At 42.9% G+C, this 576716-nt stretch overlaps 3 protein-coding genes and 1 long non-coding RNA gene across 4 annotated transcripts; 2 read left to right on the top strand and 2 right to left on the bottom strand.

Moving 5' to 3' along the window:
- The first annotated feature begins 320 nt into the window (after positions 1-320).
- Positions 321-204168, top strand: LOC120051593 (collagen alpha-1(XXVII) chain B-like). Its single transcript, XM_038998511.1, has 66 exons — positions 321-428; positions 824-1021; positions 1256-1433; positions 17668-17851; positions 18566-18663; positions 23800-24216; positions 25000-25187; positions 26422-26645; positions 29271-29581; positions 75808-77198; positions 80886-80939; positions 92751-92804; positions 98417-98470; positions 106434-106478; positions 110162-110215; positions 111368-111412; positions 114488-114541; positions 115292-115336; positions 120648-120701; positions 147984-148028; positions 148783-148836; positions 148991-149035; positions 149547-149600; positions 149718-149771; positions 150828-150881; positions 155694-155747; positions 156165-156218; positions 156416-156460; positions 162770-162823; positions 163150-163194; positions 163450-163503; positions 165148-165201; positions 166643-166696; positions 168033-168086; positions 174795-174848; positions 176055-176099; positions 176587-176631; positions 177498-177551; positions 178442-178495; positions 178658-178711; positions 178943-178996; positions 179092-179145; positions 180618-180725; positions 181039-181092; positions 181415-181522; positions 181607-181660; positions 181868-181921; positions 182887-182943; positions 183056-183109; positions 183257-183310; positions 183420-183473; positions 183664-183717; positions 185586-185693; positions 186724-186831; positions 186983-187090; positions 187329-187382; positions 198078-198140; positions 198346-198399; positions 198512-198547; positions 198926-198970; positions 199101-199124; positions 199243-199308; positions 199593-199764; positions 200108-200217; positions 200439-200657; positions 202410-204168. Exons 1-66 carry the CDS (start codon positions 321-323, stop codon positions 202554-202556), a joined length of 6909 nt encoding a protein of 2302 aa, XP_038854439.1. The 3' UTR covers positions 202557-204168.
- LOC120043758 (3-oxoacyl-[acyl-carrier-protein] reductase FabG-like) lies at positions 203581-210257 on the bottom strand. The gene is made up of 8 exons (XM_038988323.1): positions 210140-210257; positions 209796-209966; positions 206151-206329; positions 205820-205913; positions 205482-205551; positions 205341-205377; positions 205174-205237; positions 203581-204950 (listed from the first exon to the last, which is right to left on the bottom strand). The coding sequence occupies exons 1-8, from the start codon at positions 210161-210163 to the stop codon at positions 204792-204794; spliced, it is 798 nt and encodes a 265-aa protein (XP_038844251.1). The 5' UTR covers positions 210164-210257; the 3' UTR covers positions 203581-204791.
- A 4782-nt stretch (positions 210258-215039) lies between these two features.
- LOC120043767 (volume-regulated anion channel subunit LRRC8A) lies at positions 215040-228044 on the bottom strand. Its single transcript, XM_038988327.1, has 8 exons — positions 227944-228044; positions 227013-227138; positions 221994-222138; positions 220671-221834; positions 220125-220418; positions 219718-219942; positions 219136-219426; positions 215040-218800 (listed from the first exon to the last, which is right to left on the bottom strand). Exons 3-8 carry the CDS (start codon positions 222129-222131, stop codon positions 218525-218527), a joined length of 2388 nt encoding a protein of 795 aa, XP_038844255.1. The 5' UTR covers positions 222132-222138; positions 227013-227138; positions 227944-228044; the 3' UTR covers positions 215040-218524.
- Positions 228045-235198: 7154 nt separating this feature from the next.
- LOC120055260 lies at positions 235199-236779 on the top strand. The gene is made up of 3 exons (XR_005477685.1): positions 235199-235336; positions 235558-235605; positions 235758-236779. It is a non-coding gene; the product is annotated as an uncharacterized LOC120055260 (long non-coding RNA).
- The last annotated feature ends 339937 nt before the right edge of the window (positions 236780-576716 follow it).

Consider the following 576716-nt stretch of genomic DNA (forward strand, 5'->3'; position numbering starts at 1 on the left):
GATGAATGTCTGTGTGTGTGGATGCTGGCAGCCTGCTGCCTCCTGTTCCAACTCTACTCCTCCTATCTGTCTAGCAGATGACGGCCTGAGATTAGATTACAAACACAGTACATTTTGTTAATTCACTAGCCATATCAGTGACAATGCTAATTTGAGCGGCATCTCATCTCCTTCTCCTCTTGTGTAGTGAATTAGGCAAAACTATGATGTAGTTTTATGAAAACTATGAAACTATGTAGAGAGTTAGGCAAAACTATGATATTTCTGTGTTTGGATACAGTGTGGTTTCCTGCAGACAAGGGAAACAGCAACCAGCAATGATGGAGTTATATCAGAAGGAGTCTGTGCGGTGGATGAGAAGACACAGCCAGAGTCTCCTTCAGGATCTCTTCTACATGGGGGTTCAAGCTGGGGACAGAGACACACCTGTAAGTGCATATATCAAGAGGGTGGAAAAATGTGTCTTGGTATTTATCTTAATAAGTGCTAGAGGCGTCACTACAGACCCTGGTTCGATTCCAGGCTGTATCACAACCGGCCGTGATTGGGAGTCCCATAGGGTGGCTCACAATTTGGCCCAGCATCATCTGGGTTAGGGTTACCTAGTCATAAGTCAGACAGTTTTTCCAGTTTTGAATGTGCATGTTTGAAGGATTCAAATCCAGTCTACCGTAAGGAGTGTAAGGACATATAACCAAAACATGTCAAAACACTTAAAATAATCAAACATCCTTTCCACACTAATTATAGTCAAAATACTCACTCTGGTCTCTTTGTTTGTTTCAGCTTTCACCATAACAGGTTGTGACATAATTTTTCACAGCTTAATAAACCAGTGGCACACCCAGGGGTAGGCGGGACGGGACATGTCTACCTCCCTGCCATCACAGCCAAGGCCTCCAGTCTGGCTTCAGTCAGAGGCTCTCTGAGCGCTTCCTGCCCTTATCTGTACAGCAAACGCAGAGGATCCTTCTCTTCCATAGGCTCACAGAGAACTGCAGACTATAACAAGAACAAACAGGTAACTTTAGTTTATTTAGTAAAAATTCTCTTAACCCTATTTCGTGAACTGCATTGTTGGTTAAGGTCTTGTAAGTAAGCATTGCACCTGTTGTATTCGGCGCATATGAAAAATAAAATTTGATTTGATAACTAATCTGACTGACTCATAACTGAGATACTGAGATGCATTCAAACAAATATGAGAAAATGTTATCTCTTTTCGATCACATCTCACCTTGGTCCGCTGTACCAGAGTAACCTAAAGGCATTGAAGGAGGCCAAGCGATCCAATGTCACCGTGACGATGACCTACCTGGGGTCACTTGGTCACCTGGGGTCTGCAGGGTCACAGCAGGACGAGCTGAAAGTGCTCCAGCAGATCTGTGGAGGAGAGAACATCTGTGTCTTCAAGGGCTTGGTACAACCAGGAGGTAGGTCTCCTTAAATCCATACAGGGCTCTAAATTTACTTTAAAAAGTTAGAAGCACAAAATAGTATTTAGCACAATTTTTTTGTAGTTGATTTAAATTGATTATATAGCCTAGGCCCAAGCTTACATTAGTAGCTATCCAGGAGCCCCCCCTTCTTCCAGTGCCGTCAAGTTACCAGGTATCACCCCATTCATAGACGCTAACTAATTTAGCGCCTGTTGACGATAGTATCTTCTTTACCAGGGGAGTTTTGTTAGGAGCCCCGACTCTCGGTCTGAAAGTTAACACACATTGCTAACACACACTTTAACATTTACATATTTTTTTTAACCTTTATTTAACTAGGCAAGAACAAATTCTTATTTACGATGACGGCCTACCAAAAGGCAAAGGCCTCCTGTGGGGATGGGGGCTGGGATTAAAAATATAAATAAATTAAATAAGAGTATAGGACAAAACACACATCACGACAAGAGAGACAGCACAACACTACATAAAGAGAGACCTAAGACGACAAAATAGCATGGCAGCAACACATGACAACACAGCATGGTAGCAACACAACATGACAACAACATGGTAGCAACACAACATGGCAGCAGCACAACATGGTAGCAGCACAAAACAGGGTAAAAACATTGTTGGGCACAGACAACAGCACAAAGATAAAACTGTCCAGTTTGAGTGTTTGTTGCAGCTCTTTCCAGTCGCTAGCTGTAGCGACCCAGGGATGTGTGTGCTTTGGGGACCTTTAACAGAATGTGACTGGCAGAACGGGTGTTGTATGTAGAGAATGAGGGCTGCAGTAGATGTCTCAGGTAGGGGGGAGTGAGGCCTAAGATGGTTTTATAAATAAGCAACAACCAGTGGGTCTTGCGAAGGGTATACAGAGATGACCAGTTTACAGAGAGTATAGAGTGCAGTGATGTGTCCTATAAGGAGCATTGGTGGCAAATCTGATGGCCGAATGGTAAAGAATATCTAGCCGCTCAAGAGCACCCTTACCTGCCGATCTATAAATTACGTCTCCATAATCTAGCATGGGTAGGATGGTCATCTGAATCAGGGTTAGTTTGGCAGCTGGGGTGAAAGAGAAGCAATAGAGGAAACCAAGTCTAGATTTAACTTTAGCCTGCAGCTTTGATATGTGCTGAGAGAAGGACAGTGTACCATCTAGCCATACTGCCAAGTACTTGTATGAGGTGACTACCTCAAGCTCTAAACCCTCAGAGGTAGTAATCACACCTGTGGGGAGATGGGCATGCTTCTTACCAAACAACATGACCTTTGTTTTGGAGGTGTTCAGAACAAGGTTAAGGGCAGAGAAAGCTTGTTGGACACTAAGAAAGCTTTGTTGTAGAGCGCTTAACACCAAATCTGGGGAAGGGACGGTTGAGTATAAGACTGTATCATATGCATATAAATGGATGAGAAAGGTTCCTACTGCCTGAGCTATGTTGTTGATGTAAATTGAGAAGAGCGTGGGGCCAAGGATCGAGCCTTGGGGTATACCCTTGGTGACCGGCAGTGGCTGAGACCACAGATGTTCTGACTTTATACACTGCACTCTTTGAGAGGTAGTTAGCAAACCAGGCCAAAGACCCCTCAGAGACACCAATACTCCTTAGCCAGTCCACAAGAATGGAATGGTCTACCATATCAAAAGCTTTGGACAAGTCAATAAAAATAGCAGCACAACATTGCTTAGAATCAAGGACAATGGTGACATCATTGAGGACCTTTAAGGTTGCAGTGACACATCCATAACCTGAGTGGAAACCAGATTGCATACCAGAGAGAATACTATAGACATCAAGAAAGCCAGTAAGTTGATTATTGACAAGTTTTTCCAACACTTTTGATAAACAGGGCAAAGTAGAAATAGGCCAATAACAGTTAGGATCAGCTTGATCTCCCCCTTTAAATAAAGGACTAACCGTGGCTGCCTTCCAGGCAATGCGAACCTCTCCAGAGAGGAGATACAGGTTAAAAAGGTCAGAGATATGCTTGGCGATTATAGGGGCAGCAAACTTAAAGAAGAAAGGGTCTAAACCAGGGTCTAAACCCAGATGTTTTTTGGGGGTCAAGTTTAAGGAGCTCATTTAGCACCTCGGTCTCTGTGACCGCCTGCAGGGAGAAACTTTGTAGCGGGGCAGGGGAAAAGAGGGAGGAACATCACGGCTAGTTGCATTAGAAGCTGTGGGAGATGAGGAATTGTTGGACGGGCAAGGAGGCATGGCTGAGTCAAGTAGGAATCCTGACTTAATGAAGTGGTGATTAAAGAGCTCAGCCATGTGCTTCTTGTCAGTACCAACCACATCATCAACTTTAAGGGACATGGGCAATTATTCTCCATGTCTTTAACCGTTTTTCAGAACTTTTTGGGGTTAGACCCACAGAGAGAGAACTGTTCCTTAAAGTAACTAACTTTGGCCTTCGGATAGCCTGAGTGCACTTATTTCTCATTTTCCTGAATGAGAGCCAGTCAGCCTGAGTATGCGTGTGCCGAGCCTTTCGCCAAATGTAATTCTTGAGGTGGAGTAACTCTGCAAGATCACGGTCGAACCAGGGGCTGAACCTGTTTTTAATTCTCATTTTCTTTATGGGGCGTGTTTGTTAACAATATCACTGAAGATATAAAAAAGAAGGTCCAAGCTTCTTCGACAGAGGGGATCAAGCTGATTGTATACCAGTTTACAGAGGCCAGGTCATGAAGGAAGGCTTGCTCATTAAAGTTTTTTAGCAAGTGTCTATGACAAAGCGTCTAGGATGTTTCATTGAGCAGTCATTACGAACACAGGCTGTAAAACAGTGATCTCTAAGGTCATTACAGAAAACAGAGAAAGATTTAGGGAGTCCCATTGCTTAAGTACTTGGTCAGGTGGTTTAGGTATGTCCCAGTTTAGGTCACCTAGCAGGAGAAATTCAGTGTAAGGGGCCAGGAGAGAGCTTAGGGCAGGTACTTTAGGGTACAGGCCGGTGCTGATGGAGGACGAAACACCCTGCAACTGTCAACAAAGAGCTATTTGAAAGTTTAATGCTTAAAGTTTAATGCTTAAAACCAACCAAATCAAATTGTTTTAGGACAGTCTTGGTGGAGACAACCAAGCACTGAAGGTATCCTTGGTAAAGATTACCACTCCCCCACCTTTGGAAGATCTGTCTTGTCGAAAAAGGTTATAGCCAGAAAGGTTAACATCAATTTTCAACACACTATTTCTTAACCACGTCTCAGTAATGACCAACACATCTGGATTGGAGCTGTGAACCCACACTTTCAATTTATCCATTTTAGAAAACGCAGGCTTTCACGAGAGCAGAAATCAGTGAAACAGATATAAGAGCACGTCAGAATTGGGGCTAGCAACAGTAATGGGCTAGGGTGTTCATGCACATTTCCAGATATCATTAACAGTAATGCAATCAAAGCATGGCAGAGGACAGGGAGAGCTCTGCAGTGTTGATTTATGACATTTGAATGGGCATTAGATGGCAACGGGATCATATTATACAGCAATTTCATCAGGTAACATGAATACAAAGCCGGCGAGAGGTGGTTAGAATATGATGGGGGGCCAAAAGTCTGTGTAACCAATAGGATGCTCTCGATGGTGCAGCTGTCGAGGGGGGTCAATGTAAATAGTCCGGGTGTCCATTTGATTAACTGTTCAGAAGTCTTATGGCTTAGGGGTAGAAGCTGTTAAGGAGAATTTTGGTCCTAGACTTGGCACTCCAGTACCGCTTGCCGTGAGGTAGCAGAGAGAACAGTCTATGATTAGGGTGGCTGGAGTCTTTGACAATTTTTAGTGCTTTCCTCTGACACCACCTACAGTAGTATATAGGTCCTGGATGTCAGAAGCTTGGCCCCAGTGATGTACTGGGCCATACACACTACCCTCTGTAGCGCCTTATGGTCAGATGCCGAGCAGTTGCCATACAAGGCGGTGATGCAACCGGTCAGGATGCTCTTGACGGTGCAGCTGTATAACTTTTTGAGGATCTGGGGACCCATGCCAAATCTTTTCAGTCTCCTGAGGGGGAAAAGGTGTTGTCGTACCTTCTTCACAACTGTCTTGGTGTGTTTGGACCATGATAGTTCGTTGGTGATGTGGACACCAAGGACTTTGAAGCTCTCAACCTACTCCACTACAGCCCCGTCGATGAGAATGGGGGCATGCTCGGCCCTCCTTTTCCTGTAGTCCATGATCATTTCCTTTGTCTTGATCACGTTGAGGGATAAGTTGTTATCCAGACTGCCAGGTGTCTGACATTCTCCCTATAGGCTATCTCATCGTTGTCGACAGCAAATTTAATGATAGTGTTAGTGTTAGTGTTAATGATAGTGTTGGAGTCGTGCTTGGCCACCCAGTCGTGTTCACCCTTTAGTGAACCTGTTAGTGTTAACCCAGTCGTGGGTGAACAGGGAGTACAGGAGGGAGTACAGGAGGGGACTAAGCACGCACCCCCGAGGGACCCCTGTATTGAGGATCACATGGCATGGCAGATGTGCTGTTGTCTACCCTTACCACCTGGGGGCGGCCCGTCAGGAAGTCCAGGATCCAGTTGCAGAGGGAGGTGTTTAGTCCCAGGGTCCTTAGCTTAGTGATGAGCTTTGTGGTCACTATGGTGTTGAACACTGAGTTGTAGTCAATGAACAGCATTCTCACATAGGTGTTCCTTTTGTCCAGGTGGGAAAGGGCAGTGTGGAGAACGATTGAGATTGAATCATCTGTGGATCTGTTGAGAAGGTATGCGAATTGGAGTGGGTCTAGGGTTTCCGGCATGATGCTGTTGATGTGAGCAATGACCAACCTTTCAAAGCACTAAGGGGTTTTAGTGCTAGTCATTTAGGCAGGTTACCGTCGCTGTCTCGGGCACAGGGACTATGGTGGTCTGTTTGAAACATGTAGGTATTACAGACTCGGTCAGGGAGAGGTTGAAAATGCCAGTGAAGACACTTGCTAGTTGGTCAGCGCATGCGTACACGTCCTGGTAATCCGTCTGGCCCTGTGGCTTTGTGAATGTTGACCTGTTTAAACGTCTTGCTCACATCGGCTACGGAGAGCGTGATCACACAGTCGTCCGGAACAGCTGGTGCTGTCATGCATGCTTCAGTATTGCTTGCCTCGAAAAGGCATTTAGCCCATTTGGTAGGCTTGCGTCACTGGGCAGCTCATGGCTGAGTTTCCCTTTGTAGTCCATAATATTTTGCATGCCCTGCCACATCTGACGAGCATCAGAGCCGGTGTAGTAGGATTCAATCCTAGTCCTATATTGAGGCTTTGTCTGTTTGATGGTTTGTCTGAGGGCATCGCGGGATTTCTTATAAGTGCCTGGATTAGTGTCCCGCTCCTTAAAAACGGCAGCTCTCGCCTTTAGCTCGGTGCGGATGTTGCCTGTAATCAATGGCCTCTGGTTGTGATATGTACGTACGGTCACAGTGGGAATGATGTCGTCAATGCACTTTTTGATGAAGCCGGTGACTGGGGTGGTATACTCCTCAATGACATTGGATGAATTCTGGAACATATTCCAGTCTGTGCTAGCAAAAGAGTCCTGTAGCCTAGCATCTGCGTCATCTGACCTCTTCCGTATTGAACGAGTCACTGGTACTTCCTGTTTTAGTTGTTGCTTGTAAGCAGGAATCAGGAGGATATAATTAAGGTCAGATTTGCCTAATGGAGGGCGAGGGAGAGCTTTGTACGCGTCTCTGTATGTGGAGTAAAGGTAGTTGAGCATTTTTGGTTGCTCATGTGACATGCTGGTAGAAATGAGGTAAAACGGATTTAAGTTTGCCTGCATTAAAGTCCCTGGCCACTAGGAATGTCGCTTCTGGATCAGCATTTTCTTAGTTCCAGCGTCGGTTTGTGGTAGTAAATAGACGGCTACGAAAAATATAGATGAAAACCTTCTTGGTAGATAGTGTGGTCTACAGCTTCTCATGAGGTACTCTAACTCAGGCGAGCAATATCTTGAGACCTTAATATCTTGAGACCTTAATATTAGACATCACGCACCAGCTGTTATTGACCAATAGACACACACCCCCACCCATCGTCTTACCGGACGTACCTGTTTTGTCCTGCCGATGCACGGAAAACCCAGACAACTGTATATTATCCGTGTCTTCGTTCAGCCACGACTCTGTTAAATATAAGATATTACAGTTTTTAATGTCACGTTGGTAGGATAGTCTTGAGCGGAGCTCATACAGTTTATTCTCCAGTGATTTCACGTTGGCCAATAGAATTGATGGTAGAGGAGGGTTACCCACTCACCTACGAATTCTCACAAGGCACCCTGAGCTCCGCCCCTTGTATTTCTTTATTTTCTTCATGCGAATGACAGGGATTTGGGCTTTTGTCTGAGAGCAGCTTTATATCCTTTGTGTCAGACTCATTACAGAAAAAATATTAGTCCAGTTTGAGGTGAGTAATCGCTGTTCTTATCCAGAAGCTCTTTTCATTCAAAAGACACGGTAGCATCAACATTAGCATCAGCATCAACATTCAAAAAAAGTATGAATGTATGTACTTGTAAGTCGCTCTGGATAAGAGCGTCTGCTAAATGACTTAAATGTAAATGTAAATGTAAAATTATGTTGACACACAAAATAGCACAATTGTTTAAGAGCCTGTAAGCGGCAGCCATCCCCCCCTGGTGCCATTCTTTAACGATTTACCTTTGATCAGTGCTTGGGGGTCTTGGTGTGTGTGAGTCATTTTGGCAGTTGGGATTGTTCACTGTGTGTTCATACAGTACTGTCCGGTACCAGCAACCAATGCAATATAATTTCTCATTCTGTTAAACCGACTAGCCTCGCCCTCCGGGCTACAGTCATTCAAATCATTATTACATTAAGAGCATTTCTTTTGCAGTATTCTTTTTGAATTCTGTGCTTTGTTTACGTGAAATGGGGAGTACGTTTTGTTTCAGCTCCCGGAGACAGTATAGACCTAAGAGAGAAAATCATAGGTGCTCAATGCATTTCATACCGACAAGCTTTTGTGTTGTTTTAGATGTGAAACAAACTACTAACCGGGATGGTATTCTGTTCTAGCATTAGCCAGCCCAGACTATGCTGCAGGATATCTAATGCTAAAACAGACTGCCATTTTTGCTGTTAAACCACTTTAAGCACTTATTAGCCTATGCTGCTGTGTGATCTCAGGATGCATGTTGTGTGCAGCACTGACACGTACACGACTCTTCTGTTGATTTAAGTATCAACACAGTGACTTGGTATTTGTCTGGTGATTATCTGCTCATGTACTTACTCCTCTATTTGCCCAACTCTTGTCTTGCAGCTGGCCCCAATTTGCTCCCTACTACTACGTTCTTGGTTCTAACCAGTATGTGGACCTGACCCTTGGATGTCTGCAGATCTGTAAGGTGGACCCTCTACCACTACACTGCTTATACCTTTCCAAAGCCTTCAGATCCGCAGACATCAATGGGTTAGGGCCAAGGGAGGGGGCTATGGAGCACATTGCGACCAACTGTTGCTCTGAGCAAGTCCTCACTAACTATCTGATCTAGTTTCACACAATTCAGCTGTCACACCGGGTCATTTTAATGTGAATTTGTTTATTCCTCAACTGTGGAAAATGTGAAAAGCCCTGCAACATCACCTCTCAAGTTTGTTAATACCAATAAAAGTTTTGAATTTACCTGATGCGCGGGAGTGCTAATTTTGTGTGTGTACCATTCACTGCTTTCTGAAAACCAACTGCTCCCTGTCCCTGTAGTGCCTCTCCATCCTTTCATGGAAGTTTGTGTCAATTGCAGGTGTATGCTACAACTCTTTAAATGTGATAAAGAATATATTTTCCCCTATGGCTGCTCTATGGCAAGGTCACAGCACATTCTCAACTGGTGGACCGCTGGTCGTAATCCCGACCCAGAATGGGTAAAACAAGGACTGCGGGTCACAACAAAAAATGTTTTTTTTGGGGGGGGGGGAGGGCATTCGGTCGGGTTTTGACTCCTGGTATCATATGAACACACATAAGCCATGGAAAATGTCTTGAATTGCATGAAATTAGCTTTAACTGCTACATTTTCCCTTCGCTCCATGGCCTAATGTGTAGAATTGCAGAAAATGAGCCATGATGTTTTTTTTCTCTCTCTGCCAACAAATCAACTCATTCATTGAATCAGATGGCTCATTCATCACAAAACCGACTGTTATTGCCAACTACTTGAATGATTTATTCTTTGGCAAGATTAGAAAACTTTGACATGCCAGCAACAAACGCTGACACTACACATCCACGTACAGCTGACCAAATTATGAAAGACAAGATTTGTAATTTTGACTTCCATAAAGTGAGCGTGGAAGAAGTGAAAACATGATTGGTGTCTATCTACAATGACAAGCCACCGGGGTCTGACAACTTGGATGGAAAATTAGAGGATAATAGCGGACGATATTGCCACTCCTATTTGCCATATCTTCAATTTACTAGAAAGTGTGTGCCCTCAGGCTTGGAGGGAAGCAAAAGTCATTCCCGTACCTAAGAATAGTAAACCCCCCTTTTCTAGCTCAAATAGCCGACCAATCAGCCTTTTACCAACCCTTAGTAAATTGCCATTGGCTCATGACAGGGCAGCACGTCTGGCCCTTGGATGAACACAGAGAGCAAACATTAATTATCTGCATGTTAATGTTTCCTGGCTCAAAGTGGAGCAGAGATTGACTTCATCACTACTTGTATTTGTGAGAGTTATTGACATGTTGAAAGCACCGAGCTGTCTGTTTAAACGACTAGTACACAGTACTACATAGAGCCATGACTACATGGAACTCTATTCCACACTGGGTAACTGATGCAAGCAGTAGAATCAGATTTAAAAAACAGATTAAAGTACACTTTATGGAATAGCAGGGACTGTGAAGCAAACACAAAAACATAGGAGCAGACATGCATACACACACGATAACGTACGCACTATTCTCACATGGATTTTGTATTCTACATACTGTATGTGGTAGTGGAGTAGGGGCATGAGAGAGCACACTTAGTGTGTTGTAAAATCTGTTAAGAATGTAATGTTTTAATTTTGACAGACCCCTGCCTTGGCAGCAGTTTATGGGGATCCATAATAAATACAAATACAACTCAGAGTTTATTAGTCACATGCACAGGGTCGCAGATGTAATTAGAGGGTACAGTGAAATTCTTATATTCCAAGCCTCAACAGTGTAGGTCAAAGAGATGTGAGTGAAACAATAATAATAGTAATAATACTAAGTAAAAAAATAGAATGGAAAAAATATAAAACGGCATATACTGGATATATATATATATATATATATATATATATATATATATATATATATATATATATATATATATATATATACAGTGCATTCGGAAAGTATTCAGATCCTTTGACTTTTTCCACATTTTGTTAAGTTACAGCCTTATTCTAAAATGGATTAAATTCTTTTTTTTTTGTTGAAATGTTGAATTAGAAATAAAAAACAGAAATACCTTATTTACATAGGTATTAAGACCCTTTGCTATGAAACTCGAAATTGAGCTCAGGTGCATCCTGTTTCCATTGATCATCCTTGAGATGTTTCTACAACTTGATTGGAGTCCATCTGTAGTAAATTCAACTGATTGAACATGATTTGAAAGGCACACACCTGTCTATAAAAGGTCCCACAGTTGACAGTGCATGTCAGAGCAAAAAGCCACGAGGTCGAACAAATTGTCCGTAGAGCTCCGAGACAGGACTGTATCGAGGCACAGATCCGGGAAGGGTAAAAAATAAAAATAGAAATCTGCAGCATTGAAGGTCCCCCAGAACACAGCGGCCTCCATCATTCTTAAATGAAAGAAGTTTGGAACCACCAAGAATCTTCCTAGAGATGGCCGCGCGGACAAACTGAGCAATGAGGGGAGAAGGGCCTTGGTCGGGGAGGTGAGTTTGCCAAAAGGCACCTAAAGGACTCTCAGAACATGACAAACACGATTCTCTGGTCTGTTGAAACATAATCACAAAAGTGTTTTCTAATGACCAATTAACCTTTTTAAAATTATAAACTTGGATTAGCTAACACAACGTGCCATTGGAACACAGGAGTGATGGTTGCTGGTAATGGGCTTCTGTACACCTATGTAGATATTCCATTAAAAATCAGCCTTTTCCATTTACAACATTAACAATGTCTACACTGTATTTCTGATCAATTTGGTGTTATGTTAATGGACAAAAGATGTGCTTTTCTTTAAAAAACAAGGACATTTCTAAGTGACCCCAAACTGTTGGATGGTAGTGTATATAAACTCAGCAAAAAAAGAAACGTCCCTTTTTCAGGACCTTGTCTTTCAAAGATAATTCGTAAAAATCCAAATAAGTTCACAGATCTTCATTGTAAAGGATTTAAACACTGTTTCCCATGCTTGTTCAATGAACCATAAACAATTAATGAACATGCACCTGTGGAACGGTCGTTAAGACACAAACAGCTTACAGACGGTAGGCAATTAAGATCACAGTTATGAAAACTTAGGACACTAAAGAGGCCTTTCTACTGACACTGGAAAAACACCAAAAGAAAGATGCCCAGGTTCCCTGCTCATCTGCGTGAATGTGCCTTAGGCATGCTGCAAGGAGGCATGAGGACTGCCAGGGCAATAAATTGCAATGTCCATACTGTGAGACGTCTAAGACAGGGAGACAGGATGGACAGCTGATCGTCCTCGCAGTGGCAGACCACATGTAACAACACCTGCACAGGATCGGTACATCCGAACATCACACCTGTGGGACATGTACAGGATGGCAACAACAGCTGCCTGAGTTACACCAGGAACACACAATCACTCCATCAGTGCTCAGACTGTCCGCAATAGGCTGAGAGGCTGGACTGAGTGCTTGTAGGCTTGTTGTAAGGCAGATCCTTATCAGACATCACCGGCAACATCGCCTATGGGCACAAACCCACCGTCGCTGGACCAGACAGGACTGGCAAAAAGTGCTCTTGGACGTCTGGGACCTGTTGGATCGGAGTGCGAAGGCTAGGGCCATTCCCCCCCAGAAATGTCCGGGAACTTGCAGGGGCCTTGGTGGAAGAGTGGGGTAACATCTCACAGCAAGAACTGGCAAATCTGGTGCAGTCCATGAGGAGGAGATGCACTGCAGTACCTAATGCAGCTGGTGGCCACACCAGATACTGACTTACTTTTGATTTTGACCCCCCACTTTGTTCAGGGACACATTATTCCATTTATGTTAGTCACATGTCTGTGGAACTTGTTCAGTTTGTCTCAGTTGTTGAATCTTGTTATGTTCATACAGATATTTACACATGTTAAGTTTGCTGAAAATAAACGCAGTTGACAGTGAGAGGACGTTTCTTTTTAGGCTGAGTTCATAAGCGTCCGGATTAGTGTCCCGCTCCTTGAAAGCGGCAGATCTAGCCTTTACCTCGGTGCGGATGTTGCCTGTTATCCATGGCTTCTGCTTAGGAAATGTACGTACGGTCACTGTGGGTACGACGACATCGTCTATGCACTTATTGATGAAGCTGGTGACTGAGGTGGTCTACTTAATGCCATTAGATGAATCTCAGAACATATTCCAGTCTGTGCTTGCAAAACAGTCCTGTAGCGTAGCATCAGTGTCATCTGACCACTTCCGTATTGAGCGAGTAACTGGTACTTCCTGCTTTGGTTGGGATTTGTTATTCAACATTGGTCGACTAGTTGTCATGCATTTTTTGAGAAATATTGCACCAAACATTTTAATGTAAAATTGCGCGACTAAGACCTCCTTGGCAAAAATATCAAAATTAATGACAGATTTCGTGATTTCTTAGTAGCACTTTCTCAAAATAATTAAAATCTAAGTATGTTAAGGTGTCTCAAGAGGTACAAACAGTAATATTGACACTTCATTTTCAAGCTAAACTCTTTTGAAATGTGAAGCCATCGGCACGCATGGCCCAGACATTTGAGGGGGCTGAGCAGTCAAACCATGGGGACATGCCTTCCCGTTCGGAGGGGGCAGTGTATCGAACCTTGCTATATGAGCCACATTACAATTCCTACCAAGTGGGTTAACTCTATTGGCGCAATGCATACGGTGTTTGCCTTTCATGCCAGATACCTGGGTTTGCTTCCCTGTCCCACCGTTTGCTATAAAACTCTTCCCATCTGCACACACAGGACTGAATCTTTTGCATTTATCACAGTGGATGGGCTTGGGCATAAGTATCTCACAAAGCCAAAATATACACTACATGACCATAAGAATGTGGACACCTGCTCGTCGAGCATCTCATTCCAAAACCATAGGCATTAATATGGAGTTGGTTCACTGTTTGCTGCTATAACAGCCTCCACTCTTCTGGGAAGGCTTTCCACTAGATGTTGGAACATTTCTGCAGGGACTTCCTTCCATTCGCCCACAAGAGCATCAGTGAGGTCAGGCGAACAGGAATGGCTCAGTCTGCGTTCCTATTCATCCCAAAGGTGTTCGATGGGGTTGAAGTCAGGGCTCTGTGCAGGCCAGTCAAGTTCTTCCACACCGATCTCGACAAACCCTTTCTGTATGGACCTCTTCTTTTGCACGGGGCATTGTCATGCTGAAACAGGAAGGGGTCTTCCCCAAACTGTTGCCACAAAGTTGGAAGCACAGAATCGTCTAGAATGTCATTGTATGCTGTAGCGTTAAGATTTACCTTCACTGGAACTAAGGGCCTAGCATGAAAAACAGCCCCAGACCATTATTCCTCCTCCACCAAACTTTACAGTTGGCACTATGCATTTGGACAGGTAGCGTTCTTCTGGCATCCACCAAACCCAGATTTGTCCGTCGGACTGCCAGATGGTAAAGCATGATTCATCATTCCAGAGAACGAGTTTCCACTACTCCAGAGTCCAATGGCAGTGAGCTTTTCACCACTTTAGCTGATGCTTGCCATTGCGCATTTTAGATTTGTGTGCGGCTACTCAGCCATGGAAACCCATTTCATGAAGCTCCCGACGAACAGTTCTTGTGCTGATGTTGCTTCCAGAGGCAGTTTGGAACTCGGTAGTGAGTGTTGCAACTGAGGACAGACGGTTTTTACATGTTACACGAGCTTGTGTGGCCAACCGCTTTGCGGCTGAGCCGTTGTGGCTCAGTTCACAATAACAGCACTTACAGTTGACCGGGGCAGCTCTAGCAGGGCAGAACTTTGACGGGCTGACTTGTTGGAAAGGTGGCATCCTATGACCTGTCCACGTTGAAAGGCACTGAGCTCTTCAGCAAGGCCATTCTACTGCCAATGTTTGTCTGTGGAGATTGCATGGTTGTGAGCTCGATTTGTCAACAATGGGTGTGGCTGAAATAGCCCGAATCCACTAATTTGAAGGGGTGTCCACGCTGACACAGAAAAAACAAAATATGGTCATTTCTTGTTATTCTCACTGATTTCTTGAGACTAAAAAAAGATCTTCCATGTAACTCCATTGGTCCAAAACCCTCACTCCGACTTAAAAACTATCCAGAACCAGGCTTGGTTTTACTAGATTCCACCGTAACGCTACTTTTGTTTCCGTTCTCATTCTCACGCTCATCTTTTCCAGCAACTTTCAAATAGAGCATTTTTACTTCAGCCATATAATGGTGTACGCCACCTACTGTACAGGTGGATAATAAAGATCCCAAAAGGAAAACATGTGGGATAATATTTTTTATTTTTATTTAAATTTTATTCATATTACATTAAAATAAATCAAAAAATTCCATACAAACTATCAATATCAACATTTTAATTAAACTAAATCAGCCTGCTTTTCTGTTCTAATCAGGTCCCTACACAGACTAAGAAGGATCCTGTGATGGCAGGACATTTCCTGGTGACAGTAGTCCTTGTAGTGCTTCTGCCGTTAAGTCTTGGAGGCCCAAAAACTTCTGCAGATATGATGTCCAACTTCTTGGAATTCTTGAACACTTGTGCAGTACAATTAATAACTGTGGCTAAGTAAAATTCTTGCCACCAACAAAATGTTGAATATTTGGGGCATACAATCATCGAAGCTCTGCAGATTTTGTGAGGATACAGAATCAATAGACCATTTATTTTGGTATTGCCCTCAGGTAGCCTGTTTCTGGTCTCAGTTTCAGGAATGGCTGAAAATGCATTACATTGATCTAAAATTGACCCTAGATATAGTACTGTTGGGAGATCTGGAGAGACCGGGTCAGTCAATTCCTATTATACTAATACTCTTAGTAAAAGTATTTATCTTCGACTCGCAGTCTGTGGATTCTATTCGATTAGATAGATTGAAATTGTATGTTGAAAGATATATGGTGCATAGAAATCTGAAGAGGGTGGCCAGCAGAGATAGGTGGGATGGGTTGAGGGAAGCTGAGGGTTGGGATGTGGAATTGGAGCGTGGAGTGGCTGGGCGGGGGATAGAATGACCGTCAAAGATAAAAGTATCAAAAATAAAGTCACAATAAAACATAACAAAAAGTAAGTTTGAATGACACTGAGGGGCCGTGTTTTTACAGCTAATGCTGGTTTGCCTGTGGCTGATGCCTTGCAGGTGTTTGTACACATGCATATACACACACTCTCATTCCAATGCACAAATGTGCACATACATGGACACACACACATGTAAACAGTGCCATACATGCACTCAAACATATTCAGTCGGCCTTGCTGTTATGATTTTTGTTGTCCTTGATGTATTTTGTTTTTTGCATTTTCTGTTTTCATTTGTCTTTCTCTCTTTTCTCTTTTGTTCATTTTATTTCTTGGGGGTGAGGAATGGATTTGTTTTATTTTTTTAAATCTTATTTTCTCAGGGGGTGGGGGGACTGTGGAAGGCGTCTCGGATTGTTGAGGGGCAGCTCTTGGGGAACTGTAGGGTGGATCTTGGAGGGCTGGTGGCCTGGCAGTTGGGAGTTTGGGCCAGTGGCTGATGGATCACTGGTTCGGGTCCCCGTTTTTGGCCTTGTGGGGGATCTATCGACGTGCCCTTGAGCGGGGCGTTAGCCCTGGTTGCTTCTGTGTGTCGCTCTGGATGGGAGTCTGTTGGATGACTCACTCTCCTTTTGCTCTATATATACACATGATTTGAGACCTTTTTGTTCCATTCTTGGACTTCACTATTGTCCACAAATTTTTCTGGCTAACTGTATTCAACTTGCTTTCAACTAAAAAAGACTCTTTTGCTTCCACCATCTCCCCGTGCCACCTATCACCCCAAAGAACGGTGTTGCAGTTCGGAAAGTGGAGGCTTTTATATATTTCAAAATGGCATCCTGTTGGTCAGATTTTTTTCCCGTTTTTACCATTCACATCATGTTTTGTTTTCTATTCCCATTGTGATTGGTCCCTGAATCTAGGCCAGTTTGAAATATATAAACCCTCCTTCAGTTCTTGGTCTGTAACACCTTGAGTTGATGATGAAGGCTGATGCTCCAGTTGCTGAATTTCCTCTTCACTCTTTCAGGTCAGGTGAAATAATTCAAAGAATCGACTTGCTTGCAATGTGCGCTGCTCAAATTATACAAATGTAACAACTCGTAGAATACGTAGAATTTTGCCATTATCTGGGTGAATATTTGTTAGGCGCACAGTGCTACCAAATCAATCAAATATATTTATGAAACCCTTTTTACATCAGCAAAGTGCCTGTACAGAAACCCAGCCTAAAACCCCAAACAGCAAGCAATGTAGATGTAGAAGCACGGTGGCTATGAAAAACTACCTAGAAAGGCATGAACCTTGGAGGGGAACCAGGCTCTGAAGGTTGGCCAGTAGTGTTCCACATCATTACCAAATCAAAATTCCTAATCACAACAAAAATAGTTAGGAGCGTATGTGACCAAAATGGTGTTGATTTTATTTTTGGGGCGTTTCAACTTAGCTTCAACAAAAAACGTTCTTTTCCACACTGCTTCTCTGTATGTGGAGTTCCCCCTATAGGGCTGCATCTCAATTATTTTGGGGAAAAAGTGCATCCTGTAGATGACTCAGCCCTTAATCTTAAATCCAGGTGCACTGTGGCTTACCCTGTTCTCATACTCCAGCCTCTCTGTGAGCTGTTTCTATGTGTGTGTCTCAGGGGATTGGGAATAAAGGGGGTGAGGGGAGAAAACAATGTCTTACGGGAGAACCAAGGTAAAGTTTGTAGCATGTAAACTTTGTTGAACTAATCCTCATATATCCTCACCTCTAACTCCCCTGTTCTGTCTCCTGTGTCCCCTCCTGCAGAGCAGTTCCAGTGGGTCTCCCAGAGGCACCGGGGTTACCCCTTTAGCGGCACCATGTATGTGAACAGCCTCGTCGCTGCTAGGATCAGCTCCTGCTGTGAGTACCGCTATGCCCTGGGCTTCCAGCAGGGCAAGAAGAGCTGCTTCAGACTCACCTGGCTGGCTGGAGGGATGCCCTGCTATAGGTGAGCATTCAACCCATAGATAGACAATATATTGATATTATATATATATATATATATATATAAATGATTCAACCTCTCTCAGATGGAGTAAGACTACAAATTAATATGTCAGCTCAACTTTTTCACTTACAAATTATTGTCAGTTTAGGTAAGCATGCAACCTAGTTTAAGCTTATTTATAGCCATTTGTTGGCTTTTTCTGTTCGATTTCTCAAACAATAAACACACAAAAACAATCAATCAATAAATAGTCAGTAAAAATTGCTTATATATGATGGGCTATTTCCGCTTAAAGGGATACTTCGGGATTTTGCCATACCAGCAGATACCCATAGACTTCCAGTCATTGCGCTAACACTATTTAGCATTGGCTCGCAAACCTACCTGTAACTTCCTTCATACAGAGACATAAAAATGGTATCCACTAGTTCATCTGACTCTGGGGAAGTAGATAAAGGGCCTCATTGCCAAAAACCCTTAAGTATCACTTTATCCTCTAGCCTACACATCAATGTCACCGTTAACCAAAGCCATGGCTATAACAATGTTTTATGTTTACTATAAAAACCTGAATACAGACTGACAGAAAGCAAGAAGATCCATGCCCGTGTCTTATGGCAGTGAGCAATGACTTCACCCACTGTGTTCCTATTGACCGACCTACAGCGGAAATATTACAAGTCACGTTCAAAATGTATTTTTCATTATTTTCAGATGTACAAGTTTCCGAAACAAATACAGCTCCTACCAGCAGCTGAACAATGGCACACAAGAGAACCTCAGTCTGCCTCCAGACCAAAACCCTGGCAATGGTATAAAGCATGGAAATAAAGGGCTGTCTCAAAGACATCAACTTTCCTACTCATTCATCAACAATTCCTGTTTTGAATGTTCTGCATGGTCATCATTTCAGAAACAAACCCGCTGCCTCTCAGAAGTCTCTGTTTTAGCATACTGTAGGCTATTTAAGAAACAAAGCACAGCAAACATTTTGAAAGTTATTTATTAAATAAGTGACACATTCAATTGCATTATTTATTTTATTGTTCTAATAGCATGCTATGTGTATGAATGGATTGAATATCTTGTCCCCCTAAGTTAGTTTTTTTATCGCTTTGATACTACTTCACAAGTATGTGCTGAATTTTGAAAACTCGTACAAAACCATTTTGACATGGCGAATCCAAGCCTGACATACAGTAGGTCTGGATTGAAATAATTGCATGCCTCCTCTATGGCCTAAAGGAGGGTGGTACGCTCATGAGGATAGCAATCATGCATCTTCCACCTCTATTGTACTTGTGAAAATAGTACCAAAGCGATAAAAAAACTGTATTTGTTACATACGGTATGTTTACATGTACAGTACATTGGATGATGGCGCCGGAGAAGATGGCTGACGTTTTACGTACTCCTAACCGAATGTGTTTTTTGTTCATTTTTTCCGTTGTTTGTAACTTATTTTTTTAACTCATACTGTACATAATGTTGCTGCTACTGTCTCTTATGACCGAAAATAACTTCTGGACATCATAACAGCGAATACTCACTACGAACTGGCAGAAGCTTTTTTTTCCCTTTAAAGGAGTCCGACGAGCCCGACGTGAAGGACATACTGCTTTCCTGGGAACAGGCTCAAATCCCCGTCATTTGCATGAACAGAAGACGGAGAAAAAGAGGACGGAGGTCTGGCTGCCTTCTGAGAATTCTTAGGCGATCAAATAAACCCCCACTGCCTTCCGTTCTACTAGCTAACATGCAATCAATGGAAAATAAAATCGACAACCTACGAGGAAGATTAAACTACAAACGGGACATTATAAACTGTAATATCTTATGCTTCACGGAGTCGTGGCTGAACAACGACATTATCAACATACAGCTAGCCCTTTATGCACTGTATCGGCAGGATAGAACAGCGGTGTCTGGTAAGACAAGGGGGGGCGGACTATGTATATTTGTAATCAACAGCTAGTGCACGATATCTAAGGAAATCTCGAGGTTTTGCACTCCAAAGGTGGGGTATCTCATGATAAGCTGTAGACCACACTGTTCCTAGGCAGTCATTGAAAATAAGAATTTGTTCTCAACTGACTTGCCTAGTTCAAGGTAAAATCAATAAAAAAATATTCCGATGGCATTGAGGAGTACACCACATCAGTCATTGGCTTCATCAATAAGTGCATAGATGATGTCATCCACACAGTGACTGTACGTACATACCCCAAACAGAAGCCATGGATTACAGGCAACATCCGCAAAGGTTAGAGCTGCCACTTTCAAGGAGCGGGACTCTAACCCGGAAGCTTAGAAGAAATCCCGCTCTGCCCTCCGACGAAACATAAAACAGGCATCATTACAGGACTAAGATCAAATCGTACTACACCTGCTCCGACACTGGTCGGATGTGGCAGGGCTTTCAAACCATTACAGACTACAAAGGGAAGCACAGCCGAGAGCTACCCAGTGACACGAGCCTACCAGATGAGCTAAACTGCTTCTATGCTCGCTCCGAGGCAACTATCACTGAAACATGCATGAGAGCACCAGCTGTTCCAGACAACTGTGTGATCACTCTCTTCGCAGCCGATGTGAGTAAGACCTTTAAACAGGTCAACATTCACAAGGCTGCAGGGCCAGATGGATTACCAGGACGTGTACTGCGAGCATGGCAACTGGCAAGTGTCTTCATTGACATTTTCAACCACTTCCTGTCTGAGTCTGTAATACCAACATGTTTTAAGCAGACCCCCATAGACCCTGTGCCCAAGAACACTAAGGTAACCTGCCTAAATGACTATCGACCCTTAGCACTCAAGTCTGTAGCCATGAAGGGCTTTGAAAGGCTGGTCATGGCTCACATCAACACCATTATCCCAGAAACCCTAGACCCACTCCAATTTGCATACCACAATAACAGATCCACAGGTGATGCAATCTCTATTGCACTCCACGCTGCCCTTTCCCACCTGGAAAAAAGGAACACCTATGTGAGAATGCTATTCATTGACTACAGCTCAGCGTTCAACACCATAGTGCCCTCAAAGCTCATCAATAAGCTAAGGACTCTGGGACTAAACACCTCCCTCTGCAACTGGGTCCTCAGATCCTCAAAAGGTTCTACAGCTGCACCATCGAGAGCATCCTGACTGGTATGGAAACTGCTCGGCCTCCGACCGCAAGGCACTACAGAGGGTTGTGCGTACGGCCCAGTACATCACTGTGGCCAACCTTCTTGCCACCCAGGACCTCCATATCAGGCGGCGTCAGTGGAAGGCCCTAAAAATTGTCGAAGACTCCAGTCACCCTAGTCATAGACTGTTCTCTCTGCTACCACACGGCAAGCGGTACCGGAGCGCCAAGTCTACTGTTGGTCCATGAGGCTTCTTAACAGCTTCTATCCCCAAGCCATAAGACTCCTGAACATCTAATCAAATGGCTACCCAGAATATTTGCGTTGCCCACCCCCCCCACCACCTCTTTTACGTCACTACTACTCTCTGTTATTATCTATGCATAGTCACTTTAATAACTCTACCTACATGTACATATTACCTCAAATACCTCTTACTAACCGGTGTCCCCGCACATTGACTCTGTACCAGTACCCCCTGTATATTGTCTCGCTATTGTTATTTTACTGCTGCTCTTTAATGACTTATTAATTTAATTCTAATTCTTATTCATATTTTTTAAACTGCGTTGTTGGTTAGGGGCTTGTAAGTAAGCATTTCACTGGAAGGTTGTATTTGTTTTATTTGCGCCGCATGTGACTAATACAATTTGATTTGATTTGATCTCTGATCTTGTACATACAGTGCATTCGAAAGTATTCAGACCCCTTGACTGTTTACACATTTTGTTACATTACAGCCTTATTCTAAAATTGATGAAATAATTTTCTTTCCTCACCAATCTCCACACAATACCCCATAATGACGATGCAAAAAGTTATTTTTTTATTTTGCCCCCCCAAAAATAAAAACATCACTGAAATATATCACATTTACATAAGTATTCAGACCGTTTACTCAGTACTTTGTTGAAGCGCCTTTGGCAGAGATTACAGTCTCATGTCTTCTTGGGTATGACGCTACAAGCTTGGCACACATGTACAGTATATGGGGAGTTTCTTCCATTCTTCTCTGCAGATCCTCTCAAGTTCTGTCAGGTTGGATGGGGAGTGTCACTGCACAGCTAATTTCAGGTCTCTCCAGAGGTGTACTTTGCTCCCTTCGTCTTTGCCTCGATCCTGACTAGATTCTCTGTCCCTGCCGCTGAAAAACATACCCACAGCATGATGCTGCCACCACCATGCTTCACCGTAGGGATGGTGCCAGGTTTCCTCCAGACGTGACGTTTAGCAATCAGGCCAAAGAGTTCAATCTTGGTTTCATCAGACCAGATAATCTTGTTTCTCATGGTCTAAGAGTCCTTTAGGTGTCTTTCGGCAAACTCCAAGCGGGCTGTCATGTGCCTTTTACTGAGGAGTGGCTTCCGTCTTGCCACTCTATCATAAAGGCCTGATTTGTGGAGTGCTGCAGAGATGGTTGGCCTTCTGGAAGGTTCTCCCATCTCCACAAGGGAACTCTGGAGCTCTGTCAGAGTGACCATCAGGTTTGGTTTTGCTCTGAAATGCACTGTCAACTGTGGGATCTTATATAGACAGGTGTGTGCCTTTCCAAATCATGTCCAATCAATTGAATTTACCACAGGTGGAGACCAATCAAGTTGTAGAAACATCTCAAGGATGATCAATTGAAACAGGATGCACCTGAGCTTAATTTCGAGTCTTTTCTTAAAGGGTCTGAATACTTATGTAAATAAGGTATTTATGGTTTTTATTTTTAATACATTTGCAAACATTTTCAAAAACCTGTTTCCACGTTGTGATTATAGGGTTTTGTGTGTAGATTGATGAGGAAAAAACAATATTTCGTCCATTCTAGAATAAGGCTGTAACGTAATAAAATGTTGAAAAAGTCAAGGGGTCTGAATACTTTACGAATGCACTTTATATATATGGTTTAACTTACTGTGAAGTAAAATTATAACAGTTATCATCATAGTAGGATATTCAAGCATTTATCATACTTTTTATGTTTCTACTTTACAGACATGCATTTTCATTACAGTTGAAGTCGGAAGTTTACATACACCTTAGCCAAATACATTTAAACTCATTTTTTTCACAATTCCTGACATTTAATCCTAGTAAAAAGTCTTATGTCTTATGACATGACATAACTTTCTGGAATTTTCCAAGCTGTTTAAAGGCACAGTCAATTTAGTGTATGTAAACTTCTGACCCACTGGAATAATGATACAGTGAGTTATAAGTGAAATAATCTGTCTGTAACCAATTGTTGGAAAAATGACTTGTGTCATGCACAAAGTAGATGTCCTAACCGACTTGCCGAAACTATAGTTTGTTAACAAGAAATTTGTTGAGTGGTTGAAAAACTAGTTTTAATGACTCCAACCTAAGTGTATGTAAACTTCCGACTTCAACTGTATATTGTTCTCAAAATTTGTAGTAGACAAACCAGATATAAAATCTATAGGTTTTACAAATGTTTACGTGATCATCAATTAAGAGCAGTCAGATTAAGTTAGAGTAAAATGTATTTTAACAAAAGACAAGTCAATCATATAAAAAATTATGTGATAATTGTACTGTGAAAGGCAATTACTTTATTTAAAAAAATCTTAATGTGTTTCTAGATGAAACACTGATGTATTTTGGTGAAAAGTGACTGTATGATTTTGTGTTGTGTTTGAAACAACTGCCTCTTTGATGATCTGTTTTGAGTTTTGTACTAAGAGTTGTGAAAATGTACAATATACTGTACTTTGCACCAAAGTGATAAAAACTGTACCATAATAATATGTCTTCTGTACAGGCACAATAGTTGAGTCTTGTCCCTCGTCTCCTATGTTTCTCCCAGCCAAACCAGAAGCCAAGCCAAAGAAGGCTGTGAGGAGGAGAACTAGGAAGAACCTGAAGGACGGGAGCACTGGCAGCTGCTCTACAGACACTGAAGATCCTGCTTGTACCAACGTGAAGGAAAATGTGAAGGCAAGGAAGCCCAAAAGACGCAAGAGCCAATCCCATCAGACAAAAGACAGCAAGGACACTGCCAAGGCTCCAGCCAATCACAGAGATGTCAGCAAGGCCCTGGTTAATGAGAGAGAAGACAGCAAGGGGTCAGGGTTCACAGGTGAGTACGAGGACCTATCCCTGTCTGGCCCAGAGAACAGAACACACCAGAAAAAGACCAGACAAGTTAAGAAGACCCCAGAGAAAGACAAAGACAATGCCAAGACCCCACAAAAAGAGTCCAATAACAGAGTCAACATCTCTGGTGAGTATTCTTTTACTATTTTTACCTCCTGTGTGTGTGTGTGTGTGTGTGTGTGTGTGTGTGTGTGTGTGTGTGTGTGTGTGTGTGTGTGTGTGTGTGTGTGTGTGTGTGTGTGTGTGTGTGTGTGTGTGTGTGTGTGTGTGTGTGTGTGTGTGTGTGTGTGTGTGTGTGTGTGTGTGTGTGTGTGTGTGTGTCATTCTTCAATTCTTATGGATGAGTGAATGGTTAATGGCAGACGAGTCTGGCATCATGCTACCGTACTTTGAAGTTAAGATACAGATGACCTGCCATTAATCTTCATGAAGGTATTTCCATTTATGTACTTTGTGAGTTGGAAAGAAATTGGAACGAATCAGAGTGTTGCTTTTTAAAGATTCATTGCAGGATGAGGAAGCTCTGAGTAAGCAGAACGGGAAGAAAAATAAGGATTTGGGATCAAATGGGAAAAGCAGAAAGGGGGAAAGACTGAAGGACTTCTATGAAGAATGTATGGAAATGAGCACTGGGCTGGACCTGAGCCCAAACAAACAGCAATGGTTCAAGGCAAACAGTGAGTAAATAAACCACGGCTCAATACGGGCTGGTATACCCCCAGAGTACTTACTGTAACTGATTTATATACACTGCAATACACATATTAATGCGTTACCTAGAATATAAACCTAATATCAATGGTATTCTGAATTGAGAATGATTGTTTCATGCTTAAATCCACCACTTTTCCATTTCATCCAATCAGTGAACAGGTGGTGCATTATTTGTCTTCCATGTCTGTGTGTCCAGTACTGGAAAGGCGGCGTCTGGAGAAGAAGTTGTCATCTTGTCCCAACCCCTCGGGCTCAGATGTGGAGCTAAGTGAGGAGAGTGACAGTGCTCTGCACCCTGACAGGCAGCCAGGGGACCAGGACGGAGCTGTACTCAACACGATTCAAACACACATCTCAACGATAGAGCAAGATCTACAGGCCCAGGTAGGCTACATGGTGTGAAATAAACAAGCTGTGATTATAGTAACTCTGTACACATACTTCTAGGAAGTGAAAATCAACGGAACAAGCACCAACAATAGAAATGGTGCTGATTTGTTGAGAACAGGTGTAGAAAAACCATTAGAAGCTGCCCTTTGGAAGGTACTCCAAAATACACCTCATAATGACATGAAGCGTAAATACAGTACATTTTCACAGTGCAGTTTGTCGTAGGGCATCTGTCTGTGTTCGTTAATGTGGGGTCAACAGGCGCTTGCCTTATCATCACCCTCAGATGATGAAGGAGCATTCAGTTCAACCGTGTCCATCATATGATCACCTGATATAGCATGCTGAAACATTCCACACAGTCTAGCAAGGTGGCCTGCTGCATGTGGACAGTGGCCAGACCATAACGTTAGTTTCTCAAGTTAGGTAGTGTCTCCCCCCTAACCAGACCTGGGTTCAAATACTATATGAAATCTTTGAAATATTTTTTAGCTTTTGCTTTAGCCTGTCTGGAGTGCCAGATCGGCGGGGTTTGCACTTTGGGGACGTTTCTATTGGTTCCATTGCAACAGGCAGATCTTAATCAAGCACAGTTTGAGTAAGTATTTTAAATACATTTCAAATAATATTTGAACCCAGGTCTGCTCACTCCATACCTCCTTGGTCCATACCACCACAGTCCCAGTCAGATACCTGTCTAAGACATTCCTCAGTTATCCTCACAGACAAACAGAAAATGTCTCGATCCTCTGCTCACAGATTAAGGGTCCAAAATCTGTTTAATATCGATCAAATGTGACTGGGGTGCCGACAGGAATCGCTGGAGTTATTGAACTCTATGCCAATATGAGGAATTCCTGTCTGAATTCTGAAAAGTCTCTGTATTACATAATTCTAGCCAATAGATATGGATTGTAATTCCTACATAGGATGAGACAGACGTATTTCAGAATGTGCGCACTGTAGAACCTTCCAAAACACATAGCTGGATGTCATAAGTTGATGATGAGTTCTGCTTATTCTCTAAATCATATAACACAAACAACCTCTGACAGATCTAATGACCAATCACTGCCAACTCTCTCCTTGTCATCTCCCTAGCTGGACCCATCATGAGGGGGCTACTTTTTCATTCAAATAATAAAAAAACTATTTCTCTGCTTTCATTGACATCCGTCTCTCTGTTATATCTCTGATTACTTTTCATTGTCTTTATCTCTGTCTCTAGCTGGATGTCATGATGCAGATGTTGAACACGTCTGACGAGGTGGAGCAGCTAGTGCTGAGGAACACTGGCTTGACAGACGCACTCCTACAGAGCCTGGCCGCAACCCTGAAGAGGAGCCCCTCGGAGGTCACATTCCTCAATCTCAACCTCAACCACCTCGGACCCCAAGGGGCCCACATCCTCCTGGACCTACTGGGGGCCAAGCCCCAGGTCAAAGGACTGCTGTGAGTCACTGTGAGTGAGTGAGTGAGTGAGTGAGTGAGTGAGTGAGTGAGTGAGTGAGTGAGTGAGTGAGTGAGTGAGTGTGTGTGTGTGATGGTCTAGCCCCAGATCAAAGGACTGCTGTAGGTGACATTCAAAGTCTTTGTTTAGCTCCAGCTTGTATGTCTTATTCATAAATCTGTGTCCTGTAAAAAAACAGAATATCTCTCTTTTTTACATAAATTGTTCTGTGAAAGTTTCATGAGCCTAGGACATTGTGAATGAAGTTGACTTTTTGAAGATACAAGGTTTTTCCAGGACGCCAATGACATACTGTAAACCCATTTACACACAAGTGATCAGGACAAGTGTAGGCTCCATATCTCCCAACAAGATCCTGCTGTGGGCCAAGCCCTAGGTCAGAGGGCTGCTCTGACTGTGTCACAAAGCCTTTGATGTTTAGTTCCAGCTAATATGTCATACCTTTAGCAACTATTGCTTGACCCATGGACGCACAAGCATACACGTTATATCTCTCAAGAAGATATGTCAGGTGAGAATGCCCTCAGCGCTCCCTTGAAAAATAGATGTTTGGACCTCGGTAACTACAGGTGGACAATGGCGGCGGAGGGGATCGCTGCCATTTTATGGGTTCCTAACAAACTGTGCTAGTTTGTGTGTTTTTTCGCATTGTTTGTAACTTATGTTGTACATAATGTTGCTGCTACCATCTCTGATGACTGAAAAGAGCTTCTAGATATCAGAACAGCGATTACTCACCTCACACTGGAAGAAGATTTTTTCTTTAATGATTCCGACGTGAAGGATAGACTGTTTCCCCGAGACCAGGCCCAAATCCCTGTCATTCGTGTGAAGAAAAGACGGAGGTACAGAGGGCGGAGATCGAGGTGCCTTGTGAGAATTAATCGGCGGGTGGGTAACCAGCCACTACCATCCGTTGTATTGGCCAACGTGCAATCACTGGAGAATAAACTGGATGAGCTCTGTTCGAGACTATCCTACCAACAAGACATTAAAAACTGTAATATCTTATATTTCACTTAGTCATGGCTGAACGACGATACGGATAATATACAGTTGGCTGGGTTTTCTGTGCATCGACAGGACAGAACTGCTAAATCCGGTAAGACGAGGGGTGGTGGTATGTATCTTTTTGTCAATAACTACTGTTGCGCAATGTCTAATATTAATTAAGTCTCAAGGTATTGCTCGCCTGAGGTAGAGTACCTCATGATAAGCTCTAGACCACACTATCTACCAAGAGAGTTTTCATCTATATTTTTTGTAGCCGTCAATTTACCACTACAAACTGATGATGGCACGAAGACCGCACTCAACGAGCTGTATAAGGCCTTAAGCAAACAAGAAAATGGTCAACCAGAAGCAGCGCTTCTTTAATGGAGGCAAACTTAAATCTGTTTCACCTAATTACTACCAGCATGTCACATGTACAACCAGAGGAAAACAAACTCTAGACCACCTTTACTCCACACACAGAAACGCATACAAAGCTCTTCCTCGCCCTCCATTTGGAAAATCTGACCATAATTCCATCCTTCTGATTCCTGCTTACAAGCAAAAACTAAAGCAGGAAGTACCAGTGACTCGTTCAATACGGAAGTGGTCAGATGACATGGATGCTACATGACCGTACTTACATATCACAACCAGAGGCCATGGATTACAGGCAACATCCACACCCTGCTAAAGGCTAGACTGCTGCCACTTTCAAGGCTGCCACTTTCAAGGACCAGGACAGTAATCCAGATGCTCATAAGACATCCTGCTATGCCCTCAGATGAACAAACAGGCAAAGTGTCAATACAGGACTAAGATTGAATCCTACTACACCGGCTCTGACGCTCGTCAGATGTGGCAGGGCTTGCAAACTATTACGGACCACAAAGGTAAATCCAGCTGCGAGTTGCCCAGCGATGCGAGCCTACCAGACGTGTTAAATGCCTTTTATGCTTGCTTCAAGGCAACACTGAAGCATACATGAAAGCACCAGCTGTTCCGGACGACTGTGTAATCACGCTCTCCGTAGCTGATTTGAGCAAGACGTTTAAACAGGTCAACATTCACAAGGCCGCAGGGCCAGATGGATTACTAGGACGTGTACTACGAGCATGCGCGGACCAACTGACAAGCGTCTTCACTGACATTTTCAGCCTCTCCCTGACCGAGTCTGTAGTACCTACATCTTTCAAGCAGACCACCATAGTTCCTGTGCCCAAGAAATTGAAGGTAACCTGCCTAAATGACTAACGCATCAACACCATCATCCCGGAAACTCTATTTCTTGAACTGCATTGTTGGTGAAGGGCTTGTAAGTAAGCATTTCACGGTAAGGTGAAATGTTGTATTCAGCGCATGTTAGGTGAGCCACTTCAAAGAAAAATGTAAATGTTAGTTGGAAGTTGTGATTGACTGCTGATTCTTCTTCTCTACAGCTTGTTTGGAAACCAACTGGGAGACCCTGGAGTTCTGACACTACTTAGTGGACTGGCTCAACTCCAGGAGATAACAACGAGACACCCAACATCACTACCAAGGATTGAAGACTCCCAGGTCCAGGGCCAGAACCCGTTAACACACTCAGTTGTCCCCCTCCCTCCAACCACAAGGGGCACTCTCTACCCCTTTTCACTGTTGGAGCTGGACATAGGAGGAAACGGGCTGAGCAGCAATGGCCTGAGGATGTTGACGTCCTACATGAGACTCCACTCAAGACTGCAGTACCTGGGGCTGGCACGGACCACTGGTGCGGACCTAGAGGCATGGCGGGAACTGTTTGACTCTCTGAAGGGAAACGCGACCCTCAGCCATATTATCCTGGATGAGAGTAACCTAGGAGACCAGGGAGCCAGGCTATTCGCTGACACGCTGAGAGCCAATCAGAGCCTGAGGCAGGTGGATCTGGACAATAATGGGATTGGTGAGGTGGGAGGAAGTGAAATCATAGAGGCGCTGCTTTGTAGGACACAGTTTCCGCTGAGACACCTGAGTCTGGAGGGGAATGGTATCAGCACCGGACTAATGGGTAGAATTCAACAGGAAGTGAGATTTAACTGACAGAAACATATTTTTTGACATATTACAGAACTGGAATGTATCCAAAATGATGAACAAGGTAGGGCACAGCCCATAGCACAAAAGAGGAACAGTCAAAATAGATGTTGCGGAAAAGACAAAATAATATGGATTTGTCTGACTATTTCTTCACAAGATCAGCATCTAGCTACTGTACACGAGACTAGACTATTCCTCACTGTTAATAAATTACTTTTTACAACCATGTTGAATCATCTCAATTGGAGCTCAGTCAGTGTAAATTGCAGGTCAGTGGAATAAAACTGGAAAAACATTTGACTCTCTTCGCCAACACACATGGAGGGCCTTTCCCTCTGCTACTGGTGGCCCTGATTTAAATATCTTTGTAGAGCTCACAGATATGGCCATCAGCTCAGCAGGTAGGAGTGAGTTGGGATTTAGCTAGGCTGCTCTGTGGTATGGATGAGATGTCAGAGAAAAGCCCTGTAAAGTAAGTCTTTCTTCCCAGAACCTGTGGTGAGGCCAGGCCAGGATGTTTACCGTGTGCTATTTTCTTCCCACCCTGATTTATGCACAAATGCTGCCCTCAGGACCACACTCTCCTCCTTGTTGATGCTTGTTATTCCCTAAAGTTTAGTAATCCCCTGGAAAATTTGAAGAAATGTCCATATCTCGTAACCATGGTGATGCAAACATGAAGTGGCACAATTAAACAGTACTTCCTATTAGATACTAATGTAAAAATTAATTTCTACAGTATCTACTGTATTTTTTTAAAGGCAGGAATGAAGAAAATCGAATAAAAACGAAATATATCCATCACACAATATATCCATAATTTTGTTGACATAATGACCAAACGTGTTTTGCGTGTGTTTGTGTGTGTCAATGGAGAGCGAGAGAGAGAGAGAGAGAGACAGAGAGAGGGAGAAAGAGAGGGAAAGACCGGAGAGGGAGGGTATAGGGCAGGGAGTTCTTCCAAGATGCAGGATGTTTGGTTTCAGTAGGAAATGCACTTGACAGAGCAGCCTAAGGTGGACTGAAGGTGGAGTCATGAGAAACACACAAAGTCACTTGTCTCTTCGAGTGAAATGAGATGGTTGGATAGTGGGAACATGAAGACCTTGTAATACTAAAATGTAGCCCAAAATAAGCTGCTGGTTCAAATATACCTTTTTCTTTCCTTAAAAAAAAGGCACAATGCTTTTATTATATGTGGCTCAAGATTTGAGGGGAAAAAGTCACATACATGTGGGTGTGTTCAGTGGGGCACACATTTAGAAATGTTAAGTAGAGCATTTGGATATGCTTTACATTATAAGGTGCTATTTACATGGTATTTACCTTGAAATTACACTTTAAAATGGTAATTACTCAATAATTACCAAATAACTACTTTTTAAGGGATATTTGAGCTTAATGGACACTAGAAAAATAAAGACTTACAAAACGTTCTTTGCAAGGCACTAACTGTTTACTGTTTACAGTGTGGTAGTATTTTGTAATACAGTATCTTCTATCTTCTGTATCTAAATCTGAAATGTACACTATACACCGTGTTTTAACCCTTTAACTGTCTCTTCTTGAAAAAAAACTTTCCCAAAAATATTTCATCTTAAATTCCTGTAACTAACAACTCAAATAAGAACTTCCAATAAAATAAAAATTCTACTTGATGTTTATTTTGGAAAAAACGGAGCTCTACAAGGCGGTTGATAAGTCAAAAGAGGGTCATACCAGCAATGCCATAATAGAATGTCAATTTGCATAGCATTTTTACTAATCTCAACAATATTACAAAAATTACTTTAGGTCTGCGTCAATGGCTTATAGGTAGGTAAGCATTGTTAAATGAGGACTGATGTCAAAGTTGAACAAATGAGGGTCATTTTGTATGTCCAAACATATTAAATTACATTGAAATTAATGCGTTTCCAAGTGGTGTATAGTGCAATGTCCCTCAAAATGGTTTTCTTAAATTTCTAATGATCCAGACTACATTTTTAGATAAAGTGCAGTTTTGTATTACTATTATAGGCATTATTTTATAGCCCACCTTCAGTCTGAATAATGATTAATTGACCCCGTGGGTCATGAAATGTAGTTTAACCTATTTATGTTGCCTAATATAGTGTTGTCAACAATTCAAATCATATTTTTCACTAAAATAAAAAAAATGTATATAAAAAATACATTTTGCCTATTCTTAGTCCAATGTACCTTTTACTCACATATGAACCGCTTGGTTGAGCATATCTTACAAAAAGTATTGCTTTTTACACTTTCTACACTTCTGCACGATTTATTATCATATTCCTGCTCTCCAAGATCTCTATTAACAGGAATGGTGCAATATTTATGCCTCACCAACTGAATTCCTGCTGCCTTTGGTGACTGATTTTGAGTTTCTTTACAGCCCTCTAAGTGGGCAAAGTTAGAGTGCCACAACACTGAACTGCAGCAACCCAAAAGGATACAAATTATGTTACTTGGTGAAGGAGGGCTGGGGGAGTTGATCAATCAAGTTTAAGTGAAAAAAATTATAGTATCCACTTCTAAATACATTGTCAAAACATGCTCGCCCAGCTGGTTGAGAATAGGGATATAGGGTTTAAATAGCTGCCAGTCAATAGATCATTGTCTCCGGGTCTAAGAGAACAAACTTTTTACAAATCAAAAAGGGATTACTAAGAACTAAGCCAAACCAGGTCATGTATAGCCTACTGCAATTTCAGTGTTCTCAGTCCTTCATAAGTTATACAATACTTCCTTTCAGAATCTGACGAAAACAAGCACAAAATGTAGGCTATCAGAGAGAGAGAGAGTTTTGGCCCCGGTATGGACCATGGTATTGTTCTTTGGACCAACTGACATACTGAGAATAACTGTAGAATGACTGTATTCGTCTGATCAAAGCTTGTCGTCATAGTGATTACCCCCAGGCTCAGGGTCAGGGCTGCTGCCAATAGTTGCTGTGTTGAAACCAATCCATCTATCCCTCCATTCCTCCATGCTTCTGAAACCAATCCCTCCATCCTTCCTCTGTAGTCCTCCTCCCCTGGCTTGGTTTCCTCTCTGCAGCCCCTGATAAGGATCCTTTATGAGCCTCTATGTGGGCTGACAGACGGATGGATGAGACTGACTGACTGGTGCACCTGAAGATTACAGAGCTTAGCTGAGGATTTCAGTTAGCTCAATTGGTTAGCTCAATATGTTTGTATATAGCTCACACTGACAGGATGGTGTGGGAATAATTTTGGAATGTACACTACTGGTCAAAAGTTTAATAACACCTACACATTCAAGGGTTTTTCTTTGTTTGTACCAAATACGGCTATCTTCTGTATACCACCCCTACCTTGTCACAACACAACTGACTGGCTCAAACGCATTAAGAAGAAAATAAATTCCACAAATTAACTTTTAAGAAGGTACACCTGTTAATTGAAATGAATTCCAGGTGACTACCGCATGAAGCTGTTTGAGAGAATGCCAAGAGTGTGCAAAGCTGTCATCAAGGCAAAGGGTGGCTATTTGAAGAATCTCAAATATAAAATACTTTTTTGGTTACTACATGATTCCATATGTGTAATTTCATAGTTTTGATGTCCACTATTATTCTACAGTGTAGAAAATAGTTTAAAAAAAAGAAAAACCCTTGAATGACTAGATGTTCTAAAACTTTTGACCGGTAGTGTATATTGTCTTGATTTTGTCCCGTCATGCTCTTTCAGTCATGATAATCATTTTGTACAACTTTTGTTGTATCTTCACTGGGCTATTATTTCAGTTCTGTGAAACTCCTCATAAATCAAATCAAATGTTATTTATTACATGCTTTGTAAACAACACGTGTAGAATAACAGTGAAATGCTTACTTACGGGCCCTTTCCAATAATGCAGAGAGAAATAATAGAAAAATTCAAAAATAATAACACAATGAATAAATAGCTACCCGGATGATTAACAGTGACTTACTTAGCTATCGATGTTCAAGGATACGCGGTAATTGAGTTAGATATGTACATATAGGTAGGGATAAAGTGACTAGGCAACAGGATAGATAACGAACAGTAACAGCAGCATGTGATGAGTCAAACGATTAAAAAAATGGTCAATACAGATAGTCCGGGTAGCTATTTAGCGGTCTTATGGCTTGGGGGTAGAAGCTGTTCAGGGTCCTGTTGGTTCCAGACTTGGTGCATCGGTACCTCTTGCCGTGTGGTAACAGAGAGAACAGTTCATGACTTGGGTGGATGGAGTCCTTAACAATTTTTAGAGTCTTTTTCTGATACCACCTAGTATATAGATCCTGGATGGATATTGTATCGCTTTGATAGGAAAGTCAAAAGATTGTTATGTTCTATTCATTTCTGAACCATTTTCATAGTGGCACTTTAGGGGCCTACTAAAATGCATCTGTGCTCTAACCAGCAGAGCTTATTTTTTTTTATACCTTAATCGTCAAAGGGGTCATTCCTACTCTGCAGTGCCTTTTCTGTCCCCAGAAAATCTCACTAATTATTTAGTGTCAAATGTATCAGTTGACCTTTACTTCAGAAACATTAAAAAATGGATCTTGAAAGGAAATTGTATGCATTTTGAACACATTTTTTTTCAGTGGATGTAGGCGTTTTTGCCATGTCCCTGGGTTTTATTCATCAACTTCCATGAGAAAATATAAGTCATAAATTAATAAAATACTTCAACTCCATCTTAATTATTTTATAGTCCTGGTTAAATTATCTTATTTTATTTAAGGTTTTCTGTGTGTCCCTGATTTCCCTTTCCACCCTGTTAGTTTGTTGTAATTCTCCATTTAAGAAAACAACCCCTTCCTACAATGACACCACATTCAGGAAGTATCATCATTTCTTTGGTGGGAAAACAATGGAACCCAGCTAAATAAATATGAGCACTCATTTTTATCTATTTTTCCATGTTTCATTTTGTCTGTATGTCCCACAACTTAAATGACTGTCTCACTCCAATGCATTAACATTGTTTCTTATTGTTAAACCAGCCCGGTCAACAAGGAGAAGGACTGTAATCCGCTGACGAAAGATAAGACATTCAGACTTTTCTGGACCCATATGAGTGACCCCATTGTCTCCCCACCAATGTTATCTAAATCAGCCCTCAAACAAATACTGTAGTGTTACAAGGCTCTTTCAACTGCTCTCTCTCGCTGCCTGCAGACCACTGTAATGTTACAACGCTCTCAAGACTCTTTCAACTGCTCTCTCTCCAAATACAGGGCCCGATAAAAGATCCTTCATCTTCAAGGCATTTACAGGTATGCTTTCTATTTAATGCTTGGTATTGTATCTACAGGGTACAGTATTTGTAATTGACTTCATCATGATTACAGACATTACACAGTTTGAAGAGAAAAATAACCCAGAAACAAATGTAGCATCTTTGTAACAAACAAAACCTTACTTTTTATAGATGTTAACAGCCTCCATTCAATATAGGCCTCAACATAGCCTCAATCGATTAACAATTTTTCTAGTTTCAAATGGCAGGTTGAGTGAGTGACTGAGTTAACATTTAGCTTCAGTTTTCGTCAGTCAGTCAGTCAGTCCGTGCGCACGCACGCACGCACACACACAGGTCTCTCTCTGTACCTCTCTGTGCGTGGATCAGTCTTACCTTTCATGGTTATGTCTGAGCTGGTTACACCTCTTTTGTCAATGTGTGGATGTCTGTCTGGGCAGCAGGTGAGAGTTTATGCCCATAGTGAGTGAAATCAGAATTACTCTACAGTAGGTTTACAGTAGCAAAACACAGACATGTCAACAAACTGACTGAGACACGTTTAATGAGGTTTAGATGAGGAAATAAGGTTGGTTTATTCCAGTAATTAAAATCTTCTCTTAACCTCTCTCAGCCAACTGTAAACACTAGGATGCTATCAAACACTCAATAAAAGACAGACATAATAATGTGACTGTCCAGTGTGGTTAATAGAATATACCAATACCTTCAGACAACCATCCCATTCACAGCACCACCATAAACAAATAGTAGGGACCATAAGAGGACGGTTTACGCCCATTCTTTGGTCAGTGTGGCCACTGAGGGTCAGTCAGCCCTCTGTCTCTGTCTCGGAACAGGAAAGAGTTCGGATGGAGTGTGTGTGTATGTGTGTGTTTGTGTGTGTGTGCTGTACTGTACTGTAGACCTGGTCTCTCCCAGTCCCTCCATTTAAAGAGCCAGTCAGTGTGTTTGTGTGTACAGAGGCCTGGAGGCGGTGTATAGACTAGTACCTGTGGCTGAACAGCAGAGCCTCTGTTGGGTCCATTTGGGTTCACACTGTACTGGCTCTACACGTACACCAGCCTCATTTGTTTTTGTCTGGTCGGAGCCAATAAGATGTTACTGGCATCGTTTGACCAACACATGTTGTTTACGTTCAACTCTAAATAATTATTTAACAAGTGTCGTGAAGAGCCAGCAGAGCCAGTGCTTACGGTAGCCTATCAGTTAGTTGTGTAACAGTAAGGCATTCCTGTTTACCATTCAGTGGATGCAGGAATAAAACGTGCAGTAAAAGTTTTCCATTTGACACTGTATGCCTGATATTGCTCTGGTATTAATAGGATGACAAAAAATCGGCACATAACCGTTACGATGATATTACAGAACTCTTCCATCTCCCGACAAATGATGAAGTTCTCTATTCATCATGATCATCATAATCATCCTCCTCCTCATCATAATCACCCCAAGAAGAAAGATCTCCATCCAGTATGTGAAAAATAGCTGTCCCATAACTGGCCCAGCCATCATAGAATAGCTAGAGGATGCCAGTGGACAGGCTAAGCCTTGGATGAGAGAAAGGGATCTATATATCTGTAAGATGTAGCGCTACAGTGAGATTTCTCCCGTCGGTAGGGCTGTTTATCTGCTGGGCAACCCACCACCAAGGCTCCGGCTGGGGAGGGATGAAGGCTCCGGCTGGGACGGGTTTGGAGAAATTTTGGAAAGATCTCACTGTACAGTGATTTATATAAGGGCACCGGCTCTGTGTAGAACGGTCAGACGATGACGCACTGGGGTACTGTAAAACCAAAACAAATAGAAAATCCATTACACATCATGAAAATGGAGCTATTCTACACTTGACTTCAGAGATATTAATAGATGGCTTTTGGGGGATATTTGTTTGAAACAAAAAATAACAAGTTGAGGTTTGGAATTCAATCGTCAGATTGTTTTCTTCATATCGAGAGAATGTATAAATACAATTATTTTATTTTATTACTACCCAGTGAAACGTGAATATCTGAAATTGAGGCATGTCCCACTCCCGGATATGGGTTATTGGAAGTTTGTATGCCACTTTGCCATTAATTTTCTATTCACGACCGTATCCTAGTAATTTCACTGGAAAATGCCAAGGGCCTGTTTTACAAACAATGGCTCATGCTACTGTTTCATATTTGGCAAAACGAACATGCTTTCAATGTACAGTAGTTTATTTGTGTTTGATCCAAATGTCACCACAGCAATCTCTATGACTTGGCAACTACATATATCTTCTGTCTCTCCAAAAGCTACACGGGGCAATATATCAATGGTTATCTATCATGGCAACTGTTACAGACCTTCAAGAGTTGCCTAAATGTACATATCAATATTTCAACATTTTACACTAATAGTATTTGACAGTCATGTATTGTGCAACTAGTGGAGAAATACTTTTTCACATTTGTTTTGATCAGAACAGGTACAGTTAACAGGTTACAGACACTTAGGTTGGAGTCATTAAAACCTGTTTTTCAACCACTCCACAAATTTCTTGTTAACAAACTATAGTTTTGGAAGTTGGTTAGGATATCTACTTTGTGCATGACACAAGTCATTTTTCCAACAATTGTTTACAGACAGATTATTTCACTTATAATTCACTGTATCACAATTCCAGTGGGTCAAAAGTTTACATACACTAAATTAACTGTGCCTTTTAACAGCTTTAGAAGCTTCTGATAGGCTAATTGATATCATTTGAGTCAATCTGAGGTGTACCTGTGGATGTATTTCAAGGCCTACCTTCAAACTCAGTGCCTCTTTGCTTGACATCATGGGAAAATCAAAAGAAATCAGCCAAGACTACAGAAAAAAAGTTGTAGACCTCCACAAGGTGGGTTCATCCTTGGGAGCAATTTCCAAATGCCTGAAGGTAGCACGTTCATCTGTACAAACAATAGTACACAAGTATAAACACCATGGCCCCACTCAGCCGTCATACCACTCAGGAAGGAGACGCGTTGTCTCCTAGAGATGAACGTACTTTGGTACAAATCAATACCATAACAACAGCAAAGGACCTTGTGAAGATGCTGGAGGAAACAGGTACCAAAGTAACTATATCCACAGTAAAACGAGTCCTATATTGACATAACCTGAAAGGCCGCTCAGCAAAGAAGAAGTCACTGCTCCAAAACCGCCATTAAAAAAGCCAGACTACGGTTTGCAACTGCACATGGGGACAAAGATCGTACTTTTTGAAGAAATGTCCTCTGGTCTGATGAAACAAAAATAGAACTGTTTGGCCATAATGACCATCGTTATGTTTGGAGGAATAGGGGGATGCTTGCAAGCCGAAGAACACCATCCCAACCATGAAGCACAGGGGTGGCAGCATCATGTTGCTTTGCTGCAGGAGGGACTGGTGCACTTCACAAAATAGATGGCTTCATGAGGAAGGAACGTTATGTGGATATATTGAAGCAACATCTCAGGACATCAGTCAGGAAGTTAAAGCTTGGTCGCAAATGGGTCTTGCAAATGGACAATGAGTCAAGGTATGGGAGTGGCCATCACAAAGCCCTGACCTCAATCCTATAAAAAATGTATGGGCAGAACTGAAAAAGCGTGTGCGAGCAAGGAGGCCTACAAACCTGACTCAGTTACACCAGCTCTGTCAGGAAGAACGGGCCAAAATTCACCCAACTTATTGTGGGAAGCTTGTGGAAGGCTCCCCGAAACATTTGACCCAAGTTAAACCATTTAAAGGCAATACTACCAAATATTCATTGAGTGTATGTAAACTTCTGACCCACTGGGAATGTGATGAAAGAAATAAAAGCTGAAATAAATCATTCTCTCTACTATTATTCTGACATTTCACATTCTTAAAATAAAGTGGTGATCCTAACTGACCTAAGACAGGGAATTTTTACGAGGATTAAATGTCAGGAATTGTGAACAACTAAGTTTAAATGTATTTGGCTAAGGTGTATGTAAACTTCCGACTTCAACTGTACTTACCAGTACCTATAGAGTATGAATGCTTGTAAATGAAATGATTTTGGGATGAAAGCGTTCACACCCCATTTACAGCACAACATGCCACACCTATTGTAAGGAAACATAAACACTTTGTGTACCTTTCTGGCCTCAAAGTTTTTCTAAATTGAGTTAAACTACTGTACAGTGAAGACTCTCTCCTTGAAGGTCCCACCTAGAGCTTTAAATTAAAAATAAATAAATAAAGGGCTGAAAAAGGGTATGGTCCCACCCAACCCCTACTTTTCTTTGAGGTCAACACCATGTGTGTTGTCAGTGTTCAGTGAGCTCTGGCGAAGATTATGTCTTATACAGTAGATAGACTGGCCTTGAATCTGACTGACTCAGGGGGATGGAAAACCACAGAACACCCAGGTCGAACCTCTCAGTTGTGACATCATTCCCCCTTCCACCTCACACAGTGGGCACTCTTCTCTTGAATAAGTCTATGTGGAATGATATCAACAACATTTTTCTTAACTACATTGTTAAGAGCAGTGTTATACACAATTCACATGCAACAGACCTTTTCTACATGACCCTCAAGAAGAAGTTAGAGTAGGCCTAATCAAGTCCAAGACATATACTTCACATGAACAAATCTAAAAATGTACTTTAATTCAAAAATGTATATGATATTATAATACACTAAAAAACACTAACACGTTAAGAGTGGTCTCTGTCACTGTTAGTCGTACATAATACAATTAAAATAGTTTTAGTACAGTCATGGCCATATTTATTGCTGTCAATTTCAACACATTTTCTGGTATGTAGCCCCCTCACAGGAATGACCACACACACACATTAACCAACCACTCAAGTGCCGGTCTGCACACCGTTCTTCCCTTTCACACGTTCACAAGTAGGATCTATTCAAAAACCACAGACATCCGCAACACCTGACATGCCTGGAATACCACCCAAATGGCGTCTGTATGGCTCCTCTGCAGACCAGATGACGTCATGAGATATTCACTTAAAATGTTCAAGTCTTTACTCTATTCCGGACGCACAAAAAAATATACAAATATGCATCTGAAAATGAATGGGTAAAGCTAGACTAGGATGTGTAGAGATAACATAGACAGAACAGTTGCTGATGAGCAGTAATGTTGTTGCTGATGAGCAGTAACTGATTGAACATAATCTGTTATTGGAAAAACATGTTTTATCGCTTTACATCTACCATATTATGGATTGAGAGCTATCTAGCCAGTAAAACACAGAGGGTCTTCTTTAATGGAAGCTTCTCTAATATAATACATGTAAAATGTGGAATTCAGCAAGGCAGCTGTCTTGGTCCTTTACTGTTCTCTATTTTATACGAATGATCTACCACTTAAACAAAGCCTGTGTGTCTTTGTACGCTGATGGTTCAACATTATACACGTCAGCAACTACAGCTAGTGAAATCACTGCTACCCTAAACAAAGAGTTGCAATCCATTTTGGAATGGGTGGCTAGAAATAAACTAGTCCTGAATATATCGAAGACTAAAAGCATTGTATTTGATACATTCCTTAAGTTCTAGACCTCAGCAGAATCTGGTAATGATTTATGTGGCCGTTGAGCAAGTTGAGGAGACTAAACTTGTTGTTGTCACCTTAGACTGTAAGTTGTCATGGTCAAGGCATATTGATTTAGTTGTTGTAAAGATGGGGTCTGTCTGTGATAAAGAGATGCTCAGCATTTTTAACACCACAGTCGACCAAACAAATCCCGCACACTCTAGTTTTATCTAATCTTGACTATTGCCCAGTGATATGGTCAAGTGACCAAGAAGTATGGTCAAGAAGTACCTAGAAAAGCTGCAGCTGGCCCAGAACAGAGCAGCAGATCTTGCCGTTCAATGTACACAGAGGGCTAATGTCAAAAGTATACATGTCTGTCTCTCTTGGCTCAAAGTGGAGGAGAGATTGACTGCTTCAATACTCTTTTTTGTGATAAATATGAATGTGTTGAAAACTCCAAATTGTCTGTATAATCAACTTACATATAGCTTGGAGAGTCCACAGGTCCAGAACAAATTCAAGGAAACGTATAGTATTATATAGAGCCATGATTGCATGGAACTCCCTTCCATCTCATATAGCCCAAGTGAACAGCAAACCTGATTTAAAAATAATAATAAAGTAAGACTTCATCGGAACAACGCCTCTCCCACATGTGGCCTAATTCAGAAAGTAAACAAAATTCCAATTCCACATTTTCCTCATTGAAAAGCATTGAAGAGAATTGGAATGGGAACTTCAGTGTACTTTCTGAATTGACTGTAGTTGAAATGGAATTGACCCCAACCCTGGTATGTACTGACATGTATGTGTAACTGATGATGCACAAACACGCACTCGACACTTTACACTCATTATTATTCTTTAGTTGTATTGTTTATTTTTTTTATTTGTGTATTTACTTGTAGTAGATGTTTTATATGTTTTATACAGTATATACACTACCGATCAAAAGCTTGGGGTCACTTAGAAATACCCTTGTTTTCCATGAAAACATACATGAAATGAGCAATAAGATAGGAAAAATATAGTCAAGACGTTGACAAGGTTATAAATAATGATTTTTAATTGAAATAATAATTGTGTCCTTCAAACTGCTTTCGTCAAGGAATCCTCAATTCGCAGCAATTACAGCCTTGCAAACCTTTGGCATTCTAGTTGTCAATTTGTTATCTGAAGAGATTTCACCCCATGCTTCCTGAAGCACCTCCCACAAATTGGATTGACTTGATGGGCACTTCTTAAATCAAATCAAATCAAATCAAATTGTATTTGTCACATACACATGGTTAGCAGATGCTAATGCGAGGGTAGCGAAATGCTTGTGCTTCTAGTTCCGACAATGCAGTAATAACCAACGAATAATCTAACCTAACAATTCCACAACTACTACCTTATACACACAAGTGTAAAGGGATAAAGAATATGTACATATAGATATATGAATGAGTGATGGTACAGAACGGCATAGGCAAGATGCAGTAGATGGTATCGGGTACAGTATATACATATGATGTCACGCCCTGTCCGTAGATTGCTTTGTATGTTTCTATTTTTTGTTTGGTCAGGGTGTGATGTGGGTGGGCATTCTATGTTTGTATGTCTAGGTTTTGTATTTCTATGTTTTGGCCTGGTATGGTTCCCAATCAGAGGCAGCTGTCTATCGTTGTCTCTGATTGAGAACCATACTTATGTAGCCTGTTTTCCCACTGTTAGTTGTGGGTGGTTATTTTCTGTTTAGTGTTTGTATCACCTGTCAGAACTGTTTCGGTTATTCCTTTTGTTATTTTGTATTTAGTGTTCTGTTTCGAATAAATAATATGAACACCATCTTCACGCTGCACCTTGGTCCTCACCTTCTTCTGCTGAATGCCGTTACAGAACCACCCACCACCAAAGGACCAAGCAGCGTGGAGAAGAGGACTGGACATGGGAACAGGCGGAGGCAGCAGGCGAAGGGAACCGGAGATACGAGGGAACACGGCTGGCAAGGAAGCCCGAGAGGCAGCCCCAAAAAACAAAAATTGGGGGGGGACACGGGGAGTGTGGCAGAGTCAGGTTGGAGACCTGAGCCCACTCCCCGTGCTTACCGTGGCGATCATGGGACTGGTGAGGCCCCGGGCTATGGGGTGAAATTGGAGGTGAGCAAAGGAAGCGAAGCCGAGACTGTGAAGGAGTTAATGGGGGGATTGGAGGAGAGAGCAATGAGAGAGCTGCTGTGTTGGTGCATGAGGCACGACATCCGCCCGACGGAGCGTGTCCGCGATTTGATGTCACCTGAGTCAGCTCTCCATACTCGTCCTGAGGTGCGTGCTAGCCGTCTGGTGAAGACTGTGCCAGTCCCACGCACCAGGCCTCCTGTGCGCCTCCCTAGCCCTGCACGTCCTGTGCCAGCTCGGTGCTACAGCTCTCCAATACGTGCTCTGAGCCCGGTGCGCTACATTCCAGGTCCCCGCATCTGCCGGGCTAGGGTGAGGATCCAGCCAGGACGGATGGTGCCAGCCCTGCTCTCCAGACCGCCAGTGCGTCTCCTCGGGCCAGGATATCCTGTGTTGGCTCTGCGCACTGTGTCTCCCGTGTGTCTGCACAGCCCAGTGCGTCCTGTGCCTGCGCCCCGCATGTGCCAGGCTAAAATCACCATCCAGCCAGGACGGGTTGTGCAGGCCCTTAGTTCGAGACCTCCAGTGCGCCTCCACGGCCCATTCTATCCTGTGCCTCCTCCGAGGACCAGGCTGTCTCTCCGTCTCCTCCCTCCAGGTTCTTCCTCCTGTCCGGAGCTGCCAGAGCCGCCCTCCTGTCCGGAGCTGCCAGAGCCGCCCTCCTGTCCGGAGCTGCCAGAGCCGCCCTCCTGTCCGGCGCTGCCAGAGCCGCCCTCCTGTCCGGCGCTGCCAGAGCCGCCCTCCTGTCCGGCGCTGCCAGAGCCGCCCTCCTGTCCGGCGCTGCCAGAGCCGCCCTCCTGTCCGGAGCTGCCAGAGCCGCCCTCCTGTCCGGAGCTGCCAGAGCCGCCCTCCTGTCCGGAGCTGCCAGAACCGCCCTCCTGTCCGGGGCTGCCAGAGCCGCCCTCCTGTCCGGAGCTGCCAGAGCCGCCCTCCTGTCCGGAGCTGCCAGAGCCGCCCTCATGTCCGGAGCTGCCAGAGCCGCCCTCCTGTCCGGAGCTGCCAGAGCCGCCCTCCTGTCCGGAGCTGCCAGAGCCGCCCTCCTGTCCGGAGCTGCCAGAGCCGCCCTCCTGTCCGGAGCTGCCAGAGCCGCCCTCCTGTCCGGAGCTGCCAGAGCCGCTCTCCTGTCCGGAGCTGCCAGAGCCGCTCTCCTGTTTGGAGCTGCCAGAGCCGCTCTCCTGTCCGGAGCTGCCAGAGCCGCCCGTCAGTCCGGAGCTGCCAGAGCCGCCCGTCAGTCCGGAGCTCCCAGAGCCGCCCGTCAGTCCGGAGCTGCCTGAGCCGCCCGTCAGTCCAGAGGCGCCAGAGCCGCCCGTCAGTCCAGAGGCGCCAGAGCCGCCCGTCAGTCCAGAGGCGCCAGAGCCGCCCGTCAGTCCAGAGGCGCCAGAGCCGCCCGTCAGCCCAGAGGCGCCACTCACTCCAGACTCGACCATCAGTCCAGTGGCGTCCTCTAGTCCGGGGTCGGTGGTGAGGGTTCCCGCTCCAGAGGCATTACTAAAGTGGGCCGAGCCAGAACCGCCACCGCGGAGTAATGCCCACCCAGACCCTCCCCTATAGGTTCAGGTTTTGCGGCCGGAGTCCGCACCTTTTTTTGGGGGGGGGGGGGTACTGTCACGCCCTGACCGTAGATTGCTTTGTATGTTTCTATTTTTTGTTTGGTCAGGGTGTGATGTGGGTGGGCATTCTATGTTTGTATGTCTAGGTTTTGTATTTTTATGTTTTGGCCTGGTATGGTTCCCAATCAGAGGCAGCTGTCTATCGTTGTCTCTGATTGAGAACCATACTTATGTAGCCTGTTTTCCCACTGTTAGTTGTGGGTGGTTATTTTCTGTTTAGTGTTTGTATCACCGGCCAGAACTGTTTCGGTTATTCCTTTTGTTATTTTGTATTTAGTGTTCTGTTTCGAATAAATAATATGAACACGTATCACGCTGCACCTTGGTCCTCACCGTCTTCTTCTGAATGCCGTTACATATGAGATAAGTAATGTAGGGTATGTAAACATAAAGTGCATAGTTTAAAGTGGCTAGTGATACATGTATTACATAAAGATGGCAAGATGCAGTAGATGATATAGAGTACAGTATATACATTATATTAAGACAGAGAGGTAGCTCAGGACAGAGAGGTAGCTCCGGACTGAAGGGCAGCTCCGGACTGAAGGGCAGCTCCGGACTGAATGGCAGCTCATGACTGGAGGGCAGCTCATGACTGGAGGGCAGCTCATGACTGGAGGGCAGCTCATGACTGGAGGGCAGCTCATGACTGGAGGGCAGCTCATGACTGGAAGGCAGCTCATGACTGGAGGGCAGCTCATGACTGGCGGGCAGCTCATGACTGGCGGGCAGCTCATGACTGGCGGGCAGCTCATGACTGGCGGGCGACTCTGGCCGCTCCTGACTGGCGGGCGGCTCCGGCAGCTCCTGACTGGCGGGCGGCTCTGGCAGCTCCTGACTGGCGGGCGGCTCTAGCAGCTCCTGACTGGCGGGCGGCTCTAGCAGCTCCTGACTGGCGGGCGGCTCTGGCAGCTCCTGACTGGCTGGCGGCTCTGGCGGCTCCTGACTGGCGGGCGGCTCTGACGGCTCGGGACAGACGGGCGGCTCTGACGGCTCGGGACAGACGGGCGGCTCTGACGGCTCGGGACAGACGGGCGGCTCAGATGGCGCTGGGCAGACGGACGGCTCAGATGGCGCTGGGCAGGCGGGCAGCTCAGATGGCGCTGGGCAGACGGGCAGCTCAGATGGCGCTGGGCAGGCAGGCAGCTCAGATGGCGCTGGGCAGACAGGCAGCTCAGATGGCGCTGGGCAGGCAGGCAGCTCAGACGGCGCTGGGCAGACGGGCAGCGCAGATGGCGCTAGACAGGCAGGCAGCTCAGATGGCGCTGAGCAGACGGCCGGCTCTGACCTGCTGAGGCACACAGTAGGCCTGGTGCGTGGTGCCGGAACTGGTGGTACCGGGCTGGAGACACGCACCTCAAAGCTAGTGCGGGGAGAAACAACAGTGCGTACAGGGCTCTGGATACGCACAATAGGCTTGGTGCGTGGTGCCGGAACTGGTGGTACCGGGCTGGAGACACGCACCACAGGGAGAGTGCGTGGAGGAGGAACAGAGTTCTGGAGACGAACAGGAAGCCTGGTGCGTGGTGTTGGCACTGGTGGTACTGGACTGGAGCGACGCACCACAGGGAGAGTGCGTGGAGGAGGAACAGAGTTCTGGAGACGCACAGGAAGCCTGGTGCGTGGTGTTGGCACTGGTGGTACTGGACTGGAGCGAGGAGGTGGCACCGGATATACCGGACCGTGAAGGCGTACTGGCTCCCTTGAGCACCGAGCCTGCCCAACCTTACCTGGTTGAATGCTCCCCGTAGCCCGACCAGTGCGGGGAGGTGGAATAACCCGCACTGGGCTGTGCTGGCGAACCGGGGACACCATGCGTAAGGCTGGTGCCATGTACACCGGCCCGAGGAGACGCACTGGAGACCAGATGCGTTGAGCCGGCTTCATGACACCTGGCTCAATGCTCAATCTCGCCCGGCCGATAGGTGGAGCTGGGATGTACCGCACCGGGCTATGCACCCGTACAGGAGACACCGTGCGCTCTTCCGCATAACACGGTGTCTGCCCGTACTCCCGCTCTCCACGGTAATCACACACCTCAGGGCGAGTACCGTGTATACTACGCCAAACCAACATCTCTCTCTCTTCGCTCTCCTCCAATATCACCAACAACTCATCGAATGTCTCATAATCTCCCATCCTTTCACTTTCCTCCAATCTGTCCAATAACTCCTCCACATTCTCCGACTCGTACCTCAATTTAGCCAACTGCTCCTTATGGTAAGCACGGGGAACTGGCTCAAGTCTCCCACTTGACCCAGCCACACGACCCGTGTGCCCCCCCCAAGAATTTCTTTGGGGAGCCTCTCGGGCTTCCAGCCACTCTGCCTTGCTAGCTCCTGCTGCTGCTGCTGCTGCTGCTGCTGCTGCTGCCGCTGCTTCCCGTAGCCACGCTGCTTGGTTCGAGTTTGTTGGGTGGTTCTGTAACGGTTTTCTTCCGTTGGTGAAGGAGAGGACCAAAATGCAGCGCGGCTAGTGTTCAACATGTTTAATAAACAAAGAGACGATAACGTGAACACTATACAAAATACAAAATAACAAACGTGAAAACCGAGACATTCCTATCTGGTGCAGAACACAAAGACAGAAGACAACCACCCACAAACCCCAACACAAAACAAGCCACCTAAATATGATTCCCAATCAGAGACAACACAAAACACCTGCCTCTGATTGAGAACCATATTAAGCCAAACATAGAAACAGACAAACTAGACACACAACATAGAATGCCCACCCAGCTCACGTCCTGACCAACACTAAAACAAGCAAAACACACAAGAACTATGGTCAGAACGTGACAATGTTACACAATACATGCATGTTTTGTTTGATTAAATTCATATTTATATCAAAAAATCTGAGTTTACATTGAGGCGACTAGATTCACTAAATGCAAAAACATCAAGTGACTTTGCATAGCCCATCGTTTCAACAGAAATACTCATCATAAATATAGATGATAATACAAGTTATACACAATTATAGATATACCTCTCCTTAATGCAACCGCTATGTCAGATTTCAAAAAAACTTTACGAAAAAATAAATGCACGCTATAATCTGAGACGGCGCTCAAAAGTAGCATACCACAGCTGCAAAGATGGCGTCACCATAAACACAAAAATACATGATAAATATTCCATTACCTTTGATGATCTACATCAGAAAGCACACCAGGAATCCCAGGTCCACAATAAATGTTTGTTTTGTTCGAAAAAATCCGTTATTTATGTCCAATTGTTAGCACGTTTGGTAAACATGTCCAAACGCTAATTCTGGTCAGCTTTATATCGGACAAAAACTTCAAAATGTGATATTACCGGTCGAAGAAACATTTCAAACTAAGTACTGAATCAATCATTAGGATGTTTTTAACATATAGCTTCAATAAAGTTCCAACCGGAGTATTCGTTCTTGTCTGCGTGAGCAATGGAATGTAGGTGACTTCCATGAAAAAAAAGCATGATCAGAAAATGGCTGCTTGATGGACACCTGACTGATTCTGCTATCATTCTCTCCCACAACATCATAGAAGTCTCATTGGAATTTCTATTGATGTTTGACATCTAGTGGAACCCATAGGCAGTGCAACATCATTCATAACTCAAGTGGATTTCTTAAGGGACTCTGGTGAATACATACAGGCTCAGATTTCTGACTTCCTGTTTTGATTTCAATTCAGGATTTTGCCTGCCAATATGAGTTCTGTTAATCTCACAGACATAATTCAAACAGTTTTAGAAACTTTAGAGTGTTTTCTATCCAATACTAATAATAATATGCAAATATTAGGAACTATGACTGAGGAGCAGGCCGTTTGATATGGGCACCTTTCATCCAAGCTACTCAATACTGCCCCTTCAGCCATAAGAAGTTAAAATCCCCAGCTACAATGAATGCAGCCTCAGGATATGTGGTTTCCAGTTTACATAGAGTCAAATAAAGTTCGTTCAGGGCCATCGATGTGTCTGCTTGGGGGAAATATATACGGCTGTGATTATAATCGAAGAGAATTCCCTTGGTAGATAATGCGGTCGACATTTGATTGTGAGGAATTCTAAGCCAGGTGAACAGAAGGACTTGAGTTCCTGTATGTTGTTATGATCACACCACGTCTCGTTAATCATAAGGCATACCCCCCGCCCCTCTTACCAGAAAGATGCTTGTTTCTGTCGGCGCAATGCGTGAAGAAACCAGCTGGCTGCACCGACTCCGATAGCGTCTCTCAAGTGAGCCATGTTTCCGTGTAGCAAAGAATGTTACAGTCTCTGATGTCTCTCTGGAAGGCAACCCTTGCTCGGATTTCATCAACCTTGTTGTCAAGAGACTGGACATTGGCGAGTAGTATGCTAGGGAGCGGTGCGCGATGTGCCCGTCTCCGGGGGCCTGACCAGAAGACCGCTTCGTTTGCCCCTTTTACGGCGACGTTGTTTAGGTTCGCCGGCTGGGATCAGATCCATTGTCCTGGGTGGAAGGCAAAACACAGCAAAGAAAGTCATATTCCTGGTCGTAATGATGGTGAGGTGACGTTACTATTTAATTTCAGTAGTTCCTCCCGACGGTATGTAATGAAACCTAAGATTACCTGGGGTACCAATGTAAGAAATAACACATAAAAAAAAAAAAATCTGCATAGTTTCCTAGGAACGCGAAGCGAGGCTGCCACCTATGTCGGCGCCGGAAGTCACATACCATATGGTCAAGCTGCTCCCACAACAGCTCAATAGGGTTGAGATCCGGTGACTGTACTGGCCATTTTTTCTGCGTCTCACGAATGTTCTTCTTTGTTACTGAATTGAATTGAATTTATTTTGGGCAACAGACATATCCGAACACCTCAAAATTTGATTAATCTGTCCATAACACTTTTTTCCAATCTTCCTCTGTCTAGTGTCTGTGTTCTTTTGCCCATCTTAATCTTTTCTTTTTATTGGCTAGTCTGAGATATGGCTTTTTCTTTGCAACTCTGCATAGAAGGCCAGCATCCCTGAGTCGTCTTTTCACTGTTGAAGTTGAGACTGGTGTTTTGTGAGTACTATTTATTATTATGAAGCTGCCAGTTGAGGACTTGTGAGGTGTCTGTTTCTCAAACTAGACACTCTAATGAACTTGTCCTCTTGCTCAGTTGTGCACCGGGGCCTCCCACTCCTCTTTCTATTCTGGTTAGAGCCAGTTTGCGCTGTTCTTTGAAGGGAGTAGTACACAGCGTTGTACGAGATCTTCAGTTTCTTGACAATTTCTCGCATGGAATAGCCTTCATTTCTCAGAACAAGAATAGACTGATCAGTTTCCGAAGAAAGTTATTTATTTATGGACATTTTGAGCCTGTAATCGAAACAACCAATGCTGATGCTCAAGATACTCAACTAGTCTAAAGAAGGACAGTTTTATTGCTTCTTTAATCAGACAACAGTTTTCAGCTGTGCTAACATAAATGCAAAAGGGTTTTCTAATGATCAATTAGCCTTTTAAAATTATAAACTTGGATTAGCTAACACAACGTGCCATTGGAACACAGGAGTGATGGTTGCTGGTAATGGGCCTGTCACGTTCTGACCTTTATTTCCTTTGTTTTATCTTTATTTAGTATGGTCAGGGCGTGAGTTGGGTGGGTAATCTATGTTTTCTATTTCTGTGTTGGTTTTCTGTGTTTGGCCTGATATGGTTCTCAATCAGAGGCAGCTGTCAATCGTTGTCCCTGATTGGGAACCATATTTAGGTAGCCTGTTTTCTGTTGGGTTTTGTGGGTGGTTGTTTTCAGTCTTTGTGTGTCTGCACCAGATAGAACTGTTTCGGTTTTCACGTTTGTTGTTTTGTATTTTGGAAGTGTTCAGTTTATTGTCTTTTATTAAACATGATGAACACTAATCACGCTGCGCTTTGGTCCTCTCCTTCTTCCACAGAAGAAAACCGTTACAGGGCCTCTGTACACCTATGTAGATATTCCATTAAAAATCAGCCGTTTCCAGCTACAATAGTCATTTACAACATTAGCAATGTCTACACTGTATTTCTGATCAATTTGATGTTATTTTAATGGATAAAAAATGTGCTTTTCTCACAAAAACTAGACATTTCTTAGTGACCCCAAACTTTTGAACGGTAGTGTAAGTCTGTAATGTCTATGTTAATGTTTTAAATGTATGTACATTTTAAAGTTGTTGTCTTTTTCGTTATGTGTAGGACCCCAGGAAGACTAGGTGTTGCCATTGGCGTCGGCTAATGAGGATCTTAGCAAAAATCATCATCAGGCTTGTGACTCTGCAAACATGTTGGATGCATTTGCAATGTTTTTGGGTGTGTTTCAGATTATGAGTGAGAAAGCAACAGGGGGTTAAAGATCATACCCCCAAGACATGCTAATCTCCCCTGTTATTGGTAATGGTGAGAGGTTAGTATAGGTTAGTCTTGAGGGTATGATATTTGACCCTTTGTAACTCTCAATCATCATTATTTACGATTCATTCAGGATTATAAGTAATCATGGTAGAACATTGACGTAGAAGTGTTTAGAAACATATTCTATTCTTATTCATAATAAAAGTGACTCCAAATGACACAATACATTATTTAGAGCGAATTTGTCCTTAACTAACTTGTCTAGTGAAATAAAGGTTAAATAAATAAAAAATATTTTGGGCACAAAATAATCTGAAATACAACCAAAACGGACTGAAAATGTTTGTAGAGTCACAAGCTTGATGCAGGAATATGGGACCAAATACTACACTTTTGCCTACTTTATTTATAAGAATCTTTAACTTTTTGAAGATAAACAAAATCTCTTTCTCTGAGCAATTGTATTCATATAAAATAATAGAATTTCACATTTTTGGAGCATACAAATAGCTTAGTATTTGAACTATTCATTTTACACAGTCATTATTGCTCATCTTTATCAGGGGTGTTAATAATTTTGGATCGCGCTGTATATCAATCCAATTCAACTCATCAATTCTATACATGACTGGTCTAGTATGTGCATGTGATCCATATGGACACTGGACAGATAGGGTATAGGGTTACTGGCCATACACATTGACTCTGTCTGCAGGAAAAATCCTCCAATTTCCTGCAGACACGGAACTTCTACCTTCCATTGTAATAGCAGGGTATAGACGGCCAGATGACTTCCATTACCTCCCTAGTCTGGAATAAAGAATGATCACAGAGTCGTCCACACCTGCCAATAGTTAAAGACAGGGGTTCCAACATGGCAGTCATATGTGATTAGTGGTAGAAAATCAACTCATAAAACACTTATATATAAACTGGCCTCCAGGTCTTGGCCTTTCACTCTTTTCAAAACCTGGTTTTACTGTATGATATTTGTTGGAGCTGTTTGCTACAGTGCCTTCAGAAAGTATTCAGACCCCTTGACTTATTCCACATTTGTTTTGTTACAGCCTGAATTCAAAATGTATTAAATTATTTATTTTATTTTTCTTACCCATCTACATGCAATATCCATAATAACAAAGTGAAGACATGTTTCTAGAAATGTTCTAGAAATGTTAGCAAAATTATTGAAAATAAAATACAGAAATATGTCCTTTGGCAGACCTTTGGCAGAGATTGCAGCTGTGAGTCTTTCTGCGTAAATCTCTAAGACCTTTCCACACCTGGATTGTGCAACATTTGCCCATTATTATTTAAGAAATTCCTCAGGCTCTGTCAAATTGCTTGTTGATCATTGTTAGGTAACCATTTTCAGATCTTACCATAGATTTTCAAGTAGATTTAAGTCAAAACTGTAATCACTCAGGAACATTCACTGTCTTCTTGATAAGCAATTCCAGTGTAGATATGGCCTTGAGTTTGAGGTTATTGTTTTGCTGAAAGGTGAATTGGTGGAAAGCAGACTGATCCAGGTTTTCCTCTAGGACTTTGCCTGTACTTAGCTACATTCTGTTTCTTTTTTATCCTGAAATGATTACAAGCATACCCATAACAAGATGCAGCCGCCACTATGCTTGAAAATATGGAGTGGTACTCACTAATGTGTTGTATTGGATTGGCCTCAAACATAACACTTTGTATTCAGGACAAAAAAATGTATAGCTTTGCAAAATTATTTGCAGTATTACTTTAGTACCTTGTTGCAAACAGGAGACATGTTTTGGATATTTTTTTTCTGTAAAGGCTTCCTTCTGTTCCCTCTGTCAATTAGGTTAGTATTGTGGAGTAACTACAATGTTGATCCATTCTCAGTTTGCTTGCTCTCACGACTTACGTACAGTAACCTAAGCTATCCCTCATCGCAAACCTACAGTGCTGAAACAAAAAACCCTCAACACTCAAAACCTAACTGCTCTGCTGTGCCTGCTCTGCTTCGACTTCTCGGACATTGCCTCCATTGTCTGCGAAATAAAAGTTTGAAGTAACAAAATCTACCATCAGACATGTAAGCTCAGACAGGTACATGGGATGTGCTCTTTCAAGGTGGTGTGCACTCTTCCTGGTATGCATCCCAAATGGCACCCTATTCCCTTTATTGTGCCCAGAGCTGGTCAAAAGTAGTGCACTATATAAGGAATAGGGTGGCGTTTGGGACGCAACCCTAGTCCTAGCTGGCTGTGAGTGGAGAACTGTGAGGGGCTCTGTGTGCTGGGAGCCCAGGCTCAGGAACGGGGGATCCAGTTGCAGGGAGCTGAATCGGCGCTCTGTTGGGGCTCGACTGGACACTGTCACTGCGTGTTTGTTGAGGGCGGGTCAATGAGGACAGAGGAATTTCACAGCACACGACTGCAGCAGCAGCAGGAGCAGGGTAGGCAGTATCCGAAAGGCCAGCAGATGGCGACATTTAATCTGGATTGATGGTTTCAATTTACCGTCCAAACGCATTGTATGCAGCCGGCAATACACTTGTATCCCTGTGGACTGGTTAGTACCTAAAACATTCTCCATTCAGGCTGCAAAGGCATCGATTTCCTCCTTAGATAATGTCAAGGCAGAAAAAAACTGGGAAAACATGCAAACTTTCTTTATGAAACACCATTTTCCACCACCATGCTAGTGGCTAATAGTACTCCTGATGTGGCGCCCTGCGCAACATCTGGAACTCGCATTCCTAGGCATTAGCCACTTTAGCATTGTGATGGAAAATTGTGTTTTATAATGTCTGCATATTTCACCCTTTTTTTTCACCTTCTCTCCAATAAATCTAGTTAAGGAGGAAATCGATGCCTTTGCAGCTTAAATGGAGAATGTTTCGGTTCAAACCGGTCCACGGGGTATAGGAGTGTATTTGCCAGCTGCATACAATGCGTTTGGATGGTAAGACTGAAACGACTCAATATCGCCATCTGCCGGCCTTTGGGCTAGGTAAGCAGCAGAGCTCTACACTGGCTCCGGCTCACAGGCATGAGCGTACATACAGTACTGACTGTAGGTAAGGTGGGCAGGGAGGATAGGCAGCTATATGGCCTGGAACACTAAAAAGTCAGTGAACAGCACAGGATACAATAAAAAATAAATAAAACAAATAATAATAATTTATTCAACTTCTCTAGCGCTGTTCATTACAAATATTATCTCAAAGCACTCGAAAAAGCAAAACAAACACGAATCAAATAATACAGATATATGTTAGAGTAGGTCTGGAGTTTGATTTTGAGCCCGAGTTTAACGTTTTGGGTGTTTCAAGCCTGCAACAGATGGAGCGACAGTTAAGTTGGAAGCAGAGGCAGGAGGTCAACAGGGGAGATGAGCATGTCCTCTGCAGGCAGGCAGCACAGTTCACTCTTCATTCAAGGCGTCTCGCCACCCCGCCATTTGACTGTGACTTCTCCGTAGCAATTGGCTCTCTGGTTTTGTAGAACAGGATAAGGATGACAGGCAACTCGTAACTTCAGAGGAAATCTCCTGAGCAATGAAATCGTCACTGTCAGCTTGTCAGGCATGCATGGTAGTCCTCTTCATTGGGTCAGGAGAACGTAGAAACAACCAAAAATTGCCTGGTGTACAATACACTATCTAACTAGCCTGGTACTGCAAGGACTAAGAAGGAATAAGGAGATACTTTATTTTGTAGCAGGTATTGTTTTTTTTTGTTTTTTTTTATAGCTATACCTGTTTCTCTTTTACATTTCCCCTAATGTAAATGTACATTTGCTGTGTTGGAGAGAAGTGAAACACCAAGGTGGCACCAGGCACCTTGCCCCAGACAAAACAAGCGTGCTGGGTAAACAAACAATCAGCCATGCAGCTGCCTACAGTCTAGACCTGTCACCTGGCCCATAAATAACTGGACAGCTGAAGGCTACTCTTACCTATCCAGAGACAAGGCCAACATGGACTCAGGGGTAGACGTAACATAGTAAATCCAACACTCACTTAGTATGATAGGTATGGTATGTATTAATTTGTGCATGTCCATCATCCATTTCATATGATATGTATTACAATGTGTATGATGTTATGAATTGAAATTCGTACAAATTGTTACAAATCGCAAAACGTATGATATGTTACGAATTCGAATTTGTTGTCGCTAACGTTAGCAAGGTGGCTAATGCTAATGTTAGCTATGCTAGGGGTTAGGAGTTAAGGTTAGGGTTACGAGTTAGGTTCAAGGATTAAGGTTTAGGGGAAGGGTTAGCTAACATGCTAAGTAGTTGCAAAGTAACTCAAAAGTAGTAAGTAGTCGCAAGGTTGCTAATTAGCTAACATGCTAAAGTTGTCCGTGATGAGATTCAAACACACAACTTTTGGGTTGTAAGTTATATGCCCAACCAACATTCCTACTTTCGTTTTTGCCTTATTAAGTACCCTTCTGTCTTGTGTAACCATCCCAAACATAACATAAACTAATTTGAGTGTAATGGATTTACGTTTACTATGTTAAGTCTAGTCTATGAGACCAGGCTGACAAGACTGATTCTGATGAAGTCAGAGGTCTAGGTCATGTATGGCACTAAATTAAATCTGCATACATGGTCTACTTACTAAGGAAAAGTGCAATTTTAGAAGGTTTAGCTTTGCAAGCAATACACACCTTCCAATGAAATGTCTCTTCTTATTTACACCATTCATGTGTGTTACATTTGTTTCCTCCTTCAATATCAGCTGAGGCGAAAGAAGGAGGTGTGTTTCTCTGAGTCCCGAGCAGAGAATTCCCTCACTCACTCCACGATATCTTGTATATTAGAAACGTCGGCGTACAAGGCGGTCGCCATACATTCATTTCACCGTGCTCGTATGAGTGTGTAAGAGATTGTACTTCTCCCCACAGACATTTACCTGGAGTCGGTTCTTTCGCGCGGAAAAGTAACACTCAGATGGAGCTCTGTAGGTCGAAGTTTCTTCTATGTAAAGAACTCCTGAAGGAAGATAACGGAACGACATTGAGAAAGGAGGAAGACACGTTATTGATCTCCTATTACCGGTGCTTTTTTGGTTCCCTTTCGAAGTTTTAAGGATCAGCTGCAATGGAAATGATTTGCGTATGTCTCATGCCACTCTGGACCGTTGTAAAAACTCTTAAGAAAGAATGAAGTAACCGCTATGGAGCCGGACAATGCCCTGTACTCCAAACTCAAAACAGCTGGAGTTGGGGGGTGAGTACAAATTATCCAAACAAAACAGCTCTCCCCTTCATCTCTTATCTATAAGATTGATCATGATTTAACTCACTTCTGAACATCTGTGCAGCTGTTTTAACTCCAATGCGTTTCCATACATTCCAGAAGAAATGCATGTTTACTTTCTTGAGAGCACACAAGAATACAAAGTGGGAATCATGTCTGTGTCAATGAATGAATGATCCCTATTATGTGATCCCAATGTGTGGGCTAATCTTTTTCCTTACTATTTTCATTTTGGATTTCTCAGCTATGATATAAACACGTTATTTGTCTGAACTACAAGCCTATATTTTAGAGTAGGGGTTCCCAAACATTTTTACTGAAGCCCCCCTTCCAGCATTGGGGATCTATATTTCTGTGGGCACAAGCACTGTTCATGACACAAACTGTTCACACCCCTCTTGTTGGCAGAGAGAACATTTTGCAGGTTTAAAACGTATTTCCTGCAATTCTACATATTTCGTCACGGGGTGCTGAGAACATTTAGCAGTTTTAAAGCAATTTTTTGTAGCAATTCTATACATTTTGTCATGTCTAATGTGCATTCATGTGATATTTGAGTGACTCAAATATTACAACAAAATCTAGCTGACATGGGCTAGTTGATCTGGACATTTCTGACAAGTTATAAATAGCTCTCTAAGGCAGGGTTTCCCAAACTCGATCCTGGGGCTGATTCAAATAACCAACTCACCATCAAACTTGGTTCTGGGGGCCCAGAACCGAGTTTGGGAAACCCTGCTCTAAGGTATGCACTGACAGACATGACAAGAGGAAAACTGGTGATGCACTACCCAATTTTGAAAATGCATCCTACTATTACAACTTTCAAGAGTCAGTTGAAAGCCGGAGTTCCTTCAAAAAATTTTTTATATGTGATTTGTTGAAGAAAAAGCCCTTTTAATAAAGCCATAATAACACATGTGTCCTAGGCTACTGTTGAGGAGAGGCATTTTTAGCAGGGTCCGAAAAAAATGGGCATTTTAAAAATGAACTTCATGCAATTCTACGTCATTTACATGATAAAATACATTAGCTGAATCTTATTTAATACCACACAAATGACCGAAATGAGTGGCTACTCTGACACTGACAAACTGAGATCAATCTGGTCTTGAATTCAACAAACAATAGCCCAGGCCAATGAAGTGACAAAGAGATTGTACAATATTAGAAGTTAATATACAGTGTATATATATATATATATATATATAGGCTATGTAGGCTACTAAATACAATTTCCAGTGGCATGCTGACTCAACTACTGATGATGAATAAGCCATAGGCTTCTACTCACTATGATGACCGATGCACACGTCTTGGCAATAGCCTATCTCAAGATGAGCTACTTTGAAAAACAGTGCTGCTGTTTGCAAAAAATTGGGTTATTGATTAAAAAAAATATTTATATTGGTTCACACATCTTCTCTTTTCAGCAGTAGGCATTTCCAAACTGTATGTTTTTTCCCAGGGGTTAAGAGTTAGGTGTGTTAGGTGTTAGGTGTGTTTTGAAATTTGCAAAAGGCCAACAGACAGCCACAACCAACCATAGACATATAATCCATAGATGGCAGTTCCTATTCAAGTCAGGACTGGCAGCCGTTGCTAGTGTACCCATGAGTTTAATAGTCAAATTGCCAGGATAAGAGGTTCCAAAACCCTCCTATGGATTGATTATATGTCTATGGCCACACCGCAACAAGTTGTATATTTGGCAAGCATGCTGGCCAAATTGCGGCCTTCCCGACTGTAGGCAACCGGTATCTGCCAAAAGCATTTTCCTGGCATGGTTTAGGTCCACTTGTAGAATCTATGCCAACTCGCATTGAAGCTGTTCTGGCAGCTGGTGGTGGACAAACACACTTTAAAAGCTAATTTATGCTTGATCCAAAAATGTGGTTGGAGGGTCCATATGGAGGGTGTGACACAATGCATGCCTCAGGAGGCTCCGCAAGAGGCCAAATGGAGCTCCGTACAGCATCGCCGTGTGCCTCCCAAATGTTGTAACAATGCGAAGGGCTCCGAATAGCTCTGCATTGACATGATTGGTTGATGGTAGGTGGGGGAAGGAGGTCCTGTATAAACACAAACTCACTTCCCTCACAACAGCTCTGCCCTGCTCCGCGAAGCGCAAGAAGTATGAAAGCCCTGACTTCTGCAGAGGCCGTATCAGCGTAAATGCTGCACGGCCACTGCTGACGTCAGATTGACCATGCAGCGCCTTTCAGACACTATGTTGGTGTTTTCTTTATTTTGGCAGTTACCTGTATGTGCTAGTGATAAAATGTAATCCACAGTAATTTTTCTGAAACTATTGATCCTCTGTGGCTAAATTATGCTCTCTGGTATATTTTGAACATTGAGAACGGGCTCCTGTGGTTGTATAAAAAAATAATAATGAACAAAATAATGTGATTTATTTGATTTTATTATTGCATCTTGGGCCCCCTGTGGACTTGTGCCTGCCCCTGACTCAGACAATTGCCCAGTCACATTTATTTATTATGCAGTTTATTTAAAACATTTTAATAATCAGTTACCCAATCAAGGCAGGGCTCCACAGTTACCCATGTGTGCCCCCTACCTCCTCTCCTCCCGCATCTGATGATTAGCAGAACAGCAGCAGGCTGTACACTCATTGAGAACGGGCTCCTGAAACATCTTGTGGTTTTTTCTACCTCTTGGGCCCACCACGGGACTGGGCCCAGGGGCTTCAGGCCCTATAAGGCCCTGCATTAAACCGGCCCTGCTTGCAGAAACATTGTTAGAGAAAAGTTGAATAGCCTATGAAAAGTGTTCTGGATTCCAGTAGAGCTGGTGGCTATATACTATCAATAATTATTATAGTTATTAATGATAGCGATAACACATTTTGGATTTCAGACTGTGCCTTGCAACTTCCAATTCAAAACATTTTCTTTTGAAAGTGTAAGCATTCCCCTTTTTTAAACTCTGCAGTTGTGCACTGCTGCCAAATGAACGCTGTGGGCGTGAGTTGTTTGGATGGTTTAGAGCAGGGATGGAAACTTTGATGGCGATGGGGGCCACAAAAAAATCTGAACTCATCATAACGGGCCGAAGTTGCTCGTGGGTCTGCGTACCCTTAAACACACACATTGTGAGCAAAACATTTTAGTGGCACCCCTCTTGACAGCAGAGAGACATTTTTAAAGTTTTAGAGTTGAATTTGTGCAATATTATTTTTTTGCCATGGTGTGTAGATAAAATGTTGCAGTTTTAAAGCAAGTTTCCTGCAATTCTACACATTTTGCCATGGGGCAGAGAGAAATGTTTTTAATATGATATCTGAGTGAAACTGACTATCAAAATCGATGTGGGCACCCCGGCCGGTAATTCGACCATGATAACAAGTTTAGATAGCTGGCCGCTAAACTAATTTAGCAATTGGATTTTTTTTTGCTGACATTGGCTAAGTGACTGACATAACAAGAGAAAATCTGTGACTGCCACAGCCCTAGTTGAGACCCTGACGGAGTTCTTAAAAAATCACAAAACTTTGTATTCTTAAATCTCACTCTGCTGATTGGCTAGTTCAGTGAGTGGGTGGGGGAATACACAATTCATCAATGCATCATAAGCTCAGCAAAAAATAGAAACTCCCTTTTTCAGGACCCTGTCTTTCAAAGATAATTCGTAAAAATCCAAATAACTTCACAGATCTTCATTGTAAAGGGTTTAAACACTGTTTCCCATGCTTGTTCAATGAACCATAAACAATTAATGAACATGCACCTGTGGAATGGTCGTTAAGACACTTACAGACGGTAGCTTACAGACGGTAGGCAATTAAGGTCACCGTTATGAAAACTTAGGACACTAAAGAGGTCTTTCTACTGACTCTGAAAAACACCAAAAGAAAGATTCCCAGGGTCCCCTGAGCGTGCCTTAGGCATGTTGCAAGGAGGTATGAGGACTGCAGATGTGGACAGGGCAATAAATTACAATGTCCGTACTGTGAGATGCCTAAGACAGCGCTACAGGGAGACAGGACGGACAGCTGATTGTCCTCACAGTGGCAGACCACATGTAACAATACCTGCATAGGTACATCCGAACATCACACCTGCGGGCAGGTACAGGATGGCAACAACAACTGCCCGAGTTACACCAGGAACGCACAATCCCTCCATCAGTGCTCAGACTGTCCGCAATAGGCTGAGAGAGGCTGGACTGAGGGCTTGTAGGCCTGTTGTAAGGCAGATCCTCACCAGACATCACCGGCAACAACGTCGCCTATGGGCACAAACCCACCGTCGCTGGACCAGACAGGACTGGCAAAAGGTGCTGTTCACTGACAAGTTTTGTCTCACCAGGGGTGATGGTCGAATTCGTGTTTATCGTCGAAGGAATGAGAGTTACACCGAGGGCTGTACTCTGGAGCGGGATCGATTTGGAGGTGGAGGGTCCGTCATGGTCTGGGGAGGTGTGTCACAGCATCATTGGACTGAGCTTGTTGTCATTGCAGGTAATCTCAACGCTGTGTGTTCCAGGGAAGACATCCTCCTCCCTCATGTGGTACCCTTCCTGCAGGCTCATCATGAGATGAACGTCCTGACAATGCCACCAGCCATACTGTTCGTTCTGTGCGTGATTTCCTGCAAGACAGGAATGTCAGTGTTCTGCCATGGCCAGCGAAGAGCCCGGATCTCAATCCCATTGAGCACGTGTGGGACCTGTTGGAACGGAGGGTGAGGGCTAGGGCCATTCCCCCCAGAAATGTCCGGGAACTTGCAGGTGCCTTGGTGGAAGAGTGGGGAAACATCTCACAGCAAGAACTGGCAAATCTGGTGCAGTCCATGAGGAGGAGATGCATTGCAGTACTTAATGCAGCTGGTGGCCACACCAGATACTGACTGTTATTTTTGATTTTGACCCCCCCCCTTTGTTCAGGGACACATTATTCCATTTCTGTTAGTCACGTCTGTGGAACTTGATCAGTTTATGTCTCAGTTGTTGAATCTTGTTATGTTCATACAAATATTTACACATGTTAAGTTTGCTGAAAATAAACGCAGTTGACAGTGAGAGGACGTTTCTTTTTTTGCTGAGTTTATTACATTCAAACTAGTTGTCGTCACAACTCAGCAAACCTCGATGCCTTATACGCTCTTCTGCAAATATAAATGTTGAATGTAGTGTTAAAATATTGAATGAGGCAAAGGTGCAGAAAGCTGAGGATGTAGAAGTGACTATCGTAGTAGTAAGTGTAATAAGCCTGTGGTCACTTGGTGACTTTCTGCTGTTATTGGGCGCTGGAGTAGCACTCCGTGTCTCCCTGCCTCCCTGGCTGCCTGGCTGGAATCTCCAGGCCTGCAGGTCATTGAGAGGCCTCACTCTGTAAGAGGAAACCGCAGAAGTCAATGAGTTTTTCAGATTGTGGACAAGTAGCTGCGCCGTAACCACATATTGTAAAGCATTCTCATCCAGCTCAAGTAGTCATTGCTGGTGAATACTGCATTGCTGGCGAAACCAAATACAGGCATAACATGCACTTTTACACTTTGGTCTTGATGGACTCCAACACTTATCCAGGCTAACATCCAGGCTGAAAACTACTCAGTGATATTCCCAGTCCATCATTGAGACTCATCCTTTGGCCACATCCACTTTCCGTATCTTAAGTTTGAAGTACGTAGTCATGGTACTGAAAAACAAACTCACAGGATAATATAACCTCGTTATGTATGTGACGTCACTGTCTGACTCTGAACTGGAAGTGCTGACTGATGATTTAGTGTGTTGAGTTTCTTAGTGTTGATGTTTCCAGATGTTTGTCTCCCCCTGCCCTTGTAAATGAAGGACTTTTTCTCATTTTCCCCTTATCTTTGCTTCCTTGATTTCTAAGAACCATTGACGGGTGTATTGCAATTACAAGCCATGGGAGGCCTTAGTCAGAGGCTGTGTCACAAATGGACTTTTTCAAAATGTTGTTACATTACAGCCTTAATCTAAAATCGAGTAAATTGTTTTTTTTCCCCCATCCATCTACACACAATACCCTAAAAAGAGAAAGAAAAAGCTGTTTTTTTGTATTTTTGCAAATGTCTTAAAAAAACTGAAATATCAAATTTGCATAAGTATTCAGACCATTTACTCAGTACTTTATTGAAGCACCTTTGGCAGTGATTACAGCCTCGAGTCTTTTGGGGTATGACGCTACAAGCTTGGCACACCTGTATTTGGGTAGTTTCTCCCATTCTTCTTTGCAAATCCTCTCAAGCTCTGTCAGGTTGGATGGGGAGCATCACTGCACAGCAAGTTTCAGGTCTCTCCAGAGATGATCGATCGGGTTCAAGTCTGGGCTCTAGCTGGGCCACTCAAGGACATTCAGAGACTTGTCCCGAAGCCACTCACTCCTGCATTGTCTTCCCTGTGTGCTTAGGGTCGTTGTCCAGTTGAAAGGTGAACCTTCGCTCCAGTCTGAGGTCCTGAGTGCTCTGCAGCAGATTTTCATCAAGGATCTCTCTGTACTTTGCTTTGTTCATCTTTCCCTTGAACCTGACTAGTCTCCCAGTCCCTGCCTCTGAAAAACACCCCCACAGCATGATGCTGCCACCACCATGCTTCACCGTAGGCATGGTGCCAGGTTCCCTCCAGACGTGACGCTTGGCATTCAGGCCAAACAGTTCAATCTTGGTTTCATCAGACCAGAGAATCTTGTTTCTCATGGTCTGAGAGTCTTTTTAGGCGCCTTTTGGCAAACTCCAAGTGAGCTGTCATGTGCCTTTTTCTGTGGAGTGGCTTCCATCTAACCACTCTACCATAAAGGCCTGATTGGTGGAGTGCTGCAGAGAGGGTTGTCATTCTGGAAGGTTCTCCCATCTCCACAGAGGAACTCTGGAGGTCTGTTAGAGTGACCATTGGGTTCTTGGTCACCTCCCTGACTAAGGCCCTTCTCCCGCAATTCCTCGGTTTTCTCGGGCGGGTCTTGGTGGATTCAAACTTCTTCCATTTAAAAATGATGGAGGCCACTGTGTTCTTGAGGACCTTCAATACTGCAGACATTTTTTGGTATCCTTCCCCAGATCTGTGCCTCGACACAATCCTGTCTCGGAGCTCTACGTACAATTCCTTCGACCTCATGGCTTGGTTTTTGCTCTAACATGCAATTGTCAGCTGTTGGGCCGACAGGTAATGTCCAATCAACTGAATTGCCCACAGGTGGACTCCAATCAAGTTGTAGAAATTTTCAAGGATGATCAATGGAAACAGGATACACCTGAGCTCAATTTTGAGTCTGATAGTAAATGGTCTGAATATCTATGTAAATAAGGTATTTCTGTATTTCTTTTTTTATAAATGTGCAAAATGACAAAAAATCTGTTTTTACTTTGTCATTATGGGGTATTGTGTGTAGATTGATGAGGAAAAAAGTTAATTTAATCAATTTTAGAGTAAGGTTATAACGTAACAAAATGTGGAAAGTCAATGGGTCTGAATACTTTCCGAATGCACTGTAGTGCACTACTTCTGACCAGAGCCCTATGTGCTCTGATCAAAAGTATTGCACTATATAGGGAATAGGGGCTCAGATGCAAAGCAGTCAGAGGGAGACTAAGGGGGAGCAGTACTCACCTAGCCCCCCCTGTGGGTCAGATTATCTGCCATGTGGATAATTATCTGCCATGTGGAAAGGATTAAATGAGTGCAGAAATGAATTGATAAACCTTCTACAAACCCTGTTATAACCTATACTCTATGGCAGTGGTGTAAAGTATTTAAGTAAAAATAAGTCGTTTTTTGGGGTATCTGTACTTTACGTTACTATTTATATATTTGACAACTTTTACTTTTACTCCACTACATGCCTAAAGAAAATAATGTACTTTTTACTTCTTACATTTTCCCTGATACCCAAAAGTACTCGCTACATTTCGAATGCTTAGCAGAACAGGAAACTTGTCTAATTCACACACTTATCATGAGAACATCCCTGGTCATCCCTACTGCCTCTGATCTGGCAGACTCACTAAACACAATTTCTTCATTTGTAAATTGTGTCTGAGTGTTGAACTGTGCCCCTGGCTATCCGTAAATTTAAAAAAACAAGAAAATTGTGTTGTCTGGTTTGACATTTTAAATGATTTATACTTTTACTTTTGATACTTAAGTATATTTAAAACCAAATACTTTTAGACTTTTACTCAAGTAGCATTTTACTTTGTGACCTTTACTTTTACTTGAGTCTTTTTCTTTTAAGGTATCTTTACTTTTACTCAAGTATGAAAATGAAGTACTTTTTCCACCACTTCCCTATGGATGAGTGTGTGTAACCATATTCTCTCTCTACCCCACAGGAGAATTCTGATACTCTGGACTATTCTCTATTGTACCTGTTTCCTGGGGCTAGCTCAAGCACACCCTGAAGGTGAGGTTTCATTATTTCATTCTGAAGTAAGGATTTAGAAATCCAATCATGTATTTTTATTGAGTTTTAGTATAGCTGTACAGCAGAATATCGTATTGCATATTGTCAGTGTCGAATTGGTACAGCCTAGTAAAAACACACTTGGAAAGGGCTGGGGCCAAACGTGTATGATTTAATGTAAAGGGGTGAAATGTGGACTGTAAAATGTATCATAACCCAGCTGAAACAGCTTTACTTCATTCAATCCTTCCAAACATAAGTCCTTTATCATTTAACGTGTTTCGTGAAGTTGTTTGAGGATGAACTGTGACAGGGGTCTGTCTGTCTGTCTGTCTGTCTGTCTGTCTGTCTGTCTGTCTGTCTGTCTGTCTGTCTGTCTGTCTGTCTGTCTGTCTGTCTGTCTGTCTGTCTGTCTGTCTGCCTGCCTGCCTGCCTGCCTGCCTGCCTGTCTGTCTGTCTGTCTGTCTGTCTGTCTGTCTGTCTGTCTGTCTGTCTGTCTGTCTGTCTGTCTGTCTGTCTAGTCTAGAGGCTCAACTGAAGCATGTTTATTCTGAGAGAGGTAACAATCCTTTCTCCAACAGTAGTGGCTATCTCCTTTACTTCTTTCTGGTGTGGAAGTGGAGAGATTGTGGAGATAAAACGCTCTCTGTTCTATTGTGGGAGTGGGAGATGTGTACTGAAGATTCTACGGGGATTATATCTTCTGAATCTTCTGATATCCTTCCCTCTTCTGTCTCCGATGCAACGGCTGCATTTACCGTGGAACTCTGCCAAGATTTTCTAATAAAGGATGTTTGTGGAGATCTGGATGTAATAGGTTCAAACCTAGGCATTCACTGTCCCCCTTCCTATAGCAGACTACTTACTCCTATTATGTTATTACATTTCATCATGCATCTTTTATGTGCACTTATTAGGTAAATAGCAGACTGTAAAATAATCTCTCAGAACCATTATACAGATAATTGTAAGCTACGGTATCATGGGATATTCTGCTGATGAAGTAAGTTTTTGTTCTTGTCGTCAAGTTCAGCTTCAGTTTGATGTCCTTTCCATGTGTAGGGGGGTCTGTCCAGTGATCATGCCCTCCCTGCCTCCCACTTGGCTGCACATAGAAATGTCACAAATGGCACCCTACTCCCTATTTAGTGCACCACTACGGGCCCTGGTCAAAAGTAGTGCTTCAAATAGGGAATAGGGTGTCATTTGGGACGCTGCATAATGTACAGCCCACCCCCTTCCTTCCCCCCGAACATGACTTATGGCTCAACAGCCCTTAAGAATCATAGCTGCAGTGTCTGTACTGTTCTGTATTTCCTCTCTATTGTAGCACTATAATTCAACTCAGTGTTTAGTTGACTGTTGCCCACATTTGTTTTGCATTAGTCAAGGGGAAGTTGTACTTTCACATCTGAAGCCATGTACTGTAGTCTTTATGTGGGTCACAAAGAGGATTAACCGTTTCAACCACCTTACTTCAACCTGGTGCAGAGAGTTAAACATTTTTGGGGGGGGACAGATACAGAGATGGGGAGATTGACGAGAAAGAGATATCACAGAAAGTGAGTGGCATAAACAGCAATCAAACTACTCCCTCCAGGGACAATGTGTGGTGTAGGGGCGGCAGCGCTTCCTCTAGACCAAGCTGCAGAAACAGGGGGTTGTTTTAATGCTGATCTAAGACGTTTTAAACACCAGATTCAGCCTTTATTGGCCTCAAACACCACTGTACCTGGTGGTAACCAGATGGCTTATTACGGTACCATATTTCAGCTACATTACTCCATGTTAGACAGAGATGAAGGAGAGATGATTTGTATAAAACAATACACCATTTATTGTAGGTGAGCCATACACTGTTAAAAGTGTTTTGTAACACAACAACTAGTGGCAACTGAGCTGCCACCAATGTTAGGGAGACAAAACCTTAACTTTGCTAGTTGTTAAAACACATAATCCTGAAATGTTCTGGAACATGACATGGTGTTGTAACACCACTTAATCAAGAGTTGTGCAATACCTTGCCAGAGATTGGGAAAGCTACTGGAAAATGTTGAAAACACTATAATGGTGTTTCAAATCCTGTCCAGTGCAGAATTATATCCCTTCTTCTGGAGTTTCCAAATACTGTAAATGGGAGTCCCTTATTTTGTATTCCCCGCTCTTATATGGTGTGTCACACCGTGTGTGTTGATAAACTCCTCATTGGTAACACCAAAAGGTCAAATGTTAAGTATTATTCTCAAATAAAAGACACCAGAAAAGATCGCTTTATGAAAATACAAATGAATAAGATTGTCCAGGATAATAATTAATGAGTACATATGACTTTTTCAAGACCTGATTTTAAAGCATCAAATGCTTTATTTTTTCTTTGCAAATTATCCAATGACAACAAAACATTAATAGGTCTTTCACATGGTATATTGATAAAGTAAGACAGTTCTAAGATCTGTAAGGTATTTATCATATTCTTCAAAATCAAGAGAATATGGCAGTGGAGGTTGCTGAGGGGAGGACGGCTCATAGTAATGGCTGGAGCGGAGTAAATGGAATGGCATCAAACCATGTGTTTGATACCATTCCACTGATTCCGCTCCAGCCATTACCACGAGCCCGTCCTCCCCAATTAAGGTGCCACCAACCTCCTGTGATGACAGAGTACCACAGTGTGAGTCATAATACCCATAAAACCTAGCGGTCAAACAAGAAAAAAGGGATCCAATTGTTTTTCCACTGTTCATTTTTCCCATAGGGGATTTTAGTAACACTTTTTAAAAAAGGTCTGGTTTTGTTTAGTCTTACCCTGGCGTGACACTTTGATAACCGTGTAAATCTCTCTAGGACAAGGTGACTTTTATCAATATATTCACCTGTATTTAACCCCCCCAGAAATGAAATGCTAATTAGCTGCTAATGTGGCTATCATAATGAACTACAAATGCCATGATGATCTGGACGAGACTGCCGAATCGAGGCAAAGGTTAGAATCTCTGGATTGTCTATCTAATGTCAGCAAAATTTAGTAATGTATACATTGGCTACATTTCTTTAACCCTCCTGCTGTAAAGCGAAACACAGCCCTTATTTGAAGTGTTTCTAAAATTGCCTATGGGAAAAATGAACGATGGAAAAACTATTGGAACCATTTCCCTGTTTGAACGCTATGTTTTATGGGTATTATGACACCTCCACTGTGGGGCTCTATAATATTCAGATATATTCATATATACATTATATTCAGATGGATTCAATCACAGTACAGTTGAGTTACATGATATGATTGACGATTAACAGTTCAGCAGTGGTGGAAAAAGTACCCAGTTGTCATACTTGAGTAAAACTATAGATACCTTAATAGAAAGTTACTCAAGTAAAAGTGAGTCACCCAGTAAAATGCTACTTGACTAAGTCTGAAAGTATTTGGTTTTAAATATAATGAAGTATCAAAAGTAAAAGTATAAATAATGTAATATTCCTTATATTAAGCATTTGTGTTTAGTGAGTCCGCCAGAACATAGTCAGTAGGGATGATCACATGTTCTCTTGATAAGTGCGTGAATTTCAAAATGTTTCTGTTCTGCTAAGCATTCAAAATGTAACTAGTACTTTGGGTTGTCAGGGAAAATGTATGGAGTAAAAAGTACAGTATTTTCTTTAGGAATGTAGTGAAGTAAAACTTAAAAAAAAAAATAGAATAGTAAAGTACAGATACCACAAAAAATTTGTTAAGTAGTACTTTAAAGTATTTTTGCTTAAGTACTTTACACCACTGCAGTTCAGTTGGCATTAGTCTGTGATCCTTGATTGGCTTTGGATAGGATTGACCAGCCGGTGGCTAATATGGTTTTCTGCAGGGAGAGCAATAATGACAGTACACAAATGCATAATTAGTAACTAACTGTTATAATATAAACTGCTAAATTAATATACAACACTTAAACATATCAATAGCAATATGCAAATACATAATGAATAAAACTATGCAAATATAGCAACAAGATAACAATATGAATGTCAAAAGTGGGATGCAATAACATGTAGCATAGTAAGCCAAAGCTAGAACAAGCTTAATTGCAGTGGCTATTTAGTGTAGCATGTAACATGTGGGACAAACATCAAACAATAGATAAAGCTCACTAAGCTAGTAGGAAAACAAGCCAGCAGTATTAACTACAAATCAGGGTTAATTTTAATTTAAAAAATGAATGCAAGAAAGGTTCAAACAATGACGTACTGTATCAATTTACCAGCCTACATGTAGCATCAACAAAACTGATCAATTAATCAAAATGGCTGCTTGACTTGGACTATTAGCATGCTACACAAAACAAATGTTCTTGTTGAATTCCTTGTGAATTCCTTTTCTGTTGACTTCTTCAATGTGATACTCACGTTTTCCTTGACGCATACTTTCTTGGATTGTGTTGGAGAGTTTCCCCTGAGTATTTGGTGTGCCCTCACCTCTCTGTATTCGTGAAGGACCCATATTGAGGGGAGGTGACTTCTTTAGTTTTATGGCGGTCCCCCAAAATAATAATTATATAGGTGCATGACGCTACCTACTCTATTGGCTGTGTATCAGCCTACTATTATGCAGTATGAATTCATTACACTTTGTGAAAAAAATTGCCTTACCAACTAACCCAGCAGCAATTAAAACCTCACCTATTCTACTACTTTGGTACACTCTAATCCTACTGCAGGCTAGCAACCTGGGAGGATGGGACACTATCGTTCAAAACATCTTCTAACTCCTCTGCAGGAGGAGTGTATACCCAAGTACTTCTCTGCCGCTGCCACCACAACATTTATCCTCTGATTTATGTTCCATTCCTGCGGTACAATTGGCAACCATGGCCATGAACGGCAAAAAAACAACCATATTGAAGCACATGTTATTCCTATCACTCTTCTTTGGCCTCGGCCTACTCACAGGGATCCTCTTAGTTAGGTCCAGGGTAAGGGACCCTATCTTCCTCTACTACTCTCTTCACTGCCTCAGCATACGACACCTTCTGCACTACTCTGATCTTGGCAACCTCAAGCTGCCTTTCTCTCACGGACACCTCTGATCTCCAGCACAATGGGTACCCATACAGTTTAGTGCGGACCTATTACACCTTTTGTTTGTCTGAATTTGCAGTTTTTACGCACCAGCCAAGCTTCTGGTAGAGATCGATGGTCCCCTTTTTATTTACCCATAAAGTTTACACACAACTGTTTCCATCGATACTACACATTCCTTTGTCTCATGTCATCCTACACATTGCTGCCACATGACACCTAAAACACTAATGGATTTGGGACAAAAGCTCATAGTGTAACGGACAAATCCTAACTTAACTCTATCTGATAAAGACTTCATCAAAACTCAGTAGTACAGACAGTGTCTTTGTTTCACCAAGCTGTCCACTGGGTCTGTGCCGCACTAAACTGCACCGGGAATCTTCAACTTCAGTTGATCCACTTAACGCCATTCCAGTTATCACTCCTTTCAACAGCGCCCTGCTCCAGAGAGGAAAGCAAGTCACAGTTATTGTCCCCAATCGCGTGGTGCGGAGAGCATGCTCCCTCTGGCCGGCAGGAATAATAAAAAATTCAAAAATAGAAACAATTCCACTTCTCTTTCACCGACACAACATTCCTCAACCTCTTCTCCACCCAACCCGACAACACATACTGTATGGATCTGCCAGAAGGCAAGTATCCATTCTCTCCAAAAATCTCACTCCCACTGGGCCAGAATCATCTTTTTCATCATCAGGATGAGGCTCAAGCTCGGCGGTCTTCACCACACCTGCCAGTTAATTCATCCTCACTCTCGTCACTTTCAATTTCCTTTTGTACCTCTTCCAAAACCTCTGTGTGATCCACCACTCCATATTCACTCAACATTTTCCACTTTTCTATTTTTTTTCCTGTCCGCCATCTTACACCCACCTCATGGCCCAAGGGGAGGTGCCTGCAAAACTGCCTGTTTTTATACTTAACAATAGAGTTTGCTAGTAGAGGGTTCATCCGCCTCCTTGCCCGTGACTGGGGGAATTCTGAACAGTACAAGAGAACAATGTTTGAAGTTCACATTTTGCTTTTAATCAAAAGATTTGTCTTCTGATATGGGGGCCCAGGCTTTAGCTCAATGGGATTAACAAGTTCCTCACATGAAACGTGTGCTTGAATGGGTAACATTACAAAATGTGACATTTTACTGCCACAGAAGTTGCAGATTAAATAATCTGTCCCTCTTCTTCTCTGTCTCCTCCTGTTTCTAATCTGTGTAAATAATGAATAGAAAAAATAAAGGTGGAATACCACAAAAATATTCTCCATGGGCCCTGTAGATGGGTTAGCTGACAACGTCACGAAAACGATGCGCACGATTCAATGGGGCAGAAGTTTGTTAATTGTTGTGATTGTGGATGGCCAGATAGCTACCATCAATGACAAGAAACTGCCACTTGGGAAGTCGGGCCTCGTTTCAGCTAGTTTCATCTTGTTCTTGATACCATGTTTTGTTTAGAGTTATTTTGACTGATTTTGCTAGCTAGCTAACCAACAACTGTAACGATATAGCGTATTTGATAGACCACAAGTGCTCATTGTGCAAATGTCTTTATGTTTTCAATAAACATTGGCGACAAAATATAGTTTACATGTTGTCAACAATCTTAGTCAATCCCGTCTGTTTTGCCCCGTAGTTGCACGCACATTGGTTTCGTTGCTAAACAACCAACCCATCTATTTAGACTTGAGAGAAGTTCAAGTATTCAGCGAAAAAATATTGACTTACGTCTGTGGTCATGTAACAATGGTGGTTCAGTTCAACCATTGATTCCTGAAGACTGTCTGAGTGGACTAAGTCAGTGTCTTGACAAGCAGATACAAATCCACCTCGTCACACAAATATCAGATGCCCACATGACGTATGTTACCTCATGCTACTTCTGCTGTAACTTACATAGCCCTAAACATTTTGATTGTAACATCATTTAAATCTCACAATGGGCCAGACAACTGTAGTAGCCGATACTGCTCTACCAAGCAAAAAGACAGTAACTGCTCATGATGTGGAACTGAGAAAAAATGGCTTTTATTTAACTTGGTTTCACAGTAACTTCTTGCAGTTACTGCTAACATGACCCCAATCTCCCCCAAAACACAATACAATAGAGGCAGGATACTTGTCCACATGATTAAGCATGCATTTAATGTAGGAAAAATGACATTAACTAATTTTCGACCAAATGAGCAGTTACTGCCTTTTTGCTTGCTATGGCAGTATAATTAGTGCCATTGTCTACCCTAGGAAAACTATTCAGTTCCCAGTGTCTTCTTTAGGATTTGTTTGGTGAATCATGGGTTACTCCGTCATTTGTAACAAGTTTCAGTAAATTATTTTTGGTAGCATTTCTATGTTGAAGATTAAAAAATAATTTGCTGCATTTTTCCCCATATTCCATCCAGTTGGCTTGATGTTTTAAATATATTACACTTGATCTTTCTTGAATAAGTTCCTCCATTTTTTAGTTTTTCCTCTAACTTATTCTGTGCCTCCATGGCACAGTTTGTATTGCTATCTATCTGCACTATTAGTCCTTCTATTTCCTTTGTTAATATGAACTCTTTTGACCTAAATTGCTTTTGTTTCAAAGATGAGTATTGAATTTCATGGCCTCCAAAGGCACATTTAAAAGTGTCCCGTACAATAAAGGGATCTGCTGTACCTACGTTATGTTAGAAAAAGTATGTTATAAATTCTTCTGTCCTAGTCAAAAACATGTTATCATCCAGTAGGCTTTGATTAAATTTACAATATCTTCTCCCATGTGGAAATTCTGTAAGAGTAATGTATTTGCCAGTTATTTGATGGTCCGTCCGCATTATGTCCCCTATCAACACTTTTTAAACTTTTGGTGCCAGCGAGAAGGGCACAAGAAAGTTGTCAAGATGACTAGCTTGACTGAGCCTCCGCCATGTATATCTCACTAGATCCAGATATTTAAGCGTCCATATATCCACTAGTTCCAACATATCCATCTTCTTTATGTTGTTAACAAGTTGTGGGAAAAATACTGTATGACAGCTCTGCCTCTTGATCACTGGAAACTAATGTGCAAACTGTAATAGCCTACAATAAGTTGTCAAATGTTGATTGAAAATGATCATCATTCAATATTTAGGCTATAAACCATTTGCATTTATAAACCATTTGATTGTATGTGTTTTGATGCTGCTTTTTAGATGCACTGAAACCGCAAATGTTTTTCAAAACACTCTCTTAAAAACACCAATATTCAGATTGAAGAACGAGTGGATGTTTCAGAGTACATCCATTCTGTTTTCAAACACATTCTGTGTATCACAACCCTTAATAAATTGGGTTTTACATTCAAACACCCTCCAAACACCAGATCTCGGCTTAGGTGCATGACTTTTCATGGTTTTATATTCACAATGAGGGTGTTTTGAGTCATGCTATTTTAACAGTGTCGAGCCCTCAATCTCAACTCTGGACCTTGAAGCTAGTTCCACTGCGTTTTTTCATTGTGCCCCTCTGATCAGGGACTGATTTAGACCTGGGACACCAGGGGAGTGCATTAGTTGTCAGGTAGACCAGAGAACCAGCAGGCTACGGACCTCATAGGGTAAGAGTTGAATACCCCTGGCGTAGAGACTGGACTGGACTGTATCTGGTTTATCTCCTATCAGCTATTTAAACCCAAGTGAGGTGTGACAATGCTGTAACAAGTGTTGAAAGTTTTGCTACAACAACTCATCTGATTTATTAGACATTTTCTGGACCATTTGATCTCCTGTAAGTAAAGCTGCTTTAAAATAAAATGTATTTCTTACTAGCAGAGGCGGCAGGTAGCCTAGCGGTTAAAGCGTTGGCCCAGTAACCGAAAGGTCGCTGGTTCAAATACCCAAGCCGACATGGTGAAAAACCTGTTGATGTGTCCTTGAGCAAGGCACTTAACCCTCCAGGGGCTGACCCTGTAGATAGGCTGTCATTGTAAATAAGAATTTGTTCTTAACTGACTTGCCTAGTTATATAAAGGTTAAATAAAAAGATGATGGCAGATCAAACTTCAAACTTTCACTATGGAGTATTTCTAGTCTTGGTTAAGGAGTCATGGTTGTCCCTAGAAATTATATTTTAGTTCAATTCACCTGATTTGAAATCTGCACATATAGAATATTGATGGAATAATTAACACTTTAAACAAAGCACTGTAACTGGCATACGGTTACAACAATTATATTTAACCTCCATTCATTCCCATAAGATGTAATTAAATCATGGAACATCCAAGCTACTGTAATGTTTTCACAATACAACTTAATAACCCTTAAATCTGGCCTCCTCTTACAGTCATCTTTACTCAGCAGAACATATTATTTCCAGACAAAGAAAATATACTTTTTTTTTTTGTCTGCGCTGTAGATCTGTGGATATCCGTTGTTGTTAAAGGTGCAATTTTCAAATGATCAACATTAAATCATTTCCGAGTAACATTGGGTACCTTATTGTTATTGTTAACACTGAAAATGGTAAAACAAACCAAAGATTTGCTTCATAGCAAAGAGAAATTTCTCAACAAACAATTTTGCTAGGACTATCTGGGAGTGTTCTGAGTGGGGAGGGGGAAACTAAAAACAAGCTGTTATTGGCAGAGAGGTTTGGAGCTCTCTTTCTTATTAGTCTATCAACTAATTTAACACCTGGTGATGTCACCAGGTAGGCCAAAACTCCATCCCACAAAAACAGGCTGAAATTTCAGGTGGTGTTTTCAAACAGCTCTTACACTAAAAGGGAATTATCATAATTTTCCCAATTTCACAGTATTATTCCTATTTCATAGTATGGAAATATATATATATAGAGTACCAGTCAAAAGTTTGGACACACCTACACATTCAAGAGTTTTTTCTTTTTTTTTCTTTTTTTCTTCTTCTGCATTGTAGAATAATAGTGAAGACATCAAAACTATGAAATAACACATGGAATAATGTAGTAACCAAAAAAGTGTTAAACAAATCAAAATATGTTTTATATTTGAGATTCTTCAAAGTAGCCACGCTTTGCCTTGATGACAGCTTTGCACACTGTTGGCATTCTCTCAACCAGCTTCACCTGGAATTCTTTTCCAAAAGTCTTGAAGGAGTTCCCACATATGTTGAGCACTTGTTGACTGCTTTTCCTTCACTCTGCGGTCCAATTCATCCCAAACCATCTCAATTGGGTTGAGGTTGGGTGATTGTAGAGGCCAGGTCATCTGAAGCAGCAATCCATCACTCTCTTTCTTGGTCAAATAGCCCTCACACTGCCCGGAGGTGTGTTGGGTCATTGTCCTTTTGAAAAACAAATGATAGCTCCACTAAGTGCAAACCAGATGGGATGGCGTATCGATGCAGAATTCTGTGGTAGCCATGCTGGTTAAGAGTGCCTGGAATTCTAAATAAATCACAGACCATGTCACCAGCAAAGCACCACCAATCACCACACCTCCTTCATGCTTCACATTGGGAACCACACATGCGGAGATCATCTGTTCACCTACTCTGCGTCTCACAAAGACACGGCGGTTGGAACCAAAAATCCAAAATTTGGACTCATCAGACCAAGGACAGATTTTTACCAGTCTAATGTCCTACCTTGTCACAACAGAACTGATTGTCCCAAACGCATTAAGAAGGAAAGAAATTCCACAAATAACTTTGGCCCATGGACTATAAGACTATAAAATGAGTTGATCCTGCAGCTGTACTTGAATACAATGAACACTGTCCACAAGGTATCAGAAAGGCATTCTCCATCTATTTTAGTGCATGAGTGATGTCTGGTATCAGAAAATTAATGCATTGTTCACAATCAAACTATACTTCTCAGATTTTCCCTGCATCTTCACTGTTGTTTTGCTTAAAGCGTGCCGTGATTGATGGACCATATTGCCAGTCTATGACTTTGACAACATTTGAATGCCACTACTGAATTAAACCAAACACGTTATTTACATTTTGCAACTCAGAAGAGGCTCTCTGTCTCTCAGAAATCCTGTAAAGATGGCTGAACGTCAAGTCCACATCATTATTACTCACTCCTTCTTTCGTGAGGGCAGACAGAAAAGACAAACATCATGATAAATACCATGCCACTTTGCTGTCACATCACACCTTTGCAACCAGTAATCTGACATCATCTGTGAACTGTCTATAAGCACCCTGATGTTGAGTCTTTGTGTCTAAAACACGCTAGTTTTGGAACACTTTTTAACCCTATTGAACTTCCATTCTCTGTCTAGACTGTCTGGATAGGTTTTGCACTCCTACTGTATGAGATGTGGTCATTGTGTGATCTGTGGTGTGTTTCTTCTGGTTCTCTGTAGATATGTGACATTGTGTGATTTGTCGGATGGTGTGTTTCTTCTGCTTGTCTACAGATGTAGACATGGTGGGATTTCTGTGATCTGTGTGTCTCTGTCCTCTTTCTCTGTAGATATGGCCATTGTGTGATGTGTCTGATGGTGTGTTTCTTCTTGTTCTCTGTAGATGTGGACGTCTTACAGCAGCTGGGGCTCACAGGGACAAGGACCGGAGGGGGTTCATCATCCTCAGGGGCCCGTGCTGCTCCCCAGGGGGTCATCCCCTTTAAGTCTGGGGTCATCCTCACCCAGCGGGCCCGGATCCAGGCCCCCCTGTCTTCCATCCTCCCCACTGCCTCCTATCCCACCACCAACCTCTCTCTGATCCTCAGCCTGAGCTCCCACCGCATCAACAGCGCCTTCCTCTTCACCGTCCTGTCCAAGAGGAAGAGACTGCAGCTGGGGGTCCAGTTCATCCCGGGGAAGGTCCTGGTCTACGTTGGCCAGAAGGACTTTGTCCATTTTGACTATGACGTTCACAATGGCCTGTGGCACAGCCTGGCCCTGGACATCCGAGGCCAGAGAGTCTCGTTATATACTTCTTGTGGGAAGACTAGTGTACATGCAGATCTGCATTCTAAAAAAGAGGAGGCCCTGGATCCCGAGGGCTCTTTCCTCTTGGGTAAGAGGGCCCAGAACTCAGTGCAGTTTGAGGGTGCCATTTGCCAGTTTGATATTTACCCCTCTGCCAAGGCAGCTCATAACTATTGTAAGTACATAAAGAAACACTGCAGGGAGGCCGACACCTACAGGCCTGTAAATCTCCCACCCCTGCTACCTCTGATCCCCTCCAACCCAAACTTTACTGTCACCCTCAACACTCCTCTGCTGTCGACTGAGGTAACCAGGAAAGTCCAGAGTCCTAGTCTGGTCTTGACTGGGGACAGAACCAGGACTAAGCTTGTTGTCCCGACCAACCGCCCCACAGTGGCGCCAACCCTCTCCGTGCGTGAGAGTTTTGTCACACCAAAGTCTGGAACTATGTCCCTGTCCCTTCCTGCGACTGTCGCCCCGACAATGGCCAGGCCAGGATTAGAGCACCCCTTAGTGGCCAAGACTCAAACTGTTACTGTACCCCTCCGGACCAGCGGAACACAAACATCCCCAAAGCCAACATCCCGTGGCGACAGCAGTGCTAAAAAGAGCATGGCGGTGGAACCTGGTGTTAAAACCCCAAAACCCACAGGGAGCAGATTGGCTGCTGCACCAACCCTTTACACCACCGCCCGGCCACTAAAGAAGAAGCCAGACCTCCAAACCACGGCAGCATCCAAACAAGGCTCTTCTTCAAACTCAAACACCTCCATCCTTTACATCCAGAGAAAGCAGCTGACCGTGCTGGCTGCAAAGAAACCGGAGCCCAGAGTGACCAGTGTGGAGGCTGTCAAACCCACCTTGTTTATCTCTGTCACTCCGCCTGCCACAGATGGCTTCCAAACCTGGGACCTGGAACCGACCCAGTTCTCACTGCTGGCTGGGCCGGGACCACCTGGACTAAAGGGAGAACCGGGACCAGTGGTAAGAACATGTTTTTAAATAGAGATGTGTGTCACAGGAGGTTGGCGGAACCTTAATTGGGGAGAACATGCTTGTGGTACTGACTGGAGTGGAATCATTGGAATGGTATCAAATACATCAAACATATGGTTTCCAGGTGTCTGATGCCATTCCATTTGCTCCGTTCTGGATGTTATTATGAGCCGTTGTCCCCTCAGAAGCCTCCACTGGTGTGTGTATGTACAGTATGTATAAATTTAATGTACAGGAGGGACTCCTAACCTGCCTGGCATGTGTGGCAGCAGGCTGATGTTTTAAACTCCTGATATATTTCACACTGAGCTTTGGGAGCTGTTCTGTACTGTTCTGCCCCGAAATCCCTTCTCCACCCATTATGTTAAACAAGCAGGGAGCTTGACGCTAAGTCGCTCTGTGGATGGCGAGGCGGTAGGGGGTTGGGTGGGTGGAGTAGGTTCAGCCCTCTTAAAAAGCCCCTGACATGAAGTCCTTCCATGGGTTACAGACATCGAAGTGCCCCCCTGAGCCCTGTCTGTGTGGTGTCACTTAGAAGTGTCACTTTTAATAGTTAACCGGATTTCAGTTTTGCATCTGTTCAGTTTATTGGAACACATTGCATAGGCTTCATCTACAGTATGTCTTTTTTTTTTATTCTTCTATCTAGTAATTCAGCAGGAGCTCAACAAAATGTGACCTACCCTATAGCCTGCTCGCTAGCGCCCCCCTTATCAAGTATAAATGGCTTGTGGGCCGGTGCTAGCTACTCTTCAGAGTGTTGCTTGCTAATGTGAGATTTCCTTTTTAGCGGGATGGGTAGAAATAGTCGGGCCCACAGAAGGGCCCCGCCAGCCAGTGGTCTGTGTGTCTGAACTGAGGGCCTGACGCCGGGGTGAGAGATTCCTCCCAGAAGGGTGTGTGACTGTAGGAAGAATGGAGACCTTTAGAGCAGGTTCAAAGGTCATGGTGGATGAAGCACCTCGGAAACATTTGACAGCTTCGGAACCAACCATACGTCGCATGAAGTGCTTGGGGTTCTAATATGAAGTGCAAGGAATGCTTGGTTTGGTGGTTGGGATTGGAATGGGATTTGTTGAGTGTGTTAAAATAACGATTCTGGTCCATTTTGTTGAGTTAAACCTGTGTTGGGATTTCACGCCTGTAGTGGAGGTTGTGGTGGAGGTTGTGGTGGAGGTTGTGGTGGAGGTTGTAGTGGAGGTTGTGGTGGAGGTTGTGGTGTCTTGGGAAGTGTCTTTCTCGTCTTGGGAAATCAATGAAAATTATGGATTTCCAAGAAAGCAAACTCACATTGTATTAAGAAATTACCTTTTTATGACTCATGTCAGATGTTTGAACAGCTTTCAAAACTATAACAAGCATGACTGTCCAGCTCGTAACAGACCATTGATAGCTCATAGCGTGTAGGTCATTTGTTCTTGTTGGAACCTTGCAATGTTATGGTGCCCAGATGTGATTGCAGGCTTGAGGCTTTGCTTGTTTTTGAAAGATCTCATGAAATGTGAGTTATCAGTCATTTCAGACACTTCTTGGCCTTCATCATAGACTATTTCAGATGTTTTCATGTATTATATTGTGGCGTCAAGATCCAAAGCGACCAAAAATCTTCTCACAATGTTTTATGTTGATGTAGTAGTTGATCACACTTGCTTGGGCTACTATGTCAATGTCTGCCCTTAACTCTGTTCAAAGCTAAATCAAATATTGATCTCAGATATTTTTGTCAGACCTTTTCAGACCATTCATTGTACTCAAAGTATGGCATAGCTCATTTTTGGATGTATATATATATATATTATTCAATATAACAAGTAACAGCCATTATATATATATAATGGCTGTTACTTGTTATATTGAATAAATTTATGCACATTATGCAGGCCCTGCTGTGAAGAAATTCACTGGCCTTGGGTACTGATGACGTTTTCCCCCACATTTTCCATTGTTAACTGAGGCCCAAAGAGCCTCGCTCGTACTTCTGCAGTGAGGGCATCCACACTGCTATGTACGTCATAGCCACCTAAAGCTGTGAGAAACATGTTTATTGGAGAGCTAGCTGATGCAGAGCTGGATCCATCCTCCTCATGCTTGGTCAAGGTTGACGTTACCAGGATCTAGGCCTAGTGTGTGTCTCCTCTTCTGGCATGATAATGTGTAAGAATGCCTTTCAAGTTCCACTGCTATGAAACACAGGTCTGTTTTCACCAGCTAGAATAACTCTATAATTTAGAACGGAAAAATCCCACAACTACAATTTGTTTCTATTCGTGTCAGTAGAATTATAGAGTGGACATTCTTCATGGCAGTGCAATTCTACAAATTTACTGGAATTTTGATAGAACTGTCGCCAATCTTCGTTTGAGGGCCTTACTCACGTGTGAGTTTGTGACCGCCAGTCTGACTATTGTAGTCTTCAAACACTGTTGAACCCCACTGCAGTGCAAGCCTGGCATCTGTGCGGCTACACATGGGTCCTGGCATAGCCCACAATGGTCGTTGATATATTCAAGCTGTCAGTGTCATTTTAACTGTGGACCACACCAGAGCATAAACAGTCTTCTTTCAGCACTGTACTCCAGCAGCACTCTCCGAGAACAGGTCTCCTCAATGGGTACTTACAGGCTTGTTCGATAGAGACTTGTCTGTTTAATGTCTGTTTAAAGAAGTCTTTGTAGTAGTCTTGTGGTGCATTTTCAGACTCAGCTCCAGCTCCGAAAAAAAGCCCCCCCAAAAAGTTAGTAGAAGTTAAAGTCCTAGTAGGGTAGTTAAAGTGTCCAAATATCAACAATTCTATGAAATATCAAGCCTTCTCCAGAGCAAGTATGTTATATGTACACCATTAAGTTCCTACTGTATGTTAACAAAACCGAATGTCATATTAAGCTGTTTTTTTTTCATTTCCTCTTTCCTCTGTGTTTTTATGAGCCTGGTGCTAGTGGAAATGTGGAAATGAGAACCAAACCTAACATTTCAAACCAATAGTCTGCACTGCTTGGATTTGTAGAGGCTGACCCCTCATTAGCAATGACCTTTGAGAGCTGGGCTAATCCATGTGTGTAATTGGTTTAAAGCTAGCTGATGCCCGTAATTAACAAGAGTGGCTGTGGTTGGACCCGAGCAACGCAGGCCCTGGTCCACCGTCCAGGCCAGGACCCCCTGCTTGCTCCCAGCACAATGACTCACACTTCCATATCCAAGCACTGTAGTGGTTTTGGAACTGGTAAAATATTGGTTTCAGTGGGAGTGAGCCGTAGCAGGCTTAACAATACACTCTCAGCGACTCTGCCAACATTTAAACCAAAGACCTAAGCTGTACTGAATGTAATAGCCTACACAGAATGGCAAGGAAAAGAACGAAGCCTTGTTTCGATATGCAATTTCTGAAAATAGGTTTTGAGGCTGCCAAGTATAGCAGTACTGGGTGGATGGAGAGGTGTTTTACTGCCAACTTAATTAAGGCTAATGAAGGCAATTAGCTTACCTAGCAATGACATGTCATCATGTGGATTGCATGTTACATTTCCAACTCTCAAGTTCTTTCACAACTCTTTTTATTCAAGCACTGTTTTCCCACGTGGATTCAATCAATCAATTCAAGCCCTTTCTTGTAAACAGTTGGTTAGTGTTCTTACTTCCTGCTTTAATTCATTGACATCTTTTATGTTCCCTCTCCAGGGACTTCAAGGACCTCCTGGGAAACCAGGGATGCCAGGGAAGAGTGGGTCACGGGTGAGTTTCTCTTTGTTGTATTCCTGATTCTCTTGGTGTACACTCAAACAGTAATTCTCAACCAGGAAGTGGGAGTTTCAGTGAACCTCGAAATGAAAAAGATTGAGAACCTATGCACTATAACAAATGACAGACAAGCTTCATTAAAAAAATCTCCCATCCTTCACTCTTTCTTTCCATTCAGAATCACGTACTATAGCTTGCTACATTCTTTATGCTAAGCTCTGTGGATCCTGTTCCCTTGTCTGATCCATTGTACTGTCTATATTCCAACATCAATACATACAAATAACACCATTAGAATGGCGCTGGAGAGGATGGCTGACATTTTACGTGCTCCTACCTAACCAACTGTGTTATTTTGTTAGTTTTTTTACATTGTTTGTAACTTATCTTCTAACTTATTCTGTACATAATGTTGCTGCTACCATCTCTTATGACCAAAAATAACTTCTGGACATCAGAACAGCGATTACTCACCACGAACTGGTAGAAGCTTTTTCCTTTAACGAGTCCGACCAGTCCGACGTGAAGGATATACTGCTTTCCCGGGAACAGGCCCAAATCCCCGTCGTTTGCGTAAAGAGAAGACGTAGAAAAAGGGAGCGGAGGTCGGGCTGCCTTCTGAGAATTCTTAGGCGAGCAAGTAAAACCCCACTGCCATCCGTTCTTTTGGCAAACATGCGATCATTGGAAAATAAAATCGATGACCTATGTACAAGATTATTCCACTAACGGGACATTAAAAACTGTAATATCTTATGTTTCACCGAGTCGTGGCTGAACGACGAAATGAACATCATACAGCTGGTGGGTTTTACACTGTATCGGAAGGATAGAACAGCAGCCTCTGGTAAGACAAGGGGTGGTGGTCTATGTATATTTGTAAACAACAGATGGTGCACGATATCTAAGGAAGTCTCAAGGTTTTGCTTGCTTGAGGTAGAGTATCTCATGATAAGCTGTAGACCACAATATCTACCTAGAGAGTTTTCATCCGTATTTTTGTAGCTGTCTACATACCACCACAGACCAATGCTGGCACTAACACTGCACTCAATGAGCTGTATACCACCATAAGCAAACAGGGAAAACGCTCATCCAGAGGTGGTTCTCCTAGTGGCCGGGGACTTTAATGCAGGGAAACTTAGTTCCGTTTTGCCAAATTTCCACCAGCATTGTAAATGTGCAACCAGAGGGAAAAGAACTCTAGACCTCCTTTACTCCACACACAGAGACGCATACAAAGCTCTCCCTCGCCCTCCATTTGTCAAATCTGACCATAATTGTATCCTCCTGATTCCTGCTTACAAGCAAAAATTAAAGCAGGAAGAGTCAGTGACTCGGTCAATAACAATGTTCAGATGAAGCAGATGCTGGAATATGTTCCAGGATTCTTCCGATGGCATTGATGAGTACACAACATCAGTTACTGGCTACATAAATAAGTGCATCGATGATGTCGTCCCCACATTGACTGTACGTACATACCCCAACCAGAAGCCATGGATTACAGGCAACATCCGCACTGAGCTAAAGAGTAGAGCTGCCACTCGTCGGATGTGGCAAGGCTTGTAAACTATTACAGACTACAAAGGGAAGCACAGCCGAGAGCTGCCCAGTGACACGAGCCTACCAGGTGAAGTAAAATACTTCTATGCTTGCTTCGAGGCAAGTAACACTGAAACATGCATGAGAGCAACAGCTGTTCCAGACAACTGTGTGATCACGCTCTCTGCAGCCGATGTGAGTAAGGCCTTTAAACAGGTCAACATTCACAAGGCCGCAGGTCCAGACGGATTACCAGGACGTGTACTCCGAGCATGTGCTGACCAACTGGCAAGTGTCTTCACTGACATTTTCAACCTCTCCCTGTCTGAGTCTGTAATAACAACACGTTTCAAGCAGACCACCATAGTCCCTGTGCCCAAGAACACTAAGGTAACCTGCCAAAATGACTACTGACCCGTAGCACTCACGTCTGTAGCCATGAAGTGCTTTGAAGCTGAGCATGGCTCACATCAACACCATTAATCCAGAAACCCTAGACCCACTCCAATTTGCATACTGCCCTAACAGATCCACAGGTGATGCAATCTCTATTGCACTCCACACTGCCCTTTCCCACCTGGACAAAAGGAACACCTATGTTAGAATGCTATTCATTGACTACAGCTCAGCGTTTAAAACCATAGCGCCCTCAAAGCTCATCAATAAGCTAAGGACCCTGAGACTAAACACCTCTTTCTGCAACTGGATCCTGGACTTCCTGACGGGCCGCCTCCAGGTGGTAAGTGTAGGTAACAACACATCCGCCACGCTGATCCTCAACACCAGAGCCACTCAGGGGTGCGTGCTCAGTCCCCTCCTGTACTCCCTGTTCACTCTTGACTGCATGGCCAGGCACAGCTCCAAAACCATCATTAAGTTTGCCGATGACACAACAGTGGTAGGCCTGATCACTGACAACGACGAGACAGCCTATAAGGAGGAGGTCAGAGACCTGGCTGTGTAGTGCCAGGACAACAACCTCTCCCTCAACTTGATCAAGACAAAGGAGATGATTGTGGACTTCAGGAAAAGAGGACCGAGCACGCCCCCATTCTCATCTACGGGGCTGTACTGGAGAAGGTTGAGAGCTTCAAGTTAATTGGTGTCCACATCACCAACAAACTAACATGGTCCAAGCACACCAAGACAGTCGTGAAGGGGTTACGACAAAACCTATTCCCCCTCAGGAGAGTGAAAAGATTTGGCATTGGTCCTCAGATCCTTCAAAAGGTTCTACAGCTGCACCATTGAGAGCATCCTGACTGGTTGTATCACTGCCTGGTATGGCAACTGCTTGGCCTCCAACCGCAAGGCATTACAGAGGGTAGTGCGAACGGCCCATTACATCTCTGGGGCCAAGCTTCTTGCCATCCAGGACCTTTATCCTAGGCAGTGTCACTGGAAGGCCCTAAAAATTGTCAAAGACTCCAGCCACCCTAGTCATAGGCTGCTCTCTCTGCTACCGCATGGCAAGCGGTACCAGAGCGCCAAATCTAAACAGATTCTACACCCAAGCCATAAGACTCCTGAACATCTAATCAAATGGCTACCCAGACTATTTGCATTGCCCCCCCCCCCCTTTGCATAGTCACTGTAATCACTCTACCTGCATTTACATATTGCCTCAATTACCTCGACTAACCGGTGCCCCCGCACATTCACGTCCGGTTCCCGCTGTATATTTCCTTGCTATTGTTATTTTACTGCTGCTCTTAAATTATTTGTTACTTTTATTTCTTATTCGTATTTTTTTTAAGGTATTTTTTTAACCACATTGTTGGTTAGAGCTTGTAAGTAAGGATTTCACTGTAAGGTCTACAACACCAGTTGTATTCGGCGCATGTGACAAATAACATTTGATTTGATTTAATTTGATTAATAGTGACTTGAAACAGACGGGCTTTTTGAGCATTATGATTAAGTACTCAATAACATCTTTGGATTATGGAGCATAAATCATCCTAGGTTTAGTTTCCATTGGCTCTGATCACACTGTTCGTCTGCTGCCAAAGTATGCCTCTAAAGCTGGAGAACAAGAAATAGCTGTAACACTATGATAGTCAATGGCACCAAAGTCAAATGAGTGAGTGAAACCTAGTCATTGAGTTCATCACATAAGGTCTTCAAGGTATGGGGAATATAGGAGCAATTCAGGTGTTAAAGAATGAGTACGTTATGCAAAACTGAGATAAAGATCTCTGGATTCGTATGAAAATACCATACTATCAGGTATTTATACAGTGCTAGTGCTTCATTTTCACTTAGCTTCTATGTTAGGTACTTCTACTTGTATGAGTATCTTCAGTGTGTTGGCGGTGTAAATCGAATCCTTCGCTATTGCCAGTCTTCTCCACTTGGGGACCTCTTTTTCAATCGTTGACTGCGTTTGAGAACAGTGTAGGAGTTTGTTTGTTATTATGAACAGAAACGTGTTGATGTTTTTTCTTTCTGACGGTTGTTGTTGTTGTCGGGGTTAGACTCTCTGTGACCTCATAGGGCAATGCTTTTCTCTGTAGCTGTCGCACTTTCAATCTAACCCATGTTAACCCATCTAAGCCATGTCATATTAAAATAGATGCTCAGTAAAGACTTTAAGCAGGACTAAATCCACCCCCAGCAGAGTTCTATCAGTATCACAGGAAACTAGTTGATCAGTGGATCAAGAGTAGAAATGTAAGATAGAGCATCAGCTCTTCTCTTATTTGGCTTGTCGGGGATTTTCTATTTTTGAAAAACAAGATACTGTGTCTTCTGTGTTTGGGATAAATAGATGTCAAGGATGGAGTACAGGAAGTGAGTTAAGAAAGAGACAGATGCCCTCTGGCTAGGTTGTACTGTATGTGCGTGTGCAGGAGCTAAGGTACCTGCCTACTCTGTGAGACTGTGCTACTATGCCTGCCCTGTGTCTCTGGGCTGGGGGCTGGGACGAGGCCTCAGAGGGGTAGGCTGTGGGAACCCAATCACTTTAACTGAAGAAAGAGGGCTTTGTCCCCATCTTATTAAATTCATTTAAGAGCTAACCTAGTGCTCACTACCACCTCCCTCCAGTACACTACCTCCATACAGTTCATTCATGATCAAGAGCCTGAGACCACTCACTACAATTCACTATGGAATGAAGGATCCTTGAGTGATTTGGCGGTGCAATATCTTATACCGTATGGGGCGGTCAAATCCTCAAATGTTCACTTAGCCTCCAATTGACATCAATGCATGACTAAGTGAAAATGTGACTTAAAGTGAAAGTTAAGATTCGCCCTCTAAGACTGTATGATGGGCTAAAGTAAGTGGTTGAGTTTCTGCCCGCCTGTCAAGTGGATCTGGATATCTCTTCTCTTTGGCTCAGCAAACAGAAACACAAAGGAACCACTTTGATTCTTCTGATCTGGACGAAGACACGATCCGCCGTTGAAATAGTGCAATGGCGTTGCAGTAAGACGGCGCTTCTTTTCTATGGCCCTCGTACACCTTCTGAAACGGTCCTTGATTGCTCTGGAAGGTGGATACTGATTATGGAAACGGTTTTCACAGGACTGAAGCAAGTCGACCTCATTTGACCTTTCACCTTTGACACAGAGACGTGATATGTAATCCAGCAACCGTCGCTCAACACACAGGGAGAGAGCACACGCGAGCCGTCTAGACGTACAACTATCCCCCATTTATCTTCACAGCTCAGCTTCTGTAGGTAGTAGCGTTGGTGGCAGTCGGTGCTGTGTGAACGTGAGCAAACTCACTAGCTTGCTGAGCTCGCTAAGCGCTATCTCTTCTTGACAGAGAGGTGTCATGTCTGACTCTGGGTAGACAGTCTCACCACCTCCACCACTACCTCCTCCACCTCTTCCTTTTCAGACACGTGATAGCGTCACACCTGCGTTCCTCAGCCCAGTCGTCAAGCCTGCGGGCGGCTAGCCGGCTAGCGCTCAAAGAAAGCCCTGCCTGAGGAGGATATCACCCAGCCCTATAGGGAAAGGCCTGGTGCCTGGGCTGCAGTCAAAGGGGGCTTTGTGGTAGGGAACTGACCCTCGGTGCAGTGCAGGCAGCAGGGGCAGTGTGAAGGTGGTATATTGTGTAGTTCAGTAGCTAGCAGTGCAGTAGCTGCAGTAGGCCTCGAATGGAGTGAGGGAAGGGCATTAGCATGATTGCTAATTGAATTATTACGCTCACTGTGTCATGAAGAAAAGACTGTAGAAAGGAAAGTGAAACTGAGTGTAGTGAAGCCTGGTAGTGCCACTGAAGAGGATGTCAAAATGATTGTTCCTGGGTCCAAATCAGGTCTTTGCTGTTCTTTCCAAGGGGAGCTGCCTATAATTGGGTTCTGACAGAATGCTGATGCAGGTCGATCGTAGTGCCGTTCAGCACTGTACTGGCATTCCATTCACTGTTTATAACATTTGGGGTATTGTTTATACAGTACACACACATTTTCTTCCAGGAAAAACCAACCACTGCAATATTAAGTTAACTGTATTTAACAGTTTCATTATGTTACTTCCTTGATGTCATTTCATGTGATCTACATACTCTCTCCCCTTTTATTTCTAAACACTTGTGTTGTAGAGCACAATCGAGCGTTGAGAAGTCTGTTATCTGACTTCTAGTCATCTGGCTCCAGGCGTCATGTTTCTCTCCGATCCGTTTGGCCTCAGAGTGTGTTAGAATGTCTGTTCTGTATTAATGGGCTGTAAACTGCTTTTAGCAGTGCAGACTCCCAAGTCTGGAACTCCCTCTCTCTCCATGTCAGAACCTCACAATCGATACGCATTTTCGAGTCCACACTAAAGACACACCTCTCCATACAGGCTTACCTGATTATCTGTTGTCTTAGCTTTTACTCTCTGTCTAATTCACTTCCCTGGTTAGCCTGTCATCTTGTTTAGTCTTCTCCATTTTTTATTCTGTCTAATGTTTAGTGTACTTTGAATATACAGTGCATTCAGAATGTATTCACTTTTGATTAAATAATACATTTTCCTCATCAATCTACACACAATACCCCATAATGACCAAGTGAAAACAGGTTTAAAAAAACGAAACAAAAACAGAAATACCTTATTTACATAAGTATTCAGTATTCAGACCCTTTGCTATGAGACTCGAAATTGTTTCCATTGATCATCCTTGAGATGTTTTTACAACTTGATTGGAGTCCACCTGTGGTAAATTCAATTAATTGATTTGGAAAGGTACACGCCTGTCTATATAAGGTCTCACAGTTGACAGTGCATGTCAGAGCAAGAACCAAGCCATGAGATCGAAGGAATTGTCCGTAGAGCTCCGAGACAGTATTGTGTCCAGGCACAGAAAAACAAACAATTTAAAACATTTTAGAATAAGGCTGTAACGTAACAAAATGTGGGAAAAGTCAAGGAGTCTGAATACTTTCCGAATGCACTGTACTTACTTATTTTAATGTGTGATTTTATTGCTGATTTTCTTGTGTATTTAAAGTGACTTTGGGTGTCTTGAAAAGCGCTTAAAATAAAATAATTATTAGTAAAGTATTATTATTATTAAAGAATATAACACTCTACGCGTCACCCCTTTAAAAATCGTTGGTCCACATTATAAACCTGGTCAGGCCCAGACCAAGGTGAGAGAGTCAGGTGTGTTTGTGTGTGTATGGGTGTGTGTGTGTGCATGTGACGAATGTGTTAGGCATGAGCTGATGTGTGAGTGTGTGTGTGATGTACACACTCAGGGCAGAGGTCTTCCCTTGCATGCTAGCCAAAGGCCTCTTTTTACAGGGATCACTGCGAATACTATCAGGACTCAGGAGAGAACAGAGGATCACTCCTCCCATGTCAGGCCACACACTGCATGGCTGAAGGATAGCCTGAGTAATTCTTCTCATATCTCCATATATCTCTACCTTCCGATTACTTGCACCATGTGTAAACTAACCTGTTACTTTCTGCATGTGTGTCTACTTCTAACGATATTGTCTCTCCACCATTCTGTCTCTCTCTGTCTTCTCACTCTCTCTGTATCTCTCTCTCTCTCTCTTTCTTTCTCCTCTTTGTATTTGGAGATAATGATTTCCATATGTTTTAATAATATCAAGCTAATGCAAATCCAGTGAGATGCACTGAATGGTTGAATAGAGAAAATCTGTAGATGAGCTTCTGGTAAGTGTCTCCATATGTCCAGCCAGTGTGCTGTGTGCAGCTATCGTGCTGGGACTGGGGCTAAGGGGACAGGGCAGCATGTGGAGGAGAGAGTGGGCTGCTGCCTTTTCTGCAGGCTGATAATAAAGCACAGATAATAACAGAGACAGGCGGGATTACTAAACCACACACTTGCACCTGGCCATCCCCTGTCTCTCCACTGTCTTTTTTTGTCTTTTGTCAGTCCCTCGTCAGTCTCTCCTCTGTCTCTCCTCATCCTCTGGATGTGGTTGAGATGAATTCCCCCCTATCTCTTCTCTCCTCCACAAAGGAAACCTGGGGAGTCAGAGGGTTTTGTGTTCAAGAATGCTTTTAGATCATTTATTTTCATGTACAACTAAATCAACACATTTAAGTATTAACTTCAACTGTCATCATCCCTGTCACCAGAGGTGCTTGTGATGGACATAACCCCAGCACGTCCAACGTTGTCTAAACGCAGCAGTTAATCTCTCTCCAACATAATTTAATATTTACTTTTTTTTTATCAGGCTACTCACAAGACACCTTCACTATGCTATTTTACAAAGGGTCCTATCTAGGGCTGTGGCGGTCACAAAATGTTGTCAGCTGGTGATTGTCAAGCAAATAGCTGTCAGTCTCACGGTAATTGACAGTAATTAACATAAACACATTTAGCATCTCCTGGCTTCCACACAATCAAGTGATGCATACCTTTGGAACATTTAAAAAAGTCTAATTAATCCATGTAATATAGCCTACACCTTCCCAATAAATTAATTATTTATTTTAGACAGGTCTAAAAAAGCATGACATGAAGAAAATGTAGTCTATTTCAGAAGAACAGAATAGCATACTCTGAGTTGTCCTTATGTTAGGTCCTGATGTGGCAATGCCAAATGCCAGTGGGCTACACTAGTTCATTTAGCAGACAACATTTGCTTAGAATTCCGTGGCATTATTTTATAGCATGAAGAATAAAATTTAACAAAGCTGAATAAAATAGAAAGGATTGTGACAGTGTTGCGTTAGGTGAAGGAGTCAGGCGCAGGAGAGCAGAGATGTCTGAAATGCGTACTTTTAATGGGCAAGTCCACCAATTACAGGTATGGCACAATACAAAAAGTAAAACGCCCTCGACAACAGAGAAACCCGTTAATCACGCAAGGAGGAACAAACAAAGCTCCTAAATAACACACGCTTATTAAATGCGTGAAACAAAAAATGGGCACAACCTAACCGAGCTACATCACAAATAAAATAATCCCGCACAAACCTAGGCAGGCAACAGGGTAAATTATACACATGGAAATTAAGGCAAATGAAACCAGGTGTGAAAGAACCAAAGACAAAACAAACAGAAAAGGAAAAAGGGATCGGTGATGGCTAGTAGACCGGCGACGCCGACCGCCGAGCGCCGCCCGAACAGGGAGAGGAACTACCTTCGGTGGAAGTCGTGACAAGGATATTTTCTACAAATGATTTGAGGGAGTGCACACATGTGGCTATTCTGTGTTGAGCGGTTAACAAATAAATACGTATTCGTAAAGGCTTAATTTAGAGTTAATAATGTAACTTTAGTTGTTCTACAAAGGTTGGGCTATATATTTAGATGTTTAATACATTGTAAGGCTGCATGATGCAACTCTAATGATGATTTGAAAAGTTGCTTGAGCTCTGCTTTGTTTTTTGCGCAGGCTGTACGCACTACATCAGTAAATTGACAACCACTTCATAATGCCAAGAATATCATGGCGGAATACCCTTTGTGTGGCTGTAATGCACCCTAAAAACATCCATGCCTTTTGCGGCCAGTGGCCAATGTGCGCTTCTCCCTGAGTGCTGCACGCTCCATCACGTGACCGGGTCTTTCTCACAGGCTAAAAGTGAAGACAGACACATCGGGGATGCAACTGTGCGCGTCCTTATCCAATTCGAGGTGCATGTTAAAAATATTGGAAAAACTGTCCACATTTACTTTTCGTCACCCAACAATATGAGTAGGCCTAGCGAACAGCAAAAGCACTAGCCTATGTCAATCTGCAATCCCACATAGTACAAAGATCAACCTATTCTATTCTGTGCGAGAAAAAAGTATTCCAAACATAGTCTGCGATGCGATAGATCCCAAATTAATACAATCACTAGCATCCCAAAAACTTTTTACGCAATGTGGCTGACTCAACAGATCAGAACGTTTAGCTTAAAATGTTGATAAACTGTTAGGCTATTTCTTCACATTATAAGCACAGCAATGCACACATGGCAGTAGGCTATGAGCGCGAATGTTCCATTAGCAGAAAACACCATTATCAAAAGTGACAAATGCAATTATGCATAGTCCTCATTTGGACTAATCTTCCAAGAGTCCTTAAACATTAAAATACAATTTATAATACGATCACATGTTCACATATAACACACTGTTACAAACAGACATAATACACTGACATATTGAGCAGATAAATACTCTTAACAGTCTAAAAAGATAGATTGATTCCTTCATCTACCATACTCCCGCACAACCTTCCAAATGTATTATATTTAAATGGTTCTAAAGTATTGTTTGAATGTATATATTGAAAGGTTTCTGGTTTGCTCAGATACGTTCATTATTCAATTTCTTTAATGCTCTAAATCGAAATGTAATGCTTTTGTTATAAAGGTGCATTTTTATATTGAAAATGATCTTCCCCAAAATTGAAACTCACACGCTGCTTATGTATGCCAGTTAGGCTACACACCCCTTGTAAAGTGTATTAATGTGATTAATTTTAAGAAGTTATTTGGCCACTTTAGTTGTGATACTAACCTTATGAAACATATAGGCCTATGGGCTAGGCTACATTAACAACTATGATTTGAAAAAGTCGCAAAATAAGGCATTGTTTCTTATGCTGGGCATCATTCTCACAAGTGATAGGCTAATATTGTCACCCATCAGACTATTCTTCATTTAATCTTGTCTTTACATACACTAAATAATATATGTGTTATAATTTGTTTTGATTTAGAATGGACCATTATTATCAGGGTCAGCAGGAAAAAAAATACATGTCATCTATGCACCTAGATAGCGAATGGAGTACGCTTTCCACCATGGTTTATTTTCATGCCAGCCAGGTAGGCTATACTCCTTTTGTAAATAAGTAATGTTCTTAATATTAGGAAAGTTGAGAAATAAATATAGTAGGCCTAGCCTATAGAAAGCTGATCCTCCTATTTTTAGTAGAGGCCATTACTCTGTTTTCTTGTGCAATTGCATAGCCTATTGAAATGTTGCACAACATGAGCTCATGGGCTCCCATGAAGTGTTTGATTAGATTTTCAAAATACATTTGCATTGATGTCAGAGTGATTAGAGGGACAATAGAGTGCTGAGTACCAGGCAGTTAGCAAGTTTGGTAGGCTACTAAGGACCATCACCAGCATCAGAGCATGGAGAAGCCTAATTACCGTGAATTTGATTTCCTTCATGACCTCGTGACTGCCGGCGTGGCGGTAATATGGTCACCGCACAGCCCTAGTCTTATTGGTCCCTGTCCCTGTTGAATGGGGCCGACTTGGTTAGTTTGGAATTTATGTTCTGTTTCCCCAAAAGGACTTATCCAACCATTAATCACCAGTGGATTTATATCTGGTTGTTATATTTAGTTTGTCCCCTGCTAAAACATTTGGCAGGCCTGGTCCAAAAGGAGTATACATGTACCCACCGTTTGTGGTACAACACCTGTAAGAGAGACAGAGTATCCACTGTGACTATAGGAATGGGTGACTGGCCTTGCCTTCACTCTGCTCTGTGAGCTTCTGGGATGCTGGTGGAAAAGTGATGAGGAAAATCACATCCATATGTCATAACTCAGACAGGCAGGCAGGCAGGCAGAGAAACAGTTAGACAGACAGAAATACAAAAAGACAGACAGGCATTGGCATATGGCCCACAGAGCACCTACAGAAACACACAGAGAGAGAGAGAGAGAGCTCAGCTCTGACCAGAGAGTGGAAACTCCACACGCGGTAACATTACTCAGACAGTGATTCCAGTGACTCCTTTGAAACAAATGTGTGGTTGATGAACCCATTTTCTTCTTAATCTTAATTTTCCTCAACATTGTGTCTTCCTGTTTTGCAGGGTCCTCCTGGTCCCCATGGAAACCCTGGTCACCCCGGACCCCCTGGACTCAAGGTATGTATTTATTAGATTGGGGACAATATTAGAGGGACAATATAGAGACTGATATAAGTGATAGTGTATGAGTGAGAATGAATAGCTTCTCTCTTTCGGGTTCTCACCATGCTCTAAGATGGTCTGGAGAGCTTGGTAACGTACAGTCACCTCCAAAATAATTGGCACCCTTGATAAAAATTTTGAGCTATATTGTATGCTAAATTAAATGTGGAAATTATATTATTTTATACTAATACATATACAAGGAGAAAAATATTTTGTTTAACAAGTAATATATATACAGTGGGGAGAACAAGTATTGGAAACACTGCTGATTTTGCAGGTTTTCCTACTTACAAAGCATGTAGAGGTCTGTAATTTTTATCATAGGTACACTTCAACTGTGAGAGACGGAATCTAAAACAAAAATCCCGAAAATCACATTGTATGATTTTTAAGTAATTAATTAGCATTTTATTGCATGACATAAGTATTTGATACATCAGAAAAGCAGAACTTAATATTTGGTACAGAAACCTTTGTTCGCACTTACAGAGATCATACGTTTCCTGTAGTTCTTGACCAGGTTTACACACACTGCAGCAGGGATTTTGGCCCACTCCTCCATACAGACCTTCTCCAGATCCTTCAGGTTTCGGGGCTGTCGCTGGGCAATACGGACTTTCAGCTCCCTCCAAAGATTTTCTATTGGGTTCAGGTCTGGAGACTGGCTAGGCCACTCCAGGACCCTGAGATGCTTCTTACGGAGCCACTCCTTAGTTGCCCTGGCTGTGTGTTTCGGGTCGTTGTCATGCTGGAAGACCCAGCCACGACCCATCTTCAATGCTCTTACTGAGGGAAGGAGGTTGTTGGCCAAGATCTCGCGATACATGGCCCCATCCATCCTCCCCTCAATACGGTGCAGTCGTCCTGTCCCCTTTGCAGAAAAGCATCCCCAAAGAATGATGTTTCCACCTCCATGCTTCACGGTTGGGATGGTGTTCTTGGGGTTGTACTCATCCTTCTTCTTCCTCCAAACACTGCGAGTGGAGTTTAGACCAAAAAGCTCTATTTTTGTCTCATCAGACCACATGACCTTCTCCCATTCCTCCTCTGGATCATCCAGATGGTCATTGGCAAACTTCAGACGGGCCTGGACATGCGCTGGCTTGAGCAGGGGGACCTTGCGTGCGCTGCAGGATTTTAATCCATAGTGTATTACTAATGGTTTTCTTTGAGACTGTGGTCCCAGCTTTCTTCAGGTCATTGACCAGGTCCTGCCGTGTAGTTCTGGGCTGATCCCTCACCTTCCTCATGATCATTGATGCCCCACGAGGTGAGATCTTGCATGGTGCCCCAGACCGAGGGTGATTGACCGTCATCTTGAACTTCTTCCATTTTCTAATAATTGTGCCAACAGTTGTTGCCTTCTCACCAAGCTGCTTGCCTATTGTCCTGTAGCCCATCCCATGTGCAGTTGCAAACCGTAGTCTGGCTTTTTATGGCGGTTTTGGAGCTGTGGCTTCTTCTTTGCTGAGCGGCCTTTCAGGTTATGTCGATATAGGACTCGTTTACTGTGGATATAGAAACTTTTGTACCTGTTTCCTCCAGCATCTTCACAAGGTCCTTTGCTGTTGTTCTGTGATTGATTTGCACTTTTCGCACCAAAGTACGTTCATCTCTAGGAGACAGAACGCGTCTCCTTCCTGAGCAGTATGCCGGCTGTGTGGTCCCATGGTGTTTATACTTGCATACTATTGTTTGTACAGATGAACGTGGTACCTTCAGGCGTTTGGAAATTGCTCCCAAGGATGAACCAGACTTGTGGAGGTCTACAATTTATTTTCTGAGGTCTTGGCTGATTTCTTTTGATTATCCCATGATGTCAAGCAAAGAGGCACAGAGTTTGAAGGTAGGCCTTGAAATACATCCACAGGTACACCTCCAATTGACTCAAATGATGTCAATTAGCCTATCAGAAGCTTCTAAAGCCATGACATCATTTTATGGAATTTTCCAAGCTGTTTAAAGGCACAGTCAACTTAGTGTATGTAAACTTCTGACCCACTGGAATTGTGATACAGTAAATTATAAGTGAAATAATATGTCTGTAAACAATTGTTGGAAAAATGACTTGTGTCATGCACAAAGTAGATGTCCTAACCGACTTGCCAAAACTATAGTTTGTTAACAAGAAATTTGAGTGGTTGAAAAACGAGTTTTAATGACTCCAACCTTAGTGTATGTAAACTTCCGACTTCAACTGTAGGTGCTATGCAAAAGGACTGGTCACAGATAGAACAATAAGGTTTAGTAAATCTTTGGACTGGTCGTCCGTTCTATACAAAACGGTTGCTATGCAGGCTGGATAAAGTTCTTATCACTTGCGCTAGCCAACCTCAGCTAACTCGGTCACGTCATACATTGAACCTGGAGAGACCGTACACTAGCTGCATTAAGTTTTGTTTGAGATTATTTTTCTATTGGCATTTAGTTGGATATGTCCACGATAATGACGTTGATGTGTGATTTCGACTGGCTCCGAAAAAGTTGTCTTGTCTGGGCAATGTTCAATCTATGTATGGTACTACAGAGATCGAAGTTCAAAAGGGAAACGTTGTTTCCGAGATCGGACAGGCAGACGGCGAGGCATACAGTATATTAACCCTGGCTGTACCAAACTAAATGCTAGGCTGGAAGCAAAGGGGAAATAATGTGCGAGTTGAGATAAATACAAGAGACTATTCGGACAGCGACATGAACATGATATTCTTATGGAGGCACAGTGATCATTTTCAGATGGAACTGTTAGCAGACAAACTGTAGGTGTGTCTGTGATGGCCAATACTGCACGGCTTGGAACGCTGCTCGTCCAAGCAGCAATCCAGGATCCAAACAACCAGTTTTATAATATTGTTTGCTCATGTTTATCAAGGGTGCCAATACATTCGGAGGTTACTGTAATTGAATGACATCTTTGAATGTCCCTGGCATGTATAGCTAATGTATAGTTGATGTATAGATAGTGTATATATTGTTAAAATTCACTACATGTACACCCAGATCAGTCATAAAACATAGCCTACTGTTCCACACTCGCTGAATCATTGATGGATGGTTAACTGTTGCAGACTGTTGACTGTGTCTTTTATGAATTCACAAGTAACAACTTACTAAACTAGAATGGAAACATTTTCTTGTTATTGTTCCATACTTAATCCTTATGGCCACATTCATTTTCAACTGGTCATTTTTCCACTCCATGTTCACAATAGTAAAACGTAATCGATACCAGCCTTTGACCGGAGCCCATGTTCATACCACCATAACTCTTATTTATGTGTTAGAGTGGAAAAAGAGGAAGCGAGGGAGAAGGAGAGAGAGTGATACAGAGAGACAGAAAGACAGTTAGAGAAAGTGTGAGAGCGAGAAGAACATAGAGAAAGAGAGAGAGGCAGAGAGAGAGAGAGAGAGAGAGAGAGAGAGAGAGAGAGAGAGAGAGAGAGAGAGAGAGAGAGAGAGAGAGAGAGAGAGAGAGAGAGAGAGAGAGAGAGAGAGAGAGAGAGAGAGAGAGAGAGAGAGAGAGAGAGAGAGAGAGAGAGAGAGAGAGAGAGAGAGAGAGAGAGAGAGAGAGAGAGAGAGAGAGAGATGTACATTGTTACATCATGTCAATAAAGCGAATTGAATTGAAATTGATTTGCGAGAGAAAGAGAGAGAGAGAGAGGGAGAGAGAAAGAGAGAGAGAGAGGATATAGCGAGTAGTAGTTGAGCTGGCGCGTCACCAAAGGTAGTCCATCTCACTTTGACCTACTGTATATACACGCAACTTTTGAAAGATGGAAAAAGCTCATGTGTGTGCAACCCCTGTCTCTTCTGACACAACCCCAGTGCAATTACCCAGTATGTGGTCTTGTCCTCTTAGAACTGTGCCCGTGACACTTCTGATAAAGACAGTGAGAGTGAGAAAGCTGACTTTTGTAGAGTTTAAGACAAACAATTAAATAACTTGTTTTTTATGTACAATTGGCCCTCAAGTGTAAATAAACTGCTTCACTTTGTTTTAAATTTCCTCTCCGATAAAAGAGAGTGATGGACAGTGAAATCCTACAATGTTCCTGAGTGTAGATGTTGGCACCAGTTACAACCTCCTTTCCCTAGTCCTGTCCAGGTGAGGCTGGTCTGGAGGACATTTAAAGAAAGACCTTGGGAGTGTCCCAAATGGCACCCTATTGCCTGTCCCAAATGGCACCCTATTGCCTATACATAGTGCACGACTTTTGACCAGGGCTCATAGGGCTCTAGTCAAAAGTAGTGCACTACAAGGATAATAGAGTGCTGTTTGGGACACATACCCTTTTCATGCCATGTTGGGGCTTATATGAAAATGTAGAATTTATTGGTGCAATGAAGATGATTATGGAGAAGCTTATATTTCCACCATCAATAAATAACCTTGTAGAATAATTGTATTATTTTGTGTCCGTTTATGCCTTTTCACAGGAGTGTGACTGCTAGAGTACCTGCTGAAATAGGCCTGTTGCATTCAGAGGTGGAGATGTAAATTGCTCCCCAACCTTTTTTATTGTAGGCACACAGGAGAAAGTCGTTAACTGCAGGAGAGCATTCATACAAGTTACTCACATACAGTGTTTGTTTAGAAGCCCAGTGTTTGTAAAATCATTTTCCTTTTTATCCAATTCCTTTGACAAACACATATTTTACAGCTGGTTGCAAATGTTTCTGTGTTAATCCTTGAATGGCTCCATTAACATGTGTTGTAGGTTGCTTTCCTTTCCACCTGACTTGACCAGTAAAAACTCTGGGCCCTACTTATAAATTAAAGGTCATTACGAGGGCCCCCACAAGGGTCCTGGTTTTATATATGATTGAGGCCATAGATTAATAGTGTCCGACATCTTTATGGTACAGTAGTAAGATTTAAAAGTAAGCACTTCCCAGTTCCCTGGAGTACAGCAGCAGTCAGACAACATCCCACTGCTGCCTGAAAAGGACAAGGAATGTGCCTGGTCACTCCCAATGGCTTTTCAGAAGCTTGCTGTAAACTGAAATATTAATGGACTCTGTCTTGTGTAAATACAACTGCTACTATTGTGTGTGAACCCTTTCCCTCCCTTACACTGCATGCAAGCGTGTCTACTGTAATGCTCCACCTCTGTGTGATTAAACAGCATAGCTTTGCAGAGAATGTGTAAATGCACCATTACGTCAAGCTATTGTGTGTGTACCGGATCACTAACGTTGACCAACAGTGAGTACCGTAGGCCTTCATGTAAACTTTAGTGCTTGAGTTCTGAATGCCATGGTAGAGAACATGTTAATAAAGCCATTATATTTAGACCTCACATTGACTCATTACATTGAGTAGGCTCTTTAAGTCTAAGTATAAGGGAGAAATCAACATCTGGCCTTTGCCGAAGCAGCTTGCACCAAAACGTATCAGCAATTAATATTATTGAGGGGAAGTTTCCCTCCTGAACCTTCTTTAAATATTTCAGAAATCTACATCTGTTCGTTATTTGGAGACTAAGACGTCATGGGAATCAGCGGAATCTGTCTAAACTAAACCGTTTGTTTTTTGCTCTCTCTGCCTCTGTGTGTGTGTGTTCAAGGGACGAAAAGGAGACCCTGGCCTTTCACCTGGCAGAGCACCAAAAGGAGAAAGAGTGAGCATCTTGTGTTTCATGTTTCACTGTGTCGTTCTCTGAAAAGGAGAGTGTAACACCGGCTAAAGTAATAATACCGGATAATGTCACAATTCAATAATGTAATAAGTTATCTGTTACAGAGAATTTTACTTCGGTCGTAGAGAGTTACTCGAGAAAATGGAAACACGCTTTGCGATAACCCAATTCTTTCAATTGTCCGATATGACTTACTGGCAGGCAGAAACTAAAGTAGCAGAGACATGTTCCATGAGATCACTGGTTTTACATGTCTTCGCTACTTTACAGTTAGCCTGAGAATGAAGAGTATGAAGTTGACTTAACTGTATATACTGTGTAACTCATTCTTATCTTTCTAGGGAGACCGTGGTGCTTCAGGACCCCCTGGACTGACTGGTCAAGTTAGCAGAAAGGTAGGAAACCACTTTACCCTTAATCCTGCCACACATGATACTGTATGAATCGGATTCTTCGAATGAGTCCAGAGGACCATATTGAAGTGCACTAAATCATACGCTACACCCCGACCCTGCCTCCCCAGTCCTAAATCCCTATGAGCAGTGTTCAGCAGGAATCTCTCAAAAAGGACTGTTTAGGAGGACCCGAAGCCAAGAGCATTTTTCTCACGGGATGTTTCTTCTCTTGTTTGGAGAGGAGCCTAACATTGTGCAGGCGTAGTAGTACTGTAAATTAGTGCACCTGTGTTCAGACCGACTCTTCTTCAGGCTCACACTCTGGAATAGCTGGATTGGAATATACTAGCTGAGTTGTGACCTCATCGTCAATGCTTCCAACACGATGGGGGCGATTGAGGAGAGTCTTTTTTGGGCGGGAATGATTTACAGTGGGAATCACATGCAGTGTAAAATACATGATGTAGTTCCCTCTCTTTGACAATTGTCCTCAATACTCAGTAGTGTTCTGCTGAAATCTTAATGGCATTTTGTTATGGAGCTTCTTTTTCATGTACTGTCTCAACTCAATTTACACATATCCTATTGCTAGTGTACATGCAGTATGTGTTCATCCATGAGTCATTGTCTTAAGATGCACTTCTGCGGGCTTCACTCCATCCTGGCCTTGCCCTGGGCTTGTAATACAGCTTAATCACTTACCATGGGAGACTATTACACACACGCAGGTGGGAAGAAGGAAATCTGCTCCGTGCCCACGTACACGTACACATACTCATCATGCACTGACAGGCATGCACGCAGGCACATGCATGAGCAGATACGCACACACATGCAACCACACACATAGACATGCGTGCACACACACACGCACACACACACACACACACACACACACAGTTTATTCCATGTTAGGGATACAGATATTTGTTGACATAATTAGCTGTATGGATTTTTACAAGACTCAACACAAAACTTTACTTGAAACATCATTGCAAAACATATTACATTCAAGTTACCTGATTGCCTTACAGCAAACACATGTTATTCATTACCAGAAAATACAATAAAAGCTGGTGGAAAAAGACTTGGAGACACTACCTCTCCTAAATTACTGCTGGCAGGCAGTGATTCATGGTTATTCCACACATGGTCCGCTGCCAGAGGGAGAAGAAATCTGTGAATGCAGGAAGAAACTCTGAGTACAGTACAGCCAGGGGAACTTTAGGCCTCGAACCAACTGGTGCTGACCTGGGTTCAAATAGTATTTGTTTTCTTTCAGAGACGTTGAGCCTATGGTTGAGTCTACCTGAAGTGACAGATGGCTGTACTATTTAACCTGAGGGCTGATCGGGTGCTAATTTAGAAGTTATCACCGGCTCCGTAATGATCTGTTTAGCAACACACACAATCCTCATGTAGTCTGTTTTGGACACATTTGTACGAGAGCAGTAAAGTCTAAACCTGGCGCAAAAATCTGTTACGTAATAGGACAAGCTGACGGTGAAAGACCATCCGGTCTAGGCTACAGTCAAGGTTGTTTCATTCACTCTAAAATAGACTCTGATCTCAATAGGCAAGAAGGGGGTCTCTTTCAGCTCTCTCTGTTGTCGCATCGTAAATGGCACCCTATTCCCTATTGCACTACTTTCTGAATGCCACCCTATTCCCTATTGCACTACTTCTGACCAGAGCCTACATAGGGAATAGAGTGCCATTTGGAATGCAGCCTGTATGATGTGAGTAATGGAAAGAGGAGTTTATGGGAAAATAGCGTTTCTTTTTTTCCATTAAAAAGGGAAGTGACTGACAGTTACTATGTATGTTTTACATTGCATCATTGCTGGAATATAAAACGATAGTGTGTAAAGCAATGACAATCTCACACTTTACATTTGTTGCAGTTAAATGGTGCATTTGTTACCTAAACATCTATTCCCCCCCGCCCCCCTTGAAGTTGTACCCCGTGCCCTTGTCCCTGGCAGAGCCTCTCCCTTGGTGGGAAATGTGTAAAAGATGTAATGGGCGAAGTTACCCTGCAGTCAGGCGGTGGGGAAACTGACACACTATGTAGAGCATCTGGACGGAGTTGGAGCTGTGTGTGTGTGTGTGTGTGTGTGTGTGTGTGTGTGTGTGTGTGTGTGTGTGTGTGTGTGTGTGTGTGTGTGTGTGTGTGTGTGTGTGTGTGTGTGTGTGTGTGTGTGTGTGTGTGTGCGTGCTCGCTCACATGGGTCTGGTCCTGGCCGACCCTGCTCTTTCCACAGCCAGCCCAGCCGTGATGGCATTGGCACGGTGGAATTACTTTTATTAGATACTAGGTTTTTTTTCCTCCTAGACTTTCCTCTCATATTCCAGACTATACGTAGGTGATGGTCTGACACATTTGGTGGCTGGGCCTTGGTTAGGTTGCCTATTTCTTCAGGAGATGTTGATGTAGAGGTGTAATTTGTGCAAAATGACATTTTCTAATAATCCCTCTCACAGTCAATATTGAATAGTGGGGATGAAAGAGTTGAGAATATGAAACCAGTTTCTCATTTAAAATATATAAATCCAATGGAAAGAATATTTTCTGTCTGCTAAAGTTATTTTACTGCTTCATAGAAGAGGGGTTAAACAATACCTTACTGCGCTATTCGCAAAAATTCATTTGCATTCTGCCTTGAAATTATAAAAATTCCAATGTATACCAACAGATGCAAAACCTGGCAAATGTTTGTAATAGGACCATGGATTACACATCCGCTAGTCTAATAAATAACTCATCTTGAATGAGAGAGTACCAATATTCCTCTCTGGAGCTGTGAGCCATGGCTATGTGCACGGGACTGCACATTCAGACACATGCTCACACACTGCTCCTCTTCTCCTCTGTCTCTCTGGCATGGACTCTCAGAGACTGCAGCATTTCCCTCCTTTTACTATACTCAGCTGTATGTCGCTGGCTCTGGAGCTCAGACGCATTCTTCCCCCCTTCCCTTGTCCATGGTTGTGCAGTGGCTCAGCCATGACTTTTTACTCTGCTCTAGGGGGCTGGGTAGTGACGCTTTTATAGAACAGATTTACAGAGTCCCAAATGGCAACCTATTCCCTTTGTAGTGCACTACTTTTGAGCTGGGCCCGTAGGGCTCTAGTCAAAAGTAGTGCACTATAAAGGGAATATAGTAGGGTGCCATTTGGGACACAGACAAGGACTGCTGAGGCTGGGAAATGGTTAACTCTGTCTTCAAGTGCTGGCTGATTGGTTGCAGGGATTATTTGTAAAAAAAAACTAAAATAATAATAATCTGTTGGGCCTTCTGTTTTGAATCACCCGTTGAAGACAACGACTGGGTTTCATAGAAGTATCTCAACATCTCTGTATGTAAACTGTGTGTCACATCTGCTCCTGCAACGCCCTCTACTGCTATTCCTGTGTCTACTTGACCTGCCGCCTTCCGCAGTGCTCTTTCCCTCTCTCTCTCTCTCTCTGTGTGTGTGTGTGTGTGAATGTGTGGGCGGAGACAGGTGTGCTGGAGTCAGAGCAGATCCCCACCAGCTGCAATCTGTTCCATAATCAAGAACTCTACTAATACTCAGCCCTGCCACTTCCACGCTGCCAGATTGTAATCTCTGCTCAATCAGTCTACGTTTCTAGCCGTTTGTTACTATGCAGATCCTGTTGTGCCTGTTTTCCTTGCCTGATGCTGTTTTCCTCTCCGCTACAGTACTGCCCGCTCTGACTCTGGTCCCTGTCTCCAGTTCCACGTCTCGTCATCCTGCTACTCTGTCCTGGATTCCCCACTCTACTACTCCCTTCGATTCCCCTCCGGACCTGCTTACTCTGTCTCAACCCCTCTCGCCTCAGCCTCCGCCCCTGGTATCCAGCAACCCACCCGAGCTTCCCCTGACCTGCACTCCATCTTCCCCCTGTGTTTCAATAAATACCTTGGTTACTTTATCCCAGTCTCCTCGTCTGAGTCTGCTCTGGGGTTCCCCTGTTCCACTCCGCGTAACACTGTGGGACTTGGCAATATGTGCTGTGGTGTTTGGTGTATTTGTCTCTATGGTGGTGTTGGCATGCAGTGGTTTACTCAGTGTGGCTGCTGCTGCTGAAAGGCATGCTAATTAGCAGGAGCCTGCAGTGACAGCCACAGGCACAACTGAAGGGGATACATTCACTCACACATGCACACACACATGCACAGGGGATACACTCCTGTCTCTCTGTCTCCCCAGGAGTTTGTCAGCTAAGTACCTCAGGAGTCAGATATGCATGTTCTGAAACAACGGAAGTGCCCTCAGTCTTGCTACTGCAGCTCGTTGTTTCCAAACTGTCCCCTGATACACTGATTGACAGTAGGCCTCGGGGCATTTTCATACTACAGTTTATAGTATGTTTCTCAGAATAAGGTGTAGTACCATCTAGTGTTAAAGCATGCCAAAGCCTTGTGCGGACTACTTATTGTCTAAAAGTATTGCACTTGTACACACTCTTAGAATTAGGGGTGACTTGAGGAACCCTGGAGTTCTTCAAGAAACCATTGCAGTCAGTGGGTTCATATTTGCACCTTTGGTTAGTTGAGGGGTTCTTGGAGGAATATTTTAATATTTCAATCTAGCAAAGGGTTCCTGGAGGAACCTTTTCGCTGGCGCATGCGGAGCACTTTGAAATTTTTTCGCCGTTGGATTTGTTGCACTGCCAGACACAGAAAAAGATGCAAATATGACAATGGCTTTATGCGATAGCTAGCAACTTGTAAACAATTACCCATTCCTATATGAGTACTATTTTAATAGCAATGTTGAATGATACAACATTGTCTGTCAAGCCAAGCGGCAGGTAACCTGGCGGGTAGGAGCTTAGATCGAGTCCCAGAGCTGACAAATTAATAATCTGTCGTTCTGCCCCTGAGCAAGGCAGTTAACCCACTGTTCCACAGGCGCAGAAGATGTGGATGTCGATTAAGGCAGCCGTCCGCACCTCTCTGATTTAGATTTTAGGTTAAATGCGGAAGACAACTTGTACAACTGACTAAGTATCCCCCTTTCCCAATTATACTATATGACTTTAGCCTGTTTTAATTCCGAAAAGATTATTGTGATGGTAATGGAATTTGTTTATGAGGATAATTATTAGGTGTTGGCTTAGGTTGCTAGCTACAGTGCATTCGGAAAGTATTCAGACCACTTGACTTTTTCCACATTTTTGTTACGTTACAGCCTTATTCTAAAATGGATTAAACAGTTTTTTTGTCTAATCAATACCCCATAATGACACATTTATAAAGAAAAAAAAAACTAAAATATCACATTTACATAAGTATTCAGACCCTTTACTCAGTACTTTGTTGAAGCACCTTTGGCAGCGATTACAGCCTCAGGTCTTCTTGTATTTGGGGAGTTTCTCCCATTCTTCTCTGCAGATCCTTTCAACCTCTGTCAGGTTGAATGGGGAGCATCACTCCACAGCTATTTTCAGGTCTCCCCAGAGATGTTCGATCGGGTTCAAGTCTGGGCTCTGGCTGGCCACTCAAGGACATTCAAAGACATGTCCCGAAGCCGCTCCTGTGTTGTCTTGGCTGTGTGCTTAGGGCCGATGTTCTGTTGGAAGGTGAACCTTCGCCCCCAGTCTGAGGTTCTGAGTGCTCTGGAGCAGCTTTTCATTAAGGATCTCTCTGTACTTTGCTCCATTCATCTTTCCCTCTATCCTGACTAGTCTCCCAGTCCCTGAAAAACATCCCCACAGCTTGATGCTGCCACCACTATGCTTCACAGTAGGGATGGTTCCAGGTTTCCTCCAGACGTGACGCTTGGGGTTCAGGCCAGAAGGTTCAATCTTGGTTTCATCGGACCAGAGAATCTTGTTTCTCATGGTCTGAGAGTCTTTAGGTGCCTTTTGGCAAACTCCAAGCGGGCTGTCATGTGCCTTTTTCTGTGGAGTGGCTTCCGTCTGGCCACTCTACCAGAAAAGCCTGATGGGTGGAGTGCTGCAGAGATGGATAATCTTCTGGAAGTTTCTCCCATCTCCACAGAGGAACTCTGAAGCTCTGTCAGAGTGACCATTGGGTTCTTGGTCACTTCCTTGACCAAGGCCCTTCTCAGCTTGGCCGGGCGGCCAGCTCTAGGTAGAGTCTTGGTGGTTCCAAACTTCTTCCATTTAACAATGAGGGAGACCACTGTGTTCTTGGGGACCTTCAATGCTGCAGAAATGTTTTGATACCCTTCCCCTGATCTGTGCCTGGACACAATCCTGTCTCTGAGATCTACGGACAATTCCTTCGACCTCATGGCTTGGTTTTTGCTCTGACATGCACTGACAACTGTGGGACTTTATATAGACAGGTGTGTGCCTTTCCAAATCATGCCCAATCAATTGAATTTACCACAGGTGGACTCCAATCAAGTTGTAGAAACATCTCAATGATGATCAATGGAAACAGGATGCACCTGAGCTCAATTTCGAGTCTCATAGCAAAGGGTCTGAATAATATTGTAAACAAGGTTTTTCAGTTTTTTATTTTTAATACATTTGCAAAAAAAATTATTATGGGGTATAGATGTAGATTAATGATTTAAAAAAAATGTTTTATAAGGCTGTATTGTAACAAAATGTGGAAAATGTCAAGGGGTATGAATACTTTCCGAATGCACTGTAGCTACAGTATCTTCAACCTAGCATACACTCTTACAAATGCTTGGTTGTTTGGATGAACCAACTGCTGGGTTGCAGGCATTGGGTCACTTAGTTGGGTTGTTTTATTTAAAAAGAGCCAGGTTGGGTTGTTGATGCTGGGTTATTAAGATATGACCCAGCGGGACAGATCAGAAGACTGGAGGCGTGTCTTGGTAGGGGCGTGGCTTTTATTTTTGGCCACCCGTGAGAGTAAATGTCCTGTTCATTTGTTATGTTGTATTGTCATCACATGTTAAGGTTGACCACTGACAGTTTTGTAGCTTACAGAAGTGTATGAGTTCCTCAAGAGCCTATGCAAATCATGATGTTGGAATAGCTACCACTTTAATACTATATGTAATCAACAATGTTAATAATATATTAGAATATGTAATATGCATAAATCAAGGATATTTGACATTTGTAGTGTGCTGCACATAGAAGCATTGTACCTGTGTAGTGTATACTGAGACAATTTCACAGCCTTATGGGTGATTAATGGCCTGCTGTATGTTGTTGTTTATGTTTTTGGTTTATTTAAGCCAAATCATCCATAGCTTCTTAAATAAACAGTTTATGAGTTCCTTTACAAGCTAATGATGTGAGGAATTTCCACGATTTAATGCTGAGGAGGGGTGTGATTTCAGCACCCTGCAGTGCTGTGTGTGTTGTAGACTTACATAAGAAGTGTGATCATCAGAAACTCCATATCCTCTACCGGGAGGTTAATATTATCATCCTCTTTTTCCAGAGGGCTCTGATTGAGTACATGTGAGTCTGTATCTTGGTAGTATACAGCAATTGAAACGAAGCATAGCCTATCAGTACATATTATGGGGAGTTAGGTGATCAAAATAAAATCCATTCAAAGTTGTCTAATGTCTTCCCTCTGCAGGGACAGAAAGGCCACCCTGGTCCCCCCGGTCTACCAGGAGATTCTGTGAGTATTCTGTTTTCTATTGTTTGAGAATGACATTTATCTTTCCTCGGTGATCATATCTTATCAATAATTTCTACTTCACAATACATAAACATATAGGACAGCTTCAACAATGCAGTTACATAAAACTTAGCATAATGAATGACATCCTCATACGGTTGTACATTTTTCAGTGGTTATTCTAACAGCTGCCGTCTTTCCATCTCTACTGGTGTTAATGTGTCTGTCTACCTGACTGGGTCTGAAGTTTGAACCACTGCTGTTAGAGTGGAATACATCAGACAAAAGACTCTCCATCTGTTTACCCAACAAAGCTTAAGCTATGGCTCGGCTGTCAGAACACATTGCTCCGTGAAGACCAAAACATAAATTCCTGAAGAGAGAGAGAGAGAGAGCGAGAGAGCGAGAGAGCGCGATAGAGAGAGAGGGAGCGAGAGGGAGCGAGAGAGAGCGAGAGAGAGCGAGAGAGAGAGAATGAGAGAGAGTGAGAGAGAGTGATAGAGAGTGAGAGAGAGTGAGAGAGAGAGAGAGAGAGAGAGAGAGAGAGAGAGTGAGAGAGAGAGAGAGAAAAACACTACTTCTTCTGAAGGGAGGATGTTACACATGAACACATTAGTACCTAGGGAATCTTGGCCAGAGAAATGTAGTTTCTGGCAGAGCTTAAAGTGGGCCAATTAGTCTGGACACCCTAAGGTCACTACTCCCCGAGATTCCTTAAAAAACTACAAATAGTGTTGTGTACTGAAGAATGTGCAATTTGTAGTGTACTATCAGTACAAAGAGCGTGGAGTTTTCACTGACCACATGGCCTGACCAGGGAAGAACATTGGCCTATTTAAAGGGAGACTTCAGGATTTTGGCAATGAGGCCCTTTATCTACTTCACCATAGTCAGATGAACTCGTGGATACCATTTTTATGTCTCTGTGTACAGTATGAAGGAAGTTGCAGGTAGTTTCGCGACCCAATGCTAACCAGCCTTAACGCAATGGCTGGGAAGTACAGTTGAAGTCGGAAGTTTACATACACTTAGGTTGGCAACTACATACACTGCTCAAAAAAATAAAGGGAACACTTAAACAACACAATGTAACTCCAAGTCAATCACACTTCTGTGAAATCAAACTGTCCACTTAGGAAGCAACACTGATTGACAATAAATTTCACATGCTGTTGTGCAAATGGAATAGACAAAAGGTGGAAATTATAGGCAATTAGCAAGACACCCCCAAAAAAGGAGTGATTCTGCAGGTGGTGATCACAGACCACTTCTCAGTTCCTATGCTTCCTGGCTGATGTTTTGGTCACTTTTGAATGCTGGCGGTGCTCTCACTCTAGTGGTAGCATGAGACGGAGTCTACAACCCACACAAGTGGCTCAGGTAGTGCAGTTCATCCAGGATGGCACATCAATGCGAGCTGTGGCAAAAAGGTTTGCTGTGTCTGTCAGCGTAGTGTCCAGAGCATGGAGGTGCTACCAGGAGACAGGCCAGTACATCAGGAGACGTGGAGGAGGCCGTAGGAGGGCAACAACCCAGCAGCAGGACCGCTACCTCCGCCTTTGTGCAAGGAGGTGCACTGCCAGCGCCCTGCAAAATGACCTCCAGCAGGCCACAAATGTGCATGTGTCTGCTCAAACAGTCAGAAACAGACTCCATGAGGGTGGTATGAGGGCCCGACGTCCACAGGTGGGGGTTGTGCTTACAGCCCAACACCGTGCAGGACGTTTGGCATTTGCCAGAGAACACCAAGATTGGCAAATTCGCCACTGGCGCCCTGTGCTCTTCACAGATGAAAGCAGGTTCACACTGAGCACATGAGCACATGTGACAGACGTGACAGAGTCTGGAGACACCGTGGAGAACGTTCTGCTGCCTGCAACATCCTCCAGCTTGACCGGTTTGGCGATGGGTCAGTCATGGTGTGGGGTGGCATTTCTTTGTGGGGCCGCACAGCCCTCCATGTGCTCGCCAGAGGTAGCCTGACTGCCAATAGGTACCGAGATGAGATCCTCAGACCCCTTGTGAGACCATATGCTGACACATGCACATTTGTGGCCTGCTGGAGGTCATTTTGCAGGGCTCTGGCAGTGCACCTCCTTGCACAAAGGCGGAGGTAGCGGTCCTGCTGCTGGGTTGTTGCCCTCCTACGGCCTCCTCCACGTCTCCTGATGTACTGGCCTGTCTCCTGGTAGCGCCTCCATGCTCTGGACACTACGCTGACAGACACAGCAAACCTTTTTGCCACAGCTCGCATTGATGTGCCATCCTGGATGAACTGCACTACCTGAGCCACTTGTGTGGGTTGTAGACTCAGTCTCATGCTACCACTAGAGTGAGAGCACTGCCAGCATTCAAAAGTGACCAAAACATCAGCCAGGAAGCATAGGAACTGAGAAGTGGTCTGTGGTCACCACCTGCAGAATCACTCCTTTTTTGGGGGTGTCTTGCTAATTGCCTATAATTTCCACCTTTTGTCTATTCCATTTGCACAACAGTATGTGAAATGTATTGTCAATCAGTGTTGCTTCCTAAGTGGACAGTTTGATTTCACAGAAGTGTGATTGACTTGGAGTTACATTGTGTTGTTTAAGTGTTCCCTTTATTTTTTTGAGCAGTGTATATCTTCTGTCTCTCCAAAAGCTACACGGGGCAATATATCAATGGCTATCTATCATGGCAACTGTTACAGACCTTCAAGAATTGCCTAAATGTACATATCAATATTTCAACATTTTACACTAATAGTATTTGACAGTCATGTATTGTGCAACTAGTGGAGAAATACTTTTTCACATTTGTTTTGGTAAGAACAGGTACAGTTGAAGTCGGAAGGTTACATACACTTAGGTTGGAGTCATTAAAACTAGTTTTTCAACTACCCCACAAATTTCTTGTTAACAAACTATAGTTTTGGCAAGTCGGTTAGGACATCTACTTTGTGCATGACACAAGTAATTTTTCCAACAATTGTTTACAGACAGATTATTTCACTTATAATTCACTGGTCTGAATTTACGAACTCCCAGAGCACACTCTGAGCGAAATTACGAACACACGCATAGAAATAGAATCAATAGAACAGGCTTGGAACCTCTAACCCTGGCAAGTTGACTGGTAAACTAATAAGTACACTTGCAATGGCTGCCTGGTATTGTGATGCAATAATGCCCATGGTAATGTAGAATGTTCATTCAACTTATGTTAACTGATGTGGCTCATGCAATGGAATGTATTTTTTGTTATGTCGAATTGAGTTGAAGTAACAAATCAGAGCACATATTGATGGAAACACTTCCTGCTTTTACTTCCTGATTTTACTTCCTGCTTTGCTCCTATTTGTACACTTGCAATGGCCACCATTCCACCCATTATGGTATCATTGACTTGAGTGGGGACGCCCATTCTATTTTTATTGATTATATTTTTGGGCAATTTTTTGCCTATACTGTAGATAGAGCCAATATCAGCAATGGTTCTGCTGCCTTCCAAACGCACTGCTGACCACACAAAGCCTCTTTATCAAGTGCCTAATTCCTCTTTCTCCATTATTCTCTTCCTATACTACACAGATTCAATTCAAAGCCAGGGAAGCTGGAATTTGGAATGCCACTATTGTGGCATGAGACAGCTATTCACTCCTTGTCTTCTGTCTCACTCACTCCTTCTTTTCTCTCTTTCTGCAGGGTGAGCGAGGAGCACACGGAAGCCCAGGGGCCAAAGGTTATCCTGGCAGGCAGGTGCAGTAAATCTAGTGTTGCAGTGCTGGTTAAGGGTCCACACACACACCATACAGTACTTTTACAGAAAGGCTAAGCAGGGCTACACACACCAAACACACTCAGCCCATTTCAGTGAGTGGTTAGAGAGTGGCACTGGGATTGGGATTGGGATTGGGAATGGAAACAGTACAACCTGTTGAGACTTTTATAGGTGATTGAAATAAAGAGAGTCTTTGGACGAGTGACACACAAGTGTAAGACTGTCAAGAGCACCTGTGTCAGGATTAGGGTTGCGCATTTTTGGTTGCTTATTGGTGCCCCTGGACTAAAATAAAGTGCCAAAGCCTTTTACTTAGTAAGCAATACCTTTACTGAACAAGTAATGTGACTGCAATTAAACTGTGATTCATGTAAGCTGCTCCCTCAATGCAAATACGTTTTCGTCAGTCTTTAGGAGCTGACACTGTGAGTTCCATTCAGCGCTGCCTCTTGAGAAAATCATTTGATAAAGTCCCTCTTTGCTGAGTAGTATGTGGGTTCTCTGCACTGTAAAACATGCTTCCTCCCTCCTCTCCAGAACGCACATTTGTAAAGCCGCCGACATAAACGCGCAGCTGGGAAATAGCTCTCAGCTCGGCTTGTTACACGATGTTTATATTAGCTTAGAGTTCAGGCCTGGGTCTTTGTTCCTTTGGTGCTCTAACTCTGTCACTGTTGTAACTCCCCAGATAGACACAAACTTCACACACACGGGCGGGCACTCACACACTCGCACACACTGCTGTAACACCCTAGCTAGATACACACTCCAGAGTGATGGATTAGGTTTTAGCACCCCCTTCCATCTGTAGACTGTGAATCACTGGACCACTTGGTCTCCTTTAGGAGTTGAGACAGTCTAAATAGAGTCCGTGTTCATTAAGGTCTGCTCATCTTCAAGATTACATAATGGAGACTATCACTCCACTGATCTGCATGCCGGTAAACACATCTTGGAATTATTCAGCCAACACCAATTATTGTCACTCAGTTATTATGGTGAAAGCACTAATCACAATTTGAGTCCAATCCACTTACACTTTCATCTGTACATTTAAAGGGTTGTATGCATTAGGGAATGCATTATCTAAATGCATTTCTAATGTCATTTGGTATGCTTTTTTTCTGTAGGGTTTACCTGGACCTTTTGGAATTATGGGGCCTAAAGGAGTCCGGGTGAGTGATCTACAAATGTTCATTAACAAAGTAATATCTCTGTACTGTACTATAAATGGTTCATCCTTTTTTCAAGATATGTCTTGTTTGTTCTGTTTAAGTGTTTTAGTGCAATCCCTCTGATATGTTATATCTTTGTAATCATAGACTGATATATACAGGATGAACCTACTTACTAAATGAGCCCTGTTTGTTTAGATTTTTATCATGTTCTGTTTACTTACGGTATAAATACACTGCCTATACAGTCATCACTAGAAGATGTTGACTTCTCTCAATGGCCAAAGAGCATCACTGTCAGCCAAAGTGCCTGCATGCTCAACATATCCATGTAACAGATTGACAGCAGACCTGGGTTTAAGTATTCATTGTTTTCTTATAAATAATTTAGCTACACTTCATTGAGTCCAAAAAGTGCAAAACCTATCCATCAAATAACCCTAGACAGGCTGGGTCGTGGGTTCGATTCCCGCTGATGTCACCCATATGTACAATGTTTGCACGCATGACTGTAAGTGGCTTTGGATAAAAGCGTCTGTGCTAAATGGCATATATTATTAAATGCTCAAAGTATTTGAACGGAAACAAATACTATTTGAACCCAGGTCAGATTCACAGTAAGGTGTATACAGACAAAGATAAATGCCATACAGTCAATTCCTCTGTATTTACAGTAAAGTACACCCCACTCTGAAGATGACTTTGTTCCAGACTCTCTTGCCAATTGCTGTGTTAAATGAACTGTGAAAAGCATGTTATATGAATCAATAGAACCAGAGTGGTCACATAAAAATATACATGATATAAATGCCATTTGTCCAAGACAGCCCTGTTAACTCACCACCCAGCTAGCACATAACGTTCTTAGAGCTTGGTTAGAGCGCAGTCGTCCTATGGTTATTTTGCATACCATCTTCCCAGAACTTTCTGGACATGGTGAAGGATAGTTGCTTGGCTTTGGAATATTATTAACACATTTAAGGAACTTGACAAAAAAAACTTTATTTTCTCGTTATTTCATTACTTTAACAGAACGTTTCCTCAAAGTTCAAACATGGTTACATTTAATTTCAATGTTGGTAATGTTCTAGGAATGTTTTCCAACTAGTTTGTCATTGGGAATTCTCGCTAATAGTTCAGTGTTAAGAAACAACGTTCTTCTGTGGGAATTTCAGTACTTCAGCATAACGTTTCCTACTGGTTTCTTCATGGTTCTATTTAAAGTCATGTTCTCAAATAGTTCCAAGAACATTTAACAACAACGTTCTTCTGTGGGCATTTCAGTACTTCAGCATAACGTTTCCTACTGGTTTCTTCATGGTTCTGATTAAAGTCATGTTCTCAAATAGTTCCAAGAACATTTAACAACAACGTTCTTCTGTGGGCATTTCAGTACTTCAGCATAACGTTTCCTACTGGTTTCTTCATGGTTCTGATTAAAGTCATGTTCTCAAATAGTTCCAAGAACATTTAACAACAACGTTCTTCTGTGGGCATTTCAGTACTTCAGCATAACGTTTCCTACGGGTTTCCTCATGGTTCTGATTAAAGTAATGTTCTTAAATTGTTCCGAGAATTTTAAGAAACAACATTCTTCTGTGGGAATTTTAGTACAATGACAGAACTAGCGAATGGTGTTTCCTTCGTCACATTGGTGCAGCTGGCTTCCGGGTTAAGCGGGCGGGTGTAAAGAAGCGCAGTTTTGCGGGTCATGTTTCGGAGGACGCATGATTCGACCTTCGCCTCTCCCGAACCCATTGGGGAGTTGCAGTGATGAGATGAGATCGTAATTGGATATCACGAAAAAGGGGGTAAAATACCCAAAATGTACTCAAATTAACATAAAAATTCAATTAAATATGGCATGCTAGCTCTATCCTGGTGGCGCAGTGGATTAATTCCATGGAAAGAGAACAGATGTGTTCAAATCTCACTGATGCTGTGTCACAATAAAAAAAATAAATGTGTTCACATGACTAATGCCTAAGGAAATGAATATCCATCTGTGCTTCCAAAAAGTTAACCCAAAATAAACTAGTAGGGTTATTAAAAGTCTTAATGAAACATTAAGGAAGTTATTCAACAAAAAAAAAACTATAACTTCCCTTCTCAGAGTGTTAATAAAACATCCCAGAGTAAAATGTTCTCAGAATCTCCATGTAACTTAACTTTTTAATTTCTTCCAGAACAGGCAAAATTTTCAATTCTGTTCTCACTTCTTTCACTTCTGTTTAAAAAACATTCAGTTTCCCGGTCAGAAAATGGCTTCATTCCCACAACCAATGTGAAACCAAAAACATATGTTTCCACAACTTCCAAGGAACCAAATGTGCTAGCTGGGTATGATTACAATTGCAGAGTTTTCTGTGATGATGTTATGGTGATGTTGGTACAACAAGACATTTAAAGTACTGTACAAGCAATTAGCAAGAAAATACTTTCTGTTGAATACTGTCTTGAATCACTTGTTGCCTGAATGTAAATTGTTGTTGCTGGTGTTGTTGTTGTTGCTTGTATAGCTAATCTGAAACTCAACATGGTCCAGTTCATGTATTTTTTCCCTTTAACATTTGTATCACCCGTTGTTCTTCAGTTCCCCTGCTCTCCCCCTCTCTCTCCTCCCTCTCCTCCTTCCATTCCTCCATCTCTCTCACCCTCCATCCCTGAGCAGCACCCTTGGACCGGACTCATCAGAGATCCCTGACGTGAGGGTATGTGCCCTTGGACTACATCGTGGAAGGCAGCACCATGCAGTCCATGGGCATATACACTTGCCTCAAGGCTTGGTTCTTCATGAAGAGCCACCTGCCTGGAGCCAACAGAAACTCCCCAAAATGACTAAAGCAACACTGATGGGATGATACCAAAGAAGAGATGTATAGCACTTCATTCTAATGTGTATTTTCTTTGTTCCTCATCCCTAATCCCTTTCAATCCATTCATCCTATCCCTTTCTTCACTTCTTTCCTATGCTCTAACTCTACCCTCTTTTCACCCCTCCCCCTTTCCCTTCACCTCCCCCCCCCCCCCCCCCCTCCTCCTCCTCTCGCCCCAATTCCACAACTCTCTTTGCAGGGTTTCATAGGAATCGCGGGGCTTTTTGGCCTTCCTGGACCTGATGGTGAGAGAGTAAGTAGTCCAGAATAACTCTTAATACAGTACTCAAAATAGGAATATGACAAAGATACTAAAAGCGTTACATTCCAAGAAAATGATGATTTCTACCTCTTGTAACTACTACTACTACTACTACTACTACTACTTCATGCATTAGCAAGGCAAACAACACCCTACTGTACATGTCTTAGTCCTATGGGGGGAAATGCACAATAGCTGAAAACCCTCCTATGGGCATTAGTTGTCAGTCACGATTGTCAGGTCTGACTCATAGTGAGTTTAAACGTTTGTGAAATAACGGTGCTTACACTGGATGAAATGCCAGTAAGCACGCTCCACCAAACCACCAAGAGATGTCTGGAGTAGCCCTAGGCCCTTCTCACAATATTTGGACAGGATCAAGCTCTGGTGGAATTCCAGCCATCCCTACTGTTTGGGATAATAGTCAGGAGCTAATGCTAAGGAGCTGGAGCAAGAGCTGCTTCGGATTAGCCTGACCAGAACTCATAGACTCATATTCCCAGAAGGACTCAGGCCAGTGGTGCAAAATTGTAGTCTATAGTAGAGAGAGTCTCTTTGGACATGTTTGATATTATTTATTGGTTTTAGTAGGCTATGTTTAAGAACCATTCATAATCTACTTGTAAAATAAACATGAAATATTATTTACATTTTGTCTCCTCTTCTTGGTCTTTCTTCTCTTCTGCCTTTCCTCTTCTTCCTTCCTTCCTTCTTTCATCCCTTTTTTCTCTACCTCCTTAGGGTATTCCTGGTGTTCGTGGCAAGAAGGGCAAGATGGGTAGGCCGGTAAAGTTTTCTCTCAAAATACCTTTTTATAACAATTCCAATACTTTGAAATCAACTGTTATTTTTTCCATTCTCTGATACCTAGAAGTTGTAGGTCTAGGGTAATTTAGTGGGCATGGCATGTCTATTATTCACAGGAAGTCCTGAGTGTGTATGGACCCCCCTTGACTTTAGCCATAAATCTGGGATTTATGTTGTGGTAACCTCCACACAACCAGAGGGGAAGATTTGTCTTTTCACTCTGGAGATGGCTGGCTACCCCTTGAGTCATAAGTCTGTATATTTCCATAGTCTATTCAGTATATAATTAGTAAATATAGGATGAGAGTTGGAAGGAGTACAACTATGGCACCAATTGACACTATTGCCAAATATCCCAGTGATTATACACTGAACAAAAATATAAACGCAACATGTAAAGTTACCCTTATTTAATGAGCTGAAATAAAAGATCCCACAAATTTTCTCTACGCACAAAAAGCCTATTTCTCTCAGATTTTGTGCACAAATTTGTTTACATCCCTGTTAGTGAACATTTCTCCTTTGCCAAGATAATCCATCCACCTGACAGGTGTGGCATATCAAGAAGCTGTTTAAACAGCATGATCATTACACATGTGTACCTTGTGCTGGGGACAATAAAAGGTCACTCTAAATTGTGCAGTTTTGTCACGCAACACAATGCCTCAGCTGTTTTGAGGGAGCGTACAATTGGCATGCTGACTGCAGGAATATATACTAGAGATGAATGTTGAATGTTTAATGTTAATTTCTCTACACTAAGCCGCCTCCGAACATCGGTTTAGAGAATTTGGCAGTACGTCCAACCAGCCTCACAACCGCAGACCATGTGTAACCACATCAGCCCAGGACCTCCACATCTGGCTTCTTCACCTGCAGGGTCATCTGAGACTAGCCATCCGGACAGCTGATGAAACTGTGGGTTTGCACAACCAAAGAATTTCTGCAGAAACTGTCTCAGAAACTGCATCTGCTTGCTCATTCTCACCAGTCTTGACCTGACTTCAGTTTGACGTTGTAACTGACTTCAGTGGGCAAATGCAAACCTTCAATAGCCACTGGCATGTTGGAGAAGTGTGCCCTTCATGGATAAATCCCAGTTTCAACTGTACCGTGCAGAAGGCAGACATCGTGCATGGCGTCAAGTGGGCAAGCAGTTTGCTGATGTCAACGTTGTGAACAGAGTGACCCATGATGGGGTTATGGTATGGACAGGCATAAGCTACAGACAACAAACACAATTGCATTTTATTGCTGAAAATGTGAATGCACAGAGATACCTTGATGAGATCCTGAGGCCCATTGTCATGACATTCATCCGCCACCATCACCTCATGTTTCAGCATGATAATACACTGCCCCATGTCGCAAGGATCTGTACACAATTCCTGGAATCTGAAAATGTCCCAGTTCTTCCATGGCCTGCTACTCGCCTGACATGTCACCATTGAGCATGTTTGGGATGCTTTGGATCGACGTGTACGACAGCGTGTTCCAGTTCCCACCAAGATCCAGCAACTTCGCACAGCCTTTGAAGAGGAGTGGGACAACATTCCACAGGACACAATCAACAGCCTGATCAATTCTATGCGAAGGAAATGTGTCACACTTCATGAGGCAAATGGTAGTCACACCAGATACTGACTGGTTTTCTGATCCATGCCCCTACTTTTTTTTAAGGTATCTGTGACCAATAGATGCATGCATGTCTGTGTTCCCCGTCATGTGAAATAGTTTAGGGCCTAATGAATTGATTTAAATTGACTGAATTCCTTATATGAACTGTAACTCAGTAAAATCTTAGAAATTGTTGCATGTTGCGTTTATATTTTTGTTCAGTGTATATTATTACATATGATTAACACCAAGTTCTACTTATATATTTAATCATTTAATGTTGAACATTGATATCATTGAGATCTGAATGGCATTCATTCAAAGGGTAGTTCACAGAGCATATCTGTGTTTTGTATTTTGTTCATCTAAAGACTATTACAAAGTCCATTACATTGGCGCAATGTGGTGAAGGAACTTTTGGTTTTGGAATTCCAGAGCAGCTAGCCACAGACCAGGGAAGTATATTCATTGGCGCCTGCATGGGAATTTTCAATTCTCCCATAAACATATTGAGTTGTGCTTACATGGAAAATCCTTATGTTCCCAATGACTTATGTAATAGAGATATTTTTCCAAGCATAGCTTCACAATGGTACATGATGAAGTGGTTTATTAAACTGATGATGGTCATTGAAACAAGAATTAAAGCTGGCACAGAACAGCAATAGATGTTGAGGAGAGTGCTGCTTCTGCATTTGACGATGGCATCTCGGTGTGTTTGTCTCTGTGGTGCCATACCAGCCTTTCTCCTTCTCCTTCTCATCTTCAGTAGCTAGTTTTGCCTCTTTACATTCAGTCCTCTGAACATCTTTTCTCAGTAACTAGCGGAAGTTCAGTGGCACCTTGCATATGACAGTTCATCGAATGTGGAATCAGATGCATTACCTTGCAGCAGAGGTCATACTACCTACAATCTTTCAAGTAACACCTTTGAGTTAAAAACAATGCAAGAGCTGAGGAGTCATATGTTTTTGTTTACACCAGTACACTCGTAGAAAAAAGAGTTCCAAACGATTCTTTGGCTGTCTCCATAAGAAACCGCTTTTTAGTTCCAGGTAGAACCCTTTTTGGTTACAGGGAGAACCCTCTGTGGAAAGGATTTTACATGGTACCAAAAATGGTTCTTTAAAGGCTTATCCAAATGGGGAAAGCTAAAGAACCCTTTTAAGCTCTTGATAGCAACTTTTTTTTAAGAGTGTACTATTGGAGTTTTGGAGAGAAGTGGAGTTTTCCACATTTTCAATGGCATCACATTGCAGCAATTACCAACTTATTACTTTCCCCCAGATCTTTGACTAATGCTTTACTCAAGATTGCCTGCCACAGAAACATTTCGACTATATATCTGAATAATATGTCATATAATAGAACTGCCTGTAAGATCTCCATAGCTTCATCTAATGTTACATTTTCCATCCCACTCTGTGGGGCTAGAAGACCTCTACTAATAGTGCCATTCATCATGCAGACAGTACATACACTAACTACAGCGCTTGTCTCCTGTGTGTGGAGAAAGGTGAACACCGAAGCTGAAGCAGTAGCAGGTTGTTGTTGACCTTGGCAACGGGACAAGCAGCACACGTTGAGCGTGTGGCCTAGCAGAACCCTCAGCCTCCCAGAGCCTTAGTCTAGCCTATCGGAGCATCACGGCTCTTGTTCTCTGATTCTATAATGGAACAGTTGGAGGCGGGAGGAGGAAAGGGAAGAGCCCAGTCAGCAGATCCAGAGCCAGGCCAGTCAGCCCCCAGGCTGGTTAGGGCTCCTGCCAGCGAGGCTCAGCGCAGCATGGAGCCCTCCCAAACACTCAGCCATGGAATGTCATGCCGCCGCACGAAGTCTACTAGCAATGAAGAGACCAAGGAGCTTGTTTGCAGGGTGCAGCTTGAATTGTTGCTTGCTTGGGGTTTTATTCCGCGAACCTCTACGAAAGGGGATGGAGTTTGCTAACTGAGTGCTGACTTTGTGTTTGGTTCATACAAAACTGCAGTGTGGAGAAACATGGGACTAGTGGTGATAAGAATTTGTGTTTTGAGAATGTGAATGTATACTGAACAAAAATATAAATGCAACATGCAACAATTTTAAAGATTTTACTGACCTACAGTTCGTATAAGGAAATCAGTCAATTGAAATAAGTAAATTAGGCCCTAATCTATGGATTTCACATGACTGGGAATACAGATATGCATCTGTTGGTCACAAATACCTTAAAAAAAAGGTAGGGGTGTGGATCAGAAAACCAGTCAGTATCTGATGTGATCATCATTTGCCTCATGCAGCGCAACACATCTCCTTCACATAGAGTTGATCAGGCTGTTGATTGTGGCCTGTGGAATGTTGTCCCACTCCTCTTCAATGGCTGTGCGAAGTTGCTAGATATTGGCGGGAAATGGAACACGCTGTCGTACACGTCGATCCAGAGCATCCCAAACATGCTCAATGGGTGACATGTCTGGTGGGTATGCAGGCCATGGAAGTTCTGGGACATTTTCAGCTTCCAGGAATTGTGTACAGATCCTTGAGACATGGGGCTGTGCATTATCATGCTGAAACATGAGGTGATGGCAGCGGATGAATGGCACGACAATGGGCCTCAGGATCTCGTCACGATATCTCTGTGCATTCAAATTGTCATTGATAAAATGCAATTGTGTTAGTGTCCATAGCTTATGCCTGCCAGTAACTCCACTGCAACCATTGGGCACTCTGTTCACAAAGTCGACATCAGCAAACCACTTGCCCACACAACGCCATACACGTGGTCTGAGGTTGTGAGGCCAGTTGGACGTACTGCCAAATTCTCTAAAACGACATTGGAGGTGGCTTATGGTAGAGAAATGAACATTTCATTATCTGCCAACAGCTCTGGTGGACAATTGCATGCTCCCTCAATACTTGAGACATCTGTGGCATTGTGTTGTGTGACAAAACTGCATTTTTAGAGTGGCCTTTTATTGTCCCCATCACAAGATGCACCTGTGTAATTATCCTGCTGTTTAATCAGCTTCTTTATATGCCACACCTGTCAGGTGGATGGATTTTCTTGGGAAAGAAGCAATGCACACTCACAGAAATGGAAACAAATTTGTGCTCAAAATTTGAGAGAAATCATCTTTTTGTGCGTATGGAAATTTCGGGGTCTTTTATTTCAGCTCACGAAACATGGTACCAACACTTTACATGCTGTGTTCATATTTTTGTTCAGTGTATTTTGTCAATATGTACAGTAACAAAACAGTGGGAAATGTGTTAATCATGCATTAACAAACACCCACTATGAGTATAATTATGATCATCATCACGGTGTTTTTATCTGCTGCTGTGTTGAACTGAATGTTAAGCAACATAAAACACGATAGTGCACTTTATGGAATACTGTAGCTTTGTGGATAATAGGCACACCAATGTGATTGATACTCGGAAGCCTAATATTCCAAGAACATTTTCTCACGGTCAACTCTGGGTTTGGGAAAATAACGGTATGTAATGGTTGGCCATGTCAATTATGGTCTAGTACATTCTATTTCTATTGCTGCTATTTGGTTGCCTGCTGCATTGTAGACTGTTGTGTTTCTATGTTTCTCCCATAGTGTGTAAGAGCTCTGTGCTACCCCTGTACTATACAGAGTGATAACATGTCTGTTCTCTCCTCTCTCTGTGTTTGTCTACTCAGGGGTTTCCCGGGGACTTTGGCGAGCGGGGACCACCAGGACCAGACGGAAACCCAGTAAGTGAAACAGCAGGTCTCCCCCTGTCCCCTTGAACACCCTTGTCCATCACTCCAGACCTGGGTTCAAATAACAGCTTATATTGTTTCTTTCAAATACTTAAGCTGCACTTGATAGAGTCTGCCTGGCACAATGGACCAACTGGAATAGTCCCGAAAGTGCAATGACTGCCCATCTGGCACTTCAGGCAGGCTCAATCAAAGAGAAAATAAATGCTATTTTAGGTTCAGCATGTCTTTTTGAAGGTTTCTCTTGTTGTTTTTATACAGTCATAGGTCTACTTGATTTAATATCTTTGTTTGGATTCAAGGATTAGCACAACAACAGAAACAATCTATTTACAGAATTTGAATGACTGATTTACATAATTTCAGTACAGCAGTTAAGAGTACTTGATCACTTCATGAGTGCACTGAAGTAGTGAAACTGCACACCATGGCTGTTTGCTTCCAGGCAGTCTTTAACTAAACACATGCACACACACACGCACACACACACAACATGTGTATGGTGAAAGACATGCTAAACATAAGTCACACTTGATGAATTGAAAATATGTAGACCTCGCACTGCATTTGATTACTACTTACTTGTTTCTTTCTGGAAGTAAGACCTGAAGATTTCTACTCCTGAGTCCTGAGCGGATAAGGATTCCAGTCTGAGACTTTGTTACATAGTTAGTTATTAAGTGTTACCGTGAGTTACATAGTTATGTGCCACAAGCCATTCACTGTTTGGTCTTTGATAATTTATACCACAGCCCTCCACACCATGAAGGAGCTCTGGACTTTTTACATTTTTAAATGTTTTATTTCACCTTTATTTAACCAGGTAGGCCAGTTGAGAACAAAGTTCTCATTTACAACGGCGACCTGGCCAAGATAAAGCAAAGCAGTGCGACAAAAACAACAACACAGAGTTACACATGGGATAAACAAACGTACAGTCAAAAACACAATAGAAAAATCTATGTACAGTGTGTACAAATGTAGTAAGGTTAGGGAGGTAAGGCAATAAATAGGCCATAGTGGCGAAATAATTACAATTTAGCATTAACACTGGAGTGATAGATGTGCAGATGATGATGTGCAAGTAGAGATACTGGGGTGCGAAAGAGCAAAAAAAAGAAAGAATATGGGGTAGTTGGGTGTGCTATTTACAGATGGGCTGTGTACAGGTACAGTGATTGGTAAGCTGCTCTGACAGCTGATGTTTAAAATTAGTGAGGGAGATATAAGTCTCCAGCTTAAGTGATTTTTGCAATTTGTTCCAGTCATTGGCAGCAGAGAACTGGAAGGAAAGGCGGCCAGAGGAGGTGTTGGCTTTGGGGATGACCAGTGAAATATACCTGCTGGAGCGCTTGCTATGGGTGGGTGTTGCTATGGAGACCAGTGAGCTGAGATAAGGCGGGGCTTTACCTAGCATAGACTAGATGACCTGGAGCCAGTGGGTTTGGCAACGAATATGTAGCGAGGGCCAGCCCACGAGAGCATACAGGTCGCAGGAGTGGGTAGTATATGGGGCTTTGGTGACAAAATGGATGGCACTGTGATAGACTACATCCAATTTGCTGAGTAGTGTTGGAGGTTATTTTGTAAATGACATCGCCAAAGTCGAGGATCGGTAGGATAGTCAGTTTTACGAGGGTATGTTTGGCAGCATGAGTGAAGGAGGCTTTGTTGCGGAATTGGAAGCCGGTTCTAGATTTAATTTTTGGATTGGAGATGCTTAATGTGTGTCTGGAAGGAGAGTTTGCAGTCTAACCAGACACCTAGGTATTTGTAGTTGTCCACATATTCTAAGTCAGAACCGTCCAGAGTAGTGATGCTAGGCGGGTGGGCAGGTTCGGGCAGCAATCGGTTGAATAGCATGCATTTAGTTTTACTAGCATTTAAGAGCAGTTGGAGGCCATGGAAGGAGTGTTGAATGGCATTGAAGCTCGTTTGGAGGTTTGTTAACACAGTGTCCAAGGAAGGGCCAGATGTATACAGAATGGTGTTGTCTGCGTAGAGGTGGATCAGAGAATCACCAGCAGCAAGAGTGACATCATTGGTATATACAGAGAAAGAGTAGGCCCGAGAATTGAACCCTGTGGCATCCCCATAGAGACTGCCAGAGGTCTTGACAACAGGCCCTCCGATTTGACACACTGAACTCTGTCTGAGAAGTAGTTGGTGAACCAGGTGAGGCAGTAATTTGAGAAACCAAGGCTATTGAGTCTGCCGATAAGAATGCGGTGATTGACAGAGTCGAAAGCCTTGGCCAGGTCGATGAAAACGTCTGCACAGTACTGTCTTTTATCTATGGCGGTTATGATATCATTTAGGACCTTGAGCGTGGCTGAGGTGCACCCATGACCAGCTCGGAAACCAGATTGCATAGTAGAGAAGGTACGGTGGGACTCGAAATGGTCGGTGATCTGTTTGTTAACTTGGCTTTCTGTGGACTCAGTGATATCTGGATCATTGCACATTCATACGTATGCTCATTCATTGACATGCTTAGAGACATAGAGTACCTGGTAACACTACATTTTAAGGGGTCCTTATTAAAATGTAATAATGTGTAATTACACTATAACTATAACATGTGTAATTACACTATAAGTATTGTAGTTAAACGTAATAATTCATAGTTACACTATAAAAACAGCATGTAACTTGTGATTGTTACAGTCGATAATTACAGAGTTGTACAACAAATGCGTGTTACCATGCTTTTTACATGTGGGCAAGTTTCCACTAAATTCACCAATTTAGTGTTTTGTTTCTACTCTCAGCATCCGATTCAGTAACAACTTTCACAAGGTTGTAATCTCTTGTGGACAGTTGCACTGGGTGTCCAAGATTAGAAAGGTTGAAGGCTCACTATGCTCTAATTACCAACCCGTAAATGTACACTCTTTAAAATCTCCACATTGTTGCTAGGAAGTTAACCCCAAAAGTGTATAATCTGGGTTAATTTGGTTGAGATTACAAAAACAGATCAGATATACGTCAACCTCTCTGACTGGGGTCTACCATACGGGTGTCATCCCAGATTATACATTTAAAAATGACTTATAGTTAATGTATATGTTTCCCATTATGACAACCTGAGTCTCCTTTACCATCCAAGTGGGAAGATAAACCCACTAGTACACCACAGAGTACTATCTGTATAAGTCAAATATAATTACTAGTTGTTACACTTAATTTTAACGAGCTAAATCCTGTGTATCTTGAGGGGTACTTAAGTGATAATGCCAGAGAAGCCAATGTTTGGAGGGTATATTGTCCGTCAAGGGCCGGCAAACCGTGCCAAAATATCCTCCATACACCGGCTTCGAGGGCATTATCACTTTTATATAACAGGTTACATATTCAAAAACGGTTCGGCTTTGGTTACAACCCTTTTTGGGTCTATATAGAACCCTTTTTTATGGTTATTTTATAGAACCTTTATGCAGAATGCTTCTATAAAGAACAAAAAGAGCTGTGTGCAAACCACACACCCAAATATTTGAATAAACCGCCTCCCCTACATTTCAATTATCATTAAAAGAGTAAAGAACCCTTTTGTGACCTCTGAAGAACCATTGATCCTAGACGATAGTGCACATGTCTAGGCTAGCACGTGTATAGGCTAGGAAATCGACAAAGATCTGTCTTCATCTGTTTCTTTCTGGACTCTGAGACCTTATGGAGATCTGTGGTGGAGAAAAATAACGTATGACAATTTAGCAAATACACAACAATTAGCCTACTAGCTAGCTATAATCAGAGACGGTATAGAATCCTTCCTCCAATATGTCTGCTATCATTATTATCATGATTTCTATCATTTAGGGTTTAGGCCTATTGCTAGGCCTAGCTACCTAGTTGTTATGGTACACAGCTAGCATTATACTAATAATGGTGCTTGCTAACATTAATAAACTAGCTAGTGTTTACATCGAAAAGGAACTACTCATAGGTGAGTTACCACAAGTATACAAAAAGCAAAAAAAAATGCATGGAAAACCTACCTCTCCTGGTTGTACGTTTTTGTCTCTACCACACTTTGCTTATTTCGCAGCAATCTCTTATGTCTGGATTTTGCACATTACCTTCTTATTGATCCCGGTTCTTTGCACACTGTCACTAGGAGTCTGTGTAAACACAAATTGTGGGCATGTTCGAGGTTGTTGTTATTTCGAGCGCATTGCGCAGATGGGCAGATCTTGACGTGTTGCCTTAAACTAACTTCCCAGTGAAAATCTCACTTTTAAAAGTTCTTATTCTGTTAACTCATATCCAAATAATGTTGTTGACTAGTCCTATACGGATGTCGGATCCTAACTTGATCACTCTTTTTTCGCAGAGAATTTGCGTGATCCATCAGGAAATTCAGATCAGCCTCGTGAGTGGCTGAAAATGAGCAGTTCTCTTTCTCTCCATGTGAGGGCAGTCAATTGGGATCAGGGCTTGCTATCAAAATAATGTTCTCTCTCGCTCGCTCAAATACTAGGCCTAGGTCCTATTACTGCAACATTCAAATGTACAAACATTTATCTGAAATGCAGCCATACACATCAACAACCATCATTTTATATATCTTAATAACACAAGATATATATTGGTCTCCATTAGGCTATGACATAAGTTGAGATGACAATACCAACCAGAGGGCGAACATATCTTGAAAGACTTGCAAGCAGGACACCGGCATCATCTTTTAGGGAGCGATAATGAGGTGATCAATAATGGTTGCACTTGAGATCAGCTGTGCGGGTGAATTTAGTGCGTATTGATGGTTTAACGAGACATTAGCTGGCGATAATAAGGATGCTTCCTTTTGAGGCAGGATTTCTAGGCAGGATGTCAAAATTGGCATGTCCCAATCCCATGTATCCTTAGTCGGGGAAGCTATCCCATAACACTTAGCGGTGCAGCGAAAAAAATATTATAATAATCATAATTAATGTCGGACAGAAGTCCCCGCTTGGGATAACATATTCCTGAAGAATAAGTAATAACTTTGCGAAATGTAGGTATAACTTTTATTTATTCAGCAAATTATGTTAAAATGTTCAACAAATGATTGTCATATGAATTTTTCATTCAACTGTTGAGTGACTGTAATCACATTTTACTCCATTGCATTGGCGAGTGGCGCAGCAGTCTAAGGCACTGCATCGAGTGACGCCTCTTGCACTGCATCTCAGTGCAAGAGGCGTCACTGCAGTCCCTGGTTCAAATCCAGGCTGCATCACATCCGGCCGTGATTGGGAGTCCCATAGGGTGGCGCACAATTGGCCCAGTGTCGTCCGGGTTTGGCCAGAGTAGGCCATCATTGTAAAATAAGAATTTGTTCTTGCCTGACTTGCCTAGTTAAATAAGGTTAAATAAATGTTAAAAATGTGGCTTGCCAGGAGAAAACACTCCTGCTCGACTCGTTTGGAAGTAAGACATTTTAACAACATCTGATAAAAAAAAACGTAGGAAATACAACCAACTGTGTTCTGTTTAGCCAGCCAAGTTATTTGTGAATTCTGGTGATGAGTCTATTGTGCTAGCTACCTGCATGCAGTGTCTGTTTACCTAGTTAACGTTAGCTAACTTTCTCTTGCCACTTTCTCATCCCCTATTGTGTTGCACCATCGGGGTTGGTGTTACTAGTTCAAATTACAGGCTAAGTTATTCTACTTTTACTCTAAACAACTATACCAAGCCTAAAAATATACAAAACTGTTAACAAAACGATTGCACATTAATAAAGGTAATTGTGGCTTCAGCGACTTGAACCAGCACTGAAATTAGAAATGGATTCACCCATGTTATTTTTTATAATGCAGATTTGTCAGGACATTGTAAAGCTCATTCTAAAATACAGACGTGATTTCTGTCCCAGCGGATTGCACGGTGTGCAAGTCTTCAATATAGACAAAAATATGTTGAATTATGCTTTTAGTCAAGGGCTGGAACAAAAACCTGTAAACTCCTGTCCTGTCTATAAAAAAAACATATGGGTGTCAAGACTAAATTTGCCCTCATGTACTGAACAATTTATGAATGTTGGAGGTTAATCTCCTTTATATCCCTCACTTGGAAATGACTTATTTTGTACAATGGACTGTGTTTTAAGGACTCATACACAGACACAGGAAAACCAATAAACATTTGAACTTTTAGTGTTGATGTCTTCACGTTTCTTTTTGGGGCTTGGGCATCCGGTGATTACAGTTCATCTGTCTAATCCCCGGCAAGGAGAGAGAAAGGTATCAATAATATGACAATACTGTATTCATTTCATTGAACATATATTCCTGTTTGATATGCATTTATATAATTATGTTATCCTTTATCACATGCCAGTATTTGTTTTATAGCCAATGCATGTAGCTTACATTAGGATACAGTAGCCTAGGCATAATCTATTTAGATTACATCATATCACATTTCAATATTAGTTTTCAATTAATATACAACCATGTTATCTTGAACATTGGTGTAATTTAATAATATGCTCGGTTGTGATAGTTGTATGAATTAATCACAAAGCAAGCCTACTCATTAGAAAAAATATATATATATGAACAGCTCTAATGCAATATTAGCTTTACATTGAAACACCACTATTCTGGCTATTAATCATTCTTAAACAGTCAGTAAACATTAAACAATGTCAAAAAATCGTAGCCTGTATGATATCTTGCATGCAAGCTTACCTGTCATGTTCAAAATGATGGACCAAGCAATATACAAGAGGAGGACCTTATACCATTGGATAATTATTCTGGTCGGTGTCAACTTCATTCATTAATAGGTACTGAGGAAATTGATTCTGTTACTTGTTATTCGTGTCAGATGCAGTGGCAAGAAAAAGTATGTGAACCCTTTGGAATTACCTGGATTTCTGCATAAATTTGACATAAAATTTGATCTTCATCTAAGTCACAACAATAGACAAACATAGTGTGCTTAAACTAATAGCACACAAATTATTGTATTTTTCTTGTCTATATTGAATACATCATTTAAACATTCACAGTGTAGGTTAGAAAAAGTATGTGAACCCCTAGTCTAATGACTTCTCCAAAAGCTCATTGGAGTCAGGAGTCAACTAACCTGGAGTCGAATCAATGAGACGAGATTGGAGATTTTGGTTAGAGCTGCCCTGCCCCATAAAAAACACTCACAAAATTTGAGTTTGCATTTCACAAGAAACATTGCCTGATGTGAACCATGCCTCGAACAAAAGAGATCTCAGAAGACCTAAGATTAAAGAATTGCTGCCTTGCATAAAGCTAGAAAGGGTTACAAAAGTATCTCTAAAAATCAGTCCACGGTAAATCAAATTGTCTATAAATGGAGAAATTTCAGCACTGTTGCTACTCTCCCTAGGAGTGGCCGTCCTGCAAAGATGACTGCAAGAGCACAGCGCATAATGCTCAATGAGGTTAAGAAGAATCCTAGAGTGTCAGCTAAAGACTTATGGAAATCTCTGGAAGATGCTAACATTTCTGATGACAAGTCTACAATACGTAAAACACTAAACAAGAATGGTGTTCATGGGAGGACACCATGGAAGAAGCCATTGCTGTCCAAAAAAGTTTGCAAAAGAGCACCTGGATGTTCCACAGCGCTACTGGCAAAATATTCTGTGGACAGATGAAACTAAAGTTGTGTTGTTTGGAAGGAACACACAACACTATGTGTAGAGAAAAAAAGGCACAGCACACAAACATCAAAACCTCATCAATCAATCTGTGACGAAATGGGTCATATTAAAATCCGACATCTGTACTGGTATTTGTGGCCAAAGTATAAATTGGAGAAAAAAAAAACACTTCAAAAACCCCACCTCAAACAAATGCTTTGTATTTCCTCATAGAACATGTCGTCATCTCCCCGAGGAGGATGAGCTGGCCAATCAGCGATCAAGAGGAGGATGAACTGGCCAATCAGTGGTCTACTTGCGTGAATATTTTTTATGACCTATATATGCCCACACCATTCTGTTGTTGGGGTAACATACTTAACTTCTCTAGGATAGGGGGCAGCATTTTCACGTTTGGATGAAAAGCATACCCAAATTCAACTGCCAGCTACTCATCCCCAGAAGATAAGATATGCATATCATTAGTATATTTGGATGGAAAACACTCTGAAGTTTCTAAAACTGTTTGAATCATGTCTGTGAGTATAACAGAACTTATTTAGTAGGCGAAACCCCGAGGACAAACCATTCAGCTATATATTTTTTTGAGGTCACTCTCTTTTCAATGGAGTTTCATTGGGAATCCAGATTTCTAATTGACCTTCTTGCAGTTCCTACCGCTTCCACTGGATGTCAACAGTCTTTAGAAATTGGTTGAGGTTTTTACCTTTGTGTAATGAAGAAGTACGGCCATCTTGAACTAGGGTCACTAGGGTCACTAGCTACAGTTTGTTTTAATCCTGTATTGAACACAGATCATCCCGTCTTCAATTTTATCAATTATTTACGTAAAAAAATACCTAAAGTTGTATTACAAAAGTAGTTTGAAATGTTTTGGCAAAGTTTACAGGTAACTTTTGAGATATTTTGTAGTCGCGTTTGATTTTCTGGATCAAACGCACCAAATAAATGGACATTTTGGATACATATCGACGGAATTAATCGAACAAAAGGACCATTTGTGATGTTTATGGGACATATTGGCGTGCCAACAACAGAAGCTCGTCAAAGGTAAGGCAATAATTATATTTTTATTTCTGCGTTTTGTGTTGCGCCTGCAGGGTTGAAATATGCTTCTCTCTCTTTCTTTACTCTGTTGCTATACTCAGATAATAGCATCGTTTGCTTTCGCCGAAAAGCCCATTTGAATTCTGACATGTTGGCTGGATTCACAACCAGTGTATCTTTAATTTGGTGTCTTTCATGTGTGATTTAATGAAAGTTAGATTTTTATAGTAATTTATTTGAATTTGGCGCTCTGCATTTTCTCTGGCTTTTGGCCAAGTGAGACAGTAGCATCCCGCCTAAACTCAGATTTTTGGATATAAATATGAACTTTACCGAACAAAACATACATGTATTGTGTAACATGAAGTCCTATGAGTGTCATCTGATGAAGATCATCAAAGGTTAGTGATTAATTTTATCTCTATTTCTGCTTTTTGTTACTCCTCTCTTTGGCTGGAAAAATGGCTGTGTATTTCTGTGACTTGGCTCTGACCTAACATAATCGTTTGGTGTGCTTTCCTCGTAAAGCCTATTTGAATTCTGACATGTTGGCTGGATTCACAACAAGTTTAGCTTTAATTTGGTATCTTTCATGTGTGATTTCATGAAAGTTTGATTTTTATAGTAATTTATTTGAATTTGGCGCTCTGCATTTTTACTGGCTTTTGGCCAAGTGGGACGTTAGCGTCCCACATATCCCAGAGAAGTTAATGAAAAAAATGGAAGGAAAACTATTTCACTCATATTTTAAGTAATTATAAGTAATATTTAATCGAAATCGGTAAACACTGGACAGTTTAATTAATAAATAATGCATCCCATCCAAAAGTGAGAATGTTCGTCAATCGTGAAACCCTTGCAAGGTTACATGATGAAATAAGAGGTTGTCTTACGACCATTTTGTGCATTTATTAACCATTATTCAACCAAGCTTAATGGGCTCACAATTTGGCCAGCGCTGAATGACTATCTCACAATTTTATGAATAACTGTTTATTAAGAGCCATAACTTTTTATTAATGTGTTAAAAATGTTTTTTTGATGCTTAATAAAGTAATTCACCCGTTGTCAAGCCCTGCCATCCTTTGCTACAGTTGCTTTCAAGGTCAAATGTAGCATTCAATTATTTAACTATTTAAACCCCTCGTTTTTGCAATAGCGCTCATAAGCTTCAACGCATTTCAAACGAAAGGTCGACCGGTGCCTGGGTATCATCAATGTGGTTCGTGCAGACTGAAATAAATGTGCATTCGGTTGCTATCGGGAACTTGAACAAGCATTCGTTGTTACATTTCTGTAATTACAGACTGCAATTACCACCAGTTTCATGTTGTTAGTTTAGTGTAACTATGAATTATTAAAATTAATTACAATACTTGTTACAGCGTAATTACATATGTTATATCTAATGTTCTGTCTAGCTCCCCAGGGACTGCCACTTAGAAGAAATATCAGTGCGGGCAGAGAAGCATGAGTTTGAACTTCAGTCAACATTATAGAGTTTTCCCCGTTCGTAACACTATCAACGTTTACCTTTACTGTGGGAATTGTGATCGAATCAACGCAGTATAATCCACTTTCAATGCAACATACCAAAACAAAATGAACTGTGCAAGACTTAGTATGCAAAACTAACTATACAAGAGATTTTGTAGGCAGAACGCATCGGAGTAGGATTATATTCAATCAATCAAATGTATTTATAAAGCCCTTCTTATATCAGCTGATGTCACAAAGTGCTGTACAGAAACCCAGCCTAAAACCCCAAACAGCAAGCAATGCAGGTGTAGAAGCACGGTGGCTAGGAAAAACTCCCTAGAAAGGCCAGAACCTAGGAAGAAACCTAGAGAGGAACCAGGCTGTGAGGGGTGGCCAGTCCTCTTCTGGCTGTGCCGGGTGGAGATTATAACAGAACATGGCCAAGATGTTCAAATGTTCATAGATGACCAGCAGGGTCAAATAATTATAATCACAGTGGTTGTAGAGGGTGCAACAGGTCAGCACCTCAGAAGTAAATGTCAGTTGGCTTTTCATAGCCGATCATTCAGAGTATCTCTACCGCTCCTGCTGTCTCTAGAGAGTTGAAAACAGCAGGTCTGGAACAGGTCAGGGTTCCATAGACGCAGGCAGAACAGTTGAAACTGGAGCAGCAGCACGGCCAGGTGGACTAGGGACAGCAAGGAGTCATCGGGCCAGGTAGTCCTGAGGCATGGTCCTTGGGCTCAGGTCCTCCGAGAGAGAGAAAGAAAGAGAGAAAGAGAGAATGAAAAAGAGAGAACGAGAGAGAATTACTTAAATTCACACAGGACACCAGATAAGACAGGAGAAATACTCCAGATAATGGACTGACCCTAGCCCCCCGACACAAACTACTGCAGCATAAATACTGGAGGCTGAGACAGGAGGGGTCGGGAGACACCCCCGGACAGGGCCAAACAGGCAGTATATAACATATAACAAAGGCATATATATTGCATTGACAGGCACGACTCAGGCACGTTCTCTACATAGACCGGTGCACCATAACCAATCAGAGCTGCAGTAGGCCTATATGCAAATAGACCATTGCCATATATGGATCTGTGCCATTCACTTTGAACTGGACTGTTTTTACAGCATCAGCGGTCGTGAGTAGATGCGCTTGTTTTGAGATCAAAGTGAGAGCTACATGTAGCGATGTGTGCACATTTGTACATGTGTTCATATCCTTTGCTAGTTAGTGAGTTATTAGCCCAGTTATAGATCATTTGTAGTCAACAATGGGGGAGGGATTGCTTCCTACAAGATTAAAAAATGTTTGCACTTCTAGACATCTTTGAAAAGCAAGTCAGATAAAGAGCTTTTTTGTCTTAAAGGGGCAGTGTTGTATTTTGAGACAGGCTTGAATAAGCTACGGGTAGCATAATTTGTCTGATTCTCTGTTAATAGTGCTATGGGAATAATGATGCATTATATTTTGTAAAGTGGTTTCTTGCGTCAAACAACACAACATTTTCAGTCACCTCCGTCTGAAGTGTATAAGTGTATAAACAGGTTAATGTCAAGCCCTGCATGTTCTTTTCAAAAGTCTCATGGAATGTAGACCTACATTGAAAACCACACATTGGCTGCTACTGTACGCTGAACGACAAAACAGCTATTTTCATGTTAAAGTGTTATGGGATGCATTTTCTCCATTGTTTTTGATGGTAGGCCACTGGTAGGCCTACATTATGATCAAATAGCCACAGTCGCCTAATTGACCATTGCTAAAACTAGCTTAATGTGGGTACAGCCTGTGTTCACAGTAAATGCACTGGAAGTTGCACAGAATTTTCATTTGCAACGATCAAGTTTGCGCTCAGCAGACTTGAAATTTGCTCAGTGATGAAACATTTTGAGGGAACATTGGTTATAACACTGTAATGAAGTGTTACTGAGTACTCACATGCCAAGTATGTTTATAGGTATTGTAGGCTATTTCTAGAGCAGTATGCACTCCCATGCACTTCTCAGTAGCTGAATTGGGGACGACTGGGAAAATCAGCTCACTGATGGACATGCTGTCTGTAGGCCAGTAGGGGGAACTTTCCCCTCCAAGCAACGAAGCGGATACTGTACTTCAGAAGGGTCAAAAGGGGAATAATATCTTCACCAAAGCAATTCCTTAGATCTAATCCCACTCTATCCACACAATATCCTAGTTTGACATGGAGACATGCGGTCCTTCATACAGATACATTTGCTCTCTTAGTTTGACCCTGAGATCTCCTTGAGTGGCAGCTGTATAGTGATATTGTGATTGGCTGACCTCTGCGGACCTCTCCAACACCATGTGTCTTTCCAACCGAGGAGAGGGCAAGTTCCAGTTGGCTGAATAACCTCTCCTTCATAGTGAAGTTAGAAGAGGAGAGGAGGGTGGAGGGTTCCGGAAGACCACACTTTAAAATTGGTCTGTAACACCTCTCCGTAACATCTATCTCCCCTTTTCGAAAAAGCCCCCCCCCCCCTCCTCTCTCTCAATTCAATAAATGCCTTATTGGCATGAATGGGTGGTTGCCACTGTTGCCAGAGGAATGTACAGTATATGAAGTATCACATAAATTAACAATATGTTTGAGCAAAAATAATAAAATATATCAATAACAAAAAATTATGCTTGTAAAATCATTTGTGAAAAAAGTAAACAAACAGCAACAATTGACACATTTAATATACAAGGGTTCATGTGTATGACATGGCTGAAGCTATTGTCTCTCTTATATTACGACAGAACTGGACATAATCTGCAGCAAGATCTACCGTCTCTACATTTTCTTTTAACAAAATGCAGATTTTCTCCTAAACAGGCAGTTCCAAAAATCCTGCAACTCTTTAATTACATTTTGGGCAGTGGACTAGGAAGTGCGGCTCATTCTGTACTTCACCCAACCCACAGTGCTTACATAGTCTTTCTTCTTCTTTGTTTTTGCCAATGATTAGTGTATGCATTTTGATTAGAGATTTGTATTTGTTTGAATTTTGTTATTTGTGGTCGAATAGTTTAATTTAGCTGGTGCTTTTGGGTCAGTTGCTTAGGGTCACCAGAATTTGGTAGGTCTTTTTCAAGTTCTGCCCTACAGACAGTAACGCATTACATGCATCTATAATCACATTTTTCTAGCTTACCGTTGAGCAGACGCGTTTTTAGGACTTCCATACAATGGGGGAACATTTTTAGCAGGATGTGGGGAAAAAATTGGCTTTTCATAAACACATTTCATGCAGTTTACATCATTTACATGATGGCCACATGCGCAACTCTCTTCAGGTAGGATGCAATTTTGGAACTTAAATTTATAAAGGTTTTCGTATTTATAGTAATTTGTTTTATCATGATTATATTGTATATCATTGATATTATTTTAAGCCTATTTAAAAAAAAATCTAAACCAGTTCTTTAAATAGCCTATGCAGAACCTGTTTTGTTTCATTCTGTTGAGACATTTCCGTTCGCTAAATTAAGTTTGATCTGTGTTTTGAATTGTGTTTTCCGTATTTAGTTTAAGATAGTTAAGTAGGCCTGCTGTAAAATAAATATAATTAGCCTATTGCTGTCATTTGTTGGGTACGGTAGGCAGTAGCCTTTCTTGGTAATTACTGAAATATAGCCTGTTCAAAACTTCTTTGTTGTAAAGTATACGCTGGGAGTCGGGAAGCAAGTTCAGGGAGTGGCTTTTAATAATAAATAACACAAGGAACAAGAAACATGAGTAGCGTACAGACATGAAACAACGGAACAGAAACAATAACGCCTAGGGAAAGAACCAAAGGGAGTGACATTTATAGGGAAGGTAATCAGACAGGTTATTGAGTCCAGGTGAGTCTGATGATGCACTTGTGCGAGTAACGATGGTGACAGGTGTGCGTAATAATGAGCAGCCTGACGACCTCGAGCACCGGAGAGGGAGTATACGTGACATTTGTGAAGGTTTAAACCAGTTTGCAAGTGTTTTGTTTCAATATGTTGGGCCATTTTCTTTGGCCAAAGTAAGTTTTTCATATTTTCCCTATAAATTTTTTATTTATTTAACTAGGCAAGTCAGTTAAGAACACATTCTTATTTACAATGACGGCCTACCCCGGACGACGCTTGGCCAATTGTGCGCCTCTCTATGGGACTCCCGATCACGGACGGTTGTGATACAGCCCAGGATCAAACCAGGGTCTGTAGTGATGCACTGAGATGCAGTGCCTTAGACCACTGCGCCCCTTTGGGAGTCATTGCCTTGACTTACTTTTGATGTTACCTTAATAAAGTCATACAGTGGATGCCATATCATTTGGCCAATATCCCTAATATATTGATGGCACTGGCTGTGTGGGTGGACGGCTTAATGGGTTATCCATCCAATTCTCAAATATTCAATAAGTTAAAATGTTCCCGGTCACTTGTCTGGTGCATGGTTTCCGTTAGCAGGTAATAGCCGGCTTTAGACAGATAAAAAAATTGAAAAGCCAATAAATAAAACTGGCACACAGGCCAATTGTTCAGGATAAGAAGAAAAAAATCCCGTTGCGAAATAATGCTTTTTAGCCTATTCTTGATGGAAAACCAGTCGATGGAAAAACATTTGACCCATGCTTATTGGTCTACACACTTATTGGTCTACACACTTTCTTTCCCGCTAATTGTACTATGAAAAAACATTAGCATACCGTCTTTTGTGCATTGCTGCACTTATAATGTGAAGAAATAGGCCTAATAGTTTATCCACATTTAAGCTAAATGTCCTAATCTTAGGCATCAGACTCATTGCTTTTAGTTGTATGAATTTGGGATCTATTGTCCCACAACTGTCCCAGAGTCTGTTTGAAATAGGCAATTTTTCTCGACAAGCTGACTAATAGAATAGGTAAACTTTTCTACTATCGGGGACAGTAGATTGACATAGGCTAGTGATTTTGCTGTCTGTTACTCGTCTTGTTGGCTGAGGAAATTTAAATGTGGACTGTTATTCTAACATCTTCAAAGTGCGCATCTGAAGGACGGACTTTGTGGCATCCTCGACTTGCATGTTCTATTAAGATGAATTACTATAATCTAAATGTGATTTCTGTCATTCTGAGCACTGTGGGTGGACGCCCTAATCAGGTTAAGCACCCAGTAAATTTCTCAAATGTCTGGTAAATTAAAATGCTACAGGTCAAATGTCAGGTGCCACATTTTTCATTATGGAAAACCTGGTCTGGCGCCATATATACAGTACCAGTCAAAAGTTCTGTCATTACTTTAAGACATGAAGGTCTGTCAATGAGGAACATTTCAAGAACTTTGAAAGTTTCTTCAAGTGCAATTGCAAAAACCCTCAAGTGCTATGATGAAACTGGCTCTCATGAGGACCGCCATAGGAAGGAAGACCCAGAGTTACCTCTAATGAACTTATCCTCTGCAGCAGAGTTAACTGCACCTCAGATTGCAGCCCAAATAAATGCTTCACAGAGTTCAAGTAACAGACACATCTCAACATCAACTGTAAGAAGAAGAGACTTGCTTGGGCCAAGAAACATGAGCAATGGACATTAGACCAGTGGAAATCTGTTCTTTGGTCTGATGAGTCCAAATTTGAGATCTTTGGTTTCAACTGTCGTGTCTTTGTGAGACGCAGAGTAGGTGAACAGATGATCTCCGCATGTGTGGTTCCCACCGTGAAGCATGGAAGAGGAGGTGTGATGGTGTGGGGGTGCTTTGCTGGTGACACAGTCAGTGATTTATTTAGAATTCAAGGCACACTTAACCAGCATGGTTACCAAAGCATTCTGCAGCGATACGCCATCCCATCTGGTTTGCGCTTAGTGGGACTATCATTTGTTTCCAACTGGACAATGATCCAACACACCTCCAGTCTGTGTAAGGGCTATTTGACCAAGAAGGAGAGTGATGGAGTGCTGCATCAGATGACCTGGCCTCCACAATCACCTGACCTCAACCCAATGAGATGGTTTGGGATGAGTTGGACTAAAGAGTGAAGGAAAAGTAGTCAACAAATGCTCAGCATACAGTATGTGGGAACTCCTTCCAGACTGTTGGAAAAGCATTCCAGGTGAAGCTGGTTGAGAGAATGCCAAGATTGTGCAAAGCTGTCATCAAGGAAAATATATTTTGATTTGTTTATACATTTTTTATGCTACTACATGATTACATATGTGTTATTTCATAGTGTTGATGTCTTCACTACTATTCTAAAATGTAGAAAATAGTCAAAATAAATAAAAACCTTTGAATGAGTAGGTGTGTCCAAACTTTTGACTGGTACTGTATGTGATCCACCATCTTGATTCGGTCATATGTAGCAACATTACATTTTTCTTTATTTACATGAAAGTAGAGACTAGAAAATGGCCTGTGGATGTTTTGGTACACCTACTAGAGAGCACCTCTTTGTCTACACCCATGCAGCATAGTTCACACCCTCTTAAGCCTTAGCCCCACCCATCTCTTTAAGGATTCACGTGTGAGGCCATGTGCTAAATTCACTGAGTAAGGTAGTGTAGTAAACATCCAAATATTAAGAGTAAAAGTGTTGAAGGTAGTAGCAAAAAGTAGTGGTAAAAATACCCTTTATCTAGTCCTTGGCCTATATCCTAATCAGACTTTGATGCAGGTCATGTTGTTCTTCACATTACCATCTCTGGTAAACACACGCTATAGCAAATCAAATCTATGTTTATTTGTCACATGCACAGGATGCAGGAAGTGTAAACATTACAGTTAAATGGTTACTTGCATAGTGGACCCATAATCCCAACCCATACTACCATACACCATGCATGAATCTCCAGGTAGCTTAAGCTAAAGCTAACCAACTAGGTTCAATGTTAGCTAGCTAGCAAACATTAGGCTATAACTATTAATGCAAATGGTGACAACAACACTGTTGATCGCCGTTTCTTCCCATCACTGTCATCTGAAGACTCTACAATGTCTGGTTCAATTAAAATGTTTTTACCTAAAATCAGGGGTTTCCTCATCATCTGATTCATTTTCAGAGTCAGACAGAGTCAGCATGGCACGATCGCCCTCCAGAAAGTAGTCCATCACAACCTTTTCCCACTGACCTTTGTCGATAGCGCCTGTTAAATTCAGGTCAGAAATGTTGAAAGCATTAGCAACATTTTTGCAATTCTTCATGATATCGTTCAAAAAAGCCACAGGAGACAGGATTATCTACACATACTGAGCAGCTCATGTTATAGACAGAAGCACGCTACATGGCAGACCAATCCAAACTTCTCTCGGTATGTCCAGCCCATCCATTATCTTAGCCAATCATGGCTAGCAGGAAGGTCCCGGTCTTTTTCCACAGACTCTTAATTTAACAATTTTATTTGTATTTGAAGTTTGTTATTAAGGCACATGAAAGTTCACATGTTCTAGAAGGCATTTCTGCCAAAAAACAATTTTTTTGATAAAATAAATATATACAGTATTTACGTTCAAATGACTCTCCTGTGAAGTAGTGATGTGCGACACATGCCTAGCTTCCTGGCACGGGTCACACACACACACACACACAAATGTATATATATATATATATACAGTATATATATATATTTATACACATACATACAATTATATATTCACACACACACACACATATATATATGTATACACAGTTTTAGGCCACAGTAGGCTACAAAATAAACTTTCCAGTGACACTGACTCACCCAATGATGAAGATGAAGTCTAGGCTACTCACCGGTGATGGCCGATGCACTTGGGCCAATAGCCATCTCTAGATAAGCTACTTTGAAAAACAGTGCTGTTCGCTCAGAATCGCTCAAAAGTTGTGAAAAAAATTGTTGGCTTCTACGGACAGATTGTTCTTCTCTTTTCAGCAGTAGGCATTTGACAGATTGACAGCCGCAACAAACCAAATAAATATAATCCATAGATGGCAGTTCCCATTCACGTCAGAACTGGCAGCCATCGGTGGTGTGCCATCGGTGGTGTACCACTGAGTTTAACAGTCTATGGCCACAATGCAACAAGCTGTTTTACACTGAACAAAAGTGTAAAGTGTTGGTCCCATGTTTCATGAGCTGAAATAAAAGACCCCAGAAATGTTCCATTCACACAAAAAGCTTATTTCTCTCAAATATTTGGCACGAATTTGTTTACATCCCTGTTAGTAAGCATTTCTCCTTTGTCAAGATAATCCATCCACCTAACAGGTGTGGCATATCAAGAAGCTGATTAAGCAGCATGATCATTACACAGGTGCACCTTGTCACACAACACAATGCCAAAGATGTTTCGAGGGAGTGTGTAATTGACATGCTGACTGCAGGAATGTCCACCAGAGCTGTTGCCAGAGAATTGAACATTCATTTCTCTACCATAAGCCGCCTACAATGTCGTTTTAGAGAATTTGGAAGTATGTCCAACCGGCCTCACAACTGCAGACCACGAGCATGACATCATGTGAGCAAGCGGTTTGCTGATGTCAATGTTGTGAACAGAGTGCCCCATGGTGGTGGTGGGGTTATGGTATGGGCAGGCATAAGCTACAGACAAACACAATTGCATTTTATCAATGGCAATTTGAATGCACAGAGATACTGTGATGAGATCCTGAGGCCCATTGTTGTGCCATTCATCCGCCGCCATCACCTCATGTTTCAGCATGATAATGCACAGCCCCATGTCGCAAGGGTCTGTACACAGTTCCTGGAAGTTGAAAATGTCCCAGTTCTTCCATGGCCTGCATACTCACCAGACATGTCACCCATTGAGCATGTTTGGGATGCTTTGGATTGATGTGTACGATGGCGTGTTTCAGTTCCCGCCAATATCCAGCAACTTCGCACAGCCATTGAAGAGGAATGGGACAACATTCCACAGGCCACAATCAACGTTATTCGAAGGAAATGTGTCGCATTGGATGGTGGCAAATGGTGGTCACACCAGATACTGACTGTGTTTTTGATCCACGGCCTACATCTTTTTTAAGGTAACAGATGCATATCTGTATTCACAGTCATGTGAAATCCATAGATTAGGTTCTAATGAATTTACTGTATTTCAATTGACTGATTTTCCTTATATGAACTGTAACTCAGTAAAATCTTTGAAATTGTTGCATGTTGCGTTTATATTTTTTGGTTCAGTATATATTTGTCACGCTTACTGCCCAAATTGCTGCCTTCACGACTGTAAGTGCTTGTAATAAAACTTAATCCACAGCAATATTGTAGAAGCTATTGATCCTCTGTGGCTACTGTAACAATTCCAATGGTGGAATGAGAGAGTCAGGTGCAGAGAGCAGGGTAATCTCCAACAAGTGGATATTTATTTCTTCCAGAAATAAATTACATAAACGGCGACGCCACACAAACAACGGGCGCGTCAAAATACTGTCCAATAAAAGTAGGACTGAAATCCACTATAAGGAACACCACCAACACAAACAGAAAAAACAAGCCCGCACAAAAGTCGGCGGGCCAACTGGGTTTAAATACCCTCTAACCTAAACACAAAACAGGTGATACAAATTAGACTAACTCAAAAGAAAACAGAAAAGGGGATCGGTGGCAGCTAGTAGACCGGAGACGACGACCGCCGAGCGCCGCCCGAACGGGAAGAGGCACCATCCTCGGCGGGATTCGTAACAGTACCCCCCTCCCGACGCGCGGCTCCCGCAGCGCGCCGACTCCGGCCTCGAGGACGACCCGGAGGGCGAGGAGCAGGGCGATCCGGATGGAGGCGGTGAAAGTCCCTCAAGAGGGACGGATCCAAAATGTCCCCCACCGGTACCCAGCATCTCTCCTCCGGACCGTACCCCTCCCAGTCCACGAGGTACTGCAGGCCCCTCACCCGGCGTCTTGAGTCCAGAATGGCTCGTATCCTATACGCCGGGGACCCCTCGATGTCGAGAGGGGGAGGAGGGACCTCCGGTACCTCACCTTCCTGCAGGGGACCAGCTACCACCGGCCTGAGGAGAGACACATGAAACGAGGGGTTAATACGATAGTAAGAGGGAAGTTGTAACCTATAACACACCTCGTTTATCCTCCTCAGGACTTTAAATGGCCCCACACACTGCGGCCCCAGCTTCCGGCAGGGCAGGCGGAGGGGCAGGTTTCGGGCCGAGAGCCAGACCCTGTCCCCTGGTGCGAACACTGCGGTGGCGGTCAGCGCTCCTCTTCTGCCGTTCACTGGCCTGCCTGAGAGAGTCCTGGACCGCTCGCCAGGTCTCTCTAGAGCGCTGTACCCACTCCTCCACCGCAGGAGCTTCGGTCTGGCTCTGATGCCACGGAGCCAGGACCGGCTGGTACCCCAGTACACACTCGAAGGGCGACATGTTCGTTGATGAGTGGCGGAGTGAGTTCTGGGCCAACTCCGCCCACGGGACGTACCTCGCCCATTCTCCTGGCCGGTCCTGGCAATACGACCTCAGAAACCTACCCACTTCCTGGTTCACTCTTTCCACCTGCCCATTACTTTCGGGGTGATACCCAGAGGTGAGGCTGACCGAGACCCCCAGACGCTCCATAAACGACCTCCACACCCGGGACGTGAACTGGGGACCTCGATCAGATACGATATCCTCCGGCACCCCGTAATGCCGGAAGACGTGGGTAAATAGAGCCTCCGCAGTCTGTAGGGCCGTAGGGAGACCAGGCAATGGGAGGAGACGACAGGACTTAGAGAACCGATCCACAACGACCAGAATGGTAGTGTTCCCCTGAGATGGAGGAAGATCCGTCAAAAAATCTACCGAGAGATGAGACCATGGCCGTTGTGGAACCGGAAGGGGTTGTAACTTCCCTCTCGGTAGGTGCCTAGGAGCCTTACTCTGAGCGCATACCGAGCAGGAGGAGACATAGAGTCTCACGTCCTTAGCCAAGGTGGGCCACCAGTATTTCCCTCTAAGACCACGCACTGTCCTCTCCATCCCCGGATGACCCGAAGCAGGTAGTGTGTGAGCCCACCGAATCAATCGATCACGGACACCAAGCGGTACGTACCTAAGGCCAGTCGGACACTGGGACGGCACAGGTTCTACCCTCAACGCCCGCTCAATGTCCGCGTCCACCTCCCATACCACCGGAGCCACCAGACAAGAGGCGGGAAGGATGGGAGTCGGATCGATGGGCCGGTCATCCGTGTCATAGAGACGAGACAGCGCGTCGGCCTTAGTGTTGAGGGAACCTGGTCGGTAAGAGATCGTAAATCTAAAACGAGTAAAGAACATGGCCCACCTCGCCTGACGCGGATTCAGTCTCCTCGCCTCTCGGATATACTCCAGATTGCGGTGGTCAGTCCAGATGAGAAAAGGGTACTTCGCCCCCTCAAGCCAGTGTCTCCACACCTTCAGGGCTTTTACCATAGCTAGTAGCTCCCTGTCCCCCACATCATAGTTCCGCTCCGCCGGACCCAGCTTCTTAGAAAAGAAGGCACAGGGACGGAGCTTCGGTGGCGTGCCCGAGCGCTGTGATAGCACGGCTCCAACACCAGCCTCGGACGCATCCACCTCCACTATGAACGCTAATGAAGGGTCCGGATGCGCTAACACGGGAGCCTCAGTAAACCGTGCCTTCAACTGGTTGAAAGCTCCCTCTGCCTCGGCCGACCACTGTAGACGCACCGGCCCTCCCTTTAGCAGTGAGGTAATGGGTGCCGCCACTTGACCAAAACCCCGGATAAACCTCCGGTAGTAATTGGCAAACCCTAAAAACCGCTGCACCTCCTTTACCGTGGTTGGAGTCGGCCAATTACGCACGGCGTTAACGCGGTCACTCTCCATCACCACCCCTGAGGTGGAAATGCGATAACCCAGGAAGGAAACGGCTTGTTTGGAGAACACACATTTCTCAGCCTTGACGTATAGGTCATGCTCCAGCAGCCGCCCAAGGACCCTGCGCACCAGGGAGACATGCGCGGCGCGTGTGGCAGAATAGATCAAGATGTCATCAATATACACTACCACACCCTGCCCGTGCAAGTCCCTGAGAATCTCATCTACAAAGGATTGGAAAACGGCTGGAACATTCTTTAACCCATACGGCATGACGAGGTACTCATAGTGGCCTGATGTGGTACTAAACGCTGTTTTCCACTCGTCTCCTCCCCGAATACGCACCAGATTATACGCGCTCCTGAGATCCAGTTTTGTGAAAAAACGTGCTCCGTGGAATGATTCCACCGCCGTAGCGATGAGAGGTAGCGGATAACTAAATCCCACTGTGATTGAATTTAGACCTCGATAATCAATGCACGGACGCAGACCTCCCTCCTTCTTTCTCACAAAAAAGAAACTCGAGGAGGCGGGTGACATGGAGGGCCGAATGAACCCCTGTCTCAGAGTTTCCGTGACATATGTCTCCATAGCCAACGTCTCCTCCTGTGACAATGGGTACACATGACTCCTGGGAAGTGCAGCGTTCTCCTGGAGGTTTATCACGCAATCCCACCGTCGATGAGGTGGTAATTTGGTCGCTTTCTTCTTACTAAAAGCGATAGCCAAATCGGCATATTCTGGGGGAATGCGCACAGTGGAAACCTGGTCTGGACTCTCCACCGATGTGGCACCGATGGAAACTCCCACACACCTACCTGAACACTCCTCTGACCACCCCTGAAGAGCTCCCTGTCTCCAGGAAATGAGGGGATTGTGAATGGCTAGCCAGGGAACCCCCAACACCACTGGAAACCCAGGTGAATCAATAAGGTAGAAACTAATCTGCTCCCTATGATCCCCCTGCGTTACCATGTCCAGCGGAATCGTGGCCTCCCTGATCAGCCCTGACCCTAACGGTCGGCTATCTAAGGAGTGCACAGGGAAAGGGGGGTCTATCTGTACCAACGGAATACCCAATTTACGGGCTAGTCCGCGATCCATAAAACTCCCAGCTGCGCCTGAGTCTACTAGCGCCTTATGCTGGAGAGAGGGGAAAAACGCAGGGAAAAAAATAACCAAAAACATGTGACCGACAGGAAGCTCTGGGTGAGTCTTGTGCTTACTCACCTGGGGTGACCGAGAAGTATTCCGCCTGCCATCTCTACTCCCAGAGGCGCTCCTCCAGCACCGGTCTGAAGTGTGTCCTCTCCGGCCACAATAGGTGCAAGAGAAGCCACCTCCTCCGGCCCCCCTAGATGCAGCCCCTCCCAACTCCATCGGAGTTGGAGCGGGAGGGCTGGGAGGTGGAACTGACAGGACCCCCTCTGAACGCCCGCGGGCAGCTAGCAGGTTGTCCAGTCGTATAGACATGTCAATTAGCTCATCGAGAGAGAGTGTAGTGTCACGACAAGCTAGCTCCCGACGGACGTCCTCCCGAAGGCTACATCGGTAATGGTCCATCAGGGCCCTGTCATTCCACCCCGCACCAGCAGCCAAGGTCCGGAACTCCAAGGCGAAGTCTTGCGCACTCCTCGTCTCCTGTCTGAGGTGGAACAGTCGCTCACCCACCGCTCGGCCCTCCTGAGGGTGGTCAAATACGGCCCGAAAGCGGCGGGTGAACTCTGGGTAGTGGTCTCGAACCGAGTCTGGGCCGTTCCAGACCGCATTAGCCCATTCCAGGGCTCTACCCGTCAGACAGGAGATGAGGAGGCTAACACTCTCCTCTCCAGAGGGAGTCGGATGAACGGTGGCCAAGTAGAGCTCCAACTGGAGCAAAAACCCCTGGCACCCAGCCACCGCTCCGTCGTACTCCCTTGGGAGCGCGAGACGCAATGCGCCTGAACCAGATGCCGACGTTGAAGGAGTAGGTTGCGACGTCTGGGAAGGAGCTGGGGTAGACGTCGGGAAACCACTCCTCTCCCATCGCTCCATCCTCTCCATCATCATGTCCATCGCCGACCCAATCCGATGGAGAACGGCGGTGTGATGAAGGACACGCTCCTCCATCGATGGAAGAGGGGTGGTTGCTGCTTCTGCTGACTCCATGGTTAGGTGCGGGCTTCTGTAACATTTCCAATGGTGGAATGAGAGAGTCAGGTGCAGAGAGCAGGGTAATCTCCAACAAGTGGATATTTATTTCTTCCAGAAATAAATTACATAAACGGCGACGCCACACAAACAACGGGCGCGTCAAAATACTGTCCAATAAAAGTAGGACTGAAATCCACTATAAGGAACACCACCAACACAAACAGAAAAAACAAGCCCGCACAAAAGTCGGCGGGCCAACTGGGTTTAAATACCCTCTAACCTAAACACAAAACAGGTGATACAAATTAGACTACCTCAAAAGAAAACAGAAAAGGGGATCGGTGGCAGCTAGTAGACCGGAGACGACGACCGCCGAGCGCCGCCCGAACGGGAAGAGGCACCATCCTCGGCGGGATTCGTAACAGCTACAGTAAATAATGTTTGCTGGTGTAGTATTTTTAATGGTCTTATTTATGTCTGTTCAGACAGGAGGAATATAATTGTGGGAAAATATATTTTGTAATAATTTTGTCAGCATATACAATTAACTTTAATTTTAGGGTGTCCCAGAGATGTAAATTGTTCTAATATGGTAGTCAGTTCATTTACAGTATATAAATATTGAATACAATTGGACTAATATTGCAACCTTGTCTAACTCCTCTGTCCTGACCAAAGAATAGTTTTATTTTCTTGACAACTTTATACAACATTGGTTTTCCTTATAGATCACATCAATAATATCATATACATTGCCTCTTAAACCACTTTGAATGAGTTTTAAGAACATACCTTCATGCCATATGGAATCAAAGGCTTTTTGAAAGTCTATAAAACAGGCAAATGTTTTTCCTTTGTGAGTTTGGTGGACATTTTTTGGGACAAATGTGTGGAGGGTATATACACTACATGACCATAAGTATGTGTACATCTGCTCGTTAATCATCTCATTCAAAAATCATGGGCATTAATATGGAGTTGGTCCCCCTTTTGCTGGTTTTCCACTAAATGTTGGAACATTGCTGTGGGGACTTCCATTCAGCCACAAGAGCATTAGTGAGGTCGGGCATTAGGGATTAGGCCTGGCTCGCAGTCGGTGTTCCAATTCAAAGGTGTTAGATGGGGTTGAGGTCAGGGCTCTGTGCAGGCCAGTCAATTTCTTCCACACCGATCTCGACAAACCATTTTTGTATGGACCTCATCTTGTGCACGGGGGCATTGTCATGCTGAAACAGGAAACTTTAGAGTACCTACAAAGTCTGGGTCTGTGCTTTTCACACCAAAGTTTGAAGACCACAAACCTGAATGTTATAGCTGCTTATCCTTAAGGATGCTATATTTCAAATCCTCCTTTATGTGTTTAACAGTGGAATGCTTAATATGTGAACCAATTTGTTATCATTGTGGGTGTTATCATGTGTTATAACATGTTATGGGGATAAAATAATAGTTAGGTGTAAACTTTTAATAATTAAACAATAAAAAAAGGCTACATATCATATAGTACTTTACCCTGGATGACATCTGTAGTGGATGTATGTTTTTAGTTCAGTATGCGTATCTTAAAGCAGATTACAGCAACAGGTCTCTTATCTGGCTCTGGTTGTCCTGTACTGAGGACACTGTTGTAGTCACTACTGCGTAACTCTTCTGTACTGCCTGTTTTAGCTGGCTGGGTGGGTGCTCTGTCAGGGATGACTCGTGGGGGGGCATGAGGACCAGGAGCAGCATGGTGACTGGGGCCAGTGGGAATTTGGGCTCCCTGTAGTTTGTGGCTCCTTGGATGTTGAGGGGCCCTGGGACTCTTGTAGTGCTGATTAGAGTCTCTGGGCTTGGTGTGGGTATTGGAGGGGGACCTGTCCCCGGCAGTGTCTTTCAGGGTTTTTGTGAAGAACCTGACTCTGTTCTTGCTGAGGTGGTCATAGAAGTGATGAGGTTGAATGTCCTCTGAGAGCAACTCCATGGCAGTGTATGTGGTGGGGCACCAGAGCTTGATGACTCTTCCCTGGCAGTGTGGCCGGGCTGGTGCCTGATGACCTCTTCCTTCAGTTCCTGTAGCTCTCTCTGTAGGTCTTGCAAGTGGCTGTGATCGACAGTGGTGGCCACTATCTCTCTCAGGCGACGCACTTACATTCTGAGGGCCTGGTTGTCCTCCTCCAGTTCTCTAGTGGCTGACTGTAGCTCCCTGATCTCACTGGGCTGCTGTTTCCCCTGAGTCACCAGGCTGGTGTCTTCCTCTGTCAGCTCTTGACTGCTTCTGCTCTGGCAGGTCAATGATTTCTCCCTGAACTCAGAAACGTCTCTTTCTAGAACAGATAGACTTTCTGAAAGATTTGATGTCGGAGGAGAGTCTTAGAGAGACGAGTCTGCTGTCAGAGCTTGGAGGGGTTGTCTTCTCCTGGATTGTGGTCTGTGGAGAGGCTGCTTGCTCCTTTGCTTCTTCTCTTAGGGACTATAAGTCTTCCTGGAATTTCCTCAGGCTGCTTTCCCTGGACCACGATGGTGCCGATATGATTGACGTTAACGGTGAGGCAGTGGCAGTTTGTCCTCATTAATTGTTATCTGTCTGCCTTTTCAATGTTTTGGGTATTTCGTGCACAACAGGGTGCCAGGCTGAGGGGCTCTCAGTATGAAATAAGACATTTATTGTGGTTTTCTTCCCCTATAGTATTGAGAAGTCTGCCACCAAGGTCTCGGGTGATTCTCTCATTACTTTACTTTTAACATTTTTCCTTTGCCTTTAAAAGAGCAGACATCTGTATGGTATATAATCTCCATTTAGATTTTCTATTGCTGATTTCTTTACTAGCTCTTTCCAAGCTTGCTCAGCTTTCTTTTTTATTTCAGTTCACAGATCAAGTATCTCTCTCTCTACCTGGAGAGGATGTGGGCATGACACGTAGCAGTGGGGTAGTTACCGGGGACAACAAGCCCTTCTCTGTGTGTCGCGCCAGCCCCCCTTTCATTAGCCTGGCCTGATCCGCGAGATGGGAGCTGGAGATTACACAAACAGGGGGGGGGGGCACAGGGGACAACACACACCAACACACACATTCTGAGAGCTAGGGTCTATCCCCTTCCTTCTCCCAGAAGCGTAAGGAACACTGTGCCTCTCTTCTGCCTGTGTTTGTTTAGAATAGAGCCTATAACCTTAGAGAGAAATTCTCTCTCTCTCTCTCTCTCTCTCTCACTCTCACTCAGGGCGAGCTGGGAGCCCCTGGTCCTAATGGAGTTCCCGGGCTCATTGTGAGTATAAACAGCCATGTGACATGTGCACTCTTAGAATTAAAGTGTTCCAAAAGTGTTATTTGACTGTCCCCATAGGAGAACCCTTTTTTCTTTACAGGTAGAACCTTTTTGGTTCCAGGTAGAACTCTTTTTTGGTTCCAGGTAGAACATTTCGTGGTTCCATGTAAAACCCTCTGTGCTTCTAGATAGCACTTTTTTTTCTAATTGTGCACCGTCACTCTGCTCCACTGCACTCTCTAGGACACTGATTGGTTTGGGGATGCCTGTTTATATTTAAGCAATAAGGCCCGGGGGGGGTGTGATATATGGCCAATATACCACAGCTAAGGGCTGCTCATATGCACGACGCAACACGGACTGCTTGGATACAGACCTTAGCCATGGTATATTGGCCATATAACACAAACCCCAGAGGTGCCTTATTGCTATTATAAATGGGTTACCAATGTAATTAGACCAGTAAAAATTAGTGTTGTGTCATACCCGTGGTATACGGTCTGATATACCACGACTGTCAGCATGCAGGGCTCGAACCACCCAGTTTATAATTTGTCTTGTTGATGATAAACAGATAAATATAGGTCCCAAATGTTGCCATTAAGAACATGGAGAAATACTCTTGCTCTATCATTCAACTTAACTACTGTATACATATGTTAGGAATGTGTGTGACATAATTGTCCTACAGCTGTAGGTCTGCATTTCCGTCTACAGTGTTCTAAGTGTGTGTTCTGTGTGTTGTTGGTGGCAGGGAGACATGGGTCCTGTAGGGATGATGGGTTTGCCAGGACCATGTGGACTCAAGGTAACTGACCTACTGCTTTACTCACGTCTACTGTACATGCTGTTACAAAATGTTGTAAGCGTAATACAATGCAGGAGGTGTCATAATCTCAAGAGGGGTTTCTCTCGGGGCAACACCAGGCCTGTTTGCTCATCAGTGATTGGTTAAATTTCAGGGGGTACCAGGAAATCCAGGAGAACCAGGACTGAAAGGTGATAAGGTGATCTGAATACCTCATTATTAGCCTACTGTACGTAAATAAACCATCAGATCAAATTATGCATGCCAAATAGTCTCGTCCACTAGCTGGCTCTCTGGGGATGAGGTTACATGTGGTAAAACTACAGACATCTCTAGAAATCTGATTCAGGAACAGTTTAAAGACTTTCCGAAGCCTACAAGGTGACATTCATCATCAATCACTGCAAATTTAGAGCTTGGGCTTGCTATGTGCTCCATGTATCACATATATGTATAAGCTACTGAGACATATGTGCTTTTCTTAGTAAAAATTCACATTTGCTGAGTACAGCAAGTGTATAACAATGGCAGATGTGCAGTGCTCCTATGCAGTCGACAGGTCACCAGATGACATCCCTAGAGCTGCCTACTGGGCATACTGGATCTGCCTCATGCCCACAGCTGGCTATAGTACTCATCAATAGAAATGAGGATTTATAGTGTACATTTGTTAGTGTATTCTTAACCTTCTAACCTGTCTCATTCTTCAGGGTGAAGTTGGTCTTCCAGGGGAGCAAGGAGAGAATGGATTCCAAGGTGACAAGGTATTTCACTCCACTACCACCTGACAGATGGTGCTGATGTTTGTCGTCTGAGTCTTTGTGTCTGGGTTTTAACTGTGGATAACTTCTTTTCACAGAAGTGCTCTCATTGTTTTACAGGGTATCCAGGGTTCACCTGGGTTGCTAGGTATTCAAGGGAAACCAGGGCAACAGGTGAGTCCATTAACCTGTCGTGGCGTTGGATTGATTAATGTGACGACTGCTGTTCATCGAATAATTAACTGTTCATAATTACGTGATTAAATGAATCAGGTAATTATTAACTCAGTAACCTGGGGCACCATGGGAAAGTTTGGCTTTATTGAGTTTCTATTTCCCAAATTAACTTAATGAATATCAGAATATCGATTTTACAACAGTCGCTAATTAATTTCCTCTACAGTCTCATTCTGAATGTCGCATAATCTGGGAATCTGCACAAACCCGAGTCCCACTAAATAAGTCTGTACCACACCAATTGAGTTGATAATCAGCCATATAGGTGGTTCCAGCGTGGGAATGAAAGCATTCCTTGGAGAGAATAACCGGGTGGTCCTGCTTGAATTCATCCTTTTAGACACAACTACTCATCCGTAGCATAGATTGTTAAAAGGTTCTTTTGTCGCCTTCAACCTCGTGTTGCGTTTTGGGGTTACAACTAATCGGACCTTGGCTGCAGCTCGTGGTCACCTAGTCATAATGTTAATTCTTAACTGACATGTTTTATACCCTCAGGTCAGAAATGGGCGTTTCCGCCTTTAGGGCAAGTACTCTGGGCGTAACTAGTTACGAGGCAAGGTCTAAATTTGACTCAGATCCAATTTAGACAACTAACTTCACACATTTAATCTTTACAAAAACATTATCTTTGATCTGGACATTTTTCACAGAACGTACATTATGCAAACATCAGGTACATTGTGAAAACTCTTCAAGTTACAATGTTTTCGTTATAACGTCGTAATTTAACTATTAATAACATAACAAAAATGACATTAATTTTCATATTCCATCTATCGTCATTACTACCATTTTGGCTGACGAAACATATTGTCCCAAAGTCCATTTATTGCATGTTATTGTTCTGAGGTAGGTTCTCCATAGGCCCATCATACATTCCATTCCTCCACAGTGAGAGGACAAAGGGATTTTGTCTGCTGCCTAAAGATGTACAATGGGCGTGAAGCGTCATAAACTACTAGGTTATCACTTTTGAAATCTCTCTCCTAGGGGGTGACCGGTGACCAAGGACCTGATGGTATACCTGGCCCTCCTGGCCAAGAGGTAAGGATCTGTGTGTGGGTGGAAAGATTACACATGACCTATATCAAATCAAATGTTATTTGTCACATGCCCCAAATACAACCTTACAGTGAAATGCTTACCCACAAGGCCTTAACCAACTAGGCAGTTAAGAAAAAAATAGGTGTTAAGAAAGTATTTACTAAATAAACTGAAGTAAACAATAAAAAATACAAATAAAATAGAAAAATGACAAATAATTAAAGAGCAACAATAAAAAAAAACATAACGAGGCTGTATACCGGGAGTACCGGTACAGAGACAATGTGCAGGGGCACAGGTTAGTCGAGTTAATATCTACATATGTAGAGGTAAAGTGACCATGCGTAGATAATAAACAAAGAGCAGCACCAGCGTAAAAATGGGGTGGTGGTATTTGGTTAGCTGTTCAGGAGTCTTATGGATTTCGGGTAGAAGCTGTTAAGAAGCCTTTTGGACCTAGACTTGGCACACTGGTACCGCTTGCTGTGTGGTAGCAGATAGAACAGTCTATGATTAGGGTGGCTAGAATCTTTGGCAATTTTTAGGGCCTTCCTCTGACACCGCCTGTATAGAGGTCCTGGATGGCTGGAAGCTTGGCCACAGTGATGTACTGGACCGTACGCACTACCCTCTGTAGTGCCTTGCGGTCAGAGGCCGAGCAGTTGCCGTACCAGGCGGTGATGCAACCAGTCAGGATGCTCTCGATGGTGCAGATGTAGAAGTTTTGGAGGATCTGAGGACCCATACCAAATCTTTTCAGTCTCCTGAGGGGGAATAGATGTTGTCGTGCCCTCTTCACAACTGTCTTGGTTTGTTTGGACCATTCTAGTTTGTTAGTGATGTGGACATCAAGGAACTTGAAGCTCTCAACCTGCTCCACTATAGCCCTGTGGATGAGAATGGGGGTGTGCTCGGTCCTCCTTTTTCTGTAGTCCACAATCATCTCCTTTGTCTTGATCACGTTGAGGGAGAGGTTGTTATCCTGGCACCACACTGCCAGGTCTCTGACCTCCTCCTTACAGGCTGTCTCATCGTTGTCGGTGATCAGGCCTCCCATTGTTGTGTCGACGGCAAACTTAATGATGGTGTTGGAGTTGTGCTTGGCCATGCAGTCATGGGTGAACAGGGAGTACAGGAGGGGACTGAGCACGCACCCCTGAGGGGCCCCCGTGTTGAGGATCAACGTGGCAGCTGTGTTGTTACCTACCCTTACCACCTGGAGGTGGCCCGTCAGGACCAAGATCCAGTTGCAGAGGGAGGCGTTTAGTCCCAGGGTCTTTAGCTTAGTGATGAGCTTTGAGGGCACTATGGTGTTGAACGCTGAGCTGTAGTCAATGAATAGCATTCTCACGTAGGTGTTCCTTTTGTCCAGGTGGGAAAGGGCAGAGTGGAGTGCAATAGAGATTGTGTCATCTGTGGATCTGTTAGGCCGGTATGCAAATTGGAGTGGGTCTAAGGTTTCTGGGTTAATGGTGATGATATGAGCCATGACCAGCCTTTCAAAGCACTTCATGACTACAGATGTGAGTGCTACATGTCGGAAATCAATTCTGCAGGTTACCTTGGTGTTCTTGGGCACAGTGACTCCTTGAAACATGTTGGCATTACAGACACAGTCAGGGACTGGTTTAAAATGTCAGTGAAGACACTTGCCAATTGGTAATGTCCTGGTAATCTGCTTGGCCCTGCAGCATTGTGAATTTTGACCTGTTTTAATGTCTTAATCACATCGGCTATGCAGAGCATGATCACACAGTCGTCCGGAACAGCTGATGCTCTCAAGCATGCTTCAGTGTTGCTTGCCTCGAAGCACGCATAGAAGGAATTGTAAATTCCTTCTATGGGAAGAAAAATTATGTGAATCCTTGAGAAATACCTGGATTTCTGCATAAATTGGTCATAACATTTTATCTGATCTTCATCTAAGTCACAACAGTAGACAAACACAGTCTGCTTAAACTAATAACACACAAACAATAATTTTTCATGTATTTATTCAACACACTGTGTAAACATTCACAGTGCAGGTTGGAAAAAGTATGTGAACCCTTGTATTTAATAAAATGTTGACCCTCCTTTGGCAGCAAAATACTCAGCCAAACGTTTTCTGTATTTGCGGATCAGACCTGCACAACGGTCAGTAGGAATTTTGGACCATTCCTCTTCACAAAACTGTTTCAGTTCCACAATATTCTTGGGATGTCTGGTGTGAACCACTCTCGAGGTCATGCCACAGCATCTCAATCGGGTTGAGGTCAGGACTGACTGGGCCACTCCATAAGGCGTATGTTATTCTATTCAAGCCATTCTGTTGTTGATTTACTTCTGTCTTTTGGGTTGTTGTGCTGTTGCATCACCTAACTTCTGTTGAGCTTCAATTGGCAGACAGACAGTCTTACATTCTCCTGCAAAATGTCTTGATAAACTTGGGAATTCCTTTTCCATCGATGATACCAAGCTGTCCAGGCCCTGAGGCAGCAAAGCAGCCCCAAACCATGATGCCATGATCCACCATACTTTACAGTTGGGATGAGGTTGTGATGTTGGTGTGCTTTGCCTTTTTTTCTCTCCACACATAGTGTTGTATGTTTCTTCCAAACACCACAACTTTAGTTTCCTCTGACCACAGAATATTTTGCCAGTAGCGCTGTGGAACATCCAGGTGCTCTTTTGCGAACTTCAGACGTGCAACAATGTTTTTTTTTGGACAGCAGTGGCTTCTTCCATGGTGTCCTCCCATGAACACCATTCTTGTTTAGTGTTTTACGTTTTGTAGACTCGTCAACAGAGATGTTAGCATCTTCCAGAGATTTCCATAAGTCTTTAGCTGACACTCTAGGATTCTTCTTAACCTCATTGAGCATTATGCGCTGTGCTCTTGCAGTCATCTTTGCAGGACGGCCACTCCTAGGGATAGTAGCAACAGTGCTGAAATTTCTCCATTTATAGACAATTTGATTTACCGTGGACTGACATTTAGAGATACTTTTGTAACCCTTTCCTGCTTTATGCAAGGCAACCATTCTTAATCTTAGGTCTTCTGAGATCTCTTTTGTTCGAGGCATGGATCACATCAGGCAATGCTTTGTGTGAATTGCAAACTCAAATTTTGTGAGTTTTTTTTATGGGGCAGGGCAGCTCTAACCAAAATCTCCAATCTCGTCTCATTGATTCGACTCCAGGTTAGTTGACTCCTGACTCCAGTTAGCTTTTGGAGAAGTCATTAGACTAGGGGGTTCCCATGAATGTTTAAATGATGTATTCAATATAGACAACAAAAATACAATAATTTGTGTGTTATTAGTTTAAGCACACTGTGTTTGTCTATTGTTGTGACTTAGATGAAGATCAGATCAAATTTTATGTCAAATTTATGCAGAAATCCAGGTAATTCCAAAGAGTTCACATACTTTTTCTTGCCACTGTAGCTCATCTGGTAGACTTGTGTCACTGGGCAGCTCAGGCTGTACTTCCCTTTGTAGTCCGTAATAGTTTGCAAGCCCTGCCACATCCGACTAGCACTGCAAATTGATGGTTCGTTGGAGGGCATAGCAGGATTTCTTCTGGTTGTGGTATGTACGTACGTTCACTGTGGGGATGACGTCATCGATGCACTTATTGATGAAGCCAGTGACTGATGTGGTGTTCTCCTCAATACCATCGTAAGAATCCCAGAACATATTCCAGTCTGTGCTAGCAAAACAGTCCTGTAGCTTAGCATCTTCGTCATCTGACCACTTCCGTATTGAGCGAGTCACTGGTACTTCCTGCTATAGTTTTAGTTAGTAGGCATGAATCAGGAGGATAGAGTTATGGTCAGATTTGCCAAATGGAAGGTGAGGGAGAGCTTTGTACGCATCTCTGTGTGTGGAGTAAAGGTGGTCTAGAGTTTATTTTCCCTCTGGTTGCACATGTCACATGCTGGTACAAATTAGGGTAAACTGATTTAAGTTTCCCTGCATTAAAGTCTCCGGCCACTAGGAGCGCCGCCTCTGGATTAGCATTTTATTTTCTGCTTATGACCTTATACAGCTCGTTGAGTGCGGTCTTAGTGCCAGCATCGTGGTGGTAAATAGACAGCTACAAAAAATATACATGAAAACTCTCTTGGTAAATAGTGTGGCCTACAGCTTATCATAAGATACTCTACCTCAGGCGAGCAAAACCTCGAGATTTGATTTTGTGCACCAGCTGTTATTGACAAATAGACACAAACCGCCACCCCTTGTCTTACCGGAGGCAGCTGTTCTATCTTGCCGATGCACGGAAAACCCAGCCAGCTGTATGTTATCCATGTTGTCGTTCAGCCACTATTCGGTGAAACATAAGATATTACAGTTTTTAATGTCCAGTTGGTAGGATAGTCTTGATCGGAGTTCATGCAGTTTATTATCCAATGATTGCACATTGGTTAATATGACTGATGGTAGAAGCGGGTTACACACTCGCCTTCGGATTCTTACAAGGCACCCCGACCTATAACCCCTATATCTTAGTCTTTTCTTCATGCGAATGACAGGGATTTGGGCCTTGTCCGGTGTCTGAAGTAAATCCTTTGTGTCCGACTCGTTAATTAAAAAATCTTTGTCCAGTACGAGGTAATCGCTGTTCTGATATCCAGAAGCTATTTTCGGTAATATGACACAGTGGCAGAAACATTATGTTCAAAATAAGTTACAAATAATGTGAAAAAACACACACAATACCACAATTGGTTAGGAGCCTGTAACATGGCAGCCATGTCCTCCAGTGCCATTATATGGCGACATCATGTAATGGATTATATTCAACCTGTTCTCTGGTTGTCCACAGGGTTTCCCAGGAGACATCGGCCCACCAGGTCACAACGGCCCTGAAGGCCCAAAGGTATGTATACTGGCACTATCTTTCTGCATATCTAGTAGTGTATCATTGTCTTATGTCCGATGGTGCGATGATTCCATCTTCACATAGTTCATGGCAATGCGGTCGGTTAGAATGACACCATTTGTTTTAAAACAATGGTTGTGTATTTAACATCCTCATTTGGCGTAGTCGGCTGGATCAAGTACTTCTATGAGCAATGATAGCCCTTAGTGTTGAGAAGTGGTCTGGGAGGTTCAGTTGGTTTTTAGTGAATACAAAGAACGGTGGGTGGCAAGGAGCAGGCGCATGGACCTTGGAGGCCTTTCCTGGGGACTGTGGTGACTGCTGGGGACCAGTACTGTTTTACTGCCAGTGGTGCATCATGGACAGCAACATGGGTTCCTTACGCAATCTAACATTCTGTATCATTCTCCTCAGGGGAAGCCAGGGAACAGAGGTTTACTAGGGCCTAGAGGAACGGCTGGACTAGAGGTGGGATTGTCTTTAGTGTTCTGTATTTACTAAACATGTCAAGATTTAGTCTTACATTGGCTATCTATGTAGTATGTATGTAAGAGATAAGACAGAAATCTGGCATTGCCACATAGGCCAGTGAAAATACAAAGTGTTTTTTTATGCATAGTGCTTTTGTCCCTGCCTTGACCCTCTGTCTCCATATTGTTTTCCAGGGCGATGAGGGGCCACTGGGACCACCTGGGCCAACAGGACCAGAGGTGAGTGCTGATTGGACAGCTCAAAACCAAAACAAGGAAGTCCGAAAACACAATATGGGTCACTCAGCACATGAAAACACCCAAATGTTCATCTCCACCATCAAAAAGCCTGTTTCATAACAATGACACTTCAGAGTGGGAGGCAATTTGCTGCAGTCCGTGTTTAAATCCAGCTGAATCACTATGATCTGGTTAGCTACATACCAGCAGCACTTGGCTAGCTGTCAGTCTATTGTGCAGAAAATCTATTTTGATAGATGGCTCACTGCTTATTGTGCATTTGTGGTAACGGTTTGGCCAGTAAAATTGCTGTGCTACCACCACATGGTGCTCATCTGTGATACAAAAACAACACCATTGGAAGAGATGGGATTATAAAAAACAAAGCTTTATGGTTTTAAACCAATGAAAATAAAGCCACTCATTTATGCACCTAGTCAGCTATCCCAGTTAGAGAATTATGATTTCTTTGAAATAAGAAACTGTCCAAATATCTGCTTCCTGCATTCATTTTTAAAGTTGTTGCTTTTGGAATGCTGCCATTTTGCTAAACACTGACAGTAAGTGTCAAGCCTAATTAAAATACTGAACATTTTATTTAAAAAAACGTCAGTTGGAATGGCTGTTGTGAAATAATAACTCTTCGATCTCTCTTGCCTAATATTTTGTGAGCTTGTTAAGTCAAACTCCTCCAACGTAGACAGATAGATTCCCCATTCCTTACTCTAAATAATCATAAACATCTGGATATCTATGAGGATAGACTCTCTCTTTCTCTTCTCCTAGATCCATTAAGCTAGGTCTGAAAGCCAAACCTCTGATTGTGTCAGTTAGTGTGTGCATCCCAAATGGCACCCTATTTCCTATAAAGTGCACTACTTTTGACCAGGGGTCTAGTGGCCCTGGTCAAAAATAGTGCACTATATAGGGAATAGGGTGCCATTTGGGATGAAGACAGCAGTCTTGGATTCCACCGTACTGCATCTTCCTGCAGAGACATCCAATTTGCATCCATCATAGCCCGAATAGAGAGTTAATCTGGAGTCACCCGAAGTTCATACATCTGACTAAGCACATTAAATAACAGAGGATTCTACACTGCCATCTCCAAAAGATGGAAACCACAACTAACTGAATATACTGATTCATTATAACACATAACACATTTGATCCAATTATATTTTAAAGGCCCAGTGCAGTCAAAATTACGTTTTCCTGTGTTTAAATATCATATTGAAAACAGCTGATGGAACTAAGACTGTAACAGTGTGAAGAAATGTGATCAGTGTTATTTCCTGATAATTGCTGGTTGAAAATGCAGTACGGGACCTTCTAATCAGCAGGTTTGCATGCACGGAAATTTTGGCTTTCCATGGTGACATCAACATGCAGTAAATTGGTTAATAGGCCAATTCCAAACCTCTCTGCCAATTTCTCCTCCCCACTCAGACCACTCCCAGACAATCCTAGCATAATTCTTGCTTGAGAAGTAGTTTTTTGCAAAAAAATATATTTTTGCCCATTTTAATGGGAATCCATTACAGTAGCTAGGTTTCCATACAATTGTCGACAGATTTTCAGAATGTTCAAAAATCTGCATTAAGAAAACATTTGCATTTTACCACCAGTGCTGTGTTTCCACCAAATTGTGTGCAATGAGGTAGTGAACACAACATTTTCTTTTTCGCTTTTGTTTAAAAAAATCAGAAGTACAATGTGTTTCCATCGCATTTTCAACACTTCCAATAGTTTTGTCAGAAAAACTGGTGCATTAAATAGCAAATGTGCATACTCTGGTCTTGGCACCTGCGCTCTAGCCAACAGTTTGCAGATACATTGCAGGCGGCTAGTATACATGATGAGATTAGAATGGATAAGTGCAAGAATGTTTTTATTTGTCATACAGTAGTCAAGCATTGACCATCATGTCTCCAGAATAAGACCCCCGGAGCATCAAGCTCATCACCGTGCAGTTTCACCACCCTGTGAAGATCATCACAACTTACATCTGTAGCCTAATACAGTAAATTGCATTGTTTCCCGAGTCATAGTGGCAGGATGACACACCATACCATTGTGTGACTCCAAGTTTACTTCGATATGTGCAAATATTGATATAATAATCATCATAAAGTCTTTTCCATCGCCATTTATCGTATAATACATTTTACAGACACAAAAAGATCCCACCGTGTCAAACGAACAAATTATCGGTTGGCATTTCTGAAAGAGTATCTAAAGGTCCTGTTTCCATCACAGCTGTCGAGATTTTTTTTTATGCGGTATGACTTTACTCGCATAAAAACTGTGGATGGAGAGAAACCTAGTTAGTAAAGTACTTAGTTGTTACCCAGAAATGATTTCATATTAATATAAAAATGTCTGCATTGGGCCTTTAATACTGTAACGCATTAGGGAACTTTGATGCTGAAATGTTTATGAGTCATTGAAAAATATAGAGTGGGATAGTGACGTTTCTATTCTCTGCCAGGAAAAAGCCTTTAGCAAAAACAATACAAAAGTATCACAGATTTTTTTGCATATTAAACTTTGACAATAGCGGAAGACATTCCACCAAATTTGTGTGAAAGCTGAGTGCTTTGTTGGTGCTCTTAATAACTTTTTGGAATGTTTTCTTATCACTCATTCGAAATAATAAAGACATTAATCACGTCACTCACCGGTTTCAGGAAGATAAGACAGTATACGAATTATTCCGTAAGGGGACACGTCTTGGACACACAATGGAGCTGTATGAAAGTATCATTGCAAACTTCATAATTTGCACACATCAATACAGACACACATCAAGTCTTGAATCTAGGTTCTACTTACCGTATTATGTGTAGTAATGTAGATTTGGTAGTAGTGACTGTAAGGTACAATACTATGGTTCTACTTACGACACGACGGTATTAGGCCTGATTACCAACAACGACGAGACAGCCTACGAGGAGGAGCCAGGCACTTTGACGGTGTGGTGCCAGGTAAACTCCCCCTCAATGTTAGCAAAACAAAGGAGCTAATTGTGGATTTCAGGAGGAACCAGGCTGGACACGCCCCCATCCTCAACAACGGGGCCGCTATGGCGTACATATCTCAGAGAAAATTAATGTCACGTGTGCTCCCTCTCCGGCCTCTAGGTCACCAGGCTGCTTGTTATGGCGCACACCTGTCACCATCATTACGCGCACTTGCGCGTCATCAGACTCACCTGGAATGCATCACCTCCTTGATTACCTGCCCTATATACAGTTGAAGTCGGAAGTTTACATACACCTTAGCCAAATACATTTAAACTCAGTTTTTCACAATTCCTGACATTTAATCCTAGTAAAAATTCCCTGTCTTAGGTCAGTTAGGATCACCACTTTATTTAAAAAATGTGAAATGTCAGAATAATAGTAGAGAGAATGATTTATTTCAGCTTTTATTTATTTCGTCACATTCCCAGTGGGTCAGATGTTTACATACACTCAATTAGTATTTGGTACCATGGCCTTTAAACTGTTTAATTTGGGTCAAATGTTTAGGGTACACTTCAACAAGCTTCCCACAATAAGTTGGGTGAATTTTGTCCCATTCCTCCTGACAGAGCTGGTGTAACTGAGTCAGGTTTGTAGGCCTCCTTGCTCACACACACTTTTTCAGTTCTGCCCACAGATTTTTATTGAGGTCAGGGCTTTGTGATGGCCACTCCGATACCTTGACTTTGTTGTCCTTAAGCCATTTTGCCACAACTTTGGAAGTATGCTTGGGGTCATTGTCCATTTGGAAGACCCATTTGCTACCAAGCTTTAACTTCCTGACTGATGTCTTGAGATGTTGCTTCAATATATCCACATAATTGTCCTGCCTCATGATGCCATCTAGTTTGTGAAGTGCACCAGTCCCTCCTGCAGCAAAACACCCCCACAACATGATGCTGCCACCCCATTGCTTCACGGTTGGGATGGTGTTCTTCGGCATGCAAGCCTCTCCCTTTTTCCTCCAAACATAATGATCGTCATTATGGCCAAACAGTTCTATTTTTGTTTCATCAGAGCAGTGGAAATTTCGACAAAAAGTACGATCTTTGCCCCCATGTGCAGTTGCAAACCGTAGTCTGGCTTTTTTATGGCGGTTTTGAAGCAGTGGCTTCTTCCTTGCTGAGCGGCCTTTCAGGTTCTGTCGATATAGGACTCGTTTTACTGTGGATATAGATACTTTTGTACTTGTTTCCTCCAGCATCTTCACAAGGTCCTTTGCTGTTGTTCTGGTATTGATTTGCACTTTTTGCACCAAAGCACATTCATCTCTAAGAGACACAACGCGTCTCCTTCCTGAGCTGCATGACGGCTGCGTGGTCCCATGGCGTTTATACTTGCGTACTATTGTTTGTACAGATGAACGTGGTACCTTCAGGTGTTTGAAAATTGCTCCCAAGGATGAACCAGACTTGTGGAGGTCTAAACAATTGTTGGAAAAATTACTTGTGTTATGCACGAAGTAGATGTCCTAACTGACTTGCCAAAACTATAGTTTGTTAATAAGAAATTTGTGGAGTGGTTGAAAAACGAGTTTTAATGACTCCAACCTAAGTGTATGTAAACTTTCGACTTCAACTGTATGTCACTCCCTTTGGTTCTGTTTATTTTATTAAAACACTCACTCCCTGAATTTGCTTCCCGACTCTCAGCGCATATCGTTACAGAATGACACCTCACCAAAGGGAAGCGTCAGAGGGTGATTTTTATTTGATTTTTTTTTGTTTTGGTGGTGGTATCGGGTCCGGGTGTCCGAACCGGAGCTTCCTGGGAGGCCTCAGCCGGTTTGTTGGGTTCCCCTGCCTCAACTGGCTCGACGGGTTTCCCTACCTCAGCTGGCTCGATAGGCTCCCATGCCTCAGTTGGTGAACAGGTTCCCGTGCCTTGACCGAGGCAACCGGGGAGGTCTCAGCCGGCTCATCAGGCTCGCACGCCTCAGCCAGTTTGTCAGGTTTCTGCGACTAAGCGGAGGCGACCGGTCCACGCCGGATCCCCGGGATTGTCCCTTTGGTTGGCGTCCTGCGGCCGGAGACGTGCGTCGGGGAGGGGGTACTGTCACGTGTGCTCCCTCTCCGGCCTCTAGGTCACCGGGCTGCTCGTTATGAAGCACACCTGTCACCATCGTTATGCGCACCTGCGCATCATCAGACTCACCTGCACTGCATCACCTCCTTGATTACCTGCCTTATATATGTCACTCCCTTTGGTTCCTTCCCCAGGTGTCATTGTTTCTGTTTCAGTTTCATGTCTGTGTGCTGTTAGTGTTTCTTGTTTGTATTATGTTCTGTTTATTTTATTAAAACTCACTCCTTGAACTTGCTTCCCGACTCTCAGCGCACATCGTTACAATTAATTATGTAACCACATGGACACCTTGGTGAAGAAGTCACGACAGTGACTCTTCAAACTCAGGATTCTGAAGAAATTCAGCCTGTCCCTGAGGGTCCTCAGTGTTCTACAGGAGCACCATCGAGAGCATACTGTTGGGCTGCATCACAGCCTAGTGTGGCAACTCCACCTCTGTGGCGTGCAATGCGCTTCAGAGTGTGATGCGTGCAGCCGAACGCACCATTGGTTGCACACTGCCTGTCCTACAGGACACCTACAACACCAGGTGTTGCAGGAAGGCCAAGAAGATCATCAGGGACCCCAGCTACCCAAGCCATGCCCTGTTCTCCCCACTTCAATCAATATGACACAGGCAGTACAGGAGCATCATCGCAAAAACTGGAAGACAGGCCAATAGTTTATACCCTCAGACCATCAGGCTGCTGAATTTGCCACCACTAGTCAGCTACCTGCTCCCCCCTCCCCCTACTACTCCCCATATGGATTTTCCCCCCCACCCCCTTAACAGTCATTACTCTGCCTCCCCTCAATGGACATGTATATGGTCCCGTGTGGCTCAGTTGGTAGAGCATGGCGCTTGCAACGCCAGGGTTGTGGGTTCGATTCCCACGGGGGACCAGTACAAAAAAAGTATGAATGTATGTACTTGTAAGTCGCTCTGGATAAGAGCGTCTGCTAAATGACTTAAATGTAAATGTATTTATTAATCACTGCTACAGTTGTTATGATGTGTATATACTGCTATTTCTATTTAGATTGTTTTTCTTGTTGCCATTTTCATTATTTTATTAAAATTACTCCTGCATGTTGGAGCTCGGAGCCTAAGATTTTCACTGTACCCTGCAATCACACCTGCAACCCTGTACATGTGACTATTAATCACTCTGAATCTGATGAAGTACTGTACTATGGTTCATGTTTGTCTTCTGTTCAGGGCAGACCTGGCAGGCATGGATTCCCGGGGGAAACAGGAACCGAAGGATTGAAGGTCAGATCCTATTAAAATGATGCACCATTCAACTGGCTGAGTGTCTCTCGCTCGCCACCTGAGTCTATCACTATCACTGTCATCTGTCGTTAAACATGGTCTCCTATGCTCTCTCTGCCTGTTTCTCTTTGTCTCTCTTGGCCTGTTTCTCTCTTTCTGTCTCTCTTTATCCCAACCTGTAAAGTCTTATTTAACTGTGTAAATTTGACATACATTTTCTACTACCAGGTGAACTGGCCGCCTCTCACCACATTCTCTCTGGCTGATCTGAACTTTAAAAAGGTCTGAATCTGTTTATGAAATGCTAATTCAGTCTTCTGCTATAGGGTGAGACGGGAATAACCGGAGAGGTCGGAAAGCTTGGAGAGAGGGTAAAAGCTTCTCTCTCTCTCTCTGTCTCTCTCTGTTTGTTTACTTTACTCTGTGTGTGTACTGTGTGTGTGTGTGTGTGTGTGTGTGTGTGTGTGTGTGTGTGTGTGTGTGTGTGTGTGTGTGTGTGTGTGTGTGTGTGTGTGTGTGTGTGTGTGTGTGTGTGTGAGTTTGTGTTTTGCTTTTGCCCCACTGCTCCAAAGGCAATGGTGTAAGTACAGGACTTTGACTGTCTTTTCCTGTGTTGCTCTCTTCAGGGACTTGTGGGTTTTATCGGGCCTATTGGGGAGACAGGCCTAGCAGGAGAAAAGGTTAGATGTGCATCTTTACGTTAGACATTACAGAAAGATGTATCATGTCATATATCTTATGTTGTCATATTGAAAGAGACTATGATTCGTATATGTTATTGTTCTACTTTCCCAGCGGGCTAAACTGGTTGAGATTATGTTATTACAGACAGTTGTAATCTGGTTCTAATTAAGTAATTTCAACCAGTTTTGCCTGCTGGGATTGCTTCCTGTTGATGTCTTGAGATATACAGTGCCTTCAGAAAGCCCCTTGAATTTTTCACATTTTGTTAAATTGAGATTTTTGGGTTACTGTCCTACACACAATACCCCATAATGTCAAAGTGGAATTATGTTTTTCAAAATGTTTAGAAATGTATAAAAAATGTAAAGCTGAAATGTCTTGAGTCAAAGTATTCAACCCCTCTATTATGGCAAGCCTAAACAACTTCAGAAGTACAAATGTGCTTAACTAGTCACATAATACGTTGCAGGAACTGTGCAATAATAGTGTTAAATGTGATTTAAAAAAAAAATAATACATTTGAAAAAAGCTGACATTGACTATCCCTTTAAGTATAGTGAAGTTATTAATTACACTTTGGTGTATCAATACATCCAGTCACTACAATGATACAAACGTCCTTCGTAACTCAGTTGCTGGAGAGGAAGGAAAACACTCAGGGATTTTGCCTTTAGGCCAATGTTGACTTTAAAACAGTTACTGACTTTAATGGCTGTGAATGGAGAACACTGAGGATGGATCAACAACATTGTAGTTACTGCACAATACTAACCTAAATGACAGAGTAAAAAGAAGGAAGCCTGTACAGAATAAAAATATTCAAAAACATGCATCCTGCATGCATCCTGCATCCTTTGCAATAAGGCACTAAAGTAAAACTGCAATAAATGTGGCAAAGAAAGAACTTGAACCTGATAACAAAGCGTTATGTTTGGGGCAAATCTAACAACAAATCATTGAGTATCACTCTTCATATTTTCAAGCATGGTGGTGGCAGCATTATGTTATGGGTATGCTTGTCATCGGCAAGGACTATGGAGTAAAAATAAATGGAATAGCTCTAAGCACAGGCAAAATCTTAGAGGAAAACCTGGTTCAGTCTGCTTTCCAACAGACACTGGGAGACAAATTAACATTTCAGCTGGACAATAACCTAAAATCCAAGGCCAAATATACACTGGAGTTGCTTACCAAGATGACATTTAATGCTCCTGAGTGGCATAGTTACAGTTTTGACTTAAATAGGCTTCAAAATCTGTCAAGATTTGAAAATGGCTGTTTAGCAATGATCAACAACCAACTTGACAGAGCTTGAAGAGTGTGCAAATCATGTGCAAATAATTCTGAAAGCATGTTTTCACTTTGTCATTTTGGGCTATTGTGTGTCGACGGGTGAGGGGAAAAAAGATTTAATCCATTTTGAATTCAGGCTGTAACACAACAAGATGTGGAATAAGTCAAGGGTTATGAATACATTCTGAAGGCAATGTAACTATTACCCTGGGTTTCCCCTGACCTTGTGACCTGACTAGGACTAACTCCAGGCCCAGAGTTTTTCCTAGTCAGGTCATGTGGTCAGGAAAAACTCCTGGCCTTACTTATGTAATACAGGGTCCTTATAATTATGTTTGTTTTCCCAGGGGGACCGTGGGGAGATGGGCTTGCCTGGACCGCCAGGGGAAAAGGGGGCGATGGTAAGGAGTAAGTCTGGACCCCGTCTCTCTTCCCAGGGGCATTCAACTCTATACGGGTAGGGTAATGTTCCATGTGGGGGTCTAGGGTTAGGACAGGGTGCCATGTGGGGGCTTGGCGATAAGGAATGGGGTACTAAGATAGGTATCATTGAAAAAGAGTTATGTTTTGAGCTCGTATATCTTGTATGAAATTACGTTTTTGTTAGGTCATACTGGCCGACTTCATGTTGAGATGAACTGTAGCGAGAATAGTATTTATGTTGGATCTAAGTGTGCAGAAGTTTCCAAATAAGTTATTTTTATATCTACTCTCAATACAAGCCTCTCAACTCAATGGCCAGTATGGTAGAAGCAGAAACATTTGCTTACACAGCAGAAAGACAGCTGGAGGTGCCATATTGTTTGTATCTTCAGGTAACTGCCAAAATAATGGAAACACTTGAGTTTATGAGTGATACAAAGTATATTGAAAGCAGGTTCTTCCACACAGGTGTGGGTCGTGAGTTAATTAAAAGCAATTAACATCCCATCATGCTTAGGGTCATGTATAAACATTTTGGGCTGGCCATTATTTTGACTGCCATGGATATGCCCGCATAGTATAACAATGCCCCCATCCACAGGGCACGATTGGTCACTGAATGGTTTGATAAGTCACCAGATCTCAAACCAATTTAACACTTATGGGAAATTCTGGGGTGGTGCCTAAGACAGTGTTTTCCACCACTATCAACGAAACACCAAATTATGGAATTTCTCGTGGAAGAATGGTGTCGCATCCCTGAAGCTGTTTTGGCTTGTGGTGGATCAAGCCCAATTAAAACACTTTATGTTGGTGTTTCCTTTATTTTGGCAATTACTTGTATATATCTTCACAACATAGTCAAATCATATGTTATTTCGGATGGGACGTAAAACAGGTGTACTGACTCTCTGTGGTCACTAAAGATTCCATGGCACTTATTGTAAGAGTAGGGGTGTTAACCCCGGTGTCCTGGCTAAATTCCCAATCTGGCCCACATACCATCATGGCCAACTAATGATCCCCAGCTTCCAATTGGCTCATTCATCCCCCCTCCTATCCCCTGTAACTATTCCCGCGGTCGTTGCTGTAAATGAGAATGTGTTCTCAGTCAACTTAGTTGTTTTTACTCAAAGCTGTTTATTGTATGACAACAAACATAAGGATGGAGCTATTGAGGAGAACTGGAGTAGGCCAGATACAGTATGACTCAGTACTTAAACTAACAAACTGTCCAGTCAGCCACATCATGCAGGCTAAGAATAGATACATTGCATCGAAATTGTTAAACAGACAACATATTGTCAATAGTCACCAGTTCACTTTCAGTATTATTTAGAGTATGTAAAAAAGGGGTTAAATGGGTTTGAAGTATGATGGATGTCTTCATGGTGTTGTGGTGTTCTGTCTGTCTATCAGGGTCATCCTGGAACTCCTGGAGAGTGTGGCCCCTCTGGACCTCTAGGGATACCAGTAAGTAAAGCCTGCTCACTTTACCTTTGTAGGACCGGTTTCCCGGGCCCAGATTAAGCCTAATTCTGGACTAAAAACAACTTTCAATGGAGATTTTTTTGTTGTCCATGGAGTAGTCTTAAATTGGGTCTTTGAAACCGGCCCATAAGGTTATGGTACCATTTTAAACGTCCTGTGCCCTCCAGATTTACAAGAACAAACCCCATCACACCAATACTACTCTAAAATACCATCCTTTGTAATTTGCATTTGGCGGTCTAAGGCGCGGCATCTCAGTGCAAGAGGTGTCACTATAGTACCTGGTTCGAATCCAGGCTGCATCACATCTGGCTGTGATTGGGAGTCCCATAGGGCGGCGCACAATTGGCCCAGCGTCGTTCGGGTTTGGCCGGAGTAGGCCGTCATTGTAAATAAGAATTTGTTGACTTGCCTAGTTAAATAAAATAAAATACAGCATGGCAGAATGAACTCAGAAGCAAGACATCACTGCTGTAAACAGAAACTGAATCACAAACTGAATGAGACTTCAAGTTAGAACTTGTGTCCTATTTGGCACATCAGCTTGGCATAGAGTGAATGTAGTTTATTAAAGTGTCTTTCAAGGTCAGACTAGAACTCTAAGTCGACTACCCATTCTGGCTCCTCAAAGGTCTGTTGCCTTTCTTGTTTGGAATCCAGCTACGTAAACATAGCCAATAAAGGTCTGTAACGAGGCCCACATAGTGACACTGCTAAGTCCTTTTACTCTTCGCTCATTTGGAGACCAAAGACAGAGTTTTTCACACAAGGGGCGGTTGGGAGAAATCCCTCCTAGCACATACCTCTGTTGATGGGGAGTGAGAGTGACAGTCAGTCACTCAAACAGGCAGCTGTAAACTTTTCTTTAGTACCTCTGGCTAAAGCTAATGCAGCTCCCACCCTTTGCCTTTATAGCATGTCTACATGTCTCTAGTCCCTTTACGCCGTGCACTGACATCACACAAGTTGTGGCAAGACATGCCAGACTGTCTCAGAGCTGCTTTAGCAAACTGCACAGAAGACAGCAGGCGAGTACTTCACTCTAAAAGGTGAAAAATACTCTTCAACTTCTGACCAGGTGTTCTTTGAAAATGACATGCTTCATCTCAATAGAATCTCTTTTACAGGCATGACTAAACACATGTCCTTCAAGTGCATGATCTCAGCTCTTTGGTCATGATAAGGATGGATGGCATTCACTGGCATTCTGGAGACCCAGTCCAGCTCTCATTAGTCAGTCCTACAACTCGTCTCAGTGAGTGTTGTAACGTCATTGCCTTCCGTCATTTAATTGTGTTGTATGTTCTTCCTCCTGCAGGGCCAAGCCGGATCAAGGGGTCTCGGCGGGATCAGAGGACTCAAAGGCAGGAGGGTAAGGAATAAGGTTTCCTCTTTAAGCATCTGTACTTTCTGCTATGAATTGTTATGGTTGTTATGAACTTGCTGTGTAACACAAGGTGGCATTGATGTGGATCAGTGGTCGCCAACCTTTTCTGAGCCAAGATCACGTTCGCAGTCAAAAAGCAAGCCGAAATCTACCGCTCAGATAGTTTTTTTAACATGACTTAAAAAATGTAACATTTACCGAATAAAATAGTTCTGTAGGAATGAGGTTTAGGCAGTAGGCTTAATACATTATCACAGCATATTGGCAATATGCCTGGCCTGTCAATATTGTTAAGTTCAGAGTGTTTCTGAACTTACAATGCCAAGACCCAAGTCGTTATATATTTGAAAAAAAATGTGTGCATTTTGCTATTTGCCTCATGACTCCTGCATGCTTTGACTACGAACTTTCTTTACCCAACCGTGGGACAGACTATGTTTGTTCCCACACTCTGGGACTCTGACTCTCTATTGGTTACACATACTTTTGGCCTCCCATCCCATTCTAACCACCTCTCGCCGGCTTTGTATTCATGATGAAATTGCTGTACAATATGATCTTGTTGCCATCTGATGCACATTCAGAGGTCATAAATCAGCACTGCAGAGCTCTCCCTGTACTAAGCCGTGCCTTGATTGTATTACTGTTGATGAAATCTGGAAATGTGCATGTACACCCTGGCCCATCTACTGTTGCTAGCCCCAATTCTGACTTGTGCTCTGATATCTGCTTCACTGATTTCTGCTCCCGTAAAAGCCTGGGTTTTCTGCACCTTAACAATAGAAGCTTATTACCTAAAATTGATCAATTGAAAGTGTGGGTTCACAGCTCCAATCCAGATGTGTCGGTCATTACTGAGACGTGGCTAAGGAAGAGTGTTTTGAATACTGATGTTAACCTTTCTGGTTATAACCTTTTTCGGCAAGACAGATCTTCCAAAGGTGGGGGAGTGGCAATCTTTACCAAGGATCACCTTCAGTTCTCGGTTGTCTCCACCAAATCTGTCCCCAAACAATTTGATTTGCTGGTTTTATGTATTAAACTTTCAAATAGCTCTTTGTTGACTGTTGCTGGGTGCTATCGTCCTCCATCAGCACCGGCCTGTACCCTACCTACCCTAAGTTCTCTCTTGGCCCCTTATACCAAGTCTGAATTTGTCCTGCTAGGTGACATAAACTGCGACATGCTTAAACCACCTGACCTAGTCCTAAAGCAATGGAAATCCCAAAATCTTTCTCAGATTATTACCAATCCCACAAGGTATGACTCCAAGCACCCAGAAAAGGCTAATCTTCTTGATGTTATCCTCACAAATAATCTTGATAGGTATATGTCTGGTGTTTTCTGTAATGACCTTAGTGATCACTGTTTTACAGCCCATGTTCGTAATGGCTGCTCAGTGAAACGACCTGTCCTGATTTGTCATAGACGCTTGCTAAATAACTTTAATGAGCAAGCTTTCCTTCATGAACTGGCCTCTGTAAAATGGTATAGAATCAGCTTGATCCCCTCTGTCGAAGACGCTTGGACCTTTTTTTATATTTTCAGTGGTATTGTTAACAAACACGCCCCCATAAAGAAAATGAGAATTAAAAACAGGTTCAGCCCCTGGTTCGACCGTGATCTTTCAGAGTTACTCCACCTCAAGAATTCCATTTGGCGAAAGGCTCAGCACACGCATACTCTGGCTCTCGTTCAGGCAAATGAGAAATAAGGGCATTTAGGCTATCCGGAAGGCCAAAGTTAGTTACTTTAAGGAGCAGTTCTCTCTCTGTGGGTCTAACGCCAAAAAGTTCTGGAAAACTGTTAAAGACCTGGAGAATAAACCCTCCTCCTCACAGCTGCCCATGTCCTTTAAAGTTGATGTGGTTGTTACTAACAAGAAGCACATGGCTGAGCTCTTTAATCACCACTTCATTTAAGCCAGGATTCCTATTTGACTCAGCCATGCCTCCTTGCCTGTCCAACATTTCCTCCCACCCCTTCTAATGCGACTATCCCCGATGCTTCTCCCTCTTCTTCCCTTGCCCCGCTACAAAGTTTCTCCCTGCAGGCAGTCACTGAGTCTGAGGTGCCAAAGGAGCTCCTGAAACTTGACCCCCAAAAAACATCTGGGTCAGATGGTTTAGACCCTTTCTTCAAGGTGACTTCATCGCCAATCTTCAAACTCTTTAACCTGTCTCTCCTTTCTGGGGAGGTTCCCATTGCTTGGAAGGCAGCCACAGGTCATCCTTTATTAAAGGGGGAGATCAAGCTGATCCTAACTGTTATAGGCCTATTTCTATTTTGCCCTGTTTATCAAAAGTGTTGGAAATCAACTGACTGGCTTTCTTGATGTCTATAGTATTCTCTCTGGTATGCAATCTGGTTTCCACTCAGCTAATGGATGTGTCACTGCAACCTTAAAGATCCTCAATTATGTCACCATTGCCCTTGATTCTAAGCAATGTTGTGCTGCTATTTTTATTGACTTGGCCAAAGCTTTTGATACGGTAGACCATTCCATTCTTGTGGGCTGGCTCAGGAGTATTGTGTCTCTGAGGGGTCTTTGGCCTGGTTTGCTAACTACCTCTCTCAAAGAGTGCAGTGTATAAAGTCAAAAAATCTACTGTCTCAGCCACTGCCTGTCACCAAGGGAGTACCCTAAGGCTCAATCCCTGGCCCTATGCTTTTCTGAATTTACATCAATAACAATGCTCAGGCAGTAGGAACCTCTCCCATCCATTTATATGCAGATGATACAGTCTTATACTCAGCTGGCCACTCCCCGGAGTTTGTGTTAAAGACTCGAGCTTTGATAACAAAATAGATAAGTTGGTGTAGAACTTGTGAGGCACTGCAGAGCTTAAATTGAAATAATTAGCTTTTTTATTTTACTGGACTGATGGTATCTGCATCTAATGGTGATGGTGCTTTCAAGACACCTGGGAACTCCGAACAAAACAAGGTCAAATCATGATGTCCGTGATCTTCAGGTCGGAAAGTTGGAGTTCTAGAAAGATGCCAGAGTTTCCGACTTGGAATTCCAAGTTGGATGACTGTTCAAAACAATTTTTCCCAGTCTAATCTCGTTATTTCCGAGTTCTCATTTGTCTTGAACGCACTGAAGTCGGAGGTCGGAGGGTTCTGAGTTCCCAGTTGTTTTGAACACGGCATTAGTCTCAGCGGAGGGAGAGAGCAGCAGAGGGTCTGCCTCTCACGGTCCCTGCTCTCTCCTTCCTTTCCTCCGGTGATACTGACCAGAGAGATGGGACATCGTTTTTCACCTCATGGCGAAACTCGAGTCGCACCGAATCTGCCACATGCACAAATTCATGTTGTTCCTATGACCAGAGAAAGTGAAGTATTCTTCAATATTAAAATAGACACGACGAGCTGCTGATAATAATACAAATGCAGGCCTATCGATACACTTGGCTACTAATTAATTGCAGCTGCAGCGTGAGTGTTTTATGTTTTGGAATAGTGTTGAATAAAAACAGTGTTAAAAGTGCTGAATAAAAACTTTAACATGAACTTACTCATAAAAACAGCAGCTCTTTGCTGTATTGTTTGACAGTCTCTCTCCGTGGTCATGGTTTTAAAACTTTAAATCAAATCTTACGTAGGCTAGCATCAAACTTATCTGTGGCCGGGGTCCTGGATGCTCTATAGGCATTGTGATGTGAGCTATACAATTGACCAGCGCAGTAAGCATCCACGATTTAGCCACAGATCTCCCGGTCCGCCAGGTAGGCGGAGTTTGTCTTTTCAGACAAATTAAATTGTTCAAAATGGGTACAATTTGCTTACCTGGTGCACAGGGCTTCTAAATCAAGTGCACCTGCCGCCAACAATTGTGATCAGCCAGTTAGCAACCACTGATTTAGATGGAAATCTGAACACAACATTCATTGAACGTTATACAGTAGATATGCTAGTGTGAGAGAACCAATATAGTACAACAAAGTACAATATACTACAACATACTGCCTGGATAAAGGGTTACCTCACCATTTATTGCACTGTAGGACTGCTCAACTGTGTGACTGATCTCTCTAATATGCATAAGTGGTATAATTTGGGGATATTGTTTAATCATTTTGCATAACTTGTTTACTATTCTAAGCATTCACAGATTGAATACTTAATAACCTATAATAGCAGTTAATTCTAAAAAGGTCTATAAAAATGAACCATAGAATATCAATGCAATTAAACTCAGATGTGGCACATTAAGCGATGGAAAAGGGGCAGAGATTCTTTAGTGGTGCAACAATCTTCTGACAGTATATCAGTATTCATAAATCAGTATTCATAAAGTACCTCCAATACAGATTTACCCAAACCCTGCCAGACAGTGATATCCTTTAGATCAGCAAAGCACCACCAACAAAGATCTGCAATGACTCCAGAAGCCAGTACCACAACAGCCTGGGGAGAGAGATGATAGATTCAGTATGTGTCTGAGAAAGAACGAAGTGAAACAATCATATCTTATATAGAGCAGGGAAGTACCACAAACAAAGATCTGCCGTTACTCTGCCCGATAATACCACAGCAGCACTGGGGAGAGAGATTAGACATACCGTTTATGTCTGAGAGAAGGATAGTAAGAGCACCTCCAACAACAGATAGTACTGTTTACTCAATAGCATCATTCCAAGTCCTCCTTTGTTAATTGTGTGTTTGCTGCATATGTTGAGGTTGGACAGTGAGGCTTTGAATTAGGTTAGAGAGGAACAAGGAGGTTATACATTCAGCTCTGTCGTGGACTCTAACCCCCTCTGGTGTGAGTTATCTTCATGACTCGTCAATCCTCAAGGGATGCATTTCGTTGAATCCTATGTGTGCAATTACCAAGCACATGTTGGCCACCTTGAATCTTTGACCTCAACCGTACATCCAGTCTCTAAGACCAAGAGCCGTAGCATTCACAGAGATGAATATGATCGAGGGACACAGCAGTAACACATGGTCTGGTTGACTAGATACGATGCAGAACGAATCATGTCATTCCCTGTTAGTGGAGAGAATGGACCAGTGTAGTGAGGGAAGAATCGTCAGCGTCATGATCATCTCTGCTCCAAAAGAAACAGGGCCGGCCATTTCCCATCAATTAAATGTATTTATAAAGCCCTTTTTATATTATCAGTTGTCACATAGTGCTTATACAGAAACCAAGCCTATAATCCCAGAGAGCAAGCAATGCAGATGTAGAAGCACAGTGGCTAGGAAAAACTCCCTAGAAAGGCTGGAACCTAGGAAGAAACCTAAAGAGGAACCAGGCTCTGAGGGGAGGCTAGTCCTCTTCTGGCTGTGCTGGCTGAAGATTATAAGAGTACATAGCCATTAAGTCTAGATCGTTCTTCAAGATGTTCAAACGTTCATGGATGACCAGCAGGGTCAAATAATAATCACAGTGGTTATGGAGGGTGTAACAGGTCAGCACATCAGGAGTAAACATCAGCTTGCTTTTCATAGCCAAGCATTCAGAGGTCAAGACAGCAGGTGTGGTAAAGAGAGAGAGGAGGGGGTCGAAACAGCATGTCCGGGAAAAGGTAGCACGACCGGTGAAAAGGTTAGGATTCCAAAGCCGCAGGCAGAACCACAGAAACTGGATCAGCAGCACGAAGGTGGATTGGGGACGGGGACAGCCAGGAGTTGTCAGGCCAGGTAGTCCTGAGGCATGATCCTAGGGCTCAGGTCCTCCGGGAGAGGAAAGAGAGAGAGACAGATGGGAGAACTCAGCAAACTGTATAACTGTATTTACATTCTTGTCTGTTCCTGTGCCATGCAGTATAGTACCCTCATCAGCAGATGTACTGGACTGCTGAAACTCCCAAGATCAATGAAATGTCTTTGGGGATATCAGGGCTGTCCTAGCAGTACTATCTACTCTGAGCCCAATTCACTGTTGGATATGGCTCCCAGACCTCCTATTTCCCCTGTGGTTATCCATCTATCAACTTTTCCAAGTTTCAGAATAGTATCTAATATCCTATGTACTCATGCTAGATGCCTGAGGCACATGGATAGAATTTCTTCAATTCTTTATCAAAATGAATAGGAATTTGTGAAACCATTCAATTATATGACTACGTACTCCATACACAGTGATCCTAGTATGGAGCCGTATAGGCATTCACATCTAATTGGTAGGGTCAGATGGAAAGGTCATGACAGGATTAGTCAGCAGTCAGATGGAAAGGTCATGATAGGTCATGATTAGTCAGCAGTAAGACTCTAGTCTTGTAAAGGTCATGTGTTCTCTGTGTGACACTGTTCCGAATGTTCAGTTGAATACCATGGTCATACAATAGCTGGTCTTGGGAAAAAGAACATAGACATCAGTGTGCATTGTATAGGGAAAACCACTAGCGTTTACTGAACCAACCACAGTCACATCTCCCTCTGTCTCCAATAATAACTCTTTCTTCTCAGTAACCACGGATTTGTGTTTTTAAGCACTTTCCCCAATTAACACTGCCATTAGGATGGGAACATTTAAGTGTGAACATTTGGACGTTTGTTAAAGCCTTTCTGACTGAAGAGCCCTTCATGGAGAAGAGAATACTTCATATTTCATGAATTAATCTCTCTCTTTCTGTCTCTCTCTCTCTTTCTCATTTCTCGCTCCCCCCTCTCTCTCTCCCTCCCCCCCTCTCTCTCTCCCTCCCCCCCTCTCTCCCTCACACCCTCTCTCTCTTACAGGGTCCGAGGGGTCCTGATGGTCCAGCTGGGGAGAAGGGGTCAGTTGGCGGAAAGGTGAGGATGAAGTTCAAAGCTCATATGTCAAAGGCTACATCAAAGGCTACATAATACAGTATTTCTGCTCCATAGCTCCACTTCATCTGACCTGACTCAGTTACTGAATGCTACGACATCATCATTCCTTTACGGAACACACTAGCCACAGCCAATGGAAAACATGGATACTGCCACAGCCGCGGGAAGATGTTTTGAGTTGGGTGTGTCTTTATAAACGCATATCATGCAATTCTGTGTCATTTAGGCCTACGTGACAAAATACATTATCAGAATATTTTTTTATACTACACAAATGACTGAAATGAGTGGCTACTCTAACGCTGTCAAACAGATCAATACAAATGAACTGGTCTTGACCTGGACCGGGGCTAATGAAAAAAAGGGAGACACAGATTGTACAATATTAGAAGAAAATATACTGTATATTATAGGCTACTAAATCAACTTTCCAGTGGCACTGACTCACCCAATGATGAGGACAGCATGAATATGCGTAGCCTAGGCTTCTGACTGGTGATGGTCTCAAGATGGGCCTGAGCTACTTTCAAAATCAGTGAATTGTTGTGAGAAAAAAATGGTATCTTCGACTGACAGATTAGTCTTCTCTTTTCAGCAGTAGGCATTTGCTCTACCAAAATTGTATTTAGACATTTGTGAAAGGCCTATTGCTATTCACTGAAAGTACGAAGAGATATAGAATGCATAGAAAGAATCCACAGAACGAAAGTGCCCATTCAAGTCAGGACTGGCAGCCATTTTGAATGTACCCATGAGTTTACCAGTCAAATTGCCAGGGTGAGTCAAAACCCTTCTATGGATAATATTTGTATGGCTGCAACGCAACAAGTTGTTCGATATTTGGCGAGCATGCTGCCCAAATTCAGTCAGTGTTCAGACAGGAGTAATTATACAATATAATTTGGCAAAATTATTTCAATTTATCAGGGGGTGATGCAGTACCCTCAGCACCCCTACTTCACGTGGCTATGGACTGCAATGCGGCATTGGTTTAGGTCTTAAATTGATACTTAAATATGTCCATATAAGAGTTTTTCAATTGGCTTTGTTCACAAGTCTTTAAATAGTTTGATTATTTTCAACATCTGAAGGACACTTTTTACGCAAGGGGGGAATCTAGGACAAGAGCTCTTATGTGTAAAGTGTGTGAAGCTGTAAGTGAGATTGACACGTGTTTTCTTACAGGGTCCTGATGGTCCACCAGGAAAATTTGGCTTCCCAGGGGAGATGGTACGTACAGGCAATTTCAAGATCACTATGTTTTTAATAACAGTTTTTGCTCATACCCTCCTACTCATGGCTACGTTCAACTCGTGGGCTTTTGGGTATAGTCTTTCCTACCTTACTTTGCATGTTTACTTTGCATTTACCCCTCATTTAGTGTTCACATCATTTCCTGACTGGTAATGAATAGTGTAGGACTATGAGTGCCCATTCATATCATGTTCAACGTGTTAACACATTTTCATTAGAGGTTCCAATGGCCCAATGGCTCATTTAGTTAGAGTGTGATGCTTTAAAGTTACAAATCTAAGGTTGTGGGTTTAATTCTTGTATGGGACATTCACACATACTAAATACGTGAATTGAATGTTAACCGTGCGTCACTTTGGATAAATGTGTCTGCTAAACAACCATAATATTTCCGCTTAATGACCATATTATGTGCTTGATACTAATTTCAATCCTTATTTCTCTCCATGCTATTTTGCTCCAGGGAAATATTGGGGAGCCTGGGGAAGCTGGGCCTAAAGGATTTCCAGTAAGTGATTGGGGCTAACAGAGTGCTCTTTTAGGTTAATCATGCCTTTAGGGTGGACACAGGTTGGAGGGGCAACCATTAGCAATGGAAAAAGAGAGGCTTGTGTGTAGCATGTAGGGCATGCAGTTGTATAACTATTCTCCAGGTCGTTGCTGTAAATGTTTTCTCAGTCAACTTACCTGGTAAAATATGGGGGGAAATATATAAAGAATATGGGGGAAAATATATAAAGAATATGAAGTTGAGAGTTGCTATGGGTTTGTGGACAAACATTAGCTATGAGAAAAGAGAGGCTTGTGAGTAGCACTTAGTACATTAAACCTGTGTATGAATAGGCCTCCCGAGTGGCGCAGTAGTCTAAGGCACTGCATTGCAATGCTAGAGGCGTCACTACAGATCCGGGTTCAATCCCGGGCTGTGTCGCAGCCGGCCACGACCGGGAGACCCATGAGGCGGCGCACAATTGGCTCAGCGTCATCTTGGGTTAGGGGAGGGTTTGGCTGGCCGGGATGTCCTTGTCCCATCATGCTCTAGCGGCTCCTGTGGCGGGCCGGGTGCATGCACAGGGCACGGTTGCCATTTGGACAGTGTTTCCTCCGACACATTGGTGTGGCTGGCTTCCGGGTTAAGCGAGCAGTGTGTCAAGAAGCATTGCGGCTTGGCAGGGTAGTGTTTTGGAGGAGGCTCTCGACCTTTGTCTCTCCCGAGTCCGTACGGGAGTTGCAGCGATGGGACAAGACTAACTACCAATTGGATATCATGAAATTGGGGATAAAAAGGGTGTGTATAGTGGAAATGGTATGTCTTCCTGTGCTCTTAGTTAAATGCTATCTGCATTTATAATAACTGGGTTTATATTATTTCAGGGTCGCCAAGGACTCTCAGGACCTCCAGGTGCCAAAGGAATAGCAGGAGAGCTAGTAAGTCCTTTTATGTCTAAATATTTGTAGGGTTTATCTGCCAAATCCTTGTCAGTCCTAAGTGTCTCTGGCCCAGCCAGGGATATGGGAGATATATCCTGTGTTTAAATTCCTATAGAGCTCAACACTTAATGCCACATCAGGTTAGCGTTATATTTCACCTTCAAGCCAGAAAGCTGTCTTTGATTTCATTACTTCCCCTAACTTTGTTTACTGTATTGTCTCCATACAAATACCCTTCCTTGGGTTTCTCTCTACTGCTCCTCTACTTGAAACCAGGGGTTATTGGATCCAACCAACAACTTAGAGAGGAAGTGACTAGTGGAAATTTCCCAAAATATCTGCATCTCCATGTGTTGTAAACTTCGGTGTACATCTACAGTACGTCTTCATTCCGATACCTCAAATGGTGCAGCATCTGCTGGTTGAGTAGCCCAGGGAAGCCTAATCCTGCATTATGGAGAGAGAGAGAGATACAGTGATACTGTAAGATACGATGATTTACTCAGAGCTTTCCTGCAGAGGCAGAGAGGCAGCTTTATGTGAACATTGGGGTTTTTCCACCACATAGCCTACAAAAGCTTTGGCTCTGTGTTCTAAGTCTCTAGCAGTAGGAGCTGATCTGGATCTCAAGTCTAGATTAATTTATCTCCACCACTCCATGTTTTACCCTCAATGTCTTTTTCACATTTTTATCCTCGCTGCCTCTTTCACATTATAATCCTTGCTGCCTGTTTCACATTTCTATCCTTGCTGTGTTCCCGTACATTTGCTTATTATCCGCAATGTACTTAGTTATTCAAGTGTAGTTACTATGATATAAGGGCTGCATAGGCCTATGTATTTTTGTGGTCAATCATCACTACACTGCCTCGGTCTTATCATCCTAGGGACCAGCTGGGCCACCAGGAACAATGGGTCCCCTGGGAGAGATGGGCCTCAAGGTAAGTTTCCCCACACTCCATAAACATGCCAAACAGTAGTATTGTGGCTTCTATAGGTTATTGTAATTGCTTGTGTAGTGTGCCATTCACATAGGCATTGGTCATTGGAGCCTGAACACTATCTGTCTAATTTGATTGTCAATGGGGATTTTTATATGACAGGGTCCCCTTGGAAAGGTTGGGGAGTGGGGATTGCCAGGAGAACCAGGAGAGAAGGTAAGATAATACCCTCAACTGCTCAGAAAAATAGTTGATGTATTCAACAACACTTCAATCAAGGGTCACTCAACATCTCACTTCCAATGCCATAACTTACAGAACCAGTAATAGTCTGTATATCAATCTACTGTATGCATGTCCATAGGCCACACAATCCATGTCTTTTAGTGTAGTTTTGACCTGTGTTAAGTGTCCATGTGCTTAGTGTGTTATTGACCTGTGTGACAGGGTTCCCTTGGACCAGCAGGAAACCTCGGAGAGCAGGGCCTCATCGGACAGAGGGTGGGTACCCCAAAGTTCACTTGTACCCGTGTCAGTGATTCTTCTAGTGGTAACATTGGCCTTATTAACTTGTACTGAAACCTCCTCTCCTTCAGGGTGAGATGGGAATCGATGGGGAGGCAGGACAGAGTGGACCGGATGGACCTAAGGTAAGAGATAACACTATGGTAATAGGATCCATCACAATGACTAACTTGAGTTGAAAGTCTCGGCCAAGAGTTGACGGTCATTGTCTCTTTGGCTGTGTTTTCACAGCCACCCTAAGAAGGTGATATAAATCGGAAGTCAAAAGTCCAGATTCCATGTGGGTTTTTTTTGTTTACACATTCTGGAAAAAATCTGATAGTTATCAGATATACAAATAATTGGCAAAAGATCTGAATTGGGCTGCCTGTATAAACTTTGACATCAGTGAACAATTTTGGTGCCACCCCTTTTTCTCCCCAATGGGTAGTTACAGTCTTGTCTCATCGCTGCAACTCCCGTACGGACTCGGGAGAGGCGAAGGTCGAGAGCCGTGCGTCCTCCGAAACACAACCCAACCAAGCCGCACTGCTTCTTGACACAATGCCCACTTAACCCAGAAGCCAGCCGCACCAATGTGTCGGAGGAAACACTGTGCACCTGGCAACCGTGTCAGCGTGCACTGCGCCAGGCCCGCCACAGGAGTCGCTAGTGCACGATGGGACAAGGACATCCCTGGCCGCAAAAACCCTCCCCTAACCCAGACGACGCTGGGCCAATTGTGCGTCGCCCCATTGGTCTTCCGGTCACGGCCGGCTGCGACAGAGCCTGGACTCGAACCCAGAATCTCTAGTGGCACAGCTACCACTGCGATGCAGTGCCTTAGACCACTGTGCCACTCGGGAGGCCCTGCCAGTTCGAGTTGCACCCTTGTATCTCCCAATAGGATTCAGCCATGTGATAGCCAATGATTTGTAAATCACAAGAGGGCGTTTTTATGATAACTTTCACTATTTCAATCAGCCATTCACAAGAGAAGGCGATTCAAACCTTTATCAGATCATCAAAGCCATATTCATATGAAGCTAATGAACTGTACTGTACACTTAGCTGGAATGACAGTTATTTTCAGTCAGACTCAAGTACTGTATATGTACTGTATGCTGTTGACACTGAGTGAAAATAAATAGGCAGCTGGCCTATTTTGAGCTCTTCCGTCTGTCAGGAGTTCTTATAGAAATACAGTGGTGATTCAGAGAAGCACAAGGAGATTTCATATCCATCTGAGCCAAGCTGCTGGATAGTAAGTGTTGTGTTGTGCATGAACACACGCACACACACACACACACACACACACACACACACACATACAGAAGCGCTTGCTCGCACACACACACATCATCATCCTATCTCCTGCAATCGACATATTACCAATGTCAAACGATGCAGGACAACTCTCCTATGAGTGCAGTGGATTAACGCCTTAAAACTCACAGATGCACGTCTGTACCATATTCAACTGCTGATCACATGGAACACTTCTCCACGTCGGCCTTCAAAGTTATTTGAATATTTGTTACTGCCACCAAGATCTACACCAGTGAAGTATTGTATCTGGTCACGTCTGAGTGCATCTTCCCTATGGTTCTGTGCTCAGGGCGAGAAGGGTGACATGGGACCTGAGGGCGGTAAAGGAGAGAGGGGTGAGATCGGACTGAAAGGAAAGGAAGGTTCTCCTGGACCTCCTGGCTTAGTGGGCTCGAGGGTGAGTGTCCAAACGTAGGATTATTACATTCCGAAATATAACCTTACATTTCCTGTACTTGACTCTCAGGTTCACGTAAGTCAGACTGATGACTTAACTCACTGGTTGTTAGGTGAACAATGTAGTCTACTATGTGCCAAATACTGTAGGATTCATAACACTTCTTTGTCTCTCCAACAAACAATTGTTTTACTTTCTTTGAGTAGAAAGCAAACTGCTTATGACATTGTTCTAACCATTGCCTTGTCTTCGTCATACGTTATTATATGTTTATTGCAGTTCAAGTAATGGTTTATTGACTCATGTCTCCCAGGGTCAGGAGGGTAAACCTGGCAAGTTTGGTGAAAGAGGAAAACCAGGGGAGAAGGTATGTACTGTATATCAGCTCAGTGCCTGCAGTTATTTCATAGGCCTCCGTCTGACACTCTCATTTAATTCCCTGAAACCTGTTAGTCGTTTTACCATAGTCTTGTTTTGTAAAGAAAGTTTGATGACTGCTTGTAATTGTGGTCAACGGACATAAGGGTCAATGGCCTTCCAAGCCACCGCACTATGATTAAGTGCTCAGTCAATGGGCAGTTTTAAAATGGACAGTTGACATAGTAAAACTATCCACACACCACTTCCTAGTGACTGAAAGGTGACCTTTGCTAATTTTGTATGCCTGCTCTTTGGCGACCCTTCTCCAGGGCAGCAAGGGTCATATGGGTCACCTGGGAGAGACTGGGCCAATTGGTGAACAAGGAGAGGCAGGATTTGTCGGGCCGAAAGGATCGAGAGGAACCATTGGACCAGTGGTAAGGCTCTTCTACAGATCTGACTCTGATGTGGAGGTTTCTTAATGCTGTAGGTCACTAAGACTAATCATCTGATGTTCACAGGGTTCCCCGGGTAGAATGGGCCAACAAGGAGAACCAGGCATGCCAGGATATGAGGTAAGAATGACCCTTATATCATTGAATTAGGTGTCTTTGACTCAATATTACTGAGATTTTTGTAGAATCTAGAAAAACTAAAGATAGTCAGATGATTGATCAATAGAGAGCATTGTCGTCTGTGATATTTTGCACGATAGGTTGCCCAAACTAAGTCAAAAGTATTGAGTTGTGCTCCGTGATGACCTACACTATCTGTTATTTTAGGGCCACACAGGACGACAGGGCCCACTGGGACCTCCTGGACCAAAAGGTGAAAAGGTACACTTCCCACAGTCATGTCTGTTTGTAATAGCTCTCTCAAATTCTACTATCCAAGTGGGTCTGGACTCATGGCCTGTGAAGGTTTGGGTTTAGTGATGACTGACCCAACACTGTCTGTTATTTCGTCTGTCTGTCCTATGGTCAATCCACATTATGTCCCACATATCCTGTTATAACAAATTGGTATGGCTCGTCTTTCCTGACTAGGTAGGTACAACACTTTAGGGCCCTACCCATTGGTAATAGCTGCATGTGTGCATACACTGAGAGAGTCGATCTCACTGCCTGTGTTGCTGTTATAGTTTGATAATCCTGCAAGAAGTGATCAAATATAATTGTTTGATGACATGCACCAAGGCACATCTCATTAACTCAGGGGGCATGCTATCAAACGTAGATCATTGGCCACAAACTGCTTTGGAATACTCCTTGTCATCATTATTCAGGAGATCAATCATGGTACAGTTGAGATAAATAGGACTTCGATATGAAGCAGTTTCCTGTTCACCGACAATGATAAACTCATAATGACATTTGACAACCTTGCTTACTTTCTAATGAGACCCAAATTGTGCCACTGCTCATAAATCGTTACGTTTTGGATCCCTTCTCCCCTGTTTCCTCTTCTATATCACCAAGCACATACACAGCACATGCACTATGTAATACTACAAGCATCCCACCTCATTCATCAATCCCTGTAAAGTCACTGGAACGTTTAATGCCATCTTGATTCCATTTAATTGGAAGCTGCTGGTTACTGTCAACAAAAGCCCTCGATTTATTTGAATACTCCATTGTTTTGGAGTCCAATTACATTTCACATAATTTCACCTTACACAGTCTCAAGTTCAAGTTTGAAGTTTAAATGTATTGTCCTGGAGGCAAATTGGTTTTGCAGCAATGATCATACATAAGATGCATAAAAAACTACATTTGTTTTCCTGTATAATGTTTTCCAGGGGGAACAGGGGGAAGACAGTAAGGTGGAAGGCCCTCCTGGTCCACAAGGTGACAGAGTGAGTTCCTCACATCATGTATCCCTCCGCCTACAGCAGTGTTTGGTGTTGGTGTGCTGCTGTAGCTAATTATCTATATGCTTCATTGTGTATGTTTCTCATCTGAAACAAGGGTCCTACTGGAGACAGGGGAGACCGAGGAGAACCAGGTGACCCCGGATACTTAGTGAGTGGGACATCGTTTGACGTTATTCTTTCATTGGCCAGGATATACTGTATAAAATAGGGGTAATAACCAATCTAGTAAGAAAGTTACTTTACTTGAATAAACTTGCTTCATGCGTGGAAATGTTAACACACGTCTACTTCTCAGGGCCAGCAAGGAGTGGATGGAGAAAGAGGCAAGGCTGGAGCAACTGGACTACCTGTGAGCCAATGGTTATGTTTATGACTTGCTAATATGTGATTACTTACACTGACAGTATCCACATAAACACAGTATCCAGCTATTCATCATGTATGCATTCCTATTGTAGGGACATCCTGGATCAAGGGGAATACAGGGGCCAAAAGGATCCAAAGGTGATCAAGTAAGGACAACAGACCTTGACAAGTAACAACATATCTGTAGTATCCAGTGTCATTGTATACCATAACACCTGTTCATTTTACATCATGACATCTGTTTGAACCAGACACAGTGTGATTGATTTAACCTATGGTATGATGACATCCTGTCACAGTTGGTTGTTGACTGTTGTTTACTCTGATCTACTCCAGGGTCAGAAAGGCAAATGGGGGAAGCAAGGTGAATCTGGGACCAAAGGACCACTGGTAAGTGGGACACCTAGTTTGTAAAGCAATGCAACATGTACCTAATTTAATTGATTGATTCATTGATTGAATCAAATCAAATTGTATTTGTCACATGCGCCGAATACAACAGTGAAATGCTTACTTACAAGACCTTAACCATCAATGCAGTTTTAAGGGGGGAAAAAAGTGTTAAGAAAGTATTTACTAAATAAACTGAAGTAAACAATAAATAAATAAAAATAGTCTGGGTAGCCATTTGGTTAGCTGTTCAGGAGTCTTATGGCTTGGGGGTAGAAGCTGATAAGAAGCCTTTTGGACCTAGACTTGGCACTCCGGTACCGCTTGCCGTGCGGTAGCAGAGAGAACAGTCTATGACTAGGGTGGCTGGAGTCTTTGGCAATTTTTAGCGCCTTCCTCTGACACCGCCTGGTATAGAGGTACTGGTTGGCAGGAAGCTTGGCCCCAGTGATGTACTGGGCCGTACGCACTACCCTCTGTAGTGCTTTGCGGTCAGAGGCCAAGCAGTTGCTATACCACGCAGTGATGCAACCAGTCAGGATGCTCTCGATGGTGCAGCTGTAGAACTTTCTGAGGATCTGAGGACCATGCTAAATCTTTTCAGTCTCCTGAGGGGGAATAGGCGTTGTCGTGCCCCCTTCACGACCGTCTTGGTTTGTTTGGACCGTGACAGTTCGTTGGTGATGTGGACACCAAGGAACTTGAAGCTCTCAACCTGCTCCACTACAGTCCCGTTATTGAGAATGGGGGCGTGCTCGGTCCTCCTTTTCCTATAGTCCAAGATCATCTCCTTTGTCTTGATCACGTTGAGGGAGAGGTTGTTATCCTGGTGTCTGACCTCCTCCCTATAGGCTGTCTCATCGTTGTCGGTGATCAGGCCTACCACTGTTGTGTTGTCGGCAAACTTAATGATGGTGTTGGAGTCATGCTTGGCCATGCAGTCATAGGTGAACGGGGAGTACAAGAGGGGACTGGGCACACACCCCTCAGGGGCCACCGTGTTGAGGATCAGCGTGGCAGATGTGTTGTTACCTACCCTTACCACCTGGGGGCAGCCGTCAGGAAGTCCAGGATCCAGTTGCACAGGGAGGTGTTTAGTCCCAGGGTCCTTAACTTAGTGATGAGCTTTGAGGGCTCTAGGGTGTTGAATGCTGAGCTGTAGTCAATGAATAGCATTCTCACGTAAGTGTTCCTTTTGTCCAGATGGGAAAGGGCAGAGTGGAGTGCAATAGAGATTGCGTCATCTGTGGATCTGTTTGGGCGGTATGCAAATTGGAGTGGGTCTAGGGTTTCTGGGATAATGGTGTTGATGTGAGCCATGACCAGCCTTTCAAAGCACTTCATGACTACAGATGTGAGTGCTACGTGTCAGTAGTCATTTAGGCAGGTTACCTTGGTGTTCTTGGGCACAGGGACTATTGTGGTCTGCTTGAAACGTGTTGGTATTACAGACTCGGTCAGGGACAGGTTGAAAACGTCAGTGAAGACACTTGCCAGTTGGTCAGTGCATGCTCTGAGTACACGTCCTGGTAATCCGTCTGGCCTTGCGGCCTTGTGAATGTTGACCTGTTTAAAGGTCATCGGCTATGGAGAGCGTGATCACACAGTTGTCCGGAACAGCTGGTGCTCTCAAGCATGCTTCAGTGTTGCTTACCTCAAAGCGCGCATAGAAGTCATTTAGCTCGTCTGGTAGGCTCGTGTCACTGGGCAGCTCACGGCTGTGTTTCCCTGTGTAGTAGGATTCAGTCTTAGTCCTGTATTAATGCTTTGCCTGTTTGATGGTTCGTCGGAGGGCATAGCGGGATTTCTTATGTACTAAAATGCAGGTTATGATAGAGTATATATGCTTTTTTCTGTGTATTTCCTAGGGTCCAGAGGGTCATCCTGGCCCAAAGGGAGTTGTGGGCAGAGAAGGCCTTGAGGGCCAGCCTGGAATGGACGGCCATCCTGGGAAAGACGGAGACAAAGGAGTAAAGGTAAGAACAGACAATAACTGTGTTCTCCTCACTGAGAATGAAATGACCAGGGCCTCATTTCCCAGCGCCTTTGTAGCATTAAGATCATCGTTAGAACGTTCTTAGAATGTATCTTTAGTAGCCAAGGTGTTTCCCAGAGCCTTTCTTTGGTAACATGACTCTTAAAAACTGTTGCACGTCTACGAGTGATCCAGAACACTCATAGTGCAGCCAAAGTGCATCGTCAGATGCTTTTTTTGCCCTTCCACATCACTTTGTTCACAGAAGATCTCCGCTGAATATAGAATCAAGATATCTAAGCTATCCGTCTGACTGTGACTGCGGATAACTTCAGAACGAAGTTGACTTAAAAATACAAAGTCTTTGCAATTGCTACAAACAAGTGAAGGATAAAATGATGCTTCAAATGAAAACCGAGATGACTGCGTTAATAAATACATAGGCTACAATGAACCAGTACCTGGGCTTGAGGAGATCCTGACACTCAGGATCCTTCAATTCAAAGTCCGATTAACCTACTCTGCAGATGTTATAACATCAAAATACATTTGGTACTCACCAAAATATGGAGTTTCGCAGAGCAACTATAGTCATTATTGCCATTATGCACGGTATGTACTCACAAAAAAGGTTTGCCTCAATGTGTTTCATTATGTGTGATAACATGTGTGCAATGATTTAGTGCACTATTATTGGGTAAGCACAATAAGCTGCTTCAATAGCCTATTTGCAGCCATAGGTGGTAATCTCTCTCTAGGAGCTGATTCGTTGTCAGTATTGTGGAATAGTTCTAATGTTATGGTAAGATTTAAATGGAGAAAGCTGATCCGAGAGCAGCACTCCTTTCTTTCGATCCTATCAGTATCGAAGCATGGTCTAACAAAGAACGTATAGCGAACGTTCTCTCGACGCGCTTGTTCGAGAAACACTCTTAAAAAGTTGGCTCGTAAAATATCAATGCATCTTAATGCTCAAGTTATGTTTTCTGTAAGGCTTCAGTCATCATCAGCTCTGTGTGTTCACTCCTCAGGGGGAGCAAGGGGACGACGGAGAGTTTGGTATTATCGGCAAAGCTGGAAAACACGGTAAAACGGGCGTGCCAGGGCTTCCAGGCGATCAGGGCCTCTTTGGATCGAAGGTGAGAGAGAAGAGAACATGCTCCAATGAACTATAGAGACCCATCATGTTTATCATGTTCGACAGTGTTTAAGGTGTTGAGACAAAGGAATATGCACTTTGCTTGTTATTCCATTAAAACTGGTTTCTGTCCATGTGTGCGTTTGTCACAGGGAGAGAGGGGTCTCCCAGGCCAAACTGGACCTTCAGGGAAAAGAGGCCACATTGGTGGAATGGGGTTGCCAGGGAAACAGGGTCACCAGGGGCCCAAAGGACAGCCTGTGAGTAACATAGCAATAGTGCGGAGTCAGAGAAGAAGTTGCTCATTATGTAGCCCTATTCAGTCTCACTTGACTGAAAATTCTTGGTCACCAAACCGGTTTGTCATCGTTTGCATCTGTAACTCAAAGGTTATTTGGTTGGTAATGAGTAATGACCATAGACTTACGGTAATGACGAGAATATGTGATGATGCTGGCGATGAAGATGAAGATGTTTCCGTCTCTCTCCTCTCCTCAGGGTGACACAGGTGAATCCGGGTACCCAGGGGTTCTCGGAATGTTCGGACCAAAGGTACGCTACACTTCCCTCCGTTTTCATCTCCCCCCTGAGTCACATGATCGAATGAAACAATTCATTAATCATCTATAAAGTTTCCCCCACAAGGATGACCTAAGCCGTAAACGTGGGTGTGACAAGGCTGGCTGTCACCTTGTGCGCTTAAAGGCTTAAAACGTACACTGAGAATAAAACTTTATTTATTGTGCAAAGGGTGCAAGATAACACAATAACAGCTTGGCCTTATCAGGTGCTAAAACAACAGCTCCCCTTTCAGACATGGACTAATCTAATTACAGTCCCATCAAAAAGTATTCACACCCATTGACTTTTTCCACATTTTGTTGTGTTACAGCCTGAATTAAAAATTGATTAAATTGACAAATTAATTACAAATGAAAAGCTGAAATGTCTTGAGTCAATAAGAATTCAACCCCTTTGTTATGAAAAGCCTAAATAAGTTCAGGAGTAAAAATGTGCTTAATAAATCACATAATAAGCTGCATGGACTCACTTTGTGAGCAATAATAGAGTTTAACATGATTTTTGAATGACTACCTCATCTCTGTACACAACACATACAATTATGTGTAAGGTCCCTCAGTCGAGCAGTGAATTTCAAACACAGAGTCAACCACAAAGACCAGGGAGGTTTTCAATTATTATACAAATGTTTTTAAATGTAACCTTTTGTCACAGTTCCGATGGTGGAAATGAAGGAGTCAGGTGCAGAGAGCAGGGTAATCTTGATCAAGTGGATTTTATTATTTCACCCAGAAATAATCCCAGAAGCGGCGACGCCACACAAACAACGGGCGCGTCAAAATACTGTCCAACATGAATAGGACTGAAATCCACTATACAAAAAACACCACCATAACAAACAGAAAAACAAGCCCGCACAAAAGTCGGCGGGCCAACTGGGTTTAAATAACCCCCTACCCTAAACACAAAACAGGTGATACCAATTAGACAAACTCAAAAGAAAACAGAAAAGGGGATTGGTGGCAGCTAGTAGACCGGAGACGACGACCGCCGAGCGCTGCCCGAACGGGAAGAGGCACCATCCTCGGCGGGATTCGTAACAGTACCCCCCTCCCGACGCGCGGCTCCCGCAGCGCGCCGACCCCGGCCTCGAGGACGACCCGGAGGGCGAGGAGCAGGGCGATCCGGATGGAGGCGGTGAAAGTCCTTCAAGAGGGACGGATCCAAAATGTCCCCCACCGGTACCCAGCATCTCTCCTCCGGACCGTACCCCTCCCAGTCCACGAGGTACTGCAGGCCCCTCACCCGGCGTCTTGAGTCCAGAATGGCTCGTATCCTATACGCCGGGGACCCCTCGATGTCGAGAGGGGGAGGAGGGACCTCCGGTACCTCACCTTCCTGCAGGGGACCAGCTACCACCGGCCTGAGGAGAGACACATGAAACGAGGGGTTAATACGATAGTAAGAGGGAAGTTGTAACCTATAACACACCTCGTTTATCCTCCTCAGGACTTTAAATGGCCCCACACACTGCGGCCCCAGCTTCCGGCAGGGCAGGCGGAGGGGCAGGTTTCGGGCCGAGAGCCAGACCCTGTCCCCTGGTGCGAACACAGGGGCCTCACTGCGGTGGCGGTCAGCGCTCCTCTTCTGCCGTTCACTGGCCTGCCTGAGAGAGTCCTGGACTGCCCGCCAGGTCTCTCTAGAGCGCTGTACCCACTCCTCCACCGCAGGAGCGTCGGTCTGGCTCTGATGCCACGGAGCCAGGACCGGCTGGTACCCCAGTACACATTCGAAGGGCGACATGTTCGTTGATGAGTGGCGGAGTGAGTTCTGGGCCAACTCCGCCCACGGGACGTACCTTGCCCACTCTCCTGGCCGGTCCTGGCAATACGACCTCAGAAACCTACCCACTTCCTGGTTCACTCTTTCCACCTGCCCATTACTTTCGGGGTGATACCCAGAGGTGAGGCTGACCGAGACCCCCAGACGCTCCATAAACGCCCTCCACACCCGGGACGTGAACTGGGGACCTCGATCAGATACGATGTCCTCCGGCACCCCGTAATGCCGGAAGACGTGGGTAAATAGAGCCTCCGCAGTCTGTAGGGCCGTAGGGAGACCAGGCAATGGGAGGAGACGACAGGACTTAGAGAACCGGTCCACAACGACCAGAACGGTAGTGTTCCCCTGAGATGGAGGAAGATCAGTCAAAAAATCTACCGAGAGATGAGACCATGGCCGTTGTGGAACCGGAAGGGGTTGTAACTTCCCTCTCGGTAGGTGCCTAGGAGCCTTACTCTGAGCGCATATCGAGCAGGAGGAGACATAGAGTCTCACGTCCTTAGCCAAGGTGGGCCACCAGTATTTCCCCCTAAGACCCCGCACTGTCCTCTCAATCCCCGGATGACCCGAAGAAGGTAGTGTGTGAGCCCACCGAAATCAATCGATCACGGACACCAAGCGGTACGTACCTAAGGCCAGTCGGACACTGGGACGGCACAGGTTCTACCCTCAACGCCCGCTCGATGTCCGCGTCCACCTCCCATACCACCGGGGCCACCAGACAAGAGGCAGGAAGGATGGGAGTCGGATCGATGGGCCGGTCATCCGTGTCATAGAGACGAGACAGCGCGTCGGCCTTAGTGTTGAGGGAACCTGGTCGATAAGAGATCGTGAATCTAAAACGAGTAAAGAACATGGCCCACCTAGCCTGACGCGGATTCAGTCTCCTCGCCTCTCGGATATACTCCAGATTGCGGTGGTCAGTCCAGATGAGGAAAGGGTATTTAGCCCCCTCAAGCCAGTGTCTCCACACCTTCAGGGCTTTTACCATAGTTAGTAACTCCCGGTCCCCCACATCATAGTTCCGCTCCGCCGGACCCAGCTTCTTAGAAAAGAAAGCACAGGGACGGAGCTTCGGTGGCGTGCCCGAGCGCTGTGATAGCACGGCTCCAACACCAGCCTCGGACGCATCCACCTCCACTATGAACGCTAATGAAGGGTCCGGATGCGCCAACACGGGAGCCTCAGTAAACCGTGCCTTCAACTGGTTGAAGGCTCCCTCTGCCTCGGCCGACCATCGTAGACGCACCGGCCCCCCCTTCAGCAGTGAGGTAATGGGTGCCGCCACTTGACCAAAACCCCGGATAAACCTCCGGTAGTAATTGGCAAACCCTAAAAACCGCTGCACCTCCTTTACCGTGGTCGGAGTCGGCCAATTACGCACGGCGTTAACGCGGTCACTCTCCATCACCACCCCTGAGGTGGAAATGCGATAACCCAGGAAGGAAACGGCTTGTTTGGAGAACACACATTTCTCAGCCTTGACGTATAGGTCATGCTCCAGCAACCGCCCAAGGACCTTGCGCACCAGGGAGACATGCGCGGCGCGTGTGGCAGAATAGATCAAGATGTCATCAATATACACTACCACACCCTGCCCGTGCAAGTCCCTGAGAATCTCATCTACAAAGGATTGGAAGACGGCTGGAGCATTCTTTAACCCATACGGCATGACGAGGTACTCATAGTGGCCTGATGTGGTACTAAACGCTGTTTTCCACTCGTCTCCTCCCCGAATACGCACCAGATTATACGCGCTCCTGAGGTCCAGTTTTGTGAAAAAACGTGCTCCGTGGAATGATTCCACCGCCGTAGCGATGAGAGGTAGCGGATAACTAAATCCCACTGTGATTGAATTTAGACCTCGATAATCAATGCACGGACGCAGACCTCCCTCCTTCTTTCTCACAAAAAAGAAACTCGAGGAGGCGGGTGACATGGAGGGCCGAATGAACCCTTGTCTCAGAGCTTCCGTGACATATGTCTCCATAGCCAACGTCTCCTCCTGTGACAATGGGTACACATGACTCCTGGGAAGTGCAGCGTTCTCCTGGAGGTTTATCACGCAATCCCACCGTCGATGAGGTGGTAATTTGGTCGCTTTCTTCTTACTAAAAGCGATAGCCAAATCGGCATATTCTGGGGGAATGCGCACAGTGGAAACCTGGTCTGGACTCTCCACCGATGTGGCACCGATGGAAACTCCCACACACCTACCTGAACACTCCTCTGACCACCCCTGAAGAGCTCCCTGTCTCCAGGAAATGAGGGGATTGTGACTGGCTAGCCAGGGAACCCCCAACACCACTGGAAACCCAGGTGAATCAATAAGGTAGAAACTAATCTGCTCCCTATGATCCCCCTGCGTTACCATGTCCAGCGGAATCGTGGCCTCCCTGATCAGCCCTGACCCTAACGGTCGGCTATCTAAGGAGTGCACAGGGAAAAGTGGGTCTATCTGCACCAGCGGAATACCCAACTTACGGGCGAGTCCGCGATCCATAAAACTCCCAGCTGCGCCTGAGTCTACTAGCGCCTTATGCTGGAGAGAGGGGAAAAACGCAGGGAAAAAAATAACCAAAAACATGTGACCGACAGGAAGCTCTGGGTGAGTCTTGTGCCTACTCACCTGGGGTAACCGAGAAGTATTCCGCCTGCCATCTCTACTCCCAGAGGCGCTCCTCCAGCACCGGTCCGAAGTGTGTCCTCTTCGGCCACAATAGGTGCAAGAGAAGCCACCTCCTCCGGCCCCCCTAGATGCAGCCCCTCCCAACTCCATCGGAGTTGGAGTGGGAGGGCTGGGAGGTGGAACTGACAGGACCCCCTCTGAACGCCCGCGGGCAGCTAGCAGGTTGTCCAGTCGTATTGACATGTCAATAAGCTCATCGAGGGAGAGTGTAGTGTCTCGACAAGCTAGCTCCTGACGGACGTCCTCCCGAAGGCTACATCGGTAATGGTCCATCAGGGCCCTGTCATTCCACCCCGCACCAGCAGCCAAGGTCCGGAACTCCAATGCGAAGTCTTGCGCACTCCTCGTCTCCTGTCTGAGGTGGAACAGTCGCTCACCCACCGCTCGGCCCTCCTGAGGGTGGTCAAATACGGCCCGAAAGCGGCGGGTGAACTCTGGGTAGTGGTCTCGAACCGAGTCTGGGCCGTTCCAGACCGCGTTAGCCCATTCCAGTGCTCTACCCGTCAGACAGGAGATGAGGAGGCTAACACTCTCCTCTCCCGTGGGAGAGCTCCAACTGGAGCAAAAACCCCTGGCACCCAGCCACCGCTCCGTCGTACTCCCTTGGGAGCGCGAGACGCAATGCGCCTGAACCAGATGCTGACGTTGAAGGAGTAGGTTGCGACGTCCGTGAAGGAGCTGGGGTAGACGTCGGGAAACCACTCCTCTCCCATCGTTCCATCCTCTCCATCATCATGTCCATCGCCGACCCAATCCGATGGAGAACGGCGGTGTGATGGAGGACACGCTCCTCCATCGATGGAAGAGGGGTGGTTGCTGCTTCTGCTGACTCCATGGAGTTGGTGCGGGCTTCTGTCACAGTTCCGATGGTGGAAATGAAGGAGTCAGGTGCAGAGAGCAGGGTAATCTTGATCAAGTGGATTTTATTATTTCACCCAGAAATAATCTCAGAAGCGGCGACGCCACACAAACAACGGGCGCGTCAAAATACTGTTCAACATGAATAGGACTGAAATCCACTATACAAAAAACACCACCATAACAAACAGAAAAACAAGCCCGCACAAAAGTCGGCGGGCCAACTGGGTTTAAATAACCCCCTACCCTAAACACAAAACAGGTGATACCAATTAGACAAACTCAAAAGAAAACAGAAAAGGGGATCGGTGGCAGCTAGTAGACCGGAGACGACGACCGCCGAGCGCCGCCCGAACGGGAAGAGGCACCATCCTCGGCGGGATTCGTAACACCTTTATTTAAATAGGCAGGTCAGTTAAGAACAAATTCTTATTTACAATGGCGGCCTACCCCGGCCAAACCCGGACGACGCTGGGCCAATTGTGCGCCGCCCTATGGGACTCCCAATCACGGTCGGATGTGATACAGCCTGGAATCAAACCAGGAACTGTAGTGACACCTCTTGCAGTGCCTTAGACGGCTGCGCCACTTGGGAGCCCAAAATGCTTTGCAAAGAAAGGTCACATTTTGCTAGATGGGTAAAAATAAAAAATAAATTAAATATCCATTTGAGCATGGTGAAGTTATTAATTACACTTTGGATGGTGTATCAATACACCCAGTCACTACAAACTCAGTTGCCGGAGAGGAAGGAAACCGCTCAGGGATTTTACTATGAGGCCAATGGTGACTTTAAAACAGTTACATAGTTTGATGGCTGTGATAGGAGAAAACTGAGGATGGATCAACAACATTGTATTTACTCCACAATACTAACCCAATTGACAGAGTAAAAAGAAGGAAGCCTGTACAGAATATAAATATTCCAAAACATGCATCCTGTTTGCAACAAGGCACTAAAGTAATACTGCAAAAAATGTGGCAAAGCAATTACATTTTTGTCCTGAAGCGTTATATTTTGGGCAAATCAGCCAACAAGATGAGTAGGCCTAACGAACAGCAAAAGCACTAGCCTATGTCAATCTACTATTCCCATAGTGCAAAAGTTGACTCATTCTGTGTGATAAAATAAATATTCCAAACATAGTCTAGGACAGTTGTGGAATGCGATAGATCCCAAATTAATACAACCATTGGCATAAAAAAACGGTTTTACGCAATGAGGCTTACGCAACAGATCAGAACGTTTAGCTTAAAATTTTAATACATTTTTACGGTATTTCTTCACATTTATAAGCGCAGAAATGCGCACAGGGCAGTAGGCTATAAACTCACGTGCTGCTTCTGTATGCCAGTTAGGCTCTATAGCCCTTGTAAAGCAGATGAATGTGCTTAATTTTAAGGAGTTATTTGGCCACTTTAGTTGTGATACAAACCTTATCAAAACATATAGGATTATGGGCTAGGCTACATGAGGTGTGCAACTATGATTCAAAAAAGTCTTTGACTTTTCCCACGGTTCATTTTCATGCCAGCCAGGTAGGTTATACTCCTGTTGTAAAGATAAACAATATGCTTAATATTAGGAAAGTTGAGAACTAAATATAGTAGTCCGAGCCTATAGAAAGCTGATGGGAACCTCTTTTTAATAGAGGCCATCACTCTGTTTTCTCAAACAATTGCATAGCCTATAGAAATGTTGCACAACATTAGCTCATGGGTTCTCATGAAGTCTTTGATTAGATTTTTGAATACATTTGCATTGATGTCAGAGTGATTAGAGGGACAAGAGTGCTGAGTACCAGGCAGTTAGCAAGTTTGGCAGGCTACTAATGACCAACAGCAGCATCAGAACTTTGGATTCCTAATTACTGAGACTAAATGGTCATGTGGAATTTGACTGCCTTCATGGATTGTGACCGCCGATGTGGCGGTAATACGGTCACCGCAACAGCACTGTTCCTGAGTGGCAGAGTTACAGTTTTGACTTAAATCTACTTGAAAATCTATGGCAAGACCTGAAAATGGTTGTCTAGCAATGATCAACAACCAATTTGACGTAGCTTGTAGAATTTTGAAAAGAATAATGGGCAAATGTTGCACAATCCAGGTGTGGAAAGCAATATATATATATATATATACTCAACAAAAATATAAACGTAACACGTAAACTGTTGGTCCTATGTTTCATTAACTAAAATAAAAGATCCCAGAAATGTTCCATACGCACAAAAAGCGTATTTCTCTCAAATGTTGTGTACAAATGTATTTACAGTAGAAATACCGTGACGAGATCCTGAGGCCCATTGCCATGCCATTCATCCACCGCCATCGTCCCATTTTTCAGCATTATAATGCACAGCCCCATGTTGTCAGGTTCTGTACACAAAAAGTTCTTCCATGGGTTGCTTACTCACCAGACATGTCACCCATTGAGCACATTTGGGACGCTCTGGATCGACGCGCACGACAGTGTGTTCCAGTTCCCGCCAATATCCAGCAACTTCGCGCAGCCATTGAAGAGGAGAGGGACAACATTCGACAGGCCACAATCAACAGCCTGATCAACTCTATGCGAAGGAGATGTTGTCGTGCTGCATGAGGCAAATGGTGGTCACACCAGATACTGACGGGTTTTCTGCTCCACACCCCTACCTGTTTTTTAAGGTGTCTGTGACCAGGAAGCGGGCTGATATAAATACTATGCATGCCAGTCTCTCTTGGCTAAGAAATTAGGGGCAGAAAGACAAATTCAACCTCATCTTTCATCGAATCAGATGGCTTATTCATCACAAAACCATTTGATGTTGCCAATTATTTTAATGATTACTTTATTGGCAAAGTGGGCTAACTTGGCCAGGAAATACCAACAATGAACAGTGAGCCATCATATTCACACACACAAAAGGAAATAATGAAAGAAAAGCATTGCAAGTTGGAATTTTGTAAAGTTAGTGTGGGGGAGGTGGAAAAATGATTGTTATCAATCAATAATGACCAACCTCCTGGCATTGACAACTTAGATGGAAAGCTACTTAGGATGGTAGCTGACTCTATAGCCACTCCTATCTGTCATATCGTTAATCTGAGCCTAGAGGAAAGTCTTTGTCCTCAGACCTGGAGAGAAGCCAAAGTATTTCCGCTACCCAAGAGTTGGAAAGCGGCCTTTACTGGTTCTAACAGCAGACCTATAAGCTTGCTGCCAGTTCTCAGCAAATTGTTGGAAAAAAATGTGTTTGATCAAATACAATGTTATTTCTCTGTAAACAAATTAGCAACAGACTTTCAGCATGCTTATAGTGAAGGGCATTCACTGACACAAATTACTGATTGGTTGAAAGAAATTGATAATAAGAAGATTGTGGGAGCTGTACTGTTAGATTTCAGTCCAGCCTTTGATATTATTGACCATAGCCTGTTGTTAAAAGAATGTATGTGTTATGGCTTTTCAACCTCTGCCATATTGTGGATTCAGAGCTATCTATCTAATAGAACTCAGAGGGTTTTCTTTAATGGAAGCTTCTCTCTCTTTCACTAATTGTGGTTGTTCTCTTTCTCTCTTTTTCTCTTCTCTTTCTCTCTCTTTCTCTCTCTCTTTTTCCCTCTCTTTTGCTCTCTCTTTTTCTCTTTCTCTCTCTCTTTTTCTCTCTCTCTTTCTCTCTCATATTCATTTTCGGGATGGAAAAATGTTTTAAGTATAAACTTAAATGACTAAAACCAGATATAAAGTATGTAGAGAAGATAATGGACGTCTATATTTTTTTTGAATATAATCTAGTGACAGCTAACAATCACCAAAATAAAAGCTAGACAGCCAGGGAGAATTGAAAATTCCAAAAACAATTAATTCAGCAGTATTAATTGTGTTATGTTTGAGCAAAAGAACACAGCAAAACTGGATAACATGGCAAAATGCATAGAATTGCAGGAAACTAGCTTTAAAACTGCAAAATGTTATCTCAACTCCATGGCACATTATATTGAATAGCAGGAAATTAGCTTTAAAACTGCAACATTTTCTCTCAGTTGCATGGCAAAATGTGTCGAGTTGCAGGAAGTTAGCTTTTAAACTGCAAAACAAATTCTCAGCTCCAGGAAGAAATTTGTAGAATTGCAGGAAATTGGCTTAAAATTTCGACATTTTCTCTGCAGCGCCAAGAAAGAGGCCTCTAAAATGTTCTTTCAAATGTAGCCACGCAACGGCCGACCACGCCCCCTGCCACACCCACCACCTAAGCCCTTTTTTGATCCAGAGAAAATCCTGCAATGGTGAATGAATGAAACACAACAAACACATCTTGCTCTTGAATTAATACTTGCATAAACATTTTAAATAGTTAAATGTCTCTAGTGAAGGACCCTCTCCTTCTCAATTGGCCAAAAATATGGTTCTGATAAAACAACGCCAAAAAGCATAACCCATTTTCAGTGGTAAATCAGAGATTGTCTGGAGATTATTAGAGAGCTTGAGAGGAATTTAAAGCCTCAAACGGTTTGTTAGCATTTTTAGTTTTTTGCTCTGAAAGGAATAAATCAGAATTAAAGACTGCTGCATTGGGACAGAAGAACGGTCCACAATAAGTTTAACGCACCCACGCACAACGTCACTTAACACGCCATAACTTTTGTTACTCTGCTACTCTGTAGTGATGTTGCTCTGCAGGTGCTGGCCAGCTGAGAAAACAGAGACGTTAGCAGACTTTTTTTCTACTGAACTTTTAGGCAGTAATTTAGTGTGTCGTATGACTGCCAGTGCTCCACTTGGAGATTATCCTACTGTTTCAGTTTGATATACAGTGTCACACAACAGAGGATGATAAACAGATGATATACCCATATGGTGCAATCTTCCACTCATTTGGCCCATATCGTCATACTTCACATTCAGTGTGCATTGTGTGCACATGTTGATAATACATATGTTTGTCAACACATGTATTTGTATCCAACAAGTTCTCAGTCTCATGTCAGAATTAGACGTTAATCCATGTTCCTCAAACATCAAATTTCGAAGTTGTTCCAAAGTGAAGTGTTTAAGGTTAAGTTTAGGCATTAACTCTGAATGGTTAAGGTAAGGGTTAAGGTTTGTGATAGGCTTAAAACAAAAATATCAAAAACAACTTTTTATCGCTGGATTCGAACTTGCAACCTTTGGAATCGGAAGACAAATGCTTCCCCGTCCACAACACCCTAGCAAAATCGAAACATGCTTGAAGGTAAAAGCGCTCACTGTTGCCTCTAGGGGCCAGTTTCCCCATCTCCTGACATCCTCAGACATGGATGGACGTTGAATACTGACTTGTATAACGAGTGACCTGGCTGTTGTATCTCCATAGGGACCTCCAGGAGATCTGGGCCCAGCCGGGATACAAGGACCAAAAGGGCCACATGGATTGATGGTAAGAAGAGAAAAGAAAAAATGTGGACATTATGATCGTGAGTTTATACCTGAACAGGGAAAACTCTGGGCCGTAGCTGTAACTACAAAGACATTTTTTCCCCCTGGTTAGGCCAGGTAAAAATGATTCTCAGGCTATTGTCACTGCCTTGTCAGATATCTACCTATATTTCTACTTTATCACCATGGCTTTTCTCTCTCTCCAGGGCAATGTTGGTGCCATAGGCCCAGTTGGTATCATCGGACCCAGTGGTAGTCCAGTATGTACATCATTATATCTCATACCTTCTGATATGCAAAACATGTTAACCCTCTCTCTTATTTGGCAATAATGGAGGGATTTCCCCTCTTTCTTTTCTCTCTCTCCATCAGGGACCCCAAGGTGACAAAGGGAGTCGAGGGGAGACGGTGCGTGTCCATATCTTTGATGAATCCTATCCCCTATAGACAGAGGTTGCATCTGAAATGGCACTCTATTCCCTATATAGTGGGTACCATTTCGGACACAACCCATGCTTAGTATGGAGAGCACACTACTTAAAGTACATTTAGCTTCGACGCCCAAAGCCCTTTTCATTTCCCTTAGTGCTCCTCTGTTGTGGAATAATTTCAGACAGTGAGAGATGACTGCTGGTTGATGCTGCTTTTGCTTCTCCTGGTAAAGGAGTTTAAATGATGAAATCCATGATATTGATTGGTCAAGACCAGTCCCCAGTTGGAGTATTATTGTCTAGGGTATTGGGGGTTTATTAATCCAATCGTGTTTCTGTTTCTTTTCATAAACAGGGGGTGCAAGGACCAAGGGGCCTTCCTGGTCCACGTGGACCCCCAGTAAGTCCTTTGTGTTATTTATGTTACTCTGTGGCAGTGTTAACCTAATTTTAATATTAATTATGTTGTATACTGTACTATGACTGTACAATACATTAAAAACCTCCTTTCTATTTCCTTTGGTTTCTAGGGTCTCCCTGGTTCTCTGACATTTGTAAGTCTGCTTTACCCTTATGTTAAAACTTGACCGTCTCAGGAAGGATGAAGAGGAGGCGTGAAAGTAAGTGTTCCAGGGGGGTCTTCTTACTGTGTCATTTTGTCATCTCTTCCAGAGAAAGGAGGCTATTGGAGCTGCTTTCCAAGTCATTATTGATTCCCATGCTGCACTGAGGTCAGAGGTGAGTACTCTGTGAGATGATCCCTTGGGAATTCATCAATGTGGCTAGAGGATAATTGTGTGTGTTAATGTTGATGTGTAAAATGTGGTGCACATCAAATAATGGTGCCCGTTATATGGAGTTAAATGTACAAAACTGAAGTAAGTCTCTTACAAAGCAATGATTATGGGCCATATGTTGACTTTGTCTTCATACATTTTAGCACATTATCATGTGTCTGCCTTATACAGTGGCAATTTATCTCCTATTGGTGCTGTGTGACCGTTGTCCTCATTCCATTCTAGAGTTACCATGTCGTGGACCTGCCCATGTTGGACCACCAGGGTACAGAGATCTTCAAGACCCTCCACTACCTCAGCACACTGATCCAGAGCCTGAAGAACCCGCTAGGCACCCGCGACAACCCAGCACGCATCTGCCGAGACCTCAAGGACTGTGAACAGAGGATGAACGATGGTAAGGAAGTTGGAACTAATGTCGACTGAAAGACATGAAAAGCTGTGACATTATTTCCACAGAAAAATATAAGGTTAATTTATTCAGTTACTAGGTCCTAGGGCCAATAGTTTAACCTGCACGTGACTTGACAAGGAAAAACTCTGGGCTCATATGGTCTATAACTACGACATAAACAATAAGTCTATATACCTGACGGAGCTAGTGACACCTCTTCCAAAAGCACTACATCCTTGCCATAGCCCCTCAGAACTCAGCTGTCAATATGTGTCCACTCTGGTGAAATTACACTACTCCTGTATCCAAAATCCCTTTTCACTCAGTTTATTGTCCCTCCCTTAAGGCACTTACTGGATCGACCCAAACCTCGGCTGCTCAGCTGACACAATCGAAGTGACGTGTAACTTCAGCAGCGGCGGACAGACCTGTCTGAAACCCATCACAGTATCCAAGGTCAGCATCAACTTCTATTGCTCTCACTATCTGGCTCATTTGAATTTCCTGGCTTTTGTGGCTTTTTGACAAGCCCTAACCTTTAAATTCAAATAGGATTTCGGGGGGTTTAGTAATCTCGGCACCTAGAACCAAATCTTGCATGCCTGCTGGTGTTTCGTCTGTCACAAGAGACTACAGATGGAATTGTAATGGTAGTTGATGTTTGTCTCGGTCTGCAGCTGGAGATTGGTGTAGGTCGCATCCAAATGAACTTCCTCCACCTCCTGAGCTCTGAGGCAATGCAACACGTCACCATCCACTGCCTGAACGTCCCCGTGTGGGCCAACAGTTCCTCCCTGGAGCCCTCCCCCACCGCTGTGCGCTTCAAGGCCTGGAGTGGAGACATGATCCAGGCTGGAGGACTCTTAGAGCCCCACATAGTGAGGGATGACTGCTGGGTATGTTGACCAGTCAGATTGCTCTGCAACACTTTGCATAAATGCACCAATATACCATGTAATAAGGATACTCTATTATTATCTAACCAGAATGTAATTACCCAGTTGTACAGTGCCTTCAGAAATTATTCATACCCTTTGACTTATTTCACAATTTGTTGTGTTACAGCCTGAATAAAAAATAAAAAAATGTCTCACCCATCTACACACAATACCCCATAATGACAAAGTGAAATCATGTTTTTTGTCATTTTTGCAAATGTTTAGAAAATATCTCATTTATATAAGTATTTCCATTCCCGAGTCAATACTTTGTAGAAGCAGCTTTGGCACCGATTAGACCGGAGTCTTTCTGGGTAAGTCTCTAAGAGCTTTCCACACCTGGATTGTGCAACATTTGCACATTATTATTTTCAAAAATGTTAAGCTCTGTCAAATTGGTTGTTGGTCATTGTTAGACACCCATTTTCAGGTCTTGCCATAGATTTACAAGTAGATTTTAGTCAAAACTGTAACTCGGCCACTCAGAAACATTCACTGTCTTCTTGGTAAGCAACTCCAGTGTATATTTGGCCTTGTGTTTTAGGTTATTGTCCTGCTGAAAGGTGAATTCATCTGTGTCTGGTGGAAAGCAGACTGAACCAGGTTTTCTTCTAGGATTTTGCCTGTGCTTAGCTGTTTTTTGTTTAATTTTCATCCTGAAAAACTCCCCAGTCCTTAATGATTACAAGCACACCTGTAACATGATACAGCCATCACTATGCTTGAAAATATGGAGAGTGGTACTTGGTAATGTATTGAATTGGCTATATTTTTTACAGTATTACTTTAGCGCCTTGTTGCAAACAGGATGTATGCTTTGGAATATTTGTTTTGTCAGGCTTCCTTCTTTTCACTCTGTCAATTACATTAGTATAATGGAGTAACTACAATGTTGTTGATCCATCCGTTTTCTCCTGTCACAGCCATTAAACTCTGTAACTGTTTTAAAGTGACCATTGGCCTCATAGTGAAATCCCTGAGCGGTTTTTCTCCTCACCGGCAACTGAGTTAGGAAGGACGCCTGTATTATTTATGTAACTGGATGTATTGATACACCATCCAAAGTGTAACTAATAATAACTTCACCACGCTCAAAGGGATGATCAATGTCTGCTTTTTGTTTTGTTTTACCCATCTACCAATAGGTGCCCTTCTTTCTGAGGCATTGGGGGAAAACCCCTGGTCTTAGTGGTTGAATCTGAGTTTGAAATTCACTGCTTGAGTGAGGGACCTTACAGATAATTATGTGTGTGTGTGGGGTACAGAGATGAGGTAGACATTCAAAAATATTTTTAAACACTATTTCACACAGAGTGAGTCTGTGCAACTTGTGACTTACTTGTTAAGCACATTTTTACTCCTGAACTTATTTAGGCTTGCCATAACAAAGGGGTTGAATAATTATTGACTCAAGATATTTCAGCTTTTCATTTTATATTAATTTGTAAAACATTTAAAAAACATAATTCCACTTTGAAATTGTGACAAATCTGAATTAAATCCATTTTAAATTAAAGCTGTAACAACAAAATTCTGAAAAAGTCAAGGGATGCGACTGAATACTTTCTGAAGGCACTGTATTTCATATCAATCTGCAAATAGTGTAAAGCATGAACAAATACTGTTCCGTCTCTGCATTTTATGTTTTATAATCTGTGCTCCAATATTCAAATTGTTTTGTTCTCTTATCTCAACTTCCTTGTCTTTCAGATCAAAGATGGCCACTGGCACCAGACCCATTTCATCTTCCAGACCCAGGACCCCAACTTACTCCCCATCCTGGACGTGTATAACCTACCAGCCACAGAGCCTGGCTCGCACTACCACCTAGAGGTGGGCCCTGTGTGCTTCCTATAGAGGCCTGTTGTTATAGAAGCCCAAAATACATTGCATACACAGCCTCCTCATAGGAGTGACTTAAGTGGGATGGTGGAGGTTAGGAAGGGCTCCCTGTCCCCATATACCGGGGCCCATCAGGAGATGCAGGGCAGGTCAGGTCCCTTACCCTGCAGCATATGCTCGGACTGCAGAAACAGAAAGGGGGCGCCATTGAGGGACTGACCAGGAGAAACTGCAGAGATACTGGGGCATCTCGCACTATAGTTCCTACCGCCTGCCTGAGGAGAAGATATTAAGCTTTGGCTTCTTTCAGGGACTTGTTTTACTGTTGCACAGTATGAGCCCTGCATGCCAGAGTGAGAGAAAATAATATGACAATCTCTCTTCTGACATCACACTTGGACAACGTTTTTAAATTATTCCTTTTCATGGTCTGCACTCAACATGTAATGAAAGATGTATAAAGTAATAGGGAACGATTATACAGTACATCTTACCTTGTTAAATGTCATACATACACACATATTATTTATACATGTTATATGTATATCTTAATATAAAAGTGCAATAGACATCTCGTTCTGCAACTTTTCAAAGCAATTCAGGTTTACAGTGATCTCAAAACATTGGATATAATAGTAACATAACATTCAGGTGTAGGAAGAGTTCCTAGCATACATCCACAGGTGTATGCTTTCCAGCCATCTTCTCCTGCCTAGTCTGCAGATGAGGTATGAATCGACTTGTCCTTGTGACTTGGTGCAGAAGAAATGCCCACCAGTCTACGAAAAACTATTGCGTTCACACACAAACATTTCTGATGTGCGTTTCCCTAGTCAAGTGAATTGAAGCTTGTAAGAGAGTGGATCCAGAAGAGTGTCAGTCTGTCTACCTCCCATCTCTCATCTAGCTATGGTGCTTTCAACTAAAAGAGAAACAGAGATGACACCTGATACCTTGTGCTAAAATAATTAACTGACTCCTGTGGTGGGTCTTGTTTAATCTTGACAGAATATATCTACATGCCTTTTATACTTCAAAAGGGAATCTTTTTTTATACATTATGAATGCAATTTTTTTTTTTTTTTTTTTAACAAATTCACTTTTCAAGCTAACAAAACAGCGTTTTTCCCCTGCATCATTATTGTATCCCCTTTGTACGAGTCTGAAGCTATTATTGGAGATTTAGGTCTTGTTTTTATTACTTGTTGAAATGTATATAATTATGCAAAGCTTTTTGTCGTATACAGTGGATCCCAACATGCTAATTTATGTTATTTAATGTCCATGGGTTTTGCGACTTTGTCATCTATTACACTTCCCATCATCAGAGCATTTTATTTTTTATTTTTTTTTATTTTTTGCATACCTTTGGGGCTTCATGGATTTCGTTATCTTCTTTTTTTTCCAAAACTGTACTGTATTTAGACCGTTTAATGCTTTTACACTTACTGTTTTACACCTTATTGTTGACCATGTTTGTGATACTCTACAGACCAACCAACCATAAACTCAGAATACCTCTCATCACACCAACCATAAACTCAGAATACCTCTCATCACACAACTCCGAACCCTCCATTTGCATTTCTTCCATTACTTTAACACATCTGAGTGAGACAGCAGATTTTTGTTTAGGGGGAAGGGATAGATATTAGTGGTTATAATGCTCATTCATTCATCTTTGCAGATCCTCTGTCTGCTTCAAAATATTGCAGCTTCTAGTTTTCACTTTCCTTTTCTTCAACATTCAGGTGTTCAATAAATATTTGAAACCCAAGAAGATCATTGCGTTTTAACATTTAAAATTGTTAGCTACAAAAGACACCTTGAACGGAGTTAGTATTCAATAAAAGTTGTCAATAAAAGATTGAATTCATTACTATCATAGTGCATACATCGAGGATTTTTTGTTGTTGTAAAATAGCTAACGTATTATTGCAACTGAAATATGAAAGGTTTCCCTTTTAAAGTGTAAAAACTCTTACACTTCACATCTTCACCACGAGGGCACTCATGTTCCAGTTTGAAACCCAATCTCCCATCTAAGCTGACAGTCATCTAGTTGAAAACAGAAGAACTAAAGGATCTTGACATTATTTCACTTTTATAGCCCTAGACTAGGCCATACTCTACATTTCATTATATTATGTCTGTCTAGACTCAAACATACATATTTTTTTAATTGACACAAACCAAGTGAGACAGTTCAGGTTTGTATTGGCTGCCAGTCAATGATCATGTCACAGGATATTATCTTGGACACATGGCGTGGCGCCCCCCATCCACAGGTAGGTTGACCCCGGTAATGAAGGTGGCAGCATCTGACGCCAGGAAGGCTATGGCATGGGCCACCTCCTCCACCTCACCTGGTCTCCCCAAGGCGTGGGTCTGCTTACACTTCTCAAGGAACTGAAGGGGGGGGGGGGGAGAGAGGAAGTGAGTGAGTTCGGTGAGACAGAAAAATATTGCATTATAACTAGGTGACTGACAACATTCTCTGTCATGTAGTAAGCCATGAGCTCTCTAAACATTGACATTTTACAATATACAGTACATACATTTTGGAACCCCAGCCAGTGAACACAACCTTGTAAAACAATGTGTTAGGTCCCTGTATAACATAGTAGGTTACCTGAGCATACTGCTCCTCATCCAGCCCTGCTCTCCTGTGGACATCTGTTATGATCACACCAGGACTGGAAGGGGAAAGACAACAGAGAGAGAGAGAGAGAGATCAATATGGTCGTAATAACTACATAACAAATAATAATTAAGTAACAAAACATAGACTTGACATACCAGACAGAGTTCACTCGCACTTGCTTCGACGCTAGCTCTGGGAGAAATATGAGTATCTCCTTTATTTTCACCCACTATAATAATACATATTACAGATAAAAGAATGAAAAGTGAATGGGAGAAAAACAAAATCGTTCTTACCAAGTGCTATGCATCGTGTGAATTGGTCAATAGCGGACTTGGACATACAATAGGCAAGGACACCTGGGAACTAGAAACAAATTTACCATTGTGTGCATCAGAAATCATACTGGAATAGTGTCACAGGTGGGATCTGAAGCTCAGTCCCCTGTTTGGGAATCCAACATCTTAACCATAAGGCTAGGAGTACATTTCCATTTCGGGCAGGTGACACTGATTATTGATTTTTTGTCAAAGGCAGGGCTACCTCATCATGAGAGCATGAGTCTGACTTGCCTCCGTTACAAAAGAATGACAAAGAAACACACACACCCCCCCGATGGTCTGTTAATACTTACTGATCGTTGCCCGTTGACACTGGACACATTGACAATAGAACCCTTAGTCCTGATGAGGTGTGGCACACACAGCTGAGTCAGATGGTACACTGATCTGTGGAATAACAAAAACATTCAGAAAGAAAAGAGGGGGGAAACAGTCCAAGTAGAGATGTTAGTGTCTGAAAAATACTGACATGATCGTCTCGTACATGATTTTGCATAACAACGCACTGCAATTAATAAACACAGAACATAGATTTCATTGTCATTCAAGGCCCTACATTACATATAATCTTCAGTCTATCATGAAGTCTATTCTTCAGGGTATTATAGGGTCTGCTAATCCTACCTGACGTTGACGTTCATGACCTTGTCATACTGAGCCAGGTCACCTGTCTCGATGCTGCCCATGGCCAGAATGCCAGCGCTGTTGATCAGCACATCCAGCCGGCCAAAGCGGGCAATGGTCAGTTCCACTGTCTTCTTTACGGTGTCCTCGTTAGTCAGGTCCCCTGGTACAAGCAAGGGCTGGTGGGCAGCAATGGACAGATCATGTTACTCATTCATCACTTTTGTTGGTGTGGTACTGTCATAATACAGGTATTGCAACTAGGAGCATTCGATATAGCTCGCCACGGGAACTAGTGGGCGGATTTTACCAAGGTAAAGACAGTAGTGGGCGGATTTTACCAAGGTAAAGACAGTTTCAGGTTGGATATTTGACAGATATTCACGCTTTCTAACCTCAATAGCTTTCAAACCACTTGAGCCACAGACTCCAAAAGAGTGTCATGATGTTGGAAAAATTGCGCACAACATTGCACAGGTCTTACTTTCACGATTTGAATATTAATTTGCTTTGCAAAGCTAATAAACGTGGAAATGTGAGCAGAATTTTGGATTCCTAGTTGAATTAGTTAGGCAGCGCAAACAAAGTACAAACTTTTTTTACATTTTAATTTCAATAGCTCCTTGGACATGTGACCTACAGGACTCAAACAAGGTTCAGAATCTCCACTGACTACCCTTCTATATTGCACACCCTTTAGTTTGTCCATTTTCATTTCACATGTTTTTACATGAATTTTGTAAACTTTAGAATTTCAATAGCTCCTTGGTCATGTGACCTACTGACTTCAAACAAGGTTCAGAATGTCAAATCAGTGGGCCTGCACATTGCACACCATTTTGTTTGTTCATTTTCATCTCACACGATTTTACATTCATTTGCCTGCTCTGCCCCCCTGAAGGAACGTGTCACTTACACACCTATTCACTTGGGCCTTCCTGACTTCCAGGCTGACCCCCATTGACCTGGTGACCTCTGACTCCTGGCCTCCAGGCCTATTCTCCCTGCCCGCCCTCTCCCTGGGCCTGAGAATGTATAGCTTACTCCCTGGAACTACAGACCTCCACACCTACTCTCCCTACCCGGTCAACACCCCTCTCCCTTGGCCTTAGAGTATAGCTTTCTCCCTGGAATTACTAAGACGTCTATAGTCCCGCTGGCAGGAACCACGTGCACCTGGTAACCCAAAACAGGCTCTTGGCACCTGGTATTTTGAAACAGGCTCTGTGCTCCTGGTAACCCACCCACTCACTTTTTTCTGCTCACAGACTAAGTCCCCACTCCAACCTCCATGGCCTGAGGGCTGCCCCCAGCCCTCCGAGTCCGGCCACCCCTGCTTGGACGCTGAGTGCCCCCCGCCTTGAGGGAGGCCTCCTCGTGCACCTGGTAACCTGAAATAAGCTCTGTGCACCTGGTGACCTGCCCGCTTTTATCCGCTCAGAGACTAAGTCCCCAACACAACCTCCACAGCCTTAGTGCTGCCCCCAGCCCGAGTCAGGCCGCCCCTGCTCGGACTCTGAGTGCCCCCCGCCTTGGGGGAGGCCTCCTCGTGCACCTGGTGACCTTTTGACTACCACAGTGAGTCCCAACCTGACTCACAGTCCCACCAGAGGACGGGCCCGGGCGGATGGGCGACCACCACCTAGCCCCCTACCTATCCAGAGCCCCATGTCAATGTCTTATGCCTTCTACCCACCTGCCTGGGCTCTCTCACACTCTGTGTCTGGCCTCTGGCCCTTCTCCGTGGACCTGTTAAACCGTAAGTAAAGGAGGAGGATGGTGGAGGAAGACACCTTCCGTCCCCGACAAATGCTTGGATCGAGGGCTGACTTTCAATAGATCGCAGCGAGTGAGCTGCTCTGCTACGTATGAAACCCTGACCCAGAATCAGGTCATCTACGAGTGATTTAGCACCAGGTTCCCCACAAACATGCGGTGCGCATTAGGAGAGGGGCAGCAACTAATCCAGCTACACCCCAACCCCGTCAAGAACGGCTCTACTCACCTGCCATAAGAGGCCGGCTATCCCGGGCCAACCAAAGATCCGCGGCGCTATGGTATCGTTACGTTTAGGGGGGGAATCTGACTTAGAGGCGTTCAGTCATAATCCCACAGATGGTAGCTTCGCACCATTGGCTCCTCAGCCAAGCAAATACACCAAATGTCTGAACCTGCGGTTCCTCTCGTACTGAGCAGGATTACTATTGCAACAACACATCATCAGTAGGGTAAAACTAACCTGTCTCACGACGGTCTAAACCCAGCTCACGTTCCCTATTAGTGGGTGAACAATCCAACGCTTGGTTAATTCTGATTCACAATGATAGGAAGAACCGACACCGAAGGATCAAAAAGCCACGTCACTATGAACGCTAGGCGGCCACAAGCCAGTTATCACTGTGTTAACATTTGATACCTCCTGCTTAAAAGCCAAAAATTCAGAAGGATCGTGAGGCCTCGCTGTCACGGTCTGTATTCATACTGAAAATCAAGATCAAGCGAGCTTTTGCCCTTCTGCTCCATGGGAAGTTTATGTCCTCCCTAAGCTCGCCTTAGGACACCTGCATTACCGTTTGACAGGTGCACCTCCCCAGTCAAACTCCCCACCTGTCAGAGGCTGTTCACCTTGGAGACCTGCTGCGGACATGGGTACGGCCTGGCGTAAGATTTACACCCTCTCCCCTGGATTTTCAAGGGCCAGGGAGTGCTCACCGGACGGCACCGAAACCGCAACACTTTCCAGAGCTTGGGCCCCTCTCTCGGGGCGAACCTATTCCAGGGAACCCTGCACGTCAAAAATAAAAGAGAACGCTCCCCGGGGCTCCGCCAGCTTCTCCGGGATCGGTCGCGTTACCGCACTGGATGCCTCACGGCGCCAGTCTCCGCCAGTCCGTTGACATTCTGAAAGTAGTTTGAGTCCAGTAGGTCACATGACCAAAGAGCTATTGAATTACAAAGTTCATGTAAAATCGTGTGAGATGAAAATGGACAAACTAAAGGGTGTGCAATGTGTAGGTCCACTGAGTGTACATTCTGAATTTTGTTTGAAGTCAGTAGGTCACAAGACCAAGGAACTATTGAAATGTTAAATTTGGAAAAAAAATATTTAAAAACATGTGAGATGAAAAGGGACAAACTGAAGGGTGTGCAATATAGAAGGGTAGTCAGTGGACATTCTGAACCTTGTTTGAGGTCAGTAGGTTACATGACCAAGGACTACTGAAATTCAAAAATGTAAATAAGTAATTTAAAATAGTGCGAGATGTAAATCGACAAAAAAAAGTGTGCGCAATGTGCGCCATCGGGTTACCTAGAACCAGTTAAAGTTTTAGGAGCAATGGTTAAAGAGCTATTGAAATTTGAAAAAATTGATTTATCACTATGTTGACAGTCCCTAACTGCTGTTGGTGGACATAAGGAAAGCTACAGGCGAATATCCAACCGGAGTCTTTACCTCGGTGCGGATTTTGCACATTTTAATTTAGACCATTCTATTATAGTGACAACCCACCCACCTGGACAGAAGGACTGAATGTAGAACGTTATAGTTAGCTACTCTGTAACAAATACTACACCATGTCAGCGTAAACGATCTGTTACTTTGTATCAACATGACAATGACATGAATTGCACACTGGACTGTACCTCGGCAGCACCCAGGTCCGTGCACTGTTTGGCTATGTTGGTGAGGTTTTCCACGTCGCGCCCGTTCAATGCGAGCAAGGCACCGAGCTTAGCGAACATGATGCTTGTCCCTGCCCCGATGCCCGAGCTGGCACCTGTGATCAGAGTCACTTTGCCTTTCAAAGATGATACCTAAAGAGACAAAAAATAAATGTAAACAAAAACATTAAGGTCCAATGAAGATTTCATTTGGATATAGTGCTTGCGGCGAGTTTACAACAGATTTAAGCAAACAGATAAGGCAATAGGCAGCGTTTGACAGTGTGCTAATCTAACATGAGCATGCACAAATAATTCTGACTCACCTTAAATCCTTCCTCTGAAGCCATGACTGCTTTTAAATGACTACAACCAGGTTTAAATCTGTGAAATCGGTCAAGTTCACTCGTGGCAGTGTTTAGCAACTCCGTCCCAAGTTATTTACGCAAGTTTCCGACGTCATCAAAATGAGACCATAAATGGCAGAATGTAGTTTTCTTTATGGATTTCACAAACGAAGGCGATTCAAGTTTATCAACATGATGGAAAAATTAAAACACACACTTTATTAAAAATACTTTATTTGGTACAAAATGTAAAACACAAGTAATATTTCAAACCAAAATAATATTATTGGACTAACAAAGCTGCAAGCATTGAATTACCGAATGTGTTTAGCATGTGTGTTGGCCCAATACCAGACCTCTAGCACAAAACATAGAAGCTAAAAACTGATTTTCATAGTTTCTTGTTCATTCTCCAATCAGAACGGTCTACCGATTATGGATGTAGCTTCGGACGCGGGATATGTACGATTTGAATTATTTGACAAAAGAAAAAAACATAATACAACCTCATGTGGATACAATGCATTTAAAAATCATAGAGGATAACACAAAAACATTTTTAAACTTCTTTCCATTGTGGTCTTCTTGTTAACATAATACATTATTCATAAATGAACAACAGATTAAAGATGGAAATCGAATGGAGTTGAGGCAGTTCGGAAAAGTCAACATGGATTGAGCAGAGGGCGCAGCCAATGAGAAAGTCAGACAAGCCAGGAGCTCTTTATCAGGGCCATCGGGGCCCATTACTTTGTCCGATGTTCCCAGTTCCTCCATTGCCGACAGTGTAGCATCCACCTGGGTGATGCTTTGAACTGAAGATCTCGTACAGCGCTGTGTACTACTCCCTTCACAGAACAGCACAAACTGGCTCTAACCAGAATAGAAAGAGGAGTGGTAGGCCTTTATTTTATTAACTTTATTTTTTAATTTTCTTTGTATTTCATTACTTTCAACAGAATGTTTCCTAAAAGTTCAAACATGGTTACATTGAATAACATTTAATGTTCTAGGAATGTTCTCCAACTGGTTTGACATTGGGAATGTTCTCAAATAGTTCAGAGGACGTTAAGAAACAACATTCTTCTGTGGGAATTTCAGTACTTCAGCATAACATTTTCTACAGGTTTCCTCGTGGTTTTATTTAAAGTCATTTTCTCAGAACATTAATAAAACTTTCAAGAAAAACCACAAGAAAACCCTAGTGACGTTCAAAGTACGTTCTAAGAATGTTGTTTAAAAATATATAGATTCCGTTCTCAGCATCAACAAAACTTTCTCTATCTTCTATCTTGTTAAGTGTCAGGTGTCTTGGCTGGCCCCACTAATTGGCCACAACTGATCTTAATGAGTGCTTGTTTCCTTTGAAATGGGATCTGTTTGAATAGACTAAAATGAACAGCTTTGTATTAGTAAGAAGAAAACATGGTATGCTAGCTTCATCCTTGTGGCGCAGTGGACTAATTAATTCCATGGATAGAGAACAGAAGATTATAGGTATTGCGTGATGGATGCCTAAGCAAATTAATTTCCATGTGTCCTGTCTGTGCTTGGGAGTTCAAAACAGTTAACCTTAGCTAGCAGTGTTATTAAAAGTATGATTTAAACATTCAGTGAACATTTTAAGGAAGTTATTAAAAAACCTCCCTATAACCTTTACATTTTGTTCAAAACATTCACAATGTTTAGAGAATGTTCTCAGAACATTATTTAATCAAATTCAAATGACCTATAATTTCCGTTCAGAGAACGTTAATAAAACCTCCCGAGAAAACTTTCAGGGAACTATAGTAAAACTGTCTCAGAACCTCCCTGAAACCTAAAAATGTACTTCCCAGAATTCACTTCTGTTGTGCAGTTGTGCAGTTTTACTGGTCAGGAAAAGTATGGCTTCATTCCCAGAACCAATGGGAAACCAAACATGTACATTCCTACAACTTCCAAGGAACCAAATGTGCTAGCTGGGTATCTAGCGGAGCCGCAAACAAAAGTTTGTAGCTTAAAGCATGAAACGCACAGAGAATCTCACTGCCAACAGGTACTTATCACAGTGGCAAGCCGTTCCTTCTCTTGTTAAAACAAAAGCGGTACCTGCTGGGGGCCGACCAATGATGTATATAAACCCTGGAATGTTGATGTGTTGGCCATTGAGAGGCTTTGAAGCCACCGGTAGGCCATATTGGCACTCACCAGTAGGCGCAGTCCTCCATAGGAAAGAATGGAATTCTACAGCATTTACATAAAATGTTTTAAGGACAAAATTACATGTATTTAAATATTTTTTGTTATTGTATTGGTGTAGTAATCTAAAAAATATATACTTTAAGGAAAATGTTATATCTTTTTTTATTTTGTATTTGTATGTTTAGGTCACATAATATAATTTCAAAGTATGCATAAAGGTGTCTGTAATATAATAAATGTGGCAAAAACTAATGTAGACTTTAATAAATGCATTTGTATATTTTTTACAATGGTGTGGGAGTGCCAAGATGGAGGCACCGTGGCGTCAACACAACACCACCTATCAGAGACCTAGTGTATATATAAATCGTTGGTACTGACACAGTAGTAACGAACCTACGGATTCTAGATTGCAGAATCTTTGAACTTCCGAGTTGGTTTAACACTGGACCAGAGCAAACTTTAGCAAGACAGCTAACAAGCTTGTGTGTGCAGAGGAGCACTAGAATTAAAAACACGTCTTACCTTTTTGTAGTTAATAAATCCAATGTGAAACGTGATAACTATAGTGGCCTTAACTAGCATTGGAAAAGTCAATCCATTCTTCTCTAACTAAACATCTCTCCCTAATTTCTGAATTATGCTTGTAACATCATCAGTAGGCTACAGTAACATATGCTTCAGAGGGGAGGCTCAGTTAGCCTACACACACGCACACCCATAGGCAAAGATTTCTAGCTGGCAGGGAGATGCTGGAATACGTTTCTGAGTGACAGAGTGAGGGCTTTGCATAGGTGCTTTTTTGTGATTTTTGTGGGGACTGGAGAAAAAAAATCTGGAATGTAAAAAAACGTTATTAACCGGTTTCCATGCTTTTAAAATAATGGTTCTGTTCCAGAACAGTATAGATCACTTTCATTTTCAGCTCCTCAAATAATTGAGTTATTTTCCAGTTTTCGGTTCTGTTCCCTGAACCGGTTCCGACCCTTGATTCCTATGGATGACTGCTCCTACTGGGGTGTACCATTATGGCCGACTGGTGGCTTCAAAGCTTCTCAATGGCCAATACATAGCATTAGCAATCAAGGGTTTATATAGATTATTGGGTCTTTGCTGAGTGAACACCAAAGAGATTGACTGCCGACACTGTTCAGAGGTGCCAAGTACTGTCAGCAGGCAAACGTTTGACAATCCTACAAAAGTGTCTGAGTTTTAAATCAAATGAATAGGCGCGAGACCACAAACTCTCATGTGTCCTTTTCTTTTTACAGGTGTTCAGATGTTTTTATATTGCTGAGAACCATTGCTGCATTTACTAAACATTTTTTAAATAAACAGTTTTAATCAATATCTTGTTTTACTATGTTATATTTAGCCTGGCACTGTCAGTAGCTCTGTGACAGTAACCTTGGACTACACCCCGTTTTGGAGTTCAGAGCTGAACCGATGGTGCTATGATGCAAAGAGGAAAAAGGAATATAAATACATATTTAGAACGTATGTCTCAAGCTCTCACAGCTAGCACATTTGGTTGTGGGAGTGTAGTTGTGCAGTTTCCTACTGCTTTTGGTAACAAATTCATAACTATCCTGACCGGTAAATCTGAATGTTCTGGGAATGACACTTTTTTGGTTGCAGGAAGGTTCTGAGAACATTTTACTCTGGTCCCTAAACATTTTCTGGGAGATTTTATTAACGTTCTGAGAACGGAAATTATAGGTTATTTGAAGGTAATTCAATAACGTTCTGGGAATCTTTGGGAACAAAATGTAAAGGTTATTTGGAGTTTTTAAAAAAAAAATAACTTCCTTAAAACTTTCACTAAATGTTACAATAAGACTTTTAATAACACTGCTAGCTTAACTGTTTTGAACTCCAAGCACAGACAGGACACATGGAAAGGAATTTGCTTAGGCACTAAATATGCAAACACATTCCTTTTTTTTATTGTGGCATTGGTGTCAGTGAGATTCCAAACCTATGATATTTTGCTCTCTAGCCATGGAATTAGTCCACTGTGCCACCAGTATGGAGCTAGCATGCTATGTTGTTTTTTACTCATGCAAAGCTGTTCATTTCAGTATATTCAAACAGACCCCATTTCAAAGGAAACAAGCACTCATTAAGGTCAGGTGTGACCAATTAGTGGGTGCAGCCAACACACTTAACAAGATCAAGGATAGAGTTGTGTTGACGCCGAAAACCGAATGCAAATGTATTTAAATAACATTCTTCGAACGTTCTCTGAATGTTACCGTGTTGTGGGTTTTATCAAAAGTTTTCTTAATGTTCTGAAAACATGACTTCAAATAGAACCATAACGAAACCAGCAGAAAACATTCTGAAGTACTGAAATTCTCACAGAAGAACAACGTTCTCAAACGATATGAAAACATGTCAAATCACTTGGCGAAGGTTCCAAGAACATTACCAAAAAAATAGGGAAAATTAAAGGAAACGTTCTGTTAAAGTAATGAAACACCATGAGATAATGTTTTTGTCAAGTTCCTTACATGTGCTGAGACCTTTGGTTCTCTCTGTACACAAAGTACAAGATGTTCAAACGTCTATTAGAAAATCTGAAATCTCTTTTCAAAAAAGTAATTTCATAACCATATAAAGCCTCTTGATTTTTGCTCACTTAATTTATCAAAACAAATTGATTCAGGAAACACATGGTAAAATGAGACCAGTATGTGCATAATTACATTTATTATACTATAATTTCATAACAGGAATGAAAGAGTAAAGGAGGAGGGGAATGGTGATAATGCTTAAGGGGATAATTAGGATTACACACAGTTCACAACATTCATGTCATTTAAACAAAATAGCAAAGTTATTGTCTAAAAGTGCTGAATTATTTTTTTTAAATAATGTAATACTGCTGCTACACTGACTGCTAGTCACTGTGTCCGAATGAAAAGTAAAACTGGGGTTGTCAGTCTTCAACAAAGTAATGAGATTTAAAAACAATAGTGTCAAAATGACATGTTGGAAATGATGACAATTACGATTAAAAATAGAACTACATGAAACATACTTTCCTTCGATACTCTTAATTCAAGTGAAAACCAAAAGAAACCTTTAACATTGTTAAATTCTGAAACAATACCGATTTAACAAACAGAAGACATAGAAATGAATTGCCCCATGTGATGTCTGATTTCAGATATATTTTATTCAAAGTTCGACAATTTCGAACCAGCAATTCTTATATTAAATGCTAATAAAAACCAGAACACAACATTTCAAAAAGTATAGAAATATAAAAATGTGTGGTATAACAACTGTTAAATTAACATCAAAATACTGAGTGGAATATCAAAAAAAATGGCAACAAATGGATGCAAGGATAAAATTGAATGGCAATTTCCTGAGAAGGTGTTGGTGTACTGTACTAATAGCTATCAACACTGAAGAAAAACGGAATGTCTAAGTGTGACAGTTTTTCAAATTAATATCATAAAGTATTGCTTGCATTTCATTTACCACTCAATAAACCTAGCTAAAAATAGTGGCTTCAATAAGATTGATTTAGTGAGTTAGGCTAGTGAGTGAGTGAGAGTAGATAAAAAAAAGATTTAAATGGGTTTCTATGGGATGACACATTGATTCAAACTTCAACAAACACCCCGTGCATCGAATGCAGTTTCCATATTGAAAACGGCATTGCACAGGACATATGGGGACAGTTTCTTCAAGACACCCCACGCTCGATGGGCAGGACTCATCTAGGGCCGGTTTCCTAGACAGATTCAGCCTCGTCCTGGAATAAAAACCTCTTTCAAATTAGAATTTCCATTGAGACGGAGAATGCTTTTTAGTCCTGGACTAGGCTTAATCTGGTCCTTACTGCTAGTCTTGTCTCACTTTCTATGTAATCTAGCAATAATATGTACATAATTCCATTATAACATGCATAATGTCACTGAAAATACACCATGAAATTAGAGTTGATTGTCTACGCCAGCATTGCTGAGGACATTTGCATTTCATAATAACCTCCAATAACATAGCCTACACACTGTGCTTTTTGTGCATTTGTCCAACTGTGTAATACGAGACTATCCTCTTCCTGTAGATAAGATGATTTTCCTCCATCTAGTGAAATATATATATTTTTAATAAATCCCTTTAAATCTTCTTGACTTCTTATTCACATCTCTCCTCCCATTAACTGAAATGTGAAAATGTCCATGTACTGCCTATTTAAAAGAATCCCCTTTTCGGGGGATCATACTGTATTAACCTTTGGCTAGAAGGAGCAAAGGTAGTATTGCACACTGTAGTAGTTAGTGATTGACATACAATGCCAGGTTTACATAGCGATAGCCAGCTATCATTCCTATGATGTATCTGTTGTACTTTTGTCATAAGACCATATTTTGTTAATCTTGTCTTCATCCATAGTAATGCTCATTGCAGCTGTGTTATAATCCACGTTTCTGATGACAAGCAGGCTCCTCTTATTCAAGTGTTTTGCTGTGTCAGAGGAATGCATTGACCTTGCATACTTCCCTAAAAGCTGTTGGAGTTTAAACATTTGACAGAAAACTAATAGCTCAATTGATAGCGACAGAATCACACATATTAGATTACTTCCCAAGCAAAGTCAATTTTTTTGTCTCGTCGGCTATAGATGGTTGTAGCTCAGCCTCAATGTCATAGAGACAAACCAAATATATCCCCATATGCATCGGAGTCTCGTCTTTCCCATGTATTTTACAGCTTGTTTCTAGCATAAAGCATCACGGACTAAAGCACCATTATAGATTGCTTTATATAATAGGGTCCGTTTTATTTTATTTTTTAAATAAAAAAAAGGGTAGGTCTATGCTTTTTTCCATTTTCTTTAACAAAAGGTATGGCAAACTCTCACCTACCCCCTCAATTCGAGCCGTGGTTTTCACTTAACACACCAAGCCCTTCACTGACAGAGGTTTTTAAAGAGTGCATGGTTGGTGGGGGAACTGGCCGAGAAAATCTATTTATAACATCCTATGATTTCGTCTGTCAAACAGGTAGGCCTACCTCTTTTTCTTAAATAGGAAGAAATAGGCTCCAACAAAGCCCTCTTGTTAGTAAAGTTAAATTAAAATGAAGACTCGAAATGAATTAGGCCTACTCAAATTAGCCGGAATGAAAAATTATTTTCAGAAGAAATCTGACTCGCCTCCTGTACTGCCACAGCACAGCCATTGTTTAGACAGCACAAAAAGGTTTTGATCAGCAAGAGCAGGCCAGGGTTCTTGATTGGAATATCCATTGCAGTGTGTAATGCAGTGTAGTCTAGTTTAATTTACACCATCAGAGCAGCGCAAAACATTCAGGAAGTTCATTTTCTTACAAATATAACTTTGCCCTGTGCTTCTCCAAGCATGCACTTCGTATAGCCTAGGCCTATAAGCAATGGATCATTTGATTGGGATCACAGCAAATAAACTATAGGTCACTTGAAATTGGGTGCCCATGGGAGAATAAGGGTTTTGGGGCGGCATCGGGCACACATCGTTATATAGTAAGCAACTCATTCTAAAACCGAGAAAACATAATTTGATCAATTACAGGACTCGATAAAAAAAAAAAAAAATACTAAACCCTCCCCGCACCTGAAATGTAAAAAGCATGGCCCTGAAGCCTTCCCCCCATTTTTCTCCATGTCCCCGTTCCGTAAATCTCTAACCATCCCTTAGCACCCTAGAGAATCTGGATCAAGGGTAGTCTACGGCATTGTGTTATATAAATGGGTTACAATACGATATGACAGGATAATATACCCTGTCTGAATGACAATAACACTGCCCACCAGAAAATGCATCTGCTGGCTAATTATGTAAGTCCTTTCTCTTACAGGAATATTGCATTTTGCAATCTCATATGCAACACATCTGATCTCATTCAATGCACACACATCTTGTAAAACTTAACACTTTTCCTTACCAATGTCCCTTTTGAAACTGCATTTCACAACTGTTACTGCAGGAAAAAAGTAGCATGACGGTGGGACATTAGCATAGATTCCCTTGAAAAGCAGCCCTGCAGTAGAGTACAGTCAAAGTGAGCAGGTCCTGCTCGGTTAGCGTGCTGTCTGGGTCTGTGTAGTCCTCCTCAGTCCTCCAGGGGCCCTGGCTGTGTCCGTTTCAACGGAGTTAACATCCACCTCCAACCCCTATCTGTTCAGGCCGTCTCCTTGTCCACCTTCCACAGCTGCTCCTTCACCTCGGTGGGCAGGGTGTTGAAGAGGTCCTCCTCCACCACCAGGCCCGTCCTCTTCAGCTGCTTGCACTCTCCCAGCTCTACGGGCAGACATTCCAGCCTGTTCCCCCTCAGCTCCAGCTGGGTCAGCCCCGTCAGCTCCCCGAAGCGCGACGGCAGAGACGTCAGGCAGTTATTCCCCAGGTTCAGAGTACGGAGCTTCTTACACTGGAACAGCTCATTGGGCAGGGTCTCAATCTAAACACGGTAGAGGTAGAAAAAAGGGAGAAGTCAGATAGAGAGATAATATCAGGTGGATATGTGACACAAACACTGCAATGTGTAAAACTGTAATTATCAGACAAAACATCTGGAGTTAAACCTAGTTATAACAGACTAAGAAAACCCAATCAAATAAATGAAACACAAATCACTGTTTTAATGCGATTTGATTCATAGTTCTCAGATAAGTAAACACAACTACAGTACAGACAGCACATTCCTCATAAATAATGAATCCAGAATAAATTGTATTTACAACCCATCAGAAATGTCTAGTACAACAAACCAAAGCTGAAAACGAAAGCACTAACTCTGTTGGCTGTAACTGCCAGGTACTGGAGGTTCTGCAGGTACCCCACGTCTGCTGGGATGTAGGTAAGGTTGTTATGGCTCAGGTCCAGGAAGCGTAGCTTACGACAATAGAAAAGCTGACTGGGGATGTTATCGATCTTGTTCCTGTTCAGATAGAGCCTCTCCATGTTGTTGAGGGTGCCGATCTGGATGGGGATGTAGGCAATCTGGTTGTACCAGAGTTTAAGGCAAACCAGACGGTGCAGGTGCTGGAAGCTGATGATCTCCTCGATAGTCTTCAGATTGTTGTCCTTCAATGATGACAATAATAATACATTTTATTCATACTTTTCAAAACACCCAGTGCCAGTTTCCCCAGACACAAATTAAGCTTAGCCCTGGACAACAACAAAAAGATTCCAAATGAGAATCTCCATTGAGCATGGTTTTTAGTCCAGGACTATAATTAATGTGCCCGAGAAACCAAAGTCACTTTACATAATAAAATCAGCAAGATGAATTAAAAACAAGAAAATCACATAATATTTGCAAGAACACATAAAAAGTACACTGATCGTAACAAACAGCAATGACAAACTTACCTTGAGGTCAATCTCCTGCAGGTTGTGCAGGCTGAAGATGGAGTGTGGGATGCGTTCCAGATCACAGCGTATCAGCTCCAGTTCAGTCAGGTTCACCATCTTCTTCAGGCTGTTGAGAACCATCAGCTTGGTGCCCTCGTTGTTAACTGAGAGCTTCTGGAGGTGCACACCCACATCCGTCACCACCTGAGGTAGCTTGGTCAAGTTGCTCTTCAGCCGGAGGACCTTAATAATAAATGCATTTAAATGTATATAGCATTTTTATAGTGTTAGAGAAAACTCAAAACTCTATGTACGTAGAGTGAAAAAAATACAAGGCAGTTAAAATAACAATAGTAGGTGCTACAAAAATGCCTCACTGATAAGGACCATCGATGAGTGTGCTAGTCTATAAAAGTGAATTTTACCTTGAGCCTCTTCAGCTCCCGTAGCCCATCAATAACAATATATCGATTGTTCTCTGCGCTCAGGTTCCCCGTCAGGTGCAGCTCGCTCAGGTTCTTCAAACTATAGATCCACAGAGGGATCTCCTTGATGTCTGTGAACTTGATGTGGAGGGACTTGAGGTTCTCCCTGAGGAAGGCCAGGGCCGGAGCCTCGATCTTAGCCGGGGTGTGGTATAGCCACATCTCCTTCAGGTTGACCAGCTGGGCGATGATTGGAGGGATGGTGATGTCTGGGATGAGCTCCAGCTTCAGCACCTAGAACATCATCAATAATAATACATTTGTGCCGAAAGCCCAATAAACTGAAGTGACACACACAGGCAAGAGCAATGTGCGAGTTTCTATCACCTAATTATTCCCCCACACCTGCAACAAGCTGACTCATATGTGCGAGTGCTTTCCTAAACTGTACAACAAATCACAAAGTTGCTACAGTGTGGACATTGAAAAGAAAGACAAAAACAAGGCACAGCCAACAAGGAACACTGGTAATTCTACACAAACTACCTCCAGCTCGATCAGATCAAACACGGTGTCTGGGATGCCGCTCAGCATGAACAGGTGCAGCTCCAGCTTCTCCTGGGAGTTCTTGGTGATCCTCTGCCTCAGTTTGTCCAGAGTCCACTCATTGTTCAGGTTGAGCTGCCGCAGCTTGTTCTCGCTCACTTCAGACAGGAAGACGGCAAAGCGTTTGGAGTACAGCGGATCGTACTGGTCGATCATGTGCAGCATGAAAGCAAAATCGTTCTTTACGTCCGGTATGTCGCTGTAACTGCTCTCCTCTCGTATCGACTCAAAGGAGTATTTCTTCAGCGAGCGCCGCAGCATCCAACAGAGGGTATACATGCAAATTAACCCGTAAACCCCCACTAAGCTGATGTAGACACAAGCTAGGATCTTAAACAGCGTGGCCAGAGGATGAGCACAACGATACATGCTGTACCCAGTGAGGTTCTCTATATCCACACTACAGTCCACGCTGAACTGAATATTGTGCACATAATACCCTGTATAGCAGATAATGAAAATGAACTTAATGACTTTGATAATAGTCTGTCGAATGTAGAGCCTGTACACAATGTCTCCCTCTTCCACGTGTATGCGGAACTTCTTCACTTTTTCGAACAAGGCCTTTGCCTGTTCACCTTCTTTCTTATCCAGGACGCCTGTCTCTGTGCGATCCACAATACCCTGCTCCAGGCGAGACTTTGTCCTTTGGAGCATGGGGACGCTAGCCTCCACATCCTCGCTGATACACGACACTTTCTTATCCATTGAGCCATTCATCTTCATCGGCTTGGGGTCGCTCTCCTCCACCACCGTCTCAGACAGAGCCCTGGTGGTCCAGGGAGAGTCAAAACACTTCAGGAGAATCGACACAAAGTGCTCCAGTTTGGAGCTAGTCCGGGGGAACTTGAACCAGAAGTTACTGCAAGCCAGGAAGATGAGTGTGTGCAGTAGCACCAGGTAGGGGAAGTACTTGGCGAACCAATGCAGGCGGTTCTCGTAGCAGACGGCGTCTACGTAGTTGTACTGGTGGCGGTCCAGGTTGTATTGGATCCCTTTGGGCTCCAACATCAGCGGGCCCGACAGGGTGGCATTGAAATACCTCCTGCAGGTCTGGTTGACCACCCACTTGCAGGGCAGGCAGATCATTTTGTCCTGAGTGACCTGCAGAATGAAACGAGAGGATTTTAGATACATCGAAAAAAGCAAAATAAGCATTTAATTCCTGTGCATATAACAAATCAACATTAATTTGAAATGTAACAAGAGCTGGACAAAAATAAGATAAAGTACATTGAAAAAAGGGAATATCCGCTCACGGACCTGCAGCGTGCCCCCGAACACGGCGATCATGAGCATGACGATAGAGATGTAGTCGGTGAAGACGTCCCACCATGGCTTCAGGATACGGTAAGCAGGCTGACAGTCTACAAAGTAACGCAGCTCAGTGATGGGGATCATGGTTTACCTGGGAAGAGGAGAGTAGTATTACATACAGTATGGCCATGTTTCAAAATGCGCACCTGCGTTCACCAGTTCTTTCAAGGGTGAACTTCCAAGGACACCTGAGAGAGCATACTGTCTAGAATGGAGAACGCACAGTGCTTAAAAATCGGTTAAACTTGAAACGGATTTCGGTGTGACTGACCTAAACAGGAAACCGCATCACCACGCAGACAGCTAGCTACATTTGTTCTCACAGAATCGTTCTCCTCAGTACGTGTTAGTGAATTAAGCTGACACCGACCAGAATCAATATTTTATGTGGGGTCCTCCTCTCGCACATTACTTGGTCTGCTGCTACATCGTTGTGGACGTATGACAGGTAAGCTTGAAGCAAAACAAAATAAAAGCTAAATAAACTATTTTGCTTACAGTTTAAGACTGATCAATATTCTGGCAATTTGTGTTTCACTGCGAATCTAACATTACATTTCTAATGAGCAGGCTTTCAGTGCTAAATTCATACAACTAACAGCCATGCATACGGTGTTCAAGATAGCTTGGTTTTACATTCACTTTATACATTGATAACCAAATGATAGGCGATATGATACAATACAACTAGATTAGAAGGCCACTTCATCCTAGTGTAAGCTAAATGCATTGGATAGAAAACAAACACTGGCGTATTAAAGGACAATGTCCACTTTAATTATATGCATGCATATCAAGCAGGAATTACATTCAATAATTACACCATTGTAATATTATGAATGCCTGTCTCTCTCCTTGTAGGGAATTAGACAGATTAACTGCAGCCCCCAGATGCCGAGCCTCAAAACCAGAATTGTGGGGAGACATCAACACTTGTTATTTTGAATAAATATGGTCGCTTTTATTTATTTTCCTGTAAATTGTAGACCACGAATAGTTGAACAAGGTGTTTGTGCAGGGCAGGAATAAAAACTTGCACACAGTGAAGTTCCCCTAGAAGAGAACTCATTGTATTTTAGAATGAGCTTCATAAGTTACATGATAGAAGATAACATGTATGGATCTACTGTAGTGATGTTGCACACTGCTAAATAAACTCCTGACTAAACTCCTGGGATAGGGTGATTGTCCTGGTGGACGGCAGGTTTCCAAGTTCTTTACATGTGTCTAGGTGTTAGGGTGGGCTGTGCTTCAACCTGAGGAGAACAGAGCAGAAACATAAAGGGGGGGGGGGGGGGGGAATTAACCTCACTGCTCAAATTTTTGTGCTGGGGTGAATTCGTTCTGGCGATTCTTAACGTTTCTTAAACAGAACAAAACGGGGCGGAACCTACCTGAATTTGTCCAATAGAATCTCTCGTTTTAGTTTGGACTCATGGTCACACCCCTGGTTCAAGATGCTGAGAAACAGCTACCTTTACAAATGTGCAATGGTTTTGTAAAAGGTTTTGAATATTCATAGGCTTGATCAGGTGGTCACTGATTTACTTTTAGTTGATAATTCAACCCATTTTCTTAATATGCAAATGATGCAACACAAGAGGGGAGGGGAAAGTAACAAGAATTAAGTTAACTAAGGTTAGGTTAACAGACACTACATGCATGTATTGAACAATCATGAAAGAAGGCAAAAATAACTTGGCTGGTTGGCTAGCAAGCCTAGATTGAACAGAACACATCTAGCTGCATTTCCCAAGTTTTTAATCAGTTGTTAAAATGTCTTACATCCAAACCATCGGGCATGACTTTTGTCCTGCCAAGACAATGCCATGGAGTAAAATTAACGCATCAGTTGCTATCTGTCCCTGAAAACAAACGGACAAAAAACAATTTGAATTTGTCATTAGCAAGTATACCAATTCAGGATAAAAAAATAAAAAAAACTGTCTGGATCTTCACAATTGACATACTGCCGACTTCACGATTAGTTAGTTTAGTTGCTAATCTCTAAAACAGCTGATTAGCAGGACAAGATCGCCTGCTAGCTACCTATGACGTCCGACGAGCTAACTATCGTGGCTATCAGGCTGATAAACACCAGTGACTCAACATTTGAATTCAAAATTCATAAGAAAGTAATTTGAACATTTGAACAATTTGTTGAATAAAAACATAAGACTTACATTTTACAAAAGTATTTCTTAATCCTCTTGAAATTGATCTCCCAAGCGGGACTTTAGTCCGCCATTAATTAATAAGTTTGAAAAATGTTTGCTGCGCCGTAAGGTGTTATGGGATAGCCTCCCCGCGAAGTGAACGAAAAAGTATGCTCCCATGCGTGCTTTGTTTTCCAGACCTCCCAAGTATGCTTATGGAACTTCCGGTAAACTTAGTACATACTTGCCTTTTCACGTACTTACGTTTGGAATCGCACTTGAAAAATGACAGTTGACGTCCATACTCGCCTAACGTTCTAGATAGAACACAAGTATGCATTTTGAAACGCAGCACGTTTCATGATCTGTTCAACTTTTCTTATTATCAAATTACAGAATAGCAAGACATTTTCTGAAATACTTGCCATTTATAATGGTGGCCTCCACCTCCAATTTGAAATTCCATATTTTTGTTATTGTAAGACCCTATTTATTATGCCATCAAAAAATGGTATGGAATATGCAACACAGATTAGCTACTGCAATTAATAACAGGCTACATTCTTTAAGCCATTTAACACTCAAATCAATGAAGTCTACCATAGCTTGCCTCTGGCATTATAAAAAAAAAAGAGAAAAGATAAGCATTCTACATTGAATGAATGTGATGTGTACTACATAGCCTGTACTGGCAGCAACATAAATCAATGGCATCATGATAGGTCATCCATCAGAAAATACCAAATGATTAATTTGAAAGGTGTAGCAATGAAATGAAAAAAGACTGACAATCTCTGATGCTTTACACTGGAGTTTGCTTTGCTATTGATTTCACCAATGTCAAGCAGGTCCAATTAATCTAACTCCCATAGGGCAGGTATTGGACAGCATTTTTATTACCTCGGCAAACACACACGTTGTCTCAGAAGACCAAAGTCAGTTTAGCAGTAATCTAATTCATAAGCGGTTAGATTAGTCATTTAAGTGTGTGGTCCACCTTGTAAATCACTTCAATTATAAAGACAAACACTGACACCTTGATCAAACAGGCCCCGTGTGTGCCATCGCGCGCATGTTGATTTTGTCTTTCCCCACCAGACGCATGAATGACACAGAGGTTAAAATACCAAAACCAACTATATCAATTTGGGGAGAGGTCGAAACACACATGAAACATTCATGGACATTTAGCTAGCTAATTTGTCCTGGGAGATAAACATTGGGTTGTTATTTTACCTGAAAGACATTAGGTCCTTTTTAGGTGGATCCTTTTTAGGTGACCCTATTTGAGAAACCTAGTTAGTTCGTTTTCTTTGATTAGTCTCTCCTCATTGATATTCCAATCACCCACGTGGGTTAGTATGCTCGTGAAAACCAATGAGTAGATGGCAGAAGCGAGACTTACAGCGCATCAAGCATCTCAAATAGCACCAAGTTCTATTTTAGCGCCTGGCTATGGAGACGTGTGCGAGCAGTTTGGTTGAAATGATCGAATAACACGTATGAGTACATTTATTTGTAGTCTAGGTAGTCTATCCTATATGCCCAGTATCACATATTTAAAAAAAAATAAGACTAACAAAATCTGGAATAAAATACAGTAGAATATTATGTCTCCATTTGTGAAAAGCTTACAAAATATGTATTTTCTATTTAGGGCTAGGCCTTCAACTCAAAATCTTGAAAAGTTCTATAACAGACAGGCTGAAAAACCTCAGACATTTTACCATCAAAATCAAATCAAATTACCATGTGCCCCCCCCCCCCCCCCCCCCCCCCCCCCCCCCCCCCCCCCCCGTGCCACTCCCTTCCAGAACATTATCTTCACAACCGTAACACTTCTATAGCGGAATCTTCCATTTTGGCTCGTCTGGTCAAACACAAACCAAAAGCACGACAACCACCTTTCTCTCTATTCTTAGTCGTTTCCGATAATAACACCCAGGATATTGTCTCCAGTGGCCTTGAGGAGCACTCCAGCAACCTTCAGGACAAGATCCTGTTTACCTTAGGGGCTGGAGACAGCCAGCGCTGCCTCCTCCTCTAACACTGTACCCCGTGTCTCCTACCCTTGGATGTCTCCCTGCTGGGAGGAACATTGGCTGTGCCCCGGCCCTCACCTAATGGCCCTTCTCCTCTCAGGATGGTCATTAGACTAGGTTATATTTTCAGGAACATGTTATTTAGTTGTTTAGAACCAGTTCCAAAAACACTGCTGCAAGTATGCCAATAAAGAATAAAGTACATACAATGCGGTAGGATTGAAGAATCCACATGTGCTTTCTTTATTGCCAACTCTGTTATTTGCAACGTTTTTGGAACATTACCTAAAGAACAAATTCCTGAGAATGTAGGGTACCACCCCGGCCCCTCATCTGTTCAGCAAGGAAGACAGACAGAACAGACTTCCTGTGGAGATGAGAAGTCTGTCGCCTGCCTGGCCCACCACAGCCTAATTCAGACCTCCGATATAAGTCTACTCCCACACACAATGTCACCACAGTTCAGCCCAATTCACCCTATTATGAGACCAGACATCCCATTAGAGTGCTGATAAAAAGCATTTAGTGGTAAGACTTCTTTCTACAGGGCCATTATTACCACAATTAAATCAGCACTCGGCGAGGGACTGTATCCAAATGTATGACTCAACTTCCTATTCCTATTCTACAAAGTACACAAACATTCTGATAAGAGTACTGTAGAGACAATAGAAAACTGAGTAAATAAATATGTCTAGACAACATCTCTGTGAGATTAGCCTGATTTATGTGAATTGTGCAGGTATCAAGACATCTGATGCTCTTACCACAGTGGTGGTAGTGCAGTGTTATCTGTACTCCAGTGCTTGGTGGATATCCCACTCGGTGTGTGCCCAGCAATCCTCATGAGCCCAGGTTTCTTTTATCTTCATAGGAATGGGTGGTTGGCTGATCTGAAAACAAAAGAAAAAGAGAAGAATAATTAGGACTAGCAAGCAACTCTTTCCTGATGTCTGGTAGCACTGGGGTTAGTTACCGTATGTAAGTTAATACCTATCAGACAAACAGACTTTCAAATATTATATTTGTGTATAACACGAATAGCTTAAGCTTACATAAGTCTAACATCCCATTCCTTAAGAAAACATGTTAAGCACTTGAAGGGTGACACCATAAGGTTGACATAGCTAACAGGAGTTTATTCAGCAGTCTGATGATGTGAGATGAAGTTTGCAAAATCGGACAAAATGATACAAGTAATATTATATATAGTCTAATAAAAATTCTAACGACAAATGCAATTTCTACGGTGAATAGATAGCTATCTTTTGTCTTGTCATTAAATTAATGGCAAAGCTAGCTTAGCTAACATCACCATGCTCGCTGGCCAAGTCATGCCAGATAAAACCGGTCTCGCATTGTTATCTGTGGGGTCTATGGTGCGCAGACGATTGAAGTTCAACTGCTAGCTAGCTATAGTCGACTGGTAATTAGCCATTGTTTGATGTTATCATATCAGTGATAGCGTGCATCACATTAGTTTACTACTGCAACTAAAATAGCTAAGATGGTTAGATAGCTATATAGTTGGCTAACTTAGCTTTCTAGCTGACATTTGTCAGCATGTTTGTTAGCTAGCTAGCATAGCCAGCACGCGAACGTTCAATCGACCGGCATAAGTACAAACAACTCCAGAGAATTAAGGCCTGTGTTGAATATCGTTTTAGCTAACTAGAGTCTAGTTATTAGAAAACTTACTCAGTTTGGCTCCCCACAGGCTAGCTGCTTGCAGAAATACATTTTGGTATGTGGCTAGCTTGTCTTCTGTTCATCTGTTGTCTTTAACAGAGCACTGCAGCCTGCAGTTATACCAGTTTCCAATAGGTGGTAATAGTACGCTTTTTGTCGCTTGTCACACCATAGAAGAATAAACATATACTTCTCCAGGAAATGCTCAATGGCTATGTTTTTAGATGATCATAACCAGCGAGCTAATCCATGTTTTTAGCTGCTAACAATGCTGTCACTGAACAATTTGCGGATTATGTGCACATCACAGGCTCTTCAGCATCCACCTACATTATTGGTGATCAGACAATGCGTATCTAAGGCTTCCTCTTTTTATGCAAAACTATGCAACAACTCGATCACCTTCACTAGCAGTAAGGACACTAGGCACAAAACGGCATAGATTTCAGATCACAGAATGAAAGTAAGGTGAAACATGTCAATTCACTGGAAATTACTTTCTGTACAGCGTCTGTAAAGCTGAACTGTTGGAACTGTAGACAGTCTGTTGAACAAACTCCAGCCTTCTTCTGTTTAAATTGTAATTTTGTCCAGCCTCCAGATGAGGGAGCATCCTTCTTCCAGATTATGGATTGGTGAGTGATCATATCGCATTTCTAAAGCATAAACTATGTTTGTGCACACATACACACACAACCTATCCCAGCCTGGTCTCATAGACTAGACGTAATTTAGTCAATTTAAATCCGGGACACTCACATTAGTATGATATGTTATGTTTGGTATAGTTACATAAAAAAGAAGGTTACTTAATCTAAAATGAAAGGAGGGTGGATGGGTGGGTGTATAACGCCAATGTCTAGCAAACAAAGGTTGCGTGTTTTCGAATCTCATCACAGACAACTTTAGCATTTTATCTAATTAACAATTTTTCAACTACTTACTCCTTTTTAGCTACTTTGCAACTACTTAGAATATTACCTAACCCTTCCCCTAACTTTAACCCCTTTAGCTAACCCTTCCCCTAACCTTAATCCTTTAACCTAACTCCTAACCTGAACCCTAACCTAACGTAGCTAATGTTATCCAACTAGCTAACGTTAGCATTAGCCACCTAGCTAACGTTAGCCACAAAAATTGGAATTCGTAACATATCATACGTTTTGCAAATGATTGTTGTTTAAAAAAAATATGTATTCGTAACATATTGTACATTTTGCAAATTCGTAACCTATCATTTGAATTGTAATTCGTAACATATCATACGAAAAATTGGATGAAGGACATCCACAAATGAATACATACCATACAAAATGTAACGTATCGTACTAAATGGAGCATCTCAGATTTACGTACATAATACGAAGTGCTCTGACACCAGGTTGCCTATTCCTATCCCTTTAATTTGCTCACACTCATTGCATTCACATGTTGTCAAGGTCAGTTGAAAACATGGCATTTAATTCGACACAACCTAAATAAACCCAAAGGTAGTACAATGGATGCTTAACCTGTCCTGCCATTGCTTCTTCAGTGACGAGACCTTTGCAATGGATACCCAAAGGCTGCAGAAAACATACCTGAAGCTCCAGCGGTCTCTACACCCTGACAATTTCAGCCAGAAAACTATGGAATGAACAGAGGGCTGAGGTCTTGTCAGTTTCCAGAAGTAAGGCTGGGAGTACTTGGGTTGGGGTTTTGGTAATTTTCTGAGTTTTGAGGCAAGTACTAGGGTTATATAGGTTTCCATTAGGACTTTCATAAAGGCCATGATTTTGAGTAGATAAAGGTTTTGAACAAGTTAGGCAAGGGTTTTCATTTCAGACACTGAAACCTATTTTAGATCCAGTAACGGAGAAATAATCGAATCTAAATATCATATAATATTATACAATATAGTGTGGAAGCCCATTTCCACCACTATTCTTTATATATGTTTTTTTATTCAATACTGTCTTGATGTTTGGAGATACTAGTTGATATTTCGATATACAGAAATCAACATTTCGAGATGCTAACTTGAGATAGTAGATCGTACATATACGATATGTTTCTTCATTTGTAGAATTGTGGGGCAATTTCCATCCACGTTACAAAGATCAGCACAGCAGGGTCGCCAGCAAGCGTGTGGCGAGCTAGCATTTGCCTCAGCACTTTTCAATCAGACCCACTACTTTTGATTTGGTTTAAATTTAACACTCTCAATATAAATTTAACACTGGAGAATTTGCTGTGCATCCGCTTCGTTACCAGTGCCCCCTTCAACACTCATCACTGTGACATTAACACCCTGGTCAACTGGCCCTTTATTTACAAGTCCCTCATAGGCAAGTCCCCACTCTACCTCAGCTCACTCCTCAACATCTCTGACAATAGCAGTAAATATTTTCCAGTGATGAAGACTTGTCTCACAGTATTGTGGAGAATGCAACGTTGAGCACCTCTATCTCCTGAATGTTTTGGCATTCAGGTCCAAAAAGTCACATTCTGACCACTTCTACCATGGGCAAATATGTATAGGTTTCATTCAGATCCAAAGGGGTGCGATCATAAAGTAATCAAATTCAAATGGAACGACCCACATGTGAGGACCACCCTCAAAAGGAAGATGCTCCCATTCCTCCTGCTAATTGGGATACTTTTGCAAATGTTTTGTTGTCTGAGTGAGGGAGATGGTGTAAATCAAGAGGACTCGATATGTTCTGAAACATGAGATGTCGAGGATTATAATATATACCGCTTTGATGTCATACAAGAAAACCACACACCTGTGAGTCCAAATATGCACTTAACATTTCCATATGATTAAACTCATGCTATTTACGTTATCAACATTTATTATAGCTATGTTTGATGTACAGGTTCAATGATGACATGGCGTCAAACCTTGGGTTGTCCTGAACAGAATTGGCCTGTTTGTCGTATTATGAAGAAAATTAGCTGCGGAAAAACTTTTTTCTATGCACACCAAAATTACCATCTGTTTCTCTGAAGTGCCTTGTGAAAGCCTAACACTGTAAGATTTTATTTTATAGCTTAGCTTGTCATGTTGGCAATAGAATACGCTTCCAAATGATGTCCAACTGACCCAGATTACAATTTATAATGGACCGTTTTTGACTTGCGTAAACAACAACAGTAATTGTGTGATGGTGGGGATGCAGGGCTGTGTTCAAAACAAAACATGTCCTTGCTTTAGTTCCTTAATTGCACAGCTAGGAGAGCTAAACAAAGGCAACTAATAGCTGAAGGCTCTTCTCTTGGGTCATCAAAGTGCATTGAAATTGCTTTGGAACTGTGCACACTTTGGAGAGGTGTGTGGCCTTGGAGACAACAGTTAGTCCTCTTACTCAAACCCTTGTAATTGTTTGGTCTTATGTTGCACCTACCCCACATGTTGTATTATTATTATGTTACTGAATGTATCCAGAGTATTTTTCAGCTTTCTTTTTCAACAAATGCTGTGAAAAGTACAGTCAATGTAAAATGCACATAAATTCAACAGTGTAATGTTTGGATTCAGTCTTGTCAGGTGAACTGTTGTGTTCTCACGCTTACATGCTGACCAAACCGGCTCCGTGCTTCTGCGTGTTGATTTTGTCTAGCCACACCAGATGCGTTCATGACATGCAGGTTAAAATACCAGAACCAGCTATATTAATTTGGGGACAGCTCGAAACACACATGAAACATTCATGGACATTTAGCTAGCTCTAAAGTGCATTACCACCACCAGATGGACTGGAGTGTGGCCCTCGTTCATCTTTCAATCACCTAAAACCAAGTTCTATTTTAGTGCCTGGCTACGCAGACGCTCGTTGATGCGTGCTAGCAGTTTGGATGAAATGATTGAATAACAACACATCTGCCACGCTGATCCTCAACACAGGGGCCCCTCAGGTGTTTGTGCTTAGTGCCCTCCTGTACTCCATGTTCACCCACAACTGAATGGCCGTGCACGACTCCAACACCATCGTTAAGTTTCGTGACGACATGACGGTAGTAGGCCTGATCACCGATAACGATGAGACAGCCTATAGGGAGGTGGTCAGAGACCTGGCAATGTGGTGCCAGGACAACAACTTCTCCCTCAACGTCAGAAAGAAAAAGGAGCTGATTGTGTACTACAGGAAACGGAGGGCCAAGCACGCCCCTATTCACACCGACGGGACTGTAGTGAGGCTGAAAAGATTTGGCATGGGCCCTCAGATCCTCAAAAAGTTATACAGCTGCACAATTGAGAGCATCTTGACTGGCTGCATCACCGCTTGGTACGGCAACTGCTTGGCACCCGACCGCAAGGCATGATAGAGAGGAGTGCGTATGGTGCAGTACATCACTGAGAATGAGCTCCCTGCCATCCAGGACTTCTATACCAGGCAGTGTCAGAGGAAGGCCCTAAAAATGTTCAAATACTCCAGCTGCCCAAGTCATAGACTGTTCTATCTGTTACCGCACGGCAAGAAGTACCGATGCACCAAGTCTGGAAACAACAGAACCCAGAACAGCTTCTACCCCCAAGCCCTAACACTGCTAAATAGTTAGTCTGGGTAGCTATTTGGTTAACTATTTAACTAAATAGCTTCCCGGACTATCTGCATTGAACCTTTCGCACTAAAATGTTTTGACTCTTCACATAAGCTGCTGCTTCTGTTTATTATCTATCCTGTTGCCTAGTCACTTTATTTCTAGTTATATGTACATATCTACCTCAATTACCTCGTACCCTTGCACAATGGCTCAGTACTGGTACCCCGTGTATATATTAGCCAAGTTAGCATTACTCGTGTATTTATAACTTTTATTATTACATGTTATTACTTTTCAAATATCTCTATTTTCTCTCTCTCTCTGCATTATTGTAAGCATTTCACTGTATTCTGCACCTGTTATTAATGAAGAATGTGATGATTAAAATTTGATCTGATAAAAGAATATAAACTGAGTGTACAAAACATTATGAACACCTGCTCGTTCCATGACATAGACTGACCAGGTGAATCCAGGTGAGGGCTATTATCCCTTATTGATGTCACTTGTTAAATCCACTTAAAACAGTGTAGATGAAGGGGAGGAGACATGTTAAAGAGTGGGGGGTGCAATTCATACAGTTGAAGTCAGAAGTTTACATACACTTAGGTTGGAGTCATTAATACTCGTTTTTCAACCACTCCACAAATTTCTTGTTAACAAACTAGTTTTGGCAAGTCGGTTAGGACATCTACTTTGTGCATGACACAAGTAATTTTTTCAACAATTGTTTACAAACAGATTATTTCACTTACAGTGAATTATATCACAAATCCAGTGGGTTAAAAGTTTACATACACTAAGTTGAATCCCCGAGGTGACAAGGTAAAAATCTGTCGTTCTGCCCCTGAACAAGGCCGTTCCTAGGCCGTCATTGAAAATAAGGTGTTCTTAACTGACTTGCCTAGTTAAATAAATGTGTAAAAAAAAAAAAAAAAAAAAGCCAAATCGGTGTCCAAAAATACAGATTTCCGATTGTTATGAAAACTTGAAATCGGCCCTAATTAATCGGCCATTCAGATTAATCGGTCGACCTCTAATCGACATAACCTGACAGGCCGCTCAGCAAGGAAGAAGCCACTGCTCCAAAACCGCCATAAAAAAGCCAGACTACGCTTTGCAACTGCACATGGGGACAAAGATCGTACTTCTTGGAGAAATGTCCTCTGGTCTGATGAAACTGTTTGGCCATAATGACCATCGTTATGTTTAGAGGAAAAAGGGGGAAGCTTGCAAGCCGAAGAACACCATCCCAACCGTGAAGCATGGGGGTGGCAGCATTATGTTGTGGGGGTGCTTTGCTGCAGGAAGGACTGGTGCACTTCACAAAATTGATGGCATCATGAGGGAGGAAAATTATGTGGATATATTGAAGCAACATCTCAAGACATCAGTCAGGAAGTTAAAGCTTGGTCGCAAATGGGTCTTCCAAATGGACAATGACCCCAAGCATACTTCCACAGTTGTGGCAAAATGGCTTAAGGACAACAATGTCAAGGTATTGGAGTGGCCATCACAAAGCCCTGACCTCAATCCTATAGAATATATTGTGGGCAGAACTGAAAAAGCATGTATGAGCAAGGAGGCCTAAAAACCAGACTCAGTTACACCAGCTCTGTCAGGAGGAATGGGCCAAAATTTACCCAACTTATTGTGGGAAGCTTGTGGAAGGCTACCTGAAATGTTTGACCCAAGTTAAACAAACAATTTAAAGGCAATGCTACCAAATACTAATTGAGTGTATGTAAACTTCTGACTCACTGGGAATGTGATGAAAGAAATAAAAGCTGAAATAAATCATTCTCTCTACCATTATTCTGACATTTCACATTCTTAAAATAAAGTGGTGATCCTAACTGACCTAAGACAGGGAATTTTTACTAGGATTAAATGTCAGGAATTGTGAAAAACTGATTTTAAATGTATTTGGCTAAGGTGTAAACTTCCGACTTCAACTTTATCTATCTACCTACATACAAAAGTGTGTGGACACCCCTTCAAATTAGTGGATTCGGCTATTTCAGATTATTCTACCACTTGGCACTGTGCTTACGCATGCTCATGGCTGTGCATAAATTTACGCACACTGTCAAGCAAACGTTCATATGTGCACTTTGCATGGAAATTATCCCACGCGTGGTTTATGCACACATTTGTGCATATGCAAGGTTGATAAATGAGTCCCCTGGGCTCTCCAACCCTATTCCTGGAGAGCTACTGTCTATTTACTCTCCAACCCTCCTAATCTAGCGCACCTGATTCTAATAACTGGGGTTGGATGGAAAACCTGCAGAACGGTAGCTCTCCAGGAACAGGGTTGGAGAGCCCTAAAATAGACCCATTTTGAATGAATGTTTTTCACCATTTCACTTAAGTCCCTTTTCTAAAACCAATTTAATCAAATAGTATATATGTAGCCTAACCATTTTAACAGCAATATTTGTCACAACGTATTTTACATTTACCCAGCCTTGACCCCCTAAATAGCAATCAGCAGCACAAAGCCTCCATCAGTTCGTCTAGACTTTTAATTGGTTGTTTTTGTAGCATCCCAGACAGTCGTGGAGTGTTGTTCCCTTCAATGTCGGAAAATGAACAGTTTGAATCCTGTCTTTTTATGTGACTGCCTGCTATCTGTGACAACCGGTGGAATGTTGTCTTCCCTTCCATGTCATAAAACGGAAAGGTTGAATCAGTCATTGTAAGTGACTTCCTGCTTCTATTTCAGCTGGAGCTGAAGATCATGCACATAGAGGAGGGGACGGATAATGGGGCCAATCCTATGTTTCTTATGGAGTTGATGGAGATAACGAAGCACTGGATGAGGCACAGAGCAAAGAAGAAACAGACAAGATAGGTGCCTCTATGAAAGGTGTGGGTTAAAATAATAATTTTACTCAGCCTACTAATTTCACTTCATGAATATGTTGATTTGAATCTGCAGGAAGTGAGTTCAACTAAATTAATAAGTGTATTGTTTATTTTTTCCAGTAATGGCTTTGATAAGCTCACGGATGTGATTTTTGGAAATTGTACCATAATGCATTTCAATGCAAAATGTATTTCAACTGTTTTCTCCCCATTTACTTGCAGAGAAATTGAAAGACTTGACTGAACAAATAGATGCATCGCTGCACAAAGGTATGTTGCCCTCAGCCACTAAAGTGTTAGGTTTCTCTCCCTCCTACTCACTTCAGTCTTATGGTGTTAATTCAGATGCTTTCAGATGTGCTTGTGAGTCACATGGTTCAACTTTCTTTTTGCTCCACATACAGTATTTTTCTTTTCAACAGGAGAGCTTCAAGCTGCCAAAGCACTTCTCGCACAAATGAAATACTTTGCGAGCATTGAAGACAAGGTGAAGGAAAAACTTTCAGAGCTAATGTAAACTTTGTTGACTTTGTTTTGATACGTCTTGGGTCTTTTTAAAGCTGTTTTGAATGTCTTCAATACTTATAATAATACAATTAGTATTTATTTATTATGTACAGTATTTGTTAAAGTTTCAGGTATAATAATACATGTCAAATATTAATAGGTTACACGTTGACATCATTTTTGTGTGATGGATCAATTCAAAAGTCAATTATTGAGTATGTTATATTTATTTATATTATATGAAAAGCTTTTAACTCAACTATCTCCTGCGCAATAGATGTGTCCGTAAAGAATACAGTAACAACATTGGAGGGTTAAGCTGGTGTAGTAAAAGACATGCTCCGGTACTTGGTGACTAAGAAAGTATTTTTAAACCTCCCACTTTGGGAAGCGACTGTTTTCTTAAAGCTGTGCCGTGCCTTTTTCCCTATATTTCTCCCCACGTGGGCCAGCCCCTAGCAATTAGAATTTTAGCCAATGAGCTTCAGCCCCTCGCATTTGAGTGACAGCTAGCAATGAGGTTGCAGGGTGGGCCCAATGGCTCAGTGGACACCTCAGAGAGGGAGGGAGCAAGAGAGAGAGCAATGATGTGGGACCACTTTTGGATTGTGAGTGCTACTTTCAGAACTACTGACTAAAAAGTATCAGAGAATCTCTTTAAATTAAATGCATCATTTACTATGACAAAGAGACATGTAATTGTCAGTTATTTAAATACTGCACAGTCACAAAGTTTAGATATGATTATCTTGCCTATCAGTATAGCATTTGTTATTATGGCCTGTTGTTGAGTCACACGGGGTGATGCGAGTTGAGAATATACCCCTTGTAACCTGTAGCAGGAGACATACTTCCTTGAAAATACTGGAGGAAAAATAGCAGCACATACCTTTCTCTGCCTGAACCAAAAGGATGCCCTTCACATAATTAGAAAGATTATGCATTATTTATGTATGCCACATATACAGTACCAGTCAAACGTTTTGACACACCTACTCATTCAAGGGGTTTTCTTTATTTTTTACTATTTTCTACATTGTAGAATAATAGTGAAGACATCACAATTATGAAATAACACATGGAATCAAGTAGTAACCAAAATAAGTGTTAAACAAATCAAATATCTTTTATATTTGAGATTCCTCAAAGTAGCCACCCTTTGTCTTGATGACAGTTTTGTCACACTCTTGGCATTCTCTCAACCAGCTCCATGAGGTAGTCAATAATAATTTCAATAACAGGTGTGCCTTGTTAAAAGTCAATTTGTGGAATTAATGCTTTTGAGTCAATCAGTTGTGTTGTGCCATGGTAGGGGTGGTATACAGAAGATAACCTTATTTGATAAAATACCAAGTCCAAGAACAGCAAGAACAGCTCAAATAAGCAAAGAAAAAGGACAGTCCATCATGACTTTAAGACATGAAGGTCAGTATTACGGATACAAGTATCCTGTATGTGTATTTGTTTTCTTTCCTTCTGCCCTAGTCACAGGGGTCACTCATCAGTCGCCACTGAAGACACACCTGCTCCTTTTCCCTTACCCAATCACATCCCCTTTCCACATCCCGAGTCAGTTGTTTACCCAAACTCTCTATCTCTCTTTGGATTGAGCTATCTCTCTTTTGTTTTTGTGCCTACATGTCACATTTGTCCATTATCCTGTGAGTATGTATTGTTGTGGTGTATGACTGTTTGTTTGTTGGTGGGAAAAGGGGATACCAAGCCAAGTCTCCCATGGGCATACGTTACCCGTAGGAAAACATTGTCTACATACCCTAGTTAGAACTGGGTGGACCACCCACAGTATTTTATTGGTTAGTTAGCTAGCGGTTATTGAAGCAGGTAAGACTAGCTTAGGGTTTTTTGGATATTTATTATTTCTTTCCTTGGGTCCAGCTCAGTGTTTGACGGTAGATTTTAGGTTGTCTGTTGTTTTTAGTTCCCACTGTTCCTTTTCACTGTTATGATTTGCATAAGATATGTTACGGGTCTCGTTTCCATCCCCCCTAGACTGCAGGGCCAAAGGGGTTCGTAACAGTCAGTCAATCTGGAAAATGTCAAAAACTTTGAAAGTTTCTTCAAGTGTAGTGGCAAAAATCAACAAGCGCTACGATGAAACTGGCTTTCATGAGGACCGCCACAGGAAAGGAAGCCCCAGAGTTACGTCTGCTGCAGAGGATAAATTCATTAGCATTTACCAGCCTCAGAAACTGCAACCCAAATAAATGCTTCAGAGTTCAAGTAACAGACACATCACAACATCAACAGTTCAGAGGAGACTATGTAAATCAGGCCTTCATGGTTGAATTGCTGTAAAGAAACAACCACTAACGGACACCAAGAAGAAGAGATTTGCTTGGGCCAAGAAACACGAGCAATGGACATTAGACCGGTGGAAATCTGTCCTTTGGTCTGATGAGTCCAAATTTGAAATTTTTGGTTCCAAACTCCGTGTCTTTGTGAGACGCAGAGTAGGTGAACGGATGATCTCCGCATGTGTGGTTCCCACCGTGAAGAATGGAGGACAAGCTGTGCGGGTGCTTTGCTCGTGACACTGTCAGTGATTTATTTAGAATTCAAGGCACACTTAATCAGCATGGCTACCAATAATTCTGCAGCGATACGCCATCCCATCTGGTTTTGCGCTTAGTGGGACTAGCATTTGTTTTTCAATAGAACAATGAATCAACACACCTCCAGGCTGTGTAAGGGCTATATGAACAAGAAGGAGAGTGATGGAATGCTGCATCAGATGACATGACCTCCACAATCACCCGACCTCAACCCAATTGAGATGGTTTGGGAAGAGTTGGACCGCAGAGTGAAGGAAAAGCAGCCAACAAGTGCTCAACATATGTGTGAACTCCTTCAAGACTGTTGGAAAAGCATTCCAGGTGACACTGGTTGAGAGAAAGCTGTCAACAAGGCAAAGGATGGCTACTTTGAATAATCTCAAATATATTTAGATTTGTTTAACACTTTCTTTTGGTTCCATATTTGTTATTTCATAGTTTTGATTTCTTCACTATTATTCTACAATGTAGAAAATAGTAAAAATAATGAAAAACCCTTGAATGAGTAGGTGTGTCCAAACTTTTGACTGGTAATGTATATTCCATTAATATTATGTTAATCAGACATAAATAAAGATTAGCTGCATGTTCAGAAGCCCTCAGATCTCCGTGTAATTGTTAGTTAATGAAGAACTGCATGTTGAGCCAGTGAAGCCGTCGCTTAGGGACCACTCCCAGACACTTGTTTTGTATTTGTTGTTTTTTCATCTGCAGTGGATTGAAGTGTGGAAAATCAAGCTTAAATTTATTCCCTTTTGTTTATTTATGCTTTTATGGAACTCCACGTGAATACAGATCTTGTTATGTGATTTGTCAGACTAAATGGAAAATGGACTAGTTTAAGAATGGCACACAGGCACTCAAGCAACTATTAGAACCAGAACCATAAAGATATAGCGACCAATTAATTTGTGAATGTAATGACATTCAACACACAATCTGAAACCGCTATTAAGGAACACAGTTTACTTTCTCAAATCTATGTCAAACCGAAACAGCATGTAAAACGCCACAGGACTATTCTCATGAGCCCTGACTGATTCTCTGAGAATATCCTTCCCTACAGTTACAGGACTTGACTAGTTGTTTATTAAGCCTGGAACAACAATGTCGTGTTCCATTTGCCGCTGTGGAGAAGCAGTTTCCCTAATACTGTTGGATTGACCGTGAATTAAACAGTAGGGCTTAACCCACTGGAGGGAGACTCAGCAGTGGCCTATTTATTATTCATGCTGTAATCAGAAGGCATCTACGGCGCCACTATATTAATAAGAAAATGTGATCGACCAACTCTCAGGCCACTGCTGTCTCCAAGGACTCTTTGAAATGTAATTTGAAAGAAAAGGGGGGGGGGGGGTAAGGCAAAATTGACTTGGATGGGAATGCATGGTGGAATGAATTACGTGCATGTGGCTTTAGATTAAGAAAGGTAGGCTTAGCTAGTGGCAGTGAGTGGGAAAGGAAATGGAGCAAAAATATCAAATGTTTTCCTGCTGCTTCATGGCACCTGGACTTAGTGGAAAGGGAAAACATTTGGCGACTGTTTGCTTGTCTATCTAATCGGTTCCTTGGTTCTAGTCGGTTCCTTGGTTCTGCTACTGGCAAGCTCAGGGTTATAACTGAAAGTGATAAAACAAAACAAAAATGGATGGTCCTTGTAAGTTTCTCACAGAAATGACAGAAACCAAAGGTGAAACAGCCAATTATCAGCCTGGACACACAAATACAGATTCTGCCAGTGTGGCTCACTGATATTGGAAATGGTGGCAGAACAAGGAATGTAAAATTATCATATTCACTCATATAACTCTAGCTGACACTGCTGCTCCTTTTGGGGACCAGTATTTGGTGAGTACAGTGGGTAAGTACAGTAGGTACAAAAGAACCCTATGATTGAGGTCTGGACCAATGGAGAATGAATTTGGTCCTTTGACTTAAGTGTGAATTTAGCTGTGTGGTTGGTTCCTCACAGAACACCACCAGTCTTATTATCAGGTAATAGTCTATCTTCATCAGTCTCTGATTTAACAGCTGGGATATCTGTTACCGTAGCTACACAGCATGTTTGTGTTTTTTTTTAACATTTTGTGTGTGTTTTCATATTGGGTTTGATATACAATGTGATCTCGTAATGAACAGTGTCCTGACGAGAAGGAAAATCTTTCTATGCCAGGCAAATTTGTGCATCATCAGCTCATTGTTATAGATGCATCCAAATTAATGTCACTAGAAAACAGCTTAAATAAAAGCAAATGCAGCTACTTTGCTGTTATTCTGGCTGCAGAGGTTGACTTGACTTTGTAAGCCATAGTTGGCTAGCCAGCTAGCAATGGATAAGAACGTTGCCTGACAGCATGGCAACCAAATTAAAAATAACGAACCACTGGGTTGCGCCCATAGATGTAGAACAGAAAGAATGAACAACTGGGTCACGTCTTTGGCAATGGACTATCAATCAGGTTTGGTGGGAGGATGGAAAAGTTTGAATTTACTTTAAAAAATTCAAAAATCAATGAAAACATGTCATTTCTACCGGTGAATGTGTACTCGGGCAAGGGACCCGGCTCCACCTCATCCCACTGCGTTGTCCATTGTTTCTAAGGTAATGTACAGAAAGTTGGCTTTTATCCCTTACATAATCTGCCACTGTTAAAGGTTCCATGCTGCCTCCAACCTATTATCATACCACTTTCTGTTATTTTCTTGAATATGGCACTACATGGCTTCCCTCACTGTTATGTTCTTCTCATGAATATGGCATTACTTCTTACTGAGTGCATATATGTCTTAGTTATTCCACCCATCCCGGCTCTAGCCATGAGGCCCTGGACCCCAACACAGTGTTAGGCCAAAGAAGTGAACTCCTGCCAGCACTAGACTGGACTCAAGCTGTAGTGCATCTGTTCTGTTGACCCTGACCTTGTTGTTGTTTACAAAGAAACATTTTGAACATATTTTGAGCTATTGATACTCTATGCCACTTTACCTCTAATGTGGAACATTAAACACAGATAGGAAGTTGTGGCAGTGGGATGATAGGATCATTGCATAAGATTAATAAGTGGTTTGTCAGTGCATAATTTGTACTACCAGTGCCATCAAAATGGTGCCCTGTAGGCATAGGAAGCTTGTAAACATTGACATGCAGTGATATATGATATGCGATCTGAATCTTTAGATACAACTCATGTTCACCGTTTGTTGTGGGGTTGTTTTTACAATTACAGTATTTAAAAAAAACATTTTTTTTACATGACCACAGGCGTTCTATTGCATTCTCTATTGTATCTGGCTGCAGTTATGTTTTTTACTTTGTGTAAACAAAAAAAAACACTGTCCGGGTCTGTTTTCAACGTGAAGGGGACCTGGCTCACAGGTTGACGTTTATTGTAATGAATTTTAATGCTAGATGAGCCAGCTGCAAAGTCAAAATTGGCTTTATCGTAAAAAGTCATGAAAGAAAAATTGGCATTTTGGTCTTAAATGAAAGTTTTCTTTTCAACAAGCAAATCTTTATTTTTTATGTAAATGGGATGTTATAGAAGGGTCCAGCCACCGTTTTAATGATTTCACTTGTTTTTGAGAAACAAAAATCACCACCTCATCGTTGTGTAGTATGAGGGTCCTGAAATAACATGAACCAAGGCTCCAAAAACACCCAAATACATCCTGTTAGAAACTACAAAGCTCTCAGTGTAGTGATACAGGTCTTTAGATGTTCTACACGTGAAATGTGTCATTCCGAACTTTATCCGCAATGTTATAATTTATTTTGTTGTGACTCGAGCTGTTGCCCCTATCCTGCTGTTCCATTATCTTGTAGACTGAGGATCTCAAGTCTTGAGGGTGCGCAGCTGAACACTGTATGCTGGAAACACTGTTTGACATTTTTGACCTAAACATAACCAATATTCGTTAATTATAAATACCAAACTTGTTTTTGTGTGAATTCCACGACGCGGTTAGCTTTTAACAGTTAGAACTGGTATTTTTGTCCCGGAATCCCGCTTAACAGACAGGTTGAAGCCTGCTTGACAGAGTCGCTAAACTGATAGCCGATATCTGACAAAATTAGTCCCAGATGAGTTTTGCAATGGAGCCCTCATTGTCTGGAGAAATAAATGAACGTTTCCAGTGCTGTAGAAGCTGTATCTACTACGCTTTGTTTCGGGACAAACCGGATCACTCAGAGTTCCAATGTGGCGGCAGTTTGCTTGCCGAGGATTATAGACTTGAGGTAGCTTCCTTGATCACGCAGGTCGCCAGCCTACGTAAGAAACAGGAAAATGCAGAGTGGAATGTTTACCTTTTCTATGCCGGTGGCTGGACGGCGGTCGCACTTGTTGGATCTGCCTTGTCGTTATCCATCTGGCCAGTGTTGCCCGGAGCTCCCCCATCTGATAGCAGAGTCGAAGGAGCACAGCAAGAGGAGCAAGGCCGTCAACGTTGGTCGCATGTCATGAGCCGGGGAAGCCGAAGGCAGCGGCCTTCCACAAAGCACTCTACACTCACAATGAGAGGCCCGGAGATTTTGGGCATCTCCATGGTAAGAAATATGACCGTTCCCGGTGCAAAAACAATGTCCTATCCCAGAGTTTGATTAAATTACATTACTAAGCTGCTCCCGAATGTACTACTTCAGGACATGGACTACAATAGAATCGATTTCTATGTGAGTTTTAATGACATTACGAAAGGCAGCTCAGAACAGTTGAAACTGGATTTTAAAGAGCTGATTTACTCTCTGATCGACTCTAATAAAAGACCCATTATATGTGCCCTCTATGAATCGTGGAATTGAATGCTTTAGCAGGATTCTGTCTTCACAATTGGCTATGTGATTATTGTAGATCAATGGGTGAAACCTTTATTGACAATTGTGATACCTTTTGGAAACAAAACATATTTTATAAGTAGGATGGGATCCACCCAAATAATTTGGGTTCATGGATCCTTTCACAACATTATAAAGCTGCGTTCAGACAAGGACTTGTCAATGACCCAAGCCAGCTCCGTTAATCCCTACCATTGTGACGGTGAGTTGTCGTAATGCTTCAGCAAATGTACATGATACCAGGGGCTTTGGTAGACACATGTAAGTAACCCAATTATATGTCCCTATAACTGCCCTGAATGCCTCTGCTGATCCTACAGCTATTGTATGCAGTAGTCATGTGCCTATGAACCAGATTTATGCTGTTAGCACTGAGGCAGTGTGCCCTAGTAGGAAGTCCACTGTGTGCAGCGCACCCTGCACTAACACAAATAACATTAGCATATCTACTTCTGCTAAGCTTCCCAGTAAAACAATGAAAACAAGTAAGCATCCCAGAAGGAAAGTGCTCAAAATAGCCCACGTTAACATATGTAGCTTAATCAATAATTTGCTAATAGTCAGAATATGAATGGCATCTGTTATCTCTGAAACTCACTTAGATAATAGCTTTGATACAGTGGTAGAAATACAAGGTTTTAAATGACTGAAAAGCCAATGGTGGAGGTGTTGCTGTTTATATTCAGAACCACATTTCTATAAAGCTTAGAGAGGATCTCATGTTAAATACTGTTGAAGTAATATGGCTACAGGTTCATCTGCCTCACCTAAAGCCTGTTCTTATGGGAAGCTGCAATAGACCACCAAGTGCTAACAGTCAGTATCTGGATAGCATGTGTGAAATGTTTGATAATGTATGTGAGATCAACAGAGGTATATTTTCTGGGTGATTTCAATATTGACTGGCTTTCATCAAGCTGCCTACTCAAGAAAAAGTTTAACTGTAACCAGTGCCTGCAACCTGGCTCAGGTTATCAGTCAACCTACCAGGGTAGTTACAAACAGCACAGGAATGAAATCATCATAATGTATTGATCACATCTTTATTAATGCTGCAGAAGCTTGCTTGAAAGCAGTATCCAGATCCATCATATGTAGTGATCACAATATAGTAGCCATATCTAGGAAAACCAAAGTCCCAAAGACTGGGCCTAATATAGTGTATAAGAGGTCATACAATAAGTTTGTAGTGATTCCTATGTTGTTGATGTAAAGAATATTTGTTGGTCCGTGGTATGTAATGAGGAGCAAACAGATGCTGCACTTTTATGAAATTGCTTATTCCATTTACTAATAAGCATGCACCCATTAATAAAATGACTGTAAAAATGATTCAATCCCTGTGGATTTATGTGGAATTAAAAAATTGTATGGCTGAGAGGGATGAGGCAAAAGGGAAAGTCTGGCTGCACAACCGATGGAAGCTTCTCCAACATAATCCAGGTAAAGTCAGGAATTCCCCAGGGCAGCTGTCTAGGCCCCTTACTTTTTTTCAATCTTTACTAACGACATGCCACGGGCTTTGAGTAAAGCCAGTGTGTCTGTTTGCGGATTACTCAACACTATACAGTGGTTCGTCCTTTAAAAGTTGCAGCGTACTGCGGCGCAGCTTGCATGGTGCTGCAGAATTCTATGGCACGTTATTTAAGTGTGAACCACTGGTATTATTAATGCTAGTTAGTGCTAGTTTGACCACCAGAGGGCATATTTGTGAAGCATTTGATAGCCTTCAATGGTGACTGTACTAGAGAATGCAGGCACATGGGAGACCAGGGTTCAATTCCCCGACGGAGGAAGGAGTAGGCTGTCCTTGAAAATAAGAATTTGGGTTTCCGTTAGGATGGAACGTAAAATATGGAGCTGTACAACGTGATAGTCGGGAGTAAAGTACTGGGTTATTTAGCTAAAGAATCCCCGTGTCGTGCGGACACGCAGGAGACCGGGGTTCAATTCCCCGATGAGGAAGAAGGAGTAGGCTGTCCTTGTAAATAAGAATATGTTCTTAATTGACTTGCCTAGTTAAAGGTTACACTAAGAGCATAACATTTCTACATCCTAATTTTCTAATTCTAGTCTAAACAATACCGAAACGGAGATTCAGTGAAAATAAAAATCTCATTGATTTATCAAGACCAGTCCACATGCTTGTCTCAGAGCAGCGCGAAACGGTGCTAAAATAGTTGTAGGCTATTGCTTCAAATCCTATTGCTTCTAACTTCAATATGCTCTTTAAATAAACAAGACCTACACCACTTTTAACAGCACATTACTCAACACTAGTGAGACTCATGTCGCCTACGGTATATCGAAAAATATGACATGACTCTCCGCCAATAATTACATATAGAGGATTGGAGGATATTTCTGTAATTCAGTGATATTTATTCCCATAGTAATTCGTTATGGATCCGTAACTAAATAAACATTGGCATTTTGAAAGAGTATTTTTATCATTATTTTATTAACGAAAGCATAAAGATGCCATTATTAGTTACATTGTTCTATTTTGAACATGCAGACTGGCACTAACAGACCAGCGGGAACGTTTCCCTCGTCAGCGCCATTATTAGTGCAATGCCCCTTAAAGTGTTGCCCATGGGCTAGGTCGGTCTTCTGTGCGCGGCTCTGTGGCCCATCCCATGCCCCCTGCCCTCGTGCCTTGAACATCGCGTGCTTTCAGTGGATATAGCTGGAGAACTGAAAGTCAATCCCATTGTGCGCCACTCGGGAGCCATGACCAATATATATTGTCCTGCTAATAACAGGGTTAATAATATATCTGTGAGAATATCCAACGGGCTTTTTATATAATTCTAAATTAATAATAATTGCTTTGTTTAAAAAAATATATATTTTGGAGATTTTGTTTTCAAATAATGTAAAATGAGTGAGGAAAAAGGCCATTGAACATGTGGTGAGACATTGTTACTAATTTGTAAGTAAAGCCAGTTTGTTATTTATAATTATTTATTTCTGTTTTTAGAGGGAGAGAAACCAAAAACCTACAATCATCTCATGGGTCTCCCAGTTGAGGGCGGCACGTGTATTGAACCAGCATCTGTAGCAACACAGCTTGCACTGCTATGCAGTGTCTTAGACCGTTGTGCCACCCAGGCGCTGTATAACGTGACCGGTCGGGAGTGGTCTACAGTAAGAGCAAAATAAAATAATAAAACCTTAGTGTAACAACAGTTTTAGTAGGTAGTACTGAAGTCGTGCACAATTATCAGTTTCTATTTAGGTTTATGTCGCTCATTCATTGTCAGTTAGAGACACAGTAGAACCCAAAAGCGTAATCATTGCTTTAACTCCCCCTTGCGCTGGTCTGGAGCAATGAAGTGGTGACGCAGGGTACCGTACTAAACCACAAATGACCTCTAAGTCCCGCAGCATAATCGCAAAACTTTTAGTGGAGCAACCACTGTACATGTTCGCTACTACAGCGACTGAAACACTTAACAAAGAGCTGCAGTTAGTTTCAGAGTGGGTGGCAAGGAATAAATTAGTCCTAAATAATTTAACTAAAAGCATTGTATTTGGGACAAATCATTCACTAAACTGTATTCATCACTACTTGTATTTATGAGAGGTATTGACATGTTGAATGCACCGAGCTGTCCGTTTGAACTGGCGCACAGCTCGGACGCCCTTGCATACCCCACAAGACAGGCCACAAGAGGTCTCTTCACAGTCCCCAAGTCCAGAACAGACTGTGGGAGGCGCAGAGTACTACATAGAGCTATGACTACATGGAACTCGATTCCACATCAAGTAACTGATGCAAGCAGTAAAATTAGATTAAAAAAACATAATACACCTTATGGAACAACGGGGACTGTGAAGCAACACAAACAGGCAAAACACATGCATATACACACCTGATAACATACGCACTATACATACACATAGTATTGTAGATATGTGGTAGTGGTGAAGTAGGGGCCTGAGGGCATACAGTGTGTTGTGAATGTATTGTCATGTTTTTAAAGTTGTATGGCTGCCTTCATTTTGCTGTATTGGGGATCCATAATAAATACAAATATGAAGCCTGTCAAGGGGTTATTTCTTCCCATTTAAAACACATTCATATTGTCAAATCGAAATACAGCACAATCAGGCCCCTTTGTACACTGCAGGCTGTCTTTGTGAGGAGTGTATTCCTGGGGGAGGAGAGTGAGAAAGAGAGACTCACTGCAGCAGGCTGGTGGTTCCTTTCAGATTAATCAGGCAGAACACGTTACCAGTTGGAATACAGTGTGTGTGTGTGTGTGTGTGTGTGTGTGTGTGTGTTTGCTCTGTGACTCAGGCCCCGTCACTTCATTTCTAAATCCCCTTGCCTTCCCAGAACGTGTAATCACCCTCCAAAAACCAGTTGTTAGGCAATTACCCTTCCAAAATCTCCTATGTGTTCCTCCTGAAATCATATTGAATTACTACTTGATGTAGACAGCACCAATTAAAGGCCTTTGATGCTGTGGTAGGAAGGAAAGTGGCATGCAGGCACCTAACACCTTCTTGGCGACATTGTATCTTCACATCATAAATACTAGGATACTTTCGGTTTAGAAAAACATCCTGGTTCTCTATCTCCCTCTACTAGAAATGATCACAAGGTGACTGTGGGTGACCCTGCGTTGCATTCCAATCAATAGAAAGATCTGATGAAATTCGGGCTGTACCTAAATTGATCCCTAACAAGATGGGCACTGCAAATTCAATAATAACAAGTATCAAATAGCTGGAGTGGTGACTATCACAGTACCTCTTTCCTCTGAAGAGTGTGTATTCCCTATGGGAGCTCCGGGTCAGATTTTAATTAAAGATTGGCAGAGCAGCAGGCTTCTGGTGCATCTGGAAAATTCAGAGGGATCTAACAGTACTTTGACATTCCATTGAAACCTCTGAGATATTGTTTGAACAATGTTTTCCCCCCAGGATCCTTTGAAGGTGATTGAAATTGGAGGTGTGAATAAAAACAACCACCAGCCATTCCTTTGGTGTAGTGGTGTGGTAATCTCTTGCCCCTGGAGAGAGATTTCCTTTTTCTCTCCTTACCTTCCAACATCCTCTACCTACACAATGTATCTCACAGCGGTGTCAGTCGGTGGCTCTGATGTAGCCTCTTGAACCTCTTCTCTTTTCATGATGCTGTGTTCTTCATTGGGTATACTACCATTTTGTTTTTTATTGTATAATGCCCAACTAACGTTAGTGAGAATTTATCGCCCTCCTAATTGTTCATAGCCAATTGTTTGACTTGCTGTGTAACTATGCTAAATCTGAATTATTAATATTAACCTGGATTGGTTGACGCCAGTATCATAGACTGAAATGTATTTGCACTGAGCTAAATTTAACCCTTTGGGTGGTGGACCATCCTTGATACACACGGGAAACTGTTGAGTGTGAAAAACCCATTAGCGTTGCAGTTCTTGACACAAACTGGTGAGCCTGGGACCTTCTACCATACCCCGTTCAAAGGCAGATCAATCTTTTGTCTTGTCCATTCACCCTCTATATGGCACACATACACAATCCATGTCTCAATTGTATCAAGGCTTAAAAATCCTTCTTTAACCTGTCTCCTCCACTTCATCTACACTGATTGAAGAAGATTTAATAAGTGACATCAATAAGGGATCATACCTTTCACCTGGATTCACCTGGTCAGTCTGTTATGGAAAGAGCAGGTTTGTACACTTAGTGTATATCTCCCATAGTAGACTGACTGAAGTGGCTGATGAATCCCAATGTTGCCACACCATTATTATGACTCATTCATAGTGGAAGTGAGACAATCTCACATTCCTCTCACAGTGTAAATGGTCTTGTCTGTGAAAAATTCAGAGCCATGCCAGGTGTTTAAAACAAACATCCCCAAGGTTGGGGGGTGTGGCTCTTTCTCTCTCTCTCTGTCTGGTCAAATGAAATATGACAAAATACATCAGCAATGTTTTCCATCCCTGCAATCTCTTGAGAGGGGGAGGGATTGAAGTGAACCTGAATTTTGTAAAAAAAAAAAAATCAGGGTGAAGAGAATATGTGAACAACACATGCTGAATCTGCTTTTTCTTTTGAGAAACACTGTGGGATAGCGCAAATATTTTAATACCTAAATACCTTTCTGTACTTTTGGGAAGACAGGAGGGACGTGGTTAGCTTGAGGAATGTCACCAATTGTGCTTTCCAGCAGCAACAAGAAAGCAACATCTGAAAACGCAACACAACAAGCTAACGCTGTAAAGTATCTCCAGTGCCACTATGTGTGTCCCAAATGGCACCCTATTCCTTATAGTGCACTACTTCTGACCAGAACACATAAGGCTCTGGTCAAAGTAGTGCACTATGTAGGGAATAGGGTGTGATTTGAGACACCCACTAACACTCAGCAGCTCAGCCCTCAGTCACAGCTCGAGGCTAATGATAAAGTGTGTCTGTTGAAGAAGCAACAAGCTTGAAGCTTCCTTCCGCTGACAAAGTGCATTTGAAGTACAGGCCCCCACGCTACAAAGGAGCATCCAACACAGTGATCCATACATCATCACATTTAAGGGGTTACAACATATATCTCTAATATCTTTTATATAGCCCAATCATTGCGAAGTTTGAGGGCATTGACTTAAAGGATACGCATCATCAATCTGTCATTGTCGCTGATCTCCTGGAAGTCCTGGACCCGTTTCAGTCAGCGAATTAATCAAAAGAACAGTTATTGCCAAATTACAGATGCCGGTTCAGAGATGGATTGCTTCTGGCTGACGGGAACTGGCAGCTCTAAGAGTGATTAATTCTGCTCTACTCCAATGATTGGCAAAAAAGTACATCTGAAGACTGAGCGAGCATCACCAGGGCTTCGTCACTTATTTTCAGCATCCTGATTCTGCAGCACACTAGAAGGACTAGAGCCCACATCCCACCCTCCTGACACACACACAACCAGACCTGGGTTTCAAATAGTATTTGTGCTCTTTGAAATACTTCAGCTGCACTTGATTGAGATTGCCTGGTGTGATTGAGACACTGACATAGTCACAACAGTGCAAAGTCTGTCATCTGCCATTCTCAGGCAGGCTCAATCGAACGATCAAAGTGTTTGAAAAGAGAACGAATACTATTTGAACCCAAATCTGCACACAACCCACAACTGTGAAGTGAGCAAACATGGTCTTGGCCACAAGGCTCAGAAAGAATTTGCAGGTCAATGGCAGAACACTTTCTCAAGGGCCTCAATTTGAGTGTTGACAGGATTGAGTTATGTGGTCACTGTCCTGTCAAATGCAATAACGGCAACCAGGCAGAGGAAAAGCCCAAGGTTTTATTTTTCCGTGCCGCCCCGTAAAACATCAATTCAATACCTGCCGTGAGGTCTGACATGGCCATGTTCTCATAACATGATAAGACATGTCTCCACAAAGCTCGCACACACACAAAGTCCACACAGACAGGGGTATATATATACTGAACAAATAAGGTATGAGTTTTTCATGAATGTCATGGACTGAAATCATACATGTTATGTTATGCAGTCAACAATCAACTCACAAGGTTTGAATTTAGAATCAAAGATCAACCACTAAATCTAGGACATTGAGGCAAAATTCACAATGGACTGCAATAAAGCCACCTTTTCTCTTCCTCTCCTGTCACTTTGTTCTTATACATTCTCATCTACCCAGATCAGTAACAGAAGGAGGACAATGAATTCTACTATCAGCCTTTTGTGTTTATCGTGCTGTAAAGTTGCAGCAGAGCAGGGGCTGTGGTTGGCATGGAAACAAGCGGCTGTAGGAAACGGTTACAGTGCTGTCTAACCATATTTACCTGGGAGCACCACATGCACAATTCATCAAGTAGTGTGTTTACTGAACTCATACTAGTAGGCTACCACCTGCTGACAAGCACCTTACAGACATTTTTGTGTCTGTCCGTGTGTGTGCAACCGTGCGTGCGTACATATGTGCTTGTGCGTAAACAAACACCTGCACTTAAATTAATGAACTTAATGAACATGGAATGGGTCCATGCAACTTATTATGCAATTTATGCACAAAGGCACTGGTTACTAATGAATTATTTATGCTTGTGATAAAAAGAGGTTGAATAATTATTGACTCAAGACATTTCAGCTTTTAATTAGTGAATTTAAAAAAATGTTCTACAAACAAAATTCCACTTTGACATTATGGTGTATTATGTGTAGATCAATGACACAAAATCAAAATGTCAGGCTGTAACGCAACAAAATGTGGAAAAAGTAAAAGGGTGTGAATACTTTCTGAAGGCACTGTACCAGGGAGCAGACCTGAAGATCTGTAATAGAGGCATAACCCTTGGAAACAAATATCAGATGGTCCTATAGCCACCATGCCATATTAGTATTACACTAGTGATGGCTATCGCTAAAGTTTTAGCGGGAAAAAGTGACAGGTGCCTGCTGCGTCTTACAGTCTGGGAGTCCGTAGGGCGCAAACTCGCCTTAGTGGTTGTGGGTCATCAGTGCATTCCAAAAACCCTCGTTCATAGAATAGAGTGGAATTGATGCTGCAGGAAAGTTAACCAAGGGGGTGGAGAACTAGTTAACGAGTGAGTGGCTAGTTCAAAAATAAGAGCTTCTGTATAGTGGAAAGATAGAACAAACGTAGAGGAATTCTCCATATCAACGAGTGGGGAGAGAAGTCTTTGCTGAACTGGAGAGACGGTAGGGCAGGGAGCACCTAAAAAGGTGCATGTTGACGTTTATTGTATTGAGTCTTGTCCTGGAGGCAGAACTGAGCGATTTCCCTTTAGATAGGCTAGCAAAGTCAAAATTGGTTATGTTGTAAAAATGTGCTTTTTAGTCTACATTTAAGGTTAGGGTTATGCATTAGGGTTAGCAGTGTGGTTAGGGTTTGATTTCAAATCAGATTTTATGACTGTAGAGCTGCATCCAGAACAAGATTCATGACGAAAAACACTAACCTGCTTGAGAGGTCAGAACTTCGTAGTGATTGCAGCGAAGGACTGTTTGTCCGGGTCGGCCCTGGGTGTGGGGCTTCACCTGGGTATTAATATTTCACTGCGAGGCCAGGATTTTAGGGTTCTTGAGGCTTATCCGTTGTCCCTTTCCAAACACCCCCATGGGGCATTTGTGATCCGCCACAGGGCCCGGGACTGCAGGGTATGCAGACGTTGTCCTCCGTCCTACGGATTTCGCATTTCTGACATGTTTTCCAAACAACCGACTGTGTTTAGTAGGGGCATTCCAGAAAGCCAGATTTGACCCTGACCGTAAGACTGGCTATGTCCAGCCAAAGGGCCCTCGCTCATGGTACGGCCATAACTCTGTACAGCTTCCCGAGAGGAGCAGAGGTTGAGATCTGTGATGACACAGATTTCCTCCCATATACATAGCAGGGTCAGCTGTGCATTGACTTGCCGTGTTTTCCAGCAGCTCTGCTTGATAAGCCAAAAGTAAGGTGGACATGTTAATAAGTGCTCTGACCGAATGGGCTGCGGTTATGACAAATGGTGGCGGAAAAGTGTTAAGGTAGTTAGCCAAAGGGGGCTTCACCGGAGGGGGCTTATGGAAACCGGACTCATCCATACCCTGCATGTTCAGGGTAGGGGAACCACTGGGGGTTAGTCTACTGGAAAAAGGCTTTTCCCAGGAACATTTTTCCTCCATTAGGCAAGACGCTACCACCGGAATGCTAGGTTTGGTCGTGGTCGTTTGTGGTAGGAGTCTTCTCCCATCGTACAAATCCCTGCCTCCCCCTTGGTCCAGAGAGACATTGGGCCATTCGATTGCGAGTTTGGCCGCAGCTTGCTTGCAGATGTCGATGAGCTTGTAATCCCGGGGGGGATTTGCGACCTTTTCACCAGCTTTGCACTTGGCGAGGCGCCTGGGGACAGATGCAGGTGCCTGTGAAAGAGGAAGCGGGGGCTCCCCCTCCCTCCTCTGGCTCAAAGTTGGAGAGGCTGCTATTAACCTGAGCCTTGTCATCTCCCCTCTCCCGAGATCATGTCTTCAGTAAATTAAGGAAGATAATCAAGGTTATGCATCACCTCTGCCCAGCTGGGTACAGATGAGCTCTTGTCCCCTACCCTGTGGGGGGGCTCAGAGGTGGGGGTGGCAGTGGAGCAGGAGCTGTATTTTTTAGTATCCTTCTCCTGCTAACCTTAGACAGTGTGCTGCAGTGCAGACAAGACTCTGGGTAGTCGACTGCCTCTCGAGAATGCTCTCGTCCCAAACAGGCAAAGCAGATAGGGTGGAAGCCTTTCTCTGGGATGCGAAGGCCACAGGGGCAGCGATGGGGCTCCGGTGCCTGGCTTGGGTTATCCTCACAAGGGGAAGCGGTAGCCATGACTCTGTGGAGTGGGCTCCAAACCTGTCATAAATGGCACGCAGTAAGTCAGATCACCGCAAGGTGGAGTTGCTGTACAGCCTAGAGAGCTTTCAAGACCGCAGTACTGGAAGGTAGGACCGGTCAGCCTGGCCAGCAAGAGCACTGGTAAGCTAGGTGAGAGAAGAATACTACCGTGTAGGTCGAGAGAGCTATTTCTAGTCGTGTGCTTTCGCTGATGCTTAACTGTGCAGCCGGCTAGTCCTGGAGTTTAGCTAGCTAGCGTTCACCTCGAGGGTTAATAGCCTAACTATAGCAAGCGCACAGCAAGCACACTGTGTATTCTTCGTCAGCTAGCTTTGTTAGCTTAGTGTGGCTATCCAAATCTCAGAAGTCTCTTTCCTTTCCTCCACCTTGGCGGGAATAAGCAGCATGAATCAGGTACCTAAGTTAGACAACTATTCGGCTACCACCCAGTACTCTACCCTGCACCTTAGAGATTGCTGCCCTATGTACAGTGCATTTGGAAATTATTCAGACCCCTTGACCTTTTACACATTTTGTTACGTTACAACCTTATTGTTATTTTTTCCTCATCAATCTACACACAATACCCCATAATGATGAAGCAAAAACAGTTTTTTTTAACATTTTTGCAAATGTATTAAAAATAAACAACATAAATACCATATTTACATAAGTATTCAGACCCTTTTCTATGAGACTCGAAATTGAGCTCAGGTGCATCCTGTTTCCATTGATCATCCTTGAGATGTTTCTACAACTTGATTGGAGACCATTTGTGGTCAATTATATTGATTTGAAATCATTTGGAAAGGCACACACCTGTCTATATAAGGTCCCACAGTTACCAGTGCATGTCAGAGCAAAAACCAAGCCATGAGGTCGAAGGAATTGTCTGTAGATCTCCGAGACAGGATTGTGTCGAGGCACAGATCTGGGGAAGGGTACCAAAAAATATCTGAAGCATTGAAGATCCCCAAAAACACCGTGGCCTCCATAATTCTTAAATGGAAGAAGTTTGGAACCACCAAGACTCTTCCTGAGCTGACCCGCCTGGCCAAACTGAGCAATCGGGTGAGAAGGGCAGAGCTCCAAAGTTCCTCTGTGGAAATGGGAGAACCTTCCAGAAGGACAACCCTCTCTGCAGCACTCCACCAATCAAGCCTTATGGTAGAGTGGCCAGACAGAAACCACTCCTCAGTAAAAGGCACATGACAGCCAGTTTGGAGTTTTCCAAAAGGCACCTAAAGGACTCTCAGACCATAAGAAACAATATTCTCTGGTCTGATGAAACCCAGATTGAACTCTTTGGCCTGAATGACAAGCGTCTCATCTGGAGGAAACCTGACACCATCCCTACGGTGAAGCATGGTGGTGACAGCATTATGCTGTGAGGATATTTTTCAGCGGCAGGGACTGGGAGACCAGTCAGGATCGAGGGAAAGATGAACGGAGACTGGGGCGAAGGACCTCAGACTGGGGCGAAGGTTCAACTTCCAACAGGACAACGACCCTAAGCACACAGCCAAGACAACGCAGGAGTGGCTTCTGGACTAGTCTCTGAATGTCCTTGAGTGGCCCAGCCAGAGCCCGTACTTGAACCCGACCTGAAAATTGCTGTGCGGTGACGCTCACCATCCAACCTGACATAGCTTGAGAGGATCTGCAGAGAAGAATGGGAGAAACTCCCCAAATACTGTTGTGCCAAGCTTGTAGCTTCATACCCAAGAAGACTCAAGGCTGTAATCACTGCCAAAGGTGCTTCAACACTGAGTACTGAGTAAAGGGTCTGAATACTTATGTAAATGTGATATTTTTATTTTTAATACATTTGAAAAAATGTCTGAACCTGTTTTTGCTTTGTCATTATGGGGTATTATGAGTAGATTGATGAGGGGAGTTATTTATTTCTAATACATTTTAAAATAAGTCTGTAAACGTAACAAAATGTGGAAAAGGTCAAGGGGGCTGAATACTTTCCAAATGCACTGTACATAGTCACTGAACATTGGTCACCTAAATAATGTTTACTTACTGTTTTACCCACTTTATATGTACAGTATATACTGTATTATAGGCAATGCTCATCCTATATAACGACTGCTATACATACCTTTTCTATTAATATACTGTCTATACACACCATTCACATACAAATATATTTATAATCCGGACTCTGACATTGCTCGTTCTGATATTGCTTGTTCTGATTCAGTACGTCTTAATTTCTTGTTATTTAAAAGAAAAAACGTTGGATTATGTGTGTATTGTTATTGTATTGCTAGATATTGTTGGAGCTAGAAACATAAGCATTTCACGAGAGCTAGCTGTGTGGCGCTAGCTGAGCCAGAGTGTGAGCTCAATCTTCTCGACGAGAAGCTGCTGTCCTACGCTCGGTGGTAGAGTCCTTAACGGTCCACCTGTGAACAGGTGAGCAGAGGTCCAGGGCCCAGTTTCCCAAAAGCATCTTAAGGCTAAGCTCATTGTTAGAACCTTTGTAGGAGCGTCGTTAAATCTCTTACGTTGCACTTGAAACCGCTCCTAATCTAACGCCTGCCTAGGACCAATCGTAAGTGCAAACATTGAAGTGCATTGTTAGATGCTTTTTTGCCATCCCGCCTCACTTTATACACAGAAGAACTCTGCTAAACATAGAATCACATGGTTTATCCATCTCTCTGTGACCACCGATAACTTCAGAACAAAGTTGACTACAAAATACAAAGTTGTCAATGTCTTTGTAATTGATACAAACAAAAACCCGAGATGACTATATTAAAATATAAACAGTAGGCTATAAGCCTATTTCAATCATATTGAAATACATTCATGTTCAATCAATTGAGTTCTGTTTTGCCACTTGTAGGCTACTGTCTGTAATTTGTCTCAATATATTTCATGATGTGTAGCCTAACTTGTGTAGCCTAACGTGCACAATCGGTGATTTAGTGCATTTTTATTGGGTAAACATGAGAATAAGCCGCCTCAATATTTGCAGCCGTAGGTGGTAATATCTCTCTAGGAGATATTTCACATCAGTATTGGGAACTAATTATGTTAAGGAAAGATTTGAATCGAAAAAGCTGATCTGAGAGCGGCACTCCCTTTCTTTTGATCCTATCAGTATCGATACATGCTCCTAAGATGCACTTCGCGACCCTTCTCTCCGCGTGGTGTTTTGGGAAATGAATGTTACATCTTCGGCCATTGTAGGAACGATGCATTGTTAAAACACTAGTAAGCCTACATTCCATCGCTATCGGGAAAATCAGGCCCAAGTCGATAGGTGAGAGAGAGTAGAGGATCTTAATCGAATTAGTAAAGGAAGATGAAAAGTTAAGAGAGGAGCGCACTACGTCCCCTTATATGGGAAGTGGAGTGGTCCACTATTGGCCGTTGCTCCTGTCTTTCTACGGCAGACGTGTGATTGGCTCTTCCTAGACTCTGTCCCTAAAAGGGGACGCTACCCATAAGTGAGATCTAACGAGTAATTGACAAATAGAACTGCTACTGCTATGAAAGACTCATGCCACCCTGTAAGAGAAGTAGGCTTGCATTCATGTACACTTCAAACTACACATTTACATTTGCCTGTACTGACAGTCAGAGTTGGTAGGCATCTGAATAGGATTGTAGCGCGACGTCGACGGCCCCCCGTGACCTTCCATGTTAGGCAGTTTAATCCTCTGGCAGGTCCTGGATACGTCCCAAATGGAACCATATTACCTACAAAGTGCACTACTTTGGACCAGAGTCTTTTGACTATGTAGGGAATAGGGTGGTGCCATTTGGGATGAGGCCCCTGTCTCTGCTCGCTCTGCGACATGGTGTTAACAATGCGTCAAGCTGGCAATGCGTCAAGCTGGCATGTCACCCTTAAGGCTATATTGTAATGATTCACATGTGAGTCATTATGAACTGGAAGTTTGAGTACCCTGAGAGCGAACGGGTTGACAGGTTTAGAGAGGAAGCACCCTAATAGCATGCCTGTGGTATGTGTGTGTCTGTGTGTGGTGTCTTTATTTCAATTATTAAAAGGGCATCCATCCTCCAGCTCATTGTGTTTCATTCCGTCCGCAACCTTCCTTTGTGCAAGCTTCTTCTTCTCCTCTGAATGGCGATGGTGGTTAGGCAGTCGCACGCATACATGGGCAGTGAATGCATAAGCAGGCCTATACCTCTCAACGGGGAAGCTCTCACAGAGACTCTCCGACAGGTGAGGTCTACTATGAGTCTGACCCACTGTACACTCAGGAGGGAATGGCAGAGCGGAGGGGTCAAAGAGTTTATGGAAGTCCAGACACACTGCTGAGGGATGAAGAGAGGCTGTGTGTGAAGTTTCTCAAACACACACAAAACACACTACTGTAGAGCCTTCCTAGCTCTCCTCCCCACCGGTTGTTCTGAGTCCCCTCTAAAGGTGTGCCTATGCCCTGAGTGGCACCATTTACATTTTCTAAAGCATATTGCTATGGAAATGGTGTGTATTGTCAGGGTATGGTGTGTATTTTACGATGGGCAGCGCGGTGCGTGCATACTGACTTGTGGTATCATCACATTCAGCTTGGCCAGAACCTTGGTGGAATCTTATGAGTGTGAGACTTTTCAAAGCAGACCCCTGAGCTGGCCCCCCCACACACACACAGCATGATATGCATCACCATCACCTGGTGTTTACTGAATACTGAGTGAAGTGGAGAGATGGAGAGATGGAGAGACATAGAGATAAAGTAAGGAGAGATGGAGGGAGAGCGAGACAGCGAGGAGGGACAGGGAGAGTGAGAAGAGAGAGGGATAGACCAAGTGCTTGGAGAGAAAGGTAGAGAGAGAAAGTGAGAAGAAGGGAGAGCGAGAGTGTGTGTGAGGGAGAGAAGCTTTGAAAAGAGGCAGAGTGAAGCCCCGATTCAATATTTATACTATAAGGGAAGACAAGCCCTCCTGAAGCCGTAATTAAATTGGCCTGTCATATTTCATTTTATTACCGAGCATTACTGGCAGGCAAATGATCCAAAAGGCCCTGTATCAAGTGGATTTCATTTTCTTTACGACAGTGAATTCCAGAGAGCCCAAAAAATTAAATACCACTACCTCTGCATTCATAAGGCTATTGTGGGGGATTTGGAGTTGTTGAAGTATACCCAGGGGGGCTGCATAATACAAAATAACAAAAAGCCTCCCAACTCCCCGTTGTAAAAATACAGGAAAGCTCAGAAGGAGGGTGAATAAAATCAATTTCATCTGAATAATTATTCGTGAAATGGTGCAACACACAGGGTACGTCCCAAATGGCACCCTACCCTATCCCATATACTAGTTCTATGGGCCCTGGTAATATAGGGAATAGAGTGACATTTGGGATGTATCTACAGTTGACTGATTGAAACAGGAATCTGTTCAACATTCCACCCTCTGTGTGACCACCGTCACACTGAATGAATAAGCATATTTATAAAGAAGCCCAATCTCAGAACAGATGATTATGATGCTGATTTTATTTAGAGGAGGGAGGGTTCCTACTCCAACGTTCTCTCCCAAGTTTACAGACAAATTGTCCCCTGTGCTACAGATATAATCTGATTAACTCAATAATAGCTACAAATGGCACCCTACCCACTGGGCACAGATGTCAGTTCAACGTCTAGTTTTGATTTACATTTGGTTGAGTTGCCAACTAACGTAAATTCAACAAAATATGGCATCCTGTCATTGGAATTAGGTTAACAGTTGGGTGAGTTTGCAAATCCAATCAGTTTTCCATATTGATTGAACATCATCACAATGAATTTTGGGGTTGAATGACGTGGAAACAACGTTGATTCAACCAGTTTTTGCCCAGTGGGTATTCCCTATATAGAACCCTATGGTCCCTGGTCAAAAGTAGTGCACTATATAAAGAATAAGGTGACATTTGGGACGTATCCCCAGTTTTTCTGTTTACTGTTTTGGTATTAGTTTCAGGTGTTGCCTCAGTATTACTGAAGTCTATATATTTTTCAGAGAACAACAAAACATAGCTGTGTTCCATGTAGCCAATTAAAACTTTCCCTTTCTGTCGATGCTTTGCTGTGCTGTACTGTGCTGTGTGGTGCGGCAGCCACTCTCTCTCACAAACACTCCAAACCCCTGCTATGATACAGGAGAGGATCAAAGAGGATAGAGGAGAGTGGCTGAAGCCCAGCATCAGTGACTTTTTAACAAACCTGCAATCTTATACATCAAATTTATTTATAAAGCCCTTCTTACATCATCTGATATCTCAAAGTGCTGTACAGAAACCCAGCCTAAAACCCCAAACAGCAAGCAATGCAGATGTTGAAGCACGGTGGCTAGGAAAAACTCCCTAGGAAGAAACCAAGAGAGGAACCAGGCTATGAGGGGTGGCCTGTCCTCTTCTGGCTGTGCCGGGTGGAGATTATAACAGAACATGGCCAAGATGTTCAAATGTTTATAGATGACCAGCTGGGTCAAATAATAATAATCACAGTGGTTGTCGAGGGTGCAACAGGTCAGCACCTCAGGAGTAAATGTCAGTTGGCTTTTCATAGCCGATCATTGAGAGTATCTCTACCGCTCCTGCTGTCCCTAGAGAGTTGAAAACAGCAGGTCTGGGACAGGTAGCACGTCCGGTGAACAGGTCAGGGTTCCATAGCCGCAGGCAGAACAGTTGAAACTGGAGCAGCAGCACGGCCAGGTGGACTAGGGACAGCAAGGAGTCATCATGCCAGGTAGTCCTGAGGCATGGTCCTAGGGCTCAGGTCCTCCGAGAGAGAGAAAGAAAGAGAGAAAGAGAATTAGAGACAGCATACTTAAATTCACACAGGACACCGGATAAGACAGGGGAAATACTCCAGATATAACAGACTGACCCTAGCCCTCTGACACATAAACTACTGCAGTATAAATACTGGAGGCTGAGACAGGAGGGGTCGGGAGACACTGTGGCCCCATCCGACGATACCCCCGGACAGGGCCAAACAGACAGGATATAACCCCACCCACTTTGCCAAAGCACAGCCCCACACCACTAGAGGGTTATCTTCAACTTCCAACTTACCATCCTGAGACAAGGTCGAGTATAGCCCACAAAGATCTCCGCCACGGCACAAACCAAGGTGGGGCGCCAACCCAGACAGAAAGATCACGTCAGTGACTCAACCCACTCAAGTGACGCACCCCTCCTAGGGACGGCATGGAAGAGCACCAGTAAGCCAGTGACTCAGCCCCTGTAATAAGGTTAGAGGCAGAGAATCCCAGCGGAGGGAGGGAAAACTCTTGTTCTGTCACTCTTAACAGCATGTATGTCACCACTGTCATAAAAGAAAAGAAAACAGACCAACCAAGCACTGAATGCAGAGTGGAAGAGATAGATAGGGAGGAGGGAAGTTAAAATGGCTGCCGTTTCCCTGGAGTTTTTCCCACTATCCGGGAATGTGGCCAGTCAGTGAAATCTCAAACCTTGCCAGCAATAAACACCAACAACCATTATGGAGTCTACGGGAACAACAACTGGCTCTAAGAGCTGGCGCCTAGGGGAGGGAGAGGGGAGGGTGGAAGAGGCTGTGTGTTTGTACAAGAGTATGTGTGTGTATGTGCATGCTTGTACATGTGTGTCAGGTAGGGCAGGCTTGTGGTTGACAATACAGAAAAACTCCTACTACCTGTACACAAAGACTCAGGAGAGAGGAAGGTGGCATTAATGGTGTGTCTGTGTCTGTGTGCCTGTATGTGTCTGTGAGGGAGGGAGGGAGGGAAAGCAGGCTGGGGTGGTCATTTTAGTTAACAATACAGGAAAGGTTCCTTGTGCCCAGCCTGGCGACAAAACGTCAGGGGAGAGAGTGAGGATGCGAGTCTTAAATGTGTAAGGGAAAGTGCGGTTCACAGATACAGACAGGAGAGAGACAACAGCGTACCTAGGGAGGCCTGAAACATACTGCCCTTTGAGTTGATACCAAAGAAAAATCTATCTGCAGTGCCTCTCCAATGTGCTGAGGGATTATCACTCTGCTGGTGTCGACAAGCTGATAAAACTTTGTGCATGGCTTCTCGCCTTGTCAGGCTGGAAGGCCGGTGTGTGTGTGTGTGCATGTGCATGTGTGTATGTTTGTGTGTCTGTGTGCATATACAGTGTGTGAGTGAGTGTGTGTGAATGTGTTTCTCTGTTTGTTTGTGTCTCATCTCTACTCATTATTCAGGGGACCATCTGGACGACGGTGCAGCTGCCAGACGTAGGGGCCCGTAGCGGGCATTGGGGCACCTTTGGGCAGCCTGTGCCCTGACCAAACCCTCTGTGGCACCAGGCATAACATAACATTATCTAGGCTACATTCCCCTGGAATGAACAACGACCCCGGGACTCTGATCTTTCCATCGGCCCGTTTAACCTCTTTCTTTTGAAGAGGTAGTTTCTTCCCCCATTCAGATATGGACGTAGGCTAGTGCGCATGCACGCTTTTTTAAATGTACATTTCAGGACTTTTTGGGGAGTAAGAATGTATTCCCATTCAAAATCCTATTTTCCATAACCCAACCCTAAACCTAACTCTAACCTTAACCCCAATCCCTTAAAAAAAAAATCCTACCTTGTCACGATATTCTGGTGATTTATCAGGACATTCTGGTCCTGATAGTGTAGGAAAACATGTACACACGCGCATACATACGCAGCAATGAGTTCTATGAGACTATTCCCCAGTCGGCCTCTAGATGGCACTGTAGGCTCAGAGGAGAAGCCTGTCTAGTCTGAACTTTACCTCTGTCTTGGATTCAATTATTTCATTACCTCCAGTACAAATATATTTAGCTTTTTTTTGTTTATTATTTATATTCCAGGGCTCATGTTGTTTGGGTAAAATAGAAAGCCAGGTAGCAATAATGTCACTGCGTGGCTGCCATAATTATATTTTGATACAGACAGAATCAAAATGGTATCAGCTGGGCCCGGGAATACAGTGATGGTTAGTGCTGGATAGAGACACTGCAGATAGCAGGCAAGTGTCTGCAGCACCAGACTGCATTATTTCACCATTCATCTGGAGACGTGATTCTCAGATAATGTCTGGTATTGGAATGGCTCGATGGGGATGGATGTGGCATCCGCCTTTTCCATAATTTTTTTCCCAGTAATGGAGATGTACTGTAGATATCCAGCTAACATTAGGTGCATTTTAGGTGCTGAATTAAAAGGTTAAAATCCGTATTTACTGTAAGTTGAAAATAAGTATTTTCGGACGTTGAAAATAGGTCTGTACATAGAAATTTCAACAGCACATACATTCTCAATGAAGTAAGCGTCATTTTTCAAGCCTCTTAATATAGGAAAGAGGAGCCAGCTGAAGATTGCAACAGAATATTTAGAGTTACTCCCAGCTGTCAAATGTACTTATGGTAGCTTTTTCAAAAGCTTTAAAACTGGCAGCGGTAATGTTCAAAGTAGTCCAACCTAGAGAATAAACCCACAGAACACTTCAACTACAATAACATTCTCATTAACGGTTACATATTTTTTTTCTTGCTATGACGGTGATATGTTGTTTATCTAACTTAGTTGAATGCACTGACCGTAAGTAGCTCTGGATAAGAGCATCTGCTGAATGACCAAAATATAAATGTAAAGCATGCTGGATAGTATTTATTTATTTGCAGACCAGATCCAAATCTGAACGAATCATAGACGTCTACTCTATGTTTCACAAGTTTGAAAATCACAGTACAGTACGGCACAGTTTAGTACAGTACGGTACAGTTTAATAGTGTAGAGTACAGTACAATTGAGTACAGTAAAAATCAAATGTTATTTGTCACATACACGTGTTTAGCAGATGTTATTGCGGGTGTAGCGAAATGCTTGTGTTTCTAGCTCAAACAGTACAGTAATATCTAACAAGTAATATCTAACAATTTTGCAACAATACACACAATACACATAGATCTAAAGTAAAGGAATGGAAATAAGGATAAAGAAATATTTGGGTGAGCAATGTCAGACCGGCATAGACTAAGAGTAGAATAGGATAGAATACAGTACATACATATGAGATGAGTAATGCAAAATATGTAAACATTATTAAAGTGACTAGTGTTTCATTATTAAAGTGGCCAGTGATTTCAAGTCTATATAGAGCAGCAGCCTCTAATGTGCTAGTGATGGCTATTTAACAGTGTGATGGCCTTGAAATAGAAGCTGTTTTTCAGCCTCTCGGCCCCAGCTTTGATGCACCTAAACTGACCTTGCCTTCTGGATGATAGCGGGGTGAACAGGCAGTGGCTAGGGTGGTTGTTGTCTTTGATGATCTTTCTGGCTTTCCTGTGACAGGAAGTTTGCCTCCAGTGATGCGTTGTGCAGACCGCACCATCCTCTGGAGAGCCATGCGGTTGCGGGCAGTGCAGTTGCCGTACCAGGCGGTGATACAGCCCGACAAGATCCTCTCAATTGTGTATCTGTAAAAGTTTGTCAGGGTTTTAGGTGCCAAGCCACATTTCTTCAGCCTCCTGAGGTTGAAGAGGCGCTGTTGTGCCTTCTTCATCATACTGTCTGGGTGGACCATTTCAGTTTGTCAGTGATGTGTACGCCGAAGAACTTGAATCTTTCCACCTTCCCCACTGCGGTCCCGTCGATGTGGATAGGGGGGTGCTCCCTCTGTTGTTTCCTGATGTCTACAATAAGCTCCTTTGTTTTTTTTTAATGTTGCGTGAGAGGTTATTTTCCAGGCACCACACTTCCAGGGCCCTCAGCTCCTCCCTGAAGGCTGTCTCATCATTGTTGGTAATCAGGCCTACTACTGTTGTGTCGTCTGCAAACTTGATGATTGAGTTGGAGACATGCGTGGCCACGCAGTGATGGGTGAACAGAGAGTGCAGGAGGGGGCTGAGCACACGTCCTTGTGGGGCCCCAGTGTTAAGGATCAGCGAAGTGAAGTTGTTGTTTCCTACCTTCACCACCTGGGGGTGGCCCGTCAGGATGTCCAGGACACAGTTGCACAGGGCGGGGTTCAGACCCAGGGCCTCAAGCTTAATGATGAGCTTGAAAGGTACTATGGTGTTGAATGCTGAGCTATAGTCAATGAACAGCTTTCTTACATAGGTATTCCTCTTGTCCAGATGGGATAGGGCAGTGTGCAGTGCGATGGCGATTATATCGTCTGTGGATCTTTTGGGGCGGTAAGCAAATTGAAGTGGGTCTAGGGTGTCTGGTAAGGTAGAGGTGATATGATCCTTGACTAGCCTCTCAAAGCACTTTATAATGACAGAAGTGAGTGCTACAGGGCGATAGTCATTTAGTTCAGTTACCTTTGCTTTCTTGGGTACAGCAACAATGGTGGACATCTTGAAGCATGTGAGGACAGCAGACTGGGATAGGGAGAGATTGATTATGTCCGTAAACACTCCAGCCAGCTGGTCTGCGCATGCTCTGAGGACGCGGCTAGGGATGCCGTCTGGGCCAGCAGCCTTGCGAGTGCTAACACACTTAAATGTCTCACTCATGTCGGTCACGGAGAAGGAGAGCCCACAGTCCTTGATAGGTGGCACTGGGTTATCCTCAAAGCTGGCGAAGAAGGTGTTTAGCTTGTCCTGAAGCAAGACGTCTGGAGGCATTTTCTGGTTTTCCCTTTGGAGTCCGTGATTGTCTGTAGACCCTGCCACATACATCTCATGTCTGAGCCAATGAATTGCGACTCCACTTTATCTCTATACTGACGTTTTGCCTGCTTGGTTGCCTTACGGAGGGAATAACTATACTGTTTGTATTCGGCCATATTCCCAGTCACTTTGCCATGGTTAAATGTGATGGTTCGCGCTTTCAGTTTTGCGCGAATGCTGGCATCTATCTACGGTTTCTGGTTAGGGTAGGTTTTAACAGTCACAGTGGGTACAACATCTCCTGTACACTTCCTGATAAACTCAGTCACCGTATCAGCGTATTCGTCAATGTTATTCTCGGAGGCTACCCGGAACATATCCCAGTCCGCGTGATCAAAACAATCTTGAAGCATGGATTCTGATTGGTCAGACCAGTGTTGAGTAGTCCTTAGCATGGGTACTTCCTGTTTGAGTTTCTGCCTATAGGAAGGGAGGAGCAAAATGGAGTCGTGATCAGATTTGCCAAAGGGAGGGCGGGGGAGGGCCTTGTAGGCATCCCGGAAGTTGGAGTAGCAGTGGTCGAGTGTTTTAGCAGCGCGAGTACTGCAGTCAATGTGTTGATAGAACTTCAGTAGCGTTTTTCTAAAATGTTCTTTGTTAAAATCCCCAGCTTCAACAAATGCGGCCTCAGGATATGTAGTTTCCAGTTTGCATACGGTCCAGTGAAGTTCTTTGAGGGTCGTCGTGGTTTCGGCTTGAGGGAGAATATACACGGCTGTGACTATAACCGAAGAGAATCTCTTGGGAGGTAATACGGTCGGCAGTATAGTTTAATTCAGTAGAGTAAAGTACAGTTTCGTTCTGTAGAGTACATTAAAATAGGGTATAATACAGAACACTAAATTTGCTATTCATTACTTTACTCTACTGTACTTTTGCAATGCACAAAACATGTCATCCCTTGACCCACCTAGACACCTGCAGTGGTTCCCAAACTGTGGGTCCCGACCCACAGTTTGGGAACCACTGCTGTACTGTACTGGACTATACTCTACTTTTCTGATTCTCACTCAAGTCCCACATTTGATGACTTGAAACTCGACTTGATAGAAAATAAAATAACTTGAGACTTGACTTGGACTTAGCCAAGTCGTAGCCTCAAGACTTGGGATTCAACATTGACTTGAGACTTGAAATTATCTGGCCAGGTTTTGTAACGTTTCGTTACTCATTTTGTGGCACAGAGTCTCTGTGGATTACTCTCCACGCAGCCAGAGACAGTAGCAGGAGCATCGCACTTCAAAAAAATAAACGTGCACGCGATTGGCTAGTGAAACTCACACTCTGCCCTTTGATTGGACCAGCAAACTGTCAATCAACACAGGTCATATGGCTAGCATGGTGGTTCTCTAAGTGGGGGTCACAAGAAGGTTTTTGGGGGTAATCTTTTTCATACATATTTTAATAGGCTACATATAGCCTACCATTTGTATTTTATATTTATACCTTTGCTCATCCGATTTGGTCACTAACATAGGCCTACGGCATTGCACCAAATTCTTGTTTCAAAAACATTTATTCTGTGCTTCAGAACCAAAACGTTGTGCATCTTCACTGTTGACCAATGACCAGTCATCAGCATTGGCACGCATATCCAGATTAATGACCAAAAAGCACTTGTTTAATTTTTCCAGTTTTGCTGGAAAAAACAGAGTAGCCTACATTATTATCCATATAAAATACAGTTCAGCAATCTGCTACAGACGCATCTTTGCCAGAACAATGGTGATTTCATTGATAATTTTAATTGTGGTGCATCATGTTATGGTTATGCTTGTCATCGGCAGGGACTAGGGAGTTTGTCAAAATAAATTTGAAAGGAGCATAGTCCCGGTAAAATGTTTGAGGAAAACATGCCTCAGTCTTCTGAAAACCTAACCATGGGATAGTTGTTTTTCAGAGAGACAATTACAAAGACATTGCATGCTCATGCATTGCAAACTCCCTAGAAAGGCCAAAACCTAGGAAGAAACCTAGAGAGGAACCAGGCTATGAGGGGTGGTCAGTCCTCTTCTGGCTGTGCCGGGTGGAGATTATAACAGAACATGGCCAAGATGTTCAAATGTTCATAAATGACCAGCATGGTCAAATAATAATAATCACAGTAGTTGTCGAGGGTGCAACAAGTCAGAACCTCAGGAGTAAATGTCAGTTGGCTTTTCATAGCTGATCATTCAGAGTATCTCTACCGCTTACGCTGTCTCTAGAGAGTTGAAAACAGCAGGTCTGGGACAGGTAGCACGTTCGGTGAACAGGTCAGGGTTCCATAGCCGCAGGCAGAACAGTTGAAACTGGAGCAGCAGCACGGCCAGGTGGACTGGGAACAGCAAGGAGTCATCATGCCAGGTAGTCCTGAGGCATGGTCCTAGGGCTCAGGTCCTCCGAGAGAGAGAAAGCAAGAGAGAATTAGAGACAGCATACTTAAATTCACACAGGACACTGGATAAGACAGGAGAAATACTCCAGGTATAACAGACTGACCCTAGCCCCCCGACACATAAACTACTGCAGCATAAATACTGGAGGCTGAGACAGGAGGGATCAGGACACACTGTGGCCCCATCCGATGATACCCCCGGACAGGGCCAAACAGGCTGGATATAACCCCACCCACTTTGCCAAAGCACAGACCCCACACCACTAGAGGGATATCTTCAACCACCAACTTACCATCCTGCGACAAGGCCGAGTATAGCCCACAAAGATCTCCGCCACGGCACAACCCAAGGTAGGGCACCAACCCAAACAGGAAGATCACGTCAGCGACTCAACCCACTCAAGTGACGCACCCCTCCTAGGGACGGCATGGAAGAGCACCAGTAAGCCAGTGACTCAGCCCCTGTAATAGGGTTAGAGGCGGAGAATCCCAGTGGAGAGAGGGGAACCGGCCAGGCAGAGACAGCAAGGGCGGTTCGTTGCTCCAGAGCCTTTCCGTTCACCTTCACACTCCTGGGCCAGACTACACTCAATCATATGACCTACTGAAGAGATGAGTCTTCAGTAAAGACTTAAAGGCCGAGTCTGCGTCTCTCACATGGGTAGGCAGACCATTCCATAAAAATGGAGCTCTATAGGAGAAAGCCCTGCCTCCAGCTGTTTGCTTAGAAATTCTAGGGACAATTAGGAGGCCTGCGTCTTGTGACCGTAGCGTACGTGTAGGTATGTACGGCAGGACCAAATCGGAAAGATAGGTAGGAGCAAGCCCATGTAATGCTTTGTAGGTTAGCAGTAAAACCTTGAAATCAACCCTTGCCTTAACAGGAAGCCAGTGTAGGGAGGCTAGCACTGGAGTAATATGATCAAATGTTTTGGTTCTAGTCAGGATTCTAGCAGCCGTATTTAGCACTAACTGAAGTTTATTTAGTGCTTTATCCGGGTAGCCGGAAAGTAGAGCATTGCAGTAATCTAACCTAGAAGTAACAAAAGCATGGATTAATTCTTCTGCATAATTTTTGGACAAAGTTTCTGATTTTTGCAATGTTACTATGGTTTGATATGAATAAGCTGTAGTTAGCTGCATCTTGAATGAATCTGAATGCCCTTGCCTCAATTATGTTAGCTCTATTTCTCATGACATTTTGGAAGACAAACAGACAAGCATTATTCTTATATCAAGCTCTACAGCTCTTTATCTCTGCTCTCTGGTTGGGGCTATTATAAATCCATTATGCATGACGCTACAAATTATGGGCAGGTGTGCTTCAGTAGCACACTGCTTACTTACCTGATTTTTTTTTACTTCTTCTCTGTAATTTACCAGGATACAGATTTAAACACTACAGGCCAGTTTCTGAGAGAATAATGTTGAGGTGCTACGAAGCGAAATGAGTGAAGGGTAGGTTTTCTGGACACAGATTAAGCCTACCCACTGATCACAGACGTCAGTTCGACGTTTAGTTTTGATTTACATTTGCTTGAGTTGTCAACTACCTTGAATATAAAACATTTCACAATGTCATTGGATTTACGTTCATGACTTTTTGCAAATCCAATCAGTTTTCCACATTTGATTCAACGTCATCACATTTGTTGAAGTTACAGTAAACAATGTTGATTCAACTAGTTTTTGCCCAGTGTGTCGTAATCGACAAGAACCATGTTGAAATGGAGATTCTCCATCCATAGTGTCTTTTAGTCCAGGACTACAGGGTTATATAATGGCACCGGAGGGGATGGCTGCCGCTTTACGGGTTCCTGACCAATTGTGCAATTTTCTTTTTCTTTTTTCGCTGATCCTAACTTTGTTTGTACATAAAGTTTTCGCCATCGTTTCATATAACCGAAAAGAGCTTTTGGACATCAAAACAGCGATTACTAACCTCGATTTGGATCTATTTCAACCAATCGGAGGCGAAGGACATAATGCTCATCCAGACCAGGCCCAAATCCCCGTCACTTGGAGGAGGTGGAAGCAGCCACATAGAGGTCGGCGTGCGGGATATCTAACGAGACTGCGAAGGCGAGTGGATAAGTCACCATTACCCTACGTTCTATTGGCGAATGTGCAATCATTGGAAAATAAACTGGATGAGCTCCATTCAAGGCTATCCTGTCACCGTGATCTGCAGAACTGTAATATCCTATGTTTCATCAAGTCGTGGCTGAACAAGGACATGGAAAATATAAATCAAGCTGTTTTTTCTATACAACTAGAGGCAAAAGAACTCTAGATCACCTCTACTCTACACAGAGAGATGCATACAAAGCTCTCCCTCATCCTTCATTTGGCAAATCTGACCATAACACTGTGCTCTAAATTCCTGGATACAAGCAAAAACTCAAACAGCAAGTACCAGTGATGCGCTCAATACAGAAATGGTCCTATGAAGCGGCCACTAAACTACAGGACTCTGTCGCTAGCACAGATTGGAATATGTTCCAGGATTCATCAGATGGCATTGAGAAGTTTACCACATCAGTCACCGGCTTCATTAATAAGTGGATCAACGACGTAGTCCCCACCTAACTATAAGCCATGGCTTACAGGCAACATCCGCACTGAGCTAAAGGCTAGAGCTGCCGCATTCAAGGAGCGTGACACAAATCTGGACACTTATAAATAATCTCGCAAAGCATCAATACAGGACTAAGATCGAATCCTACTACACCGGCTCTGACACTCGTCGGATGTGGCAGGGCTTGCAAACTAACACGGATTACAAAGTGAAACCCAGACGCGAGCTGCACAGTGACGCAAGCCTACCAGATGAGCTAAATGCCTTCTATGCTCACTTCAAGGCAAGCAACACTGAACCATACATGAGAACATCAGCTGTTCCAGAAAACTCTGTGATCACCCTCTCCGTAGCCGATGTGAGTAAGACCTTTAAACAGGTTAACATTTGCAATGTCACAGGGGCAGGCGGATTACCAGAACGTGAACTCAGAGCATGCGCTGACCAGCTAGCAAGTATCTTCACTGATATTTTCAACCTCTCCCTGACCCAGTCTGTAATACCTACATGTTTCAAGCAGACAACCATAGTCCCCTGCCCCAAAACGCCAAGGTAACCTGTCTAATTGACTATCACCCCATAGTGCTCACATCTGTAGCCATGAAAGCCTTTAAAAGGCTGGCCATGGCTCACATCAACACCACCATCCCAGAAACCCTGGAGCCACTCCAATTCGCATACCGCCCCAACAGATCCACAGATGACACAAGCTCTATTGCATCCCACTCTGCCCTTTCCCACCTGGACAAAGGAAACACCTACGTGAGAATGCTGTTCATAGACTACAGCTCAGCGTTCAACACCATAGTGCCCTCCCAAATCATCACTAAGCTACAGACCCTGGGACTGAACATTTCCCTCTACAATTGGATACTGGACTTTGACTGGCCGCCCCCAGGTGGTGAGGGTAGGCAACAACACATACGCTACGCTGACCCTCCACACGGGGGATTCTCAGGGGTGCATGCTTAGCCTCCTCCTGCATTCCCTGTATACCCACGACTGCGTGGCCTCACACAGTTCCAACTCCATCATCAAGTTCTCTGACGACACAACCCTAGTACCTGATTACCAACAATGATGAGACAGCCTACAGGGAGGAGGTAGGTACTCTGACCACGTGGTGCCAAGTAAACAACCTCTCCCTCAACGTTAGCAACACAAAAGGAGCTGATTGTGGACTTCAGGATGAACTAGGCTCCTCCCTCAAAAATGGGGCAGCAATGGATATGGTCAATAACTTCAAATTCCTCGGCGTATTAAATGGTCTAACCACTTGAACACTGTGGTGAAGAAGGCACTATAGCGACTCTTCAACCTCAGGATGCTGGAGAAATTCAGCCCCAGCCACCCAAGCCATCCCCTGTTCAATCACTAAGACGCGGGCAGTGCAGGAGCATCATAGCAAAAACTGGAAGACTGGTCAATAGTTTCTACCCTCAGGCTAATGAATAGCCACCACTAGTGTGCTACCTGCTCCCCCATCCCCCCTGCTGCTCCCGCCGTTGAGGGGGGACATTCCTCCCCCTTCAACGGTCACTTACCTTACCTGCTTATCCCCCTATGGACGCCCCGACCCCAATGACATTAATCCCTGTTGCAGTTGTTAATATAGATTTTTGGTTTTTAAAAATAAATCACTTGGTAAAAATAAATCACACCCCATAAATGGTCATGCTGCTCCCCCTATGTTCATTCCACCCCATCCCCAAAATAGTCTTTACTCTGCCTCCACCTCAATGAACATGTATTTATTCATCACTGATACAGATGTTATGATGTACAGTACCAGTCAAAAGTTTGGACACACCTACTCATTCAATGGCTTTTCTTTATTTTTACTATTTTCTACATTGTAGAATAATAGTGAAGACATCAAAACTATGAAATAACAAATATGGAATCATGTAGTAACCAAAAAAGTGTTAAACAAATCTAAAGATATTTTAGACTTTAGATTCTTCAAAGTAGCCACCCTTTGCCTTGATGACAGCTTTGCACACTCTTGGCATTCTCTCAACCAGCCTCACCTGGAATGCTTTTCCAAATGTCTTGCAGGAGTTCCCACATATGCTGAGCACTTGTTGGCTGCTTTTCCTTCACTCTGTGGTCCAACTCATCCCAAACCATCTCAATTGGGTTGAGGTCAGGTGATTATGGAGGCCAGGTCATCTGATGCAGCACTCCATCACTCTCCTTCTTGGTCATATAGCCCTTACACAGCCTGGAGGTGTGTTGGGTCATTGTCCTGTTGAAAAACAAATGATAGTCCCACTAAGCACAAACCAGATGGGATTGGAACCAGTTGGAACCAAAAATCTCAAATTTGGACTCATCAGACCAAAGCACAGATTTCCACCAGTCTAATGTCCATTGCTTGTGATTCTTGGCCAAAGCAAGTCTCTTCTTCTTATTGGTGTCCTTTAGTAGTGGTTTCTTAACAGCAATTCGACCATGAAGGCCTGATGCATGCAGTCTCCTCTGAACAGTTGATGTTGAGATGTGTCTGTTACTTGAACTCTGTGAAGCATTTATTTGGGCTGCAATCTGAGGTGCAGTTAACTCGAATGTTCCTCATGAGAGCCAGTTTTATCATAGCGCTTGAAGGTTTTGCGACTGCACTTGAAGAACTTTCAAAGTTCTGGAAATTGACTGACCTGCATGTCTTAAAGTAATGATGAACAGTCATTTCTCTTTGCTTATTTGAGCTGTTCTTGCCATAATATGGACTTGGTATTTTACCAAATAGGGCTATTTTCTGTATACCACCTTGTCACAACACAACGCATTAAGAAGGAAAGAAATTCCACAAATTAACTTCTCTAGGGATGTGGGACGGTAGCGTCCCACCTCGTCAACAGCCAGTGAAACTGCAGGGCGCCAAATTCAATCCCATAATTTAAATTCCTCAAACATACAAGTAATTTACACCATTTTAAAGATACACTTGATGTAAATCCAGCCAAAGTGTCCGATTTCAAAAAAGTTTTACGACGAAAGCACACCAAACAATTATGTTAGGTTTGAGCCAAGTCACAGAAAAAGACAGCCATTTTTTTCCAGCCAAAGAGAGCAGTAACAAAAAGCAGAAAGAGATCAAATTCATCACTAACCTTTGATAATCTTCATCAGATGACACTCATAGGACTTCATGTTACACAATACATGTATGTTTTGTTCGGTAAAGTTCATATTTATATCCAAAAATCTGAGTTTAGACGGGACGCTACTGTCTCACTTGGCAAAAAGCCTGAGAAAATGCAGAGCGCCAAATTAACCTGTTTGGGCTGCAGGGGCAGTATTGAGTAGCCGGATAAAAGGTGCCCATTTCAAACGGCCTCGTACTCAATTCTTGCTCGTACAATATGCATATTATTATTACTATTGGATAGAAAACACTCCCTAGTTTCTAAAACCGTTTGAATTATATCTGTGAGTAAAACAGAACTCATTTTGCAGCAAACTTCCTGACAGGAAGTGGAAAATCTGAAATCGATGCTCTGTTCTAGGGCCTGCCTATAAAGGTCCTTGATATTTATTAGAATACATGCACTTCATACGTCTTCCACTAGATGTCGACAGGCAGTGAGAGAAGAAATGGAGTGTATAACTTGATCTGGGGTCGAACAAAAGCTCTTTGTATGACGTGTCACCAGTTTCCTGTTTTCTGGAGAGCGCGTGAAGGGACCTGGTTTTGCCTTCTGTACAGCTGTCGTTATAGACGACTAATATCTCCGGCTTTGATTTTATTTGATACATGTGACAATATCATCGTAAAGTATGTTTTTTCAATATAGTTTTATTAGATTATTGACATTTTTTCGGGACGTTAGGCGTGTTGAGTTGTGTGCCTTTGTTCAGGAAGGAGAGCTTTGTGCCACTTTGCTAGCTTTCCGTGCTAATTGACTGGAGAAGAGGACATTCTAAATCCAAACAACGATTGTTTCCGACAAAGGACCCCTTGTACAACATTCTGATGAAAGATCGTCAAAAGTAGGACCCATTTTATGATGCTATTTCATATATCTGTCGAACATGTGAAATAGTCGTTTGTGCCCAGATTTTGGGTACTCTCTCGCTATACCTAAGCTGGATGTCGTAATGAAGTTATTTTTAGAATTCTAACACGGCGATTGCATTAAGAACTAGTGTATCTATCATTTCCTATACAACATGTATTTTTTAGTAACGTTTATGTATAGTTATTTGGTCAGAATAGTTGAGTGCCATAAAAATATCCGCACATTCTGGGAAAAAGATGCTACGTTAGCACAATGTATAACCACTGATTTCAGCTCTAAATATGCACATTTTCGAACAAAACATAAGTGTATGTATAACCTGATGTTATAGGACTGTCATCTGATGAAGCTTATCAAGGTTAGTCAAAAATTATATATCTTTTGCTGGTTTATTCGCTATCGCTAATGTGCCTATTGCTATCGCTAACGTGCCTTGATGAATGAATGCGGTAGTGTGGTAGGCTAGTAAGCTAATATAATGCTATATTGTGTTTTCACTGTAAAACACTTAAAAAAATTGGAAATATTGGCTGGATTCACAAGATGTTTGTCTTTAATTTGCTATACACCATCGATTTTTCAGAAATGTTTTATGATGAGTATTTAGGTATTTGACGTTGGTGTCTGTAATTACTCTGGCTGCTTCGGTCCTATTTGTGACGGTAGCTGTGATGGTAGCTGCAATGTAAAACTGATTTATACCTCAAATATGCACATTTTTCGAACAAAACAGATTTATTGTATAACATGTTATAAGACTGTCATCTGATGAAGTTGTTTGTTGGTTAGTTTGGTTGGTTCTTGGTTAGTTAGGTTGGCTTTGTGCATGCTACCTGTGCTGTGAAAAATGTCTGTCCTTTTTTGTATTTGGTGGTGAGCTAACATAAATATATGTGGTGTTTTCGCTGTAAAACATTTTAAAAATCGGACATGTTGGCTGGATTCACAAGATGTTTATCTTTCATATGCTGTATTGGACTTGTTAATGTGTGAAAGTTAAATATTTCTAAAAAATATATTTTGAATTTCGCGCCCTGCACTTGAAGTGGCTGTTGTCATATTGTGCCCGGCTTCGGGCTTGCAGCCCAAAGAAGTTAAAATGAATTACTATGAAAATTACTATAAAATCTAACTTTCATTAAATCACACATGAAAGATACCAAATTAAAGCTACACTGGTGTGAATCCAGCCAACATGTCAGAATTCAAATAGGCTTTTTGGCGAAAGCATACGATGCTATTATCTGAGGATAGCACCATTGTAAACAAAGAGAGATACGCATATTTCAACCCTGCAGGCGCGACACAAAACGCAGAAATAAAAATATAATCCATGCCTTACCTTTGACGAGCTTCTGTTGGTGGCACTCCAATATGTCCCATAAACATCACAAATGGTCCTTTTGTTCGATTAATTCCGTCGATATATATCCAAAATGTCCATTTATTTGGCGCGTTTGATCCAGAAAAACACAGGTTCCAACTTGCTCAAACGTGACGACAAAATATCTCAAAGGTTACCTGTAAACTTTGCCAAAAAATATCAAACTACTTTTGTAAAACAACTTTAGGTATTTTTTACCGTTAATAATCGATAAAATTGAAGACGGGATGATCTGTGTTCAATACAGGATTAAAACCAACTGTAGCATGCTTTCTGGTCTCGCGCCTCTAACAAACAGGACACGTCGAGTGACTCGACTTCAAGATGGCCGTACTTCTTCATTACACAAAGGAATAACCTCAACCAATTTCTCAGGACTGTTGACATCCAGTGGAAGCCGTAGGAACTGCAAGCAGGTCGCTTAGAAATCTGGTTTTCCAATGAAATCTCATTGAAAAGAGTGACCTCAAAAAAAATAATTCTGAATGTGTAACGGGTGTCCTCCTCCTCTTCGGACGAAGAGGAGGAGTAGGGATTGGACCAAAGCGCAGCGTGGAATGTAGACATAATTAAGTTTATTAAAGTAAAGACGAAAACCGAAAACACTTCAACAAACTACAAAATAACAAAACGACGTAGACAGACCTGAACATGGAACTTACATAAATACACGAAGAACTCACGAACAGGAACAGACTACATCAAACGAACGAACAAACCGAAACAGTCCCGTGTGGTGCAACATACACAGACACAGAAGACAACCACCCACAAACAAACAGTGTGAACAGCCTACCTTTATATGGTTCTCAATCAGAGGAAAACGTCAAACACCTGTCCCTGATTGAGAACCATATAAGGCTAATTACAAACGACCTAAACATAGAAACATAGAATGCCCACCCCAACTCACGTCCTGACCAACTAAACACATACAAAAATAACAGAAAACAGGTCAGGAACGTGACAGAATGGTTCTTCCTCGGGGTTTCGCCTGCTAAATAAGTTCTGTTATACTCACAGACATGATTCAAACAGTTTTAGAAACTTCAGAGTGTTTTCTATTCAAATCCACGAACAATATGCATATCTTATCTTCTGGGGATGAGTAGCTGGCAGTTGAATTTGGGTATGCTTTTCATCCAAACGTGAAAATGCTGACCCCTACCCTAGAGAAGTTAACAAGGCACACCTGTTAATTGAAATGCATTCCAGGTGACTATCTCATGATGCTGGTTGAGAGAATGCCAAGTGTGCAAAGCTGTCAAGGCAAACGGTGGCTACTTTGAAGACTCTCAAATATAAAATATATTTTGATTTGTTTAACACTTTTTTGGTTACTACATGATTCCATATGTGTTATTTCATAGTTGTGATGTCTTCACTATTATTCTACAATGTAGAAAATAGTAAAAATAAATAAAAACCATTGAATGAGTAGGTGTGTCCAAACTTGACTCGTACTGTGTATATTTCTATTTCTATTCTTTTTTTTCATTATTTTACTTTCACTTAGTCCTGCATGTTGGAACTCGGAGCCCAAGATTTTCACTGTACCCTGCAATCACACCTGCAACCCTGTACATGTGACTATTAAACACTGGTACCAAAAGGCTCCTGAATAGCTTCTACCCCAAAGCTGTAAGACTGCTAAGCAGTTAATTAAATGGCTACCCGGACTTTATGCTTTTCACCCCCTACCTACATGTACATACTACTTCAATCAATCACCCCAACTACCTCGTAGTCCAGTACACTGACTCGGTACCGGTACTCCTTGTATATAGCCTGTATAAAGCCTCATTATTGTTATTTTATTGTGTTATTTTATTGTTACTATTTTTTAAATCTATTTGTAAATGTTCTTACTTTTTAACTGCATTGTTAGGAAAGGGCTCATAAGTAAGCATTTCACGATAAAGTCTTAACTTGTTGTATTTGGCGCACGTGACAAATAACATTTTATTTGATTAATCTATGTCCAGGAAACCGGTCCTACATCTACCACTGGACCCATGGGGAGAGCCTCAGGGAGAGCTGGGATAGGGCTATATGCATATCACATGAGATCTCACAGACAGCCAGAGAACAGCAACACCACTGACAGACAGAGACAGAGAGTAGCAGGATCATCTCCTAGTTTGCATCCACGGGCGTCCATGCAGTGCTGTCATGCCTGTACAAGCCATGGAACTGCCCATACGAAATCCCATAGAGGATGGAGAGAGAGTGTGTGTGTACAGAAGCTCCTCACCCGGCTGAACCACATTGGTTGTCAGTTACGTCCTCACCCAGTAACGACTGGGTGCCATTTTCACTTACCTCTGTCTAACATCCTAACCTGTGGATCCATCCATCCTCCCAGCAGGTAGCTGGGAGTAAAACTCAGTCTTGAATATATACAGTATATACGTGTGTCTTCCACCACTTGACGCAACATTGTCCATTAGTCGTAGTGTTAAGAGTTCTGTGTGAGCTCTGTGTGATTATACAAAGGCCTGAGGCAGGACAGAGGCTCCTCACCCAGCTGACACACGCTGGTTGTCAGTTACATCTGTCCTCCATCACAATCTGTGGATCCATCCATCCTCCTGGAGGTACAAAGCAAACATACAGGTTGTAAAGCCTGGTAAAGCCTCTCCCCCAAGCCCACAGCATGGAGAACTAACTCACACCTGGAGCCGTACACACGCACGACAGGGAGCAGGGATCTGGGAGCCAGCCGTCACTCTGGCACTTATTTACAGAGCCATAAGGATGTCCCCAGTGCCTAGTCTGCTCTCTCCTCTAAACCGCATAATGAGCAGTGGAGACTCCTCAGAGGAGGAAGGGTAGGACCATCCTCCTCAGTGAATTTCATAAAAATGTAAATAGTGAAACATTAAAGTTATCCTTTTTAGATAAAACTATACTAAATATATTCACGTCACCAAATAATTGATTAAAACACACTGTTTTGCAAAGAAGGTCTACAGTCGCATCAACAGCACTCTGTAGGGTAGCACCATGGTGTAGCCGGAGGACAGCTAGTTTCCGTCCTTCTCTGGGTACATTAACTTCAATACAAAACCTAGGAGGCTCATGGTTCTCACCCCCTTCCATAGACTAACATAGTAATTATGTCAACTTCCGGAGGACGTCCTTCAATATATCAGAGCTCTTGCAGCATGAACTGACATGTTGTCCACCCAATCAAAGATAATGAATCTAGTACTGAAAGCATAAACTACAGCTAGTTATCCCTTCAGTGCATACAATGTGGTGAGTAGCTGACTCAAAGAGAGATAAAGACAATTGTTGAACAGTTTAAAAAAAAAAGAAATCTTTTAAAATGAAGAGAGAGAGAAAGAGAGATTTAGTTGTATTTTTTTCACTTTCACTTACTGTAGCTAGCGAATGCAGCTAGCTAGTTTAGCCTACTCAAACACCCAGTTCAAACATAGAGGGGTGCTAAGTTAGCTAGCTGGCTATGGCTATCCAACACGGGAACTCTTCCAAGTCAAGGTAAGCTTTTGGTTTTATTAATTTGCCACTGGGGCCCGCCAGTGTAATTGCTAAACTGCTTGCTGACTGTACACTGTACTACATGATTGTAGCAGGTTTACTAATGAGTTAGTTCTAGCAGCTATGTTGACTGTGATGTTACTAACATCGTTAGCTGATATGGTGACGATGAAATAGGCTGTGGTTAGCGGTTATGATATAATGGTTTGGCTTGGAATTTTTTTCCGCCGCCTGGTTACAGAAAGCTGATGTGTTGTGCAATGAAGTCCAGAAGCGAAGAGAAAAGGTGATAGGAGGAGAGTGCATAGAATATAGAAGGAATTATACAACGTGTCACACCCTAATCTGTTTCATCTGTCTTTGTGATTGTCTGCCATCCTGCACCTTTGCCCCACCTATCTGGATTACTGACCTCTGCCTGCCCTTGACCTGCTTTTTGCCTGCCTCTGATTGATTAATAAACTGTTGTTACTTCAACATTGTCTGCATCTGGGTCTTACCTGAAACGTGATACTTTAAGCAAAATGTTCCTGCTCCTTGTATGTGGCTGCTATGAAAGTGTGTTCAGGGGTGTAAGTGTGATTAGTGGTGTATTCATTCCGCCGATTCTGTTGAAAAATCTTTCTTAACCTGTTGAGGACAGAGGGCGCTGAGAATTCTTGCTCGTACAATATGCATATTATTATTACTATTGGATAGAAAACACTCTCTAGTTTCTAAAACCGTTTGAATTATATCTGTGAGTAAAACAGAACTCCTTTTGCAGCAAACTTCCTGACAGGAAGTGGAAAATCTGAAATCGATGCACTGTTCTAGGGCCTGCCTATTAATGTCCTTGATATTTATTAGTATAGATGCACTTCATACGTCTTCCACTAGATGTCGACAGGCAGTGAGAGAAGAAATGGAGTGTGTAACTTAATCTGGGGTCGAATAATAGCTCTCGGCATGATGTGTCACCAGTTTCCTGTTTTCTGGAGAGCGCGTGAAGGGACCTGGATTTGCCTTCTGATAAGCTGTCGTTATGGACGACTAATATCTCCGGCTTTGATTTTATTTGATACATGTGACAATATCATCGTAAAGTATGTTTTTTCAATATAGTTTTATTAGATTATTGAAATTTATTCGGGACGTTAGGCGTGTTGCGTTGTGTGCCTTTGTTCAGGAAGGAGAGCTTAGCGCCACTTTGCTAGCTTTCCGTGCTAATTGACTGGAGAAGAGGACATTCTAAATCCAAACAACGATTGTTCCCGACAAAGGACCGCTTGTACAACATTCTGATGAAAGATCATCAAAAGTAGGACCCATTTTATGATGCTATTTCATATATCTGTCGAACATGTTGTACTAGTCGTTTGCGCCCAGATTTTGAGTACTCTCTCGCTATACCTAAGCTGGATGTCGTAATGAAGTTATGTTTAGAATTCTAACACGGCGATTGCATTAAGAACTAGTGTATCTATCATTTCCTATACAACATGTATTTTCTAGTAACGTTTATGAATAGTTATTTGGTCAGAATAGTTGGAGTGTCATAAAAATATCCGCACATTCTGGGAAAAATATGCTACGTTAGCACAATGTATAACCACTGATTTCAGCTCGAAATATGCACATTTTCGAACAAAACATAAGTGTATGTATAACCTGATGTTATAGGACTGTCATCTGATGAAGGTTTATGAAGGTTAGTGAACATATCTTTTGCTGGTTTATTCCCTATCGCTAACATGCCTATTGCTATCGCTAACGTGCCTTGATGAATGAATGCGGTAGTGTGGTAGGCTATTGTAGTAAGCAAATATAATGCTATATTGTGTTTTCGCTGTAAAACACTTAAAAAAATCGGAAATATTGGCTGGATTCACAAGATGTTTGTCTTTAATTTGCTGTACACCATCGATTTTTCAGAAATGTTTTATGATGAGTATTTAGGTATTTGACGTTGGTGTCTGTAATAACTCTGGCTGCTTCGGTTCTATTTCTGACGGTAGCTGTGATGGTAGCTGCAATGTAAAACTGATTTATACCTCAAATATGCACATTTTTCGAACAAAACATAGATTTATTGTATAACATGTTATAAGACTGTCATCTGATGAAGTTGTTTCTTGGTTAGTTTGGTTGGTTCTTGGTTAGTTAGGTTGGCTTTGTGCATGCTACCTGTGCTGTGAAAAATGTCTGTCCTTTTTTGTATTTGGTGGTGAGCTAACATAAATATATGTGGTGTTTTCGCTGTAAAACATTTAAAAAATCGGACATGTTGACTGGATTCACAAGATGTGTATCTTTCATTTGCTGTATTGGACTTGTTAATGTGTGAAAGTTAAATATTTCTAAAAAATATATTTTGAATTTCGCGCTCTGCCTTTTCAGTGGAATGTGGGAGGAGTTCCGCTAGCGGAACGCCAGAGCCAGACAGGTTAAACGGAAGCAAATGGAATAAACGGGGATAAACAGTGAATATAAATGTCACCGACCGCCACTGGTAATGACCGTGTGTGTGAGGTAGTCACTTGAATTAGAACTGTCACGACTTCCACCGAAGTCGGTTCCTCTCCTTGTTCGGGAGGCGTTCGGCGGTCGGCGTCACCGGTCTTATAGCAATCGTCGATCCACTTTTCATTTTCCATTTGTTTTGTCTTGTTTTCCTACACACCTGGTTCTCATTTCCCTCATTAAGTGTTGTGTATTTAACCCTCTGTTCCGCCCATGTCTTTGTGTGGAATTGTTTGTTGTAAGTGCTTGTGCACACATGTTTACTGGTGCGGGTCGGGTTTTGTACCCATGTTGGTTTATTCTTTATGCTGTTGGTTTTGATATTAAACTGCTCCGGCTATTACCTAGTTCTGCTCTCCTGCGTCTGACTTCACTGCCACCAGTTACGCACCCCATTACAAGAACAGGAAGTATGATCTATTGTTCTCCAATCCAACCCATGGTTGAACCCTTTTATCTATCACTCGAGGAAATACAGTATTTTCATGTCTCCATATCCACACTTCACATACAGTACTATTCCAACTCAAAGGTGCATCATGTATGAACCCGCTTAGCAAGTTTGAACTGTAGCACTATCTTCTGTAAAGATGGCGATATCATGGATCTGAAGTGACTCTGTATTTGCACTACTTTAGTTTCTTCTTCATTTCAACGAATTTGCTGACATATCTTCTGCATATAGAATTGAATACAATTTAGAAGAACATCTGTATCTCTTATCTGAGTGATCATCATCTGCCATCAATTAATTTTCCCGACAGCCACTCAATACTATACTGTTCGCAAATGAGCCCAGTACACTCTTCGAAAAAAGGGTTCAAAAAGGGTTCTTTGGCTGTCCCCATTGGAGAACCCTTTTTGGTTCCAAGTAAAAACTCTTTTGGGTTCCAAGTAGAACCCGTTCTACAGAGAGTTCTACATGGAACCCAAAAGGGTTCTACTTGGAACCCAAAGGGGTTCTCCCTGGAACCAAAAGGGTTCCTCAAAGGGTTATCCTATGGGGACAGCCAAAGAACCCTTTAAGGTTCTAGATAGCACCTTTTTTCTAAGAGTGTATCATTGCTGCTTATTAAAAATGAAACATCTCTATTGCACTGCACTGAAAACCAGAGCAAGTTCTAAGATGCACATTCAAGTTCAGAAATTGAAAAGGGGAAAATGTAAATGACTTGTCGCTTTAAAAATGACATGGCGCATGAAATCAATTCATCACCAACAAAGCCATGACATGAGATTCCTGAACAATGTCTGAATCAAAGTGACAGGGCCGTAGGTTCAGCTAGACTATACACTATTTTCAGCTGTAGCCAATAGGTTGAGCTATTTAAGTGATAATGCCCGAGAAGCTGGTGTTTGGAGGATATGTTGGCACATCCCAAACACTGTGTAACAATTGTCTGTAGTGGAAGAAGGATCGGACCAAAGCGCAGCGTGGTAAGTGTTCATGTCTTTTTAATAAACAAAACAGAACACTGGAACAAAACAATAAACGAAGTGAACGAACGAAACAGTACCGTGTGGCGACAAACACTGACACAGAAACAAATACCCACAAACCAAAAGTGAAACCCAGGCTACCTAAGTATGATTCTCAATCAGGGACAACGATTGACAGCTGCCTCTGATTGAGAATCATACCAGGCCGAACACAAAACCCCAACATAGAAAAACACACAGACTGCCCACCCCAACTCACACCCTGACCATACTAAAACAAAGAAAATACAAAAGAACTATTGTCACGACTTCCGCTGAAGTCGGCCCTTCTCCTTGTTCGGGTGGTGTTCGGCGGTTGACGTCACCGGCTTTCTAGTCACCACCGATCCATTTTTCAGTTTCATTTTGTTTTGTCTGTATTATACACACCTGGTTTCAATTCCCCTATCATGTTCCCTATTTAACCCTCTGGCATTCATTTCTGTTTTGTCCGTGATTGTTTGTTGCGTTAGTGGTTGTTGTTATTACGTGTGTGTTTGTTATTATTCCATTTGAGGAATTTTGCTGAAATTTTGAGTAAACGCTGTGGTTTCGCTCAACACCTGTGTCCTGCGCTTGACTCCGCTACTTCTCTGCACACAACCCTGACAGAATCACGGACCACTTCAAATGGAGTCAGCAGGCGCAGCCAGCCCTTCTCTCCCAGTGGAGGAGCAAGTTCAACAGCACGCGACCATGTTGCACAGTTTAGGGACAGCCATGGATCGCGTGCTGCAAACAATGGACAGATGGGAGAGAGGAGGTCTCCCGGTAAATCATACCCCATCACCTCCACCCGCACCTCTACCTACACCACTGTCCATCCCTCCATCGTCAGGACCCAGTGGGATTCGGCTCTCGCTCCCAGGAGCGTATGACGGAACAGCAGCCGGGTGCCAGGGGTTCCTCCTACAGCTGGAGCTCTACCTGGCAGCTGTTCATCCGTCCCCATCGGGATGCGAGAGGGTGGGCGCCCTCATCTCCTGTCTGACTGGTAAAGCCCTGGAGTGGGCCAACGCCATCTGGGGAAGAGAGGGCCTAACCCTGGATAACTATGATGACTTCTCTCGCCGCTTCCGGGCCGTCTTTGATCATCCACCTGAAGGGAGAGCGGCGGGAGAGCGATTGTTCCATCTAAGACAGGGGATGAGGAGCGCTCAAGAATTCGCCCTGGACTTCCGAACTCTGGCCGCTGGTGCGGGATGGAATGAGCGGGCCCTGATCGATCACTACAGGTGTAGTCTACGTGAGGACGTTCGTAGGGAGCTAGCCTGCAGGGACACCACTCTCAACCTGGACCAGCTGGTGGATTTATCTATCCGGCTGGATAACCTGTTGGTCTCCCGCGGACGTCTAGATCGGGGTCCGCCCGTTCCATTACCCAGCACCTTGGATCCAACACCTATGGAGTTAGGAGGGGCTGCTAGGAGGGAGACCGGAGGGGGGACCATTCCATGCACCAACTGTGGACGCAGAGGGCACACTGCTGTCCGGTGCTGGGGTGTTTCTCCTGGAAGTCGAGATAGCAGGCGGAGCACTGGTGGGTCATCTCCGGTGAGTAGGCACATAACTCACCCAGAGCCTTCTGTTGCACACATGTGGTTACCTATAGAATTTCCTGAGTTTTCCCCGCATCCCCAGCATAAGGCGCTAGTAGATTCAGGCGCAGCTGGGAACTTTATTGACCGCTCTTTGGCACATAGATTAGGGATCCCTATTATTCCTGTTGATGTTCCCTTCCCTGTACATGCCTTAGATAGTCGTCCTTTGGGGTCGGGGCTGATTGGGGAGGTCACAGCGCCCATTGCTATGAGAACGCAGGGGAATCACGAGGAGAGAATTAGTCTCTTCTTGATCGACTCTCCTGCGTTTCCTGTTGTGTTGGGTCTTCCCTGGTTGGCCTCTCATGATCCGATTATTTCGTGGCAACAGAGGGCTCTCAAGGGATGGTCCTGTCAGTGTTCAGGGAGGTGTGTAGGTGTTTCCTTAGGTGCCACTACGGTGGAAAGTCCAAACCAGGTTTCCACCATGCACATTCCTCCCGAATATGCCGATTTGGCACTCGCCTTCTGTAAGAAGAAGGCGACTCAATTACCACCCCATCGACCGGGGGATTGTGCGATAGATTTCTTGGTAGACGCTGCACTTCCCAGGAGTCACGTGTATCCTCTGTCACAGGAGGAGACGGTGGCTATGGAGACATATGTCACCGAATCTCTGGGACAGGGATACATTCGGCCTTCCATCTCACCTGTCTCCTCGAGTTTCTTTTTTGTGAAGAAGAAGGATGGAGGTTTGCGCCCGTGTATTGATTATCGAGGATTAAATAAGATCACGGTAAAATACAGTTACCCGCTACCACTCATAGCCAGTATGACCGAGTCATTACACGGGGCGCGCTTCTTCACAAAATTGGACCTCAGGAGCGCTTACAACCTGGTGCGTATCAAGGGGGGAGATGAGTGGAAGACAGCATTTAGCACCACTTCTGGGCATTATGAGTACCTCGTCATGCCGTACGGGTTAATGAATGCTCCATCAGTCTTCCAATCCTTTGTGGATGAGATCTTCAGGGACCTGCACGGGCAGGGTGTAGTGGTGTATATAGATGACATTCTAATATACTCCGCTACACGCGTCGAGCATGTGTCCCTAGTGCGCAGGGTGCTTGGTCGACTGTTGGAGCATGACCTGTATGTCAAGGCTGAGAAATGTCTGTTCTTCCAACAGTCCATCTCCTTCCTAGGGTACCGCTTTTCAGCGTCAGGGGTAGAGATGGAGAATGACCGCATTTCAGCCGTGCGTAATTGGCCGACTCCAACCACGGTAAAGGAGGTGCAGCGGTTTTTAGGGTTTGCCAACTACTACCGGAGATTTATCCGGGGTTTTGGTCAGGTAGCGGCTCCCATTACCTCACTGCTGAAGGGGGGACCGGTGCGACTGCAGTGGACAGCTGGGGCGGACAGGGCTTTTGGTCACCTGAAGGCTCTGTTTACCTCAGCTCCCGTGCTGGCTCATCCTGATCCTTCCTTAGCATTCATAGTTGAGGTGGACGCATCCGAGGCAGGGATAGGGGCTGTGCTGTCTCAGCACTCAGGTACGTCACTAAAGCTCCGCCCCTGTGCATTCTTTTCGAAGAAGCTCAGCCCGGCGGAGCGAAACTATGATGTGGGGGACCGGGAGTTGCTGGCTGTTGTCATGGCTCTGAAAGCGTGGAGACATTGGCTTGAGGGGGCTAGACACCCTTTTCTCATTTGGACTGACCACCGCAATCTAGGAGTACATCCGGGCGGCGAGGAGAATGAACCCTCGCCAGGCAAGGTGGGCCATGTTTTTCACCCGTTTTGATTTCACCCTTTCCTACAAACCAGGTTCCCAGAACGTTACGGCAGACGCACTGTCCCGGCTGTATGATACAGAGGAGCGGTCCACAGATCCCACTCCCATAATTCCAGCCTCTCGCCTGGTGGCACCGGTGGTGTGGGAGGTGGATGCGGACATCGAACAGGCGTCACATACAGAGCCCATTCCACCTGACTGTCCAGCTCGGCGTCTGTACGTTCCGTTTGATGTCCGCGATCGTTTGATCTGTTGGGCTCATACGTCACCCTCCTCTGGTCATCCTGGTATCGGTCGGACGGTGCGCTGCCTTGCTGGGAAGTACTGGTGGCCCACTTTAGCTAAGGACGTGCGGGTTTATGTTTCCTCCTGTTCGGTATGTGCACAGTGCAAGGCACCTAGACATCTGCCCAGAGGGAAATTACAACCCCTTCCCGTTCCACAGCGACCGTGGTCACACCTATCGGTGGATTTCGTGACGGATCTTCCCCCGTCGCGGGGTAACACCACGATCCTGGACGTTGTGGATCGGTTTTCTAAGTCCTGCCGTCTCCTTCCTTTGCCCGGTCTCCCTACGGCTCTACAAACTGCGGAGGCTCTGTTCACCCACGTATTCCGGCACTACGGGGTGCCTGAGGATATAGTTTCTGATCGGGGTCCCCAATTTACGTCTAGAGTCTGGAGGGCATTTATGGAACGCCTGGGGATCTCGGTCAGCCTTACCTCAGGTTTCCACCCCGAGAGCAACGGGCAGGTGGAAAGAGTCAACCAGGATGTGGGTAGGTTTCTGAGGTCCTATTGCCAGGACCGGCCGGGGGAGCGGGCAGCTTACATCCCCTAGGCGGAGATGGCCCAAAACTCCCTCCGCCACTCCTCTACCAACCTATCACCTTTTCAGTGTGTGCTAGGTTACCAGCCGGTCCTGGCACCATGGCATCAGAGCCAGATTGAGGCTCCTGCGGTGGATGAATGGTTTCGGCACTCAGAGGAGACTTGGAACGCTGCCAATGTGCGGCTACAACGGGCCATCAGGAGACAAAAGGCGAGTGCCGACCGCCACCGCAGTGAGGCCCCGGTGTATGCACCGGGGGATCGGGTCTGGCTCTCGACCCGAAACCTACCCCTTCACCTGCCCTGCCGGAAGCTGGGTCCGCGGTTTGTGGGGCCATTTAAAGTCCTGAGGAGACTGAACGAGGTTTGTTATAGGTTACAACTCCCCCCTGATTACCGTATTAACCCCTCGTTCCATGTGTCTCTCCTCAGGCCGGTGGTGGCTGGTCTGCTCCAGCAGTCTGAGGTGCGGGAGGTTCCTCCGCCCCCTCTTGACATCGAGGGGGTCCCGGCGTTTATCGTAAGAGCCATCATGGATTCTAGGCGTCGGGCGAGGGGCCTTCAGTACCTCGTGGAGTGGGAGGGGTACGGTCCGGAGGAGAGATGCTGGGTACCGGTGGAGGACATTCTAGATCCGTCAATGTTACAAGAGTTTCACCGTCTCCACCCGGATCGCCCTGCACCTCGCCCTCCGGGTCGTCCCCGAGGCCGGTGTCGTCGCACTGCTGGAGCCGCGCGTCAAGGGGGGGGGGCACTGTCACGACTTCCGCCGAAGTCGGCCCTTCTCCTTGTTCGGGTGGTGTTCGGCGGTCGACGTCACCGGCTTTCTAGTCACCATCGATCCATTTTTCAGTTTCGTTTTGTTTTGTCTGTATTATACACACCTGGTTTCAATTCCCCTATCATGTTCCCTATTTAACCCTCTGGCATTCATTTCTGTTTTGTCCGTGATTGTTTGTTGCGTTAGTGGTTGTTGTTATTACGTGTGTGTTTGTTATTATTCCATTTGAGGAATTTTGCTGAATTTTTGAGTAAACGCTGTGGTTTCGCTCAACACCTGTGTCCTGCGCTTGACTCCGCTACTTCTCTGCACACAACCCTGACAACTATGGTCAGAACGTGACACACTGGCTCCGAGGGCATTATCACTTTCATACAACGGGTTACCAAAATATTCAAATAATGATTTACATTATTGATCACGCAGACTGGGATATGTTCAGAGTAGCTTCAGAAAATAATATCGACACGTATACCGATACGGTGAATGAGTTTATCAGGAAGTGCATAGGAGATGTTGTACCCACTGTGAAAATCCTGACAATACCACAAGACAGAGTGGGTCTATATAGGTTCATTTGCCAGACTTATGTTTCCTGCAAAAAGGCTATGTCTATTCCAGATGACAGAGGTACAGTACAGTAGCTGGTCTGGCCCACATATCACAAACCCAGATGGTCAAGATAAGCCTGGCTTGTTTATTCCTTCCAGTATGTGCTCTTTACTTCACTCGCCTCTTTTCCTTTGTTTATCCTCTCTCCTCTCCTCAGGGTCACTGCATGATTGAAGGAGATTGTGTCCTTTGGATGTCTCCCTAGAATTGAATCCTCAGAAACCAGAGATGTAAATGTGAGATATTTGTCTTACTCTGTACTGCTGACTGCACTAAAATTCCAAAAGGACAGCGTGGTGACGTTTTGGCGGAGTGAGCAGTGACCTATAGTGTCTGTTGGCAGGACGTTGGGCTCTGATGAATATACAGTGTCTAGGGTTCAAATAATATTCAAATTAATTTCAAATACTTCAGCTGCGCTTGATTGAGCTTGCATGGCTAAACAGAACCAATAGAACAGTCTGAAAACTGCAAACCGTGTCCATCTGATATTCAAGGCAGACTAGAGCAGACACTAAAACTATTTGAAAGATTTCAAATAATATTTGAACCCAGGTCTGCATTGGTGCTGTCCGTCCTTCAGAGCCGACTTCTTCACCTGTTTAATTCATTGTCTCTTTTCCGTGATTTACCGACCGGAGTCCAGACAGGGGAGTTTATCTTTACCTTGCCTGTTAAATGAATTCCAAATGGCACGCTGTCCAGGTATTTGTTAGTGCATTTGTTATCACTGACAACCACAACCCCTCTTTATATAAATATAAATCCGCCGAAACAATAGCCAAGCACAACGCACGGTAATCTTTAGAAATATCACAACGGCCATCAGTTTTCGTAATGGTTGCATAAGTTATTCGGGAAGAAACGCAGCAACAGAGTCAGACCAAGACTGTCATCTCCTATGCAAAACTAAAACAGCTATAAGTAGAGACTACAGCAATGTAGTTGCATAGTAATAACATTGTAATATAATGCCCGTCATGGCTACTGCACAGCATTGCTATATATTGCAATGTTCATGCATAATTAAGGATCCTAAATATCCAATACGTGTTTGATTACGTTCCCTACGGTAACTGGGATTTGTTCACATAGTACAAACAAACAATCTAATCACCATCTGTAATGTATTCGCCCACAAACAATCCAATCCAATGCCATAATGTAGTTCCATAGTTCTATAATGTAGCCATGAGCCTTTCCCTCCAGTTGCATCATATGGAATCCTGATGATAACACCTTGTGATCAAACAGAGACCCATGGGTGGGTGGTTGGCAACAGAGGTCGGACAAAGTCACTATTATTCCAGTCACAAGCAAGTCACAAGGTCCAAGTCGAGTCCCAAGTAGAACGGGTCGTCTCGAGTCAAGTCCAAGTCGTGCATTCTAAGAGCAAGTCAAGTCAAATCAAGTCAAGTAAAAATATATCTGTACAGGCAATGACTTGTTCAACTACAAATATTTGTCTACTTATTGAGGCTACCAGACAGCCCTTTTCACTATTTTGTCTACAACTCATTTTGATGACTTAATAATACATTTTAACAACAATTTCCAAATGCAATCTTCATAAGTAAATTATACATTTCAAGCAATTTTGACATACCAAAAGACCAGAAGACATATGCTAGTAATTGTTGCTTGATGCACCATTGCTGTTGAACATGCAAAGTAAACGGTTCATATTATTGATTACCACATTTTTTTGAAACTGCATATTCATTTATGGCAATCCTCTCTCCCTAAAATTTGAGGTTGTGCTGCACCCGCTCAGTGGTTTTCAAACTTTTTGACCAGCTATCCCCAAAAAGGAGTGGTTCAAAGTTTGCGACCAGTACTCGTGCACATGTACTCGTGCACCGAGCAAACACGTGCGCACAATCGCTGGACAAATGTAGCCTCTCATTACAGCCATAAACGGTGATGCATTTAAAAAACGCAAGAACATACATAAACAGCGTTTTACACCTGCATTTTGACCTTAAAGTCATTCATGTTACTGGTCAAAATCACATTGTCACTTCTCTGTAGTCCAGCCGTCCGGGACAAGCGGGATAATATGACCTACCTGTATGCAGCGGAGGTTGCAGGATCGGACAGAAGACATGGTCTGTCTGTAGCATTTTTTTCTTCACAAATATCATAATTAATTTGCCAGAATATCTTCATCCCATAAGTATTGAAGGTAGTGTAATTTGCCAGAACATCTTCATCCCATAAGTATTGAAGGTAGTGTGATGTTACAGTTATCTTTAGACCGATTGCCAGTACCAGGGCTGTGCACAGACCTTTTGTGTCAAGCCAAAAGAAAGGGCAAGTCAAAAAAGGTTTGTCACAACCATGGTCTCAAGCACGCATCCACCTGCACGTGTGCACACGCGAACATACGCGCACAATCGCTTCGCAAATTATGGCCTGTCATTACAGCCATAAACAGTGATGCATTCTCAAAATACAAGATAGGCCCTAGAAATAAATTGTGTTTTACATCTGCATTTGGAGTTGAAAGTAATTCATTTTAGCAGCCAATATGATCTAGGGATATATTATGTCCCTTCTCAAGCAAGCAACATCATACGGTTTACTTGTAGCGGACTAAATGGAGGTTGCAGGATTGGATGGAAAGAATGTTCTGTCTGCACCATGCCATCACTTTGCAGAGTGCTCGTTGCCACTACTATGCTTCTGCCAGGTAAAACTGGAAGAAATTAAACGTTCTTTCTGGTCACTAATCTGGATATGCACGCCTAATTTTGCCGCAAATGCTGATGACTGGTCATTGGTAAACAATCAACACGCGCAACTTTGTGGTTCTGAAGCATAGATGAGAATTTAACGACGATAGGGTTCAGAACAATAACGACAAAAAAATGTATAATTCTTTGTGGGAAAGATGCGTCCGTATAGCAGATTGCTTAACGGTATTTCATATGGATAATATTAACATAGGTAGGCTACTCAACAAGCGCTTTCTGGTCACTAATCTGGATATGTGCGCCAGCGATGGCGCTCCAATGCTGATGACTGGTCATTGGTGAACAACAATTTAGTGCAATGCCTATGTTAGTGACCAGATCGAATAAGTAAGGGTATACATATAAAATACAAATGGTAGGCTGTGGGTAGCCTATTTAAATATGTTTGGTAAAAAAACGTATTTTTCCCATTTAGTTTCACACTTGCAACCCCACAAAACCTCACTGAGCTAGGGCACCCGAACAGTGTAGATTAACAGTTTACTGGTCCAATCAGAGGCCCGAATATGCGTTTCACTAGCCAATCAGTTTTTTTGGTTGCAAATGCGATACTGTTTCTGGGGGCGTGTAGAGTAGTCCACGGAGACTCTTTGCCACAAAATGAGTGAAAGGATCATTTCAATTCGTCAAAGTCCAGTCTCGAGTCTTAAGGCTCCAAGTTCAAGTCAAGTCTCAAGTTATTTTATTTTCTATCAAATCGAGTCTCAAGTTATCAAATTTGTGACTGGAGTCAGACTGGAGTCTAAATCATGTGAGTCCACACCTCTGGTAGGAAAACCCTGGGCCAGGGACAGACGTTGTCTCCCTTGATCTCATCAAACTACACAATGTTATGTAATAGGTGATTATTTTATTTTCCTTTTTTTACCCAGTCTTCTTATTCTCAAAGAGTGGAAGAGTCTATTTGAAGATGCACAACAGAGACAGAGGAGCTTGTTTGAGTGATTGATGGGACCACATTTCAAGCACTGAAGAAGAAACCGAGAGACAATTAGGCATAATTACATTTTAAAAGCCCTACCGTTTTCCAATTACACATTCCAATCTGAGGTAGTTTGCTGAGCTGCTTTCAGGCTTTTGTGGGAAAATATAATTCCCCATTCACAGTGTGGGCTGCATGCGAGTTTGAATTTAATCTGCGGCTAAATCAGATTTCATGTAAAGCAAAACAGAATGCTAAGAACGAACCAACTGACGAGGAGGAGCAGAATAGAGTAGATGGGATAAATAATTCATTAAGGCAGTCAGACAGTTGCTGTCTTCTTGATAGGCGTTTATCAATTTGTTCAGAACCGCCTCTCTCTCTCTCGCCGAGGAGTGTTGTTAGAGTTTATTGTGCAGGTCTAAAGTTTTGATTAATCCCCATGAGGACCTGGCATCCCAGACAAAGGTCTGTCTTCCTCATTGACCCTGTCTAATGTGAAAGAAACAGGATAAGACTCCCAGACTGCTTCCCAAATGGTACCCTTTTCCCTATATAATACAGTATTTTGTAGGGAATAGCTGCAAAATAGTGCACTATGTAAGGAATAGGGTGCCGTTTGGGATGCTGCTCTAGTTTGGAGCAAGTGTTTGGGCATTTATGTATTCACCTCTGGTGGAGTTTGGTGCAGAGATGCAAGGGGTTGTGATCGTGCAAATTACTGAATGCTGAGAGAAGAGAGCGAGAGAAAGGACTACTTCTTATCCAGACAGGGTTAAAAGGATTTAAAAAATACTGACAAAAACAACACAGAAATGGCAGCCAACACCACAACTACAGCAACAGACAGACTGACAGACAAATACGTTGAACTGGGGGTTTTGAGCTCTTCATTTTATTTGCTGTCAGTATGTACTGAATTCTAGTCTCTACTTTTCGACATCAAAGCTTGAGTTCTCAGAACAACACAAAACAATGCTGGAGGCACCACCAAAAGTGAGTGAATTTGTCTCCATGATGATGTAGCCTACACTGATAGTGTTTTAGGGTTGTTTGATTGTCCTGGTTACCACTGTGAGGTCACCATAATCTCATAATAATGTCCTTGAACAGAGAGAAGAGCCTTTTAAAATCCTATAATTTGTAAAGATTTTTTTTGTACCTAAAATTCAAAATCAAATAGCTACATGTTACTTGGTATGACCATCTTAAAATAATTCCATATCTTAGCTTAGTAGAACCCCCCCCCCCCCCCAACCCAACGGCTTAGACATTTAGAGGTTAAACTACACTGTGTCCCAAATGGCAACCTATTTCCTACATAGTGCACTACTTTTTACCAGAGCCCTATGGGATAGGCTGCCATTTGTTATGCAGCCTCTAACTCTGTCAGACAGAATCACACTCACTCGGCCATTACCCATGCCTATCTAAATGGGTATTTAACCTCTGGTCCTGGCGAGGGGCTTTTGTTTAAAAAAGCCCTGGACGATGACTTCCTTGGCACGCACACACACACGCACTTCCCTGGCATTGGCAGTAACTCACACTCTTAAATCAGGCACAAACACAGCATGGATGGGCACATTCGGGGTGGCAGGAAGCCTAGTGGTTAGAGCGTTGAGTCAGTAACCGAAAGGTTGCGAGATCAAATCCCCGAGCTGACAAGGTAAAAATCTGTCGTTCTGCCCCTGAACAAGACAGTTAACCCACCGTTCTTAGGCTGTCATTGTGAATACGAATTTGTTCTTAACTGACTTGCCTAGTTAAATAAAGGTTAAAAGGTTAAAAAAAAATTCTGCTAAGCCTGTCAATGAGGCAAGAGTGTGTGTTTGGGTCAGTGTGAGTGTGCATGAGCAGAAGGCCAGTTGAATCTGTACAGCAGCACAGGAGACATTGCCCTACAATTGGTCTGTCCCTGTAAATAAACCAACATTTTAAGGATAGTTCAGGATTTTGGCAATGAGGTGCATTATCTACTTCCCCAGAGTCAGATAAACATGTGGATACCATTTTTATGTCTTTGCATGCAGTTTAAAGGAAGTATCTAGCGTTTGCGCAATTGCTAACACTAACACGTCCTTTATACTGGACGCAGATACATAAAAAATTGTATCCACGAGTTCATTCCAAATTATCCCTAACGGACAAAGCAGGAGCCTATGTGTGTGCAGGATACTCTACTGTAATTATTCAGTAACTGTTTTGTCTGTCTGTGTGTGTCCTTATTCTTTCAAACCTGGTTACTAGGTATCAAGGATAACTAAAAACATCACTGTGATTAGCAACATATTGTTTACAGTGCACAAAGAATCTAATCAGCATATTCATTCAAACAAAATTCTAGCAAATAGTTTGGACTTAACCCTGGAGCCTCTATTCATGAGTCTTTGATCAAAAAGGCCTCCTGTTCTTCACAATGTAAGATTTTAATGGCCCATGATTTTAAAAAATGGTTTTACTGAAAGAGGACCAATTTATGCTTACAAATACTGACAAATGGAAACAGACTGATTTAGTAAGGTATAATTTAACAGCATGACATTCGCTGGTCATGCATCCTGCTGTTGGTGCTGATGATTGTGTGTCAATTTAACCATGCTCCCCAGCTAGGTAAAATGACACCCTAGTCTGCTCTATATCACCACTCTCAAAACACCTTTGTGTGATCTGAAATTCCAACCACACATGTTCCACAGAATAAACATTGGAAAATCAATCTGCGTTTTACCATGTTGCCCAATGAATTGTTTGGGAACGATTGAGATCTGAGAATTTGTTCACAAATTCCCTCTGACACATAGCTCATCACAATGCATTGTAATTAAGAGACATTGATTGCTGTTACAAGGACTTCCTTAAACAAGAGGTTCAATCTATCAGCCAGCGGACTGAGCAGTGGAGAATGTTACTGGAGAACAAAGCATGGTATCGTGTGACAGGCGACAGTCTCAAGAGTCAGAGTGTCATTCTCAACCCATTATTGAGCTGGAATCGTTTTTATTCACTGTCACATTCCCTGCTTCCTGTGAGTCACACCATGTGAGAGCGACTGAAAGAGAGAATGAGAGAAGGAGACTTGGGTGGTGGCAACATGTCATTGTGTGACTGTCCTCCCACACTCCCACACAGAGGAAGAAGCAACAATTACCACACTGTGAAACTGACAGTCATAAAGACACACTCAAGCTGTGAAACTGTTGGCATGCAACCATCCATTGACGGCATAGCTATAATGACTCTTACGTAGGATTGGTGGGCCCATGCTGTTCATGTTCTATCACATAGCAATGGCAGCCTCCATTTTCTCAATCTTTCCCCCCCCCAAAGTCTTTAATCATAAAAGCATTTCTCTTCTTTCCTTTCAAATCAGGCGATGATAATATGATAAAGATGGAGCATTGAAGTTCTACAGTTCCTATCTCTTTTTTTCCCCAGCAGAGTGAGTGGCAGTTGAAAACCTTGGAACTGCTCATTATTCCATTGAACAATGGCAGAGATCTAAGCTACTTAATCACCCAGCACAGAGCTGAATACAGTCTAATGGTCTAACATTACCAAAGGTAGACTCACTCACTCACTCACTCACTCACTCACTCACTCACTCACTCACTCACTCACTCACTCACTCACTCACTCACTCACTCACTCACTCACTCACTCACAATAGAACACCAAACGTAGTGTTCTATTTCTCTCCTCATCTACCGAGGTACATTTGTCCTGATACAGAGAATGGGATCAGCCTCAATTTAAGATATTTATCTGCTATCTTTTTACTTTCATGATCTCTCCGGCTCAATCACTCTGTGGTATTTGCTGGGAGCACTGTGTGCCGCTTGACGGCTTCGGCTTATTTAAATGACTGTGTGACTGAGGCGAGTGTGTGTGTGCATGTGCTTTAGATTTTGTAGATTTTATTAGGATCCCCATTAGTCGACACCAATGGTGACACCTAGTCTTACTGGGGGGGCGACACATAACTAAAAAGACATTACAGACTGTGTGTGTGTGTGTGTGTGTGTGTGTGTGTGTGTGTGTGTGTGTGTGTGTGTGTGTGTGTGTGTGTGTGTGTGTGTGTGTGTGTGTGTGTGTGTGTGTGTGTGAGCGGTGCTTTGGGGAGGTAGGAATTAATAGCCTCCCGTGGACCGTGGTTCAACCTAATCACAACACCAAGTCAGGCCTGTTCTACTTTAGAGGTAAGACAAAGATAACCGTCCACTTTTTAGTCATATGTACAGGTCCTTAACAGCTTCTACCCCCAAGCCAGAAGACTGCTAAACAATTAATCAAATGGCCACTCGGACTATTTACCTTTAACCCCCCCCTTTGTTTTTACACTGCTGCTACTCACTGTTTATTATCTATGCATAGTCACTTTACCCCTACCTACATGTACAAATTAACTCGACTAACCTGCATCCCCAGTATATTGCCTCATTATTGTTATTTTGTGGTACTTTTTCTTTTCTTTTTTTCTTTAGTTTATTTAGTAAATATTTTCTTAACCAAATTTTCTTGAACTGCATTGTTGGTTAAGGGCTTGTAAGTAAGCATTTCACGGTAAGGTCTACACCTGTTGTATTCGGCGCATGTGACAAATAAAATTCGATTTTATTTGATACACATAGTATACACTGTCCAACAAAATGCTGACTTACAGGTTCCTTCTCGACAATGCAACAACAATAATAACTAATAAAATATAAGAATACTAACAAAGTAAATGTCTCAGTAGAAAGTTTATTGTAAAACATACAACATTTCAACTGCATGCTTGGATATTTAATAGTCAGTTTGGCTGTAAGATCAATTAGAGCAGGTTAGCGTCACAGTCATTTCCCCTCCCTCCTTAACACAGGCAATCTTTTGTCATATAGCCACTGAATCATTCATGCCCTACAACCCAGAACACTGTTCCAATTTTAGGAACTGCCGCACATTCCTTGAGGCTAGCTGGAATTGCAATGCGGGAGGGACGCGAGACTTCAGGATTGTACTGAGCTAGCTGTCTCCGGGGAGGAAAGAAACAGGAGGCCTATCAGCCTGATGTATCCCCTTATAATGAAAGCGTTTTTCTAAAGCCGGATGAGTCAGTGGAATTAAGTAGGACCAACCTCTGCAACACTTGTACCTCATCTATCTGGGTCATGCTGATAAGCTCAATCTGCTCTTAATACATCTCACGGAAAATAACCAGAAATCTGTCATATGCTAGGCTCACAGCCAGAAATAGGCCCCTCTCTGAATTGTATACTCTTTTTACTACTGGGTATACCCGGAAGGTTATGAATACTCATTTATCTATTGCATGTACAAAATATAATATTTTTCTGTAATTTAGTAACGAAGTCTTGCAAGGCGACATGGTTCAATTTACGCAGCCCTTTGGGAAAAAGCTTTCCAAGTGTTCACATGGACATCACACTACTGTTTCAGGTGACAGCTAATCCAATATTAGAACATTGTATTACTAATAATTCATGTTATAAGTAATTTAAAATTATAACTTTGTGTTTTGGTTACGTCTGTTTTCAGAATCAAATGAGAGATTGAATATGTATTTCCCCAAAAACATACAATCTCAGTTGTTTATGCTGAATTTTGTTTGTAGTCTATATTTTGGTATCCACTTTTAAAAAACATTAAACACTATCCAAGATGATCTGACAGAAGAATTGTAACTTATACAGTAGGCTACAGCACTGGAATATAACAGGCACAAACAGATCTATACTGCATACACAAGCAGTCACATTACATACACGTCCAGATAAAAAGAGCCTGCAAAAACAGAGATGAAGAAAAAGGAGGAGAGAGTGTGAGAGAGAAAGAAGGAAGATGGAGAGAGAGAAAGAGATATAAAGAAAGAGAGTAAAAAGAGAGAGAAAGAGAGCAAACACAGAGCACAATATTTTCCTCTGGGAGCCTCTGAGGAAAAAGACAAATCAGAACCACAGAGATGATTCTGCAGCTGAAGTTCCTCCTCTCCTTCAGCCTCGTTAGACGGCACACTGGCTGTTTGTGTGTTTAGCTCTGTGTGTGTGTGTGTGTGTGTGTGTGTGTGTGTGTGTGTGTGTGTGTGTGTGTGTGTGTGTGTGTGTGTGTCAGACAAATTGGTTTGAGTCCTGCTGTCAGGCCTACAGGACACTGTTGCTGTATCTTCCATCTCCAACATGGCAGGCTAAAAGAGTCGTTGCTGTCTGCCATACTGTATGAACCGAACCCACAGTCTAAACACACACACAAACACATATAAACACTGCTTACTATACTGTGTAAATCCGTTGTTCCCTTGGCTACCACCTCCGGGGGGTCAATGGTGCACTGGGAGGCCAGGACACCAGACATGACAGAGGCTTTCAATATGCCTTCAGCTTGCTAGAGTAAGCCTAAATAAGTTCAGTAGTAAAGATTTGCTTAACAAGTCACATAAGTTGCATGGACTCACTCTGTGTGCAATAATGGTGCTTAACATGATTTTTGAACGACTACCTCATCTCTGTACCTCACACATAAAATTATCTGTAAGGTCCCTCAGTCGAACAGATCATTTCAAACACAGATTCAACCACAAAGACCAGAGAGTTTTTCCAATGTCCCAAAAAAGGGCACCTATTGGTAGATAGCTAAAAATAAAAAAGCACACATTGAATATCCTTTTGAGCATGGTGAAGTTATTAATTACACTTTGGATGGTGTATCAATACACCCAGTCACTACAAAGTTACAGGCGTCCTTCCTAGCTCAGTTGCCGGAGAGGAAGGAAACCGCTCAGGGATTTCACCATGAGGCCAATTGTGACTTTGAAACAGTTAGTGCATAATGATGAGGCAACTGGCGACATTGAGCGTTGGAGAGGTGGAGCGGTAGTAAATGTGACAGTGTGCAAAGCCCTTAAAGACTTACCCAGAAAGACTCACAGCTGTAATCACGGCCAATGGTGATTCTACAAAGTATTTTCTCAGGAGTGTGAATATTTATGTAAATTAGATATTTCTGGATTTCATTTTCAATAAATGTCCAAACATTTCTAAAAACATTATGAGGTATTGTGTGTATATGGGTGAAAAAAATATTTTCAAAATTTTAAATTCAGTTTGTAACACAACAACAAACTTTCTGAAGGCACTGCATGTGTGTGTGTGGCTCGTCTTTGTGTGTGTTTGTGTATGTGTGCATGCTTGCACTTGTCTCTGTGTGTTTGTGTGCGTTTGTGTGAGGCCAGGGGAGGATGGACAGTTTTATTACAGCACCACATGCCCTCTAGGGGGCCTGGACCGTTACTACTGCAGATATTATAGCTGGTGAAATGAAGCACATCAATTTCCCATACAGCCCCCAGGATGACATGAGTGTGTACACTGTAAAAATTAACCTTACCTTTTAGTTGTTTCAGTTCATTTTCCAAAGTCAATTCAAAAGAAAAATGGTGAATTCAACTGACATTTTTTGACATGATTCTTCATTTTTTCATTTATTTGACTAGGCAAGTCAGTTAAGAACAAATTCTTATTTTCAATGATGGCCTAGGAACAGGGAGTTAATTGTCTTGTTCAGGGGAAGAACAACAGATTTTTATCTTGTCAGCTCCATTTACTAGTCCAACACTCTAACCACTAGGCTATATGCTGCCCCATTGAGTCACCTAGCCAGAAATTGTTGAGAAGTTGACTCAATGAGTAATTCTGCCCAGTGAATCAAACAATACATGTTGGCTCAACCATAATGAAATCTCTGAATGTCTCGCGAGTGAATGCTAGAAACTACCCGTGTATGGGCTTCAAATTTGAGCTTATCTTTGTTTTTCAAGTTCCCTGGTCCGATTCAGTGGTCTAAGCACACATTTCAGCATTGGGTGAGTACATTAAGATAACCACATTTTGAGTCGGTATTAGAAACAGTTTTCATAAATATATGTTTTTAATAGCACTAGCTAGCTAACTAACTGTGTCTTTTGAATCACTAATGCTAGCTATCTAGCTAGCTACCTCAGCTCAGTCAGCCATGTTTAGCTAGCTAGGGACACATTATCCAGCCATGCATAGTTATTTAGAGTTTATAAATAAATATATCCAAGCCAGGGCTCAACATTAACGACGGCCCACAGGCACGAGGCTAGTAAAAACATGGGTTGGGACTAATGATTTATATATACACTAGATGTCTGACTGGGGCACTGTTTTGAAGCCCCCCGCGCCTCCATCGTGGCACTCCACCACCATTCTGAAAAGTATTTCAGAAGCTATATTATTGCATTTATGAATGTCTTCATTTGTTTTTGTCACATTTGTTTATTCTATTACAGACAACTTCAATTATATACTTTTAAATTATATTTTGTGAACCAAATGCAAAAACTAAAAAATATATAAAATCCTTTCTTGTGTTACTTTCCACACTACAACAGAAAATACTTAAATACCTGTCATTTTATCTTTGTGACATTTAACACTTCTGGGGAGTGCCAATATGGCTGACCAGTGGCCATTACATTGCATCAGCAATCCAGGGTTTATGTCAAGGTTTCACAAACTCGGTCCTCGGGACCCCAAGGGGTGCATGTTTTGGTTTTTGCCCTAGCACTACACAGCTGATTCAAATAGTCAAGTAATCATCAAGCTTTGATCATTTGAATCAGCTGTGTAGTGTTAGAGAAAAAAACTAAACGTGCAACCCTTGTGGTCCTGAGGACCGAGTTTGTGGTAAACGCTGGTTTATGTACATCATTGGTCAGGACCGGACAGTCATCTCTTTGCCAGTAGCTTTTGAATGCATTTTGCCATTTGATTTCAAGTACTCCGTGCTCCTTTGAGGTCTGGCATTGTAATCTAGAGCTGCTCCACCACAGTCAGCACCACATCGTATACCACATATCAGAGTTTGTGGGTGTGTCCATTAAAGGGGAATTTCACCCTGGCTCTGCCACGGCATGTAGGCATTACTATATTAACAACATTAACTTTTTATTACAAACATCACAACTATCCAAACCAATAGTTAAAACTCGCACATTTTCCTTTCACTGGTACAATGGAGAAGGTTTGACTCCCTGTGTATTTGTCTGCTCATAGTGAACCAGAAAGTCTGGCATTCATAGTGAACGCGGATACCGCCCGCTAGGTAGAGAGGGCATGTCCACAAACTTGAATAATGGAGTTGTTTACTTTTGACCAGCACACAGTAATCTCAGAACTTCTACAGGCAAGATTTTTTTTTAAAGTTTGCTTTTCACTAATGTTTGTCATCATGCCTGTGTGCTGTTCTGTGCTTGGCAGTGCTAATTACAAACAAGTGTGAAAATGTGTTTCACCATTCTACCTACCAGAGATTTACCTAAATTCTACTAGTGGATTTCAGATATCAAGAATGATGCAGTGAATAAGGTTATAAGAGGGATTTTCAGGCTGAACTGATGGGGAATCCATTTCGACGACAGCTGAGAAGTACCATAAACTGTTTCCCTTCACAACAAAATGGAAGATTCTCAATTAGAGGTAACCTAACATTAGCTAGCTTGCTAGCTTAGTTGGACTAGCTAACGTTACAATCCTGTATTGAACTTTGAATTGTCAATATATTTGATTTGATATATTAGGATCTCCATTAGCTGACGCCCATGGCGACAGCTAGTCTTACTGGGGTCCGACACATATGCAGTGTGTATGTGTGTGTATCTATCAGTTACACAGACATGTCAGTACATACGCACAACAAGTAGGTCACATGGGGGAGAGGCGTTGTGCCGTGAGGTGTTGCTTTATTTGTTTTTTAAAACCAGGTTTGTATTAGTGGCCACCCATTCCAAAACAGACTGCAACTCTCTGTTAAGGGTTTCAGTGACTTCATTAGCTGTGGTTGCTGATGCGTATATGGTTGAAACATCAGCATACATGGACATACATGCTTTGTTTAATGCCAGTGGCAGGTCATTGGTAAAAACAGATAAGAGTAGGCCTAGACAGCTGCCCTGTGGTACACCACACTTTACATGTTTGACATTATAGAAGCTTCCATTAAAGAAAACCCTCTGAGTTCTATTAGATAAACAGCTCTGAATCCACGATATGGCAGAGGTTGAAAAGCCATAACAAGTTTTTTCAACAACACGTTATGGTCATTAATATCAACGGCTGCACTGACATCTAATAATACAGCTCCCACAATCTTCTTATTATCAATTTCTTTCAACCAATCATTTGTGTCATGCAGTACATGTTGAGTGCCCTTCTATATAAGCATGCTCAAAGGCTGATGTGAATTTGTTTACATAGAAATAGCATTGTATTTGGTCAAACCCTATTTTTTCCAACAGTTTCCTAAGAGCTGGCAGCAGGCGGATAGGTCTGCTGTTAGAACCAGTAAAGGCCACTTTACTACTCTTGGGTAGCGGAATGACTTTGGCTTCCCTCCAGGCAGGAGGACAAGGACTTTCCTCTAGGCTCAGATTAAAGATATGACAGATAGGAGTGGTTATAGAGTGAGCTACCATCCTCAGTAGCTTTCCATCTAAATTGTCACTTCCAGGAAGTTTGTCATTATTGATCGATAACAATCGTTTTCCCACCTCTCCCACACTAAAATTCTAATTTACAATGCCTTTCTTTCATTATTAGTTTTTTTATGTGTGATTATGATGGCTCACTGTTCGTTGTTGGCATTTCCTGCCCAAGTTTGCCCACTTTTCCAATAAAGTAATCATTAAAATAATTGGCGACATCAAATGGTTTTGTCATGAATAAGCCATCTGATGTTCTTTCTGCCCATAATTTCATTTAAAGTACTCAATTTCTTTTCCCATCATTCTTTATATCATTGATCTTGGCTTCATAATACAGTTTCTTATTATTTTTGTTGAGTTTAGTCACATAATTTCTCAATTTGCAGTAAGTCAGCCAGTCAGATGTGCAGCCAGACTTATTAGCCACTCCTTTTGCCCCATCTCTTTCAACCATACAGTTTTTCAATTACTCTTCAATCCATGGAGCCTTAAACAGTTCTAACAGTCAGTTTCTTAGCAGGTGCATGTTATCAATAATTGGAAGAAGCAATTTCCTAAATTCATCAAGTGCTGCGTCTGGATGCTCCTCACTAATCACATCAGACCAACAAAGATTTTTAACATCATAAGAGTCACAGCAAAATCTTTTGTATGATCTCTTATACACTATTTTAGGCCCTGACCTGAACCAGATTACAGGCGCTGGTTATAGTAAGAAGCTTCCTCTTAACTTCTCTAGGATAGGGGGCAGCATTTTCACGTTTGGATGAAAAGCATACCCAAATTCAACTGCCAGCTACTCATCCCCGGAAGATAAGATATGCATATTGTTAGTAGATTTGGATAGAAAACACTCAGAAGTTTCTAAAACTGTTTGAATCATGTCTGTGAGTATAACAGAACTTATTTAGCAGGCGAAAACCCGAGGACAAACCATTTAGATTTCTTTTTTGAGCTCACTATCTTTTCAATGGATTTTCATTGGGAATACAGATTTCTAATTGACCTTCTTACAGTTCCTACCGCTTCCACTGGATGTCAACAGTCTTTAGAAATTGGTTGAGGGTACAGCCATTTTGAATCAGGGTCACTTGTTGTGTCCTGTTTGTTAGAGGCGCATGACCAGAAGGCTAGCTACAGTTTGTTTTAATCCTGTATTGAACACAGATCATCCCGTCTTCAATTTTATCGATTATTTACGTAAAAAAATACCTAAAGTTGTATTACAAAAGTAGTTTGAAATGTTTTGGCAAAGTTTACAGGTAACTTTGAGATATTTTGTAGTCAAGTTCACAAGTTGAAACCGGTGTTTTTCTGGATCAAACGCGCCAAATAAATTTTGGATATATATCGACGGAATTAATCGAACAAAAGGACCATTTGTGATGTTTATGGGACATATTGGAGTGCCAACAACAGAAGCTCGTCAAAGGTAAGGCATGAATTATATTTTTATTTCTGCGTTTTGTGTCGCGCCTGCAGGGTTGAAATATGCTTCTCTCTCTGTTTACTATGGTGCTATCCTCAGATAATAGTAATTGTTTTCTTTCGCCGAAAAGCCTATTTGAATTCTGACATGTGGCTGGATTCACAACCAGTGTAGCTTTAATTTGGTATCTTTCATGTGTGATTTAATGAAAGTTAGATTTTTATAGTAATTTATTTGAAAATGGCGCTCTGCATGTTCTCTGGCTTTTGGCCAAGTGAGACAGTAGCGTCCCGCCTATACTCAGATTTTTTGATATAAATATGAACTTTACCGAACAAAACATACATGTATTGTGTAACATGAAGTCCTATGAGTGTCATCTGATGAAGATCATCAAAGGTTAGTGATTAATTTTATCTCTATTTCTGCTTTTTGTTACTCCTCTCTTTGGCTGGAAAAATGGCTGTGTTTTTCTGTGGCAATGTACTGACCTAACATAATCGTTTGGTGTGCTTTCGCCGTAAATCCTTTTTGAACTCAGACATGTTGGCTGGATTCACAACAAGTGTAGCTTTAATTTGGTGTCTTTCATATGTGATTTCATGAAAGTTTGATTTTTATAGTAATTTATTTGAATTTGGCGCTCTGCATTTTTACTGGCTTTTGGCCAAGTGGGACGTTAGCGTCCCACATATCCCAGAGAAGTTTTAAGCGGACAGCTTGATGAAAACCAATCAATATTCAGGTCCCCAATAAAGTAGAACTCTCTGCTTAGATCACATACACTATCAAGCATTTCACCCATATTATTGAGATACTGACTGATCACACGTGGTGGCCTATAGCAACACCCCAAAAGAAAAGGCTTTAGATGTGCCAAGTAAACCTGAATCCACAACACTTCAATAACACTTGACATAAGGTCTTCTCTAAGCATTACAGGGATATGGCTCTGAATATATACAGCAACACCTCCCCCATAAGCATTTCTGTCTCTTCTATAAATGTTATATTGCTTCTGCTGTATCATCAAATGAATTATCTAAGTGAGTCTCAGAAATGGCTAATATATGACTGTTATCTGATGTTAGGAAGTTATTGATTTCATTAACTTTATTTCTATATTAATATGGGCTATTTTCAGTCCTTTCCTGGGTAGCTTATCAGAGATAGACATAATACTGAAAAGAGCAAACAAAGCAAGAGAAAAAAAAAATACATTCAGCAGTCCATTAATCAATTGGTGTGTGTGTGCTGCGTGGTTGAAGCTACAAACCCATAGGCTTGGCTCTCTCATCCCTTCCAGGCTACTGGGAGGAAGGGTGGACAATGAGCCTGTCATAGTGGATTTAAGCAACGTCCCCACGTGCTCTGCAGCTTTCATGGCTGGGATCAGTTCTTTCCTCTTCTGGATAGCACAGCTTCAGGATAGTACTTGTTGAGGAAGATATACGTTCTTCTGTTCTGGAAAGTTCTTGGCTCTTTCCAGAACAGCTACCTTGTCCTTGAATCTCAGGAACTTGACCACTATCGGCGTGGGCCTGTCAGCTGGGCCGGTGGTTAATTTTCCAGTCTTATGGGCGTGCTCCACCTTAATCTTCCTGTGGTCAATCTTAATTTCCCTCCCTTTGTCCTCAGACTCCATCCAGGTCTCATGTGGAGACTGTGCAATTCCATCCACAACCATGTTGTTCCTCCTTGATTGTCCCTCGAGATGGTCTGATTTATCCGTCATTGTTATCATGGTTTCACACACAGAACTGATGTCCTCTCTCAATGACTTACAGATTGCTGTCATCTTGCCGTTCTCCTGTTTCAACTCATCGAGCTGACCCTGGGAGAACTGCAAACTGTTCTTCAGGTCCTGGACCTCTCTGGTCAGGTTGTTCACTGTTAAGTAGCTCTCTGTAGACTTGGGACGTCCATCCATCTGGGTGCAATGGCCAATTCATTGACAACTTTAGCTTGCTTATATAGAGTCACCATCTGAATGGCACACATACACAATCCATGGCCGCTAGCATTTCTTACCTGTGTAGGAGCTGAAATCAAGGTCTAACATGTTGACCAGACCACTCTCGCTCGTGCCTCCACCATCGCGCACATGTTGATGTTGACACAGGTTGAAATATCAAAACGAACTCTGAACCTACTATATTAATTTGGGGACAGGTCAAAAATATTTAAACATTTATGGTAATTTAGCTAGTTTGCTGTTGCTAGCTAATTTGTTCTGGGATATAAACATTGGGTAGTTATTTTACCTGAAATGCACAAGGTCCTCTACTCCGGCAATTCATCCACAGATAAAAGGGTAAACCGAGATTGTTTCTAGTAATCTCTCCTCCTTCAGGCTTCTTCTTCATCTTTGGACTTTATATGGCGGTTGGCAACCAACTGTAAGGTGCATTACCACCACCAACTGGACTGAAGTGTGGACCTCAGTTCATCTTTCAATCACCCACGTGGGTATATGCTTCTAAAAACCAATGAGGAGATGGGAGAGGTGGGATTTGCAACGCGTCAAGCGTCACAAATAGAACACCTGGCTACTTAAACGCTCGTTGACGAGCGCAAACAGTGTGGGTGCAATGATTGAATAACATGTATGTGTAAATTTATTTTGCAACGTGAGCGCACACGATGCGAGCGGTGTGGTCAGTATGTAATTCGAGCTCTTTATGGAGAGAAGTTTGACATTTTGCAAACTAAACACAATGCAAAGGCAGATCATGGCGATTTTTGACAAAAAAGCCTTTCTTACAACCTATGTGTTTGTACTGCTGATTGTATCAGTGCTTTGTTGTTGTTGGAGTCCGGAGCATCGACCCTGTCAATGCATCCAAATCGATCTAGCCAACAAGTTTATTAATCTCTTCTAAATAATGGCCGAGCTATAGCCGAGCCATATCACCGACCAAGTGTACAAGCACAGCGGACAGATGGGCGTTCTCACCGCTAGTCAAGGTAATCATCTACCAGTGGGACTACAGTTAACGGTGGCAGAGTTACCCCACCAGAATATTCATATTCCATCAGACGCACACACTTCAGCCCACAAATCAGACGCACTAAGCACCATCCATTTTAAATCCCACCAAAAATATCACCGGGAGTTCAAGAGCGAAAAACACAATCTTAACCTCTTTCAAACAGTGAAACACGCAAAAGTTCCCTGGGATCCTCAGGCGAAACCAAAAGGATTGCTCAGGGGTCATTTGAACATAGGAAGCATCACCACTGGAAAATAAATAATTGTACTTGGTGATTTTTATTTTGTTATTTTTTTATTTTGTTATTTTTCTCCCCAAAATCCAATTGGTAGTTACAGTCTTGTCCAATCGCTGCAACTCCCACATGGACTCGGGAGAGGCGAAGGTCGATAGCCATGCGTCCTCCGAAACACTACCCTGCCAAGCCACACTGCTTCTTGACACATCGCTCACTTAACCCGGAAGCCAGCTACACCAATGTGTTAGAGGAAACACTGTACAACTGGTGACCGAAGTCAGCATCCATGCACCCGGCCCGCCACAAGGAGTCGATAGAGAGCATTGGGACAAGGACATCCCGGCCGACCAAATCCTCCCCTAATCCGGAGGACACAGGGCCAATTGTACGCTGCCCCATGGGTCTCCTGGTCGCGGCCGGCTGCGACACAGCCTGGGATTGAACTGTGATGCAGTGCTTTAGACCGCTGCACCACTGGGCTGATAAATCAAATAGAAAAAAGCTCAAGGAAATCATTAGTTAATATGACTTTGCCCAATTGATTAATGGACCAACTAGAATCACACAGTCTTCAAAACCTCAGATTGATCTGATTTTCAGCAACTAACCAGAAAGGATTACAAAATCATTCAACTTTATTACAGGAATATCAGATCATAATCTGACTCTAATTACCAGGATCCTAACCAAAAAGAGATTAATTTACAGACAAGACAAAAAGTAGGTCTCAATCACCAATCAGGCCTTTACGTTAGAGTGGCCAGACAGAAGCCACTCCTCAGTAAAAGGCACATGACAGCCTGCTTGGAGTTGCCTAAAGACTCTCTGACCATGATAAACAAGATTATCTGGTCTGATGAAACCAAGATTGAACTATTTGGCCTAAATGCCAAGCGTCATGTCTGGAGGAAACCTGGCACCATCCCTACGGTGAAGCATGGTGGTGGCAGCATCATGCTGTAGGGATGTTTTTCAGCGGCAGGGACTGTGAGACTAGTCAGGATCGAGGCAAAGATGAACGGAGCAAAGTACAGAGAGATCCTTGATGAGGACCTGCTCCAGAGCGCTCAGGACCTCAGACTGGGGTGGAGGTTCACCTTCCAACAGGACAACGACCCTAAGCACACAGCCAAGACAACGCAGGAGTGGCTTCGGGATAAGTCTCTGAATGTCCTTGAGTGGCTTAGCCAGAGCCCGTACTTGAACCCGATTGAACATCTCTGGCGAGACCTGAAAATAGCTGTGTAGCAACGCTCCCCATCCAACTTGACAGAGCTTGAGAGGATCTGCAGAGAAGAAGGGGAGAATCTCCCCAAATACAGGTGTGCTAAGCTTGTAATGTCATACCCAAGAAGACTTGAGGCTTTAGTCTACAGATTGATGAGGAAACATTTTTTTAATCAATTCATAACAAGGCTGTAACTTTACAAAATGTTGAAAAGTCAAGGGGTCTGAATACCAAAGGCACTGTATTAATAGTGTGTTATACTGTAAGATTGTATTGATGTATTAATGGTAATTGTTTTCTGCCCAGGGACTACATATGAAAATCAGCTATTTAGCTAAATCTGGTGCAATGTCATGTTGTACATGGTCCCTGACAAATAAACGTAATAATAATATTAGTTGACTACTCCAGTATTTGGACACAACACTTGAAGCTATTTTCTTGTTGTTGTTACAACTGTTTCTACAACAATTTTTTTGTTAATTTAAAAGATCCTCAACGGTACTCCTGCCGGCTTTGGTATTTGTCATAGTAGCAACGTACAGTAGGTCACGCTGTTACTCCCCCCAGTTCCAGATAGGGCAGGTTGCAGGGAAGATTGGAAACAACAAAAACAAACAGCAGGGATCTAGACAGCCACAAGCCCGGGACAATCTGCGGTCCCAGCCACAATGGCTAACCGCGTTGCAGGCTGTGTTCCATCCCTCAAGAAAACCCTGCAAGCTTGATAGGCAGCTAGCTAGCAGCTCCGCCAAGCAGCTCCTAAGACCCGGCCTTGGTGGGCAGGATCACTGGACAGATAGAAACGGTCCCAGCAACTGAAGCTGACCATGTCGTGGCATCCAAACTCAAAAGGTAACTAGCAATTAACTAAACTTTTTCTAATGACTTCCAAAACAACAAACCGAGCTTTCCCTTGTATAGCTAACTCGCTCTCTGTTTGTGTGTTGGTAGCAATGATGAAGTGTATAAATTGTCTATGGTTTGTTAGTTGATTTTCAGCCAGTCTCAGCTGGCTATCAATCTTGCTGCCAATTTAGTGACGCTAGTTAGCTAACAGCAAGCTGACAATATTGAAATGTCCATTTTAGGTATGCTTAGCTAGCCAGTCTAATGGAGATCAATACAATTAGTGGGGTCTTTCAATTGTGTATTGTTCTGTATTTTGTTGTAGTTGGTTCAGAATCTGATTCCATCATCATGCGCATCCAACCCCTAGCTCTGCAGAAGGTAAGTTGGCCAAAATATTTACAAGCTGACGGCTAAGATAGCTCAATTTACAGTAAGTTTGTTATAAACATGAACTGGGTAGTGTTTGTATGGTTTGTGTTATGCGGTTATAGGTGGTTAGAGGTAGCATGAGGACCACAGAGTACTTTCCAGACCATGTAATCAATTTAGTCTACTTCTCTTCTCTTTTTACCTTTTCTTTTTGTAAAACTCAGGTTACCTGGAGTCATTCCACAGTGCCCTGCTGAAAAATACCCCAAAGTTGGGGCATTAGGGGTACACAATCATGAGGGAGTGGACAAAACGTGTGGTTACAGAGCACAACAAGATTGTGGGACTGAAACCAGCAAGGGACACTGAAAGGTATAGAATCAAGACTACAACAGTAATGACACAACCACCTCATTCTTCTCTCTGCAGATTCTCAAAACACAATGCAGACATGTCTACAAAATTCCCATACAAAGGGCTACTATTGACAAGAATGAAGGAGGTTTACAGACAGTACTTTGAGATGAGGAAGGGGGTTTTGGTTGTGCAGGCTTGTGCTTATACAGTAAATGTACTGTTGTGTATGAGAGCGATTGAGGTGCCATAGCTCCTCAATCTCCCATACACAACAATGCCTTCCTGGGACTTTTCACACCTTCTTTAGCCCCCGCCCCCAGCCCATTCACTTTGTTGACAGTTCATTCCTCTCAGAAGCAGCTCCCAATGTCCCCTCATTGTCCCTAAACAATACGCTTGCTGGTCCCACTTCGGTGATACCTTTACCAACAAAGGAGTGTTCCCCTATGTACCTTCCACGAAAAGTGTAAAATATTAACACCACAACCATGTCTTTCCAGGAGACATGCATTACCAGCAAATGTTCTGCAAGAGGACCAAACATTTGGTGGTTAAGAAGCCCTACACCACTTTCGGCAGAATCTTATCCAGCTGGCCAATCACCGCAGACAGGACAAGCCCATCACCACAAGCACAAAGAGTCTCAGCTTCCCAGCCCACCATGCCGAACACAATTGCCAGTGTATCCCGAAGCTTGATAAAGGACTCTAGCTGCGTTTACACAGGCAGCCCAATTCTGATCTTTTTTTCATGAATTGGTCTTTTGACCAATCAAATCAGTTCTGAAAACTGTCTGGTGTGATTAAGATCAATTAGTGGAAAAAATATAAGAATTGGACTGCCTTTGTAAACGCAGCTAGCGTGGCTCAGCATAAAACCATGTAGAACACACAGGAGGCTGCTGAGGGGAGGACGGAATGGAGCGAATGGAATGGCATCAAGCACATGGAAACCATGTTTGGTGTATTTGATACCATTCCACTGATTCCGCTCCAGCCTTTACCACGAGCCCTTCCTCCCCAATTAAGGTGCCACCATACTGTGGTAGAAGAAGGGTGGGGGGTGGGGGGTTTGACACCTCCACAACCTCCCCACCCGTTCGTAAATTAAGTAGGAGAAGACTCTCTACGCTCCAGTATTGGCTAAAGGAATGTCCCTTTGTCTCCAGAGACTTTTGCCCACCCAAAACTCTAACGTCCAAGTTGATAATGGAACAATAATTCTAACATAAAGAATGTGGGGAATGGTCAGTGGGGAGATATGGAAAACTAATGTCATATGGTTGATTATTTTGTAATGTCATTAAACATCTTATGGAGGAAATACTGTAACTTGGAAAGTATGACCATTACAGGTATAAGGTTTCATCCGATGCGTTGAGCATATCATGAGGTCAGAGAGCTTGTCAGCATGACGGAATGCCCCTTTTGACCAGACTGCATAAAGGCTTGGAAGAGAAATTAGCCTTTAGACCAGGAAACATGAGGCGTTAGCTACATGTTAGAAATGGTTGAAACTTTGAACCTCAACACGAGGTGAAGAAATAAACTCACCTTCCTTTAGACCAGAGAGATGAAGAGCTGCAGCTCATGTCCATCGTGTTCCGAATCCTGAATAACATCACAAGGAGGAAGAGGTGAGAATTTCACTTCAGACAATCACTGGTACAGCTGATTAGCTGTCCTAAGTACGGTATCTAGGAAAGTGAATTCAAGTAGGACCATCCTATTACTCTCTTCAGACCATCGTCTACTACGCTGCTCTCATTACCCCACTGGGGATCATTGACACGGCTGATTAGCCTGTCTTCAGAGGACCAATCTTCCAGAAGGATTGGAAGGGAACACCAACTTTTAGTTCTGCTCCAGACTACATGACAAGTCATTGACCACAAACAACTAAGAAGAAGGACATTATGACCTTTTATGGACAGTTAGAGCCTTACACTCAAGCCCGAGAGAAGGCCAACCGAACCCCTTTGCGAGAAGGCTTGGTTCCGACAGAGATCAATGACGAACGAAGGCATTTCAGACATAAATACATTCATGATTTTTTACTTCAAACGGGCCGCGGTTTGTGTGCAATGTATATGATTAATGGGAGAATAGTTATATGTATCCACAATAAGTTTCCCCTTTTCTCTATCTCTCTCTTTCCCCCCCTCTCCATCTGTGTAATAAGCCATTGTATTTGTCAGTCCACTAGAGACCTTTGTCTCATGTAAAGAGTGTATGTTTATTCTGTGTTATTATTTAGTTAGCTAGTAAATAAATGATTAAACCAATTTCTGTAGTACTGAATCATGACCACGGCTGGGGTTTTGCAGAACCAAGAAGTTTATGATTGTTCGGAGGTTATGATTAATATGTTGACTCTTTTATGGATATTATAGGTAAAGACCTTAAAGTTTCATTCGGGAGATGGTAACTCTTTAAACAACTTCTTCCATGGTTCCCCAAATCCTAATGAGTTAATTGCTACATTATTAATTTAATCAGGTAACAATTACACATAGAGTGGATTAAATAAATAACTGTCATCAGATTAATGAAGGTAAAGTCGTTTCACGCTCTTCAGAATACTGTAGGTTTTTGCTCCAACCCCAGTTGTAACTAACCTGGTTCCGGTTATTAGAATGAGGTGTGCTAGATTAGGGTTGGAGTGAAAGCCTACAGGACGGTAGCTCTCCAGAAACAGAGTCGGAAAGCCCTGATTTAGAACCACCATGAAGTAAATATGTCACGCCCTGGCCATAGAGAGGTTTTTATTGTCTATTTTTGTTAGGTCAGGGTGTGACTAGGGTGGGCATTCTAGTTTCTTTATTTCTATGTTTTCTATTTCTTTGTGTTTGGCCGGGTGTGGTTCTCAATCAGAGGCAGCTGTCTATCGTTGTCTCTGATTGGGAATCATACTTAGGCAGCCTTTTCCCCACCTGTGTTTGTGGGTAGTTGTGTTCTGTATAGTTTAGTTACCTTACAGAACTGTTCGTTTTTCTCTTTGTTATTTTTGTTCAAGTGTTCTGATTAAATTAAATATCATGAACACGTACACGCTGCGCTTTGGTCCAGTCATTTCCAGGAAGAGGATAGTGACAAAATATGGATATTTTCTATGAATATTTGAATTTGGACTTCCCTTATGAATTCATAGAAGATATTTGCATAAGCTGTACAGGGCTCTATAGCATCAAACAAATGCGAGACATTCAGATATTCAAAGAATGTTTATTTGTCAAATTCAAAAATACAGGGGAGTGTACATGAATGCTAACTCAAGAGAACTGGGTATTCAACAAGAATGTTATATGGTAAAAGTAACATACAATTTTTTTTTTAACAGTGTAGTACAGTGTGTCCAACTGTGTCTCAGATGTAGAGACACACAAGAGCAGAGAACTGTAGCTACAGATTGTTACACCAGATAATGTGAGACCTGTCTTGATCAATTAGTGAGAAGACTTGAAAAATAGACACGATGGCTGTGCGCATTGTGATGGAATACTTTATGGCGCAAAAAAAATATTTTAATAACGGAGCATTTTCTAAATTCGCTAAGGTTGGTAAATATTATCTGTGCTATACCAAAGAGTGCATATCCTGTAACTCTCAGTAATGGATACCAAAAATATTTGGTTAAATCACATGATCTGGTGTAACAATATGTAGCTAAGAGAACTAATGATCAGCAGATGATGGGAGAAGGGATCATGATGAAATTGCCATTCCAAAGAAACATACAGTAAATTCAGGGAATACTGTAGTTGTAAAGCTGTGGGAGGAGTTTCCATCATGATAAACTGCCATTCAGCTCCTCATGAGTCATCTGTTTGAAATCCAGCATAATGTCTAATCCCCCGAGAGGGATACAGTTCACACAATACACGAAGCTCTGGCACCACACTGTATTTTCTATAAGACACATTTTTTTTACACTCTATTCTAAAGTTTAAACAACAGTTGCACCTTGCCAACATAATATCAACATTAGGGTAGACTAGTTGAACATGCATACATGTGCACAGGAACAGAGATTGCATTTACAACACTATCTAGCCTAATAGAAAGAAATATGGCATAACCCTCAACCTTTGCACAGTGACCAGACTGGACAAATGAGCCTAGGTAGGTAGGCAGACAGTATCTATCAACAGCCATGTATATCAGGCATGCTTAGGTAAATATTTTTTATAGTAAAACCAGCTTCAGTTTTAGAGATTTTCAACAGTAAACTGTTGTATTATTGTTTCTCCTCACTATTTGCTAGTTAACATAGCTAGCTAGCTTGCTGGATATGCAATACTTGTTATTTACACCTGTTTGGAATCCTATCTGTCGTCATGCTTATAATTTTGTGAGTTTGAAATGCATCCACAGTCATAATCATAACCAATGTCAACCCTTGTCAATTACGTTACATAGCTAGCGAGTTAAATGATTTACAGTTGCTTATGTAACGCATGTTTGCGAACAAGTTACAAATGTGAGGCATGGCGCATAACAAATGTGCAGGTGCCAGGCTAACTAGCTAGCCAACTCCAGTCATGTGCTAACGTTTGCTGGTAAACCTAGCTTTAGGTGGCTGGTTGTAACATTGTAGCTTGCTGTTTAGTAGCTAGCCATATCTACGAAAAAAAAAGGTTTTAATGATCGAGAAACAAAAGGTCTCCAATTGTAAAATCTCTTCTATGTTTTGTTATGTAAATTAACACTGAAGTGATAGATGTGCAGATGATGATGTGCAAATAGAAATACTGGTGTGCAAAAGAGCAAAAAAGTAGGTAGTTGGGTGGGCTATTTACAGATGGGCTATGTACAGCTGCAGCGATCTGTAAGCTGCTCAGATAGCTGATGCTTAAAGTTAGTGAGGGAGATATAAGTCTCCAACTTCAGAGATTTTTGAATTTCGTTCCAGTCATTGGCAGCAGAGCACTGGAAGGAAAGGCGGCCAAAGCAGGTGTTGGCTTTGTGGATGACCAGCGAGATATACCTGCTGGAGCGCGTGTTACGGGTGGGTGTTGTTATGGTGACCAGTGAACTGAGATAAGGTGGAGCTTTACCTAGCAAAGACTTATAGATGACCTGGAGCCAGTGGGTCTGGTGACAAATATGTAGCGAGGGCCAGCCGACGAGAGCATACAGGTCGCAGTGGTGGGTGGTATATGGGGCTTTGGTGACAAAACGGATGGCACTGTGATAGACTACATCCAATTTGCTGAGTAGAGTGTTGAAGGCTATTTTGTAAATGACATCGCCGAAGTCGAGGATCGGTAGGATAGTCAGTTTTACAAGGGTATGTTTGGCAGCATGAGTGAAGGAGGCTTTGTTGCGAAATAGGAAGCTGATTCTAGATTTCATTTTGGATTGGAGATGCTTAATATGAGTCTGGAAGGAGAGTTTACAGTCTAGCCAGACACCTAGGTATTTGTAGTTGTCCACATATTCTAAGTCAGAACCGTCCAGAGTAGTGATGCTAGTCAGGCGGGCGGGTGCAGGCAACGATCGGTTGAAGAGCATGCATTTAGTTTTACTAGCGTTTAAGAGCAGTTGGAGGCCACAGAAGGAGTGTTGTATGGCATTGAAGCTTGTTTGGAGGTTTGTTAACACAGTGCCCAAAGAAGGGCCAGATGTATACAGAATGGTGTCGTCTGCGTAGAGGTGGATCAAGGCATCACCAGCCGCAAGAGCAACATCATTGATATATACAGAGAAAAGAGTCGGCCCGAAAAGTGAACCCTGTGGTACCCCCATAGAGACTGCCAGAGGTCCGGACAACAGGCCCTCAGATTTGACACACTGAACTCTATCTGAGAAGTAGTTGGTGAACCAGGCAAGGCAGTCATTTGAGAAACCAAGGCTGTTGAGTCTGCCGATAAGAATACGGTGATTGACAGAGTCGAAAGCCTTGGCCAGGTTGATGAAGACGGCTGCACAGTTATCGATGGTTATCGATGGCGGTCATGATATCGTTTAGTACCTTGAGCGTGGCTGAGGTGCACTCGTGACCAGCTGGGAAACCAGATTGCACAGCGGAGAAGATACAGTGGGATTCGAAATGGTCAGTGATCTGTTTGTTAACTTGGCTTTTGAAGACTTTAGAAAGGCAGGGCAGGATGGATATAGGTCTGTAACAGTTTGGGTCTAGAGTGTCACCCCCTTTGAAGAGGGGGATGACCACGGCAGCTTTCCAATCTTTAGGAATCTCAGGCGATACGAAAGAGAGGTTGAACTGATTAGAAATAGGGGTTGCAACAGTGGTGGCGGATAATTTTAGGAACAGAGGGTCCAGATTGTCTAGCCAAGCTGATTTGTACGGGTCCAGGTTTTGCAGCTCTTTCAGAACATCTGCTATCTGGATTTGGGTGAAGGAGAAGCTGGGGAGGCTTGGGTAAGTAGCTGTGGGGGGTGCAGAGCTGTTGGCCGGGGTTGGGGTAGCCAGGAGGAAAGCATGGCCAGCCCTAGAGAATTGCTTATTGAAATTCTCGATTATCGTGGATTTATCGGTGGTGACAGTGTTTCCTAGCCTCAGTGCAGTGGGCAGCTGGGAGGAGGTGCTCTTATTCTCCATGGACTTTACAGTGTTCCAGAACGTTTTGGAGTTAGTGGATGCAAATTTCTGTTTGAAAAAGCTAGCCTTTGCTTTCCTTACGGTGTGTATTGGTTCCTGACTTCCCTGAAAAGTTGCATATCACGGGGGCTATTCGATGCTAATGCAGTACGCAACTGGATGTTTTTGTGCTGGTCGAGGGCAGTCAGGTCTGGAGTGAACCAAGGGCTATATCTTTTCTTAGTTCTGTATTATTTGAAAGGGGCATGCTTATTTAAGATGGTGAGGAAATTACTTTTAAAGAACAACCAGGCATCCTCAACTGATGGGATGAGGTCAATATCCTTCCAGGATACCCGGGCCAGGTCGATTAAAAAGGCCTGCTCGCAGAAGTGTTTTAGGGAGCGTTTGACAGTAATGAGGGGTGGTCGTTTGACCGCGAACCCATAAAGGATGCAGGCAACAAGGCAGTGATCGCTGAGATCCTGATTGAAAACAGCAGAGGTGTATTTGAAGGGCAAGTTGGTCAGGATAATATCTATGAGGGTGCCCATGTTTCTTGGTTCCTTGATGATTTGTGTGAGATTGAGGGCATCTAGCTTAGATTGTAGGACGGCCAGGGTGTTAACTTCTTATGGCTGCAGGGCGGTGCCGGTACACTTATGACAACAGCCACTTCAAGTGCAGGGCGCGAAATTCAAAATATATATATTTTTAAATATTTAACTTTCACACATTAACAAGTCCAATACAGCAAATGAAAGGTACACATCTTGTGAATCCAGCCAACATGTCCGATTTTTAAAATGTTTTACAGCGAAAACAGCACGTATATTTATGTTAGCTCACCACCAAATACAAAAAAAGGACAGACATTTTTCACAGCACAGGTAGCATGCACAAAGCCAACCTAACTAACCAAGAACCAACCAAACTAACCAACAAACAACTTCATCAGATGACAGTCTTATAACATGTTATACAATAAATCTATGTTTTGTTCGAAAAATGTGCATATTTCAGGTATAAATCAAGTTTACATTGCAGCTACAATCAGAAATTGCACCGAAAACAGCCATAATAATTACAGACACCAACGTCAAATACCTAATTACTCATCATAAAACATTTCTGAACAATACATAGTGTACAGCAAATGAAAGACAGGCATCTTGTGATTCCAGCCAATATTTCCGATTTATTAAGTGTTTTACAGCGAAAACACAATATAGCGTTATATTAGCTTACCACAATAGCCAGAAAGACAAGCCATTTCCCAGTAGCAAAAGTTAGCGATCGTAACAAACCAGTAAAATATATATATTTTTTGACTAACCTTGATATTCTTCATCAGATGACAGTCCTATAACATCAGGTTATACATACACTTATGTTTTGTTCGAAAATGTGCATATTTAGAGCTGAAATCAGTGGTTACACATTGTGCTAACTTAGCTACTTTTTCCACAACGTCTAAACAGCAACGATATTTTTCTGACACGTTTTCTGACACACATATTCTGACCAAATAGCTATTCATAAACATAACAAAAAAATACATGTTGTATAGGAAATGATAGATCCATTAGTTCTTAATGAAATCGCAGTGTTAGAATTCTAAAAAATAACTTCATTACGACATCCAGCTTCGGTATAGCTGAGTACCCAAACGTTGGGCGCCGACGACTAGTTCACATGCACGACAGATATATGAAATAGCATCATAAAATGTTTCTTACTTTTGGTGATCTTCCATCAGAATGTTGGACAAGGTGTCCTTTGTCAAGAACAATCGTTGTTTGGATTTAGAACGTTCATTTTCCCTCTTGAATTAGCAAGCGCACTTGCCAAGTGGAGCGAATCTCTCCATGTCAACAAACGGAAGAGAACGGAACACGGCAAAACTCCCGAAGAATTTTCAATAATCTGATGAAACTATATTGAAAAAACATACTTTACGATGATATGGTCACATGTATCAAATAAAATCAAAGCCGGAGATATTAGTCGCCTATAACGGCAGCTAAACAGAAGGCAAATCCAAGTCCCCTTTCGCGCCTCCAGAAAACAGGAAATGGGCGGACACGTCATACAAAGAGCCTGTATTCCACTTCAGACCAAGATAAACACTACATTTCTTCTCTCACTGCCTCTTGACATCCAGGGGAAGGTCTATGAAGTGCACGTATACTCTTACGTATCATGCCCATTTATAGGCAGGAAGTAGAACAGAGCCCCAATTTCAGACTTTCCACTTCCTGGTCAGGAAGTTTGTGCCAAATGAGTTCTGTTTGACTCACAGATATAATTCAAACGGTTTTAGAAACTAGAGAGTGTTTTCTATCCAATAGTAATAATAATATGCATATTGTACGAGCAAGAATTGAGTACGAGGCCGTTTGAAATGGGCACCTTTTATCTGGCTACTCAATACTGCCCCTTCAGCCCAAACAGGTTAAGCATATCCCAGTTTAGGTCACCTAACAGAATGAACTCTGAAGATAGATGTGGGGCAATCAATTCACATATGGTGTATAGGGCACAGCTGGGAGTTGAGGGGGGTCTATAACAGGCGGCAACAGTGAAAGACTTATTTCTGGAGAGATCAATTGCTGATAGAGCCATTGGACGTCTTTCAGAAATGTTCCTATCGAACTAGGACAGCCATATCTACACCCCAGAAAACATATAGTGCAATCAGTATAACATAGAGCCTTTGCGAAATGCCACAAAGCAGGACAACATACATTTTTAGATCTCGTCCCTCCGTCCATCAATACACCGGAAGCCGTCATAAGGTGTATCATTCAGCGCGCGCAGCCCTGACCTTCCTTCCTCCTGGACAATTATTTGCAAAACATATCTCACTTTTCTAGAAATGCTTCAGAAATGATGAAAACAAGCACATATTCCCCCAGGGTGAAATTCCCCTTTAACAGAGAGCAAAGTGCTTTTTCTCTGGGCTTTCTTCTGGTATTTATGCTAGTTAGAAAACTTAAACGCATTCCCCAACAAACCTTCAAGCAAATCATTAGCAAAAGGCAGTACACATCCTCTCTTCTTTACTATAAACATGGTCTGATACAGTATGCTCCTAATATGTGTAAGAAATTGTAATAGATATTGGTAACTTGTTTTAACAACTTCTCAACACTAGCTATACTTGACACAACATGCACCCATCCCCCACTATACCCCCACTCTTCGTACCCTTATAATAACCACAGACCCACACACACTCCCCTCCCCCATGAACAGGCCCCTGTTAAAACAAACGCACATGCATTCTGCTCGAGGTTGAGACTCTAAGACAAAGAACTGTGTTAAGAGCCAATGGAACGTCGACATCAGGCCCGGACAGGACTACCCACGACCCAGATCGACCAATCGGAAGGCCAGACTACAAGATCAACCTACTTTACTTGTTGCATATATAATCAGCACAACATGTTTAGCGCCCTCTCTTCCGACGATTCCTTATGAGTCAGACAGAAAGGGGCCGTGCTGCACGAATTGCCAGATATCTTTACACTTGAATAAACTGCTTTATTATACAATTATACACCTCGTCCTATGTCTCAACTTGATCTCCTGTCTCCAGTAACTGTTTTATCAACATATGGGATGCAAACCAGATGATTTTCAGAGTCTAAATAATCCAACCACAGCTGCAGGTATGGGGAGGCGAAATTGAAACGTTAACATCATCATAAATGTAATGTGTCTGATTGAATGGGTTATCCCTGTATTTTACAACGTAACATGGACAATTGCTATTAAATTGAGCTAAATAGTATGAATTAACTCGGCAATATTTTTTTTATTATGTATTTAAAACGTGATTATTTGCAAGTGGATACTGATGTTCGAGTATGAGTACTCATGCCCATCCCTAATACTTAGCTGGCTGCATGTTGTAAAACATTTTTAAGTTTGGAAATTGAACCGTGCATGTTTTCAATAGGACCTTGTCGATAGGCATTGCAATTCAACAATGTCCCTTCAAGTCTAGTGTGTATTCTATCTTTACAGGACACAAAGGTAGAGAGCTAAGTGTGAAATTCATGTGCGGCCAACATTATGGGAACCTGCTGCAGCTCAGCCTGCTAGCTAACACTTTGTGGTATAGCATCATATCCAATAGGAACAACAAGTGAAGGAGAGAAGTGTGTGTGTGTTAATGCACATTTTACAGTACTGACTGTGTTGTCCTATTGTAGGTCTATGCCGGTGTCAAGGCTGGTGAATGGGGAGAATGTTGCTGTGGGAGTGGTCAGCTGTCCAGTGATCTACCCTTGCTACCTGCTGGTTTTCACGCTCTTCAGAATGAGCTGTAACAAGGTGACACACACGTACTGTACCTTTATAACTGACACACACCTTCATAACTCACACACACACACACACTTGCGCCCATCTACACACTCATCACATCTCCCCCAAAATGCACTAGAATCCCTGAGCTCACCATAACAAATGTTTGTGTCCGTCATCCCTGCCTGTGTGAATTCTATATCTTGAGGACTCCTGATATCTCCAGGAGTGATAAGTATAATTTTTGTCTTAATCTGTTGTTTTCTAGTACTGCATTTTACTTTAAGTGTATTTTACTTTCCCAGTAGCCTACTTGGTGTGTGAATTGCTAACTATTCCTAATTTGCAGCTGATTGCTGACACATCAATCAGGATTAAGGGGCAGGGCAATAACTGACGGTTGTTGTTTTGGTAATCAGTGGCTGTATTGGAGGGGGAGTGGTTTCTCCTATGCTAGGCAATTAGGAATTAGTGTCAATTCTTTCAGTCTCCCTTGTTTTCTCAGTGGCAGCTGTAAGTGGCGATCATGTCAGCAGCGTTCTCATTGCTGAAACAAAGACCGTTCTTCTGAGTTGTTCAAGGAAGGAAAGAGAGGAAGGCTCCACACCACTCTTTCACTTGAGTATTTTACCTGATTATTTTCAAATGATTTCATTTTGCCCTTATGTAGCTTTGTCAACTATGTGTGTGCTTTCTATACCTGTTCACTCCTCTCCCTGTAAGCTTTACAGATGCTCCCCACCCCTTGACTGTAACCCTTCTAATCGGCACCGTTTGGAACTGCTGATCTGTGGTCAAGAATGCCAAGTTGATCTCAGCCTATGCTACCCTTCAGTCTCTAGACGTTTTTGCCCTGACAGAGACAGGTATCACCCCAGAGAACACTGCTAATCCAGCTGATCTCTCTTCATCTAACTACATGTTCTCTCATAGTCAGAGAGCATCTAGTCATCGTGATTGTGGCACAGGGCTACTCATTCTTTTCTCACTCACTCAACTCACTCACCTCACTCACCATCTCATTTGAATTCCATGTTGTCACTGTCCACTTGTTATCTATCACCCACCAGGTGTCCTTAGCGAGTTCGTCAATGAGATTGACACCTTGATAAATTTCCCGATGGCTCACCACTCATCGTTCTGGGTGACTTCAACCTCCCAACGTCTGCCTTCGATTCCTTTCTTTCCCCTCCTTGCCTCTTTCGACCTTACCCTTTCCCAGTTCCCTCACACTCACAAGGCAGGCAATTCACTTGACCTCATCTTTACTAGAGGCTGTTCACCTACTAATCTCACTGCAACTTAATCCAGGTCACTGATCACTACTTTGTTTCCTTTTCTGTCTCCCTCTCCTCCAACCTTACCCACTCAGCCCCTACCCAGATGGTCAAGTGCCATCGTCAGCTTTACGTTCTCTCTCCCACTACTCTCTCCCCTTCTAAATCCTTCTGTCTCCCGATTCTGCCTCTTCGACCCTACTCTCCTCCCTTTCTGCATCCCATGACTTGCACTGTCCTCTTTCCACGCAGCCAGCTCGTGGCTGAGTGACCCTCTGACTTCAAAAGGGCCAGAGTTGCTCCCCTCCACAAGAATTGACCACTCTGACGTCAAACTACAGGCCGGTATGCCTTTTTTATTTTCTTTCCAAAACACTTGATCATGCTGTGTCTGACCAACTTTCTGGCCATTGCTTTCAGAATGATCTTTTTGACCCTAACCCATCAGGCTTTGACAGCTCACTCAATCGACACTGCTCTCTTCTGTGTCACGGAGACTTTCCACACTGCCAACGCTGACTCTCTCGCCTTCGTTCTCATCCTCCTAGATCTATCTGTTGTCTTCAACACCATGAACCATCAGATTCTTCTCTCCACCCTCTCAGGGCTGGGTGTCTCAGGCTCTGCACACTCTTGGATTGCATCCAAACTCTCACTACTGGTATCCCCTAGGGCTCGGTTCAAGGCCCTCTCCTCTTTTCTCTCTATACACTAAGTCACTCGGCTCTGTCATATCCATGGTCTCTCCTATCATTGCTATGTGGATGACACTCAACTACTGTTCTCCTTCCCCCCCTTCTGACACACAGGTGGTAACACGGATCTCTGCGTGCCTTGCAGATATCTCAGCTTGCATGTCAGTCCACCACCTCAAGTTCAACCTCGACAAGACAGAGCTGCTTTTCCTCCTGGGGAAGGCCTATTCGCTCAAAGACCTCTCCATCACGGTTGACAACTCCAGTGTCACCCTCCCAGAGTGCAAATAACCTTGGCGTGACCCTGGACAACAGCCTGTCGTTCTCTGCAAACATCAAAGCAGTGACTCGCTCCTGCAGGTTCATGCTCTACAACATCCATAGAGTATGACCATACCTCACAAAGGAAGCGGCGCAGGTCCTAATCCTAGCACTTGTCATCTCCCTTCTGGACTACTGCAACTCATGGTTGGCTGGGCTCTCCGCTTGTGCCATCAAATCCCTGAAACTTATCCAGAACGCCAAAGCCCGCCTAGTGTTCGACCTTCCCAAGTTCTCCCATGTCACCCCGCTTCTCTGCACACTTCACTGGCTTCCATTCAAATCTCGCATCCACTACAGGACTATGGTACTTGCCTACAGAGCAGCAAGAGGAACTGCCCTTCCCTACCTTCAGGCTATACTCAAACCCTACACACCAACCCGAGTACTCTGTTCTGCCACCTCTGGTCTCTTGGCCCTTCCACGCTGACAGGAAGATAGCACCTGCTCAGCCCAGTCAAAGCTCTTCTCTGTCCTGGCATCCCAATGGTGGAACCAGCTTTCCCCTGAAGCTAGGTCAGCACAGTTCCTGCCACAGTCCCAGCCCATCAAAATCATTTGGATATTGCGTTTGTTGTCCACTTTAAAACTAGATGTTTTACCTACATCAGGTATCTCTGTGTGTGCTGTTATTCATTAAAATGCTATCACTTGTACCCTTTTCACACTATTGTGCTGAACCAAACAGTTCTGCGGTCACACTTTTCTTTTCACAACATCTTATTCAACACAGCTCCAGCAACTGTGGTGTATGAAAAACCAAGCCAGTATTTTGCTTGGCTTAGTAGTATAAGAAGGTTACTACTGTAGACACTGTGTTCTGAGATTATTTTGTTTCACAGAAAGAGTCAGAATTCTTCTCAGGCTAGATTTGATAAGCAGTGAAATAAGTGGTATTCTGGTGATGATTGTGTCTCGCTCTCTCACGTGAAACACACACACACACAACCTGGAAATAATTATAACGACACACACACAGACACCACACGCACACACTGTGCACAGTGAGTTGGGTTTGTATCTCTGATGTGTCCCAAATGGCATCGTATTCCCTACGTAGTGCACTACTTTTGACCAGAGTTCTATGGGACCTGGTCAAGAGTAGTGCATTTTATAGGGAATAAAGTGCTCTTTGGGATGCAGGCTGCCTCTCATTGTCATGACAGTCCCTGATTAGAAGAAGTAATTAACATGTCAGGTTTCATTTCTCATGCTGTGCTGTGTGAGTTTGTGTGTATGTGTCCATGTGAATGTGTGTGTGTGCGTGTATGCATGGGTCTCAGAGAGAGGGAGTGGTAGGCTACGTGGTTGTTTCCATCCCTCAAAGAAACAGCCAGAACTGTGTTTGCACAAGCATACACAGATGCACGCCTGCGCACACAAACCAGAGCTGTGGCTGCCTGGAATCCTGTGTGGGAACATTGCATTTAGAGCAGTTTAAACACAGCCTCTCCCTACTGCTGCTAGCAGGTCTCCCAGGATTATTGGAAGCAAAAGCAATGCTCTCAGCGCCTACAGCTATCACAGTGAGCTATCTGTAGCAGATTGCAGCACCTCATTTTTACATTACACAGAAACACAGAGACTACAGAGCTCAGGAGATGGATCTTAACACAGATGTACCCGTCTATAGTTGTACAGCGTCTTTATCTTCCTGATGATTTCATATGCCTTAATACCACTGCTATCTGCATGATACAGAGCACTCCCTTCTCCCACACTACTGACTCTTCTCCCTCTATGGCCCCTCATGATAAGATAGGTACAGTGCATTCGGAAAGTATTCAGATCCATTGACTTTTTCCACATTTTGTAACGTTACAGCCGTTTTTCAAAAATTGATTGAATAGTTTTTTCTCCTCATCAATCTACCAACAATACCCCATAATGACATTTTCGCAAATGTATAAAATAAAAAAACTGAAGTATCACTAACATATGTATTCATGCCTTTTACGCATTACTTTGGTGAAACACCTTAGGCAGCGATTACAGCCTTGAGTCTTCTTGGGTATGATGCTACATGCTTGGCACACCTGTATTTTTGGAGTTTCTCCTATTCTTCTCTACAGATCCTCTCAAGCTCTGTCAGGTTGGACAGGTAAGCGTCGCTGCACAGCTATTTTCAGGTCTCTCCGGAGATGTTCGATTGGGTTCAAGTCTGGGCTCTGGCTGGGCCACTCTAGGACATTCAGACTTGTGCCGAAACCACTCATGCGTTGTCTTGGCTGTGTGCTTAGGGTCATTGTCCTGTTGGAAGTTGAACCTTCGCCCCTCGATACTGACTAGTCTTCCAGTCTCTGCCCGCTGGAAAACATCCCCACAACAAGATGTTGCCACCACCATGCTTCATCGAGATGTGACGCTTGGCATTCAATCTTGGTTAATTCAGACCAGAGAATTTTGTCATGTGCCTTTTACTGAAGAGTGGCTTCTGTCTGGCCACTCTACCATAAAGGCCTGGTTGGTGGAGTGCTGTAGAGATGGTTGTCCTTCTGGAGTTTCTCCCATCTCCACAGAGGAACTCTAGAGCTCTGTCAGAGTGACCATCGGGTTCTTCCTGACCAAGGCCCTTCTCCTCCGATTGCTCAGTTTGGCCGGGCAGCCAGCTCTAGGAAGAGTCTTGGTGGTTCTAAACTTCTTCCATTTAAGAATGATAGAGGCCACTGTGTTCTTGGGGACCTTCAATGCTGCATACATTTTTTGGTACCCTTCCCCAGATTTGTGCCTCGACACTATCCTGTCTCGGAGCTCTACGGACAATTACTTCGACCTCATGGATTGGTTTTTGCTCTGACATGCACTGTCAACTGTGGGACCTTATATAGACAGGTGTGTGCCTTTCCAAATCATGTCCAATCAATTGAATTTACCACAGGTGGACTCCAATCAAATTGTAGAAACATCTCAAGGATTAACAATGGAAACAGGATGCACCTGAGCTCAATTTCGAGTCTCATAGCAAAGGGTCTAAATACTTATGTAAATAAGGTATTTCAGTTTTTTTTATACATTTGGCAAGGGGTCTGAATACTTTCCGAATGCACTGTATGTGATAAAGTGGAAATCTGAATTCAAAATTCAATATGTTTCTGCTTATAATTTCCAACATTTTGGTAGGCTATTTGTTAGTCAACTTGTCTATAATTAGATAAATGCAGCTTCTACTCTGTCATTACTTGTTGCCCTAGAAGATGAAATAAACCCTTGCTTGCTCACCAGAATAATGTCATAGAATAGAATAGAATGAATGCTTAAAACTAACTGACATCGGTAAGTTTTCTCATTCACCTCTGCTTCTGTCATGGAGCAAAGACTTTTAGGGACCGGGAGAAAATGCAAATACAAACAAAAAAAGAGAAAGATTTTCAGTGAGAAATGTCCTTGTGAAATTAGTTTGACCAGGTTTAAGGAAATTAAACCTGTGAAAACAACCCAATATGTTGCTGATACTATTTCAGTTTGGCTTGAAATGCTATCAGCTTTATGGCGCTGATAAAAATAGCACATTTACAGACAGTACATAACCGTGCTTTCGTTTTCTATCAAGATGCTGAAAGAAAGAAATCATATTTACCCACTCCTTTTCCTGAGTAAATATTTACATTTGCTGTATAATTTTACTGCAAGAAATGTTTAATTCTGCGTTAATATTATGTAAGGCTATGTGAGAGGTTATAGACCTACGGTACATTCAGGTCCAGATTTCAGTTAGGCCTGCAACCCATCAGTAGACCTACAGTTCCCTTGACGTGCCATATTTGAAGTCCCTATCTTGTGACTGTCAAATTTGTATAGCACCTCACAATTATCATAAAAACATGCCCTTCTGAAAGCAAATGAAGAAAAACACATACACTACCATTCAAAAGTTTGGGGTCACAGAGAAATGTCCTTGTTTTAGAAAGAAAATAAAAAATGTTGTCCATTAAAATAACCTCAAATTGATCAGAAATACAGTGTAGACATTGTGAATGTTGTAAATGGAATATCTTCATAGGCGTACAGAGGCCCATTATCAGCAACCATCACTCCTATGTTCCAATGGCACGTTTTGTTAACTAATCCGAGTTTATAGTTTTAAACGGCTAATTGATCATTAGAAAACCCTTTTTCAATTATGTTAGTACAGCTGAAAACAGTTCTTCTGATTAAAGAAGCAATAAAACTGGCCTTCTTTAGACTAGTTGAGTATCTGGAGCATCAAATCTGTAAACATGGGCACCCTCAACGACATCATCCTGACCAACTTGCCCTCTAAATACACCTCTGCTGTTTTCAAGCAGGATCTCAGCGATCACTGCCTCATTTCCTGTGTCCGTTATGGGTCCGCGGTCAAACGACCACCCCTCATCACTGTCAAACTTTAAAACACTTCTGCTAGCAGGCCTTTCTAATCGACCTGGCCCGGGAATTGACCTCATCCCGTCAGTAGAGGATGCCTGGTTGTTCTTTAAAAGTGCTTTCCTCACCATCTTAAATAAGCATGCCCCTTTTGAACGAAGAACAGATATAGCCCTTGGTTCACTCTAGACTTGACTACCCTTTACCAGCACAAAAACATCCTGTGGCGTACTGCACTAGCATTGAATGTCCCCGCGATATGCAACTTTTCAGGGAAGTCAGGAACTAATATACACAGTCAGTTAGGAAAGTAAAGGCTAGCTTTTTCAAACAGAAATTTGCATCCTGCAGCACTAATTACAGAAAGTTTTGGGACACTGTAAATTCAATGGAGAATAAGAGCACCTCCTTCCAGCTGCCCACTGCACTGAGGCTAGGAAACACTGTCACCACCGATAAATCCACGATAATCGAGAAATTCAATAAGCATTTCTCTACGGCTGGCCATGCTTTCCACCTGGCTACCCCAACTCCGGCCAACAGCTTTGCACCCTCCACTTCTCCTTCACCCAAATTCTGGTTCCCTACAAATCAGCTGGGCTAGACATGTCTGGACCCTCTCTTCCTAAAATTATCCGCCGCTATTGTTGCAACCCCTATTACTAGTCTGTTCAACCTCTCCTATTGTCTGAGATTCCTATAGATTGGAAAGCGGCCACGGTCATCCCCCTCTTCAAAGGGGGAGACACTCTAGACCCAAACTGTTACAGACCTATATCCATCCTGCCCTGCCTTTCTAAAGTCTTCAAAAGCCAAGTTAACAAACAGATCACTGACCATTTCGAATCCCACTGTATCTTCTCCCCTGTGCAATCTGGTTTCCCAGCTGGTCACGAGTGCACCTCAGCCACGCTCAAGGTAGTAAACGATATCGTAACCGCCATCGTTAAAAGACAGTACTGTGCAGCCGTCTTCATCAACCTGGCCAAGGCTTTCGACTCTGTCAATCACCGTATTCTCATCGGCAGACTCAACAGCCTTGGTTTCTCTAATGACTGCCTCACCTGGTTCACCAACTCCCTCTAATTCTCTCCCCCTCTCTCGCTCCCTCTCCTCCCGGAGGATCTTTGCCCTAGAACCATGCCTCAGGATTACCTGGCCTGATGACTCCTGGGTGTCCCCAGTCCACCTGGTCATGCTGCTGCTCCATTTTCAACTGTTCTGCCTGTGGCTATGGAACCCTGAACTGTTCAGCGGACGTGCTACCTTGTCCCGGACCTGCTGTTTTTGACTCTCTCTCTCTCTACAGCACCAGCTGTCTTATCTATGAAACTTTGAACATCTTGAAGAACAATCTGGCCTTAATGGCCATGTACTATCTCCACCCGGCACAGCCAGAAGGGGACTGGCCACCCCTTAGAGCCTGGTTCCTCTCCAGATTTCTTCCTAGGTTCCTGCCTTTCTAGGGATAATTTCCTAGCCAAAGTGCTTCTACGTCTGCATTGCTTGCTATTTGGGGTTTTAGGCTGGGTTTCTGTATAGCACTTTGAGACATCTGTTGATGTAAAAAGGGCTTTATAAATACATTTGATTGATAAGTGGACGCAAGTGGCCTTTCGGCAAAAAATTCTCGCCTCCTCCCGCCGGCCTTCATTGTTGAGGACATGTACACTATATACACTGCTCAAAAAAATAAAGGGAACACTTAAACACAATGTAACTCCAAGTCAATCACACTTCTGTGAAATCAAACTGTCCACTTAGGAAGCAACACTGATTGACAATACATTTCACATGCTGTTGTGCAAATGGAATAGACAAAAGGTGGAAATTATAGGCAATTAGCAAGACACCCCCAATAAAGGAGTGATTCTGCAGGTGGTGACCACAGACCACTTCTCAGTTCCTATGCTTCCTGGCTGATGTTTTGGTAACTTTTGAATGCTGGCGGTGCTTTCACTCTAGTGGTAGCATGAGACGGAGTCTACAACCCACACAAGTGGCTCAGGTAGTGCAGCTCATACAGGATGGCACATCAATGCGAGCTGTGGCAAGAAGGTTTGCTGTGTCTGTCAGTGTAGTGTCCAGAGCATGGAGGCGCTACCAGGTGACAGGCGAGTACATCAGGAGACGTGGAGGAGGCCGTAGGAGGGCAACAACCCAGCAGCAGGACCGCTACCTCCGCCTTTGTGCAAGGAGGAGCAGGAGGAGCACTGCCAGAGCCCTGCAAAATGACCTCCAGCAGGCCACAAATGTGCATGTGTCTGCTCAAACGGTCAGAAACAGACTCCATGAGGGTGGTATGAGGGCCCGACGTCCACAGGTGGGGGTTGTGCTTACAGCCCAACACCGTGCAGGACGTTTGGCATTTGCCAGAGAACACCAAGATTGGCAAATTCGCCACTGGCGCCCTGTGCTCTTCACAGATGAAAGCAGGTTCACACTGAGCACATGTGACAGACGTGACAGAGTCTGGAGACGCCGTGGAGAACGTTCTGCTGCCTGCAACATCCTCCAGCATGACCGGTTTGGCGGTGGGTCAGTCATGGTGTGGGGTGGCATTTCTTTGGGGGGCCGCACAGCCCTCCATGTGCTCGCCAGAGGTAGCCTGACTGCCATTAGGTACCGAGATGAGATCCTCAGACCCCTTGTGAAACCATTTGCTGGTGCGGTTGGCCCTGGGTTCCTCCTAATGCAAGACAATGCTAGACCTCATGTAGCTGGAGTGTGTCAGCAGTTCCTGCAAGAGGAAGGCATTGATGCTATGGACTGGCCCGCCCGTTCCCCAGACCTGAATCCAATTGAGCACATCTGGGACATCATGTCTCGCTCCATCCACCAACGCCACGTTGCACCACAGACTGTCCAGGAGTTGGCGGATGCTTTAGTCCAGGTCTGGGAGTAGATCCCTCAGGAGACCATCCGCCACCTCATCAGGAGCATGCCCAGGCATTGTAGGGAGGTCATACACACTACTGAGCCTCATTTTGACTTGTTTTAAGGACATTACATCAAAGTTGGATCAGCCTGTAGTGTGGTTTTCCACTTTAATTTTGAGTGTGACTCCAAATCCAGACCTCCATGGGTTGAGAAATTTGATTTCCATTGATAATATTTGTGTGATTTTGTTGTCAGCACATTCAACTATGTAAAGAAAAAAGTATTTAATAAGAATATTTCATTCATTCAGATCTAGGATGTGTTATTTTAGTGTTCCCTTTATTTTTTTGAGCAGTGTATATATACAATAGTATGTGGACACACCTTCAAATTAGTGGATTTGGCAATTTCAGCTACACCCGTTGCTGACAGGTGTATAAAATCGAGCAAATAGCTATGCAATCTCCATAGACAAACATTGTCAGTAGAATGGCCTAACTGAAAAGCTCAAATTTCTGCCCTGCTAGACCTGCCCAGGTTAACTGTTGATTGAACTGTAAGTGCTGTTATTGTGAAGTGGAACCATCTAGTAGCGACAACCGCTCAGCTGCGAAGTGGTAGGCCACATAAGCTCACAGAACAGGACCACCGAGTGCTGAAGCGCATAGCGGGTAAAAATTATCTGTCCTCGGTTGCAACACTCACCACCGAGTTCCAAACTGGCGCTGGAAGCAACGTCAGCACAAGAACTGTTCTTCGGGAGCTTCATGAAATGGGTTTCCATGGCCAAACAGCCGCACACAAGCCTAAGATCAACATGCGCAATGGCAATCGTTGGCTAGAGTGGTGTAAAGCTCGCCACCATTGAACTCTGGAGCATTGAAAACGCGTTCTCTGGAGTGATGAATCACGCTTCACCATCTGGCAGTCTGACGGATGAATCTGGGTTTGGCGGATGTCAGGAGAACGCTACCTGCCCTAATGCATAGTGGCAACTATAAAGTTTGGTGGAGGAGGAATAATGGTCTGGAGCTGTTTTTCATGGTTGGGGCTAGGCCCCTTAGTTCGAGTGAAGGAAATGTTAACGCTACAGCATACAATGATATTCTAGACGATTATGTGCTTTCAACTTTGTGGCAACAGTTTGGGGAATGCCCTTTCCTGTTTCAGCTCAACCCCATCGAACACCATTGGGATGAATTGGAATGCCGACTGCGAGCCAGGCCTAATCGCCCAACATCATAGCCAGACCTCTTGTGGCTGAATGAAAGCATGTTCCAACATCTAGTGGAAAGCCTTCCCAGAAGAGTGGAGGCTGTTATGGCAGCAAAGGGGGGGACCAACTCCATATTAATGCTCATGATTTTGGAATGAGACGTTCGACAAGCAGGTGTCCACATACATTTGGTCATGTAGTGTATTTCCATTGTTAGAGTGGTCACTCGACTTTCTTGTCAAAATAATATAAGAGCTTTGCTTATGCCACCTGATGATGTCAACAGGAAAGCCAAAACTCCACCCATGTAAAATCTACTGATTAGAAGGTTCTGTATAGATTATACTTTCAACCACCAACTCTCTCTATGTGCTCAGGTGCTCGGGCAGGTGTGTAAGTGCTCGGGCAGGTGTGTAGGTGTTTCCATAGGTGCAACTATGGTGGAAAGTCCAAACCAGGTCTCTACCGTGCACATCTCCTCTGAATATGCCGATTTGGCTCTCGCCTTCTGTAAAAAGAAGGCGACTCAACTACCACCCCATCGACGGGGGGATTGTGCGATAAATCTCCTGGTAGACGCAGCACTTCCCAGGAGTCACGTGTATCCTCTGTCACAGGAGGAGATGGTGGCTATGGAAACATATGTCTCCGAATCTCTGGGGCAGGGATACATTCGGCCTTCCACTTCACCTGCCTCCGAGTTTATTTTTTGTGAAGAAGAAGGATGGAGGTTTACGCCCGTGTATTGACTATTGAGGTATCAATCAGATCACTGTGAGGTACAGTTACCCGCTGCCTCATAGCCAGTGCGACTGAGTCAATGCACGGGGCGCGCTTCTTCACAAATTGGATCTTAGGAGCACTTACAATCTGGTGCGTATCCGGGAGGGGGATGAGTGGAAGACGGCATTTAGTACCACCTCTAGGCACTATGAGTACCGCGTCATGCTGTACGGGTTGATGAATGCTCCAGCAGTCTTCCAATCCTTTGTAGACGAGATTCTCAGGGACCTGCACGGGCAGAGTGTAGTGGTGTATATCGATGACATTCTGATATACTCCGCTACACGCGCCGAGCATGTGTCCCTGGTGCGCAAGGTGCTTGGTCGACTGTTGGAGCATGACCTGTATGTCAAGGCTGAGAAATGTCTGTTCTTTCAACAGTCCGTCTCTTTCCTAGGGTACCGCCTTTCCGCGTCAGGGGTGGAGATGGAAAGTGACCGCATTTCAGCCGTGCGTAATTGGCCGACTCCAACCACGGTAAAGGAGGTGCAGCGGTTCTTAGGGTTTGCCAACTACTACCGGAGGTTTATCCGGGGCTTTGGTCAAGTAGCGGCTCCCATTACCTCATTGCTGAAGGGAATGCCTGGTGCGACTGCAGTGGTCAGCTGGGTCGGACAGGGCTTTTGGTCACCTAAGGGCTATGTTTACCTCGGCTCCCGTGCTGGCTCATCCGGATCCCTCCTTGGCATTTATAGTGGAGGTGGACGCGTCCGAGGCTGGGATAGGAGCTGTGCTGTCTCAGCACTCGGGTACGCCACCAAAACTCCGCCCCTGTGCTATCTTTTATGATGAGCTGTTGGCTGTCGTCAAGGCTTTGAAGGCGTGGAGGCATTGGCTTGAAGGGCCTAAACACCCTTTTCTCATTTGGACTGACCACAGCAATCTGGAGTACATCTGGGCGGCGAGGAGAATGAACCCTCGCCAGGCCAGGTGGGCCATGTTTTTCACTCATTTTGTTTTTACCCTATCCTACAGAGCAGGTTCCCAGAACGCTAAGGCAGACTTACTTTCCCGGATGTATGACACAGAGCAGCGGTCAACGGATCCCACTACCATACTTCCGGCTTTTTGACTGGTGGCACCGGTGGTGTGGGAGGTGGACGCGGACATCGAGTGGGCGTTACGTACATAGCCCACTCCCACCCAGTGTCCAGTTGGACGTCTGTACGTTCCGTCTGCTGTCCGCGACCGTTTGATCTGTTGGGCCCACACGCCACCCTCCTCTGGTCATCCTGGCATCGGGCGGACAGTGTGCTGTCTTAGTGGGAAGTACTGGTGGCCTACCCTGGCTAAGGACGTGAGGGTTTATGTTTCCCCCTGCTCGGTGTGCACCCAGTGCAAGGCACCTAGACACCTGCCCCGAGGGAAATTACAACACCTACCCATTCCACAACGGCCGTGGTCACACCTATCGGTGGATTTCTTGACGGATCTTCCTCCGTCACAAGGACACACCACGATCCTGGTTGTTGTGGATCGGAGTCCTGCCGTCTCCTTCCTTTGCCCGGTCTCCCTACGGCCCTACAGACTGCGGAGGCCCTGTTCACCCACGTCTTCCGGCACTACGGGGTGCCTGAGGATATAGTCTCTGATCGGGGTCCCCAGTTCACATCCACGGTTTGGAGGGCGTTTATGGAACGTTGGTCAGCCTCACCTCGGGTGTTCACCCCGAGAGTAACGGGCAGGTGGAGAGAGTTAACCAGGATGTGGGTAGGTTTCTGCGGTCCTATTGCCAGGACCGGCCGGGGGAGTGGACGGCTTTCATCCCCTGGGCAGAGATGGCCCAGAACTCACTCCGCCACTAACCTATCTCCTTTCCAGTGCGTACTAGGTTATCAGCCAGTTCTGGCACCGTGGCATTAGAGCCAGATCGAGGCACCTGCGGTGGATGAATGGTTTCGGCACTCGGAGGAGACATGGGAGGCTGACCATGTACACCTGCAACAGGCCATCAGGCGGCAGAAGGCGAGCGCCGACCGCCACCGCAGTGAGGCCCCGGTGTTCGTGCACCGGGGGACCGGGTCTGGCTCTCGACCCGAAACCTACCCCTCCACCTGCCCTGCCGGAAGCTGGGTCCGCAGTTTGTGGGGCCATTTAAAGTTCTAAGGAGACTGAATGAGGTTTGTTATAGATTACAGCTCCCCCCGATTACCGTATTAACCCCTCGTTCCATGTGTCTTTCCTCAGGCCGGTGGTGGCTCGTCCGCTCCAGGAATCTGAGGTGCGGGAGGTTCCTTCACCCCCTCTGGACATCAAGGGGGCCCTGGCATATGCTGTTCGAGCCATCATGGACTCAAGGCATCGGGCGAGGGGCCTTCAGTACCTCGTGGAGTGGGAGGGGTACGGTCCGGAAGAGAGATGCTGGGTGCCGGTGGAGGGCATTCTGGACCTTTCGTTACTGCCGGAGTTTCACCGTCTCCACCCTGATCGTCCTGCGCCTCGTCTTCCGGGTCGTCCCCGAGGCCGGTGTCGGCGTGCTGCTGGAGCCGCGTGTCAAGGGGGGGGGGGGGGGGGGGGGGGTACTGTCACGACTGCTGGTAGACGTCACGGGTTTTCTAGTCACCACCAATCCACGTTTCATTTTCGATTTGTTTTGTCTTCATTATACACACCTGGTTTCCATTCCATATTCATTGTTCCCTATTTAACCCTTTGGTTTCCCCCTTGGTTTTGTGCGTGTTTGTTATTGTCAAGTTTTCTCGTTTTGTGACCTGGATTATTTGTCTCCTTCATGAAATATTGTTTTTGAGTCAAGTTACGGTTATTACTCACCTCTGTGTCCTGCGCCTGATCCACCTTACCCGCATCACCTAGACTTTTGACAGTACAGTATGCAAACATCAGGTACATATTATGAAAACTCTTCAAGTTACAATGTTTTCGTTATAACGTCGTCATTTAACTTTTAATAACATAACAAAAATAACATTCATTTTCATATTCCATCTATCATCATTACGACCATTTTACGACCGGGTGGGCATCTACTCTTGGAGGCGGCTCTGGTTCGGACGTAGCCCCCGCTCCTTACGCTGATCCCTCCGCTTCTGTGGTACCGGACAGTGGATCGTCGCCGGAGGCTCCCGACCGGGGACCGCCGCCGGAGGCTCCGGACAGGGTACCGTCCCTGCAGGCTCCTTTCCATGGATCTTCACTCCAGGCTCTGGGCCATGGATCATCCCTGGAGGCTTCGTGTCATGGATCATCACTGGAGGCTTCGGACCATGGATCATCACTGGAGGCTTCGTACGTGGCGCCGGAACAGGTCTCACCGGACTGAGGAGATGTACTGGAAGCCTGGTGCGGGGAGCTGCCACAACACGTCCTGGCTGGATACCCACTTTAGCTCGGTGAGTGTGGAGAGCTGGCACGGGACGCATTGGGCTATGAAGGCGCACTGGAGGCATTTGTGCGTAGAGCCGGCGCAGGATATGCTGGGCCGTGGAGGTGCACTGGAGGTCTGGAGCGTAGAGCTGGCACAACGCGTCCTGACTGAATACCCCCTGTAGCACGGCAAGTGCGGGGAGCTGCACAGGCCGCACTGGTTTGTGCTGGCGAACTGGGGATACCGTGCGTAGAGCTGGCGCAGGATATCCTGGATCGAAGAGACGCACCGGAGGCCAGGAGCGCTGAGCCGGCACAACCTGGCTGAATGCCCACTCTAGCACGGCAACTGCGGGGAGCTTGCACAGAGCCCACCGGGCTGTTGATGCGCACTGAAGGCATGGTGCGCAAAACCGGATAACACGATGCCTGACCGGTCACTCGCTCCCCACGGTATGCACGGGGCTCAGGTCTGAACCCTGACTCCGCCAATCTCCCCGTGTGCCTCCCCCCAATTTTTTGGGGGGGCTGCCTCTCGTGCTTGCTTTGTTGATTTAACTCCTCGTATCGTCGTCGTTCCGCTTTTGCTTTCTCCATCTGCTCCTTTGGACGGCGATACTCCCCGGCCCTTGTCCAGGGTCCTTCTCCCTCCAGGATTTCCTCCCAGGTACAGTCCTCCTGACCACGCTGCTTGGTCCGTTGGTGGTGGGATCTTCTGTAACGTTCGTCGTTAAGGGTAGACCAAGGCGCGGCGTGATTTGGGTTCATCATACTTTATTTAAATGTGAACCAGCGAAAAAAACAATAAACAACACAACGAACTAAAAGCTTTGTCGTGCAAAATACATGCAACCAAACAAAGACACGATCCCACAACTGAAGGTGGGAAAAAGGGCTGCCTAAGTATGATCCACAATCAGAGACAACGATAGACAGCTGCCTCTGATTGGGAACCATACTAGGCCAACAAAGAAAAAGAAAACATAGATATACAAAAACTAGAGTACCCACCCTAGTCACACCCTGACCTAACCAAAATATAGAGAATAAACAGGGATCTCTAAGGTCAGGGCGTGACAAGGATAATAATTTGGTTGAAATCTTGTGCATTGTTAAGTTTAGCCATCATGCTTTGGTCACATCTTTTGGTCAAGTGGCTATTAGCCTTGCTCTAGGATAAGCTATTTACACTGTAGAGTAGACCCCGCTACCACATAATGTTCTGAGAATATTTGTTTATTAGAGCTTGGTGAGAGCATGGTTGTCCTATGGCTATTTTACATACAACCTAGTTGCTTGGCTTTGGAACTTTCTCAGTACCTTTAAGGAACTTGACAAACATTTCTTTCTTGGTATTTCATTACTTAAACAAACCATGTTACATTTAATTTTAATGTTAGTAATGTTCTTGAACATTCTCCAACTGGTTTGACATTGGGAATTTGCTCAAATACTGTAGTTCAGTACTTCTGCATAACGTTTCCTACGTGTTTCTTCATGGTTCTATTTAAAGTCATGTTCTCAAATTGTTCCATTAAAACCATAAGAAAACTTTAGTAATGCTCAGAAAACGTTCTAAGAATGTTATTTAAAAACATATACACCGAACAAAAATATAAACGCAACATGTAAAGTGTTGGTCCCAAGTTTCATGAGCTGAAATAAATGATCCCAGAAATGTTCAATGCTCAAAAATATTTATCTCAAATTTTGTGCACAAATTTGTTTAGATACATGTTTGTGAGCATTTATCCTTTGCCAAGATAATCATCCCCTTGACAGGTGTGGCATATCAAAAAGCTAATTTAACAGCATGATCATTACACAGGTGCACTTTCTGTTGGGGACAATAATAGGCCACTCTAAAATGTTCAGCTTTGTCACACAACAAAATGCTACAGATGTTTCAAGTTTTGAGGGAGTGTGCAATTGGCATGCTGACTGCAGGAATGTCCACCAGAGCTGTTGCCAGATAATTGAAAGTTCATTTCTCTACCATAAACTGCCTCCAACGTTGTTTTAGAGAATTTGTCAGTACAAACTGTCAGAAACCGTGTCAGGGAAGCTCATCTGCGTGCTCGTCACCCTCACTAGGGTCTTGACGTGACTGCAGTTTGGTGTCGTAACTGACTTCAGTGGACAAATGCCACTGGCACGCTGGAGAAGTGTGCTTTTCACTGATTTATCCCGGATTCAACAGTACCAGGCAGAAGGCAACGTTTGGGCGAGCGGCTTGCTGATGTCAACGTTGTGAACAGAGTGTCCCATTGTGGCGGTGGGGTTATGGTATTGGCAGGCATAAGCTATGGACAACGAACACAATTGCATTTTATCGATGGCAATTTGAATGCACAGAGATACCGTAACGAGATCCTGAGGCCCATTGTCATACCATTCATCCGTCACCATCACCTCATGTTTCAGCATGCTAATACACTGCCCCATGTCGCAAGGATCTGTACACAATTCCTGGAAGCTGAAAATGTCCCAGTTCTTCCACGGCCTGCATACTCACAAGACATGTCACACATTCAGCATGTTTGGGATGGTCTGGTTCGACGTGTACGACAGCGTGTTCCAGTTCCGGCCAATATCAAGGAACTTCGCACAGCCATTGAAGAGGAGTGGAACAACATTCCACAGGCCACAATCAACAGTCTGATCAACTCTGTGCGAAGGAGAAGTTTCACGCTGCATGATGCAAATGGTGGTCACACCAGATACTGACTGGTTTTCTGATCCACACCCCTAACTTTTTTTAAAGGTATCTGTGACCAGCAGATGCATATCTCTATTCCCAGTCATGTGAAATCCATAAATTAGGACCTAATGACTTTATTTCAATTGACTGGATCCTTACAGTATATGAACTGTCACTCAGTAAAATCTTTGAAATTGTTGCATGTTGCATTTATATATTTGTTCAGTATACATTCCATTCTCAGCATCAATAAAACTCTTTCTATCCTCTATCTGGTTCAGTGTGAATTTCACTATTTATGAATTTCACCATTTATTTTAACTTCCTGAGCCTCAATCTGGAGTTCCAGGGAGCCTAAATACATAATAAAAGGCTCCAAAAACACCCAAATATGTCCTTTTACAGATGTCATGCGTGTACTTCCTCTTTCCTCTCACTGGTGCGTGCATGTAAGTAGGGGGCGTGCTACTGGCACAGGTACTAGATAGCTAGCTAGCAAGTTATGTTGTCAGTCACTCACTCATGAGATCAGCCAGGCGACGACAAGAAACTGAAGCCATTTTTGTTGAAAATGGTTCGCAGATGTGCAAACCCAACATGTGACAATGCATTGAGAAAACATGGCTAGTCTGATAACTTTTCACAGACTTCCTGTGAACAACTCAGATTTAGTGAGGCTTTGGCTAGTTGTTCTGCAAAGGTGCATCAAACCCCCAATCCACAGACTTTACATCTTACACCTTAGATCAGTGTTTCCCAACTCCGGTTCTCGAGTATCCCCAACATCACACATTTTTGTTCCCAGACAAAACCACTTGACAGGCAACTACTGCTGCAGGTAAAATGGAATGGTTTTGCAATGAACAGGACATGGACACATATTGTCTAGGGGTAGGGAGCAGCTAATCACATTTCTATTGTTTTCAAATCTTTGTAAGCTTGGTGGAAGTTACACAATTTCCCTATTTTCCCAGTAATTCTTGTTGCTGCCAGTGTGCAGACTTTGTAATCTTATTTTCAGGAAAGGTAGACACTGGGCAGACTAGTGAGACATTTGCTAATTGGTGTTTAATTTCTTATCAGGCACAGTATGGATTTCCCAAAACAAACCAAAGCCTGGGTTCCCCAGAAAATGTATTAACCAACAAAACAGACCTTCCGGTTGGACCTGGTAGAGCATGTGCTGAAAAGACAGGAGGACAACCAGTGGTGTACAAGGACCATGTACAACTCCCAAGATGACCACCCAAGAACATAGCCAGCTAAGAACATAGCCAGTGTTCCAAGACCAGACAAGGTCGAGATTGCAGCTGTACAACGATCCTGATTCTGACTCCTGCCCCATACCACTGTAGACAAAATGAAAGTTCCCGCTCTGGTGCTGACACCCCACGAGAGTTCCTGCTCCCTAATCAATGTGTGCCCCATTGACTTGTGTGGTAATCAAAACCAGTTCAGGCCAACTTGGATGTATGTTTTGATTTACAGAATAGTAGCAAACCACTCAAGTCAATGGGGCACACATCAATTCACAGAAGACTTGGTAATAAAATATTGCCTTTTGTCCAGATTGAAGCTGTGTCTTTTTCCATGCATCACACAAGACTACCTCTTACGAGACTTAGCTTCAATGTACCCACCCGACTTACTGCAATGTACTCACCCTAATTACTTTTTTCGGCTGTTCATGCACATGACATTTTTTCTCGAGGCAAGCCGAAGTTCGGAGCCTAACTTGCTGACCAGACCGGACTCGTCGCATGCGCGAGCGTCGCAAAATAAATTTAGAAATCCATGTTATTCAATTATTGCCCGTGCGCCAACGAGCGTCTGCAATGCGAAGGGCTAAAATAGAACTCCTTTCTATTTCTGACGCAGATCGCGCTGGAAGTCCTGCCTCTCCAATCTCCTCATTGGTTTATAGAAGCAGGTACCCACGTGCCATCTCCTCATTGGTTATACCCACGTGGGTGATTGAAAGATGAACTGTTTTGCCAGTTGTCGTGGTAATACTATGAAAGTGTAGATGCGATCACCATATAGGAGGACCTTGTGCATTTCAGGTAAAATAATAACTCAATGTTTATATCCCAGAACAAATTAGCTAGCAACAGCAAGCTAGCTAAATAGGACAAATGAGCTAGCAAGTGCAAGCTAACTAGCTAAATTGCCATACATGTTTAATACTTTTCGACCTGTCCCAAAATTAATGTCATTGGTTCAGTTTGTTTTGATATTTTAACCTGCGTGTCGTGATCGTGTTTGGTGTAGGGAGACAAAATAAATGTATGCATGATAGCGCACGCGCGCAGCCGGTTTGGGTTCCGTGTAAGTCTATTCCCCTTCATCAGTCATTGGTCAACAGTTAGGATTCTTCAATTAAAATTGACTTTTGGGGGGCTTGTATCATTTGATTTACACAACATGCCTACCATTTTGAAGATGCAAAATATGTTTTTATTTTGAAACAAACAAGAAATAAGACAAAAAATCTGAAAACTTGAGTGGGTGAATACTTTCGGCTGGCCCTTTCAGCTGGCCCTCGCTACATATTCGTCTCCAGACCCACTGGCTCCAGGTCATCTATAAGTATATGCTAGGTAAAGCTCCGCCTTATCTCAGCTCACTGGTCACGATAACAACACCCACCCGTTGCACGCGCTTCAGCAGGTATATCTTACTGGTCATCCCCAAAGCCAACACCTCCGTTGACCACTTTTCCTTCCAGTTCTCTGCTGCCAGTGACTGGAACGAATTGCAAAAATCGCTGAAGCTGGATACTTACATTTCCCTCACTAACTTTAAACATCAGCTATCTGAGCAGCTAACCGATCGCTGCAGCTGTACATAGTCCATCTGTAAATAGCCCACCCAATCTACCTACCTCATCCCCATATTGTTTTTATATACTTTTCTGCTCTTTTGCACACCAGTATCACTACTTACACACCATCATCTGTTCACCTACATTGTAATTACTTTGCTACTATGGCCTATTTATTGCCTTACCTCCTCATGCCATTTGCACACACTGTATATCGACTTTCTTTTTTTCTATTGTGTTATCGACTGTACGCTTGTTTATTCCATGTGTAACTCTGTGTTGTTGTTTCTGTCGCACTGCTTTGCTTTATGTTGGCCAGGTCGCAGTTGTAAATGAGAACTTGTTCTCAACTAGCTTACCTGGTTAAATAAAGGTGAAATAAAAAAATTTAAAATGTAAAAGTCACTGTATAAACAAAACAATCATAAATGAGAAAGGGAGATACAGAAAGGGAAGGCAAAGGTAATGAGCCATCGGTGGAAGGTTGTTCAAAGGATTCTGAAGGAGTGGGTACAAACCGGTGGGTGATGGGTACTTGCTGCGGATGGTGCTGACGATGCAACTGGGTAACACGAGTCTCTGATCATGTCCAAGTCATTTCCCATTCCAAGACCAAGTCATAAGTACAGTTAACACCAAGTATACCAAACATTAGGAACACCTTGCTAATAAAGCGTTCCACAGGGATGCTGGCCCATGTTGACTCCAATGCTTCCCACAGTTGTGTAAAGTTGGCTGGATGTCCTTTGGGTGGTGGACCATTCTTGATACATACAGGAAACTGAAAAACCCAGCAGCGTTGCAGTTGTTGACACAAACCGGTGCACCTGGCACCTGCTACCGTACCCTTTTCAAAGGCACTTTAATCTTTTGTCTTGCCAATTCACTCTCTGATTTGCGCACATACCCAATCCATTACCAAATTGTCTCAAGGCTTAAAAATCCTTCTGTAACCTGTCTTCTCCCCTTCATCTACACGGATTGAAGTGGATTTAGCAAGTGATGTCAATAAGGGATCATAGCTTTCACCTGGATAGCTATAGATGACACCGGAAGAGATGGCTGCTGTTTTACGGGCGCCTAACCAATTGTGCTATTGTTCGTGTTTTTTCGCACTATTTGTAAATTAAAGAGCTTCTGGATATCAGGACAGCGATTACTCACCTCGTACTGGATGAAGATTTTTTCTTTAACAAGTAGGACGCAAAGAATTTACTTCAGACACATGGATAACAGACAGCTGGCTGGGTTTTCGGTGCATCTGCAAGATAAAACAGCTGCCTCTGGTAAGACAGGGGTGGCGGTCTGTGTCTATTTGTAAATAACAGCTGGTGCAAGAAATATAATATTAAGGAAGTCTCAAGGTTATCCTCGCCTGAGGTAGAGTGTCTCATGATAAGCTGTAGATTTTTCGTAGCTGTCTACTTACCACCACAAACTGATGCTGGCACTAAGACCGCACTCAACGAGCTGTATAAGACCATAAGCAAACAAGAAAATGCTCATCCAGAGGCGGAGCTCCTAGAGGATGGGGACTTTAATGCAGGGAAACTTAAATCCGTTTTACCTAATTTCTACCAGCATATTACATGTGCAACCAGAGGGGGAAAAAAACTCTTGATGAGACCAGTGGACCCTCGTAGCGGGCCCCGGACTGGGGACCCTCGTAGCGGGCCCCGGACTGGGGACCCTCGTTGCGGGCCCCGGACTGGGCACCCTCGTTGCGGGCCCCGGACTGGATACCCTCGTTGCTGGAGGCTCCGGACTGGATACCCTCGTTGCTGGAGGCTCCGGACTGGAGACCGTCGTTGCTGGAGGCTCCTGACTGGAGAACGTCATTGCTGGAGGCTCCTGACTGGAGAACGTTGCTGGAGAATCCGGACTGGAGGACGTCGCTGGGGGCTCCGGACTGGAGGACGTCACTGGAGACTGCCATGTCTCACCACTGGAGGCTTGTTGCCATGGATCATCACTGGAGGCTTCTTACCATGGATCATCACTGGAGGCTTCTTGCCATGGATCATCACTGGAGGCTTCGTCCCATGGATCATCACTGGAGGCTTCTTGCCATGGATCATCACTGGAGGCTTCGTGCCATGGATCATCACTGGAGACTTCGTGCCATGGATGATCATTGGAGGCTTCTTGCCATGGATCATCATTGGAGGCTTCTTGCCATGGATCATCACTGGAGTGGAGAGACACACAGGAGGCCTGGCTCTGGGAGCAGGCACAGGACTCACCAGGCTGGGGAGACATACAGGAGGATTAGTTCTTGGCCGAGGCACAGGACTCACCAGGCTGGGGAGACATACAGGAGGCCTTCTCCTTGGCCGAGGCACCGGATACACTGGGCCGTGGAGACGCACTGGAGGTCTCGAGCAAAGAGCCTGCACAACCCGTCCTGGCTGGATGGCGACTTTGGCCCGGCATGTGCGGGGCGCAGGCACAAGACGCACTGGGCTGTGCAGACGCACTGGAGACACAGTGCGCAGAGCCGGCGCAGGATATCCTGGCCCGAGGAGACGCACTGGAGGTCTGGAGAGCAGGGCTGGCACAATCCGTCCTGGCTGGATGCTCACCCTAGCCCGGCAGATGCGGGGAGCTGGGATGTAGCGCACCGGGCTAAGAACGCGTACTGGAGACACCATGCGCTCCCCCGAATAACACATAACACGGTGCCTGACCAGTACCTCCTCCTTGATCGCACACGATTTTCAGTTCTGCCCACAAATTTTCTATATGATTGAGGTCAGGGCTTTGTGATGGCCACTCCAATACCTTGACTTTGTTGTCCTTAAGCCATTTTTCCACAACTCATTGTCCATTTGGAAGACCCATTTGTGACCAAGCTTTAACTTCCTGTCGGATGTCTTGAGATGTTGCTTCAATATACTGTATACACATAATTTTCCTACCTCATGATGCCATCTATTTTGTGAAGTGCACCAGTCCCTCCTGCAGCAAAGCACCCCCACAACATGATGCTGCCACCCCCGTGCTTCACGATTGGGATGGTGTTCTTCGGCTTGCAAGCCTACCCCTTTCTCCTCCAAACATATCAATGATCATTATGGCCAAACAGTTCTATTTTTGTTTCATCAGACCAGAGGACATTTCACCCAAAAGTATGATCTTTGTCCCCATGTGCAGTTGCAAACCGTAGTCTGGCTTTTTTATGGCGGTTTTGGAGCAGTAGCTTCTTCCTTACTGAGCGGCCTTTCAGGTTATGTCGATATAGGACTCGTTTTAATGTGGATATAGATACTTTTGTCCCTGTTTCCTCCAGCATCTTCACAAGGTCCTTTGCTGTTGTTCTGGGATTGATTTGCACTTTTCGCACCAAAGTACGTTCATCTCTAGGAGACAGAACGCGTCTCCTTCCTGAGCGGTACGACGTCTGCGTGGTCCCATGGGGTTTATACTTGCGTACTATTGTTTGTACAGATGAACGTGGTACCTTCAGGCATTTGGAAATTGCTCCCTAGGATGAACCAGACTTGTGGAGGTCTAGAATATTTTTGTGAGGTCCTGGCTGATTTCTTTTGATTTTCTCATGATGTCAAGCAAAGAGGCACTGGGTTTGAAGATAGGCCTTGAAATACATCCACAGGTACACCTCCAATTGACTCAATTGACCTGTTTAATGATTTAATTAGTGTGTGTGCTGTGTGTGTGTGTGTGGGGGGGGGGTATGTGTGTGTGCTTGTTCCTGAGGTTCACACCTTGAGTCTATATATTGAAATATTTATCCAAACCAGTGCTGTCTCATGCATACAGGATCCGATTCTGTTTACTTAGAGGAACACGCGCCTGCCGGCACCAACACACACACACACACACACACACACACACACACACACACACACACACACACACACACACACACACACACACACACACACACACACACACACACACACACACACACACACACACACACACACACACACACACACACACACACTAATCAAGGGGAGCTCCTGCTCAATAACCATCGCTGGCTTCTGGAAAGCAGATTGATGGAATCATTCGGCATGAGTGTAGCAACAACAGGAAGCCACTTTAAATTGTCTGCTTTGTAGAGCTGCGATATTGGATTAACTACTCCTTACTTATTTTTTTTTATCCAGTGTGCCATAACTGAACTTTTAAAGGCCCAGTATAGGGAAAAACTTGATTTTACTATGTTTTTATATATTTCCACACAATGATGTTTGAATAATACTGTGAAATTGTGAAAATTATGATAATGCACTTTTGATGTAAGAGCTGTTTGAAAAGGCTGCCTGAGATTTCAGCCTGTTTTGGTGGGATGGCGCCAAAAAAAAATTAAAAATATCTGCCAATAACAGCTAATACTGTATTCAGTTTTCCCCTCCCAACTCAAATCAGTCCCAGACAGTCATGGCAAAATTCTTGCTTCAGAAATTGCTTTTTGCTAAGATGCTATTTTTGTTTCTTTTTGACCATTTTAATTTGAAATAATCACAGTATAGTATTTAACTGTTACCCAGAAATTATTTCATGTTAAGATAAAAATGGCTGCATTGGACGTTTAACAGAACAGAGACAGAGGTAGCCTTTCAGTGTTGTCAAAATGACAAAATAATATGACTACATATACAGTGCATTCGGAAAGTATTACATTATAAATGTTTTTTCCCCCCTCATCAATCTACACAACAACAACAAAAATAACTGAAATATTCAGACCCTTTACTCAGTACTTTGTAAAAGCACCTTTGGCAGCGATTACGTCCTCAAGTCTTCTTGGGTATGACGCTACAAGCTTGGCACACCTGTATTTGGGGAGTTTCTCCAATTCTTCTCTGCAGATCCTCTCAAGCTCTGTCAGTTTGGATGGGGTGCTTCCCTGCACAGATATTTTCAGGTCTCTCCAGAGATGTTCGATCAAGTCCGGGCTCTGGCTGGGCTACTCAACGACATTCAGACTTGTCACGAAGCCACTCATGTGTTGTCTTGGCTGTGTGCTTAGGGTCGTTGTCCTGTTCATCCCAGTCTGAGGTCCTGAGCGCTCTGGAGCAGGTTTTCATCAAGGATCTATCTATACTTTGCTCCGTTCATCTTTCCGTCAATCTTGACTTTTCTCCCAGTACCTGCCGCTGAAAAACATCCCCACAGCATGATGCTGCCACCACCGTGCTTCACCGTAGGGATGGTGCCAGGTTTCCTCCAGACGTGACACTTGGCATTCAGGCCAAATAGTTTAATCTTGGTTTCGTCAGACCAGAGAATCTTGTTTATCAGTCCTTTAGGTGCCCTTTGGCAAACTTCTCCCATTTAAGAATGATGGAGGCCACTGTGTTCTTGGTGACCTTCAATGCTGCAGAAATGTTTTGGTACCATTCCCCAGATCTGTGCCTCGACACAATCCTGTCTCAGAGCTCTACGGATAATTCCTTCGAACTCATGGCTTGGTTTTTGCACTGACACGCATTGTCAGTTGTGGGACCTTATCTAGACAGGTGTGTGCCTTTCCAAATCATGTCCAATCAATGGAATTTACCACAGGTGGACTCCACTTAAGTTGTTGAAACAGCAAAGGGTCTGAATACTTACGTAAATAAGGTATTTCTGTTTAAAAATGTTAATACATTTGCAAAATTTAAAAAAAAATATTAATTGAATCCTTTTTAGAATAAGTCTGTAACATAACACAATGTGTAAAAGGGAAGGGGTCTGAAAACGTTCCAAATGCACTGTATAAATTCAAAGTCAGGAGTACTTTTGTTGGTCAAAGTATGCATAGGAGTTTTGTCATATTGAAAGTGTGTCAGCAACTTTGTGGAAGAGTAGGCCGTTGGGGGCACAGTGTACCAGGAAGTCACTGCAATACCTGTCTCCTGAGAGGGAGTGGAGGTTTGAAAATAACCAACTAAAACATTCATGGAGTATGATGTGCATTAAAACCAATGATATATACAGTATATATATATATATGACTGACAGGGCTCACTGCTTTGAAGCCACTGCGCCTCAATGTTGGTACTCCGCCATTGTAAAAAAACGATTTTGGAAGCTATAGAAATACATTTATTAATGTATATGTTTTTGCCATGTTTGTTCTATTGTAAGAGAAAATTAAATATATTTAAAATGTTAATGAAGGGAAATGACTAATGCCCTAATTTCTATTTGGGTCAATTAAAGAAGTACCTAGGCTGCATCCTACATCTATTTTCCATAACAGGCTTAGGGCAATTTTTATTCCACAACAGGGCTTGGGGCAACTCCATATTCTCATGAGGAAGAAGAAAGCCATTTTTCTTCTGACAAGTTTCCAAAATGAATCATACATTACCGTAGTGTGAACCAGTGTTGGGGGTAATGCGTTACATAAATAAGGCGTTACAATAATAACATTACTTTTGTGAGCAACAGAGTAATGTAACGTGTTACTTTTAAAATTTGATTATTAATATTACAGTTACTGTTTCAAGTAACGTGCATTTCTTTCAGAAAATATTTCCCCACTGGCACAGTGTTTCCATGATCCGATCTCGACTTGTTTCCTTATTTGGTTCTCGAGCTAGCTATCCATCACTATGCAGTCTACTAACCAGCATTGGCAGCTGGAGAGAAAGATTTTACATGAAAGGAAATCTGTACAGAGGTTTATCTTATATTCGGCTATTTAAGTAGCACAGTACTTGTAGACTAGCAAAGGAAAGTATATCACCACTGATGAAAGGAGAAACTGGTCATACCTGAATTAGTTATAAGTAGCCTATCTTTGGCAGTGCCTCGCTCCCTCCCACAGTCAAACAAGTGAGGTTTTGATCATTTTTATCATGAAAGCCATGCAAAGTAATAGAACCAGTGATGTGCAGTGAGGTCGTTGGCTGGGTAGTCACTGGCTATTATCAAAGCCAGATTTACTGACAAATAAACCGTGATGAAGCCTAAGGTCACCATACAACAGATAGCTCCAACAACTAGTGACATAGGCTATAAATAGATTTTCTAATTATCCAATGCACCGAGCGTGATGCACACACACACACACACACACACACACACACACACACACACACACACACACACACACACACACACACACACACACACACACACACACACACACACACACACATAATAATAATATTATTGTGTGAAATACAATTTGACATACATATATACTGAGCAAAAATATAAAGGCAACATGCAACAATTTCAAATATTTTGCTAAGTTACTGTTCATATGACGACAATTGAAATTCAGTCAATTGAAATGAATTCATTAGGCCCTAATCTATGGATTTCACATGACTGGGAATACAGATATTCATCTGTTGGTCACAGATAGCTTAAAAAAATGGGCCTCACTATGGGCCTCAAGATCTCGTCACGATATTCAAATTGCCATTGATAAAATGCTACGTTGTCCGTAGCTGATGCCTGCCCATACCATAACTCTTCCGCCACCACGGGGCACTCTGTTCACAACGTTGACATCAGCAAACTGCTCGCCCACATGATGCCATACACATGGTCTGCGGTTGTGAGACCGGTTGGATATACTACCAAATTCTCTAAAACAACGTTGGAGGTGGCTTATGGCAGAAAATAGAACATTAAATTATCTGGCAACAGCTTTGGTGGACATTCCTGCAGTCAGCAAGCCAATTGCACACTCCCTCAAGACTTGAGACATCTATGGCATTGTGTTGTGTGACAAAACTGCACATTTTAGAGTGGCATTTTTTCCCCCAACACAAGGTGGACATATGTAATGATCATGCTGTTTAATCAGCTTCTTGATATGCCACACCTGTCAGGGGGGTGGAGGATCTTGGCAAAGGAGAAATGCTCACTAACAGGGATGTAAACTAATTTGTGCACAACATTTGAGATACATATTTTTGAGTATTGAACATTTCTGGGATCATTTATTTCAGCTCATGAAACTTGGGACCAACAATTTACATGTTGCATTCATAATTTTGTTCAGTGTTTAATAAATAAGGTTCTAATGAAATTTCCAACAATCTAAATGACTGAAAAAAAACAGTAAAAAACGTAAAAAAAGAGTCTCATCAAAACAAAATTGTAGCTTGATAAATCAAATGTATTTTTTAATATTCATTGAACAGTGGTCTAACCCACAAATTGCAAAGTAAAATGCATTTAGGCCTACCTTGTAATTTAAGTCAATTTGTCTGTTCTTCAAGGTGAACCTCTTGGTGACAGTGTTGTAGGGCCAAAGATGACAAAATTATCAAACCTGGGGTTGCTGTGTCTGTCAGGCCGAGTGTGGTACATTCAATCAAACAATTTTTTGTCCTTTCCTCTGATGAAGGTCAGGAAGTGCAGGTGTTGATCTCTCTCTCTGAATTATACCAAGTTTTCCTTGGAAATCCAACTTGAAAAATTGTTTGAGGTATAGTATAGTGTACATTTGTCAGGTTGTTTTTGCTAACTAGCTAGCTTCATTCACTATAATGGATGTGAGTGTTACCGGCCTCAGTATGTAGCTGAGGTGGCCTGTAATAGTAAAAAGAATGGACACAAGTTTACGTCTGCAAAGTTCTGGCGCTTTCTTTATTCTGAAGAATGGTGCGTGCGCCTAGCCAGAACTTGCTGTTTTTCCTACTACCACAATGCAACAGCGCCACCTATTGGCCTGATGGACAACTAACGCTAAATCAAGTAGAATATAGAATTTAGATTCATTAAACAAATTGGTTTAAAAATAATAAAGGTGTGTCTGTTTTTAGTGAATTTGTTTTCAACCCATTACACACTCCCCTCCTCTTTTTGAGGACTCCTGGCATCTATTTGTTTTTCTATCTTTAGTCAATAAAATTTCTTGTCAGTGTCTAGCATGTCCAGACAAGTTGTGTTCCTTCGTGTCAGCAACATCCTTGTAAAACTGGATAAGGCATCATGTTTCCAGGCACCATGTAAGAATTGAGCACAACTGCGTTTGCTCCTTGTCTCAATGACTGGTATGACGGTTGTCCCAGACTCTCATAGCTAAACATTTCTCTGGGCTTCCAGTGCGTGTGGACCGTCTCACAGGTAAGTCTTCCTTTCCATTGACCTCTTGCCGCTGTACAAGCACAACATCTTGGAGTTCCTCCTGCACTTCATCCTCCACTCCATGCTGTTCAGGTCCTTCAGACTGTTGCTGGATCTGTTCTATTTCATGTGCCACTGTAGGTCTGAACTCCTGAGCAGTAGCTTTCAGTCTGGTACTCCACTCTGGTTGACTTGGTTTTGGTCTGACATCGCTCTGATGGACCCGAGGACTGTGCTGGTAAGTATAGTCCGAACTGTCAGATTCTTGGTCAATCATGTTACTGTTTGTCGTCTGTTTTTGTCTTGGTGTTGTTCTTTTCACAAGTTTGGTTGGAGTGTCTTGATGCACTGACAAGTCATTTACAGGTAACAGGAGGTTCCGGTGCAGCACACGAAGAGCTTTGTCTCCAGACTCTGACTGGATCTTATCCACTGGACCCCCCTATGTAACGGTCATCGTATGAAGGAGTGGATCCAAACGCAGCATGGTAAGTGTTCAAGATAAATGTATTACTCAAAACACTCAAACAAAATAACAAAGAGGGAAAACCGAAACAGTCCTGTCAGGTGCAGACACTAAACAGAAAACAACTACCCACAAAACCCAAACGAAAAAGGACAACTTATATATGATCCCCAATCAGAGACAACGATAGACTGCCTCTGACTCTCGCCCTTGGTCGGGGTGAAGCTTACTAGGATAGCCAAACCGAGGAATGAAGTCTTGGAATATCTTTTCGGCTGCAGTTTTTCCTGACATGTTCTTCATTGGGTAGGCCTGTGCAAACCGTGTGAAATGATTGACCAGTACAATAGTATATTCATAGCCTCCTTTGCTTGGCTCAAGGTGCATGTAGTCGACGGAGAGAAGCTCAAAGAGTGCACTGGTGGTGATAGAACCTATAGGTGCTTTCTCTGGAACACAGTTATGTTTCTGCTTAAATACGAGACCGTATGTCTGATCACATAGTATTCTACTTGACTTTGTCTGCTCCGACTTGGCCCATGTCGTCATGTAAGTTCTTCAGCACCACTGATTTCAGCTTGCTGAGTAGTACAAGTTGCGGTCTATTACATCCTGTCTGTACACGATTCTATTTTACATTATCAGCTTGTTCCACTCATGGACTAGTCTCCTTATTTCTGGTCCCATGAGTTTCTTTCTCATTTGGATTCCATCTTTTGTTTTTCAGCGAGATGATTTCTCTGATTGCAGCATCCTCGCGCTGTACAGCCTTGATATCCTCTGGTGTGATGGCAGGTAAACCTTCAGGTGACACACCACCCTATCTAGAGTTGACTTGCAGCGCAGCCACCCATGGAACATCCTCATTTTTCACTGCTCTGCTTCCTTGCCATACCGCTGAGATGTCTTTTGGTGGCATAGATTCTGTGCATTCACCCACATGGTTGTGGAGAACGAAAGGACAACGAGACAGTGGGTCAGTGTCTGCATTCATTTTCCCAGGCCTGTATTTCAGGTCAAAGTGGAACTCCCCGACCCAGAGGTGACCTACTGCATTGAGTCTAGCTATGCTCAGAACATAGGTCAAAGGGTTGTTGTCTTTGTATACTGCAAAGGTGGGTGCATTGTATAGATAGTTTCTAAATTTGTCACAGATCACCCATTTAAGTGCTAAAAACTAAAGTTTGCCAGAGTGGAGTTGGTAGTTTTTCTCCCCTGGAGTTAGTGTTCTGGATCCTTACCCGATTACACATAGTCTCCCATTCTGATGTTGGTAAAGGACAGCCCCTAGACCCTCATTGAAAATGTCAGTGTGTAGCACAAATGGTAAGTCACAGTCTGGGTATGGGTTGGTTAGCATGTCCACCAACTTGGCTTCGATGGCTTTGTGTACAGCCGTCCACTGGACTGGTGTCTTGGGATGCCGTTGTCCATTGCTAACCTTTTTGGACTGGGTTTTTCCTCTTGTTGATTTGGGCTTGGCAGTTTTCCCCTTTTCTTCTGATGGACTTTGTAACAGCTCAAATAGTAGTTTGGCCATCCTGGAGAAATCTTGGATGAACGACTTGTAGTAGCCAAAGAATTCCAGCAGTGTTCTGACCTCTCCAACTGTCTGTGGCTTCCTCTCCTTTAGCCACAACACAGCCTCCAAGTCTTTTGGGTCGATTTGTACTCCCTTGCTGGATATGATCAAACCTATGTACCTCACTTGTTGTCTGAAGACTTCGGCCACAGTTTGATACCATGAATCCTCATCCAACTAAGAACTATTCTCAGGTCTTCCACATGTTCACTGAACATCTTGGAATAGCAGAGAACATCGTCCAGATATGGAGAACAGCAGTCGTCTCTCATGCCCTCTAGAACTCCTTCCATACACCTCTGGAAAGCAGATTGGGCGTTGGTCAAACCAAAGGGGATGTGGACCCACTCATATAGCCCTCAGCGGGTGCTGAACACGGTGGCTTGTCTTGAGCTTTCATCCACAAAGCCTTGATGGTAAGCGCTGCCTTGGTCAAGTGTCGAGAACCATGTGTATCCCCCTAGGTTATCCAGCAGGTCTTGTATCCATGGCAACGGATGGCGGTCAGGGATGGTCTTGTGATTCAGCTCCCTGAAGTTGACACAAAACTGCAGGCTTCTGTCCTTCTTGCACACGCAGACCACCGGTGATGAATATGGAGATGTGGATTTCTTGATCTAGGCTCTCTCCAGTAGGTTCTGGACATATTCTTTCACCTTTTTGTATAGAGGTTTTGGAATGGAGTTGTAATTTTTCTGGACAAGCTTGTGATCCCTCAAGTTCAGTTTCAGCTTAAGGTTCGGAATGCAGCCGATATATCCATCTTCCTGTGCAAACACAGCAAATTCTTCATATAGCATTCTTCTGAGTATTTTCTGTTCCTCTTCCTATAGATGTCCTAAGCCAACAGGTGGGTGCAATTTTTCTCTGGACCCAACTTGTGTGTGACTGTCTTTTCTCTGCTCAACATGGTGAAACTGAGTGGAGCACAGGAAAGCATCACCATGCTTGACATCATGGGAAAATCAAAAGAAATCTGCCAAGACCTCAGATTCTTTTTTTTTAGACCTCCACAAGTCTGGTTCATCCTTGGGAGTAATTTCCAAATGCCTGAAGGTACCACGTTCATCTGTACAAACAATAGTACGCAAGTATAAACATCATGGGACCATGCAGCCGTCATACCACTCAGGAAGGAGATGCGTTCTGTCTCCTAGAGATGAACGTACTTTGGTGCAAAAAGTGCAAATCAATCCCAGAACAAAGGAGCTTGTGAAGATGCTGGAGGAAACAGGTACAAAAGTATTTATATCCACAGTAAAACAAGTCCTATTTCGACATAACCTGAAAGGCCGCTCAGCAAGGAAGAAGCACTGCTCCAAAACCTCCATAAAAAAGCCAGACTACGGTTTGCAACTGCACATGGAGAAAAATATTGTACTTTTTGGAGAAATATCCTCTGGTCTGATGAAACAAAAATAGATTTAATGACTCCAACATAAGTGTATGTAAACTTCCGACTTCAACTGTAGCTGTGCAGCGACATTCCCCATCCAACCTGACAGAGCTTGAGAGGACCTGCAGAGAAGAATGGGAGAAACTCCCCAAATCCAAGTGTGCCAAGCTTGTAGAGTCATACCCAAGAAGACTCGAGGCTGTAATTGCTGCCAAATGTGATTCAACAAAGTTCTAAGTACAGGGTCTGAATATTTATATAAATGTCATATTTCAGTTTTGTTTATATTATAAATGTACAAAAATGTCTCAACCTGTTCTTGCTTTGTCATTATGGGGTATTGTGTGCAGATTGACGAGGGGAACAAAAGGCTGTAATGTAACAAAATGTGGAAAAATTGAAGGGGTCTGAACACTTTCCGAATGCATTGATCCCTTATTGATGTGACTTGTTAAATCCACTTCAATCATTGTAGAAGGGGAGGAAACGAGTTAAAGAAGGATTTTTAAGCCTTGAGACAATTGAGACTTGAATTGTGTATGTGTGCCATTCAGAGGGTCAATGGGCGAAACAAAATATTTAAGTGCCTTTGAAAAAGGTATGGTAGTAGATGCCAGGCACACCGGTTTGTGTCAAGAACTGCAACGCTGCTGGGCTTTTCACACTGAACAGTTACTTGTGTGTATCAAAAGGGTCCACCACCCAAAGGACATCCAGCCAACTTGACACAACCGGTGGAAGCATTGGAGTGAACTTGGGCCAGCATCCCTGTGGAACGCTTTTGATGCCCTGTGGTCCATGCCCTGACAAATTGAGGCTGTTCTGAGGGCAAAAGTGGGGGTGTAACTCAATATTAGGAAGGTGTTCCTAATGTTTGGTATACTCACTGTATAAGAGAGCTTCATAAGCTGTTTATTCGATTGTGGGGTTAGACAACATATTTGGTAAGAATCACAACATAGGGTAACATATAAATTGTAGCTCTTTATCAGTTGCTGTGTGTAAGTGTCTGTGTGTGTGTTGAGGTTACGAACCTATAGGCTTGGCTCTTTCATCCCTTCCGGGCTTTTGGGAGGGAGGGTGGACAGTGAGCCTGTAATAGTGGATGTAAGCAATGTCCCCACACGCTCTGGTAGCTTTCATGGCCGGGATAAGTTATTTTCTATTCTGTTACACAGCTTCAGGATAGTCCTGAAGTTCTTGGCTCTTTCTAGAACAGCTACCTTGTCCTTGAACCTCAGGAACTTGACCACTATCAGCTGGGACTGTCACCTGGGCCGGTGGTGGGTTTTCCAATCCTGTGGGTGCGCTCCACCTCAATCTTCTTATGGTCCATCTTCAGTTTCTCAGAGATAATTTTGTTCACTTTGTCCTCAGACTCTGTCCAGATCTCATGTGGAGATTCTGCAAAATAAAGGAAACAATTGAGTAAACAAGGGATACAAAGTATATGTTATGGTGTGGGGTGCAATTTCCTGGCATGATTTAGAATCTATGCCAAGGCGCATTGAAGATGTTCTGGCAGCTCGTGGTGGCCCAACACCCTTTTAAGACACTTTATGTTGGTTTCCTTCATTTTGGCAGATATCTGTATGTGCATGTTATAAAACTTAATCCACTTTTCTTTTAATAATCCATTAATCCTTTGTGGCTAAATTATGCTCTCGGGTGTTTGGGCCCACCCTGACCAGTCACATTTATTTATTATGCAGTTATTTTTTTTTATTAACCAGTTACCCAATCAAGGCAGGGCCCCCCAGTTACCCACGTGGACCCCTACCTCCTCTCCTCCCCCCATCTGATGATTAGCAGAGCAGCAGCAGGCTGTCTACACTCATTAAAAGTGGGATCCTGAGTCTTCCTGTGGTTGACGGCTGCAGTAAAAAATATATAAAAAAATACTACATATATATTTTTTGTTGAAGATTGTGATTTATCTTCAATGCTCTTAAATAATAACTTCATAACATAGCCTAATATTAATAATCTTCTAACTGATGATATATGGCTGGCTAGCGGCTTGTGTGGGTATTTTAGTATACGGTGGTTAGCTAGAGTCTAGACTACCTGTGTAGAGTGCTTAAATCGGGGGTGACCTGGAGAGTTCTGAGTGTGCCAATATATCCTCCAAACACCGGCTTCGATGGAATTATCACTTTTATACAATGGGTTACCAGCATGTTCAAATAATGATTGACATATTTTCATTAAAAACAGTATTTTTATGAATTTATTCATACTATTTCATCTTTCCACAAGATATAGTAATTACACAAATCTATGGTTGTTACCCAAGCCAGATGGTCGTTCGTTCAATCGGTTCGGTTGCTAGAGACGTGACCCGGTCGTTCAGTCTCTTTGTTCTGTATCTGTGGACGCGACCCAGTCATTCATTCTTAATGTTCCATTGACATACTTGCTGGCAACCTTCTTATCCCTTGCTTGCTAGCGAGCCAACTACAGGTAATTTACAGTCACGTCAAAAAGTGCAGCCAGAATAACAGCAAAGTGCATTTGTGCAGAATGCATTTGCATTCGTTTAAGCTGTTTTCTAGTGACATTTATTTGGATACATCCATAACAATGAGTTAATGAGGCGCGATTTCGCCTGGCATAGAAAATATGCTCACTCGTCAGAACACTGTTGTTCAGAGGACCTATCCTACAACAAAGCTAACACAATCACTTCAAACTGTAGCTGGAAAGACTGCAAACTAGCTGCTCTTCATTTAATTTGACCATTTTTCTATTTACATTTCGTTGTATATGTCCATAAAAATTATGCCAGCTGATTCATGATTTCGACTGGCTGAGAAACGCTGCCTTCCTGTCTGTCTCATCCCGACTCACGACACATTCATTACTAAGGCACAGCTGGAGATCGAATTTGAATATTGAAACAATGTTGCAAATGTCGGAGAGACAGAGAGCAAGGTTTATATAAACCCCAAAGTTTACATTGGAACAACATGAGCCTCCAATCACATGCGTCTCAGATGAGAAAGATGAATTTGAAGTTCCTGATACAGCTCTCCATCGGGAGTTAAGAAAACTTTTCTGCTGGACCAGGGATGCCATGAAGTACTTCCTTGACAAGCAATGGAAGCGTGTGTGTGTTACCGAAGCCTGACTGCCCTTTCAGGAATTATACCAACTTGCAATTAGGATTTTTTAAACAGCAACTGAAGCTAGCTACAAATGACTGGTTGGAGGTCAAAGACATCCTGCCTGAAGCAGACATTGCTAAAGGTTGTGATCAATTGTCTGTTGTAGTCTAGATGGTAGAGGATGCTGAAACTGGCTTGACTTCCATTTCAGGAAAGAGACTGTTGGACTGCTACATGCAATTAATTCGATTCTGCCAAGATTTGCTCAAACATCTGGATATCACTCCAATGCCCATGGTCTGTCCATAGATCATTGAGCTAACTGATTCTGGATTGGGTGTGTCTTATTTTGAGATACGTTTTGTACAGTCATGTACAATATTGCTCAGAGCTCAAGATGTATGTGCAATGACAACAACAGCTTACCCATCATATTACAAAACAGAGAACATAAGAACATAATATGTTCTCCTGGCTACAACAAAGGGGACATTAAGTTTGATACCATTTGAACTAAAAGGGTGTCTTTTTGGGTATGATTTAGAGCCGAGTCCGGATTCATTCAGAGAGAGTCCGGATTCATTTAACATAGCTGCTGAGTCGCATTCACAGAACCTTTGAGTACTCAGGTCAAAACGAAGCAAAGATGTTGAATGCATCAATGGGTAAAAATATGCTTTTGTAACTTATTATAGGTGTAATACAAAATTGTAAATGCCCTCCAAAGGCATTGTCATTCAAATGACAACCCGGCTGTTCACATGAAATTGACACTGCTGCTTTTGTTTACATTCTATACTTATGTTTTCACATACAGAGATAAGCACTTGGTTAGCCAGTGATGCTGTTTCACCCATTCCAGATTGCAGTTTATAACATTTCAAAATTGTTTGACCCTCAGGTGATCCTATCTGTGATGGAGGTGCAATCCGGTGGCAAATATCTTCTGACATCCATGGTTTGTCAGAGACCGAAATCGCAGTGATGACACAGTCAGCCCTTGACAAAAATGCAAAAAAAAGATGATGGAGAGCAATGCTTGGGTTGTGGCAGAAGAAATCCGATTAAGAATTGACGAGTCATCTGCACCATCAGGTTTCACCAGAGCATTTACTGCGAAACCAGGTACTTCCAAGCAATAACTCCCATATTAACCTTTTTATTTACAATAAAACATTCTGGCACCTTCATTGTAATTTGTGACATTAAATATTGCAGACGTGTTTGAGTAGCTAAGAGTCTCTACATGTCTATATCTCATACCTGGTCTACTAAAGGCCTTTCTGCCATCATGCTACCACTTTATCTTTCCTTCAAGTGCCTTGTAAGGAAAGAATGACAGGGTTGCTGATTTGTATTGCCATACTGAAATTCTCTGTAGAAATGAAGGTATTGGTCCACTTGAGTGGGTTCTTTCTTCAGAAGGCAGATGGTGTAATATACAGTGATGGCTCAGACAAAGTCCTGAAGAGGTAGGTTTCTTTGACCCAGAAAAGCCCTGTGTGAAAATATGAACAGTTGTGTTATTAACCAACACAACATGGTACCTTTACACACAACACATGTTGTGATGTTGTACAAAATGACTAACTATTCAAATAGAGTCAATGAAAAAACATTCAACAACAATTAATAACATGATCAAATCACTGAAACAAACCTGGTGTTCCAGGAAGTACTGTAGGTAGGCTTTATCGTCCATGCTGATGGCCATAGCAAACTCTCCTTTCCCCAGCCTCAACTACAAACATGTGTTGTTGAGCAGGAGCCAAGTTTTCTCTGATGGTATGTGGATTCTTTGTCACACTCCTCTGTTTTAGGTGGTTTCTTTGAACGCTAAAGTCCTAGACCCTTCTGTGGAATACATTGATATGAAGACACTAAGAATCTGTCCAGACACATACCAAACAAACACACCATCATCTTTTACCCTGACTCCTCCTATTTCTACAACTAATACAAGCGGAGTCTGAAGTAGTTGAGGCATGGCACAGATATTTCAGATGAATAGGGTGTGAGTATATGGATAAGGATATAGGCCGAATTTTGGCAGGATTTTATGAGTGGCATGTATCTCGAGATATGTTTAAACACTTACATGTCTCTTGCTTTGGATGGATTAGAAGGCGTGTTGCTCTAGCTTTTGATGTAAACTTGAACACTGAGCAAAACAAGGACAGTCCTTGCGTCAGCCTTCTGTAATTGGCAAGTTTCAGCAGACCCCTCGTCGTCACTCTGTTGTGAGCGTAGAGTACACTCTCATGTCTATGGTCATGAACTGTAGTTTTATCCTCGGAAACCCAGAGTGAATCCAAAATCCGTGGAAAATTGATAGGTGGTCTTAAAAGCTATCAATTGTGATGTGTAAAGTATAATGTGAGCAATGATGACAGCATAAAGACAATTCCTACAAAGTGGACTATTGTGGCTAGGCTTACATTTCAAAAATGATATAAGATAGTGTGTGACAGGGTATTTCTGAATGGAGAAAATGTTTCAAACAATGCACTTCACATACCTACGCACTTGGCCAACAAAATCTCATCCTCCGTATCAATCAAATTTTTGGCACCTGCGCCACGGGCCCTTTCCTTGATTCGCTGCTAATCCGTAATCTCATTTGCCTTCCTCTTCACAGCTTGTTTGAGGCACTGCTTGGTGTATGGGGTCTTAGCAGCCCGCATGTAAAAAAAACTATGCAGATGAGTTTTACACAATGTAGGTACACACAAACAACATTGTATGGTAGACAAATTGATCCAGCTCACAAGCCACCTACGACTATACTCTGCAAGAACCAATGGGCATTATTACATATCCAAAAATGGTTGTCGGGATTAAAGATTGTGCCAAGATTCTCTAAATCCCCAACTCTCTCTGAGGTCCATATTCTTGCAACAACGTGTAATTGTTCTGTTGCAGAATCAATTCTGGCCTTCAAACTCTTGATCCGTTCAGCAAGCCTCTAGGCATCAAGGTCTTCAGGAGTAGTTTTGCTGGCCTCCCATGCCACTAGCCTTTCCTCCAGATCACTCAACAGCGTTATAGCCCGGGTAGGGGGCAGGCCTAGCTGAAACTATTCTGAACGCGATTTACCTGGACAGAGCAAGGCTGTGACTACCTTTCTGTCATATTTATTTACCATGGAGTCAATGGCCTGATGTACAAGTTCTACACTGAGTTGTGACTGTTCTGCTTCCTTGTCCTGTTCTTTGTTGTCCTCTTCCACTATCCAAAGCAATACGTTTTTCATTGAAGCGGTGCCATCGTTGAGAACAACAAGTTTCTCAGCTGATGATGATCTTTATATTAAAACTGGAATGCCATGTAATGTGTTAAGCATGCATCCTGATACCATTTCCTTTCAACATATCACTTGACAAAGCAAGCATACAGATAGTCCAGCCATCCACATGGACTGGTGTCCTCCCCATTTGGTTGCAGCAACTCCTCCAACATCTGATTTATCTATTCACTTTTTTCAGCATTAAGAAACCATCTCCATTCGACTCCAAAATTCCATTGATCTTTTCAACGGACTCTCTTCAGCGTACAGAGACTGCAAAGAAACCCTTCAATTCTTGTGAAAACTTTTTCTACAAGCTGTGGTCCTTACGTAATTGTGCAACACCATTTGTTGTTATAAACCACATAGTTTTTCTACCTTTGTTCCTATCGCGTGCTAGCTCCCTACGTCATCACTACAAGCGCTATTTGATTTGCCAGATACTCTACATGCTCTGGATACGCCATGCACAAAGAGGGACTGATCGGACAGCCAATGGAAAGGTGAAAGCAAAATGCCCACTCCACTGGGCTCAGCCATGAGAATGAGAGCAGGGTCGTACACCAAAGTTACACATAGTCAAATTTAATACTTCAATTTAAAAAATGCTGCAATTTCATTGATTACAAATCATGACTCCCCTGGACTAAACAAAATGCTTAACCCTCCCCATGACTGAAATTGAAAAAGCATGACCCTTCCCCATTTTCCCCTGGGTCCTAATTGCGTACATTTCAAACACTCACTAAAAGAAAAATACTTAATACAAATCAAATTGTATTGGTCACATACACATATTTAGCAGATGTTATTGTAGCAAAATGCTTGTGTTCCGAGCTCCAGCAGTGCAGTATATATAACAATTCACAACAATATACACAAAAAGAATGGAATTAAGAAATATATAAATAGAAATATTAGGACGAGCAATGTCAGAGTGGTATTGACTGAATACAGTAGATATATGAGATGAGTAAAGGAGTATGTAAACATTATTAAAGTGACTAGTGTTCCATTATTTAAAGTGGCCAGTCCTATTGGTCAGACCAGCGTTGAATAGATCTTAGCACGGATACTTCATGTCTGAGTTTCTGCCTATAGGAAGGGAGGAGTGAAATGGAGTTGTGATCTGATCTGCCAAAAGGAGGGCGGGGGAAAGCCTTGTAGGCATCTTGAAAAGGCAGGTAGAAATGATCTAGTGTTTTCCATAAATGAGTACTACAGTCAATGTGTTAATAGAACTTTGGTAGCGTTTTCCTAAAATTTGCTTTGTTAAAATCCCCAGCTACAATAAATGCGGCCTCAGGATATGTGGTTTCTAGATTGCATAAAGTCCAGTGTAGTTCCTTGAGGGCCACCACAGTATCGGCTTGAGGGGGAATATACACGGCTGTGACTATAACCATTTGCAGTTACTTTTTTATTAGTAACATTTCAACTAATTATATACACTAACCCTAACCTTATACCTTATCTTAACCCTAAACTTAAAACTTACCCTAACCCTAATGTTAACCCTAACCCTTATTCTAAACCTAACCCTGACATTAGCAAGCAGTTGCTTATCAAGAGATAAGGTGTGACTGCATTTCATCTCAATCTGCCTGGCTACAACAGCCCTTTCCTACAGACACATATCCAATGCACCCTGTACTGAAAATGCAGAAAGGTAGGAGAAATGTGGTGGACCCTCTGTTAAATTAAACATTGCTTGAGGTAGGAAAAATCGCAAAAATATAATCAATGGCTTATTCGAGAGAAGATAACCTCAGGTGTTATGACATTGGCCAGTATGACATCTGACATGTATTATAGATGTCTTTGCGATCTAACTAACTTCCAGTGTAGTGAGAGCAGCTTTATCACAATGCTACATAATACCGGCTGTATTTCTGCCTGCATGAACGGCAAGAGCTCAGATACACTAGAAAACATGAAATGACCCCAGGAATCGATAGAACATCGCTCATAGATGCCCAAAAACAATATAACATTAACAATGTGTGAATCTTTCCTTTAATGGGGATGCTGGTAATGGAAATGGCAGCACTGACACAGTTTACAATTTAATAACACAATTTACTGGTGTAATTCACCAGTAAACATAATCAGTGGTGCATTTTACAGTTCATACAAAAGTCTAATTACCACAACCCAAAGCCATTCATATCTTGATGCAGCCTAGTTAGGAGATGCTGAACAAATCTCTAGCAAAACATACTACTCCTGTTCCGCATTTTTCACTAAAGATGTGAGAGGTGGTTTGCATTGAAGGCTGTTTTTACTTGTCTTAGAAATATTCCGGTCTCAAACCATTTCACCCCTCTTATTTGACTTCAAACATTTCCCTTCTCAATCTGCCTCATAATCATGGACAGGCTGGTAAACATGCTTTATGTTCACACAAAATCGATATTCACTAACAAATTGCATGAAACCACCTGGGGACGTTGTTGTGATGCAAATCTCATACCCAAGCAGATCCAGCAACTCTGGATCAATGGAGGTTATTGTCTCTTTTCTAGGTGGCTCAATTGTTGTTTTGTGTGCCCCAACTCCAGCCTTTCAAATTCCACAGACATTGTGTGTGTGTTCACGTGCGAGGGTGTAATTCTCTCTCTGTGTGTGCTTGTGTGTTTGTGATGAAATGCAGTGAGGTGAAGTTAGAATATTTACCTGCCACTGAACAACTCCCTGAGACTATCACCATAGGTGCAGAGGTAGGAGAAGAGGTGAGAGAAAGTAACAACTTGGAATTTCATAGACTATATGAAATCAGAGGCTCATAAACAAATCCCTGGCATGGAAGGAGTCTATTCACACACAAATGAGCGACAAGTTTGGAAATAGATTAGTAAACAAGATATTTTCATTTCATTTACACACTTTTAATGTACTGTACGTGTTCTCTCATGAGGAGATTATAAAAATACAATGTTGACAAACTACAAGTGATTACAGTAGCAAGTCATATGAGGTGAAGTGAACAACTTTAATGTTTACTGCACATTTCCTCCATTTTGGGAAAATAAACTTGCCACTGAAAGCCTACACCTGAAATGAGTCCGATTGCCATAGCAATACAAGGATGAGGTGAAAAATAACAGTTATTTCTTCATTTTTCGTAATTTTTTTCAAAGAAACTTGCTCTATTTAGGTCTGAGTCACACATTGTGCCACTGAGAGACAGCCCAGTTTACTCAAGTGAGCAGTCGGCTCTCTCCTTTAGGAGTGTTGCGCCTAGCAACTCCTCACCTCAGGGTAACACAAACTGCAAGGCATAATAAACGTCTGGGCTCATTTGCACAACTGTCAGTTCGCGATAGAGGGGAAAAGGAAGAAGAAACAAAAGTTGGGAAGTTGTGAAGTGAAAAACGGCATGGCTAGTTTGTTTCATAATGTAAGTAACATCACAAAGGCATGCCCCCAATGTTGTTAAGACACTGGTAATTAGTGCTATGTCATGACAATTGACTAAATGCCAGATAATATGACCTAAAATATGCACTCTATTCTGTTGGCCAGGCATGACACCATATCTCAATAGTGCTGAGCGATTAACCAACATTTCAAATCAAATTGTATTTGTCGCCTGAAGCCTGTGCTGGTTTGAAAAATATTTTGATGTGGGGCGCCGTCCTCAAACAATCGCATGGCATGCTTTCGCTGTAAAGCCTATTGTAAATCGGACAATGCAGTTAGTGTCACGACTTCCACCGAAGGTGGTTCCTCTCCCTGTTCGGGCGGTGCTCGGCGGTCGGCGTTGCCGGCCTACTAGACATCACCGATCCTTTTTTCCTTTTCCGTTTGTTTTGTCTTTGGTTCTTTCACACCTCGTTTCATTTGCTTTAATTTCTGTGTATATAATTACCCCTGTTGCCTGCCTAGGTTTGTGCGGGATTATTCGTGTGATGTTGCTCGTTAAGGTTGTGCCTTATTTGTTTTCACGTATTATACCAAACGTGTATAAGTTTAGGAGCGTTGTTTTTTCCTCCTTCCGTGAGTAACTGGTTTCTCTTTTTGTCGAGGGCATTTATTTTGGTATTGTACCTGATCTATATGTTTGTGGACATCTATGGAGGAGTACGTTCAACACCACACGGCCGTATTACACCGTCTGGGGACCGCGATGGATCAGGTGATGGCGACGATGGAGAGATGGGAGAGAGGTGCCCTTCCTACACCTCCACCAGCCACACTCCAACCAGTCCCACAACCCTCTCCTTCGTCGCCTGGTCCCAGTGGAATTCGGGCTCGCGCTCCCGAGGGAGTACGATGGGACGGCGGCCGGGTGCCAGGGGTTCTTACTCCAGCTGGAGCTATACCTGGCAACCGTTCACCCGGCTCCTTCGGGAGGTGAGAGCGTGGACGCACTCATCTCCTGCCTCTCAGACAAAGCCCTGGAGTGGGCCAACGCGGTGTGGAACAAGCCAGACTCGGCGAGGGACCACTACCCAGAGTTCACCCGCCGCTTCTGGGCAGTGTTCGACCACCCACCTGAGGGTGAACGTTTGTTCCATCTAAGGCAGGAGACGAGGAGCGCACAGGACTTCGCCCTGGAGTTCCGGACCTTGGCCGCCGGTGCGGGATGGAACGACAGGGCCCTGATCGATCACTATAGGTGCAGTTTGCGCGAGGACGTCCGTAGGGAGCTAGCCTGTAGAGACACCACCCTCACCTTGGAGAAGCTGGTAGACCATTCGGCTGGACAACTTGCTGGCGACCCGCGTACGTCCGGATTGGGCCCTGTCAGTTTCATCCCCCAGCCCCTCCGCTCCCACGCCCATGGAGCTAGGAGGTGCTGCAGCGAGGGTGACCGGAGGAGGAGCCCTTTCCTGTAACAGCTGTGGTCGTAGAGGGCACACTGCTGACCGGTGCTGGAGGGGCTCTTCTGGGAGTCGAGACGGCAGGCCGAGCACTGCTCGGACACCCCTGGTGAGTCGGCTCCAGGCTCACCCAGAGTCCCCTGTTGGTCACATGTATATGTTGATTTCTTTTCCTGAGTTTTCCCCTCATTCCCGGCATAAGGCGCTAGTAGATTCAGGCACAGCGGGGAATTTTATTGACCGCAGTTTTGCGCATAGTTTAGGGATCCCCCTTGTTCAAATTGATAAACCCTTCCCAGTGCACGCTTTAGATAGCCGACCATTAGGGTCAGGGCTAGTCAGGGAGGCCATGGCTCCACTGGGCATGGTTACGCAGGAGGGTCATGAGGAGAGAATTAGTCTCTTCCTCATTGATTCTCCTGCATTTCCGGTGGTGCTGTGGATCCCCTGGTTGGCCTGTCACAACCCCAAGATTTCTTGGCAACAGAGGGCTCTAAAGGGGTGGTCAGAGGAATGCTCAGGCAGGTGTGTAGGGGTTTCCATCGGTGCAACGACGGTGGAGAGTCCAGACCAAATCTCCACCGTGCGCATTCCCTCAGAATATGCCGATTTGGCTATCGCCTTCTGTAAAAAGAAGGTGACCCAATTACCACCTCATCGACGAGGGGATTGTGCGATAAATCTCCTGGTAGACGCTGCACTTCCCAGGAGTCACGTGTATCCCCTGTCACAGGAGGAGACGGTGGCTATGGAGACATATGGCTCTGAATCTCTGGGGCAGGGGTACATTCGCCCCTCCACATCACCTGCCACCTCGAGTTTCTTTTTTGTGAAGAAGAAGGAGGGAGGTCTGCGTCCGTGCATTGACTATAGAGGTCTAAATTCCATCACGGTGGGGTACAGTTACCCGCTACCTCTCATCGCCACTGCGATTGAGTCATTTCACGGGGCATGCTTCTTCACAAAACTGGATCTCAGGAGCGCGTATAACTTGGTGCGTATCCGGGAAGGAGATGAGTGGAAGACAGCGTTTAGTACCACATCCGGCAATTATGAGTACCTCGTCATGCCGTACAGGTTGAAGAATGCTCCAGCAGTCTTCCAATCCTTTGTAGACGAGATTCTCAGGGACCTGCACGGGCAGGGTGTGGTGGTTTATATCGATGGCATGTGTCTCTGGTGCGCAAGGTACTTGGGTGACTGTTGGAGCATGACCTGTACGTCAAGGCTGAGAAATGCGTGTTCTTCAAACAGGCCGTCTCCTTCCTAGGGTATCGCATTTCCACATCAGGGTTGGTGATGGAGTGTGACCGCATTGCAGCCGTGCGTAATTGGCCGACTCCAACCACGGTAAAGGAGGTGCAGCGGTTTTTAGGGTTTGCCAATTACTACAGGAGGTTAATCCGGGGTTTTGGGCAGGTGGCTGCTCCCATTACGTCACTGCTGAAGGGGGGACCGGTGCGTCTGCGGTGGTCGGCTGAGGCGGACAGAGCTTTTGGTCGCCTGAAGGCTCTGTTTACCTCGGCTCCCGTGCTGGCTCATCCGGATCCCTCTTTGGCATTCATAGTGGAGGTGGACGCATCCGAGGCTGGGATTGGAGCTGTGCTCTCACAGCGCTCGGGTATGCCACCGAAGCTCCGCCCTTGTGCTTTATTTTCGAGGAAGCTCAGCCCGGCGGAGCGAAACTATGACGTAGGGGATTGGGAGTTGTTGGCTGTCGTCAAAGCTCTGAAGGTGTGGAGACATTGGCTTGAGGGGCTCAACACCCTTTGCTCATCTGGACTGACCATCGTTATCTGGAGTACATCCGGGCGGCGAGGAGACTGAACCCTCGCCAGGCCAGGTGGGCTATGTTTTTCACCAGATTTAGGTTTACTATATCATATAGACCAGGTTCCCAGAACACTAAGGCAGATGCACTGTCCCGACTGTATGGTACGGAGGAGAGGTCAAACGATCCTACTCCAATACTTCCGGCCTCTTGTCTGGTGACACTGGTAGTGTGAGAGGTGGACACGTACATCGAGCGGGCGTCGTGTTTAGAGCCTACTCCACCACAGTGTCCAGCTGGACGGGTGTACGTTCTGCTTGAGGTTCGCGACAGGTTGATCTGGTGGGCTCACACGTCCCCCTCCTCTGGTCATCCGGGCGTCGGTAGGACGGTGTGATGTCTTAGTGGGAAGTACTGTTGGTCCACTTTGGCCAAGGACGTGAGGGTTTATGCAAATTACTTACTTAAAAATCATACAATGTGATTTTCTGGGTTTTTGTTTTAGATTCCGACTCTCACAGTTGAAGTGTACCTATGATAAAACATTACAGACCTCTACATGCTTTGTAAGTAGGAAAACCTGCAAAATCGGCAGCGTATCAAATACTTGTTCTCCCCACTGTAGTTTCTGATCGGGGTCCCCAGTTCACGTCCAGGGTTTGGAAGTTTACTCTTGGGGTTTGGAAGTTTTCGCCCCGAGAGTAATGGGCAGGTGGAGAGAGTGAACCAGGATGTGGGTAGGTTTCTGCGGTCGTATTGCCAGGAGAGTGGGCGAAGTTCATCCCATGGGCAGAGATGGCCCAGAACTCACTCCGCCACTCCTCTACGAACCTGTCGCCCTTCCAGTGCGTGTTGGGGTATCAGCCGGTCCTGGTACCGTGGCATCAGAGCCAGACCGAGGCTCCTGTGGTGGACGAATCGGTGAGGCGCTCAAGGGAGACCTGGGTTTTTGCACCGGGGGACCGGGTCTGGCTCTCGACCCGAAACCTGCCCCTCCGCCTGCCCTGCCGGAAGCTGGGTCCGCGGTTTGTGGGGCCATTTACAAACTGCCTGTAGCTCAGGACCTGAAGCAAGGATATTCATATTCTGGATACCATTTGAAAGGAAACACTGAAATTTGTGGAAACGTTTAATTAATGTAGGAGAATATAACACATTAGATCTGTTAAAAGATAATACAAAGAACAAAATATGCGTTTTTTGGTACCATCATCTTTGAAAGGCCACAATGTCTTATGCCAGCCCAGGTGCAATTTAGATGTTGGCCACGAGATGGCCGTGCAGTGTATGTGCAAAGTTTTAGACTGATCCAATGAACCATAGCATTTTTGCTCAAAATGTTGTATCAAGACTGCCCAAATGTCCCTAATTCGTTTATTAATACATTTTCAAGTTCATAACTCAAACAATAGCATGGTATTATTTCACTGTAATAGCTACTGTAAATTGGACAGTACAGTTAGATTAACTTCTTATGGGCAGGTGTCCCACCTGGCCAACATCCTGTGAAATTGCAGAGCGCCAAATTCAAAATACAGAAATAGTCAAATTAAACATACATAAAAATACAAGTGTTATACATCGGCTTAAAGATGAACTTCTTATTAATCCAGCCGCTATGTCAGATTTCAAAAAAGCTTTACGGCGAAAGCATACCATGCGATTATCTGAGGACAGCACCCCGCTTACAAAAGCATACAAACAAGTAAAGTAATTACAAAAGTCAGAAATAGCGATAAAATTTATCAATTACCTTTGATGATCTTCATATGGTTGCAGTCACAAGAGTCCCTGTTACACAATAAGAGCTTGTTTTGCTCGATAAAGTCCCTCTTTATGTCCCAAAAACTCAGTTTTGTTGGCGCGTTTTGTTCAGTAATCCACTGGCTCATAGGCGGTCACAACATGCAGACAAATACATCCTAATAGTACCGGTAAAGTTATAATTAATCCTCAGGTTGTCTAAATAATCGATAATATTTAAACCGGACAATAGCGTCTTCAATAGAAAGGTAAAAAAACAACGAACGACGCGCAAAACAGCTCTGGTTCATTCTACAGTCCGCTTAGAAAATGGTCTCATTCTTACGCATTTTTCAGAATACAAGCCTGAAACAATGTCTAAAGATGGTTGACATCTAGTGGAAGCCATAGGAACTGCAATCTGGTCCTATCCCATTACATACTGAATAGGCATTCAATAGAAAAGTACCCACATCAAAAATGTCCCACTTCCTGGATGGATTTTCCTCAGGTTTATGCCTGCCCTATCAGTTCTGTTATACTCACAGACATTATTTTAACAGTTTTGGAAACTTTAGAGTGTTTTCTATCCAATACTACCATGCATATGCATATACTAGCTTCTGGGCCTGAGTAACAGGCAGTTTACATTGGGCACCTCATTCATCCAAAATTCAAAATACTGCCCCCTACCCAATTAACACGAATTTAAGCTTTCTGCCAATATCAGATATGTCTATGTCCTGGGAAATGTTCTTGTTACTTACAACCTCATGCTAATCACATTACCCTACGTTAGCTCAACCGTCCCTGCTGGGGACCCACAGATCCTGTAGAGGTTAACTCCTACATTCCCAATGTAACTCCAGCACATTATGGACTTTGAGCTACAGACTTCTGGGTTATACCATTAGATTAATATATTTCTTCGGCATTGATAGCAACCATTAGCTATAACAACAAAATGAAACATTTGTTCACAAAAAATATTGTTTCACGGGGGCTGAGCTAGAGCGGTGTTTGTGAGATGAAGGCGGATCCCGAAGGGGCCTGTGTCCGAGTCTTTTTCATAAACATCTGCAGAGTCCGAATGATTTGAGCTACAAACTATTAAAAGCTATCTATGAAAAACTGAGAATCGGCTGTTTTGCTCAATGTTGCTCACAAGCTGCACAAGAGTTGTTAGGTAAAGGGTTCTTCTACATTGAAGATCATAGGAAATTCCAGGACGTAGTTGTGTTATGTTCACATATTGTACCCGGTCAGTTACTGTTGTTTTTCCCTCTTGAGTCATGGTAGAAACAACATAGCCACTACCACTTCCTCAAAATAGTCAGAATGAATCTAAGATAAATAAAAAATCTGTAATTAATTTAGATGTTTTTGCCAAGGAGGTCTTAGTCACACAATTTTACATCTACCTAAGGTGTTTGGTGCAGTATTTCCTAAGTTGAAAAATGTGCATGAAAAAGTTTTGATTCAGCTGTTGATTTCCGGGAACATGTTTACAACTTCATTATCAGCAAGCTGGCATACTATCGTAGATAAAGCACAAGCTGCTACACACCGTTTATCAGTGCCCCAAATCACTAGGTAGCAATCTAAGTTCCATCTCTGTGTTTGTCAATGAAGCTTGCTAATAGTAGCAAGCAGGCACATTTGAGCAGGCAGGCCACGCTAACGAAGTCAGCTTTTCAAGTCATTGAAGATCATAGGAAATCCCAGGACATAGTGTCTATAATAATGTAATAAGCTCACAATTGTTGTTACTGAGTAGTTGGATATGAATGTCCCAGTGAGCAAACGATTTATGTACTTACAGCAGTCATATAAATACATTTTTTTGTGCATGTGCTTCAGTGATGTTTAGTTTTTCATTACTTTCTCACTAACTATTACCAGAGTGTGCGTCTGCCTGGCAGTGTTTCATAGTGAATCATGCTAAATAAACAAGTTGTGGTGGGACACTTGTGTACAGGTTTAGATTAGTTTTATATTGGCAGACTTGAGTAATCACTGTCAATCACATCATTAAGTAGCCACTCCATAAAGGCTTGGGGACCAAGTGTTCTTTCAGCATAACATTGGCGACGTGTTGTCTTATGTAAACAAGCCCGAGTCCAAAGCGCTGTGTAATGGACAGGTCTGTCTGTCTGGAAGCTACGATTGGATAGAGAGCAAAAAGTGCTGCTGTTTCGTCTTGTGTTAGTGGGCAAGTGGGCATGATTGTAATCCAAACCCAACCCTCATGTAAGTCATGATGACCTAAGCTAAACAAATCTCACAAAACTCTGTTTTGGAATATACTGACTTTATGACCAAAATTATCCTACACTTTTCAGTCAACTTTGACACTGGAATAAATGTTTTGGACTAATATCGATGCCACAGTCTGTTTTCAACCAGAGAAGTTGTTTTTTGTTTTCGGTTGCTGTTTAATAGACTGGGAATAAGTGTGTTTTCTTGCTATTTGTGACAAACACAATGCTACCTACAGTGATTGCTCAAGTAAAATAATATGTGGTTTAGTGCGGTACCCTGCGTCACTGCTTCATTTCTCCTGACCAACGCAAGGGGGAGTTAGAGCACTGATTACACTTTTGGGTCCCAAGGCGCTAATGTGTCTCTGACAATGAATGGGCAATATAAAAATACACGTATTTTGGGGGTTTCTACTCGTCAGTATTACTTACTTAAGGTTTTTATTCTAAGAGAAACGAAAATGACCTGGATGCCATGTAAAGTATTATTGTCTCTTATAGGAAAAATATTACCACCGTCTCTTGCGCATGTCATTTACGAGATTTGCCCTTACGAAAAATTCCCCTTAGGTATTACTTTAGAATCCTCTAAATGTAATTATTGGCGGAGAGCCATATAGATTGCAAAATAGTGGGGAAGAGATTTTCGATGGCAAATGGTTTATGAATTGAAACGCATGGTTGCCAAGAAAGTGGTTCGTTTTGCAAGACTCTTAAAATGTATATAAATCATTTGTGTGTTGGAGTCACTTTTAATTCTTAATAGATCAACCGTTTCTATCATAGGCCACTGTAATCGATGGGGGCTCAGGGCGGTACCATTCTGCTCATCTGATGAAGGTGCACATGGATCAGATTCAAACTTTGAAGACCGAGATCGAGTCATTGAATGTAGACCAGCAGAAAGAGAAACATTATCTGAGGGCAGAGGTACGGGCCAACTGGACCAACTGATGCATTGGTCCAGAGTCAGGCGGCATTGGCGGAGAGTCAGGAGGAGAATGACGTGTTGAAGAGGACAAGGAATGAGATGGAGTCACAATCCATGCCAGGCATACCTGTGAGTTCTGGAACTCCACCTCCGACAGGCAGAGTCAACATACGTGGCGGGATTGTCAGGTCATCGGTTCACCCTGACATTTCCATTCCTCTTCTGACAACAGAACTTGACGAACTGCTCACCAGGCACAGCAAGGAGAGGGAGTGGGCGAGACAGGGAAAGAGATAGGGGAGACTGAATGGGAAATAAATGGGAGAGAGGTATGGGAGAGTGGAAGAGAGGAGCACCAGGTATTAGCATCTAGCTATTCCAAGGATGTGTAACAGAAGAGAGATACCACGAGTGGACACAGAATACCAACTGAGATGGATCCCGAGGCAAATGTGGCTTACCAGTGAACCGCTGGGTGTTCTTCATTAATACTGTGTCTCAGAAGTTTCTGTCCAAGATTGATGAAACCTAAAAAAACATTAAAGACAGAGTTAATGAAGACTGTGTGATCACGCTCTCCATAGCCGATGTGAGTAAGACCTTTAAACAGGTCAACATTCACAAGGCCGCAGGGCCAGACAGATTACCAGGACGTGTACTGCGAGCATGCACTGACCAACTGGCAAGTGTCTTCACTGACATTTTCAACCTCTCCCTGTCCGAGTCTGTAATACCAACATGTTTTAAGCAGACCACCATAGTGCCTGTGCTCAAGAACACTAAGGTAACCTGCCTAAAGGACTACCGACCCGTAGCACTCGAGTCTGTAGCCATGAAGTGCTTCGAAAAGCTGGTCATGGCTTACATCAACACCATTATCCCAGAAACCCTAGACCAACACCAATTGACATACCGCCCCAACAGATTCACAGATGATGCAATCTCTATTGCACTCCACACTGCCCTTTCCCACCTGGACAAAAGGAACACCTATTTGAGAATGCTATTCATTGACTACAGCTGAGCGTTCAGCACCATAGTGCCCTCAAAGCTCATCAATAAGCTAAGGACCCTGGGACTAAACACCTCCCTCTGCAACTGGATTCTGGACTTCCTGACGGCCGCCCCCAGGTGGTAAGGGTAGGTAACGACACATCCTCAACACAGGGGTCCCGCAGTGGTGCGTGCTCAGTCCCCTCCTGTACTCCCTGTTCACTCATGACTGCACAGCCAGGCACGACTCCAACACCATCATTAAGTTTGCCGATGACACAACAGTGGTAAGACTGATCACAGACAACGACGAGACAGCCTATAGGGAGGAGGTCAGAGACCTGGCCGTGTGGTGCCAGGACAACAACTTCTCCCTCAATGTGATCAAGACAAAGGAAATGATTGTGGACTACAGGAAAATGAGGACTGAGCACCCCCCCATTCTCATTGAATGGGAGCATCACACATCTTATCCAAATACTTACAGCACTTGGTTGCTTATAGCAGCACTCCAAAAGAAGAGTGTTTAGACGAGGCGGGTGAACTTGCAACCACAACACTTCAACAATATTTGACATGAGATCCTCTCTAAGCTTTACAGGAATATGGCTCTGAACATATAAAGCAACACCTCTCCCATAGGCATTCCTGTATTTTCTGTAATGTTATATCCTTGTATAGCTACTGCTGTATCATCAATATAATTACCTCAGTTTCAGAGATGGCCAGTGAATGAATGTTATCCGATGTTAGCAAGCCTTATTTCTACGGCTACATATATTAATATGGGCTGTTCTTAGCCCTTTCCTGGGTAGCTTATCAGAGATAACGGCTGAAGCTACTGACCCTAAAGCTTTTTCTCACTCCTCCCAGGCTTTTGGGAGGGAAGGTAGACAATGAGCTTGTTGTAGCAGATGTAAGCAATGTCCCCACTAGGGCTGTTACGGTGACCATATTACCGCCACACTGGCGGTCATGGGTCATGACTGCAGTCAAAATTCCACGTGACTACTAGGCTTCTCCATGCTCTAATGCTGCTGATGGTCATTAGTAGCCTACAACACTTGCTAACTGCCTGGTACTCATCACCCTATTGCCCTTCTAATCACTCTGACATCAATGCAAATGCTTTCAAAAATCAAATAGAACACTTCATGAGAGCTCATGTTGCGCAAAATTTCTATAGGCTATGCAATTGCGTGATGGCCTTTTTTGAAGAGGAGGATCTTATCAGCTTTCTATAAGCTAGGCCTACTAAATTTATTTATCAACTTTCCTAATATTAAGGACATTGCTTTGCTTTACAACAGGAATACAGCCAACCTGACTGGCATGAATATGAACCACAGGAAATATATCCTCCATTTGCTATTAAGTGCATACGTAGATGACATGTCTTTTTTTCATGCCCCTGTTTCGAGACAGGTGCATGGAAATGGTCCATTCTAAATCAAAACAAATTGTACATATATATTATTTAGTATATGTAAAGACAACATTAAATTAAAAATAGTCTGATGGGTGACAATATTAGCCTATAACTTGTGAATGATGCCCAGCATGTGCAGTAAGGCAAAAAACAGTGTATGCCTTTTTTTGCAACTTTTTCAAATCATTATTTGACAGGACAAGTAAAACATTTGAACACCTCATTGAACACCTCATGTAGCCTAGCCCATAGGTCTATATGTTTTGATAAGGTTTATATCACAACTAATGTGGGCAAATAACTTCTTAGAATTAAGCACATTAATCCGCTTTACAAATGGTGTAGAGCCTAACTGGCATACACAGGTGGCATGTGAGATTCAAGTTTGGGAAGATCATTTACACCATAAAAATGCACCTTTATAATAAAGCATTCACTTAACTTCTAGCGACTCAGAAACCCGGACCCGGGAACACCCCCCACCCCCCCCCCCCACTGATTAGCATCGCTAGCATAGCGTCACAATTAAATAGTAGCATCTAAATATCATTAAATCACAAGTCCAAGACACCAAATGAAAGATACAGATCTTGTGAATAAAGCCACCATTTCAGATTTTTAAAATGTTTTACAGGGAAGACAAAATATGTAAATCTATTAGCTAACCACGTTAGCAAAAGACACCACTTTTCTAACTCCATCAGTTTCTTACTCCATCAGGTGCTATCACCAATTCGACCAAATAAAGATATAAATAGCCACTAACCAAGAAAAAACTTCATCAGATGATAGTCTGATAACATATTTATTGTATAGCATAGGTTTTGTTAGAAAAATGTGCATATTTCAGGTATAAATCATAGTTTGCCATTGCAGCCACCATCACAAATCTCACCAAAGCGACTAGAATTACTACAGAGAGCAACGTGTATTACCAATTTACTCATCATAAAACATTTCTTAAAAATACATAGCAATGGAAAGACACAGATCTTGTGAATTCAGACAACATTTCAGATTTTCTAAGTGTTTTACAGCGAAAACACAATAAATCGTTATATTAGCATACCACATATGCAAACGTTACCCGAGCATTGATTCAAGCCAAAGAGAGCGATATCGTTATCATCGCCAAAATATATTAATTTTTTCACTAACCTTCTCAGAATTCTTCCGATGACACTCCTGTAACATCATATTACAACATACATAGAGTTTGTTCGAAAATGTGCATATTTAGCCACAAAAAAACGTGGTTATACAATGAGAATAGTAGCCAACCTGGGCCGAAAATGTCGGGCGCCATTTTGGACAGTGATCTAGCCTAATGAATAACTAATCATAAACTTTACTAAAAAATATAGGGTGGACAGCAATCGAAAGACAAATTAGTTCTTAATGCAATCGCTGAATTACATTTCTAAAATTATCCTTACTGTGCAATACAGGGTTCGCCAAAGCGAAGCTACCCAAAAAAAATGGCGGCTTATGCGTTTAACATTTTTCAACAGAACAACGATTTATCATCATAAATAGTTCTTACTATGAGCTGATCTTCCATCAGAATCTTGGGCAATGTATCCTTTCTCGGGTCTAATCGTCTTTTGGTCGAAAGATGTCCTCTTGTCCCGTCGAAATGGCCACTAACGTTCGACCGGTACTGGAAACGTGCCCAGCGCTTCAAAGTGCGTCACAAAGAAATGCCTCAAAATCGCACTAAACGGATATAAATTGCTATAAAACGGTTTAAATTAACTACCTTATGATGTTTTTAACACCTATAACGAGTAAAAACATGACCGGCGATATAGAAGTGCCTAAACCAAAGCTTGGAAGGAGGCCAGTCCCGACGTCCATCGTGCGTCAGGCGCAGGAAGAAAAGAAAGCTACTTCCGCCTTGTGGTCTTTTATACAGGCCCTGATTGCGCAATCGACTCCATTCAAATTGTCACCTCTTACTGACATCTAGAGGAAGGCGTGGGCAGTGTTTGTATCCTCATAGCATTTACAGGGACATTAAAACTGACCTGGGACCAGAGGCCAAGATTTCTGAAATCTCACTCCCTGTCAGGAAAAGTGCTGTAGAATGAGTTCTGTTCCACTCAGAGACATAATTCAAACGGCTATAGAAACTAGAGAGTGTTTTCTATCCAATAATAACAATAATATGCATATTGTACGAGCAAGAATTGAGTACTAGGCAGTTTAATCTGGAGACCAATTTATGCTAATGCGAAACTGTGCCCCCTATATTCTCAAGAATTAATAATCATATTTGCGGTCACTTTTGAGAACAGTGTTTTCAGTAATTTTATTTTGGAATTGTCACGCCCTGACCTTAGAGATCCTTTATTCTCTATTTTGGGTTAGGTCGGGGTGTGACTAGGGTGGGCATTCTAGTTTCTTTATTTCTAGGTTGGCCTGGTATGGTTCCCAATCAGAGGCAGCTGTCTATCGTTGTCTCTGATTGGGGTCATACTTAGGTAGCTTTTTCACACCTGTTGGGTGTGGGATCTTGTTTGTGTATAGTTGCCTTGAGCACTGCATAGCGTCACGTTCATTTTGTTCTTTATTGTTTGTTTGCCGGTTGTAATAAAGATGATGAACCCAAACAACGCTGCATTTTGGTCCGATTCTTACAACAACGATCGTGACAGGAACATTCACGCTTAGAGACTACTGCCGCGTGTGCATTGCATCGCTTATAATGTGAAGAAATAGCCTAATAGTTTATCAACATTTTAAGCTAAACGTTCGGATCTTTTGCATCAGCCTCATTGCATTTGAAAGTTTTTTTGATGCGAGTGGTTGTATTAATTTTGGATCTATCGCATCCCACAACTGTCCCAGAGTATGTTTGGAATATTTATTTTTTGCACAGAAGGACAAATTGACCAATAGAATGAGTCAACATTTGTACTGACTATGGGGGATAGTACATTGACATTGGCTAGTGTTTTTTCTGTTCGTGTTGGCCGACGAAAAGTAGGCTGAATATGGACAGTTCTAACATCTTCAATATGCGCCTCGGAATAAGAGGGACGCACAGCAGATGCTTTCCTTATATGTCTGTCTTCACTTGTAGTCTACTTCTTAGCTGAGATGCCTGTGAGAAGGAATCGATTACGTGACAGGCATTGACAAATATTAATTAAGATATCTGAGAGAGCCATGTGAGTGAGATTTGCTTCGGAGCACGGCAGCCGGGAGAAGGGAATTATGATAATTATATTCAGCCCAAGGGCACAAGGGCTACTTTGGCTGCAAAATGCATGGTTGTTTTAGGGGGCATTATGGCCACACAATGGGGATGCAGGCGTGAAATTTGATGCCTGGTGAGAATATTATCAAATGCTTGTCAAATTGTGAACGAGAGACTTATGAAGTGTGTGCAGCCTTGACAAGAAACAAATCAAAGCTCATGCCTTTCATGTGACTTTTCTCAAATCGCCATTAGAGTCGCATCATGCAGACGTAGAATGTATTAAAAATCTAATCATACTGTATAGCACAATGTTTGTATCACAACTAAAGCTGCATAAATAATAAATCACTCTAAATTAAGCATATAGGTCGGACCTGTTTTTTTGTTAACCGCTCAACACAGAATAGCCACATGTGCCTACTTCCTTGGAAATCGTTTGGAGAAAAACAGGTCCGGGATTCTAAGCAAATTTTGTCTGGTAAATGAACTAGTGTAGCCCATAGCATAGCCATATCAGGGCCTAACATAAGAACAACTCATGAGTATGCTATTCTGTTCTGAAATAGACTACATTTTCTTCATATCATGTTTCTTTAGACCTTTCCTTTTCCATAAATAATGGATTTATTGTGTTAGTGTAGGCTATATTAAATGGATTTATTTGACTTTGTAAATTGTAGATGTTCCAAAGGTGTACATCAGTGGCTTGTAGGCTATGCATGGGAGTCAGGAGATGTTAAACGTGTTAATTAACGGTCAATTACCATGAGACAGGCAGTTATATGCTTGACAATCACTGGCTGACAACATTTCATGACCGCCACAGCCCTAGTCCCCACGCTCTCTGGCAGCTTTCATAGCTGGTATAACTTATTTCCGCCTCTAGCGCAAAGCTACAGAGAAGTCCTCGTAGAGGAAGATATTGGAGGTCCAATCCTAAATGTCTAATCAATCAATCAAATTTATTTATAAAGCCCTTCTTACATCAGCTGATGTCACAAAGTGCTGTACAGATACCCAGCCTAAAACCCCAAACAGCAAGCAATGCAGGTGTAGAAGCATGGTGGCTTGGAAAAACTCCCTAGAATGGCCAGAACATTGAGAGGGGTGGCCAGTCCTCTTCTGGCTGTGCCGGTTGGAGATTATAACAAAACATGGCCAAGATGTTCAAATGTTTATAGACGACCAGCAGGGTCAAATAATAATAATCACAGTGGTTGTCGAGGGTGCAACAGGTCAGCACCTCAGGAGTAAATGTCAGTTGGCTTTTCATAGCCGATCATTCAGAGTATCTCTACCGCTCCTGCTGTCTCTAGAGAGTTGAAAACAGCAGGTCTGGGACAGGTAGCACGTCCGGTGAACAGGTCAGGGTTCCATAGCCGCAGGCAGAACAGTTGAAACTGGAGCAGCAGCACGGCCAGGTGGACTGGGGACAGCAAGGAGTCATCAGGCCAGGTAGTCCTGAGGCATGGTCCTAGGGCTCAGGTCCTCCGAGAGAGAGAAAGAGCGAAAGAGAGAGAGAAAGAGAAAGAGAATTAGAGAGAGTATACTTAAATTCACACAGGACACAGGATAAGACAGGAGAAATACTCCAGATATAACAGACTGACCCTAGCTCCCCGACACAAACTACTGCAGCAAAAATACTGGAGGCTGAGACAGGAGGGGTCGGGAGACACTGTGGCCCCATCCGACAATACCCCCGGACAGGGCCAAACAGGCAAGATATAACCCCACCCACTTTGCCAAAGCACAGCCCCCACACCACTAGAGGGATACCTTCAACCCCCAACCTACCATCCTGAGACAAGGCCGAGTATAGCCCACAAAGATCTCCACCACGGCACAACCCAATGGGGGGGCGCCAACCCAGACAGGAAGATCACGTCAGTGACACAACCCACTCAAGCGACACACCCTTCCTAGGGACGGCATGGAAGAGTACCAGTAAGCCAGTGACTCAGCCCCTGTAATAGGGTTAGAGGCAGAGAATCCCAGAGGAGAGAGGGGAACCGGCCAGGCAGAGACAGCAAGGGTGGTTCGTTGCTCCAGAGCCTTTCCGTTCACCTTCACACCCCTGGGCCAGACTACACTCAATCATAGGACCTACTGAGAGATGAGTCTTCAATAAAGATTTAAAGGTTGAGACCGAGTATGCGTCTATCACATGGGTAGGCAGTCCATTCCATAGAAATGGAGCTCTATAGGAGAAAGCCCTGCCTCCAGCTGTTGGCTTAGAAATTCTAGGGACAGTAAGGAAGCCTGCGTCTTGTGACCGTAGCGTACGTGTAGGTATGTACGGCAGGACCAAATCGGAAAGATAGGTAGGAGCAAGCCCATGTAATACTTTGTAGGTTAGCAGTAAAACCTTGAAATCAGCCCTTGCCTTAACAGGAAGCCAGTGTAGATAGGCTAGCATTGGAGTAATATGATAATTGTTTTGGGTTCGAGTCAAGATTCTAGCAGCCGTGTTTAGCACTAACTGAATTTTATTTAGTGCTTTATCTGGGTATCCGGAAAGTAGAGCATTGCAGTAGTTTAACCTAGAAGTGACAAAAGCATGGATACATTTTTCTGCATCATTTTTGGACAAAAAGTTTCAGATTTTTGCAATGTTACGTAGATGGAAAAAAGCTGTCCTTGAAACAGTCTTGATTTGTTCGTCAAAAGAGAGATCAGGGTCCAGAGAATGCCGAGGTCCTTCACAGTTTTATTTGAGACGGCTGTACAACCTTCAAGATTAATTTACAGATTCAACAGAAGATCTCTTTGTTTCTTGGGACCTAGAACAAGCATCTCTGATTTGTCCGAGTTTAAAAGTAGAACATTTGCAGCCATCTACTTCCATATGTCTGAAACACAGGCTTCCAGTGAGTGCAATTATGGGACTTCACCATGTTTCATCGAAATGTACAGCTGTATGTCATCCGCAGCCTGCTGCCTGGCCTGCACCCTATCTCATTGTGAAGCTAGGGGAGTTAGAGCCCTGTCTATGTTCGTAGATAAGATGAGAGCACCCCTCCAGCTAGGATTGAGTCCGTGACTCCTCAACAGGCCAGGCTTGGTCCTGTTTGTGGGTGAGTCCCAGAAAGAGCGCCAATTATCTACAAATTCTATCTTTTGGGAGGGGCAGAAAACAGTTTTCAAACAGCGATTGAGTTGTGAGACTCTGCTGTAGAGCTCATCACTCCCCATAACTGGGAGGGGGCCAGAGACAATTACTCGATGCCGACATCTTTCTAGCTGATTTACACGCTGAAGCTATGTTGCGCTTGGTGACCTCTGACTGTTTCATCCTAACATCATTGGTGCAGACGTGGATAACAATATCCCTATACTCGCCAGTTTTAGCTTTAGCCAGCACCATCTTCAGATTAGCCTTAACGTCGGTAGCCCTGCCCCCGATAAACAGTGTATGATTGCTGGATGATTCGTTTTAAGTTTAATACTGCGGGTAATGGAGTCGCCAATGACTAGGGTTTTCAATTTGTCAGAGCTAATGGTGGGAGGCTTCGGCATCTCAGACCCCGTAACGGGAGGAGTAGAGACTAGAGAAGGCTCGGCCTCTGACTCCGACTCGCTGCTTAAAGGGGAGAACCGGTTGAAAGTTTCTGTCGGCTGAATAAGCGACACCGGTTGAGCATTCCTACAGCATTTCCTTTGAGAAGCCATGAGAAAGTTATCCGGCTGCGGGGATTGTGCGAGGGGATTTATACTACTATATGTACTTACTGGTGGCACAGACGCTGTTTCATCCTTTCCTACACTTAAAATTACCCTTGCCTAACGATTGCGTCTGAAGCTGGGCTTGTAGCACAGCTATCCTCACCATAAGGCGATCGTTCTCCTGTATATTATGAGCAATTAGAAGGCATCATGTTAATGTTACTACTTAGCTTCGGCTGGTGGAGGTCCAGACAAAAAATATAAACGTAATTAAAAAGTAAAAAAACGCACAGCAGCATGTAAACAAGTCTACAAGTTGTCTCACCATGTTGTGGGCTGTGTTCAAACTGTCAAGGGAACCTGGCTTGCTAGATAGCTAGCAGCTAGGCTAGCTGCTTCGCCAAGCAACAGTTCTTCAGACTTTAGTGTTTGGCAGTATCCCGGGAGAGATAGTAGCGGTCACATTAACTTTTCACGCCTCTCAACCCCGGATCCGGGATCACCCCCCACCCCCCCCACACTGATTAGCATCGCTAGCATAGCGTCACAATTAAATAGTAGCATCTAAATATCATTAAATCACAAGTCCAAGACACCAAATGAAAGATACAGATCTTGTGAATAAAGCCACCATTTCAGATTTTAAAATGTTTTACAGGGAAGACAAAATATGTAAATCTATTAGCTAACCACGTTAGCAAAAGACACCATTTTTCTTTGTCCACCATTTTTTCTCTCCACCAGTAGCTATCACCAATTCGGCCAAATAAAGATATTGATAGCCACTAACCAAGAAAAAACCTCATCAGATGACAGTCTGATAACATATTTATTGTATAGGATAGGTTTTGTTAGAAAAATGTGCATATTTCAGGTAGAAATCATAGTTTACAATTGCACCCACCATCACAACTCGACTAGAATAAATACAGACAGCAACGTGTATTACCTAATTACTAATCATAAAACATTTCTTAAAAATACACAGCTCACAGCAATGGAAAGACACAGATCTTGTGAATTCAGACAATATTTCAGATGTTCTAAGTGTTTTACAGCGAAAACACAATAAATCGTTATATTAGCATACCATATATGCAAACGTTACCCGAGCATTGATTCAAGCCAAAGAGAGCGATATCGTTATCATCGCCAAAATATATTAATTTTTTCACTAACCTTCTCAGAATTCTTCCGATGACACTCCTGTAACATCATATTACAACATACATATAGAGTTTGTTCGAAAATGTGCATATTTAGCCACAAAAAAACGTGGTTATACAATGAGAATACTAGCAAAACTGGCCTGAAAATGTCGGGCGCCATCTTTGACAGTGATCTTGTCTAATGAATAACTATTCATAAACTTGACAAAAAAAATATAAGTTGGACAGCTATCGAAAGACAAATTAGTTCTTAATGCAATCGCTGAATTACATTTCTAAAATTATCCTTACTGTGCAATACAGGGTTCGCCAAGCGAAGCTATACCAAAAAAAATGGCGGAATATGCGTTTAACATTTTTCTACAGAACAACGATTTATCATCTTAAATATTTCTTACTATGAGCTGATCTTCCATCAGAATCTTGGGCAATGTATCCTTTCTCCGGTCTAATCGTCTTTTGGTCGAAAGATGTCCTCTTGTCCGTCGAAATGGCCACTAACGTTCGACCGGTACTGGAAACGTGCCCGGCGCTTCAAAGTGCATCACAAAGAAATGCCTCAAAATCGCACTAAACGGATATAAATTGCTATAAAACGGTTTAAATTAACTACCTTATGATGTTTTTAACACCTATAACGAGTAAAAACATGACCGGCGATATATAAGTGGCTAAACCAAAGCTTGGAAAGAGAGCCAGTCCGACGTCCATCGTGCGTCAGGCGCAGCAGGAAAAGAAAGCCACTTCCGCCTTGTGCTCTTTTATACAGGCCCTGATTGCGCAATCGACTCCATTCAAATTGTCACCTCTTACTGACATCTAGAGGAAGGCGTGGGCAGTGTTTGTATCCTCATAGCATTTACAGGGACATTAAAACTGACCTGGGACCAGAGGCCAAGATTTCTGAAATCTCACTCCCTGTCAGGAAAAGTGCTGTAGAATGAGTTCTGTTCCACTCAGAGACATAATTCAAACGGCTATAGAAACTAGAGAGTGTTTTCTATCCAATAATAACAATAATATGCATATTGTACGAGCAAGAATTGAGTACTAGGCAGTTTAATCTGTAGACCAAATTATGCTAATGCGAAACAGCACCCCCTATAGTGGCAAGAAGTTTAACTGAGGCTAACCGTGTTGCGGGATCCAAATTAAACAGGTAGGCTAGTAAACTTTCGAAACAACAAACCGAGCTCTCTTGTTCTGTGTTTTGCATATGTCGCACTCTGATGATGTAGAGCATGTGTATGTGTGTGTGAGAGAGGAAGGGAGAGAGCAAATACAGAGCATCAGAGAGAGAAAGAGAGACAGAGAGTGTGTGTGTGTGTTTGCTTGTGTTTCAAACAAAATCAAGAAGCCTACAAGAGGATAGAGAGAGAGGTTGTGGTGTGTAAATAAAGGAGACTGGGTTAAGTTTAGCTATTTTTTACATTTAGCATCACTACGGATGCATCACTACGGATTCAGGATGTTGTGTATTCATGTAAACCCCGGGTATGGGGTAAATTGAGTCTAGGGACAGGGTAGGTTGAGTCGCCTTGGGGTAAGTGAGTGATAGTGTCCTTGTTTAGAAAGCTCAGACTCCATGTCATCAGATAAGACCTTGTGTGCTTCTGTTACTCTATCAAAGCTTCTCTTTCGCACAGGTACATGTTCGTTTTCTTTTTTATCAATGTACCTCTTTATTGTCATTCAGTCTATTGTTTCATCCATTCTTACAGCTCAAATTGACTTCTTCCCTCTTCTCACTTCCTTGGCTGCTCTGACATGATCATGTCTGCTCTGATCATGTCTGCTCTGTAACAAAAAAAATGCATCTTGAGTTCATATGCATGACACATTGCAAAAAATATTATGCATAAAACTGACAAAATGTAATGGACCTAATTTACCACTTTTTTTCATGTGGTTTCTTCCTTCACAGACAATGAAATTATGACCTATTCCTAAATATTTGGCCACATTATTCATTTTGTGAATGGTTTCCTATAAACTATGGGTGGCTCAAATAACCCTCTGGCTCAATTTACCCCACTCTCCCCTACAGTAGCATGGAGCGTGTAATTTGCAATGGATTGACATTGACAGTCAGGGAATGGGAGTTTATTGCCTGTGATAAAGCTGACAGCAGTTTCTGGGGGAAAAACTATCTTCATCCAGTCAGCCAAGACTCTTCAGTCGTTGTCAGATATTATTTGATCTGTAATACTCTCAGTATTTCTCATACTGCAGATAAATCAAGGGGAGATCACACAGAACACACAACATGGGGAATTTGAAAGGAGGCTGTTGAAATAAATCTATGGACCTCAATCTATCAACCCCTCTAGCAAATTCATCCCCTATAATTTTTTTTTTTAAAGCTGACTCATGAACTTAGCTATATTTATACTCCGTTAAAACACACTCTTTTACAATGTAATTTGATATTTAATTTGACTTTTGACCAGCACACATATTTCAACATTTTAGATGTTGCTGAAGTTTTGAGTTGCATTTTTTCCTTATGGCAACTACTTTGATTCATGCGTTCTGCTACCAGCTACCAGGTGGTGAAATCCAAGCTAGGTTACATAAATAGTCTGGGTGGAATCGAAGTCTAGGTTGAAAGCAATACTTAGGACTGCTGATGGTTTTATGAGGGGTTGATGCGATGCTACCCTCAATGAGTACCTCAGCATGCCTTTGGGTAGGAAATGCTACAGTTCCGGTCCTCGCTCGACACTTGCAAATGAGTCATGGGCATTGGTGGTTATCGCTATTCCCATTTCACCTGAGGCACAGTAGAAACGGCCTCCACACAGGAGAGTGTAGCTTGTATCACAATGAACCCAGTCCTCTCTGAGGAGCTCCAAGCAGTGTCTCTCTCTCTCTCTCTCTCTCTCTCTCTGTGTGAAGGTATAAACTAAAATACCATCTTGTCATCCAAGTGTCAAGCCGAGCAAAGTTAAAGTGTGATTCATACAATTTACACCTGAATATGCAAATTCCCAAACGGAGGAAATGTAAACCTGGCTGTGGTTCCAAAAAAATGTTTGGAGGGGTGTAACATTTCTAAAATGTTTCACATTGCTGACATGTAGCATGCGTTTGCTGGTAACCTGTGTACTTAAAGCCCTCTGACTGACAGACGGACAGGGCAACAGGAATTTCATTCTATACAACTGGGAATTGTGGGAGTTGGAGGTAGCTGCTGACCTTGCACTACGGATCGATGCATCATCTGTTATGCTGGTGAATGAGGACCCAAAAGCGACGTAATAGTAACAGAGTCTTTATTCCAGTAATAAACAAATAATGATTCTCCTGGATATTATCAATGGTCAATCCAAAACAGGAACTGAAATCCTCTCGTCAATAGAGAGGAACGACTGGAGACGCGACCACAGACTGCAGGTCGCTTCAGGAAGGCACTGGCCGTAGCTGACATAGACACCTGCTCACACGCAGCATCTGAAGAAGGCAAAGAACACGACAGGGCGGAACAAGGACACAGGAACAGCAAACATCAAACAAGAATCCGACAAGGACAGAAGCGGAAAACAGAGGGAGAAATAGGGACTCTAATCAGAGGGCAAAATAGGGGACAGGTGTGAAAGAGTAAATGAGGTCGTTAGGAGAATGAGAAACAGCTGGGAGCAGGAACGGAACGATAGAGAGAGAGAAAGAGGGAAAGAACCTAATAAGACCAGCAGAGGGAAGCACAGGGACAAGACATGATGAAAGACAAAACATGACAGTACCCCCCCACTCACCGAGCGCCTCCTGGCGCACTCGAGGAGGAACCCTGGCGGCAACGAAGGAAATCATCAATCAACGAACGGTCCAGCATGTCCCGAGATGGAACCCAACTCCTCTCCTCAGGACCGTAACCCTCCCAATCCACTAAGTACTGGTGACCACGTCCCCGAGAACGCATGTCCATGATCTTACGTACCTTGTAAATAGGAGCGCCCTCGACAAGGACGGGGGGGGGGGGGGGAAGACGAACGGGGGCGCGAAGAAAAGGCTTGACACAAGAGACATGGAAGACAGGGTGGACGCGACGAAGATGTCGCGGAAGAAGCAGTCGCACAGCGACAGGATTGACGACCTGAGAGACACGGAACGGACCAATGAACCGCGGAGTCAACTTGCGAGAAGCTGTCGTAAGGGGAAGGTTACGAGTGGAAAGCCACACTCTCTGACCGCGACAATACCTAGGACTCCTAATCCTACGTCTATTGGCGGCTCTCACAGTCTGCGCCCTGTAACGGCAAAGTGCAGACCTGACCCTCCTCCAGGTGCGCTCACAACGTTGGACAAAAGCCTGAGCGGAGGGAACGCTGGACTCGGCGAGCTGGGACGAGAACAGAGGAGGCTGGTACCCAAGACTACTCTGAAACGGAGATAGCCCGGTAGCAGACGAAGGAAGCGAGTTGTGAGCGTACTCAGCCCAGGGGAGCTGTTCTGCCCAAGACGCAGGGTTTCGAAACGAAAGGCTGCGTAATATGCGACCAATCGACTGATTGGCCCTTTCTGCTTGACCGTTAGACTGGGGATGAAACCCGGAAGAGAGACTGACAGAAGCACCAATCAAACGACAGAACTCCCTCCAAAACTGTGACGTGAATTGCGGACCTCTGTCTGAAACGGCGTCTAACGGGAGGCCATGAATTCTGAACACATTCTCAATGATGATTTGTGCCGTCTCCTTAGCGGAAGGAAGCTTAGCGAGGGGAATGAAATGTGCCGCCTTAGAGAACCTATCGATAACCGTAAGAATCACAGTCTTCCCCGCAGACGAAGGCAGACCGGTAATAAAGTCTAAGGCGATGTGAGACCATGGTCGAGAAGGAATGGGAAGCGGTCTGAGACGACCGGCAGGAGGAGAGTTACCTGACTTAGTCTGCGCGCAGTCCGAACAAGCAGCCACGAAACGGCGCGTGTCCCGCTCCTGAGTAGGCCACCAAAACCGCTGGCGAATAGAAGCAAGCGTACCCCGAACGCCGGGATGGCCAGCTAACTTGGCAGAGTGAGCCCACTGAAGAACAGCCAGACGAGTAGAGACAGGAACGAACAGAAGGTTACTAGGACAAGCGCGCGGCGACGCAGTGTGAGTGAGTGCTTGCTTTACCTGTCTCTCAATTCCCCAGACAGTCAACCCGACAACACGCCCTTCAGGGAGAATCCCCTCGGGGTCGGTAGAAGCCACAGAAGAACTAAAGAGACGGGATAAGGCATCAGGCTTGGTGTTCTTATTTCCCGGACGATAGGAAATCACGAACTCGAAACGAGCGAAAAACAACGCCCAACGAGCCTGACGTGCATTAAGTCGTTTGGCAGAACGGATGTACTCAAGGTTCTTATGGTCAGTCCAAACGACAAAAGGAACGGTCGCCCCCTCCAACCACTGTCGCCATTCGCCTATGGCTAAGCGGATGGCGAGCAGTTCGCGGTTACCCACATCATAGTTGCGTTCCGATGGCGACAGGCGATGAGAAAAGTAAGCGCAAGGATGGACCTTATCGTCAGACTGGAAGCGCTGAGACAGAATGGCTCCCACGCCCACCTCTGAAGCGTCAACCTCGACAATGAATTGTTTAGTGACGTCAGGAGTAACAAGGATAGGGGCGGATGTAAAACGCTTCTTGAGGAGATCAAAAGCTCCCTGGGCGGAACCGGACCACTTAAAGCAAGTCTTGACAGAAGTCAGAGCTGTGAGAGGGGCAGCCACTTGACCGAAATTACGAATGAAACGCCGATAGAAATTAGCGAAACCGAGAAAGCGCTGCAACTCGACACGTGACTTAGGAACGGGCCAATCGCTGACAGCCTGGACCTTAGCGGGATCCATCTGAATGCCTTCAGCGGAAATAACAGAACCGAGAAATGTGACAGAGGAGACATGAAAGGCGCACTTCTCAGCCTTCACGTAGAGACAATTCTCTAAAAGGCGCTGGAGTACACGTCGAACGTGCTGAACATGAATCTCGAGTGACGGTGAAAAAAATCAGGATATCGTCAAGGTAAACGAAAACAAAAATGTTCAGCATGTCTCTCAGTACATCATTAACTAATGCCTGAAAGACAGCTGGAGCATTAGCGAGACCGAACGGCAGAACCCGGTATTCAAAATGCCCTAACGGAGTATTAAACGCCGTTTTCCACTCGTCCCCCTCTCTGATGCGTACGAGATGGTAAGCGTTACGAAGGTCCAACTTAGTAAAGAACCTGGCTCCCTGCAAAATCTCGAAGGCCGACGACATAAGGGGAAGCGGATAACGATTCTTAACCGTAATGTCATTCAGCCCTCGATAATCCACGCAGGGGCGCAGAGTACCGTCCTTCTTCTTAACAAAGAAAAATCCCGCTCCGGCGGGAGAGGAAGAAGGCACCACGGTACCGGCGTTGAGAGAAACAGACAGATAATCCTCGAGAGCCTTACGTTCGGGAGCCGACAGAGAGTATAGTCTACCCCGAGGGGGAGTGGTCCCCGGAAGGAGATCAATACAACAATCATACGACCGGTGAGGAGGAAGGGAGCTGGCTCTGGACCGACTGAAGACCGTGCGCAGATCATGATATTCCTCCGGCACTCCTGTCAAATCACCAGGTTCCTCCTGAGTAGAGGGGACAGAAGACACAGGAGGGATAGCAGACATTAAACACTTCACATGACAAGAAACGTTCCAGGATAGGATAGAATTACTAGACCAATCAATAGAAGGATTATGACATACTAGCCAGGGATGACCCAAAACAACAGGTGTAAAAGGTGAACGAAAAATCAAAAAGGAAATGGTCTCACTGTGGTTACCAGATACTGTGAGGGTTAAAGGTAGTGTCTCACATCTGATACTGGGGAGAAGACTACCATCTAAGGCGAACATGGGCGTGGGCTTCCCTAACTGTCTGAGAGGAATGTCATGTTTCCGAGCCCATGCTTCGTCCATAAAACAACCCTCAGCCCCAGAGTCTATCAAGGCACTGCAGGAAGCAGCTGAACCGGTCCAGCGTAGATGGACCGACAAGGTAGTACAGGATCTTGATGGAGAGACAGGAGTAGTAGCGCTCACCAGTAGCCCTCCGCTTACTGATGAGCTCTGGCTTTTACTGGACATGACATGACAAAATGTCCCGCAGAACCGCAATAGAGGCAAAGGCGGTTGGTGATTCTCCGTTCCCTCTCCTTAGTCGAGATGCGAATACCTCCCAGCTGCATGGGCTCAGTCTCTGAGCCGGTGGGAGGAGATGGTTGAGATGCGGAGAGGGGAAACACCGTTAACGCGAGCTCTCTTCCACGAGCTCGGTGACGAAGATCTACCCGTCGTTCTATGCGGATGGCGAGTGCAATCAAAGAGTCCACGCTGGAAGGAACCTCCCGGGAGAGAATCTCATCCTTAACCTCAGCGTGAAGTCCCTCCAGAAAACGAGCGAGCAACGCCGGCTCGTTCCAGTCACTGGAGGCAGCAAGAGTGCGAAACTCTATAGAGTAATCCGTTATGGATCGATCACCTTGACATAGGGAAGCCAGGGCCCTGGAAGCCTCCTTCCCAAAAACTGAACGATCAAAAACCCGTATCATCTCCTCTTTAAAGTTCTGATAATCGTTAGAACACTCAGCCCTTGCCTCCCAGATAGCTGTGCCCCACTCCCGAGCCCGACCAGTAAGGAGTGATATGACGTAAGCGATCCGAGCTCTCTCTCTTGAGTACGTGTTGGGCTGGAGAGAGAACACAATATCACACTGGGTGAGAAAGGAGCGACACTCAGTGGGCTGCCCAGAGTAACATGGTGGGTTATTAACCCTAGGTTCCGGAGACTCGGAAGACCAGGAAGTAGCTGGTGGCACGAGATGAAGACTCTGAAACTGTCCAGAGAGATCGGAAACCTGAGCGGCCAGGGTCTCAACGGCATGACGAGCAGCAAACAATTCCTGCTCGTGTCTGCCGAGCATTGCTCCCTGGAACTCGACGGCAGTGTTGAGAGAATCCATAGTCGCTGGGTCCATCTTGGTCGGATTCTTCTGTTATGCTGGTGAATGAGGACCCAAAAGCGACGTAATAGTAACAGAGTCTTTATTCCAGTAATAAACAAATAATGATTCTCCTGGATATTATCAATGGTCAATCCAAAACAGGAACTGAAATCCTCTCGTCAATAGAGAGGAACGACTGGAGACGCGACCACAGACTGCAGGTCGCTTCAGGAAGGCACTGGCCGTAGCTGACATAGACACCTGCTCACACGCAGCATCTGAAGAAGGCAAAGAACACGACAGGGCGGAACAAGGACACAGGAACAGCAAACATCAAACAAGAATCCGACAAGGACAGAAGCGGAAAACAGAGGGAGAAATAGGGACTCTAATCAGAGGGCAAAATAGGGGACAGGTGTGAAAGAGTAAATGAGGTCGTTAGGAGAATGAGAAACAGCTGGGAGCAGGAACGGAACGATAGAGAGAGAGAAAGAGGGAAAGAACCTAATAAGACCAGCAGAGGGAAGCACAGGGACAAGACATGATGAAAGACAAAACATGACATCATCATCAAACCACATCAAAGGGACTGACAGCATGGCTTTATAACCAACACATGGTTTAATTTTTGCAGCTGCTAAACGTCTAATGGGCATAACCTCACAATGCAGGGGTAATGAAAAAACATAATGACTCTTCAGTTATGTTTTTTCATTAACCTGCATTGTGAGGTTATGCCCAATGATGACTCATCACCTAGGAAAGAATATAGGTCACATCAACATTAAAGCCTTGTTGTACCACATTTCTCATTGTGGTGGATTTGAGCTACAAAACCAGCTAATAAAGAATGAAGTGTGTAGGAAATATGAAAACGTTATTAAGGGCTCTTTTAAACTTGAAATGATCTCACGGTTCAAGAGCCACATATGTAAACATGTTGGCTGGTCGAGTGAGCACTAATATGAATTCATGCCTCATTGACGGTGAGTGTTTCAGCTACTACATCATGACTCAAAACATGATATACTGTATAACAACATGGCAGAAGCTAGCCATGTACCATTCCCCAATGTTGGCTTTGCCTAGAGCTATGCAGGGTTGATATTGGTCATTACAAAGGAAGGCCCTCCCTCTAGTATAAGGAGACCCCAGTGCACCAGGTGTGTAGAGACACTGCCGTGCAGCTGGTTCTTACTCTCTTGGCACTCATCACAACAGTAAGGCTATTATCTCCAATGTCCTGGCTACTTTCCCAACCCCGATGTGTAGTGAGCCTTCTCTTGAAAAATGCCTGCAGGGTCCTTACCAGCCGGTTGAGTGCTAATTCCAGTTTATACTATTTGTTGTGCGCAACATACAATGCTGCCAAATACAACAGCAACTCTTTGTGATGATAACAACTTGTATTTTTTATACTAAAACATAAAAAAACTCAATTTTTAATGAACTCTAACATCACTTTTTCACTGATTGCACAGCTTTTCTGCTCTTTCCTCCGAGGGGAAAATGACAAAAAATGTAACATTTATCTTTTACTTCCCAATACAAAGTCATGATATGCTATTTTTGTCAGAAAGGAAGCTGTAAATATCTCTGATACTTATCTTATTCAACCAGGAAAGTACCTGAGAGCAGTTAGGGATTCAGTCTAATCTTTACAAGCATAATTGAACCTTTTTAGAATAAGATATTGACTTATTTTATTCTGTCCCCCTTAAGCTGTTTTGGAATATCAAATATCTCCCCATAGACCTCTAATCCTCTCGGAAGCTACACTGAAAATATAGTTTACCTAGCTACAGTGCCAATTACTTCACAATGGAAGAAGTTAAGTTACACTAAAGATACCCTAAGAAAAGTATAGTTTACTTAACTAAAGTTACTTTGAAAAAGTTCACTACATCCAAACTACTTTGTGATAAATTATCATATCTAAAATGTCATATCTGAAATGACAGACTATAAATTGCAAGAACAAATCAGTTAACAGAATGTGTAATTTAGCCTATTAATGCAACCGCTGTGTCAGATTTCAAAAAAACTTTACGGAAAAAGCATAATCTGAGAACGGCGCTCAGAGCCCAAACCAGCCAGAGAAATATCTGCCCTGTTGGGTAGTCAACATTATTCCTAAATAGTATTATAAATATTCACTTACCTTTGATGATCTTCATCAGAATGCACTCCCAGGAATCGCAGTTCCACAATAAATGCTTGTTTTGTTCGATTATGTCCATCGTTTATGTCCAATAGCTTCTTTTGTTAGGGCGTTTGGTAAACAATCCAAAAGCACGATCTGGTCCATTCGGACGAAACGTGAACGTATACGTAAGTATAGAATCAATCTTTAGGATGTTTTTATCATAAAAGTTCAATAATGTTCCAACCAGAGAATTCCATAGTCTGTAGAAATGCACTGGAATGAGAGCAACCTCTCAAGTGAAAGCGCGTGACTGAGAACGAGGCTGTAGGCAGACCCCCTTAGTCAAACATCTCTCATCCGGCCCCCCTTCACATGAGCAGCCTGAAACAACGTTCTAAAAACAGTTGACATCTAGTGGAAGCCTTAGGAAGTGAAAAATAACCCTGTGTATTCGATAGGGGTGAGTTCAAAAACTACAAACCTCAGATTTCCCACTTCCTGTTTGGATTTTTTCTCAGGGTTTTGCCTGCCATATGAGTTCTGTTATATTCACAGACATCATTCAAACAGTTTTAGAAACGTCAGAGTGTGTTCTATCCAATAATATGCATATATTAGCATCTGGGACTGAGTAGGAGGCAGTTCACTCTGGGCACGCTATTCATCCAAAGTGAAAATGCTGCCCCCTATCCCAAACAAGTTCAACGCAGAAACTTTTTTTTGTTAGAATTAGGCAGGTCTGAAGCCGAAAAATAAAGGGAATTCTTGCTTACTTCAGCGATATTTTATTTTTGCAAAATAAGTAGAGGTGTAGTGCCGGTAGTTAGCTATACCGCTTATTGGCAAAAAAGTAATTATCTACTGAAAACATATCAAGCTACTGCAAAAAAAAATCTATTACTATTTCATTGTAGTTCATGACACTGAAAAAATGCTGGGTCAAAAATGACCCAATTTGTGTCCTTTCTGTAACCCAGCACTGGGTTATTTTGATCCAGCACTGTTTGGATTAAATGAATGACCCAACACATTGGGTTACTTGATTGACCCCAAAATGTGGTTATTTTGGCCCAGCAGTTGGTTACTTTTGACTCTTTTGCTGGGTTATTGTTATTCATGTATATTTCCACCCAGCATTGGGTTATTTCTTTGTTTCTTGCTGGGTTTTCTATTTTCTGTGTTACAATATCAATAATTCAGTTCTCAGCTTCTAAACAATAGCAATCAATGGTAAAGGTTTGATATAATTATTTGATATAAAAACTGTGTTATAAAAACTCACCATTTATAACCCTGCCTCAGCCCAGTAGCCTCTAAGTTTAAATCCAACACATTGTTACATAATTATAGTTTGTGGCAATATAAAATCTATAAATCTAAATCTATCTATAAAAATAATTTAATCATGTAATGTAACAAATGCGCTGTGATACTCAGGTAATATTTATGGTTGATCTAGCCTGTCCAATGCATTCCAAATTAATGCACTGTAAAAATATGAACTTAATGAAACTCAAATGGCCAACGTCTTAACAAACCTTTAAATACACACGTTCCAATAACAGAAAGGGCTCTGAAAACTACTCTCCATGGAATGTTCTATTAGCCATATCAGGAATGCATTGTGAGGATTTCATAAGACTGCATTTTTTACATTTTGCTCATCTCTGCACAGGCGTTAGACATAACCTTATAAAATGAGCCAGGAAATGTGCAGGGAATCACAAAATAAAACGGACCCTTTAACATTTTAGACATGTGCCCGTCTCGCACAGTTTGGCTTGTTCTACTATGGAAAGATACTGTTGAAGTCGGGAAGTTTACATACACCTTAGCCAAATACATTTAAACTCAGTTTCTCACAATTCCTGACATTTGAGTAAAAATTCCCTGTCTTAGGTCAGGTAGGATCACCACTTTATTTTAAGAATGTGAAATGTCAGAATAATAGTAGAGAGAATTATTTATTTCAGCTTTTCTTTCTTTCATCACATTCCCAGTGTGTCAGAAGTTTACATACACTCAATTAGTATTTGGTAGCATTGCCATTAAATTGTTTAACTTGGGTCAACGTTTCGGGTAGCCTTCCACAAGCTTCCCACAATAAGTTGGGTGAATATTGGCCCATTCCTCCTGACAGAGCTGGTGTAACTGAGTCAGGTTTGTAGGCCTCCTTGCTCGCACACGCTTTTTCAGTTCTGCCCACAAATTTTCTATAGGATTCAGGTCGGGGCATTTTGCTGATGTCATTCATTACGATAAGTGGCCTATACTAAAGAAATGTGATGTTTGAAATTAAATAAGTTTGCTGCTATGGGTAATTGTTAATGGGACAATTGATGGCTAAGACTGTCAAACTAGTAGTAGTAGTTTAAAGGATCATAAAAAAAATGTGGTGCACATTGTATTAAACGTATCAATTTTGCATCAGCAAAATAGATTTTTGTCCTTGCCACCCAGCTCTAGTTAGAACCAGCCCACCAATGACAAAATTTGACAAAATTAATGGTTTTGAAAGAATTTCAAAGCGTTTCCAAAATGATTTAGATATTTTGCTAGGGGTCCACTCAAAAGGCATCGGTCCGGATGCGGACTGCCAGTTGAATATGAGGGTGTCACGCCCTGGCCTTAGTTATCTTTGTTTTCTTTATTATTTTAGTTAGGTCAGGGTGTGACATGGGGGATGTTTATGTTTGACGTTAGTAGCTGTGTCTGCACTTTCGTTTGTAGCTTCACGGTCGTTTGTTGTTTTTGTTTAGTTTGTATTAGTGTTCGTGTTCATTTTTCTTCTTCTCAAATAAAAGAAGATGTGTCCACTCTTACACCGAACGACGATCGTGACAGAATTACCCACCATACCAGGACCAAGCAGCGTGATAAGCAGCAGCAGGAGCAGCGAACACAGGATTCATGGACTTGGGAAGAAATACTGGACGGTAAGGGACCTTGGGCACAACCGGGAGAATATCGCCGCCCTCGTGAAGAGCTGGAGGCAGCTAAAGCCGAGAGGCGGCAGTATGAGGAGGCAGCACGGAAGCGAGGCTGGAAGCCTGAGAGTCAAGCCCAAACATTTCTTGGGGGGGGGGGTAAAAGGGAGTGTGGCGAAGTCAGGTAGGAGACCTGCGCCAACTCCCCGTGCTTACCCTGGAGAGCGAGAGTACGGGCAGACACCGTGTTATGCGGTAGAGCGCACGGTGTCTCCTGTACGTGTGCATAGCCCGGTGCGGTACATTCCAGCTCCACGTATCGGCCGGGCTAGATTGAGCATTGAGCCAGGTGCCATGAAGCCGGCTCAACGCGTCTGGTCTCCAGTGCGTCTTCTCGGGCCGGCATACATGGCACCAGCCTTACGCATGGTGTCCCCGGTTCGCCAACACAGCCCAGTGCGGGTTATTCCACCTCCCCGCACTGGTCGGGCTACGGGGAGCATTCAACCAGGTAAGGTTGGGCAGGCTCGGTGCTCAAGGGAGCCAGTATGCCTGCACGGTCCGGTATATCCGGCGCCACCTCCCCGCCCCAGTCCAGTACCACCAGTGCCAACACCACGCACCATGCTTCCAGTGTGTCTCCAGAGCCCTGTTCCTCCTCCACGCACTCGCCCTGTGGTGCGTGTCTCCAGCCCAGTACCACCAGTTCCGGCACCACGCACCAAGCCTCCTGTGCGTCTCCAGAGTCCTGTGCGCCCTGTTGCTGCTCCCCGCACTAGCCTTGAGGTGCGTGTCCTTAGCCCGGTAACTCCAGTTCGGACACCACGCACCAGGCCAACTGTGCGCCTCAGCCGGCCAGAGTCTGCCGTCTGCCCAGAGCCATCTAAGCTGCCTGCCTGCCCAGAGCCATCTGAGCTGCCTGCCTGCCCAGAGCCATCTGAGCTGCCTGCCTGCCCAGAACCATCTGAGCTGCCTGCCTGCCCAGAGCCATCTGAGCTGCCTGCCTGCCCAGCGCCATCTGAGCCGTTCGTCTGTCCCGAGCCGTCAGAGCCGCCCGTCTGTCCCGAGCCGTCAGAGCCGTCAGAGCCGTCCGCCAGTCAGGAGCCGCCAGAGCCGCCCGCCAGTCAGGAGCCGCCAGAGCCGCCCGCCAGTCAGGAGCCGCCAGAGCCGCCCGCCAGTCAGGAGCCGCCAGAGCCACCCGCCAGTCAGGAGCTGCCAGAGCCGCCCGCCAGTCATGAGCTACCCACCAGTCATGAGCTACCCTCCAGTCATGAGCTGCCCTCCAGTCATGAGCTGCCCCCCAGTCCGGAGCTGCCCCCCAGTCCGGAGCTGCCCCCCAGTCCGGAGCTGCCCCCCAGTCCGGAGCTGCCCCTCATTCCGGAGCTGCCCCTCAGTCCGGAGCTGCCCCTCAGTCCAGAGCTGCCCCTCAGTCCGGAGCTGCCCCTCAGTCCGGAGCAGCCCCTCAGTCCGGAGCTGCCCCTCAGTCCAGTGGCGCCCTCTGGGATGGTCTTCAGTCCGGGACTCGCTGCAAGGGTCGCCGTTCCAGAGGCGCCACCAAAGCGGGTATTGACTATGGTGGAGTGGGGTCCACGTCCCGCACCCGAGCCACCGCCGTAGGAAGGCCCACCCGGACCCTCCCCTTCTGTGTCAGGTTTTGCGGCCGGAGTCCGCACCTTTGGGAGGGGGTACTGTCACGCCCTGGCCTTAGTTATCTTTGTTTTCTTTATTATTTTAGTTAGGTCAGGGTGTGACATGGGGGATGTTTGTGGTTTTTGTCTATGTTTGACGTTAGTAGCTTGTGTCTGCACTTTCGTTTGTAGCTTCACGGTCGTTTGTTGTTTTTGTTTAGTTTGCATTAGTGTTCGTGTTCATTTTTCTTCTTCTCAAATAAAAGAAGATGTATCTATATCACGCTGCGCCTTGGTCCTCTCTTTCACCGAACGACGATCGTGACAGAAGGGTGTACCCTATTGTACTGTACGATACTGCACTGTACTGTAGCCAATTATAATGTAGTGTACTTTACTATACTGTAGGCTACTATACTATACTGCGCTGTATCAAATCAAACTTAACAATGCATTTCGAAAGCATTCAGACCCCTTGACTTTTTCCACATTTTGTTACGTTACAGCCTTATTCTAAAATTGACAACATTTCCCTCATCTATCTACACACAATACCCCATAATGACAAAGCGCAAAAACAAGGTTTTAGAAATTTTAGCACCAAAAAATATATATACAGTATATTTACATAAGTATCATTGATCATCCTTGAGATGCTTCTACAACTTGATTGGAGTCTACCTGTGGAAAATTAAATTGACTGGACATGATCTCGAAAGGCACATACCTGTCTATATAAGGTCCCACAGTTGACAGTGCATGTCAGAACAAAAACCAAGCCATGAGGTCGAAGGAATTGTCCATAGAGCGCCGAGACAGGATTGTGTTGAGGCACAGATCTGGGGAAGGGTACCAAAACATTCATGCAACATTGAAGGTACCTAAGAACACAGTGGCCTCCATCATTCTTAAATGAAAGAAGTTTGGAACCACCCTCTTCCTAGAGCTGGCAGCCGAGCCAAATTGATCAATCAAGGGAGAAGGGCCTTGGTCAGGAAGGTGACCAAGAAACTGATGGTCACTGACAGACCTCCAGAGTTCCTCTGCGGAGATGGGAGAACCTTCCAGAAGGACAACCATCTCTACAGAACTCCACCAATCAGGCTTTTATGGTAGAGTGGCCAGACGGAAGCCACTCTTCAGTAAAAGGAACATGACAGCCCGCTTGGAGTTTGCCAAAAGGCACCTAAAGGACTCTCGGACCATGAGAAACAAGATTCTCTGGTCTGACAAAACCAAGATCGAACTCTTTGTCCTGAATGCCAATCGTCACGTCTGGAGGAAACCTGGCACCATCCCTACGGTGAAGGATGGTGGTGGTGGCAGCATCATGCTGTGGGGATGTTTTTCAGCGACAGGGACTGGGAGATTAGTCAGGATCGAGGGAAAGATGAATGGAGCAAAGTACAGAGAGATCCTTGATGAAAAACCTGCTCCAGAGCGCTCAGGACCTCAGACTGGGGCGAAGGTTCACCTTCCATCAGGACAACGACCCTAAGCACACAGCAAAGACAATGCATGTGTGGCTTTGGGACAAGTGGCCCAGCCAGATCCTGGACTTGAACCAGATTGAACATCTCTGGAGAGACATGAAAATAGCTGTGCAGCGACGCTCCCCATCCAACCTGACCGAGCTTGAGAGGATCTGCAGAGAAGAATGGGAGAAACTCCCCAAATACAGGTGTGCCAAGCTTGTAGCGTCATACCCAAGAAGACTCAAGGTTGTAATCGCTGCCAAATGTGCTTGAACAAAGCCTTGAGTAAAGTATTAGAATACTTATGTAATTGTGATATCAGTTTTTTATTTTTAACTAAATTTGCAAAAATGTCAAAAATCCTGTTTTCTTTGTCATTATGGGGTATTGGGTGTAGATTGATGAGGAAAAAAACGATTTAGTCAATAGAGGCTTTAACATAACATGTGGAAAAAGTCAAGGGGTCTGTCTGTATACAGCACATTTCATACAAGAGATGCAATTCAAAGTGCCCCACAGTAACCCACTGTACCATAATGTAGGCTAAAATACTGCAATGTAAAATACTACAGTATAGTGAATCCTACTGTACAGCACTCTGCTGTATTGTACTGTACTACAGCCCTGTCTCAAATAGTGGTGGCAAACTTCTTCAGCCAATCACAAATTAGAGAAATTAGTCCTCCTGGAGTAATTTTGGGATTTGGAAACATTGTTATTTTGTTTTAAAGCTGAGAACCAATAAACCAATATTGTGGTTTAACTATGGGACACTTGATCCTCCCCATCTCTTCATAAAACCCAGAGAGATTCACATTGACAGACATGCTGTAAATCAGCCTGGGCATTGGTCAGATGGATATCCTTACCTTCAAACTTTGAGATGAGTGACTCAAGATTGACAAAATTGTCCATGGAATCTCTAAGGAAAGAAAATACATTGTTAGAACTGGCCAAGAATCTTTCTTTCGCTCTCTCTGTCTCTCTCACACACAAACATTCCTTCCCCGCGTAGCTAACTTAACTCTTTCAGCAGTGAAAACAGCTAGTGTTATTAGAGAACATTAGCATTAACAGAAATGTTTTAAATCCTTGTAATTACTCACATGAGACTAGCTACAGTACAACAGAAATGTAGCTGGCTACCGGTAAAGTAAGCTAAGTTAGCTAACCAGCTAAGTTATCAAACTAGTAGTACCAAGTTGAACCCGTAGCTACAACGTTCACTTAGCTAACATTAGCAAAGTTAGTGCCAATGTTTGCTAGCCTAACTAACTGGGAAGTCAGAGGACTATATAATAATATATTGCTGCAAAATAAAGAGGTTTTAATAAGATAGTGAGGCTAATGTTTAGCTAACGTTAGCTATCTAGATAATGTGAGGTAAATCAATAGGTAGCTTGCTAGCTAACGTTACCACTTCACAGGAAAATAGCTGTTTTGGTCCAGCTTTCTGCTAACATTTGTAAATGTGTCTAATAAAATGTTGTCTATAATGTGAATGAAAAAATAATGTATCATTTGTAAATTAATGTTAGCTAGTAACGTTAGTTACTTACGCATTTCAGTCAGCCACCATGCCTTGCCCCTCTGTCTAAAGCCAACCAACACCGAACACTTTCGCTGCAAATCCTCATTCGCTCCCATGCAGTGTGGTGTATTGTGGGATTATTGACTCAATGCTGGGTTGTCAGAATTGCCTACACTGGCTGAGTCTATCTCAATAACCCAACATTGGGTCAATAGTCCTGCCACAACAAAAATGGCCCAATAAAATGACCCAAAACCTGCAACCCAGCAATTGGGTCATACAAACAACCAATTTTTTTTGTGTACTCCCCAACACTGCTAGAGTGTCAGTGTGTCAAACATCACTGGCACTTCTCTCACTTCTCCTAAAGGATCGTTGCATGAGTTCCACATAAAAGATTTTGCTCTAAGCTACGGGGGATAAAAGCTATCAGTCTTCAAACACAACTGTTGCTGTGAAGAGTTACTACTTCTTTCAAATAAGTTGTGCTTATTAGAAATATCACACTCAGACATTTTCTGGGTTGTCTTCAGGCAGGCAACCAAAGTTTTAGATGTGAGACAAAAGCTTGGCAAAAATCCCATGAGTTGCTACTTTGCCGTGAGCGATTAATGAGAGTACAGTCATCCCACATGATACTCAAAAACATGGCTCTTTGGCTCTTTCAACATAAGATGAATCAAGTAGGTTTATATTGAAAACATACACAGTAACCTTGACTTTGCAAGTGACTCTAATTCTCAGGGGAAAGATAATGAGACCTACGGAGTTATGTTGTAGGTGGGATATGTTCTGTTTGTTTTGTAAGGTTGATGTTGACATTGGAAACTGTCATTAAACGATTCTGTGACACACAATGGTGGAGGAAAGCAGATGTTTGGAAAAAGTCATGCAGCGTTAACATTGTGTTAGGTTCTATGAAAGCTCAAACCAAGTTTATTCTTCCCATAGGGTCAATACAGCTGCATTAGACAAAGGCATGCACACAAGCACTGATATTTAACCCTTTCTCCTATGCTGAGTGTCCTTCTACATATCTGAACATAGTTTCATGCCTAGCAATAAAGATACAAAGTGATACGGACCATAAACATTTCTTTCTCCCTTAAAACTTCTTGCCACTAGGGGGGTGCCATTTCGACATAGCACAAATTCGTATCCAAATTAAACTGCCTCGTACTCAATTCTTGCTCGTACAATATGCATATTATTATTACTATTGGATAGAAAACACTCTCTAGTTTCTAAAACCGTTTGAATTATGTCTGTAAGTGAAACAGAACTCGACTTAGAGCAATTCTCCTATGAGGATTTGAAAATGGTGAAATCTGCTTGCTGTTCCCAGACCTGTAGATAACCCTGACTGTCTTCTATTGGTTGAGATGCACTGCATACGCCTTCCCCTGGTTGTTAGCGAATAGGGAGAGTTGAAATGGAGTCTCTACGTAGTTCAGAAAGTTGATAAATTGATTGGAACCGAGGTGTCCACCCTTTTGGACCTTCGCGCTGACGCAGAGAGGGTCTTGGAATGTCTTTTTAGAAGCTCTGGTTTTAGAAACTAGATATATCCGGCTCTGTTTTTATTCGATATAGGCTTTAAAGACATCATAATCTTGTTATTTTAAACCGATTTATATCAGTTTGTCAGTATATTGCGATTTTCGGGCATTTCACTTTCTGACGTTGTATTGAGTTGGGTATCTCTCTCTCTCGAATGCCATTGTGTACTGCTAATTGCAACGTCGAAGGAAACATTCTCCAACCCAGCAACGATTCTTTTGGCCAACGGACACCTTTCCCAAGATTCTGATGGGAGTTCAGCTAATAGTAAGTACTATTTATGCTGATAATTCGTTGTTCTGTTGAAAAAGTAAAATGTATAAGACGCCATTATTTTCCGTGTAGCGTTGCGCTATCGCACCCTGTATTGCACCCAGTATTGCGCAGTAAGGTTAATTTTAAAAATGTAATTCAGCGATTGCATTAAGAACTAATTTGTCTTTCAATTGCTGTCCACCCTGTATTTTTTAGTCAAGTTTATGATTATTTATTGATTAGACTAGGTGACTCTCCAAGATGGCGCCCGCAATTTTCTGGGGAGCTTGGCAACTTTTCTCATTGTATAAGCACGCTTTGTGCCGCTAAATATGCACATTTTCGAACAAACTCTATATGCACTGTGTAATATGATGTTACAGGACTGTCATCTGAAGAATTCTGAGAAGGTTAGTGAAAATTAATATTTTTGGTGGTGAATACGTTATCGCTATGTTTGGCTGGAATCAATGCTGTTGTTTGGTTTGCTACTGTGCTAAGCTAATATAACGCTATATTGTGTTTTCGCTGTAAAACACTTAGAAAATCTGAAATATTGTCTGGATTCACAAGATCTGTGTCTTTCCATTGCTGTACGCTGTGTATTTTTAAGAAATGTTTTATGATGAGTAATTAGGTAATACACGTTGCTCTCTGTAGTTATTCTAGTCGATTTGTGATGGTGGCTGCAATGGTAAACTATGATTTATACCTGAAATATGCACATTTTTCTAACAAAACATATGCTATACAATAAATATGTTATCAGACTGTCATCTGATGAGGTTGTTTCTTGGTTAGTGGCTATTTATATCTTTATTTGGCCGAATTTGTGATAGCTACTGACGGAGTCAAAAACTGATGGAGTAATAAAAGTGGAGTCTTTTGCTAACGTGGTTAGCTAATAGATTTACATATTGTGTCTTCCCTGTAAAACATTTTAAAAATCAGAAATGATGGCTTGATTACCAAGATGTTTATCTTTCATCTGGTGTCTTGGACTTGTGATTTAATGATATTTAGATGCTACTATTTACTTGTGACGCTATGCTAGCCTATGCTAGTCAGCTTTTTTACTGGTGGGGGTGCTCCCGGACCCGGGATTCTGAGGAAGTAGAGGTTAATGTGACCGGACCTCGACCCCTTTCATCACTAATCCATGGCCCTCTCCCCTTATCAATGCCTGCCACGTGATCATTTTCCCTACACTCCAAGCTTAATTGCACCTACCATATGCCTTCTTCCTACAGATAACCATTAACCTTTTCACATGTACCAACACGCGGGTGTGATCATTCTACAGTGGTCCCTGTAGCGTACGATCAAATCGGTGTGATTAGAACACTTATTTAGAATGCTTATTTAGAACGTCCAGTTTCGAATGAAGCGACAATCAGCATTTGAGCTAGCCACACTGTTTTTTCAGAAACATTTTGCACAAACACAGTCCTTACAAAGTTATGTCCAGAATGTGAGCAGTTTATTTTTGGATGCAATGGTTCGACATTCACAGAAGTATCTACAACATAACACAATCATCCAATCTGGAAAAATGTAGGCTACATTTTTCCAAGCGCTAACTGAGGAAAGATTGACGTAACACAAGCTGTCAAATTTGTATAACTCCCGGCTGACAAACTACAATATGAATAAGCTAATAGAAATTACTATTTATAATTAATAACATCACGGGTGAGCTCACCATTGATCTAAATAATTGAGTAAAACACTCTCTAGAAATCTAAAATAATCAGACAATGGGTAGTTTCTGCACGCTGCCATGCTTCTTTTCCCTCACAGAAACCAAATATAATAAGAGAAGACAAGATGAGTTTGGTCTGTTTAAAGTATGCATGATGAAGGGGGTTTGTCGTCTACCATTGTTCACATCCCACCATTCATTTCCAGAACTTCTCAAAAAATGATTGAACCCTTACTCACCTCATTTTGTTATAACATCTTTGGCGCGACAGATGATTACATGAAACCGAGAATGCATTCTATGTCAACAAACATGGCTCCACACACAGCTGGAATTAGCTTAGCTCATCATAATCAGTACAACCTTCAAAAATGTATTTTACACACATAATATGTGCCCATTACAATCTATGCAAGAATTGGAATGCATGGTTTGTCACCGGTAATTGAAAACGTGAATAAAACAGTAAATACACTGCTCAAAAAAATAAAGGGAACACTTAAACAACACAATGTAACTCCAAGTCAATCACACTTCTGTGAAATCAAAATGTCCACTTAGGAAGCAACACTGATTGACAATAAATTTCACATTCTGTTGTGCAAATGGAATAGACAAAAGGTGGAAATTATAGGCAATTAGCAAGACACCCCCAATAAAGGAGTGGTTCTGCAGGTGGTGACCACAGACCACTTCTCAGTTCCTATGCTTCCTGGCTGATGTTTTGGTCACTTTTGAATGCTGGCGGTGCTTTCACTCTAGTGGTAGCATGAGATGGAGTCTACAACCCACACAAGTGGCTCAGGTAGTGCAGCTTATCCAGGATGGCACATCAATGCGAGCTGTGGCAAGAAGGTTTGCTGTGTCTGTCAGCGTAGTGTCCAGAGCATGGAGGCGCTACCAGGAGACAGGCCAGTACATCAGGAGACGTGGAGGAGGCCGTAGGAGGGCAACAACCCAGCAGCAGGACCGCTACCTCCGCCTTTGTGCAAGGAGGAGCACTGCCAGAGCCCTGCAAAATGACCTCCAGCAGGCCACAAATGTGCATGTGTCAGCATATGGTCTCACAAGGGGTCTGAGGATCTCATCTCGGTACCTAATGGCAGTCAGGCTACCTCTGGCGAGTACATGGAGGGCTGTGCGGCCCCACAAAGAAATGCCACCCCACACCATGACTGACCCACCGCCAAACCGGTCATGCTGGAGGATGTTGCAGGCAGCAGAACGTTCTCCACGGCGTCTCCAGACTCTGTCACGTCTGTCACATGTGCTCATGTGCTCAGTGTGAACCTGCTTTCATCTGTGAAGAGCACAGGGCGCCAGTGGCGAATTTGCCAATCTTGGTGTTCTCTGGCAAATGCCAAACGTCCTGCACGGTGTTGGGCTGTAAGCACAACCCCCACCTGTGGACGTCGGGCCCTCATACCACCCTCATGGAGTCTGTTTCTGACCGTTTGAGCAGACACATGCACATTTGTGGCCTGCTGGAGGTCATTTTGCAGGGCTCTGGCAGTGCTCCTCCTTGCACAAAGGCGGAGGTAGCAGTCCTGCTGCTGGGTTGTTGCCCTCCTACGGCCTCCTCCACGTCTCCTGATGTACTGGCCTGTCTCCTGGTAGCGCCTCCATGCTCTGGACACTACGCTGACAGACACAGCAAACCTTCTTGCCACAGCTCGCATTGATGTGCCATCCTGGATGAGCTGCACTACCTGAGCCACTTGTGTGGGTTGTAGACTCCATCTCATGCTACCACTAGAGTGAAAGCACCGCCAGCATTCAAAAGTGACCAAAACATCAGCCAGGAAGCATAGGAACTGAGAAGTGGTCTGTGGTCACCACCTGCAGAACCACTCCTTTATTGGGGGTGTCTTGCTAATTGCCTATAATTTCCACCATTTGTCTATTCCATTTGCACAACAGCATGTGAAATTTATTGTCAATCAGTGTTGCTTCCTAAGTGGACAGTTTGATTTCACAGAAGTGTGATTGACTTGGAGTTACATTGTGTTGTTTAAGTGTTCCCTTTATTTTTTTGAGCAGTGTATATAAATAATCCTCCCTCATAGGTAAAGTAATTACCTACCAAAAGTACAGCGAGAACCTCATGAGAGAGCTGCTGGAGGAAATGCAGTTGGGATATGGGCTATGCATATTCAGTTTTTTCCCCCCTAGTAAATAAAGTTTGTTGTTGTTCAACCAATCTCCACTAATTCTGCAATAAAATAGACAACTATTACATATCGTAATTTACATATATGTGTTTTCATCCAGTAAAACTGTTAAGGAGTGTACACTAGCATACAAAATCTGGCCTCAATCTTCAGCTCGAAAGATGTCCAGCTCCAGTTCCAGTTCTGATATTGGCAAATACTGTTTGTGGTTTCTGAAAGTACAGAATATAGAGGAATTATTGCTAATTAGAATACAAATAAGGATATAGCAATAAAACAATATTACAAAGAAGTAACATAATAAACACTGCTTTAAAAATAGTATATTGCAGTGACAAAATCACACATTTGTAAGTAGGTAACAGTAACTTTTAAGCTCCACAAGGAAGCAAGGCAGGGCAGAAGAGAGGTATGCTAAATAGGCCAAATGAAAACAAACCATGGTCATATTTTTTATTTATTTAACCTTTATTTAATTGGGCAAATCATTTAACACCAAATTATTATTTACAATGATGGCCTACACCGGCCGAACTCGGATGACGCTAGGCCAATTGTGAGCCGCCTTACGGGACTCCCAATCACGGCCGCTTGTGATACAGCCTGGATTCGAACTAGGGTGTCTGTAGTGATGCCTCTAGCACTGAGATGCTGCGCTACTTGGAAGTCATAAGGCCAGGGTAGCTTCAAAATACAACACAAGCAAATACTTCTCTGTCGCAATTAGCATTGTTTTACAGAGCTAATAGAAGAATGTAGCTAGCTACATAATCACGACTGAATATAACACCATAAAGGTTATGAAATGAGTAACGCTACCTTGCGTGTCCACGGTTATAAGGAATATACAGACATATATTATGCTCCATACATACAGTGAGCTACAGTAGAAACGGCATGCAGAAACTATTATAACATAATAAGGCACTTACTTTGATAGAAACGCACACATTTCCAAAGTTACTTTTAGTAACGAAAACAACAATGACTGCGATGCGGGCAACAGACGGAAAATGTGAACGCGTGTGTGCAGATCCTGTTCTGTTCTGACGACAGATGTGCAAGTGTCTGCGGACTTGAACTACACAAACAATTGGGAAGTGCTTGGGGAATCTTGTCCGGGTCAGAAATGTCCCCTAAAAAGGACTATTTTATGTGAATGAATAAGCCCCTCAGCTATGGCACCCCCTCAGGTCTCTATTACAACTAATGATTAATAACATTTAAAGTTCAGAAATCCAAACCTATCAATTGTTATGACCCTGACATGTGGCAAGCATGTTCTCTCCCACCCATATATGGTACTCTGTCATGATTCATATTAAGTCAGAGGTGTTCAAATCACCACGATCACCTCACTTGAGTTCCAATGATACTGTAACACTGAAATACTGTCCACAGAAGTATCCATGCTCTTTGTTTAAGAAATTCAAAGCATCAGCATCTGTAGCCTGGAAATCTAAACTGAATCACACTGTGTTTCATTAAGGTAGTCAGATCTCTCCAATATCAATGAACTTGTTTGGCAAAACGCTCTTAACAAGTTTCCAATGATTCAAAATGCATTAAAGCTCTTTTATCAGACTAGCCTGCTAAATTAAGCAACACGATGTATGTATCTATCCGCATCCAACAGACTAATTGGGCCCTTGGTATTCATCTACTTACAGTACGAACCCAACGAGTAACCCCAGAAATTAAATGGGAGGTGCAATTGGATCTGCTGTCCTTGTGATCCATCTGCGGACGCTGTCTCCAGGGTCATTACATTTACATTTACATTTAAGTCATTTAGCAGACGCTCTTGTCCAGAGCGACTTACAAATTGGTGCATTCACCTTATGATATCCAGTGGAACAACCACTTTACACTTTACACACTTTACCACTTTACACTTCACAATATCCACATATCCCTACCGGCCAAACCCTCCCCTAACCCGGACGACGCTAAGCCAATTGTGCGTCGCCCCACGGACCTCCCGGTCGCGGCCGGCTGCGACAGAGCCTGGGCGCGAACCCAGAGACTCTGGTGGCGTAGCTAGCACTGCGATGCAGTGCTCTAGACCACTGCGCAACCCGGGAGATTACACTAGTGAGAGGAGAGGAGAGAGAAAAGAAGGGAGATAGTGAGAGATATAGAGAGAGATATATAGAGAGTTGAGTTGGGTGAAATTATATTAGAAAACAAGTTATAACCATTGGATCCTTAATTTAAATACAATTATTTGAAGATTAGCCATGCCAGAAACTTCATTTAGAATTTAGTGAGACATAAGGACTCAACAAATAAATGGAGTGTATTCCAATCCCAGAGTCAGTGTCCAATTCATTCAATGGTAATGTGGCACTTCACAGTTTTTTGGATTTAGTGACAAACAGCTAAAAACAACAGTGTTTTAAAGGTCGTTGCAATTTTGGGGGGAAATTGTTTGTCCTCCTCCTCTCAATCCAATTTTGGGTCATTTTCCCACCACCACTTTTCTTGTTCACACAGTGCAGTGTAATGCGAGATTGGTTTCCGTGCTACACCTGTGTTGTTTGTGTTGTCTTGCATGCTGTTGTGTTGTGTTGTGTGAGCTGAGACCATGTAGGCCTCAGTTTCTATGTAGTGTATTTATGCTGCCATTCTCATGCAATCTGGTTGGGGTAAATATGCCACCTCTCTATGTCTACAGGTGTGGAAAAAAGTATCTGCTCACGTGTTACCATAAATATTGCAGAATGTTTTGCTATACAACATCGACAAACATTGTTATGATGTTCATAGAAGTTTGGATTCACCATATTCATGTGTCTTTTGAAGCCTTTGTACATAGTCTGGGAATGGAGCTCATGAATTTAAATCCCTCCCTTTAAGTGACTCTGCAAGTAGCTTCTCTGTAATGTGTGTAGTCTCATACCCCCTCACAACTTATTTTGAGTATCATGAGGTTGTCAGCACAACTCTGATATATAGACCAGAATATGATTCTCTTCACAATTTGAATGAATTAAAAATATCAGTTTATTCATCTGGCTTCGATGCAAGTGCATCAACAAAGTTATTGGAGGCAGATACAAGAGGTGTTTAAATCTGACCTGGAGTATGTGTCTGGACAGAAAAGAGCGGGTGATTCTTTTGTATGTGTTTGTGTATTTGTGTGCACTGTACATCAAAGGAAACTCTCAAATCGAATGAAGAAAAACCCTTCTTCAGACACCAAACCGCTCCTCCTCTTCTTTTTCTTCCCTCTTTATTCTCAGCTGCCACTGTAACGTTCTGGATCAGTGCATAGGCCAGATGGCTGCACAACACAGTTTCTCTGTCTCTACCCCCCTCTATATATATTCGCCCTTACCGCTCTCTCCCTGCATCTCTCCACCTCTCTATATATGCTTGTCTTCCTCCATCCCTCTCGTTCCTTTCTCTCTTCCTCTCTATCTATCCCCCTTCTCTCTCTCTGCTCCTGGAGGGATGATCCACTCCTCCACAGCCACCCAGAGCCTCTCTTGTCCCAGCCTCCTAGAGTCTCTTCTCCCAGACTCAGCTTGCCAACGCTAACGGCTGTGTTTTCTACTCTTTCGTCTTCTAGCTGGAGAAGATTAGGAGAGGAGAAGAGGAGCCCTGCGCCTGCGGGTCTCCCTCCCAACACATCACTTTCCCCGTCTCCTTCCTGTGCCAGCTCCTCCTCCAGTGGCCCAGACACAGACACAGACACCCATAATCCTCTCTCTGCCAACAGCCTCGGTGGACCAACACCAACAAGGCATGCTATTGGAGCTCTGCGGGGATCTGTCTTTTGTCAGAGCAGTAGATTTGTAGTGTTGTAAACACAAACTAGGCAGATATAATTGCTTTCCAGTGGAAAGGCCAGGTCGTTACTGTAAATGAGAATGTGTTTTCAGTCAATTTACCTGGTAAAATAAGGGTCAAAGAGCTAATGCAGCCTATTTTATATCACTATGAACTAATTTCCGGGTAAAAATTAAGTACCTTACTGTAATAGTTTTCCATAAAAATGTTTTAAAAAATAGTCATTTGTCCCCAAAAAATATTTGCAAAAAATACTGTCTGGGAGTGATCTGAGTGGGGAGGATAAAACTCAAAACTAGCTTTTTTTCAAAACTGGCAGAGGTTTGGAACTGTCTTTGTTAGGCTGATTTACCGGCTGATTTAATTTAAAAGGTATTATGTAGATTTTATTTTACAAACGCCTCCAAAAAAGACTTAGTCTTTTACATTCTTCTTTATGTAGACAAACTTATTTTTGGTTAGCTAGAACAACATTATTTTTTTGAGACAGTGAAAACTTGTCTGTATTTATTTGATCTTAATCTTAATCTGTTTCTGAGACCCAGACTGTGTCCCAAATGGCACCCTATTTCCTACATAATGCATTACTTTTGATTAGGGCCCATAGGGCTCTGGATGGGCCCCCTGGTCAAAAGTAGTGTACTATATAGGGAATAGGGTGCCATTTGTGATGCATTCAAGATTGTGTTGTTCTCTCTCTTTGCTCCAAATACTCATATTTTAGTAAGAACACAACGACGTTAGTGTATACACAGTGCATTCGGAAAGTATTCAGACCCCTTGACCAATTCCTCATTTTGTTATGTTATAGCCTTATTATAATATTTATGAAAATGTTTTTCCCCTCATGAATCTACACACAATGCCCCATAATGAAAAAGCAAAAACTGATCTTTTTGACATTTTTGCAAAAAACAAAATGTATTCAGACCCTTTACTCAGTAATTTGTTGAAGCACCTTTGGCAGCGATAACAGCCTTGCGTCTTCTTGGGTACGACGCTACAAGCTTGGCACACCTGTAATTGGGGAGTTTCTCCCAATCTTCTCAAGCTCTGTGAGGATGGATGGGGAGCGATTCTTCACAGCTATTTTAAGGTCTCTCCAGAGATATTTGATCGTGTTCAAGTCCGGGCTCTGGCTGGGCAACTCAAGGACATTCAGAGACTTGTCCCAAAGCCACTCCTGCATTGTCTTGGCTGTGTGCTTAGGGTTGTTGTCCTGTTGGAAGGTGAACCTTCGCCCCAGTCTATGGTCCTGAGCGCTCTGGAGCTGGTTTTCATCAAGGATCCCTCTGTACTTTGCTCTGTTCATCTTTCCCTCGATCCTCCTAGACCCCGCTGCAGAAAAACATCCCCACAGCATGATGCTGTTACCATCATACTTCACCGTAGGGGTGGTGCCAGGTTTCCTCCAGACCTGACGCTTGGCATTCAGGCCAAAGAGTGCAATCTTGGTTTCATCAGACCAGAAAATCTTGTTTCTCGTGGTCTGAGAGTCTTTAGGTGACTTTTGGCAAACTCTAAGCAGGATGTCATGTGCCTTTTACTGAGGATTGGCTTAAGTCTGACCACTCTAACATAAAGGCCTGATTGGTGGAGTGCTGCAGAGATGGTTGTCCTTCTGGAAGGTTCTCCCATCTCCATAGAGGAAATCTGGAGCTCTGTCAGAGTGCCCATCGGGTTCTTGGTCAACTCCCTGACAAAGGCCCCTCTCCCCCGATTGCTCAGTTTGGTCGGGCGGCCAGCTCTAGGAAGAGTCTTGGTGGTTCCAACCTTATTCCATTTAAGAATGATGGTTGCCACTGTGTTCTTGGGGACCTTCAATGAAGCAGAATTTTTTTTGGTACCCTTCTCCAGATCTGTGCCTCGACACAATCCTGTCTCAGAGCTCTAATCAAGTCAAATATTTGTCACATGCGCTGAATACAACAGGTGTAGAGACCTTACAGTGAAACGCTTATTTACAAGCCCTTAATATGGATAGGGGGCAGCATTTTCACGTTTGGATGAAAAGCGTGCCCAGAGTAAACTCCTACTCAGTCCCAGATGCTAATACATGCATATATATATGCATATGGATAGAAAACACTCAGAAATTTCTATAACTGTTTGAATCATGTCTGTGACTATAACAGAACTTATTTGTCAGGCAAAATTCCGAGGACAAACCATTCAGATTTTATTTTTGTTGAGGTCACTCTCTTTTCAATGTGTTTTCATTGGAAATCCAGATTTCTAAGGGACCTTCCTGCAGTTCCTATTGCATCCACTGGATGTCAACAATCTTTAGAAATTGGTTGAGGTTTTTACTTTGAGAAATGAAGAAGTAGCCAAGTTCAGATCGAGGCTCCAGTGAAGTGTACTGTTTGTTAGAGGTGACCAGAAAGCATGCTACACATTGTTTTCCTCCGGTATTGAACACAGATCATCCCGTCTTCAATTTTATCGATTATTTACGTTTAAAAATACCTAAAGTTGTATTACAAAAGTAGTTTGAAATAATTGGACAAAGCTTACAGGTAACTTTTGTAATCATGTTGAGCGAGTTGGAACCGGCGTTTTTCTGGATCAAACGCGCCAAATAAATGGACATTTTGGATATATATCGACGGAATTAATCGAACAAAGGACCATTTGTGATGTTTATGGGACATATTGGAGTGCCAACAGAAGAAGCTCGTCAAAGGTAAGGCATGAATTATATCTTTATTTCTGCGTTTTGTGTCGCGCCGGGAGGGTTGAAATATGATGGTCTGTGATTGTTTGCTGGGGTGCTATCCTCAGATAATAGCATTGTTTGCTTTCGCCGTAAAGCATTTTTGAAATCTGACACGTTGGCTGGATTCACAACAAGTGTAGCTTTAATTTGGTATATTGAATGTGTGATTTCATGAAAGTAATTTTTTTTTTTGTAATTTATTTGAAAATGGCGCTCTGCATTTTCACTGGATGTTGGCCAGGTGTGACGCTACCGTCCCACATATCCCAGAGAGGTTAACCAACAATGCAGTTTTAAGAAAATACCTAAAAAAAGTAAGAGATAAGAATAGCAAATAATTAAAGAGCAGCAGTAAATAACAATAGCAGGGCTATATACAGCGGGTGCTGGTACAGAGTCAATGTGCAGGGGCACCAGTTTCGGAGGTAATTGAGGTAATATGTACATGTACACTACCGTTCAAAAGTTTGGGGTCACTTAGATATGCCCTTGTTTTTTTAAAGAAAAACATTTTTTTTGTCCATTAAAATAACATCAAATTAATCAGAAATACAGTGTAGGCATTGTTAATGTTGTAAATGACTATTGTAGCTGGAAACAGCAGATTTTTTAAAATTGAATATCTACATAGGCATACAGAGGCCCATTATCATCTACCATCACTCCTGTGTTCCAATGGCGCGTTGTGTTAGCTAATCCAAGTTTAGCATTTTAAAAGGCTAATTGATCATTAGAAAACCCTTTTGCAATTATGTTAGTACAGCTGAAAACTGTTTGTCTGATTAAAGAAGCAATAAAACTGGCCTTCTTTAGACTAGTTGAGTATCTGGAGCATCAGCATTACAGGCTCAAAATGGCTTGACCTTAGAGATCCCTGTTTATTCTCTATATTTTGGTTAGGTCAGGGTGTGACTAGGGTGGGTACTCTAGTTTTTGTATATCTATGTTTTCTTTTTCTTTGTTGGTCTAGTATGGTGCGCAATCAGAGGCAGCTGTCTATCGTTGTCTCTGATTAGGGATCATACTTAGGCAGCCCTTTTTCCCACCTTCAGTTGTGGGATCTTGTCTTTGTTTGTTTGCATGTATTTTTGCACGATGAAGCTTTTCGTTCGTTGTATTATTATTTATTTTTTTGCTGGTTCACATTTAAATAAAGTATGATGAACCCAAATCACGCTGCACCTTGGTCTACCCTTAACGACGAACGTTACAGAAGATCCCACCACCAACGGACCAAGCAGCGTGGTCAGGAGGACTGGACCTGGGAGGAAATCCTGGAGGGAGAAGGACCCTGGACAAGGGCCGGGGAGTATCGCCGTCCAAAGGAGCAGATGGAGGCAGCAAAAGCGGAACGACGACGATAAGAGGAGTTAAATCAACAAAGCAAGCACGAGAGGCAGCTGAGGTTCAGACCTGAGCCAACTCCTGTGCTTACCGTGGGGAGCGAGTGACCGGTCAAGCACCGTGTTATCCGGTTCCGCGCACCATGCCTTCAGTGCGCATCCACAGCCCGGTGCGCTCTGTGCAAGCTCCCCGCAGTTGCCGTGCTAGAGTGGGCATTCAGCCAGGACCGATTGTGCCGGCTCAGCGCTCCTGGCCTCCGGTGCATCTCTTCGGGCCAGGATATCCTGCGCCAGCTCTACGCACGGTATCCCCAGTTCGCCAGCACAACCCAGTGCGGCCTGTGCCAGCTCCCCGCAGTTGCGGTGCTAGAGTGGGCATTCAGCCGGGAAGTGTTGTGCCAGCTCTACGCTCCAGACCGCCAGTGCGCCTCCACGGCCCAGCATATCCTGCACCGGCTCTACGCACTATGCCTCCAGTGCGCCTTCATAGCCCAGTGCGTCCCGTGCCAGCTCTCCACACTCACCGAGCTAAAGTGGGTATCCAGCCAGGACGTGTTGTGGCAGCTCCCCGCACCAGGCTTCCAGTACGTCTCCTCAGTCCGGTGAGACCTGTTCCGGCTCCACGTACGAAGCCTCCAGTGATGATCTATGGTCCGAAGCCTCCAGTGATGATCCATGGCACGAAGCCTCCAGTGACGATCCATGGCCCGGAGCCTGTAGTGACGATCCACGGCAAGAAGCCTGCAGCGACGGTCCCCGGTCCGGAGCCTGCAGCGACGGTCCGCAGTCCAGAGCCTCCAGCGACGATCCGCAGTCCGGAGCCTCCAGCGACAAGCTGCAGTCCGGAGCCTCCAGCGGGGGTTCCCAGTCCAGAGCCTCCGGTGACGATCTGCAGTCCGGAGCCTCCAGCGGGGGTTCCCAGTCCAGAGCCTCCTGTGACGATTTGCAGTCCGGAGCCTCCAGTGGTGGTTCCCAGTTCAGAGCCTCCGGCGGTGATCCACCGGTCCAGTTCCTCCGGCAACGATTCACGGGCCGGAGTCTCCGGCGACAATCCACGGTCCGGTTCCACAGAAGCGGAGGGATCAGCGTAGGGAGCGGGGGCTACGTTCCGAACCGGAGCCGCCACCGAGAGTAGATGCCCACCCGGACCCTCCCCTATAGGTTCAGGTTTGAGGCCGGAGTCCGCACCTTGGGGGGGGTAATGTCACGCCCTGACCTTAGAGATCCCTGTTTATTCTCTATATTTTGGTTAGGGTGGGTACTCTAGTTTTTGTATATCTATGTTTTTTCTTTTTCTTTATTGGCCTAGTATGGTTCCCAATCAGAGGCAGCTGTCTATCGTTGTCTCTTATTGGGGATCATACTTAGGCAGCCCTTTTTGGCTTTATATATGGCTTTTTCTTTGCAACTCTGCCTAGGAGGCCAGCATCTCAGAGTTGCCTCTTCACTGTTGACATTGAGAATGGTGTTTTGCGGGTAAAGAGGTATAGAGGTCCTGGATGGCAGGAAGCTTGGCCCTTTGACCTCATAGCTTGGTTTTTGCTCTTACATAAACAGGTGTGTGCCTTTCAAAATCATGTCCAATCAATTGAATTTACCACAGATGGACTCTCATCTCAAGGATGATCAATTGAAACAGGATGCAGCTGAGCATCCTGAGTCTCATAACAAAGGGTCTGAGTACGTATCTCAATAAGCTATTTCTGTTTTAATTTGTAATAAATTTGCGAAAATTTTAGAATACGGCTGGAACGTAACAAAATGTGGAAAACGTCAAGGGGTCTGAATACTTTCCTAATGCACTGTATTCTTCGATGTGATTCATGTTGTGAAACAAGGACATTTGATTTTGCGTTTCGTTTGTGTTTGTATAAGGACTTAACAGCCTCGACTACCACACAAGTAGGATGCGTCCCAAATGGCACTGGTCAAAAGTAGGGCACTACATAGGGAAAAGGGTGCCATTTGGGATGTACACATAGAATCCCATTAACTTCTTATGGCTGCAAGGGGCAGTATTGAGTAGCCAGTTAAATCATGCCCATTTCAAACGGCCTCGTACTCAATTCTTGCTCGTACAATATGCATATTATTATTACTATTGGATAGAAAACACTCTCTAGTTTCTAAAACCGTTTGAATTATTTCTCTGAGTGAAACAGAACTCATTCTGCAGCACATTTCCTGACCAGGAAGTGGAATGTCAGAAATCGATGCTCTGTTCAACTTCCTGCCTATACATGGGCATGATACGTAAGAGTCTACGTACACTTCATACACCTTCCCCTGGTTGTCAAGAGGCGGTGAGAGAAGAAATTTCGTGTTTATCTTGGTCTGAGGTGGAATTAAAGCTCTTTGTATGACGTGACCGTCCATTTCCTGTTTCTGGAGCGCGCGAAAGGGGACATGGATTTGCCTTCTGTTTAGCTGTCGTTGTGGACGACTAACATCTCCGGTTTAGATTTTATTTGATACATGTGACCATATCATCGTAAAGTATGTTTTTTCAATATAGTTTAATCAGATTATTGAAATTTTTTCGGGAGTTTTGCCGTGTTCCATTCTCTGACTTTGTTGACGTTGGAGAGATCCGTGCCACTTGGCAAGTGCCCATGCTAAATCAAGAGGGAAATTTGCCGTTCCAGATCCAAACAACGACTGTTCTGGACAAAGGACACCTTGTCCAACATTCTGACGGAAGATCACCAAAAGTAAGAAACATTTTATGATGCTATTTCTAATATCTGTCGTGCATGTGAACTGGTCGTCGGCGCCCAAGTGTTTCTGGCTATTGTGGCTACGCTAATATAACGCTATATTGTGTTTTCGCTGTAAAACACTTGATAAATCGGAAATATTGTCTGGAATCACAAGATGCCTGTCTTTCAATTGCTGTACACTATGTATTTTTCAGAAATGTTTTATGATGAGTAATTAGGTATTTGACGTTGGTGTCTGTAAATATTATGGCTGCTTTCGGTGCAATTTCTGATTGTAGCTGAAATGTAAACTATGATTTATACCTGAAATATGCAAATTTTTCGAACAAAACATGCTATACAATAAATATGTTATCAGACTGTCATCTGATGAAGTTGTTTCTTGGTTAGTGGCTATTTATATCTTTATTTGGTCGAATTTGTGATAGCTACTGATGGAGTAAAAAACTGATGGAGTAAGAAAAGTGGTGTCTTTTGCTAACGTGGTTAGCTAATAGATTTACATATTGTGTCTTCCCTGTAAAACATTTAAAAAATCGGACATGTTGGCTGGATTCACAAGATGTGTACCTTTCATATGCTGTATTGGACTTGTTAATGTGTTTAAGTTAAATATTTAAAAAAAATATCTTTTGAATTTCGCACTTGAGCTGGATGTTGTCATAAGTGTACCGGTGTCGGGCTGCACCCCAAACAGGTTAAAGTCACTCTTTCCTTATAAAGCGCTCATGACACCTTGAAAATGATACCTTTAAAAATGTCCGCCCATACAGCTTTGACAAACATTTATTTTTGCAACTCCAACTCCCCCTCTCTCTTTCTCCCTGCCAACCCTCGCCTCCTCCGAGATAGGAGGGTTTTAGGTCACTATCAGCTCAGTCAGAGTCTGTCCAAAATGGCACCCTATTCCCTACATAGTGCCCTACTTTTGACCAGTGCTCTATGGTCCCTAATCAAAAGTAGTGCACTACAAAGTGAATATTTGGGACTCACACAGAGTAAAGGAGATAATTACAACATAACCGTTAGGCATAGGGCATGGTGCTCTCAGCTGGAATAGAGTTTTGAATTGGTTCCACCTTAATTGGCTTATTGGACTCTGAGCCAAATTGAATGCAGCAGATAGGCAGCTAGAGCACACAGTGCTGATAGCAAGACACCTGCGACAGGCGGGCAGGTAGCAGCACACAGGTAGCCAATTGTATTGTGCAGATTTTAACAAAATCTCCCACTTCATGGCACCTTAAGTAATTGTGCACACAGAGATTGGTTACAACATGGATATGAAAATAGGATAATGTATTAGGCCTATATATGCCAGGTAAATGAAGGTTAATATTATTCAATGTGTCCCATTGTGAGTGTTCGTCATGACAAACGTGGACATACAGTACTGTATTTCTCTAGGATGTTGGCTAATCTATGGCAACTCCTAGCTGAAGATTCACAGGCCCTTGGGCTCCCAATGTGGATCCACCAGTGAGAGAAAGAAGGCGATAAGGAGAATGGTAGAACTATTGTTCAACCCCCATTGAACTAGAATATGGCAACTTTTAGGATGAATCAAACAACTGTATTTCTGATTCATCAATCTATTTTGTGCGTAAAGGCTCTCAAACCTGTTGTTTTATGATTCAAACATGCTTTCCCAAGATTAGAGTATTTTTTTATCTACCAGTTGGTGCTGAATTGAAGACGAATATGCATATATTTAGATGGTTTTCTTTCATTGATCCTGATTCTGAACCCGTTCTGTCTATGTATTCTAGTGAGTCTGTTGACAAAATTCTAATGAAAGGTACACTGTGTTAAAGTGATGGCTGAAGATAAATGTACTGAAAACCCTATTGAATGCCAACACCATGAGAAAATCTATTGGCCAGCAAGTGTCAGGGTTTTTCACGCATATTTGTCTCCTTTTCAGCACCAATTGGTAGATTTAAAAATACTCTGATCTTGTATATTATTTAGGGTTAGAAAAGTATAAATAATAAAATAATGCACAAAATATATTGGTGAATCAAAAATAGTGGTTTGATTCATCCTGAAAGTTGCAATATTCAATTGTTCAATCCATTAAATTTTCGAAGGTGACAGTAGTTCTATAAATCTACCATAATAATCGTCACTAATCCTAGAACTGTAACGTAACGTAGGAGGCATAGAAAGACAATGGAACTGAGATGACAATGGTCCTGTCGTCGTGAACCGTGCGCCCCCTCCAGGTTTAAACTGCTACGTATCGTCTGCATTTCATAATGATTAAAATGTTCAAATTATTGCACAACTTGTAGTACCTTAGCCTAATATGATCCACTATTGCTAGCGATCCTCAGGGAATAACCACACGGACGTGACAGAGGAAAGAACGGCTAACAATATTTACCGCGATACAAATGATAAAGAATACAGTGAGAAGTCGGGGCATATACTGTATTTAAAACATTATAGAAATCATAAATCAACTGTAGGTTTAGCGCTATACTGTCATTTGTGCATGGCTACAGAAGCCTATAGCTTGGGTCTCCAAATATCATCCCTGCAAGGTTATAAGGCCAGCATTTCATAAACGTCACTGTGGAAAACGTGCTCTTATCAATTTGTAAATTACAGTGCACGTAGAATGGTGTTATTTCTATCGGAAATAATAAAGTAGATGTTGTTCCACTTGGAACCAAGAGGTTGCTCTACCTATGTCATTGTTTCATCGCATGCAGAGGTGGTGGAATTATGAGGGAATTAAGTCAGTCAGAATACAGTGTATCTGTAGACACACCTCCGACCACACCCATTATTTCTTTGACCTCCACCCCAAACAGATAGCGGGTGAATAGCATGCTATTCTCATGCTTAAATTCAAGGTCAGAATACGAGTATAGAGAAAAGTGCATAAAAAGGGACTTACGCACTATTAACTCGGGTCGGAATTACCCCCTTGCTGAATGGGTCAAGTTGTAGATTATGTACCCTCCATCTCTATGTTGCCATGTATGTTTGGGTTGCCAGATTTGCCCTTGGGTCCTCCTGATTTGTTTTTGTTTTTGTTTGTTGTAACTCCTTGTAAAACTTTACAATTGCATTGAGATATAATGCTATTTCAAACAGCTGGATTGTTGTAGAACAATTCTGAATCGCTCATGTTCCACCAGGTCCACATTAAGAAGACAATAATTTACTCTGAGTGTACAAAACATTAGGAACACCGTCCTAATATTGAGTTGCACCCCCTTTTGCAGGTTGCATCACCGCCTGGTATCGCTCGGCATCTTGACCGTAAGGTGCTGCAGAGGGTAGTGCGAACAGCCCAGTACATCACTTGTTGTTGCATATAAATGGATGAGAGAGCTTCCTACTGCCTGAGCTATGTTGTTGATGTAAATTGAGAAGAGCTTTGGGCCTAGGATCGAGCCTTGGGGTACTCCCTTAGTGACAGGTAGTGGCTGAGACAGCAGATGTTCTGACTTTATATTCTGCACTATTTGAGAGAGGTAGTTCACAAACCAGGCCAAAGACCCCTCAGAGACACCAATACTCCTTAGCCAGCCAACAAGAATGGAATTGTCTGCCGTTTCGAAAGCTTTGGCCAAGTCAATAAAAATATCCGAACAACATTGCTTTGAATCAATGGTGACATCATTTAGGACCTTTAAGGTTGCAGTGACACATTCATAACCTGAGCGGAAACCAGTTTGCATACCAGAGAGAAAACTATACACATCAAGAAAGCCAGTCAGTTGATAATTGACAAGTTTTTAAAAACATTTTTGATCTACAGGGCAAAATAGAAATTGGCCTATAACAGTTAGGATCAGCTTGATCTCCTCCTTTAAATAAAGAATGCACCGTGGCTGCCTTCCAATCAAGGGGAACCTCCCCAGAAAGGAAAGACAGATTATAAAGGTCAGCGATAGGCTTGGCGTTGATAGAGGCTGCAACCTTAAATAAGAAAGGATCTAAGCCATCTGACCAAGATGGTTTTTTGGGGTCAAGTTTAAGGAGCTCCTTTGGCACCTCAGACTCAGTGACTGCCTGCAGGGAGAAACATTGTAGCGGGGCAGGGGAAAATAGGGAGGAGCATCGGGGCTAGTCGCATTAGAAAGGGTGGGGAATGAGGAAATGTTGGATGGGCAATGAGGCATGGCTGAGTCAAATAGGAATCCTGACTTAATGAAGTGGTGATTAAAGAGCTCAGCCATGTGCTCCTTGTCAGTAACAACCACATCATCAACATTAAGAGACATGGGCAGCTGTGAGGATGATTTATTCTCCAGGTCTGTTATCATTTTCTAGAACTTCTTGGGGTTAGACCCACAAAGAGAGAACTGCCTGAATGCAGTTATTTCTTATTTTCCTGAACGAGAGCCAGTCACACTGAGTATGCATGTGCCGAGCCTTTCGCAAAATGGAATTCTTGAGGAGGAGTAACTCTGCCAGATCACGGTCGAACCAGGGGCTGAACATATTTTTAATTCTAATGTTCTTTATGGGGGCGTGTATGTTAAGAAAACCAATGCAAACAGAAGGACCAAGCATCTTCAACAGAGGGAATCAAGCTGATTCTAAACCAATTTACAGAGGCAAGGGTCTATGACAAATCAGGACAGGTCGTTTCACTGAGCAGCCATTACACAGGCTGTAAAACATTGATCACTAAGGAAGGCTTGCTCATTAAAGTTTTTTAGCAAGTGTCTGTGACAAATCAGGACAGGTCATTTCACTGAGCAGCCATTATGCAGGCTGTAAAATAGTGATCACTAAGGTCATTACAGAAAATACTAGACTGATACCTATTAGGATTAATTGTGAGGATAACATCAAGGATCGTAGCATTTTCTGGGTGTTTGGAGTCATAACTTGTGGGATTGGTAATAATCTGAGAAAGAATCAGGGAGTCCCATTGCTGTAGGACTTCAGGAGAGAGAGAGAACTTAGGGCAGGTAGGGTACAGGGCGGCAACAGTCAACAAAGAGCTAATTGAAAGTTTAATGCTTAAAACCAGAAAATCTAATTGTTTAGGGACAGACTTGGTGGAGACAACCAAGCACTGAAGGTGTTCCTTGGTAAAGATTGCCATTCCACCACCTTTGGAAGATTTGTTTTGCCGAAAAAGGTTATAACCAGAAAGGTTAACATCAGTGTTCAAAACACTCTTTCTTAACCACGTCTCAGTAATGACCAACACATCTGGATTGGAGCTGTGCACTTTCAATTGATACATTTTAGGTAATAAGCTTCTAGTGTTAACATGCAGAGAATTCAGGCTTTTACGAGAGCAGAAGTCAGTGAAACCTATATCAGGGCACAAGTCAGAATTGGGGCTAGCAACAGTAGATGGGCCAGGGTGTAATGCACATTTCCAGATATCATAAGCAGTAATGCAATCAGGGCACGGCAGAGGACAGGGAGAGCTCTGCAGTGTTTATGTTTTATGAATGTGCATCAGATGGCAACAAGATCATATTGTACAGCAATTTCATCAGGTAACATGAATACAAAGCCGGAGAGGTGGTTAGGATAAGATGGGAGGCCAAGTGTTCATTTAACCAATAGAGAATCAGAGTTCCGAGTGTGGGAACAAACCGTCTGTCCCACCGTTGGGTAAACAAGCAAGTTCATAGTCAACAAAGCATGCAGGAGTCATGAAGCAAAAGGCATAAAGCACAATAATTAAAATATAACGACTTGGGGCCAGCCATTGTAAGTTCAAAGAGTCACTCGCCCCAACAAGATAACTTGAGAGATTAGCTCTCTATGAGTCCAATAGGCTATAAAAGCATGAGATAAAACATATAAATAGTAGGCCTTTACTAGTTCATTAAAGTGTTTATGAGTAAGCTCACATAATACGCTTCATAACTTAATTAGACTACCTAAAATTTGATCAGTCCAAAGTCTGTAGTGTGTGTGTAAGTGCATGTGTTCTGGAGGTGAGTAAAAGCTTGGGAGAGAGGGGGGAGTGTGGCGGGGGTACCTGTGCCAGACAGGGGGAGACGATAAACAGATCGCCAGATGGAATCCAAGCAGCAGTGTGGCAGGCAACGGGAGTAGGTGTCACACCCGCTTGGGAGAAGCTTTTTCTGGGAGAAAGATTCCTTGTAGAAAAACACAGCTAGCTGGCCACCTAGCTAGCAAGTCTCTGGCCACCATTTTTTTCCATGTTCAAAAGGAGGTTGTTTGCTAGCTATATCTCTTCAGTTTCGGTGAATGGTCCTTTACGATGTCCGAACAAAGTTGTCCTGTCACGGGTGTCGTCGTCACACCCTGACCAAACCAAAATAGAGACATAAAAGCTCTCTAAGGTCAGGGCGTGACAGTAGTACCCCCCCCCCCCCCCCACCAAAGGTGCGGACTCCGGCCGCAAAACCTGAACCTATAGGGGAGGGTCTGGGTGGGCATTTGTCCGCGGTGGCGGCTCTGGTGGGGGACGTAGACCCGCTCCACCTCTGGCTTGGCCCACTTAGGTGGCGCCTCTAGAGCGGGGACCCTCGCCGCCGACCCCGGACTGGGGACCCTCCTAGCGGGCCCCGGACTGGGCACCCTCGTTGTGGACCCCGGACTGGGGACTCTGGAAGGCTCCGGACTGGAGGGCGACTCGGAAGGCTCTGGACTGGAGGGCGACTCGGAAGGCTCCGGACTGGAGGGCGACTCGGAAGGCTCCGGACTGGAGGGCGACTCGGAAGGCTCCGGACTGGAGGGCGACTCGGAAGGCTCCGGACTGGAGGGCGACTCGGGAGGGAGGCTGCCACAGGGTCCACCAGGCTGGGAAGACCTACAGGAGGCCTGGTGCATAGAGGAAGCACCGGATGAACCAGGCTGTGGGTGAGCACTGGAACTCTGGTGCGCAGCCTTGGCACCACTCCTCCAGGCTGAATGCCCACTTTAGCCCGGCCCCTCCAGAGTGCAGGCACAGGTCGAACCGGGCTATGGGGGTGCACTGGAGATCTGGTGCTTACCACTCGCACCTCTCCACTTGGCTCAATGCCCACTTTAGCCCGGCACGGGCGGAGCGCAGGCATAGGACGAACTGAGCAGTCCCAGCGCCCCGGAGACACAGTACGCAGAGCCTGCGCAGGATACCCTGGGCCGAAACGGAGCACCGGAGACCAAGCGCGCTGAGCTGCCACAATCCGCCCTGGCTGGATGCCCACTCTCGCATGGTACTTGCAGGGGGCTGGCATATAGCGCTCCGGGCTATGAGCGCTCACTGGAGACACCGTGCGCTTTACCGCATAACACGGTGCCTGACCAGTACCGCACTGCTTCCGGTAAGCACGGGGAGTTGGCTCAGGTCTATCGCCTGACTCCACCAATCTCCCCGTGTGCCTCCCCCCCCCAAAAAAATTTGGGGGCTGCCTCTCGTGCCTGCTGCGCTGCCTTGCCTCATATCGCCGCCTCCAGCTTTTTTGTGGGGCGGCGATATTCCCCAGCATGTCTCCAGGGTCCCTTTCCGTCCAATATCTCCTCCCATATCCAGGAGTCCTGAACCCTCTTCTCCTCCATACTACGCTGCTTGGTCCGTTGGTGGTGGGTAGTTCTGTCACGGGTGTCGTCGTCAGATGAGGAATAATCTGACCAAAGCGTAGCGTGGTTAGTGTTCATGCTTTTTATTTAAACTGAAAACTAGAACAAAGAGAATGAACGAAACCGAAACAGTCCTGTCAGGTGCAGAAACACAAAACAGAAAATAACTACCCACAAAGCATCGGTGGGGAAAAGCTACCTAAGTATGGTTCCCAATTAGAGACAACGATAGTCAGCTGTCCCTGATTGAGAACTATACCAGGCCAAAACATAGAAAAAAGAATGCCCACCCAAATCACACCCTGACCAAACCAAAAGAGAGACATAAAAAGCTCTCTAAGGTCAGGGCGTGACATGTCCTGAAGCTGCCCGAGGCATCCTCATTCAATTCAATTCTCACTCCCTGTAAATTCCTTTTAATTCAATTCAAATTCTAGGTCAGTCTTTGAATTCAGAGATAAATAAATTGCCAATTCAATATTATACCAAACAATTCCACAAATTCCAATTCCCTCAGGCTTTCAGGCTGATCATGTCACTGTTCAGACTGCCTAGCTATACTGGAAGTATAAAAATACAAGTTGAAAATCTGTGCATTAATTCCATTAACTGGTAAATGTAGGAAGATTAAACGTTTTAAATGTTCCAATTCAAAAAGTTTGAACAGTCTAATTACCATTCAATTACAATTCCATAACTTGAAGATTGTTGAAGTTCGAATTGAATACAACATAAATACTCCACTTCATGAGGGAATTCAAGAGTTGAATTAGAATTTCGAATTACATTGGAATTGACCCCAACCCTGGTGTAGTGCCATTACTATGTGATTGGTTCTCTTCATATCCTGGTTAATGACATATTTTGTGTGCACTAAAACACATATTACCACACCTGTAAATGCAGTGCAGTCATACTTGTCGTGCACAAATAAAGAACACACAGCCAAACATTTGCAAATAAGAAGAAAAGCTAAAACTCAAATGTATGTGTTCAAGACAGCATTACTTACAACCCTTGTATTTTATTAACATTTTGAAATGAAATGTTGAATACAGTACGATAGCAATAACAATATCTATTCCTCCAGGAAAAAAGAACCAAGACTGTACGATACCCACAGAACATGAGACTGACACCAGGAATCAGGAAAAAGAGCCCGAGTGTAGCGGGGTGCGTAATGGGCGGCAGAGAAGTCAGGTGCAGGAGAGCAGAACTTGGTAATAACCGGAGAATTATTAAGCAAAACCAACGGCATCCAGAACAACAAGAATAAATGTCCACAAAATAACCTGTTGTGCGCTCCCGGGGAACGTGCACAAGCACTACAATAAACAATCCCACACAAAGACATAGGGGGAACAGAGGGTTAAATACACAACAAGTACATGAGGGTGTGAGGAAAAACAAGATAAAACAAATGGAAAATGAAAAGTGGATCAACAATGGCTAGAAGACCGGCATCGCTGACCGCCGAGCGCCGCCCGAACAAGGAGAGGACCCGACTTCCGCCGAAGTATATTTCAAAATCAGATTTATGAATCAAAACGTGGATGCTGAATAAAACAACATATCTGATGTCTATATGTTTCCATACACCGTGAATACTAAATGAAAGCCTTCTCACGACGATTCAGGAAACCTTGACCCATTGGCACCCTTAGTCTTTGGCTGCTCATTTTTGTGACAACTAAAAATAGATAGTAAAAGGTGGTGGAAGGGAACGGAAGGATGTGGGGGAACAGGCTATTGAGTAATGCTGCCCATGGCTTCATTCATTGAAGGACCCCTTCCTCCTCCTCCTCTTCTTTCACATTCACTCACGTCTTAAAAGTACAGTACATGTCAGGAAACCATTCAAGACCCATGGCCATTCTCAAGATTCAAAAGTACATAAAAATAAGAGCCACTCCATTCCATTCTGCTTAACCTTTTTACGCGTGACTTCCAAATATCTCTAACTGTCCCTCCAGCGTGAGTTTTTTTTAATGCGCGTGATGTTAAAATGAGCTCACTGTTAAAAAACATATTTTTACTCAACAGGAAAACAGTTAACTCGCGCTGCCTTCAAACCAAGGCACGCTGCCTGCTACTTATCTATAGGCTTCAACTTGTCAATTTCAAATAGTTTTTAAACTGTTTTATTTTCAAATGAGGTGTGTTCCACCTCCTAATTAATTCACATAGAAGAAGCCCATTTCACTGTGGCGGTCAATTTACATTTGAGGTATGCTATGCTAACGTAGGCGAGGATTAGCTAGATGAGTCGGACAAACTTCTCTCCTCGATGAGAGCCCAAGCACTCCCCAGTGTTTTCCCTGGTCAAGTATGCAGAACCTGCACCCCCAGTTAGAACAGAACCTGCCCAAACTTTTCCCCCTGCACATTTTTCGGCTGGTACCCGTATCGCCTTCATTGTTGTTTTCCTTACTAATAATTACTTTGTGTTCCTATCAATGTAAGTGCCTTATTACGTTATCAATAGTTTCTGTATATTGTGTTATGCTGTTTCTACTGTAGCACACCATATGTAGCTATGTATGGAGCATAATGTACTCTGTGTGTATTCCTTTATAACCGCTCACACGCAAGGTACTAATTTCATAACCTTTATGGTGTTATACTCAATTGTACTTATGTAGCTTGCTACATTCTTCTATTAGCTCTGTACAACAATGCTAATGGTGTAAGAGAGGTATTAGCTTGTGTTGTATCCTTTGAAGCTGCCCTCATCATGACAATGGCCTGTGTATTCATTTGGCATGTTGAGCATAGCTCTGCCCTGCCCCCTTGTGGAGCTCTTCAGTTACTGTTTCTTATATCATTCATAATTGTGATTTTGTCAATGCAACTTATTATTTTTCTATAGCAGTGTTATTATGTTACTTCATTATAATATTGTTTTAATTTATTACTAATAATTCCCCTTTATTCTGTACTTCCAGAAAACACACACAAACAGTGTTGCATTTCATTTGCCAACATCACAAATGGAACTGGACATCTTTCTTGCCGAAGATTGAAGCCAACTTTTGTAGGCTAGCAACATTCTGTACACTACTTTACAGTTTTACTGGAAGAAAAAACAGCAAGAAAAGATATTGGCCTACGTATAATGGTTTTCTATTTTATTGAAGTATTGGTAGTGATTGAACAACAAAAACAAGTTTTTATAGAGAAAAGAAACATCACGAAAGACTGACAACTTATTAATATGCATAACCCATATTTCAATAGTCATGTAGCGATTGAACAACAAATACTGCATTCCCACCCCCCACCCCTTGTCACGCCCTGATCTGTTTCCCCTGTCATTGTGCTTGTCTCCATCCCCTCCAGGTGTTGCCCATTATCCCCTGGGTACGTTTTGTTCGTTCAAACCTACCAGCGGTTTCCCTTGCTCCTGTCCTTGCTATAGTCCTTGTTTTCTAGTTTCTGGTTTTGACCTTTCCTGCCTGCCCTGAGCCTGACTGCTGTCCTGTACCTTTGCCTCTACTCAGGATTACCGACCTCTGCCTGACCTGACCCTGAGCCCGCCTGCTGTTCTGGTGCCTTACACCCTCTCTCGATTATTGACCCCTGACTGCCTTGACCTGTCGTTTGTCTGCCCCTGTTTAAAGAATAAACTTTTATTTCATCAACACTGTCTGCACCTGGGTCATTCCTTAAAATGTGATACCCCTAAAGGTATAGTATTGTGGCAGGTCACCTGTCAAGTCAATCAGTCAGTCTGTCAGTAATTGCTGCAGATGTGCTCAATAGTCCTTGAGCGTACGGTACTCCCAAAAGCATGGCACAACACACATGCGTGTGTCAAAAGCTAAACACATGTACTTTGTCAACCTCCTCTGCTTCCATCTCCTGAAGCTGGACAGGCAGACTTTGCAGTGCCTCTCGGTGTGACTGCCTTGAGCAGCAATGCCATGCAGTGAGGCATTAAGGGGTTGTTTACCACAGAAAGGACGCCGAGGAGTGTGGTACTCCTCCAGCAGATCTCTCATGAGGTTCTCCCTGTTCTTTTGGTAGGTAATCAATGAATGAGGGAGTGAAGGGGATGAAGAGGGAGTGGGTAGGTGGGTGAGATATTATCAATGATTGTACAAAACATCAGGAACAGACTGACCAGGTGAATCCAGATGAAAGCTATGATCCCTTATTGATTTCACTTGTTAAATCCACTTCAATCAGTGTAGATGAAGAGAAGATTAAAGAAGGATTTTTAATATTTGAGACAATTGAGACATGGATTGTATATGTGTGCCATTCACAGGGTGAATGGGCAAGATAAAATATTTAAGTGCCTTTGAACAGTGTATGGTAGTAGGTGCCAGGCACACCTGTTTGTGTGTTTCAAGAACTGCAACGCTGCTGGGTTTTTCACGCTCAGCAGTTTCCCGTGTGTATCAAGAATGTTCCACTACCCAAAGGACATCCAGACAACTTGCCAAAACAGTGGTAAGCATCCCTGTGGAACACCTCGACACCTTGTAGAGTCCATGCGCTGACAAATTGAGGCTGTTCTAAGGGCAAAAGGGGGTGCAACTCAATATTAGGAAGGTGTTCCTAATGTTTCTTACACTCAATTTAAATGAATAATGGAACTATATGTAAACTGTATGTCAAGTAACAAAAAACCTTCTTCAGTAATCATCTCACTTGTTAGCTGGCAATGAACTATGTGAACAGCAGTGTTGATCATATGGGAAAATATCTTCTTATACCACTTGGTATAAGTACATTCCACAAAGCTGTTTATCATTTCCGCCTTATCCACTGCCCCCATTTTGAGGTTATAGTCAAGCACACAGTTTGGTTTGATATTTTTCTCTCCCTGTGGCCAACACGGTTGCTGTATGGACAGTGGAGAGGACATGGACGTCTCGTTTGTCATGCCACTTTACTGCCAGCTGTTAACCGTTCTCCTTGATTTCCACCTCACACCTCTGCATCGTCATACTTCCGATTGCTGGCATCCCCTTCCTGTTTGACTGGACTGTGCCACCCGGCCCCTATGCGGTTGGAGAGCAGATGCTGTAAGAGTGTGGGACTGCTGTACCAATTGTCCACATAAAATGTGTGGCCCTTTCCGAGATGAGGAGTCATCACCACAGACCTGGACAACCCAAGCCCCTCATAATGTTGGATGTCAGTGTTGGACCCTGTGTAGACTATAATATCCTGGACAAATCCTGTCTTCATGTCGCACATAACATGACCCCAAACCTGTGCTGTGAACCCAAACCTGTGCCTTTTGGAGGGAACACCAACCTACCCTTCCATAACATTTTTTTATTTATTTATCCGTTATTTTACCAGGTAAGTTGACTGAGAACACATTCTCATTTGCAGCAACGACCTGGGGAATAGTTACAGGGGAGAGGAGGGGGATGAATGAGCCAATTGTAAACTGGGGATTATTAGGTGACCGTGATGGTTGAGGGCCAAATTGGGAATTTAGGGAACATCAGGGACTCGTCAATGCATTGGTTCTTGTATGGCACAAGACCCAACCAAATGCCGATGTCAGGCTGGTAAGAACATTTCTTATTTTGTGTAAGGGGTCATTTAGGTTGGCAGTAGCATTGTTGATGAAATGCAGGCATTGCAGCAGAACTAGGAAGTGGTCTTGGGAAAAGAGAGTGGCAAAAAGGGAGTTGCAAATATAGGATCTTTTCTCCAGTATTCCCTTAGGTAGCTCTTCTTCACTGTTCCCTGGCTCTCTCTTCTCCTGTAGCTCTAAGGCATAGCGATTGGTCTCCTCCACTATGTCTCCCACTAACTCTTCTGTCAGAAACAGATTGAAGCAATCAGCCTCAGAGAGATGGCAAGGGGCTTTGCACTCCAGACTGGAACTCATCAAAGCCAACAGCAGGGCCAGGAGGGGGGAAATGGCTGACGGCCTTCCAGCTACCGCAAACCTTTTGTACTTCACCCACTGTTGGTCTGCCTCCATCACAACCAGCACCCTCAGAGGAACCTGATACTTTGTCGATGGGCAAGGAGTTCTCAGATTCAGGGTTCTCAATGGCCACAAGGTTTGGGGGCAAATCCTCACTGTCAGAATCTAATTACTCAATTTCCTACTCAGAATTTCCACATTTGAGTAAATGTTTTTGTCTTATTTCTTATTTGTATATTTGTATATTGATCACTGAATTGTTAGAGCTTGCAAGAAAGGCATTTCACTGTACTTGTGCACATGACATAACTTAAAACTTTTCTCCTTTTGAAAGACATTGCAAATGCTCCAACTTAGCCCACTAGCTACATAAATAAACAACAACACTGAATGGCTCACAGTGAGTGTCAGAGGATACATGATTGACTGCCGGCTCGCGGCAGTTGTATCAATAAATCATTATCAGAAATTGGTTTGTGTGCACATTTTTTTACATTTAATTTGTATTCACATATTTTCAAGAACTGGTGACAAATCATGCAGTCCGATTCTTGCATAGATTGTAATGTACACGTGTGTAAAATACTTTTTTAAGGTTGTACTGATTATGATGAACTAATGCTAAACTAATTGTCAGCTATGTGTGGAGCCATGTTTGTTGACATCATACAATGCATTCTGGGTGTCACGTGAACGCCTGTCAGACCAAAGATGTTATAATGAGGTGAAGGAATGGTTCACTCATCTTTCGAGTTAACTTTCGAAAGTGAATGAAAGGATTTGAATGATCGTAAACGACACACCCCCTTTAACATAAATACTGCAAACAGACCAAACTCATATTGTCTCCCCTTTTAATCTTTGGTTGATGCAAAAAAAAACATAGTGGCACACACAAACTACCCATTGTCGGATTACTTAAAAATTATTATTATTTTTGAACAATGGGGAGCTCACTGGTGATTTGATGAATTGTAAATAGTTATTGCTATTAACTAATTTATATTGTGGTTTCTGTCAGCCGAGAGTTATCTAAATATGACCAATTGTGTTATGTCAAACTTTCCTCAGTCAGCGCTAGGACTAATGTAACCTACATTTTCCGGTTTGGAGGATTGCCTTATGCTGTCACACTACTTCTGTGAATGTCTGAATATTGCATCCCAAAAATAAACTTGTCACATTCAGGAAATAACTTTGTAAGTACTGTGTTTGTACAAAATGATTCTGTGAAAAAACAGAACAAACAGTGTGGCCAGCTCAAATGCTGCCTGTTGCATCAATCGAAACTAGACCTTCTAAATAAGCTTTCTAATCACATCAGTTTGAGCATACGCTGCAGGGACCACTGTATAATGATCACACCCGTTTGTTGGTACGTGTCAAAGTGTTAAATGAAACTGGTATACTTTTTTTTATTTATCCAAATTTTCTTTTGCCAATTATGGTCTTTAATGCAACAGACAAGTTCCTTACTTTCTCCCCCTTCCACTTGCCTCTTCCATTTTTGCAGTAATGCTGCAATTAGTTGGTTGTAATTTGAGTAGAGCAGACATTTTTGTTAGCTGCATGTGTGGCATAACTCCACTAGTCCTATTTATGATATAATTTACAAAGAGTATACCTTTTAAATATTTTTTTATACCATAATATTTGTTGTAATATTTGTTCTATTTTTTGGGGGTGGATTAAACTGAAATTGCAACCAACTTTCTATGGCTTGTTTTAACCGAAAGTGGGAGGTATAAAGGGAAAAAGGCCTCTCTTGAACATGGGGTGAGACATTCTTACTAATATGCTAGAGAACCAGTTCGGAACCAGCCTTTAGTGAGAGGTCTAATGCTTTAATATTGAATATTTTCTGCCCTCCGAATTCAGATTCATTATATAAATAGACCAGTTTAATTTTGTCTGGCTTGCCATTCCAAATCAAATGGAAAATGTTTTGCTCATACAATAAAAAAAAAACAAGTCGCTAGGTGTAGGCAAGTCCATAAGCAAATAGGTAAACTGGGATATGACTAAAGAGTTAATCAGGGTAATTTTTCCAAGAATAGACAGGTATTTTCCTTTCCTTTATTATCTATTTTTTGCCAACTTTCTATTAAAATGCATGGTAGTGAGAATTTCTTTCTTTCGGGATATGAGTACCGAGTATGTCCACTTCACCGTTTGACCATTATATTGGTCAACTACACGGTAATAGCCTAGTGGTTAGAGCATTGGACTAGTAACCGAAAGGTTAAAAATCTATCAGTCTGCCCCTGAACAAGGCAGTTAACCCAATGTTCATAGGCTGTCATTGAAAATAAGAATTTGTTGTTAACTGACTTGCCTAGTTAAATAAAGGTTAAACATTTGATTTTTTTGTGGTCCAATACATAATATAGTACACTTATCATAATTTGGTAGACAATAGTGTTTTACTCCACTTGACAGTTTCATATTTTCTGAGAATTAGCCATTATTTCTATTTTACACCTAGGGTTACTATACATAACTTTAAGAGATTCTCCAAAATTGAAATATCCAGGCATTTATGTATAAATTCCAGTCGTACTTTATCAAAAGCCTTTTCAAATCAGCTATGAATACCATGCCTGGTTTCCCAGATTTGTCATAGTGTTCTATTGTTTCCAGTATATTATCTCCAATGTATCGTCCGTGTAAAAAACTTGTCTGATTAGGATGAATAATATCCGACAATACCTTTTCAGAATTTATGCATCACAACACTGAAGTGTAAGGGGCCTCCAATTTTTTTAATAGACTGGATTTTTATATTTACCACTTGGGTCCTGTTTCAGTAATAATGAAATCACACCTTCTTGTTCATTATCTGATAATCTACCATTCTTGATCTGGTTTCCGCTCAGCACAACATTGCTTAGAAGGATGTGTCACTGCAACCTTAAAGGTCCTCAATGATGTCACCATTGCCCTTAATTCTAAGCAATGTTGTGCTGCTATTTTTATTGACTTGGCCAAAGCTTTTGATATGGTAGACCATTCCGTTCTTGTGGGGCGGCTAAGGAGTATTGGTGTCTCTGAAGGGTCTTTGGCCTGGTTTGCTAACTACCTCTCTCAAAGAGTGCAGTGTATAAATTCAGAAAATCTGCTGAAAATCTCTACCCTTAACCTTGTTCTGAACACCTCCAAAACAAAGGTCATGTGGTTTGGCAAGTAGAATGCCCCTTTCCCCACAGGTGTGATTACTACCTCTGAGGGTTTAGAGCTTGTGGTAGTCACCTCATACAAGTACTTGGGAGTATGGCTAGACTGTACACTGTCCTTCTCTCAGCACATATCAAAGCTGCAGGCTAAAGTTAAATCAAGACTTGGTTTCCTCTATTGTAATCACTCCTCTTTCACCCCAGCTGCCAAACTAACCCTGATTCAGATGACCATCCTACCCATGCTAGATTACGGAGACGTAATTAATAGACTGGCAGGTAAGGTTGCTCTCGAGCGGCAAAATATTCTTTACCATTCGGCCATCAGATTTGCCACCAACACTCTTTATAGGACACATCACTGCACTCTATATTCATCTGTAAACTGGTCATCTATGTATACCCGTCGCAAGACCCCCTGGTTGATGCTTATTTATAAAACCCTTTTAGGCCTCACTCCCCCCTATCTGAGATATCTACTGCAGCCCTCATCCTCCACATACAACACCCGCTCTGCCAGTCACATTCTGTTAAAGGTCCCCAAAGCACACACATCCCATAAAACACTCAAACTGGACAGTTTTATCTCAATCTCTTCATTCAAAGACTCAATCATGGACACTCTTACTGACAGCTGTGGCTGCTTTGCGTGATGTATTATTGTCTCTACCCTCTGCCCTTTGTGCTGTTGTCTGTGCCCAATAATGTTTTTACCATGTTTTGTTTTGCTACCATGTTGTGTTGCTACAATGTTGTGTTGTCATGTGTTGCTGCCTTGCTATGTTGTTGTCTTAGGTCTCTCTTTATGTAGTGTCTCTTGCCGTGAGTGTGTTTTGTCCTATATTTATATATATTTTTTATTCTTATTTTTAATCCCAGCCCCCGTTCCCGCAGGAGGCCTTTTGCCTTTTGGTAGGCCGTCATTGTAAATAAGAATTTGTTCTTAAATGACTTGCCTAGTTAAAATAAAGGTTCAATAAAAAATAAAATAAAAATAGGAGTGGTTAAAACGTGCGAATAACGGTCCTCTGAGTATATCAAAAAGGTTTTGGTATACCTCAATATAGGGTTGTTAAATATACGTTGTTTTTTGGGGAAAAGTCAAGAACAGAGAGGTGCATGACTTTATAAAGGGCAGAGATATTTAACAAAAACATCATATTGAATCAAAATTATTCACTTAGCTCTTCTAGTGAAGTTGCATTGCTATTCAAAATAATTGCATAATTTGAGGGTAATGTCTCAGATTCGTCACATGTACTTGTTCAAAGACTACTAAAAAAGCTGGATAATTGAAGGTTAAAAAACAACCAAATGGGTAGCACTTAACTCACAGAATAAAGGAAAGAGGTGGTGTGTGAGAGAGGAGGAGAGGAGAGAGGAAAGGAGGTGACAGGAGCGTGCTGCTGTAGGAGGAGAGAGAAGTGGGCTGATGTGTTTCACCATGAGGAGTGTGACTGCCTAGGTCCTCTGCAATATGATTAGGTTCATGTGCACAAAGCAAAGCTGCCTCTGACGCTGAGTTTATGCTAGTAAACGCTCCCATCTAAATAAGAGAAATCCCACAACCAAAACCAGGGATCTTTAATGGAGTAAAACCAACCCTCTAGGACACTGCTGATGGGCATCTCTTCTACATCACAACTCAAAATTGCCATCATAGGTTCTCGAACATTGTAGACAGAAATTCCATGAATAGAGCCAACATTATTCCTTATTCAACATGTCAGAGAGGCACGTTTGTTCAAAATATCATATTTCTATCCAATTGTTCCAAAAGGCCACAGGTTGTTAGCTATAGCTTGCTAATGAGGAAACATGACTGAACGAGGTGTAGCCTAAACAAATGGTTAACTGTTTGGTCCGCAAGTATCCTAGTTTTAGAACGACCTGCGATATGCTTTATGAATGTAAAATGAGGCCCGCCAATGCACGAAAGAAAGAAAAAACGCTGTTATTATGAATCATATATTTTTATCATGGATCATATATTTTTAAAGGTAAGGGCAGAATCAATGTTTTCTCTGAGGAAAAGAGGGAGACTTGGCTACGTTGGCTACAGAACCTGGCAATGAAATGCCTTGGGGAAAGTGGGAGGGTTGAGTGAGACTAAAAATTCAAAGCCAGCCTACTTTTCCATACTCAAGGGAGAGAAAAACATAGTTTTTAGAACGTTATTTTACTATTAAACTCACTGCTGCTATTGTTTCTAATTTCTTAAAGCAGCTTGTGTTTCTTAACAAGGCAAAGGGTAGCTCAGCCTGGTGTCATAGAATAGTAAATCTGCTACACTTAAATTAGAATGAAATGTTACGTTTGGTATAAAAAACAACCAAATGGGTAGCACTTAACTCACAGAATAAAGGAAAGAGGTGGTGTGTGAGAGAGGAGGAGAGGAGAGAGGAAAGGAGGTGACAGGAGCGTGCTGCTGTAGGAGGAGAGAGAAGTGGGTTGATGTGTTTCACCATGAGGAGTGTGACTGCCTAGGTCCTCTGCAATATGATTAGGTTCATGTGCACAAAGCAAAGTTGCCTCTGACGCCTTGCCTTAAGAAGGTTACTTAAGGCAAAAACAAAAGGAGGTGGATGGGTGAACATATAACACAAACATCTAGCAACCCAAAGGTTGTGTGTTCAAATCTCCTTGCGGACAGCTTTATCCTTTTAGCTAATTAGCAACTTTTCAGCTACTTACACCTTTTTAGCTGGTTTGCAGCTACCGCAACACTTCCACATTGTCTCCATTCTGCTGTGCTGTTTTTTCCTACTTGGCTAACTGTCAAACATTCTTGCTTTTCAATTTTAATAACCATTTAATCAAACTGTACCAACGTCTTAGTTTTGTCCTCTACTTTTTTCATTAAACTTTTTCACCCCGGACGCTTTATCTGGCATGGTTCTGCAGGACCTCCTCCAGCCGAAAAAGCTAACTAACATTATGCATCCTCTTTGCAGTTGCTGTACTCATAATATTCAGGAGAACTGTTGCCTTAAGGTGAGGATAGCCGAGTGGCAAGCTCGGCTTCAGCCGCAATCCTTAGGCAAGAGCAATTTAAGTGTAGGAAAGGATGAAACAGTGTCTGTGACACCAATAAATACAGGTAGTAGTGTTAATCCCCCTGCACAGTCCCCGCAGCCGGACAATTTTCTCACGGCTTCTGGAAAGAAATGCTGTTGGCATGTTCAACCGGTGTCGCTCATTCAGCCGATAGAAACTTTCAACCGTTTTTCCCCACTAAGCAACAAGTCGTAGTCAGAGCCTTCTCAGGTCTCTCCTCCACCTGTTGCCGAGGTGATTTCAACGTTTTACTGCTAACCTACAAAGCATTACATGGACCTCTCTCTCTGATTTGGTCTTGCCGTACATACCTACACATACCCTATGGTCACAAGACGCAGGCCTGCTTATTGTTCCTAGAATTTCTAAGCAAGCAGCTGTAGACGGAGATTTCTCTCATATAGTCAACATTTTTATGGAATGATCCATAGACACAGATTCAGATTCGGTCTCAACCTTTAAGTCTTTACTGAAGACTCATCTCTTCAGTAGGTCCTATGATTGAGTACAGTCTGGCCCAGGGGTGTGAAGGTGAAGGGCAAGGCACTGGAGTGACAAACCACCCTTGATGTCTTTGCCTGGCTGGCTCCCCTCTGTCCAATGGGATTCTCTGCCTCTGACCCTATTACGGAGGCAGAGTCAATGGCTTTCTAGTGCTCTCCCATGCCATCCCTAGAAGGGGTGAATCATGTCTTGCATGGCTTTTTTTGCTATACTCAACTTGAGTGGGCTGAGTCACTGACGTTATCTTCCTGTCTGGTCTTGCGCTCCCTCGGGCTCGTGTGGTGGGGGAGATCTTTGTGGGCTATACTTCGCCTTGTCTCAGGGTAGTAAGTTGGTGGTCTGTTAATATCCCTCTGGTGGTATGGGAGCTGTGCTTCGGCAAAGTGGGTGGTGTTATAGACTGCCTGGTTGGCCCTGTCCGGGGGTATTGTCGGGAAGGGCTACAGTATCCTCGACCCCCCCGTCCTCAGTCCCCACTATCTATGATTCAATAGTCTATGTGCCGGGTGGCTAGGGTCAGTCTGTCCTACTTGGTGTAATTATCCTGTCTTATCTGGTGTCCTGTGTGATCTTAGGTGTGCTCCCTCTAATTCTCCCATCTCTCACTCTCTCCCCTCCCGGAGGACCTGAGCCCTAGGACCATGCCTCAGGACTACCTGGCCTGGCGAATCCTTGCTGTTCCCGTCCCCAGTTCACCTGGTTGTGCTGCTGATCCAGTTTCTGCTATTCTGTCTATGTGCTTGTGTTTCCCAAATAAGCATTGTAGTTTTGTTTTGACTGTGTTGTAATTTGGTTTATTCTGATTGATTGGATGTTCTGGTCCTGAGGCTTCAGTGTGTTAGTAGAACAAGTTTGTTCACTCAGCCCCAGGACCAGCTGGGTGAGGGGACTCTTTTCTTTGCTCAGCTCTTGGCATTGCAGGGCTTGGTAATGATATGAGAGGGGGGTCACTGTATTTTAGACGTTTCCAAAACTTAATTGCTCTTTTTTTAGTTTTTATTATTTGTGGATACTGGCCTAATTCTGCCCTGCATTCATTGTTTGTAGTTTTCCTCTGGACATGGATAATCTTACAGAACTCTGCATGCAGGGTTTCAATGGGGTGTTTGTCCCATTTGATGAAATTTTGTTTTGCAAGTGGACCCCATACCTCGCTGCCATAAAGTGCAATTGGTTGAATGACACATTCAATTAGTTTTAGCCTAATTTTAATAGGTATTTCAATTTGAATTTGTTTTTTAAAGGCGTAGAATGCCCTGCGTACTTTCTCTCTCAGTTCATTCACTGCCTCATTAAGGTGTCCAGTTGAGCTTATTTTTAAACATAAGTAATTGTAGTGTGTGCAGTAAATCTATATATTGTGTACCAATTGAGAACTTTGGTCTAATTCACTGAGATCTGGATCTTCTCTGGAAAATCATTATTTTTGTATTTTTGGGGTTTACTGCCAGGGCCCAGGTCTGGCAGTACTGCTCTAGCAGGTCCAGGCTCTGCTGTACGCCATGTGATGTGGGTGACAGCAGGCATAGGCCATCTGCGAAGAGTAGGCATTTAACCTCTAAATTGTGGAGACTAACACCAGGGGCTGAGGATTTTTCGAGAATGGTGGCCAATTCGTTGATGTAAATATTGAAGAGCGCAGGGCTCAGATTGCAACCCTGGCGAAGGCCCGGCCCCTGGTTAAAGAATTCTGTTATTTTCTTGCCAATTTTAATGATGCACGTATTGCCAGTATACATTGATTTAATTATGTCAAATGTTTTACCCTCTACACCACTTTCAATAACGTTGTAGAACAGTCCTGTATGCCAAATAGAATCAAATGCTTTTTGGAAGTCGATTAAGCAAGCGTATATTTTGGTATTATTTTGGTGGACAGGGTGTAAATATGATCAGTCGTGCGATGTTTTGGTATAAATACAATTAGGCTTTTCCTCAAGACATTGTGCTTATTAAGGAAGTTTAGAACTCTTACACTTATAATACTACAGAAAACCTTCCCCAGTTTACTGTTCACACAAATGCATCTGTAATTGTTAGGGTCAAATTTGTCTCTGTTCGTAAAGATTGGGGTTATGAGTCCTTGATTCCAGATGTCAGGGAAATAACCTACACTCAAATTAAACAGTTTTAATGTAGCCAATTTAAATTTTGCACTAGTGAGTTTGAGCATCTCATTTAGGATGCCATCAGGTCCGCATGCTTTATTAAATTTGAGGGCCTGAAGTTTCTTATTGAGCTCCTGGTCAGTAATTGGGGATTCCAATTGATTTTGATTGTCCTTTATAGCTTTTTCTAATCCACTCAACTTCGTGAATTTGTTGTTGTTCTGCGTTTGTGTCAATTTGAACGGTGTTGTAGAGTGTTTTAAAATGGGTTTTCCATATGTCACCATTTTGTATTGCTAATTCCTCTTGTTTAGATATTTTTTTTTTTTTCTCCAATTTTGCCAGAAGTTGTTTGTGTTTATGGACTCCTCAATTAGTGTCAGCTGCTTGCTGTTGTACTGTGCTTTTTTGGTTCTGAGTGTACGTTTATAGTTTTGAAGTCTCACAGTAATGAAGGCATAATTCACCATTATTTGGGTCTTTGTTATTTTGGTTGGATAGTTTTTCCCTTATAATTTTACAATCTGCATCAAACCAGTTGTCATCTGTGATCTTTTCTGTTTAGTTTTTTTATCAATTTCAATTGTGCTGCTTTTTCCAGTTGCCTGAATATATTGTTGATGTTTTTTACTGCTAGATTGATGCCTTCTGTACTGTGAGTGAATGTGGTTTCCAGAACGTTATCTAAGAGTGTTTGGATATTTTGGTTACAGGTTGCTTTCTGGTATTCTTCTGTGCTGTTTTGGGCCCATCTGTATGAATTTCTGATGTTGTACAGCTTACTGGGCTGTGAATGTGTGGTTGTTTCCATGTCTGTTCTTTTGAGGAACAACATAGTTTGGCTGTGATCAGACAGAGGTGTTAGTTACTGTCAAGCTGACAGTGTATGAGCTGAGAGAGAAAGGGTCAATGTCTGTAATCATATAGTCTACTGTACTGTGGCCAAGAGATGAGCAGTAGGTGAATCTCCCCAAAGAGTCCCCCCGTAACCTACCATTGACAATGTACAGACCCAGGCTTCTACAGAGCTGCAACAGATCCCTTCCGTTTTTGTTGACGGTGCTGTCACTGTTGTTTCTATGGGGGAGATGAAGACAGTTAGAAACAGTATGGCCTGTAATAAAGCTGTCCCCTCGTGTGGTCGTTAGATCAGGTAGTGTTCCTGTGCGCGCATTTGTGTCCCCACAGATGAGCACATTTCCCTGGGCTGGGAAATGGCACGTCTCTTCCTCAAGGGTGGGGAAGATCTCCTTTGAGTAATATGGGGATTCTGAGGGGGGGATATATATTGCGCAAAGGAACACATCTTTTTCTGTCAGTACAAGTAAGTTTTTCTGTTTTAACCAAATGTGATATTTACCAAATTTGAGGGGATCAATTAGATTTTGTAGTTCGGATTTGTACCAAATCAGTCCTCCAGAGTCTCTGCCTCTATTGACAGAGCTGTGTTTCTGTGATGGCACAATTACCTCTCTGTAGCTTGTGGGACAGTGAGTGACAATGTCAGCCTTACACCATGTCTCCTGCAGAATGATGACATCAACATCTTTAAGATTTTTGTTGAACTCCAGTGTTAAACTCTTCAGTCCAAAGGTTGATGAGTTTAGGCCCTGAATTTTCCACATGCTAACTGATAGTGATTTCATGTTTCAAAAAGAAAGAATAGCAGTCAGAAATACAGTAACTACTAACTAATAAGTTGTTAAGAGTGAGTAACAGGATAACAGCTAACATTTTCTCTGTTATATATATAAATATTCCTATTCATTGAACAAGTTTTAGTACAATAGGTGTGTGTGTGCATGCGTTCGTGTGTGTTTAGTGCAGATGTATTGGAGGAGCTGTTGTGTTGGCTTTTGTGGAGCGATGGGTAACGATGCTTCGAGGGTGGCAGTTGTCTATGTGTGCAGAGGGTCCCTGGTTCGAGCACAGGTAGGGGCGAGGAAAGGGACGGAAGCTATACTGTTACATTGATGCTGTTGACCCGGATCACTGGTCAAAAGGGGGTTAAGTGTAACCGATGTGAAATGGCTAGCTAGTTAGCGGGGTGCGCGCTAATAGCGTTTCAATCGGTGACGTCAGTACAGATGCATCAAAGCTGGGACCGAGAGACTGAAAAACAGCTTCTATCTCAAGGCCATCAGACTGCTAAACCCCCGTACACACTAGTGATGGTTAAGCCAATGGAGGAGCCCCTGAGAAGAACCAAGGGATGCGGGTTGTCCCGAGACAGGGACTCCGTGACCACAACATCACATGCAATAACTTTTTTACATCGCAAAAGCTGGGACAGCAGCTCCTCAAGAGGAAGCTGACGATTGTAGGAACAGTACGAAAAAAACAAGCCAGAGCTCCCAACTCTGCTGTTCAATACACGGAACAGGCCTATCCTCTAGGTTTATCATCACGGTCGACACGTCCCTAGTGTCCTACGTGCCAAAGACCGGCAAAAATATGGTACTCATGAGTACGCTGCATAGGGATGGGAGAATCTGTGGCCAGGAACATCAAAAAACAGAAATCATAATGGATTACAATGCCACAAAAAGAGTGGTGGACAATTTAGACAAGCCGGTGACTGGCTACAGCTGCAAAAGAAGAACCCTACTTGGCCACTTGTGATATTCTTCAACATCTTGGACATCTCGGCGTACAGTGTGTTTGTCATCTAGATGACGTTGAACCCAGATTGGAACAAAGGGAAGTGTCACACCCTGATCTGTTTCACCTGTCTTTGTGATTGTTTCCACCCCCTCCAGGTGTTGCCCATCTTTCCCATTATCCCCTGTGTATTTATACCTGTGTTCTCTGTTTGTCTGTTGCAGTTCGTTTTGTTCGTAAAACCTACCAGTGTATGTTTCCCTGCTCCTGCCTATATTCCTGCTCCTGTTTTCTAGTCCTTCCCGGTTTTGACCATTCTGCATGCCCTGACCCTGAGACTGCCTGCCGTTTTGTACCTTACTCCACCGTTCTGGATTATTGACCCCTGCCTGCCCTGACCCTAAGACTGCCTGCTGTTCTGGATCCTTTACGCCATTTCCGGATTACTGTCCTTGCCTGTCTTGACTTGTCGTTTGCCTGCCCCTGTGGTTGTAAAAAACTCATGTTACTTCTACACGGTCTGCATCTGGATCTTACCTAAAAGTGATAGGAAGCTCCAGAGGAGACGGCTCTTTCTCGAGAAGCTGGGCAAGGCATTGGTAAGACCTCAAATCTAGAGGAGGCCACATATCCCAAGGACCTCAGGTTCTGCAGCCATCGTGAGGAGGATTCAGGAGTAGGATGCTGGTGCCGCATCTGCTCGACCCACAGAACCAACAACTCCAATACCGGAAGTAAGTGTGAGTGATGTTGTTGCATGTGTGTGTGTCTGATTCTCCTACCTTGGCCTGCTGTAACTTTATATGTGAGTGAGATGTTAGTAACATTTCTGAACTAAATGTTTTCATCATTCTAGATTGCAGACGGTAGCAACAAGAACAAGCGCTGTGATGTGTGTGGACCCAAGAAGGACAGGAAGACACAGTACACATGCATCAAGTGCAAGCAATACATTTGCAACACACACACAGTAAAACTCTTTCCCTCATGTGGTGTGTAGACCAGCCTTAATTGTGTTCAAACGGGCTCATTTATCATTTCCATAAAATCCTGTATGTAAAATATGTCCTTCCAATTTCTTCAGTTCAAAAGTGATGAAAACCTTGTTTCATTTATATTTGTTCAAGATAAACATGATTTATTCCACTAATCTATTGACTATAATAGATTTTTGTTTACAAAAATCACATTTTATCCCAAAAAACAAATAGCGCTTTTATTGATAAATGTGATCTAGCAGAGGTAAATGGCAAATATTAACCATGTATGCTGTCTATATTGCTTGTAATTGATATAAGTCAACATCAAAGTACTAAGTATTTTTAAGTAAATTGTTATTGCTGTATTCTTTTAAAAACCCAATACTGTTGTGGGTCCATCAGACCTGTGAACATTGGGTGAATAACAAAAACATGACAACCGCACAAGGGTGAAGGCATCTATTAGGCTATACTGTAGTTATATTCAAGACTCACTGCATATACTACATATTGTCAATTTTTGGCCTCAATGATGACACATTGTGTCTGGAAATAAACAACAGGATCTGGATTTGCATTGTGTTTCCTCCTGCACAATCTCCTCCAGGATGAAAACCTTTTCAGGGATGAAGATGTCATCCTGAAAACAAACATTTTGTTAAGACATCTGAACCCAAATATCAGTTGGCGTTAACAAGCTACCTGTCTCGTATGCTATGTCAACACACACACACACAACACAGCAAATACAGGGACATTTATTTTTCAGCAAACATTAGCTTTGTCAACTTCAGTCTAGGGTAGCTAAATGAGGTGGAGCTAACAAAACATTCTAAAAACAAATCTGTAAACAAAATGTATTACAGTACTATCTAAATTGGAAGCTAGCTACAGTAATTCCTACAGCCTAGCATTATACAGTTCATGTTTGAATCACTACTTGTCTTGCACACGCCTAACCTCACTCTCTGCGCAAAAACTCAATGCCACAGACAATTTGCTGATTCCTGCCAGTGATGCACTGTTACTATGGCAATTTAAAATGGCGCTGACCATAGCTCAAATAAAACTTAGCGATAATCAACATACTAAATATAGAGATGTTTTTATGTTGAACGCACATGATTAGTTTTAGTGGATTGAATACATCTCTTTGCTTAGATTTACTTCCTAAAGTGTTTCCATTCCCCTTTAATGTTCATTTCTCTACCATAAGCCACCTCCAACGTCATTTTAGAGAATTTGGCAGTAGATCCAACCGGCCTCACAACCGCAGACCATGTGTATGGCGTTGTGTGGGCGAGTGGTTTGCTGATATCAACGTTGTGAACATAGTGCCCCATAGTGGCGGTGGGCTTATGGTATGGGCATTTTATCGATGTCAAGTTGAATGCACAGAGATACAGTGACGAGATCCTGAAGCAAATTGGCGTGCCATTCATCCTCTGCCGTCACCTCATGTTTGAGCATGATAATGCACGGCCCCATGTCGCAAGGATCTGTACACAATTCCTGGAAACTGAAAATGTCCCAGTTAATCCCTGGCCTGCATACTCACCAGACATGTCACCCATTGAGCATGTTTGGGATGCTCTGGATCGACGTGTACAATATCATGTTCCAATTCCCGCCAATATCCAGCAACTTCCCGCAGCCATTGAAGAGGAGTGAGACACCATTCTACAGGCCACAATCAAAAGCCTGATCAACTCTATGCGAAGGAGATGTGTCGCGCTGCATGAGGCAAATGGTGGTTCCACCAGATACTGACTGGTTTTCTGATCCATGCCCAACAGATATCTGTGTTCCCAGTCATGTGAAATCCCTAGATTAAGGCCTAATGAATTTATTTAAATTGACTGATTTCCTTATCTGAACTTTAACTCAGTAAAATATTTGAAATTGTTGCATGTTGCGTATATATTTTTGTTCAGTATAGTTGCCTCCAGGCCTGTTTTGATGAGCTGGCACTTTGCCACGAAATGCCTACTCCTGTTTACCTAGGTAGCATGATGAGCATTAATTAGCTAGGTCTTTAAAAATGTCACTGTTCCATTTTACCTTTGTATTGTGCATGCTGGATGTTCATTCAATGACAGATCTATCCGTGAGCTGTCAAATGTCTTAAGAGCTGTCTGGCTTTGGATGTGAGACAGACTTCTCACACTTGTTGAGTGCTATAGGCAAGTTGCAGTAACCGGCTCTTGTCCAAATGCTGTTGCTGGGGGAGAACAGTAGGCAGGAGAAGCAGTACAGGCGGCTAATAACAGCGCAGCCACAGAGCCAGTCTTTCCGTTGATACCACTCAGATTATCGTGTTATTTTCTGTCTCTTCCTTTGATGTAGATCCCTAAGCTCAGGTGTTCCTTTGATGAAGGTCCCTAAGCTTAAGCTTCCATCCCTTATTACCCCCTGTTTCACTGGAGAATCATACTTTTTCAGATGCAATATCTTAGCCATCCTGATCAGCTTATCTTTAGCTAGCAGTAAAATGAAAGTAACCACCAAAAGGCGACATATGACATGTGCTGTCCATAGGAAAAATCTTGCTCTGCCTATCCTCCTGCCTATCCCATTACCTTTTTCACACCAATTCACATGCACATTTTTTTGAGTGAATGAGACATATTGACATATGGAAAAGCAGCGAACCTCTCTACCTGCCTTTTGATGTCCGTTAGCTGGCAGTATAAGGTAGAAGCACACATGTGCAAGTCATGTCAATGCCTTGCATTGAGTTTGAAGGGCTGGAGAACGGCACATGTTGAGGGTGACTATCCCCTGGCCTCCTTGTGCACTTTGTACCAGATCACCACAAATTTGGGAAGTACTAATTCAGAAAGATTATTTCATGCAGGAAAAAAAACATAAAGATGAAAAATGATTATTGATAAAAATGCAAATATATGACTGTTCTTTTTTCATTAATTCACACAAGCCCACCCAGCCTACCTTGACAACACATCACTAGTGTGGGGTTACTTTCCTCAATTGAAGGTTGAGTGAGAGAGAAAAATGGTTATCAGCTACACCTGATTGTATTGTCCTTTCAGAGCATTTATCTCTGTCCTGTTATCTTCCACTTCAAGTGATGAATAGCCAAGTGAACAATTGTATCACAGATTTATCAAGTCCTCTGTCTGATCCACTGATGGGAGGTAGTCTTACGATCCACCTTCGATAAACCATTTGTAGATGGGCTGCTGCAACATAAACACACAGACACAGAGGGTGTACTGGGGCCTACAGTAAGAGCCCCTGGACTTTGTATTGTAAGTGGGTCCTTTAGATGCTTTTTGTGCATTTACAGTGCATGTGGCCAACTATTTCAACACAGTTTCACGCTGGTCTGAGACAAGCAAGACTACTTTTAATACACAGATACATTTAAAAAAATTTTTTTTTATCGAATTCAATAATATATTTGTCCTATTGTAAAGTGTAGCCTAAAGGCCAAAATGGGCAAACTTGCAATGTATTCAATGCTGAAGTACTCTAAAACCATGCATGTGAAAAACAAATAGCCTCCAACTGTCCATCACTACTGTAAATAAAAACACAGAATATCTAATGCATTCATGAATTAAATCGCTTTAGCCGACATGTTGCGGTTAATCTGATGAAGGTGCACATGGGCCTATTTATATAATGAATATGAAATTGGAGGGCAGAAATTATTAACTATTAAAGCATTAGACCTCTCACTAAAGGCGTCAGTCATACAAAAGTTATACTTAAATCCGAACTGGTTGGAGATTATAAGAGTACATGGCCATAAAGGCTAGATCATTTTTCAAGCTGTTCAAACATTCATAGATGACCAGCAGGATCAAATAATATAAACAGTGGTTAAAGAGGGTGCAACCGGTCAGCACCTTAAGAGTAAATGTCAGTTGGCTTTTCAAAGCCAACTGTTATTTTGTCTTTTTTTGTACCATCTTTGAAATGCAAGAGAATGGCCATAATGTATTATTCCAGCCCTGGTGCAATTTAGATTTTGGCCACTAGATGGCATCAGTGTATGTGCAACGTTTTAGACTGATCCAATGAACCAATACATTTCTGTTCAAAATGTTGTATCAAGACTGCCCAAATGTGCCTAATTTGTTTATTAATAACTTTTCATGTTGAAAATTGTGCACTCTCCTCAAACAATAGCATGGTATTCTGTCACTGTAATAGCTACTGTAAATTGGACAGTGCAGTTAGATTAACCAGAATTTAAGGTTTCTGCCAATATCAGATATGTCAATCTTCGTTTGGGTATGGGTTAGCCTACAATTAGGGTGTGGAAATGTTAGGATTATTTTGCTCTTAATAGTCTACTCCCGACCGGTTACGTTGTACAGCATCATATTTTCCTAACAGAAACCCTACATTTCTTAAAATCAATCCCATATACTATGTTCTTACAAAACATGTTTTAAATTCTCTAGTACAGCCAATACTAAAAACTGTAAATGCTTCTCAAAGATACCCTCTGGGGGTCAAACTAGCACTAACCAGCATTAATGGCAGCAATGGCTGACACTTAAATAACGTGCCATAGAATTCTGAGGCAGCCCGCAAGGTGTGCTGCAGTATAATGCAACTTTTTAAGGAAGAACCACTGTACATCCCTGCAATAAGCTAGAGTACAGGGTACCTACAGTACAGTACAGTTCATAACACCAAGACAGTGTAAAAAAAACTTTAGTCCCTATGTTATTCCTTCCCTCTCTCAGTAAGAGTAAACAGAGCCAATAACCCCCCATTTCTCTACCATTCCACTTCCCTCTCCCTCCTACCAGATGGAGGCTCCATGTGAAGCTTAACTAATCACAACATGTAAATAATGCAAGTCACTGGCTGAGAGAGGCTGTTCACACCAGCGGGTCCTTTAGGCCTACTGCCCTGCATCAGTCAGCCCGCTGCATCCAACATGGAGGATGATTAAATTATTTAAATATTGATAGAGGTCATTGTTCTGATGGGGTAATCAAGCACTCGTGTTTTGCATGTTTTACAATTAATATTTACTGCCACATATTTGATTAGGCTGTGCCCAAAGGCTATCATCAGACAGCTAGAACGTGAATTATTAGATTAGTCAGAATTCTGAATTGACATAACGGAATATATAAATTCTTGTCTGAGTGGAATGGAACTCTGCTGCAGTTCCATCTCCCCTGATTGGCATGTATCCAAGGCATTAGGTGGTTTCCCAGAAACCTGAAAAAAATGATAATCTCTAAAAATACATATCATTAACTTAATCTTTCTGTGCTGCCTGAAGCTCATTGACTTCCCCTTCAAAGGAAATGCCACTGATAGAGAGGCTTATGTTGAAAATTGTTCTAATGCTTGCAGAAGATAGCTACTATATACAACTATAGGTAGCACTATATTTGGATAGTCCGTCTGTAAATGTTCTACAGACTAAGTAACATTTCAACTATCTACTAGCCCTAACCCTTATTCTAACCTTAAACTTAACCCTAACCTCTAACTTTAACACTTACCCTAACCCTTATTCTAAACCTAACACTAACTGTTACCTTAGCAAGCAGTTGGTTATCAACAGATAGTTTGTTTTTAATTTTAGTAACTCAGACTATCCAAATAAAGTGTGACCCAGCTCTACATATGATGTGGTCACAACCACTTTACGTGAATTCCCTTCCAAACTACTACTATTTGTATTATTATTACTTTTAGCTTTGTGAAAGGATCTCACACTGGGAAGGCATTGGATTGATGTCCTGTACCATATATTTCCCTAAACAAAATGACAGAATACCAATATGGCAAGTTAAATCACAAATTCAATCTGCATATTCTAATAAAACACCTTTACATGAGTAGCAAAGTGATCCATGTTCCAGCCAATGAGTAGAATGAATCACAATTGTTGGTTTTGCCTGTAGCAATCAATGGACCTGCTTAGAACTGAATATAAAACTCAGGAATGAACCTTTCCCCAATATTGACCAATCTCTATTTATAAAGCCTGTATTTGTTAGTGTTGAAGAAGAAGAAGAAAGTAATGACCCAGGTAGGAATAAATCTTTTGAAGGATGATGTTTTGGTTCAAGGACGACACGCCGATAGAGGGCAAATAATAGCTCCTTTGAAAATGAAGCACTCTGGTTGCGTCCCACATGGCACTCTTTTACCTATGTAGTGCAGTACTTTTGCCCAAGGCCCACTACTATTGTAATACTCTCTATCGGAACCACATAGGGAATAGTGTGCCATTTGAGATGCAGACACTCTCTCTTTGGAAGAAAATAGGATGTCGCCATCCTTGAGAAAGACCAGTAGCTTGAGGTTGATTGGACTCTCTCTCTGGAGGCAGATGGGAAAATGTCCTTTGAAGCAGCAAAGACGTAAAGAGTAACAGTGGCTGGAGAGTCAAAAGAGGTAGATGCAAACATTAGAGAAAAATAAGTTAGCTGCCACCAAGGGTCTCTTCAGAGTCCCCAAGTCAAAAACAAATTCACGGCAACGCACAGTATTATACAGAGCCATGATTGCTCCCTTCCATCTCCAATTACTCAAGCAAAAAGCAAAATGGCCTTACATTTTTTTATTAAACACCATCTTATGGAATGGCGGGAACTGGGAGGAGACACACAATGAATACTCAGGGAGAAATAGGTGTAGATTCACACGCAGAGCGCAGCAGATGTTAATTAAGCCTTCACAGAAGGCAGGAATCGTGGTCACAGCCAGGCAATGGTCAAACACAGGTAGGCAGTCAAAAACAAACAATACCTCACAACCATACAAACAGAAAGAACTGAACTAAATAGGGAGCTGATGAGACCAGGTGAGAAACGAACACAGGTGAAATCAATGAACAAAAATGAAAGACAGGGCTACGTTCCAGAACACAAAGAAACAGGGCTACGTTCAAGAACACAAAGAAAAAGAACACAAGGTTGACGACTTTGAAAAGCGACTAAGAAAAGAAAAGAAAAGCAGAACTTTACACACAGACACTCAAAAACACACAATTATTTCTGTTGTTGTATTGTTTGTATATCATTGTATTTTACATTTGTGACTGTCCTTGTCTATCTGTTTTGTTACTTGTCAGGTTTTGTGTTTTTTTATGGACCCCCAGGAAGAGTAGCTGCTGCTTCTGCAAAAGCTAAAATGGGGATCCAAATAAACATCATGGCAAAGTTGTGCCATAGTTAGATGTTATTGTTCATGTTATAATTACACACACCTGCAGCATTCTGAATTAAATTCAACGAACTGGGCGCAACAATTATGTCCCCCTTTCCAAGTTCTCATTGTGTAATCAACAAAAAGAGCACAGAGGTACATAGTGAATGAATAGTAGTCTAACAGTTTGCTGGTCAGAAAATAGTCTTCAAAATATGTCACGGAAGTTTCACGGAAGGTGTTTAAAAGCATCCTTACATGATAGCATCCTTAAACGATATGCATGCATTAAAGACTTAACTGAATCCAGACAAAGTGCAATTCCTAAGTGAATGTATAGATTTGATGCTACTGGGGTGTTTTGCTTGGGAAATAGGACATGAATGTTTGATATGAAGAAAGTTTTTACTGTATGTGAAGATCACAGACCTGTTCAGACCTCTGTGATGACATAACAATAAACTTTTCATGCAAAACTGGGTTTTTGTTGTCCTATATTGGTGGGCTTCATTTCTTGGCTGCCCCCCCCAAAAAGTGAGCCACCGATGGAGTACCAGAAAATATGTTCTATTGATTCTGTTTCCTCGTGGCAGAGTAAGCACAAGGCTGACTGTTCAATGTCCCATATATTGAGCATTCTTTTTGTAGTTTTATATAATAGCTTAAAGTGGTACTGACATCTTTTTAACTACTTTGCAGATATGAAACACAGACAATCCTAATCAGTCATAAATATCAAATTCCCAGTTTATAATACAAAAACCAACTTGATTAGAGATTTTAAAAATAGGTTGTATTTTACTCAACATTCCATGACGTGCACTTAGGCATTGTTGTCAGTTCAATGCATGATTAATATACTGTAATTCACCAATTCATTTCTTGGTAGTCTAAAAAATATTGCTAATAGGTTGTACATCACAGCTGGCCTGATACATTGTTTGCTGCCTCCATTCAGATGCACTGTTTCAGTTTCAATGACTCAATATTTTGGACAAAAACTGACGAATGTAACTAAGGCTGGGAATGTCAATACAATCAAACTAGCAAGGGCAATGATCACAAGTCAGTCATAACGTGGCTAATAGGCTAGCGTATCTATTTATGTAGCAAGCTAAAAATACGGAGCCTAACATCAGCCCAGCTAGATGCTAGGAGGATGTCATGTCATGTCAATGGAGGAGTGGGTGAGTGTTAAGTTCCCACAAGACAAACTCAAAATGTCGCTCACAACAAAGGGAACTTAACTTCTTTGGGCTGCAAGCCCGAAGCCGGGCACAATATGACAACAGCCACTTCAAGTGCAGGGTGCGAAATTCAAAATATATTTTTTAGAAATATTTAACTTTCACACATTAACAAGTCCAATACAGCATATGAAAGATAAACATCTTGTGAATCCAGCCAACATGTCCGATTTTTAAATGTTTTACAGCGAAAACACCACATATATTTATGTTAGCTCACCACCAAATACAAAAAAGGACAGACATTTTTCACAGCACAGGTAGCATGCACAAAGCCAACCTAACTAACCAAGAACCAACCAAACTAACCAAGAAACAACTTCATCAGATGACAGTCTTATAACATGTTATACAATAAATCTATGTTTTGTTTGAAAAATGTGCATATTTGAGGTATAAATCAGTTTTACATTGCAGCTACCATCACAGCTACTGTCACAAATAGGACCGAAGCAGCCAGAGTAATTACAGACACCAACGTCAAATACCTAAATACTCATCATAAAACATTTCTGAAAAATCGATGGTGTATAGCAAATTAAAGACAAACATCTTGTGAATCCAGCCAATATTTCAGATTTTTTAAGTGTTTTACAGCGAAAACACAATATAGCATTATATTAGCTTACTACAATAGCCTACCACACTACCGCATTCATTCATCAAGGCACGTTAGCGATAGCAATAGGCACGTTAGCGATAGCGAATAAACCAGCAAAAGATATATAATTTTTGACTAACCTTGATAAGCTTCATCAGATGACAGTCCTATAACATCAGGTTATACATACACTTATGTTTTGTTCGAAAATGTGCATATTTAGAGCTGAAATCAGTGGTTATACATTGTGCTAACGTAGCATCTTTTTCCCAGAATGTGCGGATATTTTTATGGCACTCAACTATTCTGACCAAATAACTATACATAAACGTTACTAAAAAATACATGTTGTATAGGAAATGATAGATACACTAGTTCTTAATGCAATCGCCGTGTTAGAATTCTAAAAATAACTTCATTACGACATCCAGCTTAGGTATAGCGAGAGAGTACCCAAAATCTGGGCGCAAACGACTATTTCACATGTTCGACAGATATATGAAATAGCATCATAAAATGGGTCCTACTTTTGACGATCTTTCAACAGAATATTGTACAAGGGGTCCTTTGTCGGGAACAATCGTTGTTTGGATTTAGAATGTCCTCTTCTCCAGTCAATTAGCACGGAAAGCTAGCAAAGTGGCGCGAAGCTCTCCTTCCTGAACAAAGGCACACAACGCAACACGCCTAACGTCCCGAAAAAATTTCAATAATCTAATAAAACTATATTGAAAAAACGTACTTTACGATGATATTGTCACATGTTTCAAATAAAATCAAAGCCGGAGATATTAGTCGTCTATAACGACAGCTGTACAGAAGGCAAAACCAGGTCCCTTCACGCGCTCTCCAGAAAACAGGAAACTGGTGACACGTCATACAAAGAGCTTTTGTTCGACCCCAGATCAAGTTATACACTCCATTTCTTCTCTCACTGCCTGTTGACATCTAGTGGAAGACGTATGAAGTGCATGTATACTGATATATATCAAGGACATTTATAGGCAGGCCCTAGAACAGAGCATCGATTTCAGATTTTCCACTTCCTGTCAGGAAGTTTGCTGCAAAATGAGTTCTGTTTAACTCACAGATATAATTCAAACGGTTTTAGAAACTAGAGAGTGTTTTCTATCCAATAGTAATAATAATATGCATATTGTACGAGCAAGAATTGAGTACGAGGCCGTTTGAAATGGGCACCTTTTATCCGGCTACTCAATACTGCCCCTGCAGCCCAAACAGGTTAAAAAGAAAATCACTGATGTCATGACGTTGGCCTGGGGGTAGGTTTATGACAGTCATAAATACCTCTTTCCCCCTTTTTCCCTCTCCCTACTATACTGATGTGACATAAGAAAACCCCTTGGTTAACATAGAGATTCTGGGAACATCAGAAGTTGGGGGGAAATGAACTATATTCTGGTAATCCGACCAACTGAACATATGCGGTGGTACTTAAGGTATATTATGTCAGTTCGGTTGCCCTCTGACACATTCTCATCAATGATAGAATGACATAAACTCTTCTGTGGAAAGTCTAAACATCAGAGGTATTGGATTGACATGGAATTGTTGTTTATTTCAAATGTTTGAATATGAAATTATTTGTGAAGAGATGAAATGTAATTTTAGCTTCCAAATGAGAGATTTGGGTTTTCATAAGTTTGGGCCTCTGCTCAACCAGTGGCCCGCCCCTGTGAAGAGACATGGATTACAAACTTTTCAGACACACCCCTCTCCCTCCACTATATAAAGCCATTGACAAAAATATAACTTCCTGTTCCGAGGATATGAGGATGACGATCCCATGTCAGAATGGTTCAGATAATAACAACAGAACTAAGCCAACATCAGCATGAACTTTGGTTGTGAATGGTATGAACTTTGAACTCGTATTCACTACAGAAGTGATACCTCCTAGCCGTTGAGTTAGCAACAGCTGCTACAAACGCAGGTTAGGAAGGACAGTCAGAGTATCCCGTCTACTACACAACGACGTTACTACAACGTATCCAGTGACCACCAGAGACATTCTTCAAAGGACAGAGGACTCGGTTTGGCAACACGGTCTTCCATCTACCACCAACCTACTGAAGCGCAGCTCAGAGTAAATATTTATTGCATTTTCCTTTTCCAAATGGGCGGTAATTTAGAATGCATAAGATACTGTATTTACGATAGCACAGCTTCGCCTCTGTTCCAGTCTCCCGCTCTTTCACTAAAACCCAGCCCCTTTCCTTTGTGTAACAAGCTGTCATATCTATTCCGCCCGCTAGGGACGTTTTCCTTCATGACGGCAATTTGTAATCAAGTTATGATTTAATTGTGTATGTGTGATTCTGTGTGATTAGTTAGGTATTTAGTAAATAAATAATTAAACCCAATTTTGTATTGCTGATTCAACTTGTTAGCCAGGATTCTTGCAGATAACCAAGAATTTACAACTTTCAGATGAGACTGAATAAGATGACAATTAATGTTGACTGCTATGGATGTAAAATATTACTAAATCTTTAAGAGTTTATTCGGAAGATAACAGCTCTATAAATATTATTTCGTGGTGTCCCTCTCTAGTTAATTACATTTACATGATTAGTTCAATCAGGTAATATTAATTACGGAGAAAATTATTTTATAGAATAGCATGTCATAGCAATTAATCCGGCAAAGCCAAAGACACGACGCTGACAACCAAACAAAACAGAATGATTTTCAAAAGGGGTTCTGAAAGGGACCCATGTGGGTGCCCACTGAAAGTTGTTAAAGCCACTTCTTAGGGATCGTCGTCCCGTCAACAGGACAGTTGTAAATTATGCAGCGCCTTGTGTCACCATCGCAGATTTTAGAGAAACAACAAATGTCGGTACATATAAGTGTCTTAAATTGGCTGAAAGCTTAAATTCTTGTTAATATAACTGCACTGTCCAATTTACAGTAGCTATTACTGCGAAAAAAATGCCATGCTATTGTTTGAGGAGAGCTCCTAACAACAAAACACATTTTTAACTGCGATAGGTTTGATGAATTAATCTCTGATGGTGAAATGTGTACTTACATTCTGAAATCTTGCTCTGATTTATCATCCAAAGGGTCCCAGTTATAACATGAAGCATCGTTTTGTTAGATAAAATCATTTTTCATGTCCTAAAAAAGTCCATATAGCATGCACGATCAATTTTGTATTTCCACTCATTCAATTTGCAAAGAAAGGAATCTGTGTAAATCTCACCCTAACCTTTATTTCAATGAGTTAAATCATGTTTGTATGTATTCCTCAGATGCTAGAACGTAACAAGACTTCACTATATCATTATCACTATATCATATTTGGTCAGAGAGCGACGCCTTCATGGCACGCCGATGACGCGGGCGGTCTTCACTTGAACGACTCTAACTTTGTCAAATAAGCACCAATCGGGGTCAAACAAGGCTAGCTAGATAGCCAGTGAGCTGGGCTTTATGGGAGTATCCGGAAACCATGTATCTGTTGTAAAATGTAGCTACTAACCTTGTACGACAGCATGCCTTTTCATTTTGGACAAAAATTAGAATATTCAGAGTTATGAAGTTATGAAAACTGGTTGTTTTGCAAATGTTGAACTTATAATATGGCTACTAATACTGTAAAAGTTAAATCAAAGTACACAGATTTGACGATATTCTTGCAGAAGAATGTAATATGAATGCAAATGTATCCTTCACTATTTGCCCAAAATTACCTGGGTAACTTCCCACTAAATGTCATGTAGTTCGCTCATACTTCAAGTTATCTGTCTGAAACCTTGCGCATACACTGCTGCCATCTTGTGGACACCATCGGAATTACAACCATAGTGATGGCTGGAAGTGGGACCTTTCTGTTGCATTTCAAAGATGGTGGTAGATGATTTTTTCTTTTTCTTTGTATTTTCTTCTACCAGATCTATTGTGTTGTATTCTCCTACATTCAATTCACATTTACACAACTGTCAAAGTGTTTCCTTTCAAATGGTACCAATAATATGCATATCCTTGCTTCAGGGCCTGAGCTACAGGCAGTTAGATTTGGGTATGTCATTTAGGCAAAAATTGAAAAAAAGGGGGCTTCCCTGAGAATTTTAAAGCCACTAGTAAGGGGTTCTAAAAGACACCCACCATGGATGCCCACTAGGTTTGCCTCCAAAAAGACAAAGAAAAATAAACCCACAACAACTTAAGATAGGCAGTAAAAAGAATATGGAGCATAACAAACAGGGGGAACCAAAACGAAGGCTTCTTTCATATCTTGTGGCCATTTTAGGGATGTGGCAACCCGCTCAAAAAGAGTAAAATATACATCCACCTCCTTTTCATTGAAAGGCATTGCAAGTCAGCTGTTCCGACCAAGATCAAACTGTTGAGGGTGTAGGATGGCCTAATTGGATTTGGAGTATTTCCAGATCTATCTCCCTTTGTCGTGCTTCCAGCTCCATCTCTTTAAATCAAATGACATGCACACATTCTTCTTGTTCTAGTCTGGCTGCATAGTCCCATAGTCCCATAGTCCCATAGTCTGGCTGCACTCTCTCGTTTTTGTTCTCTTTCCCTTTACTCACGCTTTAATTTTTGTTGCTCCAACTTTGCCTCTAGTTCTAGCTCCCTTAGTTGCACGTCTACAGGATGTACATCAACCTCCCTTTCCGGGAAGGATTTTCTCCTCCACCAAAGCAGCACCGATCAACTCTTTGACTACTGCTTTTGGATAGTCAGATGCCACCTTGATGTCTTAATGCTTTGCAATGATGAGCAAATTTGCCTTTGTACATTTATCAAACATCTCCCATGTAAGGTTTTCCACAAATGCTTCCAACTTGAAGTCCATGGTTTTATTTTAATGACCCCGGCTGAATATGTCAGTAAATGTAAGCAAAAAAAGTATTTCGTGACGAATGCTCTGGATAACATGTAAACAGCCTAGCTAACCAGCTCTGATAGAGTGAGTAAAATGGTCATAGTGAGGTGTTCTCTCATTTGTGTCTGGAAGTAGCTAGCTAGCAAGCTAGCCAACTTTTGCCAGTTGCATTGGGTGCTTGGTCTGCCTCCTGTGTCTGCATCTGGGTCTGTGTCGTTATATTAGTAGTGGTTTCTTTGCAGCAATTCAACCATGAAGGCCTGATTTACACAATCTCCTCTGAGGAGTTGATGTTGAGATGTGCCTGTTACTTGAACTCTGTAAAGCATTTATTTGGGCTGCAATTTCTGAGGCCTGTAACTCTAATGAAGTTATCCTCTGCAGCAGAGGTAACTCTGGGTCTTACATTCCTGTGGCGGTCCTCATGAGAGCCAGTTTCATCATAGCGCTTGATGGTTTGATCACATTCAATCATCAATCAATACTTTATTCACTTTTGGCACCATAGAAAGGGATACCAGAAAATAATCAATCCGACTAGCTTGATTAAGCCTCCTTCAAGTACAGTGCATGCGGAAAGTATTCAGAACTCTTGACTTTTTCCACATTTTGTTACGTTACAGCCTTATTCAAAAATGTAGGAAATGTTTTTCCTCATCCATCTACACACAACACCCAATAATGACAAAGCGAAAACAGAAATACCTTATTTACAAAAGTGTTTAGATCCTTTGCTATGAGACTCGAAATTGAGCTCAGGTGCATCCTGTTTCCATTGATCATCCTTGAGACGTTTTTACAAATTGATTGGAGTCCACCTGTGGTAATTTCAATTGATTGGACATGATTCGGAAAGGCACACACCTATCGATATAAGGTCCCACAGTTGATAGTGCATGTCAGAGCAAAAATAAGCTGGGGAAGGGTACCAAAATATTTCTGCAGCATTGAAGTTCCCCAAGAACACCGTGGCCTCCATCATTCTTAAATGGAAGAAGTTTGGAACCACCAAGACCCTTCCTAGAGCTGGCCGCCCGGCCAAAGTGAGCAATCGGGGGAGAAGGGCCTTCGTCAGGAAGGTGACCAAGAACCCGATGGTCACTATGATAGAGCTCCAGAGTTCCTCTATGGAGATGGGAGAACCTTCCAGAAGGAGAACCATCTGATCGATCCTGATCAAACATCTCTGGAGAGACCTGAAAATAGCTGTGCAGCAATGCTCCCCATCCAACCTGACAGAGCTTGAGAGGACCTGCAGAGAAGAATGGAAGACTCAAGGCTGTAATTGCTGCTAAAGGTGCTTCAATAAAGTACTGAGTAAAAGGGTCTGAATACTTTCCGTTTTCTTTTTTTTATGACACATTTGCAAACATTTCTAAAAAACAGTTTTTGCTTTGTCATTATGGGGTATTTTGTGTAGATTGATGAGGGAAAAAAACAATTTAATACATTTTAGAATAAGGCTGTAACGTAACAAAATGTGGTATGAATACTTTCAGAATGCACTGTATATTTTATGAGATCCAGGTTTTTAAGCCTCCAGATACCAGTCAATTCCAACATGTGCATAATAGTTGTGATCTCTTCAGGTGCCAGATGGTGATAGTTGGTAGTATGACGCCTTTACGGTCTACTGACATACTTAAAACTGTGTTGCAGTCCCCTACCATTATCATATAGTTATTTGTATCTTGGAGACTAATTTGATTATTATAAATATTTTCAAAGATTTTTCGGTCCATACACTGTAGATTTATAAGCAATATCTGTTAATGCTCAAGTCGTATATTCAATGCAATCCATCTTCCTTGAGGATCTATTTTAACGGATTGAACCTAAAGATCTGGACTTTTTTAATAGGATTATAACACCTTTTAAATTCCTTAGCCCATGACAGAAATATATTTTACCATCCCACTCTTATTCCCAGGCCACTTCACTTTTTAAGTCATGCACCCCTCCATGCTTGACATTTCCGAAATAAGTCTATGTAACACACTGTTGTTAGAATCTTAATATCACAAACAGATCTGGAGTTATAACCAATTTAATAAAACTTCTTCAGGATTGGTGGGACAGTTGAGCTAACGTAGGCTATTGCGATTAGCATGAGGTTGTAAGTAACAAGAAAATGTCCCAGGACATAGACATATCTGATATTTGCAGAAAGCTTAAATTCTTGTTCATCTAACTGCACTGTCCAATTTACAGTAGCTATTACAGTGAAAGAATACCATGCTAGTGTTTGAGGAGAGTGCAGTTTTGAACATGAAAAGTGTTTAATAAATAAATTAGGCACATTTGATTCTTGATACAAAATTTCAAACAGAAATGCAATGGTTCATTGGATCAGTCTGAAACTTATCACATGCACTGCTGCCATCTAGTGGCCAAAATCGAAATTGCACCTGGGCTGGAATAATACATTATGGCCTTTCTCTTGCATTTCAAAGATGATGGTACAAAAAAATGGTTGGTTTTTTCTTTTTATTATCTTTTACCAGATCTAATGTGATATATTCTCCTACATTGCCACTAATGTCAAAGTGTTTCCTTTCAAATGGTACCAAGAATATGCATATCCTTGCTACAGGCAGTTAGATTTGGGTATGGCATTTTAGTAGAAAATTGAAAAAAAGGGGCCGATCCTTAAGGAGGGCGTGTCATGTTTTGAATGGTTTTCCCCATTGTCCCTCCTTCTCCCGATAGTAGGGCCTGCTCCGTTCCTTCTCCCAACAGTGGAAGGTGCCATGCCCAGTTCATAATCACCTCGATAATTGATTTGAAACTGAACCTAAACCATACCGAAAATAATGTCACACATAAACTCAGAAAAAAAGAAACGTCCTCTCACTGTCAACTGCGTTTATTTTCAGCAAACTAACATGTGTAAATATTTGGATGAACATAACAAAATTCAACAACTGAGACATAAACTGAACAAGTTACACAGACATGTGACTAACAGAAATTGAATAATGTGTCCCTGAACAAAGGGGGGAACAAAATAGAAAGTAACACCAGTTGTGGCCACCAGCTGCATTAAGTACTGCAGTGCGTCTCCTCTTCATGGACTGCACCAGATTTTCCAGCTCTTGCTGTGAGATGTTACCCCACTCTTCCACCAAGGCACCTGCAAGTTCCCGGACATTTCTGGGGGGAATGGCCCTAGCCATTGTATCACATGTGGGAGGATGTCTTCCCTGTAACACACAGCATTGAGATTGCCTGCAATGACAACAAGCTCAGTCCGATGATGCTGTGACACACCGCTCCAGACCATGACGGACTCTCCACCTCCAAATCGATCCCGCTCCAGAGTACAGGCCTCGGTGTAACGCTCATTCCTTCGACGATAAACGCGAATCCGACCATGACCCCTGGTGAGACAAAACCCGCGTCTCGTCAGTGAAGAGCACTTTTTGCCAGGCGTACAACAGGCCTACAAGCCCTCAGTCCAGCCTCTCTCAGCCTATTGCGGACAGTCTGAGCACTGATGGAGGGATTGTGCATTCCTGGTGTAGCTTGGGCAGTTGTCATCCTGTACCTGTCCCGCAAGTGTGATGTTCGGATGTACCGATCCTCTGCAGGTGTTGTTACACGTGGTCTGCCACTGCGAGGACGATCAGCTGTCCATCCTGTCTCCCTGTAGCGCTGTATTGGGCGTCTCACAGTACAGACATTGCAATTTATTGCCCTGGCCACATCTGCAGTCCTCATGCCTCCTTGCAGCATGCCTAAGGCACTTTCACGCAGATGAGCAGGGACCCTTGGCATCTTTCTTTTGGTGTTTTTCAGAGTCAGTAGAAAGGCCTCTTTAGTGTCCTAAGTTTTCATAACTGTGACCTTAATTGCCTACCGTCTGTAAGCTGTTAGTGTCTTAACAACCGTTCCACAGGTGCATGTTCATTCATTTTTTATGGTTCATTGAACAAGCATTGGCAACAGTGTTTAAACCCTTTAAAATGAAGATCTGTGTAGTTACTGTAATTCAATTTTTACGAATTATCTTTGAAATACAGGGTCCTGAAAAAGGGACATTACTTTATTTATGTTTATGTGTGGAGTTGAGGTAGTGCTTAAAAAATCATGTTAAACACTATGATTGCACACAGAGTTAGCATGCAACTTTTTATGTGATTTGTTTAGCAAATGTTTACTCCTGAACTTATTTAGGCTTGCGATAACAAAGGGGTTGAATACTTATTGACTCAAGACATTTCAGCTCTTCATTTTGAATTCAGCTCTTCATTTGTAAAAAAATTCAAAAACCATAATTCCACTTTGACATTATGTGGTATAGGCCAGTGACACAAAATCAAAATTCAGGCTGTAACACAGCAAAATGTGGAAAAAGTCAAGGGTTGTGAATACTTTCTGAAGGCACATATTGTTCCATACTTTTAAATATTGTAACAGTTATAAGTGATATGTAACAATGTGTATCTACACCATAATAATGTCTTAAGCTTCTTGCAATAATGTACAATGTTAGAAGATAAGGTATTCTGCCTCCATGATAGATTTGATTTACTAGGGATCACCACTTCCTGGCAAGGTATTTTGTGGAGAGCTACACTGGCTGTTGAGAAAGTGAGAGAGTGAGCGAGTGAGAGAGCGAGAGAGCGAGAGAGAGATAGAGAGGCAGAATAGAGCATCAGTGCAGTCACATTACGTAACTCAAACTGTAAGACTTCCAACATCATACAGTATTTGATGCAACTGTCTTTCCGAGGAGACTTATGTCACTTTGCTTTCTCTTTAACCAAAGGATAGTAAATGCAAGCCGGTATTATGACACGCCTAATGAAGGATTTTCGTTCAAGTTTTCAGTTAAAAAGGTAAACATGCATAGAGTTACCCAAAGCTCTGTTTCGATCTGCTGTAGCAAAGTTAAAAACAAAATGTTTTCTCTGGTCGTCAAAATATTACATGCAGTGTCTATACAAAGAGGGACACTAATGACATTGAAGCAGAATAATGTAATAATTATGATGATTTTGTTTTAGTCTTTGTTTTCATAAGAAAACACATAAATTGCATATGCATAAGATAAAGAACATCTGATGCACACCTAGCTATACTGTAATGGGTAACAGTGAAGCCAAAACTACAGTACAGCAATAAAATGTCAAAGGCATACAGTGCAAGTCTCGTGCTACAAGCAGGGTCTCACAAGCTTACATACTGTAACCACTGGTTGTACTAGCAAATACAGTACAAGGGTTTCACTGTGTCTGTCTGAAACAGCCCTGTGGAGGAAACGTAGTGGCTGCACAAACCAAGTGTTCCCATAGATTGAGAAAACAATGGCTCTAGACAAGGCTAGTGTTAATTTTCATTGAGTTTAGAAGTCAAATGATTGATATCACAGGAAAGTAGGTTACCATCATAGAAACCAAGATTATCAAAATGATCCAGAATGTCTTCCTCTTCATGTTGTTAGTCACCTCTCTATCCCTAGCTCCTTCCCCCGGCCCAGATTGCTTCAGGGCTCGGAGATCCAGAAAAGCTTAATCGCAAACAAGACCAGAACCCCAGTCATGACAAACGAACAGTAAATCCAATGAGCTCTTTGTGATGGTATTAATCTCTATTCATCTCTTCAATGTTCCAATTTTCTTTTGATCTTTCTCTAAAATAAGACATTGACAGGAGAAAAAGTTATATCTAAAAATAAAAAATAAAAAGTATTACTTGTATAAGTGTTTGCACTTGCTATAAATAAGGTTATATTTTGGGTTTAAAAATATACATCAACAAGATTCCCAGAGGATTCAATGCTTTTATGCCTTTTCTTAACCCTAATCCTTACATTAACCACACTGAAACTATACATAACCTAACCCACTTAAATCTGCTCAATTAATTATATTATTTACCACACTTTATAAATTTGACCTGTTTAGACAAAATTGTGTGCAAAGTATTTGCTTAAGGTGTTCATCAAATGTAATTAACTCAATTATAATTTGTAAACTGTCTAAGCAATACCTGGATAAATTGTGTGGTTCTTTGTGTCAAGTTGGTATAAATGGATTCGGGAGACAGGCGCAGGAATGTGTAATAGAGTTTTTTTATTCAGCCCAAATTACGACGTGCCGTGTAATTGCACGGGGATGAAGACCAAACAAACACGTAACAAAAACACAGGGTTGAAACCCAAACAAAAGAGCGAGGAGTACCTTGAATAAATAACACACGTGCACGATGATTAACCCACGGGACGAGACCCGTAATCATTTGCGCAATCCACAAGGGCACGAAACCCCAAAACACACAGCACAGGTACTCACACGCACCAACGGACATAGGAACAATAATCGACAGCACCATGGTGAACAAAGGGCACATATATTGAAATACAATCTGTGGGAATAGGGGCCAGGTGTGCGCAATGAAAGTTACAGAGGGATCCGTGACACTTCGGCCCATACGATAAGGACGTGTTTTGTTTGGGCTTCACCAATCTTCTTCTTGGTATGTCATTCTGAAAATCATCCAAATCAAGATGCAAAAAATTAAAACCATAGCACAAAGAACCATTACCTCAATATACATCCTTACATTTAAAAAAAAAAATTCTCTGCACCTGGTATCATTTCAACCAGAAAGACTTTCAAATGATTTGAATGAAAGAGATTGATGGATGGCAATTGTGTCCGGTAATCATTCAACTATTTTGTGAGAACTTGACCCCTGATGTTGGAGTCTAAGGCACATTCTTAACATTGGTAAATCCACACATTAGAGGGACTGTTTGGCAATGGAGAACAAGAACAAGACATTTTTCAATTATAAATGTAATCACTTGAGACTCCAAGCTATTCAAAAATGTTAGTCATTGTTCCTACAATACACATAGCAGTGAGTTTCAAGTTCTTACACTCTGAATGCCCTTCCCATACACTTTATAGGGCCCTGGTCTTCACATAATATTCACACCCCTTTTACATCCTGAATTTAAAATTGATTAAATTGAGTTCTTGTGTCACTAATCTACACATAATACCCCATAATGTCAAAGTGGAATTATGGTTTTAGATGTTCATAAATGAATTAAAAATGAAATGCTGAAATGTCTTGAGTCAATATGTATTCAACCCTTTTGTTATGGCAAGCCTAAATCTGAATCTATGCTTCAAGATTGTTTTTATCACCCGGACTGGGATATGTTCCGGGTTGCCTCAGAGAATAACATTGACGTAGACACTGACAGTGACTGAGTTCATCAGTAAGTGCATAGAGGATGTTATTCCCACTCTGACAAGTAAAACTTATCAAAACCAAAAACTGTGGATTGATGGCAGCATTCTCACAAACCTGAATGTGTGAACCACCGCATTTAACCAAGGTGACTGGAAACATGGATGAGTATAAACAGTCCAGCTATGCCATCCGTATTAGAATCAAACAGGCAAAATATCAGTGCAGAGACAAAGTGATGTCACAATTCAATGGTTCAGACATGAGACGTAGGGGACTGTTTGTCAGGGACTCCACACATTCACGGACTATGAAGGGAAAACCAACCATGTCGCGCACACCAATGCCTTGCACCAGGACAAGCTAAACACCTTCTTCGTCTTCTTCGAGGAAAACACAGTGCTGCCTAAGTGGGCCACCGCCACTCACGAGGACCGGGAGCTATCGTTCTCCGTGGCCGAAGTGAGTAAGACATTTATGCATGTCAACCTTTGTATGGCTGCCGGCCCAGACAGCATTCCTATCCGTGTCCTCAGAGCATGTGTAGACCAGCTGGCTGGAGCGTGTACGGACATATTTAATCTCTCCCTATCACAGTCTGTTGTCCCCACTTGCTTCAGGATGTCCACCATTGTTCCTGTACCCAAGAAAGCGAAGGTAACTGAATTTAATAACTTCGGCCCGTAGCACTCACTTCTGTCACCATGAAGTGCTTTGAGAGGCTAGTTAAGGATCATATCACGTTTACCTTACCCTACACCCAATACAATTTGCATACCACCCCAACAGATCCACGGATGACGCAATCAGCATCGTACTACAAACTGCCCTATCCCATCTGGACAAAAGGAATACCTATGTAAGAATGCTGTTCAATGACTACAGCTCAGCCTTCAGCACCATAGTGCCCTCCAAGCTCATCACTAAGCTCGGGCCCTGGGTCTGAACCCTGCCCTGTGCAACTGTGTCCTGGACTTCCTGATGGGCCCAGGTGGTGAAGGTAGGTAACAACACCTCCGCTACGCTGATCCTCAACACGGGGACCCCACAAGGGTGCGTGCTCAGCCCCCTCCGGTACTCCCTGTTCACCCATGACTGTGTGGTCACACACATCTCCAACTCAATCATCAAGTTTGCAGACAACACAACAGTGTCAGGCCTGATTACCTACAGCAATGAGACAGCCTATATGGAGGAGGTGAGGGCCCTGGCAGAGTGGCACCAGGAAAATAACTTCAATGCCAACAAAACGAAGAACCTGATCATGGACTTCAGGAGACAGCAGAGGGAGCAGCCCCCATCCACATCAACGGGGCCGCAGTGGAGAGGGTGAAGAAGTCACCTCTTAAACCTCAAGAGGCTGAAGAAATGTGTCTTGGCCCCTAAGACCCTCACAGACTTCGACAGATGCACTATCGAGAGCATGCTATTGGGCTGTATCACCGTCTGGTACAGCACATGCACCATTTTTAACTGCAGGGCAGTGGTGGAAAAGGACCCAATTGTCATACTTGAGTAAAGGTATAGATACCTTAACAGAAAGTTGCTGAAGTAAAAGTGAAAGTCAGCCAACAAAATACTACTTGAGTAAAAGTCTAAAAGTATTTGGTTTTAAATATACTTAAGTATCAAAAGTAAACATAATTGCTAAAATATACTTAAGTATCAAAAGTATAAATCATTTATTTATTTTGTGAGAACTCTTGATGTTGGAGTCTGATGCACATTCTTAACATTGGTAAATCCACACATTAGAGGGACTAAGTTTGACAAGGGAGAACAAGAATAAGACATTTTTAAATTATAAATGTAATCACTTGAGACTCCAAGCTATTCAAAAATGTTAGTCATTGTTCCTACAATACACATAGCAGAGAATTTCAAGTTCTTACACTCTGAATGCCCTTCCCATACACTTTATAGGGCCCTGGTCTTCACATAATATTCACACCCCTTTTACATCCTGAATTTAAAATTGATTAAATGTAATTCTTGTGTCACTGATCTACACACAATACCCCATAATGTCAAAGTGGAATTATGGTTTTAGATGTTCATAAATGAATAAAAAATGAAAAGCTGAAATGTCTTGAGTCAATATGTATATATATATATTTTTCACCTTATTTTAACCAGGTAAGCTATTTGAGAACAAGTTCTCATTTACAACTGCGACCTGGCCATGATAAAGCAAAGCAGTGTGACACAGACAACAACACAGAGTTACACATGGAGTAAACAATAAACAAGCCAATAACACAGTAGAAAAAAATAAAGTCTATATTCAGTGTGTGCAAAAGGCATGAGGAGGTAGGCAATAAATAGGCCATAGGAGCGAATAATTACATTAACACTGGAGTGATAAATGAGCATATGATGATGTGCAAGTAGAGATACTGGTGTGCAAAAGAGCAGAAAAATAAATAAAATAAAAACAGTATGGGGATGAGGTAGGTAGATTGGGTGGGCAATTTACAGATGGACTATGTACAGCTGCAGCGATCGGTTAGCTGCTCAGATAGCTGATGTTTAAAGTTGGTGAGGGAAATAAAAGTCTCCAACTTCAGCGATTTTTGCAATTCGTTCCAGTCACTGGCAGCAGAGAACTGGAAGGAAAGGCGGCCAAGGTGTTGGCTTTGGGGATGATCAGTGAGATATACCTGCTGGAACGTGTGCTACTGGTGGGTGTTGTTATCGTGACCAGTGAACTGAGATAAGGCAGAGATTTACCTAGCGTAGACTTATAGATAACCTGGAGCCAGTGGGTCTGGCGACGAATTTGTAGCGAGGGCCAGCCGACTAGAGCATGCAGGTCGCAGTGGTGGGTGGTATAAAGTGATTTGGTAACAAAACAGATGGGACTGTGATAGACTGCATCCAGTTTGCTGAGTAGAGTATTGGAAGCTATTTTGTAGATGACATCGCCGAAGTTGAGGATCGGTAGGATAGTCAGTTTTACTAGGGTATGTTTGGCGGCGTGAGTGAAGGAGGCTTTGTTTTGCGAAATAGAAAGCCGATTCTAGATTTGATTTTGGTTTGGAGATGTATATTTTGAGTCTGGAAGGAGAGTTTACAATCTAACCACACACCTAGGTATTTATAGTTGTCCACATATTCTAGGTCGGAACCGTCCAGGGTGGTGATGTTAGTCGGGCGGGCGGGTGCGGGCAGTGAACGGTTGAAAAGCATGCATTTGGTTTTACTAGCATTTAAGAGCAGTTGGAGGCCACGGGAGGAGTGTTGTATGGCTAGTTAGCACAGTGTCCAAGGAAGGGCCAGAAGTATACAGAATGGTGTCGTCTGCGTAGAGGTGGATCAGGGAATCGCCCGCAGCAAGAGCGACATCATTGATATATACAGAGAAAAGAGTCAGGCCGAGAAATGAACCCTGTGGTACCCCCATAGAGACTCCCAGAGGTCCGGACCACATGCCCTCCAATTTTACACACTGTACTCTGTCTTCAAAGTAGTTGGTGAACCAGGCGAGGCAGTTATTAGAAAAACCAAGGCAATTGAGTCTGCCGATAAGAATATGGTGATTGACAGAGTCGAAAGCCTTGGCCAGGTCGATGAAGACTGCTGCACAGTACTGTCTTTTATCGATGGCGGTTATGATATCGTTTAGTACCTTGAGCGTGGCTAAGGTGCACCCGTGACCGGCTCGGAAGCCAGATTGCACAGCGGAGAAGGTACGGTGGGATTCGAAATGGTCAGTGATCTGTTTATTAACTAAGCTTTCGAAGACTTTAGATATGCTGGGCAGGATGGAAATAGGTCTGTAACAGTTTGGGTCTAGGGTGTCACCCCCTTTGAAGAGGGGGATAACCACGGCAGCTTTCCAATCTTTAGGGATCTCGGACGATACGAAAGAGGTTGAACAAGCTGGTAATAGGGGTTGCAACAATGGCGGTGGATAGGTTTAGAAAGAGAGGGTCCAGGTTTTGCAGCTCTTTCAGAACATCTGCTATCTGGATTTGGGTGAAGGAGAAGCTGGGGAGGCTTTGGCGAGCAGCTGCGGGGTGGGGGGCTGTTGGCCTGGGTTGGAGTAGCCAGGAGGAAGGCATAGCCAGCCGTTGAGAAATGCTTATTGAAATGTTCGATTATCATGGATTCATCGGTGGTGACCGTGTTACCTAGCCTCAGTGCAGTGGGCAGCTGGGAGGAGGTGCTCTTGTTTTCTGGGAGGAGGATGCAAATTTCTGCTTGAAAAAGCTAGCCTTTGCTTTCCTGACTGACTGGTTGGTTCCTGACTTCCCTGACTTCCCTGAACAGTTGCATATCGCGGGGACTATTCGATGCTATTGCAGTCCGCCACAGGATGTTTTTGTGCTGGTCAAGGGCAGTCAGGTCTGGAGTGAACCAAGGGCTATATCTGTTCTTAGTTCTGTATTTTTTGAACGGGGCATGCTTATCTAAGATGGTGAGGAAATTACTTTTAAAGAAAGACCAGGCATCCTCGACTGACGGGATGAGGTCAATATCCTTCCAGGATATCCAGGCCAGGTCGATTAGAAAGGCCTGCTCCCAGAAATGTTTTAGGGAGCGTTTGACAGTGATGAGGGGTGGTCGTTTGACCGCGGACCCATATCGGATACAGGCAATGAGGCAGGGATCGCTGAGATCCTGATTGAAAACAGCGGAGATGTATTTGGAGGGCAGGTTGGTCAGCATGATGTCTATGAGGGTGCCCATGTTTACGGATTTAGCGTTGGAACCTGATGGGTTCCTTGATGATTTGTTTGAGATTGAGGGCATCTAGCTTAGATTGTAGGACTGCCGGGGTGTTAAGCATATCCCAGTTTAGATCACCTAACAGAACGAACGCTGAGGCTAGATGGGGGGTGATCAATTCACAAATGGTGTCCAGGGCACAGCTGGGAGCGGAGGGAGGTCGATAGCAGGCGGCAACAGTGAGAGACTTATTTCTGGAGAGAATAATTTAAGATTAGAAGTTCAAACTGTTTGGGTATAGACCTGGAAAGTATGACAGAATTTTGCAGGCTATCCTCTGCAGTAGATTGCAACTCCTCCCCCTTTGGCAGTTCTATCTTGACGGAAAATGTTGTAGTTGGGTATGGAAATCTCAGACTTTTTGGTGGCCTTCCTAAGCCAGGATTCAGACACGGCAAGGACATCAGGCTTGGCGGTGTGTGCTAAAGCAGTGAGTAAAACAAACTTAGGGAGGAGGCTTCTGATGTTGACATGCATGAAACCAAGGCTTTTTCGATCACAGAAGTCAACAAATGAGGGTGCCTGGGGACACGCAGGGCCTGGGTTTACCTCCACATCACCCTAGGAACAGAGCAGGAGTAGGATGAGGGTACGGCTGAAGGCTATCAAAACTGGTTGCCTAGAGCGTTGGGGTCAAAGAATAAAAGGAGCAGATTTCTGGGCGTGGTAGAATAGATTCAGGGCATAATGTGCAAACAGGGGTATGGTGGGGTGCGGGTACAGCGGAGGTAAGCCCTGGCACTGAGTGATGATAAGAGAGGTTGTATCTCTGGACATGCTGGTTATAATGAGTGAGGTCACCGCATGTGTGGGAGGTGGGACAAAGGAGATATCAGAGGTATGTTGAGTGGAACTAGGGGCTCCATTGTAAACTAAAACAACAATATACAAGACATATTGACATTTGAGAGAGACATACAGCGAGGCATAAAGTAATCACAGGTGTTGATTGGGAGAGCTAGCTAGACAACAACGGGTGAGACAACAGCTGATCAGCTAAAACAACAACAGGTAAAATGGCGATGACTGGGCAGAGAGGGTCGGTTAACTACACACAGAGCCTGAGTTCGCGGCTGGGGCCGACAGATAAACAAAAAATAAACAGAATGGAGTACCGTGATTAATGGACAGTCCAGCAGGCATCAGCTATGTAGCCAAGTGATCATAGGGCCCAGGGGGCAGCAATAGATGGAACAGGGAAGCCACGGAAGTAGTCGCTACTACGCTAGCACGCGGGCGACACAGCGTTTAAAGTTAGTAGCCCAGGGCTAGTAGAAGCGTCTGCTCCGACGTCCGACGGAGGCCGGTTGAAGGCACAGCGGATGGAGTATTTGTCGACAAAGGATCCAAGCCAGATGGCGAAAGAGGTATTGTAGTTGTAGTAATTTAGTTTGCTAGCCGGGAGATGAGTCTGGCTCACGGCTAACTGGTGCTAGCTTCGGGGCAGGGGCGTTAGCCACTAAAGCCACTCGGTAGCAGCGGTGATCCGGTCCCAAGGTCCAGAGCTTACGGCAAGGATCCGATGGAGTAGTGGGTTCTAGCCGTGTTTGGGTGGAGTCCGGGTGAACAACTGAGTAGGCCGGGAGGTGGGCCTCAGGGATAGCTTCGGTACTAGGTAACTCGGTGGGTGCTAGCTAGCTGTGAAGATCATGAGTTATGGTCCAGGGATTACGGCAGGAATCCGGCGCTGTAGTGGAGAGACAGTCCGATACCGGTGGGCTGGCGAGTATTTTCCAGGCTAAAAAAAAGGTCTGGTATCTGTGCAGAAGGTAAAGGCCGTTAGCAGTGGCTAACAATGACTAAATAGCTTGTAGCTAAACAGCTGGTTAGCTCTGATGGCTAGGTGGTTCTTGTTATAAAGGTCTAAAAATTAAAAATAATAGCGGTTCCGTATCTCACTGGGTGAGGCAGGTTACCGGAAGGTATAATTGAATTAAAAAGGAAAAGAGATTGAAAATAAAATTGAAATATATACAAAAAAAGACGAAAATACAAAAGTAGACGAGAGGACGAACAAACACGTCTGCACTGCTACGCCATCTTGGACATTTGTATTCAACCCTTTTGTTATGGCAAACCTAAATAATTTTAAATTCCTTACATTAAGCAAAGCAGTCAGCACCATTTTCTTGTTTTTAAAATGTACGGATTGCCAGGGGCACACTCCAACACTCAGACATTATTTACAAAAGACGCATTTGTGTTTAGTGAGTCCGCCATGCGAGAGGCAGTAGGGATGACCACAAGGTTTCTTGATAAGTGCTTGAATTTGACAATTTCTGTCCTGCTTTTGGTTGTCATGGAAAATGTATGGAGTAAAAAGTACAATATTTTCTTTAGGAATGTAGTGAAGTAAAACTACTAACTAGTTGTCAAAAATAGAAATTGTAAAGTACAGATACCCCCAAAAATGTCTTCTGTGGTACTTAAAGTATTTTTACTTAAGTACTTTACACCACTGCTGCAGGGCTCTCCAGAGGGTGGTGCTGTCAGCCCAATTCATCACCAGGGGCACACTGCCTGCCCTCCAGGACATCCACAACGCCCAGTGTCACAGGAAAGTCAAGAAGATCATCAAGGACCTCAGCCACCTGAGCCAAGTCCTGTTTATCCCGCTACTATCTAGAAGGTGGAGACAGTGCAGGTGCAGCAAAGCTGGGACCGAGAGACTGAAAAACAGCTTCTAACTCCAGGCCATCAGGCTGTTAAATAGTCACCATTAGCAGGCCTCCGCCGAGTACGCTGCCCTGAACTTTAGTCACAGTTACTAGCCGGCTACCACCCGGTGCTCAACCATGATTCTTAGAGACTGCCCTATGTACATCATTGAACACTGGTCACTTTAACCTTTTCAAACAGGAGTTACAAATATCTCTAACCGTGGCCTTTGCGTGAGTTTTTTCATGCACATGATGTCAAAATGCTCTCACTGTTCCAAAATGTGATTGTTAAGCAACAGGACAGTTACCCGCACTGTCATCAATCCAAGGCACACTGCCTGCTAATTGTCAACAGGCTATGTTTCAATTTGTCAATTTCAAATTATTTTCTTAAAGTTTTATTTCCTAACAAAAGTTAGAATTAAGGTGTGTTCCGCCTCCTCGATAATTTGCATAAGAAGTAGCCCATTTCACTCTTGCAGACAATTTATGATGAGAGCCCAAGCACTTGCCTAGTGTTTCCCCACATCAAGTATGAAGACATTGCACATCTCTAGTCAGAACAGGCCTCCCCCGGCACATTTTCTGGCTGGTACCCGCATTGCCTTCATGGTTGTTTGTCTTACAAATTGGACTATGGACTTATGTGCGTTCCAATCAAAGTAAGTGGCTTATTTTCTGTGGCTTATTTTCTGTATGTTGTCGTGACTGGCCTGTGAGGATCAGGTTACCGTGGATCACAGTTCTACAGAGATATCTCTCACTCCTGCATAGGGGGAGAGGTATAGAGGGATTGATGTTGGGGGGTTTTATGACCTCACGCCCATCGTAAAGTATAAGGCTGCAGCCCAACTCCATTCTGATCTCTAATGTGAGAGACTGGAATGTCTGTAAGCTTTAGGAAGAGTTTACAGCCCAAAACTACAGAACATCAAATGAATGGACTTTGGGACAATATATTTCATCAGCCAAAATGGTGGTAACAATGATAGATGGAATATGAATGTCGTTTTTTTGTTATGTTATTATAAGTTAAATGGCGACATTATAATGACAACATTGTAACTTGAAGAGTTTTCATAATATGTACATGAGGTTTATATACTGTGTGTTGTGTAGAAAATATTCAGATCAAAGAGAATGTTTTTGTATAGATGAACTGTGAATTCATTTGTCTAAACCAGATCCTGGTAAGTTCTGATACCTTGCCTTGTAACGAGCTACGCCCAAGGGAACCCAGGGAGCATGTTATAAAGACGGAAACGCCTCTTTGTGACCCGAGGGTATAAAACTTGTGAGTTAAGAATTTACATAGCAGACTAAGTTGACCGCGTGTTGCAGCAGCCAAGGTCTACGGATAGTCGTGATCCCAAAATGCAACAAGAAGAAGAGGACAAAGGAACCTCGTAACAATCAGGGTTATGGTTGATTACTGTATCTAAGAAGGTGAATTTAAGACGAACCAACCGGTTATTCTCTTCCAGTCATCGGTTGTCTACACGGCCCTCCTACCCAAGCTGGGTCGTCACACAGCTGATTAACCTCCTCAGAAGTCCACTCTCACAGAATGAGTGCTAAGAGAAAGGACACTGACATCGTGTGGACAATCAGAGACTTACACCCGGTAACGAAGGAGACGTGGCCATCGAAATAAAATGTGTCAGCCAAACCTTTTCCACTAAGTGGAACTCTGTCTAAGAGATAGTTTACAAATGTATCCATCTGTGCTTTTATCTCGTGCACTTTTTTTCTCTCTTTCTCTCTTTCATTAAATCTCCATTTTGTGTAACACGTGTCATATTGTGTTGGTCCGCTAGGGACCTGTTGCCATTGTATGGAGTTCTAACCAATAACATACACAATAAGAATGTTTGTGTATGTGTATCTTATATTATCATTTAGCTTGTTAGTAAATAACTAATCAATTGCTGTGGTACGGAATGATTTAGTGGCACCCGTGTTTGTGCAGATTTATGAATTATGTGACGTTCAGAATGAGACTGATTAGGAAATTAATGAATTAGAGACTGCTAGGAAATCGATATTCTGATATTCTTTGAGTTAACCTGTTTGGGGTGCAGCCCGACACCGGTACACTTATGACAACATCCAGCTCAAGTGCAGGGCGCGAAATTCAAAAGATATTTTTTAAAAATATTTAACTTTCACACATTAACAAGTCCAAGACACCAAATGAAAGGTACACATCTTGTGAATCAAGCCAACATGTCCGATTTTTAAAATGTTTTACAGGGAAGACACAATATGTAAATCTATTAGCTAACCACGTTAGCAAAAGACACCACTATTCTTACTCCATCAGTTTTTTACTCCATCAGTAGCTATCACAAATTCGACCAAATAAAGATATAAATAGCCACTAACCAAGAAACAACTTCATCAGATGACAGTCTGATAACATATTTATTGTATAGCATATGTTTTGTTCGAAAAATTTGCATATTTCAGGTATAAATCATAGTTTACATTTCAGCTACAATCAGAAATTGCACCGAAAGCAGCCATAATATTTACAGACACCAACGTCAAATACCTAATTACTCATCATAAAACATTTCTGAAAAATACATAGTGTACAGCAATTGAAAGACAGGCATCTTGTGATTCCAGACAATATTTCCGATTTATTAAATGTTTTACAGCGAAAACAAAATGTAGCGTTATATTAGCGTAGCCACGCCCACGACCAGTTCACATGCACGACAGATATTAGAAATAGCATCATAAAATGTTTCTTACTTTTGGTGATCTTCCGTCAGAATGTTGGACAAGGTGTCCTTTGTCCAGAACAGTCGTTGTTTTGATCTGGAACGGCAAATATCCCTCTTCATTTAGCATGGGCACTTGCCAAGTGGCACGGATCACTCCAACGTCAACAAAGTCAGAGAACGGAACACGGCAAAACTCCCGAAAAAATTTCAATAATCTGATTAAACTATATTGAAAAAACATACGTTACGATGATATGGTCACATGTATCAAATAAAATCTAAGACGGAGATGTTAGTCGTCCATAACGAGAGCAAAACAGAAGGCAAATTCATGTCCTCTTTCGCGCGCTGCAGAAACAGGAAATGGACGGTCACGTCAAACAAAGAGCTTTAATTCCACCTCAGACCAAGATAAACACGAAAAATTTTCTCTCACCGCCTCTTGACAACCAGGGGAAGGTGTATGAAGTGTATGTAGACTCTTACGTATCACGCCGATGTATAGGCATGAAGTTGAACAGAGCATCGATTTCTGACATTCCACTTCCTGGTCAGGAAGTGTGCTGCAGAATGACTTCTGTTTCACTCAGAGAAATAATTCAAACGGTTTTAGAAACTAGAGAGTGTTTTCTATCCAATAGTAATAATAATATGCATATTGTACGAGCAAGAATTGATCCCGACAATGTTGTTTCTGCTGTAGCACACTATATGTATGTATGGATCATAATGTATTTACTTTTTTATTAACATATTTTCAAGTTCTGGTGACAAATCATGCATTCCGATTCTTGAATAGATTGTAATGGACACAGATGATGTCTGTAAAATACTTTTTTGAATGTTGTACTGATTATGATGAGCTAATTCTAAGCTATTTGCCTGCTATGTGTGGCGCCATGTTTGTTGACATCATACAATGGATTCTGTTTGTCACGTAAGTGTCTGTCAGACTAATGATGTTATAACAAGGGTTAGTTCACTCGACTGACTTATGTTGCTTTCAAGACAACTGTGAACTCGGAAAAATACCAGGTAAAATCATGATGTCAATGATCTTCAGGTCGGAAAGTCGGATCTCTAGAAAGAGGCCCGAGTTCCCGAGTTGGAAGTCCGAGTTGGATGACCGCTCAAAAAAAAAATCCCAGTTGGCGCTACTGTAGCTGTCACACCCTGACCATAGTTTGCTTTGTATGTTTTATGTTTTGTTTGGTCAGGGTGTGATCTGAGTTGGCATTTTATGTTGTATGTCTGGTTTGTCTATTTCTATGTGTTTGCCCTGATATGGTTCTCAATCAGAGACAGGTGTTGTGCGTTGTCTCTGATTGGGAACCATATTTAGGTAGCCTGTTTTGTATTGTGGGTTGTGGGTTATTGTCTATGTTAGTTGCTTGTGTCTGCACTGTTTTATATATAGCGTCACGTTCGTTTGTTGTTTTGTAAGTTTGTCAAGTGTTCTTCGTTTCGTCTTTAATAAATAGAAGAATGTATTCACTTCACGCTGCGCCTTGGTCCTCCTCTCTTCCACATTACGACGATTGTGACAGTAGCTTTTTACCCGAGTTTCCAGTTGTCTTCATTAGATTATAATTTTGGTACCAGCTCAGACCCCCCCCTTCCAGGGGTTTATTTTTATTTATTGTATAAACTTCTCTTGCTGTTGCCCCCCATTTAATGATCCCCCATCATAGTAATATTTCCTGCATCATATCCCCCCACAATACCTTCCCCCATTCTACCCCCCACGGACTTGAAAACCCCCCTAAAATGGTTTCATCCCTGTTTAGCTTTCGCGCAATGGTTAGGCTAGGCAGTAGGCTTGTATTTGGTGTGATGATTTGTGAGGTGAAAACATTTTATTTGCTTTGTGATTTGTCAAAAACAGTAAACAACTTGTCAAGTCATGTTCTCTGGTTCTTGTATACACTGTAACAAGTACATCGACAATTTGTAATATGCTGAACAGTGGCTAAACTAAGTTAATATTTTTCAGGCAATGAGCGTAGCACTCTTTGACTTTGTTTATTTGCTACTTATAGTGAATGTCATTCTGGGATTAGGGAGTTTTCACATGTCAAACGTAAACAAACACGGCTGCCATCAAAGAATTTAGCTGCTGTTAGCCTAGCTGACACGCATTTATTTTCTAAACAACATTACATTAGTCTCTTGTGCTCACCTGAGATGTGGTACATTGTAAACTAGTCTAGCTGTTAGGTCGCTAACTTATATTTTGTTTTTTGTCAACGCAACCTGTTATTGAGACTGGTTTATGGAATGAGCTTGGCTCTGGATGTGTTCCGTGTGATGCTTGGATGATGAAGTTCGCCTTCATTTTCCATCAGTACAAAAAAATATTTAGATGCTGTTCAGACAACAATGGTTTATAGGTGTGTTTGTTGCATCACACATTCTGTTGCTACTGTTCCAATCAAGTATTTGAGATCTTACGCTAAAGGGACCACTCAACAATGATCATAAATGTGATTTTATGCATCAAAGGGTTAATAATGTTTACATACTGTTTAACCAACTTCATATGTACTCTATTGTATTGTAGTCAAGGCTCATCCTATATAACTACTGCAGTACACACCTTTATTATTCATATACTGTCCTTAATGTCTATACACACCAACACATACATATATATATATTGATATTCCAGACAGACATTGCATGTTCTATATAATATTTATATATTTCTTAATTCCTTTATTTTTATTTTTGGGATTTGCGTGTGTTGTTAGGAATTACTGCACTACTAGGAACATAAACAATTCACTACACCCGCGATAACATCTGCAAAATACAGTATCTGACCAATAAAATCTGAAGTTCAGGAGTAAAAATGTTGCTGAACAAGCCACATAATAAGTTGCATGGACTCAAACTGTGTGCAATAATAGGGTTTAACATATTTTTTTAAATGACTACCCCATCTCTGTACCCAACACATACAATTGTCTGTAATGTTCATCAGTCAAGCAGTGAATTTAAAACACAGACTCAACCACAAAGACCAGGGAGTGTCACGTCTGCTCCTGCTCCCGCTCCCCCTCTACGGTGCTCGAGGTCATCAGTTCACTCATCATTACGCACACCTGCCACCATCGTTACGCACACCTGCGCTTAATTATGGGACTCACCTGGACTCCATCACGTCATTTATCTCCCCTATATCTGTCACTTTCTCAGTTTCATTCCCGAGTCAGCATTGATGTTATGTTTCTCCTGTCGAGATACTGTTCTTGTTTTGTTTCATGTCTATTTATTTTTAAATCCACACCCTGTACTTGTTTCTTGTCTCCCAGCATCTGTCGTTACAGAACCGTTACTATGCCTTGCAAAGAATGGCATCTATTGGTAAGGTGATTCCAATGTGTATTGATTCAGGAGGTTGAATACTTTTCTAATGAAGAAATATACACTGCTCAAAAAAATAAAGGGAACACTTAAACAACACAATGTAACTCCGTCAATCACACTTCTGTGAAATCAAACTGTCCACTTAGGAAGCAACACTGATTGACAATAAATGTCACATGCTGTTGTGCAAATGGAATAGACAACAGGTGGAAATTATAGGCAATTAGCAAGACACCCCCAATAAAGGAGTGGTTCTGCAGGTGGTGACCACAGACCACTTCTCAGTTTCTATGCTTCCTGGCTGATGTTTTGGTCACTTTTGAATGCTGGCGGTGCTTTCACTCTAGTGGTAGCATGAGACGGAGTCTACAACCCACACAAGTGGGTCAGGTTTTGCAGCTCATCCAGGATGGCACATCAATGCGAGCTGTGGCAAGAAGGTTTGCTGTGTCTGTCAGCGTAGTGTCCAGAGCATGGAGGCGCTACCAGGAGACAGGCCAGTACATCAGGAGACGTGGAGGAGGCCGTAGGAGGGCAACAACCCAGCAGCAGGACCGCTACCTCCGCCTTTGTGCAAGAAGGAGCAGGAGGAGCACTGCCAGAGCCCTGCAAAATGACCTCCAGCAGGCCACAAATGTGCATGTGTCTGCTCAGTCAGAAACAGACTCCATGAGGGTGGTATGAGGGCCCGACGTCCACAGGTGGGGGTTATGCTTACAGCCCAACACCGTGCAGGACGTTTGGCATTTGCCAGAGAACACCACGATTGGCAAATTCGCCACTGGCGCCCTCACAGATGAAAGCAGGTTCACACTGAGCACATGTGACAGACGTGACATGTCTGGAGACGCCGTGGAGAACGTTCTGCTGCCTGCAACATCCTCCAGCATGACCGGTTTGGCGGTGGGTCAGTCATGGTGTGGGGTGGCATTTCTTTGGGGGGCCGCACAGCCCTCCATGGGCTCGCCAGAGGTAGCCTGACTGCCATTAGGTACCGAGATGAGATCCTCAGACCCCTTGTGAGACCATATGCTGGTGCGGTTGGCCCTGGGTTCCTCCTAATGCAAGACAATGCTAGACCTCATGTGGCTGGAGTGTGTCAGCAGTTCCTGCAAGAGGAAGGCATTGATGCTATGGACTGGCCCGCCTGTTCCCCAGACCTGAATCCAATTGAGCACATCTGGGACATCATGTCTCGCTCCATCCACCAACGCCACGTTGCACCACAGACTGTCCAGGAGTTGGCGGATGCTTTAGTCCAGGTCTGGGAGGAGATCCCTCAGGAGACCATCCGCCACCTCATCAGGAGCATGCCCAGGCGTTGTAGGGAGGTCATACAGGCACGTGGAGGCCACACACACTACTGAGCCTCATTTTGACTTGTTTTAAGGACATTACATCAAAGTTGGATCAGCCTGTAGTGTGGTTTTCCACTTTAATTTTGAGTGTGACTCCAAATCCAGACCTCCATGGGTTGATAAATTTGATTTCCATTGATAATTTTTGTGTGATTTTGTTGTCAGCACATTCAACTATATAAAGAAAAAAGTATTTAATAAGAATAGTTCATTCATTCAGATCTAGGATGTGTTATTTTAGTGTTCCCTTTATTTCTTGAGCACGTTATATATATTAGTTTAATTTTCCATTAATAAAAATAAAAAAATGAGTTTTTCACCCACTGACATTATAGTATTGTGTGTAGATCGTTGACAAGAAATGACAGCTAAATTCATTTTAATCCAACTTTGTAACAACAAAATGTGGAAAAAAGTCAAGAGGTCTGAATACTTTCTGAAGACACTATAGAGAATATGGTGTCATTTGTGACACATCCTCCATTCAAAGACACTTACAAAAAGACCTGAGAACTCAGAGGAAAAACACAGTGGAAATCCTGTGGATGCTGTAGCAGCAGGTCGGAAGTGCTGTGTACCCTGTGGTAATACCATCAGGCTCATTTGCATGCCAGCCATACTGGCCCTTTGCCCCAGTCACATTAGCATTTCACAGGTGTAGCTTGGCTGCGGCAACCTCAACCGTGACACATCGATATGCCTTTGCTGTTGGCCTGAATGGCTGCTATTCTGGACCATCGGTAACAGATTGTGAGTGCTTCCATTGCAGCCCTAAAAAGTAATGAGAGGAGAGAAGGCCAGGGAGGCAGACATCCCAGCTGTTTAATTAATTTGACCGACTGAAGAGAGGACAAATAGTGTTAAGTGGCCAGTGATAGATGATGCTGACATCTAGCTTCTGATAAATGATTATTATTTCACAAGACCTTAAAGCTATCAGAATATAAACACTCTTTACACAACAGACAAAATTGTTCAAGACCATGTCAAAATCGAGATGGGAAGGGGCGAGGTGTCCGAGACCAAGTCAAGACCGAAACCAGAAAAATGAGTCCAATTCAAGACCATAGTTGTAATTGTGTCAAATTGCCACCATAATAGGAGTTTAAAATGCCCAGTATTTCTGTGTTCATTTTTCAGAAGAACATATGGATTCTTTAGACATTCAGAATGGTGAAAGAATGCATGCTGAGCTCAAATAGAGCCACTACAAACGATCACTAACCCAAAACAAGTCTAAAATGAATAAAAATACAAAATATGTTACAACTTCCCCCAGTCTCCCCTTACTAATAGTGAGCGTGCAACTTTCAAACCATGTTCCCCCCACACTTCCCTACCAGCGAATCAGTGAAATTCTGATGAGCGCGACAAAGTTTGAGGATATTTTTCAACAAAAGTAAAGGACAGTATTGCTACAAGTAAAGTAGGAAACCCAGGTTTCAATAGGCGATAAGATATTAATGTGTCTTGAAATGTGTGTGGATATTTGTTCTGGCAAACCGGTTTTATGGGCTGACAATGGGAACTGATGTTTTTTTCTTTCAATAAATTACGAGTCGTTATTGTCCGAGACGACAAGTAAAAATGTACCCGACACCAAGACGAGGCCGAGATACTCAATGTGGTCTCAAGACTGGACTTATGTAACTACAGGACAACTACTGTCTGTCTCTCTCTGGCTGTCATTGTTACAGTCCTAATTAGTCAGTTTATGATCTGAAGTATAAGGCAACTCATGTTTGCTAGGTGTTAATGTTTGACATCAGTAGCTTAATAACCTATGCAATCATTGCTCATGCTAATTATGGTTGGCTTGTATTACCTGATAGCATATTTATTGCTCATCACCACCTTTTGAAGTTGAACAGTTTAGTAAATATAGAGCTACAGTACTTATTCTAACTTCCACTAGTAGCACAATCCATATATCCATTTTATACAGGTAATACTCAATCTTTCCCCTTTAAAAGTGAATCTCCAAAAATGTGTCATAGCTTTCTGAATACCTCCCCAGCCTTGAACTTGTCAAGGAGATTTGGAGATGTTACATTTATCTCTGTCGAACTTAATGCTAGACGGTAATCCTCCGGTTAAGCTGTTAACCCCATGGTGAATTCACCTCTGTTAAAATGAAGGTTGAGGTAAAATAAGGGGCAGCTGGCAGATGTTACATACAGAAGGCAGAGGGAGAGGGAAGGAGAGAGAGTGTGTCAGAGATCCCTCAAACAGAATTCTGAATCCTGATTTAAATCTATTTCCCTGGATGTAGATGAGTCTTTATACCTTCCTGTCTCCCTCCCATAACACAAACACATATGCTACTGACTAAAAGACATCCCGGCGATGTTTCTTGTTCACATTAAGAGTATTATCATAATCAACCCATCAGATAAACAATAAAACCCAAGTGGGGATGTGTAGGGTTGTTGTGTCATCAACCAGGCTTATCTCTGACCACCTTTAATGTTAAATCTATGAGTGCGTCCCAAGTCTCACCCAATTCCCTATCACCTCCAAAATTATTGGCACCCTTGTTAACAATTAGCAAAAAAACTATATAAAATAAACAATACAAACAATGAGCAATATGTTATGCTTCAAAAATGTGCAACTTATAATATTTTATACTTTTACAATTGCTAAGAAAAAACAAGTAATACAAAAACAATCTAAAAAAGATGGGTGTAAAAAGTATTGACACCCCTGTTTTCAATTCTTTGTGACTTTGTGCACCCTTCCCTTGCAAGGATAACGGTTTCACGACTTCCACCGAAGGTGGCTCTTCTCCCTGTTCGGGCGGTGCTCGGCGGTCGCCGTCGTTGCCGGCCTACTAGCTGCCACCGATCCATTTTTCGTTTGTGTCTGTCTGTATTGTTTACACCTGTGTCTTATTAGTTGATTTGGGTGGGTATATTTACCTCCGCTGCCTGCTAGTCTTTGTGCGGGATTGTTTTCTGTGGTTACGTTAGTAGGGGTGCGTGTCTGCACCACAGGGTTTTCTTTTCTCACGGCAGTTGTGCCGTTTGGTAGTGAGTTTAGAAGTAGAGGTTTCTCCCCCGTGTGTAGCGTTTATTTCCCTGTGTGTGTGGCGACCTCGTTTGGGCGTGTTTCAGTCCCATGTTGTAGTTGAGTTGGGACTGCCTAATAAACTATTTTGCCACTGGGACTTCCTTGCTCTCCTGCTCCTGATTCCTGCACCTCCCTCCATTAGGAGGCACGTAACAAACTGCTCTTAGCCTTTTTCTATAATGTTTTATGAGATTGGAGAAGACATTGAGAGGGATCATAAACAATTCCTCCTTTACAGAGTATTTTCAGATGCTTGATATCCTTCAATATGCCCTCTTCAATTCACACCAAAGGTTTTCAATGGGGTTCAAGTTACGAAACTGAGACGTTGAACATTTTGAAGTCACCTAACCATTTCTTTGTGGATTTTGATGTGTGCTTGAGGTCATTGTCTTGTTGGAAGATCCACTTGCGGCCAAGTCTCAGCTTCTTGGCAGAGACAACCAGATTTTGTCTCAAATATCCTGGTACTTGGTAGAGTTAATGTTGTAATTGACCTTAACCATGGCCCCAGGACCAGTGGAAGCAAAACAGCCTCATATATCATCAAATATCCACCACCATATTTGACAATAGGTGTATTAGGTTCTTGTCTGCATATGCATCCTTCTTTCGAGGCCAAATCTATTTTCGTCTCATATGACAACAGCAGAAAATTCCAGGCGTTTACATTTTGTTGTTTGCTCTCAATAAATACTTTTTTTCTGGCAACCCTTCAAAAAAGCCAATTGACATGGAGGTGTTGTCTAATTGTAGATTTGGAGACTTAGTGACGCCAAGATGCGACCAAGTTCTGTAATTGTCCAACTGTGACTCTTTGGTAATTTTCTTTGCCTCCCAAACCATCTTCCTCACTGTGGGTTCGGACAAGTTACACTTGCATCCTCTACCAGGCAAGTTTAAACATCTTAATTGATGCCCTAATAGTGGTATATTTGTTTTTTACCCATTGCCTGGTTTATGAAAGTCCACAACCATTTATCTATTTTCTTTTGTGAGTACTTTGCCTTTCCCCATGGTGAAGAATTAAAAAGGGATATTAGCCATCAGCATACCCCTCTGCATCCTCTGCTACCTTGCCCCTGAAGCTAAGCAGGGTCGGGCCTGGTTAGTCACTAAATTATGAATGTTCAGTAATACGTTCACCTTTGACCTTATTAAGTAACACATTAAACAGATGCATAAATAGATCATTTAAAGAAAAGACCATATATATACTCAGCAAAAGATCATTTGTAAATATCCAAATAACTTCACAGATCTTCATTGAAAAGGGTTTAAACACTGTTTCCCATGCTTGTTCAATGAACCATAAACAATTAATGAACATGCACCTGTGGAACAGTCGTTAAGACACTAAGCAATTAAGGTCACAGTTATGAAAACTTAGGACACTAAAGAGGCCTTTCTACTGACTCTGAAAAGCACCAAAAGCTAGATGCCCAGGGTCCCTGCTCATCTGCGTGAAAGTGCCTTAGGCATGCTGCAAGGAGGCATGAGGACTGCAGATGTGGCCAGGGCAATAACTTGCAATGTCTGTACTGTGAGACGCCTAAGACAGCGCTACAGGGAGACAAGACGGACAGCTGATCGTCCTCGCAGTGGCAGACCACGTTTAACAACACCTTCACAGGATTGGTACATCCGAACATCACACCTGCGGGATGGCAACAACAACTGCCCGAGTTACAACCAGGAACGCACAATCCCTCCATCAGTGATCAGACTGTCCACAATAGGCTGAGAGAGGCTGGACTGAGGGCTTGTAGGCCTGTTGTAAGGCAGGTCCTCACCAGACATCAATGGCAAATACGTTACCTATGGGCACAAACCCACCGTCGCTGAACCAGACAGGACTGGCAAAAAGTGCTCTTCACTGACGAGTCGTGGTTTTGTCTCACCAGGGGGTGATGTTTATTGACGAAGGAATTAGCATTACACCGTGGCCTGTACTCTGGTGCGGGATCGATTTGGAGGTGGAGGGTTCATCATGGTGTGGGGCGGTGTGTCACAGCATCATCGGACTGAGCTTGTTGTCATTGCAGGCAATCTCAACGCTGTGCGTTACAGGGAAGACATCCTCCTCCCTCATGTGGTACCCGTCCTGCAGGCTCATCCTGACATGACCCTCCAGCATGACAATGCCACCAGCCATACTACTCATTCTGTGCATGATTTCCTGCAAGACAGGAATGTCAGTGTTCTGCCATGGCCAGCGAAAAGCCCGGATCTCAATCCCATTGAGCACGTCTGGGACCTGTTGGATCGGAGGGTGAGGGCTAGGGCCATTCCTCCCAGAAATGTCTGGGAACTTTGCAGGTACCTTGGTGGAAGAGTGGGGTAACATCTCACAGCAAGAACTGGCAAATCTGGTGCAGTCCAGGAGAAGGAGATGCACTGCAGTACTTAATGCAGCTGGTGGCCACACCAGATACTGACTGTTACTTTTGATTTTGACCCCCCACCCGTTGTTCAGGGACACATTATTCCATTTCTGTTAGTCACATGTCTGTGGAACTTGTTCAGTTTATGTCTCAGTTGTTGAATCTTGTTATGTTCAGAAAACATATTTACACGTTAGGTTTGCTGAAAATCAACAAAGTTGACAGTGAGAGGACATTTCTTTTGTCATTTATTTGTCTTTTTGCTCATCTTCATCAATGGTGCCAATCATTTTGGAGGAGACTTTAGTGCACCAGTTTTGACCATTGGGTTATTCATAGAGAATAGAGTGCATTTCGGATGGAGCCAATGCTACTTCAACACCTGTCTCTTTCTTTTAAAGGTGTTTTCACTTTGGTTATCAAACTGTCTTGTCATTTTTTTATTGAAATTCATGGACTCGCTTTCTGCCGGGGTGGGTGATTGCAGTGGGTATAGGAGATGTATCCTGGCTGGAAATGTAATCCTTTCATTTGCTTTAACCTGTTCAGGGAATTCACCCCTCCTTTTTGATATACACACTAATAATGGCAGAAATGGTTGCCACCCCACCCACACACGCCAACCTATACATTTTAAGCCAAGGCTCAGAAGTAAATGTGTGTACAGCAACATTGTAGCCTTGGTTTTAGTACTATTACTTTAACCCACTGAGACTTTTATTGTTAAGCACTTATTCCCAGCAGAAGGCACCTGTGTGTGTCAGTGAGTGAGAATAAGCTTTGATGTTGAGGTGATTCCTACTTCGTTCTACCCACGTTCTTGTTCATGAAAAATATTAAAACGAGACAAAGTACTTTCTGTCGTTATTTTTATTCTAAGGCCGACCCACACATCCTCCTCATGACACAGATACACATTTCTGCTGCAATGCAGGTTTTCTCACATCTCTCACGGCTCTTTGAATCTTCTTTGAATTCACACCGCATAATATCTGAGTTCCACGGAGGGAAGACTTCAGTCCTAATCAGCAGGGCTTACAGAACTCCTGTTGAAACAATGCAGGATGCATGGGAATCCCTGAGTTGAAAAGGCCTCTGACCTCAACTCAAGCTCAAGATAAAATGCTTATTTCTCAGACGATATTGCCAGAATGCACAGTACAACAAAGTCATAACATATACATTTTTTGTTCTTACTTAAAATATATGTATTTCATATGGAATATTGATAATGCAAGAGAGAATAAGAAAGGTATAGAGAGGAATGTGGACAGTATACAGTAGGTGCATTTGTGGGGCTTTGTTATCATTGTATCACAGCTGAAAGTTCATCAATAATGATACGTACTTCACTGACATTGAACAATATATTGCAACACTGTCTGCATCCCCATATCAGTTAGTCTACGAGCTCTTTGCCAGTCACTGCCATCCGAGAGCTAGGAGATTGACTGATAAGTCAGGTTTAACAACAGGGTAAAGTGTGGATCAGATATTCACAGCACGCATAACCTTCTTCACCTTTCCACCCCGTTTGGAAGGCTACAGTATGTAATGGCCATAAGAAGTCTGTAAAATAACTACACGTCTTTATGACCCCCTGTTGGAAATTAGTTCATGGTTTTGGCATGTTCCACTCAGCCAACAGGTAGACGTTTTATCTCTGGAGGCAACCTTCATAACCGATACCAAAAAAGAGGGTGTGGGGGGGGACTTGGAGGCCTCTCAATTGGATCATTACCTTCTGCTGTACACATCTGATGTAGTGAAGAAGGTGAAACTGATTGTTTGGAAATGAAGAGTGGCAGATAGAGCTAGGAGGAATGCTGTATCTCCCCTTCAAGGTGTTCTTTCCGATCTTCACTGGGACACATTGACAAGTGTCTGTATCCCAAATGGCACCTTATTCCCTATGTAGTGCACTACTTTTGACCCGAGGTCTACAGGCCATGGTCAAACTAGTAAGTAAGCTTTATAGGGGATAGGGTGCCATTTGGGACACATCGACAAGCTCCTTCCAGCCCACGCACCACCTCTGTAGGGAGGTGAAAGAGGAAAAGGTGCCTACTTTGTAACTGTCCACTGAGCCTCTCTATCTCTTAACTTTAAGAGATTTAAGTTTGATTTATTGAAATTGTTTAAGGGCTCACAGCATGTGAATGTTATCTTGATCTCTCTAAGTAGATTTTCTCTGTGGCCCCTAGTAGGCCAAGCAAGACAACATTATAGTACTTCGAAATGATTGGCACAGGTGTCAATCTAGTGATGACACCCTATAAGGACATTACTGCCAACGTTTGACCAATTCCAACACATAATAGATCTTTCTTTATATACAGTAGACCTTTAATTAAGCTATTCAAATTACCAAATCGATGTTTGGCATTATGGAGTCTCAAGTTCTCTGCCGTGAGTAGAAAGACCCTGTTTATTAAAATATTGTTTATTTGTCAAATGGCAGTCAAGCATCGATCATCATGTCATCAGATTAAGACCATCGGTAGTTACTGAAAAGGAGCATCAAGATCACTGTGCACTTTCACCACCTGTGAAGTTCATCATAATTCATTTAATCTGTAGCCCAATAAACTGCATGGTTTCCCGAGTCGTAGGGGGAGGACCACACACTATATCATCGCGACTCCACTTCAATATGATGGCTATTATATCAATATTTGCGCATAAAGGTATTTCCACCGCCATTTCTTGCATCATTCATTTTACAGACACAAAAAGGTCCAACAATGTCGAACAAACAAATTATCTGTCGGCATTTATAAAATAGTACCTAAACTTCCTGTTTCCATCACAGTTGTCACATTAAAAACTGTGGATGGATATGTGGTTACTGATGGAAAAACACATTGATTCTCCATAAATGGAAACATTAAAGACAAATTATACTTTAATGGATAACTTCTTATTTTCCATATTGAAAACAAAATAGCAAAAACCCTAGAATGTATTCCTGCAAGAACACAGAAGCAACCTCAACAGAAATGAATAGACAGGATGATCTGCCTTGTAATTCAATATGCTGCCCTGTATTAAGGATCTGAATGATAAAAAAGAGAGTGGACATGATGTCAAGATGGCCCTAGAGTGGAGAAACAAATACAAATATTGGACTGAGCACCATAATGGGCTTTTCAAGGAAAAGGACTAGCTTTCGAGGCTCAAGGCTGTCTGAATGTGAATGATGGTCAAATAGCTGCATCAGACACACAAACACACACATGGTGAACTCATCCCAACAGACACCTTCTACATGAGGGAAACTGGAGCACGGCTGAACAGAGTGGTTATAACCACGGAGTAGATTTAGATTGCAGCAAAATTGTGAAATTACCTTAATGCCAGTGGTGTCCGCTGATTGGCTGATTACCCAGGGCGCGAGCTGGTTGGAGTTGTCAGCAAAGCAACAAGACAGAAATATGATGCCAAGTCTTCAAACTACCGGTAGTTTTTGAGAAAATATATAAAGTGATCTGTCCATTTGAAGAACAGCATAAATACACCTATTTCACTTTTGCATGTCAAAAACCAAATGACCACTGTTGCACATGTTGCCACTGTGTTGAACAGATTGAAATATAATATGTAGAACGAGCAACCAACTGAAATCAAATTTGACTGGTCACGGACACACATTTTGCAGATGCTATTGTAGGTGTAGTGAAATGCTTGTGTTCCTAACTACTGCACTGTTGGAGCATCTAAACATTTACAACAATACACACATCTCAAAGTAAAAGAATGGAATTAAGAAATATATAAACATTAGGACGAGCAATGTTGGAGTGGCATTGATTAGAATACAGTGTATGTGTATATATATGACATTTGTAAAACAGTATGCAAACATTATTAAAGTGTCGAGTGTTCCATTATTAAAGTGACCAGTGATTCCATATCTATGTACATAGGGCAGCAGACTCTCAGGTGCAGGGTTGAGGTACCGGGTGGTAGCCAGCTAGTGACAGTGACTAAATTCTGTGCAGGGTACTGGTTGCAGGTTGGCTAGTGATGGCTATTTAATGGTCTGATGGCCTTGAGATAGAAGCTGTTTTTCAGTCTCTCGATCCCCGCTTTGATGCACCTGTACTAAAATCGCCTTCTGGATGATAGCGGGGTGAACAGTCTATGGCTCGGGTGGTTGATGTCCTTAATGATCTTTTTGGCCTTCCTGTTATTGGGTGCTGTGTGTCCTGGAGGGCAGGTAGTGTGCCCCTGGTGATGCGTTGGGAAGACCGCAAAACCCTCTGGAGATCCCTGCAGTTGCGGGAGGTGCAGTTGCCATACCAGGCGGGGATGCAGCCCGACAGGATGCTCTAAATGGTTTATCTGTAAAAGTTTGTGAGTGTCTTTGGGGCCAAACCAAATTTCTTCAGCCTCATGAGGTGGACCATTTCAGATTGTCAGTGATGTGTACACCAATGAACTTGAAGCTTTTCACCTTCTCCACTGTGGTCCCATCAATGTGGATGGAGGCGTGCTCCCTCTGCTGTCTCCTGAAGTCCACAAATAGCTCATTAGTTTTGTTGACGTTGAGGGAGACGTTATTTTCCTGGCACCACTCCACCAGGGCCCTCACCTCCTCCCTGTAGGCTGTCTCGTCATTGTTGGTAATCAGGCCTACTACTGTTGGCCTACTACTGTCGTCTGCAAACTTGATGATTGAGTTGGAGGTGTGAGTGGCCACGCAGTCATGGGTGAACAGGGAGTACAGGAGGGGGCTGAGCACGTACCCTTGTGGGGCCCCAGTGTTGAAGATCAGCGTTGTGGAGGTGTTGTTTCCTACCTTCACCACCTGGGGGCAGCCCGTCAGGAATTCCAGGTCCCAGTTGCACAAGGAGGGGTTCAGACCCAGGGCCCCGAGCTTGATGATGAGCTTGGAGGGTACTATAATGTTGAAGGCTGAGCTGTAGTCATTGAACAGCGTTCTCACATAGGTATTCCTTGTCCAGATGGGATAAGGCAGTGTGCAGTGCGATGGCAATTGCATCGTCTGTGGATCTATTGGGGCGGTATGCAAATTGAAGTGGGTCTAGGCTGTCAGTTAAGGTGGAGGTGATATGATCCTTAACTAGCCTCTCAAAGCACTTTATAATGACAGAAGTGAGTGCTACGGGGCGATAGTCATTTAGTTAAGTTACCTTTGCTTTCTTGGGTACAGGAACAATGGTGGACATCTCGAAGCAAGTGGGGACAGCAGGGATAGGGAGAGATTGAATATGTCCCTAAACACTCCAGCCAGGTGGTCTGCGCATGCTCTGCAGATGGGCCGGCAGCCTTGCGAGTGTCAACCAGCTCACAAACTGATGAACGAGTGCACCAGGGAGAACCCAACAAGCACGTCAATGCAATAAGTGAAAACAAATTATGTAACTGGGGATAGCTAGCTAACATAATGTCACAAAGCATGATGCACTAGCCAGTTAACTTTCATTTTGAAATAACTTTGTGTTTCCAAGTTAGTCAGATATTCGTTTTGAAAGGCAGATAGCTAGCTGCTTAGCAAAGGTAGATAATTGGTTAATTTGATCAAAAAATCTACCAAACTAATTCTCAATGTTTCTCAACATTTCTGTAGCTGGCTAATTAATTTAATCATGCTTTGTTATACACCCGATTTTTATGCTGTTTTAGTCCACACAACATGTTGCCCTGTTACCTACAGTAAAACCTGATGAACAACATGAGGGGGTAACAATAAGTCACCATCATGCTTTTGTCCTGCCATATCCACAATGAGAATGTTCTAGCTAGTGTATCCCTCTGTAGACTGATGTTGGATGTACATGTCCGGTTTATCAGATCTCAGGCTCCCATGACTGTTATGATTATTTATTTACCAGTTAATTACAATTAGCTTTTTACTTTAGCGCCATCTGTACCTGATAGAGCAGAGCTAGTCTCACGTGCGGAAGTAAGCCGTCTGGCGCGAGAGACATATTGGGAGGGAGACTAAAGCAGACCCAGAAGTTCTGACTGAACGCACATCTGAGTGCCCCAGGACGGTTCATTTATTTGTGCTGTTATTATTTATGCTAGCAGTTCCACCGCATAGCAAATAGCTGGCAAAACAATCCAAGCAATGTTTACACGCCTATACGCCCATGAATGCGGAGCGGCTGCAGGCTGTTACTGAGGGGCAGAGTAGTAAGTAACTGAACAATTTGTTTTGAACAATATATTTTTGAAACAGGAACATTTACACATTTGCCACACTTTTATGAGCATTTTAAACATAATCTATCAATTATATCATATATCATTTTTTTTACCAATCACAAGTGGGGCAACATCACTAATGCCCTACTCTGCAGGCCGCCGCTCTTTGAGCACGATAATGTTTACCATTGATAGAGCATGGTTAGTTAGTGTTCATCCAATAACCACCTTATCCAGATCCAGGGATCCAGATTTTTTGAATTTCAATAACTTTTACATTTAACATCTAAATCTGTCAAAATGCAAGATGCTCTCATTTTATAAATCATAATTTTGTCACAATATAATTATTTAGTTGATTAAGCTTTTTTTCCCCTTATAATGCTCCTCTGAAAAGTAAACTACAATAAATGATATTACAGTTATGCTCTTTCTGTTGCTTTCCCTGTCAGATCATCCTGAATCTAAGGGTTATGTCTGTTTGGGGAACATCATTTTAGTAATCTAGACATTTTCTGACATTTTTTTAAATGCACTTCAGGAGTGTTGTGTGTCTAGATCATCCTGAATCTAAGGGTTATGTCTGTTTGGGGAACATCATTTTAGTAATCTAGACATTTTCTGACATTTTTTAAAATGCACTTCAGGAGTGTTGTGTTCCCTCCTAATTAGTAGCTTTTTCTTTGCCTCAAAATGCTACCCCGATTAAATGTAGCTTTATATCTGATGCTGTTGTTAGCTTATACTGTTCAAATTTTAAACAGAATTTTCAAGGCACATTTTGTTAGGTAACAGTAATGTATGTGCTTTGAGGAATCCTCCTACCACACGTAACCTTTAAAACCTTACATTTGAAAAGTGAGGGCATACAGTATTATATGGTCTAGGGCCTAGTAGAACAAGTCATTTCTTTTGCATTTTGTCAGTCAGTTCAAGTTGAAGATGTCCACTTCTGAGAGAGAGACAGCTGTGACATGGAGGATTAGCTGCTAAATCGGTGTTAACCAGAGTATTATGATGTCTTAGTGCATGTCCCAAATGACACCCTATTTCCTATATAGTGCACTGCTTTTGATCAGGGCTCAAAATACTCTTGTCAAATGTAGTGAACTATGTAGGGAATAGGGTGCCATTTGGGATGGACACTTAATCACATATAGTTTATGCATCCTAATATCTTGTTTGATCGAAATTGAACATTTTATGCCCTGTCTTATTTTGCAAATCCGTGTTCCAGTTGAGCTAGATTTCCAACATGACGATGCAAGTCCAGTATATTATGCCTTGACAAAATAAATCCATAAGTGTTCATATTGATGTGTTGCAGTTATGTTTTATAAATGTATCCTTACACATAAATATATCTACCAAACAGGAAGACTGTACATACCACACAAAGTAGCATTCAATAAAGACAAAAAAGAATCAACTAGAAAGCCACATGCAATAAAAGTCAACACTGTAACAAAGGCTAAATGATCCAATAATATGTCAGAATTTGCACAACTACTGTAACAACAAGACAAAGGGATCAGAGAACTTACCTCTAAAAACACTAACCAGACACATTACATAGCTTGCTAAATAAGTACAAAGCAAAGAACAAGGTGTGTTATCTTACCTCCTGGTCTTTGATTCCATGAAAGTTGTCAGTCGAGGAGCAGAAACACTGTTTGTGTGCAAATGCCTTCCATCCTGCTCCAGCTAATCGATAGGGTTTCCCTAATGATGACAGAAAATGAGTGCAGAGAGGCTGTATTAATGCATGGTCGAGGGCCCTCACAATCACTGATCAATAACTTAGACAGTTAAAGACAGTTCTTCCTTTTGCCGGGAGAAAATTACCTTGGCTGGCTAGCCTGGATAGTGTGTGTGTGTGTGTGTGCCTATCAATTCCTCTAAGTTTGTGTTCACAGCCAACACGTCCCTAGTGTCCTACGTGCCAAAGAAAGGCAAACATTTGGTATTTATGAGTACGCTGCATAGGGATGGGAGAATCTGTGGCCAGGAACATCAAAAATCATAATGGATTACAATGCCACAAAAGGAGGGGTGGACAATTTAGACAAGCTGGTGACTGGCTACAGCTGCATTTGTGATATTCTTCAACATCTTTGATATCTTGGCGTACAACGCGTTTGTCATCTGGATGGCGTTGAACCCAGATTGGAACAGAGGGAAGCTCCAGAGGAGACGGCTCTTCCTTGAGGACCTGGGCAAGGCATTGGTAAAACCTCAAATCCAGAGGAGGCAACATATCCCAACGACCACAGCTTCTGCAGCCATCGTGAGGAGGATTAAGGAGGAGGATACTGGTTCCCCATCCGCCCCACTCACAGAACCAACAACTCCAATACCGGAAGTAAGTGTGAGTGATGTTGTTCCATGTCTGTGTGTCTGACTCTCCTACCTTGGTCTGCTGTAATTCTATATGAGTGAGTGAGTGAGATGTTAGTAAAATTCCTGATCTAAGAGTTTTCATCATTCTAGATTACACGCCGGTAGCAACAAGAAGAAGCGCTGTGATGTGTGTGGACCCAAGAAGGACAGGAAGACACAGTACACATGCATCAAGTGCAAGAAATACATTTGCAACACACACAGTAAAACTCTGTCCCTCATGTGGTGTGTAGACTTAATTTGTTTTCAATGGGGCGCCTTTATCATTTCCATAAAATACTGTATGTAAAATTTGTCCTTCCAATTTGTTCAGTTCAAAGCAATAAACATCAATAGTGATGAAAACCTTGTTTAATGTATATTTGTTCAAGATAAACATGATTTATTCCACCCATGACTTGATTATAATAGATTTCTGCTAACAAAAATCAAATAGCGCTTTTATTGATAAATGCGATCTAGCAGAGGTAAATGGCAAATATTAACCATGTATGCTGTTTATATTGCTTGTAATTGATATAAGTCAATATCTAAGTATTAAGTACTTTTACGTAAATTGTTATGTCTGTATTGTTTTAAAAACCCAATAACATTGGGTAAAGAACAAAAACATGACACCACACAAGGGTTAACAACCTGGTAGATGAGCATGCATGCATGATGAAGTTATTCATTATTCTTTGAATGGTGTATCACTACAAAGATACAGGTGTCCTTTCTAACTCAGTTGCCGGAGAGGAAGGATGGTGACTTTACAACACATTACCTAGTACCACTCTCCATTTTTTCAAGCATTGTGGTGGTTGCATCATGTTATGGGTATGCTTCTAATCGTTAAGAACTTTGGAGTTTTTCAGGAAAAAACGGAATGGAGCTAAGTACAGGCAAAATCCTAGAGGAAAACCTGGTTCAGTCTTCTTTCCATAAGACACTGGGAGATTAATTCACTTTTCAGAGGGACAATTACCTAAATCACAAGACCAAATCAACACTGGAGTTGCTTACCAAGAAGACAGTGAATGTTCCTGAGTGGCCGAGTTACAGTTTTGACTTACAGTAATGTACTTGACCTGAAAATGGTTGTCTAGCAATGATCTACAACTAATTTAACAGAGCTTGAATAATTTTGAGGTGATTCTACAAAGTAATGACTCAGGGGTGTGAATACTTACATATTTCTGTATTTCATATTCAATAAAAAACATAATAATCTAAAAACATATTTTCACTTTGTCATGGTGTATTGTGTGTAGATAGGTGAGAAAAAAACTCAATTTAATCAATTTTGAATTCAGGCTGTAACACAACAAAATGTGGAATAAGTCAAGGGGTATTAATGCATTCTGAAGGCACTGTAGCTGTCCAGCTGTATTTGTATCTGTCCAGGGTTTTCCGTCAAAACGTAATATTACTTCTGTGGAAACTTTACATGGATTTCATTTACCTTGTAATAACTTTATCATAAACCGAAATCTGAAATCACACTGCCAATTTAAGTAATTTGCCTCAATCAGTCTGTATAATCATACAGGTATGGAGAAAAGTTAGTATGATAAATAATTATACATGTATGAAAAACGTTGAGGAAAAAAAGCACACAGGTGAGGTAAGATCCACAGTTAAGATAGATGGGTTCTTGGTTTGCTAATGGCACAGATGTGTGTTGTAATTCGTTTAGGGATATTTGCAAGGTATCTGGAGTGTCTGTCAGTAAAAATGATTTCAAAACCAATATTGCTTTTCAAACTCAATCTCATTTATCACTGTGAAGTGATGCGGTTAGCTGGTGTGGGGAAAATACGTGCTCTCAAATCTTAATCAAGACAGAGTAATACACCTGGGAAGAGTTCATCACTGTACAACCACATGAAATGATTGAAAAAATACACATCTAACAACATAAAGCTGCATTTTTACAGTCTTGCTTATTGCCAATGTTCTGTAACATATTGGTGTTGTTTTTTATCTAACAACACAATTGAACTCCACAGAGTGATACTGGACCCATTACATCTATTGTAGGTTAGTGTAGTGCAGGGATCATCAACTAGATCAGCCGCGGCCAATTTTTTTCTTGAGCGGATGGTCGGGGGGCCAGAACATAATTACAAATCATTTGTGGACTGCAAATTGACCACAAGAAGCCCAAACAGATATAATATTTGACTAAAACATAATAATTTCAAACCCTGTCAGCTTAATTATGCATAGTAATACTTGGGAACAGACTTACAAAATTAAAATCACTTGGAGCTGATTTCAATTGTGTTTTTACAGTCTTTTATGTCCAACAATAAAACTTTGGGAGCCCAATAAAACCACTTGGGGAACCATGGTGTAGTGGATGTTGTACTGAACACTTGAATTGGGTTATATACACTGCTCAAAAAAATAAAGGGAACACTAAAATAACACATCCTAGATCTGAATGAATGAAATATTCTTATTAAATACTTTTTTCTTTACATAGTTGAATGTGCTGACTACAAAATCACACAAAAATTATCAATGGAAATCAAATTTATCAACCCATGGAGGTCTGGATTTGGAGTCACACTCAAAATTAAAGTGGAAAACCACACTACAGGCTGATCCAACTTTGATGTAATGTCCTTAAAACAAGTCAAACTGAGGCTCAGTAGTGTGTGTGGCCTCCACGTGCCTGTATGATCTCCCTACAACGCCTGGGCATGCTCCTGATGAGGTGGCAGATGGTCTCCTGAGGGATCTCCTCCCAGACCTGGACTAAAGCATCCGCCAACTCCTGGACAGTCTGTGGTGCAACATGGCGTTGGTGGATGGAGCGAGACATGATGTCCCAGATGTGCTCAATTGGATTCAGGTCTGGGGAACGGGCGGGCCAGTCCATAGCATCAATGCCTTCCTCTTGCAGGAACTGCTGACACACTCCAGCCACATGAGGTCTAGCATTGTCTTGCATTAGGAGGAACCCAGGGCCAACCGCACCAGCATATGGTCTCACAAGGGGTCTGAGGATCTCATCTCGGTACCTAATGGCAGTCAGGCTACCTCTGGCGAGCACATGGAGGGCTGTGCGGCCCCCCAAAGAAATGCCACCCCACACCATGACTGACCCACCGCCAAACCGGTCATGCTGGAGGATGTTGCAGGCAGCAGAACGTTCTCCACAGCGTCTCCAGACTCTCCAGACATGTCACGTCTGTCACATGTGCTCAGTGTGAACAGCACAGGGCGCCAGTGGCGAATTTGCCAATCTTGGTGTTCTCTGGCAAATGCCAAACGTCCTGCACGGTGTTGCGCTGTAAGCACAACCCCCACCTGTGGACGTCGGGCCCTCATACCACCCTCATGGAGTCTGTTTCTGACCGTTTGAGCAGACACATGCACATTTGTGGCCTGCCGGAGGTCATTTTGCGGGGCTCTGGCAGTGCTCCTCCTGCTCCTCCTTGCACAAAGGCGGAGGTAGCGGTCCTGCTGCTGGGTTGTTGCCCTCCTACGGCTTCCTCCACGTCTCCTGATGTACTGGCCTGTCTCCTGGTAGCGCCTCCATGCTCTGGACACTACGCTGACAGACACAGCAAACCTTCTTGCCACAGCTCGCATTGATGTGCCATCCTGGATGAGCTGCACTACCTGAGCCACTTGTGTGGGTTGTAGACTCCGTCTCATGCTACCACTAGAGTGAAAGCACCGCCAGCATTCAAAAGTGACCAAAACATCAGCCAGGAAGCATAGGAACTGAGAAGTGTTCTGTGGTCACCACCTGCAGAACAACTCCTTTATTGGGGGTGTCTTGCTAATTGCCTATAATTTCCACCTTTTGTCTATTCCATTTGCACAACAGCATGTGAAATTTATTGTCAATCAGTGTTGCTTCCTAAGTGGACAGTTTGATTTCACAGAAGTGTGATTGACTTGGAGTTACATTGTGTTGTTTAAGTGTTCCCTTTATTTTTTTGAGCAGTGTATTTTGTAGCTAGCATACCCCTTTCAATGTTATAAATATTTTGAAATTAGCTTTTTCATTTTTCTCTATTCAAAATGAGCTCAGTGGCTACTCTCAATACCTCCACATATAAGTGCTGCCTCTACCTAAACAATCATTATCTTCTCTACCTTCCCAACATGTATGATTATTCTAAATTATGAATGTTCAGTAATACGTTCACCTTTGACCTTAAGTAACACATTAAACAGATGCATAAATAGATCATTTAAGACAAGATCATATATAAACTCAGCAAAAGATCATTCGTAAAAATCCAAATAACTTCACAGATCTTCATTATAAAGGGTTAAAACACTGTTTCCCATGCTTGTTCAATGAACAATTAATGAACATACACCTGTGGAACGGTCGTTAAGACGCTAACAGCTTACAGACGTTAGGCAATTAAGGTCACAGTTTTGAAAATTTAGGACACTTAAGAGGCCTTTCTACTGACACCAAAAGAAAGATGCCCAGGGTCCCTGCTCATCTGTGTGAACGTGCCTTAGGCATGCTGCAAGGAGGCACGAGGACTGCAGATGTGGCCAGGGCAATAAATTGCAGACAGGACGGACAGCTGATCATCCTTGCAGTGGCAGACCACGTAACAGCACCTGCACAGGATCGGTACATCCGAATATCACACCTGCGGTACAGATACAGGACAGCAACAACAACTGCTCGAGTTACACCAGGAACGCACAATTTCTCCATCAGTGCTCAGACTGTCCGCAATAGGCTGAGAGAGGCTGGACTGAGGGCTTGTAGGCCTGTTTTAAGGCAGATCTTCACTAGACATCACCGACAACAACGTCACCTATGGGCACAAACCCACCGTCGCTGGACCAGACAGGACTGGCAAAAAGTGCTCTTCACTGACGAGTCGCGGTTATGTCTCACCAGGGGTGATGGTCGGATTCACGTTTATCGTCGAAGGAATGAGCGTTACACCGAGGCCTGTACTCTGGAGCGGGATCGATTTGGAGGTGGAGGGTCCGTCATGGTCTGGGGCGGTGTGTCACAGCATCATCGGACTGAGCTTGTTGTCATTGCAGGCAATCTCAACGCTGTGCGTTACAGGGAAGACATCCTCCTCCCTCATGTGGTACCCTTCCTGCAGGCTCATCCTGACATGACCCTCCAGCATGACAATGTCACCAGCCATAATGCTCGTTCTGTGCGTGTTTTTCTGCAAGACAGGATTGTCAGTGTTCTGCCATGGCCAGTGAAGAGCCCGGATCTTAATCCCATTGAGCACGTCTGGGACCTGTTGGATCGGAGGGTGAGGGCTAGGGCCATAACCTCCAGAAATGTCTGGGAACTTGCAGGTGCCTTGGTGGAAGAGTGGGGTAACATCTCACAGCAAAACTGGCAAATCTGGTGCAGTCCACGAGGAGGAGATGCACTTCTTGCCACTATAGGGGGTGCTGTTTTCGCATTAGCATAATTTCCTCTACAGATTAAACTGCCTCTTATTCAATTATTGCTCTTACTATATGCATATAATTAATACCATTGGATAGAAAACAATCTATAGTTTCTAAAACCGTTTCAATTTTGTCTCTGAGTTAAACAGAAGTCATTTGACAGCACTTTCCCTGACCAAGAAGAAGAATGCAAGATGTGTATGCTCGCTTCAACGCTCTGCCTATATATGGTCACGCCACCTATGACCCGAAACACACTTCATTCGTCTTCCTCTGGGTGTCAAGAGGACGTCAGAGGAGAAATTTTTTGTTTACCTTGTACTGACGTGAAATAAGACCTATTTCTTTGGCGTGACCGACAACTTCCGGTTCTCTGACTCGCGCTATTTGGAGGTGCGATTGTCTACTGTTTTGCTGCCGTTACGGATGAAAACTATCTCCGTCTCGAAGTTTGTTTGATACATGTGACCATATCATCTTAATGTATGTTTTTTCAATATAGTTTAATCAGATTATTTGAATTTTTTCGGGAGTTTTGCCGTGTTCCGTTCTGTGACTTTTTTTACTTTGGCCAGTCGACCAGTACATATGCTAAATGAAGAGGGAAAGTTGCCATTATGAATGGATTGAACGACTCATCAGGACTAAGGACACATTGATCAACATTCTGATGAAAGATCAGCAATAGTAAGACCCAATTTACGATGTTATTTCATATATCTGTCGTGCATGTGAACTGGTCGGGGGCGCCCAGCTGGTTCTGGCTGGCGTGGCTATGCTAATTTAGCGCTACATTTTGTTTTCGCTATAAAACATTTAATAAATCTGAAATATTGTTTGGATTCACCAGATGTTGGGCTTTCAATATCTGTACGCTGTGTATTTTTCTGAAATGTTTTAAGATAAGTAATTAGTTATATGACGTTGGTCTCTGTAATTGTTCTGGCTGCGTCAGCACTATTTCAGATTGCAGCTGCAATGTAGAACTGTGATTTATACCTGAAAAATGCACATTTTTCAAAAAAAAACTATGCTATACCATAAATATGTTATCAGACTGTCATCTTATTAAGTTGTTTCTTGGTTAGTGGCTATATATATTTTTATTTAGTCGAATTAGTGATAGCTACTGACGCAGGAAAAAACTGTTGGAGTAAAAAAATTGTGTCTTATGCTAACGTGGTTAGCTAATAGATTTACATATTGTGTCTTCCCTGTAAAACATTTTAAAAATCTGAAATGGTGGCTTTATTCACAAGATCTGTATCTTTCATCTGGTGTCTTGGACTTGTGATTTAATGATATTTAGATGCTACAATTTACTTGTGACGCTATGCTAGCTATGCTACTCAGTGGGGGGGGGAGTGGGGGGTGATCCCGGATCCGGGTTGGTGACTCGTTAAAGGTTAATGCAGTTGGTGGCCACACCAGATACATACTGTTACTTTTGATTTTGACCCCCCCTTTGTTCAGGGACACATTATTCCATTTCTGTTAGTCACATGTCTGTGGAACTTGTTCAGTTTGTCTCAGTTGTTGAATCTTGTTATGTACATACAAATATTTACACATGTTAAGTTTGTTGACAATAAACGCAGTTGACTGAGAGGATGTTTCTTTTTTTGCTGAGTTTATAAAGTGTGACTCAACCAAAAGAAGCAACTTCTCCTTTTGAAAAACGTGCCATTGAGTCAGAAACATTTATTCTGTGTCAAAGTGTCAAAATTGACTATAAAGTGTAAATAGGATAATTTTAGTCAAAGTTATTCTCGTCCAAAATGGAGATTTGCTCGATAATTAGGGAAAAAAATGTCATGGAATGAAGGGTACGTAACATTTTTCCTTGGGTTTTTTCAATCTTGCCCAAATGCCCACAGCTGGCAGCACCCAAGTTATCATCAATTCAGAGCGCAGCTGCAACCCAATATAATGCCCATGGTCAATTTGATATCTGTAACAATCGTCTGTTGAAGAAGGAGTGGACCAAAGCGCAGCGTTGTAAGTGTTCATGATTTATTTATAAAACTGAACACTAAATAACAAAACAACAAAGAGAACGAACGAAACCGAAACAGTTCTGTCAGGTGCAGAAACAGAAAACAACTACCCACAAAACACAGGTGGGAAAAGGCTACCTAAGTATGGTTCTCAATCAGAGACAACGATAAACAGCTGCCTCTGATTGAGAACCACACCCGGCCAAACACACAGAAATAGAAAACATAGAACACAAAACATAGAATGCCCACCCCAACTCACGCCCTGACCAAACCAAAATAGAGACATAAAAAGGATCTCTAAGGTCAGGGCGTGGCAATATCCCTATTGGGCTAGTTAAGCACCATCAGTAAATTACGCAATGTACATGGGACAATATATGTCAATAGCTCCAAATTTTGGACTTAAAGATATCAAACCAACTAAAATTACAGAAATACAAATATTGAAAGCATTTAATGAGACAACTAAAAGGTGTGCAGCATGAAAATAGTGTACCATTTACACTGTGTAATTAATTGACGGGCCCTAACTAGCCCCACAGATAGGCTATCCAAAGAAAAAAATACTTTGCCATGGGCTGTCTGACGCTAATTGCGAAAGAAGTTGGCTAGCTAGTATAGGATACTTCCAGACACAAGACCTGGTTAGACTGTTTCAAGTTATCTAGAAGGTTGAGTGACTGTAACTGAGTACTGTTTTGGCAGAGTTAAAGTACAAACGCTTCCCACGTTTGAGCACAACCTCTTAGCGCACGGATCCCGTTACCGGGATCAAAATCGACAACATCCGGTGAAGCTGGAGCTTCACTGTAATATCAAACAATCGGTGAAGCTGGAGCTTCACTGTAATATCAAACATTCATGAACATACAAGTGTCCTACATCATTTAAAAGATTAAGGGATAGGGGGCAGCATTCAACGGATGTTGAACTGCCTCCTACTCTGTCCCAGATGCTAATATGTGCATATTATTATTACTATTGGATAGAAAACACTCTGTAGTTTCTAAAACTGTTTGAATAATGTCTGTGAATATAACAGAACTTATATGGCAGGCAAAAACCCAAACAGGAAGTGGGAATTCTGAGGCTGGTCGATTTTCAACTCATCGCCTATTGAAATCCCACTGGGATATGGATCTGTTTGCACTTCCTACGCCTTTTGCCGTGGAAATCAAACTAAATTATGTTCACATTTTTGTAGCTTTACAATGCATGGTGAAGTTCTGGATGCATATCCCTTGAGATATGGTCCGTTGTTCTTTAACTCTCTCCAACCTTACACAGAATGGCTCGTAAATAAGTCATACAACTTGTCCTTAACATGTACTGTATGTAGAAAGACTTATGTTAGGTAGTACAGTATGCCAGAGGGCTACATGTGGAAGAGCAAAAACACCTGTTTGAAGGGAATAGCATGAAGTGCTCCAACTAGATAAGTTACAAACAATGCCAAAAAACTAACAAAATTGCACAGTTGGTTAGGAGCACGTAAAAAGCAGCCATCCCCTCGGGCATCATTATTTAATTGTAAAGCTGGGTTCATACAGATTTTCTTCCCGGAAGCTACTGTCCTGATAAAAAGGTGAGGTCTTTTTTTTCTTTTTTTCTTTCTTTAGATTGACAGAAAGAAAAAAAGACCTCATTTTTTATTTGCACAGTAGCTTCCAGAGGAAAATCTGTATGAACCCAGCTTAAAGTTGAAATAATAGCGCTGGAGGGATGGTTTGTAACTTATATTGTACATAAAGTTGCTGCTGCCGTCTCTTATGACTGAAAATAGCTTCTGGACATCAGAACAGCGATTACTCACCTCGAAATTGATGAAGATTTTTTTCTTAAATGATGTGGATGTGGCAAGGCTTGCAAAATATTACGGACTACAAATGGAAATCCAGACGCGAGTTTCCCAGTGACGCGAGCCTACCAGACGAGCTAAAAGTATTTTATGCTAGCTTCGAGGCAAGCAACACTGAAGCATGCATGAGAGCCACAGCTGTGGCAGGGTCAAGACAGGGTCCTGAAAAAGTGACGTTTCTTTTTTTGCAGAGTTTACATCTCTATGCGACAACGAGACAGATTGAGGAAGTGGATAGAATCTTGTTTCATATGATTATCAGTAAAGTGCATATGTGTAACATAGTGATTACTATGTATAGCTTTGTAAGATTATAAATGATCCACCACCCAGCTTTGGAGTAGTTAGATCTATTTCCCTGCTTTTGAGAAGAGCTAGCTAGTAGTTCCTGCAGATTTCCTGCAATTGTGCTATGCTAACAATATGCTACCACACAGATACATAAAAATGGTCTCCATGAGTTTAGATGACTTTGGATAAGTGGGAAAAATACTTAATTGCCTATCCCTTTAAAGGGGAAATGAGAACTGTGGGAAAGGCTGGGTAACACTTACGATGAAGTTGTTCTTAACTATGTAGTAACCCTGTAATTCTTCTATAGTTATCCTATTCGATAACACTTCACCATTAAGTTTCCCTTATATTTATGTAATAACTGTAGTGACAAACAACACTAGTTACTTAGACACTGCTATTCTAACACCAGTAACACAAAAAGGCTTTCCTATTCTCTGTGTAATACACTGATGGAATCCTAACTACAGAGCTGCAGAGTCAGAAGGAGGCATATATAGCACGAACACACAGTTTGTGTCCTTCATCATATTTACTGCAATGTTTGTCATATTCTATTTTAACCTAACAGAATACTAGGTATTGTCCCCAGTCCTATCTTACTCCAGTACAATACTGTAGGTCTACACACCTGAGCTCAACCAAAAGCTACTCAACTCAATTAACACTTCTTACTCATTATTTTAATACATTGCAACTACCTGTTCGCTGTCAGAGTAAGGGCCCTCTCTACCTGATTCCTGTGTAAAGCAGGGCACAGGTGTAATCCTACTTGGTGCCATGGAATTGAGATGCACACTGTAAACCAGCCAATCTGTAACGGCTTTCGTCATTGGAAGGAGAGGAGGACCAAAGCGCAACGTGGTATGTATCCATATTTATTAGAATACTTCTTCAATACTAACAAAACAATAAACAAACGAAAACCAACGAAGCTACAGTCCTGAACTAGAGAACATAAAACACATGAACGCACGAACAGGAACAATCACCCACAAACAAACAGTGAACACAGGCTACCTTAATATGGTTCCCAATCAGAGACAACGTAAAACACCTGCCTCTGATTGAGAACCATATCAGGCCAATTGACAACACATAACATAGACTACACCCACCCAGCTCACGACCTGACCAACTAAACAAAGACTAAACAAAGGAAATAAGGTCAGGAACGTGACACAATCACTCCTCTGTTTTGTTGTGACCTTGGAGAAACTCACCCTATCGGATCATCATTCAGCCACAGCCATAACATTACCAGGGTTTATTTGCCTAGCCTCTATTATTTCTTGTCATCGTATGTGTTTATTTAATAGTGTGCTCACGCAGGCAGCCTGGCGTATTATGAATCCTAGAATTACAGAGGATTTGTGCACAATGAGCAGCAATCTAATAGTGGAAGCCACAATAAAGCACATAAGAGGCATCCGATTGTGGCTGTGTAGTATAGAGAAGGCATGGTTGTGGCTTTGTAGATAGCCCTGTGTTTAGAGAGGGCTTACCCTCAGGCATGACTGTAGACTCGACTCGTCATAGGAGTCTACAGCCATTACTTGATTAAGAGAGAGCCCTGGTTGTGATTCTGTACATACTGTAGCCCTGTGTATAGAGAGAGATTGGCGTCTTATTGTACTTAACTCATGGTAACGTAAGCTTTCATGATGATAGCATCTTTAGCCATGCCATCAGGTTGTAGGCTGAATTTGCCCAGGTTGAAGAATTATAATGTTAACAACACCATTGACTGAGTGTTTAACCATTAAACTGTCGTTCTTGCCCTCAAGGGCAATTACACAGAGAACATTAATCCACAATGTATGGATATAGCTTGCCTCCTCAAGCTCCTTCTATAGTGAATGTGTGTGTGTCAAATCAAAATCAAATCTAATTTTATTCTCCACATGCTTTGTAAACACCAGGTGTAGACTAACAGTGAAATTCTTACTTTTGGACCCTTCCCAATAATGCAGAGAGAGAGAGAAAATATAGCAATAATAGAAAGGTAATGACATGTAATAATAAATGCACAATGAGTAACGATAACTTGGCTATATACAAGGGGTACCAGTACGGAGTTGATGTGCAGTGATACGAGATAATTGAGGTAGATATCTACATATAAGTAGGAATAAAGGGACTTGGCAACCGGATAGATAATAAACAGTAGCAGCAGTGTATGTGAATCAAATAAGTTAGTTCAAAAATGGTCAATGCAGATTGTCCAGGTTCCCAAATTGGTTAACTATTTAACTAACTATTTAGTCTTATGGCTTGGGGGTAGAAGCTGATCAGGGTCCTGTTGGTTCCAGATTTGGTGCATCGGTACCGCTGGCCATGCGGTAGCAGAGAGAACAGTCTATGACTTTTATAGAGGTCCTGGATGGCAGGGAGCTCAGCCCCAGTGATGTACTGGGCCGTACGCACTACCCTCTGTAGCACCTTGCAGTTGGATGCCAAGCAGTTGCCACACTAAGCGGTGATGCAGCCAGTCAAGATGCTCTCAATGGTGCAGCTGTAGAAATGTTTGAGGATCTGAGGGCAGTGTGGAGTGCAATAGAGATTGCGTCATCTGTGAATCTGTTGGGGCGGTATGTTGGGGAGGTATGCGAATTGGAGTGGATCCAGGGTGTCTGAGATGATGGTGTTGATGTGAACCATGATCAGCCTTTCAAAGCATGTCATGGCTACAGATGTGAGTGCTACGAGGCAATAGTCATTTAGACAGGTTACCTTGGCGTAACCTGTCTCACTTTTGCTATGGAGAGCGTGATCGCACAGTCGTCTAGAACAGCTGGTGCTCTCATGCATGGTTCAGTGTTGCTTGCCTCGAAGCGAGCATAGAAGCCATTTAGCTCATCTGATAGGCTCACGTCACTGGGCAGCTCGCGGCTATTTTGTGTGTGTCTGCGCATACGTGCGTTTGTCAAAGGCCTTAATAAAAAGCTAAACTTTGACAACTGACAGGTCTTTGCCCTACTCATGACCTGAATTTATGTATAATACAATCAAAGGAATACTGAGAGTAGAAGGTGTCATGCACATTATACAGTAATGTATCATACTATCTATGGGACTGTGGGTGTCTATAGCAATCTCACCCACAGTCAGACTACAGTAACAGGAGATGGTTGTTGTTGTCTGTGGATATTGTTGTTGTTGTTGATTCTCATCACACATCTTGAATACCTTGAACAATGGCCCCTGTCTCCAAGAAGCTGTGTCTGTGTGTGTGTGTGTGTGTGTGTGTGTGTGTGTGTGTGTGTGTGGGAAATTGGATCTAACAGTACCTCTAACAGTGGCCCCTGTGTAGCTCTAGCAGTGGCCCCTGTGTAGCTCTAACAGTGGTCCCTGTCTGTCTTGATTCAAACAGAACAACAAGATTCTAAGATTACCAGGCTGGTGGTGATAGTGTAGTGAGACTGGAAGGAAGGGACGGAACGGATTGAAGCTGAAATTGTAGTGATTGTCTAATGTAGGGAGACTAGGAGGTAGTATGGCGCTGCCTATTCATCCACATTATAAGGGAAAGGGGGATACCTAGTCAGTTGTACAACTGAATGCATTCAACTGAAATGTGTCTTCCGCATTTAACCCCTCTGAATCATCGACCCTGAATTAATACTCTAGCACCACCTCAGTGTTCCACGCTTTGCATACAAACATAATTGCAGTGCTCAATGAGCAGGTGAAGTGAATACCTGAGTCATAGGGTTGAGGTACCCTTGAGCTCAATGTATATATCAAAGGGAAAGTAGGGGGAGGAGAAACAGAGATACAGAGGAAAGGCAGAAAAGAAGAGCGACGAGGAAGGGGGATAGGAAGAGACTGAGGAAAAAGAGGGAGAGAAAGACATGTGCTCGTGGTCAAGGCTTTAGGTCACTGAATTACAGACCCGAGTCACAAACTGTAAGATTAGGCCAAATTGTGCCTGACCATAGGCAAGCAACCAACATTTCACCCAGGTTAAGAGATAAATTACTAAAAACATCACAAGGAGTGGTAAAGTATGTTAGAGAAGTGAATCGGGCTCTGGCTCATCAAGCCATGTTTTGGCGTAAGGGTATGATGCCTGTGTGGGCCCCTGCAGTCAAACCGTGTTGGGTAGACAGACAGACACATTGCATCACAGGCAGATGGCGGGGAGAGGGAGAAAGAGTATTGTCTCCAGGCAAAGGGAGCCTGGCGAAAAGCTGAGCTGGCCAGATTGTGCGTGTGTTTGTACGTGTGTGCGATGTGGGCCTGATTATATCAAACACACATACACAGAAACAGTCTCTCAGAATTGCATGGCATTTGCACCATATGCGCACACATTACTGTGACACACAAACACTCACACGCATAAACGGTATCCTTTTGCATTGCATGAAGGAGGAAATTTGCACCGTGCCTGTCTCTTCAATTTCCTCAAGCATTACTTGCCTACATATCCTGAATGCTAAAGTGTACAGAGAGAGTACAATTTAGACATGATACAGAATAACATTATATATGGAGGGAGTCAACCAGTGCATAAAATGCCACATTTTCCACACAATTTACTGACAACATCATGGTCAGGACCAGAAAACACTTAGTTCCTATATGCCAACTTGCTTTTATGACCCCTGTAATGGACACCATTATGCACGCATTAGATCAGGGCATCCTGTATTAGATTTTGCTTTTGAGAGTTTTATGGTGCCAATTTCCAAAGCAAGTGTTGGTTTGTGGCTGTGCATCAATGACCTTATGTTTATGCTAATGTCATGTGTACAGTGTGTGTGTGTGAGTGTGTGTGTGCATTAATACATTTGTGCGTGAATTCGTGCATATCTGTGTGAGTCACTAGTGCAGTGTGTGTGTGTGTGTGAAAGGGACTTGTGTTAAGACTAATGAGGCTCTAGATAAAGGTTGGCTGTATAGACTGACAGGCTTGATTTACGCGACTGGTTGGATGATCAGCTGGGAGTCCCTGAGCAGTTCTCAGAGAGAGTCCTGCGTCTGCTGCTGTCCGCACCAATATTCATTCCTCACACACACTAATGACGGAGACACACACACACACTCATTCCTCACACACAAACACTAATGTCGGAGGGGACACTAACAAGATTTTAACAGAAAGCATTACTGAAACGCATTGCAAGATGAGAGTTATTATCGCTGGAATAGTAGTAATTTCTACATGTTCACTTCTGCTTTGAGTTGGGGAAGTGTCAGTATGTTAAGTTTGACAAGAGAGAGGATAGGCATATATCCAATTCAGTATATTTATTTTACTGAGTGGCTGCGGATCCAACATTTCTGGACCCCTTGTCCCGACAGCTAAAGGTCCCAAAGTTTCTGCGCATGTGCAGGATTGGCAGCCTCTGCCTTATTTTTAACTGATGGTACAACAGAAGTTGCAAGACTCTCGGATCAAGATAAGGAGATTTGTGTGATGCATTGCTTTATGCTTTTCAACAGCGAAGTGGGAGATGGACTAAGTTTGTTGTCTGTTGTTTTTTGTTTGTTTATGGGGCCAATTAAGTGAAAATGTATTTACTACGACTGTGATATTTGTAAGTCGCTCTGGATAACAGCATCTGCTAAATGACACATTTTATTTTTTATTATAATAGTAAAACGTTGAACCAACTATCCTCTCAACACAGCAGCCTCCACACTTGTGAAATTCAGTGCTTAGGTCCCAAATAAATTATATTTCTGTTTCTTGCTCTCTCTCTCCCTTTCTCCATTTATCCATCCCTCTCTCAGGCCAGATGAGGTGAGCAGGCTTCCTCCTCTTTCAGTTCCGCTCTACCAGAGACATAATGGTGTGTGAATAATGTCTGTGGAGGAGTGTAAATACCTTGTCATGCCAAGTTGTTTGTATCAGGCCTAGCTTTGTGCAATCGGATGCTTTATAAACTCGGGGCTAGTCTGGGCCGTGTGTGTGTGTGTGTGTGTGTGTGTCTGGGTGTGTGTGTGCGTTTGTGCGTGCGTGTGTGATACCAGGCCGGCAGGAGATTGGGTTTCCCTGTCACTGCTACTGAAGCCCTGAGAAGAAATTGTGCTTTTAGTGCCTCGCTAGGGAGGGCCGGGAGAAACGTAATACTGTGAAAGTGTCACTTCACTTTGACTCAGTTGTTCTGATAAAATGGCTCACAGAAGTTATACATCAGATATGGCAGCATCTCGGCCCGGGATAGAGGAAGGCCTACTAAAGCATGCAGATCAATTGTTGGTTTGAAATTACTGGGAGGATATTAAATCAACAGATTGCTATCATCTAAATCTAAATCCAAAATAAAGCCGGGTTTAGAATACAATTATACACCTGCTTAAACTCCTCTGTCAAGGTCAAACATTACATTCACAGTTGGAATAAGTTTCACTTATCAACACACTGACCTTGTAAAACAGAGTCCAAGTTGCTCAGCGGTTTGTTGGGATTATTACAACACCGACGGATGCCGTTTGGCTTATCCTTTTCCCCCAACCGACGTAGTTTAATCCATGTGCTGTTTACCTTTCCACGGAAAAGGGAGGGTGGGCGTAGGAGGGCAGCAGTTCACTGTATTTATTCAACATTAAACCAATCAGGGCGAACAGCAGAGGTAATCAACGGTGAAATCACATCGCTCACCTCACTAGAATATGGATAAGCAGCGGTCCGTGAAACTGTTTGATGAACAGGTTTCTGTAAAGGGCACCGGAGAGGAGAGGATCCCAGCCCTGTTCTATAAAGATGGAAATGTGGACATGTTTATTGGAGCCGTGTGTTTTATAGGGATCATCCCAGGCTGTAGGCTCTCCGTCTCCTATTAATGACAGGTTGCCCTCCGATTCCCTTACTCTAAGTCTCTTTAAGTTCTTCCAGACTCTCGGTTAAGTTTTGGGGCTCCCGAGTGGCGCAGCGGTCTAAGGCACTGCATCTCAGTGCTAGCGGCATCCCCACAGACACCCTGGTTTGAATCCAGGCTGTATCACAACCTGCCGTGATTGGGAGTCCCATAGGGCGGCGCACAATTGGCCCAGCCTCGTCTGGGTTTGGCCGGTGTAGGCCGTCATTGTAAATAAGAATGTGTTCTTAAATGACTAAGTTAAATAAAGGGAAAATAAAAAAAAACGTTCAGTGTGCCTAATAGGTGAAAACTGGTCCATAATTTAGCATAGGCTATCTTATCCTCTCACATCCAAATGGAAGGCATGTTATCCAGCACCTTTGCTGGAAAACGTGCCTTCCATTTAGAAGTGCCACTGACAGCAACGGTGTCTCTGCCATCAGAGGACTACTCCAAATCATCTTAGCTATGGCACACGCACAGACACACAGAAATGCAAGCAGGTCTATCAACCCATCTAAATACACCTCAAAGCCTACAGTAACATGTTGATCATGAGAGAACCTTAAAAAAAATCGGCAGAACGTTGACACTTAATGTAAGTAAATAATAAATAATTTGGTGGGTGCATATGTGTTTTTTGCATATCCCAACTCCCCCTGAGACTCCCTCGGAGAGTGGGGTCACGGCCAGGGTTGGGGTCACGGCCAGGGTCGGCGACCCTGGAGCAATTAGAGTTCAGTGCCTTGCTCAAGGGCACATCAACAGATGTTTTACCTTGTCGGCTCTGGGATTTGAATTAGTCCAACACTAACAGCTAGGCTACCTGCCACCCTGTAAGTAAGTAAGGACTTAACACAAGAAAATTAACAAACACAGGAAAATAACCAGAAGCCCGGCAGTGTTATTGATTGTTTGACTGCAAGCATTTGATGAAATGCACGCAGTGCCATAACTTGATAGGTTGTTGGTACTGTGTAGCAGTGCATGTATGAGCGCATCCGATGCAGATTAGAGTAGACCGGGGGGGGTGTTATACCGAGGATATAGGCTACTGAATAGCCTATTCACGTCACAGTTTCATCTTGTTGAAAGATCAAATTGAAAGTAATATGAAGTTTGGGACACACACGTTATGCTTCTGGATAATCATAGAATTATTTAATGTGAGCATTTTCTCCAATAAACATATTGCATGAACACGTTGTTTTATTTAGGCATTTCTGGTTCGTTTGACATTTGGCAATGTGAAATCAACCAGACCAAATAAAATAAAAAATAATCGAATTACAGCTCAGAACCACAGGAGGTTGGTGGCACCTTAATTGGAGAGGACGGGCTCATAGTAATGTCTGGAATGGAATGAATGGAATGATATCAAACTCATCAAACATATGGTTTCCATGTGTTTGATACCATTCACTCCATTCCAGTCATTATTATGAGCTGTCCTCCCCTCAGCAGCCTCCTGTACTCAGAACTATGTGTGAAAATGCCCTGAGAGTAACCAGAGACAGCGAGTTAAATCTTTGAAGTATTCAGAGACGTGGGAGGTTCTCATTGTCATGTTTCCCAGCATGCTCTGTTGCAGGTGGATTTTAAGAATTGTTTGTTTCAATATCTGTGATTTCACATGTACATTGATTGTTTATGGTCTCCTGCTACATAAAGATACGTGACATACATTTTTATAAACTAATCCAATCTGTAAGTGGTAGGATTATTGCAACTGTTACTGAGAAGGTTGTTCTAGTTTAGATGATGTATGTCCTCATCATCAGAGCATCTTTCATTGTAGTAACAGGCATTCTGTTGTGAATGATGTGAAAATGCTGGTTATCCTCCTTCGTTGGATTCAATTTAGTGATGGGAAGTTTGGCAAATTTTACGGAGTTAGATCTTTTTGACTCGTTCAGTCAAAAAAATCAAATATTTTGATTAATTTTGTTCATTTGAGTCAGTAATGCCCAGAACATGCAGTACCCCCTACTGGCAAAGGATGAACTGAAAACTGAAAGGAATCACAATTCTAGAAGCCTCTCGTTGTCGTTCACAATAAGGGTAGCTGTCATTTATGACTGAGACTTGTAAAAGTGTGCTTTAAACAATGTACATTTGTTGATTGCTAGGCATACAAATAAGAAATAAGAAACATTTGAAACGAGGTCTAGTTGGGGCCGCAACCGGACTAGATTGTGAACGACTCTTGGTGGAATGCATTGCTTGACTGCCGTGAGGGTGATAAGCACAATATGGTTCGTGAACTGCAGCACCTCAAATGATTTGTTATCGAGTTCGAGTTTGTTGAGCAGTGGCTATGTGTATGTTTTGGGTCTATAAAGCTGTGTCCATCATAGCATTCAATAATCAATTTGTTGCATTCATTCTTGCACCATGCAATCAATTACCAGTTCGAAAGTAATTTTCTTTTCTATGCTGTCTGCAGCATGATCTATTTTACAGTTGTTGGTCGGGGCACGTCTCCAAAGCAAGAGGAGTGCATATTAATACTGCTGTCGTCATTTCGGCCAGCAGAGTCACTCAGAAAAACAAATCATGACTCTCAAGTCAGTATAAAGAGTTGTTCAAAAACTGCACATCACTAAATCCAAAAGAGATTAGATATCACTTTGCAAGCCACCACAATGTGCCACATTAAGGAATGTGTTGTTTTTACAGTAACTTACGGTAACTTACAATTACAGTTACCTGTAAGTTACTGTATGTTACCGTACAGTATTTTACTATATCCAATACTGTGACTAATTGATTTAGAGTACCAATAATGCTACTGTACTCATTTGATGGTAACATACTCTTACTCTAAAGCCTTATTTGCATATTTCCCAGAGTGCCTTGCCTTGACTGTGTTTGTTAGTGACAGAGACATATTTGTTGGATTCATCCATGTTCAGTCTTGTTTCCTTCACCAAGTGAGATCCTAAGCAAATATGTTATCATTCAAATGTAATTACTTAACACTGTCACGCCCTGACCGTAGAGAGCTTTTTATGTCTCTATTTTGGTTTGGTCAGGGTGTGATTTGGGTGGGCATTGCATTCTGTTTTGTATTTCTTTGTGTTTGGCCGGGTGTGGTTCTCAATCAGAGGCAGCTGTCTATCGTTGTCTCTGATTGAGAATCATACTTAGGCAGCTTTTTCCCACCTGTGTTATGCGGGTAGTTGTTTAGTGTTTTGCACCTGACAGGACTGTTTCGGTTTCGGTTATTCACTTTGTTATTTTTGTTTAGTGTTCAGTTTAAATAAAAAGTCATGAACATTTACCACGCTGCGCTTTCGTCCGATTTCTCTTCATCCGACGACGACACCCGTTACAAACACAATATGTATTTCATAAGGCCTTATTTTGACCCTTATACAGTGGCCTGAAATTCATGGATTACAGGCCACATCAGGCCTGCAAGTAGGGTTGCAAAATTTCTCTAACTTTCCCAAAATTCACAGATTTTCCAGAAATCCTGGTTGAAGGATTACAGATTTCATGCTTATTTCCTTCCATTTCCAGGAATCTTCCAAACAATATTTCTGGAAAACCTGGGAGGTTAGAGAAAGTTACCAGAATTGTGTTACCCTACTTACAATTCACATCATGCTGGCATGTAAAGTGATCCAGCCATAATTAGAATATCCAACAGTTGGAATTTATTCAGCCACATCATTCAAAATGACTGTCATGGTTAAGAACATTGTTTGGTGACTACCTAAGCCATTTAAACTGGAACAATATTTTCAGTAACGCGTACAAAAAAATCTAACTAACTGATTGATTTGTTTAGAAACTAGTTTGATTGATTGATCTTATAAGATAAATAATAATCAGTGTACAGTACATGAAAAAACACAGATATTAAAAATCAACCTGCAGTAGAACATGCTGGGAAATATGATAACATATTGATTACCATTGTCTTACAGTAAGTTACCATAAACAAAACCATAAACAAAACAGATTTTCGGTACCATCACTGGTACTGTAATCTATTGTATTCAGTGTGGAGGGAAGGGGAAAAGTTATTTGAATTCAGGCTAATTTGCATAATTCCCACTTCCCCCCCACATTCTAAAATTGCATTTTTGTCCCCTCCGGTTTTATCATTGGAATGTGACACAAAACGAGTCAATGGTGTACTTTATGACCATGCGGACGCCTCCGAGCGGTCGGGTAGGCTGTTTGGAGCGTTTATCCATCTGGGGAAAAAATGTCATAATAATAATGTCCCCCCCACTTCTAAAAGCAAAGTTGCACCACTGGTGGTCATACCGGCTCTGATTTCGTCCTAGTAGGGACTGGCAGGTGGGAACCAGGAGCAGCACATACGTTTGTTGCCTACAGGTGGTGAGACCTTGCAACTGGCCTATTGTTGTGATCCGCTACGGCACCATGTAGGCTTTTTTCCTAGGAGCTGGTAGCTAGCTGTATATGTCCAGCCTTGTATGCATGTTTTATTTCAATTCAGTTATTTTTACAGTCCCTTTTACCTTGTAAAGTAAGATTAAATTGTGTATTTTTACATAACAGAGATTTATGTGGTCAGTTTGTTATCATGCCGCAAGTAGTCCAAGTCATCCATGGTTTTGTTACTCTGGTAGTGTTGATGCTGATGGGAGAGAAAAAAAATATATAATTGAAATCACTTATTAGCGTAAGTGTCAATGGCCTTTCCAAACCAAGTTTCCTTAGTATTTATTCTAAGTCAATGTAATTGGATATTAATTTCTCAAGTTTCATCAGGAAAAGGGAAAATAATGAGCGAAATGTCACAAAAGTAATAATTTAGCAATTAAACATTGGAGAGATAGATGTTCAGAAGATGAACGTGCAAGTAGAGATACTGGTGTGCAAAAAAAACAAAAAAACAATATGGGGATGAGATAGCTGGAGGGGCTATTTACAGATGGGCTATGTACAGGTACAATGATCTGTGAGCTGCTCTGACAGCTGATGCTTAAAGTTAGTGAGGGAGATATGAGTCTCCAGCTTCAGTGATTTTTGCAATTCATTCCAGTCATTGGCAGCAGAGAACTAGAAGGAAACGCTCCCAAAGGAGGAATGGGCTTTGGAGGTGACCAGTAAAATATACCCGCTGGAGCACGTGCTATGGGTAGGTGCTGCTATGGTGACCAGTGAGCTGAGATAAGGCGGGGCTTTAATTTTGGATTGGAGATGCTTAATGTGAGTCTGGAAGGAGAGTTTACAGTCTAACCAGACACCTAGGTATTTGTAGTTGTCCACATATTCTAAGTCAGAACCGTCCAGAGTAGTGATGCTGGACGGGCGGACAGGTGCGGGCAGTGATCGGTTGGCATTTAGTTTTACTTGCATTTAAGAGCAGTTGGAGGCCACGGAAGGAGAGTTGTATGGCATTGAAGCTCGTCTGGAGGTTAGTTAGCCTCTCTAGGGTATGTGGGACGTTAGCGTCCACCTCATCAACAGCCAGTGATACTGCAGGGCGCCATATTCAAAACAACAGAAATTCCATAATTTAACTTCCTCAAACATACAAGTATTTTACACCATTTTAAAGCTACACTTGTTGTAAATCCAGCCAAAGTGTCCGATTTCAAAAAGGTTTTACGACGAAAGCACACCAAACGATTATGTAAGGTATGAGCCAAGTCACAGAAAAAGACAGCCATGTTTCCAGCTAAAGAGAGCATTAACAAAAAGCAGAAATAGAGATAAAATTAATCACTAACCTTTGATAATCTTCATCAGATGACACTCATAGGACTTCATGTTACACAATACATGTATTTTATGTTCAGTAAAGTTCATATTTATATCCAAAAATCTGAGTTTAGGCAAGATGCTACTGTATCACTTGGCAAAAAGCCGGAGAAAATGCATAGCGCCACATTAAAATGAATGACTATGAAAATTACTATAAAATCAAACTTTCATTAAATCACACATGAAAGATATCAAATTAAAGCTACACTGGTTGTGAATCCAGCCAACATGTCAAAATTCAAATAGGCTTTTCAGCGAAAGCATACGATGCTATTATCTGAGCATAGCACCATTGTAAACAAAAGAGAGAGAACATTTCAACCCTGCAGGAGCGACACAAAACACAGAATAAACATATAATTCATGCCTTACCTTTGCTTCTGTTGTTGGCACTCCAATATGTCCCATAAACATCACAAATGGTCCTTTTGTTCGATTAATTCCGTCGATATATGTCCAAAATGTCCATTTATTTGGCGCGTTTGATCCAGAAAACACCGGTTCCAACTTGCTCAAAAATTACCTCTAAACTTTGCCAAAAAATGTCAAACTACTTATGTAATACAACTTTAGGTATTTTGTAACGTTAATAATCGATAAAATTGAAGACGGGATGATATGTGTTCAATACAGGATTAAAACGATATGTAGCATGCCTTCTGTTTGATTGAAACGCATGTCTAGGACACCAGGAGTGCCTCGACTTCAAGATGGCCGTATTTCTTCATTACACAAAGGAATAACCTCAACCTATTTCTCACGACTGTTGACAGTGGAAGCCGTAGGAACTGCAAGAAAGTTGCTTAGAAATCTGGTTTCCCAATGAAACTCATTGAAAAGACAGTGACCTCAAAAAAAAAAGAATCTGAATGGTGTGTCCTCGGGGTTTCACCTGCTAAATAAGTTATGTTATTCTCACAGACATGATTCAAACAGTTTTAGAAACTTCAGAGTGTTTTCTATCCAAATCTACTAATAATATGCCTATCTTATCTCCTGGCGATGAGTAACTGGCAGTTGAATTTGGGTATGTTTTTCATCCAAACGTGAAAATGCTGCCCCCTACCCTAGAGAAGTTAACACAGTGTCCAAAGAAGGGCCAGAAGTATACAGAATGGTGTCATCTGCGTAGAGGTGGATCAGAGACTCACCAGCAGCAAGAGCGACATCATTGATGTATACAGAGAAAAGAGTCGGCCAGAGAATTGAACCATGTGGCACCCTTATAGAGACTGCCAGAGGTCCGGACAACAGGCCCTCCGATTTGACACACTGAACTCTGTCTGAGAAGTAGTTGGTGAACCAGGTGAGCCAGTCATTTGAGAAACCAAGGCTATTGAGTCTGCCGATAAGAATGTGGTGATTGACAGAGTCGAAAGCCTTGGCCAGGTCGATGAATACGGCTGCACAGTATTGTCTTTTATCGACGGCGGTTATGATATCGTTTAGAACCTTGAGTTCGGCTGAGGTGCACCCATGACCAGCTCGGAAACAAGGTTGCACAGCGGAGAAGGTACGGTGGGATTCGAAATGGTCGGTGATCTGTTTGTTAACTTGGCTTTCGAAGACCTTAGAAAGGCAGGGTAGGATAGATTTGGGTTTGGGTCAAGAGTGTCCCCCCCCTTTGAAGAGGGGGATGACCGCAGCTGCTTTCCAATCTTTGGGAATCTCAGACGACACGAAAGGGAGGTTGAACAGGCTAATAATAGGGGTGGCAACAATTTCAGCAGATAATTTTAGAAAGAAAGGGTCCAGATTTGTAGGGGTCCAGATTTTGCAGCTCTTTCAGAACATCAGCTGACTGGATTTGGGAGAAGGAGAAATGGGGAAGGTTTGGGCGAGTAGCTGTGGGGGGTGCAGTGCTGTTGACCGGGGTAGGGGTAGCCAGGTGGAAAGCATGGCCAGCAGTACAAAAATGCTTCTTGAAATTCTCAATTATTGTGGATTTATCGGTGATGACAGTGTTTCCTAGCCTCAGTGCAGTGGTCAGCTGGGAGGAGGTGCTCTTATTCTCCATGGACTTTACAGAGTCCCAACACTTTAATTGCCTAACGTCTGTAAGCTGTTAGTGTCTTAATTAATTAAAACTTCTTGACGCTAGGGGTCATATTTTTTTTATTTTTTTTTAAATAACGTTCCCAAGGTAAACGGACTATTTCTCAGGTCCAGATCGTAGAATATGCATATAATTTACAGATTAGGATAGAAAACACTCAAGTCTCCCAAACTGTCAAAATATTGTCTGTGAGTATAACACAACTGATTTTGCAGGCGAAAACCTGAGGAAATCTAACCCGGAAGTTTTTTTATTTATTATCTGTGTTTCATTGCCCGTCTTTCTTCCATTTAAAGGGGTATCAACCAGATTCCTTTTCCAATGGCTTCCTCAGGCTGTGACCAGGCTTTAGACATAGTTTCAGACTTTTATTTTGAAAAATGAGCGAGATTTTTCAAAACTAGTCAGGTGTCCTTTGATTAGTTCCTGCACGCGAGAGGGGTAGCTCAACATTTTCTTTCTCTCTTTTATTGAATAGGTTACGGTCCGGTTGAAATATTATCGATTATGTATGTTACGAACATTACTGATACTTTTTGGAATTTTCGTCGAACGGAATGAGGCTGTGGTTTTCTGAACATAACGCGCAACCCAAATGGCGTTTTTTTGTTATAAAAGTAATATTTATCGAACAAAAATAACATTTATTGTGTAACTGGGAGTCTCGTGAGTGCAAACATCCGAAGATTATCAAAGGTAAGCGATTCATTTTATTGCTTTTCTGACTTTCGTGACCATGCTAATTTGGGGCTAGCTGTTCTAGCATTGATTGATACACTCACAAACGCTTGGATTGCTTTCGCTGTAAAGCATATTTTCAAAATCTGACACGATAGGTGGATTAACAACAAGCTAAGCTGTGTTTTGGTATATTTCACTTGTGATTGCATGATTATAAATATTTTTAGTAATATTTGGCGCCCTGCAATTCAGCGGTTGTTTAGGAAAATGATCCCGCTAAAGGGATCCGTAGCGCCAATTAACGACCGTTCCACAGGTGCATGTTCATTAATTGTTTATGGATCATTGAACAAGCATGGGAAACAGTGTTTAAACACTTTACAATGAAGATCTGTGAAGTTATTTGGATTTTTACGAATTATCTTTGAAAGACAAACTCCCTTTCCGGACCCTATGTATGCGGATGACTCAACGCTATACACGTCAGCTACTACATCGACTGAAATGACTGCAACACTCAACAAAGAGCTGCAGTTAGTTTCAGAGTGGGTGGCAAGGAATAAGTTAGCCCTAAATATTTCTAAAACTAAAAGCATTGTATTTGGAATAAAACACTCACTAAACCCTAAACCTCAACTAAATCTTTTAATAAATAATGTTGAAATTGAGAAAGTTTGAGATGACGAAACTGCTTGGAGTATCACTAGATTTGATCTGCCATGGTCAAAACATATTGATGCAGTAGTAGCTAAGATGGGGAGAAGTCTGTCTATAATAAAGCGATGCTCTGCCTTAACAACACTATCAACAAGGCAGATCCTACAGGCCCTAGTTTTGTCGCACCTTGACTACTGTTCAGTCGTTTGGTCAGGTGCCACAAAAAAGGACTTTGGAAAATTGCAATTGGCTCAGAACAGGGCAGCACGGCTGGTCCTTGGATGTACACAGAAAGCTAATATTAATAATATGCATGTCAATCTCTCCTGGCTGAAAGTGGACGAGAGATTGACTTCATCACTACTTTTATTTATGAGAGGTATTGACAAGTTGAATGCACCGAGTGCTCTGTCTAAACTACTGGCACACAGCTCGGACACCCATGCATACCCCACAAGACATGCCACAAGAGGTCTCTTCACAGTCCCCAAAACAGACTAAGGGAGTAACACAGTACTACATGGAACTCTATTCCACATCAAGTAACTGACGCAAACAGACAGATAAAAAAACACCATATGGAACAGCGCGGACTGTGAAGCAACACAAACATTTGCACAGATATGAATACACACACACACACACACACATTGGTTTAGCACTGTAGATATGTGGTAGTGGCGGAGTAGGGCCCTGAGGGCACACAGTGTGTTGTGAAATCTGTGAATGTATTGTAATGTTCTAAAATTGTATAAACTGCCTTAATTTTGCTGGACCCCAGGAAGAGTAAGTGCTGCCTTGGCAGCAGCTAATGGGGATCCATAATAAATACAAATTAAAATTAAAATACACACACACACGATAACATACGCACTATACACACACTTACACATGGATTTGGTACTGTAGATATGTGGTAGTGGTAGAGTAGGGGCCTGAGGGCACACAGTGTGTTGTGAAATCTGTGAACGTATTGTAATGTTTTAAAATTTTTGCTGGACCCCAGAAAGAGTAGCTGCTGCCCTGCCTTGCTGCCTTGGCTAATGGGGATCCATAATAAATACAAATACAAAATACAAATCCCACACATCCCTACACAGGTTCAGGTGCAGCAGCATTCATCAACAGGATTACTTGTAATGCCTCTGCAGACAAATCCCTGAGTCCCAAAAAGCGCTCAGCCGCAATCACAATGATGCCTAATTTCTCTGATTTCCTCTCCGTTTGTACTGTGCAGTTGTTAACCAAGATCCCTCTGTTGACAAGGAATATCATCTTGTCTCTGCTCCTACTAACATTATGTCTTGAACTTCACGCCTTTCAAATCAAATCAAATGTTATTGGTCACATATACATATTTAGCAGATGTTATTGTGGGTGTAGTGAAATGCTTGTGTTCCTACCTACAACAGTGCAGTAGTATCTAACAATTCACAATAATATACACAAATCTCAAAGTAAAAGAATGGAATAAAGAAATATAGAAATATTAGGACGAGCAATGTCAGAGTGGCATTGACTACAGTAGAATAGAATACAGCATATAGATATAAATGTGTAAAGCAGTATGTAAACATGATTAAAGTGACTAGTGTTCCATTATTAAAGTGACCAGTGATTCCATGTCTATGTACATGGGTCTCTAAGGTGCAGGGTTGAGTAACCAGCTGGTAGATTGTCAATGATGTGTACGCCGAGGAACTTGAAGCTTTCCACCTTCTCCACTCCGGTCGCGTCGATGTGGATAGGGGCATGCTCCCTCTGCTGTTTCCTGAAGTCCACGATCAGCTCCTTCGTTTTGTTGACGTTGAGGGAGAGGTTATTTTCCTGGCACCACTCCGCCAGGGCCATCAACTCCTCCCTGTAGGCTGTTTGGTCATTGTTGGAATTAAGGCCTACTAATGTTGTGTGTACTATGGTTTTGAAGGCTAAGCTATAGTCAATGAACAGCATTCTGACATAGGTATTCCTCTTGTCCAGATGGGATAGGGCAGTGTGCAGGACACTTCAGAAATGTGAGTGCATGATCACTACCACAATTGCAGGATTTAGGCTCAGCTGCCATATAATACTCCTCCAGTCTACATATACTTGATACAATAATTGAAATGTACAGTTGAAGTCGGAAGTTTACATACACCTTAGCCAAATACAATTAAACTAAGTTTTTCACAATTCCTGACATTTAATGCTACTAAAAAGTCCCTGTCGTAGGTCGGTTAGGATCACCAATTTATTTTAAGAATGTGAAATGTCAAAGTAATAGTAGAGAGAATTATTTATTTCAGCTTTTATTTCTTTCATCACATTCCCAGTGGGTCAGAAGTTCATATACACTCAATTAGTAGTTGGTAGCATTGCCTTTAAATTGTTTAACTTGTGTCAAATGTTTCAGGCAGCCTTCCACAATAAGGTGGGTGAATTTTGGCCCATTCCTCCTGACAGAGCTGGTGTAACTGAGTCAGGTTTGTAGGCTTCCTTGCTCGCACATGCTTTTTCAGTTCTGCCCACATTTTTTATAGGATTGAGGTCAGGGCTTTGTGATGGCCACTCCAATACCTTGACTTTGTTGTCCTTAAGCCACAACTTTGGAAGTATGCTTGGGGTCATTGTCCATTTGGAAGACCCATTTGCGACCAAGCTTTAACTTCCTGACTGATGTTTTGAGATGTTGCTTCAATATATCCACATAATTTTCCATCCTCATGAAGCCATCTATTTTGTGACGTGCACCAATCCCTCCTGCAGCAAAGAACGCCCACAACATGATGCTGCCACCCCCGTGCTTCACGATTGGGATGGTGTTCTTTGGCTTGCAAGCCTCCCCCTTCTTCCTCCAAATATAAAGATGGTCATTATGGACAAACAGTTCTATTTATGTTTCATCAGACCAGAGGATATTTCTCCAAAAAGTACGATATTTGTCCCCATGTGCAGTTGCAAACCATAGTCTGTCTTTTTTATGGCTGTTTTGGAAGTGGCTTCTTCCTTGCTGAGTGGCCTTTCATGTTATGTCGATATAGGACTCGTTTTTATGTGGATATAGATACTTTTGTAACTGTTTCCTCCAGCATCTTCACAAGCTCCTTTGTTCTGGGATTGATTTGCAATTTTCGCACCAAAGTACGTTCATCTCTAGGAGACAGAACGCGCCTCCTTCCTGAGCGGTACGACGTCTGCGTGGTCCCATGGGGTTTATACTTGCGTACTATTGTTTGTACAGATGAACGTGGTACCTTTAGGCGTTTGGAAATTGCTCCCTAGGATGAACCAGACTTGTTGAGGTCCACAATTTTTTCTGAGGTCTTGGCTGATTTCTTTTGATTTTCCCATGATGTCAAGCAAAGAGGCACTTAGTTTGAAGGTAGGCCTTGAAATACATCCACAGGTACACCTCCAATTGACTCAAATGATGTCAATGAACCTTTCAGAAGCTTCTAAAGCTATGACATAATTTTCTGGAATTTTCCAAGCTGTTTAAAGGCACAGTCAACTTAGTTTATGTAAACTTCTGACCCACTGGAATTGTGTTACAGTGAATTATAAGTGAAATAATCTGTCTGTTAACAATTGTTGGAAAAATGACTTGTATCATGCACACAGTAGATGTCCTAATCGACTTGCCAAAACTATAGTTTGTTAACAAGAAATTTGTGGAGTGGTTGAAAAATGAGTTTTAATGACTCAAACGTAAGTGTATGTAAACTTCCGACTATACATCAGACGGGTTTTAGACCAGGTCATAGCACTATCTCTGCTCAATTGGCCTAGACCAGGCTGCAAGGTAACTTGTTTAAAAATGACTAGACAGAAGAACTCAATGTATACAGTGCATTCGGAAACTATTCAGACCCTTTGAATTTTTTGACATTTTGTTATGTTACAGCCTTATTCTAAAATGGATTTAAAAAAAAATATCCTCATCAATCTACACACAATACCTCATAATGAAAGAGCGAAAACAGGTTTTTATAAATTGTTGCACCTTTATTATTGATCATCCTTAAAATATTTCTACAACTTGATTGGAGTCCACCTGTGGTAAATTCAATTGATTGTACATGATTTGGAAAGGCACACACCTGTCTGTATAAGGTCCCACAGTTGACAGTGCATGTCAGAGCAAAAACCCAGCCATGAGGTCGAAGGAATTGTCCGTAGAGCTCCGAGACAGGATTGCGTCTAGACACAGATCTGGGGAAGTGTACCAAAAAATTTCTGCAGCATTGAAGGTCCCCAAGAACACAGTGGCCTCCATCATTCTTAAATGGAAGACGTTTGGAACCAACAAGACTCTTCCTAGAGCTGGCCGCCCGGCCAAATTGAGAAAGCGGGGGAGAAGGGACTTGGTCAGGGTGGTGACCAAGAACCTGATGGTCACTCTGACAGAGCTCCAGAGTTCTTCTGTGGAGATGGAAGAACCTACTAGAAGGATAACCATCTCTGCAGCACTCCACCAATCAGGCCTTTATGGTAGAGTGGCCAGACGGAAGCCATTCCTCAGTAAAAGGCACATGACAGATTGCCAAGATTCTCTGGTCTGATGAAACCAAGATTGAACACTTTGGCCTGAATGCCAAGCGTCATGTCTGGAGGAAACCTGCCACTATCCCTACAGTGAAGCATGGTGGTGGCAGCATCATGCTGTGGGGATGTTTTTCAGTGGCAGGTACTGGGAGACTAGTCAGGAACGAGGGATAGATGAACGGAGCAAAGTACAGAGAGATCCTTGAGGAAAACCTGCTCCAGAGCACTCAAAACCTAAGATTGGGGCGAAGGTTCACCTTCCAACAGGACAACGACCCTAAGCACACTGCCAAGCCAATGCAGAAGTGGCTTCGGGTCAAGTCTCAATGTCCTTGAGTGGCCCAGCCAGAGCACAGACTTGAATCCGATCAACGTCCCTGGAGAGACCTGAAAACAGCTGTGCAGTGACTTTCCACCATCCAACCTGACAGAGTTTGAGAGAATCTGCAGAGAAGGATGGGAGAAACTCCCTACATACAGGTGTGCCAAGCTAGACTACTGCAATGCTCTACTTTCCGGCTACCTGGATAAAGTACTAAATAAACTTCAGTTAGTGCTGAACACAGCTGCTAGAATCTTGACTAGAACCCCAAAAAAGTTATCATATTACTCCAGTTTTAGCCTCTCTACACTGGCTTCCTGTTAAGGCAAGGGCTGATTTCAAGATTTTACTGGTAACTTACAAAGCATTACACGGGCTTGCTCCTACCTATCTTTCCAATTTGGTCCTGCCGTACATACCTACACGTACGCTACGGTCACAAGAAGCCGGCCTCCTTACTGTTCCTAGAATTTCTAAGCAAACAGCTGGAGACAGGGCTTTCTCCTATAGAGCTCCATTTTAATGGAATGGACGCAGACTCCGTCTCGACCTTTAAGTCTTTATTGAAGATTCATCTATTCAGTGTGTCCTATGACCTATGACCACACCCAGGAGTGTGAAGGTGAACGGAAAGGCACTGGAGCAACGAACCGCCCTTGCTGTCTCTGCCTGGCCGGTTCCCCTCTCTCCACTGGGATTCTCTACCTCAAACCCTATTACAGGGGCTGATTCAATGGCTTACTGGTGTTCTTCCATGCCGTCCCTAGGAGGGGTGCGTCACTGAGTGGGTTGAGTCACTGACGTGATCTTCCTGTCTGTGTTAGCGCCCCCCCTTGGGTTTGTGCCGTGGGGGAGATCTTCATGGGCTATACTCGGCCTTGTCTCAGGATGGTAAGTTGGTGGTTGAAGATATCCCTCTAGTGGTGTGGGGGCTGTGCTTTGGCAAAGTGGGTGGGGTTATATCCTGCTTGTTTGGCCCTGTCCGGGGGTATCGTGGGACGGGGCCACAGTGTCTCCCGACCGCTCCTGTCTCAGCCTCCAGTATTTATGCTGCAATAGTTTGTGTTGGGGGGCTAGGGTCCGTCTGTTATATCTGGAGGATTTATCCTGTCTTATCCGGTGTGAATTTATGTAAGTATGCTCTCTCTCTCACAGTGCATGCTGGGAGTTTTTTGGAGTTTGAGTGTTTGGTGTGGAGGGCTCTGTCCTAACTTTCCTTTGGTGGAGGGTTAATGCAATATTTGTTTTAGCGGTATCCACAGTTTATTCAAAGTTAAGGTGGAAGAGGGCAGAGTAAGGGTTTGGAAGGTGTGGTGTGCGAGATGGCTTCTCAGCCTAGCGCAGAGGAGATGCTGTCGATACTGCATGGATTCAAGTTTGTTCCTGAGAATGGAGTTAAGGTGGAGGAGGTTCTGCTCGAGGTCGGTGAATAGGTAGGAGCTGAATTTATACATTTTTCTTCTAGAATGAACAAAGCTGTGGTTGTGTTTATGAAATAGCAAATTTGGTTGGTAGGCTAATTGCTAGTGGAACATTTGTAAGGGGTGTGTTGGTGCCAATTTCTCCTCTCTCTGCCCCTTCGACAAGAGTGGTAGTTGCAAATTTGCCTCCGTTTGTTAAGGATGGTCAAATCAGGAAAGAGCTGAGTCGTTTTGGTAAGTTTGCTAGCGGTTTTCGTGTACTGTCGGCAGGTTTTCAGGCAGATGCCGTTAAGCACGTTGTTTCGTTCCGGAGGCAAGTGTTTATGTTTCTGAATAACATTGAGCAACAGCTAAATGTGCATTTTAAAGTGAGGCATGGGGAGGGGCTCTATGCAGGTTTTGCCAGCACAGATAGTCTACGGTGTTTTGAGTGTGGGGATTTGGGGCATAAGAGCTTTGCGTGCCCACATAAAGGCTGTAGACTAGGTGAGGGTACAAGCGACAGTGGGGGAAATCGAGGTCAATGTGCAGGGGGTAATGAGATGCAGACAGCAGAGGCTGGGCCTAGTCATGCCAGGGATGGTGGTGTAGATGAGGCTGGGCCTAGTCATGCAAGAGATGGTGGTGTAGATGAGGCTGGGCCTAGTCATGCTAGAGATGGTGGGGTAGCTGAGGCTGGGCCTAGTCAGGCTAGAGATGGTGGGGTAGCTGAGGCTGGGTCTAGTCAGGCTATGGATGGTGGTGTAGCGGAGGCTGGGTCTAGTCAGGCTAGAGATGGTGGGGTAGCTGAGGCTGGCCCTAGTTATGCTATGAAGGGTGGTGTAGTTGAGGCTGGGTATAGCCAGGTTATGCTAGTGGATGAGGAGAGTATAGTGGGGAAGTGTAAGAGACTAGGGGGGAGGAGGAGGGTGTCAAGCGGAAAAGGAAAAAGGGTGTGGTCAAAGGCACCATGGAAACTTTGCCTGTTGCTGTGGGGGATGCCCTGACCAGAGAGGAAGGGCAGGTGGTCAGGATGGGAGATAGAGATGAGGAGGAAAGTGGGTGTGAGGAAGAGGATGATGAGTTGTTTTTTTCAGACTCCTCTTCAATTGGCCCGGAGCTGACAGCCAGTCAAGCAGAGGGGTCAAAGTACACGTTGAGAGAACTGACAAGGTTCCTGAATGAGACCAAGGGGAATCTCAAGTTAATCTTGAGGCTTTTTTTCTCATCTGAGAAAGTTTGTAAGATCAGTACAACATGCTATGAAAAATGAGGGGCATGGTGTCCTCTCACCCAGGAAACGGTTTAGGTTGAGGAAGTGGGTCACAACAGTGCGTAAAGGTTTACCTTCAGACACTGTTTAGATGTATATTTCTTTCTGACACTGGGGCCTTTTGAGCTTTGCTATTGGTCTCTTTCTTTGCTGGCTTTTCTCCCACTTTTTATGGAGACTCTTCGGGTAGGCTCGCTCAATATAAATGGCGCCAGACATGCGTGTTGGGTGAATATGTAAAACAAACACAAAAATCAGGTGTTTCTGCAGGAGACACATAGTGATATGTTGAATGAAGTCGATTGGGGGCTCTGGTGGAAAGGGGCAAGTGTGTTGAGCCATGGGACAAATTTTAGTGCAGGGGTGGCAGTCCTTTTTGCACCGGGTCTGTCTGTAAAAATGTGCTCCTCAAAGGAGGTGTGTAGGGGTAGGCTGCTTGTTGTAAAAGCAGAAATGAACAACATGGGTTTTGTCTTTATAAATGTGTATGCGCCTAATACAGAGAGAGAGGGGGGGGTTCTATTTGCGAGTCTTAGGCAGGAACTCTCACAGGTAGCACCTGAGGAGACGCTGGTGGTCGGAGGGGACTGGAACTGTACAATGGATTTCACAAAAGACAGAAATGGGGAAGAGCCTCATTCAGTGTCAGTGAGAGTGTTAAGGGACATCATTAATCAGTTCGACCTAGTGGATGTTTGGAGAACTAAACATCCCAACATAAGTCAGTATACATGGGTAAAGGTTTTTGGGGCTAGGGTGAGTGCAGCCCGACTTGATCGGTTTTACATGTCTAGGAATCGGAGCAATAGGCTGTTGGGCGCTACCATTCTCCCGGTGGTGTTTTCGGATCACCACATAACCATGGCTCGGATGTCTATTTCACCAGGGGCCCGGCAGGCATCCTATTGGAAGTTCAATGTAAAGCTCTTACAAGATGCCACTTTTTGCTCAGGTTTCCAGACCTTTTGGGAAAGGTGGGGGCAGTGAAGAGAGGAGTATGAGTCTCTGAGTCAATGGTGGGATGTGGGGAAAGTCCACATTCGGCTTTTCTGTCAACAGTACACAGCTCTCTCATCCTCAGAGGCTAGGAGAGTATTGGGGGAACTAGAGCGTTGTATTAGTGAGATGGAGGTAGAGATGGTGGGGCAAGGCAATGTAGGCCTTCAGGCTAATTACGTAGGGACCTGGGTAATTTTTCCAGGTTAAAGCAAAGGGAGCACTTGTAAGAGCTAGGTTCTCCATGCTCACGGTGATGGATGCTCCCAGCTCCTTCTTCTTTGGTTTGGAAAGACAGAGCAGTGAAGCCAAGGGTATGCATTGTCTACGGCTGTCAGATGGGCGGGTGACCTCTGTGGTGGGGGAGATGCGGGAGCGGACTGTGGAGTTTTATACTGAATTGTATAGGGCAGAAGTGTGTGATCCTATGTGTGCTCAGGTCTTGTTCGCAGGACTCCCTAAGCTCTCTCTGGTACAGAGGGATGAAATGGACATTCCTCTGTTGTCCAATGAACTGGCAGAGGCCGTAACCCAGATGTCCCCCGGTCGTGCACCGGGGATCGATGGACTCCCAGTGGAGTTTTATAAAAAATTCTGGGGAATAATTGGACAGGATTTATTTTGCGTGTTGTGTGGGGGTGCGTTGGGGTAGGAGAGTTGCCAATGAGCTGCCGTCAGGCGGCTCTGACTCTCCTGCTCAAAAAAGGGGACTTGTGTGAACTTAAGAACTGGAGGCCTGTGGCATTACTCTGTGCGGACTACAAGATATTGTAGGTCCTCTCTAACACGGACTACAAGATATTGTAGGCCAAGGTCCTCTCTAACAGACTAAAGTCCCATTTGGACTCGGTAGTACATAAGGACCAAACATATTGTGTACCGGGACGCTCAATCACGGACAACTTGTTCTTAATCAGGGACATGTTGGACTTGTTGAGAGGTTCTAATGTGACCTTTGGACTGGTCTCTTTAGATCAAGAGAAGGCTTTTGATAGAGTGGACCATGAGTATCTGTTTAATGTGATGTCTGTGTTTGGGTTTGGGAAGAGTTTGTTGACCTGTGTGAAGCTGGGGCGTCTTGTATGGTTAAGGTGGGAGGGGGGCTCAGTAGGCCAGTCTGGGTGAGAAGGGGCATTAGACAAGGATGCCCTCTATCTGGGCAGTTATACACACTAGCCATTGAGCCTTTTTTTGGGACTGCTATGCAGGAGACTGCAGGGAGAGTGCTGGACAGGCATGGATGTGGTGACAGGCATAGCAGTGTCAGCATATGCAGATGTTTCTGTGATGGTCAGGGATGGTCAGGATATGCAGGCACTAGAGACTAGTCTGAAGGTGTACGAGGGAGCTTCTTCAGCTAAGGTGAACTGGGGCAAGAGCAAAGCTCTGTTATGTGGGGCATGGGGGGATAGCCCCCCTCTTCTGCTTCCAGGGGGTTTGCAGTGGGGTTGTGAAGGGCTTAAAGTGTTGGGTGTACCTGGGCTCGGAGAAGTGGGTCAGGAAGAACTGGGAGGGGCTGTCACAGGCAGTGGTGTCAAGACTGGCCAGGTGGAGGTGGCTCCTGTCCCAAGTGTCATATAGAGGGAGGGTGCTGATAATCAACAACCTGGTGGTATCTTCCCTGTGGCATAAACCGGCTGTCCTCAACCCCCCCGAGCAGGATGGCTGCTTTCCTGCTAAAGGCGGTGCAGAGACTGCTTAACCATACTGATGTTGGCTGGAGGGAACCAGCATGCGCGCTGCAGAGGAGAGCTGGTGGATTAGGGTTGAACCGGCAGCTGTTCCTCATGAAGCTGGAGAGGCTGAGTACAGCAGGTCTCTCAGATTTTTACTCTGCAGTGATGAGGGCTTGGCAGCTACTAAGGCCCACATGAGAAGGGGGTGTGGAGCCTGGGCTGTGGGTGTGGGTGTGAGAAGGGGGTGTGGAGCCTGGGCTGTGGGTGTGGGTGTGGGAGGAGCCTATCTTCAACAACCCAGCCATCCCTTTGAGATCGGTTCAGTCGGCCACCCTGCAGAGGCAACTGATGGCGGCGGGTTTACAAAGGCTGGGTTACCTGAGACTGGTGAGAAAGGAGGGGTGGAAAACCCTGGAAGTCTTGGCACAACAAACGGGAATAAAGTTCTTAGGCTGCTGGAGAGATTCCTGGATGAGGTCCAGTAGGCACTGTCTGAGCCGGTAAGGGGGGTGTTTGAGCGGCCAAAGGGGGAGGGGCCACCAATGTTTCCGCCACTACAGGTGACGGCAGAGACTGGAGACTGGCAAGGGGGTCTGGAGGACTTGTTAGATTGTAACACTCCGAGCCTGGGGGAGTTTGAAGGGGTGGGAAGTAAAGCCCTCTACAACCTCTGCGTTAAGGTTAGGAACATTGGGAGCCTAACAGGAGTGAAGGCACATCAGTGGCAGGGGATATGTGGGGTGGAGAGTATGGTGGGTTTTAGATGGAGAGGGCTCTACAAATACCCAGTACCAAAGAGGTCAGGGGACCTCCAGTGGAGGGTTCTTCATGGAGCCCTGGCCACTAACAGCTGGTTGGCACGGGTTGAACCGGGAATCGGGCAGGGGTGTCCTTTCTGTGTAATGAAATAAACTGTGATTCATGTGTTTTCTGTGTTCACCAGGTTAATGCCTTTAATGTCTCTGTTGGAATGTCTGTGTGAGAGGTTGGGGTGGTTTTTACTGTTGGGATGTTTATAATGGGATACAGGTATTCGATTAAGGAGAAGGCCAAATGTGTTTTGTTGAATTTTCTGTTTGCTCAGGCGAAGTTGGCTATTTGGCTAACAAGGAGGAACAGGGTCAAGGTGGGGGGATAACAGACCCTTTACTATTGTTTAATGGGATGGTCTCTGCGCGCCTTAGGGTTGAGTTTGAGTACTATAGAATGATAAAAAGTGTGGAGATGTTTCAGGAAATATGGTGTGTTGGGGGGCTGTCTGTATAGCTGGGGAAGATGTTTTGGATATACGGTTGTAGAAGTGGGTATTGTTTTGGGTATTGTGATGTTGGTTTGTATCATGTGGTAGATGGAAAGGTGAGTATGGTACATGAATGCAGTACAGGATATATGTGTTTTATTTTTAAGGGGAGGGTGAGTTTTTAAAAAATTACATGAGAAAGTTTCAGTAAACAAAGACAAAAAGTCAAAGTCTCTCTCGCTCTCTCGGAGGACCTGAGCCCTAGGACCATGCCTCAGGACTACGCCTCAGGACTACCTGGCTTGATGACTCCTTGCTGTCCCCAGTCCACCTGGTCGTTCTGCCTGAGGCTATGGAACCCTGACCTGTTCACTCGACATGCTACCTGTCCCAGACCTGCTGTTTTCAACTCTCTAGAGACAGCAGGAGCGGTAGAGATACTCTGAATGATCGGCAATGAAAAGCCAACTGACATTTACTCCTGAGGTGCTGACCTGTTGCACCCTCTACAACCACTGTGTGTAACGACTCCCACCGAAGGTGGCTCCCCTTCCTGTTCGGGTGGCGCTCGGCGGTCGTCGTCACCGGCCTACTAGCTGCTACTGACTTTTCCTCCCCCTCCCTTTTTGTTTAGTGGTTACACCTGTTTGTGGTTAGGGTGATTAGTGGGGCTTTATTACCCAGCAGCCCGGCCTGCTGGGTGTGCGGGATTGTTTTGTGTACATGTAGTACATGCTTGTGTGTCACGGTTTGTGTACGTTGTGTCTTGTTATTTCGTGTTCTCATTTATGTGGTGGAGCATTATATTTAGAGTGGCGTCGTGTTCACCCGTTTAGGGAATTAAATTGGAACGCTACTCTGAACTCTCTGTCTCCTGCATCTGACTCCTTCCTCCACTACACCCCGGGCATTACACTGTGATTATTATTATTTGACCCTGCTGGTCATCTATGAATATTTGAACATCTTGGCCATGTTCTCTTATAATCTCCACCGACACAGCCAGAAGAGGACTGGCCACCTCTCATAGCCTGGTTCCTCTCTAGGTTTCTTCCTAGGTTCCGGCCTTTCTTAGGAGTTTTTCCGAGCCACCGTGCTTCTACACCTGCATTGCTTGCTGTTTGGGGTTTTAGGCTGGGTTTCTGTACAGCACTTTGAGATATCAGCTGATGTAAGAAGGGCTTTTTAAGAAATTTGATTGATTGTAGTGTCATACCCTAGAAGACTCGAGGCTAAATCGCTGCTAAAGGTCCTTCAACAATGTACAGAGTAAAGGGTCTGAACCCGGACGAAGCTGGGCCAATTATGCGCCGCACTATGGGACTCCCAATCATGGCCGGTTGTGATACAGCCTTATGTAAATGTGCTTTGTCATTATGAGGTGTTGTGTATAGATCGATGAGTAAAAAACAACAATTTAATACATTTTAGAATAAGGCTGTTTTGTAACATAATGTGGAAAAAGTCAAGGGGTCTGAATACTTTCCGGATGCAGTGTATCTGCTGATGGTGTTAAATCAGGTTTCCTGGATATTACGAACAGTGTCCCGAAGGGGTCGATTCTTGGTCCTGTACTTTTTTACTGTTTACATTAACAATATCGACTTGACTGTATAAAAAAAGGTATCCTCGACTTGTATGCCGATGATACTGTTGTTTACCCTATCGCCCCCACAGTTGACTAGGCTCTATCTGAAATACAGTCTGCCTTCATTGTATTACAGAAAAACTTCATTGATCTGAAATGTGTGCTGAATGCAGGTAAAATTAGGTATATGTTGTTCCCTATAGCGCATAAAAATAAGTTATTTGATTTAAGCATATGTACTTTGGTTGGTGTACATATTGATCATGTCCCTGCTTATAAATATCTGGGCATCTGGACAGATGAATGTCATGCCTACTTCCGCTCCCCCTCTGATGGGGTTGATTGTGCCAGGCACCATCATTGTGTGCACCCTACTCCCCATCATTACGCACACCTGCTCCGCATCATTACGCACACCTGGACTTCATCATCACCTTGATTACGCTCCCTTTATTTAGCCCTCTGTAGCCTAAGTCATCAGGAAGTATTGTTTTTGTTCACGTTCAGTACTTCGGCTGTTTTGTTTATCTGCATTGTTCATGTAAACTTTCCTTCTGCACTTGCTTCCTGACTCCAAGCGCATACGATACAATGAAAAGGCGTCTTTTAAAAAGCATATTAATGAGTTAGTTAAGAATCTGAGAATAAAAATGGCCTTCTATAGAAATAGGTCCTGTCTCTCTCTAAATAATAGAAAGCGGATTATTCATTCCAGGTCCCTATTCGTCCTAGACTATGGCAACATCATTTATATGAATGCAGCTGCCACTTCATTGAAGCCATTCGATGCAGTTTATCATAGCGCACTACACTTTATTACGGGCAACAATTTTAGTACTTATCACTGCATTCTCTACCAGAAAGTTTGTTGGCCATCTTTGATGTAATATAGGTTTATTGATACATTGCTATGTTTTAATTTATAAAGCTCTTTTGCAAAAAGTCCCACTGTACTGTCATGGAAGATTACATAATTAGTCATGCTATCCCGTGTTTTACTGCTTATAGAATAGTCTCTTGTTAAATGCTAGTGTTTGTTCTAACCTGATAGAAACTTGTCTTGGTGTGACTTAGATATGAGACTGGGCTTACAGATGTTTGGGTGCAACCGCAGCATGTGAAATGCCCTGGGTTTACGATCTACAGAAAGTCACATGTATGGAAACTTGCAGAAAGGAGCACAATATAGTGTTTGTTGTTGAGAATGCAGTTAGACAGTTGAGCCCTCATGCTATCTTAAAGTCTGCACAGACAACTAATTACCTTTTACACACAATCTGCTGACTGCCACGTATACAGAAAATTGGTTGTATTTTCTCCATAAAAGCAGAGACCCGCCTATGTTTGTTACGCTTTCTACTCTGAACCATTCTAGGTGATGTTGAAGGCTTCATTTTTGCAAATCTTATAATTAAGCTGTTGTTGGAAGAATCTACAGTCTCTCTCTTCCTATAGAATTTCCCTGACAGTACCTAACATCATTACTAAACTTTCGACATATGAGTTACCACACCCGTTTTCAGGGATGGCTAAGTCTGGAAATTCCTTTGGTCTCTAATGAGTTAGGTAAATCAGCTAGCCCTCCATTTCTCACCACTACACTGAATACGGACCGTTCTCACCTGCATTGGAACTCCCGCTACAGAAGACACACATAGAGAGAGTGCAGGGACCTCACTTGCTCTTGTTCATCTAGTCTTGTAGTGTTGAGGGACGCAGCACTGAAAAGTAGTAACACTTCTTACATTTCAGAGATCTGAATAGTTCTAAGGGGTACCCCATTTATTTAAAGGTTGTGTCCGTTTATTAACTATTTTTGTGGAGTGTCATTTTTTTTGAGTGTCATCCTGCAGCACAGCATTTTGGGGATGAGGTCAGATCTAATATTGGGAATATAATATTGACATAAGGTTATAGATGCTTTGTGAAGCCTCAATTTAATATGATTTTAAGTGGTGCTTATGTCATACTTTAAAAAGCACAGGTCACATTTGACATTGGTAGTTGGTAGTTATGACACATTTATGAACCCTTTATAGAGACTGACATATGGTTATAGATGATTTGTGACACATTTATGTAGTGCTTATGAAGCCTTCATAAGTTGCACTTTGTTTAAAGTGGGACCAGAAGTTAGGCTTTCACTGAATTGTTATAGTACTCTGCATCTTGTCTCTCGATGACATTATGCCCTCAGTACACCTGCTGACTTATTCAGGCTTGGTCTGACTAAGATTTACAGAGAGTGAAGTGTGGGGTCAAAGTTCATAATTACCCCAATGGCTTCGTCTGACTCAGATCCTCTAATATGCAATGTTGATGGTTGCATGATATATTATTGATGTAATATCTGCCTTGCGTCATTCAGCCTGATTTTTAAAGGGCAGCCGTATGTCTCAAATGGCACCCTATGTCCTATGTAGTGCACCACTTTTGACCGGGACACATAGGGCTTTGGTCAAAAGTAGTGTACTATATAGGGCTTGGGGTGCCATTTGGGATACAATCCGGCTTCGCACTTTGACCATGAGTGTCCATCACATGGATATTTTCGCAGCGCCGACTGACCACATGAACATTCCATTACCACTTCCATTAGGCTATAGGAAATTGGATGTACTGTTAAAAGCATGGTGTTGGTAGGCTATGGAAAGAGGATATAGGAGTAAGTATAGACACTAACATTTTTACAGATTTTATGGTTTTACGTATGAGCTGCAAGATTCAGTAGGACTTCCATCCTATTTTCAATTGTCAGCTTTGACCTCATGTCGGTGACTTATGTCACTGCAGAAAGAACATCTTGTTCTTACTGTTATCTCCCTGACAGGTAAAATAAGTACAAAACATCTCCAGAAGGAGAGAACTTTTTGCTGTCATATTTTGTACTTGTACTGTGATATGTATCTTCACTACAGATATGACATTACATATTGGCATCTCCAACATCTGTCATGTAGCAGACTGTAGACGCAGATTGTACTGAGTCATGCAACCTAATTATAAGCCAGGATATTTCTGGAAGAGCATGTTGGGAGTACATGGGCTTTTCATTTTATCCTCAACATTGTCTGTGCACTATTCTTCGCCATGATTTGATCAGTTTCATTCTAAAGCCAGAAGCCTGGCTTAGCTTTTGTTCTGTCAGGTGAGTGGGGAAACGCAGAGCCACAGACGTGATGTGTCCTTGGATAGGCCATTGATGAATTGCGTACAAAGTAATTGATTTTACAGTGTATAATATAATGCTGAAAAGATGTCTGGTGTCTGCGCTCTCCGGTCCAAGTTTGTGTCTGTCTGCTGTCTGTGCAGACAGAACAAAAAGGCCTGCGTCTGCTCCCTCGCCCCCTCTCTTTCTTTCTCCGTGCCCTCCCTCCCTCAATCTCTCCCTGCCTACCAGGTGTGTGGCTTGGCGGGGCATATGGTACTATGGCCTTGCTATCTGCCCAGGCCTTCCAGACTGATGATGGAGGGCACTGATTCTTGGCAGATCCTCCAGAAGCTGTGAAGAATAAACTCCTTATCCTCTCTGCCTCTCTCTCTGCAGTCTGTCCTTTGTTGTTGTAAATAACCCTGGATCTATCATCCATGACGCACTGCTCGGGCAGATGCCCCCCTTCACTGAACACTCGCTACAGTATGCCGCCTAAACCAGCCGCTGCATACACCGTGGGCGTCTCTGGGTCTCTTCCCAGCAATAGCTTGTTTCAAAAGAAGAGGGATGCATATCAGACCAAATATGGGTTTATTACATCCCTAGTAGCATCCTGAGTCTTTTTATAAAATATGTCTCAGATAGCAAATTCAAATATTTCACTTTTAAGTCAGGTGTTCTCTCTGAGACATCCTTTAAAAAGAGTTTTGGGAATGGGAAATATAGTGGAAAAGACTCCCCTCCCCCCCCTCTGGCAGATAAGTGAGGTATTGATAAGCTTTTACCAATTCCATGCCACCACTCTAAAACACTCGCCCACAGCCTCTCAAGCAGAATCAGTGTCCTCGATCTCCAAAGTGGAGAGTATTCCTGTAATACCCATACAACAGTAAAAGGCCATCCAGACAAAAGCCATCCCAATACCCCCAGTCCTCTCTAGCCCGCTACCACTGTTTCTCCCACATCCCCTTCTTACCACACTCCCTCTCTTTCACTCACTCCGTCTCTCTCTCTTTCACTCACCCCCCCCTCTCTCTTTCTCAACATTTTTCTCTCAGCCCTCTCACTTCTCTCTTTCCCCCTCTCTCTAAACCTTTGTTTGTACATGGTCTGCTGCTGGAGGGTCGTTTCTTTCTCTTATTGTTAGCATAATCGACTTTCTCATTCATTATACAGAGACAACAGAGTGTGTGTTATACAATCCATCAGGCAGCTAGGTAATTAACTTACAGACGCACAAATATCATACCCGCCCCCACAAATGCTAACTTCCCCTGTTATTGTAATGGTGAGAGGTTAGCACTTCCTGGGGGTATGATAATTGTGCATCAGTAACTTTCTCACTCATCATTATTCACGATTCATTCAGTATTATCCGTAATCATAGTAGCATCCACATTAATATAGTAGTGTTTAGGAACATATTCTACTCTTATTTACAGTAAAGTGACTCCAAAATGACAATACATTATTTACCATTAATTTCTATTGGGCACAAAATAATCTGAAACACAACCAAACAAATAGCAAATGCATGCAACAAGTTTGAAGAGTCAAATCAAATCAAATGTTATTTGTCACATGCCCCGAATACAACAGGTGTAGACCTTACATTGAAATGCTTACTTACAAGCCCTTAACCAACAAGGCAGTTGTAAAAAAGAAGAAATAAAGTAAGAATAATAAATAATTAAAGAGCAGCAGTAAATAACAACAGCGGGGCTATATACAGGGAGTACCGGTACAGAGTCAATGTCAATGTGCAGGGGCACTGGTGTCGAGGTAATTGAGGTAATATGTACACTATCGTTCAAAAGTTTGGGGTCACTTAGAAATGTGTTTGTTTTTGTCCATTAAAATAACATCAAATTGATCAGAAATACACTGTAGACATTGTTAATGTTGTAAATGACTATTGTAGCTGGAAACGGCTGCTTTGTAATGGAATACCTACAGTAGGCGTACAGAGGCCCATTATCAGCAACCATCACTTCTGTGTTCCAATGGCACGTTGTGTTAGCTAATCCAAGTTTATCATTTTAAAAGGCAATTTATCATTAGAAAACCCTTTCGCAATTATGTTAGCACAGCTGAAAACTGTTTTCCTGATTAAAGAAGCAATAAAACTGGCCTTCTTTAGACTAGTTGAGTATCTGGAGCATCAGCATTTGTGGGTTTGATTACAGGTTCAAAATGGCCAGAAACAAAGACCTTTCTTCTGAAACCCGTATATATTCTTGTTCTGAGAAATTAAGGCTATTCCATGCGAGAAATTGCCAAGAAACTGAAGATCTCGTACAACGCTGTGTACTACTCCCTTCACAGAACAGCGCAAACTGTCTCTAACCAGAATAGAAAGAGGAGTGGGAGGCCCCGGTGCACAACTGATCAAGAGGACAAGTACATTAGAGTGTCTAGTTTGAGAAACAGACACCTCACAAGTCCTCAATTGGCAGCTTCATTAAATAGTACCCGCAAAATACCAGTCTCAATGTCAAGAAGAGTCAAATCCGGGATGCTGGCCTTCTAGGCAGAGTTGCAAAGAAAAAGCCATATCTCAGACCTGCCAATAAAAAGTAAAGATTAAGATGTGGAAAAGAACACAGACACTGGACATTGGAAGATTGTAAAAAGTGTCATGGACAGACAAATCTAAGTTTGAGGTGTTCGGATCACAAAGAAGAACATTCGTGAGACGCAGAACAAATGAAAGATGATGGAGGTGTGCTTGACGCCATCTGTCAAGCATGTTGGAGGCAATATAATGGGCTGGGGGTGCTTTGGTGGTGGTAAAGTGGGAGATTTGTACAGGGTAAAAGGGATCTTGAAGAGGAAGGCCATCACTCCATTTGCAACGCCATGTGGAGCCAATTTCCTCCAATTTCCTCCTTAATTGGAGCCAATTTCCTCCTACAACAGGATAAATGACCCAAAGCACAGCTCCAAACTATGCAAGAACTATTTAGGGAATAAGCAGTCAGCTGGTATTCTGTCTATAATGGAGTGGCCAGCACATTTACCGGATCTCAACCCTATTGAGCTTTTGTGGGAGCAGTTTGACTGTATGGTCCGTAAAACGTGCCCATCAAGCCAATCCAACTTGTGGGAGGTGCTTCAGGAAGCATGGGGGGAAATCTCTTCAGATTACCTCAACAAATTGACAACTAGAATGCCAAAGGTCTGCAAGGCTGTAATTGCTGCAAATGGAGGATTCTTTGATGAAAGCAAAGTTTGAAGGACACAATTATTATTTAAATTAAAAATCATTATTTATAACCTTGTCAACGTCTTGACTATATTTCCTATTCATTTTGCAACTCATTTCATGGAAAATAAGGTCATTTGTAAGTGACCCTATTTTTTTGAACGGAGTGTACATGTAGGTAGAGTTATTAAAGTGACTAATAACAGAGACTAGCAGCAGCGTTCCAGAGGGGGGGTGCAAATAGTCTGGGTAGACATTTGATTAGCTGTTCAGCAGTATTATGGCTTGGGGGTAGAAGCTATTTAGGAGCCTCTTGGCGCTCCGGTACCGCTTGCCGTGCGGTAGGAGAGAGAACAGTCTATGACTAGGGTGGCTGCAGTCTTTGACAATTTTTAGGGCCTTCCTCTGACACTGCCTGGTATAGAGGTCCTGGATGACAGGAAGCTTGGCCCCAGTGATGTACTGGGCCGTACGCACTACCCTCTGTAGGGCCTTGCGGCCGGAGGCCGAGCAGTTGCCAAACCAGGCAGTGATGCAAACTGTCAGGATGCTCTCGATGGTGCAGCTGTAAAACCTTTTGAGGATCTGAGGACCCATGCCAAATATTTTCAGTCTCCTGAGGGGGAAAAGGTTTTGTCATGCCCTCTTCACAACTGTCTTGGTGTGCATGAACCATGTTAGTTTGTTGGTGATGTAGACGCCAAGGAACTTGAAGCTCCCAACCTGCTCCACTACAGCCCCGTGATCACGTTGAGGGAGAGGTTGTTGTCCTTTCACAACACGGTCAGGTCTCTGACCTCCCCCCATATGCTGTTTCATCGTTGTCGGTGATCAGGCCTACCACTGTTGTGTCATCAGAACACTTAATGATGGTGTTGGAGTCGTGCCTGGCCGTGCAGTCATGAGTGAACAGGGAGTACAGGAGGGGGCTGAGCACGCACCACTGAGGGGCCCCCGTGTTGAGGATCGGCATGGCGGATGTGTTGTTACCTACCCTTACCACCTGGGGGCGGCCCATCAGGATGTCCAGGATCCAGTTGCTGAGGGAGGTGTTTAGTCCCAGGGTCCTTAGCTTAGTGATGAGCTTTGTGGACACTATGGTGTTGAACGTTGAGGCTGTAGTCAATGAATAGCATTCTCACATAGGTGTTCCTCTTGTCCAGGTATGAAAGGGCAGTGTGGAGTGCAATAGAGATTCCATCGTCTGTGGATCTGTTGGTGCGGTATACAAATTGGAGTGGGTCTAGGGTTTCTGGGATAACAGTGTTGATGTGAGCCATGACCAGCCTTTCAAAGAATTTCATGGCTACAGATGTGAGTGCTACGGGTCAGTAGGCATTTAGGCAGGTTACCTTAGTGTTCTTGGGCACAGGGACTATGGTGGTCTGCTTGAAACATGTTGGTATTACAGACTCGGAGAGGTTGAAAATGTCAGTGAAGACACTTGCCAGTTGGTCAGCGCATGCTCATAGTAGAGCCTGATCACATGTATGTTTCAGTGTTACTTGCCTCGAAGCGAGCATAGAAGTTATTTAGCTCGTCTGGTAGGCTCGTGTCACTGGGCAGCTCTCGGCTGTGCTTCCCTTTTGTAGTCTGTAATAGTTTACAAGCTCTGCCACATCCGACGAGCTTCTGAGCCGGTGTAGTACGATTAGAACTTACTCCTGTATTGACGCTTTGCCTGTTTGATGGTTTGTCGGAGGGCATAGCGGGATTTCTTATAAGCTTCCGGGTTAGAGTCCCGCTCCTTGAAAGCGGCAGCTCTTACCGTTTAGCTCAGTGCAAATGTTGACTGTAATCCATGGCTTCTGGTTGGGGTATGTACGTACAGTCACTGTGGGGAGGACGTCCTCGATGCGCTTACTGAAAAAGCCAGTAACAGGAGGATAGAATTATGGTCAGATTTGTCAAAAAGAGGGTGAGGGAGAAATTTGTATGTGTCTCTTTATGTGGAGTAAAGGTGGTCTACAATTTTTTTCCTCTGGTTGCACATTTAACATGCTGATAGAAATGAGGTAAACTGATTTAAGTTTCCCTGCATTAAAGTCACCGGCCACCAGGAGCGCCACCTCTGGATTGGCATTTTCCTGTTTGCTTATGGTGGTATAGAGCTCATTGTTTGTGGTTTTAGTGCCAGCATTGGTCTGTGGTGGTATGTAGATAGCTACAACAAATACAGAAAACTTTCTAGGTAGATAATGTGGTCTACAGCTTATCATGAGATATTCTACCTCAGTATATGCATAGGCCCCTGCACCTTACCAGAGGCTGCTGTTCTGCCCTGCCGGTGGCCTTAATGTCGTCGTTCAGCCACAACTCGGTGAAACATGAGATATTACAGTTTTTAATGCCCCGTTGGTAGGATATGTGCTTTCAGCTCCTCACATTAATTTTTCAGCGATTGAACATTAGCTAGTAGGACGGAAGGCAAGGGCAGATTAGCCACCTATCGCGTGATCCTCACAAGGCACCCGGATCTTTTTCCACAAAATCTCTGTTTCCTTCTCCAGCAAATCATGGGGATCTGGTTCTGGTCGGGTGTCTGTAGTAGTATATCCCTCCCGTCCGACTCGTTGAAGAAGAGCTCTTTGTCCAGTTTGAGGTGAGCAATCGCAGTTCTGATGTCCAGAAGCTCTTTTCGGTCATAAGAGACAGTAGCAGCAGCATTATATACAAAACAAGTTACGAACAACGCAAAAAAACAAACAAAATAGCATGGTTGGTTGAGAGCCGATAAGTCGGCAGCCCTCCCCTCCGGCGCCATTGTAATGCCATCAGATGAATTCATCTCCCAGTGTCTGATGGAAAGCAGACAGAACCAGATTTTCCTACAGGATTTTGCATCTTACATGTCGGTTGCTTGATTTAGTTATTGCGTGCTAGGAATATGGGACCTAATACTAAACTTTTGACTACTTCAGTGCACATATAAGTTAATTTGTTCCAGAACTTTGTCTTCAGAAATGAGGGGACTATGTACAAAAAGTGCTGTCATTTCTAAACAGTTCACCCAAATGAAAGCTGCCAGTCTACACTTTAACCTTTAACCTAAAGTCATTGTATCATTTCAAATCCAAAGTGCTGGAGTACAGAGCCAAAACAGCAACAAATGTGTCACTGTCCCAAAGTTTTTGTAGCTCACTGTAGCTCTTCCATTCATTTTATTATTTATTTATTTATTTATTATTTATTTTTCCATTCATTTCATTTTACTGGTACCGGGCTAAGTTCTGACGAGTCTTCTGAGGCTTGTGGGCGACCTAGAGCAAAACAACCGACATGTAAGACGCAAAATCCTAGAGGAAAACCTGGTTCAGTCTGCTTTCCATCAGACACTGGGAGATGTAGTCACCTTTCAGCAGGACAATAACCTAAAACAAAAGGCCAAATCAACACTGAAGTTGCTTACCAAGAAGAAAGTTGTTCCTGAGTGGCCAAGTTACTGTTTTGACTTAAAGTACTTGAAAATCTATGGAAAGACCTGAAAATGGTTGCCTAGCAATGATCAAAAAACAATTTCACAGAGCTTTAAGAATTCTGAAAAGAATAATAGGCAAATGTTGCACAATCCAGGTGTGGAAAGCTTTCAGAGACTTACAGAGAAGGGTCATTATAACACGTGTTGACTCTGTGGTGTGAAAACTTAAGTAAATTCGATATTTCTGCATTCCATTTTCAATAAATGTGCAAAAATATCTAAAAACATGTTTTCACTTTGTCATTACGGGGTATTGTGTGTAGATGGGTGGAATTTTTAAATATTTAATCCATTTTGAATTCAGGATGTAACACAACAAAATGTGGAAAAAGTCAAGGGGTATTAATACTTTCTGAAGGGACTGTATGTGTGCATATCTACCACAATTACCTCGTACCACTGCACATCGACTTGGTGCTGGTACCTTGTTTATTACAAGTCGTGTTACAAATGTCGTATTTATTACTTGTGTAATTACCTTTCCATAAGTCCACACCTGTTGTTTACGAAGCATGGGACAAATAACATTTGAATTGATTAGATTTTCTGTCAAACGACCTGTGAGTTAATTTTAGGTTGCCAGAACCCACTGGCCATGAAAAAAACCCTCCAGAAAATATACCTAACTCTGCTCACATTACTCACGCTTAAATATCAAACCCTACGAATGTTTTCACCTTGTTTTCTCTATCTTCACGAGAAGAGAAGGTGTAGCAAGGATCGGACCAACACGCAGCGTAGCCAGTGCTCAACATGTTTAATTACGAAACTGTGAAAACTTACAAATAACAAAATAATAAATGTGGCAAACCGATACAGTCCTAGCTGGTGCAGAGAAACACAAAGACAGGAAACAACCACCCCCAAAATCCCAACACAAAACAAGCCACCTAAATATGATTCCCAATCAGAGACAACACAAAACACCTGCCTCTGATTGGGAACCATATTAGGCCAAACATAGAAACAGACAAACTAGACACACAACATAGAATGCCCACCCAGCTCACGTCCTGACCAACACTAAAACAAGCAAAACACACAAGAACTATGGTCAGAACGTGACAGTTTGACTCTTGAATAGAGGTAAAGCCCTATAAACTCAGCAAAAAAGAAACGTGCTCTCACTGTCAACTACGTTTATTTTCATCAAACTTAACATGGGTAAATATATGTATGAACGTAACAAGATTCAACAACTAAGAAATAAACTGAACAAGTTCCACAGACATGTGACTAACAGAAATAATAATGTGTCCCTGAACAAAGGGCCAGTCAAAATCAAAAGTATCAGTCAGTATCTGGTGTGGCCACCAGCTGCATTACTAAGGCTAGGCGTCCCGCTAGAGGGACAACTTCCGGTGAATCTGGAGGGCGCGCAATTCATAAAAATTATGGATATTAACCTTTACTGCTCCAGCGTTCCGCCAGCGGAACTCCTCAGACATTCCACTGAAAAGGCAGAGCGCGAAATTCGAAATATATTTTTTAGAAATATTTAACTTTCACACATTAACAAGTCCAATACAGCAAATGAAAGGTACACATCTTGTGAATCCAGCCAACATGTCCGATTTTTAAAATGTTTTACAGCAAAAACAGCACGTATATTTATGTTAGCTCACCACCAAATACAAAAAAGGACAGACATTTTTCACAGCACAGGTAGCATGCACAAAGCCAACCTAACTAACCAAGAACCAACCAAACTAACCAAGAAACAACTTCATCAGATGACAGTCTTATAACATGTTACACAATAAATCTATGTTTTGTTCGAAAAATTTGCATATTTGAGGTATAAATCAGTTTTACATTGCAGCTACCATCACAGCTACCGTCAAAAATAGCACCGAAGCAGCCAGAGTAATTATAGAGACCAACGTGGAATACCTAAATACTCATCATAAAACATTTCTGAAAAATGCATCGTGTACAGCAAATGAAAGACAAGCATCTTGTGAATCCAGCCAATATTTCTGATTTTTTAAGTGTTTTACAGCGAAAACACAATATAGCATTATATTAGCTTACTACAATAGCCTACCACACTACCGCATTCATTCATCAAGGCACGTTAGCGATAGCAATAGGCACGTTAGCGTTAGCGAATAAACCAGCAAAAGATATTAATTTTCACTAACCTTCATAAACCTTCCTCAGATGACAGTCCTATAACATCAGGTTATACATACACTTATGTTTTGTTCGAAAATGTGCATATTTAGAGCTGAAATCAGTGGTTATCCATTATGCTAACGTAGCTTCTTTTTCCCAGAATGTGCGGATATTTCTATTAGACTCTCACCTATTCTGACCAAATAGCTATTCATAAACATTACAAAAAAATACATGTTGTATAGGAAATGATAGATACACTAGTTCTTAATGCAATCGCAGTGTTAGAATTCTAAAAATATCTTCATTACGACATAAGGCTTATGTTATAGCGAGAGAGTGGCCAAAACCTGGGCGCAAAACTACTAGTACACAGTTCGACAGATATATGAAATAACATCATAAATGGGTCCTACTTTTGGTGATCTTCCATCAGAATGTTGGACAAGGGGTCCTTTGTCCAGAACAGTCGTTGTTTGGATTTAGAACATCGTTTTTCCCTCTTGAATTAGCAAGCACACTGGCCAAGTGGCGCGAAGCTCTCCTTTCTGAACAAAGGCACACAACGCAACACGCCTAACGTCCCGAATAAATTTCAAAAATCTAATAAAACTATATTGAAAAAACATACTTTACGATGATATGGTCACATGTATCAAATAAAATCAAAGCCGGAGATAGTAGTCGCCTATAACGACAGCTTTTCAAAAGGCAATCCCACTGTCCTCCTCGCGCCTTCCTGAAAACCAGAAATCGGTGACACGTCATTCCAAGAGGATGTATTCCATCTCAGACCAAGATAAACACTCAATTTCTTCTCTCACTGCATCTTGACATCCAGGGGAAGGTGTATGACGTGCATGTATACTAATAGGTCTCATGCCCATTTATAGGCAGGACCCAGAAGAGAGCATCGATTTCAGATTTTCCACTTCCTGGTCAGGAAGTTTGTGCCAAATGAGTTCTGTTTCACTCACAGATATAATTCAAACGGTTTTAGAAACTAGAGAATGTTTTCTATCCAATAGTAATAATAATATGCATATTGTACGAGCAAGAATTGAGTACGAGGCCGTTTAAATTGGGCACGTTTTTCCCCCAAAGTGACAACAGCGCCCTCTGTCCTCATCAGGTTAAACATTTATGCACATACAAGTGTCTTATATCGGTTGAAAGCTTACATTCTTGTTAAACCAACTCCATTGTTTGATTTACAGTAGGCTTTACAGCGAAAGCATGCCATGCGATTGTTTGAGGATGGCGCCCCACATCAAAATACTTTTCCATCGGCACAGGTTTCATGAATTCACAAATAGCGATTAAATATTCACTCACTTTTTGAAAATCTTCATCTGATTTGTCATCCAAAGGGTCCCAGCTATAACATGTAGTGTCGTTTTGTTAGATAAAATCCTTCTTTATATCCCAAAAGTCTGTTTAGTTGGCGCCATTGATTTGAGTAATCCACTTGTTCAACATGCCAAGATAGGAATCCGAAAATCTACCCCAAAACTTTGTTTCAACAAGTCACAATATGTTTCTATTTAATCCTCATATACCCTAAAATGTAAACTATAATATTTCACACAGAAAGAAGTATGTTCAATAGGAAAGCGATATTAGCAGGGGCACCTTGTCTTCATGGCGCACGCACACAAATTTCCAAGCAGATGTCCTTGAACTAAAACTCATTATTCTTACTCGTTTTGGAAGAAACAAGCCTGAAAACTTGAAGAAAGACTTCTGACATGCAGTAGAAGCCATAGGAATTGCATACTGGGAGCTAGATTTAATTTTTTCCCTACACGTTCCAATATAAGAGCAAGGGCTCTCAAAAAAAAAAGTCCAGTTGGTTTTTCTTTGGATTTTCTCCTGCCATGTCTATTGTGTTATAGTCTCATACATTATTTTAACATTTCAACAAACTTCAAAGTGTCTTCTTTCCAGTGGTAACAATTATATGCGTATCAGGGCCTGAGCAACAGGCAGTTTACTTTGGGCACGTCAGTCATGCGGAAATTGAGTAAAAAGGACCCTAGCCTGAAGAAGTTTTAAGTACTGCAGTGCATCTCCTCCTCATGGACTGCACCAGATTTGCCAGTTCTTTCTGTGAGATGTTCCCCCACTCTTCCACCAAGGCACCTGCAAGTTCCCAGACATTTCTGGGGGGAATGGCCCTAGCCCTCACCCTCCGATCCAACAAGTCCCAGACATGCTCAATGGGATTGAGATCCGGGCTCTTTGCTGGCCATGGCAGAACACTGACATTCCTGTCTTGAAGGAAATCACGCACAGAATGAGCAATATGGCTCGTGGTATTGTCAGGATGAGCCTGCAGGAAGGAGGATGTCTTGAGATTGCCTGCAATGACAACAAGCTCAGTCCGATGATGCTGTGACACACCGCCCCAGACCATGACGGATCCCGCTCCAGAGTACAGGCCTCGGTGTAACGCTCATTCCTTCGACGATAAACGCAAATCTTTTTGCCAGTCCTGTCTGGTCCAGCGACGGTGGGTTTGTGCCCATAGGTGACATTGTTGTTGGTGATGTCTGGTGAGGTACTGCCTTACAACAGGCCTACAAGCCCTCAGTCCAGCCTCTCTCAGCCTATTGCGGACAGTCTGAGCACTGATGGAGGGATTGTGCATTACTGGTGTAAATCAGGCAGTTGTTGCCATCTGTACCTGTCCCGAAGGCTTGATGTTCGGATGTACCGATCCTGTGCAGGTGTTGTTACACGTGGTCTGCCACTGCGAGGACGATCAGCTGTCCGTCCTGTCTCCCTGTAGCGCTGTCTTAGGCATCTCACAGTACAGACATGGCACGTTATTACCCTGGCCACATCTTCAGTCCTCATGCCTCCTTGCAGCATGCCTAAGGCACGTTCACGCAGATGAGCAGGGACCCTGGGCATCTTTCTTTTGGTGTTTTTCAGAGTCAGTAGTGTCCTAAGTTTTCATAACTGTGACCTTAATTGCCTACCATCTGTAAGCTATTAGTGTCTTAACGACTGTTCCACAGGTGCATGATCTTTCATTGTTTATGGTTCATTGAACAATCATGGGAAACATTTTTTAAACCCTTTACAATGAAGATCTGTGAAGTTTTTAGGATTTTTACAAATTATCTTTGATAGACAGGGTCCTCAAGTTCAAGGTCCCGAAAAAAGTTTATTTTTTTTGCTGAGTTTACAATCTGGGGACCTAGGAGGCCATTGACCAAGTGGGGACTAGACTAGAGTGCCTTTACTGTGTATTCAACCCTGGAACCAGACAAATTGCCTCAAATGCCAGGCTCACTTTAGGGGCAGTGTCTGGAAGAAATTTCTCTGCTTTATCCAAAGCTGCCTCTCTCTGGCTGGATTCACTTTTTTCATTTACATTATTCATCCACCAGTGGTAGTCTTAAGACTATATAAAACTGAGACTTCCTGCAAATAGCATAAACTTCTATGGTAGGAAGAGATGCGAGATCAGCACATATTTCCCCTTACAATAATGGCATTTTGATTTAGTTCTCCTACCAGTGGCACTGGTAAAACATCAACTTTATAAAAGGGAAACACACCAGGCTATCTCCAGGGCTTGGCTATCGCCTTGGGTTACCTTTAGTATTGTAGGTATTTGTACCATTTCTAACTGCTTGAGAATTCCTACATGTGCTTCCCACTCACTTTCAGGAGTCACCAGGGTTTGTTTATATGGCTGTTAATGTAATTCATTCACACAGGCATTGTGGGATTCTGAAAACACTAAGGTGGTCACCCGCCACTTGCTTTGCTAAACAGCTGAATGCCCCTTTAATGCAGTTGAGACTATAATCATTATCTCCAACTGAAACACTAGATTCCGTTGGAGGGCAAGTGTGTGTCTCTTTGTTAACATCAGAGATTGTGCACCAGCTGTTGTTTAAGTAAGTCTTGAGGTTTTGCTCGCCTGAGTTAGAATACCTCATGATAAGCTACAGGCCATACTATTTACCAAGAGAGTTTCATCAATATTTTTTGCAGCTGTCTATTTACCACCACAAACCGATGCTGGCACTAAGACCGCAGTCAACGAGCTGTTTTGGGCCATAAGTAAACAAGAAAATGCATATCAAGAAGCAGCGCTCCTGGTGGCCGGTGATTTTAATGCAGGGAAACTAATCATTTTTTACCTCAATTTTACCAGCACATCACCTGTGCAACTGGAGGCAACAACACTCTAGATCACCTTTACTCCCACAAAGAAATGCATACAAAGCTCTCCCTCACCCTCCATTTGGCAAGTCCGACCATAACTCTATCCTCCTGATTCCAGCTTACAAGCAAAAACTCAAACAGGAAGTACCAGTTATGCGCTCAATATGGAAGTGGTCTGATGAAGCTTCGCTAGCACAAACTGGAATATGTTCTGGGATTCATCTGATAACATTGAGGAGTTTACCATATCAGTCACCGGCTTCATTAATAAGTGCATCGATGACGTCGCCCCCACAGTGACCATACGTACATATCCCAACCAAAAGCCATGGATTACAGGCAACATCCGCATTGAGCTAAAGGCTCCAGATGCCGCTTTCAAGGAGTGGGACACTAATCCGGATGCTTATAAGAAATCCCCCTACGACCTCTGACAAGCCATTAATTAACCTCAATTTGACTAAAATGACATACCCAAAACTAACTGCCTGTAGCTCAGCACCTGAAGCAAGGATATGCATATTCTTGAAACCATTTGAAAGGAATTATTGTTTAATTAAAATGTTTAATTAATGTAGGAGAATATAACACATTACTCAGGCTGAAATATCACAACAAACTCTGAACCAATTATTTTAATTTGGGGACAGGTCAAAAAGCATAAAAAATGTATGGCAATTTAGTTAGCTAGCTTGCAGTTTCTAGTTAATTTGTCCTGGGATATAAACGTTGAGTTGTTATTTTACCTGAAAGGCACAAGGTCCTCTACTCTGACATTTAATCCACACATAAAACGGTCAACCGAATTATTTCTAGTCATCTCTCCTCCTTCCAGGCTTTTTCTTCTTTGGACTTTATATGGTGATTGGCATCTAACTTTCATAGTTACCATGATGACTGACCAAACTCAGTTCATATTTCAGTCACACCCGTGGGTATAACCAACGAGGAGACGGCACATGGGTATCTGCAGGACTTGCACAGCGTTCAGCGTCACAAATAGAACTGACTTCTATTTTAGAGCTTGGTAATGCAGATGCTCATTGGCGAGCACGAGCAGTGTGGGTGCAATAATTTTATATCATGTATGTTTACATTTATTTTGCAATGCTCGCGCACGCAACGGGAGCGGTGTGATCAGCATGTTAGATCTGGTAAAAGATAATACAAAGAAAAAAAACATACATTTTTTGGTACCACCATCTTTGAAATGCAAGAGAAAGGTCATAATGTATTATTCCAGCCCATGCACAATTTAGATGTTTGCCACTAGATGGCAGCAGTGTATGTGCAAAGTTTTAGACTTATCCAACGAACCATTGCATTTCTGTTAAAAATGTTGTATCAAGACTGCCCAAATGTGCCTAATTGGTTCATAACTGTGCACTCTCCTCAAACAATAGCAAGTTTTTTTTCACTGTAAAAGCTACTGTAAATTGGACAGTGCAGTTAGATTAACAAGAATTTAAGCCTACGTTATTAGCCTACGTTAGCTCAACCGTCCAGCGGGGGACCCACCGAACCTGTAGAGGTTTTAACTTCTCAATAGGGGGTGCTGTTTGCACTTTGTAATAATTTCGTTCCCAAATTAAACTGCCTCGTACTCAATTCTTGCTCGTACAATATGCATATTATTATTACTATTGGATAGAAAACACTCTAGTTTCTAAAACCGTTTGAATTATATCTGTGAGTAAAACAGAACTCGAGAGAGCATTTTTCCTATGAGGATGTGAGAATGCAGAATTCTGCAAGCTGTTCCCAGGTCAGTTTATTAATTTGCCTGTCTTCTATTGGTTGAGATGCACTGCATACGCCTTCCCCTGGATGTCAGCGAATAGTGAGATTTGAAATGGAGTCTCTAGGCAGATCTGAGAGGTTATAAATAGCTTGGGAACGAAGGGTCCGGTCTTTGTTCACTTCGCTCTGACGCAGGAAGGACCTTGGCATGTCGTAGTAGAAAGCTCCGGTTATAGCTCTTAGATATATCCGGCTCTGTTTTTATTCGATATAGCTGTTAAAGACATCATAATGTTGTTATTTTAAACCGAGTTATATCAGTTTATGTCAGTATATTGCGATTTTCGGATATTTATTAGTGTTGCGTTCTAGGGAGTTGGTGATGTCTGGCCCACATGGCTAATGTTTACTGCTAATTGCAACGTTGAAGACTACATTCTACAACCGAGCAACGATTCTTTTGGACAAAGGACAACTTTCCCAAGATTCTGATGGAAACACATCAAAAAGTAAGAACTATTTATGCTGTTAATTCGTTGTTCTGTTGAAAAATGTAAAATCCGCCATTAATTTCCGTGCGGTCTCGCTTTAACGCACGCTGTATGTCGTAGTAACGTTAATTTTAAAAATGTGACACAGCGATTGCATTAAGAACTAATGTATCTTTCATTTGCTGTCCAACCTGTATTTTTTAGTCAAGTTTATGATTAGTTATCGATTAGAATAGGTGCCTCTCCCAAGATTTCTCCCAACATTTTGTTGGCAGCTTGGCTACTTTTCTCATTGTATAACCACGATTTGTGCCGCTAAATATGCACATTTTCGAACAAACTCTATATGTATTGTGTAATATGATGTTATAGGACTGTCATCTGAAGAATTCTGAGCAGGTCAGTGAAAAAATGTATATCTTTTGCTGGGTTATACGTTATCGCTATTTTTGGCTTGAATCAATGCTGTTGTGTGGTTTGCTATTGTGGTAAGCTAATATAATGCTATATTGTGTTTTCGCTGTAAAACACTTAAAAAATCTGAAATATTGGCTGGATTCACAAGATCTTTGTCTTTCATTTGCTGTACGCTGTGTATTTTTCAGAAATGTTTTATGATGAGTATTTAGGTAATTCACGTTGCTCTCTGTAGTTATTCTAGTCGCTTTGGTGAGAGTTGTGATGGTGGCTGCAATGGTAAACTATGATTTATACCTGAAATATGCACATTTTTCTAACAAAACATATGCTATACAATAAATATGTTATCAGACTGTCATCTGATGAAGTTGTTTCTTGGTTAGTGGCTATTTATATCTTTATTTGGTCGAATTTGTGATAGCTACCTATGCAGGAAAAAAATGGTGGAGTAAAAAAAGTGGTGTCTTTTGCTAACGTGGTTAGCTAATAGATTTACATATTGTGTCTTCCCTGTAAAACATTTTAAAAATCAGAAATGATGGCTGGATTCACAAGATGTGTATCTTTCATCTGGTGTCTTGGACTTGTGATTTAATGATATTTAGATGCTAGTATTTACTTGTGACGCTATGCTAGGCTATGCTAGTCAGCTTTTTTACTGATGGGGGTGCTCCCGGATCCGGGATTGGGAGGAATTAGAGGTTAAACAGTCAAAACGTCAATACACGACTAAAATCGAATCCTACTATGCCAGCTCTGTTGCATGTCGGATGTGGCAGGGCTTGCAAACTATCACGTATTACAAAGGTAAACCCAGCCGTGAGATGCCCAGTAATGTGAGCCTAATACTCGCTTCGAGAATGAGAGCACGAGATGTTCCGGACGACTGTGTGCTCTAGCTCTCTTCTATCACTCACATCTCTAGCCATAAAATGGTTTGAAAGGCTGGTCATGGCTCACATCATCACCAACGTCCCAGACACCTTGGGCCCACTCCAATTCACATTCCACCCCAACAGATTCACAGATGACACACTCCACACTGCCCTTTCCCACCTGGACAAAAGGAACACCTATGTGAGAATGCTGTTCATTGACTACAGCTCAGCGTTCAGCACCATAGTGCCCACAAAGCTCATCACTAAGCTGAGGACCCTGGGACTAACCACCTCTCTCTGCAACTGGATCCTGGACTTCCTGATGGGCCACACCCAGGTGGTAAGGATAGGCAACAATACATCTGCCATGCTGATCCTCAACACTGGGGCCCTTCAGGTGTGCCTGCTTAGTCCCCTCCTGTACTCCCTGTTCACCCACGACTGTGTAGCCAAGCACGACTCCAACACCATCATTAAGTTTGCTGATGACACAATAGTGGTAGGCCTGATCACCGACAATGATGAGACAGCCTATAGGGAGGAGGACAGAGACCTGGCAGTGTGGTGCCAGGACAACAATGTGAGCAAGACAAAGGAGCTTATTGTGGACTATAGGAAAATGAGGGCCAAACAGGCCCCCATTAACATCGACAGGGTGGTAGTAGAGCGGGTTGAGAGTTTCAAGTTCCTTGGTGTCCACATCACCAATTAACTATCATGGTCCAATCTCACCAAGCCAGTTGTGAAGAGGGCACGACAATACCTTTTCCCCCTTATGAGACTGAAAACATTTGGCATGGGTCCCCAGATCCTCAGAAAGTTCTACAGCTGCACCATCGAGAGCATCCTGTACGGTTGCATCACCGCCTTGTATGGCAGTAGCGGTACCGGAGCGCCAAGTCTAGGTCCAAAAGGTGCCTTAACAGCTTCTACCCCCAAGCCATAAGACTGCTGAATAATTAATCAAATGCCCACCCGGACTATTTACATTGACCACCCCCCCCTTTGTTTTTACACTGCTGTTTATTATCTATTCATAGTTACTTTACAAATTACCCCGACTAACCTGTACCCCCCCTGAGAAATAGCCTCATTATTGTTAAGGGCTTGTATGTAAGCATTTCACAGTGGTGTATGTATTTACTATGTTGGTGGGACTACTATATAGTGTGTGTTTGTGACATAAACACACCTAATAATGTTATGTAAAAATGTGTACATAATGAATGACATGTATAGCAAATACATACATTTTTCGCAGATGGCTTGATTACGGCTCAATGCTTTGATCATATCCTTCAACACTCATTCATAGGCACAGACTACTTAATCTCAAGTACCAAGTGTTCTAATCTTAAATATCAACATATTAATAATGGATTCAGAGAGAGAGAGAGAGATAGAGATGTACCCTCTCAGGGATCCTGTCCACCGTTGTAGAGGAGAGTAGAGAGGAGGAGAGGACAGAGTTTCTGTGGGGCTAAGCTCTGTCTTTGTTTAATTACCACCAGGAAGTGGTGCTTAGAGAAGAGGAGAAGAGTGGTGAGGAGAGGAGAGTCGCGTGAGGTGGCAGTAAAAGAGAGGAGATGAGAGGGATGAGTGGTTGTCAGGCTGGAGAACTGATAACAGTGCTCCACAGAAAGCCCAGCCACTGAGTGGACAGACATGCCAGAGCAGAGACTCTCCAGTGGGCTTAGTAAGCCAAGGCTCTCTGCTCCGGGTCACCACCCTGTTTCTGCTCTTTCCAGTGAGGCAAAGATTTAGAGCTGCCAGTAGCACTCTGCCTATGCCATATAAGCCAACTCCACTATCTGCATAACATGGGATAGTACTCACATGCGCGCAAGAGAGAGAAAGAGAGACGCGTGTGTGTGAGTACATGTTTAATATTGTAAACTGTAAAGAATGATGTACAGTTTTTCCCGCGCAAGATGTAAGAAAATATAAAGGCAGCGATTAACTCACACACATACACAAGCAATATTCACAGTATTCACAATAAGCTTTTGTACTGTATATGAGCCACCCAAGGTTTGTAATGTAGAGGGTTAAAAAAGGAGGGAGGGAGGGAGTCAGTGACAGGGGAGTGGCCGCACTGTCCTTCACTGGCTCTGTACATAATACATATTCTCAATGAACTGCTGCAGGCCGGCAGGGGCTCTGCTGCTGAAATATAGGGAGAGATGTCCCTTCGGCACAGCTACAGCACTGGAGAGTCAATGCACTGTAGGGGAAATGGCGAGATGGAGAGGAAAAAATAAGACCGAAAAAATAAGCAAAGAGATGCTGTGCGCCAATGCTTCCCACCCACAATTTGTAATCTACAGAGATGGAGATAGGATAGTATCAGGAAAGAGGGGTTGTGCAGTGGAAGAAAGGCTGACAGTCTCTCTTCTGCCCCCTACTGCACAGGGGAGAAAATGGCGAATAGATGATAGGAGAAGCATACGACACTGGACAGCTCAGCAGTGATGGACCTGTTTTATATAAGTTAAGGTTTGGTTGCCCTTCCTTCAAAGTTCTCATCATAATGCCTACACAGGATTTTACACTACATGATGTTATCACATGCAAAAATTAACATGTAATGGGGATATACACTTAGTGTACATAAACATTAAGAACACCTGCTCTTTCCATGACAAAGACTGACCAGGTGAATTTAGGTGAAAGCTATGATCCCTTATTGATGTCACTTGTTAAATCCACTTCAATCAGTGTAGATAAAAGGGAGGAGACAGGTTAAAGAGGGATTTTTTATCCTGAGATAATTGAGACATGGATTGTGTATGTGCCATTCAGAGGGTGAATGGGCTAGTCAATAAGAACAAGGTATGGTACGGGGTATGGTAATAGGTGACAGTCCAGGCACACCGGTTTGTGTCAAGAACTACAACCCTGCTGGGTTTTTCACGCTCAACAGTTTCCCAAGTGTATCAAGAATGCTCCACCACCCAAAAGACATCCAGCCAACTTGACACAACTGTGGGAAGTATTGAAGTTAACATGGGCCAGCATCCCTATGGAATGCTTTCAACAACCTTGTAGAGTCCATACCCTGATGAATTGAGGCTGTTTTGCGGTGCAAAATGGGGGGGTGGGGGTGTAACCCAATATTTTATTTTTATTTAACGTTTATTAGGCAAGTTAGTTAAGAACAAATTATTATTTACAATGACAGCCTACCCAGGCCAAACCCTAATGACACTGGGCCAATTGTACGCCACCCTATGGGACTCCCGAGCACGGCCGGTTGTGATACAGCCTTGAATCAAACCAGGGTCTGTAGTGATGCCTCTAGCACTGAGATGCAGTGTCTTAGACAGCTGCGCCACTCGGGAGCCACCATTAGGAAGGTGTTCTAAATGTTTTGTCCACTCAGTGTATAAACTATAACGTTTGAGGAAGATTACTGTCTTTAACTGTCACTTCATGGAATGCCAAAATCAACATCAGAACATTCAAATAGTGTTGCTAAAGTATTTTGTACTTAAGTAAAAATACTTTAAACTACTACTTAAGTAGTTTTTTTGGGTATCTGTACTTCACTATTCATGTATACAAAATGCTTCAGTCTAGTTTCAGACCCTATCATAGCACTGAGACTGCACTCGTGTAGGTAGTAAATTACCTTTTAGTGGCGTCAGACCGAGGCTCTTCATCTGTCCTCGTGCTCCTAGACATTAGTGCTGCTTTTGATACCATCGATCACCACATTCTTTTGGAGAGATTGGAAACCCAAATTGGTCTACACGGACAAGTTCTGGACTGGTTTAGATCTTATGTGTCGGAAAGATATAAGTTTGTCTCTGTGGATGGTTTGTCCTCTGACAAATCAACTGTAAATGTCGGTGTTCCTCAAGGCTCTGTTTTAGGACCACTATTGTTTTCACTATATATTTTACCTCTTGGTGATGTCATTCAGAAACATATTGTTAACTGTGACTGCTAATCGGATGACACACAGCTGTACATTTTGATGAAACATGGTGAAGCCCCAAAATCGCCCTCCCTGGAAGCCTGTGTTTCAGACATAAGGAAGTGGATGGCGGAAAATGTTCTACTTTTAGACTCAGACAAAACAGAGATGCTAGTTCTAGGTCCCAAGAAACAAAGAGATCTTCTGTTGAATCTGACAATTAATCTTGATGGTTGTACAGTCGTCTCAAATAAAACTGTGAAGGACCTTGGCGTTACTCTGGACCCTGATCTCTCTTTTGGCGAACATATCAAGACTGTTTCAAGGACAGCTTTTTGCCATCTTCGTAACATTGCAAAAATCTGAAACTTTCTGTCCTAAAATGTGGCAGAAAAATGTATTCATGCTTTTGTCACTTCTAGGTTAGACTACTGCAATGCTCTACTTTCCGGCTACCTGGATAAAGCACTAACCCGGCTGCTAGAATCTTGACAAGAACCAAAACATGTGATCACATTACTCCAGTGCTAGCCTCTCTACACTGGCTTCCTGTTAAGGTCAGGGCTGATTTCAAGTTTTTACTGCTAACATACAAAGCATTACATGGGCTTGTTCCTACCTATCTTTCCGATTTGGTCCTGCCGTACATACCTACACGTACGCTATGGTTACAAGATGCCGGCCTCCTTACTGTCCCTAGAATTTCTAAGCAAACAGCTGGTGGCAGACCTTTCTCCTATAGAGGTCCATTTTAATGGAATGGTCTGCCTATCGATGTGAGAGACACAGACTCGGCCTCGACCTTTAAGTCTTTATTGAAGACTCATCTCTTCAGTAGGTCCTATGATTGAGTGTAGTCTGGCTCAGGAGTGTGAAGGTGAACGGAAAGGCACTGGAGCAATGAACCGCCCTTGCTGTCTCTGACTGGCTGGTTCCCCTCTCTCCTCTGGGATTCTCTGCCTCAAACCCTATTACAGGGGCTGAGTCACTGGCTTACTGGTGCTTTTCCATGCCGTCCCTAGGAGGGGTGCATCACGTCACTGACGTGATTTTCCTGTCCGGGTTGGCGCCCCCCCCCTTGGGTTCGTGCCGAGTGGGAGATCTTCGTGGGCGATACTCGGCCTTGTCTCAGGATAGTAAGTTGGTGGTTGAAGATAACCCTCTAGTGGTGTGGGGGCTGTGCTTTGGCAAAGTGGGTGGGGTTATATCCTACCTGTTTGGCCCTGTCCAAGGGTATCGTTGGATGTGGCCACAGTGTCTCCCGACCCTTCCTTTCTTAGCCTCCAGTATTTATGCTGCAATAGTTTGTGTCAGGCTAGGGCCAGTCTGTTATATTTGGAGTATTTCTCTTGTCTTATCCGGTGTCTAATTCTCTCTCTCTTTTTCTCTCTTTCTATCTTTCTCTCTCTCGGAGGACCTGAGCCCTAGGACCATGCCTCAGGACTACCTGGCCTGATGACTCCTTGCTGTCCCCAGTCCACCTGGTTGTGCTGCTGCTCCAGTTTCAACTGTTCTGCCTGCGGCTATGGAACCCTGACCTGTTCACTGAACGTGCTACCTGTCCCAGTCCTGCTGTTTTCAACTCTCTAGAGACAGCAAGAGCGGTAGAGATACTCTGAATGATCGGCTATGAAAAGCCAACTGACATTTACTCCTGAGGTGCTGACCTGTTGCACCCTCTACAACCACTGTGATTATTATTATATGACCCTGCTGGTCATCTATGAACATTTGAACATGTTCTGTTACAATCTCCACCCGGCACAGCCAGAAGAGGACTGGCCACCCCTCATAGCCTGGTTCCTCTCTAGGTTTCTTCCTAGGCTCCGGCCTTTCTATAGAGTTTTTCCTAGCCACCTTGCTTCTACACCTGCATTGCTTGCTGTTGGGGTTTTAGGCTGGGTTTCTGTACAGCACTTTGAGATATCAGCTGATGTAAGAAGGGCTTTATAAATACATTTGATTGATTGATTGACTGGGTGACATTTTCTTTTAAGGTGTCTTTATTTTGTACTTTTTACACCACTGTTTGTAAGATACTATGATCGTTGTACAGAGTCAACATGGATTTCTTTTGATTGATTATTCTCAGCATTGGCTTATTATAGTTACTCAAATTATATATGCTCTGAAAGAATATCTCCTATTTGCCTTTCAATTAACATGTAGTAATTGTGTTATTTCACATTGATGTTTACCATCATGTACCTTTACTAACGCTAATCCTGGCTACGACTTTCATCTGACACAATGTTTCCATAATTTAGTTTAGCCCTTACATACAGTATGTGTGAATTATAACCTCTCTCATCTGCTGAGCCAGGCCGTGCAGACAACCCACACAGGGTTACTTTTCATTGCACACATCACACCAGCCACTGTGATTTTGTGAAGGTAAAAAATTGTCCGCTCCTCGTTCCCCTCTCACTTATTACATCTCAGGTAACTTTGATCAATATGGTCCAGGTGAACGAAGCCTAGGGTCCATCCGTGCAATCGCACTATACAGAAACCTGCAGAACATTGTCAAGTAACATACACGCAATCAATCATGTACAAAGTCAGAGAGCTACAGTGAAGGATACTGATGGTCCCTCCCGTTCCTCCTTTAGGCTTCATCTGGCTGGCTGCATGGCTGACAAGTGAGCAGCTATTGCATAACGTTCTAGCTAACGTGGCTCTAGCATCTCCTGCTCCGGTAGGAGAGAACCAGGCAGGCAGCAGAGAAGAGAAGGCAGAGATGAATAGAGGAATAGGTATATGTATTTTAAAGCAATGAGATTAAACGTACGTGACCTGAGGGTAAAAACAAATTTCAAAGCACCAAGGGAGAGTTGCTAGTCAGTGATAGAAAGCCTTGATCAGTGGTCGGGTAACATGGGAGTAGGGTTGCAAAATTCCGTGAACTTTCAATAAATTCCCTGGTTTTCCAGAAATCCTGGTTGGAGAATTCCATATTCCCTCTTATTCCCTCCTGATTCCGGGAAACCTCCAACTGGGATTTTGGGAAAACCAGGGGATTTCTTGAAAGTTCCCGGAATTTTGTAACCTGATTTGGAAGATTACTATGGAGATAGCATGGTGTCAATATACAGCAGCTGCGGCGGGATGGCAGGAACGATATTTTGAGTGGTCTAGTAACGGGCTTCATCGTTATGAGTTGGGGTGCATGCTGGAATCCAACACACGCACACGCACACACACACACACACACACACACACACACACACACACACAACCCTGTTACCCAAAGGATTTGACAGTGTCGAAAGTATACGACATGAAATATGCTGTTTGTTTGTCTCTTGTGGATTCTTTTGGTGTTTGTGTTTATCCTTGAGTGGGACTCAAAAGACAAAACGTCTTCACCCATCCTTTGTACATCATTATTTCTCTTTGAAGAGGTGAAATAATATCCTATTAGAAATGCTCTTGCATTTCTAAGTAACAACCTATTTTTAGATCCTCTGCAAATGGCAATCATCATGGAGTTAGTCACTTAAAGGAGCATCTTTCCTTTTGGACATTGCACTACCAAGAACAAGAGCTGGTTCCCGGAGGTACTGTCACTGTGGTGGTATAAAGTATCAGCCGTGACAAGACATAACTGTGTGTGTGTGTGTGTGTGTGTGTGTGTGTGTGTGTGTGTGTGTGTGTGTGTGTGTGTGTGTGTGTGTGTGTGTGTGTGTGTGGTGTTCGGAATACCTCACTAAATCTGATCTCCCACTCAGTCAGTTTAGTTGAGCCCAAATCAAACATGTATAAATGAACAATTTCTCACATTTATGTAATTTCTCACATTTATAGCTTCCATAAACATCCAATACAGAACCTGGATAATGTGAGGGACCAACTCCATGATTGCCATTTTGCAGAGGATCTAAAATGCACCAGGTTTTTGCTTTGATCCTGGACAGAACATAATCAATAGATTGCTCTGGATTTGAACTGACATTTTATAGGATTTATCAAGCTTTTGCAAGCTGTTCTCTGCAAATACTACCATGGTTGAAATCACAAGGCTGCAGTGTGTATTCAATGCTGACAAAGGACATCTTTGCCAAATCCCTGGACATTATCACTTGGCACATCTAATGCATTCGTACATAATCCTCCCAACCCAGACAACAGTTGTGGAAACATACTACAATGTGAGGATTGCATTTTAAGACAAGTACATAGTGATAAAAAGGGCTCAATGGTGGCTAAAGACGTTTGGTAAACTATGTATTATCAGGCTACAGAATATCACAAAATAGACATTATTCCAAAAATATATTATATTTCATTAACAACGTGATTGTATGTTATGGATATTGGTTCCCAATGCAGGGAGAGTTTATCATTACTCCCTAAATACTTGAGGGTCTAGCAGATCTGTACTTTCTTCCTCCTAGTTAGTTCTAGTAATCAGCACGCTCAAGTCCTGAACTTGACATTCCATTTTACATTTGAAAGATCTTTCCTATCTCGTCGCTTCGTAGTCAAAAGCACTTCGGTTGAATCCCAATTCCAAATTCATGAATACCAACTTTGTAACACTGTATCATGAGATAGGCTTTTAAATTATTTGGAGAATTCAATTGTAACATTGCTAGGTTTCTGAGAGGTGGCATGGAATCTCTGAATAACTGCAGGGAAGTAAGTGATTGATGTGTATGAGAGGCATTTCCCACTGCTCACCTGGGTCCAGATTAATATCTCATTACTGTTATGTAACATTTTTTGTTGTTGTTGAAGACACTGCTGTGTCCCAAATGGCACCCTATTCCTTATGGGCTCTGGTAGTGCACTAAATAGGAAATAGGGTGCCATTTGGTACGAAGCGACTGAGATACAAAGGATTAGAAATCTGTGGAACCAAACCAGCCCGAGGGAATTCCCAGGGACAAAATACTCTAATTCTGTAATTATTAATTATGTCTGATATTAGGGAAACGGAAACACAGACCACTGCATATAAATCAGTCGAAGAAACATATTAAACTGAATGTCAAAATGTGGGTTTGGAGCCCCAGCCAAACTCAACACCAGCTAAATGAAGGAAAGGAAAACAGTAGGTGGCTATATCCCTGCACTGAATCTCTGCCTGTGTTGTTCTAATTACGGCATAGGCATTCCCGATGGGGACATGATGTAGCTGCTTGTAATCTAAGGGCTTAATGGTAACTATTACTCAACAGCGTGTGTGAAAAAATGTCTCATTCTATAACTTTGAAATCAAACACACCTATACAAGGTCTACATATCAGCCCCATTGTCTCATATTGACTCCAGACAGGTACTAATAGCTCATGCCGAGGAGAAAGAATAGCAATGAAGATGTATTATGTGATTTACATTTTTGTTTATGAAAGAGGGGGGCTGTGTGTGTGTGCGTCTGTGCAATCCATGCATGCACTCTATGAGCATGTACGTGAGAAAGATTAGAAAAATAATACATGTAGTGAATGAAAAGTAAGAGAAAGAGAGATTTTCCTGATTGTATTCTGTCCTCTCTCTGATCAATGGCAACTGCCACTTAGTGCAGGCTCAGACACTTCGTGTTTAGAACCACAAAGGTAGGTACTGTAGTGCCCTGCCTGCCGTGTGAAGGACCTTTATAATTCATGTGGACAAAGTACCGGACTGGAAGACTGGATGAGCACCTCAGTAGCTGTCACATATGTTGACACTGTTGAAGAAAACAGCCAACTGTCTGTGGGACAAAATTACCCAAGGTGTCTGTGTAGTCAAGACACATTCACAACACCCGTCCCCCATCACTATGCTCGTACCAGGAAAACAACAGTGTTTGGGACAAAATAACCGGAAGAATCTACAGTATGTCTTCAAGACAGTATTCTGCTATTCTCCAACATCGTCCTTTGTCAGGGTTGCCACAGCAGGACAACAAATCCCCTTGAAAATATCTCTGATTCAATCTTTGAAGCCTAATGGCAAGTTCTCAAGTATACAGACACTATTCTCTCAGGCATCTGCAAGCCTGTGACAAGCCTTCCCAACAGCACAATATGTCTTTCAAATGTCCTCGGATCTGTGAACAAGGACATTGAATACCATAAGCCAGCTCCATGTAAACCTGAGGCTGTTAACATTGGAGGTCATGAATGTGATTATTGACAATCAAAAGGGGATTTAGCATTGTTTTAAATGGTGTTGTGTCACCTTGCCTGCCTTAGGTCACTTTAACATCAGACCAAAGGCGAGATTAGATACACACTACTGGATGCAAAGCGATCCTCAAGACACACATTGTGAGTCATCGCTATCACTGCAGTTCAATGTGGTTTCATTTAAACCTGTTTATTTAGACATCAGCTCTTTTATTAAACCTAAAACACAATATCTACTCATTTTGATTTCCAGGAGAACATGGACAGCAATAACCAGGGGGGAGTTCATCTCATTACCCGTTTTAATGACATTGCTGTTGGAGGAAAATAATTAAATTGTTGTCATCTGAATACATCATGTCTGACTAATGAACATTTGATTTGCCCTGAATGGCTTTAAAACCTCTACACCAACATGGTTATTTTCCTAATCAATACTAAATGTGACATTGCATTATCTTATAAGTGGCCACAAAACCATTTAAAGACTGAAGAAAAAAAGTTCCTCCTCTACTAACCCCTTAGCCATTAAATCCTATTCTCCATGTGCACTATCCTGAGGCAATTTTTTACCCAGGCTTTAAAGGTTATCCAGTAAACCATGGATGCAGCAATATGCATTTTTCTCCCTAGCTGTGTGGACTGCTAATACACTTTCAATCTCCTCCAACCTTTGCTGGGGCCCTGTACATCTGTAGGAGGATCAAGCCAGATCATGTGTGTAGGAAGGCTGGCAGGCTGTTGGCTGCATCCTGGCATGCCACCCTGTCCTCTGGGTGCTCTTGCTAATTGCCCTCTATCTCTCACATTGGGAAGCCTATTAAACATGTGAACGCTGTGTAGGCTACATTGCTCCACTCGGCAGTCACAGACCAGTTGAGCCTCCTCACACGTTAGTGGAATGCATGTTCTATTGCAGGCCTGGTTAGGCTACATTGTTATTTCTGAGGGATAACTTTGGTGGTTTGGGTTGGGCTTAGTGATTTTGAAAGGAGGTATACCTCAAAAGGTCACAGATCTATATACAGTACCAGTCAAAAGTTTGGACACAAACTTTATTTTCACTATTTTCAACATCGTAGAATAACAACATCAAAACTATGAAATAACACATATGGAATCATGTGTTAACCTGTTTGGGCTGCAGGGGCAGTATTGAGTAGCCGGATAAAAGGTGCCCATTTCAAACGGCCTCGTACTCAATTCTTGCTCGTACAATATGCATATTATTATTACTATTGGATAGAAAACACTCTCTAGTTTCTGAAACCGTTTGAATTATATCTGTGAGTGAAACAGAACTCATTCTGCAGCAAACTTCCTGACAGGAAGTGGAAAGTCTGAAATTGAGGCTCTGTTCCAGGGGCTGCCTATTAAAGCCCTTGTCATTTATTAGTTTAGATGCACTTCATACGTCTTCCACTAGATGTCGACAAGGAGTGAGAGAAGAAATGGACTGTGTAACTTGATCTGGACTCGAATTACAGCTCATGGAATGACGTGTCCTCCATTTCCTGTTTTCAGGAAGGCGCGAAGAGAGACATGGATTTGCCTTCTGTTTAGCTTCCGTTATAGGCGACTAATATCTCCGGCTTTGATTTTATTTGATACATGTGACCATATCATCGTAAAGTATGTTTTTTCAATATAGTTTCATCAGATTTTGGAAAATTTTTCGGGAGTTTTGCCGTGTTCCGTTCTCTTCCGTTTGTTGACATGGAGAGCGTCGTGCCACCTGGCTAGTGTGCTTGCTGAATCGAGAGGGATAATGGACGTTCTAAATCCAAACAACGATTGTTCTTGACAAAGGACACCTTGTCCAACATTCTGATGAAAGATCAGCAAAAGTAAGAAACATTTTATTATGCTATTTCATATATCTGTCGTACATGTGAACTAGTCGCCGACGCCCAACGTTTGGGTACTCTAGCTATACCGAAGCTGCATATCGTAATGAAGTTATTTTTAGAATTCTAACACTGCGATTTCATTAAGAACTAATGGATCTATCATTTCCTATACAACATGTATTTTTTAGTTATGTTTATGAATAGCTATTTGGTCAGAATATGTGTGTCATAAAAAGTGTCAGAAAAATATCCGGATGTTGTGGGAAAAGTAGCTAAGTTAGCACAATGTGTAACCACTGATTTCAGCTCTAAATATGCACATTTTCGAACAAAACATAAGTGTATGTATAACCTGATGTTATAGGACTGTCATCTGATGAAGAATATCAAGGTTAGTCAACAAAAAAAAAATATTTTACTGGTTTGTTACGATCGCTAACTTTTGCTACGCTAACTTTTCGCTAACCTTTCTGGCTATTGTGGTAAGCTAATATAACGCTATATTGTGTTTTCGCTGTAAAACACTTAATAAATCGGAAATATTGTCTGGAATCACAAGATGCCTGTCTTTCATTTGCTGTACACTATGTATTTTTCAGAAATGTTTTATGATGAGTAATTAGGTATTTGACGTTGGTGTCTAATTATTATGGCTGCTTTCGGTGCAATTTCTGATTGTAGCTGCAATGTAAACTATGATTTATACCTGAAATATGCACATTTTTCGAACAAAACATAGATTTATTGTATAACATGTTATAAGACTGTCATCTGATGAAGTTGTTTGTTGGTTAGTTTGGTTGGTTCTTGGTTAGTTAGGTTGGCTTTGTGCATGCTACCTGTGCTGTGAAAAATGTCTGTCCTTTTTTGTATTTGGTGGTGAGCTAACATAAATATACGTGCTGTTTTCGCTGTAATACATTTTAAAAATCGGACATGTTGGCTGGATTCACAAGATGTGTACCTTTCATTTGCTGTATTGGACTTGTTAATGTGTGAAAGTTAAATATTTAAAAAATATATATTTTGAATTTCGCGCCCTGCACTTGAAGTGGCTGTTGTCATAAGTGTACCGACGCCGGGCTGCAGCCATAAGAAGTTAATGTGTGAAAGTTAAATATTTCTAAAAAATATTTTTTGAATTTCGCGCTCTGCCTTTTCAGTGGAATGTGGGAGGAGTTCCGCTAGCGGAACGCCGGGGCCAGACAGGATAACATCAGGTTATACATACACTTATGTTTTGTTCGAAAATGTGCATATTTAGAGCTGAAATCAGTGGTTATACATTGTTCTAACGTAGCATCTTTTTCCCAGAATGTCCGGATATTTTTATGACACAACTATTCTTATGATTCAACTATTCTGACCAAATAACTATTCATAAACGTTACTAAAAAATACATGTTGTATAGGAAATGATAGATACACTAGTTCTTAACGCAATCGCCGTCTTAGAATTCTAAAAATAACTTCATTACGACATCCAGCTTAGTTATAGCAAGAGAGTGCCCAAAATCTGGGCGCAAACTAATAGTACACATGTTCGACAGATATATGAAATAGCATCATAAAATGGGTCATACTTTTGATGATCTTCCATCAGAATGTTGTACAAGGGGTCCTTTGTCGGGAACAATCGTTGTTTGGTTTTAGAATGTCCTCTTCTCCAGTCAATTAGCACGGAAAGCTAGCAAAGTGGCGCGAAGCTCTCCTTCGTGAACAAACGCAGACAAAGCAACACGCCTAACGTCCCGAAAAAATTTCAATAATCTAATAAAACTATATTGAAAAAACATACTTTACGATGATATTGTCACATTTATCAAATAAAATCAAAGCCGGAGATATTAGTCGTCTATAACGACAGCTTTTCAGAAGGCAAAACCAGGTCCCTTCTCGTGCGTTCCAGAAAACAGGAAATTGGTGTCACGTCATGCCAAGAGCTTTTATTCTACCTCAGATCAAGTTATACACTCCATTTCTTCTCTCACTGCCTGTTGACATCTAGTGGAAGGCATATGAAGTGCATATCAATCACATTTATAGGCAGGCCCTAGAACAGAGCATCGATTTCAGATTTTCCACTTCCTGTCAGGAAGTTTGCTGCAAAATGAGTTCTGTTTTACTCACAGATATAATTCAAACGGTTTTAGAAACTAGAGAGTGTTTTCTATCCAATAGTAATAATAATATGCATATTGTACGAGCAAGAATTGAGTACGAGGCCGTTTGAAATGGGCACCTTTTATCCAGGCTACTCAATACTGCCCCTGCAGCCCAAACAGGTTAATAAACAAATTAGGCACATTTGAGCAGTCTTGATACAAAATTTTTAACAGAAATGCGATGTGTCATTGGATCAGTCTAAAACTTTGCACCTACACTGCTGCCATCTAGTGGCCAAAATCTAAATTGCACCTGGGATGGACTGGAATACTACATTATGGCCTTTCTCTTACATTTCAAAGATGACGGTACAAAAAAGAAATACAAAGAACGGTTGTTTTTTTCATTGTGTTATAGTCTCCTACATTCCTTTCACATTTCCACAAACTTGGTACCAAGAATATGCATATTCTTGCTACAGGCAGTTAGATTTGGGTATGTCATTTTAGGTGAAAATTTTAAAAAGGGGCAGATCCTTCCAGCCAGCCAGGAAGTGGTCTTAGGATACATCCCAAATGAGACCCTATTCCCAAAGTATTGCACTACTTTTGACCAGAGCTCAATAGGTCCTGGTCAACAGTAGTGTACTACATAGGGAATACGGTGCCATTTCTGAGCCAGATTAGGGTTTTGTTCGAGGAGACACGCAGGAAATGGATGTAGGATGTTTTCCTTTCCAGGAGCATCACAGCTGTGGACTAATTATACAAGTCAACTCAGGATGGTAAAGGAGAATAGCACTCTTACCCGCTGTGCCTCCCTGATGCTCTCCCCAGTGAGGAATCACATTCAGCTGAGAGAGAGAGTTAGTTCAAGCCTGATCACCAGTCCTTCAACACTTCAGCACTCTCCTCCACTTAGCATTAGTGTTAAGCGTCTTCATCTCATCAGCATGATATGCATTATGCATATAGTTTACAAGGCACTTATATTGCGTTAGGATACAGGTATTCATAGAAGGTGTTACTGGCTTTTCATTAGGGAGCAGGTATTCATAGAATGTGTTACTGGCTTTTCTACTGTAACTACAGTACTTGGTTAGTGATGGAATATCTGTGTTCTTATGAACTTGTCTGAAATGCGTATGCTCTACTGACCAATTAAAATGTGAGAAAATACTTGTGATCTTGTCAGATGGTTAATAAAGCACATAATATATATCCCCCTATTTTGTGGTTTTGTTGGAAATACAGTATTTGTTTTAAATGATCACTCTCTCTAGGCTTAATTACAATTGGAAGTCTGCTCTGGTATTCTGTTATCTAGGAAAATGGTTCCAAAAACACTGTCTGGGTTTGTGCACACCATCAATTCTTCTCTGTGTATATGCCCAGTTCTTTTCTCAGTATACTGTAATTCAAGGATGAAACATGACTTCCCTTATCTATAGTAATTATCAGTACAATATACTGCACTGTGGCTCCATTATTGTTGTCAGAACTGCTAGGCCTAGTCAATTACATAGCCATTTTCTCTGGAATTGTCACTGTTTACCAACTTCTGAAGATCTTACAGGCTTCTCAATGTTTTCTCCTAATACACCACCAGGGATGGAGAGGAATGGAATATGCTACGTCTTTTTACCCTCAAATGGAAAATGTAGCAGTAAGAGAGATAAATATTTGACAGTGATGTCATGTGCATCGTATGGGATAGTGCTTCCTATCAGCCTGGGTGAAGATTACAGACACACTGAATAGGAACAGGTTCACTGACTGCACAATCTCAACAAAGTAAAATGATGCCCTCCTGTTTCAGCCAAGTTACATTTGTTTTTATTTTTTCATGTGACCAAATATTTAGGAAGAGGTCAACATTTGGAGTCTATGAAGGAAGAAACCACATAGAACAACTGATTAGCAAGTTAGGTCCAAAAATGCTTGTATCTAACCAAATTAGATATTTTTAAGACTGCTAAATACATCAGTTGTGGTCTCTGTAAGCTGCAATATGAAGTCCTAAACATAGCATGAAAGTGCCTCCTTGTAGCTGTGTGGGCTAATATAGTCAAAATTGTTGCTTTGGGGAAAATTGTTGGTGAGTTGAGTCAATGGCTAAACAATATACACCATACATATGAGGATTACATTTAGTCCATTTTATGCATAGTATTTTGAATACATTGCACATTTGTGTGATTAGTCAAGTTGAAATTATGAAAAATGCCTTCCTCAGTTGGGTTCATCCCCCTCTAGGCCACAATTGAAGTGTTTTCTTCCCAGGTGTAATGCAAGGCATTATCAATTGGATATGAGGTTACACCAGGGCCTGAGCCATTGTTAAAAGTGTTTTTTTATAAGTACAAAGTGTTAGAAATGTGTCCCTATGCTTACCCCGTTCCTATGCTCAATTTACCTCATACCCATGGTAAGTTGTGCCAAAATGCCACGTTTTTGGACAAGCTATGTTTACATTAATTGATTATTTCCAGGGATACACAACATCCTGAAATATATGTAGATATCTTTGCTAGAAAGAATGCTATATTTCCCTTGATGTAGTGATGCTGAATGTCAAAAATGGCTCAACATACCCCACTCTCCTATGTTTTAAGATACTAAACATTTTTGATGAATGGGAAACATTCATATTATCTGTTGCATTAGGCTATTTATTACCACATTGAAGACTTCATTCAAATGAAACTATTTATTGTGTTTCTTCTACAATTGGGTCAACCAACACTGAAGAATCCCAAAAGTGTTTTCGGGAAGCAGAAGCTCAAGGCGGATTTTATTAACTTCTATCAGACCTCTGCCTGAATGTTTACTGAACAAAGGGGGGAGGCTGAGCACAGAGGCCCCCAAAAGACACAACACAAGATTAGAGCAATGATTTTACAACAGCCCAAGTGGTTCATGGGGCACAATCATTTTCTTTCTCTTGTTTTTTTTTCTTCGTCTGAAGATTTTCTTGTCAGAAGCACTCATGTTTAAATACATTTTTATGTTAAAGAGAAAATTTCAGCCTGACAAATATGACCCAATTTCTAGTCAATTTGAGGTAAGTGCTCATTGCTTATATTTTGTTGGGAATTTTGCAATGAGGTCTGATGGTGACAAATAATTGTTTTCTTTCCATCCATATTGCATTTTATGATTATGGCAGTGAAAGTTTCATAAGCACTTTTCATTTTCGTTGAAGAGGAGCTAAACACAACATACAGTACCAGTCAAAAGTTTTAGAACACGTACTCATTCAAGGGGTTTTCTTTATTTGTACTATTTCCTACATTGTAGAATAATAGTGAAGGCATCAAAACTTTGAATAACACATGTAGTGACCCAAAAAGTTTTAAACAAATCAAAATATATTTTATTTGAGATTCTTCAAAGTAGCCACCCTTTGTCTTGATGACAGCTTTGCATTCTCTCAACCAGCTTCACATGGAATGCATTTTCAACAGTCTTGAAGGAGATCCCACATATGCTGAGCACTTGTTGGTTGCTTTTCCTTCACGCTGCGGTCCAACTCATTCCATACCATCTTAATTGGGTTGAGGGGTGATTGTGGAGGCCAGGTCATCTGATACAGCACTCCATCACTCTCCAAATAGAGCATGGAACTCCCTAGAAAGGCCAGAACCTAGGAAGAAACCTAGAGAGGAACCAGGCTCTGAGGGGTGGTCAGTCCTCTTCTGGCTGTGCCGGTGGAGATTATAACAGAACATGGCCAAGATGTCCAAACGTTCATAGATGACCAGCAGGGTCAGATAATAATAATCAGAATGGTTTAAGAGGGTGCAACAGGTCAACACCTCAGGAGTAAATGTCATTTGGCTTTTCATAGCCAATCATTCAGAGTTAGAGACAGCAGGTGCGGTAGAGAGAGAGTCCAAAACATCAGGTCTGGTTCAAGGTAGCATGTCCAGTGAACAGATCAGGGTTCCATATCCGCAGGCAGAATAGTTGAAACTGGAGCAGCAGCATGACCAGGTGGACTGGGGACAGCAAGGACTCATCAGGCCAGGTAGTCCTGAGGCATGATCCTAGGGCTCAGGTGCTCTGAGAGAAGAGAGAGAGAAGGAGCATAATTAAATTCACACAGGACACCGAATAAGACATGAGAAACACTCCAGATATAACAGACTAACCCTAGCCCCCTGACAAATAAACTGTTGCAGCATAAATACTGGAGGCTGAGACAGGAGGGATCGGGAGACACTGTGGCCCTGTCCGACAATACCCTCGGACAGGGCCAAACAGGCAGGATATAACCCCACCCACTTTGCCAACGCACAGCCCCCACACCACTAGAGGGATATCTTCAACCACCAACTTACTAACCTGAGACAAGGCCGAGTATAGCCCACGAAGACCTCCCCCACGACACGAACCCGGGGGGGGGGCGCCAACGCGGACAAGAAGATCACATCAGTGACAACCCACTCAAGTGACACACCCCTCCTAGGGACGGCATGGAAGAGCACCAGTAAGCCAGTGACTCAGCCCCAGAGTTACCCAGAGGGTTAGAGGCAGAGATTCCCAGTGGAGAGATGGTAACAGGCCAATCAGAGACAGCAAGGGTGGTTCGTCGCTCCAGTGCCTTTCCGTTCACCTTCACACCCCTGGGCCAGACTACACTCAATCATAGGACCTACTGAAGAGATGAGCCTTCAATAAAGACTTAATGGTCGAGACCGAGTCTGTCTCTCTCACATGGATAAGCAGACCATTCCATAAAAACGGAGCTCTATAGGACAAAGCCCTGCCTCCAGCTGTTTGCTTAGAAATTCTAGGGACAGTAAGGAGGCCTGCGTCTTGTGACTGTAGGGTACGTGTAGGTATGTACAGCAGAACCAAATCAGAAAGGTAGGTAGGAGCAAGCCCATGTAATGTTTTGTATGTTAGCAGTCAAACCTTGAAATCAACCCTAGCCTTAACATGAAGCCAGTGTAGAGAGGCTAGCACTGGAGTAATATGATAAAAAATGTGGTTTGAGTCAAGATTCTAGCAGCCGTGTTTAGCACATACTGACGTTTATTTGGTGCTTTATCTATGTATCCAGAAAGTAGAGCATTGCAGTAGTCTAATCTAGAAGTGACAATAGCATGGATAAATGTTTTTGCATAAATTTGACAGAAAGTTTCAGATTTTTGCTATGTTACGAAGATGGAAAAAAGCTGTCCTTGAAACAGTCTTGATATGTTCGTCAAAAGAGAGATCAGGGTCCAGAGTAATGCCGAGGTCCTTCACAGTTTTATTTCAGATGGTTGTACAACCATCAAGATTAATTGTCAGATCCAACAAAATATCTCTTTGTTTCTTGGGACCTAGAACTAGCATCTCTGTTTTGTCCGAGTTTAAAGGTAAAACATTTGCCCCCATCCACTTCCTTGTATCTGAAACTGTCACAGGGGTGGGCATTCTAGTTTCTTTATTTCTATTTCTCTGTTTTTGGCCGAGTGTGGTTCCCAATCAGAGGCAGCTGTCTATCGTTGTCTAAGCATACTTAGGCAGCCTTTTCCCACCTGTGTTTTGTGGGTAGTTATTTTCTGTTTAGTGTCTGCACATGACAGAACTGTTTTGTTTTTTCACTTTGTATTTTGTTCGAGTAATAAAGAATCATGAACACTTACAACGCTGCGTTTTGGTCCATGCCTTCCGACGTTACAGAAACACAGGCTTCCAGAGAGTGCACGTTTGGGGCTTCACCATGTTTCATTGAAATGTACAGCTGCGTATCGTCCGCATAGCAGTGAAAGTTAACATTATGTTTCTGAATGACATCGACAAGAGGTAAAATATAGTGAAAACAATAGTGGTCCTAAAACGGAACCTTGAACTCCGAAATGTACAGTTGATTTGTCAGAAGACAAACCTTCCACAGAGACAAACGGATATCTTTTCGACAGATAAGATCTAAACCAGATCTTGTCTGTGTAGACCAATTTGGATTTACAATCTCTACAAAACAATGTGGTGATCGATGATATCAAAAGCAGCACTAATGTCTAGGAGCACGAGGACAGACGCAGAGCCTTGGTCTGACGCCATTTAAAGGTAATTTACCGCCTTCACGAGTGCAGTCTCAGTGCTAGGATGGGGCCTAAAACTATACTGAAGCATTTTGTATACATTGTTTGTCTTCAGGAAGGCAATGAGTTGCTGCGCAACAGCTTTTTAATTTTTCTTTGAGAGGAATGGGAGATTCGATATAGGCCGATATCTTCTTATATTTTCTGGGTCAAGGTTTGGCTTTTTCAAGATAGGCTTTATTACTGCCACTTAGTGAGTGAGTTTGGTACACACCCGGTAGATAGGTAGCTGTTTATTATGTTCAACATAGGAGGGCCAAGCACTGGAAGCTGCTCTTTCCATAGATCAGTTGGAAATGGGTCCAGGATGCAACTTGAAGGTTTAGAGGCCAAGATTATTGTTTCGCACGCCTCTGAGAAGGAACGCAACACCCTGCTGCAACTCAACTCCCCGTGAAGCAAAAGAGGTATGAACTGTAGGGGCAAGAAAGGACGACAAAGGCCTTTACTAGGATTTTATTCCTTACACGGTAATATGGGGAAAAGGGGCTGGACAGAACCAAAGCAAAGAAAGTAAATGTCAAAGCTCCCCCTCTCCTATCTAACCACTACTTACCTAACTTAGCACCGCCTGGTGCGCTAACCAAAATACAGGGGGTGGTCCGCCCAGGTCTTACCTAGTGTGCCTAGACAATGAATATACTACGGGTATATGTATGCCCACGGGCCTCTTGCCTAAGCACTCCCTAGGTGCCTTCCCCTTCCCCCCTGGGAACAAATGAAACAGAATATCAAACAATCTCTCAAACTAAGAAACAAAGGACATCAAATAATCTCTATCTGAGCAACAATCTCACACTGAACATACCAACTGCTCCCAGCAACAACTAACACAGTACCTTCCAACGACCAACATGCTATAACCCTCAGCCATCAACCTCCTCTCTCAGCAATGATCTATATAACATTCAATCTCTCCAGCAATGATCTCAGCCAGCAATGATCTCAGCCAGCAATGATCTCAGCCAGCTATGATCTCAGCCTGCCAATGATCTCAGCCTGCCAATGATCTCAGCCTGCCAATGATCTCAGCCTGCCTATGATCTCTCTCTTCTGAACAGAACACTGGCTTTTATAGCTTCAGGTGGCAATGGTAATTAGAGACAGCTGTATCTTGACGAGGGGGCGGGGTCAGCTCTCCAATTATCAATTGGGGCCGACCAATCAGCTGCTTGGGGAGAATTTCAGGAAGCCATCTCCTGAAACACACACACTTAAATACAAACTACAACACAGAAACTGGGTAACGTAACAACTATTTTCATCAATGTGTCAAAATATATAGCATTTAAACCTTGAGTGTGTCGCTTAATCCTAGGTCCTGGCAGTGTTGTGCAGACTCAGGACAACTGAGCTTTGGAGAAATACGCAGATTTAAAGAGGAGTCCATAATTTGCTTTCTAATGATCATGATCTTTTTGTCAAAAAAGTGAAAGCCATCCTCTCTTGGGGAATGCGATTTTTTTAGTTAGCTTTGCGTCAGTATCAATTTTTTTTTAGGATTGTTCTTATTCTCCTCAATTAAGTTGTAAAAATAGGATGATCGAGCAGCAGTGAGGGCTCTTCGATACTGCACGTTACTGTCTTTCCAAAGTAGTCGGAAGACTTCCAGTTTGGTGTAGCGCCATTTCCGTTCCAATTTTCTGGAAGCTTGCTTCAGGGCTCGGGTATTTTCTATATACCAGGGAGTTAGTTTCTTATGACAAATGTGTTTTGTTTTTAGGGGTGCGAATGCATCTAGGGTATTACGCAAGGTTAAATATAGTTCCTCGGTTAACCGATTTTCCTCGGTTAACCGGTTGTACAAGAATTTATAGCACGTCTTTTGATGAACCTTGGTTGGGTTCTGAGCAGATTACTTTTTGCGATTGCAAACGTAATAAAATGGTGGTCCAATAGTCCAGGATTATGAGGAAAAACATTAAGATCCACAATATTTATTCCACGGGACAAGACTAGGTCCAGAGTATGACTGTGGCAGTGAGTAGGTCCGGAGACATGTTGGACAAAACCCACTGAGTCGATGATGGCTCCGAAAGCCTTTTGGAATATTGAAGTCACCAAAAATTTGAATATTATCTGCCATGACTACAAGGTCCGATAGGAATTTAGGGAACTCAGTGAGGAACACTGTATACGGCCCAGGAGGCCTATAAACAGTAGCTATAAAAAGTGATTGATTAGGCTGCATAGATTTCATGACTAGAAGCTCAAAAGACGAAAACGCAGTCATTTGTTTTTGTAAATTGAAATTTGCTATCGTAAATGTTAGCAACACCTCCACCTTTGTAACCATGAGGTGAGATCTCACGGTAAATTCTTCAGGTTTAAGCCATGTTTCAGTCAGGCCAATCACATCAAGATTATGATCAGTGATTAGTTCATTACTATAACTGCCTTGGAAGTGAGGGATCTGACATTAAGTAGCCCTATTTTGAGATGTGAGATATCACAATCTCTTTCAATAATGACAGGAAAGCAGGTCTTTATTCCAGTGAGATTGCAAAGGTGAACACCGCCATGTTTAGTTTTTCCCAACCTAGATTGAGGCAGACCCGGTCTCAATGGGGATAGCTGAGCTGACTACACTGACTGTGCTAGTTGCAGACTCAACTACGCTGGCAGGGTGGCTAACAGCCTGCTGCCTGGCCTGCACACTATCTCATTGTGGAGCTAGAGGAGTTAGAGCCCTGTCTATGTTCATAGATAAGATGAGAGTACCCCTCCAGCTAGGATGGAGTCCGTCATTCCTTTCGCAGGCCAGGCTTGGTCCTGTTTGTGGGTGAGTCCCAGAAAGAGAGCCAATTATCTACAAATTCTATATTTTGCGAGTGGCAGAAAACAGTTTCAACCAACGATTGAGTTGTGAGTCTGATGTAGAGCTCATCACTCCCCTAACTGGGAGGGGGCCAGAGACAATTACTCGATGCTGACACATCTTTCTATCTGATTTACACGCTGAAGCTATGTTGCGCTTGGTAACCTCTGACTGTTTCATCCTAACATCGTTAGTGCTGACGTGGATAACAATATCCATATACTCTCTTCACTCGCCAGTTTTAGCCTTAGCCAGCACCATCTTCAGATTAGCCTTAACGTCGGTAGCCCTGCCCCCTGGTAAACAGTGTATGATCGCTGGATGATTATTTTTAAGTCTAATACTGTGGGTAATGGAGTCGCCAATGACTAGGGTTTTCAATTTGTCAGAGCTAATGGTGGGAGGCTTCGGCGTCTCAGACCCCGTAACGGGTGGAGGAGAGACCAGAGAAGACTCTGACTCTGACTCCAACTCGTTGCTTAAAACTTGTTATGGATAGGGGGCAGAATTTTCACATTTGGATGAAAAGCGTGCCCAGAGTAAACTGCCTGCTACTCAGTCCCAGTTGCTAATATGTGTATATTATTAGTAGATTTGGATAGAAAACACTCTGACGTTTCTATAACTGTTTGAATGATGTCTGTGAGTATAACAAAACCCATATGTCAGGCAAAAACCTGAGAAAAATCCAACCAGGAATTGGTAAATCTGAGGTTTGTAGGTTTTCAACTCTTGGCCTATCAAATACACAGTGTCTATGGGGTCATTTTGCACTTCCTAGGGCTTCCACTAGATGTCAACAATCTTTAGAAACTTGTTTGATGCTTCTACTGTGAAGTGGGGCCGAATGAGAGGGAAATGAGTCAGGGCTCTGGCAGAATGCCAGGAGCTCGTGACGCTTGTTCAAGTGAGAGCGAGCTCTGTTCCATTGCTTTTCTGAAGACAAAGGAGTTCTCCTGTTGGAACATTATTGAAGATTTATGTTAAAAACATCCTAAAGATTGATTCTATACTTCGTTTGACATGTTTCTACGGACTGTAATATGACTTTTCGTCTGAACTTTTGCCTGGACCTGCCTGTGCGTCGTGAGTTTAGATTGTGTACTGAACGCGCGAACCAGAATAAGTAATTTGGACATAAATGGACTTTATGGAACAAATCAAACATTTACTGTGGAACTGGGATTCCTGGGAGTGCATTCTGATGAAGATCATCAAAGGTAAGTGAATATTTATAATGCTATTTCTGACTTATGTTGACTCCAACATGACGGATATCTCTTTGGGTTGATTTGTCATCTGAGCACTGTACTCAGATTATTGCATGGTTTGCAGATTTTTTAAATCTGACACAGTGGTTGCAATAAGGAGAAGTATATCTTTAATTCTGTGAATAACACTTGTGAGTATTTCTGTGATTTGATGTGGCTCTCTGCAAATTCACAGGATGTTTTGGAGGCAAAGCCAAATGTAAACTGAGGTTTTTGGATATAAATATGAACTTCATCGAACAAAACATACATGTATTCTGTAACATGTTGTCCCGGGAGCGTCATCTGATGAAGAATATCAAAGGTTAGTGATTCATTTTATCAATATTTCTGCTTTTTGTGACTCCTCTCTTTGGTTGGAAAATCGCTGTATGCTTTCTGTGACTAGTTGCTGACCTAACATAATGTGTTCTGCTTTCACCGAAAAGCTTCTTTGAAATCGGACACTGTGGTTGGATTAACGCAAATTTTATCTTTAAAATGGTGTCTAATATTTGAATGTATGAGAATTGAATTATGAGATTTCTGTTGATTGAATTTGGGACCCTGCAATTTCATTGGCTGTTGGCGTGGGGTTGTGCTAGCGGAACCCCAGTCCTAGACAGGTTCATGGGGAGAACCGGTTGAAAGTTTCTGTCGGCTGAATGAGCGACACCGGTTGAGAATTCCTACAGCATTTCCTTCCAGAAGCCATGAGAAAATTGTCCGTCTGCGGGGACTGTGTGATGGGGCTTATGCTACTATCTGTACTTATTGGTGGCACAGTCGCAGTTTCATCCTTTCCTACACTTAAATTACCCTTGCCTAATGATTGTGTCTGAATCTGGGCTTGCAGCACAGCTATCCTCACCATAAGGCGATCGTTCTCCTGTATATTACAGCGAGTGCATTTATACGGCATAATGTTAATGTTACTACTTAGCTTTGGCTGGTGGAGGTCGTGTAGAACCATGTCCAGATAAAGCGTCCGGGGTGAAAAAGTTTAATGAAAATAGTCGAGCGAGGGAAAAATACAAAATATAAAATGGTATTTAAAAGTAAAAACCGTAAAGTTGTCAGGTAGCAAACAAAAGTTAGCAACAAACCTCACAGCAGCACATAAACAAGTCTACAAGTTGTGACCGGAAAATCTTCTCGGAATCTACAATCAATATGCATTACCCCATAATGACACAGCGAAAACAGATTTTTAGAAATTCGTGCAAATGCATAACAAAATACCTTATTTACAGAAATATTCAGACCATTGTCTATGAGACTTGAAATTGAGCTCGGGTACATCCTTTTTCCATTGATCATATTTGAGAAGTTTTTACAACTTGATCGGATTCCACCTGTGGTAAATTCAATTGATTGGACATGATTTGGAAAGGCACACACCTGTCTATATAAGGTCCCACAGTTGACAGTGTATGTCAGAGCAAAAACTAAGCGATGAGGTTGAAGGAATTGTCTGTAGAGCTCTGTAAAGCACAGATCTGGGGAAAGGTACCAAAAACCTCTGCAGCATTGAAGATCCACAAGAATAAAGTGGCCTCCATCATTCCTAAATGGAAGAAATTTGGAACCACCAGAACTCTTCCTAGTGCTTGCCACCTGGCCAAACTGAGAAATAGGGGAAAGGGCCTTGGTCAGGGAAGTGACCAAGAACCCAATGGTCACTTTGACAGAGCTTCAGAGTTCCTCTGTGGAGATAGGAGAACCTTCCAGAAGGACAACCATCTCTGCAGCACTCCACCAATCAGGCCTTTATTGTAGTGGCCAGATGGAAGCCAGTCCTCAGTAAAAGGCACATGACGGCCTCCTTGGTGTTGGCCAAAAGGCACCTAAGGACTCTCAGACCATGAGAAACAAGATTCTCTGGTCTGATGAAACCAAGATTGAACTCTTTGGCCTGAACGCCAAGCGTCACATCTAGAGGAAACCTGGCACCATTCCTACGGTGAAGTATGGTGGTGGCAGGGACTGGGAGACTAGTCAGGATCGAGGGAAAGACGAACGGAGCAAAGTACAGAGAGATCCTTGATAAAACCTGCTGCTGAGCGCTCAGGACCTCAGACTGGTAAAGGTTCACCCTTCCACCAGGACAACGACCCTAAGCACACAGCCAAGACAATGCAGCACTGGCTTTGGGACAAGTCTCTAAATGTCCTTGAGTGGCCCAGCCAGAGCCCGGACTTGAACCCAATCGAGCATCTCTGGAGAGACCTTAAAATAGCTTTGA

The sequence above is a fragment of the Salvelinus namaycush genome, chromosome 1 (genome assembly GCF_016432855.1).
Source record: "Salvelinus namaycush isolate Seneca chromosome 1, SaNama_1.0, whole genome shotgun sequence".
NCBI lineage: Eukaryota > Metazoa > Chordata > Actinopteri > Salmoniformes > Salmonidae > Salvelinus > Salvelinus namaycush.

Bases quoted from the DNA above. Each gene is read 5' to 3' on its own strand.
- LOC120051593 (XM_038998511.1), top strand. From the start codon at position 321: ATGGAGTTATATCAGAAGGAGTCTGTGCGGTGGATGAGAAGACACAGC. The intron at 80,940-92,750 runs GTGAGTTTCTCT...CCTGTTTTGCAG, and splicing joins CAGGGAAGAGTGGGTCACGG to GGTCCTCCTGGTCCCCATGG. The intron at 174,849-176,054 runs GTGAGGATGAAG...GTTTTCTTACAG, and splicing joins AGGGGTCAGTTGGCGGAAAG to GGTCCTGATGGTCCACCAGG.
- LOC120043758 (XM_038988323.1), bottom strand. From the start codon at position 210,163: ATGGCTTCAGAGGAAGGATTTAAG. The intron at 209,967-210,139 runs GTGAGTCAGAAT...TTGTCTCTTTAG, and splicing joins CTTCAGAGGAAGGATTTAAG to GTATCATCTTTGAAAGGCAA. The intron at 205,378-205,481 runs GTAAGAACGATT...TATTTCTCCCAG, and splicing joins CACACGATGCATAGCACTTG to AGCTAGCGTCGAAGCAAGTG.
- LOC120043767 (XM_038988327.1), bottom strand. From the start codon at position 222,131: ATGATCCCCATCACTGAGCTGCGTTACTTTGTAGACTGTCAGCCTGCT. The intron at 221,835-221,993 runs GTCCGTGAGCGG...TTCATTCTGCAG, and splicing joins TGTTCGGGGGCACGCTGCAG to GTCACTCAGGACAAAATGAT. The intron at 219,943-220,124 runs GTAAAATTCACT...TTTATTATTAAG, and splicing joins GGGAGCTGAAGAGGCTCAAG to GTCCTCCGGCTGAAGAGCAA.